At 40.9% G+C, this 517,042-nt stretch overlaps 5 protein-coding genes across 17 annotated transcripts; 4 read left to right on the top strand and 1 right to left on the bottom strand.

Moving 5' to 3' along the window:
- Positions 1–44,515: 44,515 nt before the first annotated feature.
- CFAP20DC (CFAP20 domain containing) lies at positions 44,516–331,574 on the top strand. Of its 12 annotated transcripts, none has more exons than XM_082639696.1 (17): positions 44,516–44,529; positions 47,264–47,353; positions 49,830–49,923; positions 57,008–57,080; positions 138,759–138,873; positions 166,193–166,349; positions 192,589–192,726; positions 216,975–217,111; positions 217,786–217,948; positions 219,561–219,677; positions 220,826–220,948; positions 223,313–223,647; positions 235,434–235,811; positions 269,321–269,524; positions 279,443–279,504; positions 315,925–316,019; positions 331,104–331,574. In XM_082639696.1, exons 5-17 carry the CDS (start codon positions 138,856–138,858, stop codon positions 331,214–331,216), a joined length of 2,040 nt encoding a protein of 679 aa, XP_082495822.1. In that variant the 5' UTR covers positions 44,516–44,529; positions 47,264–47,353; positions 49,830–49,923; positions 57,008–57,080; positions 138,759–138,855; the 3' UTR covers positions 331,217–331,574. The 12 variants fall into 12 exon arrangements, with proteins under 12 accessions (XP_082495822.1, XP_082495815.1, XP_082495820.1 ...); XM_082639689.1 differs by lacking the exon at positions 44,516–44,529 and adding an exon at positions 44,541–44,892; XM_082639694.1 differs by lacking the exons at positions 44,516–44,529; positions 219,561–219,677 and adding an exon at positions 44,541–44,892.
- On the top strand, positions 206,261–207,662 carry LOC309814138 (heterogeneous nuclear ribonucleoproteins C1/C2-like). Its single transcript, XM_082639572.1, has 2 exons — positions 206,261–206,772; positions 206,812–207,662. The coding sequence occupies exons 1-2, from the start codon at positions 206,456–206,458 to the stop codon at positions 207,374–207,376; spliced, it is 882 nt and encodes a 293-aa protein (XP_082495698.1). The 5' UTR covers positions 206,261–206,455; the 3' UTR covers positions 207,377–207,662.
- LOC309814196 (phosphatidylinositol N-acetylglucosaminyltransferase subunit Y-like) lies at positions 252,810–253,222 on the bottom strand (the record flags this gene model as incomplete). Its single annotated transcript, XM_082639715.1, has 1 exon — positions 252,810–253,222. One exon carries the CDS (start codon positions 253,220–253,222, stop codon positions 253,007–253,009), a length of 216 nt encoding a protein of 71 aa, XP_082495841.1. The 3' UTR covers positions 252,810–253,006.
- A 25,066-nt stretch (positions 331,575–356,640) lies between the features above and the next one.
- On the top strand, positions 356,641–416,530 carry FAM3D (FAM3 metabolism regulating signaling molecule D; the record flags this gene model as incomplete). Of its 2 annotated transcripts, XM_082639132.1 has the most annotated exons (10): positions 356,641–356,999; positions 393,755–393,803; positions 395,983–396,078; positions 399,791–399,811; positions 403,600–403,723; positions 405,104–405,162; positions 408,210–408,260; positions 411,916–412,000; positions 412,742–412,868; positions 416,085–416,189. In XM_082639132.1, exons 2-10 carry the CDS (start codon positions 393,791–393,793, stop codon positions 416,172–416,174), a joined length of 666 nt encoding a protein of 221 aa, XP_082495258.1. In that variant the 5' UTR covers positions 356,641–356,999; positions 393,755–393,790. The 2 variants fall into 2 exon arrangements, with proteins under 2 accessions (XP_082495258.1, XP_082495257.1); XM_082639131.1 differs by lacking the exons at positions 356,641–356,999; positions 393,755–393,803; positions 399,791–399,811 and adding an exon at positions 416,468–416,530 and having other exon boundaries at positions 395,710–396,078; positions 416,085–416,165.
- A 70,068-nt stretch (positions 416,531–486,598) lies between these two features.
- On the top strand, positions 486,599–504,834 carry FAM107A (family with sequence similarity 107 member A). The gene is made up of 4 exons (XM_082639446.1): positions 486,599–486,670; positions 499,780–499,954; positions 501,791–501,947; positions 502,432–504,834. Exons 1-4 carry the CDS (start codon positions 486,649–486,651, stop codon positions 502,537–502,539), a joined length of 462 nt encoding a protein of 153 aa, XP_082495572.1. The 5' UTR covers positions 486,599–486,648; the 3' UTR covers positions 502,540–504,834.
- The last annotated feature ends 12,208 nt before the right edge of the window (positions 504,835–517,042 follow it).

Below are 517,042 nucleotides of genomic sequence, written 5' to 3' on the forward strand. Positions count from 1 at the left end.
GCTAGACTTTGTGACTCACCGCTACCCAAGAGGATATGAAAAGGGGGAAAAAAATAGTAACTTTGTCGTGGACAAACATGGCAGACACCACCTCAACCAAATGATCAAGGTCTACATCACCAGCATTAAGTCATGATGACACAGTGCATGCCTAATTTGATGTGATAGGAAGGGTACTTCACTTTTGTGGTAGACTTCCTCAAAATCCATAATCCCAACCTAATCATGAAAAACATCAACCAAACCCAAATTGAGGGACATTCTACAAAACATCTGATCAGTGATCTTCAGAAAAGTCAAAGCCATGGAAAGGAAAGACTGTGAAACACAGAAAGAAGATTGGAGAAGACTGAGGGGACATGACAACATGCATTTAGCAAGGTGGTAGTGGATGGGATCTTGGAAAAAAAAGGACATTCATGGAAAAACTGGTGAAACCCCAATAAAGTCTGTTGTTTAATTAGTAGTGTTGTGCCAATGCTGATTTCCTAGTTTTGATAAATGTGCCACGGTTACATAAGAGGTTAGCATCAGGGAAAGCTGGCTGAAGGGTCTACAGGAACTCTGTATACTTCTTTACAACTCTTGTAAATAAGAATTCTTCCAAAATAAAGAATTTAAGAGAAAAGCTTTAAAGAATAAGAATGAGTAGCTAGGAGACCAGTATAATATCAGCAAAAGATAGAGAATATAATGAGTGTTGAAGTTGGATGTCATGAGACTCAATGGAGTAAGAGGTTTTACAGAAAAGTGAAGAAGGGATGGCTTGAAACAGCATTATAGAGTGAGGAGTAGAGGCCAGATTATCAGCTCTGCACTGGAGCCTAACATTTATTTGACTTGATGGTGCTGCTGTGTCTGGAGGTCAAATAACAACTGAAAAGTGTTCACTGCATTTGGTAATTATCTGATCCAAGTATTGTGTGGACCACTGGTCCTGACTGGTAGGGCCGTCATCCCCGAAATCTTTCAAAATCAATCATATCCCTTCCATTATCCATGGCAGATCTATGCTATTATCTGCTTCAAAGTTTTCAGCCCCCGTGGACAAAGTTCTATAAGTGATCAGAACAATGCCACAAGTTCTAAGCTGTTTTGCATAATAGAGATGACTGACATATTTGGAACCTAGTGAATGAACAAGTTCTCTGCTCATATTTCCAGCTTTTCTCACTTTTGAGTGCCTTCTACCAAGGGATAAGTTTTTCTACAAAGTTCTCTAAACATTAGGTCAAACCAGCAAAAAATTTAACAAGGAAAGGGATTTAAAAAAATAAGTTTGTTGAGTGTTCAAACTAGTAATAGTTTCTTTTACATCAATTATCTCAATCAGGGGTAATTTAAAAAATATGAATAAAATCAGGTAAAATACAGATACTGGTAAATAATATTCACTGTACTAACTGGAAAAATTAATAATATATACTACTGTAAATTTAAGATTTAGGAAAAATGGAGGTCAAAAAATGGGAAGGAAAAAGTTTTAAGGTACTGATAGGTGGACTCTTACATAATAGCTTTAGATATCTTTTAATCCAACCCATGGTTTATTTATCATGGTTATGTGCCAGCTCACACCATGGCAGAGTCATAACTGCAAATGGAGAGCCACCAACAAAGGAAACTGGCAAAGGCACACAGAGTAAACACCATTCATCACAACCAGCAAACAACTCAACTCTGCATTTAATATTCATCATAAAATTCCAAAAAGAAAAAAATAAACCCCCAACTTTTCAGAAGGGTCCCAGTTGATAGATCAGTCTGACAAATAGAACTAGAATTAAAACATAATGATGATAGATAAGTGAAAGATAGATGATTGATTAGATAGACAGACAGATTTAAAATGGTAATAAATGTGTTCTAGGAACCAAATCTGAAACTTCAGTTAATAATATCCATTAGGTTAAGAAAATGAAAAAGACTTTTCTAAGACTAGCAATATTTGAGTGCTTAAATGAACAAGAGAAAAACAACTGCAGTAAAGCAACATTATAGTTTTTTCAGAGCTTGACTTCTTAAAGTGCTTTATATGTAATGTCAGTCCTACTCCCAGATAATTAAGTTGGAATCAGCATCATGAATAAATAAACTAATCTGCTCAAAAGCACATAGCAAAAATGACTGGGCCAAATCAAATCCTAGTAGAGTGTTTGGTGCAGCACAGAAGAGTTACAGTAAAAACCTGGAAAGGCATGCTAAGATTTTCCTAAAAGACAGCTAAACAAAATTTTTAGTAATAAAAAATCACAAGCTAGAAATAAAAGAAATGAATTTTTTGAACAGATAGGGAAATAGTAGGCTTTACCTTAGATGATTCCTGACTGATAACAAATACTTTGAAAACTATCACATTGGGATTTCCCTAGTAATTGTCCCTAAATTAAATAAATGCAGTATTTTTACACAATCCAAAATTTAAGACAAATTTAATAAATACCCTGGGCCATATAATTTATTGGGAGAGGGAACATGTATCTACATTTTAAATTATTCTAGTTAAATCAGTAAACATGTTCAGATAATTTTATTCAGTTTTGACATTGTAATAACCGGGATTTTAAAAACCATTAGTGAAATACACATATAGAGAAGTGCACATATCTTTTTTTTGTTTTGTTTATAATAGATTTTATTTTTTAGAACAGTTTTATGTTCACAGCAATACTGGGCAGAAAGTACAGAGATTTCCTATATTCTCCCTGTCCCACATATCCATAGCCACTGCCACTCCCCTGCCCCAATTAACATCCTCCAGAGTGGTATGTTTGTTACAATTGATGGACCTACATCATTATCACACAAAGTCCATAGCTTACCTTAGGGTTCACTCTTGGCGTTGTACATTCCATGGATTTGAAGCAATGTATAATAACATGTATCCATCATTATAGGAACATACAAAGTATTTTCACTGCCCTAAAGATTCTCTCTACTCCACTTATTCATCCTTCTCTCCCCTATAACCCCTGGCAACTACTGATATACTTACTGTCCCCAAAGTTTTTGCCTTTTCCAGAATGTCACAGACTTAGACTCATACAGTATGTAGCCTTTTCAGATTGGCTTTTTTCACTTAGTAATATGCATTTAAGTTTCCTCCAAGTCTTTTCATGGCTCCATAACTCTTTTCTTTTTAGCATTGCATAATATTCCATTTTCTGGATGTACCAGTTTAATTTATTAATTTGCCTAGTGAAGAACATCTTGTTTGCTTCCAAGTTTTGACAATTATAAATAAAGCTGCTATAAATAACCATGTACAGGTTTTTGTGCAGACATAAGTTTTCAGCTCCTTTGGGTAAATACGAAGGGCTAGTCCTGAAGTGTATTTAGTTTTGTCAGAGATTGGCAAACTGTCTTCCAAAGAGGCTGTACCATTTGCATTACCACCAGCAATGAATAAGAGTTTCCACTGCTGCACTTCCACACCAGCATTTGGTGTTGTCAGTGTTCTGGATTTTGGCCATTCTGATAGGTGTGAAGTGGCATCTCATTGCTGTTTCAATTTGCACTTTCCTGATGACATATGATGTACAGTTGTTTGCTCCAACCCTAACTGGATGAAGCAAAATGAATTACTCAAACAACTGAAAAATCCAAGGGTAAATCTGACTTTAGGCACAGCTGGACCCAAGGGCTCAAACAAAGCCATCCAAATCAAGCTCCTCTCTTTGCATCTCTGCATAGACATCAATCTCATAAAGGCTCTCCCACAGTGGTCTCAAGATAGCTCCATGAAGGTCTCAGGACTGCAACTTTCCTCATTCACATCCAGTAGCAAAGACTGAGAATTCTTGTCCCAGCATTCTCCCCTAACCAAGAATTCATTGTCTCATCTTCTCCAATCTGATCTCATGACTTTCTCTGAACAAATCACTGTAACCAGGAAATGCGATATACTAATTGGCTCAGACCCAAGTACATGCTCAATCCAAGACGGACATTGAAACAATACTACCTCGTGGGCTGAAAGAAAAATGGGGCTACACTTATCAGGGGAAGGGAAAATAAGTACTGAGAAGCAAAAATACTTCAACAACCTCCATCAGTAACCCTGTCAAGCACTATGAGTTAGGGAATCTGGTTAATCTGCAAAGACTTCCACACCAAGTGACCCATGTCAGTATCCCCCTAGTCTCACTGGGACGGGGAGTCTTTCTCAGCACTGTCCAAAAAAAACACCTTTAAGTAAAAGGAAGAAAAAGGAAGTTTGATTTGCCTGGAATGTTTTCACTGGATAGATTAATTAATCTATGAAGTAAGAGCTGGACTGACATGATTAAAACGTAAAGCACTAACCCCTATGATTTCAAAAAGGGCACCCGTGGAAGTCAGAGCTGTGATCTTGAAAGGATTTGGTTGCTCATTGAAAAGCTCCGAAATGCTTTCTTTGTGAGCATAAAAAGAAATTAAAAGAGAGCTCACAGGGAGGTAAAGACTCAAGAAAAGTAATACAACAGAGCACATTCAATAACATTGTTTCTATTAAAATAAACCTGTTGGCCAATGATGCCTGAGCTGGGTGTGGAGGCCTAAGGAGCTCAGGCAGCCACCCAAAAGGTCCCATCCAAAGAACCTAACAATTGCTGGAAAGGCAAACACTCAGCAGGGATTTTCTTCAATGGGTAAACAGTAGGGCCAGGGGCTAATCATATGGTTGTGGAAAATGCCAGCTTTTTCTTAGAGCCTACTTAGAAAACACTAGGCAAGTTTTCAACAATCCATACTAAGTGTGTAGTATTATAAATTAATGGGTAATCACAACAATATGCATGTAATCACATAGTGATAGCATATAATAATAATGGGTTAAATTTCCTTCACTGTTTTTGGAACTCTCTTTGAAATTCCTTATCTATTAGGTCAGCAGTGGCATTATTCTTTTATTATATGTATTGAATGAATAGATGCATAAATGAAGTGCATTAATTGTAAGGTAAGTTCAGGTTGTGTTAAAATGCCATTTTTTGTTATGGCTATAATGCCTATATCAGAGCCATCCTAGCTTATACAGAGTCTTTGGACAAGTTAGAGAAGGTGTCCCTTAAGGATGGATGCAGCTACTTGGGCATGTAACTTGGTGAAAAGATGGAGCCCTGGTGTAAAGCTAAAAAGTGCCCCACTCTCTGGAAGGCTTGGGGAGATGGCAAGGGACTGAGATGGATTTCTACCTCAATTCATCTTCGTTGAAAGCCTAAGTGGTACAACCTTGGCTAAGCTTATAAAAACCCAAAATAATTATAAAAATAGGATCAAAATTCAAAATTTTCTTGATATTTTCTTTTGTGGAGTCATTTCCCTCAGGCTAGATTCTATTAATAAATGATATACTTAATAATTGTAAAAAAAACACCTAATAGAACATATTTAAACACTAAAAATTCAAATTTCTGTCAAATTGCTTTTCAACCTATTATTTATCAATATGATTTTTTCCTGAAGGCCAGGTGAAATAAAATCATTGAAAGGGTCATACATGTACAATATATATATGGTCACAAAGACTTTCTATTCTAATCTTATGGAAAATTTTCAAATTAAAACATTATTGGTACTCTAAAGGTTATTTTTTACTTCTCTTTTTGCATCAATGGATATGCAAAATATATTTGTATTTCTTTCCCCTATGACTTCTCAATGGCTACTGTGATCAACTAAAGTCCCCCATTCTAATTCTAAGAGGTCAGATACACACAGAGCAAGGAAAATGGGGAAATTGTGATGGAGAATGGCAATGGAATATATTTTAGCCTGAAGCAGTAACAAAATGAATTCAATTTGCACAAAAGGATTCTGATTTGCAGCCAAAGGACTAAAAAAGGTCCTTCTGTTTACTTTTCATTAGGAAAGTATACATGCCACATTCTTTTCTGGCTATCTTATAGTCATGAAATGAGATTGCTCCTCCCAGCTGTAAGGCTCTGCAAGCTGAGGCTTGTTCTGCATGTTGAAATGGGAAGAAGTAGACTGTGAGCCAGAAGATCCAGTTTTGAGTTTCAGCTTTTTAACAGTTATCTGTATTCTTGGTAAATTTCAAGTCTCTGTTTCCTTAACTATATGATGGGGGGGGGGTTGCAACTAAATGGTGATTACACTAATAATGTGGCTGTCATTTATTGACAGCATGTGTACCTGGCACTGGGGTGAGCACTTGCAATTATATTATCTCATCTAACTCTTACAAGTCCAGTAAAGTGAGTGATTTTACAGGAGACAAGCAGAAGCTTGGATGGGTCAAATAACCTACCAAGGTCCCAGAGCTGTAGGTATCAGAGCCAGGATAGCACCAGAGGTCTCACTTAAAAGTCTATCTGGTATGACTGATTCACTTTGTTATAAAGCAGAAACTAATAAAAAAATAAAAGTCTATCTGGGATTCCTTCTTGCACATTTACATGCTAACTGAAAAGCAATCTATGATGTGAATCAAACAAGACCAATCTATAAGTTTTCTCTTTTTCACATACCCAAGTGCATTAACTCCAGAAGCATACACTGAGTTTTCCAAACATGTTATGAAAAAGAAACACAATTGCTCTCTTCATGAGCATGCTAAGAGTGGCTCTCTGTAAACTTGGAGAATGAAAATTGTCACTGCCAAATCTACTGCTGTGTCATATCATCAGGTATTTACATGTCTCACAGTGCAGATTCAGATTTCATTTTATGCAACTCATATTTTTCTTAAGAATTTATATAATGCAAAGAAAGTGTCTCAGGCTATAAAGCCAATTCCAAAAGAATTCTAGAAACATTCTGAAAAATAGTATCATGATGAAACAACTGGTAGTTTCTGAATGGCTGCTCTAGCTGAGAGAAGTTCTTTTAACTGGATAAAGTTAGGCATTTTTGTTTTTCAAATCTATTACCTGACTTCAAAGACAAATGGATATATGGCAAGTGCTTATTTATTCATTCATTCACTCAACATAATGTATGAAGTACTTATTGTTCTGGTCACTAGAGCTACAAGAGCAACCAAGATGGAAATGGTCTCTGTCTTCATGGAACATAGAGAGACAGAAAAAGAACAAGAAAATAAATACACAAAATAATTACAGATTGGGAGCAGTGCTACAAAGAAACTAGGATGTTCTTCTAGAGAAAAATGAATGGAGAAGGCAGTCCATTTTAGCTGTAGTAGTCATGAAAGGCTTTTTTGAAATTTGAAGGATGAGAAGAAGCCAAACACGAGAAGAACCAGGCTTTTAAAGGCTCTGATGTGGGAAAGTTTAGCAAGTTTCTGGAAACTGTGTGTGGCTGGTGTAAGAAACTAAGTGTAAAAATCCACAGCTGGGCTTCCCTGGTGGCGCAGTGGTTGAGAGTCCGCCTGCCGATGCAGGGGACACGGGTTCATTCCCCGGTCCGGGAAGATCCCACATGCCGTGGAGCCGCTAGGCCCGTGAGCCATGGACGCTGAGCCTGTGCGTCCGGAGCCTGTGCTCCACAATGGGAGAGGCCACAACAGTGAGAGGCCCGCGTACAGCAAAAAAAAACAAAAAACAAAAAAAAACTCCACAGCTAACATCATACTTGGTAGTGAAAGACTCTCTTTCTCTTTTTTTGTACCTATATGAGATGATAGATGTTAACTAAACTATTGTAGTAATCATCTCACAATACATGTTAGTCAAAACAGTATGTTGTATACCTTAGACTTATACTGTGCTGTATGTTAACTATATCTCAATAAAACTGGGGGATGGGGAGAAAAAGATAAATACTGTAGGAAACCACAAAAAAAATGGTAAAAGACTGAAAGCTTTTCCCCTAAGATCAGGAGCAAGACAAGGATGGCAGCTCTCATCATTTTTATCCAAAACAGGTTCTTAGTCAAGAAAAATAATGAAAGGCAAACAGATTGAAAAGGAATAAGTGAAACTATCTCTGTTTGGAGATGACATGATCTTGTACATAGAAAATCCTAAGGTGTATAAAAAACTATTAGAGCTAATAAATGGGTACAGGAAAGCTGCAGGATATAAGATCACTATACAAAACTCAACTGTGTTTCTATACAGTTGCAACAAACAATCTGAAAATGAAATTAAGAAAATATTCATTTACAAAAGCATCAAAAGAAATACAATGTTTAGGAATAAATTTAACAAAGAAGTGCAAAACTTGTACACTAGAACTACAAAACATCACTGAAAGAAAGTAAAGATCTAAATAAATGGAAAGCCACCCCATGTTGTAAGAATTAAAATTATTGGAGAACAACACTGTTAAGATGGCAGTACTCCAAAAACTGGTGGACAGATTAGAGGAAATTCCTATTAAAACCTTAGTTGTCCTTTTTTTTCAGAAATTGACAAGTCAATCTTACAATTCATATGGAAATGCAAAGGAGCCAGAATAGGCAAAACAATCTTTAAAAAGAACTAAATAGGAGGACTCACACTTTTCAAATTTAAGACCTACTACAAAGCCACAATAACCAAGAGAGTGTGGTAATGACATAAGGATAGACTTATAGATTAATGGAATAGATTTGAGAGTCCAGAAATAAACCCATGTGTCTATGATCAACTGACTTCTGACAAGGTTGTCAAACCACTGAATGGGGAAAGAGTAGTCTTCCCAACAAATGGTACTGTGATAACTGGATATACAATGCAAAAGAATGAAGTTGGACTCCTTCCTCATGCCATATGCTAATATTAACTCAAAATGGGTCAAAGACCTAATGTAAGAGCTCAATAATAAAACTCTATGAAGAAAACATAGGTTTAATCTTCATGATCTTGGATTGGGCGATGGTTTCTCAGATATAACACTCCAAAAGCACAAGCCACAAAAGAAAAAATAAATTGATCTTCATCAAAATTATAAACATTTGTTCCACAAAGAATAGTATCAAGAAAGAAAAAGACAATCCACAGAATGAGAGAAAATACTTGTTAATTTTATCTGATAAGGAACTTGGATCTAGAATATATAAAGAACTCTTACAAGTCATTAATAAATAGACAACACAATTTTTTAAAGGGGCAAATGTTCTGAACTGACATTTCACCTAAGAAGATATACAAATGGCCAATAAGCACATGAAAATATGTTCAATATCATTAGCCATCAGAGAAATGCAAATTAAACCCAAAATAAGACACCATATCCCATTAAGATGGCTGTAATAAAAAAGACAGGTAGTGACAAGTGTTGGCAAGGATGCGGAGAAATTGGAACACTCACATGCATCTAGTGAGAATATAAAATAGTATAGCTGTTTTGGAAAACAATTCAACAGTTTTTCAAAAGATTAACTGTAGAATTAACATATGACCAAGTAATTGTGTTCACAGGTACCCACAGAAGAGAAGTGAAAATATATGTCCACACAAAAACTTGTACATGAGTGCTCATGGTAGCATCATTCATTATAGCCAAAAAGTAGAGACAACTCAAATATCCATGAACTGTGAATGGGTACCTAATATAACACATCAACACAATGGAGTTTTATTCAGAAATAAAGAGGAATGATACTAGCTACAGCATAGATGAACCTAAGTGAAAGTCAGTCATAAAAATTACATATTGTGTAATTTGGTTCCTAGGGCTGAGAGTGTTGGGGGAAATTGAGGATGACTGCTAAAGGGTACAAGGTTTCCTTTTGGGTAATGAAAACCTTCTAAAATTGATTGTGGTTAAGGTTGCACAATTTTCTGAATATACTTCAATCTATTGAAATGTACACTTTAGATGGCTGAATTTTATGGTATGTGAATTATAATTCAATATTTCTGTATCAGAAAAAAAAGCAGAGAAAAAAAACAGACTAGGAGTAGAGATGAGGTTTGAGATGCAGGCACATGTGGGAGCTTGGAGGGATCTGTTGGCCATATTATGGAACTAGGATTTTATACTAAGGGCAGAAAGAAGCCACAGAGGATTTTAAGGAAAGGAGTGATATATGATTGACAGTTTAAAAAGTTCATTCTGGCTGCTGTCTAGAGAATGGTTTGAAGCAGGGGTGGGGGGGCAGTAAAAGTGGAAGCAGGGAGAGCAGTAGAAGGCTGTAGAAAAAGCCTAGATAAGACACGACAGTTACTTGAATTAGGAGATGTTACAAGAGAGATGGAGTGAAACAGACGGATTTGAGTGATATTCTGGAGAGTTATATATGTATTATATGTACACATATATGTGTATATATATATATATATAATTTAAATGAAAACAAAAAAAATTAAAAGCAAGTATTTGCTGAAAACGTTGTTTTTGTTCAAAATGTTTGATATTTAAGTAGGAATCTGTAATGGACTAGTTAATTTCCTGGGACTCACAATTCATTTAACTCTATTCTTTTAATAAAGGTAATCTCTATAAAGAATAACTATATTACTAAAATTTTATTCAGTTTTAAAATTTTGAGATATAATTAAAATCACACAAATGTGAAGTGTATTTATTAAACTATGAGTCCTAATTTGGTAACACTAACTGTACATTATAGATGCTCATAAAATTTCAAGATTTGAAGGATCCTAAAAGTCCCCTATTTAGTCCAATGACTGCCATCTAATGATTAAATTTTTTCTACAACATTCTTGATAAGCAGCCAGCCCGATCTGATATCCTATCAATGTTAAATATTTATTAATAAGGGTATATTGGAGTTTTGACATCTCTTAAAACTTGCTTTGGACTTTAACATTTTCAGTGGATGCTTTAAAACAAACATTTTGAAGCTATACCTATAGAAAAATACTATAAAGAAATCAGTGTTTAAATAAGTTATAGTTACTTTTACAAATAATCTTGTCAAATGTGTTTCTTAATTCATTTTTCTCTTTACATGTAATAAAGAGAGTAAATTGTCTCAACGAAGTTAGGAATCAGTTTCTTCTATATTAAATAAACTGACCATCCATGAAAAGCTTATACACGGCTACTAGCAAAAATTTACTACTGAATTTAGACCAAAATGAATGAATCAAATATCTTGAAGCTACAGCAACAGCAGATTTATCCAGCAATGCTGAGGAATGAATTATACCGTGCAAATGAATTTTCAAATAATCTGCTGTTATAATCAATTCATGGAGACTTTTATATTCTTAAACCATGTCTCACTGAAATCTTTCTAAATGTGTCCAAGGTTGCTTCACTATCATAGCAAACATGAACATAATTTAAAAGTCGTTGATGAATCAGGATCATTATTTTAAAAGTCCATATAATGATGCTAGTGAAGTGAATAAAAGTTAGCTTGCTCATCAACTGAATGTTTCCCCTGAAAACAGCGTTGATGAACTTTATTGTCACATTAGGTGCCCTAGAGAGGTGCTCTCATTTCCTTTTAGAAAACCTCACGGAAAAACTTTTTGTGCCCCAATTATTTCAAAACTCTTCACCCTGATTTACTCCTTAGGTATACTCCTCTCAGTTTCATTGCAAAAATATCCTATCTATAAAAACAGGCATATCTCCCTTGCACTGGAGGTTCTCCTTTGCATCAGTCAGATCTTTTAGTTGCAATCAACAGAAACTAACTTTAGCCAGTTAATCAGAAGAAGCAGTTCATTAAAGAGACACTGTAAAACAGATAGCTAGTGGGAAGCAGCTGCATCGCACAGGGAGATCACCTCCATGCTTCGTGACCACCTAGAGGGGTGGGATAGGGAGGGTGGGAGGGAAACACAAAAGGGAGGGGATATGGGGATATATGTATACACAGAGCTGATTCACTTTGTTATAAAGCAGAAATTAACACAACATTGTAAAGCAATTATACTCCAATAAAGATGTTAAAAATAATAAATAAATAAAATAAAATAAAATAAAATTAAAAAATAGACACTGGGAAGCTCACAAAGACTAGTGACTAAGACCATAAGGAGGCTTAAGACTAAGATTCCAAGATAAAGGACGAAAACCACTCTGCAAAACTGACAAAATGAAAAACTACCACCACCACTGCTGTCCTACCAATGTCATTCACATACTCTGATATTCCCATAATTTCCTGTTGGAGCAGGGTTTTTTACATTTTGATATTACAGCATCAAGCATACAGTAAGTATTCAATACATTTTTATTTATTCAACAAATATGTACTGAACACATATTGTGTTTCTTGAATTGAATTAAAAGCTCTCTAATATCCTTATGTATATGAGGAGACTCTACATATTTTATCAATGTATACTACCTTTTTAAGCACAAAGTACTGCATTGATACAAATGGTTTAAGACGCTCATGTTCCTTATGAACTAAAGAATTGAATTTGTCAATAAGGAACCCAACTTGAAATCAATGTGTATCTGGATTGCATACATCAGCTGTAGCTTAAAATTAATTGCCTAAGGGAATAGGAAAAAAAACTACAACATGGAGCACTGTAAGGCCCACTTTAAAATAATGAGATAATCATTGCAAGTAACCTACACCTGGTATGCATGAGTAGTTGCACTCAGATTGGAAGAGGTTGGTGCATAGCTACATTTTATGTTTGGTTAATGCTAAACTCAGTTAACTGTTCTGGATAAAAACGAATGCACAAGTGTTGATAGAGACTCATTTATTTCTTTTCACCTTGAACTTGAACTGTTTATTTCAAAGTTGTATTATATTGCAAACCAGGAAGGTTCAATATCTTTATACATGTAAATCACTCGGATCCAAGTTAGAAACCCTTAAATGGACTCAGATATGAGCCACTTGGAGGCCTGTAGAGAGAATGAGTGACTAGGTTAGAACCCCTGGGAACAGGAGCTCAGATCAAATTAGCTGCTGCTATAGCAGGAAAAAAAAAGCTAGTCATTATGCTGTCCCCAACACGCCCTTGTCCTCCGATTAGAGGTTTCTGGCCAAATACCTGGCCTTACTGCACAGTATAGGGGAACACACTTCTCCTTTTTCCTCAGGCTCTAATGTGGCTTGGCACAGCACTGCCTTATTCACCCATCATACCCTCAGACTCAACAGCCAAACAAAACCGTAGGTGGAACCACTTGAAATTAATGCTTTTGTAGATCCAAAATGGCCAATTATTAGTAATTTCATATGGTTCAATCTAACACTGGATTTAGTAAGTGCTAGTATTTCATAAAATTCTAATTATCATGCCTGACACTGGGTCATAGAAGTTTACTTTTAATAAAGAAAAATGGGGCTCAGAAAAGTTAAAGTGCCGTGTGGTTAGGTTAAAACTAAGACTAGAAATCAAGTCTCCTGATGGCTAGTTCCCTGGACTTTTCACCTTAGTATGCTTTATGGTAGAACTCCTACTGCTTTGTTTGCCGACAGTATGTTTTTAAAATTTTTTGAATAATTAGCCAACACATTTAAAATGTAAGATTTCACATCAAGATCTGGATTTTCAGCTTCTCTTTAAAAAGGGGGAAAAATTTGTCTTGGGTCCAGGGCCATGATTAGAGTCAGGCAAACGAGGCACTCTACAGATACAAAATTTCAAAAGGTGCTAAAAAACGCAGTAATCAAGGTAAATAATATTTTAATGCAACCTTTAAAGAATCATAATTAATGCAAAAATCCATGAACAAAATATTAAAATGCTAAATGAAGATAGGTTATTGTTCATTTGTTTTACAGTCCCCCACTGCTGTGCAATGGAATAGTCATTTCTAAACAGCCCTCTGTTCTGGAGTCACTTGCCCATCAAATCTTTCTTTTGGACAGATTTATGAGGGTTGACAATTATATGCAAACAGATTGAGCAACACAGGGCTTTATATATACTCATGTGTTTTGGCTGTAGAGATTTTAATACCTTTTCCCACTTAGTTCAAAATACGGGAATATATTTTGATAAGTGTATATATAGAAATACACATTTTTCCTTTTGCCTCAGGTTCCAATATGGCTTCACATGGTGATGCCTGGCAACAGGTGAAGCTGAGTAGCAGCAGAGCCTTTGACCAGAGATGTACTTTCCAGGCAGCACAGTCTCCATTCAACCCTCTTCACTCACTTGGCCTCCTTTGCTTTTCCTCTGCCATCTTTTAAATGTTGGCAAGCCCCAGAATTCAGACCTGAGCCCTTTTCTCTTCCCTAGGTAATCTCATCCAGAGATTGAAATTATGGATTCAAATGTCACCTATATACCAATGACCCCCTTAGATCTATGTGTCCAATCGTGACCTTTCTTCTGAGCTCCAGATTTAAATATACCACTGCCTGCTTGATAGTCTACTATCGAAGAATGACAAATAGGATTGTAAATTTGGCCTATTAAAAACAGAAAAACTTTTTTTAATAGATTTATTTATTTATTCATTATTTATTTTTGGCTGTGTTGGGTCTTCCTTGCTGCACGTGGGCATTCTCTAGTTGTGGCGAGCGGGGGCTGCTCTTCATTGCAGTGCACGGGCTTCTCACTGCAGTGGCTTCTCTTGTTGCGGCGCGCAGGCTTCAGTAGTTGCGGCACACGGGCTTAGGTGCTCCACGGCATGTGGGATCTTCCCAGACTAAGGCTCGAACCCGTGTCCCCTGCATTGGCAGGCAGATTCTTAACCACTGCGCCACCAGGGAAGCCCTGATTTTTTTTCTTCCCAAACTTGTTTCTCCCCCAATCTTCCCCAACTCAGTAAATGATACCACCTTCTCCCAGTTCTTCAGATCAAACACCTAAAAGACCTCTTCTATTTATCTAATCTCTTCATCCCCCACCTTTAACCCATTAAGAAGTACTGTTAACTCAAACTTTAAAAATAATCTAAAATCTAGTCATCTTTTTCCATCTCTATTGCTAGTATCACTGTCCAAGATACCACCATCTCTCTTTCTGACAGTTGCAAAATCCTTTCAATTGGGCTTTCTGTTTTAACTTTGCACTCCATCTCCCTCCCTATTCCATTTTTCCATTTAACATCCAAATTGATTTATCTAAAATATAAATCAGATTATGTGACCACCTTGCTTAAAAACCTCACAGTGTGTTTCTGTGGTAATTAGACTAAAATCCATACTCCTTACTTTGAACATATAATATGACTCCTGCATCATCACGTTCCAAACACAAGGTTTCTGTGTTCTCAGAAACACTCCAGGCACAATCTCTCCTAGAGATCTTTTCTTTTATATTCTCTTAGCCTGAACTGATCTTTCCACAGATCCTCACATGGATGGTTTCTTCTCATCATTCAGATCTTAGCTCACCTATGACTTCCTCAGAGAGGCTTCTCTGACCAGCCTGTCTAAGTAGGTCCTTTGGCCACTCTTTCTCATATCACCTCCTATGTTGTAAAATTACCCTACTTGTTTCTGTTTATTTTTTTCTCTCCTCATACGGAGTTCAATGATATATCCCCAGCATCTAGCTTAGAACTAGGTAAGAACAGATGCTCAATAAATATTTGCTGAATGAATGCCTACATCCATAAATGAGTGAATGAGACCAACCATATCTCAAGCAGATGACCTTAATAAGAGTATTAGCTATTATAAACTATTTAATGAACTACCCATATTAGTTTTCTCTCCAGAAACACAATGCTTTCTTTTTAAAATGGTTATCTCAGTAAGTTCATTTCAGAGCAAAATATTCCAATTCAGAGAATATAAAAATGCTTACTGTGAAATAGTATCTGGGTCCTGGAAAATGACCTTAAAGAAAATTTAGAGTCAATAACAACCACATGAAACTGTGTGAATTATAAAGTAACTGACACAATGAAGACCTAAAGGGACTTAGAACATGGTTGCAGCTCGTGAAACTTTTAGAGGATAAAAAGATGACCTTGTACTATTTTTTTTCTGTGACTTTCATTTTTTAATATATTTAGACAGCATCAGTCTCTGTGCACATGTATTGTTCCTAAATGACAGAGGCTCTCTGGTCACTATGGGATCTGACCACCAAAGAGAGAAATAAAAGCATCAAAAGAGAAATTATTTTTAATCAATTTGGTCCCATCTCATTGTTGGGAACCCACTAAATTGGCAGCAAAACCCACGATGCAATTTTGAATTGTTCTGTCTTCATCTCGTTGCTGTGTTTTAGTGCATCACCATGTCTTTTTTTAAAAAAAAAAAAAGGCTTTATTGCTATATGTAAACTACACCCATTTCAAGTGTACAATTTAAATGATTTTTAGCAAGTTTACTGAGTAGTGCATTCTTCATCATAAATTAGTTTGAGAACATTCTGATCCCCGCAGTAAGATCCTTCATACTTATTTACAGTTAATCCAGATTCCCTCTTCCAGACACAGGCAATCACTAATCTCCTTTCTATCTCTATAAAAATATCTTTTCTGGACATATCATATGAATGGAAACATACAATATGTGCTTCTTTCACTTTGCGTTATGTTTTTGAACTTCACCCATGATACAGAATGTGTAAGAAGTTTGTTATTTTTATTGCTGAATAATATTCAGTTATATGGATTGGCTCAAGATGGCAGAGTAGAAGGACATGCTCTCACTCCCTCTTGTGAGAGCACCAGAATCACAACTAACCGCTGAACAATCATCGACAGGAAGCCACTGGAACTCACCAAAAAAGATACCCCACACCCAAAGACAAAGGAGAAGGCACAATGAGATGGTAGGAGGGGCTCAATCACAATAAAATCAAGTTCCATAACTGCTGGATGCGTGACTCACAAACTGGAGAACAATTATACCACAGAAGTCCACCCACTGGAGTGAACCTTCTGAGCCCCATGTCAGGCTTCCCAACCAGGGGTCAGGCAATGGGACAAAGAATTCCCAGAAAATCAGACTTTGAAGGCTAGCGGGATTTGATTACAGGACCTCGACAAGACTGAGGGAAACAGAGACTCCACTCTTGGAGGGCACACAAAAAACAGTGTGTACATTGGGACCCAGGGGAAGGAGCAGTGACCCCACAGGAGACTGAATGAGACCTACCTGCTAGTGTTGGAGGGTCTCCTGCAGAGGCAGGGGTGGCTATCTCTCACCATGAGGGTAAGGACACTGGCAACAGAAGTTCTGGGAAGTACTCCTTGGTGTGAGCCCTCCCAGAGTCCTCCATTAGCCCCACCAAAGAACCCGGGTAGGCTCCAGTGTTGGGTCGCCATAGGCCAAACAACCAACAGGGAGGGAAACCAGCCCCACCCATCAGCAGACAAGTGGATTAAAGTTTAACTGAGCTCTGCCCACCAGAGCAACAGCCAGCTCTACCCACCACCACTACCTCCCATCAGGAAACTTGTACAAGCCTCTTAGATAGCCTCATCCACCAGAGGGCAGACAGCAGAAGCAAGAAGAACTACAGTCCTGCAGCCTGTGGAACAAAAACCACATTCACAGAAAGATAGACAAGATGAAAAGGCAGAGGGCTATGTACCAGATGAAGGAACAAGATAAAACCCCAGAAAAACAACTAAATGAAGTGGAGATAGGCAACCTCCCAGAATAAGAATTCAGAATAATAATAGTGAAGATGATCTAGGACCTTGGAAAAAGAATGGAGGCAAAGACTGAGAAGATGCAAGAAATGTTTCACAAAGACTTAGAAGAATTAAAGAACAAACAAACAGAGATGAACAATACAATAACTGAAATGAAAACTACACTAGAAGGAACCAATAGCAGAATAACTGAGGCAGAGGAACGGATAAGTGACCTGGAAGACATAATGGTGGAAGTCACTGCTGCGAAACAGAATAAAGAAAAAAGAATGAAAAGAAATGAAGACAGCCTAAGAGACTTCTGGGACCACATTAAACACAACAACATTCGCATTATAGGGGTCGCAGAAGGAGAAGAGAAAGAGAAAGGACCTGAGAAAATATTTAAAGGGATTATAGTCGAAAACTTCCCTAACATGGGAAAGGAAATAGCCACCCCAGTCCAGGAAGCGCAGAGAGTCCCATACAGGATAAACCCAAGGAGAAACACACCGAGACACATAGTAATCAAATTGGTAAAAATTAAAGACAAAGAAAAATTATTGAAAGCAGCAAGGGAAAAACGACAAATAACGTACAAGGGACACCGAGACACATAGTAATCAAATTGGTAAAAATTAAAGACAAAGAAAAATTATTGAAAGCAGCAAGGGAAAAATGACAAATAACGTACAAGGGAACTCCCATAAGGTTAAGAGCTGATTTCTCAGCAGAAACTCTACAAGCCAGAAGGGAGAGGCATGACATATTTAAAGTGATGAAAGGGAAGAACCTACAACCAAGATTACTCTACCCAGCAAGGATCTCATTCATATTTGACGGAGAAATCAAAAGCTTTATAGACAAGCAAAAGCTAAGAGAATTCAGCACCACCAAACCAGCTCTACAACAAATGCTAAAGGAACTTCTCTAAGTGGGAAACACAGGAGAAGAAAAGGACTTATAAAAACAAACACACAAAAAATAAGAAAATAGTAATAGGAACATACATATCGATAATTACCTTAAACGTGAATGGATTAAATGCTCCAACCAAAAGACACAGGCTCGCTGAATGGATACAAAAACAAGACCCATATACATGCTGTCTACAAGAGACCCACTTCAGACTTAGGGACACATACAGACTGAAAGTGAGGGGATGGAAAAAGATATTCCATGCAAATGGAAATCAAAAGAAAGCTGGAGTAGCAATATTCATATCAGATGAAATAGACTTTAAAATAAAGACTGTTACAAGAGACAAGGAAGAACACTACATAATGATCAAGGGATCAATCCAAGAAGAAGATATACAATTATAAATATATATGGATCCAACATAGGAGCACCTCAATACATAAGACAACTGCTAACAGCTATAAAAGAGGAAATCGACAGTAACACAATAATAGTGGGGGACTTTAACACCTCACTTACACCAATGGACAGATCATCCAAACAGAAAATTAATAAGGAAACAGAAGCTTTAAATGACACAGTAGACCAGATAGATTTAATTGATATTTAGAGGACATTCCATCCAAAAACAGCAGATTACACGTTCTTCTCAACTGCGCACGGAACATTCTCCAGGATTGATCACATCCCGGGTCACAAATCAAGCCTCAGTAAACTTAAGAAAACTGAAATCATATCAAGCATCACTTCTAACCACAACGCTATGAGATTAGAAATCAATTACATGGAAAAAAACGTAAAAAACACAAACACATGGAGGCTAAACAGTTCGTTACCAAATAGCCAAGAGATCACTGAAGAAATCAAAGAGGAAATAAAAAAATACCTAGAGACAATGACGATGAAATCATGATGATCTAAAACCTATGGGATGCAGTAAAAGCAGTTCTAAGAGGGAAGTTTATAGCTATACAAGTCTACCTCAAGAAACAAGAAAAATCTCAAATAAACAATCTACACTTGCACCTAAAGGAACTAGAGAAAGAAGAACAAACAAAACCCAAAGTTAGCAGAAGGAAAGAAATCATAAAGATCAAAGCAGAAATAAATGAAATAGAAACAAAGAAAACAATAGCAAAGATCAATAAAACTAAAAGCTGTTTCTTTGAGAAGATAAACAAAATTGATAAACCATTAGCAAGACTCACCATGAAAAAGAGGGAGATTAGAAATGAAAAAGGAGAAGTTACAACAGACACCCCAGAAATACAAAGCATCCTAAGAGACTATTACAAGCAACTCTATGCCAATAAAATGGACAACCTGGAAGAAATAGAAAAATTCTTATAAAGGTATAACCATCCAAGACTGAACCAGGAAGAAATAGAAAATATGAACAGACCAATCACAAGTAATGAAATTGAAATTATGATGAAAAATCTTCCAACAAACTAAAGTCAAGGACCAGATGGCTTCACAGGTGAATTCTATCAAACATTTAGAGAAGAGCTAACACTCATCCTTGTCAAACTCTTCCAAAAAACTGCAGAGGAAGGAACACTCTCAAACTCATTCTATGAGGCCACCATCACCCTGATACCAAAACCAGACAAAGATACTACAAAAAAAGAAAATTACAGACCGATATCACTGATGAATATAGATGCAAAAATCCTCAACAAAATACTAGCAAACAGAATCCAACAACACATTAAAAGGATCATACACCATGATCAAGTGGGATTTATCCCAGGGATGCAAGGATTCTTCAATATACAGAAATCAATCAATGTGATACACCACATTAACAAATTGAAGAATAAAAACCATATGATCATCTCAATAGAGGCAGAAAAAGCTTTTGACAAAATTCAACACCCATTTATGATAAAAACTCTCCAGAAAGTGGGCATAGAGGGAACCTACCTCAACATAATAAAGGCCACATATGACAAACCCACAGCCAACCTCATTCTCAATGATGAAAAACTGAAAGCATTTCCTCTAAGATCAGGAACAAGACAAGGATGTCCACTCTTACCACTATTATTCAACATAGTTTTGGAAGTCTTAGCCATGACAATCAGAGAAGAAAAAGAAATAAAAGGAATACAAATTGGAAAAGAAGAAGTAAAACTGTCACTGCTTGCAGATGACATGATACTATACATAGAGAATCCTAAAGATGCCACCAGAAAAGTTCTAGAGCTAATCAATGAATTTGGTAAAGTTGCAGTATACAAAGTTAATGCACAGAAATCTCTTGCATTCCTACACACTAATGATGAAAAATCTGCAAGAGAAATTAAGGAAACACTCCCATTTACCATTGCAACAAAATGAATAAAATACCTAGGAATAAACCTACCTAGGGAGACAAAAGACCTGTATGCAGAAAACTATAAGACCCTGATTAAAAGAAATTAAAGATGATACAAACAGATGGAGAGATATACCATGTTCTTGGATTGGAAGAATCAACATTGTGAAAATGACTATACTACCCAAAACAATCTACAGATTCAATGCAATCCCTATCAAATTACCAATGGCATTTTTTACAGAACTAGAACAAAAAATCTTAAAATTTCTACGGAGACTCAAAAGACTCTGAATAGCCAAAGCAGTCTTGAGGGAAAAAAACGGAGCTGGAGGAATCAGACTCCCGGACTTCAGACTCTACTACAAAGCCACTGTAATCAAGACAATATGGAACTGGCACAAAAACAGAAATATAGATGAATGGAACAGGATAGAAAGCCCAGAGATAAACCCATGTACCTATGTTCAACTAATCTATGACAAAGGAGGCAAGGATATACAATGGAGAAAAGACAGTCTCTTCAATAAGTGGTGCTGGGAAAACTGGACAGCTACATGTAAAAGAATGAAATTAGAACACTCCCTAACACCATACACAAAAAGAGACTCAAAATGGATTATAGACCTAAATGTAACACCAGACACTATAAAACTCTCAGAGGAAAACATAGGAAGAACATTGTTTGACATAAATCACAGCAAGATCTTTTTTGACCCACCTCCTAGAGTAATGGAAATAAAAACAAAAATAAACAAATGGGACCTAATGAAACTTAAAAGTTTTTGCACAGCAAAGGAAACTACAAACAAGACGAAAAGAAAACCCTCAGGATGGGAGAAAATATTTGCCCACGAATCAACGGACGAAGGATTAATCTCCAAAATATATAAACAGCTCATGCAGCTCAATATTAAAAAACAAACAACCCAATCCAAAAATGGGCAGAAGACCTAAATAGACATTTCCCCAGAGAAGACATACAAATGGCCAAGAAGCACATGAAAAGCTGCTCAACATCACTAATGATTAGAGAAATGCAAATCAATACTACAATGAGGTATCACCTCACACCAGTTAGAATGGGCATCATCAGAAAATCTACAAACAACAAATGCTGGAGAGGGTGTGGAGGAAAGGGAACCCTCTTGAACTCTTGGTGGGAATGTAAATTGATACAGCCACTATGGAGAACAGTATGGAGCTTCCTTAAAAAACTAAAAATAGAATTACCAAATGATCCAGCAATCCCACTACTGGGCATATACCCAGAGAAATGCGTAATTCCAAAAGACACATGCACTCCAATGTTCATTGCAGCATTATTTACAATAGCCAGGACATGGAAGCAACCTAAATGCCCATCGACAGATGAATGGATAAAGAAGATGTGGTACATATATATACAACGGAATACTACTCAGCCATAAAAAGGAATGAAATTGGGTCATTTGTATAGATGTGGATGGATCTAGAGACTGTCATACAGAGTGAAGTAAGTCAGAAAGAGAAAAACAAATATCATATATTAACGCATATATGTGGAACCTAGAAAAATGGTACAGATGAACCAGTTTGCAGGGCAGAAATTGAGACACAGATGCAGAGAACAAACATATGGACAGCAAGGGGGGAATGTGGCAGGTGGGTGGTGGTGGTGTGATGAATTGGGAGATTGGGATTGCCATATATACACTAATATGTATAAAATGGATAACTAATAAGAACCTACTATATAAAAAAATAAAATAAAATTCAAAAAATTATATTCAATTATATGGATATATATTTTCCCTATTTATTGGATTGGCCAAAAAGTTTGTTCAATTAGTGCACACGTTCAAGAAAGCTCTTTGTGGAAATGAAAAACGTGTCTTTTATTTTTACTTACAGTGAATGAACTTTTTGGCTAGCCCAATATTAACTAGTTGATGGACATTTGGGTTGTTTCCAGTTCTTGACCATTATAAATAATGCTACTTTGATTATTCACATACAAATTTTAATGTGGTCTTATGCTTTCATTTCTCTTGGATAGATACCCTAGGAGTAGGTCTGCTGGTCTGCATGGTAGTTTTATGTTTAACTATTCAAAAAACTTTCAAACTGTTTAAGAAAGTGGATACAGCATTTTATATTCCCACTAGCAACATATGAGTGTTCCTATTTCTCTACATTCTTACATTTGTTATTGTTTTATTTATTATGGCCATTCTAGTGGGTGTGAAATGATATATCATTGTGGTTTTTTCATCTGTTTCAGAAGTACAGCATTATAATTTGACATTTGTGTACACTACGAAGCGATCACCACCACAAGTCTAGTTAACAGCTGCTACCACACAGTTGATCCCTTTCACCCACTTCCCCCAGCCCCCAACTCCTTCCCCTCTGGCAACCACCAATATGATCTCTGTAAGTTTGTTTTTGTTTTATTTTGTTTGTTCATTGTTTTGATATTTTAGATTCCACATATTTGTCTTTCTCCATCTGACTTGGTCACTTAGCATAATACCCAGTACAAGGTCTATCCATAGTATTGCAAATGGCAGGATTTCATTCTTTTTTATGGCTGAGTAATATTCCATAGTGTATATATACCACATCTTTATCCATTCATCCATTGATAGACACTTAGGTTGTTTCTATGTCTTGGTTATTGTAAATAATGCTACAAAGAACATGGGAATGCAAGTACCTTTCTGAATGAGTGTTTTTCTGTTCTTCAGACAAATAACTAAAAGTGGAACAGGTGGGTCATATGGTAGTTCTTAATTTTTTCTGAATCTCCATACTGTTTCCCATAGTGGCTGCACCAATTTACAGTCCCACCAATAGTATATAAGGTTTCCCTTTCCTCCACATCCTTTCCAACATTTGTTACTTCTTGTCTTTTCAATAATTGCCATTTTAACTTGTGAGAAGTGATAATGCATTGTGATTTTGATTTTCCTAATAATTAGTGCCGTTTAACATCATTTTTATGTGCCTATAGGCCATCTGTATGTCTTCTTTGGAAAAATGTCTATTCAGACCCTCTGCCCATTTTTTAATTTTTTGGGTTTTGTTATTGTTGTTGTAGAGTTGTATGAGTTCTTTATATATTTTGGATACTAACCCCTTCTCAGAAATATGATTTTTAAATATCTTCTCCCATTCAGTAGGTTGCCTTTTTTGTTTTGATGATGGCTTTCTTCACTGTGCAGAAGCTTTTTACTTTGATGTAGTACCATTTGTTTATTTTTGCTTTGTTTTCCTTACTTTTGGAGACAGATCCACAAAAACACATTGATATCAGGGAGCTTACCACCTATGTTTTCTTCTAGAAATTTAATAGTTTCAGCTCTTACATTCAAATCTTTAATTTACTTTGAGCTAATTTTTGTGTATGGTTTAGGACATTGGTCTTGTTTCATTCTTTTGCATGTGGCTGTCCAGTTTTCCCAACACCATTGAAAAGACTGTTCTTTTTCTACTGCATGTTCCTTGCACCATTGTCATAAAATAATTGTCTTATGTGCATGAGTTTATTTCCAGGCTCTCAGTTCTGTTCCACTGATCTGTGTGTCTATTTTTGTGCAAGTACCATACTGTTTTGATTACTATCGGTTTTTAGTATACTTTGAAATCAGGGTGTGTGCTGTCTCCAGCTTTGTTCTTCTTTCTCAAGATTATTTTGGCTATCTGAGGTCTTCTGTTGTTCCATACATATTTTAGAATTATTAGTTTTAGTTCTGTGAAATATGCCATTGGAATTTTGATAAGAGTTGTGTTGAAACTGTAAATGGTGTCTCACCATGGTTTTAATTTGCATTTATCTAATGACAAACACTGTTGAGCATCTTTTCATGTGTTCAATAGACATTATTATATATTCTTCGGTGAAATGTTTACTTATATCTTTTGCTCATTTTTTATTGGGTTGTTTTCATTACTATTGAGTTTTAAGGGTTCTTTGTAAATTCTGGATGCAAGGCCTTTATTAGATATGTGTTTTCTCCCAGTCCACTGCTTTTTCATTTTCTTAATCGTGACTTTTGAAGTACAAAAGTTTTTAATCTTCATTAAGTTCAATTTATCATTTTTTTTCTTTTATGGGCTGTGCTTTTGAGGTAGCCAAGAAATAGGTAAGAAATCTTTGCCTAACCCAATGTCTTGAAGATTTTCTCCTATGTTTTATTCTGAAGGTTTATTGTTTTATTTAAAGACTATGATTTTTATGTAAGGCATGAAGAGTGGGTATGAGTCCATCTTTTTGCATGTGGGAATCCAATTGTTCCCAAAGCATATTTTGAAAAGATTATACTTTCCCCAATGAATTTTCTTGATATATTTGTCAAAAATCAATTGACTATAAATATAAGGATTTATTTCTAGACTCTCAATTGTGTTCCATTCATCTATATGTCACATGTCTATCAGAACAACACTATCTTTTTTTTTTAACATCTTTGCTGGAGTATAATTGCTTTACATTGTTGTGTTAGTTGCTGCTGTATAAAAAAAGTGAATCAGCTATATGTATACATATATCCCGATACACCCTCCCTCTTGCGTCTCCCTCCCACCCTCCCTATCCCACCCCTCTAGGTGGTCACAAAGCACTGAGCTGATCTCCCTGTGCTATGCAGCTGCTTCCCACTAGCTAGCTATTTTATATTTGGTAGTGTGTATATGTCAGTGCTACTCTCTCACTTTGTCTCATCTTACCCTTCTCCCTCCCCATGTCCTCAAGTCCATTCTCTACATCTGTGTCCTTATTGCTGTCCTGCCCCTAGGCTCTTCAGAACCTTTTTTATTTTTCAGATTCCATATATATGTGTTAGCATACGGTATCTGTTTTTCTCTTTCTGACTTACTTCACTCTGTATGACAGACTCTAGGTCTATCCACCTCACTACAAATAACTCAATTTCATTTCCTTTTATGGCTGAGTAATATTCCATTGTATATATGTGCCACATCTTCTTCATCCATTTATCTGTCAATGGACACTTAGGTTGCTTCTGTGTCCTGGCTATTGTAAATAGTGCTGCAGTGAACATTGTGGTACATGACACTTTTTGAATTATGGTTTTCTCAGGGTATATGCCCAGTAGTGGGATTGCTGGGTCATATGGTAGTTCTATTTTTAGTTTTTTAAGGAACCTCCATAACATTCTCCATAGTGGCTGTATCAATTTACATTCCCACCAACTGGAACCACACTATCTTAATAACTATATTTATAGTAAGTTCTGAAAATTGGAAGTAGAAGTCCTCCAACTTTGTCTTTCTTTTTCAAGACTATTTTGGCTATTGTAGGTGTTTTATATTTTCATATAAATTTTAGGATCTGCTTGTCAATTTATGCAAAAAAAGCCACCCAGAATTTTGATAGGGATTACAATGAATCTATAAGTCAATTAGTGGAGAATTTCCATCTAAATCATATTGAATCTCCTAAGTCAATGGAACAGGGAATGTCTCTCCATTTACTTCAACCTTGTTTAATTGCTCTCAACAAAAGTTTATAATTTTTACTGTACAAGTCTTACACTACTTTTGTTAAACTTAATCCAAATATATTTTATTCTTTTTGATTTTAAATAGAAAAATATATTCTATTTTCTGATTTGTCATTGCATAGAAATACAATTGAATTTCTTTCAGCTTGTACACATAGCTCTGCATTTTTCTGTTTTATAATTACATAATTCATATACCATAAATCTGTTCTTTGAAAATGTATAATCCAGTAGTTTCCAGTATATTCTTAGTTGTGCAACCATCACCACTAATTCTAGAATATTTTCATCACCCCAGAAAGAAATGCTGTAACCATTAGCAGTTATTCCTCATTCCCCCTTATCCCCAGCCCCTGGCAATGACTAATCTAATTTTTGTCATTACAGATTTGCCTATCCTAGGCATTTCATACAAATGGAATCAGACGATATGTGGCTTTTTGTGTCTGGCTTCTTTCACTTAGCCTAATGTTTTCAAGATTCATCCATGTTGTAACATGTATCAATACCTCCCTTTCCTTTTTATGACTGAATAATATTCCATTATATGGATATAACATACTTATCCATTAAACAACTGTTGGACATTTGGTTTGTTTCCACTTTTGGTTACTGTGAATAATGTTGCTATGAACATTCATGTGCAAGTTTTTGTGCAGACATATGTTTTCACTTTTCTTGGGTATATACCTAGGAGGAGAAAAGCTGGGTCATTTGGTAACTCTACATTTAATCTCTAGGGGAACTGCCAAACTGTTTTTGAAAGTAGCTGCACTATGTTACATTCCCACCAGCTGTATGTGAGGGCTCCAATTTCTCTATATCTTTATCAACAGTTTTTATTACAGCCATCTTAGTGAGTGTGAAGTGGTATTGGGTTGGCCAAAAAGTGCCTTCAGTTTTTAAGTAAAAATAAAAGACACATTTTTCATTTTCGCCAAGAACTTTATTGAACAATGTATTCACCCTTTTGTTCCACTACCTTCTGACATTTTTCAGTAAATAATTCATAATTTATTTACATAATTATTTACATAATTCCATTTTCCGAAAACTTTTTATCTTTTTGAGCAAAGAACTGTTCCAGGTGCCTTTTACAGTTTCCCAGGGAATTGAAATTTTTTTCCATTAAGAGAATTTTGTAAAGACCGAAATAAATGGAAATCTGAAGGTGCAATGGCTGGCTAATACGGCGGATGAATCAGAACTTCCCAGCCAAGCTGTAACAGTTTTTGCCTGGTCATCAAAGAAACATGTGGTTTTGCACTATCCTGATGGAAGATTATGCATTTTCTGTTGACTAATTTTGGACGCTTTTCCTTGAGTGCTGCTTTCAGCTGGTCTAATTGGGAGCAGTACTTGTTGGAGTTAATTGTTTGGTTTTCCAGAACAAGCTCATAATAGAGGACTCCTTTCCAATCCCACCATATATACAACATCACCTTCTTTGGATGAAGATCGGCCTTTGGTGTGGTTGGTGGTGGTTCATTTCGCTTGCCCCACGATCTCTTCCATTCTACATTATTGTACAGTATCCACTTTTCATCACCTGTCACAATTTGTTTTAAAAACAGAACATTTTCATTACATTTAAGTAGAGAATCGCATGCAGAAATACGGTCAAGAAGGGTTTTTTCGCTTCACTTATATGGAACTCAAACATCAAAGTGTTTAACATAACCAAGCTGGTGCAAATGATTTTCAACACTTGATTTGGATATTTTGAGTGTGTCCACTATCTCCCGCGTGGTATAATGCTGATTGTTCTCAGTTAATGTCTTGATTTGATCGCTATCAACTTCAACTGGTCTACCCAACCATGGAGCATCGTCCAGAGAGAAATGTCCAGCACGACACTTCACAAACCACTTTTGACACATTCAATCAGTCACAGCACCTTCTACAAACACTGCACAAATCTTTTTTTGCATTTCAGTTACATTTTTACCTTTCTTGAAATAACAAAGCATAATATGCCATAAATGTTGCTTTTTTTCTTCCATCTTCAATATTAAAATGGCTACACAAAAATTCACCAATTTTGATAAGTCTTTTCTTAAATGCATGCTAATATGACAGCTGTCACATACAACCTAAGAAAATTGTTTTGAATAAAGTTAAAGACAACTAAGTGCTACTAGAGCCATCTTACAGAAAAAAACTGAATGAACCTTTTGGCCAACCCAACATATCACTATAGGTTTGATTTTTCTCTGGGGGTGAATGAAAAGATATTGAACATCTTTTCATGTGTGTATTGGCCATTTGTATATCTTATTTGGAGAAATGTTTACTCAGATCCTTTGCTCACTTTCAAATTGGGTTATTTGTCTTTTTATTATTGATTTGTTACAGTATTTTATATAACAAGACAAGGCCTGGCACAAATCTTACCTGCCAATTTTAATCTACATAAATTAGTATCATCTTTCCTACTTAAATATCTGTAATGTTCTAACATCTGAATAAATTATGCTATTATCCCAATATTCTACTAGATAATTTGCAGTTTTCAATACACTCAAACATATAAAATTTACATTATAATACAAAAGCACTGTATACTATACTTATTTATATTTGCATAAGTGTTTCCAAATTAAAATAATTTGTTATAGATAAAAAGCCAAAATGCATCCATGGGGTTTCTTATATAGAACTGGTTTTTAATAACTTACATTGAATATTTTTTAAACACCAAGAAACTTCTAAATTAAAGCCATTCGATTCTCAGCATGTTGCAACTAAGTCCAACTAGCTGAAGCAAAAAGAGAAGATGAGTTACCTATAATAATCTACATATTGTCAACGAAATGTCAACAAAAGGAAGTGGTTTGTGAGAGTAGTGACAGCATATTTATTGGTATCTTCTAAACTGAAATGAAAATTAAAATGTGTAAATTTCATATTTTATTAGATTAACATTATTTATGACAGTAACTATATATTCTTATAGATTGAAAAGTTTACCTTAGATTGTATTTTATAGTTTTAAAGAAAACCATAATTCTGACACTGGTTCTACTGTTTATAAACAGGATTGCTTTCTGGTAAACTAAGGAACAATTTCCTAATTTCCTAAACAAGTAAATAAACAAAAGCAAAGCTCCTATAGTTCCTTTGTAGATTTTTATTTTTCTCTTTAGTGTTTACATTTTAGCCTACAGTAATTAGAAGTAATATTACTGTGAAAAATACAAAAATTGAAAAAGGCTCAAGAAAGCCAACCAAAGAGATAAACAAATGAGGCAAAGAAGTGGAGAGAGAAAACTAAAAAGCTAAGACAATTTAATAAACATTAAGTAACTTAATTCTAATCCCGTATCAGGAGAGTAGCAAGCAGATTCCCTAAACAACATGACATAGAGGTTAAATCTTTGTTCTATAGAAATGAGCCCTATTTTCAATAGAACCATTTTATTATCTAAACATAGCTATAATTAATTTTAATTTAGCTGAGTGCATTATCCATGATTATCCATTTGAAAGACTATCTTTAGGAACCTGTCAGGCCAACAGACAAATAGGACTGGGAAGAGACCAAAGATAGCAGTGGAGGACAGTACCACCCAGTGCTTGTGCATATCCAACCACGCACTCCAGCAAATACAGCAAAGCATCACTCCCTTGAACTTCTTGGGGTATGTATTATAAAATATTTTTAAAAGAACCCTGCTTCGTAATTTTAGATATATAAAGTAGAGCTAATGGATGACAGCATTAGCCAAAAAGAGATATGATTTTGTTTTGAGTAAATATATTTCAATACTCAGCACATTGTATGTAAATGGAACATCTTTTACTCTGGACTCTCATCCCCATGCTCATATCCACTTTTACAAATTTCAACCATTATACAGGAGATGTCACCTCCTCTAAGAAAACCTAATTTATACCTCTCTTATGGCATTTTTCAGAAGAGCAGTATAGGCAGTTGAGCATGGATTTACCTTTCACTGTATGACTTTGAGCATGTTGTTTATCCTCTCTCTGCCCTAATCTGTTTATTTGTAAAATAAGGATTAAATTGAAACCTACCTCTTAGGGTGGTTATGAGGATTACAAGAAAGAATACACATAAGGCACTTAGAATAGGGCCTGACATATTAAGTTCTCAGTTAATTTTAGCTCTTTTAATTACAGAGAAAGCAGAGGATAAACTGCATTATTGACTATTATATTCCATACCTAACACAGTGCCTGGCACCTAGTGTCTCTCAAACATCTACTTTTGAATGAATAAAAGAACTCTTCCTTGAGAAGTAGGAGAGCAAGAGGAGGAGGAACCAGGAAAGTAGTTCAAGGTGGAGGCAACCAGTAAGATTTTTCAAAACTGAAGGACATTCATCGTGGGGACTGGTGGGAAAAGGAACTAGGTTCTATGGTCAGTGCATTAAAGTAACTTGCTTCCCCTGGGGATTACATTAGGGATCTTATTAGGAAAACAGGTCATAGTAATAAATATAAAAGGATCTCAAATCTCTGGTTAAATCTGGTTGATTAATACAAATTTTATATCAAGGAAGAATAGAAAATTTACACAGCCATAAATTGTTGTATGATAAACATGGCTTGTATACACTTTAGATATACCTGGAGACCATTCTAAAAATGCTTTTACAAAAAGTTTAGAAAACTTTTAGTATTTTCTTAATTTTTTTCCACTTTTATTGAGATATAACTGATATATAATATCTAAGGTATACAGGGTAATGATTTGATATACATATATATTGTGAAATGATGACCACAATAAGATTAGTTATCACATCCACCACCTCACACGGTTACCATCTTTTTGGTACCATCTTTATGTGTATGGTGAGAACTTTTAAGAGATATACTCTCTTAGCAACTTCTTTTTTTTTTTTGATAACCAAATTACCAGTGAAGAAACCTTATCTTATATGTTTGCTTTGACCTTTTCTTTGTTTATCAAGGGCTTTTCAACTGACTAAGGTGTATTTAAAGACTATGATTATGTATATATGTGAGTATGTATGCATTATGCATGCAGTATAAGTGCATGCATGTAAGTCTATAAACAAAAAATACCCTTTCTTTTAACTTATCACAAACACACAAAAATATGAGACGTCAGAAGACCATGCAAAGTGAGTATCCTGAAATCCCTTCTACTGCCTTTCACCCTCTTCTCTTGTCTTCTCTCCTTTTTGTGGCCTTTTCTACCACTCTGAATTCCCTCCATTGTCCCAGCTCCATTCCAGAAGACTAGCTCAAGTAGAATGAGTAGCTCATTCTAGTTGGTCATGGCAGATCCTTACCCTGTGTCAACAGAGGGGAGGCAGAAGTCCTTTGGATTGGACCTTCTATGAGACAAACATTTCTCTTCAAATTACCAACTATATACCTATTGCTAAATTTCAATGATCATGCTAAACAACATATCTGACTCCTATTGGATGAAAGAGGGTAAAAGAGAGAAAGAAATTCTATTCTGTTGCACATATTTTTATTAGTGAAATAAAAGCTAGTAAGAGAGCACCTGAGCAGAGTTGGAACCCAGATGCTTTTGGTCAGTGGAGTTAGACAACTTCCCTCTCCACATGTGTCAATATGGGTAAGGATTAAATGTTTTGGGGTATTGGAGTGGAGTAAATTCTTTCATATATGTATCCATATGCACCCTGTAGTATGCACTGAGGCCAAAAGCCCTCCAGGAGAAGAGAATTTAAACTCTATCCACTACTGAAGTTGAGATAAACCTAGCAGAGAATTGGGGGCCTTAATGGAAGTCAGATTTTAGAAGGAGATTTGCCAGAAGAGAATTTGCCATAAGAGAAGAATATACTTTAAGTGAGTTAGACCAGTAATAGCACCTGACAAGATAGGGGAATACTGATTATAGGTATGGGAAATAGCCAAAATTGTCCTAACCCAACCACCCTAGTGAAATAAGGCTGTGAATGTGTGTGTGTGTGTGTGTGCGCACGCGTGCGCACGCGTGTGTGTGAATTTCTAAAATTACAGCACTTTGGGACTCAATCAACTTCACTGTGGGGTGCTTCCAATACCCAACATCTTTTATTACCTTAAAAAGGCATCTTTGCCTGGATGAATAAATGAAGACCTATACCAAAAAATCAGCATCAACAGTGACAGTGGCAGGCAGTGTAAGCACTACTCAGGACAAGACAGTGTAGGTGACTCTACTGAACTAGTTCCACTTGGGGTCTTAGCTTCAAACTCAGGGCTTGACTGGCTTAAGCATTTGAGTGAAAAAGCTTCATTGCTAACCACTGAACACTAGGGCCCAAGTAAGACTCCCCTATGTCCAATCCTGGCAATTGACTGGAATTCACAATAAGCATTCGGTTTGCTTCCTAAGAATGAAAACATACAGTTCTGGATTTACTGGTGGTAATGCCCACCAGCCAAAGATCAGGAACGTACCAGTCAATGAAGAAGTTAGGTTCATAGCTTGTTACAACAAGGAAGAAAACACACCAACGGGGAACTATGGGCATTTCAGTAAGAGGGGGTTCGAGCTTACAGGATTTGGGCTTACGTTAGCTGATTTGGGGGAGAGTGTAGGGAAGCAAGGCTTTGCTCTGGATTGGATCCTCTGAGGAAGCAGGGGTAATTCAGTAATTGTGAACATTAACAGATCTTGTCTATATGACAGGAGAAATGAAATAAAGCATAGCTATAATTGGTAAAGTAAGACCAGTCATTCATATTAGCCAGGGTAGGGAAATGTTTGGTCATTTTTGTGGGTTAGATAATGTTCATGTTCTTGTTTCTATTTAGACATGATTATGGAGTGGTCTTGTTTTGGTCTTGACCCATCATGGTCCCATAGTAGCCTTTTCTGATGTTGGTATTCTGTGAAATGGTTCATTCACAACAACAACAACAATCACAAGGCCTAGCTGTGAGTGGTAGGCCAGCTCCCAGAGTCTCTCTTTTATTGATGATGACATTAGCTAAAGTAGTTACATTCTAATGTCAACAACTTCAAACACGACAGATATTCATTGGCAATAGTGGCAACCAAGTAGAATCCTTTATAAAAATGTTGGGTCTGAGGAAAACTGCAGCGAAGTAATCACTTCCAAAGTGATTCCTGGATACTAGTCTCTTCCCAAAGATCCTGGAAAATACATAGGCATCCAATAACATTGGATTTCCTGTGCCTATGCAGGTGGCGTCACAGAGAGTCTAAGGGTTAATGTGAAACCTGGGACAATCAAATGTGTGATGATGACTCTGATATTTGAACTAAACATATATACACTGAATCATTTAAAGAAGGTTAGAGAAACTTTCTATTGTATTAAATTCTTCATTATAGTTAGAATTTTAAAATGTTGATTTGTCTGTTATTTCTAAAAAATTACCATATATATGATGACATTAAAGTGGACATCTGCTTTTGGCTGTCCACCCTCTTCCTTCCTTGTAAGAGAACCCAGAGTTTCCTCTGGGAAACAATCCCTCCCCATTCCCAGTCTGGGTTTGGGTGGGCCCCATTCCCACTCAATTAACATATCTCATCTCCTTGGTTGCAGTGACTGATTTAAAAACAGACACAATCCAGCCTTAAGCCAATTAGGGTGCACGTTTATCTGACCATACTGATTGGTTCAGAGGTAGGCATACGGTCGCAGATGACGCAAATGAAGGTGAGCTTCAGGACTTTGGCTCAAAATGTTCTACTTTAAGAGTATGAGATTTAAGAATATATTGAGAATGCTACAGCCATTTTGTGAGCCCAAGGAGAGCTAGCATAGGGATTGAGCCAACCTAGAGGAAGGAGTGTAGAGAAAGGAATCTTGGCAATGCTGTTTGATCTGGATGCAGTTGGATTTGCTCTGAGTTGCTAAGTTATATGAATCGATAAATAATCAACCATTTATTGTTTGAGCCAGTTTCAGTTTAGTATTCAATCACTTTAAACACAAAGAGTGCTGATAGAATGAACATGCAAGTTAGTATCTTCTGATTTGGAAAACTTACTCAAATAAAGCAAAATTTCTATTATATATATAAAATAGCAATACAATAGCAAAATAATAACATGATCACCAAATAAGTTAAAGTACCTTCAAGGTCCAAAACTCTGATTGCTCTGATGTATTTTCGCTTGTTTGTTAACATTATGAGTTAGTTCATAAGTAATATCATTGTCATAAAAGGGTACTGATGCAACTTCTTCTCCAATGCTAACAATGACTGAATGACTTTTAAAAGTATATAATAATCTAAATTGTAAAAGAAGAAGTAAAACTGTCACTGTTTGCAGATGGCATGATATTATATATAGAAACTCCTAAAAATGCTACCAGAAAACTACTAGAGCTCATCAATGAATTTGGTAAAGTTGCAGTATACAAAATTTATATGCAAAAATCTCTTGCATTCTTATACACTAACAATGAAAGATCAGAAAGAGAAATTAAGGAAACAATCCCATTTACCATTGCATCAAAAAGAATAAAATACCTAGGAATAAACCTATTGAAGGAGGCAAAAGATCTGTACTCTGAAAACCAGAAGATGTTCATGAAAGAAATCAATGATGACACAAACAGATGGAAAGATATACCATGTTTTTGGATTGGAAGAATCAATAGTGTCCAAATGACTATACTACCCAAGGTAATCTACAGATTCAATGCAATCCCTATCAAATTACCAATGGCATTTTTCACAGAATGAGAACAAAACATTTTAATATTTGTATGGAAACAGGAAAGACTCCAGAGAGCTAAAGCAATCCCGAGAAAGGAAAATGGAGCTGGAGGAATCAGAGTCCCTGACTTTAGACTATACAGCAAAGCTACAGTAATCAAAAGAGTATGGTACCGGCACAAAAACAGGCATATAGATCAATGGAACAGGATAGAAAGCCCAGAAATAAATCCACTCCCTATGGTCAACTAATCTATGACAAAGGAGGCAAGAATATGTGATGGAGAAAAGACAGTCTCTTCAATAAGTTGTGCTGGGAAAACTGGACAGCTACATGTAGAAGAATGAAATTATAACATTCTCTAACACCACACACAAAAATAAACCCAAAATGGATTAAAGACCTAAATGTAAGGCCAGATACTATAAAACTCTTAGAGGAAAACATAGGCAGAACACTCTTTCACATAAATTGCATCAATATCTTTTTGGACCTCCTGGAGTACTGAAAATAAACAAATGGGACCTAATTAAACTTAAAAGCTTCTGAACAGCAAAGGAAACCATAAACAAAACAAAAAGACAATGCACAGAATGAGACAAAATATTTGCAAACGAAGTGACCAACAAGGGATTAATCTCCAAAATGTACAAACAGCTTATGCAGCTCTATATCAAAAAAATAAACAAGGCAATCAAAAAATGGGCAGAAGGTCTAAATAGACATTTCTTCAAATAAGACATACAGATGGCCAGAAAGCACATGAAAAGATGCTCAACATCGCTAATTATCGGAGAAATGCAAATCAAAACTACAATGAGATATCATCTCACACCAGTCAGAATGGCCATCATCAAGAAATCTAGAAACAATAAATGCTGGAGAGGGTGTGGAGAAAAGGGAACACTCTTGCACTGCTGGTGGGAATGTGAATTGGTACAGCCACTATGGAGAACAGTATGGAGGTTCCTTAAAAAACTAAAAATAGAACTACCATATGACCCAGCAATCCCACTACTGGGCATATACCCTGAGAAAACCATAATTCAAAAAGAGACATGTACCAAAATGTTCATTGCAGCTCTATTCACAATAGCCCGGAGATGGAAACAACCTAAGTGTCCATCATCGGATGAATGGATAAAGAAGATGTGGCACATATATACAATGGAATATTACTCAGCCATAAAAAGAAACGAAACTGAGCTATTTGTAATGAGGTGGATAGACCTAGAGTCTGTCATACAGAGTGAAGTAACTCAGAAAGAGAAAGACAAATACTGTATGCTAACACATATATATGGAATTTAAGGGAAAAAAATGTCATGAAGAACCTAGGGGTAAAACAGGAATAAAGACACAGACCTACTTGAGAATGGACTTGAGGATATGGGGAGGGGGAAGGGTAAGCTGTGACAAAGCAAAAGAGAGGCATGGACATATATACAGTACCAAACGTAAGGTAGATAGATAGTGGGAAGCAGCCGCATAGCACAGGGAGATCAGCTGGTGCTTTGTGACCACCTGGAGGGGTGGGATAGGGAGGGTGGGAGGGAGGGAGACGCAAGAGGGAAGGGATGGGGGAACAGATGTATATGTATGACTGATTCACTTTGTTATAAAGCAGAAACTAAAAAAAAAAAAAAACTACAATGAGATATCACCTCAGACTGGTCAGAATGGCCATCACCAAAAAGTCTACAAACAATAAATGCTGGAGACGGTGTGGAGAAAAAGGAACCCTCCTACACTGTTGGTGGGGATGTAAATTGGTACAACCCCTATGGAGAACAGTATGGAGGTTCCTTAAAACACTAAAAATAGAGCTATCATATGATCCAGCAATCTCACTCCCAGGCATATATCCAGAGAAAACCATAATTCAAAAAGATATATGCACCCCAATGTTCATTGCAGCCCTATTTACAATAACCAAGTCATGGAAGCAGCCTAAATGTCCATCGACAGAGGAATGGATAAAGAAGATGTGGAACACATATACAATGAAATGGTACTCTGCCATCAAAAAGAATGAAATAACGCCATTTGCAGCAACATGGATGGACCTAGAGGTTATCATTCTAAGTGAAGTAAGTCAGACAAAGATGAATATCATATGATATCACTCATGTGGAATCTTAAAAAATGATACAAATGAACTTATTTGTAAAACAGAAACATACTCACAGACTTTGAAAGCAGACTTGTGGTTGTCAGGGGTGGGAAACCTGGGGGAGAGGGATAAATTAGGAGTTTGGGATTAATATATACACACTACTGTATATAAAATAGATAATCAACAGGGACCTACTGAATAGCACAGGGAACTCTACTCAATATTCTGTAATAACCTATATGGGAAAATAGTCTATAAAAGCATGGATACATATATGTATAATTGAATCCCTTAGGTATACATCTGAAACTAACACAACAGTGTAAATCAACTATACTCCAATGTAAAATAAAAATTAAATTTAAGAAAAGTATATAATAATCTGTTTTATAAAACAATAAAATAGACTATTGTAAACTGTGTTTAAGGTTTTTGATAAAGTATGAAAAAGGTAAGTTTCTGAGAGAATTTATGATTGCAAATAAGTTTTATCCTGTGTCCTTTGATTTTTTTAGATTAATTTATTGCATAATTTTGACCCTTTAAAAGTTCTTGCACTAAGCTTTTTATTTTTACCTTCAACTGTAAATTCCCCTATTGTTCTACAAAACTATGACAGAAGGACATTTCTTTAAAGATCAGCACATATACATTTCTATTCATAATACCTGAACAAAAACATCAATTAGCAGTGTGGATAACGAGTCTTTAATACTCAATCAAACCACACTAATTTAAGGCTCTAATAGAAAAGATTTTATTTTGCTTTTGTTCCTTTTTGTGGAAAAAAGTATAATTGTAGCCTTCAAAAGAGCCTGCATACTAAAATATTATTCAAGAATATCAAATTAAATTTCAAATAATCTCACAGGTAATGTAGTTAAGAGTCCACATGCTAACTTATCTATAAATTATACACTGTCTTTCATTAAAATGGATCATATACTTCTCCTCCTATCTAACCATAATCCTTCCACCTGTGCTCTAAGTCTCATCACTTTCTCCTTTTCAGGCATCTCACGGTGATTTTTCTGTCTCTTGTCTGTATCTTCAAAATCCAAGTAACTTCCACTGGGAACAAATTGTAAAAACTCTCTGCAAAATGCCTAACACTGTAGCTGTTGTAGGTCCTTTACTCTTTTTCACTGTCAAACTTACTAATTGTTGTCTTCATTTGCTATCACCACTTCCTCTCTTGACAATCACTCCTCAGTCTACTGGAATCTGGCTTCTACGTGAATGGCTCTACAAAAGAAATCTTGCAGAGGTCACTGTTGATCTTCGTGTTACTTTTCAAGACTTATCTTATTTGACATCTTAGAAGCAGAGACATTTGCTGGCCTATCCCTGTTTAACTGAAAGACTTTTATTTTATATATATATCTATCTTTATAGGAGTATAGGAGTATAATTGCTTTCCAGTGTTGTGTTAGTTTCTGTTGTACAACAAAGTAAATCAGCTATAAGTATACATATATCCCCATATCCCCTCCCTCTTGAGCCTCCCTCCCATCCTCCCTATCCCACCCCTCTAGGTCATCACAAAGCATCGAGCTGATCTCCTTGTGCTATGCAGCAGCTTCCCACTAGCCATCCATTTTGTATTTGGATTTCCCTAATGATTAGTGATACTGAGCAACTTTTCATGCCCTTTATCGGCCATTTGTACATCTTTTTTAGATAAATGTCTATTCAAATCTTTTGCCCATTTTGAATCAAGTTGTTTTTTGTTGTTATTGTTGTTGTATAAATTCTTTGTATATTCTGAATGTATACATTATCAGATACATGATTTCCAAACATTTTCTCCCATTCCGTAAGTTGCCTTTCAATGCTGTTGATCATGTCCTTTAAAGCAGAGAAGTTTTAAATTTTGATGTAGTCTAACTTGTATTTTGTTGTTGTTATTGCCTGTCCTTTTAGTGTCATATCCAAGAAATCATTGTCAAATCAAATTTCATGAATCTTTTCCCTTTCCCCTATGTTTTCTTCCAAAAGCTTTATAGTTTTAAGTTTTATGTTTAGGTCCATTTTGAATTATTTTTTTATATATTATAAAGTAAGGGTCCAACTTCATTCTTTTGCATGTGGATATCCAGTTTTCCATAGCCCTCTTATCACAAATCAACACTAACTGGTTTTAAGTTAGGGATAGTCATGTAAGAAAAACTTGCTACTTAGATCTAACAACTTTCATGACAAAATAAGGGCATTTATGTTATTTAAAAACAAACTGGCATTAAGTATCAACTCACTTCATTTAAACTTTTCAAAGATGCATTTTACAAATATGTTCATTTTTTGAAACTTAAGTGCTTGCTATATAAAACTGATTTATTTAGGGAAGTATTCACAGGGAATACATAGGGAAATATTCAACTACTGGAATAGGTATTTTTTTTCCTGTGAAAATCTTCAGGTAGTAATTTGTTTTGGAAATTTCAAGTTTATGCATGAATTTTGGTTATCCAAAGGTACAGGCAGGAAACAGTCACTGTAGAGTCTCATAGACCAGAAAGAAAAAAAAACAAAAAGAAAAAACATTTAAAGAGAAAACCTAGAAACAGTAAAGCCCTCAGAAACTTTGCCCACACCACACCTTCCTAAAAAAAGATATCACTACTCTCAAATCAAAGGTCAAACAGATGACTCAGGTATCACTAATTTTTCTCACTTGCTTGAAACTACAAAATAGGCACTGTTTTTAAATTATTCTATCAACTTGGCATTAATGTCATTCATAAAGTTAGTTCATAATGTGGAATAAAATAACTCCCAAGTATTAAACATTTCTAGATTATTGTGTAGCAAAAAAATTCTGATCATCAAACCAATATCTTTTTTCTTCCCATTATGCCAAATAATTCGATTATGAACTGCAACCAAAATATAAACTTCAAATATATTATGGTAAATACTGTACATTCTTAGTTCAAAAGAACACTATTTCTTGTCAAATTAATAACCATATTATCTAACTTGAATGACTACTTTGTCATACAAAGACTCTGTCACCCTTTAAAACTGTTTCTAGTCTATTCCATTGTAAATACTATCCAATATCTTTTAATAATATTAATACACCGCCAAATTACTTTCTTTGTAGAACAAAGACAAGCACTTTAAAGCTTATAAAGTGACTAAGTCTTAATGTTGCCAAATTAAGTTAAGCAATTTAATGCAATTACTAATTGTACCAGCTTCTTTAAAAACTGTAGCAATTAGAGAAACTGTTTCACTGCCATTTATAATGTACATATAAAACTTGGCTTAAGCAAAGTTGTTTGAGCAGGCTGGCTTTTTTCGGGGTTTGAGAGTGGGGGTGAGTGGGTGGTGCTGAATTCTAGTAGCCATTCTTGAAGTCATAGCCAAATCCAAGTTTTTGGTCACAGCTTGCATTCATCCACATCAAACAAGAGTATTTGGTATTATAAAATCAAATCTCTTCCTACCTCTGCTTTTGAGTTCATATTGTTAAAGTAGGGCACATGCTTATTTCTGCTTTATAGCCACCACTGTCAGTGTTAAGGGTAGTTTTCGTCATAGACAAAACAACTTTGATCTAAGCTGGGCTGCCTTCAGAGTTGTCCTATGCCTGTTCAGGCCTGATACCACACTTGCTAATGAAAATCCAACTGTAAGTCTCCTGAACTTGTTATGAGTTAGGAGGATTAGGAGATGATCCAACCCTTGGACAATTGGGCCTTGGACAATCCTTTCTCTCAAGGAATTAAGGAGACTGAAGTAAATTTTACTAGTTCTTTCCAGCATTAAATTGAATAAATAGGTCATTTAAAAAACAAAACACCTGAGTAATAAGACTTGCTGATACACTGTGGTTAATCACTTCAACTCTGTAACTAGTTTTTCTATCAATAAATTGTGGTTATTAATGTTTTCAATTGCTTTTTCCTTGTTTTCTCAACACCAAAACCTATGGCTGTCTTTGAAGAATATATTCATCTTTCACCTCCTCCCACTTTCATTCACTCATTCATTCAATTACTATTTTGTTATGCCAGGTACACAGTTGAAGTAGTATACCAAGCACTAGGGATTCAAGGGTAAACAAAACAGACATGGTCCCTGCTCTCTTGAAATCTACAGTCCATTAGAGACGGCCAATATTATAGACATAAAATTTCAACAATGATTTCAATAATACTAAGAGCTAAGATGCTATGAGAACATATAAACTGGGGATTTGATCTAGTCAGGGATATCAGAGGAGTCCCTTAGAAAGGGACCCTTGAGGTAAACTCTATAGGATAAGTAGGCCTTAACCAAAGAAAGAAGGGAGCAGAAGTAATCCATGCAAGAGATCAGTACAAAGGTCTTACGGTGGAAGCAAACATGCTATACATGAAGAACTATAAGAAAACTCAATGTTACTAAAACGAAGGGGGTCACATAATGTACAAAGAAACTGGAGAGGAAGACAGGCTCTATAGTCACAAAAGGGTTAGAATCAGGGGACCGATATGATTGAATTTGTGTTTTATAAAGACGACTGACTGCAACGTGGAGATAGATTTGAAAGGTGGCTGACGTGGTGTGTGAATTAGGAGGATATTATAGTAGTTCAGAGAAGAGAAGATTACAGGTAAATCAGAGTAGAGATAACAGTGGAGGGAAGGTAGATAGACTTTTAAAGTAGATAAAATGAATAGGTTTGGGTAATGGATTGAGTATGAGGAGTATATTAGCAATAGATATATTGCTGTGTAAAAAATTACCCTAAATCTTAGCAATTTACAATAATTGTCTCATAATTTCTGTGGGTCAGGAATCAGGGTATGACTTAGCGAGTACCTCTGACCCAGGCTCACTGAGCTGCAATCAAGGTGTCGACTAGGGATGCAGTCACTTCGAGGTGCAACCAGAGAAGGAGTCACTTCCAAGCCCACTCATGTGGCTGTTGACAAATCTCAAGTCCTCACTGACTGTTGGCCAGAGACATCAGTTCCTTACTACCTGCACCTCTCCAAGGGGCTACTCACAACACAGCAACTTGCTTCCTTCAGAGTGAAGATTGGGGAAGCTGGGGGATGGACAGGGGCGAAACCAGAGCAAGCAAGGATATCAGAGTGAAGGAAGGCAAGCAAGAAGGAAATCAGTCTTTTTGTAACCTTATCATGGAAATAACATCTCGGAACTTTTGCCACATTGTATTCATAAGAAGTGAGTCACTAAGTTCAGTCCATACCCAAGGGGAGAAGATTACACAAAGGGCATGCCTACCAGAAGGTGGAGATCATTGGGGGCCATTTTAGAGGCTGCTCATTGCAGCTAGTGAGGAAGCAGGAGGCACTGTGATATTAGTGAGATTAGGAAAGATAGGAAAGGCGCATGTTTGGAGAAGTTTTGTTTTGGACATGGTGAGTTCAAAAGGACAGGTGCCTTTAATTTGATCAACAAATATGTGTTTATAAAATACCTACTATGTGCCAAGCATTACTCTAGGACATGGGAAATAATGATGAACACAGAAGTCCTCGCCTTCATAGAATTTACCTTCTAACAGGTGAAGATAGATGATAAACAAATAAATAAATAAATTCATATAATGATGAGGGGTAGAAAGAAAATAGCATAGGACAAAGGTTCAGGGTTTCTCTTCTGTGACATCTGTGGTGTCAAAATATGTTCTGAGACTCAAGTATATTCTTAAAAGCCTTAGGATGTTCCCTAGGTTCCTCCTGTACTCTCACTGTACTTTTTTCCTCTCTTATAGTATTTACCAAAGACTACTTTATATTATAGTGCAAGTCATCCTTTGTGTTGACTTGCATCATCCAAAAATGCTATGCCTCCCCCCAAAAAGATATCTACATCTACCCCCTGGAACATGTGAATGCTTCCTTATTTGGCAAAAAAGGTCTTTGCAATGTAATTAAGGATGTTGAAATACGGAGATTACCCTGAATTATCCAAGTGGGCCCTAAATGCCAAAACAACTGTCCTTTTAAGAGACACATAGAGGAAAAGACACACACAGAAGAGGAAGAGGCACTGTGACTATGGAGGCAGAGATTGAAGAGATGCAGCCACAAGTCAAGGGATGCCAATAGCCACCAGAGATGGAAGAGGCAAAGGTCAGATTCTCCTATAAAGCCTCCAAAGGGAGTGCTACCCTGCTGACACCTTGTTTGGATTTCCAGCCTCCAGAACTGTGAGAGAATAAATCTGTGTTGTTTTAAGCCACCCAGTTTGTGACAATTTGTTACAGCAGCCACGGGAAACTAATATACCCTCCAATGTTAATTCCTACCACTGGATCCATGGCATTTATCACAAGTTGTAATTATTTGTTTGTTCACTTCTTTATTCTGCCTTGCCCCAGGAATATGCAAGCTACACGAAGATGGGGGGCCTTCCTTATACACCTAGCTCTTAGTATAGTGTCTGGAATATACTGCATTCCTAAGAGTTATCTCTTAAATGAATGGATGGATAAATGTCCCCCATTAGAAAACAAGATAGACACCATGTCTACTGACCATAATTCCCAAAGCCCCCAGCACAGAGTCCTGCCAAAAACTGTTGTTGAACTAGGTTTGAGCTCTAGAAACCAAGTCTGAATTCTAGATATTGTACTGCAATTTACAGCTATGTGACAGCCCCACCTCTATCTTGTACACAACCAGTATTAGTGTATTCAAGTAAATTTGTTCCTTATCTTTCCTTCTTAGCCCTGACAAGGAGCAGGTCCAGAAGGCATTCATTTTCTCATCCCATACATGATCCATGGTGCCACAACCAAAAATCAACACTGCATCCTTGAGTAAATTCCTAATCAACTCAGAACCTCAGTGATCTCAACTGAAAGGAGACTAACCCTTACTTCACAGGGTTGTGAACCACTTGGCCTATAGCAGGGGCTCCAGGAGTGGTACCTGACTACTGATTAACCCTGAGCCACTGACCTAACTCAGCTTTGAGTTAGGTACGAGCTCCAAACCAGTTCCATCGCTTACTGGCCATGTGAGCTTAGGCAAGATATTTTACCTTTCAGAGCCAGTTTCTTAGCCAAAAACGGACAATAATACCTACATTGTAAGAGTGGTTCAGACACAGAACCAGTTAAACTTAAGAGAGCGCCTGGCTCAATAACGTATGTAGTTATTACTTTGGGCAAAAAAACCTTGGCTTTTTGAAGTGTGCAGTGACCTTCCTTGGGCCTTCTGAAGCAATGAAAGGGGATGGCGGACCCTATCAGTGCCTCAACGAAGCCAAGTTTGGGAACCTTGAGCGAAAGGCTCCATGAGGGTTCCATGATTCCATGACTCTTTCCTCCAGCAACCTACCAGTTATCAGTGTTCACAACGAAGAGAGGCCAAGCCGACGTGACAGGTTTTCTAGAAGAATCCAGCACCTGTGGTAGCTCTTAAGCCAGGTTAAATTTAGGCTATTTTGCAGACACGGGTCACGACCTAGTGCGGGCGCTGGTCACAGGTTGGGCGTCCCACCCTTTGAGCGAAAGTCCGTCAGTTGCCTGGGCAACGCCTACGTCACTGCGTAGTCTCACGTGTCCGTCAGCGTGAAGCTCGGCCAGCGCCACGCGCAGGCGCCTCGTGGGAGCCAATGGGCGCGGTCGGAACGTCCGCCCCGCTCGGCCCTCTTCCGAGCGGATTCGGGGGCGGGGCGGCGGCGGGAACGCGCCAGCCTTTCTCCGGTGAGTAGGCTGGCGGTTGTCGGAGGTTCAGCGTCTGGGCACTCTGTCACGTAGGTTACGCACACGCTCAGTCCCCTGGGGCCGCCCGGAGCCCGCCCAGGCAGCTGTCCCCTCCCAGACTCCGGCGCCCCGGAGGCGGGGCCGCGATGGTTCGGGGCGGGGGCCCGAGGTGGAGCTGACAAAGGGCGGAGAAGAGCCTGGCCGAGTTGGGGCCGACCACTAAGCCCTTCCCCGGCCGTCGGGCCCTGGCTTCCCGCCCGCCGATTTCCAGCCGTCAGGGTCACGCTACTCTCTGGAAGCCCTGAATTCCGGTGCCCCTCAAGCCCCGGGCTCCCGGCGGGAATGTTCAAAAATGAGTACCAGGTAACCGGAAACGGCTCTCCAACGGGTCTAGCTTTGTCCTGTTGGGTGAGGTAGCTCACGTCCGGGTGAAGAGGGACATCCCCCCTCCCCCCAAGTAATACTGTCTTTCTCGGGGTAAGAAGGAACTAATGGATACGTGGTCTTAACTCAAAAAGGGAAAGAAAAGAAAGCAACTGCCGTGTGGGCATATGATTTGACGTTCCCTCTCCAGCTCCGTGCTTCTCAAGGTGTAGGGATTCCCTGTGTTTCTGACTGAAATGCAGCCTTAAACCCCAACCAGATCTCCGGAATCAGAACCTTAAGGGCAGGACCCATAAACCTTGAGTTTTAACAATACTGAGGCACACTGGTAACTCAGAAGCTATTTAGCAGAGAGTGAATGAGTGAATGCATGAATGGGTTAAGCTAAGAAAGAAAATAAGCAGTTTGGCCGTCTGCTGTTTTCTCTTCCCCCCAAATTGAGGGCGCGTCAGTGATTCTCAAAGGCTGTGGTACATTAAGATCATTTGGAGTACTTGTAAAAAAAAATGGATTTCCTGAGCCTCACATCAAATAGAGTGAATCAGAATCTCTGTTGATGGGGCTAGTTAATTTACCTTTATAGCACCTTTCTCCATTTGATTCTGATGCAGGTGGTCTAAATACCACACTGAGGGAAACTGCTTCTGGGTCTTCCTCAGTCACTTTGAGTATCCTAGAGGGTCTCCAAAGCGCTCCTGCTTTCCTCACTTCACTGGGCACCTCCCTGATCTTCCTTGACCCTAGTCTCCTCCCCTCCCCTCCTACCTCTACCTGAGGTTACACTCTCCATTTACAGTCTGTGCTATCCTAGTACTGCTGTTACGAACAATTTCGTCCCCGTGCCGGAACAGTCCTCCACTGGTCACCTCTTCGTTGCTTCTACCTTTTCATCAAATACTACCTGCCTTCTTATGAGTGCCCTCAGAGTATTCTGCAGTTCTCTTTCTTCTGTTCCGTTTGATGTCATTAAATCTGTTGGAACAATTTTAGAGTTTCTCTCGCTTAAGATAGGTAAAATATATTATAAAAAAATCAGTGTCTACTGTGGGAAACAGGTGACAGCAGAAATGTGGGTGGGGGAAGTATTTTTCTATCTCACCAGGTATAAGGCTTTTTCTCTTTAAAAAAAAAAAGGAAAAAGCTTCCTCACATTTAAAATTCATAGTGAAATATGACCTGACCCCAGAAGCTATAGTAATTCAATTCCACACACAGTTTGCACATAGTACTGCCTACAGAAGACGTTAAATGTCTTAACTTCAAGTGATTACATGTTAAAACTCAGAAGCAAAAATATCTTTATATTATTGAGAAAAATTAAAAGCAGGAAATTCTTTATGAAAGTCAGACAGATTTGCTCATGTGCTGCTTATAATTTAACAGGCCATAGAAGAAAACCATATTTACTCTCATTTCAGGTTTTCAGTTTTTTGCAATAAACTCTTCCTTAGAGACAATCATCTTTGATTTCTCTCTTATAATTAAAGCTTATGGACACTCAGTAATGTGTTTAGTGTTTTTACATGAGCATGTCCCTCCATGTTCCCAGGTTTACAATAGGGAACACTTAGCATGTCTATGGAAATGATTCTGTTTTTTTGGTACATATTTTATAGATCACCAAATTAATTTGTATTAAATATATAAAAAGATCTTCTAGGAATCCTCAAAATAAGAATCACTCCGTCTCCAAGTCCAAGCTTCTTTTATTGACCCAGTACTAAACTATTCAGTTTGCCCTTTTTTTGAATAATCATTGCTGGTATTAATGAGTCCTTGCTTTGTGCATCACACTTTATTGAGTGTGATGGTTTATGTTTACTATCCTATGTAATCTAACAACCCATTTTACAGATAGAGAATCAAGAGGTTAAGTAACTCCAAAGTCAGATAGCTAATAAATGGCAAACCTGTATTGGAGCTCAGGTTAGTGTAACTAAAAGGCTTGTAGCCAGAGATAACTATCAGATTTTATTAGCCTGGCTTGAGAGTTGAGTTTAAACCCATTAGTGTGTGTTGAATAGAATATTTTGTAAGCATGAACTATACATGTGAAATAACTGAACCTTACACTGAGAGACTGTAAGGTTTGTATGGCATGGAGTTTATTTAATGTTTATCATGCTTTTAAAAAAATTTCTTAAACCATTAATCCAAGGTGACCTGAATCAGAACAGTTGTTGCTTAGATACAATCAAGATATAAAGTAGGAGTGATAAGAGGGATAATGTTTCCTCTCAGATCTACTTAACTTACAGATGCCTGGAACAGTGGGTATAGACTGTGTGGTGGATAGTATTTCCTCCTTAGCATTGTCTTTCACTTTAATTTTTAATATTTTTTTCCCTAGGGAGGTGCATTTGTTGAAATCTTTAGTGCTCAGGGAAAAAATCCTGGAGCAAAATGGAAGATCCTTGGCAGTCCATCTGTGATTTGGAAAGTAAGTGTTAGAAATTAGAGCCACCTAAATCCTGGAAAGAAATGAGAGTAAAGATTATGACAAGAAGGGCTTGGTAAGATTTCAGAACAGGTTTTTCTGTTCATTCACTTCAAAACCCTTTCATGACATCATTGGCTGCAGCCCTCACAGACACCCCTCCTTGGCCATTGAAGACTTTGGCACACAGCTCATAACCCATCTCTATATGCCAAGTCCTGCTGCTGCTTTAGGTGACTTCAGTTTCTGTGAGGAAAATCTCCAAATCCTGGGCTTCTCAGCTTCTTGATTTCTTCATCTCTAATGACGTCTTCCACTCTACTTCAGCAGCCTTTCCCACTGTCACACCTTGTACCTTATCACCAAAAATTGCAGGGCCTCTGAAGGTACTAAGTGATAACTTGAGACATCCCTCTGAGTCCAATCTTCGATTCTTAATGTTGCTTGCCTAGTTACTCCCACTGTATTTGTTCTTCAACCTAATTGAGACTCTTAGGCCATTGACCATTCTACTTTTCTCCCTGTGTTTAGATTTATTTACTTACTTAGTTAACCTACTTACTCACTCACTCTGTCTTCACTTTCTTTTCTCTCCAGCCCAGAATCCATGGTCCATTATTTCAGTCACTTCCCAGTCAAGACCTCGAATGCCCCTGTTCCTTGTCCTTTCATCATGCCTGCCTAGCAAACGCCAACCATTTCTGAATCCCCGATTCTCTCTCTTTTCTGTGCCTGCATCTGGGCTTCTCAGTACCTTTGGAAAGATATCTATAGTCTCTCAGATCAATAATGCTATAATTCAGTGTCAACAGCCCCGGAAGTTCTCCTGTTCTCTTGGTCTCTAAAATGGTTCTTTCTCCATTATCTTCAGGTTTCCAGCCACTAACTTCTTACCCCCATCCCCATCCCACACCCAGGACAGACCCTCCTCACTCATTCACCAGAAGACCTCACCCCCCATTTCACAGGGGAAACTGATGTCAGCAGGTAGAAACTACCTCATCTTGCTGCTACCAGATCTAAAAATCTGTATCCTTCCCTGTTCTTTCCTCTTTCTCTTCTCTCTTGTACAGTTGAGAAAAAAACACCTTTCTAGGGTCTTTGTTCTATGGATAGTTTTTTTAAACTATTAATTGAGTGCTTACTATTTGCCAAGCCATAGGATTCAGCACATTACCTGTTCTATAATCCATACAATAACCTTGTATCTCACAAGGTACCCTTATGCCTATATTATAGGCATAGTAAGGTTAAGTGACTTGATCAAAATTATATAGCTCTTACTATGAATAAAAGTTAAATGTGGCTGTGAAGATACAGAGCAGAGAGATTAGGTAAGGCTTCCCTGAGGAAATGATACTTGTTCTCTGAGAACTAACTAGGCACGAGGTGGAGCTGGTAGAACATTTCAGGCAATGAGAAAAGCAGGTACAAAGCCCTTGCTTTGGAGGAGCTTAGAATTTTTAAGAAACTGCTAGAAGGCTACAGAGGCTAGGATTCAGAGTGAGGGAGAGTGCGAGGCAGGAGATGAGGTTTGAAAAACTGGGCAGGGGCTAGACTACACAAGGATTTGTGGCCATGCTCAAGATTTTGGTAAGCTGTTGAAAGGTTTTAGTATATGCCCAGCTTGTGTGTAGATGAAATAATACACTCGATGTGTATGTTCATCTGGAATACATAAGAGATGCTATTGTGATGGATATGATACAATTTTATTTAAATGTTAATTCTTAGCAGCCATTAGTTACAATGTATTTCTTAACCTATACAAAAAGGAAGAGTGGGAGGATCTATGAAATATTTTATTGTGAAAAAGGAGTCTTTATACTTAAAGATTGGAAATTTGCTCCAAGATAAAAAAAATAACCATTTACATTAGCACTTTGACTGATGGAAATTAGACTCTCATGTGTAAGTTTTTCATTCCAAACTTGTTTTGTTTCTGTTCATTTTTCAGGTAACCTTAGTTGTAACACTTTAATTTGTACTGATTTTAAGTAAATGATGTATAGAACTTCAAGTTAGAGGACTAGTAAAATAAGGCACTGATTAATTCTATATGAGCCATGGCTTGAAACCAAGGAACTTCCAAACTGGATACAACATAGATTAGATGGTTTATTGTACTGTTAACAGAAAGTGATGTTCAGCCTATGCTATTAGATACATAGATTAAAGGAGGGAAAGGGTAACTAAACTCTGGAAACTTTAAATTAGTAACTTGGGAATCCCTGAAGTTGGAGAACTTTTTATCATTTAGAGGAAGAGTGTCTTGATATAGTAGAGAATTTGCCAAGTGGCTAAGGGTGGCTTCTATATTCCAGTTCCCAGCAAGTCTCAGTGTAAGAGTATCATCAAGGCCTGAGCTTATTTTAAGTCATTTCAGTGTGGAGCTTTTTCTGTGGGCTTGCTTCTCCAATTTTATAATAAAAGTCAAATAAGATATGCAGTTACCACTGTTTTCATTTTTGTTCTGTAGGAATTTGATAAAGAAGTTAAAAGTTTTGTGTTTGTCCTGGAAGGCAGCAGCCAAACAAATAAAATTCAGTTACCAAAGGAGAATAAGCAAATCCGTAAGTAAGACTTTTAATATTGAAGCTTAACATCTGATGCTTAAAGTTACACTTTTAAGTCTCATAAACAGGCCTATTAGTTTGACTTTTACTGGCATCTGTCAATGTAAAGTAATAAGGTTTTTTTAAATTTAGAGAGTAACTTTATTCCAGGCTTTTGAAAAGAGATTCTGCTTCATTGTTTATTAGAAATTTACTTGTATGTTAAAGAAGATTTAGAAGATTATTCAATTAATTAGACTAGTAATGATATTTATTAAGCACTTACTGTGTGCCAATGACTTTCTAAGCATTTCATATTTTTTAATTCTTTCAATCCTCACAATAGCTCTTTTACAGATGAACACACTGAGGTTGGTTCCTCATCAAGAGACCATGAGTTCCTAAATTATCGTAAATCAATTTGTGAGAAAAAAATTATGTAAAATACTATATAAGGCATTATTTAGTAAGATATCAACTTATATACCTTTAGAAATATTAGTATCTAATGAGTAAAGATATGAATATGTGATTTAACAAAAACCCCAAAAATAGACTTCAATTCTTATCTGCTTTGGAAATGAGGATCAGAGGTTTAAAGCAGAAGGAACCCTGAGAGATCACCTAAATTTATGATCAGAAGCCCAGTTATTGGCCACACTGGGGTTAAAATTCAAGGCGCTGCCACCAAATTAGGCTTTGTGTACACTGATGTGATTTAAGAAATATAATTTATCAAAATGCTTAATCATATTTTCATTAACTTTATCCTATATTTAACTATGGTGATTTAGCAAATGTAGGTAACCAGCTGTTTTTTTACATTCATTCTTTACTTCTTCATTCATTAAGAACATTTATTGAATACCTATTGTGTACCAGGGACTATGAAAAGACCTATTCTTGGTATCTCATTTTCTCATTTTAATTCGGTTTTCTAAACTTTTATAGGCTGTGTGTTTTATCTACTATTTCAAGCTACTGCATGCATATTTTAGATTTCTAAGACATAAACCAAACCACAGAAATTATAGATGGAAGATGATTTATTTTAAAGTGATCTCTTTCTAAATAAAATAAGAAACAGAACCTCAAAGAGAGGGGATAATCATTGTTAAAATAATTTTTTTAATTTACCACCATTTTAAAATCATGATTTCCTCATAGTTTGCATTTTTTAATAGCAAAGATTTTTGTTATTTCTGCATAAATTTGTACTGATAAATAAAGTGAACTAAGATGAGCCATGGAAACATGTCTGAAACTGGAGGTTATTCTTTAACAGGAAACACGGTCCGTCTTTTTTAAGAGTATTGACTTTGTAAAATAGACACATTCGGTTTAGAGGAACATAACTTTATTCTAAACCAGTGTTCTTTTGTATTTCTTACTGTTGGCCTCTCCTTCCATGTGATGCCTTCAGCATCTATGCATATGATGATGTTACTGACAAAATCAAATCACTTCTAGTAACATTTCTCAGTTGGCTCTGAGAAAGATTTCTCCTCTACCAAAGGCTCAGTGATTAAAGACACGCTCCCCTTTCCCACTTTTATCAAAGTTTCTTTTTAGAAATAAAACAAATTTAATGTGTCATAATTGCTTTTTAAAAATGGAAAGATGATAGTTTTAATTGGAAGAAAGGGAAGAATCTTTTAATGTATTTCTTTTACAATGCCCTGTAATTAAAAATTAATCTGGCTTTTCAGTAGAATGTGCAGCCCTGTAACAAATGAAACAGTTTATATAGTCTGCCCTGTTTTTAATGTTTTTAAGATTATTTGGAATTTTTGATAATGGGAATTTATAGTTATTTTCACTTGTATAAAATGATCTTCTAAGTGACATTGTTATGGTTAAATTTAAATTTAATGGCATGCCTTGAATAGAGAATTGGCTTTCTGTTAACATTTCTAAATTAAGTTCAATTACCATATGTATTCCTATTTTAAGAGTAAACATCCACTTTATTTATGCCAACTTGACATTAGGTACCTCGTATGTGTTCCCTACTGTATTAAGTACCTGTGAAGAAAGTCTAATAGTGAAATTCAATATTTTTAGCTTTTCATTTTAAATAGTAATATTTCTGAATTATATTTGAGCATCTCTAAATATGTCAAAGTTTTTTTTAAACTCAGCATCTGATCAAATAAAGGAAGGTGTGATATTGATTATCAGATTGTGTACTTCTCCAGGGCAGGACTCTTGCATCATCTACTTTGTACCCCTAACTTAGTGTGTCATATACAGTTGGTTAGTAATTTTGTTAAACTTGCCATACTAAGAAACTATAACAATTTAGGTTATAATTTCTACTGGTAACCATTTGGCCTTGATAATGAGACTTGTAAATCATTAGCCAGTTAAATAAATAAATCCATGTTGCTATTAATGCTGGAACATGTTATATAGAGTTGCCCATATGAGAAGAAGCTCTGTTACATGTAAACATCTATCATTTGGATGGTCTGTCCGGGGACTTTCTGTTTGAGGCTCATGTTTGAAACCATTGTTTTCTCTGCCTGTGGCATCTGAATCAAATGGTGTGTCTCTCGGGATCAGCATCCCTGAAGCCCTGTGTTGATCTAAGTTTCAGCTGCTCTGGTGGATGAGGTCATCTTTATGAGGTACCTCTCAGCCTCCCCCTGCCCCAACTTTTGGTTTTTTTTTTTTTTAATAAACTCATTATAACTTCCTCTTTCTAAACCCCTTCAGTGGCTTTGACTTCACTATTGTACTGATACTGCTCTTGTCACGGTCACTAGTACTCTCTCTATTCCTGAATCAAATGGCCAGTTTTCAGCCCTCATCTTGCTTAACTTAACAGCAGCATTGACAAAGGTGACACACTCCTCCTTGATATAGTACTTTCTTCATTCATCTTCCAGGATGCCCATACTCGTAGTTTTTTTTCTCCTACTTCGCTGGTCTTTCTTCTTAGTCTCCTTTCATGGTTCTTCCTCTTCTCCCCAACACAACTTAATGCTGTAATGCCTCTGGACTTAGTCCTTGACCTTCTTGACCTTGAACTACATTGACTCCTTTGGTTTTGGGCTCTAGTCTCATGGCTTTAAATATCATCTCTGTTGTATACCAGCTTACATTTCCATCTCTGACTTGTGTCCCAAACTCCAGATTTGTATATTCAGTTGCTTAGTTGACATTTATACTTGGACAGCTTTACCCTAGAAATTTTTCTTCCTCCTCCTGCAGACTGCCCCATCTCAGTTGTTAGCAATTTGTCTTTCAGTTGCTCAGACCAAAAACTCTTAAATCAGCTTGATTTTTCCTTTTTTTCATCTAGAAAATCTTATTGACTCTATCTTTAAATTAGATTTAGAGTCTGACTACTTCTTGCCACCTCCCTGCTACCACCCTGGTCCAAGCCACCATTATCTCATGCTTGGATTATTGCAGTAGTCTTCTAATTAGTCTCCCTGTTTCTGACTTGCCTCCCTACAGTCTGTTGTCAACTTAGCAGCCAGAGTGATTCTGCTGAAAATACTGCATCTCTCTCAGGGTAAAACCCCAAAATCTTTAGGACCCTGTGGTATCTGCTGCCCTCTTAACTCTCTTTACTTAACTTTAACTTTACCTCCTATTACTATTTCCTTTTTCACTCTGCTCAAACCATACAGGTCTCCTTGCTCTTTTCAACCATAGCCTGGTACCTTAGCACCTTAGCCCTTGTGCACAAGCCGTACCCTCTACCTAGGGCTTTTGTTCCCCAAATAGCTACATGGCTCACTCTCTCCCCTTCTTCAGGCCTTTACCAAATAAAATGTCACCTTCTCAGTGAGGACCCATCCTGACCTATACTTAAATTACAACCTGTGCTTTGTTTCCTTTCCCCATTCTTAATCCCCTTTACCCTGTTCTCCCTTTTCCTATAGTAATTATCACCATTTAACATGCTGTTTATGTTCTTTTATTGTTTTTTCATCATCACCAGAAACTAAGGCCTACCAGCACAGAAATTTAGTCTATTTTGTTCACCTAGAACAGTGCCTGGCACATAGTAGACATTCAGTAAATCTTTGTTGAGTAAATGAGTGAATGGATGAGTGGCTTCCCATTGATTTTAGGATGACCTGTATCCTTCACATGGCTTTCAAGTCCCCGTGTAATTGAGTTCCTGGCTATTTGCCAGACTTATCCCCTGCTACTTTTCCCCTTCCGTCTCTCCTACCAGTCCTTTAGGCCTTTAAGTTCATGCAATCTACTATAGCCTCTTCCATCACATGATGGAGTATTCCCTCTCCCTGCAGTATTTATTCCTCTCCTCTACCCCTATCTTCCTTGCCCAGTCAATCCCTGCTATTCTTCCCAGCTGAATTCCAATGTTACTTCTTCAAGAAAACCTTCACTCATCATCCTCTTCCTCTCAGGGACCCAGGATTATTTGCTTTCATAGCACCCTGACCTTCTCCTTCATGGAACTAGTATATAAGTTCTTGGAGGGAAGAGACCATGCCTGTCTTATTCACTACAAAAGCTTCAACGCTGAGTCTTGCATATAGTATATGTTCAGTGAATCTTTATTAAATGATAGATCTAATTGAATCTACACAAATGATTCTGTGAAGGGTAAACCTAAATTATCAACTCAGTCTTACACATGAAGAATAAAAAGGCCCAAACAGGTTCTCTGATTTGCCCAGGGTATATGGAATAACCCATAATGAAGGGATAGTTGTTCTCTGTGTTGCAGTGGGAAAGGCGCACTTTAGTGTGCTGTTTGCGCTAGGGCTGCGATAGAACCAGGAAATATCTTCAGTCATGATGTATCAGGTCACTTATAAAGGGTTACTGTACTGTGGTCTAGTCCCAACTCTTTGAACAGGGTAACACTTGCAAAATGTATATTGAGGTATATATACAGCTGTCATTTGCTGTAATGAAACAACTAAAAACCACTGTTTAAAAATCTAATGGTGTTTTACCAGATAAATGTGTCTTAAAATATTCAAAAGAAGAAAGGATCTGACCCCTTAAAACATAGAGGTAGTTTTTGTCTCAGGCAGAGAACAGATTATAAAACTGCAGAAACCTGGATATTTCAGTAAAAAGAGTGAATTTTTATGAATTTTATGTACTTGATGGGCGTTTTTGACTAACAATAGTTCCACATTCAGCATTTTAAATGTAGATTTTAAATTCAGATTTTAAATATAATGTAGACATGAGGAGTCAGTTTATATTTACTAGGCCACTGGCAAAAAAATGTTACTGTAGAGTTTATTTACCATTTCTGACACACAGGATCAGTGTACGTCAGATGTTATTAATGTACTTTTTTTTGGTCAGATAATCACCATATGGTATTGTACTTGTTTTAATCTTAGAAGTGAAGCCTTTTGGAAACCAGGGCTTCTGTACGTGAGAGAGTTGAGTTACCAAGCTTTCTTTTTGAGGGCAAACATCTTTCATATCTAAAAGTGTTCATACAAAAATGCCCTATATGTGTAGCTCTTTGTGTTTGAAGAGAACAGTGCTGATTCAGTGAGATTTGTGACATAAATTCGGGACCTTTTGTAAAGAGTGATTTCATTTATCCCAGTGCTCTCTCAGCTCTATTTATGGGGGCCTTTGTGCAAAGGAAAAATACTGTAGGTCCAATCAGTGGAAGATGCAAGAGAGAGAGAGATTAACAGTGGTTTATTTAAGTTGGCCTCATTTTGGTATCTCATTTTGGTTTTGTAATCCAGAACTCTGGTTGTCTTGTTGGCTTTTCCCATAAATGTGGTAGAATCTGATTCCTAGAGAATTTTCTAAGTTCGGAGGCTGTTACCCCATTTCCATTATGTTGCTTACTCTGCTGATGGCTCTTTGCAGCCGTTTATAAGCTTAGTATTTTAAGTAGAAGTTACCTTTGTATGTTTTATTTTTAAAATGTTAAGCACATTCAGTCAAATATGGTTTTGTTTAGAAACTAGATTTGGGGTAAAATATAGGAACTGTTTAAGTTGTTCAGGAATGTTGTAAAACATTTTACCATAGGAATTCTAAACCAGAAGATCTTTATATATAGACTACCCAAACATGTATTGTTACTTTAAAATACTTAAATTTGCTATGTCTACTAAGTTGGAATAAACAGAAAATAATGTGCATGTTAGACCAGTTTCCTTCCTTGAGGCCTTTCTCCACATATTGGCCTGTACTGTTAGATTTGTAGGAGAGGTTCACAGATACATCAACATTTCCATTTCCTACCCAGTGTCTCACATTGGGAAAAAAGTTCCTAGAAGTCATGTTTTAGGAGGAAGTGATACTAAAACGTTCATTAAGAGCATCATAATTGAGAGATCAAGCAAAAGTTCAAAAGCTAAGAAGAAGGGAATTAAGTGAATGGGTCTGAAGAGGTAATATGAAATCAGTTGATTTTTGAAGCAGTTGTAGACCTCAGTTATCAAAAGTACCATAGGTCTTTCTCCAAATATTTTTTTAATCCAGGTGAAGCTGGTGATGGGGAATAAAAACTATCAGTTCTTAATTTGTGAGCATTAAATTAATCAAAAATGTGTTAAATTAACAAAAGTTATTATAACTGAAAATATGTTCCTCTATCCATCTCATTTTAGACACATTTAAAACCGTATGAACTAGATATGGCTCATCAAACCTTCAGCTGTAGTTGTCATAATTAGAAGTGTTTTCTTGATCTATTGTTTTTCGTTAAGTTGTTAAGTACAGTTAAAATTGTCAGTGAATAAAAATAATTGCCACATGCTTTTATGACCGCCTTAATGAGAGTCCATAGTTCAATTTTATATGTGTCTATTGAATGTGTGCACTTTCTTGCAACCTATTAAAAATAGTAAATAAAAAATTATTATTTTGTAAATTTTGATAAAAATTTCACCAAGCCCACAGATGGGACTTTAAAGGACAACATTTATTGTTAGAGTTTGATTTGAATTCATCATTTTTTTTGCTTTTATAATGAGGTTGTAACTCAGGGGTAGTGCTGTTGCAGTTCTGTGTATTACTGAAACGATAAAAGCTTCAGCTTGTTGATGACATGTGATTGTTTTGTTTATATGTACATATAAATGGTTTGGACATATAAATGTATATTTTCCCCCTCTCGTTTTAGTTGGACTGATCCAGAGGTTTCTTGTACTTCAGATTTACATACCCCTGGGACAAGACTTCTCCACCGAATTGCTGTAAGATATACAGAATTTCTTTCAATGTTTTATGTGTATTAGACATTTGATCAATTGAAACAGTACAAAGAGTCATTAATTACAAGTGGCAGTTTTTGCATTAAAGAGCAGTGACTTATCAAGTCGACATGAAGTAATTAAACTAATTTAATGGTATTTCTCAGATATACTGAAGTCTGGCATTTCCCTAAGGGAAGAAAGCAAATTTCATCTGTTTTAAGAAAATATCAAAGGATTCTGAATTTGACAATAAAGAGCCTATAATTTGAAGAAATAAATAATCCAAAAGTTTGAGATTTTATAGTTCAAATGAGGGGTGATGCTATGTTTTGTACTGTCTGCTATTGGAAACTGTGTTTGGTTTTAAATTAATTGAAATACCTCATTTTAATGTTATTTATTTTTTAGTTTTTAAATTTTATTGGAGTATAGTTGGTTTACAGTGTTTTGTTAGTTTCAGGTGTACAGCAAAGTGATTCAGTTATACATATACATATATTCATTCTTTTTCAGAATCTTTATCCATGTACGTTATTACAGAATATTGAATAGAGTTCCCTGTGCTATACAGTAGGTCCTTGTTGGTTATGTATTTTAGATATAGTAGTGTGTGTGTATGTTAATCCCAAGATCCTAATTTATCTCTCCCTCCCACGTTTCCCCTTTGGTAACCATAAATTTGTTTTTGAAATCAGTGAGTCTGTTTCTGTTTTGCAAATAAGTTCATTTGTATCTTTTTTTAATTAGGCTCCAAATATGAGTGATACCATATGATATTTGCCTTTCTCTGTCTGACTTACTTCACTTAGTATGATAGTCTCTAGGTCCATCCATGTTGCTAAAAATGGCATTATTTCATTCTTTTTTATGGCTATATTCCATTGTGTATATGTACCACATCTTCTTTATCCATTCATCTGTCGATGGACATTTAGGTTGTTTCCATATCTTGTCTATTATAAATAGTGCTGCAATGAACACTGGGGTATATGTATCCTTTTGAATCATGGTTTTCTGTGGATATATGCCCAGGAGTGGGATTGCTAGATCATAGGGTAGTTTTCTTTTTTTTAGTTTGTTAAGGAACCTCCATACTGTTCTCCATAGTGGTTGTACCAGTTTACATTCTGACCAACAGTGTAGGAGGGTTCCCTTTTCTCCACACCCTCTCCAGCATTTATTGTTTTTAGATTTTTGATGATGGCCATTCTGACAGGTGTGAGATGATACGTCGTTATAGTTTTGATTTGCATTTCTCTGATAATTAGTGATGTTGAGCATCTTTTTATGTGCTTTATTGGCCATGTATGTCTTCTTTGGAGAAATGTCTATTTAGATCTTCTGCCCATTTTTTGATAGGGTTGTTTGTTTTTTTGATATTGAGCTTCATGAGCTGCTTATATATTTTAGAGATTAATTTCTTGTTGGTCACTTTGTTTGCAAATATTTTCTCCCATTTTGTGGGTTGTCTTTTTGTTTTGTTTATGGTTTTCTTTGCTGTTCAGAAGCTTTTAAGTTTAATTAGGTCCCATTTGTTTTTTGTTTTTAGTTTCATTACTCTAGGAGGTGGATCCAAAAAGATATTGATGTGATTTATGTCAAAGAGTGTTTTCCCTATGTTTTCCTCTAAGAGTTTTATAATATCTGGCCTTACATTTAGGACTTTAATCCATTTTGAGTTTATTTTTGTGTATGGTGTTAGGGAGTGTTCTAATTTCATTCTTTTACATGTAGCTGTCCAGTTTTCCCAGCACCACTTATTGAAGAGACTGTCTTTTCTCCAATGTGTATTCTTGCCTCCTTTGTCATAGATTAATTGACCATAAGTGAGTGGATTTATTTCTGGGCTTTCTATCCTGTTCCATTGATCTATGTTTCTGTTTTTGTGCCAGTACCATACTGTTTTTATGATTGTAGCTTTGTAGTATAGTCTGAAGTCAGGGAGCCTGATTCCTCCAGCTCCATTTTTTTCCCTCAGGATTGCTTTAGCTATTTGGGGTCTTTTGTGTTTCCATACAAACTTAAAAATTTTTGTTCTTTGTTCTGTGAAAAATGCCATTGGTAATTTGATAGGGATTGCATTGAATCTGTAGGTTGCCTTGGGTAGTGTAATCATTTTGACAGTATTGATTCTTCCAATCCAGGAACATGGTGTATCATTCCATCTGTTTGTGTCATCTTTGATTTCTTTCATCAGTGTTTTATAGTTTTCATAGTACAGGTCTTTTGTCTCCTTAGGTAGGTTTATTCCTAGGTACAGTAAGTCCCCTACATACGAACAAGTTCCATTCCAAGAGCGCTTTCGTAAGTCCAATTTGTTCGTTAAGTCCAACAAAATTAGCCTAGGTGCCCAACTAACACAATCAGCTATATAGTACTGTACTGTAATAGGTTTATAATGCTTTTCACACAAATAACACATATAAAACAAACACAAACAGTAAAGAAAACATTGTTAATCTTACAGTACAGTACCTTGAAAAATACAGTAGTACAGTACAACAGCTGGCATTAGAGGGGCTGGCATCAGGTGAACAGGCAAGAATTACTGACTGGAGGAGGGAGAAGAGGTGGGAGATGGTAGAGCTGAAGGATCATCCGCAATAGGAGATGAAGGGCAAGCTGCAATTTCACTTACACCTGATGTTGGTGGCACAGTTTCTGGTTCCTTGCTGGAACCAGATACACATTTGCATCTTTGAAAGTTTGCAGCTTGAAGGTGCATACGTAGGGGACTTACTGTATTTTATTATTTTTGATGCAGTGGTAAATGGGATTGTTTCCTTAATTTCTGTTTCTGATCTTTCGTTGTTAGTGTATAGGAATGCAAGAGATTTCTGTGTATTAATTGTGAATCCTGCAACTTTACCAAATTCATTGATGAACTCTAGTAGTTTTCTGGCAGCATTTTTAGGATTTTCTATGTATAGTATCTTAATGTTATTCACCTTAGTTGAGAAATATTGGTCTTTTCTGTTGACATATAGATGTCTTGGGATATATTTGTTTTAAGTGGCCTTGCTATGAACTAATTGTTTAGCAAAAATGAGCATATACAAATTTTACTCAGTTGAGCTACCTGTTGTCTGATACAATTCTGAGAATGAAAATAACATTAATTTGTATATTCATATAGAATGGAATATTGTTTAGGGTCTCAGTAATAAATTTGTGTGCTTTCAGTAAAACATTATATTTGGGGTATGCTATTTTCTAATTTTTCTTTGTAACTAATAGCTGTCCAAGGTGAAAGCTTAGGCTTTTATTTTCCCTGCTGGAAGAAGTGACTTTTCCTATTAATGAAGTTAATTTTGGACTAGTTACACCGGTGCAAACCAAGGGGAAGGAAGAGCTTTCTTAATAAAATGAGATTAACATAAACTCGAGGTTATTAGTTTCTCTTTGTTTATGAATTAAATATTAAAATATTAATTAAATATGAATTAAAATAATAATGTGTGCATATGTTGGTAAAATACGAATTTTAGCTAATTATTTAATTTTGTTTTCTGGAATGATAAAGGATAGATGGAACAATTTATATTTTTATTTTATTCAACTTTAAATCTTATAAACTTCTAAGATTTTCTGTTATCATCTGCCATGGTCACCAAGATTCTTTAAAGTAGTTCTTATAGTAACAAGACCAAAGCAGCATTTGATGCTCTTATGTATTAGGTTGGCCAAAAAGTTCGTTTGGGTTTTTCTGTAGATGGTTTGGAAAAAAACAAACGAACTTTTTGGCCAACACTGTCTTTTTCTAGTTCTGCAGAAAAAGTATTTTCAAGACTCTAAAAACATTCTAAAGTTACAGTGTACCATATAAAGTTTTATTTTCAGTGTAGGGGAAAGTGGTTTCCTACCAAATGGAAGAAGACACATTATATTTTATTTTTAAGCTTGTTAGGTTCCTTACATAGAAATCCAGTCCAACCCTTTTGTTCTCCTGATCTCTACCACCTATACCTTGAAGCCATGGTAGAGGTGCTGGAAATTGGCCTTTTGATCAAAGTTGTGCAAGACACTTTGCTGAACCTTGGGACATAATCTTTTGCTGAAGAGCACTCTTTTCCTATGCAAAACTAAGCTTTATTTATGCCCCCAAACACTTGAGCTTATCACTCTAGGCTAGGCAATATACTGTTTTAACTAAGTTAATAATAATTAAAGCTTTAATTATTGAGAAATCAATAGGTATCTTAGGTTTAACTTAGTCTAGCAAGAAAGCAGTTGATATAAGTAAGCCTGACCACCCCTTTGTCACCGTGTGATTAATGCGCTTGAAGGCTGGGAAAACATTTTCATGGGTGATGGAACTAACGGTCAGATTTTGAATTCAGTTGACTATAATCCTAGTCTCTTGTTCTCATAGCCACATGGACAAACATTTGTATTTTTCAGATTGTTTTAGTTTTATAGTTTTTGCAAAACAAATGTCTTATGGACAAAAGGTCAAAATTATTAAATAACATGGGTAAAATATTCTCTGTCCTGACGTAGTGAAATCACTAGATTATGAGAAAATGTATTAACTATGCATTTGAATTTGTTGCTAATGGATAACCAAAATATTTTGCTATTTTAGGAAGTAATGACAGACCATGTTTTACAAGAAAGAAGGTAGAGTAATAAGTATTGATTGCCTTTCTAACTACAGCTTTTTCTTTTCCTTAAATGAAAGGGCTTTCTTTCAGCACCCTTAGTGTTTTACTGTGTTTCTAGCAGCATAGCTCCAGGCCATTTTAAATAATATATTTCTCTAACAAGCTTGGAAAGTCACAGAGCAGAAAGATATATGGCTTCTAAAATTTTTCATTGTCAAAATGGGAGAGGCATTTTGTTTCACAAAGATACACTTGCACATCAAGAGATTTTCATAAGTGGAGTCTTGCCAGCTGTTTTATGAGTTTAATACTCATTTCTTCAACATCTTCCTGTGTATCTTATGTTCACTGGATGATTATACTGCTCAGGAGAAGGTCATACATCTGTGAGTTAGTGGATGCCTTAGAACCAGCCACAGCTCTGCTTGAGGAATCACTCATGATTAGTCAGTCAACAAATTATTGAATTCCTGTTACTGTCATACAGTGTGATATGCATACGGGAGTCAATCTACGTTGAATCTGTTTACTTCTTCCCACCCTCACTACCCTCCTAGTCCCAAACCACCATCACATTTCCCCAATTTACTGTTAGAGCATCTGAGTAGATTTCCCAGCTTCTTCTCTTATCCTTTTACAATCCTATCTCCACACTGCAGCTAGAGTGATCATTCTAAAAGCCAACTGGAATTTTCACTGTTCCAAGGACAAACTCCCAAATCCTCAATGCTCCCATGTGCTCTGGTCTCTCACCTCTCCCTGAGCTCACCAGCTGTCAGCCACACTTGCTCCTTTCCAGCCATATTGGCTTTCCCTTCCTCACACACCAGTTGAGGTCTCCACTTAGGGTCCTATGCACAAGTGGTTTATATCCCCATTTCTTTACCTTGTTAACTCTTACTCAGTCTTCTCATCTCAGCTTAAGTCTCCCCTCTCCAGAAAGCCCTTCTTTGACTTCCCCCAAATAAATGAGAAATAAGTCTTATGCTGTTTTCTAGCACTCTGCTGTTTTCCTTCATTACAACTATGCCAGTTTGTAATGGTATATTTTATTTGATTATCTGTCATTTTGAGCAGTCTTTGAGTTCCATGATATTCTAGCACCTAACACAATGCCTGGCACAAAAGCTCTGAAATATATATGAGTGGGCAGGAGTGGAATGAGTAAACAGGACCCAATCTCTGTCCACATATAGTTTGCTTTGAGGGTGAAAGATCAGTTAAAAGGCAATTTAAATACATCTTTTTAAATGTTATGATGGCATAAGAGCAAGACATAGGGAACATGTGACGTATTAGGTAGAAGTAAGAGCATAGGCCTCAAACGAGACAGATCCAGAGTCAAATTCTGCTTTACCTCTGTGGGACTTTGGACAAGTTACTTAACTTGCCTCACCTATAGGATGAGAGTAATAATACCTACCTCACAGATTGGTCATAAGAATTAAATGAGAAAATTAACATAAAGTAATAATGGCTAACATTTATTAAGCACTTATTATATACTGAACATTGTTCTAAGCATTTTGTTTTCACTCAATCCCCAAAACAAGCCTGTATACTAGTCATAAATATTGCCTCTATTTTACCATTGAGGAAACTGAAGTCCAGAAAGGTTAAGGAATTCGGCAGAGGTTACAGACTTACTAATAATCTTAGAGCCAGAAATCAAACTTGTAGTCTAAATCTAGAACCTGTGCTCTGTACCACCATACCATGCCGCCATATTTGTAAATTTTCTATCTAATTATACATACATACATGTATGGTAGGGATATTTAATTTGAATTTTAGAACAAGATGATTGTGCTCAGCCTTCTACATCTTTAGGGGCTTCCCATAGCACAGTGCTATCATCAGAGTTCCACAGAGGAAAGGTCTTTCATTCTGAGCTGTTCTGTTTCTGTAATTACCCATTTAAGAAATAAATGCTTGAAAATTAAAGGAAGAATTTTACTCAAATATTTTTTGTTTAATATTTTGCATCATAAATGTGACAATATTTGTATTACACTTTTTTTTTCCAAAAAAAAATGAGAGCTAAGAAACAACTTCATTTCATCTTTGTTGTTTCTTTACTTTGGTCCATGCCTAGGCCTTTTTTTTCTTTAACATATACATATTATATTATTCAAAATCCTGCATCTGTGGGTAAGGCGGCTTCAGAGCTTCATAACCTGACCAGAGATTATCCAAACACATTGCGTTTTGCATATAGAGCAAATGGAGTGTTTACTGTGCTAACACACAGTATGTTTAGCATTAAAGTAACAGAATTCTCTCATGCTTCTCTCTTTCAGTGTAAACCCACAAAAGAAAATATCCTCTCTTGCTTTTTACAAATAAACTCCTCATTTTGACTTGCTTATTTCTTAGTATTAGTTGCAGTTTTCATTTTTAAAGTATTTTAGTGTACCTGTGTCTCACTGTTTGACCTGAAGTTAAATGATTTAATAAACAACAGATTTTTAAAAGAATTTTTAAGAATTCTTTCATTTTGTGATCTCTTCTGTACTGCTTCATCGTAGCAGTGGGAAGCCAGCTCTCCCCTGTGTGGGAGAGCTGTTAGGTGTTTCAGAGCCTGGGGACAGAATCTTGTGTACAGGAGGAGCACCAAGAACCTGAGCTCTTGGAAGAGAACCAACCGCATCTTGAACTAGAAATCCGTTTCACTATATTTGATGCTGCCAGTCACACTAAGTGATTTTGGAATATTACATTTTTGACAGGAGTTTCATTCATTTTACTGAATATTGTTGAGCATTAATTCCTTTCTCTATCCTGATTTTGACAATTATCTCGATGAATTTGAGAGACATTTTGTGCTGTTAATGCCTCTAGTGAATTGACATTATTTTTCTCATTTTCACTCAGCTCAACCAGTGCTTTTTCAATATATGGGATGAAAACACTATGAAAGCTGGTGGTGGGCATCGTGTGCTGTTTTGGAGAGGTTGAGATTCTTAGCCTGCAGATCCTAGGGAATATTATTGCCAGAAGGTTTCACGTGTTGAGCCATTAGCTATTTGGAGTACTACTTTCATTTGGAATCTAATAAAGTAAATTCCTAAAAAAAGAGAGAGATCCTTAAAAGGGTCCCTAGTCCTTAGAAATTTTAGTTGATCCTTTGTGATCTCTTCATTGCAGTATTCTGAATTTGAAAATTATATCTGAGTAGAGTTTAATGATTTTAACCTAGAATCCAATCTAGTATTTATGATGCTCATTCCAGAGTTTTTGTCTTGTCCTTTTGCTTTATCCCCTGGTTTTATGCCTTTGGGCTGTACACTGTCTCAGTTTCCTCTTGAGTAAATGGTAATGTGAACATTTTTCTTTTAATTGCCAGAGCTAATCGGTGATATTGTTTTTTCTGTAATTTTAGGAGGTTTAGGTTCATATGGATCTTAAAGCTTCCTTTTCCATTTCTATAAAATGGAAAATTGAAACATACCCTTCCTACAAAACAAAGCTTTAGTCTCAGGATAATTTAGTGAAAGTTACTCTTATATCAGTTTTTCTGTATTGTTACTAGTGAGCTAGACAAATAGGTCAAAAGAGAAATTTAATAGAAGTTTCAGGTCCTTCTACCCTATTGAATTTTGCTCCTTACTGTCCCTTCTTCGGTGACATCGGAGGCACTAGACTCTTGAAACTTTAAACCAAGGAAAGTGAATATGGCCTCACAGCTGCAGACCTATTCTTTTCACATGTCAGTTGTCTTCTTCAGCCACTTTAAAGCCACCAGAGTTGAGAGAACACCTAAATTTAATAACTTTAGGTCAGAATGACATTGGTGAGAGCTTTTGAGATTGTGTCCATTTACCAAGCACAACTCTTCCTTTGGAAAATTTACTTTCTTATCTTTTTGGTCATTTTGATGCCTACCTTTGAAGAAAATAGTGGTTGCTCTATAGCTCTTAGGTTATTTGTAAAGAAGGTTTTATCCAAGCACAAAGTCTTAATCCAATGAAATCTTTTATGTCACTGAGTAAATACATCTCTAAACTGTGTTTAGAACTGGTCGAAAATGGCCAGTGGTTGCTCTTTTTTAACCTAGTAGTATTATATACTAAAGTGGTAATGACATTACAAGTTTCATTAACATTTTGAATGCATCTCATGTCTAATTCCAACTTCTATTTTTTTCTTTTTAAAATCATCAGTACTTAAATCTCATTATTTTAATGATATCCAATTAAATGTGCTTGCATAATCAGTATATTTTGTTACATGCATTAGTAAAGGAGCACTTTAAGATACTTTGCATACTGACTTTCATAATATATTAAATTTGCATGCCTTAAAATAGGTTTTATATGGAAGTTTTAGATAACACATGTGATAGGTGTATAAATCAGGGCCCATAGTCTTTATCTATTAAATAAATGTTCTTTGAGAAATCTTTTCTTCCTGGTTCTTAGTTTGGTTCACTTTACTTTTCTAAATTATTTTTACAGTACTCTTTAGATAACCTAGATCTGAGAGCTAAATAAGATACTAGCAAAAGAAAAACTGCACATATACAAATATTTGGAAGTGTTCTTCATAACAAAAGGCCATACATTTGTTAAAGCACTGTACAGTTAAATGATTGCCATATACATTATCAGGGATAAAAAGTCAAGGCCCTGTGACGGCTCAGATTATAAGCCTGAGAGTCAGTGGCTCTGCCATGTATTAGTTTGATGACCTGGGCAAGTTGCTGGGCTCTATGTGTGTTACAGCCTCATCTGTACAGTGAGGATGATATTTATACCTATTTATTGAGTAATTATGAGGATTAAATTGGATAATGCCAAATGGTAATTGTACAGTAAATATTAATTCATAATTTTTATATCTCTGAATATAGATAAAAGTGCAGGAATATTTAATTTTTAAATTGCTCTTGTGAAACATTTTGAGACGAGTTGGGCATGTTTCCATTTCATGTGAAATTTTCTTAGTACTCGTCCCTGAAAAGATGTAGGAAAGCAGCTTTTCCTTTGGAGCCTTTTATTTGCCAAGTATAAAGTGCATTTCTCTTAGAAACACCTCTACTGGCAGGATGGTAACTATTTCAAGAATGAGAAAAGGCAAGAGCACTTAGGGAAGGAGAAGTAAATTCTTTTGAATTTTCCAAAACGTTTATGTGAGTAGGAGTTATATGCAAATAAATGTTTTCAAAATTGGGCTAAAGCTAAGGAATGCCACACTTGGGTCTTAGATGAAAACTGTTTATAAGCCCATAATAGAACTCCCAAAGAACTTTTCTTAAAACCAATAGTCCGCCCTTCTTTATTGGAACAGATTAATGATCTTGCATTTTATATCTATTTCATACTTAAAAAGCTATTACAATAAGCTGTTTGAAACAACAACAGTGGTATGAAATTCTCAGTATAGCTGGGGGTTGGTTGCCTTTGTTAGCAGTAAATAGGAACAGCTGTTCTGTTTGATACACATAGGTATTACCATGCCCTTTTTTCTGAGGTTAAATACCATTGATTTATAAGGTAGGAAATAAAATATCTCTTAGCATTATTTAAAGCCAGATATGATTATTGATATACCATAAACAGTGATTTGTAATAAATGTATGAATTCACTGTATTTTAGCAATGGATGTGTTAGCATAAATATTTAAAACATTTTAGTGGCTCAAGTTTCTGTTATTATAGGGAATCTACAACTTTTATCCAACTCCCTGTTTTTTCTAAATTCATTTTATTGAAGTAGAGTTGATTTACAATGTTGTGTTCGTTTCTGGTGTACAGCAGAGTGATTCAGTTATACATATATAATAGTTTGCATTTGCTAATCCCAAACTCCCAATCCATCTCTCCCCCACCCTCACCCGACCCCCTTGGCAACCACAGGTCTGTTCTCTATGTCTGTGAGTCTATTTCTTTTTCACAGATAAGTTCATTTGTGTCATATTTTAGATTCCACATATACGTGATATCATAAGTATTTGTCTTTCTCTTTCTGACTTACTTCACTTAGTATGATAATCTCTAGGTCCATCCATGTTGCTGCAAATGGCATTATTTCATTCTTTTTTATGGCTGAGTAGTGTTCCATTGTATATGTATACCACATCTTCTTTATTCATTCATCTGCCGTTGCATTTTTACGTTGTTTCCATGTCTTGGCTATTGTAAATAGTGCTGCAGTGAACACAGGGGTGCATGTATCTTTTCGAGTTATAGTTTTGTCTGGATACATGCCCAGGAGTGGGATTGCCGGGTCATACAGCAATTCTATTTTTAGTTTTTTGAGGAACCTCCGTAGTGTTTTCCATAGTGGCTGCACCAATTTACATTCCCACCAACAGTGCAGGAGGGTTCCCTTTTCTCTACACTCTCTCCAGCATTTATTGTTTGTAGACTTTTTGATGATGAACATTCTGACCAGTGTGAGGTGGTACCTCACTGTAGTTTTGATTTGCATTTCTCTAATAATTAGCCATTCCAACTCCCTATTTTTAATAGGAAAAACCCTGAGACCCAGAAAAGGGATGTTCCTCAGGATACAAGGTTTTTAGAGGCAAAGCCAACACTAAAATTCAGAACTTCTGACTCTAGCATCTTTTCTTGATATCATTGCTGCCTTTTAGTGCTTGAGTTGGAAAAAGGTGATGATATAGTATGATTTTATAATCATGGTTTCTGATAGTTTTAAATAGTGAAGTTATTTCTGCCAGTACTTTGGACTCTAAGTTGCAGAAAGTTAATTCTGTTACTGTAATCCAGATTTCTACTCCTCCCCCACCCCTGTCCTCTAAAATTAATCACCAGAAATAAGTTAAATTCTTTGTTTGGGTCAGGATTAGCAAGGTCATAACAAATCAAAACAAAACAACTACTTCTTTGAAAGATTATTTCATTGTTAGGGACAGAAATCTATTTAAGTTATGTCAAGGAAAAAGATAAGTATTGGAAAAACATGGAGAGATCATATGGAACCCAACAGCAAAAGTTGTTACAGGACTTTTGAGAGGTGATAGTTGTCAGCAGCTTCTCTCTCTCTCTCTCTCTCTCTCTCTCTCTCTCTCTCTCTGTCTCTGGAAACTACTCTGTCATCTCTCATTCTGTTCGTAAGTTTGCTTCATTCTTCTGTTTCATCCTATAAACCAGCTTTTTTAATTGCTTGTCATTGTGCATGTGGGCAAACATAGCTTCCAGTACATCCCTGTGTGACCCTACGACTCCAATACACATCACTGACAGATCAGGTTCAATCTGTGTATCTTCCAGTTCAAAGATTTGAGAGAACCATCAGGATTGGTCCTTGGCCAATCATTGGGTTTCAGCTAACTGCTCCATCATTGTTTTTGTCTTCGGAGGCTGTAAGCTGGAGCCAATTCCCTAAGAAATGGGTGTGGGCAGGGCAGGCAGATAGACTAATAGACCTACTGAACTACCTTTGAGTATAGACACTTGGTAGTCACTTTAGAACCTCTTTTTTTCCTCAGTCACCTGCCAATGACCTCTACACATATTACTAAGCCTTTCTAGTGGTATTTAGAAGTGAATGGTAGCTAGAATTTTTTATTAGAGTCAAATTTACTTTGATGCAATGATTGTCCTAGTTCATATATTTATTTCATTTACCTGGAATCCTAAGGTTACCTGAATAGTACTGTATAAACTATCTTAGTTAATCAGGGTAGACTTTGCTTTAGTGCAGTCTCACTCAAGGACTAAGCCACATTTCTTTAGTGCTTCTCTAGCTAAACAGTAACACTGATTAGAATGGTTTGGTTTATTAAACATCTACAATATGTTAGGCTCGTTTCATACTGTACTTGCCAGGTTTGCTAAGGTGGCTTACAACAATTCCATATATTTCTGTCTCACATTGCCTGAGAGCTACAGGTGAGCTGCAGCTCTGATTTCGCTAGAGGTCGACTATGTGTCTTCTCATTCCAGAACCTGGATTGAACAAACAAGTCCTGTCTGGAACATGCTGTTCGTGAGGCATAGGCAGAAGTGCAAGAGCCTGAACAGAACCACTCAATCTAATTTAAAGCTTCTCCTCAGATATGTGTGGCACAAGTCACTTCTACTTACATTCATTGGCCAGTGCAAGTCATATGACCACACCTGGAGTCAGTGGGGCAGGGATGTATATACCTCCTACATAAAAGGGAGATAGTGAATAATTATGAACACTGATAATATATAATCAAACACACACATGTAATACATTATCTCATTCTTAGCACGATACTCTTAATGTGAATATCATCACCATTGTATAATTTATTAATTTAACAATTATATTATTGAGCACCTACCATGTCCTGGACACTGAGCTCTTGAGTTAATAAGGGTCAACTGGGGACCCTCACTATCCTATTCTTATATTTCTACAGTAATGGCTTATTTTGTGTAAAATGTTGTGACTCCTAGAGATACTCACACTTTGTTGCAAAACAGTGGTTCTCAAACTTTTATTTGTCTCAGGACCCCTTTACATTCTTAAAAATTATTGAAAACCTCAAAGAATTTTTGTTTATATGGGTTATATCTGTTAGTATTTACCATATTAGAAATTAAAACTGAGTAACTTAAAACATAGGTACTATTTAGAAATAACCCCATTACATGTTAGCGTAACTCTAAATAGCTATAGCATAAAATATCTATATTTTGCAAAGCAAATAAACTTAGTCAACAGTGGCATTGTTTTACATTTTTGCAAACCTCTTTAATGTCTGGCTAAATAGAAGACAGGAGTATTCTCATATCTGCTTCTGCATTCACTCTCATGATATAATATATCATGTCACCTCTGGAAAACTCCACTGTATACTTGAGAGAGAGTGAGAGTGAAAGGGACAGATAACATCTTGGTATTGTTCTTAAAATAGTTTTGGCCTCACAGAGCCTCTGAAAGAGTCTTGGAGACCCTCAAGGGTCCCTTAAGCACACTTTGAGAACTCCTATGCTAAAGTGTATTCTGAAAGCAAATACATGACATCCTTACTTAGTGTATTTTCCTGGAGCATCGCTCTTCTGTTAATCTATTTTATAAGTTAGGTAACTTTGTTAGGTAGGCTCACTGCTATAAGTGATAATCCCAAATCTCAGTGGCTTAACACATTCATTTCTTGTTCATATCTCAATCCAGTGCAGGTCAGTGGTAGGGACTCTACCCCCCAATAGTCATTCAGGGACCTAGGCCCCTTGGGCCTTGGAGTCTTCTAGCAGATCCTCCATATCTGGTCAGAAGACAACAGAAGAGAGAACCTAGAGAATCACATGGGAGGATATATGAAGTCAGGTTGCTCTTGCCAGAACTCATACCACCCATAACAGTATTGGAGGCTGAACTGTGTATCTGGTTCTTTGTCTAGAAGAAAAGGAGGTAACAGAGTTTGGCCAAGACATATTGTCCTCTACCAAAATAAGCAATTATGCTTCCACTAAACAAGTTAAAAGAAAACTTTATGATTTCTTGTCACCTTTTTTCCCCTATGACACTTAAGTGGTACATAGTGCAAAACAGTACTTCCTCATGCTTTGAGAAAAGTTGTAGGGACATGCAATCTAAAATTAATGTTTAAATATTTAAAACTTTTTATTTTGAAATAATTTCAAATGTAAAGCAAAGTTGCAAAAAAAAAGTGTACAAAGAATTGCCATATACCTTTTACCCAAATTCACCAGTTATTAACATTTTGCCACATTTGCTTTTACTTTTTTCTCTGTGTATATACATATATTTAGGAATGTATGTGTGTACATACACAAATTTCCTGCAAATTATTTGAGAGTAAAATGCAGATCTCATACCCCTTTGCTAAATACTTCAATGTCTACTAAACAAAGAAATTTACTTACATAACCACAGTACAATTTTCAAAATCAGGGCATTGAACATTGATGCAATACTATTATCCGTGGTACAGACCTGCTGTCCTTTATAACAATTATGTTTTTGGTCTAGCATTACACATTACATTTAGTTTTCATGTGTCTTTAGTCTCCATCATTTTAGAATGGTTCCTCTGTCTTTCTGTGTCTTTCACATCAATGACATTTCTGAAAAGTGCAGACTGCTTATTTTGTAGAATGCCCCTTAATTGAATTTCTCTGATGGTTTCCTTATGATTAGATTTAGGCTATACATTTTTTGCAGAAATACTGTGAGAGAGATGGCATGTCCTTAGTGCAGTTTATCAGAAGGCATGTGACTCCAGTATGTTCCATTATAGGTGATGTTAAGTTACTATTTTTCTCTTAAAAATTAGTAAGTCATTTGTGGGGACATACTTTGATACTATGTAAATATCTTGGTCCTCATCAAGCTTTCCTTCACTAGTTTAGCAGTTCGCTTCTTCTTCTTTTTTTTTTTTTTTTTTTTTGTGCGGTACGTGGGCCTCTCACTGTTGTGGCCTCTCGCGTTGCAGAGCACAGGCTCCGGACACGCAGGCTCAGCGGCCATGGCTCATGGGCCCAGCCACTCCATGGCATGTGGGATCTTCCCAGACCGGGGCACGAACCCGTGTCCCCTGCATCGGCAGGTGGACTCTCAACCACTGCGCCACCAGGGAAGCCCAGCAGTTCGCTTTTTGCCTGAACTAATTATTACTAAAATGGTTGCAAAATAAAGTGAAATTTTAAGTTGTTTTCCAATTACACGTGTAAAAAACGAGTGTGGTAGACATTTGTTCTCTACCTAGCATACTTTGCCACATTTTTCTCTTCCTAAATTAACCTGTTTTGCTTGGGTATCTCCCCCTGCCTAATGGCAGCCTATGTACTCTAGTAAAACTGATTACAACACAGCCCCTGGTGTGGGCTTTGATTTATATATCAATTAGCACATTCCATCCATTTAGCTACATTTATTCTTTTAGGACTGAGAATCTGACTTACTCTGGCCCAATCAGAGTGAATTTCAGGAGTCTTGTTTAGGATGTGGGACTAGGAGCACCATTTCCATCTAGCACCCATCTTGTGACCATGAGGATAAAATTGATCCACGTGGCAGAAAGGGAGAAATAGAAGTTGGATCATTGATGACGTTTTGAGCCGTTAAATCAGTCAAACTTGAAGCCTGCCCTACATCTGTGGTTTCCAATTATGTGAGCTAATAAATTCCGTTTATTAAGTGAGCAAGCTTGGGTTGGGTATTCTGTTAACTTTTGACATAAAGAGTACTAACTGATATTCCTAGTAACAAATAAATAGTAATGGCTGTTTTACCTTATATTTAAAAAATGGTAAGAAGGATGTATGTATAAAACTTTTTCAACACCCAACAAAAAGAAATGAGTATAAGGGTTTTTTGTTGTTGTTGTTTGTTTCCTCACCATCTTAGTGGTAGAACCATGGCACAGGCTACTAAGGAAGGTTAATATATCAGACTCTGCAATATATATCCCATGTTCCAAAGAGCGCGTGAGTTCATTTTAGTAATAAAGTTGTTGATGATTACGGAGAGGGGCTAGATTCATTTAGACTCATTTCAGTTAACCAAACCAACTTGAGTGAATTAAAACACAGTAGTGGGGGCATCAAATGCCAGGTATGTGGGGTGTCATATGAAGTCCAAGGACAGTAATGAGCTGGGCATGGAAACCAGCACTAGAAAGCCTTCAGCACTCACTCTCTTTTTTCATCTCGGCTTCTTCTGTGTTTCTGCTGCATTTCTAGTCTTACCAGGCAATTTCAGATACCTAGAGAGAGAATATGATTGTGTTAGTCTGAGTCAGGAATTTACTCCTGTTCAGTTTAGTTGTGCTCATTGGTGTAAAAATGGTTTCAGACCTATCCCAGAGGTCTATGGAGAAGGGTATGGAGGGTATGGAGAAGATTTCAGAGGGCAATTTAGAAAGAGACTCTAAGAGTTGACTAGTAAAGAAACATTTATGGATGTTACAGCCAGCTGAGGGCATAAGTGAAAGCAGGAAAAATTGCTCCATAATGCCTTTCTTCTTCCCTCTCAGGACTCCTGTACCTCATTATTAGCCTGTTATTTCTCTCATTTGAATTCTCGCTAAGATGCTCGCTAATAAGGTCTTAAGGTCTGGGTTGTAATTATTTCCAGGATTTTTTTTTTTACTGAGTTGGCCAAAAGGTTCATTTGTTTTTTTCCATTAAGATGGCTTTAGTAGCCCCTAGTTGTCTTTAACTTCATTCGAAACAATTTTGTTAGATTGTGTGACAGCTGCCATATCAGCATGCATTTAAAAAAAGACTTATCAAAGTTGGTGAATTTTTGTGTAGCCATTTTAATATTGAAGATGGAAGAAAAACAACATTTTTGTCCTATTATGCTTTATTATTTCAAGAAAGGTAAATACGCAACTGAAATGCAAAAAAAAGATTTGTGCAGTGTATGGAGAAGGTGCTGTGACTAATCGAATATGTCAAAAGTGGTTTGCGAAGTTTCGTGCTGGAGATTTGCTGGACAATGATCCACGGTCAGGTAGACCAGTTGAAGTTGATAGTGATCAAATCGAGACATTAATTGAGAACAATCAACATTATACCACTCAGAAGATAGCTGACATAGTCAGAATATCCAAATCAAGTGTTGAAAATCATTTGCACCAGCTTGCTTATGTTAATCACTTTCATGTTTGGATTCCACATAAGTTAAGCGAAAAAAACCTTCTTGACCATATTTCTGCATGCGATTCTCTACTTAAATGTAACAAAAACGTTGTTTTTAAAACAAATTGTGACAGGCGATGAAAAGTGGATACTGTACAATAATGTGGAACGGAAGAGATCATGGGGCAAGCGAAATGAACCACCACCAACCACACCAAAGGCCGATCTTCATCCAAAGAAGGTGATGTTGTACATATGGTGGGATTGGAAGGGAGTTCTCTATTATTCACTTGTTCCGGAAAACCAAACAATTAACTCCAGCAAGTACTGCTCCCAGTTAGACCAACTGAAAGCAGCACTCAACGAAAAGCGTCCAGAATTAGTCAACAGAAAATGCATAATCTTCCATCAGGATAGAGCAAGACTGCATGTTTCTTTGATGACCAGGCAAAAACTGTTACAGCTTGGCTGGGAAGTTCTGATTCATCTGCCGTATTAGCCAGACATTGCACCTTCGGATTTCCATTTATTTCGGTCTTTACAAAATTCTCTTAATGGAAAAAAATTTCAATTCCCTGGAAAACTGTAAAAGGCACCTGGAACAGTTCTTTGCTCAAAAAGATGAAAAGTTTTGGGAAGATGGAATTATGAAGTTGCTTGAAAAATGGCAGTAGGGTGAATACATTGTTCAATAAAGTTCTTGGTGAAAATAAAAAATGTGTCTTGTATTTTTACTAAAAACCTGAAGGCACTTTTTGGCCAACCCAATACTAAGGCAGTGTTTTACACCAGCAGCATCAACAGCCTGGGAAGTTGTTAGAACTACACATTCTCGGGCCCCACCCCTGAAGTACTGGAAGAGGAACTGGGAGCAGGGCCCAGCAACCCTTGTTTTAACAAATCCTCCAGGTGATGCCGAGGCACTTGAAGTTTGAAAACCACTGCTACCCAAAAGGTGGCCACAACCTGGGATGTGTCTTCTGCCCAGCGTCTCTTCCTAGCTAGGTGCAGTGGTACTGCTTGAATATAGAATCATGGCCAACATTCACTTGTTGCTTCAAAAGAGAAACCTAGTCTCTGGCCTCTAAAGAGTAAAACAGACTCCAGTAGCAGAAAGGTTGCTGTCCCCAGTTCTGGAGCCTCCATCTCTTCAGGTTATCCCCAAGAGACCTCCATGTGGCCAGCATTTTTTGGACATTTTTCTGCCTGTACACAGAAATATGAATATCTCCTCTCCCTTCTCCACCTCCCTACCCCTCCTCTTGTCTTCTCTTCCTCTCCTTTCTCCCCTTTCCCTCCATCTTCTGTTTCTTCTTCCTCTTCCTCATCCTTCCTCTTTCCTGTCGTTTACTTCTCCTTGCCTTTTTCTCTCCATCTTTCTTTACTCTTGTTCTTTGCCTTCTACTTTTTTCTTTTTATTTTTCTTTCTCATTTTTCTCCTTCTTCCTTCTCCTTCTCATTCTCCTCCTGTTCCTCCTCTCACTTCTACTCCTAATAGGGGCAGACTTACTCAAGAAGAGAAGATGAATGCCCAAAGGCCATAGGAAGTAATAAATGCCATTTCTCTAGTCCTGGTTGCTCATCCTCAGACACCCAAGGCACCTTGAGGATTATCTGGGGTCTGAGCCTGGCCACTCCTGCACATGTTCCTCCGGACCTCAACTTTATGCCCTTGAGCTCTCAGTCCCCCCAGCCTCCTATCCCACCCCTACCCTGGCCCCAGGAATGAGCTCACACTGTCCTGTGCTGGTAAATGTTTACCATTTACCTCTGGGGTGGAGTTAGGGTATTGAGAAGCCCTGATGTTTAGAGTTTGTTAATCTCTGTCGTGTAAATGCTCCCACCATGACCACGTTCAAGCTACCAACCTGACATCACTGAATGAGGAGCTGTGGAAAGATGCTTACAAGGGCCTCTCACAAACCAGTCAAACCTGCTGTAGCCTACACTAAAGAGGACTTTGCTAGCCATGGTCCAGATGCAGTACTACTCCTTCCGTCATCACTGCAGATGTTTTGGGGTTAGCCATTAATGAAGTTGAACCATCAGATGTTTGTTTACTCTTTAACAGATTCATTTTTTAGGACAGCCACTGGAATAATTAAAAACAGTGCAGTGTATAATAATTGCCACAACAGTGCCTTTTAGTTTAATTAAGTAAAATCAACTGTAAATACTGCCCCAAAAAATTGCAGCCTTTTCAATGATTTGTCATTGGATTATATATAACGTATATATAACATATATATATAACAAAGTTCGAATTAATTTTCAGTTAAAATGTAGAATATCATCCAGTTGCCCTGTCTTTTTTATTTACATTCTACAGCATCTTTGGTGGTTTTTTATTATTTTTAAGTAGGTTCACATTGTGTTTTATGATACATTTCTTCCCGCAACAGTTTTGCATACAGATGGAAATGTTGGGAATCTAGTTTAAGGCTGATCTTATTTATTGTTTTTATTCTGTTATGTGATTGATCTGGTCAGTGAACAAGAAATTCTTCAAGGCCATCCATCACTCCAGGCAGGAGCTGAGCTAAAACCTTCTAACTCACTGCTTCCAGTCAGTCATGCAAGATTCAGGTTATAAATATTGAATGTGCAAACAACTGTTTAAATTAGCTGTCCTATCTATTTTATGCAGTTTTAGTAGAAAAGCAAGCTGATATATTGTTTAGTGGTAAGAACTGGAAGACAGTGAATACAGTATTATTATCTTTCCATACGTTGTTGAATTAATCCTGTTGGCAAATATTTAAAATAGATCAAATTAACTCTTGTTCCCTTAAATTAAATTAGAAGTAAAGTAACTGAGCATGTAATTTATGTAGCTTTTTGGTTTTTATATTCAAACAGTAGCAAGACTGTTAGTAATTGTAGATGTAGCCATCTGTCATAAATATAGTAGCCAATTGTTAAATGCTTTAGTTCTGTGAATTTTGTTACCTCTTTGCAATAACAAAAATAGCTTAATATTTGGGAAATATTTGGGCAGGAAGGAAAGTAGCATCTGGTTTGCTCTGCCATTCCTGGTAAGCATCTAGAATATTGAATATGTGCAGGTGTTTGTTCTTATGCTACTTGGAGTTATAACAAGTATGCATACTTTCACTGGTGTTGATAAATGCAGTAGGTAAAATGCCAGCCATTTGTACTGACTTCTAGGAGCCTTTTTCTATGTAATGAATTTAGGTAAACTTCCAAAATTGCTCTCTGCATCTTAAGTTTATTCTTCAATTATATTATGCTGGGAACATTCTTTCAAATAGACGACATGTATCTAAGCCCACATTAATAGCACACATGAGCTGCTTACCCAAGAGAAGCATTTGTCTCCCTTTAGAGGCACACAAGGGTGTTCAGCAGCTTGTGTCTCTTAGTTGTTGGATTGCAACCTAACAGAAAAGCTGGGCAAGGTTTTATGTTACTTTCTCTGCCAAACACTGCTCATTGCTTACCCATATCCATTTTTCTCTTGTCAGGATAGCCATGGGCCCGGCTAAATAGACTCACCTTCCTAGACTCCCTTTTAGGTAAAGCTGGCCACATAACCTCGTTATCACAAATGAAATGCAAGTGGAATTCACTTGGTAGTACTCCTAGGCAAGCTTTTAAAGGCGGACAGGTTCAGCTAACTTGTTCCTTTGCCCTATGGCACTTTGCTTTTTCCTTGTTTTCTGCCTAAAATATGAATACAATACATGAAAGTACAGCAGCCTTCTTGGGAGCATGAATGCAAAAGCTATATACTAAAGATGGCACAGTGGGAAAATGGAGAAGATATCTGGGTCTCTGATGGCTTTATTGAGCCACTAACCTTCCTGAACTGCCTATCCTTAGACTTGAATGAGTAAATAATTCTCCTTCTTGTATAAGCCACTATTTTTCAGGGTTACTTATAGCCTAGCACATTCCTGACTGATACACTTCTTTTCCTGAGTTATCTAAGTTGGAATGAAATTATGCATTGTGTTTTTAAAAACATAATCAACTTTGGAATTATAAAAATAATTTTTACATATGTCTTTATGAGGAAATAAATCAAACTAACTAGAATTGCCATATTAATAAACCTCATTATTGATAAATGTAAGAATGGTATTGATGAATGATTTTAGTAATAAAGATCACAATTGCCAGAAAAACATCAGAATTTTCTTAATCTCATCCATCAAATCTTATTTCCCTTTGTCTTTGGTCAATTCCCTACCATATTTTCTTACCCTTTAAGTGCTCATAGTCAGGTGGAGCCTAATTTATAAATATTTATAATGTAGTGTTATAAGTCTTAGAAATATTTGTCACAAATATAAATCTGATTTTATTATTTCCCTGCTCAAAAGCTTTCCTTAATCTTTGATGTGGTATTTAAGGCTGCTTCATTCTGTCTCTCCAATTATCTTGTTTAATCACATCTCCTTCCTTCCTCCCTTCCTTTCTCCCAACATATTCCTCAGCCCTGTGCTGTCTAAAACCACTGGACTATTGGTAGGGTTCTAAAACTATCACATACTTTCATTCTTTCATATCCTTCCTTATCCTTTCACTCCTGTGCCCTTTCTTTCATCTCCATCTGTTAGATCCCACTCATTCTAAAAAACTGAGTTCAGACGTCTTTCTCTCTGAAGCTATCCCTGACTCTTCTAACTTCACGTTCTGTGCTTTCAATAACATTCTTTTTATCCTTCTGTGATAGCACTTATTAGGTCGGATTATAGTTATTTACAGATCTATCTTTCCCAGTAGCCTGTTGAGTTCCATGAAGAGATAGATGAGCTATGCTTTATCTTGCACCTCCCGTATCTTAAGTCAGTATCTGGAATGGAGTAAATACTCAGAATTTTTGATATGTCTTTATAAAAAGAATATTAAAAATTTAAACTTTTAATACCTTTCATTGAGTACTAGTACTATTTACCTGTTTGTTTGTTTTTTAATTTTGGCTGTGTTGGGTCTTTGTTGCTGCGCACGGGCTTTCTCTGTGGCGAGCGGGAGCTACTTTTCATTGCGGTGCGTGCACTTCTCATTGAGGTGGCTTCTCGTTGCAGAGCATGGGCTCCAGGCTTGTGGGCTTCAGTAGTTGAGGCACGCGGGCTCAGTAGTTGTGGCGCATGGGCTTAGTTGCTCCACAGCATGTGGGATCTTCCCAGACCAGGGGTCAAACCCGTGTCCCCTGCATTGGCAGGCGGATTCTTAAATGCTGCGCCACCAGGGAAATCCCTACCTGTTTATTAAGTGTATCCCTGTGAAGGGTGTGCTGCTAGTGATTAAAGAATATTCATCAATTACATAACAAATAGTTCTACATCTGGGTCATCTCTGCATTTGCTTTTATTGACTTTTGACTGACTTTCTTGCTTCTTTGCCTGTAATTTTTGGCTTGCATACCACACACTGCATGTTAAGAACTGTAAAGCCTGAAGTAAGTAGCCGTTACCTCCAGAAAAGAGCATGTCCCTTCTTTTAGGCTGGTGGGGGTGGGGGCTGAGTCAGTCTGTGGTTGGGCTGGGGCCAGGCTTTGTTGCAGCTTCAGTGTGGTTCAGTTTGTTACTAATCTTTTGAGGGCAAGGTCAGATCTTTCCCTTCACCAGGGCTTGAACTCTGACCAGCAGCAAATTTAACAGGTTAACAGAGGCATGGCTTTCCAAACTGTGAGAGATCACACTCTGCTTTATAACCTAGGTCTTTGGGCCACTAAGGAGTTTCCGTTCTCAGTCCTGCCCCTGGCTTTCTTTGTCTCTGGAGAACTTTTTCCCGATGCCTGACCCAAGCCTACTGAGGAATGCTGCCCTACACTCTGTGAAGGCGTAGAATTCCTTTAAAGGGTCTCTCTGTTGTCCTGGACACCAGTAGCCTCTGGTACCTGAAATCCCAGAGTGCGTTAGTTGAATTTCTCTCCACTTTTCTGTTCTACCCTCTACGTTCAGTATACTACCCCCAGCACTTGGTAAAGACCCACGAGAAAAAGTTGGCAGGTAGAAAGAGGCTTGCTTTATAGTGGGGCTTCTTGGAATTCTGATCCATCATTTCAGCCTGCATGCAGCTGTTAAAAATTAGGCTGATTTCTCCTTCCCCACAACCATGGCCAATTCTTTGTCTTCCTTCTAACCTGCTAGAAATAAGAACAGCCATGGGTCTCTCCTTTCCTGTGAAGGGCTCATTTACTTCTGGAATTTAGTTCATATAGATCTTTTTGCATCCTCAGCTCTCCAATGGATTTTTTAAAAAATGATTTTGTAGTTTATCAGGCATGTTTCGGTTATTGGAATGAGAGTAACAATCTTTTGCCACGTTCTACCTCCTAACCTCCACCTCCCTCTCTCCCCTTCCACCCATCCATCCATCCATGCTTATGTGTGTGTGTATACACAAATATATGTTATTTAATATAGGAATATTTTAAATACTTTTTCATTGATGAATAACAGTGTAACTTGTGTATCATTTTCTTTTCTCTATTTCCCCAAATTATCAAAAGTATTTTCTTATTATTGTATCTACAGCATGTAGAAGGAAATAGTTTCAGTTTTCCTAAGGAAATAAATTCTTTTCACTGAAAATCACATTTGTTTTACCATTTTTGGCGTCTAGGATATTTTACAAATGAGGATTTACTGGTTCATATTGTCTTTTAGGCTTCATCAAATCTAGAAATGAGAATAATTAATGCTTAAATTTGATTAGTTCACAAATAATGTGGTCTTTATTGACCACAAGGAAGATTAAGAATCAGATGATGAAAACATTCAATTACATTAACATATTGAAACTTTTATGACAAGAGCTAATGAGAGTTTTATAACAGTTATTGCCTGTCTAGGAATAGAGTGGTGGGATATTAAACATGATGTTGTCAGTATTATTTCATATCAGTTGAGTTTATCTGAAGTGGCTGAAGTGATATAAAATGACTGAATATAAACATGAAGTTTAATTTGTATAAAATTTACATGAGAGCAAAATGCAAAAATTATATGAGAGCAAAATTTGTACATGATACATTTTACATATACTATAGTCTCTCAATAGAGTGGTATTTACTACAGAACACACCGTTGTGTAGATGAGTTTGTATCAGTTAGCTCTTTTTGCCTAACCAACCATTCCAAGATTCAGTGGCTTACAAGTATTATGTATTATTTCTCATGCATCTGTGGTGTGGGGTGGAGTCAGCTGATCTTGGCTGGGCTTGCCTGGGCCGCTGTGCTTGAAGCCATACTGGTCAAGTGACCTGCACGCACCCCTCTTATGCTGCAGCAGAAGGGCCCTATCATCTCCCCACAGGGAACAGATAGTAGTGAGGTTGGCCAGATGCCATGATGCCACAGGCTTAAGCAGACAAAGAGAAGCATACGTTGAGTCTGAAACAGGGAAAGACATTCCCGAGGTGACAAGTTCAGTACAGGCTGTGGTGTTCTCTATTTCTTGGTAAGGAAGTATTCCAGGCCCAAGGCCCATTCTTATGCAGCCAAGAGGAGGTCAAAAGACTACACACATGAGTTTGCCTTTCCCGGCAGGTATGTTTTGCCAAGAGATGACTGTCAGTTAATTCAGTGGGTCTGTTAAGAGACCTTCTTCTATATTTAGTTTAAACAAAAAGCAGTTTTGAAAAGAGCCTTTAGTAATGGGGGCAATGAAAGTGAAATTAGGAAATATTCATCCTGTTGTATGTTCTGTGCTTTGTTTTAATTATAGGCTCCTCTGCTTTCTTCTTGCACGTTCATTTCACAGCTCTCCTGGAATGTGCTGTACAATGGGGAAATTAGGATTGACTAATTTTTACCATCATCAGGCATAGTCTATCACTTAGATATATTGATTGCTCCATTTTCATATCTTGTCTAGAAAATAGAAATAGATGTTTTCAGATTTTTGCCCATGGAAAATGAGATTTCATCTGTCTGTGTCTAGACTCTACCATTGCCAGCACCATCTGTCTGGTATTCTTTTTTTATCAATATACATTTATTTATTTTATTTTTTATTTATTTTTGGCTGTGTTGGATCTTTGTTGCTGCACGCGGGCTTTCTCTAGTTGCAGCGAGCGGGGCCTACTCTTCGTTGAGATGCGCGGGTTTCTCATTGTGGTGGCTTCTGTCATCGAGGAGCATGGGCTCTAGGTGCACGGGCTTCAGTAGTTGTGGCTCATGGGCTCTAGAGCGCAGGCTCAGTAGTTGCAGTGCCTGGGCTCAGTTGCTCTGTGGTATGTGGGATCTTCCCGCACCAGGGATCGAACCCGTGTCCCCTGCATTGGCAGGCGGATTCTTAACCACTGCGCCACCAGGGAAGTCCCTCTCTGGTAATTTTAACTTGGATCTTCTATGGGGATACAAATGGATTGCTTTGGCATATGTCTGACTGTTGGTTTAGAAATGTAAGGAATGGTACTATAAATATAATCCAACTATACAAGCAGCCTATAGCTTGCTATTCTGAAACACATCTAACATTCCAAGTATTAACTCTGTGTCTGAATCTGTTAAATAGATGAGGTTACATAACACCTATAAAAACCAACGAGTTTCTGGCTAATAGATCTGTGTAGCAAATATCATTTCCTTCTTTCCTATTTAGAACTTTTGTAGAACTGTGCTGCCCTGATCCACTCATTATATCTGTTGTCTTGAGGAAAAAGAGGGAAAAATAAGAAAGTAGATTGTTATGATGCATAAAATGAATATCTACCTTCAGATGACTGAGAGTCTTATCTACAGTGTTTCATAATTCTTAAAGCCTTTCAATTTTTTTCCCTTCCTACTGAGCTGCATTTTTAGTGTGAGTAATCAGTGCATTTCCCGCCCCCCTGAACTCTGGTAACTCTTGAAATGCTTGTAAAATAGGTCTTTTGATTAATCATATAACCACAGGAAAGAACATAAGATTTTCAGTCAGACATTCTGGGTGTCTCACAGCTTTGTCATTAACCAAGACCTTGGGCAAACGATTTAATTTTCTAGGAGCCCCAGTTTCTTTATACGTAAAAGGAGAAAATGCCTACTTAATGTGAGGATTACGTTTAATGATAAAAAGAAAATGCTTTTCAAGCTATACAAATGTTAGTTCTTGTTAAAAGGAGGTCACAGGTACTCTCCTTTTCATACAAGCCTTAAATGACAACCTCTTTGGTAAGGGAGAAAGGTGAAGAAAAACAGAACCAATCCCAACTGATAAGCCCAAGAACATGGATTTGGCCTCCCTCATTACACCTAGAGTTCACACCAAGCGCATCAGATTTGTGATTGACAGTACGAATAATAGAATGTAAAATTCAGTAGTTCTCTCTATGGTATTAATTTGTGAGTAACTTGTATTGGTTTTTCCTTATGGTGTTCAGCATGCACATCAGTATTTCTTTTTTTTTTTTTGCGGTACGCGGGCCTCTCACTGCTGTGGCCTCTCCCGTTGCGGAGCACAGGCTCCGGACGCACAGGCTCAGCGGCCACGGCTCACAGGCTCAGCCGCTCCGCAGCACGTGGGATCCTCCCGGACCGGGGCACGAACCCGTGTCCCTTGCATCGGCAGGCGGACTTTCAACCACTGCGCCACCAGGGAAGCCCATCAGTATTTCTTGTAACCAAAATTATATAGTAGTATTATCAGTGATAGTTCTTAATACATAAAATTACTCAAAATTTTTTTAGAATTTTGAATTTTTTGTGAGATTTTAATTAACACTTGCTATGTACAATTTATTGAATGAATGAGTGCATGATTTCACAGTTAAAAATACTTCCACCACCTTTTTTTGCTTAAAGCCATTTTAGTTATGCTGGATGTAAAGTACATTGTTAAAAAACATTAATTTTTCCCAATAACCTCTGTTTAGAAATTGGAAAGGTGACCCCTGGGGTAAGATCACATATCCCATAGGAAGGACGCTAATGTTTATTCAGCACATGTGTGTGAGAGGCACTCATGTTAGCACACTCTCAACCACTCGGGAGTAAGAAGTATTTATTAGTTCCCTTTTGTAGATGAGGAAACGGAGGTTCTTAGAGTATCTCTCCCAAGGATTCTGAGCAGATTAACAGAACTGGGATCTCAGCTCAGTTCTGTCAGGCTCTGACAAGCCATGTACTCTTAACTTCATTATTCTGCCTTCTAGGCAAATAGTTAAGATGGTGTCCAGTCACTTGGCTTTAGTAACACTGTGGGTATTTTTAAATGCCAAAAGTTAGTCTTATTTAATACCAAAAGTTATGGTTTTGTTTAATACTTCATTTTTTCTGCTTAGAATATTCTCAGTTTTGGAATCCTTTCTTTAACCATAAGTCACCTTTTTGTCCTTCCCCTCAAGCCTCACTAATTGGCTGAGGGCCTGGGGAGCCCCTGACTCCTCTGAGACCAGATAGTAACATCAGGTGCTTCCCCTTCCTCCCTCAGGCCCCTCATCAGAAGTGTGGCCTGGCTAGTTCACTGCTTTCGAGAGATTAGAAGACTTTTTCCTTCAAAGGCCAAACCCCTAAGCATCAGGGTAACTACCCCCTTTTCCCTTGTGTGCTTTCTTGTCAATCCCTGTTGTCCTGTAGAGATGGTGTACTGAGCCCATGGTTTTTGCAAAGAATCTTTGAGTATCAAATGTCAATATTAAGTACATAAGTTCTAATTTACAGTGCCGTGTTAATTATTTTACCATTGATTTAAATCTTCTGGGTCTCCTCTCTTTCCTTTTTTTCTGTTTCTTTCAGCAGGCCTCAGCTCTTTGAATTTACTCTTTTTTCTAACTCTCTTATTGCTTTGATTCCAATATGCACCCTAGTTTTAGTAACATTTAATTTTTTTAAGCTTCTTGGAATTAAGAAAATAGGTGAATTCTTACTTTTCATTCTCTAATTTAAATCCAGTTTTCTCTATTTCTCTCCCATCAGGTTCATTTCACCCCATTTAACTGTCTCAATGGGTTATGTCCTTTTATGGCTGAGTTTCTAATCAGTGCCTTCAGTTTAGTTCAAAATGATGTTATTTTCCTACTTTATTCACCTAAGCCCCGACTCAGTTGGTGCCTCTTTTGTGTGTGTGTGTGTGTGTGTGTGTGTGTGTGTGTGAGTGAGAGAGAGAGAGAGTGTGTTTCTCTATAGTTGTTCCTTGTCCACAATCTTTTTTTTTTTTTTTTTTGAAGTTGGTGCCTCTTGAACTCTGCCCCAGTAACTCCCCAAATGGGCCTTCCTTTTTGGAGGGACTCAGCACTCTGCTCTGTACCCTGGAATAAAACTTCTAATACTGTTCTTCACCTCCTCAAAGCCCTCCAATTTGCCTGTCCCCCTGCCCCACTCTTCTTCCTCCATGTCTATCAGTCTAAATTTTCCAACCCTTCCAGTCTTCTTGGATTCTCCTTGAGTCCCCACTGTCTCATGAACTGACAGGTCCTGAAATGTTTCCAGTGTCCACCGAAACCTACTTGGAAGACCTCCATCAGTGTTCCCACATCTCCTAGCAAGCATCACAATCCCTCCCTGTCCACTTGGATAAGGATTTCATTTCCAGATCTGATCATCAGGTCATTGCCTCCTCTACTGAAAAAATTAATATAGGGTTAGTGTCCTTACTGTTATCATAGCTCAGTTTCTCTGACTCCAGCCAAATTGGATTGCTAAAAATTTTGACTGGCATTTGAAGCTGAAACATTTCTTCAACCCCATACCTCCACCTCAGGTTTTATCCACACCCCATTCCTGGCCATTGCAGGGAGCTCATGCAAATGGAGAATAGTGCAGCAATAAGTACATATGGTGCAAAAGGGTGAAGAAGTAAAAAATTCAAATGTGGTATTTAAATATTAAATTATAAATTTGGTAACTGATGTTTCAGATACCAAATATCAATAAGTATAAACTCTAGATACCTGATAAGACCTGTTAAAACATTATCTGAGTTAGCTTTAGTGACTAACCACAGTGTGGTGCTTTTCTGGGAACAGCCCAAAGAGAAAAATATGAGAGGGCCAAGGGTCTATTTAAATGTGTAAGATGTGTATCTCCCAGGCTTGCTTACCATCATTATTGCAGTTCTCCGAGGCTTGATACTTTAGAGTGCCTCTGTCTATTCCTCTCTCGTTCCATTTAACAAGCACCGGAGGATTTGTGACTCTCATACATCTGAATAGTAACTAACCATCTTCTGTCTTGTCCCCTCTGTTGACACTGCCATTGCTTGATGTTCTAGGTCCCTGTTTCAAGCCTAGAGCAGCCTCCTTACCCAAACCCTGGTTCCTGGTTCATGTTTTTCATGACTATTTGGATGCCTCTTAGTCTTATTGCTTCTTCTCTGGACCACCAAACTTCAGTGGCTTCTAGTTTTCCACCACATAAAGCAGCAGTTCCACTGACCTTGTTCAAATAACCCATAATCTGTGTTCACACTAATCCTTGCTCCTAACCTTTTACTATTCTAGTAAACTGGGAAGACTCCTAAACTTTATGAGCCTATTTCACTGCTGCCACTGCAGTCTCTACCACCCTTGCAGACTCTGCCATGACCTTGAAGGACTTGCCCTTTGGCAGCTGCCCACCCAAAGAAACACAGCAGCCAAAGTCCCAAGACTTTGGTTATAATGACCTTCAAATTTGTCATTGGTAGATTCTATGGAAGCCCAACTGAGTGATTGGTATCTGGACTCTGAACCTCTCAGTCCCATATTTGGAGAGCTACATTTATATACCACCCCTGATTTTGCTTTCTGTGGAATCCAACTTGTCTACTTTTTTTGCTGGGCCCCACGTGTCCTCTCCTCAGCACAGAAGTGAGACCCCACAGGGAGTCCATCTAAACATTGTTATTGAGAAAGTTACCTGTATGTCCCTCTTTCTGTATCTCATTAGTGGCCGAATGGCAGAATAAGGAATGTGGGCGTTTGCAAACCTGTGAGGTTAGGTTAGACCTGTTCACCTCCAAGGTTTAAGGTTTGGAGTATGTCCTTAAAAGAACATGTTGGGGGACTTCCCTGGTGGCGCAGTGGTTAAGAATCTGCCTGCCAATGCAAGGGATCCCTGGTTCAATCCCTGGTCTGGGAAGATCCCACATGCCGCAGAGCAACTAAGCTCGTGCGCCACAACTACCGAGCCTGCGCTCTAGAGCCCGTGAGCCACAACTGCTGAGCCCACGTGCCACAACTACTGAAGCCCACACACCTAGAGCCCGTGCTCCGCAACAAGAGAAGCCACGACAATGAGAAGCCCACGCACTGCAATGAAGAATATAGCCCCCGCTCTCCACAACTACAGAAAGCCTGCGTGCAGCAACGAAGACCCAGTGCAACCAAAAATAAGTAAATAAATTTAAAAATTTATTTTTTAAAAAAAGATTGCTTAGAGTATAACCTTTAAAAAAAAGAACATGTTGCCCCTCACTCTTCCAAGCCCAGGGCTGGGTAGCCCTTTCATCTCATACTTGATTCACTTATTGGTAGTGCTTCGTTCGTGAGAATATGAGCTTCACAAGGGGAGAGACTATGTTCCACGATCCTTCTGCATTTCCCCACAAAGCCTGCAAGCTTGGAGACATCATTAGAGGCTGTCAAAGAGAACATGCAGAGATGACTTAGGTACAGCCCCTGTCTTTGGGCATCACATTGTCTCTCAGCTCTAAAATAGAGATAGCTATGTCTGCATCACTGAATTAAGGATTCAAATTTCAGGAGAAGGCAGCATAGTGAAGTAGTAAGAGCGTTCTCTAGAGCCAGACTGACTGGTTTATATCCCGTCTCACTACTTACTGTCTGTGAAAATTTTGAGCTTCAGTTTTCTCATCTATAAGGTGGGAATAATAGTACTTCTTTTACAGAGTTATTGTGAAGATTAAATGTTAGTACAAGTGTTGGGCACATAGTAAGAATTCAGGAAATGTTAGCTGTTATAAATAACAACACAGATGAAAGCACCTAGAATTATCCAGGACAGTGCTCCTCAAAGTGCCCATCTGCACTGAGCTAAGGAACTTGGTCCATGAAGTAAGTCAACACTCTCCTTCCTTCTTTGTTAAAACTGAAAAACTCTTGTTAGGAAAAAAATGTGTGCTTGGGGATAAAGTTGATTTACATTCTGGCTCTAGCTGCTTTTCTTCTTTATAAACAGTAACAAACAGTTCACAACCACACCTTTTGTTTCCCTGACCTAGGACATAGCTGGTAGTCAGTAAATTTAATTATGTACTCTAGCCTAAAAAAACCCTCTATTTAAGATGTCTTATTACTAAGGTAAATGAATAAATTTCCTACTTAATGAATTTTGTAGATTTGAGGTTCCCAGTGTGTCACACATTATAAGTCTATTATACTTATTTATAGTTTTTCTGTATCTTCAAGTTTACAAATAAGGTAAAACCAAAACTTTTTTTTTTCTCGTAAAAGCTGTGAATATTTTTCCAGCAGTGAGTAGATCATGGGAAGTCTAGAATGGGCTTCTCCAGATAGCATTTTCTTTTGTCATCATGTTAGCATTTATATACAGAGTCAAATATAAAAAACTAAGCACAATTTTTACAGGTAAGATTTATTTATATAAATTAGTTTAATACTATGGCTATTGTTTACCAAAAAATGTATGTGTTGTTACCTAGAAAGAAATTAATATTATAAGTTAACTTTTTTTGCCTCATTTATAGCAAAGCAATTTAATATGAAACTACTAATTGTATTAGTCTGGGTTCTCCAGAGAAAAACCAGTTATATATATATATTTTTTTCTTCCAATTTTATTGAGACATTCCTTACACTATGTAAGTGTAAGGTAGACAGCATAATGATTTGACTTACATACATCATGAAATGAATACAGTGAGTTTTGTGAATATACATCATCTCATATAGATAACAACAGTTGAGAAAGAAAAAAATTTTTTTCCTTGTGACAGGAGCTCTTAGGATTTACTCTCTTAACAACTTTCATATATAATGTACAGCAGTGTTAATTAAGTCTATCATGTTGTACATTATATCCCCAGTACTTATTTATCTTATAACTGGAGGTTTGTACCTTTTGACTATCTTTGTATAATAAAAAATATTTTAATATATAATATTTGTGTTAAATAATATATATAGTAAATGTTATATTTTTAATATGTTACATATTATTAAATATAATATTATACATATAAGATTTATTCTAAGGAATCAGCTCATAAGATTATGGAGACTAGGAAGTCCCACAATCTGCAGTTGGCAAGCTAGAGACCCAAGAGAGCCCCATGGTACAGTTCCAAGCCTGAGTCCAAAGGCCTAAGAACCAGGAGGTAGTATAAGCTTTAGTCTGAGTCTGAGTCCAAGTGTGGGTGAGTCTTAGTTCTAGTCCAAAGGCAGAAGACCAGGGTCCCAGATTGAAGACAGTCAGGGAAAAAGAATGAATTCTCCTTTCCTCTGCCTTTCAGGCTTCCAGCAGATTAGATGAGGCCCACTAATTGCCCTCACATCAGGGAGGGCAATCTGCTTTACTCTACAGATTTCAATGTTAATGGCATCCAGAGGCACCCTCACAGACATACTCAGAAAAATGTTCAACTGGCTATCTGGGCATCCCAGGGCCCAGTCAAGCTGAAGCATAGCATTAACCATCATAGTAATATTAGACACAGTGCCCCCTGGAACATATTTGATCCCAATGTACACTTTTTTTTTTAAGATTTTTTTTTTTGATGTGGACCATTTTTAAAGTCTTTATTGAATTTGTTACAATATTGCTTCTGTTTTATGTTCTGGTTTTTTGGCCCCAAGGCATGTGGGATCTTAGCTCCCCAACCAGGCATCGAACCCGCACCCCCTGCATTGGAAGGTGAAGTCTTATCCACTGGACCACCAGGGAAGTCCCATGACTCCTATATACTCTTAAGGATGAATGTTTTTCCTATTCGTTGTCAATTTACTTAGCCTAGTTTTGGATTGTAATTCCTTATTTTTGAATAAAATTTGTTCTCTTTTTAATTTCTACAAGTAGTGGATTTTTATGAGAGGTTATTAACAATCATTTCTGCTGCATTATAATTGAAAACCTAAAGACATATGCCATTGGTTGTTCTGGAATATCTTCAATTGCAGGAGAATCTTGTCTCCCAGCTAAAAAATAGATTTGATAGATTATAAAGGAAACCCTCTGAGTGATGGGGCAGAGGAAGGCAGGCTGCTTTGTGCAACTGTACCTCTGAATATTCTCAGAATGGCATTGTAAGGGTGTGCAGTGAAGGACGTGGTGGTAACCCTCTGCCATTCCAGAAAAAAAGGAATGTAGGCAGTGCAGGCTGAAGGTTCTCGGGGCATGGAGGAAAAATGTTTCAAAAAACAGAAAAGGACCGTTTGAAAGTACAGAAGAAAATGGATATCCTAGGAATGAATTGGATTGTTTTCCAGTTACAGCCTCCTGTAACCCTGATGAATAGTACCATAGCGCCACCTACTGCATAGAGACGCAAAGAGGCAAAATACTGTCAGTCAGAAAGAACCTTCTTCCCTCCCAACCCCAGGATTTTTTTTTTTTTTTTGGCTTGTTTTTTTAATCTTTTGGTTCTTTACCCAAACAAAGTCATTGAAACTGTGCTTGTTTTTTGCTTCCAATCATTCTTTCTCTCCTCTTCCTACAAATTTCATGTTTGAAAGTTTTATGGGTATCATTTCAAAAGCTAACATTTCAAAGAAAATCTAATAGGAAATTATAGTTTGACAGTTTGGTTGAGGTGTCTGGAAATGCATCACATAAGGTACAATTTACATATATATCATTCTTGAATAAAATATGTGTGAGAAAGACCAAGAAGAGGGAAGGCAGTATTGTTACCTGATGAGAAGAGTACGATTTTAAAGACTTGAATTCTCCAACATTAATTTGCTTGGTGCCTTGGGCAAGTTACTGAACTTTCTTTGTGTGCTGCAGTTTCCCCATTTAAAAAATAATGAGGATAATGGTATGTGCCTTTTCTCTGCCTCAGAATGATAGAAGATCAAGTAATGTCCCACTTATCCAACCATCATACTTCCAACCTCATCCATCTGTAAAGAATCTCAGAAGCAGGCAGTAAAAGGCCTGTGAGCCAGGAAAGCACTGCACGCTTTAAGAAAAGCAAAATCCCTTGACTTAGAACTGTGTGTAAAAGTAAGCTCAGTGATTTAAAGCTGGTGTATGTGTGTTTGTGTGTGTTTCTTCTCTGGAGTTCTTTCTATAGTTCTTCCTTCTCTGTAGTTACCTAGGAAAACACAAGTTTGTACAGTGGAAAGGTAGGAGAGGGGGATGAGGCGAATATAAGTTTCTCCTTAGAAGTTCATCATGAAAGTAACTGGAGAAGAGATTGGAGAAGCCCAGCGGCATTCTAAGGCTAAAATTGAGAGTAAACAACTTTCTGAATTTCAGTTAATCACACTGTATTGGGTTTCTGTTTTACAGGCCTTTAGGAAGAGTTCCATTTAAAAAAAAAGTCTTTAAAGATTTATATATCATTTATGATGAAAATCAACATGTATGGGCTATCTAATATTTTCCTACCTGATGGTGGATACATTCAATATCACTGTATTATCTTAGATATATTTTGATTTCCTCAATTAAATGGAAAATTACTTCCCCAGGTTTCTTTCCTTATGGTTTCTGATCTGATTTAAATCACTTTCCAAATCACTGTTATCAGTGAAAAAATGTTGCCTGCCATATCAGTAAACAAAGGATGTTGTAGCCATCTAGCCACCACACCACCCCAGACAGTGGGCCCTGAGGGAGCCCAGGATGGAAACAAACGGACTGTCCACTGCCAAGCCCTCAGTCACTGCAGCCACCCCCAAGCAGTGCCACCTGAGGAGACTCAGGCTGAGAGGGCACAAGATACTGGCCCCAGAGAGCTGAGGTGCACATCAAAGGAATGATTCCAGTGAGCCCAGACTCTTGCATCTTCCCATGCATAGAAAAGCCCTAAATTCCTTAACTTGAGATGTCTGGTTTTTTTACTTAACAGTAATCTTCTGATGTTCTGACTACCTGGTCTTAGTTGCAAAAACTCCTATATATCCTGGCTCCTCCCTTACCTCTTCAGAGCAGTCCCTCAGAGCTGAGAGGCTGTGTCCTGGGCTTAAGTCCTCGGTTTTGTCTGCTAAATAAAACATAATTCTCAACTTTTAGGTTGTGCTTTTATTTTTCAGTGAGACATTGTAAAGCCAAAACAAGGAGTTAGATTCTGGAAAACTGATTTTGAGGGGTAGGGGGTGTGTGTCTTACAAAATAAAAATGTAAATTAAATATTTTTCATTGTATTTAGCCTTTTGGAAAAAAGTCTTTCTTTTTTGGGGTAGAACTGAAAACTTAGAGTTCTGGATGGATATTTATATAGTTCTTTTTATGTACTTTAAATGAATAGCTATTTTCATGCAGTAAGGGTAACAAATTATATGTTTCATATTAAATGCTTTTCTGTAACATCTTCATTAATATATGTACTAAATTTGTAAATGTAAACTTGAACAAATCTTGAAATTCTTTCTGTTTACTGTATGATGGAGGCAGGCCAAAAGTGACACCCTTGGTGTTCTTTCCCATCTGAGATGAGAAAACCTGAGAATTCAAATGAGCTTAGTATAGATCAGGGATTCTCAAACTAATTGAAGTATGAGGTTGGTTTTTTTTCCTTTTTTCTTTTCTTTTAATTTCCTGTTTATGTAAGACCAATATGTTGTTCAACTGACTATACATAGTACCAGTGCGTAGTTAGGGCCACATGTTAATTATGTCCCTTTGACCCCTAAACTGGTCTAGATCCTGTCCAACTAGATGAGTCCAATGATTGCATAATTGGATGTCACAGCAATGTCAAGTTGCTATATGTTTCTGAATATTTTCTCTCAATTTTGATACTTCCTGGTCATGAACTGATAACAACCTGCTTGCAAGCAAGCACCTTGAAATAGCACTGGATAGATTTGTGATTAACCACACACACCCTGGAACCAGACTGCCTGGATTTGAATAACCGGCTTTGCCATTTGCTAGCAGTGAGACCGCAGGCACATCATTCAACTTCTTTGTGACTCAGGTTCCTTATTGGTGAAATGGGGATAACAGTGCTAACTCATCTCAGAGTGTTGCCGCAAGCATTATATGAACAAAGTACTTAGTCTCTTAACAGTTTGCTTACTACATGTTCAGCACATAGTAATATTAGTCCCAGTGATATTGTTACTAAATCACCCAAGCTGAATTTTGAACCTACTTAAAATTTTCATATTTTGCTAATTTATCTAGAATAATTGTTTTGAAACCTAATTTACTTTTAAAGCTTATATTTTAGGCACATATAGACCATGAAAGTAAGTAATCTAAGACAGAGATATTATTTTAGGAGGATATGGTTCATTCATTTAATATGAATGAATGATTCAAACATTAAATACTATTAGATAGTCAGTGAATATGTATTGAACACACTTTTTCATTGGGACATCATTAGGTCCCCAGGAGGTGACCAGTTTGTCACTGAGCTTCTGTTGAGGTCACAGCTGAAGAAATCTGGCTGGAGATGGGTATATCTGTTTTCTTAGTCACAAAGATGTTATTTACAAGTTCCTTCACTTGAACTATTTTACTTGGCCTTGAAAACATTTCTTGGCATGTTTGGTACTGTACAGACTAAAGCAAATGCTAGCTCTTTGAGTTATTTATAATGAAATATCATTAATAGTTCTGCGTTAGTGATGTGCCACTGCCAATGATGAGTTCTCTTCTTTAGTAGGTGACGATGTTTCTTCTGGGAGAAATAATGAGTATTCCTTTCTTAAGGAAATGACTAAATTGTTGAGGATGTGGACACAGTTGGACTTGACATGGTATAGACCAAAAGGTATAGAAAATATTACAGATGCCTTCCTTTGAAAAAAGACTTTTTCATTCGTTCATTTGTGATTGCGTACCTACATAATTGTTTAGTTTTTTTTCTTACATTTGCTTGATAAATACTTATTAGTGCTTACTATGTACCATGTACGGTTCTAGGTGCTGAGAGTATTTTCAATGATCAAGGCAGATAAACCCATGTCCTCCTGAAGTTTACATTCTAGTAGGGAGGCAGGAAAGAAAAGCACATTTTAATTTTATTTATTATTATTATTATTATTATTTTTGCGGTACGCAGGCCTCTCACTGCTGTGGCCTCCCCCGTTGCGGAGCACAGGCTCTGGACACGCAGGCCCAGTGGCCATGGCTCATGGGCCCAGCCACTCTGCAGCATGTGGGATCCTCCCGGATCGGGGCACGAACCCGTGTCCCCTGCATTGGCAGGCGGACTCTCAACCACTGTGCCACCAGGGAAGCCCCGAAAAGCACATTTTTAAATAGCAAAGCAAAATAAAATAAGGTGTTATGGAGTAAATACACTGAGTAACAAGAAGGTACACTGAAAGCTCTACTTTAGGAAAAGTGGTCAGGATAAGCACTTCTGAGGGAGTAAGAGTTGAACTGCACCCAAAGGGTGAGAGGAGGCAAACCCTGTGAAGAGCTAGGAAGAACATTCTAGCAGGTGGGAAAGCTGTTGTTTACTCTGTGCAGTACCTTGTACCAGGCATTTCAAAGAACTCATCAATAGTGGTAGATGCTGTCTTTTCTCCTGTTTATAACCTGTGGTGGAAGAATATAGAAATGACTGCCCCCCAGAAAAGTCATTTCTACTTTAATTTACTATGCCAATATTTCTGCCTCTTTAGAATTGTTAATTTCTTCTTCAACTACCATGTCCTCCCAAGACCTCTCTGAGGGCTGATCAGGACTACAGTTCAGAGTTCCCCAAGGCATTGTCAGAGCACAGAATACATTCCATGTGCTCCTGACTTTGTTATCCATCAGTATACTACAGGCATCTCTCAGGCATTTAATTCCATTGAGAGTTTTTCTTGATACAAATTACTTTCAGTTACTGTAAATTTTATACATTATCCATAGGATTAACCAGTTTTGAAACTCTTGACTAACACCGTTCTCCGAGGTCATAATTCTTTCCATTTCTACTGTATCTCATACCTTGTCTTGTCCTTTGCTAATGATGAATCATTATTTCTTATTCATTTCCTATGAATGAATCTCATTTCTTATTTTCACCCAAATTAAGCCATATATGGTAAGCATTAATTAAAAAAATTTTTTTCTTGGTCCAAAAATCCTATTGCTGTTTGAAATTTTCATATAAACTATGGAAATCAATTTACTTCCATTATTGAAAAATAATCATCTTCTTGTGAAATGTAAACTAAGTTTTGGCTTATTTTCTTGAAAGTAGTATGCAAGTCAAACTTTTCTTTTTTATTTGTACATTAATTTCTGTAGATTTGTGACAGAACAGAGACTTAGATTACAGAATTCCTTGAGTAGAGTGAGAGTGCCTAGAAAAGTTCATTAATGAATCTTGAAAACTTTGGTCATGAACTACTTACAGTGTCCTCTTAGCATACTTCAGTGATACTGAATACCTGTTAAAGACAGGATATGAGTAATGCTGTATCTAGTGAAACTCTAGGAAGAATTTTAAATGCAATCATCATTAGCAACAATTTTAAAAACGGCATGTTCTTACTCAGTACTTTGGCTTCCTTGCTATTTTAATTCTATATATTTGCTGTCTTTACATAAGATGTGCCGCTATTAACTTGAAGATCTAATGCCAATTACGATAGAATGACCTGGATTCTGTGTGTCCTATATGTCATCAACTAGATTTTTTAACTAGTCTCAATTTTAGTAACAGTGAACTTATAAAAGGAAAAAATAAACATGGTGTACATTTCAATTTTTGATAGATTTTTGAGTGTTGAAAGTCTTTCAAATGTTCACTGACCTTTTATCATGACTTTCCTTGACTTATGCAGTTTATCATTAATTTTTTATTGTCTTGTTAAAATGTAATGTGCTAATTTCATCTCCTATTATCTAAGTTGGGGAAAAATGGTTTTAAAAACAGAGAATATAAATACTTTAATAATGATTACTGTCTGAAAAGTTTACTAAAACTCCTGGCAAAAGACATCATAATAACATTTAGAACTGTAGGTATTGATATTCTCTTGGATAATTATTTTTTTCTTCAGGCTTTCATTTCCAAACTAATAATAAAAAAATCTTACTAAAATAGGAAGTAACTTTTAAATGACAAATAAGGATTTAGAAACAGAATAAAGGTGGGAAAAAATTTAGAAGTAAAGATGTCTAAATATTGTACATTTAAATTTCCCTTTTAAGACCAACTGAAAATACAGAAATATAATAGTATATAATTGAATGTGATGGATCTCAACTCTAGTGTATATAATAATCATCTGTCAGGCTTTTAGTTGGGGGCGGGGGGTGGATAATGTGATAATCCTGGAATCTCAACTGGGTGTTCAACAATTGAATTCAGTTCTGACACTGACTCCAGGAGTGAGTGATAGATCCCACAGGTTAAGGGCTCAGTCCCACAGGACTGCCACCACTTCAGATGTCCACTGCAGTCAGGTGCCCAGGTCACTCATAATTCTGACCAACCGTCTGTAAACTGGAAGTTTTCATGACGCCTCCTGAGATTGAGTAATTGCTAAAATAACTCATAGAACTCAGGAAAGAAAGTGCTGTATTTACTATTACCAGTTTATTGAAAAGGGTAAAACTCAGGAACAAATGGAAGAGATGTATAGGACAAGGTATGAGGGAGTGGGGTGCAGAGCCTCCAAGCTCTCATGGGACATACCACTGTCCAAGCATCTTGATGTGTTTACTAACCCAGAAACTCTCTGAACCCCATTGTTTAGGGGTTATTATGCAGGTTCTAGTAAGTAGTTACTCGGCTTTCTAGTAACTGGGTACTAGTTGATTAAATCATTGTCCATTTGTGGTAGGAAGTTCCAATCCTTTACCCACATGGTTGGTTCCTCTGGCAACCATCCCCCATCCTGAAGTATCTAGGGACACACCAAGAGTCACTTCATTGACATAAACTCAGGTAAGGTTGAAAGGGGCTTGTTATGAATAACAAACAAACAGAAATGTGCCTATCACTCAGGAAATTCCAAGAGTTTTAGGAGCTCTGTGCCAGGAATCAAGGACAAAAACCAAATATATATTTCTTACCATACCACAGATAGGCATTGGGATTATTTCCAAATATTAGTTTTCCTTCCAGACATATAGTAGAATTTCACTCCCCTCTCCCCTTTTTATTATGTTGGCCATATGACTTGCTCTGGCTACTAAAGATGAGAAGTGGCATTGTCACTTTAGGAGGAAGCTTTAGAAATCAGTGTACCAGTCACCATGTTCCCATCTCAGTGTCCTAGTGATTATGGAAGAATATACCATCCTGGGCCCCTGAGTTACTGGAATAATCAGAACCTCTTGCTGCCCCCATGGAACTTTAGTGTGAACAATAAATAATCTTTTGATATTACGTTAGGCTTCTAAGCTTTGGGGGTTACTTATTACTGTAGCCTAGCCCATCCTGACTGATATAGGGTTTAAAAAATAAAACTCAGCCACAGATTAAAGTGCTTATTTTCCTAGTTTGCTAAGGTTTGTTATCATTAATGAGCGTTGAGTTTTATTGAATACTTTTTTCCCGCATTTGTTGAATTGTTCATATTTTTTCATTTTAATCTGTTGATGTCATGGATTACTTTACAGATATTCTCATATTTAAACATCTTTCCATTACTGAGATAACCCCTATTGATCATCATATATGGTATTTTTATACATTGCTAGATTCAGGTTTCTATTTTTTGTTTAGGACTTTTAGATACATGTTCATTAATTAGATTAACTTATAACTCTTTGTTTTCATCCTTATATGGTTTTAGTAACAAGGTTATATTTTATTAAATTGGGGAGCTTTTACTCTTTTTTTCATCTCAAACAATCTGTATTGAGTTCCTTAAAGTTTTGATAGAGCTTGTCATTAAAACATCTGGACCTTGTGCTTTTTGGTGGATGTATTTTTGACCATTGATAACAATTGTTTAGAGGTTATACGTATTTTTAGTTTTCCTATTTCTTTCTTGAGTCAGTTTTAGTAACTATTTTAGAAAAGTATAGCTTTGTTTCAAATTCAGTAGCATAAAGTTGTAAAAGTTATATGAGTTTTATATAGAAATATAGTGTATATTATATGAAGAATAGATATAGTTTTTTATCCTTTACTGTACCTATACAATATTAATATTGTATTTTTATTTATAATATTGTATACTTTTCTAAACCAGTCTTTCCAGAAGTTTTCTATTTCATTGGTCTCTTCAAAGAATCAGACTTTTGCTTTAGTTGATGCTCTACTTTCTATTTTGATTATTCTCTTAATTTTTACCTTCTTTCTACTTTTATGAATATATTATTTTCCTAGGCTTTTGAGTTGAATATTTAATTTAAATATTAATATTTAAGCTAAGAAGCTTCATATTACTTTTTTTTTTTTTAAAGAAGATGTTGGGGGTAGGAGTTTATTAACTTATTTATTTATTTTTGCTGTGTTGGGTCTTTGTTTCTGTACGAGGGCTTTCTCTAGTTGTGGCAAGTGGGGGCCACTCTTCATCGCAGTGCGTGGGCCTCTCACTGTCGCAGCCTCTCGTTGCGGAGCACAGGCTCCAGACGCGCAGGCTCAGTAGTTGTGGCTCACAGGCCTAGTTGCTCTGCAGCATGTGGGATCCTCCCAGACCAGAGCTCGAACCCGTGTCCCCTGCATTAGCAGGCAGATTCTCAACCACCGCGCCACCAGGGAAGCCCAATCTTACTTTTTATAGGCAATTTAAGGTTATACATTTAGATGCATATCAAGTTTTTATATGTAGTACTTGAAATCTAATCTTGGCTAGTTGGGAAGTTATATGTTTCATTTCTACTCTATTAGTGGTCACCTTTAAATTTATAACATTCATATTTGACTTAACATCACTGAAAACAAATGGCTCATCCCCTTACAAAACAAGAGAAAGCTTTGACTCCAGTTGCACCCACCCATCTCGTCTTTTCTTCCTTTATTTCTTGGTACTCCATTTTGGGTAATTTCCACAGATCATTAATTCCTTAGCTATATCTAATATGTTGTTTTGCCTGTCCTTTTTTAATGAAGGAAAATTTAATTTCTAGAATCCTATTTGCTTTTTTTCCAAATCTATTGTATATGGTATCCTGTTTGTTATGGTTATAAACATATGTATTTCATAGTGGTTTTCAGATTGCACTATTATCTCAAGTTCTAAAGAAAATAATCTTTCTATTTGTTGTATTTGCTTACTCTCTCTCATGGTGTATCATTTCCTCATTTAACCAACTAACTTTAGAATGTGCGTTTATCTTCATAGCAGGGCTGTTTTATCTGTGGGAGCACCTGTAGCATAGGATTGCTGAAGTGTCCCTCTAGAGAAACTTTGCATTTTCTTCTGCTGGGTACTTCAAGGTTTTTACTGATATAGAACCAGTTTTTAAATGTTTTTCTTAGCTTGGGATTTCCCCACTGTAAGGGTGAAATCAGACTAAATTCACATACATGGCTTGAGTTTGGGGTTTTTATTTCTCACAGTAGACTTTTCCTCAACCCAAAACCTGGCCAGAGACAAGCTTTTTTTCCTGCATGGATCAGTGAGCAGAGGTTTCTAGAACCCTTCTCACAGAGGGAGGCAGTTGTTTCAGGGTCTGGCTTTATGCAGGAGTGTCAGTTCCAGCTCCTCATTTTATCTAAACACGAGGGCACATCTACTGTCCCCATATAGGTGTTACAGTCCTGGGTCCCTGTCCTTAATTTTAGGCCAGATACCCGCCCCCACCACACACGTACACACTTTGGCATCAAGTCATAGTTGATCAGCCCTGCTTTTATTTCCTCTTCATTCTGACACCTGATCAACATACTCTCTTATCATTTATATTTCAATTTTCTTTTATTTTTCCAGACTGTCTACATGTTTGTAGCCAGCAGAGAATACGTTACCTCAATCTATCACATTGATAGAATCCCTTACTTTCTAATAAAGGAAAAATAATGGTTAACCAAACTATAAAAATGTAATGATAGCTTATGGCTGACAGACTGAATCAGGAATGAGAGTGAACTAATTGGAGAAAGCTGCCTAGACATTCTCTCATTTAATGTCTATTCAGAATGTACTAAAAAAATGGCAGAAACTGTTCTAGACTGTGGAGATACAAAAAGGAATATGATATAATTTCTTTCCTTAGGGAGTTCATAGTGTATCAAAGAGAATAATGTAGAACAAATAGAATGCAGTGATAGAAATGCTAATAGAAGTGTATGTAATTGCCATGGAGCCTTTAAGTAAAATGCAGTTCTTATTTTTGCCTTTTAGAGTTAGAGATGTGTTGATGGAGTAGATGATGTTTCTAAAAGATTTTATAGAACAAGTAAAAACTCACAAAACGTAAGGAAGGCATTTTAGGACAAGAGCAAGACGTGTAGCAAAACTAGTGGGGTGTATTAGTTTGGTTAGAAAATTAGAAGTGGGTGAAGACATGGTGGCAGACAAATCTGGAGAAGTAGGCACAGATTTTTGGACTTTATTCTGTAGGCAAGGGGTTCATGGTTTTTGTAAATTGGGAAGATAACACATTAGTGGTTATCTTTCTAAAGACATGTTAAGTTGCTTAGAGAAAAACTAGAAGCAGTCAGTCAAGTTTGGAGGCTGTTGCTGTCAGTCAGGCCAGTGATGATGGATTTTGAAAAGCAAGAGTAGAAGTGCATAGATCAATGGAACAGGCTAGAAAGCCCAGAGATAAACCCACGCTCATATGGTCACCTTATCTTTGATGAAGGAGGCAAGAGTACACAATGGAGAAGACAGCCTCTTCAATAAGTGGTGCTGGGAAAACTGGACAGCTACATGTAAAAGAATGAAATTAGAACACTCCCTAACACCATACACAAAAATAAACTCAAAATGACTAAAGACCTAAATGTAAGGCCAGACACTATAAAACTCTTAGAGGAAAACATAGGCAGAACACTCTATGACATAAATCACAGCAAGATCCTTTTTGACCCACCTCCTAGAGAAATGGAAATAAAAACAAAAATAAACAAATGGGACCTAATAAAACTTAAAAGCTTTTGTACAGCAAAGGAAACCATAAACAAGACGAAAAGACAACCCTCAGAATGGGAGAAAATATTTGCCAACGAAGCAACTGACAAAGGGTTAATCTCCAAAATATACAAGCAGCTCATGCAGCTCAATGTCAAAAAACCAAACGACCCAATCCAAAAATGGGCAGAAGATCTAAATAGACATTTCTCCAAAGAAGACATACAGATTGTCAACAAACACATGAAAGGATGCTCAATATCACTAATCATTAGAGAAATGAATTTTGTGCAAATCAAAAGCACAATGAGGTATCACCTCACAGCTGGCAGAATGGCCATTATCAAAAAAATCTACAAACAATAAATGCCGGAGAGGGTGTGGAGAAAAGGGAACCCTCTTGCACTGTTGGTGGGAATGTAAATTGATACAGCCACTATGGAGAACAGTATGGAGGTTCCTTAAAAAACTACAAATAGAACTACCCTATGACCCAGCAATCCCACTACTGGGCATATACCCTAAGAAAACCGTAATTCAAAGAGTCATGTACCACAATGTTCATTGCAGCTCTATTTACAATAGCCAGGACATGGAAGCAACCTAAGTGTCCATCGACAGAGGAATGGATAAAGAAGATGTGGCACATATATACAATGGAATATTACTGAGCCATAAAAAGAAACGAAATTGAGTTATTTGTAGTGAGGTGGATGGACCTAGAGTGTCATACAGAGTGAAGTAAGTCAGAAAGAGAAAAACAAATACCGTATGCTAACATATATATATGGAATCTAAAAAAAAAAAAAGGTTCTGATGAACCTAGGGGCAGGACAGGAGTAAAGATGCGGACGTAGAGAATGGACTTGAGGACACGGGGAGGGAGAAGGGTAAGCTGGGACGAAGTGAGAGAGTGGCATGGACATATATACACTACTAAATGTAAAATAGATAGTGGGAAGCTGCCGCGTAGCACAGGGAGATGAGCTCGGCGCTCTGTGACCACCTAGAGGGGTGGGATAGGGAGGGTGGGAAGGAGACGCAAGAGAGAGGGGATATGGGGATATATGTATACATATAGCTGATTCACCTTGTTATACAGCAGAAACTAACACAGCATTGTTAAGTAATTATACTCCAATAAAGATGTTAAATTTAAAAAAAGAGTAGAATTTAAGGTGAATAGGCAGGAGCAGTGGATTTCAGAAATGAGGACTCTTGAGAGAAAATTTCAGAGTAGCATAAACAGAGAATGGGAAACCAAAATTTATTAAGCAATAACACCATGCCAGGCATTTTACCAAAAGTTCCCTTAACTTTCACAACTCTGGAAGATAGTGGTAATTTATAGATGAGAAAACAGGCTCAGAGAGGTTCATGAATAGCCCAGCATCACACCTGCAGAGCCATAACCCAGGGCTGTCCAGCTCTGAAGCTGGTTTTCTTTCTACTCCTTTTGTTGCTTCTCTCTGGGAATTTTTTTCTTTTAATTCTAAGTGTTTTTGTCCATGGAAGTCTGCTTCATATTGTAGTGTTATAAGGTGAAATGAACAATTCAAGAGTTTCTAAATAACTGTAACTTGAAGCTTCAAATTACTTCTCAACTGTAAGCTAATTAAGTCTTGCAAGGCCAGCCTCTCTAAAGCTGAAAATAATTTGGCATCACTTCCCATGTCATTAGGCGAAATCTGTCTTTGCAGTGTGACAGTTCTGCCCCCCTGCATTTTCTGTTAGTGTCAACACATGGTTTGTGGGGCTGTGGGGCTAAGGGTAATAATTATTCCCAGAAATTTAATATTTCACCAGAAATATTAAATTTCTGGTGAAATTTATCAGAAACTAATTCAGGAGCTGTACTCTCATCAGTAAGCCAGTTTGCAGTTCAGAAAACAGTGATCACTCAGGGATGTCTGACAAATACAGTGTCACCATAAATTGAAGAAATAGGAAGCCAGTAACAATTATAGTTTATTGCAGGAGAAGTTCTTCTGGACTTTTCAAAAGAAAGGCTTTATATAAGTAAGTAGAGAAGATCTGATTATACTAAGCAGGCTGGAATACTATCGCCAACTTTTCCTGCCAAGTGGATTCTTCCTTTCCTCCCCAACAAAACTCACAAGCATTTTCCCCCACTTTTCCCTTAAAGACTAATGATGGGAACTAAAGGAACACTAAGAGGCACTTATGAAGTTCAGAAATCGCCTGAGCTCACCGCTGAAATAATGTCTTACACAGGTTAAATTAGAATTTTGGGGTCAAAGGTGAAGAGAGTATATGTTATAGTGGTTTAGAAGACAGATGCTAGAGCCAGACTGTCTGCATTTGAACCCTGGTTCAACACTCACTAGCCATGTAATCCTAAGCGATTTACTTACTGCCCCTGTGCCTCAGTTTCTTCATCTATAAAGTGGGAATAATAAGAAGACACATCTCATTGGCTTGTTTGAGGATTAAACAATATACATAAAGAACTTAGAACAGTGCCTGGTACAGAGTAAGTTCTATATAAGTGTTTATTGTTGTTACTATCAGTCTTGATATTTATAAGCAATCTTTTCTATTTCAAGGTGTTATGGTGATTATTATTAAACATAGATAATAAAATAGTTGATATCTTATTTCCAGTAAGCAAATTTTTGAGTAGAATAAGAATAGGTAGTCTCTTTTATGCTTACCCATTATGGTGTTTTGCTCTGCTTTTGTTGTATAAATCTTTCAAGTAGAAAAGATTTAAAACTGAACCATAAGCTCTAAAACTGCTGTCTAAATTGAGTATGACTTTTGTGCTTTTAAAAAATGTATTTTCTTTGTTAAATTGGAAACAGTTTAGTGCACCCACATTCCTTCTGCTTTAAGTAATCTATAGAAAATTAAAATGACAAGAAAGGTAGGATAAACCAGATTTATGATTGGCAAAGGAAAGTTGTCAACGGCTTCCATGTAGCAGGTGTAGCTATTTTAATGGATGTACCAGACTGGTCCATAAACCCACCTAGTTGCTGTGCCCTTCCCACAGATGGTGACTTAAACAATTTAATGTCCCTAAAATGGTTCTGGTAAAGAATTCTTTAAAGCAAACTGCAATGATTTATCATTTGGGGCTGTCTGAAATGCCATCATTATCCTAATGGCCCATGGTCACAACATTTTTCTTCAAATTTTTTTTCCTCCTTCTGGCTCTCCTGTTTCTGTTCAAAATTCCTTTCATCTACATATTCTTAATACCACTAATCAGGCTTAAGTTTAATTCATATTATCTCTCCTCCACTGGATTTCCTTGCCCTACTCATTTGGCCTTGATTTGAAAAACATCCTGTCTTCTAATCTCATCCTTTGTGAGTTGATTATAGTAACTTTTAGGATAACCTTATCTTCAAGTTCTGAGGGTTACTTGTTTGTGGGAAGAGGGCAACTTAACAGAGGGATTAACATGTTCAAAGGCGCAGTGTTGAGAGGTTTATGGCATTGAATTTAAGAAGGGACATATACATTTAGCAGGTCCGGAATGTTGTACATGTGCCATGCTTTCACCTATGGTAATGGTAGTGTGGGTAAACATGTCACAAAGGCACCACACTTCCTTGTCGATGTCCATGGCAGACAATGCTAATCAATCGTGACAGCCTTGCAGTTCTTCTTAACAGACACTCCAGATAGTTACTACCAGTCTTTTGACATTGGAACTTAAGATGAAACCTATTTGCTATCCAGGAGATGATTTTTGCAGGGCATAAAGTTTTCTTCAGATGGAAAACTTTTTTTTTTAATTGATTCTCCATAAAAAAAGAAAAAAAAACTGAGGAAAAAACATTAAATCTCAACTTCGTGAAGACATTTCTTTAGGGGGGAAATATAATATGGTTCAGAATATCAGACATCTCAAGCAAGCCTTTGGCAAGTGCCAGATTTAGTCAGTTCATAGTTGAATTTTCTGACATGTGTCGAAAGTGCTCAGACTCGGTGCTGTTGCTTAAGGTGGGTGGGATCAGTATAGGTTAGGTACCAGACTGGAATCAGAGTTGACCTGAATTTTATTCTTGTCAGACTGAGAATCCTTGTCTTTTGTGCAAAGATGGATTAACAGGAGTGGCTCATTTCTTAGGAGCTTTGATTATATGCAAGGACTTGGATAAATACTTTGTTATAACCTCAGAGTTCTGGAATATGTACAAAATTTAGTCAATAACAGCTGATACATAAAGCGCATAGATGCCTTATTTAGCCTATGCTGTGCATTTTACATACATTATCCTCATAACATTTAATCCTCATATCAATTCTGTAAGGTAGACCCTACTTTTATTCCTAGGTTAGAGGTGAGGAAATTAAAAAGAGGGAACCCTAACTTGCCTAAAGTTTCTAAGTGGAAGAAACATGATTTTGGTCCAGACAGTCTGACTGCTAAGTCTGTTCTCTTTTTTTATTATTATTAACCATTTTTTAAATTGAAGTACAGGAAGTGTATAATGTGTTAGTTTCAGGTGTATAGCAAAGTGATTCAGTTTTATATATATATATATATATATATATATATATATATATATATATTATTTTTCAGAGTCTTTTCCATTATAAATTACAAGATATTAATATGGTTCCCTGTGCTTAAAGCTTGTTCTCTTAACTTCCACACTGCCCCTCCTTCATTTGCATTACAGGTTTTGTAATTCTCTTTGTTTGAAGGATCATTTCATCCAGTCCTGCCTCTGGTTTCAAAGAAGCAAGCCCTTTGGTCATGCAGGACCTTCTTGCATAGTAACTTCTAGAACTTTAGCCCTGGGATAAGGTACTGATGAATCACAGCCTCACCACCACCACCAGGATAATAAAGAACCCTAGTTAAGTTTAGGCTTGAAGAATATAGCAAGAATGCTTCAGGGCCTGGGGTTAGGGTGGGTATTTATTATGTAGCCAAGAAGAGGCAGGAACTGATGAGAACTAAAAACCAGAAAAGCACTTTTCCAGTGAAGTCAGCCATGTTTTTCAAACTGTGGTCTTTGGACCACCTGCATCAGAAGTACTATGAAGTCCCAAGTCCAGAAATATCTCCTCCATATTGCTTTGTTCTAATTAACAAAGTAAGACTTTTCTTAATACTCATACATTTGAGGAGCTATCAACTATGAGACAATTAGATTGCTTTTTGTTGAGATTTGTAGTCTGAGAAAATAGGAAAAGGGAAAAGCTTCTGGCTTCTGACGCTTAGAAAGAAGGTGGGAGGTATGAAGGTCAGAGACAGGAGGTATTAGAATGCAGGGGAGTGGGGAAGCCAGAGGGCTGGCGTACTAACATTGAGAACCTGAAAAGAAGGGCAGGCAGGAAGGTGAATGTAAGGAGAAGCTGCCTCGTGTCACTTTTTTTTTTTTCGGTCCCTCCCTACTCCAGCTCAGAACAAAGAGCTATGCAGGCATCCCTAGACCCTGTCCTCTTGGATTCCATTAATTCTAGGAAGGAACCACCTGTGCCTTTCCCCACTCATTTCCTGAGAGGCGGGGCTGGGGTTTCCCCAGGTAGAATTGCTCTTTGGAAACTCGAGTGGTGAAAGATCACTCTCCTCTCCTTGCATTCACCTTCTCACGTTCTTCTGCAGATTTCTAGCTGGCCTTGGCACCAGTGTGGAGTGGGGAGACAAAGGGGAAGCATGAGATAGCTCCTCTTTGCCAACGGCAGCGATTTTCGTATGTCTCCAGTTTCATATTGTCTCCGCCGGTTTTTAAATCTGCCGCCTCCTTTCATCCCACTTCACTTTTTTGTCTTCACCATTCCAAATATCAGACAAGAAGCTGTAAAACTTTTACCAAGGAATAAACTTTGTCCAGAATTTTTATCTCCCTGATGTCTTGCCACATGCTTATTTAGTAAGCCCTCAAATAAGTACTTGTTTTCGGAGATCACTGTTTGTGACACACAGGCTACCCACAAGGCCAACATACACAGTTTCCTGGCTAAGTCAGGACTTACCCCAGTATTTGCTAGGATGACTGGTGTCTTCTTTCAGAAATTGTTCTGTATTTAATGATTACTGTTGCTTATGAAAAATATTTGCTTCAACTGTTTTACCTCCTTTAATTCTGATTGTAGGCCTTCATATATCCACATAGGAATTTTTAGCCAAGAAAGGCTAATGGTTTAGGTATTTTGGTTTAATTTAAGTATCAAACAAAGGAAGGGCAGCAAGGGTTTGGTTGAGCGTAGGAACAGATTATATTAAAGAGGCAAGCCTCCTGTTTTCACAATAGCCTGGCAAGTTAGGTATTAGCCCCATTTTGCAGATGGAGAAACTAATGTTCTTACAACTACTTACTTGCTCAAGTCTCACAGACAGTAAGTAGTAGAACGAGGATTTAAAGCCAAGTTGGCCTGTGTCTGTGGCCTATGGTCACTCCAGTTGCTTTTCAGGATGCCGGGTGATGACAATAATGGTCCTAATAACATGGACAGCTCTCCTAAGCCAGTGCTGCTGCCCTTGCTCCTTTAGCAAGGATGATGATGTCATCAGGCCTGGGAGCAGCAACACAGTGTCTTGGCAACGTTCTGTCTCATCCCCTTTTTAGCCCTCCATTTTCCCTTGATCCTCTATTTCCTCACCTACTTTTACTTCCACTTTTACCTCCTTCTGGAATTAGAATATTTCCTGACTTTCCCTCTCCCACCAGCACTCAAAATTACTTTTAATCTCGATTAACTGCTTAGATGTTGAGGTGCACTTGGTTGAATGAACCATAAGTGGAGGTTGCCCATTATATATGCAGTTGCCTTTAAAAAATAACATGCTAGGGACTTCCCTGGCGGTCCAGTGGTTGGGACTTTGCCTTCCAGTGCAGGGGGTGAGGGTTCGATCCCTGGTCAGGGAGCTGGGATCCCACATGCCTCGCAGCCAAGAGGGCCAAGGCATGGAACATAAGCAATACTGTAACAAAATTTAGTGGAAAGTTTCGAAATGGTCTACATCAAAAAAAAAAAATCTTTAAAAATAAAAATAACATGTTGTATAAGTGAAGCCCAAGGTTGCTTTTTACAGGTTGTTTCTGCAAAAGCAAATAGGCCCTTGTCATTCACAATGAAGGTTAACATGCTCTGAAATTTAGGATCAGCTGATGCTCTTCTTTCAGAGGAGGTAAGAGAAGCACTTGAATGTTTAAATATACAATAATGTGGAAGTGTTGTCACCACTGTAAATTGTGCTTTGCAGTTGCCGTCTTAGCACGTCTAAATCTGTTATCTACAGTCCAGTGTTCCTACATTCAAAACTACTCCCTGTTCCTTTGTTCCCTTTCTTCAATTAAAAGAAAAAAGAAAAAAAAAGATGTTGAAATGACTAATACTCCAGTACCAAGAGCATCACAGACCAAAACAGGTGCTTTTACGTTATTGCTATATAAACAGCAGTAAAAGAAATGAGTATAAACCTTGCTTTTAAATGATTCAGTTATTCTCTTTTAGACCATTAGTGCCATAATAGACATTCCCCTTTTAAGTGAACAAGGAATGGAACATCTGTTAATGTAGATTTTTACTTTACACAAAAACTTCTTTTTTTAGCTAAAACCATGCCACGTAGAAAAATAAAGATTAAGTGGGTTTTTCTAAATGCTGCCTCAGTTTAGAATTCATGCAGATGTTTCTATGAACCTATTGTCTCTATACACAGTCTTACAATTTTGCTATATGATTTGGCCAACATTCATTCAGTTAGTATTTACTGAGTATCTATGTGGCAAGTATCTGTTAGACACATCACCACCACCCTTATATTCCACAGAAGACAGGGAAATAAAACAGATTTTGGTATGTACTCTGAAGGAAACAGGCAAATGATTAAGCAAGGAAGTACCTGCTCCTTGATAGGGTGATACCAATATTTAAGTTAAGACTTGAAGGAGGGTGAAGAGCTAAGCATCCCAAGAGTAGAAGGAAGAGGGAGGGTACCCACAGAAAGAAAAGGCCTGTGCAAATTCCTGTTATAAGCACACACCAAGTATGAAGTTAGAGAGCAGTAAGGAAAGGGGATAGTTATGAATGAGATTGGCATGTATGCTGATTAATCCCCCTCCACCCCTCCAGATCCATGCATTGCCTTCTCTCATGTGCTGTGTGTTCTGGAAGGTAGATCCCTCCTGTTCTCCCTCATCACACTGTGTTTATCACCCAGGCTCCTTTGACCTCAAGGTTTCCCAAGCAACAGGAAGTAGCAGTGGGAGATCAGAGGGCCGGAAGAGAGAAGGCCGCGAATTTCTTCCCTTTCCTCCTGCTGATGTCCCCTCCTATTAAGATGCAGTTGCTCTGGCTTCAGTCCTCCCCTCTCCCCTGAAGACCTAGGAATAGTAATGGCTGCCCACTGTTATTATTTTTCCATTTCTGACCATCCTTTGTTTCTTCAACCCTGCCCATACCTCTGTAAGGAGTCATTTCATAATCACCTCTCCATTTGAACTATATGGTGTGAACTCTGTTTCCTTTGAGGTCCTAACTATAGAGAATGAGGCCTCATGAGTGAGGAAGGGTAGGTGATTTATAGACATTGTAAGCTAGGAATTTAGATTTGTTTTTTCTCAGAGCAGCATAAAGCCACTGAAATATGATGGGATAATTGATCCCCATTTAAGATGGTCACTCTGGCTGCTCTAGAGGGTATTGGAAGGGAGGATGAGAATGGAAGCAGGGAAGCTAGTTGGAAGGTTGTGTAGGCAAGGAACAGTGGTACCTGAGCCAGAGTGTGATAGCATAGGAAATAGAGAAAGGAGTGGATTCAGTCTAGAACTGATAGACTTGCAGAGAGGAACTCTGAATCAAGAGTGACTCTTAACTTTCTGGTTTGAGCCACTAGGGAATGGTGAGGATGGGGAATTTGGGCTCTTTTCTTAATGTGTTCCGTTTGAAATGTCTGTGAAATATCCAGGAAAAGATTCAAGTAGGCAGTTTGGAGTTCAAGAAATGAGTCAGGGCTAGAAATGTAGATTGAATTGTCAACATAAGGATAACATTTAAAATCAGATGTGGGAGTGGAAATAGTCCCTAAGGGAAACAGTGTTTAAAAAAAATAGAGAAGACAACCCAGGAGCTCCCTGATTTAAAGTCTTTAGGAGCTATTTGAATGCACATTTTAGTTCCTCCCAAAATATTGCTTAAATAATATATAAATCCAGCTTTAGAGAAAAATATGAAAATAATGAATGCTTCAGAAATCAAGTATGAAAATGCTAGGTATTATACTTCTCCCTTTAAAATAAACTTGATATCTAATTGGACGTATCTTTTAAAAGAGCAATATAGTCCTATGCCTTCTAGAAACATACTTCTGCTGTGAATGTTGGCACAAATATAGCTCATGTGACCACTTTAGCCTTGTGCTGGAAACTTGTCAATTGACAGTAGAACTGAATGAGTTAATTTGCCTCCTCATCTCAAGTTCTTATTTCTAACCAACAGGCTTACGCTCAGGTGGTGAATTCTGCATATTGTCTAGCTTAATTGGGAAATGTGTTTACATTGATAAGCTTCCAGCCTAATTTAAATTAAGGAAAGCTTTCTAATTTCACCTCTCATTTACTAGAATTTTTTAAGATAAAAGAATATATAAAAATGGCACCAACGTGTTACCACTAATGCAACCCATAATAACCAAATCTGTTTGCTTTTTTACTTCAAAACAATCATCAGGCCCTGCATCAAAACATGTCTTGGTGTTTTTCTTCAGGTCTTCTACAAATTTTCATCCCCCTGACTCCAGGGGCCTATAGATTTTATTATATGGCCTTCTAGCTTGTACATTATAGCATCGAACTGTCATCTATAGCATCCATTAGAATGTTATTGACAACATGTCCACTCGTATTGAACTAAGCACTCGATAAACCACTATAAGTAAATTGTTGTGCTCTGACCTCAAAGGATAGTCTGTTGATTCCCCACATTGAGTATGGGCCTAGTAGAACGACCTTAGCTACAATTCCCATGTGGTACCTGTAAATGTTGCATAATGTCTTTTTTGAGGTCCCCAGAATTAGAGAATTTTTTTTTTTTTTTTTTTTTTTTTTGCGGTACGTGGGCCTCTCACTGTTGTGGCCTCTCCCGTTGCGGAGCACAGGCTCCGGACGCGCAGGCTCAGCGGCCATGGCTCACGGGCCCAGCCGCTCCGCGGCATGTGGGATCTTCCCAGACCGGGGCACGAACCCGTGTCCCCTGCATCGGCAGGCGGACTCTCAACCACTGCGCCACCAGGGAAGCCCGAGAATTTTTTAACATTCTTTTTTTTGTATTGTTGTTTGCATAGAATATTTATTTTATTTCAGATAGTTAACTGCTAATCAGTGTTTTGTCCTTCTGGCCTAAAACTCTTTCATTTATAAATTATATGTAATTTATAAATAATTATGTAACTTATGGGCATAAATTATGTGCCCATAATAAGAAAATTTGGAGAATCGTTCTTCAAAGGTAACTGCTTTTAATAGTTTTTTTGTAAATACCTTCAGATATTGTGTGTGTGTGTGTGTGTGTGTGATATCATGGTTATTTTTTCCACAAATAGCATTATACCATTCATACTCTCTGGAAATTGGTGTGGTGTGTTGACGGTGAGGCTTTCTACTTTATCTGTCTTGGGAATCTTTCTATAATACTATATATTAATCTTATTCTTTTTAGCTGCAATAGGTATCATTGCATGGGTATAGCATAGTATATTTATCTATTACCTGTGGTGGACCTCTAAATTTCCCGTTTCTTCATTTTTCTATTAGTGTTATAATTAACATCCATGTAAGTGTATCTTTATGTACTTTTGAAATCTCCATTTAAAGATGTGTGAGATTTTCATGTAAAAAATAGAACAGGAGAATGTATATATTACCTAAAGTGCCAAAATCTTCTATACCTGTAATGATACATTTAGGAGAGCAGGGGTGAGAAGGGAGAGAAAAATCTAAAAAGTGAATGTTGGAGGTGTTCAGAGATACTTGACAGAGATCCCTCTACCCCCTTGTTGGACACTGTCAAATTTTCACTGACTGGCAACTTACAGCAACTTCTTTTTAAGTTTTCAAGACTCTAAATCATTGGAAATCTCTCATAATCATAGTTTGTGCAGTGTTTTTGTTTTTGTTTTGTTTTCTTTTGTTTTTTTGCGGTACGCAGGCCTCTCACTGTTGTGGCCTCTCCCGTTGCGGAACACAGGCTCTGGATGCGCAGGCTCAGCGGCCATGGCTCACGGGCCCAGCCGCTCCACGGCATGTGGGATCTTCCCGGACCGGGGCACAAACGTGTGTCCCCGGCATCGGCAGGCGGACTCTCAACCACTGCGCCACCAGGGAAGCCCTGTGCAGTATTTTATATTGATAATTGATCATCCTAACTGATCTGTGATTTGTGAAAAATGTAATAATTTTAGTGCCAAGTATCTTCTTTATTGTAGTCTTCAGAGGTGGTCATTTATGATTCAGTTCAACAGAATAATCCATTACTTGGAACAAATAACACCCTAACCCTATGTATAAACAAAAGGTTACAGTGCTTGGTTTTGTATTTCCTAAACTACAGGTGAATTCATTGGCAATTTATGGCAATGTGCATTGGGGGCGGGGGCGGGGGCAGGGGTGGGTAGGAGAGTGGGTGATGTGAGAGTACCATAATATTAATTCTCACTTTTTTGTTAGAGATGGTTTTTTTTTTTTTTTTTTTTTGGCGGTACGCAGGCCTCTCACTGCTGTGGCCTCTCCCGTTGCGGACCACAGGCTCCGGACGCGCAGGCTCAGCAGCCATGGCCCACGGGCCCAGCCGCTCCGCGGCATGTGGGATCTTCCCGGACCGGGGCACGAACCCATGTCCCCTGCATCAGCAGGCAGACTCTCAACCACTGCGCCACCAGGGAAGCCCGGTTATTTTTTTAAGTAGACAGTGTATACCCAAACTGTAGCTTCTCTAAGGAAAGTGAATGTTGGTTGAAAACAGATGATCTTGAAGAAAGGGAAGGAGATGACCCAATACATTAGAGCTGACAAATCAATTAGAAGCATACATCTGGAGGAGTAATATTCTGTATTTATAAAGCACTTCACAATCGTTTTCTTTCAGCAGATGAACAGACAGATGTTATTATCCCCTAGAATTGAGACTCCAAGAGTTTGACTCTTAATTCCTGTAACCCTTTGTCTTTAATGCGTAAATATTACTGTAGTAGTTTCCTAAGTCTGCTGTAACAAATTTCCACAAACTGGATGGCTTAGAACAATAGAAACTTACCATCTCACAGCTGAAAATCCCAAATCAAGATGTCAGCAGGATTGGTTCCTTCTGAAAGCACCGACCAAGAATCCATGCCATGTCTCTCTCTCTTAGCTTCTGGCACTTGCCAGCAGTCTTTGACATTTTTTGGCTTGTAGATGCATCACTCCAATTTCTGCCTCCATCTTCTTCCTGTCTGTGTCTGTGTCCAAGTTTCCCTCCTGTTTAAGGATACCAATCATTGGATTACAGCCCACTCTAATCCATCATGACTTTATCTTAATTTGATTATATGAACAAAGACCCTATTTTCAAATAAGGTCACAATCACAGGTATCAGGAATTAGGACTTGAACATATCTTTCTGGGGGACACAATTCAACACCCCAAAATGACTGCAAGTCATTGAATGAATGCAGGAGCACAAGAGTGTCACAAAAAAAATTATCTGTTTCATACTAATGGAATTGAAATAATAGTTCTTATTATTTTCTCCTAAATTTCCATTTATACAAAGTCCCATCACCAGTAAGTGATTGAACTAGTAACAGCTTTCTTTTTCATTGAGATATAATTCATATACCATAAAAGTCTCCTTTTCAAAGTGTATGATTCAGTGGTTTTTAGTATACTTAATAGAGTTGTGCAGCCATCACCACTATGTAATTTTAGAATGCTTCATCACCCCCCAAAGAACCTGTACCCATTAGTAGTTACTCCCCACTCCTGCTACCCCCAGCCCTTTCTTTTTATAATATCTCTATGCCTATTATGAACAATTCATGTAAATGAAACCATACAATATGTAGTCTTTCATACCTAGCTTCTTTCACTTACCATAATGTTTTCAGTGTTTATCCATCCTGTAACATGTATCAGTGATTTATTCCGTTTTATGCCTGAATAATAATCCATTTTATGGATCTACTATATTTTGTTTATTCACTGTTGAGTCGATGGACAATTGGGTTGTTTCCACTTTGGGGCTATTATTAATAATGCTTCTATGAACATTCATGTACTAGTTTTTGTGTGGAGGTATATTTTCAGTCCTCTTGGGTATGTACCTAGGAGTGAAATTGCTGGGTCATATAAACTTTGTGTTTAACTTTTGAGGAATTGCCAACCATTTCCAAAGCGTCTGTACCACTTTATATTCCTACCACCAGTGTATGAAGGTTCCAATTCCTCCACATCCTCAGCAGCACTTATTATTAGTCTTTTTCTATTATCACAGTAGTTGTGAAATGGTATCTCATGGTTTTGATTTTTATTTCCCTTCTGGTTAATAATGTTGAGCATGTTTTCATTTGCTTATTAGCCATTTTTATATCTTCTCCGGAGAAACATCTATTCAGATTCTTTGTCCATTTTTTAATTGGATTATTTGTCTTTTTATTGTTGAGTTGTATGAGTTCTTTATACATTTTGGACACTAGGCCCTCATCAGATATATGGTTTGTAAAAATTTTCTTTTATCCTTAACTTTCTTGATAGTGCCCTTTGAAGGACAAAAAGTTTTTATGTTTTAGTTTTTATGAAACCCAGTGTACTGTTTTTCCCTTTGTTGCTTGTGTTTTAGGTGTCATATCGTTTTTGCTCTTAAATTTACACCCTTGATCCATATTTATAAACTAGAATAAGAAGGGAATTTCCTTCACCTATTAAGGCTGTCTACGAAAAACATGTAGCTTATTATACTTAATGGGGAAAGACTGAATGCTTTCCCCCTACAATTAGAAACAAGGCATGGCTGTTTTCTCTCACCATTTCTATTAATTATTGTATTGGAGAGTCTAGTGAATGCAATAATGCAAGAAAAATAAATAAATAATATAAGACATCCATATTGGAAAGGAAAAGGCAAAACTGTTTTTAATCAAAAACAACATGAATGTCTGTGGAAAAGTAAAACATGAGTTCAGCAAGGTTGAGGAATATGAAAATCAATATACAAAAATCAATTGTACCTCTGTATACTAGCAGAGCAATCTAAAAATGAAATTAAGAAAACAGTTCTACAATAACATCAAAAAGAATAAAATGCTTAGGGATACTTTAACAAAGTTAGTGCAAGATTTGTATACCGAAATTAAAATACACTGCTGAGAGAAATTAAAGATCTAAATAAATGGAGAGCCATTTTATTGGAAGATTCAATATTAAGTTGACAGTTCTCCCCAAACTGATCTAAAGATTCACCAGCAGGTGGGTGGTTGTTTGTTTGTAGAAATTGATGAACCTATCCTAAAGTTTATATGGAAATTCAAAAGAATACTAAAACACTTTTGTAAAAGAAGAAGAAAGATGGAGAATTCCATCTTAATTAACTGATTTCAAAATTTACAATAAAGCTGCAGTAATCAAGGCAGTAAGGTATTATAGCATGAAGAAAATAAATGAATGAAGCAGCATACAGAATCGAGAAATAAAACCTTACATTTATGGTCACTTGGTTTTTCACAAAAGTACTCAGGTAATTCAGTGGATAAAAGAATAGACTTTTCAACAAATGGTGCTGAGATATTTGGATATCCACATGCAAAAAAATTTAATTTAGAGCCTTACCTCACACACTATACAAAAATTTGCTCAAAATGGAATGTAGACCTAAATGTAAGAGTTAAAAGTGTAAAACTTCTTCACAACCTTGGGTTGCTACAAAGGCAAAGCCCTTTTTAGTATGACAAAAACATAATAAAAGAAAAAATGATAAATTGGACTTCATAAAAATTTTAAAATTTGCATTTCAGAAAACACCATTAAGTAAATAAAGACAAGCCACAGACTGGTGAAAATATTTACAAATCATGTATGTGATTAAGTTCTTATATCCAGAATATAAAAATAACTTATTGTTCATTAATATGAAAACATATCACCCAGTTTAAAACTTGGTAAAAGATTTGAATAGGCACTTCATAAAAGAAGATGGACACATGGGTAAAAAGCACATAATAATATTCTTAACATCATTTGTCATTAGGAAAATGCAAAGTAAAGCCACAATGAAATACCACCTTATATCCATCATAATGACTATCTTCCTGGAGATGTACCTAAGAAATATGAAAGCATTATGCCTACACACAGAGTTGAACATTAATGTTTTTAGTACCAATATTTAAATTGGCTAAAGCTAAAGACAGTGTATAGCTTCATCAATTCAGCTGGTGAATGGATAAACAAAATGTAACATATCCACATATTGGAATACTATTCTGCAGTAAAAAGTAATGATACATGCTACAATATGGATGAATCCTAAAAACATTATGCTAAATAAAAGAAGTCAGATGCAAAAGATTTTGTATATTTTCATCTCATCTATATGAAATATCCAGAAAAGGCAAATGTTTAGAGACCAAAACCAGATTAGTGATAGCCTGGTGCTGTAGGTGAGAGCAGGGATTGACTGTGAACGGCATGAGGGATTTTTCTTTCTTTTTCTTCTTTTTTTGAATTTTCCATAACTTACTTTATTATTTTTTATATCTTTATTGGAGTATAATTTCTTTACAATGTATCAGTTTCTGCTGTACAACATAGTGAATCAGCTGTAAGTATACATATATCCCCATATCCCCTCCCACCCTCCCTATCCTACCCCCTCTAGGTCGTCACAAAGCATCGAGCTTATCTCCCTGTGCTATGCAGCAGCTTCCCACTAGCCATCCATTTTACATTTGGTAGTGTATATATGTCAGTGCTACTCTCTCACTTCTTCCCAGCCTAACCTTCCCCCCGTGTCCTCAAGTCCATTCTCTACACCTGTGTCTTTATTCCTGCCCTGGCACTAGGTTCATCAGTACCATTTTTTTAGATTCCATATATGTGCGTTAGCATACGATATTTGTTTTTCTCTTTCTGACTTACTTCACTCTGTATGACAGACTCTAGGTCCATCCACCTCACTATAAATAACTCAATTTCGTTCCTTTTTACGGGTGAGTAATATTCCATTTTATATATGTGCCAAATCTTCGTTACCCGTTCATCTATTGATGAACACTTAGGTTGCTTCCATGTGCTGGCTACTGGAAACAGTGCTGCTGTGAACGTTGTGGTACATGTCTCACTCTTTTTTTTTTTCAAAAAATACTTTTAATTATAAAAACAATGCACAGCACTCACTGCCCTAGAGGCAGTGATGCCATAAATTCAGTACAATTCCATAATATTTTCACTAATTGTTTCTACTAAATCATGTTCCATTTGCTTTATTCACACAATAATATATTATGGACATTATTTCAGGGTAGTATGTACAACCTACCTATTTTGTTAGCTGTTGTATTTATTGCATTTGTGCCATAACTTACTTAACTCTATTAATGGGCCTTCAGATTGTTTTCAGTTTTTCCTTTTCACAATGGATAAGAGCAAACTCTGATAAGTGCTTTTGAGAATATATGTATAAATCCATACAGATGTTTGTAAAATTTATAAGGATTTATTCCAGGATTTCTTTTTTTTTTTTATTAGTTTCTGCTTTATAACAAAGTGAATCAGTCATACATATACATCTGTTCCCACATCCCTTCCCTCATGCATCTCCCTCCCTCCCACCCTCCCCATCCCACCCCTCCAGGTGGTCACAAAGCACCAAGCTGATCTCCCTGTGCTCTGCGGCTGCTTCCCACTATCTATCTACCTTACGTTTGGTAGTGTATATATGTCCATGCCTCTCTTTCGCTTTGTCGCAGCTTACCCTTCCCCCTCCCCATATCCTCAAGTCCATTCTCAAGTAGGTCTGTGTCTTTATTCCCGTTTTACCCCTAGGTTCTTCATGACATTTTTTTCTTTTTCTTTTTTTTTGTGGTATGCGGGCCTCTCACTGTTGTGGCCTCTCCCATTGGCGGAGCACAGGCTCCGGATGTGCAGGCTCAGCGGCCATAGCTCACGGGCCCAGCCGCTCCGCGGCATGTGGGATCTTCCCGGACTGGGGCACGAACCCGCGTCCCCTGCATCGGCAGGCGGACTCTTAACCACTGCGCCACCAGGGAAGCCCCATGACATTTTTTTTTAAATTCCATATATATGTGTTAGCATACGGTATTTGTCTTTCTCTTTCTGACTTACTTCACTCTGTATGACAGACTCTAGGTCCATCCACCTCACTACAAGTAACTCAATTTTGTTTCTTTTTATGGCTGATTAATATTCCATTGTATATATGTGCCACATCTTCTTTATCCATTCATCTGTCGATGGACACTTAGGTTGCTTCCATATGTTGGCTATTGTAAATAGAGCTGCAATGAACATTGTGGTACATGACTCTTTTTTTTTTTTTTTTTTTTTGCTGTACGCGGGCCTCTCACTGCTGTGGCCTCTCCCGTTGCGGAGCACAGGCTCCGGACACACAGGCTCCGCGGCCATGGCTCGCGGGCCCAGCCGCTCCGCGGCATGTGGGATCTTCCGGGATCGGGGCACGAACCCGTGTCCCCTGCATCGGCAGGCGGACTCTCAACCACTGCGCCACCAGGGAAGCCCCATGACTCTTTTTGAATTATGGTTTTCTCAGGGTATATGCCCAGTAGTGGGATTGCAGGGTCATATGGTAGTTCTATTTTTAGTTTTTTAAGGAACCTCCATACTGTTCTCCATAGTGCATGAGAGATCTTATATGCTGATGAGAATATTTGACAACTGAATTCTGCTGTCTGGTGATGGTTGCATAACTCCCTAAATATACTAAAAATGGAGAACTTTATCGCATGTAAATTATACCTCAATAAAGTTGTTTTTAAAAAGGGAATCAAGTGATATTCAAAGAAAGAGTCCAAGAGCACTAGTTATTAATTTAAATTCACATATGTGAAATATGCGTCATAATAAATGTTAACACTAAAAAGCTATATTGTGTTTTAATAAGAATGTGAAAGCATTTTAGGTGCAGAATTACTTCTCTATTAAGGACAAAAGAGTCCTCAATGAATTTAAACTTTAGCAGAAGTGATCCAGGAAAAACTAATGGAATAAAATTCCCTTTGATGATTGTGAAGCCTGGGAATGAATGTGTAAGGGAGGCCTTGTACATGGAACCACCTTCTGTAAAACTTTAAATTTCAGTACACAGCCATATTAACTATATACCTAAACATCACTGCACATATTTAAATATGCTATTTTGCAAACTCACTTTTTCCTTGTAATTATACCTAGAGCTATTTGACAGCATCACTGAAGATGTACATTGAAAGTTTGTCCTTCCTAGATCATAACAAGAAAAATAAATACCATTTTGCCTTCTAATACATTAATCAAATCATGAACAAATGATTCTAAACATTAATCAAATCATCAGAAGTCTGACATCAGTTTTGCAAGTTCATTCTGACCTGAAGTGAACATTCACAAATGGTTGTAAATGATTGTACATACAGAGGACCTTTAAGATGATAGAGGACCTTTAAGATGGCAGAGGAGTGAGATGTGGATATCACCTTCCTCCCAACAAATACATCAGAAATACATCTACATGTGGAACAACTACAGAACACCTACTGATCGCTGGCAGAAGAACACAGACTTCCCAAAAGTCAAGAAAATACCCACGTACCTGGCCGTGCGGCTGACAGGGTCTTGGTGCTCTGGCCAGTATCAGGCCTGAGCCTTTGAGGTGGGAGAGCCGAGTTCAGGACATTGGACCACCAGAGACCTCCTGGACCCATGTAATATCAATCAGCGAGAGCTCTCCCAGAGATCTCCGTATCAACAATAAGACCCAGTTCCACTCAACGACCAGCAAGCTCCAGTGCTGAACACCTCATGCTAAACAACTAGTGAGACAGAAACCCCACCCATTAGCAGAGAGGCTGCCTAAAATCATAATAAGTTCACAGACACCCCAAAACACACCACCAGACATGGTACTGCCCACCAGAAAGACAAGATCCAGCCTCATCCACCAGAACACAGGCACCAGTAACCTCCACCAGGAAGCCTACACAATCTCCTGAACCAACCTTACCCACTGGGGGCAGACACCAAAAACAACGGGAACTACGAACCTGCAGCCTGCAAAAAGGAGACCCCAGACACAGTAAGTTAAGCAAAATGAGAAGACAGAGAAATACACAGCAGATGAAGGAGCAAAGTAAAAACCCACCAGACCAAACAAATGAAGGGGAAATAGGCAGTCTACTTGAAAAAGAATTCAGAGTAATGATAGTAAAGATGATCCAAAATCTTGAAATAAAATGGAGAAAATACAAAAAACGTTTAACAAGGACCTAGAAGAACTAAGGAGCAAACAAACAATGATGAACAACACAATAAATGAAATTAAAAATTCTCTAGAAGGAATCAACAGCAGAATAACTGAGGTAGAAGAACGGATAACTGACCTGGAAGATAAAATAGTGGAAATAACTACTGCAGAGCAGGATAAAGACAAAAGAATGAAAAGAATTGAGGACAGTCTCAGAGACCTCTGGGACAACATTAAATGCACCAACATTCGAATTATAGGGTTCCCAGAAGTAGAAGAGAAAAAGAAAGGGACTGAGAAAATATTTGAAGAGATTATAGTTGAAAACTTTCCTAATATGGGAAAGGAAATAGTCAACTCCAGGAAGCTCAGAGAGTCCCATACAAGATAAATCATAGGGGATACACGCAAGGACACTTTTTTAAAAAATTTATTTATTTTTTGCTGCGTTCGGTCTTTGTTGCTGTGCACAGACTTTCCCTAGTTCTGGTGGGTGGGGCTACTCGTTGTTGTGGTGCGTGGGCTTCTCATTTTGGTGGCTTCTCTTGTTGTGTAGCACAGGCTCTAGGTGAGCAGGCTTCAGTAGTTGTGGCACGTGGGCTCAGTAGTTGTCGCTCACGGGCTATAGAGCACAGGCTCAGTAGTTGTGGCACATAGGCTTAGTTGCTCCGCGGCATGTTTGATCTTGCCAAACCAGAGCTCAAACCCACGTCCCCTGCATTGGCAGGGAGGTTCTTGACCACTGCACAACCAGGGAAGCCCCACCAAGACACATATTAAAAACTAAATACAAAGAAAAATATTAAAAGCAGCAAGGGAAAAGCAGCAAATAACATACAAAGGAATCCCCATAATGGTAACAGCTGATCATTCAGCAGAAACTCTGCAAGCCAGAAAGGAGTGGTAGGACATATTTAAAGTGATGAAAAGGAAAAACCTACAACCAGGATTACTCTACCCAGCAAGGGTCTCATTCAGATGTGACAAAGAAATTGAAACCTTTACAGAGAAGCAAATGCTAAGAGAATTCAGCACCAGTAAACCAGCTTTACAGCAAATGCTAAAGGAACTTCTCTAGGCAGCTTTTCTCTAGGGAAATCTGGTTCCTTGAGAAGATAAAATTGATAAACAGGAGAAAGAAAAGACCTACAGTAACAAACCAAAACAATTAAGAAAATGGTAATAGGAATATACATATCGATAATTACATTAAATGTAAATCGACTAAATGCTGCAGCCAAAAGACACAGACTGGCTGAATGGATACAAACACAAGACCTGTACATATGCTATCTACAAGAGACCCACTTCAGACCTAGGGACACATACAGACTGAAAGTGAGGGGATGGAAAAAGATATTCCATGCAAATGGAAATCAAAAGAAAGCTGCAGGGCTTCCCTGGTGGCGCAGTGGTTGAGAGTCCGCCTGCCGATGCAGGGGACGCGGGTTCGTGCCCCGGTCCGGGAGGATCCCACATGCCGCTGAGTGGCTGGGCCCGTGAGCCATGGCCGCGGAGCCTGTGCGTCCAGAGCCTGTGAGTCTGGAGCCCGTGCTCCGCAACGGGAGAGGCCACAACATTGAGAGGCCCGCGTACTGCAAGGGAAAAAGAAAGCTGCAGTAGCAATTCTCATATCAGACAAAAGAGACTTTAAAATAAAGACTATTACAAGAGAAAAAGAAGGACACTACATAATGATCAAGGGATCAATCCAAGAAGAAGATATAACAATTGTAAATATTTATGCAACCAACGTAGGAGCACCTCAATACATAAGGCAAATGTTAACAGCCTTAAAAGAGGAAATCGACAGTAACACAATAATAGTAGAGGACTTTAACAACCCACTTTTACCAATGGACAGATCAACCAAAATGAAAATAAACCAGGAAACACAAGCTTTAAATGGCACATTAAACAAGATGGACTTAATTGATATTTATAGGACATTCCGTCCAAAGCAACAGAATACACTTATTTTCTCAAGTGCTCATGAAACATTCTCCAGGTTAGATCATATCTTGGGTCACAAATAAAGCCTTGGTAAATTTGAGAAAATTGAAGTCGTATCAAGTACCTTTTCTGACCACAATGCTATGAGACTAGATATCAATTACAGGAAAAAAAACTGTAAAGAAATACAAACACATGGAAGCTAAACAATATGCTACTAAATAACCAAGAGATCACTGAAGAAATCAAAGAGGAAATTAAAAAATACCTAGAAACAAATGACAATGAAAACACGATGGCCCAAAACCTATGGGATGCAACAAAAGCAGTTCTAACAGGGAAGTTGATAACAATACAAGCCTACCTCCAGAAACAAGAAAAGTGTCAAATAAACAACCTTACACCTAAAGCAATTAGAGAAAGAAGAACAAAGGAGCCCCCAAAGTTAGCAGAAGGAAAGAAATCATAAAGATCAGAGCACAAATAAATGAAAAAGAAATGAAGGAAATGATGACAAACATCAGTAAAACTAAAAGCTGGTTCCTTGAGCAGATAAAATTGATAAACCATTAGCCAGGCTCATCAAGGAAAAACGGGAGAAGTCTCAAATCAATAGAATTAGAAATGAAAAAGGAGAAGTAACAACTAACACTGAAAAGATACAACGGATCATGAGAGATTACTACAAGCAAGTATATGCCAATAAAATGGACAACCTGGAAGAAATGGACAAATTCTTAGAACACTACAACCTTCTGAGTCTGAACAAGGAAGAAACAGAAAATAAAACAAACCAGTCACAAGCACTGAAATTGAAACTGTGATTAAAAATCTTCCAACAAACAAAAGCCCGGGGCCAGATGGCTTCACAGGTGAATTCTATCAAACATTTAGAAAAGACCTAATACCTATACTTCTCAAACTCTTCCAAAATATTGCAGAGGGAGGAACACTCCCAAACTCATTCTACGAGGCCACAATCACCCTGATATCAAAAGTAGACAAAGATGTCACAAAGAAGGAAAACTACAGGTCAATATCACTGATGAACATAGATGCAAAAATACTCAACAAAATACTAGCAAACAGAATCCAGCAGCACATTAAAAGGATCATACACCGTGGTCAAGTGGGGTTTATCCCAGTAATGCAAGGTTTCTTCAGTATACACAAATCAATTAATGTGATACACCATATTAAGAAACTGAAGGATAAAAACCATATGATCATCTCAATAGATGCAGAAAAGGCTTTTGACAAAATTCAACACCCATTTATGGTAAAAACCCTCCAGAAAGTAGGCATAAGAGAGAACATACCTCAACATAATAAAGGCCATATATGAGAAACCCACAACCAACATCATTCGCAATGGTGAAAAACTGAAAGCATTTCCACTAAGATCAGGAGCAAGACAAGGTTGCCCACATACACCACTGGTATTCTACATAGTTTTGTAAGTTTTAGCCATGGCAATCAGAGAAGAAAGAGAAATAAAAGGAATCCAAATTGGAAAAGAAGTAAAGCTGTCACTGTCTGCAGATGACATGATACTATACATAGAGAATCCTAAAGATGCTACCGAAAAACTGCTAGAGCTAATCAATGAATTTGGTAAAGTAGCAGGATACAAAATTAATGCACAGAAACCTCTTGCATTCCTATACACTAATGATGAAAAATCTGAAAGAGAAATTAAGGAAACACTCCCCTTTACCACTGCAACAAAAAGAATAAAATACGTAGGAATAAACCTACCTAAGGAGACAAAAGACCTGTATGCAGAAAACTGTAAGACCCTGGTGAAAGTAATTAAACATGATACAAACAGATGGAGAGATATACCAGGTTCTTGGATTGGAGGAATCAACATTGTGAAAATGACTCTACTACCCAAAGCAATCTACAGATTCAGTGCAATCCCTATCAAACTACCAACGGCATTTTTCACAGAACTAGAACAAAAAATTTCACAATTGTTTGGAAACACAAAAGACCCCAAATAGCCAAAGCAGTCTTGAGAAAGAAAAACGGAGCTGGAGGAATCAGGCTCCCTGACTTCAGACTATACGACAAAGCTACAGTAATCAAGACAGTATGGTACTGGCACAAAAACAGAAATATAGGTCAGTGGAACAGGATAGAAAGCCCAGAGATAAACCCACGCTCATATGGTCACCTTATCTTTGATAAAGGAGGCAAGAATATACAATGGAGAAAAGACAGCCTCTTCAATAAGTGGTGCTGGGGAAACTGGAGAGCTACATGTTAAAGAATGAGATTAGAACACTCCCTAACACCATACACAAAAATCAACTCAAAATGGATTAAAGACCTAAATGTAAGACCAGAGACTATAAAACTCTTAAGAGGAAAACATAGGCAGAACACTCTATGACATAAATCACAGCAAGATCCTTTTTGACCCACCTCCTAGAGAAATGGAAATAAAAACAAAAATAAGTGGGCCTCCCTGGTGGCGCAGTGGTTGAAAGTCCGCCTGCTGATGCAGGGGATACGGGTTCGTGCCCCGGTCTGGGAGGATCCCATATGCCGCGGAGCGGCTGGGCCCGTGAGCCATGGCCGCTGAGCCTGCGCATCCGGAGCCTGTGCTCCGCAACGGGAGAGGCCACAACAGTGAGAGGCCCGCGTACGGAAGAAAAAAAAAAAAAAAAAGCAAATGGGACCTAATGAAACTTAAAAGCTTTTGCACAGCAAAGGAAACCATAAAGAAGACGAAAAGACAACCCTCAGAATGGGAGAAAATATTTGCCACGAAGCAACTGACAAAGGATTAATGTCCAAAATATACAAGCAGCTCAGGCAGCTCAATATCAAAAAAGCAAACAATCCAATCCAAAAATGGGCAGAAGACCTAAATAGGCATTTCTCCAAAGAAGATATACAGATGGCCAACAAACACATGAAAGGATGCTCAACATCACTAATCATTAGAGAAATGCAAATCAAAACTACAATGAGATATCATCTCACACTGGTCAGAATGGCCATCATCAAAAAATCTAGAAACAATAAATGCTGGAGAGGGTGTGGAGAAAAGGGAACCCTCTTGCACTGCTGGTGGGAATGTGAATTGGTACAGCCACTATGGAGAACAATATGGAGGTTCCTTAAAAAACTAAAAATAGAACTGCCATATGACCCAGCAATCCCACTACTGGGCATATACCCTGAGAAAACCATAATTTGAAAAGAGTCATGTACCAGTGTTCATTGCAGCACTATTTACAATAGCCAGGACATGGAAGCAACCTGAGTGTAAATCGACAGATGAATGGATAAAGAAGATGTGGCACATATATTCAATGGAATATTACTCAGCCATAAAAAGAAATGAAATTGAGTTATTTGTAGTGAGGTGGATGGACCTAGAGTCTGTCATACAGAGTGAAGTAAGTCAGAAAGAGAAAAGCAAATACCATATGCTAACCCATATATATGAAATCTAAAAAAAAATTAGTTCTGAGGAACCTAGGGGCAGGACAGGAATAAAGACGCAGACATAGAGAATGGACTTCAGGACACAGGGAGGGGGAAGGGTAAGCTGGGAAGAAGTGAGAGAGTGGCATTGACATATATACACTACCAAATGTAAAACAGATAGCCAGTGGAAGCTGCTGCATAGCATAGAGAGATCACCTCGGTGCTTTGTGACCACCCAGAGGGGTGGGAAATGGAGAGTGGGAGGGAGGCACAAGAGGGAGGGGATATGGGGACATGTGCATACGTATAGCTGATTCACTTTGTTATACAGCAGAAACTAACACAATAATGTGAAGCAATTATACTCCAATAAAGATGTTTTTTAAAAATCATTGTATATACAGAAGCAAAGTGAATAGGTAATCTGAATAGATGAGTTTATCTGTGCTCTTGGAAGGTTGGTACCATTTACTCAAATACTCACTGAGGTTGCCATTGTGAAAAAAAAATTGTCAAACAAAGATGAAGATAAAAAAGTGAATTGAAAATTGAATTGAAAAGTAATTTTACTTTCAATTGGTTTGCACTTGTAGATGTTAAGTTTGGAATGAATGTTGTTAATGACCATAGCTGGGAAAGTTATACACCTGCTGATCACTAGAATATTATAATAAATGAGATTGATTTTCCTGTTGACTACCCCATTTTTTCTCATTGTGGTCTCATTACTTTTTCTATCACATTGCTGACCCTTAGCTGTGAATGCTCAGTTACTGATATAAAAAAAATATTAACTCCTATATGTTTTTTTAAAAAAGAATGTGTCTTTAAGCGTAAGAGGAGTGTTGCAGTGTTGCTTGACTTTTTCTGCTTTGTTAGGTCACAGGAGGTTTTAGATGGTGAAAATCAACCCTGTATTACAAGAGAAGAGATGTTTTACAAGCAGCCTTCCTTACAGCAACTAAATTGTCCCCAAAAAAGCATATAAGCATAATGAAGCTTTTAAGTAGTCACATATATGCATTTATATTCTCTCTCTCATGAATGACTAATTTTAAGTTTTTAAAGTAGCAATTCAGCTTACTTTCAGAACCATTTAAGCTTAGCACATGATTTTGTTTTCCCTCCAAAACCAACTACTCTTGATTATGAGATAATGTTTGCATATTTATTTTTACAAAGACAATAGAATAAAACCTCATCATCATGTGAGTGGCTTAGTCCTAATACCTTGGTCCTAAGCTGGGCACATGATCATTTAGAAATTCTTCCAGAAGTCAGAGCCATAATAGTTAGATTTAACTGAGAACTGTTTTGTGCAAACCAACACCTGACCTCCACAAGGGCAGAGTCATGCCATGCACCCATTGTGTGGTTCTTATCAGGCTTTTACAGCCCAGGGGACTCACCTTTCTTAATATATATTTGTTGGAATACATTGGAAGACCTGCTATAGAGAGGAACAGATTTCCACATAGTCCTCAGGAGTATTTTGTCTGGAACCTCCCAGCTATCTGCAAGGTTCCAACCATTTCATTCAACTCTTGCCCAAATGGCACCTTCTTTGGGATTCCAATGATTCCAATAGGGTTTCAACAAAGACAGTTGAGCAGCTATTTCCCAATTAACTACAAAACTCTGAACCAAGCTCTGTGAGATGCTGTGATAACCAGGATGTGGTCTCAGTCATCAGAGACCTTTCAGGCCAGTAGAAGAGACAGACTGTAGGTAGCAGCCTACAGTGACACCCATAATTTTTCACCAAGACTCACCACGGCAGGATGAAAGATGTCTTGGCTCACAGCCCCACCCATTCCCACTTTCCAGTTTGGAGGTTGGGACATCAGTAGAGGATTATGTTGTCACATATGGGCCAGTCAAATTTTAGTTATTAGAAAATTAAAGGCCAAAAATACAAAGCATTCAGTAAACAATCCACAGCCACCCAAGTTGATAATGGTTAGTACTTACTTAGAGCTTTCTGTATGCCAGGCACTGTTCTAAACATTTTATGTATATTCAGTTATGCAGTCCTCACAACAATCTTGTGAGTACTATTATTTTTCCACATTTTACTGATGAAGAAACTAAGGCACAAAAGGTTAAGTAACTTGCCCATTGTCACAAAGCTAAGAAATGGTGAAGCCAGAATTTTTACCCAAAAACTCTGGCTTCAAAGTTATTGCTCAGTATTATGGCCTATTTCCCCACTTGTTGATAATGAGTAGTCTAAAATAATAACAATTTATTATTTTTTAAAAATGTATATATATATATATATATATATATATATATATATATACATATCAGTTCTTGAAAACTACAATCAACTCAAGATGACAACACTTGATGATGAATTTGTAACAAATTGTCCTTCCCCTAAATTGCAGAAATTCTATTTCTCTTGTGCTTGTACATTTGCATATTAGGAACTTTACAAATTCTTTGTGGAATTTAGAATGAGAGACTGCTTTAAACTCTAAAATGGGCTTTGCGATACCAAATTCTAGTAACCCTTTTAAACTCAAAATGTTACTAGCAAGTGGTAAAACTGAGATATATGAGACCACATGTTATTCACCTGTAAAAACAAAGGAAAAGATTTGCATCCGATCATGGCCTATAAAGTGGACTATAGTTACTGACCTAAGAGCACCAAGGAGGAATGAAAAGAATTCAGTGTTAGGGGTTGAAAACATGCTGTTGTAAGTTTAAAAAAAAAAAAAAAAGTGATTATTTTTAATTTACAGATCCAAGACGTTTTCAAGGAGGAGGTAGCATATCTAATCCAGACTGTGATGGATGAATATAATTCAAGTGGCATAATGAGGGAAGGGACTTTCCAAGGGAAATGCATAAGCAAAGGCATGAAAATACAAGAGGATGGAGTATGTTTAAGTAGGAGCAAGAATGCTGGTATTGTCATTGTGGCAGCCCACTCCAGTGTCCCACCTTACATCCTCTGGGTCCACCTCTGGTATCAGCTGCAGCTGCAGTGAGCAGTTTGGTGCAAGCTTGTTTGGACAGCATCCCTTATCTAGTGCCACCCAGGGCCTTCTTTGATGCAGTAGAAGCCTGACAGCTTGGAAATACTGGGGAGTTAAGCCCCCCAAAGGCAACTCTTAGCCACTGGGGATTGGGAGTCTGTGGATATAGGTTCCCACCTCCCATTCTTCAAATGGATTATCTGGGAAGTGTTCTGTACCTGTCTCCAGATACCCTGGTAGAATGGAGCCCCTGTGGCCTATAGCAGTGTCGTAGCCAGTGCATCCTGATCTTGGCCTTTCCTCTTTTGCTCTCTTCCTCTTCCTGCTCCTTCATTCCTGCTTCATGGAATCACCTAAACTACTGGCACCTAAGTCCTTTTCTCAGAATCTGCTTTTGAGGGTGTAGGTATTCAAGAGGCTGCACAACATAACCAGCCATATGAGATAGCTCAAAGGATTGAATTGTCAAACAGACTCACAAGAATCAGAGATTTTAGCCAGTATTGAAGTACCTGTGAAGCAGAAAGAGATCCAGGACTTCCACTGAAGTCTTCCAGTCCTTTCTCAATGCACTTTGGCCCAGATTTAACAGATGACTTCTCTAAGCAGTACCTGAGAGAGTGATTCTGAGAGAATATCCCTCACCCAAAGCTGTTACATTTATGGCTTATGTGACATTTTCCAGGGAGCCATGCCCCATGAGTGCATGAATTCCAGGTTTATTAGCCATAAGAAATCCTAGACAGATCGAGTACATCCAGCAAAAAGTATTTCATTAAGGACTTTGGCCCTGATAAATACCATTAGTGTATTTGCCAGAAGATCAGTCATGTTTTCAAGAAGCTTTGGCTGGTCCCCTTTCTCTTCTGGAATGCCCTTTAGAAAAGGGGTAGAATGTGGTGCAGGCCTGTTACACACACCCTTTTCTTCCTAGTAAGCATGTTACCTTTCAAAAACACTAAGCCAGACAACTACCATCCTTTATTCCTCTTGCTTTGTCTCTTTAGATTGATTTCTAGCTCTGCCACATACTAGCTCTGAGACCTTGAACAAGTGGCATAGTATCTCTGAGCCTTTAACTACATTAGTAAGATGTGAATATTAATTCCTATTTCAAAGAGCGGTTGAGGGAAATAAATGAAATAACAGTGGTGAAATGATGTACAGGCTCTGGCACATGGTAGGGATTTAGATGTTGCTCTTCCGTTTCCCATCCTTTTCTGTTTGTAATTACAGCCTTGGTATCTCCCCTATGGAGATCTTCTTGGTATCTCATGTTAAGACTCCCAACAACCGAACCCTGGCTTTATTCTGCAACTCCACTCTTTCTCCCACCCCAATTCTGATATTTTCTCCTGATATCTCTGAAATCCCCCTGGTTTGCATCTTGTACTCTTATTATATGATGTCTAACATGGAGAGGAACATGGTGAAAGGTGATATTGAAGTAATGGCTGAGGGTCAGATTTTGGAGGTCCTTGAATAACAAGATAAGGAGCTCTATTTTGGACTTTATTCCTTAGACTATAGGATGACAAAGAAGGAAATGGAGCCAAAGCTTGATGTTCAGTCCCCATGGCTGGTCCACATGAAGAATGGACTGAGAGATAAAAGATTAGAGGTAGAGAGACTAGTAAGGGAGAATATTTAAAGCATCAAGTGACCCGAACTAGCATTGTAGCTGTAGAAGCCAAAGGAAGAAACAGATGTGAAACTATTAGGGAAGTGACTTTGACAGGATGTGACAGCTAATTGGACTGATGAAGCCTAGATGTTAAGGATAGGGAGCAATCAGTCGTTCTCAGTGGTGCCCACTAATAGCTGAGAGGATTGTAAGTATATGAGGCCTATGGTGAGACAGTGAAGTGACCTGCAAGAACGTGGAAGTGAGTAAAGTAAGATTAGCCTCTGAGCTTTTAATTTTAAGATAATAGTTATTGGATCTGAGGGTTATTTTTAACAAATCTAAAGGAAGAATTTGTCAATGGAAAAAAGATGTGCACACGCATACCCACACATAGAGGCAAATTTGGGCTCTTTTCTTCCAAACACAGTGAAGGGTAAGAGTCTTAGGCATCAGATATTAAATATTTTTCCCCAGGAGCAAAGAGTATGCTACTATGGATATGTTTATAGGCAGTGCCTGCCCCAGAAGAAAGTAAGCCTGTGATTAACAATGTAGATGTTGGGATCAATTAGATTTGAGTTTAAATCTGTACTCTGATAGATACGTGACTTTAGGAAAGTCACTTAACCATACTAAGCCTTAGTTTCCTCATTGTTAAGTAGAAATAATAGTAGTAGATACCTTGTAGTGTATATGGGAAGATTAAGTGAGATAATGCATAGAGCATGCATAATACAGTGTTGGCATATAAAAAATGCCCAATAAATAATAGATATTTAATAATGATAATAATACCTTTGGGGACTGTATGTATCAGATACTGTAGTCTGAGTCACTTGTTCTGATTATCTGCTGAGCAAACAACCTTCTGATACTTTGTAGATTTTTTTCTTTAGTTGAATTACCACATTCCAACAGATTACACTCCAGTCTTGCAAACTTTTTTTTTTTTTTTTTTTTTTTTTGTGGTACGTGGGCCTCTCACTGTTGTGGCCTCTCCTGTTGTGGAGCACAGGCTCCGGATGCACAGGCTCAGCGGCCATGGCTCACGGGCCTAGCCGCTCCGCGGCATGTGGGATCTTCCCGGACTGGGGCACGAACCCATGTCCCCTGCATCGGCAGGTGGACTCTCAACCACTGCGCCACCAGGGAAGCCCCAGTCTTGCCAACTTTGAGATCACCCTTTCAGGAGGCTTTACATGGTATAGTGGTTGGAAGGCATATGTTTGTTACCTATTGGAAGATTAGATTCAGAACTGGAATCCAGAATGGAACAGAAAATGGTTCTAAAAGAGTGAAAAAGGGGGAGAAGTGAAAGGATTCATGATTTTTATCTGATAAACAGTATTCTATTGAAAATATTTGGCTGTGGTTCTGCAAGGACAGAAACCAGGCACTCTTGTCGCTGTCAGCACATGCCTGACAAATAGTAGTCACTCAGCATAAATGAATGAAAGAGCTTCAGCCTGGTATAGTAGTGGACATACAGTTTTATCACAGAAATGACAATGGATTCTATAGAGACAAGTTTTAATACCTGTCTCTGCTACTTACTAGCTGTATATCTATGGACTAGAAGCTGTCCTGGTTTCTAGAGTCTAGTTTCATCATCTACAAAATGGAGGATGAATATACTACCTGCAGTGAAGGACTGATGTGAGATTTAATAAGAGAATGTCTATGGAATGTACTAAAAACAGCTACTTAAGAATATTTTCCCCTACACCCACACTAGAATATGATTTCCATGTCTTAGCTACTTCCATGTCTCTAGTACCTTATACTGTGCCGCTAAGGCATTGACTGAATGTTAGTTGAATGAACTAATGAATCAGGGGAAAAATTTGAATAGAAGACCTCAAAGTTGAATAGTTTCTAGTGATGATTGGCAACAGAGTAGGACTGTTCATCTAAGTTGCTAAAATGGAATAGAAATATTGGTTGTCATTGTGGAAGAGGTTTAGGTTTAGATTAAAACTTGTTCTCTTTAAAGTCACCCAGAATGATGACAGAAGAGGAAAATTGTGATTCAGGTGCCATAATTGCCCGGAAATATGAAGAAATGTCCTAAAGAGCAGTAGATGATAGATCAGTATTGACTAGACTTAAGGGAAAGTAGTTTTTAATGGTTTGAAGTTTTAAAATGTTAGCATCAAAGAAATTTAAGTGCATATAAACCATTCACCAATCATATGCTGGGTCATACAATATCTTATTACTTTTTTCTTAATAAAAAGCAAACTTTACCAAGTATGTTTTCTGACCAAAATGGAATTAAATTAAAAATCAATAGCAGTGCAATATATAGAAAAAAACTGTACTGTTTGGAAATTGAACAGCACACTTCTAAGTAATCCAAGATTCAAAGAAAAATCGTATGAGAAATTAGAAAATACTTCAAACTGAATAAAAGTTAAAATGCAACATAATCAGAATTTGTGGGATGCAGCTAACATAATGCTTAGAGGAAAGCTTGTAGTTGTAAATGCTTGTGTGAGAAAAGAGGAAGGTTTAAAATTAATGATCAAACTTCCCATCCTAGGAAGCTAGTGGGAAAAAAGAACAAATTAAACCCAAAGTAAGTAGAAGGAAAGAAATAATACAAATAAAATCAGGAATCAGTAAAATTGAAAACAAAGAACAGACAAGTTTTTCAAAGACAAAACTTGTTTCTTTAAAAGGATGAACTTGGTAAACCACGGCAGGGCTGATAAATTTAAAAAGAAGTCACAAATTACCAGTGTCAGGAATGAGAGAAGGGATACCACTACAGATCCTACTGATCCTACATAAAGGGAATTTATGGCAATAAGCTCAGCAGCCTTAAATGAAAATCACAGCTTATCAAGACTGAAACAAGAAAAATTAGAAATGTGAATAGCCCTGTATGTAAATTAAATTGAATGTGTAAACCATAATCTTACCAAGGAGAATACTTCAGACAAATTAATTCTATTAATATGTAAAGAATATTTAGCAGCATTTTAAACAAATTTTTAGATAATAGAGGAGTAAACACTTCCCAAATCACTTTATGGAATTAAATTCTGTTATCAAAACCTGACACAGATATTATAAGAAAATTACACACCAGTGTCCCTCATGAACATAGGTATAAAAATCCTCAATAAAAATGCTAGCACAATTGAAATATACACCAAGAATACAAGGTTGGTTTCACATTTGAAAATCAATTGATATAATTCAACATATGGAAAGAATAAAGGAGAAAAACAATAGGATCATCTCAATCGATGCAGAAAAAGCATTTGACAGAATTCTACACCTTTTCATGATTAAAAAAAAATTCTCAAAAAGCTAGAAATAGAAGAGAACTTCCTCTGAAAAAAGAAACCTACATCTAACATCATATTTAATAGAAACATAGTGAACACTTTCCCCCTATGATCAGGAACAAGGCAAGATTTTCTACTCTCATCACTTCCGTTTAGTATATGCTGGAGGTCCTAACCAGGGAAGTAATGTAAGAAAAAATAAAGAAAAAGTATAAAAATTGAAAAAAGCAAAAGTAGAAGTCTTAATTTACTGAAGACCTGATTGTATATGTAGAAAATTCTCAGGAATCTACCAAACAGTTAGTAGAACTCATGAATGAATTAAGTAAGGTCACAGGAAACAAGGTCTACGTACCAAAAATCAATAGCATTTCTATATACTAGTAGCATTCAACTGGTAAATGAAATTTTAAATTTTATTTTCAGTCATATCAAAAAATAAAATACTTAGAAATAAATTTAACAAAACATATGCAAGACTTCTAAAATAAAACCTATGAAACATTGTGAAACAAATTAAACAAGGCCTAAATAAATGGAGAGATATATCACGTAAGTAGATTGAAAGACTCAATATAGTTCTCCTTAAATTGATCTATGGATTCAACACAATCCAAGTTAAACTCTCAACAGCTTTTTTTTTAACAGAAAATGATAAGTGGATCCTAAAATTTATATGGAAAAGCAAGGGCCAAAAAAACCTTGAACAAAACCAAGTTGAAGAGTTTCTTTACCTAGTTTTAAGACTTACTTTGAATCTACAGTAATCAAAGCAGTATAACATTGGTGTAAGAACGGGTAAATGAAACAAATGGATCAATAGAGAGTCCAGAAGTAGACACACACACACACACACACACACACACACACATTTATAGTCAATTGAGTTTCAACAGAGTACCAAGGCATTTCAGTGACTAAAGGAGAGTCTTTAATAAATGGTGCTGGGACAACTGGATAAACATACAGAAAGAAAAGAACCACACCCAGTACCTCACACAGTATAAAGTACTTGATGTGGGATGGATCGTAGATGTAAATGTAAAAACTAAAGCTATAAAGATCTGGAAGGAAACAAAGGAAAGTACTTTTGCAACTTTGGACTAAGTGAGGATTTTTTAAGACAGAAAGCACTACTATAAATAATGATCAACTGGACATCATGAAAATTAAAAACTGCTAATTAAAAGTCATCATTAAGCAATAAGCTAATCTAGATAAAGCATATAAGAGTCTTCTGTTTGCTATTCTTGATACTTTCCTCTAGCTTAGAGATTATTTCCAAATAAAAAGTTTTTAAAAGATACCATTAAGATAACAGGCAAGTAAATACTCACTATAGATATATAGATATAGATATAGATATAGATATAGATATATCTGACAAAGGACGTGTATCTAAAATATGTAAAGAACTCTTAGAATTATAGTAAGGAAACAACCAATAAAAACTGAGTAAAGACTTAACAGATATTTCACAAGACACACCAGTAAACACATATAAAAGCATTCAATGTCATTATTCATAAGCAAAATGCAAATAAAATCACAATGGTATCCATTTCATACCAACTAAAATTGGCTAACATTAAAGTCTGATAGCACCAAAACTTGGTGAGGATGTGGATCCACTGCAATCACTTTGGAGAACTCTTTCTATAAAGTTATACATATATCTTCCCCAATGACCCAGAAATCCCATTCCTGCTTTTCAAGAGAATGAAAAGACATATCCACAAGAAGACTCGTCAAGCATAGATAGTCACACAGGCTTTATTCATAAAAAACCAATACTGGAAACAAATGTTCATCAACAGGAGAGTGAATCAATAAATTGTTGTATTGCCACACAAGACTCAGCAATTTAAAAAAAGAACTATTGACTCATACTACAACGTGGATGACTCTCATACACTTCATATTAAGTGAAAGAAGCCAGTCACAAAAGAGTATATTCTACATCAGTCCATTTATAAGTTCATGAACAGACAAAATTCATCTATGGTGATAAAAATCAGGAGTGAGAACTGACTAAAAGGGACCAGGAGGGAACTTTTCTAGGGTAATGGAAATGTTTTATGTTTTATTTGGAGTGGGGATTACATGGGTATACACATTTACCAAAATACATGAGATTGAACACTAAAATCTGTACATATCAGTTACTCAAATCTTACCCCAATAAATAAAAGAGACCATATCTGTTTATTTTTATGATATCCATTCATCATGCATGGTAGAATGTTGACCCTCTTATAGCTTCCTATTGTGCACAATAAATTTATAAACCCCTTACCTTAGCATAAAGGCCCTGCGTGATTTGGCTCTTACCTCTCCTTTCTACCTCATGTCCCTCCCTTACCTATTAATTCCTAGCCCTGCTGGCTTTACTGTCTGAAGTAGTTCATTTCTTGTTATTTTCTAGTTCAGTCTCTTTTTTGTTTCCTTCATTGCATTTAGGATAATGTGCATTTATTTTGTCTCTTTATACTTCATTCACCTGCCTTTTCCACTAGAATAAAAGCTCCTGGGGGGTAGAGACCTTGACCTTTTCACTGTTGTATTCCCCAGTATATTCCCAGGATGTTGCTTGGCTCAGGGAGTATTTGTTGAATATGTGAGTGAATGAGGGAATGAATGAATGAATGTTCCTATTGTTCCATGTGTTGATAAAATGGGACTATACTCAGATGTTCCTCTGTTTGGAATTCGGTCCTTACCAATTCAAATGAAAATGACATAGTCTTATCCCTCCAAGCAAAGCAAACCTTAACAAAACTGTGTCTCATGTAAGTTTTTGGTTGTTGCAATCAAACATTTTGTTTGATGTAAGGGAATTTTTTGTTCTCTTTTACTTTCCAGAATCACTATATAGTCTTTCCTTTTATTTCCTAATCAGAACTTCTTATAGAAGCGACTTAATAGCATCCCTCATGACAATGCCTTCCAGACATATTTGATCCTGAATCCTATTGGTAAAATGTTTGAGCACACTAACCACATGGGTACATTTATTTATTTAAAACATATATAAATATGTTGCTGTACTGTATATGTAATGAAACATACCCAAATACAACATTTTAAAAGGATGGTATGAAAGATGGTTCTAATATTTTCCTCCTCTCCCATGTGCACATCCCACTTTGAAGACACTACCTTAGGGCAAATATTGTACATTTACTTATATGTGTAAGTGTAAAATTTCAGTAGTATTAACACTTTTGCACTTTAAACCTTACATCTGACCATGGATTGAAAGGCTTTATTGCTTTTTTTTTTCCCAACATCTTTATTGGAGTATAACTGCTTTACAATGTTGTGTTAGTTGCTGCTGTATAGCAAAGTGAATCAGCTATATGTATAGATATATCCCCATATCCCCTCCCTCTTGTGTCTCCCTCTCACCCTCTCTATCCCACCCCTCTAGGTGGTCACAAAGCACCAAGCTGATCTCCCTGTGCTATGCAGCTGCTTCCCACTAGCTATCTATTTTACATTTGGTAGTGTATATATATGTCAATGCTACTCTCCCACTTAGTCCTAGCTTCCCCTTCCCCCTCCCCGTGTCTTCAAGTCCATTCTCTACGTCTGCGACTTTATTCCTGTCCTGCTTCTAGGTTCATCAGAACCTTTTTTTTTTTTTATGATATTGTTTAGTGCAGGTAGGGTAGAATGTTTAGGTCTGGGGCATATTTGAAATCATGTCACCTAATTTTTGTTGTACTTACTCTTAACATTGTTCAATGATAGTTTTTCTACAGAAAAAAATATGTATTAGTATTTTAGAGGAAAGAAATAATGAGATTAGAAAAGTGCAAATAGGAGGCAAGGAAGAGCTCTGGAGAAGGCTGTGTTGATTTACACTATAGTTAATTACACTGTAAATATTGGTAGCAGTATATTTGAATGAAATGTCTTCTTGAGGAATTACTAATTATATAATATTAGCAATTAGTACACCTAGACAAAGTTGCTAAAAAATGGGGGAAATATCACTCCTCTCCAATAAAAAGACAGTTTTTAAGGAAGCATCAATTCTTCAATATAGCAGCATGAGACAGGTTTGGAGATTTTGAGCCTTTTGTGTTACCTCTAAAACCTAAAGGAAGCAGAACATAAAAATGAGCCTCTATCAATTTGAAGCAAACCTAATCTTTGTGATCATGGCGGTGGTCTAAATCTATTAAAGATGTTCAAATTCAGTGTCCTTGTTATCACTGTAGGTTGACCTGAGTAGTGAGCAATAAACTTGTGTATTATAATTCTGGTTCAAAGACATGTGTTTGGAAAGTGAAACTGACAGTCAGCGTTTTGTGTCTTGTCTATAAGCAGACGAAGAGCGTATATAAAATGACAGGTGCATTTTTAGAGAAAGAAACCCATAATGTTTTCCTATTTAGTAGGTGACAGTATGTCCCAAGATAACACAAACTTAAGGAGCTGGAACAAGCGTGGCTATTAAAGGCTAGCAGTTTCTCGGTTCATACAAATTGAATTTTTTCATAGGCTGGAAGAGTGGAAATATAGAGTACTGAAATACATTAGCATATTAAGTGAATTTATACACTCAGGCTTGTGAACACTTTGAACTTAAGGAAGAAATTTTATTACTTCCTCAAAGAAAAAGGCAATTTTTAAATTCGGAGTTTGATCTCCCTGTTGGAAAGGGCCTATATAATAAATTATATTATTTTGATGATTATCCAAAGAAGTGTGGTTATTATATTGATGGGAATCTTCTCTTCTCTCCTCTCTCTTTTTTCAGAATTACTGATTTAAGGAACATAAAAAGAAGATTGTATTTATCAACAGTCCATAAGGAACTGTCCTCAACCCCTCTTCATGCAAAAATCCCACTCTTCATGATCAAACGCAAAATTGTAAGTGTCATGAATATTGCTTAAAATATTAAATTTATTTCAGCAAATATTAATTCTGGTCCTACTCTGTGTATGAGGCATTCTGTTAAGTTCCATGGTGTTATTAAAAATGAATAGAAATTTATACTCTTCTTTTCCTTCCATGAAAGAGCTTAAGATCTACTAGGTGAGAGAATATAATTGAATATCTAGAATATCACCAAAACTGTGATTGGAAGCACAGTAGAGAGAGTAAGTGCTATTGGTACAGTGAGAGGGAAAGAAGTCCATCTGACTGCAGGACAAGGAAAGGCTTCATGAAGGAGATTGCACTTGGCATGGACTTTGAAGGACTAGAGTTTCAATAGGTAGAAATGAAAAACCGAGCATTCCAAGCAGAAGGAACAGCATGAGTAGAAGCATAGAGGCTGGAAAGTGGCACATATTTGGAGGACAGAGAATGATTCATCATTGTTGCCAGATTTTTTAAAATAGCCTTAAGGAAACCTCAGTTCTATAATCCAAGAGCCTGATATAGGTTGGGAGATTTGTGTAACCTCTGAGACCTAAAGCAGCATAATATATAAGTAAGTAAGCCGTAGGTTACAGGCTAATAAGTTTGGGCCTGATACGACTGACTAGTCTTTCTCAAATGTTAGTCATTTCAATACTACTCTCATGACTTTACCATGTTTGTGTACTACCTGTTCCAGTATGTACATAATACTCTCCTTTAAACCAACTCAGCCTTTTTTGACTTAAATAAATTTATTTTTTTAAAAGCTTTATATCACACTTATAAATGGAAAACCAGTATAACTTTCCAGAAATAAAAATTAACCATTACAATAAAGATAACTGAAAACAAAACAGTATTTTAAAGTCTAGCTAAGTACTGTTTCCTGTTTAGGGTTCTGTCCTGAGGCCTGCTCTTTATTAACAAGAGTTTATCAAAAGTTAGATACATGTTCAAGCTTTTTCTTGGGCATAATTAGGATTGAAAGAAAACTGATGGATGGAAATTTTTATTCTGTGATCTGTAGTCATTTAATGCCATGCCCATGTACCATCTAAAACCATTTCACAAACGGTGCATATTCCACTCTTTGGGAGCCACTGTAGCAGAGAAAAGGAAGCCATTAAAACTTTTGGTTTGGAGAGGAACATACAGTCAGTTCTATGCTTTGGGAAGATTAATCTGGTAGTGACGTTTGGAATGGCTTAGAGGGGCTGGAAAATGGAGATGGAGAGAACATTTGCAGTACTCCAGATTAGGGTTAATGAGGACTAGGGCAGTAGCAGTAGAGGAATGGATATAAGGTAACATCAGAAGCTTATGGTCCAATGAGCTAAGACATATTTAAACAGACCTTTTCCATATCATGTGGTACATGCTGTGAGAGCAGGACCCACAGTGAACTATGGAGCACCAGGGGAGTGATCAGAGAAGGGCTTCTGAAGAAGGGGATGCCTGAGCTGGGCCTTGAAAGATTAGAAGAAGAAGAGAGAAGGGAGTAACCAGTTCAAGTGGGGGTGGTATTCCTAGAACAGAAAGAGTAGCATTAAGAATAGCTGCATGAGATGTGTAGGCACGTCCAATAATCCAGTGTTGCTGAGGAGAGACCAGAATGGTAGGGAAGTAGTAAGGCTGGAGAAGAAAACAGGGCAACCTCCTGGTAGGCCTTATATTTATAGGCAGGGAGCCTGGACTTTTATCTCATAGGTGATAGGGAGCTTTTGAAGGGCTTGCAGCAGGGGGGCATGGTCAGATTTGCATTTTAGATAGAACATCACTTTGGAGGATGGGTGGGAAAGATGAGACTGGAGGCCAGCAGGACCAGTTAGAAAGTCAGTGCAATTGTCACAAGAAGGTAAGAGGGGTTTTGTGTCATTTTGTCACTCTCGTATCCCCAGTGCCTAGAGCAGCAGTACCTGTCTCCTCCTAGACACTCAATAATTATGTAAGTGGATGGATGAGTAGATGAATGATATAGGTGTAAGAGAGATGAGTCCTAAAGTTGGAAAATAGAAATCAGAGTGGAGATGAGGAAACAGAGTTGAAAAATAACTAAAAAATTTAATTGAAGATTAATTAGGTGTCAGAAATGAAGAAGAAGGAAAAGTCAAGGATGGCTCTCAGTTCACTTTCTACTTTGGATGATTGGTGACAGAACCAATATCTAGAAATTCAGGAAAAAGAGCAAGGTTAGAAAGGGAAGATGGAAATGTTGATAAAGGAGTCTGAGACATTCAGATTGAGAATTTGGGGGGTACATGTATGTTAGAGTCCTAGAGAGAGGTATGAGCTGGATATTTGGGCTTCTTCAGCATACAGGTGGCACTTAAAGTCATGAGAATGATGAAATTGCCTGCCTGCACAGAGAGTAAGAATGGCAACAACAACAACAAAAGAGGCTAGAGGAGGAAATGCAAGGGCCTACCCAAGAAAAAGGATGGGCAAAAGAAGAAGAATCCATGAAGGAGACAGGGCAACAATGAGAAAGTGATGTGAATCATGAAGCAAAGTACAGTGTGGTGGAAACCAAGGAAGTTTTGGTAAGAGAAAAATGTCAAGATTTGGAAGTATTTAGGATGTGGCAATCAGGAGGCCATTAGTAACTTCACTGACAAGTTTTGTTGTAGGAGGAAGGAGTCAGGACAGTGGGCCGTGTGAACGGAAGATGGAGACATGAGAGCATCCTGACCATTGCTTTCAGTAGGCTGATCCACTGGGCTTCATGTTCAAGTAGATATAAATAGAGGGGAGGAATCAAAGATAACTTTGAGGTTTTGAGTCTGGAAAACCTGGAGATTGAGCCCAGTAACAGATAGGTACTGGATTTTGGAATAAATTGATGGTTTCTGTTTGCAGTAGAATTATTTTAATTCATTGTGTACTAAACACTTATAAATGTACAAAGATTAAATGCAAATACTTCAATTATTAAAGTTTAGTCATTTAAGACGTTAAGGAAGTGCATTAGTGCCTTACAAATGAAATTATATTCATCCTCTTATATTTAAGTATGATTTCCTTATTCATCTAAGATTGTTTAGAGTTCAGTGTTAGGTGGTTTCCAAGAGCTAAACCATATATGAGACTAATACACTATTCTGTGTGTGGTTAATCAATCAGGTTTGTCATTACCTTGCTTCTGTGAGTTCAGTCACCCTTGTCAGTTAACTAACTCTGAAGTTTCTGGATATCATATTAAAATCTGAACTGATCATTCTGTACATGGCTATAATCTTCACACACACAAACACACACACACACACAGTGTACCCTTCCAGTGGCATTTGTGGGAATACAATATCTGAAAACAAAATATTGTCTGTTAAAAGTAAACCACACAAATATCTTGCTGACATAGGAAGTAAACTTCATTGAACGATCTTTCATATTTAATAAATGAGTCTTTAAGAGGAATATGTGCTAGCAGTGCCAGGTGTCTAATGACATAAGGAATGTACTGTTTAAACTAAAAAGAAAATAGCTGTAATAGGCCCTGTGGGGCAGTGTGTCTTAGCTCATCTATCTACCTCATCCTCTCATCCCCAGTGAGACAGCTCAATAGAAAATATAAAAGAAAGTAGATGCAGGCATGAAAATTACATGTAGTTGTTTTTAAAAAAAAATCCTAATGTGAAAAAATCAAACTGGTGTCTATATCTTAGGTGACTTCAGCTCATGCTAAATTTTGAAAAGCAAAATACCTAGAACTTGTCTTGAATCTAGAAAAATTGCTCACGTAATTCAAGGCAGTCCTAAGCAAGACAAGGTATTTGTTTCTATAGTGTTCCCCATCCCAATGAAATCATCAAATCATAACTACTTATAGTATGTCCTAATTATTCTATATTTTGTGAAATATAAACATAGGAGTTAAGAGCATGGCATCTGAGTTCTGACACTTACTAGTTATGTGGCCCTGTGCAAGTTCCTGTGTTCATTTTCCTCATTTATAAAATGCAGATAATATGAGGCATGCATACTACTAAGGTTGTTGTGGGAATTTACATGAGTTAATAAACATAGGCTTTTAGAACAGTGCCTGGCATGGACCAAGCTTTAAATAAGGATTATATCTCCTATTTGCTCTTTAGGTGCTACTTCTTCCAGGACACCCTCCATGATTTCCCCTCTGCTGATTGATTAGACATTTTGGGTACAGCACATCATTACCATTCACAAATTCATAATTCTTATAACACTTCTTCACCCTGCACTTCAATCGTCTGTTTACTTAACCTATCTCCCCTTTTAGGCTGTAAGCATGACTCATTTGGTTTTTATCCCTAGTGCCTATGTACATGGCAAGTAGTAAGTGCTCAATAAATGTTTGTTGAACAAATTGGCAAGTCTTAATGTGCCTCCTGACTTGGGAGATTAAAGAATGAGTTTATCATGGACAAATTGTATAAGCTTTCTAAATGTGCCTGCCTATTCCATAAATGTCCAGGAGTACTCAAGCAAATATTAAGAAACTCGGTTCTAATACTTGCTCTCATTTCCCCTCATTTTCCTCCCAATCCAGGAGATGCTACAGCAGCAGAGGGAGGGTCTTTCCTTTCCATTGCTAACATAGTCTATTCCAAATGAGCCCTTATTGAATTAAAGCTGAGTCTTGTTTAAGGGAAATTTCTAGAGAGAGCAGCAAAGTGACAGAGAGCCCTCCACCCATTTAAAATGCCATGCCTGGGGTCCTCCCTGGTGTTGGTGTGATGTTGGCCTCAGTTCTCTGCCTTTTGCCAAAGCACTCTTCACTTCGTTCTACTTTTTAAGAGCCATAGATATTTTGGTGATAAACCTCAAAATACAGTATTTTAAAAGCACTTCAGCTAACATTTGTAAATCAGGAGATTTCACATAAAATTTCTGACCTCTTTTTTAAAAAAATCAGAAGTTAACATTGAGTCCGCTTTCTTGCGCAGCAAGCAGTCAGCTAGAGCAGAGTGGCAACTGCACACTTTTAATGGAGCTTTAAGCTCTCCTGTGAAGTTCAGTCCTCTCCACTCATAAGGATGTGGGTGCAGTCAGACCCTTCCTGCTTCACTCATTTAAGTGACCTGCCACGGACCTCTAGGCATATAGTTTGCAACCCCTGATTTAGAGGATAATTGCCGAATGGTCCACTTTGCCTTGGTTCTTTAACTAAAGCCTTCACATAACCAGAGGCAGCAAATAAAGTTAATATTTTTATAGCCACACCAACATGAATATTTATTTAGAGACCACTTACTGTTCCAGTTACCATAGAATGTTCAACCTTTCAAATAAAAAATTTTATTTTTCATGTTATTCTTAATTATGATGGATTGATTTTAACATTTAAATTATAAAAATTTATACTTTTAATTTAGGTTTTCAATGACAAGAACAGTTTTAAAAATTAATAACCATCATATTAAACAGTGGGGGTAGCCACTTAGTCAAGACTCACTGAAATCAATCTTACTTCTTCTTTAATATAATTTCAGTCAGTTGGTGATGGTATCAGATGAACATCAATGTCTTGCCACCAAAGTATGTATTAATGTACAGTGAATTTAATTCCATTTGAATAGGAAGTTCAGTTATAAGATATTGCTGAGAATAAATCTTTCATTGGAGATATAACAAAGTAGTATGATAAATTACAATGCCAAATTATTTTAGTAACCTAGTAAAGGTTACCTTTAGTAACCTTTACCACTTAAATACCCAGTGTTTGTCATTTAGATAGATAGAATTACTCTTTAGGAGTTGTACTTTCTTGAACCACAACTCTGACAGAATATGTTATAGATTTTATTACAAACTGAAAGAGTGGCATAGTGTTTTTAAAGTTTCCCCTCAAAGATAATTTTTCCCATAGAGCTAGTGATTTGGAAATTTTTTGGTTCTTAACAGTATTTAATTTCTTAAGTGCCATTAAATGAACAGAGAATGGAGGAGGCAGATTTTTTTAGATGTGTATTTAAGACATAGTTAGAGAATGTCTCTCAATGAAGTCATTCTAACCTAGAATCCACTGTAGTGTCTGTGGTACTTATTTGAGGGTTTGTAAATGTTTTCATGTGCATATCATTTAATAATACTTGTTTTTCACTCTCTCTACTCACCTGTCTAATGTGGGTGTTGAAGAGATTTGGGAAAATGAGCAGTTTCATGCTTTTCTCTGCTGACCCTGAATGGTTATGTGAAATAGGGACAACTACATAAAAATATTTGTTCTGGAAAATGAATGATTACCCAGCTTTAGGTCACCCTATTTTCAAATCACTTGAACAGGCAGAGTAGTGTTAGAGGTAAAATCTGGCCTTGAGAGCTAGATTGTAGGGGTTTGAAACCTAGCTGTTGTCACTTCCTGTCTGTGGGCCCATATTATCTCTGTGTGCTTCAGTTTTCTCATTGGTTAGGTCGTGACAATTATAGAACCTACTTCACAGGGGAGTTGTTACTATTAAATGAGTTATTACTTAGAATAGTGCCAAGCTCATAGTAAGTGCTTAGTTAATGTTAGTTGATATTGTTATTTACTATTTTCTCTTGACCTGAATCCATGTTTATTAATTTGTGAATATGTTATCATAATAAACATCTGAACTTGCAGTTTATTTCAATTAACAAATACCTTTTGAGCCCCTGCTGTAGGCCAAGGTCTGTGCCAAAAGATGTGAATCCAAAGGTGAATGGTGCAGTCTTCTCATCCATGAGATTATAATAGGCAGAGGAGGCAAACATATAAACAAGTTAATGATGATGGGCAGTGGTTAACACCAAACTAGTCTTAGGAAACAAATGCTGCTAAAGGAAAATATCAGACTTTTCTAGCCAAGTTGGAGCTTGTTATAAGTGGAGATACTTGTGCTAAATTGTGAATACACACAAATAAAAGCATGGAAGTTCATGTCACGTTTGATCCCTTAACTGGGTTGTATAATGGGAATGTACAGAATCACAATGCTGGAAAAGAAGACTAGATGAAACCATGAAGGGCCTTGAAAGCCATGATAAGAAATTTAAATTTTCAGTCCATTAGAGATTTCTTTTTAAATTTTAATGTGGAGAAGTTTCACAATATTATCTGTATTCTAGAAAATGAGTACAATGTCAGAATAAAAAGAGCTAGAGGCAGAGAGACCAATTAAAAGGCTGTGCGAAGTCCAGGTGAGTCATATTAGCCTGAATTAGTGTAGTAGCAAAGAAGTAGAAGAGGAGAATAGATATAAAAGATAATTCAGGATTTAAATTAGTGAAAAAAAGGGAGAAAATGGCACTGAATTAATCTAGGGCTGGAAATTGGCAAAGTACATGTGCTACCAACAAGGGAAATATCCTGTAGGAGCTTAAATGACTGCTTAGATTGCTGTTTCTGACCATGACAGAATATCTGGTATCAAACTGTCCTTCCTACTATAAACAAATATAAAATTGGAAAAAAATATTTGAAATAAGACTTTTCAACCATTTGGATAGCAGGCAACATACTTTTAAAAGAGAGAAACAAATGAGATGAGTCCTATATTCCCAAGCTTTCTGAAGACCCATTCTGGACTGCAATGCAGAGATGGGAGCCCAGACAGGGCATGGCATCTTGCTGAATAGAGACAGAGATCAGAGTTAAGGATGACTGAGACTGAGGTAGCCAGAATTTGTAGGTTAGTGTATCTGAGAGGAGCTTCAGAAATATACATCAGGGTCTTCTTGAACCTTCGTGCATGCTTACAGTAGGACCCCCTGAAGTAATCACAGACCAGCCCCTAGGGAAAGAACACCTACTAAGCAGCTGTGACACACAGGGCTAGGAGATATTCAAGTTCTGGCCAGAGTGAAGAGGTATCACTGAACACATACAGGAGAAATTCCAGAAAGACAATATTACTTAGAAATGGCACTTATCTAGTCCTGGAGAAAAGGTCACCTCTGACCTGACCTAACAAATATAAAAACTCACATCAAAAGGTCAAGATGATCTGCAAATAAACTTCCACCTGGAACATCTTTAGGACTCTTCTAAGAAAAACAATGAAACCCAAAAGCCCCAAAACTTAGTAGCCATAATGTCCAGCATACAATTTTTAAAAAATGGATACTAGATAGGCGAACTAGGTAAACATGATCCATAACCAGGAGAAAAATCACAGAATAAAAATTCAAGGGCCTTAAAATAACTATTATAAATATATTAGAGGATTTAAAGGAAACTTTGAACATAATGAGGGAGCAAATTAAGAAACCCCAATGGAAAAAGGAAACTATGAAAAGAAATTTGGAAAAATACAATGTTGAAATGAAAGTTTCACTGGATAGACTTAACACTAAGTTAAACACTGGGGAATATCAGTAAAATTGAAGTCAAGAATATAGAAACTCGGGCCTCCCTGGTGGCGCAGTGGTTGAGAGTCCGCCTGCCGGTGCAGGGGATACGGGTTCGTGCCCCGGTCTGGGAGGATCCCATATGCCGTGGAGCGGCTGGGCCCGTGAGCCATGGCCGCTGGGCCTGCGCATCCGGAGCCTGTGCTCCGCAACGGGGGAGGCCACAACAGTGAGAGGCCCGCATACCGCAAAAAAAAAAAAAAAAAAAAAAAAAAAAAAAGAATATAGAAACTCTTCAAACTGAAGCACAGAGAGAGGGGAAAAGCTTGGAAAAAAAAAAAAGAATATAGTCTGAATGGCCTGTGAAACAATATCTGTCAGTCTAATATATGTGTAATTGGAGTACTATAAGGAGAGCAAAAAGAGATTGAGCAGGAGAAACTTTATAGAAATCATGGTTGAAATTTTTCAAATTTTGAAAACTATACCCATAGATCCAGTAAGCTCAACAAACTATGAGCTGAGAAACACACAAAAACCACACCAAGATCACACCATGGTATATCATAACTAAAAAAAAAAAAAAAAAAAAAAAACCACAAAAAACCCCACAAAGATCACACCATGGTATGTCATAATTAAATTGCTAAAACTCAATGATAAAATCTTAACAAGCAGCAAGAAGAGAAAAAATCAATTATACACAAGAGAACAATGATAAAATATATCACCAGCTTTCTATCAGAAGCAATGAAAGTAGGAAGACAATGAAATAGTGCTAGGGAAAAAAATGTTTAAACCTGTCAACTTAGAATTCTTTATCTAGTGAAAATATTCTTCAAAAATTGGAGCAAAGGGCTTCCCTGATGGCGCAGTGGTTGAGGGTCCGCCTGCCGATACAGGGGACGCGGGTTCGTGCCCCGGTCCTGGAGGATCCCACATGCTGCGGAGTGGCTGGGCCCATGAGCCATGGCCGCTGGGCCTGCGCGGCCGGAGCCTGTGCTCCGCAACGGGAGGGGCCACAGCGGTGAGAGGCCCGCGTATCGCAAAGGAAACAAAAACAAAAGAAAAAAAATTGGAGGAAAATAAGAACATTTTCAGACTAAAAAGTTGAGAGAATTGGCTATCAGCAAACCTGCACTACAGAAATATTAAAGGAAGTTATTCAGGCTGAAAAAAATGTGCCAGATAGAAATTTGGATCTAAATGAGAGAATGAAGAGGACAAGTAATGGTAAATTAATAGGTAAATCTAAAAGGTTCTTTATTCATATCATAAATTCTTTCAAAGTATTTGATTGTTGAAAGCAAAAATAACAATGTAGAAGTAAAATATGTGACAATAATAACACAGAGATGGTAGTATACTTTTATGAGGTTCTTATCCAGAAGATATTCTAATATTTATTCAGGGTTAAATTGTTAGAAGTTAAAGATTCATATTGCAAACTTTGGCAACCATAGCAAAAAGTAAAAGAACAACTAATCAACAAATATAGCTAATCAACAAATTGCTAATCAACAAATTGAGGAAATTAATGGGGCACTAAAAATATATTCAATCCAAATTACAGGAGAACTAAACAAAGAGCAGATGGGACAGATTGAAAACAAATAAATTGGTAGCCTTAAAATCAAACACATCAGAATAATTACATTAAATGGAAATGGACTAAACACTCCAACAGAAAGACAGAAATTGTTAGATTGAATAAAAAGTGAGACAATTATATTCTGTTTATAAGCAGTGCACATTAAATTTAAGGACACAGGTAGGTTAAAAAATTTTAATAGAAAAAGTTTTACCTTGCAAACACAAATTATAAGAAAGCTAGAATGGCTCTCTATTAATATCAGTCAAAGTAGACTGCAGGACAAGGAATATTATGTAAAGAGGAATATTTCATAATGATAAGGGGGTCAAACATGTAGAAGATATAACATCCTACATGTGTACATAGCTAGTAACAGTGCTTGCAAATGCATGAAGCAAAAACTAACAGAACTGGAGAAAGATAAATACACAATTATAGATGACGATTTCAACACTCCCCTCTCAGAAATTAACAGAAAATCAGTAAACTTGAAAAATGCTATCAGTCAACCTGACTTATTTGACATTTCTAGGATGTTTAATCTAACAATTGCAGAATAACACTATATTCAAGTATGCATTGAATGTTCACCAAGATATATGGTATATTAGGCTGTATTAATCTCAGCAAAGTTAAAAAGACTGAAATCATACAAATTATATTCTGTGGCTAAATGGAATTAGATGGAAATTAGTAACAAAAATATAATTGAAAAATCCTCAAGTACTTGAAAATAAAGCAACATACTTCTAAATAACCTATAAGTAAAAGAAAACTAACAGGGAATATTAGCAAATATTTTAACTGATATTTTTACTAATTTTAAATGGTACGGAAAATAAAGCATACTAAAATTTGTGAGATGCATTAGAGGCATCTAAAGTATGCAGAAAGAAATAATCAAGAGAATAAGTCAATGAAATGGAAAATGGGCAATGGAGAAAAATCACTGAAACCAAATTTGGATTTTTGAAAATATTTACTAAGTGATAAACCTAGACTAATCAAGAAAAAAAGAACACACACACATTGTCAATATCAAGAATGAATGTAAGGAAAAAGGAAAATAAGGGAATATTATGAACAATTGTATACTAATAAATTTGACAACTTAGATTAAGTGGGAAAATTCTTTTAAAGACACATTACTAAAACTGATACTAAAAGAAATAGAAAATCTGAGTAGGCTTATATCTATTTTTAGAAAATGAATTTGTAATTTAAAACATTTAAAACATAAAACATTTAAAAATGTACAGGTTCGGATGGCTTTATGGGTAAATCTAACCAAACATTTAAGGAAAGAATAATTCTCTCTCTCAGATAATAAAGGAGAAGGAACATTTTTCAATTCACTTAATAAAATGTGGCCAGCATAATTCTGATACCAAAACCAGGAAATATATTAATTCCCAAAAGAGAACTATAAATCAATATCACTCAAGAACATAGACACATGGATCCTTAACATCATGACCAAGTGGTGTTTATTCCAAGAATTCAAGGTTAGTCTTACACTTGAAAATTAGTCAGTGTAATTTTTCACATTAACAGAATAAAGGGAAAAAGTCATAAAGTCATCTCAATGTATGTAGAAAAATCATTTGATGAAAATTCATTAGCCATTAAAATGAAAACTCACATCAAACTAGTAATAGAAGGAAACTTGCTGAGCCTGATAAAAGGCCTCTATAAAAAACCTACAACTAAATGATACTTAATGGTGAAATATTATCAATACTTACCTCCTAAGATGGGGAACAAAGCAAAGATATCCACACCGACTGCTGCGATTCAGCATTGCATTAGAGGTCCCAGCAAGTGCAATAAGATAATAAAGAGAAATTTTAAAACATACAGATTGAAAAAGAAGAAATAAAAGTTTCTCTCTTTTCAGACAACATAATCATCTTGTAGAAAATTCTAGAGAGGACTGCCATGTCCTGCCCGCTGTCTGCTGCACACAGTGAGGTGTTGCTCCGGGACCTTACTTCAGACATGCAGAGACTCTCCCTGGTGTGTCTCAAATGCATGCAGTGTGCATGAACACTGGATTGGGATCAGTGAGCTGAAAGATACAGAGCAACACGCTTGGCTGGATGAATCCCTCTGGATTGTGGATGGAAAAGACCGTGAGCACTATTCGTTTTAGAAGGGTCTTCATGCTCTGGCCGGGTGTCAGGCTTGAGCCTCCAAGGTGGGAGAGCCGAGTCCAGGACACTGGACCACCAGAGACCTCCCGGAACCACATAACGAAAATCGGCAAGAGCTCTCCCAGAGATCTCCGTCTCAACACTAAGACCCTGCTCCACCCAATGGCCAGCAAGCTCCAGTGCTGGATGCCCCTTACCAAACAACTAGCAAGAGAGGGACAAAACCCCACCCATTAGCAGAGAGGCTGCCTAAAATCATAATATGTTCACAGACACTGCAAAACACACCACCAGACGCAGCCCTGCCCACCAGAGAGACAAGATCCAGCCCCACCCACAGGAGCACAGGCACCAGTCCCCTCTACCAGGAAGCCTAAACAAGCCACTGAACCAACCTCACCCACCAGGGACAGACACCAAGAACAATGGGAACTACAAACCTGCAGCCTGTGAAAAGGAGACCGCAAATGCAGTAAGTTAAACAAAATCAGAAGAAAGAGAAATATGCAGCAGATGAAGGAGCAAGGTAAAGACCCACCGGACCAAACAAATGAAGAGGAAATTGGCAGTCTGCCTGAAAAAGAATTCAGAATAATGATAGTAGAGATGATCCAAAATCTTGGAAATAGAATGGAGAAAATGCAAGAAACGTTTAACAAGGACCTAGAAGAACTAAAGAGCAAACAAACAATGATGAACAACACAATAAATGAAATTTAAAATTCTCTAGAAGGAATCAATAGCAGAATAACTGAGACAGAACAATGGATAAGTGACCTGGAAGATAAAATAGTGGAAATAACTGCCTCAGAACACAATAAAGAAAAAAGAATGAAAAGAGACCCGTGGGACAACATTAAACACACCAACATTCGAATCATAGGGGTCCCAGAAAAATAAGTGAAAAAGGAAGGGTCTGAGAAAATACTTCAAGGGATTATAGTTGAAAACTTCCCTAACATGGGAAAGGAAATAGTAAATTAAGTCCAGGAAGTGCAGAGAATCCCATACAGGATAAATCCAAGGAGAAACATGCCAAGACACATATTTATCAAACTATCAAAAATTAACTACAAAGGAAAAATATTAAAAGCAGCAAATAACATACAAGGGAATCTCTATAAGGTTAACAGCTGATCGTTCAGCAGAAACTCTGGAAGCCAGAAGTGAGTGGCCGGACATATTTAAAGTGATGAAAGGGAAAAACCTACCACCAACATTACTCTGCCCAGCAAGAATTTCAATCAGATTTGACAGAGAAATTAAAACCTTTACAGATGAGCAAAAGTTAAGAGAATTCAGCACCAGCAAACCAGCTTTACAACAAATGCTAAAGGAACTTCTCTAGGCAGGAGACACAAGAGAAGGAAAAGACCTACAATAACAAACCCAAAACAATTAAGAAAATGTTAATAGGAACATACATATTGATAATTACCTTAAATGTAAATGGACTTAATGCTCAACCAAAAGACACAGACTGGCTGAATGGATACAAAAACAAGACCCATATATATGCTGTCTACAAGGGGCCCACTTCAGACCTAGGGTCACATATAGATTGAAAGTGAGGGAATGGAAGAAGATATTGCATTCAAATGGAAATCAAAAGAAAGCTGGAATAGCAATTCTCATATCAGGCAAAATAGACTTTAAAATAAAGACTATTATAAGAGACAAATAAGGACACTACATAATGATCAAGGGATCAATCCAAGAAGAAGATATAACAATTGTAAATATTTATGCACCCAACATAGGAGCACCTCAGTACATAATGCAAATGCTAACAGCCATAAAAGGGGAAATCGACAGTAATACATTCATAGTAGGGGACTTTAACACCCCACTTTCACCAATGGACAGATCATCCAAAGTGAAAATAAATAAGGAAACATAAACTTTCAATGATACATTAAGCAAGATGGAGTTAATTGATATTTATAGGACATTCCATCCAAAAACAACAGAATACACTTTCTTCTCAAGTGCCCATGGAACATTCTCCAGGATAGATCTTATCTTGGCTCACAAATCAAGCCTTGGTAAATTTAAGAAAATTGAAGTCGTATCAAGTATCTTTTCTGACCACAATGCTCTGAGACTAGATATCAATTACAGGGAAAAAATTGAAAAATACAAACACATGGAGGCTAAACAATATGCCACTAAATAACCAAGAGATCACTGAAGAAATCAAAGAGGAAGTCAAAAAATACCTAGGAACAAATGATAATGAAAACACAACGACCCAAAACCTATGGGATGCAACAAAAGCAGTTCTAACAGGGAAGTTTATAGCAATACAATCCTACCTCAAGAAATAACAAAAACGTCAGATAAACAACCTAACCTTACACCTAAAGCAATGAGAGAAAGAAGAACAAAAAAAAAACCCAAAGTTAGCAGAAGGAAAGAAATCATAAAGATCAGATCAGAAATAAATGAAAAAGAAATGAAGGAAACGTAATAAAGATCAATAAAAGTAAAAGCTGGTTCTTTGAGAAGATAAACAAAATTGATAAACCATTAACCAAACTCATCAAGAAAAAATTGGAGAAGACTCAGATCAACAGAATCAGAAATGAAAAAGAAGAAATAACAACTAACACTGAAGAAATACAAAGGATCATGAGAGATTACTACAAGCAACGATATGCCAATAAAATGGACAACCTGGAAGAAATGGACAAGTTCTTAGAAAACCACAACCTTCCGAGACTGAACCAGGAAGAAGTAGAAAATATAAACAGACCAGTCACACACACTGAAATTGAAACTGTGATTAAAAATCTTCCAACAGGGCCTCCCTGGTGGCGCAGTGGTTGAGAGTCCGCCTGCCGATGCAGGGGATACGGGTTCGTGCCCCGGTCTGGGAGGATCCCATATGCCGCGGAGCGGCTGGGCCCGTGAGCCATGGCCGCTGAGCCTGTGCGTCCGGAGCCTGTGCTCCGCAACGGGAGAGGCCACAACAGTGAGAGGCCCGCGTACAGCAAAAAAAAAAAAAAAAAAAAAAAAAAAAAAAATCTTCCAACAAACAAAAGCCCAGGACCAGATGTATTCACAGGTGAATTCTATCAAAATTTAGAAAAGAGCTAACATCTTTCCTTCTCAAGCTCTTCCAAAATATAGCAGAGGGAGGAACACTCCCAAACGCATTCTACCAGGCCACCATCACCCTAATACCAAAACCACACAAAGATGTCCCTTCCAAAAAAAGAAAACTACAGGCCAATATCACTGATGAACACAGATGTGAAAATCCTCAACAAAATACTAACAAACATAATCCAGCAGCACATTAAAAGGACCATACACCATGATCAAGAGGGGTTTATCCCAGGAATGCAAGGATTCTTCAGTATATGCAAATCAATCAATGTGATACACCATATTAACAAGTTGAAGGAGAAAAACCATATGATCATCTCAATAGATGCAGAAAAAACCTTCGAAAAAGTTCAACACCCATTTATGATAAAAACTGTCCAGAAAGTAGGCATAGGGGGCACTTACCTCAACATAATAAAGGCCATATATGACCAACCCACAGTCAACATCATTCTCAATGGTGAAAAACTAAACCATTTCCTCTACGATCAGGAACAAGACAAGGTTGCCCACTCTCACCACTATTATTCAACATAGTTTAGGAAGTGTTAGCCACTGCAATCAGAGAATAAAAAGAAATAAAAGGAATCCAAATCAGAAAAGAAGCAAAACTGTCGCTGTTTGCAGATGACATGATACTATACACAGGGAATCCTAAAGATGCTACCAGAAAACTACTAGAGCTAATCAGTGAATTGGGTAATGTAGCAGGATACAAAATTAATGCACAGAAATCTCTTGAATTCTTATACACTACTGATGAAAAATCTGAAAGAGAAATTAAGGAAACACTCCCATTTACCATTGCAACAAAAAGAATAAAGTACCTAGGAATAAACCTACCTAAGGAGACAAAAGACCTGTATGCAGAAAACTATAAGACCCTGATGAAGGAAATTAAAGATGATACAAATAGATGGAGATATATACCAGGTTCTTGGATTAGAAGAATCAACATTGTGAAAATGACTATACTACCCAAAGCAATCTACAGATTCAATGCAATCCCTATCAAACTACCAATGGCATTTTTCACAGAAATAGAACAAAAAATTTCACAATTTGTATGGAAACACAAAAGACCCCGAAAAGCCAAAGCAAACTTGAGAAAGAAAAACAGCTGGAGGAATCGGGCTTCCAGACTTCAGACTGTACTACAAAGCTACAGTAATGAAGACAGTATGGTACTGGCACAAAGACAGAAATATAGATCAATGGAACAGGATAGAAAGCCCAGAGATAAACCCATGCTCTTATGGTCACCTTATCTTTGATAAGGGAGGCAAGAATATACAATGGAACAAAGACAGCCTCTTCAATAAGTGGTGCTGGGAAAACTGGACAGCTACATGTAAAAGAATGAAATTAGAGCACTTCCTAACACCATACACAAAAATAAACTCAATATAGATTAAACACTTAAATGTACGTACGGCCAGACACTATAAAACTCTTAGAGGAAAACATAGCCAGAACACTCCATGATATAAGTCACAGCAAGATCCTTTTGACCCCCCCCCAGAGCAATGGAAATAAAAATAAACAAATGTGGCCTAATGAAACTTAAAAGCTTTTGTACAGAAAAGGAAACCATAAACACAATGAAAAGACAACCCTCAGAATGGGAGAAAATATTTGCCAATGATGCAACTGACAAAGGATTAATCTCCAAATTATACAAGCAGCTCATGCAGCTCAATATCCAAAAAACACACAACCCAATCCAAAAGTGGGCTGAACACCTAAATAGACAATTCTCCAAAGAAGACATACCAGTTGCCAACAAACACTTGAAAAGATGCTTAACATCACTAATCATTAGAGGAATGCAAATCAAAAGCACAATGAGATATCATCTCACACCGGTCAGAATGGCCATCATCAAAAAATCTAGAAACAATGAATGCTGGAGAGTGTGTGGAGAAAAGGGAACACTCTTGCACTGTTGGTGGGAATGTAAATTGATACAGCCACTATGGAGAAGAGTATGGAGGTTCCTTAAAAAACTAAAAATAGAACTACCATCTGACCCAGCAATCCCACTACTGGGCATATACCCTGAGAAAACCATAATTCAAAAAGAGTCGTCTACCACAATGTCATTCCAGCACTATTTACAATAGCCAGGATATGGAAGCAACCTAGGTATCCATCAACAGATGATTGGATAAAGAAGATGTGGCACATATATACAATGGAATATTACTCAGCCATAAAAAGAAACGAAATTGAGTTATTTGTAGTGAGGTGGATGGGCCTAGAGTCTCATACAGAGTGAAATAAGTCAGAAAGAGAAAAACAAATACCATATCCTAACACCTATATATGGAATCTAAAAAAAAAAAATGGTTCTGATGAACCTAGGGGTAGGGCAGGAATAAAAATGCAGACATAGAAAATGCATGGGGAGGGGAAGGGTAAGCTGAGGACATGGGGAGGGGAAGGGTAACCTGGGACGAAGTGAGAGAGTAGCATTGACATATATATACTACCAAATGTAAAATAGATAGCTAGTGGGAAGCAGCTGCATAGAACAGGGATGTCAGCTCGGTGCTTTGTGGCCACATAGAGAGGTGGGAAAGGGAGGGTGTGAGGGAGGCACAAGAGGGAGGAGATATGGAGATATATGTATACATATAGCTGATTTACTTTGTTATACAGCAGAAATTAACATTGTAAAGCAATTATACTCCAATAAAGATGTTTTAATAAAAAAGAAAATTCTAGGGAACCGACAAAAACTAAAGAAAACCTAGTAACGTAATTGAGTTTATCAAGGTCCCAGAATACAATGGCAGTATACCAAAATCAATTGTTTCTATATATTTCTATACAAAGTTGTAGCAGTAAACAATTGAAAATTCTAAATCTTAAAAATATTTACAATACCATGAAAAATATTAAATATTCAGGAATAAATTTAACAAAATATATGTTAGACCTTTACAGTGAAAGCTATAAAACATTGCTGAGAGAAATTGAAGACCTAAATAAATGGGGGCATGTTGTTTATGGATCAGAAGACTGTATTTGTTAAGCTGCCAATACTCTCTCAGTAAATCTGTTGGTTCAATCTAATCCCAATTAGAATCCCAAGAGGCTTCTTTTTTTTTTCCAGAAATTAAGAAGATACTTCTGAAATTTACATAGAAATTCAAAGGTCTTAGAATAGCCAGAACGATTTTCAAAAAGGAAAATTTATTCCTCATGGTTTCAAAACTTGGTTTAAGCTTACAGTAATGAAGACATTATGTTCTTGGCATAGATACCAATAAAAAGTTCAGAAATACACCCACACATGTATAGTCAGTTGATTTTCAACCAAGGCATCAGAGCAATTTTTTGAGAACTGGAACGTCTGAGTATTCATATAGAAGAAAGAAAAATGAACCTCAACCCATACTTCATACCATTCACAAAAATTAATTTAAGATAAATCATATACCTAAATGTAAATACTAAAACTAAAGAGCTACTTTAAGAGATTTCTTAGGACCCAGAAAGCATTAACCATAATAAAAAATTAATTGACAAAATAGACTTCAATAAAATTTAAAACTGCTCATCAAAAAGATATTATTAAGAAAATGAATAAGCAAGGCACAAACTGGGAGAAAATATTCTTAATACATATAACTGACAAAAGACTTGTATTCAGACTACATCCTACACCTCTATAATAAAAAGACATAACTTTTTAAGGCAAAAATAATTAAACAAAGATTATACATTTGGTTAAATAAACATACGAAGAAGAGCTCTATACCATCAGTCAGGGAAATTCAGATTTAAAACACAGTTACCACCACCACTTCATCCAATAGAATGGCTAAATTAAGAGAGACAGGAAATACTAAATGTTGTTGAGATGTAAAGCAATTTCATAAATTTCTAGTGCAACGGAAAATGGTATAACCACTTTGGAAATACCTTTGGAAGTTTCTCATAAAGTTAAACATTTACCCTTTGACCCAACAGTTCCACTTCTTCATGTCTATTCAAGGAAATGAAAATATATGTACACAAATTTGAATTTCACAACAGTTTTATTTATGATAGCCAAAATCTTGAAATAATGCAAGTGTCCAACAACAGAAGACTGAACAAACAAATTGTGGTCTATTCATAGTGAGCTCCTACTCAGCAAAACAAGAATGAACTACCAGTACATGCAAGAACACTGATGAACCTCAAATCTTAGCCTAACTCTAAGAAGCCATTTACTGTGATTTCATTTAGATAAAGTAATTGAATAGACAAAATTGATCTAAAGTGAAAGAAGTTAGTACTTGTCCTTAAACGGTATGACTGCTGAGATTGATAGCAGAGCTGCACAAAAGATCGGTCTGCAGTGATCGAAATGTTCTATATCTTGATAGGGTATGGTATACAGATGTATGAAATGGTCAAAACTCATTGAACTGCACCCTCAAAGTCTATGAATTTCACAGTAAGAACGTCAAAAAGATCATATGGTTAACATACATTGAGCATTTACCATATGCTACACACTATTAGAAGTGCTTACATGTATTTAAACATTGAATCCTAACAACTGTAAGAGAGATGTGTAATTATTATCACGATTTTACAAATAAGGAGAGAGAGTCACAGAGAGGACAAGTAACTGCAAAGATTATATAACTAGTAAGTGGTGGAACTGGAATCCAAATCCAGACAGTTTGGCTCCAGGGCCCAAACTCTTGCATCCCTCGGAGGAATATATTTAAAAGGTGTTGTCAGTAGAGGTTAACTGGAGGGAGTTGACAGACAGATAAAGGAATAGAATATAATTCAGAATTTTTAAAGTATTTCAGGGTAATTAAATTAAATCTCAAGATATGACCATGTGAGTGGATTAAGGAGTGAAGAGGAGAGGAAGACTTTAAGAAAAGGTTAAGGGACTTTTAGGGTGTTGAATCAGAAGGTAAGATGAACCTGGTCCCAGTATTTTCCAGGAATGTGTGTATAGGATGGTGCTTGTGTACCTGAGGAGGTAGGAGTGACTGGGGCGTGATGTGAAGCTGAAAGGGTGGAAGAGCCTGTCTCTGCAATGCCTCAGGCTTCAAAGAAGATAGGGTTCCCAGTCAGAAGAGCAAACTCTCTTCTAGTGCCACCCCGCCCCATGGCCTCAAAATAGGGGGCTGTAGAAGCACAGGTGAACTGCGTAAGTGAACTTCAACTCCAGACTTGAAGGGGAAGTAATATCTCAGAGAAAAGCCAGGTTTCAGTTAAGGTAAGGTGTGTAGGACCCTTAGAAGAATATAAAGAATATAGGTACTTTTCAGTAGTAAGGATTTCAAAGGGCACAGTGAAAGGGTGACTTGAGGATTAGCAAGAGAAAGATGGGACAGCTGTTTCAGGAAGAGATAGCTTGCTGGAGGAGGTTAGGAACTGGGAGGTAGAGATTGATTGCTGAACAGGTATAATGATGACACTTCTACAAGGAATTTGCCTTTCCTTGGTTCAGCCATGAGCTACTACCCTGGCAGCCCCGACCTCCAGTCATCAACTCCCCTCTCTCCATATAAGGGCTTGTGATTTGCTTTTCCTGGAGAAATTGCTTTTAATACACTAGTAATAGGTAATTACTTCCCCTGACCATGTGGAAATTACTATTGCAATCTCTGCTTACACCACTTAATAAACACAATATGATGGTGAAAAAGATAGATAAAGTCATTGTAATCAGATTTTCTCTTGAGAAATTAAAGCTAAAGTGAAAAATTATTTTAAAAGGAGCAAGAATAAAAGTCTTAAAACCTTGTTTTTTGTTATTTCAGGAGCATGAAAACAGAATGAGGTTCTAAAATTCTGGGAAAAGATGCACTTTAGGAATTCTAGGTTATGAAATTGTAATTTTTTGTTTGTCATTCCTTTTTAGCAAGGCAATGCTGGCTAGAGCTGTGTACTGTTAGCGACTCAGGCTCTTTACACACAGGCAAAATGATTCCAGTTGTCTTCAGATCTTTCCTACGGTATTGGCAGAGAATAGGGGCACAGGAAATCAAAAGAGTTCTGGGACAACCAAGCGCTTGTTATTGCAAGCTCTTGAATGTGTGTGTGCACGCGGGGGCGGGGGTGTGTGCACGTGCATGCATGTGTTTCACCAGTACAGTGAAGCCATATGGCCAAAACATTTCAGTAAAAACTAGAAACTGATGCTTTGAATAATGCTTTCACCCTTTGGCAGTCAGTTGTTTCACGTAAAATTCCATGCTGGAACTAAATACCATAAACTCTCTTATCAATCCAAGAAACAAACTAAACAGAACTGTCTCTTCTTTATCAAGATTGCTGTCTTTCCTGTGCTTATTTCTTAAGGACCCATAATTATATATATTTTAGATCAAGAGCTCTTCCCTGATGGCCTAGAGTTGCACACAGGAATAAAGTGATTAGAGATCAAGAAAAATGTCAAAAAAGGGATTTTAAGAGTGAATGATATCCCCAAGGATAATGAAAATATTTTATAAAGATCAGCTGTAATTCAGATAACCCACCTGTTGATAGTAGAGAGTTCATAGTCTTTTCTAAAACTTCAGAAAATTATCACAGAATTTATATGAATAATGAGTTATTTGTGGAAGCTTATGAAAATTGTAACCTTTAGAAATATCAGCTAAACCAAAAAAAAATTTCTATCCACTAAACTAAAAAAAAAATTTCTATTTCCTCTAACCAAGGAAGATTTGTGAAAGATATTCCCATCTTTTTCAGGAATTACTCCCATCTGTACTTCTAAGAGATGGATTCACTAAATAACTTACCAGTTCTCACACATTTATGGTGTTTGTCGAATGATGATATAATGAAAGATTGAAAGTATTTGTGTAGGCATGTATGTATATGCGTTCTTCGTATATTCATACACACACATGCATACCATTATTTGTTGAGTACTTTCCATGAAGCATGAAGTCCAAGCAGAGGGAATAAAAGCAGTTTGACTAGGATATATAAGAAGTATATAAATCACACCTACAACACAAGCCACAAAATCAAAAGTAAACAACAACTGGGATTACATCAAACTAAAAAGCTTCTGCACAGCAAAAGAAACCATTAACAAAGTGAAAAGACAACCTATAAAATGGAAAAAATATTTGCAAGCCATATATCTGATAAGGAGTTAATATCAAAAAGTATACAAAGAACTCATACAACTCAATAGCAAAAAAACAATCCAATTAAAATGGACAAAGGACCTGAATAGACATTCTTCCAAAGAAGATATACAAAAAGCCAACAGGTATATGAAAAAATGCTCAACATCACTAGTCATTAAGTAATTGCAAACTAAAACCACAGTGAGATATAACTCATACCTGTTAGAATGGGTATCATCAAAAAGACAAGAGATAAATGTGTATGATTGCAGAGGAAAGGGAACCTTTGTGCTTTGTTGGTGGGATTGTAAATTGGTATAACCACTATGGAAAACAGTATGGAGGTTCCTCAAAAACTTAAAAATAGAACTACCAAATGATCCAGCAATTCCACTTCTGGGAACATAGTCAAAGGAAACAAAAGCACTAACTCAAAAAGATATCTGCACCCCCGTATTCATTGTAGCATTATCTACAAGAGCCAAGACATGGAAACAACCTGTGTCTGTCTATAGATGAATAGATAAAGAAGTTGTGGCATATATGTACAATGGAATATTTTTCAGCCATAAAAAAGTGAGAAAATCGTACCATTTGCAACAACATAGATAGACCTTGATGGCATTTTATGCTAAGTGAAGTAAGTCAGATAGAGAAGGATAAGTACTGTATGATCTCACTTATATGTGGACTCTAATGAAAACAAAGCAAAACAAAAACTGCCAGACTCATAGAAAAAGAGACAGATTTGTGGCTACTAGATGTAGTGGGGGGTGGGTGTGAGGGCAGAGCAGGAATTGAAGGAAGGTAATCAGAAGGTACAAACTTCTAGTTATAAGATAAATAAACACTAGGGATGTAACGTACAGCATGGTGACTATAGTTAACACTGCTGATGAGCTATATAGGAAAGTTGTTAAGAGAGTAGATCCTGAGAGTTCTCATCACAAGGAGAAATGGTTTTTTTTCTTTCTGTTGTATCTGTATGAGATGATGGATGTTAACTAAATCTATTGTGGTAATCATTTCACAATACACGTAAATCAAATCATCATGCTGTACACCTTAAACTTATACAGTGATGTCAATTGTTTCTCAATAAAACTGTGGAAAAAAAGAGAAAAACTGGGTGTAGAAGGTAAGGGCCTGGTTTCCTGGACTTGCGCTGTTTAAAGGAGGTCGACACCAATTCCCAAGCAGATCTGGCAGATTCTGATTGGGTCTTCAGGTGCAGCCAGCTGGAGGGTTTATCTAAGCAGAGAATAAAGGGGGAGGGTCCTGAGAAAAAATGCCCAGCACATTCCCATACCTCCCTGGGCCTGGAAGCCCTTATTAGTTGTTCAAAACAAAACTCAGTTGTCACCTCCAAGCATTTCCTAGATGTAGGAAGACTCAAAATATTTATTTCAAACAAAAAAAGATAATTTAAAAAGCAGTTATTAACTCTAGAAATCTAAAGAAGTTGCATAAGGAAAGGAAAGGTAATCATAGAGCATCACTTGGCTCAGATGTGTACAATATTTACATAGTCACAATAAGGAAAACACAGAATATGAATTTTAAAGAAAAGAGAGAAAGAGAAGAATGAGAGATAATTATCTAGGGAGGATGGAGTCAGGAAAGTTAGGTGTATAAGTGAGCTAAAAATCTTATCTACCGTAATAGGAAGTCAGCAGATAATGTCTAAAATTGATGAATCAAGAGGTATTATTTTAAAATACAGAGAGAAAAAAGGGTTAGAAGTTGGCAGTATGATTGCATGAGTGGAAAAGTGACAAAGGGATACATTTTGTATAAAACTTTCGTTAAGCCCGTGTCTAACACCTGATAAGCACTTAACGCCTGTGGGGAAGAATGGATGAATGGGATTCCTGATGGGACAAACCAGCTGAAAGATTGGAATTGGGGCATAATGTTAAGTTTTTAAGGAATGGAACCCAAATTTGTAACAACAATAATAACGCTAGTATAATAATGTTAATAATTAGTGTTGGATAGCTGGAAACCCCAGTACCTCCACATAACCTGAATTTTACCAAGCCCTGATGTTTCACCTTGTGGCATGCATACTGGATTTGTCCCTTACATTTCACTTCCTATGCTAGCCTTCAAACCAGACCCTCCTCACTTCATGCTTAAATGACTGGTGGAGACTAATTGGTGCTTCTGTGCCTCAGTCTGTCTCTACTCTGCCTCAGCCTTCTGCCTACCACCCCAAACATTCCTGCATCAGAGTTAGCCCAGACTTCCAATACTCTACTTTTCTCACATTCTCCTTCAAGAACCACAGTGACACTTGACCCTCTGGGATCCAAGTTTCTCTTCTTGATCTTCCAGCTCCTCCAGAACCTGGCCTCACTGCCCTATCCAACATCACTTCCCACACCTCCCCAGAGCGCACCATTCCGCTGGTCGAGCCAGTCTCATTGTTACATCACACTCAATCCTACCTCCTACCTTTTATTACAACTGACTCCTTTTTCCCCAAAAGACCAGAGCATTCTCATCACCTAGGAATAAAATGTTACTGTTGATACATCTACAAAGAAAATAATTTTACATATTTAATCAATAATTAACTGCAGTCTCTTTTACTTTTCTACTATGGAAACAAGCTCAGGTTCTCCTGCATATTAAAATCAATACTTCTAAATGGAATTTGACTTTTAAAATGACATCATTATTTCCTTTATCAATTAATATATCTTTTCATTTTGATAAGTTAATAAAATAGACCTTATGTAAACTGTGCTTCTAAGCAAATAATGGAGGAGCCTAATATTTTAATCAGAGACAATTTTCTTTTTTTTATTTTTTCTTTTTCATCTTTGTTGGAGTATAATTGCTTTACAATGGTGTGTTGGTTTCTGCTTTATAACAAAGTGAATCAGTTATACATATACATATGTTCCCATATCTCCTCCCTCTTGCGTCTCCCTCCCTCCCACCCTCCCTATCCCACCCATCCAGGTGGTCACAAAGCACCAAGCTGATCTCCCTGTGCTATGCAGCTGCTTCCTACTAGCTATCTATTTTACGTTTAGTAGTGTATATATGTCCATGCCACTCTCTCACTTTGTCACAGCTTACCCTCCCCCCTTCCCATATCCTCAAGTCCATTCTCTAGTAGGTCGTGTCTTTATTCCCATCTTACCCCTAGGTTCTTCATGACATTTAATTCTTCTTAGATTCCATATATATGTGTTAGCATACGGTATTTATCTTTCTCTTTCTGACTTACTTCACTCTATATGACAGACTCCAGGTCCATCCACCTCACTACAAATAACTCAATTTCGTTTCTTTTTATGTTTGAGTAATATTCCATTGCATATATGTGCCACATCTTCTTTATCCATTCATCCGATGATGGACACTTAGGTTGTTTCCATCTCCTGGCTATTGTAAATAAAGCTGCAGTGAACATTTTGGTACATGTCTCTTTTTGAATTATGGTCTTCTCAGGGTATATGCCCAATAGTGGGATTGCTGGGTCATATGGTAGTTCTATTTTTAGTTTTTTAAGGAACCTCATAGTGGCTGTACCAATTCACATTCCCACCAGCAGTGCAAGAGTGTTCCCTTTTCTCCACACCCTCTCCAGCATTTATTGTTTCTAGATTTTTTGATGATGGCCATTCTGACTGGTGTGAGATGATATTTCATTGTCGTTTTGATTTGCATTTCTCTAATGATTAATGATGTTGAGCATTCTTCCATGTGTTTGTTGGCAATCTGTATATCTTCTTTGGAGAAATGTCTATTTAGGTCTTCTGCCCATTTTTGGATTGGGTTGTTTGTTATTTTGATATTGAGCTGCATGAGCTGCTTGTAAATTTTGGAGATTAATCCTTTGTCAGTTGCTTCATTTGCAAATATTTTCTCCCATTCTGAGGGTTTTCTTTTGCTCTTGTTTATGGTTTCCTTTGCTGTGCAAAAGCTTTGAAGTTTCATTAGGTCCCATTTATTTATTTTTGTTTTTATTTCCATTTCTCTAGGAGGTGGGTCAAAAAGGATCTTGCTGTGATTTATGTCATAGAGTGTTCTGCCTGTGTTTTCCTCTAAGAGTTTGATAGTTTCTGGCCTTACATTTAGGTCTTTAATCCATTTTGAGCTTATTTTTGTGTATGGTGTTAGGGAGTGTTCTAATCTCATACTTTTACATGTCCCTGTCCAGTTTTCCCAGCACCACTTATTGAAGAGGCTGTCCTTTCTCCACTGTACATTCCTGCCTCCTTTATCAAAGATAAGGTGACCATATGTGCGTGGGTTTATCTCTGGGCTTTCTATCCTGTTCCATTGATCTATATTTAGCACAGACAATTTTAAATACTGCTTTTCTTTTAACTGCAAAAATTCTTTTTTCTGCTTTTGCCCTGCCATCTTATATATGTCATAATTTTTTACTAAACGATTATTTGCTCCTTTTCTTTAACTTAGTAAGACCATTTAGAGAATTTATGTGATGAAGTATTGAGGGGTCTGATTGTTTAATGGGCAGAAATTAGTCCCTGCAAGAGTACTTTAAAAACTGGCAAATACCTGGCATAATTACAAATTCTTTAGAAGAATCTATTTCTGTACAGTAGGTTAATTGGTTATGAATAAACAGCAATGGCTGCAGTTTAGACCCAGCTTCTAATTTCAGTTTCATCCGTGCTTTTTTTTAAACAAATATAAGTGGCTAATTGTGATCAAATTAGTCCTCTTGAAGGAACAATTGGCTACTTATCCTTGATTTTCAAGATTTAAGTTGTCTAATGCACCTACAGTTAGCTTCCCACTAGCATACTGCCTACTGATCTAGAGTTACCTCCTTAAGTTGTCAAAGCCTTGTCTCACAATGGGAACTCTTTAGCCAGATGACCAGTGTACAGTTTAGATCATGATGATTTCTTTGGAAGAATCAAGACAATTTTTAAGAAAATTGAAGCCAAAACAGATAGATTTGCCTAAAGGGGAAAATTGGTTTGGGGCTGGTCGACCCAGACGATTGCCTCAATTCTGGACTTTGCATTTCATTTATGTGATTTTACATGGTACTTACTCCTCTTTCCTTTTTTAATTTTAGTGGTGCAATCTATGCATTGACTTGGTGGCATTTACCAGTGAAATATTCAAAGGAGCAGTTTTCCAGTCACTGGATGGAATTATTGTCTCAGCTAACTGTAAGCTACGGAAGATCTTCACTTTAAAATGCAGGCCTCAAGACACTGCTGATAAAGACGGTATGTTCAAGCTGCTATCAAGATTTTTTAGTTCTTCAATTTTTAAAAAATTTAGACATGCCTTTGGACAGTAAGAGTACATGGTAGTGGTTTTTGAAAATTTATCTTGCTCTATTTAATTGTGGAAAGAACACTTAACATGAGACCTATTTCAACAAATTTTAAAGTATACAATATGTTATTGTTGACTGTAGGTACAGTGTTGTACAGCACATCTCTAGAGCTTATTCATGTTGACTGAAATTATATTACTATATTAATTTTCTAATGATCATGTTAAAATAGAAAGATGGTTGAGTTATTCCTCATATTATTTCTAAAGAGACTGAAAATAATACATTAATTACTCATTAAACAATTAATGAATATACTCTGCAGGAAACTGAGCCATCTAGAATTCATAAAGCAGCACAAACTCTCCTGCTAAGATAGTTTTAAACAACTGAAAGTATTGAGAGACTACTGATGCTTCTTTTTGATTTTCGTCTGGGATTATTTTTAACAAAATCAATTCTTCTAGAAACCCAGGAAACAGGACTGCACATAAGATGGCAAAGGTGATTTCTTAGAAGTTTGCATGTAGACTTTAGATTTGTGCTCCATCTGGATGAATGCCTATGAAATCCTTCTGTGTTTCATTCTGTGGAACAGGACACTGTAAATTTCATTTGATAATAAAACACAGCAACGCATTTACAGTTCCCCAAAAAGATCATAAGCCAGGAAGTATGGCCACTCATACACCACTTAAAGGCTATACAAGTGAAAGATTTCATTTAAAAAAAAATGGCACCCAGCTAATAAGAAACCTCAAAATTTATAGAAATATAGATGAATTCTACATCAAATCATAAGAGGTAAATCATAACCTAATTAATACTTTTAATAAATGTAAGGAAAAAAATGAATCAAAAATTGGCAGATTAGGGCTTCCCTGGTGGCGCAGTGGTTGAGAGTCCGCCTGCCGATGCAGGGGACGCAGGTTCGTGCCCTGGTCTGGGAGGATCCCACATGCCACAGAGCGGCTGGGCCCGTGGGCCATGGCCACTGAGCCTGTGCGTCCGGAGCCTGTGCTCCACAACGGGAGAGGCCACAGCAGTGAGAGGCCCGCGTACTGCAAAAGAAAAAAAAAAAAAAAAACCCTGAAGACTTCTCCAGAAAAAATGGTGGAATGAATTTAGTAAAGTCACAAGAAACAAAATCAATATACAGAAATTTGTGGCATTTCTATACACTAATAATGATCTATCAGAAAGAGAAATTAAGGAAACAATCCCTTTTTACAGTTGCATCAAAAGGAATAAAACACCTACTAATAAATTTAACCAAGGAGGTAAAATATCTGAATACTAAAAACTATAAGACGCTGATGAAAGAAATTAGGGAAGACACAAATAAATGGAAAGATATTCTGTGTTCATGGATTGGAAGAATTAATATTGTTAAAAAGTTCATACTACCCAAAGCAATCTGAAGATTCAGTACAATCCTTATCAAAATTTCAATAGCATATTTCACAGAACTAGACCAAATAATTCTAAAATTTGTATGGAACCGCAGAAGATTTCAAATAGCCAGAACAATCTTGAGAAAGAAGAACAAAGCTGAAGGTATCATGCTTCTTGATTTCAAGCTCGACTGCAAAGCTCTAGTAATCAAAACAGTATGGTACTACCATAAGAACAGATACACAGATCAATGAAGCAGAATTGAGAGCCCAGAAATAAACCCACACATATGTGGACAATTAATTTACAACAAAGGAGCAAAGAACATACAGTGGAGAAAGGATAGTCTCTTCAGTGAATGATGCTGGGAAAACTGGATAGCCACATGCAAAATGTAACTAGACCACTATTTTACACCATACATTAAAGTTAACTCAAAATGATTAAAGACTTGAATGTAAGACCTGAATCCATAAAATTCCCAGAAGAAAACACAGTAACCTCATTGACAGTGTTCTTAGTGATGTTTTTGTGGAACTGACTCCAAAGGCAAGGGAAACAAAAGCAAAAATAAACAAATGGAACTACATCAAGCTAACAAGCTTCTGCACAGCAAAGGAACTCATCATCGAAATAAAAGGCACCCTACTGAACAGGAAGAGATATTTGCAAATCATATATCCAGTAAGTGGTTAATGTCCAAAATATGTAAAGAATACAGACAAGGGACTTCCCTGGTGTTGCAGTGGTTAAGAATCCGCCTGCCGGGCCTCCCTGGTGGCGCAGTGGTTGAGAGTCCGCCTGCCGATGCAGGGGATACGGGTTCGTGCCCCGGGCTGGGAGGATCCCATATGCCGCAGAGCGGCTGGGCCCGTGAGCCACGGCCGCTGGGCCTGCGCATCCGGAGCCTGTGCTCCGCAACGGGAGAGGCCACAACAGTGAGAGGCCCGCATACCGCAAAAAGAAAAAAAAAAAAAAAAAAAAAAAAAGAATCCGCCTGCCAATGCAGGGGACACAGGTTCGATCCCTGATCCAGGAAGATCCCACATGCCGTGGAGCATCTAACCTGTGTGCCACAGTACTGAGCCTGTGCTCTGGAGCCCACAAGCCACAACTACTGAGCCTACACATCCTAGAGCCCATGTGCTGCAACTACTGAGCCTGCATGCTGTAACTACTGAAGCCTGCACGCCTAGAGCCTATGCTCTGCAACAAGAGAAGCCACCTCAAGGAAAAGCCCGCACACCACAATGAAGACACAACACAGCCAAAAAAAAAAAAAGAATACAGACAACAACAACAAACCTGATTAAAAAATGGGCAGAGGGTCTGAATAAACATTTTTCCAAAGAAGACATACAGATGGCCAACAGGCACATGAAAAGATGTTCAGCATCACTAATTATTAGGGAAATGCAAATCAAAACAACAATGAGATATCACCTCAGATCTCTAAGATTGACTGTTATCAAAAAGACAAGAAATAACAAATGCTGGAAAGGATGTGGAGAAAAAGGAACCCTCATACACTGTTGGTGGGACTGTAAATCAGTGAAGCCACTATGGAGAACAGCATGGAGATTCCTCAAATAATTAAGAAGAGAACTACCATATGATCCAGATATTTCACTTCTGGGTATTTATCTGAAGGAAACAAAAACATTAAGATGTATGCACCCCTATGTTCATTGCAGCATTATTTACAATAACCAAGATATGGAAACAGCCTAAGTGTCTATTGATGGATGAATAAATAAAGATGTTGTGGTATATACACACAGTGGAATTCTACTCAGCCACAAAAAAGAACAAAATCCTGCCACTTGCAACACCTGGATGAACCTTGAAGGTATTATGCTAAGTGAAATAAGTCAGATGGAGAAAGACAAATACTGTATGATTTCACTTATATGGGGAATCTAAAAACACAAAACAAATGAGCAAACAAAATAAAACAAAAATAAACTCCTAGATACAGAGATCAGATTGGTAATTACCAGAGGGGAAGAGGTTGGGGGAGTGGGCAAAATGGGTGAAGGGGGTCAACTCTATGGTGAAGGGGGTAACTAGACTTGTGGTAGTGATCACTTTATAGTGTATACAGGTGTCAAATTATAATGCTGTACCCTTGGAACATATCTTTTTTTTAAAATAAACTATAACAATATTAACACAGCTACCATGTTAAAAAAAAAAGAAGAAGAAAAAAGAACTGTCAGCCCTAGGTACTGCTATAGGCAGGGATAAACAGTATGGCTAAAAACAGGTAGATTGGTTAGAATTCTGTATTGGTTGCTATAGGACCCCAGATCCCCTCTCCAACTCCATATAACCATGCAACAGGACCTTTATCCTCTAGAGACACTAAAGTAGAGTACCTGAACTCAGGTACATCAAATATATGGTAGATAGACACCAAAACTAATAGGAAGAAGTAAATAGGTAAGTTAGGAATAGATACATGTTTTTCTCAGAGTTAAGAACAGATATTGCATCTATAAAATAATAATTTTTCCTGCTTTACTCCAGTAAACATTTTATTGAAGTATATTATATTATAAACTTTTATATACATATAGAAACATTCATAAATTGTAGGCATACAGCATGAGGAATTACCATAAAGTGAGCACATTTGTTAACCACCACCCAGATCAAGAAATAGAACATTACAAGCAGCCTAGAAGCCCTCTTAATGTCCCATCCCAATCATAGCCATCTTCCTTCCTTCCTTCTTCTGAGAGGTAACTCTATCCTTACCTCTAACACCACATATTAATTTTACCTATTTTTGAACTTTACATAAATGGAATCATATGGTACGTACTCCTTCATAAATACATTCTTCCCAGTACACATAGAGATTCATCTATATTGGTGCTGATCTTCAGTACTGTATAGTATGCCATTGTATGTATATTCCACAATTAATTTTTCCATTTTAGGCTATTTCCAATAGTGCTACTTGAATCATTCTACATTTCTCTTGGAGCATCTATGTAGGCGTTTCTTTGGCTATTTAGTAAGGAGCTGAATGAATACATACTTTAACATTCTTAATTTCAGTTATTTTTTTTTTGATTCTAGAATTTTATTACATTCTTTTTTATAGTTTCCTTTCCTCAACTGAAATTCTTTATTTTGTTATCTAATTCCTGAAATATATTAATCAGAGTTATTTTTAAAGGCCATGGCTCATAATTCCAATACGTGACTCTCCTGTAGGTCTGTTTCTATTGGCTGTTTTAGTCTTGGTGTTGTCTCCTGGTATGCCTGGTAAGTTTCAAGTGAAAGCTGGACACTTGAAATCAAAAACTATAGAGTTATTTTGAGACTTTGTATTGTACTGTCTTCCTCTAGAGATATAAAACCAAAAATATAAAATAAAAAGGGAGACGTTCAAAAAACTGAAAATAGGATGGAAATGTTAAGAATATTAGAAGTTAGTACAAGAGGTTAACCATCAGAGTAATAGTATTCCAAGATGAGAGACTAGAGAAAACAGAAACGATGAAATATAAGATTTCCCAAAATTGAAGGCCAGATATTTTCAGTAGACATAACTCATCAAAAAAAGACTCACTATTGTGTAATTTCAGAACAGGAGGGGGAAAAAAAGATCCTTTAAGCTTCCAGGATTTTTTAAAATACATACAGTGGTTACATACAAAGGGTTACAAATAAGAATGATGTCTGACTTTATACAGCAACCTTAAATGGTAGAAGACCTTGAAACTATCTATATCTTCAGAAGCCAAAGGGAAAGTATTTAGAAAAATTATTATTTAGAATTCTACACCCATCCAATCTATCAATTAAATGAGTATAGAATGAAGATATTAGCAGACATGCAAGGTCTCAAAAATTTATTTACATCCTTTCTCAGAAAAGATCCAGAAGACATTCTCCACAAAAATTAAGGAATAAATCCAGAAGAAGGCATATAGGGGACCCAAGAAACAGAAGATTTCATCCAATAGAAAAGCAAAACAAATTTTCAGAATTATGGTTAAAGGAATTCAAGGCATGACACTTATAAAACACATCTAGAGAACAGTCAGTCCATATTTTCGCAGAAAAAAATGGGGCTTCCAAGAGGAGAGTCTTCAGGAAAAGAATGTATCTGATAGAATATGGTGTGTTTGAAAATGAAAAACAAAATCAGTTGTGATTTTACAGTGCTAATGGGGAGTTTAGGAAGCATTAATGTTAGGAATGTAGAAAAACCCATGACAAAACAAAACAGTGATCAACTACAAGGGGAAAAAATGCACAAGAAAAGACATGTAATCATAGTATATATCATGTGGCTAAGATATGGACAACATTTTTTTAACATCTTTATTGGAGTATAATTGCTTTACAATGGTGTGTTAGTTTCTGCTGTATAACAAAGTGAATCAGCTATACGTATACATATATCTCCATATCTCCTCCCTCTTGCATATTCCTCCCACCCTCCCTATCCCACCCCTTTAGGTGGTCACAAGCACCAAGCTGATCTCCCTGTGCTATGCAACTGCTTCCCAAGAGCTATCTCTTTTACACTTGGTAGTGTATATATGTCTGTGCCACTCTCTCTTTGTCCCAGCTTACCCTTCCCCCTCCCCGTGTCCTCAAGTCCACACTCTATGCCTGCATCTTTATTCCCGTCCTGCCCCTAGGTTCTTCAGAACCTTTTTTTTTTTTAGATTCCATATATATGTATTAGCATATGGTATTTGTTTTCCTCTTTCTGACTTACTTCACTCTGTATGACAGGCTCTAGGTCCACCCACCTCACTACAAATAACTCAATTTCGTTCCTTTTTATGGCTGAGTAATATTCCATTGTATATATGTGCCACATTTTCTTTATCCATTCATCTGTCAGTGGACACTTAGGTTGCTTCCGTGTCAAAAAGACAACCCTCAGAATGGGAGAAAATATTTGCAAAAGAAGCAATTTATAAAGGATTAATCTCCAAAATATATAAGCAGCTCATGCAGCTCAATATCAAAAAAACAAACAACCCAATCCAAAAATGGGCAGAAGAGCTAAATAGACATTTCTCCAAAGAAGATATACAGATTGCCAACAAACACATGAAAGGATGCTCAACATCACTAATCATTAGAGAAATGCAAATCAAAACTACAATGAGGTATCACCTCACACCAGTCAGAATGGCCATCATCAAAAAATCCACAACATTTTTTTAAACAGATTTATTTTTTAGAGAATTTTTAGATTCACAGCAAAATTGAGTGGAAAGGACAGAGGGTTTCCACGTGCTCCATGTTCCCACACGTGCAGTCTCCCCAACTATGACCACCTATACCAGAGTGGTACATTCCTTACACTTGAACCTACACTGACACATCATTGTCACCCAATATCCATAGTTTACATTAGGGTTCACTCAGTGTTGTACAGTCTGTGGGTTTTGACAAATGAATAATGACATGTATCCACAATTATAGCATCATACAGAATAGTTTCATTGCCCTAAAATTCTTCTGTGCTCTACCTGTTCATCCTTCCCTCCCCATTAGTGCCTGGCAACCATTGATCTTTGTACTATCTCCATAGTTTTGGCTTTTCCAGAATGTCACATAGTTGGAATCATGTAGCATGTAGCTTTCAGATTGACTTTTTCACTTAGTAATATGCATTTAAGGTTCCTGCACGTCTTTTCATAGTTTTATAGCTCATTTCATTTTAGTGCTGAATAATATTCCATTGTCTGGATGTACCACCGTTTACTTATCCACTCATCTCCTGAAGGATATATTGGTTGCTTCCACATTTTGGCAATTATAAATAAAACTGCTATAAACATTCTTGTGTAGGTTTTCGGTATGGACATAAATTTTCAACTCATTTGGGTCAATACCAAGGAGCACGTTGCTGGTTCATATGTTAAGAGTATGTTTAGTTTTGTAAGAAACTGGCAAACCGTCTTCCAAAGCAGCTGTGACATTTTGTATTCCACCAGCAATGAATGAGAGTCCCTGTTGTTCCACATCCTTGCCTGCATTTGGTGTTGTCAGTGTTTTGGATTTCTGCCACTCTAAGATGTACAATGGCACAATTTTTTTACACAGTCTTAATAATTAAAACACTGAATAATAACTTATCCCAAAATTATGTAAAATCATGTTTGGGGGATGTGGAGAAGAAAGAGAGCAGAGGAGGTATTATAGTGGTTTAATAATGCTGAATTTTCTTTTTCCAAAATAGGAAATCAGAGATATCATCTAAAACTATTAAGTGCAGAAATGGCAATATAAAGCTACCATTTATAAATATGGAAGTAAATACCAGAAGATTCAGCACATATAAATGAAAGGCTTGGAAATAGTTGCCTCTGCATTGCAGGACTGGTGGTTGTGTGAGGTGGGAGGGTAGCAGTTAGGGCATGATGGTATGATGGGTTTTTTCTCATAACTTTATAGCACTACTTGAATTTTTTTTAATATAAATTTATTTATTTATTTTTGGCTGCATTGGGTCTTCATTGCTGCGCACGGGCTTTTCTCTAGTTGTGGAGAGTGGGGGCTACTCTTCATTGCAGTGCCTGGGCTTCTCATTGCAGTGGCTTCTCTTGTTGTGGAGCATGGGCTCTAGGTGCGCCGGCTTCAGTAATTGTGGCACACGGGCTCAGTAGTTGTGGCTCGCTGGCTCTAGAGCACAGGCTCAGTAGTTGTGGTGCACGGGCTTAGTTGCTCCATGGCATGTGGAATCTTCCTGGACCAGGGCTCAAACCCATGTCCCCTTCATTGGCAGGCAGATTCTTAACCACTGCACCACCAGGGAAGTCCCGTACTAACCTGAATTTTTGAACAATATATGTGTATTTTGTTTGATAAGTAGATTTTAAGTGAATGGATAATCTATAAATATTTCCAAAGAACAAGAATTGGCATAATTTCTTTCATGTTTTCAGAAGGCCTGAAAAGAAGCCTTATGAATGGGGCATCTCAGATCACCTGAAAGGCTCTGAACAGACTTGGGGAAGTATGCTGTGCTTCAGGGTACTGTGGAGTATAACCCCATTTAGCTGCCAGTATTTAATCTTGTACAAATACTGACCCTATCTCTGTGCTTCAGTTTCCTCATTAGTAAAATGAGGATAATAATTGTTCCCTTGTTAGATAAATACTATTATTATAGTCTCAGTGGAAGTATAATGTATGTAAGTCAAGTACATCTTAGAGAAATTAAATTGATATTGTAGAGCCTAAAGATTTCGATTAATATTTCCACAGTCCATTGCTTTGATCACGTACTAAGTTTGTGGTTTTGTTTGAGTTTTGAATATCTCTGTGCTTTGTTTGCTCAATAATTACTATAAGGTTTTGGTAAAGATACAATCAAATACAAAATATATATGAAAAGACATAAACTATAATATAGTGCGTAGATGCTAAACATTTGTCTGCCTTCTACACATCAGGCACTGGGATGAGCACAGCTCCTGCTTCAAGGAGCTCAGGGTCTCAACAGGGAAACTTACATGTATGTGTAATTTATAGTACCTGATGGAAGTTTGTCTAATGGGCTTGACAGACAGTGAGGGAAGAGGCTGGAGCACTGACCATTTACTGGAGAGAGCCACTTGGTGGGGTGCTTGGATTTCACAGATCTGTCAGGTTAAGAAAAACTTGAGGACTAGCATAGTGATGACAACTTTTGAATTTGCCAAATCAGTGTGTTAAAACAGGCAAACAAATAAGAAAAGCAACAGTTATTCTGATTGTTTCACTAAATGCAAGGACATTTACACATACACACGTGAGAAGTTCTAAATTTCAGAATAAAGTCACACATTTTCACCACAGACCAGTGAATATGACTTCGTGGATCAGTATCTATCTATATACCAGTGTCTGGTCTATAGTTACCTAGAGAAATAAACTTTCCAAGCTGCCTACTAAAATAAAAACAAAAATTTTCCAAGTTATGAAAATGGACAATGAGAAGATAAAGCATTTCAGGCAGAAGAAAGAGCATATATGTATAAAGGCCTGGCATTATGAAAGGATCCGATGTGTTCAAGGAACGGGGAGTTCAGTATGGTGCATGGCAGAGGTGGGAGGTATGGTGTAATATAATATTGCATTATTAGGCTTCATACTTTGGGTGACATAAAAATGTAGAACAGGCTCCTGTCCTCAGAGTTCATTGTATAATTATAGACAATAGAAAAGTTAACAATATAAGAGTTCATTCTGAAGACAGTTAGATAAAAAAGGACAAAGGATTACACAGTATGGGGCAAACTGAGTGTCCGTGGTCAAGGAGGTTGGCAGCAGAAGTAATAATCGTGATGATGATGATGATGAAGATAGAAGCAGCGGCTGTTATAAGCACTTTACATATATGAAGTTAGATTAGATTAATATTTATAACAACTCTACAAGACGGATAGTACTACTATCCCCATTTTATTTTTTATTTTATTTTATTTTATTTTATTTTTTGCATTTGTTTTATTAGTTTCTGCTTTATAACAAAGTGAATCAGTCATACATATACATCTGTTCCCACATCCCTTCCCTCATGCATCTCCCTCCCTCCCACCCTCCCCATCCCACCCCTCCAGGCGGTCACAAAGCACCAAGCTGATCTCCCTGTGCTCTGCGGCTGCTTCCCACTATCTATCTACCTTACGTTTGGTAGTGTATATATGTCCATGCCTCTCTTTCGCTTTGTCACAGCTTACCCTTCCCCCTCCCCATATCCTCAAGTCCATTCTCAAGTAGGTCTGTGTCTTTATTCCCGTTTTACCCCTAGGTTCTTCATGACATTTTTTTTTAGATTCCATATATATGTGTTAGCATACGGTATTTGTCTTTCTCTTTCTGACTTACTTCGCTCTGTATGACAGACTCTAGGTCTATCCACCTCATTACAAATAGCTCAGTTTCGTTTCTTTTTATGGCTGAGTAATATTCCATTGTATATATGTGCCACATCTTCTTTATCCATTCATCCGATGATGGACACTTAGGTTGTTTCCAGCTCCGGGCTATTGTGAATAGAGCTGCAATGAACATTTTGGTACATGTCTCTTTTTGAATTATGGATTTCTCAGGGTATATGCCTAGTAGTGGGATTGCTGGGTCATATGGTAGTTCTATTTTTAGTTTTTTAAGGAACCTCCATACTGTTCTCCATAGTGGCTGTACCAATTCACATTCCCACCAACAGTGCAAGAGTGTTCCCTTTTCTCCACACCCTCTCCAGCATTTATTGTTTCTAGATTTCTTGATGATGGCCATTCTGACTGGTGTGAGATGATATCTCATTGTAGTTTTGATTTGCATTTCTCTAATGATTAATGATGTTGAGCATTCTTTCATGTGTTTGTTGGCAGTCTGTATATCTTCTTTGGAGAAATGCCTATTTAAGTCTTCTGCCCATTTTTGGATTGGGTTGGTTGTTTTTTTGTTATTGACCTGCATGAGCTGCTTATAAATTTTGGAGATTAATCCTTTGTCAGTTGTTTCATTTGCAAATATTTTCTCCCATTCTGAGGGTTGTCTTTTGGTCTTCTTTATGGTTTCCTTTGCTGTGCAAAAGCTTTGAAGTTTCATTAAGTCCCATTTGTTTATCTTTGTTTTTATTTCCATTTCTCTAGGAGGTGGGTCAAAAAGGATCTTGCTGTAATTTATGTCATAGAGTGTTCTGCCTATGTTTTCCTCTAAGAGTTTGATAGTTTCTGGCCTTACATTTAGGTCTTTAATCCATTTTGAGCTTATTTTTGTGTATGGTGTTAGGGAATGATCTAATCTCATACTTTTACATGTCCCTGTCCAGTTTTCCCAGCACCACTTATTGAAGAGGCTGTCCTTTCTCCACTGTACGTTCCTGCCTCCTTTATCAAAGATAAGTTGACCATATGTGCGTGGGTTTATCTCTGGGCTTTCTATCCTGTTCCATTGATCTATCTTTCTGTTTTTGTGCCAGTACCACACTGTCTTGATTACTGTAGCTTTGTAGTATAGTCTGAAGTCAGGGAGCCTGATTCCTCCAGCTCCGTTTTTTGTTCTCAAGATTGCTTTGGCTATTCGGGGTCTTTTGTTTTTCCAAACAAATTTTGAAATTTTTTGTTCTAGTTCTGTGAAAAATGCCAGTGGTAGTTTGATAGGGATTGCATTGAATCTGTAGATTGCTTTGGGTAGTAGAGTCATTTTCACAATATTGATTCTTCCAATCCAAGAGCATGGTATATCTCTCCATCTATTTGTATCATCTTTAATTTCTTTCATCAGTGTCTTATAATTTTCTGCATACAGGTCTTTTGTCTCCTTAGGTAGGTTTATTCCTAGATATTTTATTCTTTTTGTTGCAATGGTAAATGGGAGTGTTTTCTTGATTTCATTTTCAGATTTTTCATCATTCGTGTACAGGAATGCCAGAGATTTCTGTGCATTAATTTTGTATCCTGCTACTTTACCAAATTCGTTGATTAGCTCTAGTAGTTTTCTGGTAGCGTCTTTAGGATTCTCTATGTATAGTATCATGTCATCTGCAAACAGTGACAGCTTTACTTTTTCTTTTCCAATTTGGATTCCTTTTATTTCCTTTTCTTCTCTGATTGCTGTGGCTAAAACTTCCAAGACTAAGTTGAGTAAGAGTGGTGAGAGTGGGCAGCCTTTTCTTGTTCCTGTTCTTAGTGGAAATGGTTTCAGTTTTTCACCATTGAGGACAATGTTGGCTGTGGGTTTGTCATATATGGCCTTTATTATGTTGAGGAAAGTTCCCTCTATGCCTACTTTCTGCAGGGTTTTTATCATAAATGGGTGTTGAATTTTGTCGAAAGCTTTCTCTGCATCTATTGAGATGATCATATGGTTTTTCTCCTTCAACTTGTTAATATGGTGTATCACATTGATTGATTTGCGTATATTGAAGAATCCTTGCGTTCCTGGAATAAACCCCACTTGATCATGGTGTATGATCCTTTTAATGTGCTGTTGGATTCTGTTTGCTAGTATTTTGTTGAGGATTTTTGCATCTATGTTCATCAGTGATATTGGCCTGTAGTTTTCTTTCTTTGTGACATCCTTGCCTGGTTTTGGTATCAAGGTGATGGTGGCCTCATAGAATGAGTTTGGGAGTGTTCCTTCCTCTGATATTGTTTGGAAGAGTTTGAGAAGGATGGGTGTTAGCTCTTCTCTAAATGTTTGATAGAATTCGCCTGTGAAGCCATCTGGTCCTGGGCTTTTGTTTGTTGGAAGATTTTTTTTTTTTTTTTTTTTTTCTTTTTGCAGTATGCGGGCCTCTCACTGTTGTGGCCTCTCCCGTTGCGGAGCACAGGCTCCGGATGCGCAGGCCCAGCGGCCATGGCTCACGGGCCCAGCCGCTCCGCGGCATATGGGATCCTCCCAGACCGGGGCACGAACCCGTATCCCCTGCATCGGCAGGCGGACTCTCAACCACTGCGCCACCAGGGAGGCCCTGTTGGAAGATTTTTAATCACAGTTTCAATTTCAGTGGTTGTGATTGGTCTGTTCATATTTTCTATTTCTTCCTGATTCAGTCTTGGCAGGTTGTGCATTTCTAAGAATTTGTCCATTTCTTCCAGGTTGTCCATTTTATTGGCATAGAGTTGCTTGTAGTAATCTCTCATGATCTTTTGTATTTCTGCAGTGTCAGTTGTTACTTCTCCTTTTTCACTTCTAATTCTATTGATTTGAGTCTTCTCCCTTTTTTTCTTGATGAGTCTGGCTAATGGTTTGTCTATTTTGTTTATCTTCTCAAAGAACCAGCTTTTAGTTTTATTGATCTTTGCTATTGTTTCCTTCATTTCTTTTTCATTTATTTCTGATCTGATCTTTATGATTTCTTTCCTTCTACTAGCTTTGGGGGTTTTTGGTTCTTCTTTCTCTATTTGCTTTAGGTGCAGGGTCAGGTTGTTTGCTCGAGATGTTTCCTGTTTCTTAAGGTGGGATTGTATTGCTATAAACTTCCCCCTTAGAACTGCTTTTGCTGCGTCCCATAGGTTTTGGGTCGTCGTGTCTCCATTGTCATTTGTTTCTAGGTATTTTTTAATTTCCTCTTTGATTTCTTCAGTGATCACTTCGTTATTGAGTAGTGTATTGTTTAGCCTCCATGTGTTTGTATTTTTTACAGATCTTTTCCTGTAATTGATGTCTAGTCTCATAGCATTGTGGTCGGAAAAGATACTTGATACAATTTCAATTTTCTTAAATTTACCAAGGCTTGATTTGTGACCCAAGATATGATCTATCCTGGAGAATGTTCCATGAGCACTTGAGAAAAATGTGTATTCTGTTGTTTTTGGATGGAATGTCCTATAAATATCAATTAAGTCCATCTTGTTTAATGTATCATTTAAAGCTTGTGTTTCCTTATTTATTTTCATTTTGGATGATCTGTCCATTGGTGAAAGTGGGGTGTTAAAGTCCCCTACCATGATTGTGTTACTGTCGATTTCCCCTTTTATGGCTGTTAGTATTTGCCTTATGTATTGAGGTGCTTCTATGTTGGGTGCATAAATATTTACAATTGTTATATCTTCTTCTTGGATCGATCCCTTTATCGTTATGTAGTGTCCTTCTTTGTCTCTTCTAATAGTCTTTATTTTAAAGTCTATTTTGTCTGATATAAGAATTGCTACTCCAGCTTTCTTTTGATTTCCATTTGCATGGAATATCTTTTTCCATCCCCTTACTTTCAATCTGTATGTGTCTCTAGGTCTGAAATGGGTCTCTTGCAGACAGCATATATATGGGTCTTGTTTTTGTATCCATTCAGCCACTCTGTGTCTTTTGGTGGGAGCATTTAGTCCATTTACATTTAAGGTAATTATTGATATGTATGTTCCTATTCCCATTTCCTTAATTGCTTTGGGTTCATTATTGTAGGTATATTCCTTCTGTTGTGTTTCTTGCCTAGAGAAGTTCCTTTAGCATTTGTTGTAAAGCTGGTTTTGTGGTGCTGAACTCTCTCAGCTTTTGCTTGTCTGTAAAGGTTTTAATTTCTCCATCAAATCTGAATGAGATCCTTGCTGGGTAGAGTAATCTTGGTTGCAGGTTTCTCTCCTTCATCACTTTAATTATGTCCTGCCACTCCCTTCTGGCTTGTAGAGTTTCTGCTGAGAGATCAGCTGTTAACCTGATGGGGATTCCCTTGTGTGTTATTTGTTGTTTTTGCCTTGCTGCTTTTAATATGATTTCTTTGTGTTTAATTTTTGACAGTTTGGTTAATATGTGTCTTGGTGTATTTCTCCTTGGATTTATTCTGTATGGGACTCTCTGTGCCTCCTGGACTTGATTAACTATTTCCTTTCCCATATTAGGGAAGTTTTCAACTATAATCTCTTCAAATATTTTCTCAGTCCCTTTCTTTTTCTCTTCTTCTTCTGGAACCCCTATAATTCGAATGTTGGTGCGTTTAATGTTGTCCCAGAGGTCTCTGAGACTGTCCTCTGTTCTTTTCATTCTTTTTTCTTTATTTTGCTCTGCATCAGTTATTTCCACTGTTTTATCTTCCACCTCACTTATCCGTTCTTTTGCCTCAGTTATTCTGCTATTTATCCCATCTAGAGTATTTTTCATTTCATTTATTGTGTTTTTAATCGATGCTTGATTCATCTTTAGTTCTTTTAGGCCCTTGTTAACTGTTTCTTGCATTTTGTCTATTCTATTTCCAAGATTTTGGATCTTGGAAATAGAATCTTGGATCATCTTTACTATCATTATTCTGAATTCTTTTTCAGGTAGACTGCCTATTACCTCTTCATTTGTTAGGTCTGGTAGGTTTTTATCTTGCTCCTTCACCTGCTGTGTGTTTTTCTGTCTTCTCATTTTGCTTATGTTACTGTGTTTGGGGTCTCCTTTTTGCAGGCTGCAGATTCGTAGTTCCTGTTGTTTTTGGTGTCTGTCCCCAGTGGCTAAGGTTGTTTCAGTAGGTTGTGTAGGCTTCCTGGTGGGGGGGACTAATGCCTGTGTTCTGGTGGTTGAGGCTCGATCTTGTCTTTCTGGTGGACAGGTCCACGTCTGGTGGTGTGTTTTGGGGTGCCTGTGGCCTTATTATGTTTTTAGGCAGCCTCTCTGTTAATGGGTGGGGTTGTGTTCCTGCCTTGCTAGTTGCTTGGCATAGGGTGACCAGCACTGTAGTTTGCTGGTCGTTGACTGAAGCTGGTTGCTGGTGTTGAGATGGAGATCTCTGGGAGATTTTCGCTGCTTGATATTATGTGGAGCTGGGAGGTCTCTTGTGGACCTGTGTCCTGAAGTTGGCTCTCCCACTTCAGAGGCACAGCACTGACTCCTGGCTGCAGCACCAAGAGCCTTTCATCTACCCAGCTCAGAATAAAAGGGAGAAAAAGTAGAAAGAAAGAGAGAGAGAAAGAAAGGAAGAAGGAAAGAAAGGAAGGAAGGAAGGAAGAAAGAAAGAAAGGAGGGAGGAAGGATGGAAAGAAAGAAAGAAAGAAAGGAGGGAGAGAGGGAGGAATGAAAGAAAACGGAAGAGTGAATGGAAGAAGGGAGGGAGGGAGGAAGGAAAGAAAGAAAGAAAGAAAGAAAGGAGGGAGGGAGGGAGGGAGGAAGGAAAGAAAGAAAGAGGAGGGAGGGAGGGAGGAAGGAAAGAAAGAGAAAGTGAAAGGAAGAGGGGAGGGAGGGAGGAAGGAGAGAAAGAGAGAAAGAAGGAAAGGAGGGGCGGAGGGAGGGAGGGAGGAAGGGAAGGTAGGAAAAAAAGAAAGAGCAGGTAAAGTAAGATAGAATAAAGTATGAAATATAGTAGCGTTATTAAAATTAGAAAGTAATTATTGAAAAAAAACGGACAGATAGAACCCTGGGACATATGGTGGAAGCAAAGCTATACAGAGAGAATCTTACACAGAAGAATACACAGACACATTCACAAAAAGAGAGCAGGGGGAAAAATCAAAAATCTTGCTCTCCAAGTCCACCTCCTCAATTTGGGATACTTCGTTGTAAAAAGAGGAAAAGGGCGAGAAGTCTGAAATCTTGCTAAGTCCACCTCCTTAATTTGGGATAATTCGTTGTAAAAAGAGGAAACGGGGGGAAGGTCTTAAATCTTGTCCTCAAAGTCCACTTCCTCAATTTGGGATGATTCGCTGTCCATTCATGCACTCCACAGACGCAGGGCACATTAAGTGGACCGTGGAGCTTTAATCCGCTGCCTCCGAGGCTGCACAGAGAGAGATTTCCCTGTCTCTTCTCTGCTCTCACAGCTCCCGGGTCTCAGCCTTGGACCTGGCCCCGCCTCTGCGCGTAGGTCGCTGGAGGGCGTCCGTTCTTCGCTCAGACAGGACGGGTTTAAAGGAGCCGCTGATGTGGGGGCTCTGGCTCACTCAGGCAGAGGGGAGGGAGGGGCGCGCAGTGTGGGGCGGGCCTGCGGCGGCAGAGGCCGCTGTGACGTTCTGTGACGTTGCACCAGACCGAGGCGCTCCGTGCGCTTTCCCGGGAAAGCCGTCCCCGGGTTCCGGGACCCCGGCAGTGGCGGGGTGCACAGGCCCCCCGGAAGGTGGGGCGGACAGTGACCCGCGCTCGCACACAGGCTCCGCGGCGGCGGCAGCAGCAGCAGCCCCAGCATCCCACGCCCGTCTCCGGGGTCCGCGCCTTTAGCCGCGGCTGGCGCCCGTCTCCGGCGCTTCCCAAAGCAGCCCTCTTAATGCCCTCTCCTCGCGCACCAGGAAACAAAAGGGAAGAAAAAGCCTCTTGCCTCTTCGGCAGCTCCAGACCCTTTCCCCGGACTCCCTCCGGGCTAGCCGTGGTGCACTAACCCCTTCAGGCTCTCTTCCTGTCGCCAGCCCCAGTCCTCTCCCTGCGCTCCGACTGAAAGCCGATACCCGAGCCTCAGCTCCCAGCCCCGCCCGCCCCGGCTGCCGAGCAGACAAGCCTCTCGGGCTGGTGTGTGCCTGAAGGCACCGATCCTCTGTGCCGGAATCTCTCCGCTTTGCCCTCCACACCCCTGTTGCTGTGCTTTCCTCCGCTACTCCGAAGCTTTCCCCCTCCGCCACCTGCAGTCTCCGCCCGCGAAGGGGCTTGTAGTGTGGAAACCTTTCCTCCTTCACGGCTCCCTCCCACTGGTGCAGGTCCCGTCCCTATCCTTTTGTCTCTGTTTATTCTTTTTTCTTTTGCCCTATCCAGGTATGTGGGGAGTTTCTTGCCTTTTGGGAGGTCTGAGGTCTTCTGTCAGCGTTCAGTAGGTGTTCTGTAGGAGTTGTTCCACGTGTAGATGAATTTCTGATGTATTGTTATAGCGCTGCCCACGGCCACTTAGCGAAAATGATAAAACTCAACAGTTCTTTGTAAATAAATATATGTACATATATTTAATTCGGATAAACGGTTAAGCCGTCTCCGTGTATGGTTCTCTCACGCTCTTTTTTTCTGTGGAGCTCTAGACTGCTTAAATTCCTTTTGGGTCGCGCCTTGCAAGCCCAGCAGTCGCTGCAGCACGCTCCGGTAAGTCTCTGGTCTATCCCCATTTTATAGATAGGGAAGTCAGGATATGTGCCCAGGGTCACATAACTGCTAAGTAGTAGAGGCAGGATTTAAACCCTGGCAGTCAGACTCCAGAATTTATACTCCTAATTACTACAGCACACTGCCTCTCATGGAAGGATAGAAAAGAGGGAAAATTTTTAAAGGAAATATACAAGAGATGTCATGTAATAAGAATTCGAGGATTTGGTAACTGGCTGTGTTGAGGGTATCTGTATTACAATAAGTGATGAATGTCCCTTTGTCTTTCTTACTGAAAGAGAGGGGTCATTCTATTATGTAGAAACAGATTAGTCAGTCATAGTGTTGAGACTTTTATCCAAGGAAACTTTTTTTATGTGTTTCTTACATTCCATTCTTAGGTTCAGTTTTAAAATATTATATTAAATGCGTACTTAAACTCAGTACTGTGTGGTCCTTGGCTTATTTAAACTGCTACCATTTCACTCTAGGACCTCTCAAACTCACCTAAGCTAGGAAATGTTGCCTAATTCCCTTGCTGTTCTCTGTTACACAGTGGGATATAATAGAAAGTGAGTTATTGGAACCTAAAACGGCAATTAACCAGTGTTTTAGTTGCCCAGAGGAATGACTTATGTTGAACAAGTAGTAAAGCATGCTGATTCAATTTAGTTTATTACTTTTATGGTGCCCAAGGGGACATGGACTGGCATTTGCGTGACTGAATTATTGATTAACTTGTATCATTCTGCATTTTCTTAAAAACAATATATGTGTAGATAGATAAGAGAAAGACAAAGGAGAGAAAAGAGAACAGATGAGAGAAAAGAACAAGTAATGATCCATTAAGCATGAACTTATGCTATGCCAATGACAGTTTTACACATCTCCTGACTCCCCAGTCTCCCCAGTTCATTGCTCTCTCTAAAAGATCAGGACTGGGGAGTATGTGTTCTGTGTTTAGAAATGCAAGAAGAGAAGAATTAAAACTATGATTTAAGACTGAGAGCACTTTGAGGGCATAGACTAGATCTCCACTTTTTTTTTTTTTTTTTTTTTTTGGATCTCCACATTTTTATCTCTAGCACATGAGCTGGCACCAGTAACCTGTCATAAATGTTTGATGAATTAATGAAGGAAGGGCTAGCTAATTGTTTATTCAATTATCCATTCATTTACTATCTCTATACAGTAAACCTTTATTGGGTGTCTAACAATGTGAAGAAAACCATCCGTTTAGAGGCCACAGAAAAAATTAGAAATACTGATATCTTGCCTTAGTAGAGTCATTGATCAGGAAAGGGCCTTAGAGATCATCTGATGTCTTGCCTTGATAGACTCATTGATCAGGAAAGGGCCCTAGAGATTATCTAATCCAATGTCTTAATTATACAGATAAGGAAAACAAGGCCCATGGAAATGAGGCATCTTGTGCCAAGGGTACAGAAGGTGGAACTCGACGCCAACCCTCTGACTGTCCTTTCCTTAGTGCTACACAAGTTTACCTTCCACAATAAGTGCAATGATTTAGTGCTTTTAATAATTAACATTCTTGAGTTTTTTTCCCACCTCTTTCCTCACCTCCAGGTCCGGTTAGTGCACACCGTATCCGAATCTTGTCAGCTTAAGGCTACATTCCCACTCCTTACCAAAGAGGAGCTGAACTCAAAATACCCTTGCCTAGCAAACCACTCCATGGGGAGTAAAGGGGATAATATCTCAGCATAGCAGAGATGCCCAGCAGCCAACAGTAGGTCCCACAGAAATGGGTCATGAATATCTGTATATCAAGACTCAATTATTCTGATTAAAATACATATTTTATAATTAAGTATTATAAATATTATTTATAATAAAACATTATTTCTCAAAACTTCTAAGGACAACAATTTCATTTACAGTACCATCCAAATACTTAAATACCTAGGAATAAATTTAATCAAGGACGTAAGGTCTTGTACACTGAAAACTATGAAACATTGCTAAAAGAAATTAAAGAAGACCTACATAAATGGAAAGACATCACACATTCATGCATTGGAAGACATGATATTGTTAAGATTTTCAATATTACCTAAAAAGATCTAGAGATTAAATTCAATCTCTGTCAGCATTTCAATGGCCTTTTTTGCAGAATTGGAAAAACTAATCCTCAAATTCATATGGCATTGCAAGAGGACCTGAATACCCAAAAATTCTTGAAAAAGAAGAACAAAGTTGGAGGAGTCACACTTCTCAATTTCAAAACTTACCTCAGTGTTACAGAAATCAAAGGAGTTTGCTGTTAGGACTGACATATAGACCAATGGAACAGAGTTAAATCCAGAAATAAACTTATACATCTGATTTTGACAAGGATGCCAAGAGCGTTCAATGGGGAGAGAATAGTCTCTTCAACAAACGGTTCAGGGACAGTTACATATCCACGTCCAAAAGAATAAAGTTGGAACCCTACTTCACACAATATATAAAAATTGACTCAAAATGGATCAGTGACCTAAATGTAAGAGGTTAAACCATTAAAGTCTTGGAAAAAAATATAGATAAATCTTCATGACCTTGGTTTTGGCAATAGATTCTTAGATATGACACCAAAAGCATAGCAACAAAATTTTCAAAATAGATAACTTATACTTTATCAAAATTAAAAACTTTTTATATCAAATGACATTATCAAGAAAGTGAAAAGACAGCCTACAGAATGGGAGAAAATATTTGTAAATCATATATCTGATAGAATATATATTCTGGTTCTTAAATAGCGTGTACATATATACTCTGATGTATTCTAGTACCTGGAATATATAACACAACAACAAAATGACAACCCAGTTTTTTTAACATGGTCAAAAGACTTAAATATATCTCCAAAAGAGATATACAAAAGAAGATAACACAAATGTCAGGCAACAAACATAAATGCTAAACATCATTGGTCATTAGGGAAATACAAATTAAAACCACAGTGAGTTACCACTTTACACCCACTAAGACGGCTATAATTTTTTTAATGGAAAGTAAGTGTTAGCAAGTGTGGAGAGAAATTGGAACCTTCATACATTGCTGATGGGAATGTAGAATTGTTGTCCCAGTGTGGAAAACATTTTGGCAGTTCCTTAAAAAGTTAAGCACAGAATTGCCATATAACCCTGCAATTCCACTCCTAAGTATATACCCCACAAAATGGAAAGCAGATACATGTACATGCATGTTTATAACAGCATTATCTATGATAGCCAAAATGTGGAAACAGCCCACATATCCATCAGTGGATTAATGGTTTAACAAAATTTGGTAAGTACTATTCACACAGACACAAAAGGACACATATTGCTTGATTCCATTTATATGAAATATCCAGAATAGATAAATCCATAGAGACAAGATTGTAGATTTATGGCTGCCACGGACTGGGGGCCAGAGAGAATGAGGAGGTATGAATTAATGGGTAAGTACATTTTGAGTATACTATATGCCACTGAATCTTTTATCTTAAAATGCTTAATTTTAGGTTAAAATGAATTTCTCCTCATTTTTTTAAAAAAAGCTTCAATGGAATGATTCACTCAAGATAGCCAAGTTTTTGTGTAGTTCCTTTAAACATCAAAACCTTTTATTATTAAAAACAAAACAAAAACACACATACTAAGATGTGGTTTTGTCACCATTGTAATGAAATAATTTACATAAGTATGTCTATTATTAATAGTAAACATTTATATAGCACTTGCTATGTACCAGGCACTATTCTTATCCTCTTGTATACATTAAGCTCATTTAATCGTCACAGTAACCCTATGAGGAAAGTGTTATTTTTATATCCATGTTTCACAGATAAGGAGAGCAGGGCACAGCAAGGTAAATTACAATGCTAGGATCACACAACCACTTGGTAGAGCCAGAATGTGAACCCAGGATGCCTTGCTGCAGAACCTGTGCTTTTAACCACAATGATATACTGCTTCTTAAAAATCTTTCCACATTTATACAGTAAACTCCATAAAGCAGGGATTTGAATCCATGCCAGGCCCAGAGAAAATCTGATAGTTATATGGTAAGTGAATGAATGAACAAGCAAAAAATGAACCAACTTTGTACCAAAATTGCTATAGATTAAATGTGTCCCCCTAGAATTTATATGTGCCCTAATAAAAGAGATCCCAGAAAACTCTCTCTCCCTTTCTACCATGTGAGGTTTTAGCAGGAAGCCATCTAGGAACCAGGAATAGGACCCTCATCAGACATCAGATCTGCTGGTGCCTTGATCTTGGGCTTCTCAGCCCCTAGAACTATGAGAAATAAATTTGTTATTTATAAGCCACTCAGTCTGCAGTATTCTGTTACAGCAGCCCAAACAAAAACAAATATCCTGGCAGTTAGAAACTTTTATGTTTTGTGCTTGGCTCGCACTGGTGTTTCAGAGAGGGGAGATTTGATATAAGTAAGGCACTGTGCTAGGCACTGCAGATAGGTAAGATGAATATAGTTGAGTCCAGGTTCAGTGAACTATTACAAAATTGGTACTTACTTAAACTGCAATGAATTATGAGTAGCCTTAAGTGGAAACAGGTCTATAAATCTCACTATTTTATAAGGCATTTCCCCCCAGTAAAATGGGGATGATGGTTTTTAATGCATAACGTGCTGTATATATGTATTTAAATTGATGACTTAATTTTTAAAGCTAGTTAAGATCATCAGGGGTATTAAACACCTATAGAATGGTTCATTTTATTATGACTTTATGGCCAAAGAAAGGAGAACAGGGTTAAAAAGTCACTCAAACATTGCAATAATACACTATCTCATACTGGGAGCAAAGACATCAACAAAAACTACCATCTGGTTGTGTTTGGATGCTACATGAGCAAATCTGTCAGCTTTCTCATAGCTTTCTCCTTCATGTACCATTGCCATTCTGAGCTAACCATTCCAGCCAACATTATGTTCTTTCAGATGTGTTAGCAAAAGCAGTTTAAATTCGATTGTATCATTTTTCAGATGTTAATCAAGCAGTCTGCACGTTTCCATACACAGTTCCTTCCAGAAGATAGAAGTTGTCTGAAAGAAAAAGGCAGACAGGCCTTGGTCCCTTAATATCTGATTGCCAGCTTGATTTGTTATTTGCCCTCTGGGGAGAAAGATGTGCTATCCAAATAAAATGTGCATGCAGTACTTTTCAGGATATAGCTGAACAAAGAACAACCAGAGAAGAAAAATGGAAGACTGGACAGCTGCATTTAATCTAGGTTGGCTGTTCAAAATGGGCTTTTGTTCATGACCATTTATTAAGCATCCCCTTTGAACCAGGTGTTGTAGTAAAGCTATCATTGGGATTCTCTCACTATTCTGTTTGGCAGAACTATCTTTCTTTCACTTCCTAGAATGCTCCAAAGTCTTTCTGCCTTCAGAGTCTTCAAAAGCTGTTTCCTCTACCTGAATAACTACTTATCCTTTATGACTCAGCTTAAATGTCTCTTTCCCTAACACCCTGTGATGTTGGATTCCCCCATTGCTTCTTTTATAACATCTTGAACTTCTCTTTCAGAGCACTTAACACAATTATAATTTAAATATTTGTGGTATAACTTGTTCCATATTCTTTGCTAGGTATAAGCTTCAGTAAGGCCGGCACAGAGTCACTCTGGCTCACCACTGCATTCCCAGCCACTAGATGAAGATGAGTGCCTGACACATAGTAGAGGCTCAATAAGTATTTACTGAATGATGAAATGAGTAAATGAATGATACAGGCAGACCATGCCCTCTAATACTCACAGTTCAGCACGATTTAATTTTTATGTAGGATCTATGCTGTTTTCAGAATTAATCCTTATTTTTAAATTAAGCTGTAAATGCTTAAAAAATAAAATAATGTAACCTAGTAATTGGGCCTGGAGAAGGGGGTTGTTTAGTGGGGAGATGAGTTAAGTTCTATTTAGGTCTATCAGAACATCCAACTACCAGGTTTAAAGCTCCTTCATAGTTTGGGATCGCAAAAATGAAACTAAGGCCCCTTTCCTCTTTCTCACAAATGAGACTTTCTCTACAAAGTCTCAAAGTTTGGCAGTCAGTAGTTGCTGAATGATTAGGCTCTATTTTAAAATAATAAATCAGTAGTTTTTTTCTTGGATTTCTTCTTTTATTGAAGGTTTTATACTATCCACAGTTTCCCTCAATGAATAATCCAATAAATAGTGAGACATTCTGAGAGCAAAGAGAGAGTAGATACAGAGAAAGGAAAAGTGATTCAGAGGGGATTTGAGCCTTTTAATGTGAAATCTGATTTGCATGTCAACCACGTTCCTGTAGAATTCAGATTAGAGTTTTGTAATAGTCTCTGCCTTATTCTATCTTTCATAAAAGCTTATGGAGTTTTGGTTACCAGAATTTGCTGTGTCTTTCCCTTGTTAGTTGGAAACTCAGCTTTTCTTTTGGATACAGTTCAAACTTTGTATGGCATTATACATTCACAAGCCCTATGAGCTAAAGTTTCCATGATTTCTCTTCATAGGATTCAGAATCTTATTAGCCTACAGAATTCTCTTCCTCTATTAATATAAAATCTTAGTTTATCAATATTGGCATTGATGTGGAAATTATCTTTTTCTACCTCAGAGAAGTCTGAAATGACATGTCAGATATACATCTGGAGTTAGTCTACTTATTTTCCAAAAGTTTTCTATTTTGAGAATTCATTTACTCAATTACTTTACTAAATGTCAATGACAAATAAGAAATGAATGGACAAAGAATACCTGAAAACTACGATTTGTAAACCCAGTGGCATTTGTAATTACTGGAGCATTAAGATACTTAGAAATCATGACACTGCTGATGAGCATTTAAGTTTTTAGCTAAATGATTCATTTTCCTTTTCAAGATTAGGACATTAAGATCTAATTAGGGAATTGCCATGGCTTGGATGTACAAAAACCTAACATCATTTGCCTTTATATACATGGTTAGAGTTTATATATACCTAAGGATGTTTTTGAGGGATGAATTTGGTTGAATTTTTCTTACTACTCACATTCACATATACACACACCAAATTTTTCCACTAGATTCTAAAAATAGAAACTCTTTCCTAATAAAAATTAAACACAAATTATTCTGAAGAAGAAAATAAAAACTATGCTTAAGCTAATCATGAAAAGTTATTTTACATTTTGGTATATTTCCTTCTAGTCCTTTGGCCATTCATACATTTTATTTAACGATTTTCTAAAATCATTAAGTTGAGATAGAGTTTTGGATATGTTACTTTCATTTAACTTCCTGTCTTGAGCCTTTCCCATATCATCAAGCTATCTTCATAAATACAATTCTCTGTGACTCTTTACTGAAAATTCCAGTTGCTTCCTTTTTCAGAAATTATACTTATTTACATAGATCTTCATCTGAGTTTCTGATTTGTTTACTTTAGAATACATTCATAAAGTGAAATTACTGAGTAAAATGCCATGCACATTTTTAAGGCTTTTGATGCACACAGTAAAATTGCTTTTTGGAATGCTAATAGCAACTTAATTCCTACTTGCTACATATGACAAAGCTTAATATCTTTGTGACAAAATAGATCATATAAATAACTTTTTTAAATGCTATAAAAGTAAAATGGGTTAACATGAACAGAAAACTTACTATAATGAAAACTTAAATATCCATATAAACATATATGAATAATATTAAATCTCTTTGGAAATACAAACTATAATAATGAAAATACTATTTTAATTAAACTATTTTTTTCTTTGAAAGTATTTGAAGGTAGGATGTTAACATTAGGGGAAGCTGGGTAAAGGGTATATTGGAACTCTGTACTATTTTTGTAACTTTTCTGTAAGTCTAAAATTATTTCAAAATAAAAAGTTTAAAAATTGACTCATATAATGGCTCTAGGTGCTTATTCGGTAATGTCATTGTACTTATTGACCTTGTATAAATGAGCCAGTGTACTCCCAGAAACCTTTCTTGGAGCATACCTAGCTAGTTCTTCTTTCGAGTACCACTCTAGTATTAAAAAACAAATATAAAATGTTTCCAGTCAATGCTCTCATTTATTGCAGAAGTCTCTGAACCTGTTCCATATGTTAAGTACTGTATCTCATTTAATCCTTTCTACAGTCCTAGAAAGTGAACATTAAAATTATCATGCTCGTTTTACAGATGAGAAAACCAAGCCTGTAAGGTTGAGTAACTCATCCAAAGTTATACTCTAAAATGTTTTAATTTAATTGGTTTCATTTATAAGATATGTCCATTTGGCAGAAATGGCTTACATTTGGGGAATGAATGGTAGTCTTTATTTCCAACTGGATATGGTGTTCCCTTTCCAACAGATGAACCTACAGACATCATTCCACGAAGCTGCCAACTAACGACAGATGTTCCACAAGTCACACAGCTGCTAAACATGACTAAACTCCGCCAAACTGAAATAAAATTTGGAGGTCATACTCTAAGTTCAGCAGAATCAGGTATGTACTCAAGTATCTAAATTATAAGCATGTTTATTTGTAAGACCAAAAAGGGTTTGGGGGGTGGGGGGTGGAACAGCCTTGTGACAATGCTTTATAGCTTGAGGTTAAATATTAAGTCACTTTAACATCAACTCAAGTCAGTGATAAGTCATTATTTTAAATTTCTCTTCTAGCAACTAAAATATCTTCTCAATTTTTACACAATAAGTCAAACATCCTGGGTTGTTCCTCTCTTTTTCCTATATGCTTCCACGCCCTGCCAGTTATACCTCCCAAACGTCTCCCAAATCTGATCCTATTGCTACTTCCATTGTTCAGGTCCCCACTGTCACTCACCTCACCCTCCCAGTTAATCCTCACATTGCTGTCAGATTTCTCTTTCTGATAATAGAAATAGAAATGTGATCATGTCACTCTTTGATTAAAGACTTTTAATGCCTTTCCTACTATCTTAAAGACAAAATGAAAAAACCCTTGGAAACTCACACAAAGCCAACCTCCTCTATTCCAAACTTACTCCACAGTTTCATCTCCAGACCCTTTCTCTCATTTCCCATGTGTTAATTTCTGACCACTCTCTGGGCTTTCATATGTTTGTATTTTGGGATTGCTGTTTTGTTGGCCTAAAATGGCTTTTTTGCCTTTCTGCCTGGAAAAAACTCCCAATTCATCTTTCTAGATCCAATTCAAATGCCACGTCTTCTGTTCTAACAAGCATTGTTCTCCTCTTTTGATGCCTTTTGTTTTTTCTTTCTTTTTTTTTTTTTGCAGTACTTTTTAATTAATATGTCTGCATTCCCCAATTAAGCGTGACTTCCTCCCAAATGGCACTGAACCTCGTTCTTCTATATCCCTGGCATCTAACACAGTGCTTGCCATATATTAGGCCAGGGGCTGCAAACTCATATTACCACAAAAGCCAGTCAGAAAACATAAATGAGTAGAGTGGGCTGGATGCCTGGATATTTGACCCAGAGAAATATTTTCTTATTCTATAGTGAGCCCTATTGGGAGTGGAGGGGATTGGTTAGGGGAGAGGCATGAGATAGTGCTTCAAAGAAGTTGTTCTCTAGTATTAAAACAGTAATATTAACAGCTATGCAAATGATACAATACACGGCAATTGACACTCAGCCTCTGTGAGAGAGCTGTAGGGAGTGGTAAGAACTACAGCAAAGTGGATTCTCCTTTTCCATCTAAAAGGGGCACCTGCAGTTCAGTTCTAGCCAAGTTTTGTCTTGCAAGAACGTAGGCCCAGGCTTGCCAGATCTTTCATTCTTTTCAAGAGGCCTCAGTATCCCAATGTTTACAATAGCTCTCCCAATTTTAAAGTATTGTCTAAACTCTGAAATTTTTTGAAAACACTCTGTGGGCCAAAGACAAAATATGTCAGGGCTGCCAGTTTTCTACCTTTATAAGAGACACCCATAGCTATTGACCAAATGAATGAATAGTACTTACAAATCAAGAAACCTGTTATTCAAGTGAGTGGTTCTCAACTTCCTATATGTTAGAATCACTTGGGACATTTAAAAAATAACTGATATAGAAAAGAAGGAGAGAAGATGGTGGAAGAATAAGACGTGGAGATCACCTTCCTCCCCACAAATACATCAGAAATACATCTACATGTGGAACAACTCCTACAGAACACCTACTGAACGCTGGTAGAAGACCTCAGACCTCCCAAAAGGCAAGAAACTCCTGACGTACCTGGGTAGGGCAAAAGAAAACAGAAAAAACAGAGACAAAACAATAGGGACGGGACCTGCACCAGTGGGAGGGAGCTGTGAAGGAGGAAAGGTTTCCACACACTAGGAAGCCCCTTCGGGGGCGGAGACTGCAGGTGGCGGAGGGGGGAAGCTTCGGAGCCGCAGAGGAGAGCGCAGCAATGGGGTGCGGAGGGCAAAGCAGAGAGATTCCAGCACAGAGGATCGGAGCTGACCAGCACTCACTAGCCCGAGAGGCTTGTCTGCTCATGCGCCGGGGCAGGTGGGGGCTGGGAGCTGAGGCTCCGGCTTCGGAGGTCGGATCCCAGGGAGAGGACGGGGGTTGGCTGCATGAACACAGCCTGAAGGGGGCTACTGTGCCACAGCTAGCCGGGAGGGAGAACGGGAAAAGGCCTGGAACTGCCGAAGAGGCAAGAGACTTTTTCTTGCCTCTTTATTTCCTGGTGCGTGGGGAAAGGGGATTAAGAGCGCCGCCTAAACAAGCTCCAGAGACGGGCGTGAGCCATGGCTATCAGCGTGGACCCCAGAGACGGGCATGAGACGCTAAAGCTGCTGCTGCAGCCACCAAGAAGCCTGTGTGCAAGCACAGGTCGCTATCCACACCTCCCCTCCCGGGAGCCTGTGCAGCCCGCCACTGCCAGGGTCCCGTGATCCAGCGACAACTTCCCCAGGAGAATGCACGGTGCGCATCAGGCTGGTGCAACGTCACGCCGGCCTCTGCCACAGAAGGCTTGCCCCAAACTCCATACCCCTCCCTCCCCCCAGCCTGGGTGAGCCAGAATCCCAGAAGCAGCTGCTCCTTTAACCCCATCCTATCTGAGCGAAGAACAGATGCCCTCAGGTGACCTACATGCAAAAGCGGGTCCAAATCCAAAGCAGAACCCCGGGAGCTGTGCAAATAAAGAAGAGAAAGGAAATCCCTCCCAGCAGCCTCAGGAGCAGCAGATTAAATCTCCATAATCAACTTGATGTACCCTGCATCTGTGGAATACCTGAATACACACGAATCATCCCAAATTGAGGAGGTGGACTTTGAGAGCAATGATATATATATATTTTTTTCCCTTTTTCTCTTTTTGTGATTGTGTATGTGTATGCTTCTGTGTGTGACTTTGTCTGTATAGCTTTGCTTTTACCATTTGTCCTAGGGTTATGTCTGTCTGGACTTATTTTTCTTTTTCTTTTCTTTTACTATCGTTTTTAGCACTTATTATCATTGGTGGATTTGTTTTTTGGTTTGGTTGCTCTCTTCTTTCTTTTTTTTACTGCTTTTTAAAAAATTTTATAATAATTACTTTTTATTTTTTAATTTAATAACGTTATTTTTTTATTTTATTTTATCTTCCTCTTTCTTTCTTTCTTTTTTTTTCTCCCTTTTATTCTAAGCCGTGTGGATGACAGGCTCTTGGTTCTCCAGCTGTGCCTCTGACGTGGGAGACCCAAGTTCAGGGCATTGTTCCACAAGAGACCTCCCAGCTCCACGTAATATCAAACGACGAAAATCTCCCAGAGATCTCCGTCTCAACGCCAAGACCCAGCTCCACTCAATGACCAGCAAGCTCCAGTGCTGCACACCCTATGCCAAGCAACTAGCAAGACAGTAACACAACCCCACCCATTGGCAGAGAGGCTGCCTAAAATCATAATAAGGCCACAGACACCCCAAAACACACCACCAGACGTGGACCTGCCCACTAGAAAGACAAAATCCAGCCTCATTCACCAGAACACAGGCACTGGTCCCCTCCACCAGGAAGCCTACACAACCCACTGAACCAACCTTACCACGGGGGCAGACACCAAAAATAACGGGAACTACGAACCTGCAGGCTGCGAAAAGGAGACCCCAAACACCGTAAGTTAAGCAAAATGAGAAGACAGAGAAACACACAGCAGGTGAAGGAGCGAGGTAAAAGCCCACCAGACCTAACAAATAAAGAGGAAATAGGCAGTCTACATGAAAAAGAATTCAGAGTAATGATACTAAAGATGATCCAAAATCTTGGAAATAGAATGGAGAAAATAAAAGAAATGTTTAACAAGGACCTAGAAGAACTAAAGAGCAAACAAACAGTGATGAACAACACAATAAATGAAATTTAAAATTATCTAGAAGGGATCAATAGCAGAATAACTGGGGCAGAAGAACGGATAAGTGACCTAGAAGATAAAATAGTGGAAATAAGTACTGCAGAGAAGAATAAAGAAAAAAAAAATGAAAAGAATTGAGGACAGTCTCAGAGACCTCTGGGACAACATTAAACACACCAACATTCGAATTATAGGGGTGACAGAAGAAGAGAAAAAGAAAGGGACTGAGAAAATATTTCAAGAGATTATAGTTGAAAACTTCCATAATATGGGAAAACAAATAGTTAATCAAGTCCAGGAAGCACAGAGAGTCCCATACAGGATAAATCCAAGGGGAAACATGCCAAGACACATAATAAACTATCAAAAATTAAATACAAAGAAAAAATATTAAAAGCAGCAAGGGAAAAACAACAAATAACATAAAAGGGAATCCCTATAAGGTTAAGAGCTGATCTTACAGCAGGAACTCTCCAAGCCAGAAGGGAGTGGCAGGACATATTTAAAGTGATAAAGGGGAAAAACCTACAACCAAGATTACTCTACCCAGCAAGGATCTCATTCAGATTTGGTGGAGAAATTAAAACCTTTACAGACAAGCAAAAGCTAAGAGAATTCAGCACCAGCAAACCAGCTTTACAACAAATGCTAAAGGAAGGAAACACGAAAGAAGGAAAAGACCTACAATAAAAAACCCAAAACAATTAAGAAAATGGTAATAGGAACATACATATCGATAACTACCTTAAATGGTCCAACCAAAAGACATAGACTGGTTGAATGGAAACAAAACAAGACCCGTATATATGCTGTCTACAAAGGAACCACTTCAGACCTTGGGACACATACAGACTGAAGGTGAGAGGATGGAAAAAGATATTCCATGCAAATGGAAATCAAAGAAAGCTGGAGTAGCAATTCTCATACCAGACAAAATCGACTTTAAAACAAAGATTATTACAAGATACAAAGAAGGGCACTAGATAATGATCAAGGGATCAATCCAAGAAGAAGATATAACAATTGTAAATATTTATGCACCCAACATAGGAGCACCTCAATACATAAGGCAAATGCTAAACAGCCGTAAAAGGGGAAATCAACAGTAACACAATCATAGTAGGGGACTTTAACACCGCACTTTCACCAATGGACAGATCATGCAAAATGAAAATAAATAAGGAAACACAAGCTTTAAATGATACATTAAACAAGATGGACTTAATTGATATTTATAGGACATTCCATCCAAAAACAACAGAATACACATTCTTCTCAAGTGCTCATGGAACATTCCCCAGGATAGATCTTATCTTGGGTCACAAATCAAGCCTTGGTAAATTTAAGAAAATTGAAATCGTATCAGGTATCTCCTCTGACCACTATGCTATGAGACTAGATATCAGTTACAGGAAAAAGACTGTAAAAAAATACAAACACACAGGGGCTTCCCTGGTGGCGCAGTGGTTGAGAGTCCGCCTGCCGATGCAGGGGACACGGGTTCGTGCCCCGGTCCAGGAAGATCCCACATGCTGCGGAGCGGCTGGGCCCGTGAGCCATGGCCGCTGAGCCTGCGCGTCCAGAGCCTGTGCTCCGCAACGGGAGAGGCCTCAACAGTGAGAGGCCCGCGTACCGCAAAAAAAAAAAAAAATACAAACACATGGAGGCTAAACAATACACTACTTAATAACCATGAGATCACTGAGGAAATCAGAAAATACCTAGAAACAAATGACAATGAAAACACAACAACCCAAAACCTATGGGATACAGAAAAACAGTTCTAAGAGGGAAGTTTATAGCAATACAATCCTACCTTAAGAAACATCTCAAATAAACAACATAACCTTACATCTAAAACAATTAGAGAAAGAAGAACAAAAAACCCCCAAAGTTAGCAGAAGGAAAGAAATCATAAAGATCAGATCCAATTAAATGAAAAAGAAATGAAGGAAATGATAGCAAAGATCAATAAAACTAAAAGCTGGTTCTTTGAGAAGATAAACAAAATTCATAAACCATTAGCCAGACTCATCAAGAAGAAAAGGGAGAAGACTCAAATCAATAGAATTAGAAATGAAAAAGGAGAAGTAACAACTGACACTAGAGATATACAAAGGATCATGAGAGATTACTAGAAGCAACTATATGCCAATAAAATGGACAACCTGGAAGAAATGGACAAATTCTTAGAAATGCATAACCTTCCAAGACTGAACCAGGAAGAATCAGAAAATATGAACAGATCAATCACAAGCACTGAAATTGAAACTATGATTAAAAATTTTACAACAAACAAAAGCCCAGGACCAGATGGCTTCACAGGCGAATTCTATCATTTACAAAAGAGCTAACACCTATCCTTCTCAAACTCTTCTGAAATATAGCAGAGGGAGGAGCACTCCCAAACTCATTCTACGAGGCCACCATCACCCTTATACCGAAACCAGTCAAAGATGTGAGAAAGAAAGAAAACTACAGGGCAGTATCACTGATGAACATAGATGCAAAAATCTTCAACAAAATACTCACAAACAGAATCCAACAGCACATTAAAAGGATCATACACCATGATCAAGTGGGGTTTATCCCAGGAATGCAAGGATTCTTCAATATACGTAAATGAATCAATGTGATACACCATATTGAAAAATTGAAGGAGAAAAACCATATGATCATCTCAATAGATGCAGAAAAAGCTTTTGACAAAATTCAACACCAATTTATGATGAAAACCCTCTAGAAAGTAGGCATAGAGGGAACTTACCTCAACCTAATAAAGGCCATATATGACAAACCCACAGCCAACATCTCATCCTCAATGGAGAAAAACTGAAACCATTTCCACTAAGATCAGGAATAAGACAAGGTTGCCCACTCTCACCACTATTATTCAAAATAGTTTTGGAATTTTTAGCCAGGGTAATCAGAGAAGAAAAAGAAATAAAAGGAATCCAAATCAGAAAAGAAGAAGTAAAGCTGTCACTGTTTGCAGATGACTTGATGCTATACATAGAGAATCCTAAAGATGCTACCAGAAAACTTCTAGAACTAATCAATGAATTTGGTAAAGTAGCAGGATACAAAATTAATGCACAGAAATCTCTTGCATTCCTATACACTAATGATGAAAAATCTGAAAGTGAAATTAAGAAAACACTCCCTTTTACCTTTGCAACCAAAAGAATAAAATATCTAGGAATAAACCTACCTAAGGAGACAAAAGACCTGTATGCAGGAAGTTATAAGACACTGATGAAAGAAATTAAAGATGATACAAATAGATGGAGAGATATACCATGTTCTTGGATTGGAAGAATCAACATTGTGAAAATGACTGTATTACCCAAAGCAATCTACAGATTCAATGCAATCCCTATCAAACTACCACTGGCATTTTTCACAGAAATAGAACAAAAAATCTCACAATTTATATGGAAACACAAAAGACCCCAAATAGCCAAAGCAATCTTGAGAAAGGAAAACAGAGCTAAAGGAATCAGGCTCTATGATGTCAGACTATACTACAAAGCTACAGTAATCAAGACGGTATGATACTCGCACAAAAACAGAAATATAGATCAATGGAACAGGATAGAAAGCCCAGAGATAAACCCACGCGCATATGGTCACCTTTTCTTTGATAAAGGAGACAAGAATACACAGTGGAGAAAAGAGAGCCTCTTCAATAAATGGTGCTAAGAAAACTGGACAGCTACATGTGAAAGAATGAAATTAGAACACTCCCTAACACCGTATACAAAAATAAACTCAAAATGGATTAAAGAGCTAAATATAAGGCCAGACACTATTAAACTCTTAGAGGAAAACAGAGGCAGAACACTCTATGACATAAATCACAGCAAGATCCTTTCTGACCCACCTCCCAGAGAAATGGAAGTAAAAACAAAAATCAATAAATGGGACCTAATGAAACTTCAAAGCTTTTCACAGGAAAGGAAACCATAAACAAGACCAAAAGACAAACTTCAGAATGGGAGAAAATATTTGCAAATTAAGCAACTGACAAAGGATTAATCTCCAGAATTTACAAGCAGCTTATACAGCTCAATATCAAAAAAACAAACAACCCAATCCAAAAATGGGCAGAAGGCCTAAATAGATGTTTCTCCAAAGAAGATATACAGATTTCTAACATACACATGAAAAAATGCTCAACATCATTAATCATTAGAGAAATACAAATCAAAACTACAATGAGATATCATCTCAGACCGGTCAGAATGGCCATCATCAAAAAATATACAAACAGGGCTTCCCTGGTGGTGCAGTGGTTGAGAGTCCGCCTGCCAGTGCAGGGGATGCGGGTTCATGCCCCGGTCTGGGAAGATCCCACATGCTGCGGAGCGGCTGGGCCCGTGAGCCATGGCCGCTGAGCCTGCGCATCCAGAGCCTGTGCTCCGCAACGGGAGAGGCCACAACAGTGAGAGGCCCGCGTACCGCAAAAACACACACACACACACACACACACACACACACATATATACACACAAACAATAAATGCTGGAGAAAAGGGAAACCTCTCGCACAGTTGGTGGGTATGTAAATTGATACAGCCACTATGGAGAACAGTATGGAGGTTCCTTAAAAAACTAAAAATAGAAGTACCTTACAACCCAGCAATCCCACTACTGAGCATATACCCTGAGAAAACCATAATTCAAAAAGTCATGTACCAGATGTTCATTGCAGCTCTATTTACAATAGCCAGGACATGGAAGCAACCTAAGTGTCTATCAACAGATGAATGGATAAAGAAGATGTGGCACATATATACAATGGAATATTACTGAGCCATAAAAGAAACGAAATTGAGTTATTTGTAGTGAGGTGGATGGAACTAGAGTCTGTCATACGGAGTGAAGTAAGTCAGAAAGAGAAAAACAAATACCATATGCTAACACATATATATGGAATCTAAGAGAAAAAAAATGGTCATGAAGAACCTAGGGGCAGGACGGGAATAAAGACGCAGACCTACTAGAGAACGGACTTGAGGATATGGGGAGGCGGAAGGGTAAGCTGGGACAAAGTGAGAAAGTGGCATGGACATACATACTCTACCTAATGTAAAATAGATAGCTGGTGGGAAGCAGCCTCATAGCACAGGGAGATCAGCTCGGTGTTTTGTGACCACCTAGAGGGGTGGGATAGGGAGGATGGGAGGGAGGGAGATACAAGAGGGAAGAGATATGGGGATATATGTATATGTATAGCTGATTCACTTTGTTATAAAGCAGAAACTAACACACCATTGTAAAGCAATTATACTCCAATAAAGATGTTAAAAAAAATAAAAAATAAAATAAAAATAACTGTATGAAAAACATCTTTTTTCCTAATGTCTATGCTTCACCCCCCAGAGATTCTGATTTAATTGTCCTAGGCTGGATTTTTTGTTAACTTCTCCAGCAATTCTGACATGCAGCCAGGGTTGAGAACCCTGAATGAGAGACTATATCACTTATCCCCACAAAGGTTTTGTGGGTCAGATGACACTCATACACACTCAAGTAATTCAGAGGACGGTCAAATAGGACAGTTATGGAGGAAGAAGTAGATCTTGAAGCTATTTAATGAATACTCATGTAAGTATTTATAATAAATAAAGATTTATGGAAGTGTAAGATGGTGCAGAAGACTGAGCAAAGACAAGGAGACAGCAAAATGCACGGATGAGTTTCCTGAGGGATCAATAACAGGAATGGCCTCTGAGCAGGAGGGCTGTGTTGAAAGACTATGAGAAGAGTGTGCCTTATATTCCTAAAATAGACAAATGATAACTTCTTTATTAGGAAGTTGAACTTGACATCAGGCTTCAAGATGAATTTTTAAGTCAAGTGAGACTAGAGATTAAGGATTACAACTAAGATGTCTTTGCAGCCATCTAGGCATAAATTGACTAGTGGCTGTGGAAATGGAAAGTGATGACCCTGAGAAAAACCACAGTGGGGAAACTGGCAGGGCTTATTGGTTCTCAGATAACAGATGGGGAAGAGAGAGTGGTCAAAGTTTGGGAAAGGTCAAAGTAGAAAGAGGAGGAAGGAGATAACCATGATGAGATGAATGAGTGACAAAAACAGACTCACTTTTACTCTCGATGTTTATCCAGTATTCATTTATTCTTGGTGTATTTTCTATATGTAAATCCTCATCAGCATCATTTGTCCTAAATTGTATATTCCTAGAGAATTGGGACCATTTTATAACTTTTACAGTATAAACCCTGGAAGAGGATTTTGTGTAAATAGGCACTACATTTTTAAACCCTGTATTATGAAATTTCCAGACTTAAAGAAAAGTAGAGAGAATACATAATGAACCCCCCCATATTCCCATCACCTTCCACAATTGCCAATTTTAGGCAAGAATTTGTGATAACCATGAGGACACAGGTAGTGAGAATTTGTATATTTAGAATATATACAATCTATGTTCTTTACAGAACCTTTGGAAAATACCTGTATATAAAAGGATGAAAAAGTTCGCACTACCCAGACAGCCACTGTAAATACCTCAGGTCACAGTTCAATCTTAATGGAAGATTCTCCACAAAGTACAATGAGTAAGAGTGTTTTCAATAACCAAACACTCTGTATCTAATAGGCTGTGATAGTTTTCCATAACAGAAATGACTGAAGAGCCTATCAGGTAACTCTTTACAGTTGTAAATGCTCTTTTTTTCCTCTGTCTCTCTAGCTTAATGTTTTAAGAATTGTGTCTTTAAATGAAACTACAAGTCCATATCCAAATATTTTAAATGTCTTTCTTTTTAAAGTTCAAGGACACTTATAATGCTAGAGAGTAAAGAGAAATTTGAATAAATATTAAATGCATCATTAACTCAGTATTATAATTAAACAAACTTTTTCATAGGCTGTGTTTTATCCCACCTTGTAGAAGAGGATATTAGTGTATATTTTGCAAATTCCATAAATGGGCTTTCAGCATAAGGATAGTCAACTTGAGTCATATATACAGAAAATTAATAATTGCCATCAAAAAACATATTTCTTCTGTCCTGTGAATCTCAATTATACTTATATTCATTTATAACCCTAGGGTTTATGACTGTTCCTCTGAAGTAAATCTCATTGCACATGTACGGCAGCTAAGATTACATAAACATACATCAAACTCTGTAGTTCTCTTTCTACAAATACTGTTTTTTGTTGTTGTTGTTTTTGGGGTTTTTTTGGCTGCTTTTGGTCTTCGTTGCTGCGTGTGGGCTTTCTCCAGTTGCGGCAAGCAGGGGCTACTCTTAATTGCAGTGTGCGGGCTTCTCATTGCGGTGGCGTCTCTTGTTGTGGAGCACAGGCTCTAGGCACACGGGCTTCAGTAGTTGTGGCACACGAGCTCAGTAGTTGTGGCTCGTAGGCTCTAGAGCACAGGCTCAGTAGTTGTGGCGCACAGGCTTAGTTGCTCTGCGGCATGTGGGATCTTCCCATACCAGGGCTCGAACCCATGTCCCCTGCATTGGCAGGCAGATTCTTAACCACTGCACCACCAGGGAAGTCCCTCTACAAATACTTTTCAATTGCTAATTTTGACATTTGTAGGCTTTGAACCTTACTATAAGTGATTATAAAAAAAATTACTGGGGGCCTCCCTGGTGGCGCAGTGGTTGAGAGTCCGCCTGCCGATGCAGGGGATACGGGTTCGTGCCCCGGTCTGGGAGGATCCCATATGCCGCGGAGCGGCTGGGCCCGTGAGCCATGGCCGCTGGGCCTGCGCATCCGGAGCCTGTGCTCCGCAACGGGAGAGGCCACGACAGTGAGAGGCCCGCATACCGCAAAAAGAAAAAAAAAAAAAAAAATTACTGTTGTCTGTGAGAGATTTTATGTGAAAGGTGTAGCTAATAATGCCCAAGGACAGACTTTTTAATCATGGAAAAGCCAGGAGGTATTTCTTCATTTGAACTATTTGTTTTTGTGTCTTTCTAAAATATGGACTCCCCGTGGTGAGATTTGAATTGCATGAAAAGTGACTGTGTGTGCTTGTAACTGACTTACAGTACTCATGTAAATTGTGATATTTTATTATAAATGCACGAATTAAGAGATCCCAATGATGCTGCTACAGAGGGAAGTAGCTGCTTCCTGTGGATGCTTTCTGGCGTGTTCACCCAAGCTAAAAAGGAAACCTTGAAACTTCTGTTTTAGAGTGCATTTTTTTGAATACTGTATAACTTGATCAAGAGCATTTAATGAAATTAATAAAATAATTGTGTTTCCAAAAAGTCAATGTTACCACACATTTGCACTGCTCACTTTGTCAATTCCCAGTGCATGTCAGTTAATGACTGTTAGTCTGCAGAGGGCTGTAGGCTCTGATGATCTTATTTTCATTAATGGGACCCCACTTTAACTGAACTAGTGAATCAGATCTGGTTATTGAAGTTGAGCATGCAGCTACTAATGACAAGTTGCAGTGGTCTCCTAAGCACAAATCAAAACTAGTAGTTTGCTTCATTGTTGCTTTTGTTATGATCATCCATTTATAATGCTTGGAGTCAGTCTATTTATCTCTTGTAAAAATTAAAAAAAAAAAAGATACACACACACACACACAGCACACACAGACGTGAAACCACCACAATCAGGAGAGTGAGCATATTCATCATTCCCAAAGGTTTCCTCATAATCTTCATAATCCCTTCCTTCCAACCCCATCCTCACTGATCTGCTATCTCTCATTATAGATTAGTTTGCATTTTCTAGAATTTTATAAATGAGATATAATATATATACTCTTTTGTCTGGCTTCTTTCACTCAGCATAATTTTTTTTTTTTTTTTTTTTTGTATTACGTGGGCTTCTCACTGCTGTGGCCTCTCCCGTTGCGGAGCACAGGCTCCGGATGTGCAGGCCCAGCAGCCATGGCTCATGGGCCCAGCCGCTCCGCGGCATGTGGGATCCTCCCGGACCGGGGCACGAACCCGCGTCCCCTGCATCGGCAGGCAGACTCTCAACCACTGCGCCACCAGGGAAGCCCCAGCATAATTATTTTAAAATTCATTTTGAGATAGGCACATGTGGTTTGTAGAAATAATTCATTCCTTTTTATTGCAGAATAGTGCTCCATGGGTGGAAGTGCCATGTTTTGTTTACCCATTTACTTGTTGATGGATAAATAATACTGCTGTGAACAGTTGTGTAGAAGTCTTTGAATGGGCATAAGCTTTCATTTGCCTTGGGTAAATGCCTAGGAGAGGGATGGTTGGATCATATGGTAGCTTTTTAAGAAATGACAAATTATTTTGCAAAATAGTAGTAACGTTTTATATTCAAAGCAGCGGGTATTATTTCCAATACCAATGAGTGGTATCTCATTGTGGTTTTTGATTTGTATTTCCTTGATAATTACTAATGATGAGCATCTTTATGTTCTTATTTGCCATCCCTGAATCTTCTTTGATGAAGCATCTGTTCAACTCTATTGTCCATTTTTAAACTGGATTCCTTATTTTCATATTATTGAGTTTTGAGAGTTCATTCTATATTCTGGATATAGATCCTTTTTCAGATATATGAATTGCGAATATTTTTTCCAGTCTGTTGCTTACATTTTATTCTCATAACAATATCCTTTGAAGAAAAGTTTTTAACTTGATCAAGTCCAGTTTATCAAATTTGCTTCTGTGGATTGTGCTTTTGGTGACATATTTAAGAAATTTTTGGAGACGCGGGGGCCATTTTGTGAAGAGGCGAAGGCTGAGCGGTTGCGGCTGTGTTGCGGACCTCGAGCAGCAGTCGGCTTCTTCGCGTAGAACTCGGGAGTAGGAGATTCAGAATCGAATCTCTTCTCCCTTCCCCCTCCTGTGAGATTTTTTTGATCTTCAGCTACATTTTTCAGCTTTGTGAGGCACCTTACCATCAAAGACAATGGCCAGCAATGTTACCAACAAGACGGATCCTCGCTCCATGAACTCCCGTGTATTCATTGGGAATCTCAATACTCTTGTGGTCAAGAAATCTGATGTGGAGGCAATCTTCTCGAAATATGGCAAAATCGTGGGTTGCTCTGTTCATAAGGGTTTTGCCTTCGTTCAGTATGTTAATGAGAGAAATGCCCGGGCTGCTGTGGCAGGAGAGGATGGCAGAATGATTGCTGGCCAGGTTTTAGATATTAATCTGGCCGCAGAGCCAAAAGTGAACCGAGGAAAAGCAGGTGTGAAACGATCTGCAGCGGAGATGTACGGGTCAGTACCAGAACACCCTTCTCCGTCCCCTCTACTCAGCTCCTCTTTTGACTTGGACTATGACTTTCAACGGGATTATTATGACAGGATGTACAGTTACCCAGCACGTGTTCCTCCTCCTCCTCCTATTGCTCGGGCTGTAGTGCCCTCAAAACGCCAGCGTGTATCAGGAAACACCTCACGAAGGGGCAAAAGTGGCTTCAATTCTAAGAGTGGACAGCGGGGATCTTCTAAGTCTGGAAAGTTGAAAGGAGATGACCTTCAGGCCATTAAGAAGGAGTTGACTCAGATAAAACAAAAAGTGGATTCTCTACTGGAAAACCTGGAAAAAATCGAAAAGGAACAGAGCAAACAAGGAGTAGAGATGAAGAATGATAAGTCAGAAGAGGAGCAGAGCAGCAGCTCCCTGAAGAAAGAGGAGACTAATGTGAAGATGGAGTCTGAGGGGGGTGCAGATGACTCTGCTGAGGAGGGGGACCTACTGGATGATGATGATAATGAAGATCGGGGGGATGACCAGCTGGAGTTGATCAAGGATGATGAAAAAGAGGCTGAGGAAGGAGAGGATGACAGAGACAGCGCCAATGGCGAGGATGACTCTTAAGCACATAGTGGGGTTTAGAAATCTTGTCCCATTATTTCTTTACCTAGGCGCTTGTCTAAGATCAAAATTTTCACCAGATCCTCTCCCCTAGTATCTTCAGCACATGCTCACTGTTGTCCCCATCCTTGTCCTTCCCATGTTCATTAATTCACATTGCCCTGCGCCTAGTCCCGTTTTCACTTCCTTTGATGCTCCTAGTAGTTCTGTTAAGTCTTACCCTGTAATTTTTGCTTTTAATTTTGATACCTCTTTATGACTTAACAATAAAAAGGATGTATGGTTTTTATCAACTGTCTCCAAAATAATCTCTTGTTATGCAGGGAGTACAGTTCTTTCCATTCATACATGAGTTCAGTGGTTGCTTCCCTAACTACAAAGGCAGTCTCATTAGTTGAGTAGCACCTAAGAGCAGCTTTGAATTAGAGGTATGCGTGTTATACCCCACATAAGAGTGCTGTGTGGGGCTGTTCAACACAAATGTAACAATGTATTTTTGTGAATGAGAGTTGGCATGTCAAATGGATTCTCTAGAAAAATAATTAGTGTAATAGTCTTTAAGATTTGTTTTCTAAAGTTGATACTGTGGGTTATTTTTGTGAATAGCCTGATGTTTGGGACCTTTTTTTCTCAAAATAAACAAGTCCTTATTAAACCAGGAATTTGGAGAAAAAATAAAAAAAAAAAAAAAAAAAGAAATTTTTGCCTAATCCAAGGTTATGAAGATTTTGTCTTACGCCTCCATGTAAAAAAAATTTACAGTTTTAGGTTTTACATTTAGGTATATGATCCACTGAATTAATTTTTGTATATAGTATAAGATATAAATCCACATTTTTGGTTTGGGGGCCTTTTTTTTTTTTTTAATTTGGATATCTAGTTGTTGTAGCCTTTGCTAAACAGTGTCCTTTTCTCCACAGCATTTCCTTTGCACCTTTGTCAAAAATCAGTTGTCAATATACTTGTGGTTATATTTCTGGTCTCTTTATTCAGACTCTTTATTCTGTCTCATTTATCTATTTGCTTTTATGCCAATATCATGATTTTTATTACTATATGTTTATAAGTCTGGCATTCAGCTAGCGTGAGCCTTCCAGTTTTGTCCTTCTTTTTCAAAAATTATTTTAGGTATTATGGACTCTGTGCATTTTAGTATGAATATTAGAATCAATATATGAATTTCTGCCAACAAGCCCTGTTGGGAATTTGATTGGGATTGTGCTGCATTTATAGATCACAATTTGAGGAGAATTGACATCTGAACAATATTGATTCTTCCAACTTCAGTTTTCTTTTATTTCTCTCAGCAATATTTTACAGTTTCAGGGTACAGTTCTTTTATAACTTTCTTCAGATTTATCCCTAAGTATTTTATATCTTTTGTTACTACTGATAAGTGGTAAGTTTTAAAATTTCTATTTCCAGTTGTTTGTTGCTAGTGTGTAAAATACATTGAAATTTTGTAAATTGATCTAGTATCCTGCAACTTTGCAAAACTTATTTACTACTAGTAACTTTTTGTAGATTCCAGTAGACTTCCTACATAGATGATTATGTTGTGTGTGAACAAAGACAGTTTTACATTACCAATCTGAATGTCTCATTTCTTTTCCTTGCCTGATTGCACTGACTAAGACCTCCAGTACAAAGTTTAATAGAAGTGGCAAGAAAGGATAGCCCTGTCTTATTCCTGATCTTAGTGGAAAGGTATTCAGTCTTTCATGATTAAGTATGATGTTAGCTATTGAAATTTTATAGATGTCCTTAATCATGGTGAGCAAGTCCCTTTCATCACTAGTTTGCTGACAGTTTTTATTAGGAATGGATGTTGGATTTTGTCAAATGCATCTTCTGTATTTATGAGAGCATCTTGTTTTTTTTTTTTTAGTCTGTTAATTCGGTGAATCACATTGATTGATTTTTTAATGTTAAACCAACCTTGCATTTCTGGGGAAAACCCTGCTTGGTCCTGACGCAAATATCCTTTTAGTCTATTGTTTGATTCAGTTTGTGTTCATAAGGGATTATTGGACTATAGTTCTCTTTTTTTATAATGGCTTTGTCTGCTTTTGGTATCAGGGTGAAGCTGGCCTCATAGAATGAATTGAGAAATATTTCCTTCCCCTTTCCCTCACTCCTTAAAACTTTTTGAAAGAATTTGTGTTAAATTGGTATTATGTCTTTCTTAAATGTTTTGTGGAATTTATCAGCGTGAGAAAGTTTTTATAACCTGTAAATTCAATTTCTTTAATAGATAAAGAGTTTTTCAGGTTAACTATTTCTCTTTGCGTAAGCTTTGGTAATTTGTGTCCTACAGGGAGTTTGTCCAGTTCATCTAAGTAGTTGGATGTATTGGCATAACATTGTTCATAATGTTGCCTTATTATCTGGAGAATCTATAGTGATACCACTACTATTCCTGATGTTAGAAATATGTATCTTTGCTCTATTTTCCCTGGTCAGTCTAACTAGAGGTTTATCATTCTTACTGATCTTCCCAAAGAACAGCTTTTGGTTTCATTGATTCTTTCTACTGTTTTTCTATATTGTTTTATTTATTTTCACATTGATCTTTATTATTCCTTTCTTCAGTTGTTTTGGGTTTCATTTGCTCTCCTCTTTCTATCCTTAAGGTGGGAATCAAGGTCAATGATTTCAAACTTTTCTTTTTCTAATATAGCCATTTAGTGCTAGAAATCTCCCCATAAGTGCTGCTTTAGCAACATCCCACAAATTTTGGTATTGTATTTTTATTTCATTCTGTTCTAAATATCTTCTAATTCCATTTTTCATTTTTTCTTTGATCCATGGGTTACTTAGGAGTTAAGTGTGTTACTTAGTTCCCAAACATTTGAGATCTTTCTGTTATTGATTTATAATTTAATTCCAGTGTGACTTGAGAAAATAATTTATATGAAGTGATTTGTTTTAAATTTGTTGAGATTTGTCCTGAATAGAGTCTATCTCAGTAAATGTGCCATATGCTCTTGGTAAGAATGTAAATTTTGCTGTTGTTAGGAGTATTCAATAAATGTCATTTGGATTAAGTTACTTAAAAAAAAAAACTAGAAATTTCCTTAAAAATTAGGAGGTAGTTTTCCCAAGTGCCCTCCTTTCCACAGCACAGCAGTCTTACTGGATTTTTACTTCTTTTTAAATAAGGAGAAACTGACATCAATATCTCCTAACTCAATCGCAAACCGATAAAGGATCTAGCAAAACCATGAGATAGTAATCTAACCATAGTTGGCATTGGTGAGATCTTTATTAGAATTTCTTCTTTAGGTTGTACGTTATGAAAGCAAATTTCAAATCAAGAAACAAAATCTACTGTGAAGTAGAACCTTAAAAAAAGAGAGAGAGAGAGAGATTCTGACTTCAGGAAAAAACAAGACACTCTAATTTCTTCTTTCTAAACTCAGATTTTTGGTAATCCTTGTCTTAGGATTGTTGGTTAAAGAAATGCCACAATTAAAAAATGGGCCGAAGACCTGAATAGATATTTTTCTTAAAAAAAAAAAAAAGTTTGTAATTAAAGTACTTTGCATAGGATGTGCACTCTCAAATTAGCCGCAGTTTCCCCCACGTTCTACATGTGCCTGCTTGTCACTTATATGTTACCTGCCTGGCATTCAAGCCACTTCATTTTGTCCCTCCTCTGCTTCCACCACCACTTTCTTCCCTCTGGAAAAGATTATTACAGAATTATATCCCATTCTTGATTCCTCAGGAACCCCATTAGTCTTCATCAAATACATTAATTATCATATTCATAAAGTTCTCATACTTATCCATATAATCACTATTAGACCCACTTTTCACATAGCAAAACAAAAGTTTTTAATTAGATAGCTTTACAAAACTGCACAGAGAATAAATAGTGGACAAGGAAAGAATCCCCTGCAATGCCCTCCTGGCCCACCAAAGGCAGTATCATGTGTGGTGAAAAGAGGGCAGGCACAAAGAGGCCTTGGGCATTTGGGTTCTGAGACCCTGCTCTGAGTGGACAGATCTCTAAACATCATGAGCCTCAGTTTCTTCATCTGTAGAGGTGGAATAATATCACACAAAGTGACTGGAAATTTCATAGAGATCATGTACACATCATCATACCCGTCATCCTTTAGATCTCAGATTGAATGTCATTTCCCTCACCCTAAGGACTAGATACCAGCCCCCTGTTAAACACACTTTGAACCTTCCCTTCATAGCTCTTACCACAGTTGTAATCATGTAGTTATTTATGACTTCCTTGCTGTAATATCTGTCTTCCCCGTGAGACCCGGAGTGCCTTGGTGGAGGTGATGTGTCCACCTTATTCCCTATCTTATTCAGTACTTAGAGCAGTGGCTGCCCAGACTAGGTGCCCAATCACTAATGAAAGAATGTGTGAATGAAGGGATAAATGATTGTGAATGGACTTCATAAACTGTTAAATGCTATTCAAGATGGAAGGTATTAATACCATATTTACTAAGCATTTACTCCCTACTAAGCACAGTATTTAGCATGTTACATGCATTGTTTCATATAATCTAACAAAAATGCCTTGACTTAAGTACTATTATTATCTCAATCTTATGGATGAAGAAAGTGAAGCTTAGAAAGTTTAAATACCTTGTCTAAAATAATATTGCTCTACTAGATCAGTCTTTTTTGTGTTTTTGACATTCCTTATAACAATGCATATATGATAAAATAAAAATTAATCCAATTCAAAATATGGATTCTGGTAGCAGGTTTAATTTTGATTCGATTATTAGATAATAGATGTAAGTCTTGAGCATGACCCCTGAATGATTAGAGTTGAAAATTCAGCAGGTTTTTCTGGTTAAACTTTGAAAACCTTGCAAACTTAAATGACTATAATAGTTAGAACATTGTACCTTGAGACAAAAATGAATGTTTATTATTCTAAAAGACAATTAGAGAGTAGACCCTCAGGTTTTATAATCTAACTACAAAGGCTGTACCCCTCAGTAAAATAGCAAAATAATTAATGGTAACATCTCTGACCTATACCCAGTTCATTTTCCACAAACTCAAGAAAATGAAATGCCTAGAGCATGACTTTAATCAAATCTTGATTTTTAACCTTATATTATATATATTGATATCAGGTCTTAAAAGAACTCCTTTTAGAATTCAAAAGGCATGCATTTCTGCTTGTAGTTTTCTTTCATTAAGATTTTTCTCATTATAGAAACTTTGTCCCTTTTACTTTTTATTTTAGAAACCAAAGGTCTAAGTTACTTTTCCTTGTAGGTTTTAATTAGGACCATATTATCGTGGATACATAGCATGATACATGTTTATAGACATAATTATGACAATATGATTATAAACAGAATTATTAAAGTGAAACAGACTTTAAGAATGTGTATGTGTTAATTGTGCTAATAGTTTAAAAAGCCCTGCTAATTAAAGAGATACTAAATAGTGGATTATCGTATACTTTGCTTTGTGAAAAAAGGTATACTAAAATTTGGAAAATTTAAAAAATAGATTTCAATTTAAACACACAGTGGTAGATTGCTCTAAAGAAATCCTATAGTAGATCCTCGTATAAAATACAGAATAACATCTTATTTTCTGTGATTCAAGGAATTACATGGTATCAGGTTTAGTTGTAGCTTTAATAGCCATTGACTATCCAAGAGATAAGTCAATGACTCTTGACTGCTAAGCAAGAAATTCCTCTAAGAAGTTCAAGGTATTTAGGAATTTTCATTTTTTAAATAGCTGTGAACTATTTAATATGTTCATTTTGTTGAAATTATAGCTGGAACTGTGTCAGTATGATTTTTTTAAATACTCCCCCAAAAGTTTTCCTTTTAATCTTTGGTACTGTCCACAATTTTGGTGAGATTTATCCATTGTCTACCATATGCTATGCTGGGCTCAGCAGATGAGTATAAATGCAGTACCAAAAAAATGGTCTTTCTACTCAAAGAAACTTAAATTGTTTGGGGGCAACCTGTATATAGATGAAGAATATGAAAAATCATCAAGGAAACTGACCTAGTACAATGTTTGAACAGAAAGATATGCCCATAAGCCAAATGATTCCTGTGACTGGAAGTTTAAACAAAAAAAAAGAAAAAGGCTTCTATTCTGGTACTGAAAATTCCCATGTAGGCCTATGCCATGTCCCATACATGGTATCCATACGTTTGTTCTCTACATCTGTGTCTCTCTTTCTGCTTTGCAAATAAGTTCATCTGTACCATTTTTCTAGATTCTACATATAAGCGATATTATATAATATTTTTTCTCTTTCTGACTTACTTCACTCTGTATGACAATCTCTAGGTCTATCCACGTCTTTGCAAATGGCACAATTTCATTCCTCTTTATGGCTGAGTAATGTTCCACTGTATATATGTACCACATCTTCTTTATCCATGCCTCTGTTGATGGACATTTAGGTTGCTTCCATGTCCTGGCTATTGTAAATAGTGCTGCAGTGAACATTGGGGTTCATGTAACTTTTTGAATTATGGTTTTCTTTGGGTATATGCCCAGGAGTGGAATTGCTAGGTCATAGGGTAGTTCTATTTTTAGTTTTTTAAGGAACCTCCATACTGTTCTCCATAGTGGCTGTAACAATTTACATTCCCACCAACAGTGCAGGAGGGTACCCTTTTCTCCACACCCTCTCCAGCATTTATTGTTTGTAGATTTTTTGATGATGGTCATTCTGACTGGTATGAGGTGATACCTCATTGTAGTCTTGATTTGCATTTCTCTAATAATTAGTGATGTTGAACAGCTTTTCATGTGCTTCTTGGCAATCTGTATGTCTTCTTTGGAGAAATGTCATTTACGTCTTCTGCCCATTTTTGGATTGAGTTGTTTGTTTTTTTGATATTGAGCTGCAGGAGCTGTTTGTATATTTTGGAGATTCATCCTTTGTCCGTTGCTTTGCTTGCAAATATTTTCTTTCATTCTGAGGGTTATCTTTTCATCTTGTTTATGGTTTCCTTTGCTGTGCCAAAGCTTTTAAGCTTCATTAGGTCCCATTTGTTTATTTTTGTTTTTATTTTCATTACTCTAGAAGGTGGGTCAAAAAGATCTTGCTACAGTTTATATCAAAGTATGTTCTGCCTATGTTTTCCTCTAAGAGTTTTATAGCATCCTGCCTTACATTTAGGTCTTTAATCCATTTTGAGTTTATTTTTGTGTATGGTGTTAGGGAGTGTTCTAATTTCATTCTTTTACATGTAGCTGTCCAGTTTTCCCAGCACCACTTATTGAAGAGACTGTCTTTTCTCCATTGTATAATCTTGCCTCCTTTGTCATAGGTTAGGTGACCATAGGTGGGTTTATCTCTGGGTTTTCTATCCTGTTCCATTGATCTATATTTCTGTTTTTGTGCCAGTACATACTGTTTTTGTGCCAGTACATACTGTCTTTGTGCCAGTACCATACATACTTGTAGCTTTGTAGTATAGCCTGAAGTCAGGGAGCCTGATTCCTCCAGCTCAGTTTTTCTTTCTCAAGATTGATTTGGCTGTTCAGGGTCTTTTGTGATTTTTCACAGAATTAGGTTAAAAGCTTTCTGAGGTAAATTCTACTCATTAGTTCTGATTCTGCCATTTGGACAAATGGAATCACTACCTAATAGGGCTTCAGGAATTTGAAGAAAACTAGAATGGTATTTCTCCCCACCACTTTGCCAGCCACCTTAGATCCTCTGTCCAGCAAAAATTCTTTTTATTTATTTTTTTATTTATTTATTTTTGCGGTACGCGGGCCTCTCACCGCTGCGGCCTCTCCCGTTGTGGAGCACAGGCCCCAGACACGCAGGCTCAGCGGCCATGGCTCACGGGCCTAGCCGCTCCGTGGCCCGTGGGATCCTCCCATACCGGGGCACGAACCCGTGTCCCCTGCATCAGCAGGCAGACTCTCAACCCCTGCACCACCAGGGAAGCCCCAGCAAAAATTCTTTTAGATCAACTCAGCAGTGTAGCCCTTGCCCATGTCTTCAGCTTCATCTATTACAAACACAGAAACAGACCCCCCACAACACCTATATACCCACTCAGATTACTTCCACTCAGATCTAAATGTTGGGGCCTTCCTAAGCATGATATGTTTTCACAAACTTTTCTGCCTTTTCTCATGACTGTTACATAGGAATGGTTTTTAATTCCACCACTTATAAAATTACAGCTCTCTAGCGGAAGCGAATGAGACCAACTAGCTAACCATAGGAATTTTTTTCAGGAGAACAGATCAGACAAGAAGTTGCCAGTAGCTCATATATGTCCAGAACTGTAGGACAAATTTAGACTTACTCAGGGCCAACATTGTAATATTCAAGTTGGTCCTGTCTTGCAAGCAGGACATGGCAGAAGGTTTTCTAGGCTGTGGGCCATGTTCTGAGTTAAAAGCCGTCACTCTCACCTGCTGTTTTAGTCAGAGAAGGCTGCCTGCACTCACACAGAACTCCACAGTCCTAGTCCACTCAGGAGTTCCTTGGGCATCCCTCCGTATGGTCTTTCAGAGACTCGGGCTTCTTTCGTCTAGTGGCTCCTCTGGGAGCCTTGAAGTCCTCCGCTGGATCTTTTGCATCTTGTCAAGAGATGAGGGAGGAGAGAGCATGGGGATTATGCAGGAAGTTTTAGGAGCAGGAGATGGTTTACATTTCACATATTCCACTTCTCTTGTTCCATTAACCAGAACTCAGTTACATGACCCATACAACTGCAAGGAAGGCTCGGAAATGTAATTTAGCTGTGTGCCCAGAAGGAAAAGGCAGCAGGGTTTGGTGAGCACACCTTCCTTATCCTTGAGGTGATACCAGTTTGCTCTCTTTCTCCCCAAAACCTTCAGTGATTCCCTGTTGCCTACCGAATTTAGAACAGGCTCTTAGCGACCCGAGCCTACCCTTCCAGCTAAACTGGTGATTTCATTATTCCCCAAGCATACCTTACCCTTTCACTCTTCCATGCCTTTATTCAGGCACTTTCTTCTGCCTTGGGCACCCTACATCTCTTATTCTTGAAATCTTATCAGTCATTCAAGGTCCATTCAAGAAGTCACTCTTCATTCCCACTGGTCTGCCTTATGTTTTAGTTACCTGTTTACTTGTACCATCACCTCCCTCCAGACTCCCTGAGGGCAAGCAATGTGTCTTATCCATTTTGCATCACTGACAACCTCTAGGAAGTGCCTGGGAGTGCTCAATGAAATATTTGTTCAGTGGAGTTAGTTTTATTTAAATTATTTCCTTAAAGAGAAAATGCAGTGTATTTTTCAGTAGCTTTCCTTTCTTTTCTCTTTTTCTATGAGGAAAAACGTTTGTGGTAGTGGTTCTCAGATGATATTGAGCACAAGAACCACTTGGGAGTTAATCTTAACCACTTGTTAAGATTGTAGATTTCTGTTGCCCCCCCCCACAAGATTCTAATTCTATAGATCTGATGTGGGACCCCAGTATCTGCATTTTTATAAGTGCCCTGGGAGCGTGGGAGAGTTAAAGCAGGGGAGGATTCACGTCATATGACCCCTAGATTGTACTTTCAGAAATATTGCAACATGGTGTGTGTCATTACGCCCATTAATGGACTACTATTCCCTTCCTTTACCAAAACAGATCAGTTCATTAACAGAGGAACAGGTAGCATGCGGAGCGGTAAAAATCAAGATGTTTGTCATATTGCCTTTGGATCCAAAGTTCTTGGACCACCTCCACTCTCTGGCAGAAGAAATAACATGAGGATATTCAGTGAGGTAGGAGCAAGGTTTGAACAGCTTATCTAAGCATGGATGGCATGGGAAGGGACGGGATTTTTCCCAATGCAGAGGGGAAAAAAAGAGGGAGAGCGACTACATGCCAAAAACAGAGGGCTTGAATAAATTTGGAACAGAAATTCTGGATTTTAAAAGACCTCAAAACTGTTTTCTTTTCGTCATGTCAACGCAATTAACATTTCTGAGCATTCTTTTCATTAAATATGTGCACAAAACTTAAAGGCAAATATATGTGAGCACATTTTGTGGTCTCCTTCAAAAAGGAGTTGGATCATCACCAGACACCTTATAATGAACAGATTCTCAAATGTTTTTTTTTTTATTTTTAATTTCCTCTGAATTTCTGACATACACAGTGTTTTTCATTTCAACTCCTCCCTACTAAAGATGGACTGTAGCAAATGAGCACATTTTAATTTATGTGTCTATGAGATTTGGTTGTCTTCTGTTTTACCTTACATTATATTTATCTCCTATTTCTTTCTAATTTTCTACCATAATTTCCCTCTCCACCAACTTTTTAATCTTCTCATTTCCTCTAGTTCTTTTTTACCTCACTATTTGTCCAGCTATTATTTCTTCTATGTAGATTCTACAAGAAATAAATGTAATTCCTATATTTTAAAATATAGATTAATTCCTTTTCCTTATAGACAGTAAGATCTGTTGGGTCCAAAAATAACCAATCGTGCCAGCAGTCTACAGTAGAGAAGTGTGTTAACAGGGCAGAAATGTCCACCTTGCTGTTATCTGAGTCTGAGGCACAAGGAGATAAAGAAAATATTGGCCACATAAAGCAGACTATACCTATTCATGGTAAGAATGATGCATAAAGATTGATAGCTAGTGAAAACAGTGAGAAATGTTAAGATAAATCCATAGTTATATTCTTGACTAGATCTTAAGTCCAGAGAATTATCATTTAAAAATGAAAATGGTGGTGGATATTGAAATATGTTTAGAATTCTTATACCATATATTATCTTCTGGAACCTGTCATTCTGTTTATTCTGTTATTTTACATTGCTGTAGTACCCTGTATTTTTACTTTCTGATAACAGTGAGAAAATAGTATAGTATCCTATTATTGCTATGTCTTGGAAACCCCATGTACATTTTAAGTGTTCTTAGTTTTACCTTTTAATTAATCTCTTCCATTTGTAAAGTGCTCTTTATTTTCTCTCATTGGTACAAAAACAACCCTGTTGGTGAAGAAAACTTTTATCCCGTTCTATAGATTGAGAGTTCAGGGCTAAGAGAGTAAGTGATTTGCAATTCGTAATCACTGGAAAGAATTGAGACCAGAACCCAAGGCCTACCACTCCCTGTCAGTTTGTCCACTTTAACTGGTCTGACTTTTGTGAACATTGAAAAGGGGAGGCATTTGTGTTCATTTGATTTGATTTAGAAATTAACGATCACTGTTAGAGACTCTGTCTCCCATGGAGTGTAAAACTGAGATAAGGAAATCAATAACATAGATACTCAGTCCCAGTTTTACCACTGTCTGTGAGACCTTAATCAAGTCTCTTAAACCCTATGAGCCTCAGTTTCCCCATCTGTAAACGGGGATACAATTACTACTAGCACTAGTGGTGGAAAGAAACAACAGCTGCCTCAGAGGTCAGTATGAGGGCTCAGTGAGAACAGCCAGTCAAGCACATCATACTGTGCCAAGAATTTAAATGTTCAGGAAATATCAAATGCTGCTCTGAATATTATTGTTATTATTGTTACAGAATTAAATTACACTTAAGAATTCTTCAAGATTGATCTCAGTTCTGCAGGGTTCTTTTGGAAACTACCCTCTAAGCTCTTGTTGAATCAAACTTAAATCTTTTAAAGGAAAAAATAATTTTTCTGTATTGGCTGTCAATTTCATTTTAAAATATTTTTTAATATAGCATGTTGCAAGATTGACATTAACCTAATTACTTGTAGCTCTCTATATGGTTATATTACATGAATAAAATGTATTAATAGTTGGTTTTTTCTTTAACACCTTTATTAGAGTATAATTGCTTTACAATGGTGTGTTAGTTTCTGCTGTATAACAAAGAGAATCAGCTATACGTATACATATATCCCCATATCTCCTCCCTCTTGCGTCTCCCTCCCACCCTCCCTATCCCACCCCTCTAGGTGGTCACAAAGCACCAAGCTGATCTCCCTGTGCTATGCGGCTCCTTCCCACCAGCTCTCTATTTTACATTTGGTAATGAAAGCCTGATACAATTCTAATATTGGAATAGAAATAAACACCTATTTCCTATAAAGGAATAAGTTGTGTTTTTTATACAGCTTTACATTTTGTCAAAATGATTCGTGAACATTCTCATTATAGCTATAATTATATTTACTGAGTTATTTCAAACTATATAGTACTTTCTGTTCTGGCTTTTTGTTCTTTGATATGAAAATGTACCAGCCAATCTGCATATTATGCATCCACATCCCCCTCAAGAACCATCAGCCGATAAGAATAATAACAGGAGAAGATTACAGTTAAAAAGAACCAGCAGAGAAAGGACAGAGACACCCAGCGGTATGGTACTAATTCAATACTATCTTATATCTGTATATTATTCAGAGCAATGGAATCTCTCTCTGCAGGTTGTAAATTTCCAGGGATTATGAACCAATTCATTTAAAATATAAATATCTGTTCTACAAGGATTATGGAAATCAAATTTTTTACAAAAGAATTGCTCTAGAGCCCTAACAGATATTTGTTGGATTAAATAGACAGTACCACAAAAATAAAGGACTTCCTACTTCTACTCTCAAAGGCTGAATAAGCTTAAATTATTGATTTTTTTTAATGGCCCAAGTTTGATAGAAGTTCCTGCCTGCAGACTTCACTAAAATTGAACTTAACTCATAATTTTTCATTTTTCATTTATCTCTCCTCTTTTTAAATTGGGCCCTTTCTAGATTGTTTTTTACATTTGCTGTCTCTCCTTTTGGACTCCTTGCCATCTACTGTAATGTAGGTTAAAGTTTCAACTCTTTGTAACCAGTAAAGCATTAGAGAAATATAGTTGGCTATTATAGTTATTGCTTAAAATATTAGATTTGAGGCATGTATGTATAGATTTGTATACACATGCATTAGTCTATCCTGAATCAAGCCCAGAATGTATCATGTACACATCTGTTAGCATAATTTCTCAAAAACGTAGATTTCTTGGTAGGCCAAAATTCTGCTTGCTAGGTTTCATGTTATTATTATAAAATAGTAGATAGAAAAATTACTTCTGCAATAATGCCTGTATCCATTTTTCTTAAGGTGCTGAAAGAAAGAATTTCATTTAAAAGAGTTGAGTTTAGTAAAAATTGTAATTTAAAGAAAACACACTCCATTTTATATGGAACCAAAGTAAAAACTATAGGACCTTTTAAAAATTACATGGGTTTTGGAATTCCTTTTATTGCATATTGTAAAACTTAAATTTAAAATGTCCCCATGCAAATATCAAGGAATTTTAAGATGAACCTCTACAAAAATGCAGCTGATTTCATCTTAAAATACTCTCCTGAAAAAGAAAAAAACTGCATATAATCTGTATTGTCACCTCTTACTTGCTTTTCAATAATCAAATAGAAAAGTATACCACAGTACCATTCCTCAAAAATTAATGTATATATATATCAAAAGAAGTAATATAGAGGAAAATATTTATTCCATTAAAGGCACTTCTTCAGGAAATAACAGAAATGAACATAAAGCAACAACTGTCCTCACCACTGTGTCCCAACAGAGAACAGAGACATTGAACCCCAGCTCTCCAGCACCCCAGCCTCCTGATCAAGCAGGTTAGCATCTTTATTATACCGTAATTGCTAATGATTAATAAAATATAAATATGTTAAATATTTCAAACCCGGTCATTTTGAAAAGTCATGATGCAGTCACTTGCTAGAATATATCATTTTTTTCAATCTCTTTTTAACCCCAATTTTATGTCAGACTTTAATGGATGAAGGAGTATTTTTATTTTCATGTTTTAATGCACAAGTGGTCCTGTTCAGAATGAAAGTTTAAAACTTTGAGGTTTTCATATAACATTGTCACCCTCCCCAAAGATTATCTATTGTTGCACTTCTCCAATCCTCTTTATAATGGAGACGATTGGAGTGTAGAGCATTGAACCCATCAACATATCTTGCCTAGCAGGTGTGTGGTACTTTTACAAAGGCAAATTGTTTTTGAGCTAGGGAAAAAGGAAAATAAATGAAAATCGTTTGTAGGTTGTCAGTCTTATTTATGCAGTGTTGAAGCCTTCATTAAAATGTTAGGCGCAATTAGTGTCTCTAGCATAAATCTGACTGTGTAGAAAAACTAATTAGATGTTTAGGTGATCATTCTTGCATTTATCTTGTTTGCTGCAATATTGTGATTACACAGTAATTTACATATTTTCCTAAGAAAACACACCAAATTATTCATTACAATTGATATGGAAATACTTGAGGTAAAACTACAAATTCCAAAGAAGCATGTGGTAGTGAGATAATTAGAGTTCTTTTGGTGTGAGAACACTTCTTTTACTTTGACTTTTTGACAGTTAATAATATGTTTGGTGCTAGGTCATACAAGTTGTTTAATTGCATAATGAAGATTCCCAGGATCTTTTCCTCCTATTTTCTTTACGTATCCTTGTATGTAATGCAACACATTGGTTTTTATAATCGTGTTCAAGGTTTACTAAAGCACCTACTGTGTTCACAAAGCACCTACTAGGTGCTTAGCACCGGGCAAAAGTTTGCTGTCCAAAAGAGGACAACCCAGTGAATCTATTCATTTCACCTGCCCACAGCTAACACCGACTCAGGACCCTCCACATTTTCTGTGTATGTGGTCAGATTGGGTATTGATATATTCAACCTGTTATTGACCATTTGCCTACAGAAAATATGAAAGCCTTGTCCCTAATAGATTTTCTCTAAGAAATGTATATTTATTGCCCTTTTTATAGGCAAGTTATGTTATATAATCATAGCCTTAGGTTAAGAAATAGGTGAATACAGTTGAGAAGAATACAATTTTATTTGTGCCATCAATATAATTTTTATTAAAGGTCTTTTTGTTTGCTTTCTGCTTTTGCTTTTGTAGTGTTAGCTTTCAAGTTTCAAGTGAGCATATCTTAGCTCTTGGTTACTCTTCTTGTGATGATAAATATAATATAATTCAAGAGTCAGGAGTAAAATTACCACGTCTACATTGTGGTTCTGCAGAACATGAATTCTTATAAGATTTTCACCATTGACACAATGCAGCAAAAAATAAATTAAAAAAAAAAAAGGACTAAGTTGAGAAAATGCTCAGCTTTTCCTGCTGCCATTCTAAAGAAGAAAGTAAGCCTGCTTTTAATAATGTTTATTATAGAGTTTTGTTTTTTCCAGGTCATAGAATTATAAAGTCTGTTTCAATGTTGAATAAAGATTAAAACTTTTTAAAGTTTTGATAAAAATGTATCTCAGTTGTAGTATATAGTATTTTTAAAGAAAACAATGTGCAAAAAGATTTTCATATCAAAACATTCTCTCCTAAAATTAAATTAAAATTAAACGTAAAGGTCCTTTTCACCAGCAGAATTCACCAGTCACATTAACAAATATTTCTGTGAATTTGCTATTGACAAGTCTAGTCAGTCTAATCTATGAATTGTCCTATACCGATGAGTAGCATGGAGAGGGAAAGACTGTCAGCCTTTTCGTGGTTTTCCTCTCCTCCATGTTTTATAATCTGAACAAGGCCCAGATACTTTGTTTAAAGAGCTTGTAAAGTACTCTGTCCCCCTGAAATTAAAAGAAATTAGTAACTCAAACCCTTTTAAATTTGGAAGATTTTCCCCCTCTGAAATACCAAATTAATGAGGCTGTGCTATAAAGAACTTGCTGCAAGACAGGTGATAATTATTTCAGACTTACAAATTTCCTGGCCAGTGTTTCGACTCAGATGGAGAGGAAGTACAAATGAGTTGCCCGTATCTATAAGCACTATCTGTGGGTTAAATGTTTAGCAGGTTACAAGATGGTGGATAAATTGCCTTCCTTGGCTTTTGCATTATTTGATAAATCTCTGTTTCAACAACAAGGGATGTTAACCTAACTACCTGCCTAAAATAACACTTATGGAACACTGCTCTAATTTTTGTCATCTTTTGCAAATGTCAGATGAGTGGATATTTCCTGAAAATGATGACCACAACCCCCATTTGGCCTCCAGCATGCAGTCTCTACTTCTGGACGAAAACTCCTGCAACACCTCACACCTGTGGCTAGAAGCCAGCAAGAAAAATGAACATGACCAGCAGACAGAGGAAACCCAGATTGTTCCAAAGGATATTTTCACTTTTTCATCAAGACCACGATCAGCACCTCATGGAAAGACTCAGAATATGTCCCCAGAGGGGTGCCCATTTATTTTGGATCTAAAAGAGGATACCAGTGTAACAAGGAGAGACACCCAATTGGAGGATGATTTTTATGGTGGTGATAGCACCGAAGAGGTACATTGCTTGATGAGTGAAATAGTTCTAAGGCACAGTTTATTGTCTCCAACTGAGCACTAAAACTAGTTGAAATGAAAGAGGGGAAGTCAACTGCTATTTATAAAAATGCAGCAGATTGCAGTGTTAGTCAACAGTTGCCTCAGATTGTTATGGTAACTCTAAATTGCTGCCTTTTTTATTAACAGTCAGCCATTTTCATTTTTAATTATGGAAACCAGTTTTTGGTTTGATTTTCTTTTTTCATTTTAATCTTTGCCTCACAGAGTGAGAAATAATATGCAGTTTAGTTATATGATAGCATGTCCAGTAAAATATTGAGAACACATTGTTCTAGATCTCTGGGGAAATTGTGTTGCAGTTGCTAAGCATTCTGAATTGACACTTTTCTGGCTTCCTAACTCCCCTGCCATCTTTTAACCTTAGACCTATTAGGACTCATTATTTTCCATATGGTTCCAGAATTTCAAGAGTTGTGCCAATTAAAGTTTAAGTAATGAATCATGAATTAGTTCTGGGACTTGCCTTACAGGAGGTTTTCTGTTTGCAGTTATTTAGAATACAACTATATCTCATAAATCAGTAAATTCATAAAAAGTTTTTTAATAACTAATTAAATATCAAACTGAATGTAGTTCTGAAACATTTATTTAAAACTTAATATAAAAAAAACTTAATATAACTCTTTTTCCCCATATGAAATGAATTTGTGAAATTCCTTTAGCATTGTTCTTTAATAATAGGCATTTATATCTTCTAGAAAAAATAATTATCTTAAAAGCAGATTATAGTTAAGTTATGGTTTAGTGAAATTATACAAATCATTTATATGTAGAAATTATAGAAATAATCAGAAAAACTTTTTTTGTATGCTTACAAAACTTTTTTTTAACAACTGTATCTGATTAAGAATACCCCTTTCAACAGTGGGATATAGATTAAGTCCACAGCTCCTACCTTCAGAGCCAGTTGAGAATATGGTGAGATTGTTCAGGCAGTAATTATGGTTTTTTGCAACTTTTAATGAGTTTCTGTAGCAAAGTGCATGGGGAAATCCTTTTTTATAACCTCCTTACTTCTGAGTGTGATGAAACTATCAGTCATACCAAACATAAACCTACTACAAACCCCTTTATGCATAAATGCATAAACAGTACATTTTAAATGTGCTGTGAACAACTTTATCCCTTTCACCCTACATAAAATTAAGCTATAAAACTGTAAAATGAATATGTCTTCAGCATCTAGTATTGCCCCCAACCCAGCTGTCAATTCTTATACAGTATTAATTGGCTAATCTGATAAATCATACCATTTTGTTAATGGGGTAGGCCCATCCCCTTCCCATGTGCACAGCTTACCTAACTCAAAAGAATTACTGTGATAGGGGCGATGTCATGGAAGGTAGGAAATAATAGTTCTCTGGAAAACTTTGAGGGAAGTATTATGTAGAAACAGCCCTTTAAATAACACCCCATGAGGAACTTACCTCTCCACCTATATGAAGGGAGAGCCTTGAGAAGAAGCAATAGAGCTTTATGGGAAAATGAAGAATACTAGTTCTGAATATTTTAATTTGCTATCACTTTATGAGCTTTCTTTTGCTACTAGCTACTCTACTTCTGACATCCTTCAATATTTATTGTGCAGACATGTACTTGTTACCAACTACATGAAATTGAAAATTAATTTATCATGCATTTTTCAAAGCTCTGATTGGCATAGCTCTCTGGTCACCCCTGTGCCAAGACCATCAGAATATGGCTTGCGTCTGTAGTGGGACGATATCATTGCTAACACCTGCCCTGGCCCACCTTTAGTCAGAGCCTACTAAGAGTGGCAGCCAGAGAGGGGGCAGAAGCCTTGCCATGTTATGCAAGCTTTGAGGTTTGCTGTTAGAGGCAATAACAAGATACAAACTAAAATACAGATGACTAACAGAAGTGCTAGGCTATATTTAAACAAGTTCTAGAATTTGTAATGATCCCTTTTTTATCAAATTGGTTTTTTGGGAGCTTTTTGTAAATTCTTTTTCTGTAGGATTATTTCTCCCATTTATTATATGTCAAAGGGAAATTAGATTACATATTTTATTTTATTTATTTTTTAAGAATAAGTTTTAATTTAATTTGTCAAAATTACAAAACACTTCCTTTGTTTTGCTCTCAAAATACAGTGAATCTGTCTTCATGTTCTGGATGCTTAGTTTTTTGTTTTTTGGGGGGTTTTTTGTTAATTTTTTTTTTAGTATAATTGCTTTACAATGTTGTGTTAGTTTCTGCTATACAATGAAGTGTGTCAGCTTTATGTATACATATATCCCCTCACTCTTGGACCTCCCTCCCACCCCCCCATCCCACCCATCTACAGATTACATATCTTAAATATTTACATATAGTCTTTGAAGAAAAATCAGTTGATTTAGGCATTCTTACTATTGTTGCATTATTTTATTTATTTATTTATTTTTAAACTTGCCTTTCTTTTCTTTTCTTTTAATTAATTTATTTATTTTGGCTGCACCAGGTCTTAGTTGCGGCACTCAGGATCTTCATTGCGGTGTGCGGGATCTTTTTTTTAGTTGCGCCATACGAACTCTTAGTTGCAGCATGCATGTGGGATCTAGTTCCCTGACCAGGGGTTGAACCGGGCCCCCTGCACTGGGAGCTTGGAGTCTTACCCACTGGACCACATGGGAAGTCCCTAGTTGCATTATTGTAGAATGTTATATCGTTAGAGTAACACTATTATATCTAAGGAAAACAATGTCATGCTATAAATAATGGTGGACAAATGAGTAATAATTGCATTACTTATTATGCTTGAAGTTTATAACTTGTAGTTAAAAGACTTTACTTGGTATTAGACCATTTGAATATTTTTAAAGGGAAATTAGATGTATTCAGAAGCAAAAAACTAGGCACAATCATGGTATTATGATAGAGAAAAAATATACATATGACAGTAAAGACTAATTAAAATAAGGTTTCAGTGATTGTAGTTTAAGTCCCTAATAATCAGTTCACATTTGAGATCTTCATCAGTGTGAGAGCCTTAAAAGTATGGGTTTTTTTTGCATATTCTCATCTTAGTCTTGGCTTTGCTATATATTTTATTCCCTAGGCAGACATATATACTAATTTTCCTGGTACTCAATTAATTTTGAATTTGTACTTCTTATCTGAAAAGCACACTATGGAAATATATCTTCTGGTGAGTTATAAAATCAAGACTACCACGTAAAATGAATTATCTAGGAAAGCTGTTAAAACAGAGTACCTTTCATACAATTGCAGCTTCTGAAAGAAAAAAAAAAAAGCATGTTACTATTATCATCTCTGTTTTGTATTTTATGCCATTATTCCCAATGTGGCTTTGGGTATATATACCTGGTTGGTGATTTGAAATACTTAGCTTTATATTAGTATTTTATTACTTCTCTAATTCAATTTTTTATCTAGAAATATAGTCATTTGCTTCCTTTTTTTTTTTGTTTATTTGTTTTGTTTTGTAGGTTTTGGCCCTACAGCCAAATAAGGATTTTTCTGTGGAAGCATAATGCCATCTAGTTACCATGTCAGTGTGGTTGGTTGTAATTTGGACGTAGAAATGTAGAAATATTGATAGAAATTATTGTGAGCTCTATGAATCAATATACTGAATTTGGACCTAACAATAGTAGGACACTTAATAATAGCTAGTGCCATTAGGACTTAATAATAATTGGACACTTAATAATAGTTGGTGCCATTAGGCAAAGCATTATATATGCCTACAGGGGAATTAGTTACTACTTGTGACACCATTTTATAGATGAACAGAGTAAGGGTCAGAACAGTGACATAGCTTGTTCAAGGTCATATGGCCGAGCAAGATGAACTGGAACTGAACTTGGGCACATTTCCTTAACTCTTTTTTTTTTTAATTTTTCTTTTATTTATTTTTGTATACAATAGGTTCTTATTAGTTATCCATTTTATACATATTAGTGTATACATGTCAATACCAATCTCCCAATTCATCCCACCACCACCACCACCACCACCACTTTCCCCCCTTGGTGTCCATACATTTGTTCTCTGCATCTGTGTCTCAATTTCTGCCCTGCAAACCAGTTCATATGTACCATCTTTCTAGGTTCCACATAAATGCATTAATATATGATATTTGTTTTTCTCTTTCTGACTTACTTCACTCTGTATGACAGTCTCTAGATCCATCCACATCTCAACAAATGACCCAATTTCATTCCTTTTTATGGCTGAGTAATATTCCATTGTATATATGTACCACATCTTCTTTATCTGTTCATCTGTCAATGGGCATTTAGGTTGCTTCCATGTCCTGGCTATTGTAAATAGTGCTGCAGTGAACATTGGGGTGCATGTGTCTTTTTGAATTATGGATTTCTCAGGGTATATGCCCAGTAGTGGGATTGCTGGGTCATATGGTAATTCTATTTTTAGTCTTTTAAGGAACCTCCATACTGTTCTCCATAGTGGCTGTATCAATTTACATTCCCACCAGCAGTTCAAGAGGGTTCCCTTTTCTCCACACCCTCTCCAGCATTTGTTGTTTGTAGATTTTCTAATGATGCCTATTCTAACTGGTGTGAGGTGATACCTCATTGTAGTTCTGAGTTGCATTTCTCTAATAATTAGTGATGTTGAGCAGCTTTTCATGTGCCTCTTGGCCATCTGTATATCTTCTTTGGAGAAATGTCTATTTAGGTCTTCTGCCCATTTTTGCATTGGATTGTTTGTTTTTTTGATATTGAGCTGCCTGAGCTGTTTATATATTTTGGAGATCAATCCTTTGTCTGTTGATTCATGTGCAAATATTTTCTCCCATTCTGAGGGTTGTCTTTTCATCTTGTTTGTAGTTTCCTTTGCTGTGCAAAAACTTTTAAGTTTCATTAGGTCCCATTTGTTTATATTTGTTTTTATTTCCATTACTCTAGGAGGTGGATCAAAAAACATCTTGCTGTGATTTATCTCAAAGAGTGTTCTTCCTATGTTTTCCTCTATGAGTTTGATAGTGTCTGGTCTTACATTTAGGTCTCTAATCCATTTTGAGTTTACTTTTGTGTATGGTGTTAGAGAGTGTTCTAATTTCATTCTGTCCAGTTTTCCCAGCACCACTTATTGAAGAGACTGTCTTTTCTCCATTGTATATCCTCGCCTCCTTTGTCATACATTAGTTGACCATATGTGCGTGGGTTTATCTCTGGGCTTTCTATCCTGTTCCATTGATCTATATTTCTGTTTTTGTGCCAGTACCATATTGTCTTGATTATTGTGGCTTTGAGTATAGTCTGAAGCCCGGGAGCTTGATTCCTCTAGCTCTGTTTTTTTCCCTCAAGACAGCTTTGGCTATTCGAAGTCTTTTGTGTCTCCATACAGATTTTAAGTTTTTTTGTTCTAGTTCTGTAAAAAATGCCATTGGTAATTTGATAGGGATTGCATTTCATTTCAGTTATTGTATTATTCATCTCTGTTTGCTCTTTAATTCTTCTAGGTGTTTGTTCTTTAATTCTTCTAGGTCTTTGTTAAACATTTCTTGCATCTTCTCAATCTTTGCCTCCATTCTTTTTCCGAGGTCCTGGATCATCTTCACTATCATTATTCTGAATTCTTTTTCTGGAAGGTTGCCCATCTCCACTTCATTTAGTTGTTTTTCTGGGGTTTTATCTTGTTCCTTCATCTGGTACATAGCCCTCTGCCTTTTCATCTTGTCTATCTTTCTGTGAATGTGGTTTTTGTTCCACAGGCTGCAGGATTGTAGTTCTTGCTTCTGCTGTCTGCCCTCTGGTGGATTCTAGAAATACAGTCATTTTCTCCAAACTCTATGTATCAGATACTAAAGTAGATAGTTGCAAAGCTAGGCAATTTTTCTTACGTAACAGTCCAAACTAGAACATATGAGCCAAAAAATTTTCCATATTTGAACATGAATTATGTGGACTGACTACTTATAGTGTTCAAATTAGCTAGTAGCTTCTAGATCTTCTCTTCATCTAACTCTGTTAAGACCTGTAAAACAAATTTACAAACAGCAGATTAAAAGGACCATTTTAGTCCTTCCTCTCAGCTTTCCTGGTATTGTTGCTTTCAAGGTTTTTTTTTAGCACTCAGTAAACTATTTCATTTCATTGTTTTTTTCCACTCACCCCTACATGCTTGACTAGCAATTCTAAATAACATTCTCACACACATTTACATACACACAATAGAAATGATATTTACTCCACATGAGGCCAGTTATATTTCTGTGTAGCCTTTAAAAAACTTTAAATGTCAATTTGTTTGAAAAAAATGGAAGAATTCTATTTTGAATGTATTGCTTGCATTTTTAATTCTGTATATCATGAATTACAACATAACATACTCTCTAAACCTACCAGGCAAATTTAATATTTATTTTTATGTGAGTAATTATTTTAGGCTGTTCACGCCTACATATCTTTATTGTTATCTTTTGAAGCTTTCTTCTTCCCTGAAAAAGTTCGTTCCTGTAACTTGGCCCTTCATTGTTATAGGCAGGGAGAGAAGGTTATAAAACTCTTGTCTCCTTAGAATAATGTCATACAACTTTGGCTTAAAGATCAATATTTGCAGATAAGTATATACTTGGTTATAGATAGGAATTTTCACAAAAAACCTTTGTTTTATCAGTTAAAGAGCATGAAGTCTAACTTATAAGGAAAATATGTTTTTGTCTTGAACAATTAAAGGAGTCTCATCGTTTTCCCCAAATACTCACATGATGATGTTTACCTATCCAATACAGTCCCTGTAGCTTCTGCTATGATTTGTCTGTGAGGCATCATTGGCTACAGGTAAAGATGTTTACAAAAGTAATTTGCCCAAGTCCTTGTAATATCAAGCATGCTGCGAATTAGTTACTTGTTAGAAACAGTCACATCTTCCTTTCATTTTATTTGGTATTATTTTAATAGTTTCCTATTAAATTCAAGAGGCAGAAGTTAGAAATACTCCTTGGGGATAGTTGTTAGTGAAAACATTTAAGATACATTTGAATGGTCAATCTTGCTATCATCAAAGAAGAAATGATTTTTTTATTCTGTTATGACTAATATCTTTAGCTATACTTGTGCAAATAATTGTGCTCTTTAGTTGACAACCAAAGTATATACCTGTATCGGCTCTATTGTCTGCTAGTGCTGTTGTTCAGCTAAAAGGTTCTGTCAGTTCACACATTTAATCACTAAAACGTTGGACAAATGTAAAACTCCTGCTACTCTATCTCAATTACAAATTCAAAACTGCCATCAAAAGTGTGTGTGGAATATTGCAGATGTGTTTTGTTCAGAACTTTTAAGAATGCTATGTAGATTTTTTTCTGGGTGGACTGAATTAAAAATCAGTTGAAATATAAATAAACATGATCATCCACTTTTTACAAAGGCTAAAACAGAGTTCTATCCTGACTCACTCAACATTAAAGTTGTAATACAAAGAGCCTGGGTCCCACCTGCTCCAAGTAGGTGGCCCTCCTGAGTCATTAAAATTATCTTTTTAAAATTACAACTCAGCAAGAGCTATTCGTTTTGCACATCCAAAAATTATTGTCCAAGTGCCCATCTGCATGTCCTTTTAAGAAACGTAGTTCAACAGAGGAAGTGCTGGCTCCTTGGGGAAATCATTCTCATCTTCAGCGTACATATGCTGTGCTACAGTTAATCAGACAAAATCTATTGATCTTCCTGGCACTGGGCGTGATTGAATATTTAACAAACAAATGTTTCTGAGCCCAGAAGACAAACAGTTCAAGAGATTCGGACTTTTAAAAAATATATATTAAGTTAAATCAAAAACATTTTGTATTTGTTCTTCTGAGAAACAGATGAACAGATGATTGGAATATGAAAACAGCATAACAAATTCTTCACTACTCTGACAAATTATATTCACTTGCTCTGCAGGTTTTCAGTAGCTAAATGATAAACCAAAGGGGGAAAAGTGGTTATTTTTCAATTAGATTATAGTAAACTTCTTATGCATGTAACAAATGTATACGTTATTTAGTATAAAATTAATACAAAGACATGTCGAGCCCACGTGTTATGTATGTGAAAGCAACAAACGTCATCTATACCTATATAATCTATTTTAGTAAGTCAGAAGCATTACTAAAGAAAGGGAGGCTTTGCTAGTGCACCACTACTAGTAAATACTATACTATTTTTTATTCTCCACTTATTTCCTCTCGAAAGTAGAAGCTGACACAACTCAAATCAACCTATTAGTCTTGTATATTGTCTTGCCTTTCCCATTTATCCTAATTCCCCTTTCAAAATCTGGGATAGACCAGAATTAGTGGTTCTGGGGCAGCCAAAATAGGCAAGCTTTTTGTGCTCTGTACAGATTCTCCAGTTATTTGTCTTTTCCATATATTTAAAATAGCATAGAAACATATTACTGTGGAGATGCAATACTACAAAGAGAATGAATACCTATTAGGGAACACAGCTCAGTCTGACCATTTCTTGACCCATCTCCAAACCAGGGTATATCTTAGGAAAATGTGAGGTGAATATCCCTGTACATACTCATGAATAGTTCTGTGTATATAGTCACTGCTCATGACAAGCAAAAAGAAATACACCTGAGTAAACTTACAGAAGGAAGAAAAGTGCTCTGATCCACTTACAGGTGGAAAAAATACACTTCTTATCAAATGTATTGATTTTTAAAGTCTTTTTTAAATGATCTAGCAAACATCAGGCTGTCCATGCATTCTTCTAAATCCTCATAATAGTACATCTGAAACTTTTAAATGAAATTTACTGCCTTCTACCTTATGAAATTATTACTTTTGTAGGTATCTGTCTCTCTGCTATTAGACTTTATGCCTCTCGAGGGCAGTGTCCTTTTTCTTCTTACCTGTGTATCTTATATAGTCCCTAGAAAAGGCCTTACACATAGTAGTAGCTTAATAACTATTTATTGAACTAATGTTTATTGTAAAAGCTCCTAATTTCTACTTATGTCATATACAAAATGGAATCCCAGAGTGATCCAGAGATTCTAGTCCAAAGAGTTATAATTATACCTTTTCCCCTTAGCCAGCCTGTTTTTAGGGGCAATCTGTTTTAAATCCACCGTACATGTGCTTATTTTTTACTGTGAAAATATGATGTAAACGAATAAGTAGAGGGTATTCTGGTCACAGAAATCCCATTGTCAATTGTATATAACAATTATAGGAAATTAAACCGGATTTTTTTTTTTAAGTTGGAGAAGATATAGCACTGTCTAGCAACCAGACTGAATTTTTAAAAATCTATCCTAGTTCCACCAGTACCTTCTTAAAACCAAGGCCTGGAAGATGTTTGTTCTGTTTTCTGTTTACCTTTCTTTAGAAAATTGGCTAAACTTTTATTCTCTTTTCGTCTGTGTGAAACAAAAATTGCAAGAGTCACCACTCCATTACCTAGTAATTCAGAACACTAGGCATTTTTCAGGTCTCTTGCACTCTTTCCAGTTTTCTGCCTGAAGGCAGAGTTCTTCAATCATGTGAACATCCTCGGGGTTCCCAGGATGTGGTGAAGGACAAGCTCACTTAGTAAATGTACAGCAAAGAGAGTTGCGCAGTGCCTGCAGCTCGGGCCTCTGTCACGAGGGCGGAAATATTCTTCTCTCTCTTATTTTTCCACTTGGGACATAAACTAAGGTCCCATGGATTGACACCCAATCACCATCTTTTCTTTCCCCTATCTGGGACTCTGAATAATAAATCTCTCCATCATTTATAAAGAAATATACGTATCAGAAGATCAAGCCAGCATAGACACAGAAAATAAGGTCCAGAATGAATACCAAGAAGAAATGTTTGTAAAAGATCCTTAGACACTCTGCAATTTTTTCTTTACTACAGATAGGCAAGCTGTTTCTTAGGAGAGGTTCTTACACCCAAGTGTACCTTTCTTGAGACCGCAGTTGTCTGATAATCCCAACTGCTTTCCATAAGAAAAGAAAATCATAACATGACTAGGGTTAAGAATTGCAGACTCCATGTAAAAGCTTTCCAGAGTCACTAAGTACAACATACTCTGCCTTCTACAGAACTCTCAAATCAGTCCAGCCTCCATCATCACCACCACTGAATTAACGCAAGTCACCTCAGCATTTCTAATCATTCCAATTTAATAGTCTCCTAATTGGCCTCCCTTACTACTTTACTACTATCTCCACAGACACTTCAGACACACCACAAACAATATCCACACGAACTCATTCCCATACCTTCTATTTTGTGCCGTCATGACATTCTCCTCCATCAAATCACTCAGTGACCCCTTGTCTTTGGGACAAAGTCCCTGGATGGCAGGGATTAACTTTTGGCCTACCATTATATTCCTAGCATCTGCAGCACATAGAGCAATATGTAGCCCGCGATGAGGAAGAAAGGAAGAGAGGCAGAACAATGACAGACACACAGACAGATAGATCCCTTCTAATTAAAAGGTTTGATAAATTCCTCTCTTGTCTTGTGCCCAACCTAAAGCAGGCTCTCTCACCGTTACACATACTTCACTTCTACTGAAATGGAAATTTCACCTTAGATAGTGATCTGTATCTTGAGGTGTATGATGACCGAACATTCAGGAAGAAGCTGAACAGTTCAATCAGTCATTCAAATATTTTATTTAAAAATGCCAAATTTGGGGAATAACCAGATGTTTGGTTCTGTATGGCTATAAATGAAAGGATAGTGGAATAGCTTACTGAAACAGAAAGTAAGACAGTACAGTCTCAGACATCAAATAATGTCTTTAAATGTACTCTGCTTTTGTTGATTTTTTTCTGTTCTAAGTTTGTTTATTATATATTTAAACAGATAAGACAAGTTAGAAAAATCTCATGACAAGTATAAGCAATTATCACATTCGTTTTTTCTTTAAATTTATTGTTTTATCGCAGAAAAATATCTACCAACTGAAATAACACTGTGTTTCTCTTTTTCCTTATTTACCATCATGGCCATTGATTTTTTTGTTTGTAATTGCTCCTTTCTCAGATTTTAAAAATTAGAATTTTTAGGGATAATTCCAGAACTGTACATTAGTAAAATGTTTCTAGCTTTTATTTTCAGCTTTCCAAATAATTATATTTGGTGAGGTTCATGTCTTATGGAAAAATACTTTCTATAATTGAAATTTTCATGTAAGAAAAATATTTCACAAAACATGCTGTATTATCTATTGCTCTTGAACAGTAAAACTTTCGTACAAAAATATAAGGCAAAAATACTTTGATAGACCAGCTTGTTTTAAAAGTAGCATTTCCCTACATAAATAAGGTAAATGCTATAAGTTCCAGTTCTTTCTTCTCTCATGGAGTTAGCTTATCAGGAAGCCAAAGTATACAATTCCTAAGTTTTAGGTAACTTCTTATGGATCCTCTTCTTTTTCATACTTTCTTTGGAATGAATATATTTGAGCAACTATTTCCTAAATGTACTCTTGTTACTCAGTGGTAAAAAACATGCTTTACCAAGACCAGAGGCAAACATAGCAGGGCATCTTAGCAAATGATTTATGCCTGTTTGCATCGCTGTTTTTAGTTTATTTTTTTTATTGCAGAATAAAATAGTATATATATATATATATATATATATATATATATATATATATATATAAGTATATGTATGTGTACTTTGCTTTATTCAGAGAATACATGAACTTGTTAAGAACTTGTACTCAGTAACTTATTCACCACAAGTTTCAGCTCAAAATGATTTCACTTTGTTCCTCTTTGTAGGGTAACCACAGGGTCCAGGGTTCAACCAGCCCAACAACTAGTCCTCCAAGGTTAACTCAGTTAACATTAGAGAGCGTGCTGGGGAAGACTGTGAGGTGGACAAGTAAAGGATATCTAAAAAATTCCTACACAGAAGCAGGAGCATCAGAAAACCAGAGTTCCTTGGCGAAGCAGATAGATAAAAAAGACCTTGAAACGAGTTTGGTGCCTACACCATGCCTTTCTCCCCCTGGAAGAAGGAGTGAATCCTCTCCAAAAATTCCAGGTCCTGTTATCAAAGCAAAGGACCTACCAACCCATCAAGTGTCATCTTCAATATACAACATCTCTCTACAGGAAATTTCAGGGGAGAAGTTGAAACCGATTCCTGAAGTATCTGTAAGTGGTTTCATTCTGGTTTATATATGTGGGCAATACATCCTGCTGCATTCTGTTCTGTACCACTTTGCACACATTTGCACCAGTATCTATTTTTCATCATTTGGGTGATCAGTAATGTATTTTCTTTTTTTTTTAACATCTTTATTGGAGTATAATTGCTTTACAATGGTGTGTTAGTTTCTGCTTTATAACAAAGTGAATCAGCTATACATATACATATATCCCCATAGCTCCTCCCTCTTGTGTCTCCCTCCCACCCTCCCTATCCCACCCCTCTAGGTGGTCACAAAGTATCGAGCTGATCTCCCTGTGCTATGTGGCTGCTTCCCACTAGCTATCTATTTTGGTAGTACGTATAAGTCCATGCCACTCTCTCAGTTCGTCCCAGCTTACCCTTCCCCCTCCCTGTGTCCTCAAGTCCATTCTCTACATGTGCATCTTTATTCCTGTCCTGCCCACAGGTTCTTCATAACCTTTTTTTTTTCTTTAGATTCCACACATATGTGTTACCATACGGTATTTGTTTTTCTCTTTCTGACTTAACTTCACTCGTATGACAGACTCCAGGTCCATCTACCTCCCTACAAATAACTCAATTTTTTATCTTTTTATGGCAGAGTAATAGTCCACTGTATATATGTGCCACATCTTCTTTATCCATTCATCTGTCGATGGACACTTAGGTTGCTTCCATGTCCTGGCTATTGTAAATAGAGCTGCAGTGAACATTGTGGTACATGTCTCTTTTTGAATTATGGTTTCCTCAGGGTATATGCCCAGTAGTGGGATTGCTGGGTCGTATGGTAGTTCTATTTTTAGCTTTTTAAGGAACCTCCATACTGTTCTGCATAGTGGCTGTATCAATTTACATTCCCACCAACAGTACAAGAGTAACACTCAGTAATGTATTTTCTTTCCTGTTTAAATGTGTTTTAGCTCAGTAGCAGCAGATGTTAAAGAGTATCTTGCACATCCCAACGATTACAGAATGCCTCATGTTTTTAATGAGAAAGATAATTATCATGATAGTTATTTTTTATTTCCCAGTTACTTCTCATAATTTGAGTCATCACTGCCTGCAAGTTATAAATGAAGATCTTATTTTTGAGCCAAAGGTTTGCCAGTAAAATTGATAGATTTTCAATAACAATCTACATTAGGAGCCATAAAAACATCATTATTCTATTCACTTTCTGGTCTCTTTGCAGCTGTTCCCCAAATAATAAATGATATGAGTGAAGGTTAACAGTAAAACAGTGTCGTTGAATAAATCCCTAGGCTAGTTAGGTGGCTATATTCATGTCCATCAGATTGATTTTTTTCCTTCCTGTGTAAGTACTTTTCTTCCTTCAGTTCCCCCATAGCTGCCCTTAGAAACTAGAGAACAAATGAGGCTATGCAGAACAAATCACACTTACATTCCTTTTTTTTAAGCATTGAAGCTTTTTTAAAATTTGTCATGTCCTAAGTATTCTGTGTGTGTTACAGTGTAAAATTTTGGTTCAGTTATGTTCTAAGCATGTTAGAGTGGATTACCTAGTGCAGATAATAGACATATACATCATTACCATCAACTAATATTTCTTTATTTTATTTATTTTTTATTCCTTGGGATTTTGATAGGGATTGCATTGAATCTGTAGATTGCTTTAGGTAATATGGACATTTTAATGTCCGTATGTTAATTCTGCCAATTCATGAGCACGGAATATCTTTCCATTTATTTGTGTCTTCAACTTCTTTCAACAATGTCTTATAGTTTGCAGGTCTTTCACCTCCTTGTTTAAATTTATTCCTAGGTATTTTATTCTTTTTGTTGTGATTGTCAGTGGGATTGTTTTCTTAATTTTTCTTTTTTATAGCTCATTGTTAGCATACAGAAATGCAACAGATTTTTTTGTATGCTGATTTTGTACCCTGCAACTATACCGTATTTGTTTATTATTTCTAATGTTTTTTTGGTGGAGTCTTAAGGATTCTCTCTATATAAAATCATGTCATCTGCAAATAGTGACAGTTTGACTTCTTCCTTTCTAACTGGAATGCCTTTTCTCTCTTTTTATTGCCTAATTGCTCTGGCTAGGACTTCCAATACTGTGTTGAATAAGAGTGGTGAGAGTGGGCATCCTTGTCTTTTTCCTGATTTTAGAGGGATAGCTTTCAGTTTTTCACCATTGAGTGTGATGTTAGCTGTGAGTTTGTCATATATGACTTGTATTATGTTGAAGTACGTTCTTTCTATACCTATTTTATTGAGAGTTTTTATCAGAAGTGGGTGTTGAATCTGGTCAAATGCTTTTTCTGCATCTACTGAGATGATCATATGCTTTTTATCCTTTGTTTTATTGTGCTATATCCCATTTATTTACTTGTGAATGTTGAGCCATGTTTGCATCCCTGGAATAAGCCCCACTTTATCATGGAATATGGTCCTTTTAACGTATTGCTGTATTTGGTTGGCTAATATTTTGTTGACAATTTTTGCATCTATGTTCATCAAAGATATTGGTCTGTAATTTTCTTTTTTTGTGTTGAGTTTGTCTGGTTTTGGCATAAGTGTAATGTTGGCTTCGTAAAATGAGTTAGGAATCATTCCTTCCTCTTTAATTTTTTGAAGAGTTTGAAAAGGATAGGTATTAAATCTTCTTTGAATATTTGACAGAGTTCACGTGTGAAGCCATCTCGTCCTGAACTTTTCTTTTGGGGAGGTTTTTGATTAATGTTTCAGTCTTTTTATTAGTGATCAGTCTATTCAGATTTTCTGTTTCTCCATGATTCAGTCTTGGAAGGTTGTATGAATCTAAGAGTTTGTCCATTTCTTAGGTTGTCTAATTTGTCGGCATAATATGTCTAATTTGTTGTTCATAATATTCTCTTATAATCCTTTGTCTTTCTGTGGTATATCTTATTTATCCTCTTTCATTTCTGATTTTATTTATCACAGCCTTCTGTCTTTTTTTCTTAGTGAGTTTAGCTAAAGGTTTGTCAATTTTGTTTATCTTTTCAAAGAACCAGCTCTTAGTTTGACTGACATTTTCTATTGTCTATTTTTAAAATTTTTTAATTGTATTTTATTTCTTTTTTTATACAGCAGGTTCTTATTATTCAACAATTTTATACACATCAGTGTATACATGTCAATCCCAATCCCCCAATTCATCACACCACCATCCCCACCCCCCCCACGGCTTTCCCCCCCTTGATGTCCATACGTTTGTTCTCTACATCTCTGTCTCAACTCCTGCCCTGCAAACCGGTTCATCTGTACCATTTTTCTACATTCCACATGCATGTGTTAATATACGATATTTGTTTTTCTCTTTCTGACTTACTTCACTCTGTATGACAGTCTCTAGATCCATCCACATCTCAACAAATGACCCAGTTTCGTTCCTTTTTATGGCTGAGTAATATTCCATTGTATATATGTACCACATCTTCTTTATCCATTCGTCTGTCGATGGGCATTTAGGTTGCTTCCATGTCCTGGCTATTGTAAATAGTGCTGCAATGAACATTGCGTTGCATGTGGCTTTTTGAATTATGGTTTTCTCTGGGTAATGCCCAGTAGTGGGATTGCTGGGTCATATGGTAATTCTATTTTTACTTTTTTAAGGAAGCTCCATACTGTTCTCCATAGTGGCTGTATCAATTTACATTCCCACCAACAGTGCAAGAGGGTTCCCTTTTCTCCACACTCTCTCCAGCATTTGTTGTTTGTAGATTTTCTGATGATTCCCATTCTAACTGGTGTGAGGGGATACCTCATTGTAGTTTTGGTTTGCATTTCTCTAATAATTAGTGATGTTGAGCAGCTTTTCGTGTGCTTCTTGGCCATCTGTATGTCTTCTTTGGAGAAATGGCTATATAGGTATTCTGCCCATTTTTGCATTAGGTCGTTTGTTTCTTTAATATTGAGCTGCCTGAGCTGTTTATATATTTTGGAGATTAATCCTTTGTCCGTTGATTCATTTGCAAATATTTTCTCCCATTCTGAGGGTTGTCTTTTCGTCTTGTTTATGGTTGCCTTTGCTGTGCAAAAGCTTTGAAGTTTCATTAGGTCCCACTTGTTTATTTTTGTTTTTATTTCCATTACTCTAGGATGTAGATCAAAAAACATCTTGCTGTGATTTATCTCAAAGAGTGTTCTTCCTATGCTTTCCTCTAAGAGTTTGATAGTGTCCAGTCTTATGTTTAGGTCTTGAATCCATTTTGAGTTTATTTTTATGTATGGTGTTAGGGAGTGTTCTAATTTCATTCTTTTACATGTAGCTGTCCAGTTTTCCCAGCACTACTTATTGAGGAGACTGTCTTTTCTCCATTGTATATCCTTGCCTCCTTTGTCATAAATTAGTTGACCATAGGTGTGTGGTTTATCTCTGGGCTTTCTCTTTTGTTCCATCGATCTAAGTTTCTGCTTTTGTGCCAGTACCATATTGTCTTGAATACTGTAGCTATGTAGTATAGTCTGAAGTCAGGGAGTCTGATTCCTCCCACTCCATTTTTTTCCCTCAAGATTGCTTTGTCTCTTCGGGGTCTTTTGTGTCTCCATACAAATTTTAAGATTATTTGTTCTAGTTCCGTAAAAAATGCCATTGGTAATTTGATAGGGATTGCATTGAATCTGTAGTTTGCTTTGGGTAGTATAGTCATTTTCACAATATTGATTCTTCCAATCCAAGAACATGGTATATCTCTCCATCTGTTGGTATCATCGTTAATATCTTTCATCAGTGTCTTACAGTTTCCTGCATACAGGTCTTTTGTCTCCCTAGGTAGGTTTATTCCTAGGTATTTTATTCTTTTTGTTGCAATGGTAAATGGGAGTGTTTCCTTAATTTCTGTTTCAGATTTTTCATCATTAGTATATGGGAATGCAAGAGATTTCTGTGCATTAATTTTGTATCCTGCAACTTTACCAAATTCATTGATTAGCTCTGGTAGTTTTCTGGTGGCATTTTTAGGATTCTCTATGAATAGTATCATGTCATCTGCAAACAGTGATAGTTTTACTTCTTCTTTTCCAACTTATATTCCTTTCCTTTCTTTTTCTTTTCTAATTGCCATGGCTAGGACTTCCAAAACTATGTTGAATAATAGTGGTGAGAGTGGACATCCTTGTCTTGTTCCTGATTTTAGAGGAAATGTTTTCCATTTTTCACCATTGAGAATGATGTTTGCTGTGGGTCCGTCATATATGGCCTTTATTATGTAGAGGTAGGTTCCCTCTATGCCCACTTTCTGGAGAGTTTTTTATCATAAATGGGTGTTGAATTTCCTCAAATGCTTTTTCTGCATCTATTGAGATGATCATATAGTTTTTATTCTTTAATTTGTTAATATGGTGTATCACATTGATTGATTTGTGTATATTGAAGAATCCCCCACTTGATCTTGGTGTATGATCCTTTTAATGTGTTGTTGCTAGATTCTGTTTGCTAGTATTTTGTTGAGGATTTTTGCATCTATATTCATCAGTGATATCGGTCTGTAATTTTCTTATTTTGTAGTATCTTTGTCTGGCTTTGGTATCAGGGTGATGGTGGCCTCATAGAATGAGTTTGGGAGTGTTCCTTCCTCTGAAATTTTTTGGAAGAGTTTGAGAAGGATGGGTGTTAGCTCTTCTCTAAATGTTTGATAGAATTCACCTGTGAGGCCATCTGGTCCTGGACTTCTGTTTGTTGGAAGATTTTTAATCCCAGTTTCAATTTCATTACTTGTGATTGGTCTGTTCGTGTTTTCTATTTCTTCCTGGTTCAGTCTTGGAAGGTTATACCTTTCTAAGAATTTGTCCATTTCTTCCAGGTTATCCATTTTATTGGCATAGAGTTGCTTGTAGTAGTCTCTTAGGATGCTTTGTATTTCTGTGGTGTCTGTTGTAACTTCTCATTTTTCATTTCTAATTTTATTGATTTGAGTCCTCTCCATCATTTTCTTGGTGAGTCTGGCTAATGGTTTATCAATTTTGTTCATCTTTTCAAAGAACCAGCTTTTAGTTTTATTGATCTTTACTATTGTTTTGTTTGTTTCTATTTCATTTATTTTTGATCTGATCTTTATGATTTCTTTCCTTCTGCTAACTTTGGGTTTTGTTTGTTCTTCTTTCTCTAGTGCCTTTAGGTGCAAGTTTAGCTTGTTTATTTGAGATTTTCCTTGTTTCTTGAGGTAGGCTTGTATAGCTATAAACTTCCCTTTTAGAAATGCTTTTGCTGCATCCCATAGGTTTTGGGTCTTCGTGTTTTCATTGTCATTTGTCTCTAGGTAGTTTTTGATTTCCTCTTTGATTTCTTCAGTGATCTCATGGTTATTTAGTAACATATTGTTTAGCCTCCATGTGTTTGTGTTTTTTACGTTTTTTTCCGTGTAATTGATTTCTAATCTCATAGCGTTGTGGTCAGAAAAGATGCTAGATATCATTTCAATTTTCTTAAATTTACAGAGACTTGATTTGTGACCCAAGATGTGATCTATCCTGGAGAATGTTCCATGTGTACTTGAGAAGAAAGTGTAATCTGCTGTGTTTGGATGGAATGTCCTATAAATATCAATTAAATCTATCTGGTCCATTGTGTCATCTAAAACTTCTGTTTCCTTATTTATTTTCATTTTGAATGATCTGTCCATTGGTGTAAGTGAGGTGTTAAAGTCCCCCACTATTATTGTATTACTGTTGATTTCCTCTTTGGTAGCTATTAACAGTTGCCTTATGTATTGTGGTGCTCCTATGTTGGGTTCATATATACTTATAATTGTTATAACTTCTTCTTGGATTGGTCCCTTGATCATTATGTAGTGTCCTTCCTTGTCTCTTGTAACATTCTTTATTTTAATGTCTATTTTATCTGATATGAACATTGCTACTCCAGCTTTCTTTTGATTTCCATTTGCATGGAATATCTTTTTCCATCCCCTCACTTTCAGTCTGTATGTGTCTCTAGGTCTGAAGTGGGTCTCTTGTGGACAGCATATATATGGGTATTGTTTTTGTATCCATTCAGCAAGCCTGTGTCTTTTGGTTGGAGCATTTAATCCATTCACAGTTAAGGTAATTATCAATACTTCTCTTCTCTTGTGTTTCCCACTTAGAGAAGTTCCTTTAGCATTTGTTGTAGAGCTGGTTTGGTGGTGCTGAATTCTCTTAGCTTTTGGTTGTCTGTTAAGCTTTTGATATCTCCATCGAATCTGAATGAGATCCTTGCTGGGTAGAGTAATCTTGGTTGTAGATTCTTCCCTTTCATCACTTTAAGTATATCATGCCACTCCCTTCTGGCTTGTAGAGTTTCCGCTGAGAAATCAGCTGTTAACCTTATGGGAGTTCCCTTGTATGTTATTTGTCGTTTTTCCCTTGCTGCTTTCAATAATTTTTCTTTGTCTTTAATTTTTACCAATTTGATTACTATGTGTCTCGGCATGTTTCTCCTTGGGTTTATCCTGTATGGGACTTTCTGCGCTTCCTGGACTTGGGTGGCTGTTTCCTTTCCCATGTTAGGGAAGTTTTCGACTATAATCTCTTCAGATATTTTCTCGGGTCCTTTTTCTCTCTCTTCTCCTTCTGGGACCCCTATAATGCAAATGTTGTTGCGTTTAATGTGGTCCCAGAGGTCTCTTAGGCTGTCTTCATTTCTTTTCATTCTTTTTTCTTTATTCTGTTTTGCAGCAGTGACTTCCACCATTCTGTCTTCCAGGTCACTTATCCGTTCTTCTGCCTCATTTATTCTGCTATTGGTTCCTTCTAGTATAGTTTTCATTTCAGTTATTGTATTGTTCATCTCTGTTTGTTTGTTCTTTAATTCTTCCAGGTCTTTGTTAAACATTTCTTGCATCTTCTCGATCTTTGCCTCCATTCTTTTTCCGAGGTCCTGGATCATCTTCACTTTCATGATTCTGAATTCTTTTTCTGGAAGGTTGCCTATCTCCACTTCATTTAGTTGTTTTTCTGGGGTTTTATCTTGTTCCTTCATCTGATACATAGCCCTCTGCCTTTTCATCTTGTCTTTCCGTGAATGTGGTTTTTGTTCCACAGGCTGCAGGATTGTTGTTCTTCTTGCTTCTGCTGTCTGCCCTCTGGTGGATGAGGCTATCTAAGAGGCTTGTGTAAGTTTCCTGATGGGAGGGACTGGTGGTGGGTAGAGCTGGCTGTTGCTCTGGTGGGCAGAGCTCAGTAAAACTTTAATCCGCTTGACTGCTGATGGGTGGGGCTGGTTTCCCTCCCTGTTGGTTGTTTGGCCTGAGGCAATCCAACACTGGACCCTACCCGGGCTCTTTGGTGGGGCTAATGGCGGACTCTCGGAGGGCTCACGCCAAGGAGTACTTCCCAGAACTTCTGTTGCCAGTGTCCTTGTCCTCCCAGTGAGACAGAGCCACCTGCCACCTCTGCAGGAGACCCTCCAACACTAGCAGGTAGGTCTGGTTCAGTCTTCCCTAGGGTCACTGCTCCTTCCCCTGGGTCCCAATGTGCACACTACTTTGTGTGTGCCCTCCAAGAGTGGAGTCTCTGTTTCCCCCAGTCCTGTCGAAGTCCTGCAATCAAATCCCACTAGCCTTCAAAGTCTGATTCTCTAGGAATTCCTCCTCCCGTTGCCAGACCCCCAGGTTGGGAAGCCTGACATGGGGCTCAGAACCTTCACTCCAGTGGGTGGACTTCTGTGATATAGTGTTCTCCAGTCTGTGAGTCACCCACCCAGCAGTTACGGGATTTGATTTTACTGTGATTGCACCCCTCCTACCGACTCATTGTGGCTTCCCCTTTGTCTTTGGATGTGGGGTATCTTTTTTGGTGAGTTCCAGTGTCTTCCTGTCGATGATTGTCCCGCAGCTATTTGTGATTCTGGTGTTCTCACAAGAGGGAGTGAGAGCTCATCCTTCTACTCCGCCATCTTGGTTCCATCCCCTTTCTATTGTCTTTTTAGACTCTATTTCATTTATTTCCACTCTCATCTTTATTATTTCCTTCTTCCTGCTAAGGTTGTACTTCATTTGTTCTTTTTTTTCCTAGTTCCTTTAGGTGTAAATTTAGATAGTTTATTTGAGATTTTTCTTATATGTTGAGGTAGGCCTGTATTGCTGTAAAATTCCCTCATAATACCGCTTTTGCTGCATCTCATAGATTTTGGTATATCATATTTTCATTTTCATTTGTCTTCAGGTAGTTTTAATTTCTTTTTTTATTTCTTTATTGACTCAGTGTTTATTCAGTATCATCTTTTTCAATCTCCACATATTTGTGATTTTTCCAGCTTTCTTCGAATAGCTGATTTCTAGTTTCATACCATTGTGATCAGAGCTGATATTTCTTAAACATTTACTATGTGACAGTCATTGTGCCAAGCCTTTTTCCATGAAGTGTTTCATTTAATTCTCACAGTGACCCTGAGAGGTAGAAACTAACACCATCCCCATTTTTCAGATAAGGAAAGTGAGGTTCAGAAGAGTTATATACACTTTGTTTAAGGACAACAGTTAGTTGGAGAGTCACAACTTGAACCCAGATTGTCTGAATCTAGAACAATAGTGCCTGTGTCCACCATGCCATGCTGCACAAACATGTGCTAAGTCATAAAAGTGATGGCCTTTCTTCAGGAAACATCCAAAGATAAAACTGAAATGTATTTTCCTCTTTTTATTTCTCATGCTTGCGTACATTAGTGTATGTGTGTTTGTAAGAGAATAATAAATCACTTAACCTAACGAAAATGGATCTGTCTTATGGTCATTTAGGATAGAACTGGTCAGTAATATTTTTGCATGTTTTTCATTTTTGAAAATATTTCTAAAGTGAATGTTCTTGTCCTACCCAAATGTAATTTTTTCTTTGGATATGCTAATAATTAGAATACAGCTAAGAAACTAACCTTACAGGTTTATTCTACAACAGTGTTTCACTTGACTGTAGTCAATACTGGGCTGCCAAAAACAAGTCTTTGAGAAGCATTCTAGTCCATTTTCCCCCTAATTTCTTTGCCACCACCTTCTATTAGATAGAATCTGTCATCCTATATCCAAAAGATTGTTCATTTTCAATTGTTTTATCTTTCTGTAGAAATAAAACCAGAGCATGAAAATCAGCTTGGGAGTCTCAGGCACAAATGAACTTTAAGTACCTGGGCACTCAGCAAAGTACACTGGCTGTGAAAGATAGTGCTCTCTGCTAATACCAGGGAATAATGAAAGGAGGAAAGGGACCAAAGTTAGGAGAGGAGCCTTTCCCTCACCCATTCTCTTAATTTAAGAAGCTTTTAGGATAAGACAACTCCCAAAAACTACTTGGGTTATTTCAGGAGACGCTTCTAGAGCTGCTCACTGCAGATTACAAAGCACAAGGCTGACATGTGTGAGTGTTCTACACAGGAGCCCTGTGAGATATTACTATTCCATTTTACAGCTAAGGAGACTGACAGAGCAGTCACTTCAATGGGATGAAAGGGAGAAGGAGCTTTATCTTTGATGAGGGGATAAAGGCACAAAGGCATTGCTTCCCTTTTGTGCAGAGAGGTTTGACTTCAGTGTCAAAGTTCAGGCTAAAAAAATTTACTCTCCAACAACCCATGTGGTCACTACAATCTGTGGCTCACATTTGTGAATGTGATAATCTCAGTTTAATAGGATATAAAATTATTGAAGCCATCGGCATTCTTCCCCATTTCAAAGTGAATTTACAATGGGAATGAAGGGTTCTTTTTTTTTTTTTTTTTTCTGTACGAGGGCCTCTCACTGTTGTGGCCTCTCCCGTTGCGGAGCACAGGCTCCAGACGCACAGGCTCAGCGGCCATGGCTCACGGGCCCAGCCGCTCTGCGGCATATGGGATCCTCCCAGACCGGGGCACGAACCCGTATCCCCTGCATCGGCAGGCGGACTCTCAACCACTGCGCCACCAGGGAGGCCCCTGGAAATGAAGGGTTCTTAAAGAGACGCCATTCAAAAAAAAATTCATGGTCATAGTGAAAGCATTCTAATAATTGACATTCTCTCCACTTGATGTTTGCTGCCAAAAACCTGTGAAAACAAAGTTTCCTCAAAAGAGTGTTGTGTGCTTACTAATTCCACAAAGGGATTTTTCTTCAGATCCCAAAAAACCACAGGGTGACTTTTTAAAAAAAATAACTACTGAGATTTAATTCACACAGTATAGAAGTCAACTTTTTTCTTACAATATTTACAGAGTTGTGCAACCATCACTACTAATTTTAGATCATTTTCATCACCCCAAAATAACCTCCATACCCATTAACAGTCATTCCTCATTCCCCCTTCCCCCCAAACTCCTGGCAACCACTAATCTACTTTTTGTCACTAAGGATTTGCCTGTTCTGGACATTTCACGTAAATAGAATCATACAATATGTGGCCTTTTGTGTCTCACTTCTTTCACTTAACATTTTGTTTTCAGGGTCCATCCATGTTGTAGCATTTCATCCCTTTTTATGCAGGAATAATAATTTGTTATATGGATATGCCATACTTGTTTATTCATTTATCTGTTGATAGGCAGTTGTTTCCACGTTTTGGCTGTTATGAATTGATGCTGATATGAACCTTCATATCAAAGTTTTTGTGTGGAGATATGTTTTCAGTCCTCTTTGGTATATACCTAGGAGTGGAATTGCTAGGTCATATGGAACTTTACATTTAACTTGTAACGAACTACCAAACTGTTTTCCAAAGTGTCTGTACCATTCTACAGTCCCACTAGCAATGGTGGGGGAGGGGAGGCAACTTCTCCACATCGTAATCAACACTTCTTATTGTCTGTCTTTTATTTAAGCCATCCTAGTGTGTGTGAAGTGGTATCTCATCGTAGTTTGGGTTTGTATTTCTCTGATCATTAAAGATATTGAGCGTCTTTTCATGTGCTTATTAGCCATTTGTGTTTCTCCTTTGGAGAAATACCTATTCAAATCTTTTGCCTATTCTTTAATTGGATTTTTTTGTCTTTTTATTGTTCAGTTGTAAGAGTTTGGATACAAGTTCTTTGTCAGATATATGATATGCAAATATTTTCACTCATTCTCTAAGTTGTCTTTTCATTTCCTGATGGTGTCTTTTGAAGCTTAAAAGATTTTAATTTTGATTAAATCCTGTTTATATATTTTTTTCTATTACTTGTGCTTTTGGAATTATATCTAAGAAACTATTGCCTAATCCAAAGTCACAAAATATACTCCTGTTTTCTTCTAAGAATTTTGTAGTTTTAGCTCTTAAATTTAATTCTATGAGCATTTTGAGTTAATTTTTGTATATGGTGAGAGGTAGAGATTCAACTGCATTTTTGTGCATGTGGTTATGCAGTTGTGCTAGCACCACTGGTTGAAGGACTATTCCTTCCCTACTGAAATGTCTCACCACACTTTTTAAAAATCAGTTTACCCACACAAGTAAGGGTTTATCTCTGACCTCTCAATTCTATTTTATTTATCATATGTCTATCCTTATGCAGTACCACACTGTCTTAATTACTATAGTTTTATAGACTAGTTTTGAAATCAGGAAGAACTTTGTTCTTTCCTTTTTTTTTTTTTTTTTTTTTTTGTGGTACGCGGGCCTCTCACTGTTGTGGTCTCTCCCATTGTGGAGCACAGGCTCCGGACGCGCAGACTCAGCAGCCATGGCTCACGGGCCCAGCCGCTCCGCAGCACATGGGATCTTCCCGGACCGGGTCACGAACCCGTGTAACCTGCATTGGCAGGCGGACTCTCAACCACTGCGCCACCAGGGAAGCCCTGTTCTTTCTTATCTTGACTGTTTTTGCTATGCTGGGTCCCTTGCATTTCCATATGAATTTGCAGACCAGCTTATCAGTTTCAGCCAAAAAGACAGCTGGAGTAATTATAGTAATTCCCTTAAATCTATAGATCACTTTGAGGAATATTTTCATCTTAATAATATTGAGCCTTCCAATCCATAGGATGTCTTTCATTTATATGTGTTTAATTGCTTTCAGCAATATTTTATAGTTTTCAGTGTACAAGTCTAGCACTTCTTTTCTTAAATTTATTCCTATTATATTCTTTTTGATGATACGGTGAATGTAATTTTTTCTTAATTTCATTTTTTGATTTGTTCATTGCTAGTGTGTAGAAATACAATTGATTTTTTTCCCTTTTTTTTAACATCTTTATTGGAGTATAATTGTTTTACAATGGTGTGTTAGTTTCTGCTATATAACAAAATGAATCAGCTATACATATACATTTATCCACATATCTTGTCCCTCTTGCATCTCCCTCCCACCCTCCCTATCCCACCCCTCTAGGTGGACACAAAGCACCTCGCTCATCTCCTTGTGCCATGCGTCTGCTTCCCACTAGCTATTGGTTTTTCATTTGGTAGTGTATATATGTCCATACCACTCTCTCACTTCGTCCCAGCTTACCCTTCCCCCTCCGCCTGTCCTCAGGTCCATTCTCTACGTCTGCATCTTTATTCCTGGCCTGCCTCTAGGTTCTTCAGAACCTTTTTTTTTTTTTTTTTAGATTCCATATATATATGTTAGTATACGGTATTTGTTTTTCTCTTTCTTACTTACTTCACTCTGTATGACATACTCTAGGTCCATCCGTCTCACTACAAATAACTCAATTTCGTTTCTCTTTATGGCTGAGTAATATGCCATTGTATACATGTGCCACATCTTCTTTATCCATTCATCTGTCGATGGACACTTAGGTTGCTTCCATGTCCTGGCTATTGTAAATAGAGCTGCAGTGAACATTGTGGTACATGACTCTTTTTGAATTATGGTTTTCTCAGGGTATATGCCCAGTAGTGGGACTGCTGGGTCAGATGGTAGTTCTATTTGTAGTTTTTTTAAGGAACCTCCATACCGTTCTCCATATTTGCTGTACCAATTTACATTCCCACCAACAGTGCACCAACAGTGCAGGAGGGTTCCCTTTTCTCCACACCCTCTCCAGCATGTTTTGTTTGTAGACTTTTTGTTGATGGCCATTCTGACTGGTGTGAGGTGATACCTCACTGTAGTTTTGATTTGCATTTCTCTAATGATTAGTGAGGTTGAGCATACTTTCACGTATTTGTTGGCAATCTATATATCTTCTTTAGAGAAATGTCTGTTTATGTCTTCTGCCCATTTTGGGATTGGGTTGTTTATTTTTTTTTTTATATTGAGCTGCATGAGCTGCTTGTAGATTTTGGAGATTAATCCTTTGTCAGTTGCTTCATTTGCAAATATTTTCTCCCATTCTGAGAGAGAACGTTTATGGTTTCCTTTGCTATGCAAACGCTTTGAAGTTTCATTACGTCCCATTTGTTTATTTTTGTTTTTATTTCCATTTCTCTAGGAGGTGGGTCAGAAAGGATCTTGCTGTGATTTATGTCATAGAGTGTTCTGCCTATGTTTTCCTCTAAGAGTTTTGTAGCATCCTGCCTTACATTGAAGTCTTTAATCCATTTTGAGTTTATTTTTGTGTATGGTGTTAGGGAGTGTTCTAATGTCATTCTCTTACATGTAGCTGTCCGGTTTTCCCAGCACCACTTATTGAAGAGGCTGTCTTTTCTCCATTGTATATTCTTGCCTCCTTTATCAAAGATAAGGTGACCATAAGTGAGTGGATTTATTTCTGGGCTTTCTATCCTGTTCCATTGATCTATATTTCTCTTTTTGTGCCAGTACCATACTATCTTGATTACTGTAGCCTTGTACTATAGTCTGACATCATAGAGCCTGATTCCTCCAGCTCCGTCAGAGGAGAAACTTGATACGATTTCAATTTTCTTAAATTTACCAAGGCTTGATATTTGACCCAAGATATGATCTATCCTGGAGAATGTTCCATGAGCACTTGAGAAGAATGTGTATTCTGTTGTTTTTGGATGGAATGTCTATAAATATCAATTAAGTCCATCTTGTTTAATGTATCATTTAAAGCTTGTGTTTCCTTATTTATTTTCATTTTGGATGATCTGTCCATTGGTGAAAGTGGGCTTTTAAGTCCCCTACTATGATTATGTTACTGTCAGTTTCCCCTTTTATGGCCTTATGTATTGAGGTGCTCCTATGTTGGGTGCATAAATATTTACAATTGTTATATCTTCTTCTTGGATTGATCCCTTGATCATTATGTAGTGTCCTTCTTTGTCTCTTGTAATAGTCTTTGTTTTAAAGTCTATTTTATCTGATATGAGAATTGCTACTCTAGCTTTCTTTTGATTTCCATTTGCATGGAATATCTTTTGCCATCCCCTCACTTTCAGTCTGTATGTGTCCCTAGGTCTGAAGTGGGTCTCTTGTAGACAGCATATATACGGGTCTTGTTTTTGTATCCATGCAGCCAGTCTATGTCTTTTGGTTGGAGCATTTAATCCATTTACATTTAAGGTAATTATCGATATGTATGTTCCTATTACCATTTTCTTAATTGTTTTGGGTTTATTTATTTATTTTGGTAACAGCTTTATTGATATACAAGTCACATAGCATACAATTCAACCATGTACATTGTACGACTCAATGGATTTAGTATAGTCACAGAATCGTGCAATCATTGCCACAGTCGATTTCAGAATACAGTGCTTATTTTATCAGCAAAATTCTTTCATTTACACTGACCATAGTGAGATTTATAGCAAATTAAAAAGAAAAATATTGCCATTTCAGGAAATGATGGGTACCTCTATTATCTTTCATGTTATTTTATATTGCCATAGAGGAGGGTTTTTTGTTTGTTTTTTTTGTTTTTTTTTTGCTGCATTGGGTCTTTATTGCTGCGCACTGGCCTTCTCTAGTTGCAGCAAGTGGGAGCTACTGTTCATTGTGGTGTGCAGGCTTCTCATTGCGGTGGCTTCTCTTGTTGTGGAGCACGGGCTCTAGGCATGCGGGCTTCAGTATTTGCAGCACGTGCGCTCAGTAGTTGTGGCATGCAGGCCCTAGAGTGGGTGGGCTTCAGTAGTTGTGGCGCACGGGCTTAGTTGCTCTGCGGCATGTGGGATCTTCCCGGACCAGGGCTCGAACCCGTGTCCCCTGCATTGGCAGGCAGATTCTTAACCACTGTGCCACCAGGGAAGTCCTTGCCATAGAGTAGTTTTTAAAACATGACTTGTACTACAGTATATATATTGAATTAATGCAACAGAAAACACATCCAACCTCTTGTTTTGTCTTTTGAAGAGGAAGAATCGCTATATAAAGGTTCTGTTAAACTACTTTAAGGTTCTATTAAGAATCAGTTAAGGTTATATTCAGTTCTTAGGTTTCTTTAGGGTAACTACTGAAATATTTATGTTATACTTCTGAGTTATTGTACTGATCAATCTTGTTGAAAGTTCTGGAGAATCAGGAACTATTAACGTGTAAAATGCTCATGCCCTTAGTAGTGCTATTTAAATAGGTCTCCTATGGCAGGAAAATAAACTGAAATGTGCCCCAAAACATAGCCCTCAACTCAGTAGGACACAATCAGCTATTTGCAAATCTTTCAACCCCACCTCTACCTCCAGAGGCACGTACTTTCCTGGGAAATTATTCTATTTTGGCTATTATGTGTCTCTCTAAATATTCTAAGTTTAAAATTTAGAATATTTTACATTTTCTCTTCCTTAGAATCACACTCTAGTGACCAAAGGGGATAAAAACCTCACAAAACTACAAATTGTTTTCTGGAAAGTGTCAATATCTTATTTTCTTATTATTAATGTAAGCATGTGATGCCGAAGAAATGAAGGTAATTTTACAAACTCAGAATTTTGGCAAATACATGAAGTTTCCATTTTATTACAGTTTTATACCACATTAGTTCAAATGCATTTCTCTACAACTACCCCAACAGAGCTCCTCTGGAATTATTTCTGTCATCCTTAACATGTGACTTTACCAGACTCTGAATGTAAAATAAACATATAAGATTTCAGATTAGTAACTCTTAATTATGAATGGAATAAGAAATAATGTCATCAGATGATGGCTCGGGCTATTAATTTCCAACAAGACACTTTGTTGAAATGTTTCTCCTGATACCCCAGGTATAAATAAGAACCTTCAGAAAACAAGGGCAGAACCAAAGTACAATAAAGAAGCCTCTGCAGCTTAAGCCTCCCCTAGTCCTAAACCTCTGACAGAAGCTAGGCAAAACATCTTTCTTGCAAATTAAGTGGGTGTCCAGTATTTCCATGTAGTTGAGCTTTCAGAGGCAGACACTCAAGCCTATCATTAGGATATGCCATCTTGGCTCTGGTTGTATTAATTATACCTGAAAAGTTTAATACCCATCCAGGTCCAAAGGTGGAAGAACACATAAACGGGTATGGTAATCGGCAAGAGCAGACTGTAAAAGCACAGGCTGGTTGTGCTAGTGCAGCCCTGTGGGAAGTTTTCTTCCACAGAGGCCGAGTGTAACAGCCCTGCTAACGAGACCAACGGAATAAGGACAGTCAACATAGGAAGAGACAGAAACATTCTTCTCCTCCACTTATTACCCTCCACTCTGACTTTTTAAAAGGTGGATGGTATTTAGAAAATTTAGTTGTGTGTGTTGTCGTTTTTAAGTATGATCTAATGCTGCTCCATTTCTTCTTGCTTCTTATTTTGATGTGTCATCCTAGCTGCGTGTGGTATCATATTAGGAATCCCATCAATAATTGGATAGGCTCTTCCTAACTCTTCGTTAATCAGTTCATTTGTCGATGCTTCATATCGGAGCGGCTTATTGGAGAGCGGGCACACCAGGAACTCCAGCAGCGCTGGGTCGAAGGTGCAGGGCGGTTCCCGCGTCCGCTCACTCTGGTCTGGGGACGGCCGCGACACCGACGTGTGCACACACCTCTGGGCGACCACGGGTGGCTGTGCGCGTGTCCCCCACAGCACTGAGGCGAACCGGCCACAAACTCTGCGCGACATGGCCTGGCAGCCCGCAACTGGGCCCCTGAGCGCCTGTGTGGGTTTATTATTGTAGGTCTTTTCCTTCTCTTCTGTTTTCTGCCTAGAGAAGTTCCTTTAGCATTTGTTGTAAAGCTAGTTTGGTGGTGCTGAATTCTCTTAGCTTTTGCTTGTCTGTAAAGCTTTTAATTCTCTGTGAAATCTGAATGAGATCCTTGCTGGGTAGAGTAATCTTGGTTGTAGGTTTTTCCCTTTCATCACTTTAAATATGTCCTGCCACTCCCTTCTGGCTTGCAGAGCTTCTGCTGAAAGATCAGCTGTTAACCTTATGGGGATTCCCTTGTATGTTATTTGTTGCTTTTTAATTTTTTTTCTTTGTACTTAATTTTTGATGGTTTGATTAATATGTGTCTTGGCATGTTTCTCCTTGCATTTATCCTGTATGGGACTCTCTGTGCTTCCTGGACTTGATTGATTATTTCCTTTCCCATATTAGGGAATTTTCAACTATAATCTCTTCAAATATTTTCTCAGTCCCTTTTCTTTTCTCTTCTTCTTCTGGAACCTCCATAATTTAAATATAGGTATGTTTAATGTTGTCCCAGAGGTCTCTGAGACTGTCGTCAATTCTTTTCATTCTTTTTTCTTTTTTCTGCTCTGAGGTAGTTATTTCCACTATTTTATCTTCTAGGTCACTTATCCGTTCTTCTGCCTCAGTTATTCTGCTATTGATTCCTTCTAGAGAATTTTAAATTTCATTTATTGTGTTGTTCATCGTTGTTTGTTTGCTGTTTAGTTCTTCTAGGTCCTTGTTAAATGTTTCCTGTATTTTCTCCATTCTATTTCCAAGAGTTTGGATCATCTTTACTATCATTACTCTGAATTCTTCTTCAAGTAGACTGCCTATATCATCTTCATTTGTTTGGTCTGGTGGGTTTTTACCTTGCTCTTTCATCTGCTGTGTATTTCTCTGTCTTCTCATTTTGCTTAACTTACGGTGTTTGGGGTCTCCTTTTCGCAGGGTGCAGGTTCGTAGTTCCTGTTATTTTTGGTGTCTGCCCCCAGTGGGTAAGGTTTGTTTAGTGGGTTGTGTAGGCTTCCTGGTGGAGGGGACTGGTGCCTGTGTTCTGGTGGATGAGGCTGGATCTTGTCTTTCTGGTGGGCAGGACCATGTCTGGTAGTGTGTTTTGGGGTGTCTGTGAACTTATGATTTTAGGCAGCCTCTCTGCTAATGGGTGGGGTTGTGTTCCTGTCTTGCTAGTTGATTGGCATGAGGTGTCCAGCACTGGAGCTTGCTGGTCGTTGAGTAGATCTGGGTTTTAGCATTGAGGTGGAGATCTCTGGGACAGCTTTCGCCGTTTGATATTATGTGGGACCCAGAGGTCTCTGGTGGACCAATGTCCTGAACTCAGGTCTCCCATATCAGAGGCTCAGGCCTGACACCCAGCCTGAGCACCAAGACCCTGTCAGCCACACGGCTCAGAAGGAAAGGGAGAAAAAAGAAAGAAAGAAAGAAAAAATAATAAATTAAAATAAAGTTATTAAAATAAAATATTGAAAGAAAGAAAGAAGAGAGCAACGAAACCAAAAACCAAATCCACCAGTGCTAACAAGCGCTAAAAACTATACTAAAAAAAAAATATATGGACAGACAGAACCCTAGGACAAATGGTAATAGCAAAGCTATACAGACAAAATCACATGAAGAAGCATACACACACACACTCACAAAAAGAGAAAAAGGATAAACATATATATATATATATATATATATGAATGGAAGAGAGCAACCAAATCAATAAACAAATCTACCACTTATAATAAGCTCTAAATACTAAACTAAGATAAACATAAAACCAGAAACAAATTAGATGCAGAAAGTCTACAGTTGCTCCCAAACTCCACCGCCTAAATTTTGGGATGATTCGTTGTCTATTCAGGTATTCCACAGATGCAGGGTACATCAAAATGATTGTGGAGATTTAATCTGCTGCTCCTGAGGCTGCTGGGAGAAATTTCCATTTCTCTTTGTTTGCCCAGCTCCTGGGCTTCAGCTGTGGATTTGGCCCTGCCTCTGCGTGCAGGTCACCTGAAGGCATCTGTTCCCCGCCCAGACAGGACGGGGTTAAAGGAGCAGCTGATTTGGGGGCTCTGGCTCACTCAGGCCTGGGAGAGGGAGGGGTACAGAATGCGGGGCGAGCCTGCGGCGGCAGAGGCCAGCATGATGTTGCAACAGCCTGAGGTGCACCGTGTGTTCTCCTGGGGAAGTTGTCACTGGATCACGGGACCCTGGCAGTGGCGGGCTGCACAGGCTCCCAGGAGGTGAGGTGTGGATAGTGACCTGTGCTTGCACACAGGCTTCTTGGTGGCTGCAGCAGCAGCCTTAGCGTCCCATGCCTGTCTCTGGTGTCTGCACTAATAGCTGCGGCTCGCGCCCATCTCTGGAGCTCGTTTAGGTTGTGCTCTGAATCCCCTCTCCTCGTGCACCCCGAAACAGTGGTCTCTTGCCTCTTCGGCAGCTCCAGATGTTTTCCCAGACTCCCTCCTGGCTAGCCATGGCGCACTAGCCCCCTTCAGGTTGTGTTCACGCCACCAACCCCAGTCCTCTCCCTGGGATCTGACCTCTGAAGCCGGAGCCTCAGCTCCCAGCCCTCACCCCCACCCACTGGTGGGTGAGCAGACAAGCCTCTCGGGCTGGTGAGTGCCGGTCAGCACCGATCCTCTGTGCAGGAATCTCTCCGCTTTGTCCTCTGCACCCCTGTTGCTGTGCTCTCCTCCGTGGCTCCGAAGCTTCCCCCCTCCGCCACCCCCTGTCTCCGCCAGTGAAGGCGCTTCCTAGTGTGTGGAAACCTTTCCTCCTTCACAGCTCCCTCCCAGAGGTGCAGGTCCCGTCCCTATTCTTTTGTCTCTGTTTTTTCTTTTTTCTTTTGCCCTATCCAGGTATGTGGGGAGTTTCTTGCCTTTTGGGAAGTCTGAGGTCTTCTGCCAGCGTTCAGTAGGTGTTCTGTAGGAATTGTTCCACATGTAGATGTATTTTTTATGTATTTGTGGGGAGGAAGGTGATTTCACATCTTACTCCTCTGCCATCTTGAAGGTCCCTCCATACAATTGATTTTTAAATTGATTTTGTATCTTGGATTCTTGCTGAACATTTATTAGTTCTAATAGTGTTTTGTGAATTCCTTTGGATTTTCTATATACAAGATCATGTCATTGCAGATTGAGATAGTTCTACTTCCTTTCCAATCTGGATGTTTTTTATTTCTTCTTCTAACTTAATTGCATCCACAAACTGCAGGGTTTTTAAAATAAATTTATTTATTTTATTTATTTATTTTTGGCTTAGTTGGGTCTTCATTGCTGCGCGCAGGCTTTCTCTAGTTGCGGCGAGCGGGGGCTGCTCTTCGTTGTGGTGCTCAGGCTTCTCATTGTGGCGGCTTCTCTTGCTGCAGAGCACAGGTTCTAGGCACTCAGGCTTCAGTAGTTGTGGCACGAGGGCTCTAGACACAGGCTCAGTAGTTGTGGCACACGGGCTTAGTTGCTCCGAGGCATGTGGGATCTTCCCAGACCAGGGCCCAAACCTGTGTCCCCTGCATTGGCAGGCAGATTCTTAACCACTGCACCACCAGGGAAGTCCCCACAAATCAGATTTAATTTCAATAAAAACCTTTTTTTCTTTCAATATATATAAGATTTAATACTTAATAGTGTGGCCCCAGTATTGAATTGTAACACAGGCCTGATGAGCTCAGACAGGCCTAGAAAGATTCTACTGGTATGACTCAAAAGAATTGTGCTTGATGCAAGAAGAAAATTTTGAGAATTCTCCTGGAACTAGAAGTCCATTTAATATTAATATGAATGCAGGTGTGAAATTAGCTTTGCTGGCTAGCATCATAGTCCCTATATGTAGAGTTCTGATATGTATGGAGGTTCTACCACCTAAGCTAGGTTTCTAAAATAAAGGACCTCCAGGTGATGGAGTATACTTATTCTCGTTCTACTTCTGAATAAGTAAAAGCATCTCCTCTTCTGTTGACAGCTTATCAGGTCAGGTATTCTCCCAGCTGCTAGAGATACACTGACCAATGTCAGTGATGAAGCCTCTCTCCTCAGGGAGCTTATATCTGTTGGAAGACACAGGAAACAAATAAACAAGTGCATACAGTGATTATAAACTTTATATGATAAAGACTTGGGAAGGAAAAAACTGGGTGATATAATAGAGTGGTAGGATGGATAGAATTGTGGGCACTTTACCTAGTATCTGACTGAGTAGGTGACATTTGAGGTGAGAGCTAAAGTTTAAGATGAAGGCAGCCATGCAGAGAACTAGAGGATAATGTTTTAGGCATCAGGAACAGCAGGTACAAAGCTCCTAAAATGGGCATCTTGAGGAATAAAGAAGGCCCGTGTAGGTGGGACATATGGGCAAGGGAAAAGTAGAAGAGGGTGACATCAGAGAGGTAAACAGGCCCAGATCATGTAAGGTCAGGAAGGACATGGTGAAGAGGGTGGCCTTTATTCCAAATGCAATGGTAAGTCTTTGAAGGTTATTAAGCAAGGCAATGACATTTATATTCAAAAAGTCTCCTCTGGCTGCATCCAGAATGGATTCAATAGGGCAGGCATAGAAGCAGGGAAGGCAATTGAGGCATTACTCTGATAGTTCAGAGTGGAGATGAAGAGACATAGCAGATTACTGGAATAATGACAGGATGTAAGAAAGAAGAAACAGGCAGAATCAAGGATGATGCTTAGGTTTAGGACTTGAGTAACCAGACAGATGGTCATGTCATTTACTGGGCTGTGGCAGACTGGATGTGTCTGAGCCATCAACCTAGGCATCAAGGTACCACAATCAGGAATTGTAAGTGAACATCCCATTGAAAATCTGTGCTCTCGCAAAATGCCAACGTGAAGCAACTTTATGACAGAAGAAAAATGAAGGCTGTTACAAAAGGAGGTGCAAGAAAATTGTCTTCCTAATCCCCTAATCCCCTAATATGGAAGAGTACTAGTAATTTTTAAGAAACGCTTACTGAAATTGATTTGCTAACTGCTTGGTAAACTTCTTTCTTGCAATGTTTTATTCATATCTTAATAGAGTTCTCTATTATTAAGTTCAAATATTTTTAATTAAGAAAGAAGTGCAGCCCTCTGGGTAGTATTGCAATCATATAGATAGCTGGTAATTAAACTTTTCCACATGTATAACTGCAATCAAATAATTTTGAATGAATCATTTTAAACCTGCAGATGTTGTTATGTGCACCTTTAAACAAATAAACAAGACATATATAACAGTCTTTGTGGTTCCAGAAAAAAGTTGGAGTTTTTGAAGAATTGTTATTTTCATAAGAATGACAAAATACGCTACCAATTACAAATTCAGGTATTCTCTTTAGAAAAAAAGACGTGACTTTTTATAGGAAAAACATTGTAAAATATGTGTAACTTTTTAGTTTAATTTTCACATTTCCATGTTTGAAAATCAGAACTGAATTATGGAAAGACACTTTTAAAGATATTTTAGGCCATGGTATGATGTGAGCAAATTTTTTTCTTAATCATCAAGCCTTTTTTTTTTGGGGATAATAAAAAAGGATTAGTTTCATCGCCTCCCTGAACTTGAGCCCAGTATTGGCGCAGTGAATGTCTATCATCATATATTTTTTAAGTTATAAAAGTTTACTATTCAATGCAATTTATGCTCAACAAACTTAGAGAAAAATGAATTTGTAAGTTATTTTAGGGTTCTAAAGGCATTATTCCATTACATAAATTTCTGCATTTTCTAGGGTATATAATACTCTTTGTTCAAAGTGATGCCATCTTTCTCTCTTTGAATTTGCCACTCAAGTATGCTATTTACAGCTGTCTTTCTAACAATACTGCATTGTTTGAAGAATTCATAAATGTCTTTCTCACCCCTGACTTGCTTCAGCTACAACAATATTCCATTGTTGCAAAACACCTGTGTCAGGGTCAGGTTGCCTTGTATATTATACATCACCCTGGCCCAATTGGGGAGGTTCACTTAGGGGTGACGCTCCCTCCTTCAGCAGCTTCCACCACAGATGCCCATCGACCTCATGCTGCCCTGATCCTTCCCTTTGCTGCCCTCAAGGCCTTCCCCAAAAAGGGCCCTGTGTCATGTCTATCCACATTTTCATTCTTCGGAACTGAGAAGTCAGTAGCAGTGGGCACCGTGGTTCAGAGCACCAGCTCAAATCAGACAGACCTGATTTGAGTCCTAGCTTCGCTTCTTTTTACTTATGTGACCATGGACACATTTCTTAACCTCTTTGAGCCTTGGTTATGTCATATGTAAACTTGGAGAAAATAACAATACTTATTCCATAGGTTTGTTGTGAGTATTCAATGAGATAGTACACGTAGAACTAGTATCCCATAGTCCAACAGGATATTTTCTTGTACTTATTTATGAGTAGTTAGAATTGTAAACCAGTATGCCTGGCATTCTAAAACAGACCTTTCAATTTCAATCAAATTCTAGAAACTAATTATTGAGATTGTTCAATAAGTGATAACTATATATGCTTCTTGTCCTCTGCTTATCGTTGAATCCAGTGTTAACGTAAGAGTAAATTAGGGCTTCCCTGGTGGTACAGTGGTTGGGAGTCCGCCTGCCGATGCAGGGGACATGGGCTCGTGCCCCGGTCTGGGAGGATCCCATATGCTGCCGCGGAGCAGCTGGGCCCGTGAGCCATGGCCGCTGAGCCTGCGTGTCCGGAGCCTGTGCTCCGCAACGGGAGAGGCCACAACAGTGAGAGGCCTGCGTACCGCAAAAAAAAAAAAAAAAAAAAAGAGTGAATTAATGGGTCACTTCTTCCAGGTAACATGTTGATATTTTTTCAAGGATACACTGAAGAGAGAAAAATATTTAGAAGCAGGATGTGATGTCTCTCCAGTCATTCCTCAGAGACCACCCTCGATGTACTTGCCATGTTCCCAGAACTAAACTGTAGGTGTGTAGCTTCATGATTGATGGAGTGAATTGAACTTGGGCAGGACTGACAGCATTTCATAAACCACACTGTTAACCATGGGAAGAATATTTCATTTATTAAATTGGACATTGCTGCCAATTAATAGTCTTTGGAAAAAGAGTCTGATATTTGATATTTTGTTGAAACTGCACTCTTTCCTTGTCTCTGAAAAAACAAGGTCATTATCTCAGTCTTATCTGTCAGTGCACTGCTGGGTATATTGCTGAAGCTATAGAACTTGGTGATTAAATAACATTTGTGTCACCAGTAAAAGTATTTGAATTAGGCATAGAAATTTCCCAGGTGGAACTCACTCCTAGCCCTCTGCCTTCTTTCTGAATATTTTTCTGTCTGAACTGCTGCTGATACTACAGGGTGGTTTGTTTCTTTCACTTTCTTTGTATCTAGTGTCTAATTTAGTTATCCACCAAGGCAAACTGGTCTAGAATAGACGTATGTTAAAATAATTTAAATGGAATTGTGGTTTAAAATCCAGGTGATGGGGCTTCCCTGGTGGCGCAGTGGTTAAGAGTCTGCCTGCCGATGCAGGGGACGCGGGTTCGTGCCCCGGTCCAGGAAGATCCCACATGCTGCAGAGCAGCTGGGCCCGTGAGCCATGGCCGCTGAGCCTGCGCGTCCAGAGCCTGTGCTCCACAACAGGAGAGGCCACAGCAGTGAGAGGCCCGTGTACCGCAAAAAAATAAATAAATAAATAAATAAAATAAAATAAAATAAAATCCAGGTGATGATATGGAATTGCAAGAGTTATTAGGACATTTTGATATCTCCATTTCTGAGAAGTTAGTTATGCAAACAATATGCCAGTTACTCTGATGAAGAGGAGCAGTTTCAAATTCTCAGAAGTTTCAGAAATTGTAGCTAGAAAGTCTTGACAAAAATTAAGAGACTATCAGAAGTATGAATCAATGAAAATACGTTAGTGGTTTAACCAACACACTGTGGCGTTTCATTGTCAGTTCTCCAGTATTCCAGTGCTAAGGTTAGCATCCTACTAATCAAATGTTTATGGAAGAAATCCATCTTCTTTGATGTCTTGTTCTTCCTAATTTTAAAGAGGAGCAAGTCAAATTTGTCATTTTCCTTCTTTATTTAAGAGGTACTAGGCTATTTTCTAAACACATTGAGATTGAGGTCTTTGATTAAGAACCTTGTTTGTGGCTTTTAAGTATTTGGAGTACTTGCCATGTGCCAGGCCCTCTACAAGGTGTCCCATACTATCTCCAGTCTCCATTTTCACCCCTCATGAGAGGCCTTACTTTTTTGAAAGATAAGGAAGGAGAGAGGTTTAGCTTGTTCACATATAAGTGACAAGGCAGAGTATCAAACCCAGGAGATCTGGCCAGAAAAGCCTGTGTACCTTCCACCACACTGGCCCATCACCCTTAGTTAAAGACCACTGAAAAAATTCTGTGATTATGTGGCAATATAACTTCTATTGCCACTTGAAGCTTTGCAGTATTTTAATGTGCAGAAGCATGCACAGATGTTGGTATATCTGTTGTTAATGTTTTACAACCAGTTTTATATTCTAAACAGTTCAAACTTACTTAAAAGTTATCATCTTCCCACTCCAGAAGCATCAGTTGGCTTGCCTCTGCTATTTTCATCTCTGTAAGCAGTATCAGTAATTGTTTTCCTCCTGGTTCTTTAAATAATATTTTAAACTACCACTTATTGAATGGCTACTGTGCTTGTCCCATGTATAAGGCTACACTTCACCTTGTAGATGGCATATCCTTGAGTATAATATAAAACCTGTTCAATTTGGTTTTACTAGATTCCTTCTAATCTATTATTCTTAAACTCAGAAGATAGATGCTGGAAAATTACAAATTGTTTATCAGCTCACTTTAAGGTTAATAAGAGATCAGCTACGTTTGTCAGAGAATTCTTTCTGAAAATTAGCAAGCTGACTACCAAGGCAAAATGTATGGAAGTATATTTCTTTTTAGGTCATGGATTAAGAGAGTACTCTATACAAATATAGCACATAAATATAAAGATCTTTTTCTTTAAATCTTTTCGTGCCAAGAAAGAGAGAGCCACATAAGTTAGATAGCTATCGCTTTGCAAGGAATTTTGCCACTATTGGATTTAATTAGCCAACAATTCTTTACCTGAGACATTTTGAGAGATTATTATTCATGAATAATGAAGTATGGATTGAGTCAAGGGTTGTGAAGTGTCTCCAGGTCACATGCTGAAATGTTTGTGACAGACATTTCAGAGGCAACATTGGGTCTGGTTAAGCCTATGTCCACGTGAAAGCTTTTAACATAAAACATGATCTAGATTCTGACCCGTTGGTTCTTTTGAATAGCCTGACTCTTAATTTATGCTGTGCAAGTTGACGTAGCATCTCTTAAATTTAGCAAAGGTTTTCAAGTGGTACTGTGGCTTGGTCTTTAAGTTTTGATTTATCTCTTTGTGTGGTGAAGACATGCTGAAAGCTACCGTGTAATTGTGAATGAGTTATGAGCTCAAGTATGTGTCACTTAGAGCTCATGTTTGTGGCTTCTGTCTTCTCTTCATTCCTATTGTTAGTGGACCTGTGTCCCCAATGAATCAGAGCAAATTCTTGTGTGGGTAAGTAGCTCAAGAACTTGAAAAAAGTCTTCAAGGAGTGCTAGTTGGAAAAGAGATGCTCTAGAACACTAATTTACCATGAGCTATTAGTATTAAAAATGTCAATTTAGGAATTAAACACTGTCTGCAAATAGCAATAGGGAGGAGATTAATCTTCAAATTAAAATGCCGATTAAAGTTTAAAATTAGTTTTGGAAAATGGACTTCCACTTTTCTTGCTGTCGTGTTGGAGTTCAAAAAAACTCACAAAACTTCCTGATTACATCTTTAAAACTCTTAATAATAAATACAAGTTTGAAACTACCATGATACTGACTCCCAGCCACATTTACAAACTGCTTTTTTTCCCCCATTAAGACAGTCCACAGTAAGGTGCCAATGATTAATGACTAATCACTTCCTAGGAAATCTCTCTTTGACTCTTAGACTTCTTTGCTCTTGTTGGCCACAGAGAAGTGTGCATATCATAAACATATACTTAGATGGATTTTCACAAACTGAACAAACACATGTGACCATCATCTGAATCAAGAAAGAAAACGATGCCAGCACCCCAGAAGCCCCATTGTGCTCCCTCCCTGTCACTATCCTTTTCTGTCACTATGCCCTCACAACCACCCCCTACCTGCCAAGACTAGTTTTACCAGTGTATGGTCTCTTGTGTCTGGGTTCTCTCACTCAGCATTTCATTTGTAAGATTCAATATATCAGTCATTTCAATATAGTGTCCTACTGTGTGACTCTCACACCATTTATTTATCCTACTGTTGATGGGCATTTGGGTAGTTTCCATTTAGAAGCTATTAAAATTATGTCTTTTGGTAGAATGCTATATTCTTTAACAAGACTTGGGCAAGGAAGTGGAAGCCATCTGGTCTTATAAGATTTAGGTTAAATTCTAGGTATTTTCATTCTTGTTACTTTGGAACAGTATTACAAATTTCATTTCTAAAACAGTATGTATAAGTAAATAATGCTTTCTATGAATATATGTTCCATACTTCTAACTTGCCCCATGTTTTCCTGCCTGATGCTTAGAATATGCTTCCATATCACCCTTCCTATCCTTCAAGACCCGGCTTAAAGAACATCTCCTCCATGAAGCCTTGCCTGATCCTACAAGAAGTGACCTCTCTCTTTTCTGAAATGCCAGACTATTTGGTATATCTCCCTTTTCTCACGTTGCCTTCTGTTATAAGAGCCACTATCCCTTTTTTAGTAGTAGCACCTTTTGAGTCTTGGTGTAACTTAAAGGAATACAAAGAGCTGGAAATTGTTTGTTAGACTTTTATTAAGAGTTTTTACAACATGATGTCTCCTATGCCCTAGGTATCAGGCACTGTCACAATGCAAACCTGATTCAGAAAGAGTCTCGAAGATTTTTATAGGCTCCAGAATGAGAATAACGACCCAGTTTTCTCTCAATTCTGTTACTCTCCCAACCATATTAAAATAGAAGGAGGTTCGTTATCTCATCTATTAACTGGTGGCAGTGTCTCACTTTGCCTCTACACCACCATTGTAAACTCAGTCTTGTGTCACCTGCAGTTCAGTAGAATTGGGTCTTATCTGAGGCTCACAAAATTCTATAGGCAGATATTTGATCAATTAAGCTGTTCCGTTTTAAAATCTTTGAGAACACAGATTAGGTGAAGGGCATCAAGTTGAAAGATTATTTTTGTTTGTTGTGTTTTATCATTTTGCTGGAGTTATCAGTTTTCCTTTTAATCATTATCAAAGCTCTGTGTGATTATTAATACTATACCTCAGTATATGTTACCTTATTGTATATTCATTTCTTTAGAACTCTTAATTGCCCTCCTAGATTGTAAGGCCTGTGAAAGCAGGGGCCACATCATACTTGTCTTTGTAACTTCACTGTCTTAGGCTCCCAAAACTGTCTGAAAAAACATCAATGAAACAAATGGCTTGAATGCTTTATAAGGGAAGGACTTGCCTGGGAGTCTGAGCACAGCTGAATTATATAGCCTTGAGCCCATTATCTTGCTCCTAAAACAAATCTGATTGATAATGTCTCCCCTCTTTCCTACAAGGATATTTTGAGACAAAATTGGGTTATACATAACAGTTTGAGCCTTTAAGAGATAGAATTACATAAAACACTTTGCCTCTCAGGAGTTGCATAATTTAGTTAGATGACTTCTTGTGCTGGGTCTACTTTAATGTGAAGACTTTATTGCAAGCCTTCTTTTTTAAAAAAATTAATAAATGATTTAGCCTTTCTGGTGATTTTGAAATGGTTTAAGAGATTGCAAATCAAGAATGTATCTAGGGACTAAGTTAATTACCTCTCTCTGCCACCAGTTGCCCTATTCATGACCCTGGAGAAAGTTGCTTCTTTCTTTCCGCTCACTTTTGGCTGCCCCTTCCAGGGTGTTGTCAGAATACATTTAACTGTTGTATCAAATAAAATCATGGAAATATAGAGTTTTAAGCAAAGTTAGCACCACCAGTTTCTAGCACATAAAAAGGTCTCAGTAAGTATTTGTGGGATAAATTAAGGAATGATCAATCCATTTCCACCACTGCAGATTACTGCAATATTCCAGACAAGTATTTACTTCCCCACCCTCTGCTTCAATACCTCTGGTGGCGGAGAGAGTTCACTCCCTATGAAGGCCACTCATTCCATTTGTTAACAAATTTAATTACTATCACATGCCACCTTAGACTTCTGTGAGGCTTTTTCTAATTCTACTGGGCAATTGCATCTTAGTCATATCCCTTGTAGTATTGATCATGATACATTATAATACCCCAACTTATAATACCTGTTAGGTCTCCCTTTCTAGACTGAGCTCCATGAGGACAGAGATGTGTCTCATTTTCTTTATACTCCCAGCTCCTAGCATAGTACAGAATGGATGAAAGGGGCCAAAGAAAATGAGAGGAAAGAATAATAATAACAGGGAGCATATGTATTGATTGCCAACCCAGAGGTGTCCTAAGAGGGATGTACTCACCCCAGAAGAGGTGTATCAAAAAGAATCAGCTGAGCTTCACACTATTTCCATTTATTTTTTTAAGCTCAACCATTTTCATTTCTATTTTTTGTGTGTGTATGTTTTATACCATACATACTATTTTAATATAGTTGTACATTTGTTTAATTTTATAAATAAACATATATTGGAAGGTACACACTCAAACACGTTCTGATAAAGGCACAAATCGTTAAGTTTGGAGACACTTAGTATAGCTGTTTGTCAGGTACTATGCTAAGCATTTGATATACATTATTTTAGTCCACCAAAAATCCCATGAGGTATACACTATGGTTCCATTTTATAGATTAAGGAACTAAGGCACAGAGAGATTAGGTGATTTGCCCAATCACGTACAGCAGGTAAATGATGAAACCAGGGCCTGGACTCAGATATGTGTGGCTTAGCCACTGCAGCATTCTCTCTTGTTTTTCTGTCTTAGCACCTAGGGTTGTACCCCAGGCACAGTATAGGCTTGTGGATTAAATAAACAAATCAAATGGCTGAATTAATCATACTAAGTACATATAAAAGCTTTATTCTTAAGAAAAATTTTGAAAATAAAATTTCCTTTTTCCTTGTAAAAGCATGTATTGTCAATGAAAGCCAAATAACATACCTATGTGACATGTTGGAACGTTTAGTTCCATTTCTTGACAGAAAAACTGAAGTGAAGGACAGCAAGTCACATGTTTACTATTGATCCCAAAGTCAAATGGCTAGTCTTGTTTTCACATCTGATTACTGAACTACTTTTTTTTAATTGAGGTATAATTCATGTACCATAAAGTTCAGGAGTTTTTAGTATATTCACAACATTCTATAACCACCACCACAGCCTAATTTCAGAACATTTACATCACCCCAGAGAGAAACCCCATACCCATTCACTCCCCATTCCCTCTTTCCCCAGTCCCTGGGCAATCACCTGTCTCTCCTCTATCTCTATATATTTGCCTTTTTTGTATATTTCACATAAATGAAATCATACAATCTGTGACCTTTTGCTTCAGGCTGCTTTCACTTAGCATAATGTTTTCAAGGTTGATCCATGTTGTAGCATGTATCTTTATGGCCACTAATACTCCATTGTATGGATAAACTAAAATCCATTCATCAGTTGATGGACATTTGGTTGTTTCCACTTTGGGGCTGTTATGAACAATGCTGCTATGAACATTTGTGTGTAAGTTTTTGTATGCACATATATTGTCAGTTCTTTTGGATATATCCCTACAAGTGAATCGTTGGGCCACATGGCCCACATTTAACATTTTGAGGAACCACCAAACTGTTTTCCAAAGTGGCTGCACCATTTCATATTCACAGTCAGTGGTGTATGAGGATTACAGTTTCTCCACATCCTCTCCAGCACTTATTACTGTCTATCTTTTGTATTATAACAATCCTAGTGGATGTGAATGTTACCTCATTGTCATGTTGATTTATTTTTTCTAATGACAGTGATGTTGAGCATCTTTTGTTTATTGCTCCCCTATGTCTTTGGAATTTAAATTATTTTTCTTTTCTTCTTTTTTAAAGTGTTTTTCATTGGAATATAAACTTTGTTTTTCTTCTTGTGATATCAGTTTTGTCCCAAGAACTCTCAAAGCATATTAAATACTCATGAAATCTCTTATTAGAGATTGCATGATTTCTCAGGGTGCCAAGCTGATGGAGCCATGAACTGTAAGAATTTAAGTGAGTTTCCACTGGCAACTTTCCAGGAAATCTCCACATCACATTATTAGATCGCAAGCTTTCATAACCCCCAAGTTATGATGATGATTATGCTTTATTAAAAAGCTTTTAATGTCATAGAAACACCAAGAATTTTTTTTCCAAATTATATTTTCTTAACTTTTTACATCCCTATGAGGCAGAAAAGAAGGCAGTAGCCATCTCAAAGGATCTTCCAAGAAAATAAGTATAGAGATTTGAAAATCTTAAAAATTCTAGTATGTCATGGAAAAAAACTTTTTGAGCATAATCACTGATTCTACATGTACCAAAATATTTCGAGATTGTTTTCACGTTATATGCCAGTCCTGGATGTAAATCACACTGCTCATTCATATGTGATGCTAACATTTCAGCAATGTTGAAGTTAATGTTAGCTACCAAACTTGGTTTAAGCCAGAGAGAAAGGAAAGGGCTTGAAAATTCCATATGCCAGTTTCTTCCCTGTACATTGAAATAATATTTATACTAGCCTCTAAAGATTTGTAGTAGTAGTCTTGACAGATTACACATTTAGTGAAGTCCGTGTGAGTATAAGTGTTTATGGTAGCTCCAAGGTCTTTCTGGCTTTCAGACCTTACATGTTTTTATCTTCAGTTCATATTTTATTTGATGGCTTTTAACAGCATTAGTCATTCTCAATCTTACTGTAAGTTGAAGTTATTTGCTCATAATGTTCACACTGATGAAAATGATCAATTCTCTTGTAAACTGGGCTTTTTTATGGAAAGTTATTTTTCTTTTTTAGAAACTGCTTTGAATTTTTGTTTATTTAGTCAATCCTCGAATACTGGTTGGGCACCAGATGTGAGAAATACAGTAAGACAGTCATGGTGCTTGCCTTTGTAGCACTCATGGACTGCCTGTAGACTCCAAAAGCAGTTACGTAACTGCAGTTGTGATAGCGCTAAAAATGAACACTCTTAGATTCGGTGAGAGCACATAATGTGGAGGAACTGATCCAGTTTGGGGTTGTCAGAAAAAGCTTTTCTGAGGAAGTGACACATAATTTGGGCCCTAAAGGATACCTAGGAATTAGCACCCGGGGAACTAGCATGTGCACGGGCACCAAGACAAACATGAGTTCGATGCTTTTGAGGACCTAAATGAAGTGTGGCTGACACGTCAGGAGGAAAAGACAAGGCAAGGCAGCTGGCATAGGCATCATATAAAGGCATATTAAGGATCTGGGCCTCTGTCCATTGGAAGCCATTGAAGGGGTTAAGGCTGTAGAGTAGCATTTACTGGTAGCCCATAAAATTAAGAAAGGCCAAGTGACCCTTTGCTGTGTCACTTTCTTCTCTCTTGGTCAGGAATATGACTGGAGAAACTATCAACCCAGCCAGATGAGTGAATCCGAGTTGCAAATGCTAGCAAGCCTACGGCGGCAACAGAACGAAGAACTGGAGGACACTGGGGCTTCCCATGGCCTGAGCACATCCCAGGTTGACAACTGTAATGTCAGCATAAGTACCAGCAGCGATGACACAACCACCTGGAACTCCTGCCTGCCACCCGTGAGTCCAGGGTTTTGCGTCTTTGTTTACTGCCTTTGTCACAAAGCCCAGCCTTGCCTGGGAAAACTAGGGCCAAATGAGGACACTCCTATGAAATCTATTCTGAAATAGTGTTTTAAGTCTGGGGGCATTGTCTTGTCTTAAATCGTCTTATTTACCTTCAGATAAGGTATGTTCATTGTGTGGTGATATATAAAACCATACACTGAAAGAAAAAGAATAATTTTACTGTAGACTCGGGGTATCTCATTGTATCCCCACCTCCTAGCACAAGCTCTGGCACGTAAAGCAGGCTCAACACTTGTTAAAGAAGTGTCTGTTAAATGAACGAACAGAAAGGAGGAGACTACAGATATATGAAGTATTGGTTCGTATATGGCAGCAGCAAAGAACCTTCTGTTCAAGTCACCGGATTTATGCTGACTCCTCCCTGTGCCTAAGGGCCATGATAGGCACTGCACATGCTTCAGCAGCTTGTATTTTCCTATATGTTCATACAGTTAAAGCCCTTTCAAATATGGCCCATCATTCTCTCTATAGACCAGCAGACGGCCTGAAGCAGGCCAAAGTCTTCCTGTTTTTCAGGTGAAGAAACTAAATTCTGGGCTCAAGCTTCCATACCTGGTCAGTGGTAGAGCCCAGAGCAAAGCCCAGTGTCTTGACTCAGTCCATTCTCCTCTATGATCCTCAAGGATCGTATGGTTTAATTGGAAAGGCAAAGCAGAAACATCCACGGGACAGTCCTGTGCAACGTAAGAAATGTCATGAGACAGAATAATAAAATCATTATTATAATAATGGTAATTAGAGCTACCATTTCTTTAAGCACTTAAAAACATTTTAAGATCTCCATAGGCCAAAGGAACATTTACTTATAATGCTACATTCAACATCAGATCAAACATATTAAAATGCACTTTTCATCCAACAGTAAATATAACTTTTTTACCGGACAATTTTTGAAAGGAAATATAAAATGGTGCAACTTTGATTCATGCTTATATAAAATTACATAAAGGTTGAGTTAAGTGTAGTTGATGGTGGATATGTTATGTTTTAAGTATTTAGTTAAATATCAATTTTTCAGTTTTCTTTTTCTATTTTAAATTTTTTTTCCAGATCTCCAACTTCTTTGTAGATGTTAGAAATCTCAGAGGCCCTGACACTGAGCCTTGTGTTTCTAACTTTCTCCTTACTGCTATCCTATGTGGTAAGCACTATTGAGTTCCCATTTCCAGATGAGAAAATTGAGGCTCTTGAGTAAAGTGACACAGAACTAGTTTGGTATGACTCTCAGTTCTAAGCTTCTAAACACCATGATATGGTGACTTCTTGATCTGTGACTTAATTGTCAAATGAGTGCTACCAATATCTAGCAGAAGTTGAGATTTCTGCTTTGGAGAAAACTTACAAGTCTTCATGGAGGAGGAATTCAAATTGGTTCTAAGTAGATGTGGGGGGAAAAATGATATTAATTTTTCCTCAGGGTTCTTTTTTCCCACCTTGCCCACTCTCCAGGTTTCTCTTGCCTTATTTAGTTGTGCTTTCATTAAACTGAATGATCAAGCATACATAACACCTCAAGCAGCCTTGGTCCCAAAGCGTATCTACCCACCCAGCAAAAATACCCCTGTGTGCTAGTTACTCAGAGTATTCTTATAGCCAGGGCTAAGAACATAAGAGTAAGTTGCAGATTTTTGCCAATGCAGTTTACAATGGAACTGAAATATTCCTTTCTTATAAAATATTTCTTAGCACTCATTTAAACCAAAAGTAAGAAAGAGAACAGTGGCCTACTGAACAAGGTCATTCTGTCATGAAGTAGCTCAGAGACCCAACATTACAAAGGGCAAGCTGAGAAATGATTATTTAAGACTGAAAAGGCTGAACTCTTGGTTGCCCTGGGTACCATGTCCTCATCACTGTCCTGTTCTGGGAAGGACTGAAGTCCTCATGCATGACGACTACTTTGCTCTAAAAGTACACAGCCAAAAATAACCATTGGTAATGAACTTAATAACGCCTCTATTTGACCAAATGAGAAATTGAAAACAGTTTATTTTTTTAGACAGAGAAAATAATTGAAAAACCTACCTTTGGTATTCATAAGATATGTTTATTATTACATCAAATTCAGTCTATTTTCAATGTTGGAACTATCACCAAATGGAAAAGTGCATTCCTTAATGAACCCTGCATCTTGTTGCTCATATAGAGTTTAAATAGAGCAGTTTACAAGAACCACTATGGTGTTTCTGGGAGCTCATGACTTTCTCTTTAGAAGTTGTACCAGGGCAGTGAAAAAGAAGAAATGAAAGAAGACATAACTTTATCACAGTGATATCCTGCTTTTCTTGTATCACAGTGATAGCACCATCCTCCATGCTGATCCTCCACACTGACACTTCAACAAGAAATTTAGAAGACATCTCCACTTCTCCCACTCCTTCATTTCCCATACCCAGTTGGTCTCCAAATCCTGAGAATCCTCTCTCCTTTTTACATCTTAACCCTCCCTATCTAATACCATAGCCCTGGCGTTTCATTTCTTATCCAACTCCCTTCAGCAGTTTCCTAATACTAAGGTACCTCCAGTCTAAGCACTGTAGCCTGATGGTTAGAAGCATTGACTCTGAAGTCAAATAGCCAAGGTTCAAATCCAAGCTGTGTGACCTTGTAAAGCACTTGGCACTGTATCTGAGATATAATAAGCAATTAATAAATTAAGATTAGTTGTCATTATTATTCACACTAGTTATCTTTCTAAAGCCCAGATCTGATCTGATCTCTTCCCTGCATGAAGTCCTTTCATAACTCCCCATTGGCTCTTTAGCCTGGCCTACAGGGCCCCCCGTGATCTGAGACCTGCCCCCCTTCCAGGCACATCTCTCACTGCTCCCCACCTTTCACTCCATCCTTTAATCCCAGTTCCCTAAGGGCACTCTGCACATATCCTTGTACCTGATTATCCCTTAAGACTTAGCTCCAAAGCCTTCTTTAACCCTTCTCCAGGCCTCATTGAGAGACACAGCTTCCTTTCTGCCACAAGAGCCGGGATTATCTCCATGCTACCTCTCACCACAACCTAGCTTATCTGTCCCACGTAAATTCACTCCACGTATTTTTTTTGAGTGGTACAATATGCTGTGGACTCCAAGTTCTGAAAGGAGCAGAACTAATTCTCTCCTTTAACAAGATAACCTCCTCTTTGTGCTTTTGTTTCTCCATCACCTTGAATAGGACTTGAAATGAATTTTTACTTCCCTCATAATCACTACCCATCCCCCACCCAACAACACTACTGCATACTCTAGCTACACTTCAGCTTGCCCATCGCTGTCATGCCTTTTGTCCACGTCATGTCAGTGATGCCATTGCCCATACCCTTTCCTCTGCCTGGAGACCTTCCATCCCTCTTCTCTACACTGAACACTCCTGTTTTCCAAGGCCCGACTCAGATGTCCCAGCTTCATGAAACCCTCCCTCCTGCACAGAATTGTTTTCTTCCTTCTCTGGTTCCCGTTATCTTCAGGTTCAGTGATAGCACTTACCAAATCAGGTAACCATTATCAGCGATATCCCTCAGGCCTGGTTGTGATCCCCTTGAAGGCAGGACTGGCACAGAGCAGACACAGGACTGGCACAGGACTGGCAGGCAGCACAGAGCCTGGCATGAGGTCACGCTCAGTAGCTGCTGGTTGTTAGTTGTTGGTTGAATAAATCAATCAATAATATTAAAAGATTCCTTTTTGGGGCTTCCCTGGTGGCGCAGTGGTTGAGAGTCCGCCTGCCGATGCAGGGGACACGGGTTCGTGCCCCAGTCCGGGAATATCCCACATACCGTGGAGCGGCTGGGCCCGTGAGCCATGGCCGCTGAGCCTGCGTGTCTGGAGCCTGTGCTCCGCAACGGGAGAGGCCACAACAGTGAGAGGCCCGCGTACCGCAAAAAACAAACAAACAAACAAACAAAAAGATTCCTTTTTTACTCTAAAGTAAGGTCGTTACATCAAAATTCCAAAATAAACATCAGCTGTGCTTTGCTTAAATAAGTCCTGAATGATGCTAGTAATATTTTACATTTAAGATTTGATAAATGGATATTAAATATACACACAAAGAAAAAATCTCCCTCTGGGCAGGACTTGGTGACCAGTAGTTTAGAAAGAAGATTTAAGCAGGCCACATTCAGTTTGGCATCTTTACCTAATGACTTTAGGAACACCGCAGTCAAACCAGGAAGCCAACACAGAGCAAAATGCAGTCTTTAGCAAAATCTATTGTGTTTACTGCAAGCTTTGGTTTCTCAGCTTTCCTCAGCATCTGTACAGTTCAGAGTAATATGTACTGTTTAAAAGGTGTTTAGATATAATAAATTAGTCATTTTAAAATGTAATTAAATGTAACCATATTTCTCATAGCAAATTTGCTTTTGTAGGCATCTCTTGCTAAATAAATCAAGCCTACTGAGAAAACCATTGGCCTTTGACAGACAAATTTTTCAGTTTCCAACTTAGAACCAAATTCAATTAAAACAATACTTTACAACTTCTGTGGAAACCAGGCTACAAGTAATCAATTTTGGAGGGTTCTGTTAGGAGTAGCCCTCAAGAGATTTATTCAAAAACTGGGCTCTAGGCAGCCTTAGGAAGAAAACTAGGAATTAGTTATAATGGATTCTTAAGTGAATTTTATTTTGGTGAAGGATTTTGATTGACAGTAGCATAAAACTATGTCTTGAGGGCTGTGTGTGTGTGTGTGTGTGTGTGTGTGTGTGTGTGTGGTGTGGTTTCTTTTTAGGAAGAGGAATAGTTGTTAATAGAAACAGCTTCAAGTGATGACCAAAAGAATTTAGACTCTACATCAGCCAACCTGGGCTCAAATCCCAGCTCTGCCATTTGCTAGCACAATCACCTATAAAATGGGAATAATAAAGGCCCTTCCTTGTGTTGGCATGGTGGGAATTGAATGTGTACATGGAATGCATGTGCCCAGTGCCTAAAAGAGTAGGCTCACACTAACTGTAATATGCTGCTCCCCCAAAGATGTTCTCCTCAAAGGGCCACTTGAGTGGTCAGAAAAGATTTCTAGGATATTTTCCCTTTTAATGACCACTGAGAGCTGTAAGAATGGGCAGAGGTTCTGTTGTGCTTGTTTTGATGTGAGCTTAACCACTAGAATTCAGACTGACCCCTCAGAGCTTGACAAATAAACTCATTATTTCAATATTTCATTATTTCTCGGTCCCACCTCTAACCTAGATTCAACAAAAGTATGCCTCATATGCATGCTACCCTGTCAGCAGATGCCTCAAAGCCATCATTCCTTCAAGTTAACAATTCCCATAACCTAATATCAAGCACATAAGACTCCTCAGCTTGTTAAAAAAAAAAAAATCCTCACATGTATCCATCAACATGGCACACTGCAGAGCATGATATCTGGAGAAAAACGAGGCAAAATACACTTAATAGGATTACAGGCATATGGTGAGGTTCTCCACAAGTTATTTATGGTCTTGATTAACCTTGCAACATTTTTGCCATTTTCATACGTTTTACGTAACAACAGAAAAATATTGCCTTTACCTTTTAACATGGCAGGATTATCTTATCTCCTGTCCTTTAATTTAACCTTCAATTCTCTCCCTCACCCCAAAATTTCTAGTAGCTTGATCATGGAAAAGCAAAGCTTTTTGTGCTCGGTGGCAGTTAATTTCATGTGAGTGTAGTTTTTCCAACACTAGTGCATAGCAACAGCGCCACCAAAAGGACAAGGTCCCAAGTTTCTAGGATCTGTTCCATTTTTTGGCTCATCAACATATCAGTGTTTTACATGATGATTGCTGGTTGCTATGTGTCCAATATGTAATACATTGGCATTTCAGGCTCTTTATAGGTAATAGGTCTTAATTTGTTCTGGTCTATAGATTCATTAACTTCTTAGCTCTCTTTGGGTTTGAGTTTTCTTTTAACGCTCCTGAACTAAAAACGTAAGTAGCTGATTGTGCTAAGCTGCAGATAAATCAGATGAGCAGCTGTTCTTTATACCACCATAGAAATAATATACAAAAATTAATATCAGTCAGTGTAATATCTGTGCTGTCAGGAGAAAATATTGAAATGTGCGAGTTGTTCTGTGTTTAGTGACTATGAAAGTCACTCCATGAAATAAACTTTTCTCATTCTTAGAGTATTGTCTATTATATCTTATGTTGTCCCAAATTTAACAATGTGGCAAACTTATTTTCTTTAATTTTAAATATATAGTGACATGTCATAAGAATGAAATCAAATTAATTTAATTTATGGCAAGGAGATAGTCTTATATATATCAAATAAATGTATTTCAGGACTACTTTTTCTTCCTGTCATTAACTGAACTGAGTTTGTCATACTTGTTATTCAGAAACTTAGGTATTCACCACTTTAGGTGAACCCCTGAGCTGGGTTAAGCACTACAGCTTACTGGTTTAGAGGGTAAACTACGGAATCAGACTGCCTGGGTTCAAATTCTGGCCCCACTATTTCCTGACTGACATGACCTTAGGTTAACACCCAGTGTCTGAATTTCCTCCTCTGTTAGATGGAGTTGTTAATCCTATCTATTTCATAGAATTTCTGTGAGGATCAAATGAGATAATACCCATCAAGGTTTTAACACAGAATAAGTACTCAATGAATATCAGTTACTGCTATTATTATTGTTGTCATAGTTATTTTTTTTTTTTTTTTTTTGCGGTATGTGGGCCTCTCACTGTTGTGGCCTCTCCCGTTGCGGAGCACAGGCTCCGGACGCGCAGACTCAGCGGCCATGGCTCACGGGCCCAGCCGCTCCGCGGCATGTGGGATCTTCCCAGACCGGGGCACGAACCCGTTTCCCCTGCATCGGCAGGCGGACTCTCAACCACTGCGCCACCAGGGAAGCCCTGTTGTCATAGTTATTTGTAGGAGTTAGTTATTATTCCTTTGCTGCTTCTTATGGAACTCTCTAAATACAGCTGAATTCCAAAATCAAAAAATCAATTTTATTTTTTTAACTTGTGCTTTCATGCAATGTTACCTACCTAGAATAGTAGAAATAGGTTTACTACTGCACAGGTACAGAAATGTATCTATTCCATTCATGGATGGGGACATCTGGCTTCAGAAGCCCATCTGTTCCCCCTACCTCCACCCCACCATGTTCAGAGAGCTTTTAGAAGCCATTAGGCACATTCCCATTTATTCTGATTTGGGCCTGGGAAAGCAAAATGACATCATTGAAGTGAAAGCTCTGCCCTTTGAAAGCATCACAGCAAAGTTATGGGAACTGAAATATCTTGAAGGAGCCTTTTAGCTGCATCGTTGCCATATCCCTTCCTGTCCCTGAGTCTGATTATGAAATTGGGAGACATGTACAGAGAAAGGGAACTGGGACCACCCAGTTTTGTATTGTACCCACTTCAAAGGAAGACTTGCATCCTTCCCCAACAGAGTCATTAGCAATTAGGGTTTATAAGCCAGTTTATAGCAGTTACATGTATGAGTCAGAATGCTCTGCCATGATTTGCTATTATTCAATTTAAATTGGCTATTGAATAAAATATTTGGGGGTAAAAACTTGGTAATTCATTTTCAATAGTAAAAATTAAGTTAAGGAACTGGATATTCAGAGCGAGTTCTACTACCCTACAATTATTTTTAACTGAATTTTTTCATTTACCTTTCTGTCTATTCATGTCAGCAGTCCTTACTACTTCAAAAAGTTTCCACTGATTATTTTTCTGTTTTCTAACACTTAAAAATCACTGTGAATGTGAATCTTTTATTTTAGTGTTCTTTTGTACTGCTTGTATCATTGGATCTGTTTTATATAAATATGAGCAAACATGAAAGGGCCAGTCTATGTAGTCTAAGTAAGAACTCGGTCACAAACCAAATAGGATTCTGTAACCATTTCTGTTCTCCAGAGACTGGAGTAAGTCATTTGGAATAAGGGGGTTAGGGACAGGTATAAAATACAATTATCAGTATAAAATTAAGAAAATGGAAATTTGCCTGAATATCAGGACTGTGATGCTTAGAGAGTTATTTAAATGCCTCTAAAAGTAAATAGGCAGAGATCCATTCACTAGAGGCCTGAGTACAGGTGAAATTGTGGACGAATACTAATGAATGTATTATCGGGAGTATTTCTGCACCACTGTGAGTTTGTCTGGAGAACCTGTTAGTCCCTTTGCTTACTAATTCCTTTTTTGCTGTGAAATAATAAAGCCTAAATCATAGAACTAAATTTCACTTGCAAATTGCTGGAAGTGTTATTTCTCCAGTGAGATCAAATATGTCTTATGACATGTTTTTCCTTCCACTGTTCTCCCAGCTGTTTTTTCTTATTACTGAAATGGTGATGCATTGATATTGGTTCAATTACCAAAGTATCTGAGTACATTCAAGTTCATGGGGCATCACAGATAGGCTAAGTGACTGTGATTATTAGACAGGGTGTTTGATTTAAATTAAAGGAACACTTGCAAGAGATTATTTATAGAGGAAGACAGTTTAAAGAATTCCCATCACCCATGTCATTAATATTTTAGGACCCATTAAAATAAGGAATATGTGGAAAATAAGGAATATGTGCCTTTTATGTACAGGCATCATTGCTACACTCTTTTCTTCAGTTGGGGTCAGCACTCTGGGTCCACATTATGGCTGAGAAAACCTTAACGCCAAACCCATTAGGTAAGGAAGTAACAGAAGCCCTCTAAATGCAATTCAAAAATGTGTACCAAATTCCAAATTGTAATAAAATGAAAATGTTAAAAATGATTTTCATATTAGAATTACATGGCTGTTAACCACATAAGAAAAATACTTTGAGGTGATATTCAAAAAGAGAATTTCTATCAGATATAATGAAATTTTCTCCCTTTATAGAACAAAGGAAAAACATCAAGTTCCATTGGAGGCAAGTGTTTAAAGCTTGCATGGAATGAAGCTGTTTACCTATGTTTTGAAAAAGGTAGTAACTTAAAGGTTTCTTGCGGAGGGGGAAATTCAGATTTCTTATTTTTGTTAGGTATTGGCATCACTGTTTTCAGTTCTCTGATTAATGCTTGAGGCTTTATTATACACTCAGGGAAAATGACCACCTTGACCTAAGATATACATGTGTAATTCCAATAATGAAAATAGAGGGCTTCCCTGGTGGCACAGTGGTTAAGAATCCGCCTGCCAGTCAGTGGACACCGGTTCGATCCCTGGCCCAGGAAGATCCCACATGCCACGGAGCAACTAAGCCTGTGTACCACAACTACCGAGCCTGTGCTCTAGAGCCCACAAGCCACAGCTATGGAGCCTGCACACCACAACTACTGAAGCCCACGCACCTAGAGCCTGTGCTTCACAACAAGAGAAGCCACTGCAATGAGAAGCCTGCGCACCTCAACGAAGAGTAGCCCCCGCTCGCCACAACTAGAGAAAGCCTGCACACAGCAATGAAGACCCAAAAAGAAAATAGAAGTTATCCTTGCAAACTTAGTAACATTGAGATATAAATATATATATTCTATATCTCCAGGTCTCCGGGTTATTGCTGATACTTGCTATACAGCATTAGTTCCAGGAGATGTCTTGTTTTGTTTTGTTGTATCTGGAAATAACAACCTTTGTTAACAGTATAAAAATTCCACAAGGAGGAGGATTCCACACATGCGTCTAATCCAGTGACTAGCCATTAAAATAACCTGTGTTTTCTTACATATACCACTTTGTTACTTGCTGGGTCTCCCAAACAGCCTTCGACTTTTTGTAAAAATAAACCAGCCCCTTCTTACAGGTTGTTTTTCAGGAAAAAATTACAGTAATGAGAGTGCATGTGAAAGTACCTGTAAAGAGCATTATGCTGATTAGTACCTCACAAATGTTTTGTCTTTTACAGCCTGTCAACCAGGGTCATCACTATCAGAAAGAAATGAATCCACCTTCTCCTTCTAACCCCCGGTAAGAATCATTAATAAGCTAAAATTTTTTTAAGATTATTTAGGAATTGACTGCATTTTTCTTGGTTTCATGAAATTGTTTTCCAGACTTCCAAAGGGCTTCCAAAGTTCTTTTCTATAGACGTCTTAATTTAGCCTACTTTTCTTAATCAGACTATGGTGTCATGGTTAATAGTGTAACTAGGTTTAAATAGCACTTCTGCCTTTTACTAGCTGTGGAACTTTGAGAAAATCATTTAATTCAAAGTAATTCAGGCATAATAATTACCTCATAGTATTTTGGGGAGGATCATATGGACTAATAATACATGAAAAATCCTTAGGACAGTTCCTGTCACATAACAAGCTCTCTTTAAGTGTTCATTTATTCAGTATTATTCTATTTGCATAGGTGTTTCATCTTAATAGGTCTTTGAAGTTTAGTACATTTTAGGCATGAATTTTTTTTGTATCACCTGGTGCCTTTACATTCATTAAGATAGCTAATATGAGTTCGAGTGGCCATTCTCTTTTTTCATAATTTCAGAGTTCATAATCTCAAAATTATTTTATTATTTCAAAAATGTCATTGACACATGAGTCATTTGACAATATAGAAGAACCTTATTATATTAGGCTCATTAGAGATAAGTGAATCTGAATTCAAGTTTTGAAATATATGTAGTATTATATGGCTTTCTAAAAATAGCTAAATAAGCTAGTTTATCAGTATAAGTCAATATCACTTTATTACTGTTTATTAAATACTAAGAATTTACTGAAAATCAGTCTATCTTGGGCTCCACCCACAGGATCTTAGTTATTATAAGATTATAATAACTAATTATCTAATTAGTTATTATAATAACTAATGCACCCCATTATCTAAATGCATCTCATTATCAAGCTCTCTCACCTGAGAGAGACAGGCAGAAGGAGTTTGTTAAATAAGAATACAGGGCTGTATCCTGGAAGCCAAGGGCAGCCAGGCCTCAGGAGGGATCTGAAACTAGGAACTAGAAAGCAGAGGGGCAGGCAGGCAGTATCCTCACTCCACCTCTGTTTGCTTTTTCCTATCTGCTCAATTCTTCTAAGCACCAGCTTTCTTTACTTCTCAGTCACATATAGCTGTCTTGAGTTTACATATTACATTTCAAAATACATGCTGAGGCTGACAGTCTATGTCTGAATCCCAGTTCCTACTTTCCAGGAGAAAGAATGTGATTGGCCTAGCTTGGGCCAAGTATCCACTTCTGGTCCAATCAGCAATGAAGAGCCAACCAACCAAGCCATGTAAAACTAACATGGCTACCAGGAAACCACATACATGGTTCACAGGACTTTTAATGGGGTCCAGAATATTCATGACATAGGTAGAGTAAGTGTTCTTTATTAGTAATCTCTTCTACATGTTCCTGGTCTATATACTTGATCTGGTCATTCTTGCATGTTAGCTAGTAGGGGGAATTGTCACTGTCATAAATAAATATGATAAGGAGTTGAAAACTGAGTTTGTAATTTCAGTGTATATAAAAAGGTATTTAAACATTCTTCAAAATAGTTATCTCTTGATATGCGTATATGTCTCTTGCAATCTTGCAGCTCATCTAGATTTGACCAATAAACTCTTTATCTATATATGAATAAACTTTCAAGGTAATTGGAAATCCAACTTTGGTCCAAATTATAACAGTCACGACTTGTAAGCTGAGTAAATGAAAGTGATAGAAAGTGATGTTAGAAAGTGGAGCATTTTGTTTCAATAAAAGGAAAATGGGGACCTAATTTTCATCCTACTTCTGCCACTAACCCAGTGTATGATCTCAGACAAGCCTCTCAACCTGTTCAGACCTAATAATAAGAACACCCTCATGTGTAAAGGAAACGATTTCAGTTACAAGCTCTCTGAGGTCATTTACAGATTTATGATTTTGTGACTTTGATGAGACTCATTATAGATTTTCCATATGAAAACCAGTTCCACTATTAAAGGGAACACTGCCCTATATAGGAAACATACCTCATATTATTGGATTAATTAATTAATGTTTAGATGTGGTAGTATTTGATTTTAAATATCTCTTTTAAAATTTGATTCCCAAAGATAGAATATAAGAAAATTCACCAGCTAAACAGCATATTTTATTTAACCAATTAGATGTTCATTCATTTATGAAAAATTAATCTACATTTTCACATAATAAAATTAAAAGCCAAATTTCAAAGCAAAGAATAAAATGCTGCCAACACCATTTTCCAGCAGGTTATCCACCAGTTTCCTAGAAAATTATTATATGGCTGTTCAAAAAATCTACAGATTACATGGCTTAGCTCTTGGCTCATAAATCCAGTAGCTTGGAGAATTGGCAGAAAGGCATTATTGGACCATAAATAAAGAAGATGATAAAATTATGAGGTCAGTATAGATCATCATATAAAAATGGGATAAACTGAATCATGTAATACATGTGATTTAATTTAAAATTGAGAGCTATGATTCTTCTTAAGATTTGTATTATATTTCTTATAAATAGTATCCCATGCTTTAGACCCTACAATACAGAACTTTAAACTTAAACTTTGAAGTTAAAAGATACTAATAATGACTATTGAAAAAATAAGAAATAAAAAGGTAAGTCTCTAAGTCTACCCGCTTGGATAAACAAGCATCTCGCCTGAACCTTGTTGAAAGTTTGGTGTGCAGAAGCTCTGAACAACACATGAGAAGCAGGAAGGCTCGAGATTTCCTGAATTAAGTGTTGTTGTGATCAAAATAATGCAAACATGATGGGGATCGGGGACATATGTGTGCAGGTCCACCAAGAGGAGAGTATGATGGTGCCCTTTGGGAGGTGAAATGGCCACGTTAGCTTCAGTGAAATATCTGCAACTACTCCAGAGACCTAAGAACCTAAGATTTGTAAATTATATGTACTCATACCCACATATGTACATATTTAGAGAGTCAACTTTCAGTTAGCCTTATTAATGTAACAGAATAACCAATATCCCCAAGCTTTATTAATGTAACAGAATAACCAATATCCCCAGTCTTTTATTTATATTTTATTCTGGAAAGATTTTTATTTCTGTACCGTAATTACCTTCTTAGTTTTATATGTTGATGAGTAAAGTTAAAGATAGTATGCAGTCCACGAAGCAGACAAATTTGTGTTTTGAAAAGTTATCTCTAGGGTAAAAATGGCTAAAACTCTGCATATATTCATATAGTGGTTTCCTTAGAGTAAAAGAGTTCACTTGCACTCATAGGGCAATGCTTGATATTGGATGGAGGGTGGGTTACAATGTTAGTCATTTCCTGAGAAGTTTGCAATCTGGGGATTGAAATACACATGGTTCACCAAATCATATTCCCTTGTGTGTCTAGATTTGCAACAAAGCCATTTCCCCTTGCTTTGGTAGGCATGGGGGTCGGGGGTGATATTTCCCACTATTTTTGCCTAACATACTGATGGACACTTAGCATCTCAGTTGCTGGGGCCCTTGCTTCCATTGTTCACCCACACTGCCTCGTGGGGCACTGACAGCTTGTATGACAATGTGCAGAAATGGCTAACATAATCTAATACAATTTAAAGGAGTATTGGGAGGAGGAAACAATTTCACAGTTCATTCATGTTGAGAAATGTTTCCTAGCATGTAAACTTACATGCTGCCAAACTGAGCAAAATGGATGCTGTTCACAGTCTTCAGTCATTTATTTTAAAATGCCGTCTATTGGTTTGCAGGGTTTAGAGCTGTCCCTTAGGCACATCTATGTATGGGCTCATGTAGATTCTTCAGAACAGCTCAAGATATTTTTGCTCAGGAACGGGTTTTATAAAGTAAGCTGTGATTACATTCTGGTTGTCTGTTCATATGGATGGAGTCTATAACTAGTCTTGCATTTCAAATGATGATTACGCTTGCTGTTTTTACAACTCATTGGAAGATTAAGGGGGGAGGAGGGAAGGTAGTCAAAGGGTCTGTAAGGTTCCAAATGTTTATGGAAATAAACAATATAGAAAATAATTCTAGACTGACCAAACAGGCATGAATGGCATGGTTTTCTTTCTAACGTGTTTGCTTTATGATTTAACATTTATCCATAATTTTTTAAAATGTCCTTGCAGATTGTGTTAGGGCTTGAATCCTTTGCAGCCTTGCCACATGTTTGTGTAATATGAACATACTTATAACTATAATTATCCGATAAACCCCTGTAGACTTTGACAGATGATTAATAATCACTGACCTAGCTTCACACTGGCTCAGCCGGCCTGACTGAGGCTAGCTGGCCTGTCACTGTAACCTACAGGCACTGCTCTGGACTGATCACGGTGGCTTCATTTATCTTTTCTCTCCAGCTGTCAGGAGATGAGCTTCTCCTCTATTGCTTAAGGTTTTTTCCCCCACCAACACAGGAGAGAAAAAAATGTATAAACAAAGTTAAATACAGAACTTGTATGTCATTTTCCTCTTCAAATGATTAAGTTTGGATGATTTTAAAACAAGTCAGATTTTTAACAAATATTCCTCCTTAGACCAAAGCACAACAGAGGTTTTCCTGATTAACTGTGCACACAGTTTCTCTAAATGTAGTGTTGTTGTTTTCTACTACCTATATTTTGGCATTAAATCTTAATGATTTGTTTGTAAAACCAAAGACAGCAGTTTTTACTTTCATCATTTCTATTGTTAGGTGTACCGAGGAAAAGCTATCCATATTGGTGCCTCTCCTTTCATCATCCCCCTCCCACAAATTCACACCTGCTCATTGTAGGGAAGTGACTTTCCATACTCAGATTCCTCAGGTCTGATTTAAGACCCTTGACTGAGGACCTGTCATGCTGTTCTCCAGGTTCCCTGGGGACAGAATGGTGTCCCTCCTCCCTGTGACGCTCAGCACAGCCTGGCTTGGGTGGGGGCTCCATCAGAATGTGAGCTGAGGGACGGAGCAGGGAAGTATGCCCACATACCATGGAGAAATGAAAATCTTCATCCTAAATGTTAACCAGTTAAGTTTCAAATATTTTCCTACATCCTTGCAAGAGTTTCCCACTTCCTTTTCTGAAAATGGAAGGACAATGGTATTGCTTTATTCACTACCAGGATAAAATTGTGTTTTGTGAAAGGCCCTTGTTTGGACAGTTTAAACCTGATTTTCATGTATGTTCCACTCCCTGCCAACCCAGAGATCCATAGACACTGGTAACCATTAGAATGGCCCTAATCTTTAATACATAATATAATATGTATTATTTATACAATCTCTTTAATAATAGCTTCCAATACCTTCTATATTCTAATGTCTCTCAAAATTATATGTCCAATCCTGACCCTCCTCTGAATTCCAGACTCATCTGTCCAAGCTGCCAATTTGACAGATATCCAATCCACTTGGATCTCTAATGTATACCTCAAATCCATTGCCAAACATAACTTGGTTTTCTCTCCCTCTACACACATCTGTTCCTTTTTTTTTTTTTTTTGATTTGGTTTTTTTTTTTAATTTTTTGCTTTATAACAAATTTAATCAGTTATACATATACATATGTTTCCATATACCCTCCCTTTTGCGTCTCCCTCCCACCCTCCCTATCCCACCCCTCCAGGCGGTCACAAAGCACACATCTGTTCTTTCTTCAGTTTTCTCCATCTCAAAAATGCCACCATCATTGCCCTTTTACTAAAGTCAGAAACCAAGAGCATTCCCTGGTTTCTCTCTCTAACCCACCCATGTCCAGCCTCAGAAAGTTGTACTGGTACACCCTCCGACCATGGTGTATGCCAGGTCCAGCCAGTGCTCTCTCTTTACTGCTACAATCCTAGCCATGTTGCCATCATCCCTCACCTGAACAAATACCATAGCTTCCCACCTGCTTTCTCTGCTCCTTTGGCCCCTACAGTCTGTTCTCCACTCAGCAACCAGAGTGGTATCGATACACCTAAACGGGCCTGAAGTGTCCCCCCGTGTAAAACTTCCCAAAGGTTTCCCTCTGCTCTTAGGGTCAAGTCGAGCTCCTTATCCTAAATGCCCACCACTCAGACCGTGGTCTGTACCTTTGTGCACCTTGCTCACTATGGATCAAATACCACCGTCCTGCCTCTTTTTCTCAAATACTCCAGGCTTGGTTTCACCATAAGAGCTTTGCATGAGATGGCCCCTCCGCCTGGCATTCCCTACCCTAGAAAGGACATAGCAGCCTCTTCCTGTCTTTCAGATCTCCATCTAAATGTCATCTCCTCAGAGAGCCCCTTTCTTAGCATCCAACCTGAAGTAGCCCCAGGCAGCCTCATTACATTATCTTTTTCGTTTTTACCATAGTACATTTCACTACCTGATATTTACTTGCTTGTTGCTTGTTGTCTACACACACACACACACACACACACCTCCAGAATATGCTAGAATGTAAACTGCATGAACATAGGGCCTTTATCTCTCTTGCTCACTATATCCCTAGCTCCTCAAACAGTGCCAGGCACAAAGGAGACACTCAAGAAATGTGTGCTGAATTCATTAAATCTCACCTCACAAAAATGACTTTCCCTCATCTCTCTACACTAGCTACATCGTTGCGTACTTAACTGCTAGCTGGAACCCAGGAGCACCTGTATACTTTTCTCCCTTGAGGGTGTCTAGAACCTGGCCCTGTTCCCACTTGTAATAAATGAAATCTCTCTCATGAATTTGTTTTAAATGATCCCTCAGAAGATATGCACAATCTAAAGTGTCTGACGAATGTATCATTTTAAAACTTTAAATAGAGACTTTTGTATTGAATTTGAGAATTTTCTCTGTATTCTTACTGGAAGTTGCTTATCCGTATTTACCTATTCATGCCCATTTCATGGAGTGAGGGTGCCAACGGCTAGAAATCTGCTTGGGTTGGCACTGCTGTCGAATATGTACTTAACCCTCACCAATTAACAGAATCTGGATAGGCAAATGGAAATGAAGAAAAAAAAGGTATATATGTATACAGAGAGAAAGAGAGAGGACGAATCTGAGCCTATGGTGCAGGTACCCTCTTGACCCAAGTGGCTCCCTGCCCTTCATGCTTCTGGAGGGGTCCTCAGTTCACTGGTCTAAACTTCACAACAGACTTTAAAAACACCTGTACAAAGAGACTCAGCTGGGCCCCTTTCCTCCCCAGTCTACAGCAAAGGCCAGGCTTTAGCCTCTGTAGCCCTGCCCCAGTGAAAACCCAAGCTAAACTCACCCTTGGTCACAAATGGAATCCCTGGGGAATCATCCTGCTTCTCACCTCTGACCACTCTGAACCTAGGACCCCACCCTACACAACTTTAGGACGACCACTCTCCTTGGGTTTCAGAGGACCCAGCAGTTACCAACAGGGCCAGACAGCTGGCAGTCCCTGCCCCATCCCTTCTCCTTCCTCCTCTGCTCTTGGCACTTGGCCTGCCCAGCCCGTTTTCAGTCCTGGTTTGATCATTTATTCTACCAGAGCCCATTAGCTCAAGAGTGCATACCTGTTCAAATCACCCTGCCCCAGGCCCTAAGTACTTGTCGCCCCAAGCCCTAAGTACTTGTCACCCCAGAGAACTGGGTACCACCCCTACCCACTGGACCACTATTTCTTTGTATTCACTCTCTCCACTTGTTCATTCTGGCCCTGGGCACCCGCCAGTCCCCTCTGCAGCTTCTCGGTTGAGTTGCCTGCGTGCTCTCTGACCAGGTCTGTCAGGCCACTGGGGCTTAGCTCTTCAACCTGAGTCTCCTAATTTTCCAGCTGTACTCCATGAGAGAGTCTTCTGCCATTAGGGCTGAGGATATACTCATCAATATTTTAGGTATTGTTATGTTTCCAAAATTACAAATTCACAAAACCCATTTGCACAAGAGTTTCAGAACAACAGATTGCATCTTCTCCTCCCACCTCCCCAAAGCTTCTACATCCGAAATGATGGCTCCCTGAAGAATCTTAGCACTTTTAACTAGCAAAATGTGGGGCTCCTGCGATTACCCAGGCCTCCCCTTTCACTGTTATCCATCCATATGATGAACTCAGATTATCTTTGGCCCAGGGTCCAGTGTAAAGAAGGTAACTACTAAAGCAGTTATTTACCATTCCAACTTTTTACAGTTTCAGCTTTTAATTAAAAGATTCAGCTTCCTCTTCTAGAGTAATGAGCACCTTTTAAAAAAAAATCGAAGTACTAATTCTAGTTTCTAACATTCACCTCTATTCTGTCTGAGGGGGAAGAGAGAGGAATGCAGGCTGAGGTCCAGGATAATGACTTGAACCTAAAATATGGAAGACCATGATTATGGTTAGATGACCACAGCCAGTCACATCCGTAGACTCAATGCTCACTATTCACTTTGTAACCTAACGCAGAATAGCTTCCCTGGTTGTTTAAACACGAAATGACTGAAAGTGTGTTGCAGTTCAAACCTTCAGTAACATTCAGTGAGTATTTTGAAGCACCTACTATGTGCAGAGCACCGTGGAGAGATGACTTTAACATTCCCCCTGCGAGCTTGCAGCCTCCCAGCACAGGCAGTCCACACCCTGCATATCAACAAGGCTGTACGTGAATGCTTTAAGAAAGGTGCCTGAGGGTGTGGGAGCATGGACCAAGCCTGGCACACAGAAATCACAGCCTTTTCCAAACCCGGTACCCACTCACAAACTCTGCTTTTGTTGGCAGTTGGTTCTACTTCTTCCCTGTAATACTTTTGTTTCTCTTGTTAATGAAAAACATTACATTTTGAAATTAATTAAAGTTAGAACATAATTTTTCACTCTAGCAATATATTATGTTTACCAGAGTTTACAGCTTCATATTTTGCTGTTCATTACCTCATAAAAACCCACTCGGTATAATAAATATCATACAAGTCAAACGTCCAGCCTAATTTTAAGATTTCTTGAAGGAGAAAAGGCAAACAACTTTTAGCTCATTTGATTGGATTAACACTAACATTATTGTTCTATTGACTCTTTCTTGTCCATTGATTTTTAAAAGCCTTTAGCTCCCTTGCCATTCAGTAAAGATAAATCAGATGCACTTTGGTGCTTAGGACAGGAAAATGCTGTTGGGTATTGGGTGTATGCATGGAAGGAAATTATATATGTGCTGAAACAAGACTGGTTAGAAGGCAGTTTCTCATATTTCACGGTAAATGACTTGTTTGCTTTTGATTTTTGAGGCAATAGTGTCCTTTGTTTTATTATGTGAAAGCTTGGATTAGTAACAAGTGAAGCTAAATGGTGACTTGTAGATAATGAACTTTATGGCTTAAGATGAAAGGAAACTAGCTAGAATTTTACATATTCTCATATTTTTCAGTTCTTAATTCTCTTTATTTGCAGAATTTATAGACTAATAAGCAACTGAATTAAAGCAAGAAATGAGGGGAGGGTAAAATATCTTCTGTTGAATTAATAGTAAACAGTTTTTAAACAGCAGAACTATTTGTATTATCAAAATAACAAAGAACAAGAAACCTGAGATCTGGCCTGTCCTGAGGTTAATCAAAATCATGATAAAAATGAAGCTCTCAGCTTCAATAAAATCACAGTGTGGCTTTCAATCAAGTAGTGATGTTTATGCTAATGAAGTCCTGTCTTTGAGGGGGGCAATTCATCCTAAACTACTGGATGAATGGCTTTTTCTTTTTTTTTTTTTTTTTCCATATCTTTTTCTGTACATCAAGGGTTTGGAGATAGAAAGAGAGAATCTATTCACTGGCCACTAGTATTGCAAGAAAATTCCATTTTGGTCAGTGTTTTGACTTGGTGAAGGGTGCAATTACTTTGTATTTTACCATTTGCCCTCTTCCGACCTCTTTCACAGTACTTTTATTGAAACCTGAAATTGCCTTCATTTTGGAAATACTATCAAGTCACATTAAGAATCCAGAAAGTTTTGGTTTCTTCTGCTGAAATAATGGAAGAAATGGGAAACAAACAAGAACACCACCCTTGTGGCATTCTCTAAATTTGCTTGTGATATTTTAAATTTCAGTGCTAGCCAAAAAGAAAGATACAGCAAGGCATACCGTAAATGAAGATATTATGTATTAGAGAAGGAATGAATCTGTCACTTTGACGGATTGTGAGGCAAAGAGCAGATTAACAGATTACTCAAAGTCAGAAGGCAGCTCAGCTTGAAAAATGTGCAGGAAATGATAAGTGCGGGTTTGTGCTGATTTAATGATATTTTAAAACTACAATAACACTCTGGTGGTATAATATAATAAAGCACTTTGCTTGCATTTTTAAATCATCAACATATTTCCAGTTTGACCTTAAGAAACATTTTGGACCATTCTCTATTAAAATATGTAGCTTTCGAATTAGAAAAAAAGTACCATCTAAAATATCACAGCAACGACCTTATAGGAAATCAGGAAATATTGTTGGCTTTTAAAATCAGTTATTTCCTAAACTAGCATTTATGATACAAATTTTAATTATGTTTCAAGCACCCTAACAACACATGTACTTTCTCTTTGGGCATTTAAATCACTTACAACAAGAAATTGTTATCTTCTAACAACCATTTCCAGTGAAACGCCTCGTAGATGGCACTGATATGCCTTCATATTTTCATTGCAGGTTTTTAGTTTTGTGGTTAAGATCATGGAGTACTTATGAATAAAACTATTATATTTACCCACAGATAGTAGGTAAAAGTAGTTCAAATTTGAATTGAGTACTCTGAGTCATAGCAATAAGTAAGATAAATAACTTGCTTTATTTTATATTATTACAAATATGTATCAGAAAGCAAAACTTTTTAAGAGGTTTATATTTTTATATAAAATAAAATTAGAATTTGAATATCATACTCTTAGTTAATTTGACAGTGATGGACTGCCATTGTCAAGAATTTGCAGAGTAAAATTTCTATAATGCACTTAAATGGTTTTTACTCTAGCATCTTCATATTCAAAATCTAATGTAAGGCTTCACTTGTTTCATATTATCTTCTCTCAGCTCACCAATGATAGCTTTTTTTACATAATTAGGTACAGTGTAACTTGTAAGGGAGTAAAATATATTTTCTGTCTAAACGCTTGTATCTAACCCAAGTGCAAATATACTAATATTGCATGCCCAGGGCTTGAATCCCAGACATGATTATGGCTCACATTATGTTTTACATATATATAGTGAAGACTTTCATTCAACATGTTTTGTACATTTCCCCTCCTCTAATATATTAATACTCTCAACTTGGGGTAAATAAAAAAGCTAATGTAAAAAGGTAGTCAGTATTCTTCTTGAAAGAAATTCTGAAATGTATTGAGCAAAAGTTGTTTGCGTGATTTCTGGTCTCCTTGCATATTTATGGTCTGCAGTAGTTACTAACACAATTTGCCAGATAGTCCCAGCTCTTTCAATCCCAAACCCATTGTTGGATTGCATTTCTAAGTCCACTTGGTTTTGTGTGGACCCAATTAGCCCAACTAGTTCTAGCTAGTGAACTGTGAGAAAGTTGGCTTATGTTGTTACTTGGGTGGAACATTTAATTGCAGGTATGAAACCCTCCAGAGTTCTCTTTTCCTCTGACACCTACAGAAACATTCAAGATGGTGGTTGTTTTGTCAGCCTGGGTGCTGAATGACCATGATAAACAGAGTTCTCCTGTTCATCTGTTATGGACATTTAACATGAGCAAAATATAAGCCTTTGTTGTTTTTAAGCCACTGAGATTTGGGGATTGCTTCTTATCATATACTTTCATATTTGAAGATTTAGAAACTGGTTAAAATTGTTGAGCTCAGTATGTGACTCATTGGCATATAGTAGAATAAGTGGTTTTAGGAAGTGATACAGTATTCTGGTTAAAAGCACAGTCAATGGAATTAAAATGCCAGATCTGTATCCTTTATTTCTCTAAACCTCAATTCATTTATCTAAAATAGAGGTTATATTTTACTACCTACTTTATAGTGTCATTGTAAGGATTAAATGAGATAATATGTGTAAAGAGTTTGGGGCAGGGACTGGCACATGTATTTTCATTAAATGGTAGAAAGTGGTGGTAAGGATATCATTAGGAATGTTAGGAATAAAGTTTCCCAAAAAATATCATACTTTGAGAGAATCAGACACTCCTAGAGAGTTTGGAGATTATCAAGATGATTTAACCCAGCATCTCTTCAAAAGTCATCTCTGCACATCTTTGCCAAGGAAGCAGGCTCAGTGCAACATAAGGCAGTGTTTTTCATTACAGAGCATTCCTTATACAGGCTGACACAGGCTTCCCTATAACTTCTCCCCACATGATACCCCTTGAAATTTTTGAATTTTGCTTTCTTGTTGTTTAATTTTCTCCTCCAGCCTCTCACTTTTCCAGCCTCAAGCCCACTTTGCCATTCCTGGTCCTGGCATAGTCTTAATTGCCTTCCTTTGGACGTCTTTGAGTTTATCAAGTTGAGATCCTCTAAATTGAATAAAATCACCTAGTAGTCCGGACTACAGTTTGGCCATTGACTAGAACACTGTGTGTATTAGTGTAGCTTGAATCATTTTTTTAGTCCCCATATCCCTCTAGTGGCTTATCTTTGGCTTTTGGTCACCTAAAACTATCACCGTCTTTCTCCTGGACCATTGATATAGCCTCCTAAGTGGAATCCCAGAATCCACATGTGCTTTTTCACCACAACCCATACCCATTCCCTACAGAGTGGTCAGAGTAACCTTTTCTAAACACACATCTGACTGTGACACCCCATATTAAATCCCTTCAATGACTTTCCATTGTTCATAGGGTAAAAATTAAACTCGTTCAATGGCCTACGAGGCTTGAGTGGCTTGGCCCATGCCTACTGGGCCAGTCTTATTTTGTACCATTTTCCTTCTGGAGATTTGTGCTTTAGATACACTGGCCTCCTTTCCTTTTCTCAAATGTGCCTGCCTCAGGGCCTTTGCCTACTGTTCCCTCTTCCTAGAATGCTTTCTCCTACCTTGCCTTCCACCTTGCCTGGTTAATACCTGTTCATACATTAGATTTTCTTTCAAGTGACACTTCCCCTAGGGAACCTTCAAGTCCCTATCCCTGTGTTCTCATAGCACCTTTTAACTTCACAAAACTTATACATTTTGTGTGATTATCTGACTGATTTTGGTCTCAGGCTCCACACTGTAAGCTCTAAGAAGGCAGTAACTCTATTTTTGCTCACCATTGCATTTCATGCTAGGATCTGACACAAAACTGGATCTTGGTAAATACTTGTGAAGGAGATATTGCTGTCTGAACCACTTTTCTTGACTATCAAGATCATGCTGAATCTCAAATCTGTCATCTAACCTATTCTCTCTCTCAGCTCAATGTCTTCCATAAATTTGAAAAGTATGTTCACTGTCCCTGCAGAACATTTATTACAGATATATGTAATATATGTACAAAATATGTACAAAAATAGATCATAGGGCTCCCCTGGTGGCGCAGTGGTTGGGGGTCCACCTGCTGATGCAGGGGACACGGGTTCGTGCCCCAGTCCGGGATGATCCCGTGTGCCGCAGAGCGGCTGGGCCCGTGAGCCATGGCCGCTGGGCCTGCACATCCGGAGCCTGTGCTCCGCGGCAGGAGAGACCACAACGGTGAGAAGCCTGCATACTGCAAAAAAAAAAAAAAAATAGAGCATAGCTGAATATAAAGTCCTTTGGTCCACCATTAACAATCTTCTACCAGGTTAATATTGATCAACAGCTGATATAAAGTGATACGATTATAGGGAAGGAAAAAATCCTTTTTTCTTCTACCCTCATAGATTCTGCCCTGAAAATTAAACTGACAAAAGACAGATTTACAAAAGGAAAGCATACAAATTTTATTTATGTGTGCAGTGCACATACACAGGGGAGAAACTCAGTGATGAGTAACTCAAACGGGTGGTTAGAACTTGGAGCTTTTATGTATATATATCATCTTAACAAAGAACAATAAATTTGAAGACAAGTGACAAGACAAAGGAAAAGGGGTTTAGGCTTTTAGGAATGGCAAACTATGGGAGGGTACATATATGGGGGAAACTAATGGAAGATAAGGCTTGTTTTAGTAACGTTTGTTATGTAGATTCTTCTCAGTGCTCTCTCCGGCCTGATAAGAGTCTCTGGTGATTAAGTCATACCCTGTACCAGCAAGGGCACCTTCCTCACAGTAAATTTCATGTCCTACTTTTAAGTAGAAAGGGGGAGATCAGAGAACCCTTCCTGAGTCTGTTGTTTCTCAAATGTCTTGAGCTCAAAATAATCAAAATGCCAAAACAACATCTTCTGGGCGGTATGTTTGGAACCCCTACATGATGAATCTAAATTATTTACATTTACAAACAGGCCAATATTGTCATGCTGTTAATCCATGCTAATTCAATCACTAGCATATGATTTCTGGGGTGTTATGATTCACACTCACGTGCAGCTATCCCACATCCTTTGTCCGTGGCAGACACTGCTAGTGGATCACAATCCTCTGGCCCCTGGGCCCCATCATAAACTTAAAATCCTTCTTAGTAAGGTACTCCAGACAATACTATCACTCAGAATTAGCATGTGATTTATGATCCATTTGTCTTCTTTGAACTAGAATTTCCATTATTCCTTTAGTCAGCTAGATTATCGAATGGAATTTATTCCTAGCCTTACCTAACTCTGAAATTATCACCTTACCAATATCTCCTACTGTAAAAGTCATCCTCCGTCTTCTGTAAAACCTTCCTTGACTGAAGTGAGATTAGGACTGCTTCTTCTCCACAACCCTGACTCCGTTCTCCACATCAACCATGATTAAAATCCTACAACATTAAATGACAAGCATGATATATTTTTTAAAATTATTTATTTATTTATTGGCTACGTTGGGTCTTCGTTGCTGTATGCGGGCCTTCTCTAGTTGCGGCGAGCGGGGGCGACTCTTCCTTTCAGTGCATGGGCTTCTCCCTGCGGTGGCTTCTCTTGTGGTGGAGCATGGGCTCTAGGCAAGCAGGCTTCAGTAGTTGTGGCTCGCAGGCTGTAGAGCACAGGTTCAGTAGTTGTGGCACAGGCTTAGTTGCTCCACGGCATGTGGGATCTTCCCAGATCAGGGCTTGAACCCATGTCCCCTGCATTGGCAGGCAGATTCTTAACCACCGCGCCACTAGGGAAGTCCCTATATTTTTAAATTAATTAACATGAGTTCTGTCTGTAACAGTGGCACACTTTGGTTGTTTCACACTGAACTTCCTTCTGAGAACAACCAGAAAAGCCAGACAAAATATGAGAATCATCTGATTGAAGCCGTTGGAGAACTTCCAAGGCAGTGAGAATTTACGGAGCCTTGCTCCAAAAGAGAAGGGAAGCCAGGAAAGGCAGCCGCATGTTATGACACTTTTCTCAGGAAAAATTCCACTTCCGAAAGTAGTAGCTGAGAGGCTGAGGAGCTGAACATAGCCTTCAACAGCCTCATGGGCTTGGGGGACAAAAATTGGAATTCAGGACCTATGAAGAGAAGAGGCCATAGTAAGCTCCAAAGTGCTACACCCTAGATAGCAAAATTAACCAGAAATAGACCAGCTCTCTGGAAGACTCAAAACACATTTATTTTGAACCATTCTACTTGCTGATACCCCTCTGACCCTACCCTAGTTGCCTGCCAGAAGCAAAGCAATCACATCTAGAGGAAGAAAACAATTGAAATAGAATGTGAGCCACATGTATAATTTAAAATTTCTAGTAACCCATTTAAAAATTTTAAAACAGGTAAAATTAATTTTAATAATGTATTTTATTTAACCCAGTATATTCAAAATATTATCTTTCAGCATGTAATTGTAGAGGAAATTGTTTTCATTACCGGCTTAGGTTTGAGTGATGGGATCAGGCAGCTGTGAATTAATTGACAGTAGATTAACAGGAGAAAAGGTTTATTACACATGCATGTAGAAGCATTCAATAAGGAACGGCTCTCTGAACAGCCAGGGAGGGATAAGGGTTTATATAGCAGCTTAATAAGGGGGGATTCGGAAGTGAGTAGGGCTTCATTGGGAAAGGGTTGAAGGATTTGATAAGGCTTTGTTTACACAGTTGTAGTCGCTTGAGGTCAGTTGCCTCCTTGACTGGAGACTTTCCCAGAGTTGGGGGTTTGTAGCAGCTGACTCTTGAAAAGCTCTGCTTTAGTCACATAAGGGAAATTCAGATAAGATTTATTTCTGCATCTTTCCATATGTTTTCAATTTAAAGCAGTCTTTATGCCATTCTGGTTGTTTGTTGTTCCCTTCACAATCAGTATAAAATATTGTATTAATGAAATACCTTACATTCTTTTTTTCATATTAAGTCCTTGAAATCCAGTGTGTCTCTATGACATAAATCACAGCAAGATCCTTTTTGACCCACCTCCTAGAGAAATGGAAATAAAAGCAAAAATAAACAAATGGGACCTAATGAAACTTCAAAGCTTTTGCACAGCAAAGGAAACCATAAACAAGATGAAAAGACAACCCTCATAATGGCAGAAAATATTTGCAAATGAAGCAACTGACAGAGGCTTAACCTCCAAAATTTACAAGCAGCTCATGCAGCTCAATATCAAAAAAAACAAACAACCCAATCCAAAAATGGGCAGAAGAACTAAATAGACATTTCTCCAAAGAAGATATACAGATTGTCAACAAACACATGAAAGGATGCTCAACATCATTAATCATTAGAGAAATGCAAATCAAAACCACAATGAGGTTTTCTCACACCAGTCAGAATGGCCATCATCAAAAAATCTAGAAACAATAAGTGCTGGAGAGGATGTGGAGAAAAGGGAACCCTCTTGCACTGTTGGTGGGAATGTAAATTGATACAGCCACTATGGAGAACAGTATGGAGGTTCCTTAAAAAACTAAAAATAGAACTACCATCTGACCCAGCAATCCCACTACTGGGCATATACCCTGAGAAAACCGTAATTCAAAAAGAGTCATGTACCACAATGTTCCTTGCAGCACTCTTCACAATAGCCAGGACATGGAAGCAACCTAAGTGTCCATCAACAGATGAATGGATAAAGAAGATGTGGCACATACATACAATGGAATATTACTCAGCCATAATAAGAAATGAAATTGAGTTATTTGTAGTGAGGTGGATGGACCTAGAGACTGTCATACAGAGTGAAATAAGTCAGAAAGAGAAAAAGAAATACTGTATGCTAACACATATATATGGAATCTGAAAAAAAATGGTTATGAAGAACCTAGGGGCAGGACAAGAATAAAGATGCAGATGTAGAGAATGGACTTGAGGACACGGGGAAGGGGAAGCTGGGACGAAGTGAGAGAGTGGCATGGACATATATACAGTACCAAATGTAAAATAGATAGCTAGTGGGAAGCAGCCACATAGCACAGGGAGATCAGCTCAGTGCTTTGTGACCACCTAGAGGGGTGAGATAGGGAGGGTGGGAGGGAGATGCAAGAGGGAGGAGATATGGGGATATATATATATGTATAGCTGATTCACTTTGTTATAAAGCAGAAACTAACACGGCATTGTTAAGTAATTATACTCCAATAAAGATGTAAAAAAATAATAATGTAGGATCCACAATAAAAAATAAATAAAAAATAAAAATAAAATGGCTTACAAATGTTAAAAAAAAAAAAAGAAAAAAAGAAATCCAGTGTGTGTTTTATATTCATAGCACATTTCAATTCAGACTAGCCCCATTTCAAATGCTCAGTAGCCACCTGTGGCTAGTGACTACCATATTGAACAATGAAATTCTAGAAAACAACTTTGAAGAATAGCATCATGACCTTGGAGTAGGAAAAGATTTTATAAACAGGTCTCAAGTTTCAGTAACCATAAAGGAAAAATTGATAAATTGGACTATATTAAAAGTAGGAACGTATTAAAGGACACTACTTAAGAAAATAAAAAGGCATGCCACAGAGTGGAAGAAGACACTGCCAACACAGGAGGGGCTCCAGAATATATATGTCTAGAGTATATGAAGAGCAACAAATCAGTAAGAAAAAGGAGGCAATTCAAAAGAAAGCAAAAATGGCCAGGAGACCTGAACAGGAATTTCACAAAAGAAGATATCCAAATAGCCAGTAAACATAGGAAAATGTGCACAAACTCATTAAAAATCAGAGAAACGCAAATTAAAAATATACTGTGATCCCACTACACCCCATCACAATGGCTAGAGTATACAATACCAAGTATTTTGGTAAGGATACCAAGGAACTGGAACTCACACTGCTGATGGGAGTTTAAATTGATACAACTACCTTGAAAAGCTATTTTGGCAACATCTCTGTAAGCTGAACATACCATATCCTACTACCCACAGTTACCTCTAGATATATAGCCAGTAGAATACATACATATGTGTACCCCAAGACATGCATAAACTGTGAGGACGCACTCAGACCCCCCAGAGTTGATAGAAGGGTTATTTTAAAGTGAAAACATTAGAGCTACAGAGACACAGAAAGAAATCTTATCTGAACTTCCCTTATCTGACTAAAGCAGAGCCTCATGAAAATACAGCTGACATTCAGCTGCCATGAAGACAGACTGCCCATTTCCAATAGCATCAAAAAACTTAATAGAACCTTCCATACTTTCCCACTGAAGCCCTAACATCTCCCACAAACTTTAAGTCGGTCTATAAACTTACATCTCTGGCCATTCAGTGAGTTACTTATTACTGAGCAACTCCCATGTACACGTGTAAATGAACTGTGTCTTTTCTCCTGCTAATCTGGCTATTGTCAGTTAATTTGCAGGGCTCCCACCACTGGACCCAAGTTGGAAGAGGAAAAAATTTTCAACATAAACACATTCATGGTAGCCTCAGATTGGAAACAACACAATCTCCTTCAGTAGTAAAAGGCATAAGTAAACCGTGATGTATTCACACAACAGAATAGTATTTACACTCAAAACCATGGATGAGTTTTATAAATGTAATTTTCAGGGAAAGAAGCTAGACAGCTGAGGAATACATATTGTATGATTTCATTCATACAAAGTTCAAAAAGAAGCCTATTAAATGATAGTGTTAGAAGTCACCATCGAACCTACTTTGGGGGAGCAGGGAGTGTAATGAATAGGAGAAGGAGGGAAAGAACCTTCTATTCTTGGCCCAGGTGGTGCTTATAGTAACTTTCAGATCATACATTGAGCTGTACATTTATTATTTGTGCACGTTTCTATGTGTATGTTGCACTTTAATAAGATAATTTATTGATAAGAACCATTAGTATAATTCTTAGTCTAATATAGTCAGTTTGCTCTTTCTGGTATTTCAGTGTTTCCGTATCTTCCCGCCTTTTTTCCAATTTAGCGTGTAAGTTTTCTATAGAACAAGGACCATCTTTAGGTTGAATAGAAGCTGTAACACCATGAATAATTATAATGATGATGATGGTAGCTTGGTGACAGGAAAGAATTATTACCCTCCCTGGCAAGCCCAATTTACACACTAGAATGGTCCCAGCAACAAAAGAATTCTGATTATTTCCTCCATATGTTTTAAAAATAACATTTTACCATCATACCTGATTAAAAGTCCATTTATCACCCACATCAGCCTTCTATCACAATTTTTTTCATTAATTGAAATGTTACAATTAATACACCCTGCAACTGCTGGGAAATAAATCTAGTCAACTTAAGATCCTGCCAGCTTTCTCCAGTTCTTTATTTTCTTGTGCAACCAGCCAACACTAGGGGAAAATTAAACTGTCATTCACCTCACAGAGCCTTGTTTTTTAGCATATCATTATTTTATTTGACTAGTGAACATAAAGGAATAACCAAGCTTTGAAAAGAAAATGGAAATCAGTACATAAATATGGCATCTGATAATATGACACAGTAATGATGAAAATGATACCCTGTAGTTATTCTTTACAAAAGCCCAAAGAGCTAAATTAGAATAATAAATTAAACCCCACCTGCTCTTTCTGCACCATTAAGTCCCAATTATTCCGTAGAAAGGTTTAAATGGTTTTATTTTGTATTCTAATTTCAAGGCAATTTTTCTCTAGTTAATGTTCTAAAAGGCTGCAAAGTTTTATGCTGTTGATTTGCTGAGGGCTTACTTACAAAGCACTTAACACATAGTTCTCTTATAACTCTCTAAAAGGTGTTATATAAGATTAAGAGTGAATCTTTTTCTGTAATTTCAAATAATAATAACTACTAACACTATTACTATTACTACACCTATCACTATTCACTCCATCTCTGTAGCAGGCACTGAGTGGTGAGAGTTTCCATATGTTATATTATACTTTAATCTCTACCACAACCTGGTGGTGTCAGTCCTATAATTCCAATATTCTGGGTGAGGAGACAGAGGCACAGAGTTTATAACCCAAAGTTTGCAAGGCTAAAAGGAAATTTAAGTTCAAATCAACTTTAATTATGTGCTGTGTTGGTACCCCAAATATATATCTAATGTCCAACTCCACCCTGGATTGTCAACATGTTTTCTATTGTGATGATGATAGTCATTGCTGTTGCTACAGTCCCACCCTAGCCATTTGTTCACACAGATATGCAGCATAGGAATATGTTAGTGTTCCATTTGGTGACCAACCAAGCCTTGCTGGGTTTTAGGAAATCAATCCTAGAAGTCGAGGTGGTCAATCTGAAGTCATGGAATTTTTCTCTTTGATTCCCCATTGCCTCCCCATTATTCCTTGTACAGTGCTCTTGCACATGAAAATGTCTGTGGATTCTCAGCAATAGGATTTCCTTTGTAAATAGGGTTTAAATGTGAATTTAATTTCTTCATCTGAGAGGCCCAATATGGGAGAAACATCCATCTCTGAGGGATGGCCCCAAATCAGACATTCTGTGGTTCCCATTCTCCCTGTGCATTTGGAATCGTCCATATGCAATAGGTTGGAGTTTTTATGAGAACCTAGCACCTTATCTCTGTGCTAGAGCTGTTGTATGAAATACTCACGAAATCTTCTTTTATTTTTAAATTTTTATAGCACTTTTTGCTATCTGAAATCATTCATTTCTATAGGGGAGGAAAAACTTTTTCCCTCTACCCTCCTAGGTCCTCCTGCAAGTTAGACTGACAAAAGACAAATTAGCAAAACAAAGAGAAAAACAGAAGTTTACTAACATGTGCAGCATACATACACATGGAAGAACTCATTGATGAGTAACTCAAAGAAGTGGTTAGAACTTGGGCTTATACAGCATCTTAACCAAAGAACAATAAATTTTGTAGAAAAGTGATAAGACGAAGTAAAGAGACTTTGAGCCTCCAAAGGTGGCAAATTTTGGGAGGATAAATATATGGGGGAAACTAATGGAAGATGAGAGGTAGTTAGTAAGGTTTGTTGTATAGAGTCCTCTGGTGCCATCCCTAGCAAGAGTCTAGAGTTGTCGCCAATGATTAAGAATCATCCTACCCTTCCTGGAATAGATGAGTAGAGCAGAGAGTTTTTCTTTTGTCTGCTTCTTCTCATTGCCTTCAACTCAAAATAATCATTAGGTCAAATTGGCATATTTTAGGATGGCATATATTCTGAACCCCTTCACTTCTTTATATATTTATTTATTGTCTGTCTCCACCCCTGACCTGTAAGCTCCATGTGAGCAGGGACTGTGGCTTGGTCACCACTCTGTTGTCAACACCTAGAACTGAGGTATAAAGTGGCATAGAGCAGGCATTCAGATATTTTTTGAATGTCCCCCAAAGATAAGAAGATAAAACCTGTTATTTGGAGGGACGGTTGTTTCCCCTGCATCTTCAGTGATGTTTATTTGGAATGAAAAATCCTCATTCTATGTGCCTCCTTCTGCTGTAAAATAATATTTAAGTCTCCCATAGAAATATAGAGGTTTAAAAAAAAAAGAAAAAGAAAGAAATATAGAGGTTCTGAAGGACCTCTTGAGAAATAAACCATAGCTTTATATAGTTTTGCTCAGCCTTTATTTTTCTGGTGGGAAAATACACTCAATAGATGTCATTCACCTGTGCATGCTTTAGTAGACATGAGTCAGGACCCTCCTCATAAACCCAACAAAAGCCCAAAAGTGGACTCTGGCCTACCCTGGATCTCAAGCCTGTCCCCATACTGGAAGTGAAGGAAGGCTTATACCCCAAACCACATGAAGTGAGTTGCCCATAGGAAAGAAGAGCTAGGTTCTCAGAAGAGGTAGAAGAAAAGTGGGTTCAGCCAACCAAAATCAAAGCTACCACAATATGTACTAATGGATAGGCTTTAACTCTTCCAACAGGTCACTTCATACATATTTATTATGTGCCATGTATACTCTTTCTTTTCCACTTCTCTTTAAGAAAAAGTGAATGGGAATAACATTGAGATTACTTTGAATTACTTTCAGTGTAATTTTTAGGGAAATTATTACATATCTCCATAATGAACCTATTTTGGTAACATTACAACAAATATCTGGTTGTCACACACTAGTTAGCAGCATTTAGCAGTATTATTAAATTTCAAGCACAAAAAAAGAGAATTTTACCCCCCAAAAGGTTGAGAATTACTGTTTTAACAGATAAAACTCCAGACTGCATTGCAAAGATCTGCTACACAAAATATAATCATTATTTTATAGTTATAACTATGGTTTTTTAAGAGCAAGAAACAAACCATTAATAAGCCAATCTAATTAATAAGCATTAGAGGTCTTGACATTTAAACTGACTTCATGCAAATAAAATAAGCAAATTGAATTTTCTGATTTACTCATCAGGCACTCTATAGATACATTTTGCATTCACCTCTTAAAAACGTAATAAGAGAAATTTCATCTGTGTCTGGTGTGTCTGTTCCTGCCAAATTCCGTAACCAACTTGGATGACACTAAGCTGACACTAAACTCACATCACTTTTTTTGTCTTCATTTTATTATTATGTGATCTTCCCAGGTAGTTGATTTTTTTGTGTCTTAGTTGAAGCATTCTGAAGTTATTACATATTTCTGCTACTTAGATGAAACTTCTGGCATGAAAATATCAAGGGAAAAAATTAAAATGTTCATTCCCATGGCCCTCATCATAAAAGAAAGTTTTCACTTTATCCTGACTTGACTTTGAATATTTAGGGAAAATGCTCAATGTGTAGCCTTAGTTAATGGCACTACAATGTCATACTCACTGTTTAACATTCAGCTTTGTTAATCAAGAAAACCAGATTGGCTCTCTGCATGTTGATTAAATTGATTACAGCTGTAGGCCTTGATAGCATTTTTTTCGTGTCTCTAATTAATCAGACAATGCTTGATTAGTTTTTTCTGTTTTGAGGAGATAAGTTGACTTCCTTGAGAATTTTCACCCCAAAAGTATTCCCCTCCAATGAAAGGTAAAGGATAAGTGAGTCACTGCTTAGTTTTCTATGACACTGAGACCTTTTATCTTCCAGCAACTAAAAAAAAAAAGGAAAGAGACCCTTTGAAAAGCTGATTAAAACATAATATTAAACTTCTTTTCACACATTCCCATGAATACAGCTAGAATGAGAAAAGGCTGTGTGTTCCCGCTGAGCTTTTAACCGGGCCTCCCCGCTATGGTAGAGCATCTTTCGTCTTTCCCATTGTAACCATTCTTTGTCAAGTTATATCACTGAATTGTCAGACCTGACGTTGCAAATTTCAGTTCAGGAACCATTTTGTTTTAATAATCCGGCTTGTGTATGATGTGTTAAAAATAATAAGCCACCACCTATTTTTTTAGTCATATCTATAGCATTAGATAAGGCAGCTGTTGTTTATGCAAATGAAATCTTGACAATTTCCTGGAACTTTACCAACATTTATAAAGACCCAAAATGTTCTGCTTTCATCGCTGAAGTTGATATTTCCAATGGAGAAGGCTGCTAGGATCAGCTCAGATGGTGTGTGTTGGCATTGAGGAAGGCACCCCATTTTCCTCCCTCCTCCTCCATTGGTTGAGGGACCAGTCAATACTCCTGTTTCCAATAAGCACTTGTCATGTAAAGCACTTTTTTATAGATATTTTTAAGCCATGTTTAAGAAAAGTTTTCTTATAGATGCCATCAAATTGGAAGCTCTTGAAGAGCAAGAATCTGCCTTTTAAAAAGAAAGTAGTTTTTTAAAAAATTCAACCAGAGTGAGAAAAATTCAACGAGAAAAATAGATTTGAAAAACAGGTCTTACTCTTCCACCCTCAACTTCACATCCTGACTCCCAGGTTAACAGTTTCTTGTGCATCTTTCAGAAACTTTCTATGCACATACAAGAAAACGTGTTTTGTTTATGAATTTTTTCAACATAAATGGGGTGAGACTCTATACTGTTCTACAACTTGATTTTTTTTTTTTTTTTTTTCCGTACGCGGGCCTCTCACTGTTGTGGCCTCTCCCGTTGCGGAGCACAGGCTCCGGATGCGCAGGCTCAGCGGCCATGGCTCACGGGCCCAGCCGCTCCGCGGCATATGGGATCCTCCCAGACCGGGGCACGAACCCGTATCCCCTGCATCGGCAGGCGGACTCTCAACCACTGCGCCACCAGGGAGGCCCTACAACTTGATTTTTGATTTTTACTGGATAGATTTTTGGACCTCTTGCTGAATTTGCACATGACGATCAACACATTCTTCATTAACTGCTGGATATTATTTCATTGTTTGGATGTACCATAATTTATTCAGTCAGTTCTCTGCTGAGGGGCATTTCGGTGGTTTCCAGCTTTTTGTTACTGTAGACAATGCTGTAGTAAATATCCTTATGCACATATCTTTATGAGCTTGGGCAAGTATGTGTTTACAGTAAGTTTCTAACAATGAGATTACTTGGTCAAAGGTAATTTTGATAGATATTGCCAAATTGTTCACTAATTTACATTCCTGCAGCCCACACTGAGTATCATCAAACTTTAAAGCTTTTGCCAATTTGCTGTGTGTCAACAATATCTCATTATTTTAATTTGCATTTCTATAATTATATACACGGTCAAATATCTTCCCATCCTCTCTGTTTTATGGGTTTACTTGCAAAGACATGGGCAGGAGAGGTGATTTCGTAGAGGCCAGAAGAAAGAAAGAATATGATTTTCCTTTTGTATGACTGTTTGCTACATGTCTCTAAATAAACGTGGATTTATGTGAGATAAAAACACAGTACTTGTTTACATAATGTGTTTCCCAACCTTTGCTACGGAAGAGACACGATCCTATTCCAGATGTCAGCATAATGTAGACATCCTCTGAGAGTACTTTTATGAAGGGAAAAGAAGAAATGTCTGAGAAGAATAATTCTCATAACATTCTCAACTAGCTGCCTTTTCTGACTCCTCTTATTCCTCCCACTACTCTCAGAGTATGTTCTCCTGACCTCCTCTCTAGCAGGTCTTCCTCAGAGAACTGATCCACGTTCCAGTCTTTTCACTCTCACCTGTATATCTTTCTCTTATAGCTCTGGCCTTCCTACAAGTATCCATTCATTCATTCATTCATTCAACAAACATTTACTGAGTATCTGTGTCAAGCCCAAGGTGAAGAAGACAGACATGATTGCCTGCCTTATGGAACTTACAGTCTGGGCACAGCTCCTCTTAAGGAGGCCCTCTCTCTTTCTAGATTCTGGTCACTGTTCCTCCCTTGTCCCTTAAGGCTGGGGGTGGGGGGATGGCAAAATACCTAGGATTCTATACTGTCCCGTGTGGTTCCCCCTATACCCGTCCTTACCTTTGTAAGAAGCCCTGTCTTAAACCCTCCTCAAATCATCCTGATTTGAGTGTGCCAAGTACTTTCTGCTGGAACATTGACTGATATTAAACTTGCAGTAGACTTAGAACTCAGGCAAGGCTTCTCTGAAGTAAAATCTGAGCTGAAAATGGAGAAAGTAAACTAGGTGTCTTAGTCCATTTAGGATGCTGTAACTGTATACCACAGACTAGGTGGGTTATGAATAACAGAAATTTATTTCTCACAGTTCTGGAGGCTGAGGTGTCCAAGATCAAAGTCCTGGCGGATTTGGTGTCTTGTGAGAGCCCTCTTCCTGGTTCATAGACAGCTATCGTCTCACTGTGATCTCATATGGGAGAAGAGGCAAGGGAGCTCTCTGGGGTCTCTTTTATAAGGGCACTAATCCCATTCATTAGATCTCCACCCTCATGACCTAAGCACCTCCCAAAGGCTCTGCCTCCAGACACCATCATATCAGGAGTTAGATTTCATCATACGGATTTGCAGGGGAGGTGATATAAACATTCAGTCTATAGTATTAGGCCATTATGGGAAAAGAGACTAAGGATGTGGCTCTCCATCTGAAGCCTGGGGGTAGAGTGGCAGTAACAGTGAGGGAAAGGCACAAAACTGTGCTGTAGAGATAGGAAGGATCAGACTATGCAAAGCTTTAAGCCGATGCAGAATTTGGGATTTTGCCCTAAGAGCAAATTTCGAAAAGCTCACTCTGGATTCAAGGGAGTCCAGGTTGGCTGGGAGAAAAACAAGGGAGAGATTCTAAAAGCATAGATTAGAATGGTGGCAGATGGGTATGGAGCAATGTCAGCATATTCAAGAGCTAAGACTGGGACTTGGTAATGGATCCTAAATATTTCTAACACATCTTCACATAGAGAAACAACCAAGACCTCAGGTTCTTCATGTGCTAAACCAAACTCCTATAACATCTCCCTAATTTCCCAGTTCATTCATTGGTACCAATACTGTTTTATTCGCAGAACCCAGACTTTAAGCTTCCTCATTCTATCTTCAGACTGACTTCTACCATGTGACAGGAAATGTGGTCACCAGTGGCATCTGAGTTTCACTTCTTTTGGCTTCCATCTTCATTGTGGGACTATCTCTCTTTTTCAGATCCAGTTTCAGAAGTTGTAGGGAGGCACAATGATTGGCCCAGATTATGTCAGTTGTCTACCCATGGGCCAGTCAGCTGAGGCTCTGGGCTCATGTAGGAACATGATCATTCCCAGAGTCGTGTGGTCAGAGGGAGCTGTTCCAAGGAGAAGGGAGAGGAAGGAGTTCTGGACAGACAGTTCCTTACCTCTCTCCTACTGCATCTTGGAGAGAGATTAGAATTGTTCTTTCAAAGCCCCAAGGGGTAACAGTAGGAGAAACAGGTGAAAATGCAAAGGAAATTTTTTTCCTCAACAGGAGGAAAAACTTTCTAATAGTCAAAGCTATTGGAAGGTGAAATATGGTCTTTGAAAGTAGTAAGTACACAGTCACTGATGGTAATCAAGTATACACTAGGTAAACACTTGTTGGGAGTGTTGGAGAAGGCCTTCAGAACCAGAACACTGAGAATCTGGTTAGAGAGCTCCTGCAGGAAACAAACCAAAAGTAAACAGTAACATCTTAATACTTGCTCCAGTCCATACTAAGACACATGCAAAAGAGTTCCCAACATACTGTTTGTGTTTCCAACTTATTGCTTGAGTTTCCTCCTTCAAATGAGACACGAATCCTATGAAGAAAAACTATTGAGAGCTCTTATGTTTAAATTTCAAAAAAATAGAAACATATATTTTCTTAGTTTTTCATCCTAGTAAACATATTTCTGAACCAGCATGCTGTTTTCTGAGGCAGAAAATTAAAAATTTTCTGTATTGGCTATAAAGAGGCAAGTGTGTGTCCCCAGGTTGACCCCAAATTGTGTGTGTACCAAGCACATGATGAGAAGACAATAGCATGTTCCTAGCAGGTAGAGAAAGAGTAAGATAGAGGCAAAATGCAAAAGTGGGTTGCAACAGCAGCATTATTTATTGTCATGGAAACTTTCAACTCTGAGTGGCGCTCAGTATTCTGGACTAACAAAGAGACTCAACAGTCATGCATTCAGTAAATATTGAGGAAGTGCGTATTCTGTGCCAGGCACTCTGCTAGGTGCTGGGTAGAGTCAAGTGGGGGAGACTTCATTCACTGAACGATCAAACAAATGAGGATGTAATTATGAACTCAAATAAGAACTCTTAAAGAGAAGATCACAGTTGCTCTATTAGAAGAAGTAACAAAGGAACTCAGCTAGATTAGAGAGCGAGCGTCCAGGAGGACTTCTCAAGAGTGTGATGCTTGAGCCAAAATGTGAAAGTTGGATATGATTTTACCAGGATAAGGGGCGGGGGAGGTAGGAGCAGGGGAGGAGAATATGGTCTAGACAAGGGGACACAGCCTGGGCAAAAGTCCTACGATGGCAGTGAGCATGACATATTTCCAGGAATCAAGAGAAGCCCAGTATGGCTGGAGCACAGTGAGTGAGAGGGAGAACTGTGCAAGACGAAGTTGGAAAAACACATAGAGACGAGGCTATGCAGAGCCTCAAAGGCCAAGGTAAAAATTCTGGTCTTTCTCCCAAATACAATAGCTTCCCAATGATATTGAAGGGTTTGAAAAAGAGGTTGACATAATCAGACTAGCATTTTGGCCATAGTGTGAAGAACAGAGAAGTGAAGCCAGAATGAATGACTCTAAGGGGATCAATTCAGAGCTTTTACTGCAGATAACAGGAGGCAAGGTAGTTGCTTGGACTTTGGTGGTGGATGTAGAGATGGTAAGAAAGGTAAATTCATAAGGCATTTTGGAGGAAAATTGACAGGAATTTTCATAAGAGCCTTGAGAATGTTCCACTTCACAGTTCCTTCCTCTAAGACAGGGGCCATTCACCTACAGCCTATGGGCCAAATCCTGCCCATTGCAGATTTTTTTTCTTTTGTAAATAGACTTTATTGGAACACAGCCACGCCACTTGTTTACTTATCATTTATGTCTGCTTTCACACTACATCAGCAGAGCTCAATAGTTGCAGCAGAGACCTATGGCTTGTAAAGCCTAACATATTTACTGTCTGGTCCTTTACAAAGAACTGTGGGTTTTACACTACAAAAACACCTCCATGATATTCCAAGATGCAGAAGTTCTTAATTCAGGGTCCAGAAGTCCATGAATGGGCTTCAGATGATCTCTGACCTCCTAAAATTGAAAGAAAATTTGGTATTTTTGGTCATTTTTCTGGGAAAACAGTTTTCACCAGGTTTTAAAAAGAATCTATGAATTCCCCCCGAAGTGAGCTATTTCCTAGTCCTCTCCCCAGTCTGTTCCCTGGCCGAAGAAGATGTTTAAAACCCAGACTGCTTTCAGTGAATAAGAAATTTACACTGGTACCAAATGATAAATATCAATAAGTATTGTATAGAAATGGCTGCAAGTTGCTAAATTCCTAATAGAAGATCTCCTGTGTAAGTATTTCACACTGGGCTAGCTCCTCTAACCCAGCCCTTATGATAGCAGGTAGCTCAGTGCTGTAAATGAGAGCTATGTAATAATTGTTGTCATGTTTTAGATTTCTCAAATAATTACTCACCCAAATAAATATTTAAATGTATACAAGATTGTAGGCAGTTTCCTTACAAGGGAATTCCTTTAGGGAACACACAAATAAGCTGATCAGCCCACAGCAGCCCATGTTGTTTTCTGTTAGCTAGAATGCTTCTTCCATCTGACTATGAGCTCTCTGATTCCCCAGGGTCTGACACACAGCAGTTCAGTAAATGATTACTGTATATGTAGACAGATGATCAAGCTAACTGTTGCTCTCATATCATGCATGTATTTGTATATATGTGTGTATGTGTGTGTACATATATGATGTATTTATAGGAAGCACGTTAATGAAATAAATGTGTGTAAAATTCTCTTGTAAACAAAAAATTCTCTTGTTTTTAAATGAAGGAACTGAAACCATAATCTATCTTAAGTGGGGACATTATCCTCAGTTGTAAAAATATCTGAGTCAGCTCTGATTCAGTTAAAGCTCACTGCCTCCCTTCAAAACTAACATGCAAGTTGAATGGAAGGAGCATGGTATTTGCGGGGGGCAGGATTTTAATGTTAGATGAATTTGTCCACTGTGAGGATTCACAAGATGGTATTTATCTTTCATCTACATTATATTTTTTATGTGGTATTTGAAGTGAACCCATTGTCTTGACTCTTAAGTAAAACACACCTTCTGGTGACAGAGCTCAGCATGTATAAGTGTGCCTGCAAGTCCTTTCTCTTCAGTTTCAAGAGGAGAGGCAGGGGTGGGAGGCCTGCCTGGGTCCACGAGAGAAAGGAGGAGGAAGCAGCCCCTGAGCATGCTCGGAGAGCAAGCCTGACTGAAAAGGATGCTTCTCCACCAGAGGAGCTGGAGGTTTTCATTACAGGTAGAGAGAAAAGGATTATAGTCAGAGCTGAGGAAACCAAACAAAATAGAGTATCAAGAGCAAACAACAGGGCAAATATGGAAATGGGAGAACGAAGAGCAAGAGCAGGTTCCAGAGCACAGGCAGCCGGGGTGAGAAGCAGGCCAAGGAAGTGGCTCACAACTGAGCTAGGGCTCGACATGTGTGAATGAGCCTCATCTGGCACTCCCCCATCCCTAGATGTCTGCGGCCTGGGAAGGCATGGGGGTCAAAACATGGCTTAGCATTAAATATCACATATAAAAATGTAAACATGTAAGATACAGATGCTAGACTACACATTTCTGGCTTATTAACAAGTCACAAAAAGAAAACAGATTGCTCTTGAAAAAATGAAATTATTAAATATATATGGAGTAAAATAAAAACAAAACAAACAAGAGAAAGAGGAATGTTATATGATATCACTTATATGTGGAATCTAAAAAATAGTACAAATGAATCTATATACAAAACAGAAATAGACTCACAGACACAGAAAACAAACTTACCAAAAGGGAGAGGTAAGGGGAGAGGGATAAATTAGGAGTGTATGTATACAACCTACTATACATAAAATAGATAAACAATAAGGTCTTCCTATATACCACAGGGAACTGTATATTCAGTATCTTGTAATAACCTATAAAGGAAAACAATCTGAAAAAAATATATATATATATTATATATATAACTGAATCACTGCTGTACACCTGAAACTAACACAATATTATAAATCAAATATATTTCAATAAAAATAAAATAAATTTTAAAAATACTTAAAACAAAAACAATGTCACCAGAGTGGGAAAATGGTATAACCTGAAGTGTCTCAAGGTGTGGTATGGTCTATGGACTCATGATCCCAAAAGATGGAACAGTTTCAGATGCAAAAAGGTGGGCAGTCTACATATTCTACCCTCCTCTCAGGAGATTCACAGTCTGTTAAAGGCTCTCAAAGGTCCTGCAAGAAAACCTACTGGTTGACTTTGTTTAGCCAAATATTTTCCATATTTTATAGTTAACATGGAAACTCTTTATTTCAAAATATACTTTGTTAATGCTTATTAATAAAAAGCCAAACAAATGAGTTGTTTTGATTAAAGTTTCTTAATTGAATAAAATATTCTAAATCTTAACATCACTTGTCAAGAGAATTCTGCAGTCATTTTTTTTTATCTTTATTGGAGTATAATTGCTTTACAATGTTTATTAGTTTCTGCTGTACAACAAAGTGAATCAGCTATATGTATACATATATCCCCATATCCCCTCCCTCTTGAGCCTCTCTCCCACTCTCCCTATCCCACCCCTCTAGGTCATCACAAAGCACCGAGCTGATCTCCCTGTGCTATGCAGCAGCTTCCCACTAGCCATCCATTTTACATTTGGTAGTGTATATATGTCAGTGCTACTCTCTCACTTCATCCCAGCTTCCCCTTCCCTGCCCCGTGTCCTCAAGTCCGTTCTCTACATCTGCATCTTTATTCCTGCCCTGCCATTAGGTTCATCAGTACTGGTTTTTTTAGACAATAGAATATTACTCAGCCATAAAAAAGAACGAAATTGAGTTATTTGTAATGAAGTGGATGGACCTAGAGTCTGTCATACAGAGTGAAGTAAGTCAGAAAGAGAAAAACAAATACCGTATGCTAACACACATATATGGAATCTGTAGTCATTTTTACAAGATAAAATTAGATGCACCTTACACCACAATAAACTCACAACATATACCAGAATAAACTCCAAATGGATCAGAAATCTAAATGTGAAAAATGAAACCATGCAAGTAACTGGAAGAAAAAAAGGGTGAATTTCTATAGAACCTGGTTGTAGGGAGGAACTTCCTAACTCTGATTTGAAATACAAAGGCAAGGACTTCCCTGGTGGCGCAGTGGTTAAGAATCCACCTGCCAATGCAGGGGACACAGGTTCAATCCCTGGTCCGGGACGATCCCACGTGTCACAGAGCAGCTAAGCCCATGTGCCACAACTACTGAGCCTGTGCTCTAGAGCCCGTGAGCCACAACTGCTGAGCCTGCGTGCCACAACTGCTGAAGCCCGCACACCTAGAGCCTGTGCTCAGCAACAGGAAAAGCCACCACAATGAGAAGCCTGCACAACACACTGAAGAGTAGCCCCTGCTCGCCGCAACTGGAGAAAAGCCTGCACACAGCAACGAAGACCCGAAAGTAAATAGGTAAATAAATTTATTTAAAAATATAAATAAATACAGAGGCAATAAAAGAAGATTCATGCTTATGACTACAGAAAAATTAAAAACCTGTTGCATGGCAAAAAATATCATAAGCAAACACAGATGACAAAATGAGAGAAAGAGACAAAAAAAAAAAAGACCTGATGGAAGAAGAGCAAAAGACATGAACAGGGCTTCCCTGGTGGCGCAGTGGTTGAGAGTCCGCCTGCCTATGCAGGGGACACGGATTCGTGCCCTGGTCCGGGAGGATCCCACATGCCACGGAGCGGCTGGTCCCGTGAGCCATGGCCGCTGAGCCTGCGCGCCTGGAGCCTGTGCTCTGCAGCAGGGGAGGCCACAACAGTCAGAGGCCCGCATACCGCAAAAAAAAAAAAAAAAAGACATGAACAGACAGAAAAAATATATATAGATATAAAATACACACATGCATACACATATATACACATATAGATTAAATAGCCTTAAACATATGAAGAGTCAACTCTACTCATAATGTTCATAATGAGAACAAATGCAAAAAAATGGAAATCAAAACTACTTTAAGTTATTAGTTACTATCTCTCGGATTGGAAAGCATTAAAAACTTGACAGCATAATATTGTGACATGTCTGTAGACAAACCAGCACTCTCAGACATTGCTGGTGGGAATGCTGATGGGTACAACCCTTGTGAAAACAATTTGTCAATATCTAACAAAACCAAGTGTGCATTTACCTTTTATTCCAGGAATCCCACTTCCAAGAATTTATCTTGAAGGTATATCTCCACATATACAAAAAGATATGCCCGAAGTTATTCATTGTAGCATTAATTGCAATAATCACAAAATATTTAAAACTTGCCCAAACATAGGACAGTGGTGAAATAAATGTATGCTACACTGTGGAGTACTATGCAGCTGTAAAAAAAAAAAAAGAATAAGGAAGCTCTCTATGAACTGGTATGAGTGATTTCCTGGATATATTTTAAGTTGAAAAAACAAAAGTGCAAAAGAGTAATTATAGTATACTACCTTTTACACTAGAAAGAAGAGGAATGAAAAAATAGATGTGTATCTGCTGAATTTTTGCAAAAAGAAACAAGAGACACAAGAACTAATGAAATTGATTACCTCTGGAGGAGTGGGTGGGGATGGTGTTGAAATGATGAGGGGGTGGAAACAGACTGGAAGGGATGAAGGAAATCTGACTTTTACTGAATATGCTTTTCTGTAAAAGTTTGACTTTTGAACTGTTAATATTTTACCTTCTCAAAACAACAAAAGTAATAAAAATCAAGAATAGGGAGAAAAACTTAATGCAAACAGAAGCAAATTACGCTAACTATATTTCAACTTAAGAATATAAGCTCACTGAAGAGGTAGGAAAATGAACTAGCCTAAGTAAATTTTGAACATGGTATTTTAACTAATGAAAAAAGAACCATAAACAGAGAATCCTAGAGAGTAGGTTTGGGGTGTTTTATTGGTTGTTTTGTTTTGTTTGGTTAGTTTTGTTGGAAACTACTTTTGGCGTGTTCTGTACTTCAGAAAGTAAGTAAATATACTGAGGCTAATGGGAGCCAGGTTCCTCAGGGTCAGAAAGGAAAAAGGAAAGATGAAAATGACTCTGTGGTATTATATTAGTATTAGAGGAAGCAATATGACCTCATGGTTATAGACCAGGGGCCGACAAACATTTCTGTAAAAGTCCAGATCACAAATATTTAACTCTGTCATCATAGCACAAAAGCTGTCATACACAATACGTAAAAAGGTGAATGTGGCTGTATTCCAATAAAACTTTATTTGTGGACACTGAAATGTGAATTATATATAACTTTCATGTGTCATGAAACATTGCTATTTTAATTGTTTTCAACCATTAAAATATATAAAAACTATTTTTGGTTTGCAGGCCTTACAAAAACAGGCAGTGGGCCAGACTTGGCCCATGGCCATAGTTTACCAACCCTTGATAGAGAGATGATGATAGATAGATGATAGAAAGATAGATAGATAGATAGCAGATGTGATAAAATGTTTAAATTGGAGAATCTAGGTGAAGGATATATAGGAGTTCTTTGTACTCTTGAAACTTTTCTATAAATCTGAAATTACTTTAAAACAAACAAAAATCACAAAAAGAAAAACTCTGTACTTCCCATAGCTACTGCTGACAAGAAAAACATTAACCAAATCATTGGCCTAAGAAGTAATGTCCTGCCTTTTATAACATCTGCTTTTTCCTGCATGTCCAGGGACCACGGTAGAAGCTACTACTGCCATCGTGTGGAGTTTCTAATTTGTCGCTGGGGTGTCATCATATGATAACATTATTTTTCTCCTGTTCATCTTTGCTCTCCATGTCCCTTGCCGAGTAATGAAGCCACTGGGCTAGTAATTTGTATGTGACCTTGTAATTTTCTATAATGTAGGAATTTTTTGGTCTGCTATAATTAAATGGACTAAGTAAAAGGTGCTTATCAGAAAATGCCCCATTAGCTTGGAAGTCTGTGACAAATCATTTCTGATGTCCTTAGTGTGTTATTATGAAATTCAATTACACAGCAAGCTCACCTTGCTTATTTCACAAGCCATAATCTGGTGATAGCTAAGGTGAGCAGTGAGTGAAAGTATCTTAAAATAATACAAATAGGAATTGGATAATTTTTACATTAAGATCCTTTTTATACAAGAAGAGTAAATGGCTTGCAAAGAAAACTTCTATTGTATAGACTTGAAATCATTCTACAATCCTTGGCTGGTTTAATTCCAGCAGAATCCAATTCCTACCTTGGTTTATCATTGTGGGTACAGCCATACTATGATCTTCACTGATAATGAAGATGATAGTGGTCATAGCTGAAATTTTTTGACAGCAGCTCTGTACCCAGATCTATACCAAACATTTTTCATCCATTTTTTTCATTTCATCTTAATGACAAAACTCTGGAGTAATGATTATTATCTCCTTTTTATACATAAGGCTTAGTGATGTTATAAGTGACTTGGCTAAGTTCTCACATTTTGGAAACATGGTGCCAGGATTGGCCTGGAGAGCCAGTGCTCTTAGTTACTGGTCGGGACTGTCTCCCATTGTAGATAAAGACAGCAGGAAATGCAGAAATTTAGAAAGAAATTTTTTGGTCATGAGGACATGTTCTGTTGAGAAGAATAAGGTCAATGACACAGGCTGCTGATATCAATGCAAGGAATATAATTCACTTTGGAAAATCCTTCACATTCCCCTTCCTGCTCTGTTCCCGTGAAGAAGCTCAGTAGCAAGTTTACAGATGAGAAAGGGTTGAAGTAGAACACACAGTGACTCATGCCTTCAGGATGTCACTGACTTATATCACACCCACCCAAGTATCTGCTAGAGGGAGCAGAGAGACAGGAAAAGACTGGAAAGAAGGAAAGTAAAGAGACTGGGAATGAGGTTGGAAGTTGGAGGCAGAGGGACGGAGAATGTAGGAGGTGCTTTCTGAAGTGGCTTTGCCCCCATTCATACAGGGAGAACTGAAGTATTGAGCCACTCAAGGGCCCAAAGGCCCTCACTCTCCCTTCTTTTGTCCTCCCCTGCCCTAAAGCCCCAAGTGAATGCATACCAGCTCCCACCATCATGGCTGGTCCCTGACAGCTCCAAGACTAACTTCTCTTTTGAATCACCAAATGGACTCTTGTCATCCATGACATGTAACTTTGTCAGGCTTTCTTATCCAAAGGTCCTAAGGAGCTTTGTCTCTGCTGCATTTCTTCTTAGTTGTTGAAATAATTTTCTTAGGTGATAGGAGCTATGCTATAGTTGACGATCAACAGTAATAAACTTTTGAGAGGAACAGTCATCATCATTTAGTTGGTGTATTTATTGAACAGCTAGTTAGTTAAGTAATTGACTATGTATTTACAGATTTATAAAACTGAATATTAATTTCTGGACATCTTATTTTCTGAAATAAGAAGGGAAAAATCATTTTTTGTGGAAGCCCCAGGGAGTTAAAAATCCAGGAGAAAGGTAAAATCTATATATGGAATTACAAACATGTGGTTCATTTATTTTCTTCTTTTCTTTTTAGGGACTGGTTAAATATGCTGAGCCCACTGATTGTTCCTCCCAGTCAGCAGCCAGCAGAGCAGCATCAGGATTCTTCCGGAAGCTTGAGTGCTCAAGGTGGGAATATAAAAAACACCAAGCATAAAAAATAAAAATAATTAACTATATATAGAGAAAATCAGTCACTTTGAGATGCCACTGTTTTTTTTAAATGCTGATCACTTAGGCTCACACACCCCAAATGAGGTAATCTGTGCCTCATTTTATAGGATTATAGGTTCTTTGCAACTAAAAGGAATTTAAAAGAGAAATTGTCCTTGTTCTCCTGAAGGTTAATCCATGGGCAAAATATAGTTTAAGGCGTAAGAGCATGGCTTTGGTGTCAAATTGACCTTCATCTGAATTCCAACTCTAGCAATTCCTGCTGTGTGACTTTTATGAATTTCAGTTTTGTAAAAGAAGACTAATAATAGATGGTGCCCACCTGCAAGTTTTTCATGAAGATTCAGTGAGGTATACTGTATATGAAATACTTGGGATAGCGCCTACCAAATACCAGTTGTTAGTATTATTATAAAGCAGACCCAATACTCCAGCATCACGGAGATCCATGTTTTCGTTAATACAGAGGTACAGCCATTTCATTAAAGCAAAGGCTGGCACAGAGCTATGATGGGTAGTATTAGTAATAGAAAAATTAGAAGGAAGCAGGGATGAAAATTTGCCTGGTGTTCTCTTTGTTGACGAGAGCCACAAAGATGACCATTTAGTTTCTGGCTGTGAGCAGGGAACGTAACTGTCAGGAGTGTGTAGAGGAGGGACATAAAAGAATCTTCATCAGACACAGAGGGGTTGAGATGGGAAGGGTGGGGGGAACTCTAAAATGCATAGCTGGAGTGACAGACAACCTCAGAGTGGGACTCCCTGAGATAGCTTTCCGAGTTGGATTATAAAGATGGAAGCTCTATATCTATGGTTTAAAAAAAAAAAAGGAACTGAAACCAGTATAAATTACTCCAACAAAGGTGCCCGGGTTTTTTTTTTCCCTAATTGCCCCAGGGAGAAAGTGGAGCATCCCATTTTTCTTCAGGTATGGAGAGTTCAGAGTGAGAGCTCATATATCTGAGTTGTGCATTTTGATTGCCCAAGGGATGGAGATGTCGCTGTGATTTACTGTCTGAAATAGATGATGCCCCTCAAATTGAGACTCTTTTTAAGGGTGTACTTTTATAATTACTCATAACAGAAAAACAGAATCTTGCCTGTCAGGAGAAGTCCTTGCTGTGAGGGAGCAAGTAATATTTTAAGTATCCTAAATAAGCCACAGGAGAGTGTGGTCTTTAAGCAAAGGCACCCAAGATCTATAGTGGTGATGAGTGGCTGAAAGTATGTCTTCAAGTTGCCATTGCAAAGTGATGTTTTGACAGCAGGGGCTCAATTATGTTGAAGGTAAACAGAACTTGTATGGAGGACAAATTAACAAATTAAATTCCAAGAATTGTAGAAATGTTCTGGCCAGTGTTAACCAGATCTGGCACGCCTTCTCCCTGTCACCCTAGATTTCCATCTGGTATCCCTTTCCCTCTTCTGATAAACTTGGATAGTTTGTAGTTAATGAAAACCATCAAAAGGTAGTGTTTCCTATTTGCTTAATCTTTACATGTCATTGGCTTAGTTTTAGACAACGTAGCATACACTTACCAATATACTGAGCTAGTGTTTCCATCTGTTCTTACAAAGTGTTTGTCAAAGAAAAATAATAGCCTCAAGCATCCAGTGTATACCATCAGAAGGAGAAGGAAGGCACAGTTGTGGGTAGTCTGGGGCTCTTCCTGGGTTTCTGTTGCACAATGCCATTAACTCAGCACCCAATATATGCCAGACACTGTGCTCAGTGGTTACATTTAGTCCTCACAAGTAAGTCAGACAGAGAAAGACAAGTATCATGATATCACTTATATGTGGAATTTAAAATATGATAGAAATGAACTTTTATACAAAACACAAACAGACTCACAGACATAGAAAACAAATTTATGGCTACTTAAGGGGAAGGTTGGGGGGAGGGATAAATTAGGAGTTTGGGATTAGCAGATACACACTACTATATATAAAATAGATAAACAACAAGGTCGTACTGTATAGCACAGGGAATTGTATTCACTATCTTATAATAAACTATAACGGAAAGGAATACGAAAAAGAATATATATGTACACATACACATAACTGAATCACTTTGCGGTACACCAGAAACTAACACATTGTAAATCATTATACTTCAATTTTTTAAAAAAAGAGAATGTAAAAAAGAAATTTAGCCCTCCCAGCAGCACCATGAGGAAGATACTAATTTTGTATATGCAGTTGTTATTTTTTACAGCTGAAGAAACTGAGGCAGCAAGCTCTTGAATAATTTGCATAAAGTTAGTCATTGGCAGAGCTGGGATTTAAACCCAAGCAGCCTGGCCCCAGAGCCCAACCACTGTTTTTATTTTTTAATTTTTTTGGCTTTGAACCAAGTAAATAAATTACCTAATAAAAAAAATACTATATATAAACCAGGAATTGAAAAATTACTTTTCTGTTGAGAGTTCCAGTCGACAGGAAAACAAATTAAAACATCTCAAGGGCTAAGTAGCTAAGTCCTTTCAGAAAAAAGAAAAGCAGACCTCTGGTCACCTGTTTCAGGCCTGGACCTGCATCCCCCCACCCCCAGGCTTGTCAGAAATGACTGGTGGCCACACTCCCTCCAGGGGGGTGAGTGGCTGAGGGGTGTAGTTGCCGTGTTGACCAGATCTAGGGCAAGGCCAAGGGAGTGAGGGGCTGAATGAAGGGCAAGATGACTAGAGTGTGGGACTGCCCAGCCTGGGTGGTCGCTGTGCCCACCTTCTCCAAGGCCTCTCGAGACGACCTTATCTGAGTAGGTCAGGCTCTCTCACCTCACCTAGTGCCTTTTCGTCACAGCCTTTTCACAGTTCGTAACTCATGATTCGTTTACTTGTTTATTGCCTTTTTTCCTAGGTAGCCTAAGAGTTTTTAAAAGCAGAGACTGTCAGTTTGCTCACTCCTAGATCCCTAGTACCCTGAAATTTCTGGCATATATTAGATATGCTGGATTCTCATTAGAAGGAAGACAGGAAGGGAGAAAGGGAGGAAAAAGAGGGAGAGAAATATTCAGCTGGTCATTTCTTATAACAACCTTGGAAGAAAGACAACAGGGTAATTCATTGAAATCTGACTTTCAGTTTTTCCCCCAATTCCAAATTTTTGGTATATTAGGCATATTTGTAAAATTCAACAATGAAAGTATTGAACTTAGACCCATACATTTTAGCAATTAAAACAGTTATAGGTCACCTTATGCGGTGGCTCTTAAACTTTACTTATAAGCAATGAAAACTTTTCTGTCAAGTAAAATGTCATATGGAATCCCAATAAGTAAAGGAATTAAAAGCAGAACTGCTCTGGGTGGAGTGGGAGTTATGGTCTCAGAACCCTGCCGTGGGGCCCTAATGAACCAGTTAAAAACACTAATGTAGTTCATCACCCTCAATTTGACCTTGCCCAAGATCAAATGCTCAATCAGAGTTACGATTTGGATCCAGTCTTCCTCCACATCAGTGCCTTTCTGAAGAACCATTGCACTGGGATGTGAAGGTGGTTTTGAAGGCTCATTCAGAGGGAAAGAGGCTCTTCCATCTTCAGACTTCTAGGATAAACATAATAATAGCTAATGTTTATTTCATCTTCCAGTGACCCAGGCCTACATGTGCACTTTAATTCTCAGAATAGCCTACTGAGACGTAGGTACTTTTATTACCCCCATTTTACACATGGACACTGGTACTTAGATCAGGGAAGTGATACGATGAACCGCCACATCTCCATCAGAGATGGAGAGGCCGAGATGTATCCATGCAGCTAGAGGCATAACTGCATTCTCACAGCAGGGAAAGATGGCCTAACCAATACTAACTCTAGAAAACTTGCCCCAGCCCATACAGAAGTAAATGCATGCAGTATACCTGGCCCTAGAGTCCCTTCTTTTTTTTTTTTTTTTTTTATTAGTTTCTGCTTTATAACAAGAGTCCCTTCTTTATTCAGTACAAATTTGTGTCACAGCCCCAGTTTCTACTAGGCCAGAATGTCTCAAGTGTGTGAATTCCATCTTGAAATGAACAGCCCGGCTCCCAGCAGAGCCAAGCAGCCAGCAGGAACAGCACTGTACTCCGCGCCATTCGACTGAATGGAGGAACGGGCAGCTCTCAGCTGGGCCATGATACATTTGCCAAATATCAATTACCATGAGCACGGGTGCCCTTAACACTTACGAAAAATGTGTTTTTCTGGAGACCGTGTGAAATGTAAAAATGGGAAGTTAAGATTTCAGAACTTACTCAAGAAAACTACCAAACTGACCTTTTGAAAATGAACCAGACTTTGCTCGAAGAATAGTTGTCAATTTGTTTTTGACATTTGTTCCTTTACAGCGATGACCCTTAAATTATTCATGCTTACCAGCTCCAAAATGGAATAATAATGCCTCTCTCTTCAGGCCTGTAAACCCTTTTTTGCAGGTTGCATGGATTTTGAGTGAGAAGACACTCAGCAGGGCTTTTGGAGTTGCCAGAGTCTCATAAAAATAACATTCTCATATCTTTTGTACAGCAAAGCCACAGAAGATATTCCTTTATGAACATTAATCTCCCACGAGACATAAATAGGCAGCGGATGCTTATTTTATAGGTGTAATATCCAAATTACTATTAAAGAATTTATAGAAATCTCATGACGCCTTACAGCTAACCAGAGAGAGGGGAACCTGGCCGCCTGTCCTGGGTCCAACAGAGGAATCCTTTCACAGTCCTGTTTCCCACCGTGCAATTATTTGACATTTACCTAATACCCTGAGTCTAAAAGCAGTCTTCCAAAGTCTGTTTTATTAGTTATCGCACCAGACATTGTGCTTCATCGAACAACCGTGGTACCCACAGTGCTTAACATTGAGCCTAGGACATTGTAAACGCTGCGTAAATATTTGATGGGTAGAACGAGTGAATCTTCTGCCCATGGGAAACAGGAGGATGATTTGGTCTACTTTTTGGATCTTCCCTGTATCTTGAAGATTTATTCAAAATGCAAAGGAGAACTTCCCCTAAAAAAGCAATATTGACGATCAAAGTAATAATAGAAGCCAGCATTAATAAAGCACATGCTGTGTGCCCAGCTCTGTGTCGAGTTTTCCTGTGCATTACCTCTCAGTGACTTCTCCTAACACTTACTGGCATAGGACTGTGCTGTGTCACCACTGTACGGGTGAGGTTAGGGTCACAGCCTGGGTCACAGCCCCACTGATTGTGGAGCAGAACACTGACCGAGGCCTGTCGCACTGGACTGTCTGCACCCTTAAGCCCCACACTGATAGAACCACAGAATTCCCATTTAGGTCAATAAGAACTACACAGCTGAAATGTCCAGTGCAGTGTTTTTAATTTAGGTAGTTTTCTTTCTTGAGCCTTTCTGGATAAAATAGTACTCTCTTTAGAATTCTCCTTAGACCCATAGAGCCCCCGCCTCAACTCTCAGCTTGTGAACTGATTTGTTAGCATATTCAGGCATACCTTTGTGATATTGCACGTTCTGTTCCAGACCACCGCAGTAAAATAAATATCGCAATAAAATTAGTCTGGTTTCCCAGGGCATATAAAAGTTGTATTTACACTACACTGTTGTCTATGAAGTGTCCAATAGCGTTACATCTTTTAAAAAATGCATACCTTAATTTAAAAATACTTTATTGCTAAAAAATGCATCATCTGAGGGCTTCCCTGGTGGCGCAGTGGTTGAGAGTCCACCTGCCAATGCACGGGACACGGGTTCGTGCCCCAGTCCGGGAGGATCCCACATTGCCGCGAAGCGGCTGGGCCCGTGAGCCATGGCCGCTGAGCCTGCGCATCCGGAGCCTGTGCTCCGCAACGGGAGAGGCCACAGCAGTGAGAGGCCCGCGTACCGCAAAGAAAAAAAAAAAAAAAAAGGCATCATCTGAGCCTTCAGCAGGTTGTCGTAGTAACATCAAAGATCACTGATCAAAGATCATCATAACAAATACAATAATAATGCAAAAGTTTGAAATATTTTGAGAATTACCAAAATGTGACAGAGACACAAAGTGAGCAAAAGCTGTTGGAAAAATGGTGCCGTTGGACTTGCTCAATGCAGGGTTGCCACAAACCTTCGATTTGTAAAAAGCACAATAAATCGAAGTGCAAAAAAACAAGTTATACCCGTATGACATTCTCGAATCCAGATTCCTTCCCCTTCCCCTGTGAGGCAAGTAGTTACCTTTTGGTCTCTGATTAACCTTGGGGCAAGGAAGTATTTTCTTATGCAGCTTTCAGGGTCCAGGGGGTGTCTTCTCTGCATAGAAGAAGTGATTAAGAGGGGGGCAGTCAGCCCTCTCACTATATAAAGAAATGCCTTCTTTTCAGGCATACTGGAAGTGAACCCTCTAGTAGAGAAGTAAACACACTGATGGGTGTCTGAGGCTCTCTCCTATTCCAGAACCACCCCCCACCTACTTATTCCCCAAATGTACAACAGAGAGGCCTTGGCCCAGGGTGTGGTCCTAGATTCCATTGCTGGAATTGGGATACATTTCCCCCTGGCTGCAGCATTGCCACCTTGCCTGAAATCAGGCCCTGGAGATCTTATAGGCTTTGTGGGCTTCAGAGCTCAATAGTCTGACTAGGGACCTTCCTTCATGTGTAACAAGAAGCATTCAGGGGCTTCCCTGGTGGTGCAGTGGTTGAGAATCTGCCTGCTAATGCAGGGGACACGGGTTCAAGCCCTGGTCTGGGAGGATCCCACATGCCATGGAGCAACTACGCCCGTGAGCCACAACTACTGAGCCTGCACATCTGGATCCTGTGCTCTGCAACAAGAGAGGCCACGATAGTGAGAGGCCCGTGCACCGTGATGAAGAGTGACCCCCACTTGCCACAACTAGAGACAGCCCTCACATGGAAACGAAGACCCAACACAGCAAAAATTAATTAATTAATTAATAAACTCCTACCCCCAACATCTTCTTAAAAAAAAATGTGACTTTAATATCTATTCAGTAAGTATTAAAAAAAAAAGAATACAAAACTGAGAATATCAGATTAGGGTATAAAAGTGCTATTTAAAAAAAAAAAAAAAAAGCATTCAGAGTGGTAATTCACATATTTACAAGTGCACATATATGTCTTGTAAGGTATTCCCCAGCTTTGCTGCAATATAATTGACATATAACATTATGTTAATTTAAGGTGTACAACGTAATGATTTGATATACAAGCTCACATTTGAATCACATTTGTAAGTAGAGACTAGCCTGAAAGAATGAAATTGCAAGAATTCCTAACTAATCATCCAAATTCTTCAATGTGTCGTTTTAAGTGGCATTTTCCAAGTAAAATATAGCCACGAGATTTTACAAAAGGAGTGATGTACTTATTTCCCAAATGAAACCTGAACTATAATCTTGGCATATCATTTGCCTTCCAAAAAACAATATAGCTTTCTAATAGAAGAAAGTACCTTTTCATCCTTTTTATTCCATTATTGGTCATTTATCTTTCTCCCATTTGAGGGCACATATTTGCTGAGAAACAAATCTCAACAGTTCACTTTCTCCAGTTTTAGTGCAAGTTAATTTTGCCCTACTGTGATATAAGTTGGTAGAAGAGTTTGCAAGCACCTGGTGCTCAGCAGAATCTTATCTAAAATGTCATCTTTATTGATCTGAAGGCTGACTGTTCCCAGTGGTGATCCGTCACCATTGAATTGTTTAAACAATAGTGTATTAGTATGCACATAAAGATACAGTCAATCAGTTTTCAAGATCTATAAGAGAGAAAATGCATTAACTTGTAAAAAAAAAAAAAAAAAAAAAAAACTCCAGATGGCAGCGTCAGAAAATCGAAAATCAAGTACAGTGTCTTGATTCAGAGATTTTAAATCTGATAAACTGGTGCCACATCATTTATTTTCAAGCTTGAAGACTGAGCTTGTGCATATAGGTTTTCTATTATCTACAGTTAAAATGCGTTAAATATAGATAATTAAGCATTTATATTAATTGACTCAAAAGGTGAACTGGAGGAATTATCTGCTCACACTGATCTAACCAAGGGGAGGGCAGGTAATATTGCTGTGTTTGGTCTGACTCCGTTGGTTTTTCTTCTGTTATTGCCGTTAACCAGTTTCAAAGTGGATGAAGCTGAAAGTTTGTAAATAGATTATTATCTGAAAGGCAATTTTATTTCACTAGAAATGGCTTTATTATGTGAAGAAGAGTAAAAATGTAATTTGGACCCCTGTCCTGATGCTCTTAGTCTGGTAGCAGAGAATGGTTTTATTTGTTAATTTGTCCTTTTAGAGTTTCTGTAGCCAGTCTTTAAATAGAGCAATTTAGCATTTGGGAGAAAAACGAACTCTGCACTATCCAAGAATATAATTGAAAATTACCCCATACCCATGCACAATAATTACCTTTCAAAACATTTCCCATTGCTTGACATCACAGTGGTAATTGCTTAACAATATTATAGTTTCATTACGTAGAGATTACAGTGGCAAAATGATGTAAGTTGGAGGCTTTGAAAATTAAGTTATAATGAAAACAAAACCATCTGTGCAAGTTTAAAGCACTTATTTCAATATAAAGTTATACATAATATCACCCAATTTTTGTATGAATGTCATCGTTAGTAGAGTTCTAAAATTCACCCATTTAAAGCTTTAGTACTAAAAACCACAAAACCTGCCTTAGTCCCATGGTTATAATGCATGAAGTTCCAGTTCTCCAGCGATATGTATTGGAACGAATGCATTTCTATAGCAGTTATTGCTTCAGTTTGCATGCATTATGTAGCCAAACCTCTACTAATGAATTGGATCCACCTTGATCCCTTTGCAGTTGGATGATAAAGACCCATGGCCCATTACAACGGTTATTTTCATTTTGAAAGGCTCCTGACTAGTTGTAAAAATGTATTGAGTTTTCTAATTTAATAACACCAGCTTAAAATTTTATCTTATTGGAAAGTACAAGCACAGAATGCACTAAACAATTATATAGCATATAACTCTTATGTGCCAGAGGTCAGAATTTCCCCCAATGTGTTGATGCAGTAAAAACAAGACATTGGATGGCAGGTCTTTGAGAAAATTTGACTTATAATTATTTACCTCAGTAATACGTGGTTTTAATATCACACCTGATGGAAAAAATTAGTGTTACTTTTTTGAAAAATACATGATTTTTGATATAAGAACTTTTTATTTAAAGATGAATTAATTATAATGTCCTGTATAAAATTAGTAGGGGGCTTTGTGTTTCATTCAAACCTTTTTTTTAGTAGTAAAAAATCAAACAGATATAGTTTTGGGGTAGGGAGTGAGGTATAAATGAACATATCCCTGTTGTGTCTAACTCAGATATCTTACGTTTTCCATAATGATTATAACATTTGCTGAGTACTCACTGTGTGTGTGCTGAGTGTTATCTTATTTAGTTCTCATAGGTACTGTAGCAGGTACTGTTACTATCCTTACTTTACATATGAGGAAACTGAGGCTGAGTAGTGAATTTTCTCAATGTCCCACAGCTGTGAAATGGCAGAAATGGGATTTGGACACAGATCTGTCTGACTTCATTGTCTAAATGTCATTCTGCCTGTCTCTGTGAAGCCTTTTCTTTATATTTAAGCTTTATCAGTGCTGTTCTGAGTTACTGAAAAAGCTGTAGCCTATAGTTAATGATTTATTATATTGTTATTATTCTTAATAGTAATAGTAGTGATTATTTATTGAACAACTACCATGTGCTCTGTGCTATGCATATTACCCAGTGTCCAACTTAGTCCACAAAGCCCTATGAAATAAGGTTATTCCCATTTTAAAAATGAGCAAACGAAGGTTCAGTGAGGTAAAATAATCTGTAACCAGCCTAAGGGCATGCAGGTGGTGAGCAGCGGCGCTCCCATCCATCCCCAGGTTTGTTGGATTCTAGAGCCCAGGGGTGCTCTTAGCCACTCCCAGTTTAACTCCTCATTAATCTTTAGTAGCTGTTTTTGTTTCGTGTGCGTATGTCACATGTACAACTAGGCTGTCTCATCCATAACCAGACTGCTCAGTCCCGTAGCAAGCACACAGTGGTTACTTATTGATCACCTGATTTTGTTCCGTTCTCTGAAGTAGCCCCAATATAGAAGTGTTGATGGATTGAATATCTGAAAGTAAAGGACATGCACACTCTCCTTTGATGTGCAGAAGTGACCCAGGGGATCATCTTCAATATGAAACAGCCACTTGAAAAGCATTCCCACCCTCTCCTACTTAGAGGAGGAGGGTGGAGGCAAGGCCCTAGGGACCACTCTTAAGGTAACAATAGAAAATACAGGAAAGGCAGCCTGCCTTCTCTGAGTTCCTGTTCTTAATCAGAAACTGTGCGAGGTGCTCAGGTCAGCTACCACTGTCATTGTGGCCGTTAGCTGTAAGTCCTATCATATTTCAAGGATGCAAGAAGCCACTGCAGCCAAGAGTCACAAAAACTCATCAAAGGCACCATAGGGGTCATTGGATATGGCCCCCTGTCCTACACAGGGTTCATCTACAAAATCTCACACAAATGATTGCCCCAGTCCCTGCTTCACCCTCCCTAGAGTTCACGTTCCATTTCCTGGTCAGCTCCAGTGTCTAGAAAATTTTTCCTTGTGCTGAGCCAAAATCTGGCTCTTTGTAACTTTCACCCATTGATCCTGTTGCTTTCTCTTGGAACCCCACAGCATCTTAATTTCCCATTCACTTGCCACCCTTTATATACGTGAAGCCAGAAGGGCTGTTGTCACTTCCATCAAGCTTTCCCTTTTCTGGAGTTAATAAGCTCAGCTCCTTTGGGCCTGTTGAGCTAGTTGCCTCTGCCCCTCCCACAAGGACTGTCTCATCTTTGTCAGTGGTTTTGGAAATATGAAAAATCAAAGTTCTTTTGTTTCCAAAACTGATGTCTTTAAATGTAGGACACCTTTACAATTTTTTACTTTCCACATTTAAATCCCCATAATGTTATAGCTTCCAACTGAATGTTTTACACCAGTATTGTGTTAACAATAAGATCGAGCAGGTATGGTCAAAAGAACACTGAACTGGGAATCTGGAAACCCAAGTTCATCCCTGACTCTGCCTCTAACTCACCAAGTGACCTCAGATGAGCTGTTTAACTTTGCAGACCCTGTTTCCCTCATCCATAAAACAGGCACGATAATTCCTGCCTCTTTCACAGGATCATAACAGTCAAATGAGCTACTGCATGAGAAAGTGCTTTCTAAACCATCGGGGGTTCTACTATTTGAGATGTTACTAAGCAAGGCAGATTAAATCATTCTTCTGTTAAACCCCACTTTTTTCTTTTTTTTGCTTTATAACAAATTAAATCAGTTATACATATACATATGTTCCCATATCCCCTCCCTTTTGCGTCTCCCTCCCACCCTCCCTATCCCACCCCTCCAGGCGGTCACAAAGCACCGAGCTGATCTCCCTGTGCTATGCGGCTGCTTCCCACTAGCTATCTACCTTACGTTTGGTAGTGTATATATGTCCATGCCACTCTTTCACTTTGTCACAGCTTACCCTTCCCCCTCCCCATATCCTCAAGTCCATTCTCTAGTAGGTCTGTGTCTTTATTCCTGTCTTTACCCCTGTTCTTCATGACATTTTTTTTTCTTAAATTCCATATATATGTGTCAGCATACAGTATTTGTCTTTCTCTTTCTGACTTACTTCACTCTGTATGACAGACTCTAGGTCCATCCACCTCATTACAAATAGCTCAATTTCATTTCTTTTTATGGCTGAGTAATATTCCATTGTATATATGTGCCACATCTTCTTTACCCATTCATCCGATGATGGACACTTAGGTTGTTTCCATCTCCGGGCTATTGTAAATAGGGCTGCTATGAACATTTTGGTACATGTCTCTTTTTGAATTATGGTTTTCTCAGGGTATATGCCCAGTAGTGGGATTGCTGGGTCATATGGTAGTTCTATTTGTAGTTTTTTAAGGAACCTCCATACCGTTCTCCATAGTGGCTGTACCAATTCACATTCCCACCAGCAGTGCAAGAGTGTTCCCTTTTTTCCACACCCTCTCCAGCATTTATTGTTTCTAGATTTTTTGATGATGGCCATTCTGACTGGTGTGAGATGATATCTCATTGTAGTTTTGATTTGCATTTCTCTAATGAGTAAAGATGTTGAGCATCCTTTCATGTGTTTGTTGGCAGTCTGTATATCTTCTGTGGAGAAATGTCTATTTAGGTCTTCTGCCCATTTTTGGATTGGGTTCTTTGTTTTTTTGTTATTGAGCTGCCTGAGCTGCTTATAAATTTTGGAGATTAATCCTTTGTCAGTTGCTTCATTTGCAAATATTTTCTCCCATTCTGAGGGTTGTCTTTTGGTCTTCTTTATGGTTTCCTTTGCTGTGCAAAAGCTTTTAAGTTTCATTAGGTCCCATGTGTTTATTTTTGTCTTTATTTCCATTTCTCTAGGAGGTGGGTCAAAAAGGATCTTGCTGTGATTTATGTCATAGAGTGTTCTGCCTATGTTTTCCTCTAAGAGTTTGATAGTTTCTGGCCTTACATTTAGGTCTTTAATCCATTTTGAGCTTATTTTTGTGTATGGTATTAGGGAGTGATCTAATCTCATACTTTTACATGTCCCTATCCAGTTTTCCCAGCACCACTTATTGAAGAGACTGTCCTTTCTCCACTGTACATTCCTGCCTCCTTTATCAAAGATAAGGTGACCATATGTCCGTGGGTTTATCTCTGGGCTTTCTATCCTGTTCCATTGATCTATCTTTCTGTTTTTGTGCCAGTACCATACTGTCTTGATTACTGTAGCTTTGTAGTATTGTCTGAAGTCAGGGAGCCTGATTCCTCCAGCTCCATTTTTCGTTCTCAAGATTGCTTTGGCTATTCGGGGTCTTTTGTGTTTCCATACAAATTGTGAAATTTTTTGCTCTAGTTCTGTGAAAAATGCCAGTGGTAGTTTGATAGGGATTGCATTGAATCTGTAGATTGCTTTGGGTAGTAGAGTCATTTTCACAATGTTGATTCTTCCAATCCAAGAACATGGTACATCTCTCCATCTATTTGTATCATCTTTAATTTCTTTCATCAGTGTCTTATAATTTTCTGCATACAGGTCTTTTGTCTCCTTAGGTAGGTTTATTCCTAGATATTTTATTCTTTTTGTTGCAATGGTAAATGGGAGTGTTTCCTTGATTTCACTTTCAGATTTTTCATCATTAGTATATAGGAATGCCAGAGATTTCTGTGCATTAATTTTGTATCCTGCTACTTTACCAAATTCATTGATTAGCTCTAGTAGTTTTCTGGTAGCATCTTTAGGATTCTCTATGTATAGTATCATGTCATCTGCAAACAGTGACAGCTTTACTTCTTCTTTTCCGATTTGGATTCCTTTTATTTCCTTTTCTTCTCTGATTGCTGTGGCTAAAACTTCCAAAACTATGTTGAATAAGAGTGGTGAGAGTGGGCAACCTTGTCTTGTTCCTGATCTTAGTGGAAATGGTTTCAGTTTTTCACCATTGAGGACGATGCTGGCTGTGGTTAAACCCCACTTTTTAAGAACTGCTGGCACTGCATGCAACTCACCAGAGAGTCCGCTGATTTCTTGTTTCCCCCAGATCACTGCAAACTCCTTGAAAACAGGGCCTCTCTCTTATATCTTCATATCCCCAACACCTGGCTTGGTGCCTGGGGCAGGGAAGGATCACGTTAAATGTTTTGGGGTGGTTAGAAGAAGGATGGGCAGAGGAATGGCTGTGGTACAGTTTCAAAATCCCACTCCACCATTTTGTCACCACTCCCTTGGCCTTAACTCCAGTTTGTCACTGTCCTGATGGTGTCCATGCACCAGCTTAATCTGGTTTTGGCTGGGTAAGGTGAGGTCCCACCACCACCACCACTACCACCGCCTTCCCTTCCTCAGGGCAGTGACGCTTAAGATCCCAGCTTTGTTTCACAATCATTGATTCACCCTTTCAAAAAGTACTCAGTATTTACTGAGCCTCTGTTCTGTGTCAGCCCTGCCCATGCCCACCATCCAAGCCCCTCCAGAACTGACCCTGGTGAGCTTGTAGCCCAAAGGTTTGGTTTTCTTTGGTCCTTAGTAGCCTGTGCTAAGGAAGAGAGACAAGTGTCTTAATCATCCCCTCCTCCCTGAGCCTGCTCTGGTCCTCTCCAGCTGAAGGAGGTCTTGCCCTCCCAGCCTCCAAGCCTATTACATGGATTTTGAGAAGTACTCAGAAGGCACTCGCTTGCTAGTGCTAGTGATGGCATCAAGTACATAAGTACTGAGCACAACACTGGGTACACACAAGGTGGTCAGGAAATATCTTAGTAAAGCTTTTTTTTTTTTTTTCATTCCATGCCATTTGTTGAGAACCAACCAAATGTTGCTAACTTTGCTGATTACTTAGGCGGTAGGTGTTCTCTTCATCCAAACCATCTAAATAGCTGTCACAAGAAAAAAAAATCAAGCCATGTTCATTTTCCCAGCAAATTTGACAGATCTTGATACCACTAATAAAATTACAGATCATCTGACATTGTTTTCCATTTGTGTTCTATGCTTTGAGTATCTTATTTCTAAACATTATTTTAATTCATGTTTATTTGGTAGTCTTTTTAGGTTGTATGAATGGGGATTGAGCTCTTTATTAATTTGCACTGTATGGCATTTGTGCAGCTCTGGCCCATGAAGAAGTCTAGAGCTGTGATAATCAAATTTTGAATCCTGTTCAAATATCCCTAATCCTCATAACTCTTTAGTCCTTTGGCCCTCTTCCTTAATCCTTTCTCCTCCCTGCCAGTTCTCCACGCTCATTTTTCTTGTGCTTTATAGCGAATCTGGCCCCTGTGATCACCGTTTCTTCTCTGTCTTACACTGCAAGTATAGAGTTATCACATCTGCAGCACTCCTCCATTCCAGCACTGACATCCTGCCCGCATAAGGACAGTCTCCCAGGAAAGATGATTCCTGCTTCCTTGCCCTTCTCTGTTGCAGTTTAAGAATTACAGGCCAGGCCAACAGCTAACATGACAGTGGTTCCCCTTCCCACAGGTGGAGAAGACCTGAGTGTAGAAGAGGACGAGGAAGTGCTGACTCTGCTGTATGACCCATGTCTGAACTGTTACTTTGATCCCCAGACTGGGAAATACTACGAGTTGGTGTAATGCCTCCTTCCAGGGCAAAGAAGGGCCACCCCTGGCGGAGCAGGATAGCAGTTCTGACTGGCATCACAATGCATGTGTTGGCCAGGCCCATGGAATCAACAGTAACTAAGAGAAATGAAGTTAGTTTGTACATAGTGTTCAGTGTTAAGACTACCTACATTCTTTTTGTAGATGGGTGCGATTTTTTGGAACTGTGAAGGAATTAATACAGAAATAAGATCTTAGAACTTTGAATTGGTTCTTATTTGTTGGTTCTCATCCTACATATAATTTTGTTTATTTCATATAATTTTATGTAAATGAATTAAGAGTTATTAATGCAAATTTTTTGCAGTGTTAATCTGTAAGTGATGGCTTGATATACAGAAAATGTATTCTTGTTTGAAAGATATCTGGGTACCTTTTATTTTATTACCTATCTGTATTAAAAATAAAGTATGATGGTCAGAAGAATACCTTTTAAACTGCTTCTTTTTATTTACCCCACTTTCTTTACCAGAATATTCCTAGATGGTGTTTACCTTTCCTTAGATTATTAGAAAAAGGATTAACTGTGAAGTAGTCAGACTTTATGACCATATTTTATTGGTACCGACCTCGCTATTTCCATTTCATTATAGTTCATCCAGAGTTTGCCAAAGACCACAACATTGTTAATAAATTAAGCTGCTTAGTTAGCTCTGTGCTTTTTTTTTTTTACCAATTATCTCTGAATTCTAATAATATGATCCAAATCTAGCTCCATGGATCCAAATTTAATAAGAAGTCACCCATTTGAATACCCCACATACCTCACCACTTCTGTGACTTGGACCTGGAGAAATGGAGGAAGCTTCCTTTGGTCTTTAAGAATATGTCACTGTAACTCTGCTTGCTGCATCACAAGGAAAAAAATCATGTGCTTCCTGATTCGAGTAGACCAGCCTTGAATTGTGTGCCAAGTATATAAATACTGAGCTTAAGGAAGTACTTTTTATATTAGCTGGCATGTTTTGTTACTTAATAAAGATTTTTTAATGAAGAAGAGTACCATTGGAAATGAAAAATTATTGGTGTACAGTTGGATTTAATGGCACTACTATAATTTCATTTAATGTTGCTTGATGGAGGAAATAAGAGCTCTTTTTTCAGGAGTAGATTTGGGCTCCTGTTCAAAGGATCATACATTATTTAGAACTGTGCTGGTATTTGATAAGCTTTTAATCCTATTGTTCACAAAGAATACCTTTGTTATGAATATTTCTCCAAGACCTTCATACTTACAAAATGCAGAAAAAAACTGCAGCTTCAGAAAGCATGCAGAATGATAAAAAGAGTTGGTTATGGCCTTGAAGATTGGAGTAGGACTTGGAAAGCCTTGTTCCTTCTTTAGTGAGTCTCAGGATCATCCACATAAATACGGGAGTCAACTAAATGTCTATACTACTTAAGATGTGAAGTTACAAATATCAAAAACATCATGAGGTAAAAGTAATTAAGGATACAAGAGTGCCTCGTGAACCCCCAAACAGAATGCTGCAAGGCCTCTGAGTGGACTCAAGCTAGAACCTAGAAAACTCTGTTGGGATTCTTGAACTGCAAGCAACAGACACCCCTTGATCCCAGAATTCAAAGAGTTGTTGAACAATCAGACCCCAGGAGGCACAGGAATCAGGCAGCTCCAGGGATCCTATAGTAGGAACTATCAGCTTCTCTCTACAATGGTCTCCAAAATGACAGTGCCACCTTTTTCTGCCTTAAGTCTCTGCTCAAGGAGCAAGAGGCTGGTAGGCTTGACTTCTCGGTTATCCCCAGGACTACATGGAATGGAAACAAGATAGTCCCTGAAGAAGAGGGTGCTGTTAACAAAATGGAGAGGGACACAAAGCAGGCAAAAGTGACAGATGTCTACCCTGGGCATCTAAAAATGTTGTCTCTGTGACTCACCTCTGATCCATTTTGCCCATCTCTTCTCTCTTCTCTCTCCCCAAAATTTTCTCAGCTATTCAGTCCACCCACTGGAACAGTTAGCCAACCACAGCCCATACATCCAACCACAGAGAAATATTAACTCTCAATTTCAATTCAAATATCCCAGACTTGGGATTCCAACTGGCCCACTTTGGTCCAGTGGCCATGAGAACCCTCTTCTGTGGATGGTGGAGAAAGGCAGTTAAGGAATTTCTCATGAACCAAGCAGACACTCCAAAAATTATCTACCACAAGGTCATATTTTACACTTTGTTTGTTTAAAAGGAGTAGCTTCAATTTCTGTTGAGATTTCTATAGAGAATTGAAAAATAGAAATAGATGTGCTTCACACTGCCAATTTTAAACCAAAATGGTACAGCCAGATTACTTGGAAATTCATTGACTGGGCTATATGGCTTCACTTATCAAATTTTGCTGCATATGAGAATCTCCTGGGAAGTTTATAAAAATACTTTCTATACCCAGGTTTCACCCCCAGAACATTTGATTTGATTGGTCTTGGGTGCACCCTGGGCATTAGAAAATTTTAAAACCTCCCCTGGCAATTCAAATGTGTAGTCATGCTTGAGAACCACAGTTATGGATTAGATCCAATGTGATGAGAGGGCACATTTGCCTCATGGCACATGTAGCAGTGAGGAAAAGTTTATATTATTATTAGTTTCCACTTTCAAGACCTGGATTTCTACTATTCTCATCAAATATGTACTAAACATTATATCTGAAATTGACTATTGCAAATGGATCCTGAAAAAAATAGTTCAATTCAATATGGAAATGCATCTTAAGATAATTTGGTATCAATTTGGGGACTGATTCAGTTTCTTGTTTCATACAATTCAGGATGCAACTTGTAAGTGACATTAAGTCTTAAATCTCTAAATTATTATTTAATTACAGAGCCCAGGAATTATAGAAAAAAAACTGTCAGCTGATTTGTGGCATCAAATCAATAATTTAGCTTCCCTGGCAATTATAATTTCTCTCTCTAATTAATTTAATTTTATTTTCTGTTAAAGGAAACATACAGATGAAAAATACACAGACACTTGCATAATAATTTGCTGTATTGTATTTCTCCATATTTTTAGATTAGCTTCATTTGAATCTGTCATTTCAGCCACATCTTGATTTTTTTTCTGAAGTACAAACTATTTAATAACCAAGAATGTGTAGTCACAGACTGTACAACCTGAAGGACGATTAATTAAAAGAACTAATTTTAAAGTTGCCCTTTGGCTTTATTTAAAAATCTAGCTGCTGAAAGTTTCTGGATTGTTCTTTTTCAAAAACTATCTAATGACAGCAAGTACAGTACTAAAGCTAGGTTTATTCCAGGTGGCCTCCTGAGACCCTCAATCATCAGTCAAAATGGCCAGAATAATGATTAAGAATCTCCTATCTGCATATGGTTGTACTGTAGGATTTCTACTTCATACATCATTCATTTTGCATTCCAGAAAAGTTAATCATAAAGAGCATTCTTCTCAAGCAAATCCTATTTTCTCTTTTTCTTCCATTATAATAGTTGTGATAGAATCATCTAATTGGGCCTAGGAAGTACAATCAAGATCATTTCTTTAAACTCTGATTTTATAATTGAGAAAAATGAGATTCAGATTGGGAAGTTAATTATCCAAAGGCAATTTGCAGAAGGGAGGATGGAATCCATGACTCCTCACTTCCAACCCAGTTCTTTTCCAACCATGAGGGAATTAAGATGAGGATTCAAGTGACAGTGTTAGGTGGACATCACAGTCACTGTACAGTGGCCGCTAGAGGACACTAGAGCCTGCCAGGAGTTTGGGTTCTCTGTTTTCATTTAGTGTTTTCTTCTCTTTTGTTTGTGTAGATTCTTCCTTCCATATTAGGCCTTTTTGTACTTCAAGGATCAGCATTTCCCAAAGTGTTTCAAGAAGCAAATTGCACTCAATGTTAATAAATTTAATGGGAGTGGGGAAGAAGCGCATGTTCAATGTTGGAAAATACTGGAGAAGCAGAAATGGTCATTTGTCTTTACTGGAGAAATTCTCAATGGCTTTAGTAGCCTAGCAAGCATAGGGAATGTCCAAGGAAGAGTAAATATGCTCAAATTTCTCTGTCCTGAGAACCCTTGTTCAGTAGAGCTGATCCACCCACAGAACCACATGGAGCTGATCCACCCACAGAACCTCCTTTGAGAAATGCTGCAGTAGATCACTTCTCCAATGCTGACGAGCCCTGACTCCACCAGAGCTCCCAGAAATGTGTCTCCCTGGGTTGGTTGGCTGGTTGTGTGAGAGTGTGTGCGTGTGTGTGTGTGTGTGTGTGTGAGAGAGAGAGAGAGAGAGAGAGAGAGATTTGGCAGTGAGGGTGGGGCTTTTGCTTTTTGTTTTTCTTTTGCCCAGATATTTCACAGACCCCTGACCATACTGTAAGATCACTCCTCAGACTCACTTTTCATCTAAAATAAGGTATGCTGAAGCCTGAACTTTCCTTCAGTCAGAGACTTTGGTCACCTAAGATGGAGAAATTTTCTTTCTCCACTCCCATTTACCATTGCAACAAAAAGAATAAAATACCTAGGAATAAACCTACCTAGGGAAATAAAAGACCTGTATGTAGAAAACTATAAGACACTGATGAAAGAAATTAAAGATGATACCAACAGATGGAGAGATATACCATGTTCTTGGATTGGAAGAATCAATATTGTGAAAATGACTATACTACCGAAAGCAATCTACAGATTCAATGCAATCCCTATCAACTTACCAATGGCATTTTTTACGGAACTAGAACAAATCATCTTAAAATTTGTATGGAGGGGCCTCCCTGGTGGCGCGGTGGTTGGGAGTCCGCCTGCCGATGCAGGGGGTGCGGGTTCGTGCCCCGGTCTGGGGGGATCCCATGTGCCGCGGAGCGGCTGGGCCCGTGGGCCATGGCCGCTGGGCCTGCGCGTCCGGAGCCTGTGCTCCGCGACGGGAGAGGCCGCAACAGTGAGAGGCCCGCGTACCGCAAAAAAAAAAAAAAAAAAAAAAAAAAAAAAAAAAAAATTTGTATGGAAACACAAAAGACCCCAAATAGCCAAAGCAGTCTTGAGGGAAAAAAACAGAGCTGGAGGAATCAGACTCCCTGACTTCAGACTATACTACAAAGCTACAGTAATCAAGACAATAGGGTACTGGCACAAAAACAGAAACATAGATCAATGGAACAACGGAGAAAGCCCAGAGATAAACCCATGCGCACCTATGGTCAACTAATCTATGACAAAGGAGGCAAGGATATACAATGGAGAAAAGACAGTCTCTTCAATAAGTGGTGCTGGGAAAACTGGACAGCTACATGTAAAAGAATGAAATTAGAACACTCCCTAATACCTTACACAAAAAGAAACTCAAAATGGATTAGAGACCTAAATGTAAGACCGGACACTATCAAACTCCTAGAGGAAAACATAGGAAGAACACTCTTTGAGATAAATCACAGCAAGATGTTTTTTGATCCACCTCCTGGAGTAATGGAAATAAAAACAAAAATAAACAAGTGGGACCTAATGAAACTTCAAAGCTTTTGCACAGCAAAGGCAACCATAAACAAGATGAAAAGACAACCCTCAGAATGGGAGAAAATATTTGCAAACAAATCAACAGACAAAGGATTAATCTCCAAAATATATAAACAGCTCATGCAGCTCAATATTAAAGAAACAAACAACCCAATGCAAAAATGGGCAGAAGACCTAAATTGACATTTCTCCAAAGAGGACATACAGTTGGCCAAGAAGCACATGAAAAGCTGCTCAACATCACTAATTATTAGAGAAATGCAAATCAAAACTACAATGAGGTATCCCCTCACACCAGTTAGAATGGGCATCATCAGAAAATCTACAAACAACAAATGCTGGAGAGGGTGTGGAGAAAATGGAACCCTCTTGCACTGTTAGTGGGAATGTAAATTGATATGGCCACTATGGAGAACAGTATGGGAGTTCCTTAAAAAACTAAAAATAGAATTACCATATGATCCAGCAATCCCACTACTGGGCATATACACAGAGAAAAACATAATTCAAAAAGACACATGCACCCCAGTGTTCATCACAGCACTATTTACAATAGCCAGGTCACGGAAGCAACCTAAATGCCCATCGACAGACGAATGGATAAAGAAGATGTGGTACATATATACAATGGGATATTAGCCATAAAAAGGAACGAAATTGAGTCATTTGTTGAGACATGGATGTATCTAGAGACTGTCATACAGAGTGAAGTAAGTCAGAAAGAGAAAAACAAATATCGTGTATTAACGCATGTATGTGGAACCTAGAAAAATGGTACAGATGAACCCGTTTACAGGGCAGAAGTTGAGACACAGATGTAGAGAACAAACGTATGGACACCAAGGGGGGAAAGCCATGGGGGGTGGGGGTGGCGGTGGTGTGCTGAATTGCACGATTGGGATTGACATGTATACACTGATGTGTATAAAATTGATGACTAATAAGAACCTGCAGTATATAAAAACAAAAAAACACAAAAAACACCTAATACTAAACTTTCTTTAGGTTATTTGTATGGAAATATGTTAATATAAATGTTTCAGACATTACATAAAAAAAAAGAAATTTTCTTTCTCATATTTTAAATTATTCAAATTTATAACTATCGGTAATACAGTTAACTTAAAACAAAGGATAAATCTAAGTTAAAGTTCATCATGAATATTGGAGCTTTACATCTTAATGAATATTTTGGTTCTGGTTTGGGTGGTTTTAATATAATTTAGAATCACATTAAGTCAAAATAATTTGACTTATAAGAATTAAATAACCAATAAACATGGGCCACAGATAACACTAATTTTTACTGCTGACATATTCTTCTGTAGTTAATCACCTGTAATCCTGTGAAGCATTACAGAAGTGAAGTGTGAGAAATGGTATTGATTGGTTTTCATCAGCCTAACTTATCATTGTCAATGTTTATGCTGAACCTGGCAAGATTTAAGCATATAAACTTGCTCCTAATAGTAATAAGTATTGCTGATATTTTAACCTGTGGGTCAGGGGAAATTATCTCTAATTTGTAGTAAAGAATACTTCCAGAGGCATTGGGCAGGGTGGGAGGAGGACCCTCGGGACCTTAATAAGTGAGATAAGCACAATAAGGAATATTTTACTTAAGAATTCCAGGAGAGGAAATTACTGTTTATTTATTTATTTATTTATTTATTTATTTTTTTTTTTTTTTTTTTTTTGCGGTATGCGGGCCTCTCACTGTTGTGGCCTCCCCCGTTGCGGAGCACAGGCTCCGGACGCGCAGGCCCAGCGGCCATGGCTCACGGGCCCAGCCGCTCCGCGGCACGTGGGATCCTCCCAGACCGGGGCACGAACCCGTATCCCCTGCATCGGCAGGCGGACTCTCAACCACTGCGCCACCAGGGAGGCCCTGTTTATTTATTTTTGATAATATGTCACTCTGAAATATAATTTCTATTAGTAATGGAGATTTAATAATCCATAAATAAATCATGAGATGGGATTAAAACCATACCCAGTTTTGCTTTACAGCTTCCTAAACTCAAGATTATCTTAATTAAAGAAAATCAATCAAAATTTCACCCTTTGTTCTTCCAACTGCATGCAAAAGTGATTCAGACATTTCAAACCCTGAAGACATAGAAACCTTTTAGCCAACTCAATCGAAGAGAGCTTTCCTTTTTCTTTAAAACCTTTAGGTGGTCAAAGAAATTGATAGTGTCCTATTGTGGGCTAATTCTAGTAAGCAAAATGCCTTTTTACCCCTGATTCTTGTCTTGTCTTTGAATTCTGATATCTAAATATTTCTAAAATTCATCTAGGTATCTAGGTCTGCACAACATTCTTGTAATATCTTTCAATTCACTTATTTCAAAAGGTTTTAATTCTTTTAGGGCAGGTACTTCTCAAGAACATCTGCCATTATCAAAAGAATTTGACAAGAAAAAATGGTGGCATTATTTTTTAGCTAAACATAAGAATCTATGGTTGTTTCAAAGTCCAGATAAACAGAAAAATAATTCCAGAGATTCCTGTTATAATTTGCTCTGATTAGCAAATACATTTCCCTGGCAATGTCTATAGCCTTAATTGAAAAGGGATATCACTGTTTTCATTTCTCCTATAATTTTTGAGCTCTCTTTTCATGTTTTGCCAGTTGCTGCTTTCAGTCTTATCTGAAAACTCAGCCCTGCCTGCACATTTCATTATCTGGAGACTCTAAAAAATGCTGCTGCCTGAGTCCCACCCCAGGGGATTCCTACCTCCTCTAACCTGGGCTGTGACCCGTTTAAAAGCAACCAAGGCTGAGACCTAACCAATTCTCATTTCTCCTTTTTACCTCTCCTCTTTACTTCTGGTGCTGCCAGAATGAGCAGTGTAAAGATTCCCAAGGGCATATGGTGTCAATGGCTTTCAACAGTTTCAATCAACAAACTAACCATCACTTGATGGAGTTCATCTGTGGGCTATTCAGTAATGTTCTAAAAACTTGCTTTAGCCCATGTGGTTGATGACCACTAGAATGGAAGATAAGACTTTTTTGTTTTGCTTTCTTCACTCTGCCTTGTATACATTTCAAGCTAAACTACTCATTCTGCTTCCTGGGTGTCAGATTATATTTTATGTTAATGACCATATCTAGGTTCCAAATCAACAAAGGGTGGAAGGCTTATTGAGTGACTGTGGGAAAGTGACTGGAGCCTGTGTCTTAAGACCTTGAAATTAGTACATGTACACATGTCTGAGTGTATATTTCATAACTAGAGTCCATCAGTGCACAAAACCATTCATGACTTGGTATCACTAAGTTAAATACTGTTAAGAAGTCTTGGAGTCTTCCTATTTATAGTAGCTTTTAGTGAGTCGGATGTATTTTTCTTCCACATAAAAATACCATGTTTTTGCAATCTGAGCAAAGGTGTAGAGCAGTAGCTTTCAATGTTCCTGTATGTAAGGCATGTTTCTCAATATGAGACTACAGAAGAGGCACTAGAAATTAAAAACCTTGCTTAAATCACTCCCTTAAGAGACATAAACCTTTTGTAAAGTCTGTTTTCTACACAGCTTTGAATGTGAGGTGCTTTGGGCTGTGAAGAAATTAAGATAGTTGCTGTACAGTGAGGTGACATAGTGCAAAAAAGAAATGGAAAGGCTGGGAAGGGAAAGTAAGAATGGAGGTTGAGAAGCCAGTAAGGCTTCTTACCAAGCCAACGGGGACTTGGAGGACCATAGGCCCTGGCCCAAGAATCTTTGCAGAGCAAAAGGGGCATGACACCCATTTGTGGGGTGAGATTGTAGGTTGGTTTTTTCTAAAATTTTAAAGCATAATTTTACCCCAGCAATCTGGAGAATTTGGAGACATCCAAGATGCATATAAATAAACTACCTATGAAAAAGCACTTAGCACATAATCAGCACTTAGTGTATGTTCACTGTTGTGGTTATTATTTATGTCTGAGCCTAGTGGGCCAAGGGCTTTCAGATTTGGATGTCTGGCAATATACAATGGTTATGGCATTATTCCTAGAAGTATGAATGGTACATATATGTAAGTATGTAAGTTAGAATTTCATATTTTGCTATAAGACTCAGCTTTTAAAAGTGTTTTGTCAGTACTCTGAAAGAATAGAAGCATCAGCTCCTTGCAATAGGCCACTTAAAAAAAACAAAACAAAACAGGGCTTCCCTGGTGGCGCAGTGGTTGAGAGTCCGCCTGCCGATGCAGGGGACATGGGATCGTGCCCCGGTCCGGGAAGATCCCACATGCCGCGGAGCGGCTGGGCCCATGAGCCATGGCCGCTGAGCCTGCGCGTCCGGAGCCTGTGCTCCGCAATGGGAGAGGCCACTACAGTGAGAGGCCTGCGTACCGCATATAAATAAATAAATAAATAAATAAAAGATTAAAAAGAAAAACAACTAACAATTTTCTGAGAATTGAGAAAAATAAAGCCAATGCTGATTACAGATTTAACACCCAGGACCATGTAGTTGGAAAATGGACGCTCCAGAAATTCTTCAAAGCTGTATTTATTTAATATTTGTAACAATTTGGGTCTGATCCAAATAATTGGATGTATGTTAAAGGTTTTTACTTTTATTCTTCATGGTGTGGTGTAGGATTATTCAAAGCAGTCTTTCTAGCTCAACTCATTTTATCTGTTAATATACATTTTATCTGAGGACATATGAAGAGTATTGAAATAATTAAACTGTATTTGTTTAAACAGAGTCTGGAATCCAGATTTTGAAATTGTCTGGCTTTCTTCCCCATAGGCTGTATTAATAAGGTTTTCTAATAATTGGATAAGATAACGTGAAAAAGTTATAGAAATAACCATTTTCAGCTTTGCCTTTATTTGCTACTTGGAAGGTCAGCCATCCTCTACAAATGTTTCTCCCCAAATTTCTAAGTAGAACTTCATCAGAAGTTATAGATACTACAGAACAGTTCACCAAAGAAATACCAGTGTCTTCAAAACCCATGCTTTTCCACCCCTTTTGGTGACGTTTGCTGCCTTTGACAACTGAGAAAAGGAGGGAAATTCACAATCCCCTCAGTAGCTGTTTTCACTACGGCTTTCATGCCACGTTGGGTGTTATAAACCCGTAAGGGTGAGAAGCGGTTTTCCTCCTGACTCTCTTTACTCTCCAACTAATTCCAGCACCATCAGGTTTTATTTCCATTTCCAATACCAAGCTGTAAAAAAAAAATTGTGCACGTCAGCCTCTAAAACTATGTGCAATAAACTTCTTGTAATGCTTTCTGACATTATAATTTCATCCACCTGAAGTGATAAAGGGCATTTAAAGCATCTCTTGATTAATCCTAGATCACCCGAGGTTCTGGTGTTGCCCTGCCCCATGTTCACATCCCATCTACAGCTTTATCATAACAATTACTGTTTCAGGTTTATATGCAAAACTCAGAGGGTTTTGGGGGATTTGTTTTGTTTTGTTTTGTTTGCGGTATGCGGGCCTCTCACTGTTGTGGCCTCTCCCATTGCGGAGCACAGGCTCCGGACCCGCAGGCTCAGCGGCCATGGCTCACAGGCCTAGCCCCTCCGCGGCATGTGGGATCCTCCCGGACCAGGGCACGAACCCATGTCCCCTGCATCGGCAGGCGGACTCTCAACCACTGCGCCACCAGGGAAGCCCTCAGTGGTTTTTTAAAATGCATTCTTACCATTTCTACTGATCTGAATTTGACAAATACCATCAGATTATACGTCGAAGGAAAAACTGTCTTTTTTTTTCATTTAACCTAGTGATTCATTGGAGCAGACTTCGGACTATGACTGCTCAGTAGTTTATTCTGCCCCAGGAGTTCTCTTCTAACATTACCCTGGATGAAAATGACTCTCTTGGCAATTGTCGTCGTCTTTATTGTCATCACTACAACCATTTATTGAGCTCTCACTGTGTTCCCAAACATCACAGTGAGCTGCATGTATACATTTTCTCATTTAACCCTGATAACAACTCTTTGAAATAGGCATTAGCCCACTTAATAAATTAGGAAACTGAGGCACTGAGGCACAGACAGGTTGGTTCAGGAACTCTCCTGAGTGATAATGCAGGGACCTATTAGGACTGGCTGACATCAAATCTCATGCCTTACCTGTGAGCAGCACCACTGACCAGCAATGGGTCTTGTGCTGGCCAGAATCCATATTGCTTATTAATGGAGCAAAGTGTTCATCATGACACCTTGCTTCCTGATTAGATGTTATCCATGGTTGCAGGTTGAAAAATATTTTTTCTGTTTATCTGTTGCACTTTATACTTTAAACAAAAAAAAAGTCTAATTAAAAAAATTTTTTTAAGTTCATGAGAAATTTACTACATATTTCTAAATACATTTTAAGGTTATTGATATTTTTCATATTAGGAGCATTCCTTCCTATTATCTACATACTTTGTAAAAGGGAAACGTTAGACATGGGGTGCAGGTATCATTTCAAAAATCTATTTCTTCTCCACAAGGCATCCTTTTTACTCCTCCCTTTCCCCTGGTGTTTCTATAGTAACCTGGCATCCCTCAGCTACCACCTTTTTGTTGGCACTAAAAGATGACTTATAATCAGTCCTACACTTGTTCTGAAATGCGCCTTTCAATTCGTAACACAACAGATAGTGTGTAAGTTTATCTTGAGTTAGACTCACATGTTCAGAGGAGTGAAAATATCAAGAAATGAGGTGCTGTAAGATTTAGCTTTCAGTTTCGTAGCTAATAAAAAAGAACCAAGCTGGTTTCTGGGGTCTTGGGAGTCAACCCCGGCCCTTCACACGCATTACCTTCTCCTACTGCTTTCACCATGAAGACTATAACTGACCAGGGATATAGTCACATCCAAGAAAGGAAAGTTTCAGAAACTTATCTTTTCTAAAGTCAGTGTTTGGGGGTTTTTTCCTCCTAAAAAGCCTCTAGCTCTCCCCTCTGCAGAACAGGACATGACAAGGCTTTTTTGACACATCAATAATCAAATAATTCTATACTCAGAGCCTGTCATGGAAGAAGCAGAAGAGCCATTCGCGCTGAGCCTCATGATCACAAAGTCATTCACGTTATCTCCAAGTAGGATCGGACACACCCTCTCAGGGACACTCCACAGCCTCCAGCAGAGAAAATGGTCCTCCTTCATCTTCAAAATGAACTCCTGGGCTTCCCTGGTGGCACAGTGGTTATGAATCTGCCTGCCAATGCAGGGGACATGGGTTCAAGCCCTGGTCCAGGAAGATCCCACATGTTGTGGAGCAGCTAAGCCCGTGCACCACAACTACTGAGCCTGTGCTCTGGAGTCCGTGAGCCACAACTACTAAGCCCGTGTGCCACAACTACTGAGCCTGCATGCCTAGAGCCCATGCTCCGCAACAAGAGAAGCCACTACAATGAGAAGCCTGCGCACCGCCATGAAGAGTAACCCCTGCTCACTGCAACTAGAGAAAGCCCGCACACAGCAGCAGACCCAACGCAACCAAAACTAAATAAATTTAAATAAATAAATTTTTTTTTAAAATGAACTCACATTACTGAACCACCTCACTTGTGATGTATGATGAATTACTTTTTTAAAAATAAACTCTTTTATGAATACCTCAATTACATTGCATTTGTCATTTGGGAAGTTTAAAAGAGTTGATTGTTCAAATGTAAACATTCAAATTCATCAGACCAGCTCCATTCATAATTTTTCTCCAGCCATAGCCACCCCTGTCTCAAGTGATGGCAAATCCGTCCTTCTGGTTACTGAGACCCGAAAACTTGGAAGGAACCTTGATTCTTCCCCTTTCTCTCACATTCCACTTTGAGACCGTCAGGAAATCCTACAGACTTTACCCTCAATATATTCAGAATCTGACTGCTTCTCACCATGCTCACCATTGTCACCCTGGGCCAGTACCACTGTCCTGTCTCATGGTCTCATTGCAGTAGCCTACTCACTACTCTGCCCACTTCCCCCATTGCCCCAGCCACCACCACCAATCTATTTCCAGCACAGCAGCCAGAGTGAACCCTTAAAAACATAACATATCAGGTCACTCATCTGCTCAAAACCTTCTAACGAATTTCAACTTCTAATAATAGTTGGAACTAATTTGTTATAGACCAAGACTCTCACTGGGAACAACTGAAAAGCCCCCAGAAAAAAAAAAAAACTTAGTCAATTTGGGCTGCTATAACTGAATACCATAGACCAGGTGGCTTAAACAAACATTTATTTCTCACAGTTCTAGAAGCTGGAATTCCAGGATCAAGATATTGGTAGATTCAGTGTCTGGTGAGGGCCCTCTTCCAAGCCCATTTGGCTTCACTGGTGACTTCTTCCAAATATTTAAAAGGAAGAGAGAATATTAATCTTGTATATACTCTTCCAAGAAATAAAAAGGAACACTTTCTAACTTTATTATGAGGGCAGCATAACCTTGACCTAACCTTGACCTAACCCATGCAAAACCCTCAAGACAGATACCTGGTATTCTTTATATGTTTCATAAACATGCTACTTTGAACTTAGCCTACTTACCAGAATAATCAGTGGCTTTTACCATTTAATCTCACTTCTTACTTTCTGATTATGCAGCTACATGCTCATCAAGTTGTAATAACTTGATGTGGTCACTAGTGCTATTCACAAATATTCCAGCTCTGTCTGTACACTGCATTCTGCTGCCTGCCCTCTGCTGCCCACTGGAAGTGAAGTATGGCTGCAAGATTTGCTTTAGCCAATAAAATGTGAGCAGAAGTGATGTGTGTCACTTCTAGGTGGGAGATTAGAGCTGGCATACTTTGCCACTTGCTTCTTCCCTCTTTCTGGCAACTGCAACATTCAAGGTGCTGGTTTCTCCATCATCCTGGCTCCTGGAATGAAGAGAATAAAATGGCCATGGGAAACACAAGCCCAGTGGGTTCCAGTCAATAGCAGCATGTCTTCAAAAGAACTGTGAATGTACCTATGGGCACATGAAGCTGATCAGAATCAAATAAGTAAGAAGCCAATTAAGTTTTTAAGAGGGTTGTACAGCCAGAGAAAGCATGAGTGTGGAATCAAAACGTTTATGACTGTTGAAGATTTAAAACCACTCTCTGACCTCCAGTCTTCCTCAGGCAGGAAGGAGGCTGAGAAAGCTGTTTGGCCCCCAAGGAGACATGGCCTCCAATGCTTACTTCAGAGGTGGCCAAGGAAATTAAAGGCAAAGGAAAACCTCCCAGAGGATGGAGCCAAATGGACTGGGGAGCAGCAGAATCCAGACCTAATCAAGGAATATCGCCCACTCCCAGGACAGGGGCTGGCCCTCTAACGTCTGCCAGCAAAATTCAGGATTGCCATGGACTAGCAGCTGCTCCACCATCGTTGCAGTTATTCTGTGCCTCTTCCACCACTGTATTCTGGGTGTTGTATAAAACTTTTAAATTCATAGACCTCTGGATTAACAGAAGCCAGTTCAGACCTGAGGTAGAGACCATGCCCGTTATCCCAAGATCCTGCTGTTTAAGCTGGACACCGTGATAGGATGAGACTTGGGGAATGTCTTCCATGTGGAGAGGGTGAGTGTATTTTGCCTGCAGGTTGGAGTATGAACCAAACATTTGTTGAGCAGAAGGGTGGACTGTGGTAGTCACTAATGCAGCTCACCAATATTTCCAGCTCTTTGCCGCCCAGAATGGAAGGGCTGTACTTCCTGTCCCCCTGGGGTTAGGGGGCACCAAATCATCTCTTCTGATTGGTGAGTTGCGAGTGGAAGTGATGGGTCACTTTCCCACTAGGCATTTTTCTTGCTTTCCTAGCATGGAGATCTGCATCGCTCTGTCAGCCTGGGTCCTTGAGAGACTATGAACATGAAGTGAGGGCAAGAAATAAGCCTTCATTGTTTTGAGCTTAGAGTTGAGGGTTGTTTCTGCAACGTAACATGGTTCTCACTGAGACACTGTTGGAACCAAGAATCTCATCTCTGGAGAAATTCCAGTTATTCACCTTATACAGTTATTCTTCTGAAGTTGTCATGTGCCTTCCTCAGTGAATCCTGAGGCTAAAATGGTATTGAAACCCTCAGATCCCAACCCAAACCCCTAATCAGTGACTCCCTCCCTAACTCTCAAAATCAGCTAAGGAACTTTCATTGATCTGCCCTCCTGATGAATAAAAGAAGTTGAGGACATTGCAGAAAGAAAAGTCTCTCTTTGTGTCTATGATAAAAATATAGATAACTATGTTTTAGTCTGAAAGTGGTGAATTTAAAGCAATTATTTGGACTTCTAAGAGTGCTAGAACCTTCCAAACTACAACTGGCATAATTGTCATTGATAATAAGATAATATACATGTTTAATAGTTCTGTAGTCCCCTCCAGGATAACAATAGCAGAACCTCTGGTCCTCTCACCCCATCAAAATGTGGCCTAGCTCTTCCTGGGACTCCCTGAACACGGCTTGCAGGCGCCACAAACCAGCTCAGTTGGCTGCTTGCTAGGGTTGATCCCCAGATCCCATCCATTGCTGCTCCCAGGCTTTTAGTTACCACCTGCAGGCCAAGAAATGAGGTTTGGGGGAGCTCCCAGACCTGAGTAGACCCCCTTGGGGAAGAGGAAGAGCTTCCTGACCCCCACAGCCCACCCTGACAACCCCCCAGTCCTCTCCACATCAGGGAGCACCTCCTCTCAAAGGGATTAAACCACAGCCTCCTGCACCAAAGAGTTTGTAGCTGTGCTACTTCCCCAAGCCCAGTGAGTGACTGTCTGCCCTATATCCACATTAGATACCCCAGAACAACAACAAAAAAATGGTGCTTCGGAGCCTGTCTCTCCCGTTAGATGTCACCAGCATTTCTTTTGGCTGTAGCCATCCCTTCTCATAAAAAGGGGTTCTCATTAAAGTCTACCCCACTCCGCCACCTTAACCATAATGAAAACGAAGAGTCATTGAGAATACCATGGACCAGGCATTACTTGCATTATTTAACCCTCATGCTAACCCTAAGGGGACAATACCACTTACACCCCACTTGGAAAATGCAAAAACTGAGGACCAGAGACAGAATGGGATCTGCCCAATTTCACCCAGCTAATGGGGGGCAGAGACCTGCCTGTCACCACAGTCCAATCCTTACCATGGCTCACATCCTATCAAGCAAACAGGACCATAGAATAAATTGCTACTTATCAATACCCACTTTAATCACCAATTTAGGTGCAAGAATGCTCCCCCAGTTTAAAGTCAGAAAAGTTTACAAAAAAAGAAGGAAAAGTTTCTTGTGAAGAGAGAACCTAAGTACCAGCTTATGTGTTCTTTCACATGATAACTGTTGCTAAACTAGTAAAACTGTTGAAAGCAGAAAGCTATTTCCATTCCATGAGTTGAGTTTTTCCATTAAAAAGTATAATATTGGATGATTGTGCATTTTGTGTGTGTGAAAGAGAGGGGGAAAGCCTTTACCTCTCTAAAATTGCAAATGTTGGTACAAAGTGTTGCATATTTATTAACCCATCTGCCACTACAGCATTAAATGGAGAGAAGTCTTACTATAAGCAATTTATTCACAGTTACAGCTTTACCACCTGATGTGCAAAATAACAACACTCAGTAAACATTTATTATTGTTCTAAGTAATTTCGATTTTCAATTTAATTCATAACTTTTTTTTTTTTTGCTGTACACCAGCCTCTCACTGCTGTGGCCTCTCCTGTTGCAGAGCACAGGCTCCGGACACGCAGGCTCAGTGGCCATGGCTCACAGGCCCAGCCGCTCCGCGGCATGTGGGATCTTCCCGAACCGGGGCACGAACCCACGTCCCCTGCATCGGCAGGCAGACTCTCAACCACTGCGCCACCAGGGAAGCCCCGAATTCATAACATTTTTAAAGAACACAAAAGCAAACAGTTGCTTAGCATTGGGTTTTGTTTCCATATTTCAGTTGAGAAGAACAATCACTAGTGTTTGAGGTGATCAAGAAGAGTCTCTCACCAGCATGTGTTTCAGGGAGCACAGCGGTTTGAGGGTTTAGACGCCTGATTACATGGTGACGAACGTGACAACAAACGTGGCAGCTACACCTCACCAAACTTGACCCAGTAGAGATTCGAAAGGTGAGTTGAAATCAGACCCCCTGGTATTTCCAGGGCACTCCTGGGAGGCAGCTGCCGTATTTTGCTAACACTGAATCCAACTGCAGTACCAACTGAGACTGTTTATCTCTCTTGGCAAAATAGCAGCAGTGTGCATCAGCTGGAGGATCTTTCAGAAACAACTGATCCCAAACAAACAATTAAATCAGGACTCGGGCAGACAGTCACAGCCAGTGTGTGACTTTCACACCTGGAGAAAGGTAAGAAAGAGCTCTGAGAGAGTGGCCTGTTTACTCAATGTCCCCTGCTGCCTTGGCCCTGCCCGAAATGGGAGGGGTGGACTTTTGAGTTGGAGATGATATCTCTCAGGTCGTCTGCCCCATCACAAAGCAGAATTAGAGTCCTCTGAGCAGAACCTCTGAGTTCCAGTCTGACCTTAGGTGTCCAGGGAGCTGTAGCTGCCACCCCACTGCCCTTGGCAAAGTTGCCTATCATGTCTCCCTGGACATGTGTTCTGTTTCCCTACTGCTGCATACCAAGCTACCCCAACCCTACATGGTATAAAACCACAGCCAGGATACTATGCCCACGGGGTCCGTGGGTCAGAAATTCAGATGGGTCAGCTGGATAGCTTCACTCAGCTTCACAATGTCTAGGGCCTCAGGTAGAAAGGCTCAAAAGGGTGGAGGTGACCAGAAATCTGTGACTTGAATCATCTGGAGGCTTCTTCGTGCACATGTCTGGTGCCCCACATAGGGTGACTTGAGGGCTGGGCTTTAAGTGGGACTTTTTTTTTTTTTTTTTAAAGAAGATGTTGGGGGTAGGAGTTTATTAATTAATTTATTTATTTTTGCTGTGTTGGGTCTTCGTTTCTGTGCGAGGGCTTTCTCTAGTTGTGGCAAGCGGGGGCCACTCTTCATCGCAGTGCACGGGCCTCTCACTATCGCAGCCTCTCTTGTTGCAGAGCACAGGCTCCAGACACGCAGGCTCAGTAGTTGTGGCTCACGGGCCTAGTTGCTCTGCGGCATGTGGGATCCTCCCAGACCAGGGCTCGAACCCATGTCCCCTGCATTAGCAGGCAGATTCCCAACCACTGCGCCACCAGGGAAGCCCTAAGTGGGACTGTTAACCAGAGCATCTACGTGTGACCTCTCCACATGGCTTGGGCCTTCCCAAGAGGCAACATCCAGAAAGCAAATGCTCCACAAGACCTGGGTGAAAGCCGCACGATCTTTGCTGAGCTAGTCTCACAAGTCACATGGCTCCTCTCCCACTGTATTCTGTTGGTTACAGGTCAGGCCAGCCCAGGTTCAAGGGAGCTGTGGCAAGGTCACACTGCAGAAGAGCAGGAGGGATGGGAGCTATTGTTGCAGCAATCTTAGAAAAATGCCATCAGCCACCACATGACCGGAGCATGGCAGTCTCCACCTGGGACTCCTGCCCTGGTTCTCTGAAAGAAAAGAATTTAGAAATTAATCACAGTCCCAAGGAAAAAATCCCTTCATTCAATCAACAAACTACTGTGTGTGTCATGGCTATTAAAGTTTATGTGATATAGTCCCACCCCCACCCCAAGGCTCGTCTGAGTCACATGACACCTCTCTCTCCAGCCACGCTGACCTGCCTGATGTTTCTCGTACTTGTGTCTGGGTTCCTCTGCCCCAGGGCCTTTGCCCCTGCTTGCTCCCTCCCCTCTTCAGCATGTTAATGCTCACACATCCTTCAGATCTCAGCTTAAACATCACTTTTTTGTGAAAAACCTCCCTGAGCTCCCTGACTAGGTCAGACTCCCAGAATAGACACTCATTGCCCTAAGTACCTTATCACGGCTGTAATTTTGTTTTAATATTTAGTATCTATCTCCTCATCTTGACTGTAAATGAGGTCAGTAACTCTGTTTTTGATGACCATTGTAACCATCCCCTCCCCCAACACACACACAATCACAGAATTCCTGGCCCAAAGAAGGTGCTTAATAAACATTTGTTGGAATAGATTTATATGGTTATTGAGCATCTCAGATCCACCTGACACTATGTGAGGGGTAGGAATACAGTAGTTACTGAGACAGTCCCACATCTGCCATCTTGGAACTCACATCTAGACAGGGAGACAGACAATAAACAAGCCTCCGGGATGCATGTGTTGAAAGAAGAGGGCTCTTGGAGAGAAAAGTAGGGTACTCAACCTAACCTAGACTCTGGGAAACGTTTCTTGAGAAAATGAGATTTCCACGAAGCCCTTCTCCCCACCACACACCCCCGCCCCAGTCCTCCCTCCCAGCCAAGCAGGTCTCAAGTTCCTCCTTTCTTTAGGAGCAAATAATTAGTCCTTTGCAATTTACATTTATGATGTGTTGTGGGATGAATCAGTATAAGCCAAGGAAAAAGAAGTATAAATATATTTCTCGGTGCAAGTGGGCTGTTTAATATGACTGTGTGCACTAATTAAGCTGTATGTAACACGGAAAGCACTTTGACATTGTTAAACATAATGACCCTCTGCTTAAAGAGAAAAGACACATTTACAGTGAAATTATAGTCTGTGCTGTAATGCCTAGCTGGAGCAATGCCTTGCAGTAGATTGTTTCCAAACCCCTCAAAGCACCAGCTTGAAATAACAATGTGCAAGTGGCAGCACTGTCTTTAAGCCATTTCATTGTTTTCAGGAATGTTTCTTCAGCCTCTGCACACCACAGAGCTAAAAGTCAGAGCTGTTGATAAGGTGTGGAGATATCTTACTGACTCTTGGAGCCCAGAAAGTTTTAGGTGGCCAATGAAGTCTTCAAATTCACCATCTCGTATCAAGAACTCATATCAAGGCCATCACCTTCACACGTGAGCTCAATTAATCTTCATGACAACCCTCTAAGTTACTTTTATAGTCATTTGATAGATGAGGAAACTGAGGCTGGAAGAGCTTAAACTACTTTATTCATTCCTCCATTCATTTCAACAAATAGGTTTTGAATGCCTGCTGTGTACCAGGCCCTGTTCTGAGCACTGGGGTGTCAACAGAGAACAAGAAAGTCAGAGCCCCTGTCCTCAGGATGCTTGCATCCTAGGGGAGCATCCACATAAACACATGGACCACAGCACAGGGGGAAATGTACTGGAAGAGAACCAGTTAGAGAGGAAGTAGAGTACCCACCCCTTCCGTGCAGACAGTTGAGGGGGACAAAGGGAACAGATAGAGCGGTCAAGGTGGGGCTTCTCCTCCGGGCCAAGGCCTCAAAATGAGGATGTGTCGTGGCAGGTGGCAGTGCCCCTGGGGCAGGGGCCTTGCCCACTTCACATTCACCGCTCTGGGTGGGATCAGCTCTCGGGCTGATCTGTCCCAATGTCGAGGCGCTAGATGTACAAGAGTGGACACAGGGTACGGACCGGCAGGTCAGGAGGCATCAGGAGTACCATTTCAGTCATATGATGGGGTCCTGCTGTTTCCACCTTCCAACTGATGGGAGCCAATTGGGAATCTTGTCAGGGGCAGATGAAATTTGAACAAACTGCATACTTAAACTGAAAAGAGACCATTGAAACCATGAGAGCCTGAGATATTATTAAGTGGCTCCTTTAAGGTTCATTCCTCCCCAGCAGAAGGAGGTTATGGGGAAGATCAGGTGGGTTACAGGAAATAAAGAAGTGGTATTTCCTTCCCCGTCTGGGGGTAGCATTAGTGAATTTTGTAATCTCGCTACATTTCTTATCATCTCTCCCCCATGGCTAATGAGGTGTCAACTGAAGCAAAGAGAGTGGGGCTTCCAGGAAAACTGTTGTTTTCCTGATAACAAGGGACTGACTCAGCTGGCATACACATTTTTTTCTCTTATTATTCCCTCTTCTTCCTAACTGAAATACAGAAGCAATGCCTGGAGATGCCACAGCCATTTTGCAGCCATGAGGGTGAAAGTCACATGCTGAGGATATCAGAGTACTTGATTCTTCCTTGAGCAGCTGCACCAGCCCTGGACCACAACCTCCAGAACATATAACGGTGTGAGAAGAATAATCCTCTTTTTCTGGGTTTACAGATCCCAAACCATCCTTGGAAAGAATTCAGGGTTTTATGAACTTGAGAGGGAGAAATGCTATACCATTTTTACAAACCTCAAACTGAAATTAAGCATTCGCTTCCATTATGAATGTGGGCAACAGACTGGTGTAGTATCAGCAATGCCTGTAGACTTTGTCACTAGAAATCACAGTTGTTTTCATTCAGCATTACAGTTATTGCCTTTATCTTGATTCATCACTTACAGTTATCACTATTTTGAAATTCTGCTGGTTTGTTATTAGACTCACTGCTTGATCTAGTTACTTAATGAATTAGTTTGAAAAGCACGTATATTACTATATCCCAACTTTGGAGTTTTAAAAATATTTGATAACTATTTCAATTAATTGGTTTCCTTCACAGTCTTTTATTTTATTTTCTTTATTTTATGCATGTAAAAACATTCTTCCACAGAATTCTCCTGACTGCCAAAGGAGGTTATGGTTCAAAAAAGGTTCAACCCTCAATTTTATTGAGTTAAGCACCATGGTCAGGTTTCTTTATGAGCGCACAGTTCCTAACTGATCCCCCAATTTTCTCCAGCTGATTCATGGGCAACTCTGAGCAGTGGTGATTTCTGGAACAAAGCGGAGAGATGCTGATGAATCAAGAACAACTTTTGCAGCTCATTTCCCTTCAATCTTAATTTTTTCCTGGCCCTAAGCGTCCCCTGTTGAAATGCAGTTGCCCTCGAAGACACTACAGGAAGATACACAGTGCCTCTCCCTCCTTCACAAGTCTTCCTACTACTCACAGGACAACAGCCAGCCGATGATGTGGAAAATGGCTTCCTTCTTGTCAGTATGTGATGCCCCAGGGCCAGAAAAGTTTAAAAATTAATGGAGGCTTCAGCCCACCTGTGCTATCATTCTCAGGCATCACCCCTTTGCCCCACAGCAACAGTGCAAGACTTACTGGCTGTTTCCGTGCTTTATGGTGACTGACGTCATATCTTCCTGCTGTCGTGCTTTGTACTCTGATGGTTATCCAGCTTGGCATGACCAACCTCTAGATGACCTGTCCTTCATCACAGCTGCCAATTTGCCCAGAGCCATTTGTCCAGACTGCAGCCTCTTGGCTTCTTTTGACATGACTCCCGCAGGCCTACTGGGGAGCCAAAAGAAATCACATGTCACATCCACAAGGTGAGCAAAGGTCACCTCTTCTCTGTGGCAACAGAACATCTGCCCCAGGGAGATGAATTGATGATCACTTCATCCTTTGTAATGCTGAAATTTCTTTTTCTTTTGTGTTTGGCCATAGAACAGAGCCAGAGCCTGAAAAGGAAAAGTCAGAAGATCTCAGACACCAATGGGAGGCCTGGCTTTGGCAGTGGCTGGTTGGCATGGGACCCTGGTAGAGTTAAGGTCATCTGCTGCCCCCAGCCTGGGATCTCAAGACATATGCTGCTTTCATGCTTCTTCAGGGCACAGAGTCCACTGAGTGTTCCTCTCAGAGGCTTCCTGGGCTTTGTATGGTATTTTGCACCTGGTATTAGACTGTGAACCTATTAGCTGTCTGTTGCTGTATAACAAATTACCCCAAAACTTGGTAGCTTAAAACAGTAAACATTCTTATGGTCAGGCACTCAGGCACAGCTTAGCTAAGGGCCTTTGCCTCACAAGGCTGCAATCAAGGTGTCAGCTGGAACTATGGTCTCATCTTAAGTCTTAAAGCTGGACTGAGGGAAGATCTGCTTCCACACTCACTCACGTGACTGTTGGCAGGAGTTAGTTACTCGTGAGCCGTTGGACTGAGGGCCTCAGTTCTTCACTGGCTATCAGCTGGTTCCTGGCCACATGGGTCTCTCCACAGGACAGCTCACAATGTGGCAGCCAGCTTCTATCAGAGAGAGAGCAAGTGACAGAGCAATAGAGGGTGACAAGGTAGAAGCCAGAGTCTTTACAACTTGATCTCCAAAGTGACATTCCTCCACTCTTGTTGCATTCTGTGCATCAGAAGCAAGCCACTGGGTCCAGATCACCCTCAAGAGGAGGGGATTACACAGAGCATGAGCACCAGGGAGCAAGGGTCACTGGGAGCCATCCAAGAAACTGCCCACCACAACAGGGAGTTTGGGGAAACTCTGTTCATATTTTATGCATGCATTGCATTTCTTTCTTTCTTTTTTTTTTTTTTTTGGCTGTGTTGGGTCTTCGTTGCAGTGTGTGGGCTTCTCATTGCGGTGGCTTCTCTTGTTGAGGAGCACGGGCTCTAGACACGTGGGCTTCAGTAGTTGTGGCTCGAGGGCTCAGTACTTGTGGCTCCCAGGCCCTAGAGTGCAGGCTCAGTAGTTGTGGTGGGTGAACGAGCTCAGTTGCTCCGCGGCATGTGGGATCTTCCCAGACCGGGGCTTGAGCCCATGCCCCCTGCATTGGCAAGTGGATTCTTAACCACTGCGTCACCAGGGAAGTCCCCTGCATTGCATTTCTGAACCCAATTTTTTATGCTTCTATATTCAAATTGCATGCATACAGTTGCCTAACACTAGTGTTTCTTAACCTGAAATCCATGAGCACTGGGGGAAAGTTCTAGGAATCTCCTGAAATTGTGAGTCAAATGTCGTCTATAAGTAGATTTTGCCAGGAAGAGGATCTGTGGTTTTCTTTAGATTCCCAAGTGGGATCAAGAATCCAAAAAAATAGCTCCCTGTAACCTTTGTGAGACACCTGTGTTCCCAAAATGCTATCAGATGCTACTGAAGGGCCAACAGAGGAAATGGCCACATAGCAGGCAAGAGCTGGCAGGACTTGGCCAGCCTGCTCAGGGCCATCTCATCCAACAGGTAGAGAAGCAGAGGCCTGCGGAGGGGAGGGGGGCAGGTAAAGGCACTGGGCTAGGGTCCCAGGGGTCCTGACAGGTTTGGAGCCCGTTCCATTTTCACCAGGCTGCTCTTAGTGCTACCCGATCCCACTAAGGAGTGGCGCCATGTGTTAGGCGGCTGTAGGACAAACATGGATTTTTGCCAGCAAACTGGTATTAATGTTGCTTCAACACGGTGGCCTTACATGAAAAATCCACTCTCAACTCTTTGCTTACACTTTACATTGTTTTTCCTTCAATGTACTTGACAAACCTTGCTTTTTATTTAACAGCCATTCACATTCCATCGGACAGGAAATGAAGAGCAGCCACGCGAAAACTCATCCTGTTCACTTTGGAGAGAAAGAGGGGCTGGAGGTGGCTACTGGGGTCCTTGATGAAGCCACTTTGGCAAAGGCAGTCCCTCTCATCAAACCAGGTGCGTGGCTGAATCGCCCCTGTCAAGAGCGTGTCTGGCTTTGACTACGCCCTCCGCATACTTAAGATACGTGGCCGTGGGTGAGTCACTTAACCTCCCTGGGCCTCAGTTTCCCTGTCTGCAAAATGAGGATAACAGTTGGACCCCACCTTGCCCCAGGGCAGAGGGGAGTATTAGATCAGGTAGTAGGTATGAAGCACTCAGCCCAGCATGTGGTCCAGAGTAAGCCCTGGAAACACAGGGACTGGCAATGTCCTTCCCCTTTCTGGATTTCTAAAGGCTCGGGAGCCTGGGCGAGATCAAGATCAAGAGCCTCATGAGGAGTAGAGAACACCTGTTTTTTTCACTCCAGAGTCTCAACTTGTATCTAGTGACATATACCAGAGTATGAGTGGAAAGCCCTGGAGCCGGGAGACGCTGGTTTGAGTCTCTTCTCGCCCACACCCGGGTCGTGACTCTGACCACGCCCTGCTCCCTCAAGGCCTCACGGGAGCAGGACCGGCTTGTTCAGAGATGCTGGGAGCCACGCACCTGCTGCCCGCCCCCCACCCCCGCCCCCTCCACTCCCACCTGCATCAAATGCTGCTCATCAGTGGGGGCACCTGGGACGGACCTGTGAGCAGGACCCGCTCTCCTGCCTCTCCCAGTTCAAGAGACACCTCGGGACAGAAAGGAAAGCATAGTCAAACCCCCTGGCAAACGTGCGTCTGACTGACCTCCTGGAAAACACAGGTGATATTTACAAGGAGAGAGTCCTCACCCATGAAGGGCTTTCAGCAGGATATACCTGAGGTGTCTGGGTTACTTACGGCAAACAAATGTGGAATCTGTGGATTTATAGGGCTTGGCCTCCTGGAAGATGTCACTACCCTTTGAACTTACCGGAGTATAACACGGAATTGCTTCATGACCGGAACGGCTCCCTAACCGGTAAGCGTTGCCCCAGCTGGCATTGCTTAGAGAGTTCGTTCGTTTAATCTGGAAGAGGAGAATCACTGTAGCAAGAGGGGGTCTGGGGATGACACCGGTGGTCCCCGGCCTCTCCTGGCTCCACTCGTACCTGGTGAGAACTTATGTTCTTAAAATTGTCGGTGAATTTGTATACTGGGTAAACTGGGTAAGACCTCTGGTGCTCTGAGTCACATTCGGCATTCCCGTCCTTAGTGTTACCTCAGCACGCTAGGGCTAAAGAGAGTTTGTCAAGGCTGTCAAGACGGTGATCTTGGGGTCGGGGACCTTGTGTCTCTGGGGCCTCGGACCTGACCATAGTAGGTGCTCAGCAATCATTCCCTGAATGAGTGTTAGTTATTTCATCCTAGGAGTTGACTTTTAAGCCCCTGACTGTTCCACAGAAGCATTCAGAGATTCGCCTCACATAGGGAAGCAAGGGAGGCACTGGGTAAGGGGGAGAAATCATGCAGAACGCTGAGTATTTCCTCAAACCCATTTTGCAAACTGTAAGCCACCTCCCAGAACCCGTAGCCAATGTGACGGGGAGATCTGGCTGGTGCTGAAAGCCCTTCTAAAGCAGTCCCAGGGCTCAATAGATTTCTTCCCTGCCCCTGCAATAAGTAATCCATGAATTAGAAAGGATTGACATTGGTGAACAAAGCCATTACAATCCATCAGGTTGAACTTGAGAATTCTGTGGAAATGGCCAATTTTTTTTATCATTCAGATTTTTATTAAAATAATAGACATGTAGACATTTTTTGTAAAACAAACCAAAACCTTCACGAATCTTCACCAGATCTTCCCCTGGAGCAGGGTCTAAGCAGTAATCACACTAGTGGATCCATCGGACCACAGGCCTGACCTCTTCACAAATAAATCAACATCGGGGGAATAATATGATCATCTTGAAGGGTGAAGTATGGCCCAGCTTGTCTACGTAGCTAAAGTGCTCTCAAGGTTACCACTTATATTCCAAGATAGTAACAATAATAATAGCTGACAATTACTGAATGCTAATATAAACTTTACATGTGCCTTGAATCTTAGTAACAACCCTGTGAGGTTGGTTCTATCGTTAGGCCCTTTTTAGAGATGAGAAAACTGAGGCTTTGCAGAGGTTAAGTGTTTTGCTCCAAGTCCGAGAGCTAGGAAGTGGTAGATCTAGCATTTATAAAATGACATCTAGAATTAAGGTAAAATAAATGAAAAGTTAAAACACAACTAACTTAATTGCAGGTAACATCTTTAGCATAGAAATCTGACTCAAAGCATGTGAAGAAGGTGGAATTCCCCTGAAAAAAAAATAGGCATATAAACTACAGGTTTTTGTTGTTGTTGTTGAAGTATAGTTGATTTACAATGTTGTCTTTGTTTCAGGTGTACAGCAGAGTTATTCTATAACTGAATATAAATGTATAATATAATATAATAATATTATATAAAATATAATATAAATGTATAAATGAATATACATATATTCATTCTTTTTCAGATTCTTTTCCCGTTTAGGTTATTACAGAATATTGAGTAGAATTATTCCCTGTCCTATGCAGTAGGTCCTTGTTGGTTATCTATTTTATATATACTAGCGTATGTATGTTAATCCCAACCTGCTAATTTATCCCTCCCCACCCCCACCATGCTTCCCCTTTGATAACCATAAGTTTGTTTTCGAAATCTGTGAGTCTATTTCTTTTTTGTAAATTAGTTCATTTATATTATTTTTTTAAATTAGATTCCACTTATGAGTGATATCATATGATATTTGCCTTTCTCTGTCTGACTTACTTCACTTAGTATGATAGTCTCTAGGTCCATCCATGTTGCTGCAAATGGCATTATTTCATTCTGTTTTGTGGCTGAGTAATATTCCATTATATATATGTACCACATCTTCTTTGTCCATTACTCTTGTCGATGGACCTTTAGGATGTTTCCATGTCTTGGCTATTGTAAATAGTGCTGCTGTGAACATTGGGATGCATGTATCTTGTCAAATTATGGTTTTCTCCGGATATGTGCCCAGGAGTGGGATTGATGGATCATACAGTAGTTCTATTTTTAGTTTTTTAAGGAACCTCCGTACTGTTCTCCATAGTGACTGTATCAATTTACATTCCTGCCAACAGCGCAACAGGGTTCCCTTTTCTCCCCACCCTCTCCAGCATTTATTGTTTGTAGACTTTTTGATGATGGACATTCTGACCAGTGTGAGGTGATACCTCATTGTAGTTTTGATTTGCATTTCTCTGATAATTAGCAAAGTCGAGCATCTTTTCATGTGCATTTTGGAAATGGCCAATTTTTGATGCATGTGAGCCTCACAGAAATGGAACTTCTATTAAGAAAAGGTCACCAAACTTCTCCTATTAAGGAAAGATACTGAATACCATTCCTTTTCCCTAATGCAAGCTAAAAATTAACATGGGATTTTTTTTCAAGAATCAGAAATGGTAAAGAAAACACAGGAGGCTTTGTCAGCCCATTTATCTGGGGTCTACATATTTTTAAAGCAGAAGAAGAAAACACTGAACATGTGGCAAAGAGAGAGGAGGTGCAGAAAAAATGAAATTTAACATTTATTGGAAAATAATTTTCCTCAGCATTATAATAATCCATTAACCCCAGAATAAACCCAAAGTTATGGTTATTATCATTATGCAGCAACATCTCACATTTTCCAAGGCAAACAAAACCATCATTAAAAACAATGGTGTCTCCTTAAAATCGCTTTAATGCTCATTTTTGGCTAAATAAAATCCGTTACCCAGAGAAGGAAATGCCCAGTGTTAACTACAAGACCACACTTCAGTACAGGGCCTGGGTGGCGTCACACACCTCTTTTAAGAGGAGAAAAGCCCTGAAACTGAATTACTGCCTGGAGATTTTGTGTGGACTAGGGCATTGGGAAAGGACCTTGTCAGATCATATATCTGTATGTTTTACAAGGCATCTCCTAGTATACGTTTAAATCTCACAGATTTTATGCTGGGGCACCAGAGGCTCAGAGCTGTGAGTGCTGAGGTGTTAGAGGACAGAGATACAGTGAAATAAATGCTGTCTTTTCTGTCTCTGTCATAATTCTCTCAGCTTATAAACTAACACTACAAAAAGAGACTGTGTGTATGTGATAGAGAGACAGACAGACACAGAGACACACAGAGACAGAGACAGAGAGGAGAGAGAGAGCAAGGAAGACAGGAAGGGGAGAGACAGAGAAAGAGAGAACAGCCATCGCTTGGAAGATAAGAGTTGAAAGGAAGGCCTGCTTTATTTGTTAATTATCTAGATCAGAGTTTCTCAATCTTGACACAATTGACATTTGGGCCAGACAGTTCTTTGTCAGGGGGTGGCTATGGGGCTGTCCTGTGCCTTGTAGGATACTTAGCCACATCCCTGACCTTTACCTCCTAGAGAGATGGCAGTCACATCACCTGCTTCCCAGTTGTGCTAACCAAAAATGTCTGCAGACTTTGCCAAATGTCCCCAGGGGACAAAATCACCTGTATTGAGAACCACTGATCTAGAGCCAAGATTGGGCCCTCAGGGGTTATCACTGGGTTAGGGACACATGGAGTAGGAAGGACCCAATGTCTCCGGTGTTCTATGTAGCTGGCTGCATGTTCAGTGTCTACCCAGGAAGGAATCTGCTCAGGGAAGTAAATCTGACCTGCAGCTACAGGAAACAAAATGCGGTTTCCAGAATCTTTCTACCTGTGCCATCATCAAAATTAACTGTTAATGTGCTCTAAGACTATCCTCACCCCCTGCCCACAAAAGAAGATTCAGACTTGGCCCAAAGTATCAGTCAGAGTTCTCTAGAAAAAGAGAACCAACAAGAAGCATGTATAGAGAGAGGGAGAGATTTATTACAAGGAATTGAATGTTGCATCTGCAGAGGCTTGGTAAGTTCAAAACTTGCAGCGTATATTGGCAGGCTAGAGACTCAGGGAAGAGTTGCAGTTCAAGTCCAAAGGCAGTCTGCTGGCAGAATTCCTTCCTGCTCAGAGGAGGTTCAGCTTTATTCTATTTAGGCCTTCAATTGATTAGATGAGGCCCACCCACATTAAAGAGGATAATCTGTTTCTACGGAAACACACCTTTCTGTGTGTGGTTGTTGATGCTCCTGCAGCTTCACCTTGTGAACCACCTGAGAACCTGGTAATGCAGTGATGACGGCAGAGGAGAAAAGAACCAGGGTCTTTAACGATGTCTTTGAGCCCCCAAGAATCACTCTTCTTGGACTTCTTGCTAATTGAGACACTAATTATTTTTAAACCAGGTGAGCCTGTATTTTGCTGTTGTTACTAATAGCTCATGTCATTTGGTCTGCAACAACAGAGAAAATATCCTTCTGCAGCCTAAGAAAGTAGATAATCTAAGAGAAACGGGATGATGACAGTGATGAGGAGGAGGAGGAGATAGTGATGTGGTGATGCTGCTACTTTTGCTGGTGATAGCGATGGGGGTGCTGGTGGTGATGATGTGGCAGTAACTATGGCGATGATGATGGTGGTGGTGATGGTGACGATGGTAAAGCTGGTGATAATGACGGGAATGGGGATGCTGAGGTTAACAGCTATCACTTGTTGAATGCTTCCGTTGTACCAGATCTACCTCTTCTGACCAGGCCTCTCAATTGCTTGGGTTGATATAAAGAGAAAATGGGATAACAGATGCAAAAGCTTCTTAAAAGGATTAAACCATCATTGCATTAATAATCCATTTATGAAACACTATACCCTACACTATGCTAAGTGCTTTAAGCAGATATTTTCTCATCACAGTCCTATAATAAAGAGTCAGACTCCATTTTTTTATGTTGGACCACTGACAGCTTTCAAGCCCCCACCATTCCCGTTTCACTTTGTCCCCCTCCAGGCAAGCTGATAAGAAAGCCCAGACACTCCCATCTGAAACAGTTTTGGGTTGGGGGAGGCTGGTCCTGCCCTCCCCACAGGGCACCCACAAAGTAAACCCTGTGAGATAGGGAGTCTGATTATTCCCATTTTATTGACGAAGAAACAGAGGATGGCATAGCTAGTATATAGCAAAGATAAGATGCTGTCTGACTCCAGAACCTGAGCTTCTGATCAACAAGGCTATATTTTCTCCACTTCTGGGAGTGTTTCAAAAGATGGAACAGGATAATCACTGTGGAAGATGCTTGGAAAATAGCATTTGTTCACTTATTCTTTCAAACATTCAACAAGTAACTAATTGTACCTCTGCTACATACCAAGCTGGGGCTAGGTTTGGGGGGACAGACACTTGGACAGTCAGAGGCCCTTTGATCCAACAAGAACCAAATACTTTTCTGAATGAGGTTATAAGATCCTGGGGAAGGTAGAGGTCAACCTGTGGAAGATGCTCATTTGGCCAAAATGGGCAAGTAGATTGAGAATGAAAGATGAGGGATGGGCCATAGAAAGATAACTACAAACCCAGCAAGCATGAGGCTCTTGGCTACAGCAGGACACACAACCTGGACCAGGGACGAAACTCATGTTAATGAATCATTATTACCTAATATTGCTGATGAGAAAGTCACAGTGATCCTCAGCATAGCTTGAATTGAGAGACTGCCTTGCTACTGTAATTAATGAAATGGTTTAATTTATAAATCAAACACTCATATTAAAAATTCAGAGGGTGGCAATCAATATTTTTCTGCTCCTGCTACATTCATCTAATTTTCTGTAATAGATGGCATTAGAAGATGATTATTAGTAAATTAACAGAATATCCCATTGAAACACTTCTTGAGAGTGTTTGCCATTTCGGAGGGCTTGTTAATGGAAAATACAAGCCTTGGTTGGATCCTAAGGACGGTGCAGTAATCGACTCCTCATTGAGCAATGGAGAGCTTCCATTTGAATAGCATGGTGACAAATCAACCAGAGCTATTTAGAGAATTAGTAAATGTGTTGAAATACTTTTTTTTGTTTGTTTGAAAGACAAAATGGGTCAGGTCTTGCTTCTTCCCACCTCTGAAGCCTGGGGCCAGTGTTGACTTTGGTCAAGCCAAATGGATGCTGTTTCCCAAGATTTTGAATCTTAAGACTGTGAAGTCAGGACAGGAGGAGCCCTGGAAGGTGTGTTATCACAGTGACCATAGTGCACACTGACCACATTGCCCCTGCTGCCTGGCCCTTCAGAAGGCCCTTAGTTCTCACCCATCTCCTAAGCTTGGTTCTGAAACCACTTCTCCATTCTGAGAACGCTGATGTCCTTCTAATCCATTCCTTTATGCTGAAGGTGGTGAGTCCGTTTCTTGCTGGCAACCGGGAATTTTGACTGAGACATAAATAACCTGAGGGAAGAAGTAAGTTGTGCATTAATCAAGTTTCCTGCTCAGGTTAGGCTCTCTGTGTAAGGTAAGAAGAGCTTGCTTTTAGAAATATGGGCGAAGGCAGCAGGAAGCTTTTTAGCTTTGATAAATGTGGGGAGTGTGGTTTGGAGGGCACCTGTCTCCAACTGAAATGGGAACAGAAAGAATTATGACCAGAGAGAGGGGCGGGAGAGGGGAGTCAATCCATTTAAGCAGAGCAGGTGAAATGAAGTCATTATCCAACAAACAGACGAAGGACAGAAGTGTGCTGTTCAGGCTAGTATGATTACTTGGAACCCCTACTTAAAAGAATGATTAGGATGAATGGTAAATATGCACATCTGGTCGTGAATCAAGGTGATACTTCTTCCTGGGCTTGTGTGTCTGGTTTCTGAAACTGTGCTCCTGGGATATGCTTCTCTTGCAGGGCTCCCTCTACAGAGGTCCTAAGCAAACTGATGGCACACAGCAGGTGCTCAATAAATGCCTGTTGAAAGAATGAGCAAATTGTGACCCCAGTATTATGCCACTTCTTGTGGAAAGGAAGAGTGGTACAGCCTCTAGAAAATGATCACTCAGCCATTTGAGAACACTTATCATCCATTTAAGGCTGTTCTTTCAGTAATTTCTTTCTGTTATAGGTTTTTTTTTTTAACATCTTCTCTTATAGGTTTTTGTAGCCAGCCTTCATGATGGCCCCCAATGATTCTTTCATGCTGGAATTGATGCCATGTGTAGTCAAGTCCCCTCCCACACTGAATAGGGCTGAAAAGGGCTGACATGTGTAACAAATAAGATATTACAGAAATGATGGGGCATAACATCCAAGACTACATCATAAATGACGTTGCAGTTTCTGCCTTGCTCTCTCTTGGATCACTTGTTCTGGAAGAAACAAGCTGCCATGTTGTGAGAACACTCAAACAGCCTTATGAGAAGTCTACATGGTGAAGAACTGAAATGTTATACCAACCACCAACATGTATGGGGCAGCCAAGCGAGTGAGCCATCTTGGAATCAGATCATCCCACGACAAACAAACCTTTAGGAGACTGCAGCATCATGAGGGACCATGACCTAGAACCACTTAAGTCACTCCTGAATTCCTTATCAAAGGCATGTGTGAAGTAATACATTTTATTGCATTCCTACCAGCTGTGTAGGAGGGCTCCCTTTTCTCCACATGAGTAGGTGTCTTTAGAAACTTAGGATCACCACATGGCCAACCCTATAGTCATCAGGAAATAGCCCTCCTGGATCTGCTTCCTCATGACCCTCCACCTCACCTTCCCAAAGACCCAGCCCCTCACATTCAGCTTCCAGAGTGCATTGTTGGTCCTTCTCTATTTCATCCAGTTCCACCATCAGATGGGGAATGGAGCCTCCGACCCTAAGAATGGAGGAATGGAGAAGGGGAGAAAGAATTCTCTCCAAGTTCTCTGCTCAAAATGGAAAATCAAAGATAAAACTCAGACCCTTCACACGATGAATATTGACCCCCTTTCTTTCCTACACATCTCCTATGAGTTATACTCACTACATGACAAAGGGCTGACAGGATCCAATGCCTGAAGCCAGATGCCTGGCTCCAAGATGAAAATGATTCCACACTCCTTGCTCTTCTCTTCTCTGATGAATGCTTTAGCTCAATGTTTCTCAACTACACAAAGCCATAGTCCCTTGAGATACTCAGAGGAGGAAAAAAAATTCTGTGAACAAAAAATTTAGAGAATTGCTATATGCTATAGTCCCCTCTTGGAGATCTGCAGCATATATCCGTGTCCTACAAAGGAGTCTCTCAGTAAGGAAACCTAGCTAACCCAGGATTTCCCAAATATTCCTGGACACAGAATATTTATTCTTGCCTAACATGAAATCCTGCTGAATTAGTGCCCTTTGGGAAACACCATTTTACCCAAAATGTTGGTTCACTCTCTTTTCCGTTCAGATTTCATGGCAAAGGCAAGTAAGAAAACATGAGATAGGGGGTATCAGTGCTACCTCGACATAGCTCAGATGTGGAGTGAGAAAAGCCAGGGTGTTTTGTTTTGGAGTTTTGTTTGTTGGCTTACTTTTTATTTGAAAAAATATTAATATAAGAAATTATAAAAATAGCACAGAGAGTTCCTATGTACACTTCACACGGCTTAATGATAACATGTAACATAACCACATTATCAACAAGTTGATTCAACACTATTAACTAAACTATTATTTGGATTCCACCAGTTTTTTGCTTGTTTGTTTGTTTGTTTTTGCGGTACGCGGGCCTCTCACTGTTGTGGCCTCTCCCATTGCGGAGCACAGGCTCCGGACACGCAGGCTCAGCGGCCATGACTCACAGGCCCAGCCGCTCCGTGGCATGTGGGACCCTCCCAGACCGGGGCACGAACCCACGTCCCCTGCATCAGCAGGTGGACTCTCAACCACTGCGCCACCAGAGAAGCCCTGGATTCCATCAGTTTTTACTTGCATTTTTTATTTTTGGTGTATAGATTTATAAATTTTATCACATGTATAGATTCATGCCACCACCACTACAATCAGGATACAGAACTGTTCCACTGCCACAAAGAAACTCCCTCAGCTTCTCCCTTTATAGTCACACCCTCCACCACTCCTACCCTCTGGAAACCATCACTATCATTTTGTCATTTTCAGAGTGTTATAGACATGTGAATATATGTAACAGTTGAGGTTGACTTTTTTCCACTCAGCATCATATCTTTGAGATCCATCCAAGCTGTTGCATGTGTCAACAGTTCATTTCTTTTACTGTTGAATAATATTCTATTGTGAGGATTTAAGACCATTTGTTTAATCATTCACGTGATGAAGGTTATTTGGGCAACTTCCAATTTGAGGCTATTATAAATAAAGCTGCTATAAACATTTATATATGGATTTTGTGGGAACATAATGTTTTCATTTCCCTGGGATAAATATCCAGGAGTGCAATTGCTAGGTTGCAAGGTAGATGTGTACTTTATAAGAAACTGCTACAGTTTTGCAGACTGACTATACCATTTTCATTGGCACCAGGTGTGTATTAGTGATCCACTTTCTCTGCATCCTTGTCAGCACTTAATATGTCAGGATTTTTTATTGTAGCCATTCCAATAGATAGGTCATGGTATCTCATCATGGTTTTAATTTGCCTTTTACTAATGGCCAGTAATATTGAACATATATTCGTGTCTCTATTTGCTATCTGTATCCCCATTTGTTGAAATGTCTGTTTAAGTCCTTGGTCCATTTTCTAATGGGATTATTTGTTTCTTTTGAGTATAACAAGTTCTCTGTAGGGCTTCCCTGGTGGTGCAGTGGTTAAGAATCCGCCTGCTAATGCAGGGGACATGGATTTGAGCCCTGGTCCAGGAAGATCCCACATGCCGCGGAGCAACTAAGCCCGTGCGCCGCAACTACTGAGCCTGCGCTCTAGAGCCCGTGAGCCACAACTACTGAAGCCCGCATGCCTAGAGCCCGTGCTCCACAACAAGAGAAGCCACCACAGTGAGAAACCCGCGTACTGCAACAAAGAGTAACCCCCGCTCGCTGCAACTAGAGAAAGCCCGCGAGCAGCAACAAAGACCCAATGCAGCCAAAAATTAATAATTTTTTTAAGTTCTCTATATATTCTGGATACAAGTCCTTTGTCAGATATGTGGCTTGCAAATGTTTTCCCCTTTTTTTTTTTTTTTTTTTTTTTTGCGGTACGCGGGCCTCTCACTGTTGTGGCCTCTCTCATTGCAGAGAACAGGCTCCGAATGCGCAGGCTCAGTGGCCATGGCTCACGGGCCCAGCCGCTCCGCGGCATGTGGGATCTTCCTGGACCGGGGCACGAACCCATGTCCCCTGCATCGGCAGGCAGACTCTCAACCACTGCACCACCAGGGAAGCCCCTGTTTTCCCCATTTTTTAGCTTGTCTTTTCATCCCTTACCTGGGACTTTTATAGAACAAAGCTTTTAATTTTGATGAAGTCCAATTTTTCAAATTTTTTCTTTTTATGAATTGTGCTTTTGGTGGCACATCTAAGATCTCTTTGCCCTAGCCTAGGTCACAAAGAGTTTCTTCTCTATTTTCTTCTAAAAGTTTTATAGTTTTACATTTTACATTCAGATCTATAATCCATTTTGAGTTAATTGTTGTACAAGATGAGAGGTTTAGGTCAGGATTCATTTTTTTTGCCTAAAGATGTCCAATTATTTCAACACCTTTTATTTAAAAAGACTATCCTTCTTCTATTTTGCTCCTTTGTCAAAAATCAGTTGTCCATACTTGTGTGTGTCCATTTCTGGACTCTTATGCTCAGCTCATCTATATGTCTACCCTTCCTCCAATACCACAATGCCTCGCTGACCATATCTGTACTGTTAGCCCTGTTTGAGTCCCAGTTCCTTCACTTACAGTAATAGTAGGCAGAATAATGCCCCCCAGATGTCCACATCCTAATCCCCCTAAACTGTGAATATGTTAATCTTGTATGGCAAATGGGATTTTGAAGATGTAATTAAGGTTAAGGACCTTGAGATGGAAGATGATCCATTATCTGAGTGGGCACAGTCTAATCACATGAGTCCTTAAAAAGCAGCTTTCCCATCTGTAGTCAGAGAAAGAGAGATGAGAAGACCAGAATAAGGGTCAGAGACATGTCACATTTCTGACTTTGAAGATGGAGGAAAGGGACCATGAACCAAGGAATGCAGGCAGCCTCTAGAAGGTAAAAAGGCCAAGAAACAGATTCTCCCCAGAGCCTCCAGAAGGAATGCAGCCCCGCCAACACCTTGATTTTAGACCTGTGTTGGATCTCTGACCTATGCAACTGTAAGATAATAAATTTGTGTTGTTTTAAGCCACCAACTTTGTGACAATTGGTTAGAGCTCTTGTGGTTTAAAGGAAATATTTTCCAAAAGTCTTTTGTAAAGTGTAAAACATACTGGGCCTGTAAAAAGCCCCCTAATTTGAGCTGTATTTTTGGTAAGATGGAAGCCTGACTTGCAGTAATCACTACAGATAGGCTGAACAAGTGAGCTCTCACTGTGATGGAAAATGGGTTGGGGGATAGCAGACCGTGAGCCTCAGATAGACAGCCTGTGATCAAATCCCCACCCCACTGCTTTCTAGCTGTGGCACTTTGGGCTGTGACACTTCATGTCTCTGTGCCTCCATTTCCTTTTTTGTAAAAAAAAAGAGTTTAATTACATCAGTGCCTCACATATACACATTTACATGAACATGTGAGCTGTTTCACACAATGCCTAGCACGTAATTTGGTTATTTTTCCTGTCTGCATGCAAGCCCCTGTAAATGCTTGATGCTCATCCCCATTAATTCCAACATTGTATCCTGAGAAACACAGATAAACAGAAGCTAACAGACCTGTTATTACCTCTTCTATATATTCTATGGTGCCAAGAGAGTCCCTTGTCCCCCACAGGTCCTAACTGCATGGAGGAGCATGTAGATAGGTTTCCAGGCAGGTATAATCAAGCATGAGTCTCAAAACTAACCCTTCTCAGGAAAATAGTGAAAAGGTAGATAAGAAAACTGGGGTTACAATGTGTAAACCAAATGTAGCCAGCCTCCAACACGACTCCTAGTGATTTTCACCTCTTGCTATTCACACCCGTGGGTAGTCCCCTCACTTATGGAATAGGACTGACCTGTGTCACCAATAGGACATTGCAGAAATGATGGCATGTGACCTCTGAAGCTGGGTCAGAAAAGACATGTGGCATCATGTTACCCTCTCTTGGATCACTGTCTTGGAGGAGCCGGCTGACATGTTGTGGGAAATCTCAAGCAACCCTTCAGAGAGACCCAGAAGGTGAAGAACTAAGGCCTCCAGCCAACAATCAGGCCAAATTGGCCAGACATGTGAGTGAGCTATCTTAGAACAGAATCGTCCAACCCTAATGAAATCTTCAGATGGCTGTAGCCTCAGCCATCATTTTGACTATGACCTTGTCTTAGCCCATTTGGGCTGCTATAACAATAATGCCATAGACTGGGTGGTTTATAAATAATAGAAATTTATTCCTCACAATTCTGGAGGTTGAAAGTCCAAAATCAAGGTAGATTTGGTGCCTGGTGAGAGCCCACTTCCTGGTTCACAGATGTCTGTCCTAATGTCCTCAGATGGCAGAAGGGGTGAGGGAGCTCTCTGGGGCCTCCAGAACACTACCTCCTGCTCCACAAGGGTAAAGTTGAGTAATGCAAGTGAAACCACTGTGTCAATCATACAGTGATAAGGGCACTAATCCTATTCACGAGGGCTCCACTTTCATGACCTAAAAGCCCACCTCCAAATATCACATTGGGCATTAGGATTTAATATATGAATTTTATTGGGATTGACAGATACACACTACTATATGTAAAATAGATAACTAATTAGGACCTACTGTATAGCACAGGGAACTCTACTCAGTACTCTGTAATGGCCTATATGGGAAAAGGATCTAAAAGAGTGGATATGTGTATATGTATAACCGATTCACTTTGCTATACAGCAGAAACTAACACAATATTGTAAATCAACTATACTCCAGGGCTTCCCTGGTGGCGCAGTGGTTGAGAGTCCGCCTGCCGATGCAGGGGACACGGGTTCGTGACCCGGTCCGGGAAGATCCCATATGCCGTGGAGCGGCTGGGCCTGTGAGCCATGGCCGTTGAGCCTGCGTGTCCGGAGCCTGTGCTCCGCAACGGGAGAGGCCACAACAGTGAGAGGCCCGCGTACAGAAAAAAAAAAAAAAAAAAAAAACTATACTCCAATAAAATATTTTTTAAAAAACATGAATTTTAGGGGGACACAAACATGCAGTCTGTAGCCAGCCTCTTTTGATCCCCTATAATTCTAAGCCAGAATCACATAGTTAAGCTGCTCCTGAATTCCTGACCCACAGAAACTGTGAGAGAGAATCAACATTTATTGTTTTTTTAAGCTACTAAATTTTGGAGTATTTTGTTACACAGCAATAGATAACTAATGCACCAAGGCTGAGCTACCTGTTAACAAAGCTGTCCGAGCTGGGAGACCAGTGAGCACAAGAACACACACAAAATACCCCCTAGCCCTCACCATGTACCAACCTCCTTATTACAGGAAGCAGCTGAGATGATTGCATAGAATGTCAATATTGAATCTGAAGTTTGAGTATTACAGAGCTGGTTGGGTTTCTGCTCTTTGTGCTCCCCTAGTGGTCAGATCCCAAGATGTACAGTGAGTTTGCATCAAGCACCTTGGACTCAGAGTGGGGTGCCTCAAATGGTGAGGGGCAGAGGGAGGGAGGTGATGGGAACAGTTGAGTGCATTGGCTTTCCTTACCAGTGGCAAAGATGCCTGGAATTTCCTCTACTGCTTTCAGCCAGAACACCTGGCTTTTAAGGCCTCCCATCCCTCAGGAAGAGTCTAGCCTGTTTAAAAAAAAAAAAAAAAAGCCACATGAAACCCTCCCCTTGTACAAATGTCCCTTGCTCTTTCCTGCCTAGTTCTACTTCAGTTCTAGGAACAAAGATGCAAGATGGCAGCCAGGGTGGAAAGCTAAGCCTTTGTGAAAGCCTGGATAACCCTCACGTTCTGATAGAGGTGGGTCGGGTGTGAAGAAAATCTACCCAGCAATAAAACATGTGTTTGGTATAAGGAAGTTAGGACAGAAGTGTATTTGGCAATGATTACCCTCTATAACCTGAAACCGTCCAGCTCTGTGAACAAGCATCCTCTCAAACATTTGCTTTTTCTGTTTACACTTTGTGGGTGTGGGCAGAGATAGAAGGAGCAGAACAGGAAGCAAGATAACTCTCCCCCAGTCGTGGCATAATGGGTGGGGTCCCCACCAAGCTCTGGCCGGCCTTGGTCAGCTAGGTAGGAGATGGGGATACACTAAACCACTGACCTGGGGCTGAGAGAGGCAAAGTCTGTTCATCACCAGACACTGTATTTCATCCCGTGGGGAAACATGAAAAGACAACGCCCCAGTGCTTTGGTGAGCGTTGACTTCATCTTTTCAGAGGGATTTCAAGTCACGGGATACACTGGTGCCCGTCCTCATGGAGAAAGGCCAGGCAGCCTCATGGGAAGGAAAGAACCTAGGACTGGGAGTGTATGACTTTGGGCAAGTCCTTTAGCTTCTCTATACTTTAATCTATAAAAATGGGAAAAATAATCCTATATATTGATCATCAACTATGCACCAGGCAGTAGGCTGAATGTAATTTATCTAATCCCCCAAATCCTAAGAGCTAATGAGAAAGTTAGACAACTTGCCCTGGGTCCCACTGCTAGCCAATAGTCGAGCTGGGATTTGGTCCCAGGTCTCTCTGACCCGAAACGGATGCTACTAAGCAGTGGGCTACACTACCTCCTGCTCCACAAGGGTAAAGTTGAGAAATGCAAGTGAAACCACTGTGTCAATCATACAGTGATAATCAGATATCAGGGCTGGCTGTTTTTATTATTAACTGTAAGAGAACTACAGAAGCCAAAGTCCTATTAGCTTCTAGCAAGTGACAGTCCAAAGCAGACTACTGTTGGATACAAATGTTTGTAATATACACACAAGAGGGGGAAAAGTAAACTGAATTATTGACAGATGAGTGAAAACTGAAGACATGTAAAAGGGACTAATGTTAAGCAGAAAGGGACAGTTGAAACATCCATTCAATTAGGTCCTGTTTACCCATCTGCTGGGATCTCAGCCACTTTTGCTGGTCCCTAAGACATCAAGACTCACAAATGAGTGTTGGCAAATTGTCACACTTAAGCCTTCTGATAGGGACAAAACTTCAATCAATATTTTCTCTAAACATTTCTCATCAAGGTACAGAGGCTTAGTTAAACTAACAAGCTATTATCCTGCAACAGAGACTAAAAGGGACCCAAGTCAATGAATTTACTTAGCTCTCTTTATGAATTTAGATCAAGGTTGGCCTCTGCAGTGGATTTCAAGCATTGTTCTAGTGGCCGAGTGTGAACAGAGAGACAGCCAAGAGTGAAGACAGAGCTGGGACAAAAACCAGACATGGAACTAGAGTCATGGTTCTACCACAATGAGTTTTCTGTTCTGGGAACAGAAACAGTCCTCTGAATTGGTGGTAGGGGTCCTCCCAGAGGCAGCTGGAATTTGCTCCCAGAAGCTCTGCAGAGCCCAGATTCTTCCTAAGAGAGAGGAGACGTGAACTGTCTTCTCCCAGAAATTCTGCCCCCTGACTCAAATGCTGGAAATGTACTGTCCAGCCATTGCAGTGGGGTTGGGAATTTCAGCAAAATGGAATTCTGAAATATTAGGATCTTGGAGTCATCACCTCTTAGAATCACTGAATTCCATGAATTCCTCCAGGGCATGGATCATTTCTTACTCAGATTTGCTCCCTCAGTGCCTAGTGCAGAGTCTGGCAGAGTAGAGGTAATGAAATTTTTTTGTAACCCAAATATATTAGAAGCCTCCCTGGCCCAGTCTCTGCAGAGTCATTTCCATATAAGAGAGGTCCAGCCTCTAAGGGAAAAATTTTTAAGAATTTCTCTTTTTATCTGTGTTTCTCAGGGAACTGAAAGGAGAGCTAGTTAATAACCCCCAAGTATTGTTGCCTCTTTGCCCCAGTTTTCTCACACCCAGCAACAGCCTCTCCAGACGGCATGTACCAGGTCCCTGCACTCCTAGTCTCACAGATATTTTTCTCCTCTCCCTTCCTTACCCTCATCCCCAGCCCTTTATACCATTTCAACTTGGCATCTCCAGCTAAGTCCTTCTCCCTTTCTTCTTCTTTTTTTTTTGTGAATACAAGAAGGAAAGAACTAGTTATTACTTTGTTTATTCAACCAACAGGTGTTTCTTAACTGTCTACCATGTTTTAGGCACAATTCTGTGCAGTGGGGATATGGCAGTGAGCAAGATAGACATATCACCTGCCCTCAGGGAACTTACATAGTAAATTCCTTTTTTTTCTTTTTAATTAATTTTTTGAGTATAGCTGATTTACAATGTTAGTTTTTGCTGTACAGCAAAGTGAATCGGTTATACGTATACATATGTCCACTCTTTTTTAGAGTCTTCTCCCATATAGACCATTGCAGAGTGTTTAGTAGAGTTCCCTGTGCTGTACAGTAGGTTCTTACTAGTTATCTATTTTATATATAGTAGTGTGTATATATGTCAATCCCAATCTCCCAATTTATCCCTCCGCCAACTTTCCCCCTTGGTAACCATAAGTTTGTTTTCTACATCTGTGACTCTATTTCTGTCTTGTAAATAAGTTCATTTGTACCATTTTTTTTTAGATTCCACATGTAAGCAATATCATATGATATTTATTTTTCTCTGTTGCTGCAAATGGCATTATTTCATTCTTTTTTATGGCTAAGTAATATTCCATTGTATATATGTACCACATCTTTATCCATTCATTCATTGATGGACATTTAGGTTGCTTCCCTGTCTTGGCTATTGTAAATAGTGCTGCAATGAACATTGAGGTGCATGTATCTTTTCGAATTATGGTCTTCACAGGATATATGCCCAGGAGTGAGATTGCTGGATCTTATGGTAGTTCTAATTTTAGTTTTTTAAGGAACCTCCATACTGTTCTCCATAGTGGCTGTACCAATTTACATTCCCACCCACAGTGTAGGAGGGTTCCCTTTTCTCCACACCCTTTCCAGCATTTATTGTTTGTAGACTTTTTGATGATGGCCATTCTGACCAGTGTGAGGTAATACTTCATTGTAGTTTTGATTTGCATTTCTCTAATAATTAGTGATGTTAAGCATTTTTTCATGTGCCTATTGGCCATCTGTATGTCTTCTTTGGAGAAATGTCTATTTAGGTCTTCTGCCCATTTTTTGATTGGGCTATTTGGTTTTTTGCTATAGAGCTGCATGAGCTTTTTGCATATTTTGGAGACTAATCCCTTGTCAATCGCTTTGTTTGCAAATATTTTCTCTTATTATGTGGGTTCTTTTCATTTTGTTTATGGTTTCCTTTGCTGTGCAAAAGCTTCTGAGTTTAATCGGGTCCCATTTGTTTATTCGTCTTTTTATTTTCATTACTCTAGGAGGTGGATCAAAAAAGGTCTTGCTGAAATTTATGTCAGAGAATGTTCTGCCTATGTTTTCCTCTGAGAGTTTTATAGTATCCAGTCTTACATTTAGGTCTTTAATCCATTTTGAGTTTATTTTTGTGTATGGTGTTAGAGAATGTTCTAATTTCATTCTTTTACATGTGGCTACCCAGTTTTCCCATCACCACTTATTAAAGAAACTGTCTTTTCTTCATTGTATAGTCTTGCCTCCTTTGTCATAGAGTAGGTGACCATAGGTGAGTGGGTTTATCTTTGGACTTTCTATCCTGTTCCTTTGACCTATATTTCTGTTTTTGTGCCAGTAACATAGTGTTTTGATGACTGTAGCTTTGGAGTATAGTCTGAAGTCAGGCAGCCTGATTCCTCCAGCTGTGTTTTTCTTTTGCTTTGACTATTTGGGGTCTTTTGTGTTTCCGTACAAATTATAAACTTTTTTGTTCTAATTCTGTAAAAAATGCTATTGGTAATTTGATAAGGATTACATTGAATCTGTAGATTGCTTTGGGTAGTATAGTCATTTTGACAATACTGATTCTTCCACTCCAAGAACATGGTATACCTCTCCATCTGTTTATGTCATCTTTGATTTCTTTCATCAGTATCTTATAGTTGTCTGACTACAGGTTTTTTGCCTCCTTAGGTAGGTTTTCTCATAGGTATTTTATTCTTTTTGATGTGATGGTAAGTGGAATTGTTCCCTTAATTTCTCTTTCTGATCTTTCATTGTTAGTGTATAGGAATGCAAGAGATTTCTGTGTATTAATTTTGTATCCTGCAACTTTACCAAATTCATTGGTGAGTAGTTTTCTGGTAGCATCTTTAGGATTTTCTATATATAATATTGTGTCATCTGCCAAGCGTCACAGTTTTACTTCTTCTTTTCCAATTTGGATTCCTTTTATTTCTTTTTCTTCTCTGATCGCCATGGCTAGGGCTTCCAAAACTCTGTTGAATAAAAGTGACAGGGCTTCCCTGGTGGCGCAGTGGTTGGGAGTCCGCCTGCCGATGCAGACGGACACAGGTTTGTGCCCCAGTCCGGGAAGATCCCACATGCTGCGGAGCGGCTGGGCCCGTGAGCCATGGCTGCTGGGCCTGCGCATCCGGAGCCTGTGCTCTGCAACGGGAGAGGCCGCGGCAGTGAGAGGCCCGCGTACCACAAAAAAAAAAAAAAAAAAAGTGGCGACAATGGACATCCTTGCCTTTTCCTTGATCTTAGAGGAAATGCTTTCAGCTTTTCACCATTGAGAATGTTGTTAACTATGGGTTTATCATATATGGCCTTTATTATTTTGAGGTAAGTTCCCTCTACTCCCACTTTCTGGAGAGTTTTTATTGTAAATAGGTGTTGAATTTTGTCAAAAGCTTTTTCTGCATCTATTGAGATGATCATATGGTTTTTCTTCAATTTGTTAATGTGGTGTATCACACTGATTGATTTACGTATACTGAAGAATCCTTGCATCCCTGGGATAAATTCCACTTGATCATGGTGTATGCTCCTTTTAGTGTATTGATGGATTCAGTTTGCTAGTATTTTGTTTAGTATTTTTGCGATTATGTTCATCAGTGATATTGGCCTGTAATTTTCTTTTTTTGTGACCTCTTTGTCTGGTTTTGGTATCAGGGTGATGGTGGCCTCATAGGATGAGCTTGGGAGTGTTCCTTCCTCTGTAATTTTTCAGAAGAGTTTCAGAAGGATAGGTGTTAACTCTTCTCTAAACGTTTGATAGAATTTGTCTGTGAAGTCATCTGGCCCTGGACTTTTGTTTGTTGGAAGTTGTTCTGTTGTGTTTTGTTTTACTTTTTCAGGCAGTGATTGCAGTATTTCATTCCTAAGTCACTCAAATCCCCACCCAAATCTCCTCCACCAAGGCCAGGAGAGCTCCGTGGAAAAGATACTCACAGCCCAGCCGAGCCAGTGCTCCAGGTGGCTCCTCAGCCAGACAAGACTTTAGACTCATTTCTTCCCACTGAGCCCCTAGATTAACTTCCTCCTTCCTGGTGAGATTGTTTAACAGGGCAGGGAACGTTTATGGCAGGCCTCTTCAAAAGAGGGCAGAGCCAGGGCACAGCTAGGAGAAGCTGGCCCATCCGAGGTACCTATGAGCTACTTTGTTCCTCCCTCTGGACCTGCTGCATCAAGAGGACCCACCGGGGAGGCCCCAACTCCTTCAAGAACCAAGAGACTGGACTCTCTCAGTAGCTGATCCAGAGTGGTGTTTGGCTGGGTCAGGGACCCAAGGCACCAGCCAGGCATCTCACCTTCTCCACTGAAGCAGGAAAGTGGGAGCCTTGAGCCCTCAGGTAAAAATGGAGGTGGCTGGGTAAAAAATGAGGAATGAAAGAGCCTGAGAGAGAGGCATGAAAAGAGAGGAAAAAGGAAACTACATAATCAAAGAGACTTCTGAGATCAGACACAGGAAGGTAATAGATTTCATCTGAGGGGCCAAGTCTGATGACTTAGTAGTGCACCATGATGAGGATTCTGAGGTTGGTTCAGGCTCAGTGCAAAGGTATACCATGATTGATTTGTTACATCTGCCATGAGCATAAAAATGAGATGTGAGGCATGCAAGCCAGGGACTTGATAATCCACATGGAGGGCATTTTTTTTCCTTACCCACAGGGACCCCTTGACATTTATTCATTCATTCACTCATCTATTCATTCAAAAGATACATTTGAGCATCACTATGAGCCACACAAATACTTGAAGAATGAATGAAGAAGGAAGGAATGTTGTTCTTTGCCCCACGTCTCATTTTTCTCTGAAAATAATCACCTGAAAAGGTACAACAAAGGTGCATGGTCTTGAGAGATTTTTCTAGCTGGGTAAAGTCAGCCTAGTCCCTTCATTAAGCCTCAATTTTCTCATCTGTAAAATGGGAGTAATAGTCTGGATCTCCCCTATTTTTCCCTGTACTTCTCATTGTCTAGGCGCCTAGGATAATAACCACTAAAGCATAAAATAGCACCTACTATGTACTTAGCCAGGCTCTGTGCTAAGTAGTGTCTATGTAATAACACATTTACTCTTCATATCACCTCTCTGAGGAAGGCGCCATTAGTACTCCCATTTTGCAGATGGGGAACCAAGGCACTGAGAGATTAAACAGCTTGCCTGGGCAGTGTGGCTGCAAAATTTGTGCTCCCCACCACTATGCAGCCTCAATTATGCATTCTGAGTCCATGGCTAGAAGAGAGCTGGTGCAGGAGTATCCTTCCAGATGATTCCCTCGGTGAGCGTTAATTGAGCACTTTCTGCATGTCAGGCACAAGGATATAGTGAATCACAAGACGAGAGCAAAACAGATATGGTTCCAGCTAGAAAGTAAAAGAGAACTTGCACGGATAGTCATTGCAAAACAGTTTTGACATGTGCCATAAAGGAGATAGCCCAGGAATCAGAACAGACTTCTCTGAGATTAAATTTGTGGAGAAATGCTCTCAGTGTTGGAGTGGAGGGGAGGGGAACGTTTGGCACACCGCAGGATCTAAGAGAAGGGGGGGAGTGGTGGGGGAGGAGAGGGCAGGAGCTGGTGGTGGGAGGTGAGCTCTGCGAGGTGGTCATGCCCGGGCCAAGCACAGCTGTGAGGAGGAGTTTGCCTTTGCCCAGTATTTGCTCCCGTCCGTCCATCTGTCTGCCTGCTTTAGTGCATCTGCCAGCCCCCCATACAGGCTGGCAGCTGCCCGCCTGAAGCCACACCACACCAGCCGGTATTAGATGTGCTGGTCTCATCCAGGAGAAGCAGCTGCCACTGGGGTTTCTGTCTTTGGTCACTGTTTACACATCTCTTTCTGAGCTCCACTCCATGTTTACACACAGGCCCAGCTCATCCGTTCCAGTAGCAATTTGGGAGGCTGCAGAGCCGAGGGGCACTTTCTGGGCTGGGGGATACTTGAAGCTGTGGTTTGCCAGCACGTCCTTGGGCTGGGCTGCTGCTTCTCCTCAGATGACACCAGCCCATCTAACGTGGGCAGCGGCCAGCCTGTCTGTGTGTGGGTGGTAACCTCCATCCAGCCTGGAGTCCCACAGGGCAGGCACCCTGGCAAGGGGCAGACACATCCTGTGGTTGGCACCGATCTCTTACTTTGGGAGGCTGTGGGAAGTAGGGGTGGAAGCGCTGAGGTTTGTGACCCAGGGAGGTGGCCTGGGGAGACAAAGATGCAAAAGTCATGGGGAGAGCACTGCCTTTGGAGTTTGAATCCCGGCTCGCCTGTTTTTCAGCTGTTTCCTTGGGCACGGTGCCTCACCTGTCTAAGCCTCCCTTATCTCAGAAAAATGAGGACATTTATAACTTCCTTGGAGGTTTGACTGCTGTGAATTTTGAAAAAGACGGTGTAAAGCGCCTATCATGATGCCTGGCACCTAGCAGTTGCAGAATACAGAGTGGAGTCGTTGTCAGAGCTGAGCAGTGCCACGTGCCGGGCACTCTGCGTGGCGTTGGGCATTTAAAAATGATTAGGCACTATCTCAGGAGCTCACAGTCTATCAGATGAGATAATAGCTGGATGACTGAGTGTAAAATGTCGGGGTAGGGTGCTGGGAGAGAGATGTGTACAGGTTCTATGTGATCGACACCAACAACAGTCATCATCCTAGGTGAGTCGTATTGAGGGTTCACCGTGTGCCTGGAATGGTGTCAAGGGCTTTATGTGGATTATCTCATCTCAGTATAACAACGTGGCGCGGTAGGTCTTATTATCCTCATCTTACAGGTGTGGAGCCGAGGCCTAAGGAGGTGGGGTAACCTGGCCAAGGTGGCAGGGCTTGAACGGTAAAGAGAGGCTTTGCACCTGCGCCGTCCAGCCCCAGGGTCCGTGCACTCGGCTGCCTCTGTCCCCACATCCCTCTCTGCACACACACATTGAGGGGAGAGCCACACAGGCCACAGCAGAGAGATCTCACAGAGGAGGCAGCATTCCACAAAGTACAGGATCCCCAGGAGAGAGGTGAGGGCTGCCTTGGTGGAGTAGGAAGACTTCAGGATCAGAGGCCTGGAGGTGGGAGCTGGGAGTCAACAGGAGGGCAAGAGAGAGGCTGGGAGTGGGCATAGTGCCAAGGACCCAGATCATTCTGCAGACACAGTGGGTTGTGTGTTAGAGGAATATTCTGGTGAAAATGTCAGGAACAACATGGCTTCTGGTAGAAAGCCTTCAGGAGACCACAGAGAAAAAGCCAAGTGTTGGCCTGAATTTTTAGGCCTCTGCAGGGGCTGAGGTGTCCAAACCTCAGGAGGGATGGGGTAGGATGGGAATTTAATCTGAGTCTTTTTCATAGATGTAACTGGTTTGAAACAGGAAAATCCTTGTGTGTCAGATAGTACTCTTCCAGGTGCAAGTGAAAAAAAGCAAACTCAAAGCAGCCTAACAAAGGACCTGTATTGGGGGCTCACATAATGGAAAAGTCCATACATAACTCTGACTTCAAGCAAGTCTTGATCTAGGGCTCAGATGACACCCCCAGGACTTTATCTCTGGGATCCTTTCCTCCACGTGGCTTTATTCTCAGCAGCATCTCCTCACATGGTGACAAACATAACCATCAGTATCTCCAGTTCTAAGTAGCCCCAACTCAGAAACCCCAACAGGAAGGCAGCTCCTTTTTCCTGGAAAGTCCATAAAAATCCCTGGGAGAGCTCTGATCTTCCCCACTTGGGTCACCTGCCCATTTCTGATCCTATCTCTGGGACCAAGAGATGGAACACACTCATCAGCTACACCTGGACAACATGGCCAGGCCTGGAGCCAGAGGATGGGGTCAGCCCTACCCAGCTGAAGGGTAGGAGTAGGAGAACAGGGGTCCCAAAGGAAAATCAGAGCAGTCACCAGAAGAAGAGAGAATGGATGTTGGACAGATGACCAAAGCAACAGATGTCTACTAAATCCTAGGTCCAACAACCCCTCCTTCACTTAATTAGTTACTAAGGTAACAGATGGCAATATTGCCTGTCATTCTACTTGTGTCAGCTTGAGCAAACCATTTAATCTCTCTAAGCCCCAGTTTCCTCATGGGTAAAATGCGGTTAAGGAAAGCATCTGATTTGCATTTCTCTAATAACTAGCGATGTTGAGCATTTTTTCATGTGCCTATTGCCCATCTGTTTGTCTTCTTTGGAGAAATGTCTATTTAGATCTTCTGCCCATTTTTTGATTGGGTTGTTTGTTTTTTTGATATTGAGCTGCATGAGCTGTTTGTATATTTTAGAGATTAATCCCTTGTCGTTTGCTTTGGTTTCAAATATTTTCTCCCATTCTGTAGGTTGTCCTTTCATTTTGCTTATGGTTTCCTTTGCTGTGCAGAAGCTTTTAAGTTTAATTAGGTCCCATTTATTTACTTTTGTTTTTATTTTCATTACTCTAGGAGGATCAAAAGAAATATTGCTACGGTTTATGTTAAAGAGTGTTCTGCCTATGTTTTCCTCTAAGACTTTTATAGTGTCCAGCCTTACATTTAGGTCTTTAATCCATTTTGAGTTTATTTCTGTGTATGATGTTAGAGAAGGTTCTATTTTCATTATTTTACGTGTAGCTGTCCAGTTTTCCCAGCACCACTTATTGAAGAGACTGTCTTTTCTCAAATGTGTATTCTTGCCTCCTTTGTCATAGATTAATTGACCATAGTAGCGTGGGTTTACTTCTGCGCTTTCCATCCTGTTCCATTGAACTATACTTCTATTTTTGTGCCAGTACCATAGTGTTTTGATGACTGTAACTTTGTAGTATAGTCTGAAGTCAGGGAACCTGATTCCTACAACTCCATTTTTCTTTTTTTTTTTTTTTTTTTTTTTTTTTTTTTTTTTTTTTTTGCTGTACGCGGGCCTCTCACTGCTGTGGCCTCTCCCGTTGTGGAGCACAGGCTCCGGACACACAGGCTCCGCGGCCATGGCTCGCGGGCCCAGCCGCTCCGCGGCATGTGGGATCTTCCGGGATCGGGGCACGAACCCGTGTCCCCTGCATCGGCAGGCGGACTCTCAACCACTGCGCCACCAGGGAAGCCCTACAACTCCATTTTTCTTTCTCAGGATTGCTTTGGCTCTTGGGGGTCTTTTGTGTTTGCATACAAATTATCATACTAAGTGAAATAAGTCAGACAGAGAAAGACAAATATCATATGATATCACTTATATGTGGAATCTTTAAAAATGACACAAAGAAGTTATTTCCAAAACAGAAATAGACTCACTGAGAGAAAAAACAAACTTATGGTTACCAAAGGGGAAGAGGGAGAGGGATAAATTAGGCATTTGGGATCAAATTATACACACTAAATATAAAGTAAATAACCAACAAGGACCTACTGTATAGCACAGAGAACTACACTCAATATCTTGTAATAATCTATAAGAAAAAAGAATCTGAAAAAGATATAACTGAATCACTTTTCTGTACACCTGAAACTAACACAACATGGTAAGCCAACTATACATCAATCAGAAAAAAGAATCTGATTCACAAGATAGTTGGGAAGATTAAATAAAAGGACTCAAAACTGGCAGACGAATAATAATACTTATTAGAATCATTAATTTGATTATTATTAAGATTCTTTCTCCTTCAGACATCTCTGGATCCCACACCTCCCTATGTAAGGCTTATCTCCCAGTGCCTTTCCAACATCCCATTGATGTCATTGTGGAGGCCACCATCTTGGCTAATCAAAAAGGCCAAGACCCAGCTGCCTCTGACAAAAAGGAATAGAATTACCCACTGAGTCTGAGGTGAACTTTCTCATGCTTGACCTGCTGAAGTGGTTCAGACAGGCCAACAGCAGGCCTGCCATGGCTCAGAAGACGAACCCAGAAACTCCAGGCAGCCCCACCCTGATTCAGATAGTCCTCTCTGGTGATGCACAGTCAGGCTCTCAGCAAAGAAAAACTCTGGTCACAGAAACTAGCCCTGCAGGCTACTGTACCCAAAGATGCCCAGCAGCCTGAGGTCACCCTGTCCCCTTGGATGCTGGAGGGGAGGGGAAGAGTCTGCGTGTTTAGCCAGACGACCTCCTCCTTTCTCCCACTGTTCTGTCAGGTCATGGAAGAACCCATTCCCCATTCAGAGCACACTTTTCTCTCATCCTGGAGGGATTTCTGCCTCCTTGGGAGGGAGAGTGGAGGGCACAGGGGGCATCCCCAAGGAAGAGGGCAAGGGGCCTGCTTGATTAACAAATTCCTCTGTACCATATGCTTTGGATGCATTCTTGCATTTAATCTTCACTATATTAGGGAGTGTGATGGCCATGGACAGACAAGGAAACTGAGGCTGAAAGAGGATTGTGTCCACAGTCCCATGGCAGAACCCAGACGGGGCTCCAAAGCCCCTACTCTTAACCGCCATGTTATACAGACGGCAATGCCCAGGTCAGATGAGGCCTCTGCAAACCTGAAGGTGCAAATACGGCTAGAGCAGCTGTTTACTGGAGGCCTCTTGGGTGCCAGGCACTGAGCAAGGCACCTTCAGGTGATAATCCAGTCAGGTGAACGGGAAGGAAAGTCCCTCTAAAAACCCACATGAGGACCGAGGACAGGCAGCTGAGGCCTCCCTCCAAAACGAGCAGGGCCCCTGAGGAGGGCAGTGGTTGGCAAAGAAGGAGAGACGGAATCTTAGAAACTCCCTCTTATCCCACGGAAGCGTTGTTTCTCCACCACCATGGCTAAGCCAAACCCAGGCCGGCTGAGGCTCAGCAGAGGGAGAGCCAGGGCTAAGAGGGGCTACACCCAGGGCTGGGGTCGGCAAGTCATTACCCATGGCCTAATCCAGTCCCGCACCTGTTTTTATAGATAAAGTTTTATTAGAACATAGCCACATTCATTCACTCATTCAGTTACATACTGTCTACATCCTTTCCCACTATGACGGCAGAGTTGTACAGTCATGACTGAGAACATAGGGCACCACAAAGCCCAAAATATTTCCTTTCTGATCCTTCACAGAAAACTGCCAAGCCCTGGTCGAGAGGAGGGCAATCGGCTAAGAGTGTGGATTCCTAGGTTCATCTCTGTCTGCTTTGCCTCTGAGATCTTTTCTTCCTCTGACTCTTACCGTCTGTGAGACCTGACCTCTCTGGGCCTCAGTTTCCTCAAATTCCTCATGAGCTGCTGTGGGATTAAATTAGTTAAAACAAGGAAGAAAAAAAAAACAAAAAAAACAAGGAAGAGTCTCAGAGCAGCACCTGGCATGTGTATTTATTACCTTATTCTGGGACACACCCCAGGAAGTTGGGAGTAAAAGTCCTCAGAGCCCTGCACCTCCTCACATATCCTTGCACCTCTGGCTGCACGGCCCTGCATGGCCCAGTAATTCTACCATTGGCCAGAGCTGGAGAAGACCATTAAAACCAATAAATAAAATTAAAACAGGACATAATGGAAGTAATGGGTTTATTTCCCTCTGAAATAAACGTCACTAGAACAAATTGGTCCAGCCACCAGCCTTATTGTTTATGGATTTATTCGCTGTTTGTCTTCCTCTGTATTGGTGACATGATGAATAATTGCCTATAAATACTGAGAGTTTACAGGAAGGACCATTTAGAGAATGAAATGCAGCCTCTGGTTACTGTGATGACCTCACACAGGCCTGGGCCACAACAGTAAGCATTCAGGACAGCCTTGGGGAGTGACTGGAAACTCAGGGTAGGGACACTCGGGTCTGGGTGGGGTTACACGCATCCGCTGGTTCCAGGCCGAGACTCAGCAATGCCCTGACTCACAGGTGTGTGTTGTGTGTGCTTGTGCGAGTGAACCCACGTGGGTGCTCGTATGTCTGTCCAAATATCTGTCACTTTCAGTCTCTTAGTGTCTCCACTTCTTTTTCATTCTCTTCATGTCTCTCTACCTCAATCTTTTTTTTTTTAGCAAAAACTTTTTAAATTTTTAATTTTATTGGAGTGTAGTTGATTTACAATGTTGTGTTAGTTTCAGATGTACCGCAAAGAGATTCAGTTATATATATGCATATATTCATTCTTTTTTAGATTCTTTTCATATAGGTCATCCCGGAATATTGAGTAGATTTCCCTGTGCTATACAGTAGGTACTTGTTGGTTATCTAGCTTATATATAGTAGTGTGTGTATGTTTATCGCAAGCTACTGATTTATCCCTCCCCACCACATTTCCCATTTGGTTACCATAAGTTTGTTTTTGGTATCTGTAACTCTGTTTCTGTTTTGTAAATAAGTTCATTTGTATCATTTTTAAAATTAGGTTCACATAGGAGTGATATCATATGATATTTGTCTCTCTCTGACTCACTTACTTCACTTAGTATGATAATCTCTAGGTCCATCCATGTTGCTGCACATGGCGTTATTTCATTCTTTTTATGGCTGAGTAGTGTTCCATTGTGTATGTGTACCACATCTTCTTTACCCATTCCTCTCTCTATGGACCGTTAGGTTGCTGCCGTGGCTTGGCTGTTGTAAATAGTGCTGCAGTGAACACTGGGGTGCATGGGTCCTTTGGGATTATGGCTTTCTCCGTATACGTGCCCAAGAGTGGGATTGCTGGGTCATAGGGTAGCTCTATTTTTAGTTTTTTGAGGAACCTCCATACTGTTCTCCATAGTGGCTGTACCAATTTACATTCCCACCACCAGGTCTATACCTCAGTCTTCTCTCTTTCTTCCTGAGTCTGTCTCCTCGGGACCCTGTCACTCCCTCTGTAGCATTTCCATCTCCCATACCCACACATGCAGAATTCTTCCCTCTCTTTGAACCCCTGCCCATGCATGGGTGGAACAGAAAGAAGCCCACGGAAGAACAGATAGTTTCCCCACCCCCCGACCCCCGCCTTTGGTGACGACATTTAGTCCACAGAATTTCCAGGGTTGACGAGCAAAACAGCGAGGTGGAATTCCCAGAAAATGCTTGTGAGATTCTGAAGTCTAACTCCTCCAGACAGAGTTCAACTTTAGAGTAAACTGTTGAGTGCGGGGTCATAAAGAAGACGCCATTTAGCTGGAGGGAGCAACCCCTGTGTGTTTGTTCCCTCCTTTATCTTCTTTCCCAAAAGGAAAGCGCTCACTTCCTTCTAACAACACTGACTGCACACCTACTACGTGCCTTGACACCAGCACCAGGGACATGGATGAAGGTGGTACTCGACAGCCACTGGAGGGGTAGCCAGCCCCCAAATCAGGGCTGCCCCCGAAGCATGGCAAGGTGCCACTATGGAAGGCTTCTCAGGGTGCCAGGGAAAGGCCAGGAGCCTGGGCTCAGGGACGGCTTCTAGGAGGAAGTGCGACCTCCTCCAAGCTGAGCTGAGGTTTCATCCCTGGCCCTGTTTAACTCTTCCTGCGCCCCCATCATTGCCCTCAGAACAAAGGCCAAGGTCACCAGCCCAGTCCTTAAGGCCCTAATGACTCAGTTCCCCTTCCCCCCTTCACTTTGGTCTCTACCGTCAGAGTGTCATGTTCTGCTGCTCTTCTGAGCCTCTGCACGTGCTGTTCCCTCTGCCTGGGACACCTTCCAGGAGAACTTCATCTGCCTAGATGTCACTTCCTCCAGGAAGTCTTCTCTGACAGCCCCCCAGGCCAGGAGGCCTCCTGAAGGAACCCCACCAGAGCACCTGTCCCACTCTCCCGTAGCCATCCATGGACTTGTCCCTTCCCCGTTACACTTGTGTTTCTAGAAGGGGAGAACTTTGTCGGCTCTCTTCTCTCTCCCTGCCACCTGCCCAGCATAGTGATGGCACAGAGGAGATTCTCAGGAAATATTGTAGGATGAATCACTGAGTTGAATTTTTTTAAAAAAGTCACAGAGATCCCCCAGATAACTCGGGAAGGGCTCAGACCTGCTCAGCTCATGACAGTGTGGCATCTCAGGCTTGTCTGTGAGAAGAGGGAGGCTTCGGCCATACCCAGTGTGTTTCCTCTGGTTCCTGCAGGCTGATGCTGTGGGGAGTTCCCAGCTCCATCTCTACCAGGCTGTGCCCTCCACACTGAGAGGGCTCCACTGCAGGGAACAGGAATCTGGTGCGCCACCCCGAGAGACGGCGGGGAGAAGTCTGAGCCCTCTTCTCACCCAGAACAAGTGCTTCCCCCGCTTCACTAGTGCTGCCCCGGGTAAGGCGAAGCAGAAGAGCTGCACAGATGCTCACATTTACCATCCCTGCCCCAAAAATTCATGTGCTCAAATGAACGAAAACTTGAGCCTTCAGTGGCATGTAATCATTGTCCCTGAAGCCAGGACATTTTCTTGGGGTAGAATCATCCTTTGTGGTCAGAAAAGATGCTTGATATGATTTCAGTTTTCTTAAATTTACCGAGTCTTGATTTGTGACCCAAGATGCGATCTACCCTGGAGAATGATCATCCTTTGAATTCAAATCAAAATGCCTTTTATTTAAATTAATTTTTATTGGAGCATAGCTGCTTTACAATGTCGTGTTAGTTTCCACTATATAGCAAAATGAATCAGCCATACATATACATATATCCCCTCCCTTTTGCACTTCCTTCCCGTTCGGGTCACCACAGTGCATTAAGTAGAGTTCCCTGTGCCGTGCAGTAGGTTCTCAGTACGTACTTTTCCACAGTGAAGTCTTATTCCTACACACACGAAAATCCTCCACACCCATTGCCCTTCCTCATTGGGGCGCCGGAGTGCGGGTCAGCCTCGGGCCCACCCACCGCGGTGCCCAGTGTTTTCACCCTCTGCTGTTTGCTGTCAATGGTGTGAATCCCAGCCCTGCTGCCACAGCTGGGAGACCGTGGGCATGTTACTCACCCTCCTCAAGCCTCAGCTTGCTCCTCTGAGACATGGACATAGCAGTGTATCCCGCTCATCGGGTCGCTGTGCGCATTTGGCGAGATAGGTGTGTAAATTCTCACCCTGCGCGGTAAGCACTCAGTAAATGGTAGCTCTTTTTATTATTTTATTTATAATTTATTATTTTTATTACAAGCTCAAACAAGTCTTGCTCATGAGATCACCCAGAAAACAGTCTGATCCATCTCTCCTGATAGAGGTTCAGGAAGGGGATCACGGGGCCTGGGGTTGCAAAGAAGAAAACTCAGGAAAACATCTCCCAGGAAGAGGTGGAGGTGGCTAGATGAGGGCTCCGCCTCCTGGGCTTGGGATCACGCAGGTCGTTGCCCCCAGGCAGCAGTAACATGATGGTCAGGGGGTCTCGCATGCAGGTGAGAAGGCCTGGTGGGCAAGGAGAGGCAGAGACCACGCCCACACCCAGGGGCCAGGCTACTTCTTCGGGAGAGCCCTTGGTCAGAAGTGGGGAGAAGGGTGATGCTGTGGGAAGGCAGGGGGCCCAGGACTGGAAAACCCAAGGGGAGGGAAGGACAGATCAATTTTGTGCTGTGTTGAGTCAGTTTCCTCAGAGGTAGACCCTAAGAAAAAGACACTAGAGAAAGTAGCTTATCTGGGACATGACTCCAGATGGCCCTGGCAGGGAGCTGGGGAAGTGAGACAGGAAGGGAAGGACACTGTAGAGGGTGTTATATCCAACAGGTTGCTGTGGGTGAATGAAGCCCGATGCCCCTGCAGGACTCTGGACAGCAGAGTGGGGCACACCTCAGGGCTGACCCGCTGTACCAGTCGGCTTGGGCTGCATAACCAAGTACACAGGCAGGGTGGCTGAAACCACCCGAATGCATTGTCTCCCATCCTGGGCTGGAAGCCTGAGATCGAGGCGTCAGCAGGGCCAGGCTTTCTTGGAAGGTACTGAGCAGGGAGCAAGGAGCCTCTCTCTAGCTTCTGGTAGTTCCATAGCTTGCGGCAGGGTAGTTCCTGTCTTTCCATGACATTCTCTGTGTGTGTCTCTGTGTTCAAATGTCCCCTTTTTAGAAGGACACCAGTCATATTGGATCGGGGCCTACCCTACTGACCTTGCTTTAACTAATTACACCTGCAACCCATTTCCAAGTCCGTTCATATTCTGAGGTACTGCGGGTGGTTAGTACTTCATATGAATTTGCGGGGACATAATTCCATCACCCGTGTAGGAATGAGAAAGCTAAAGTATTATCCTCACACTCTCAACCATACTAGCTGAGGGCTGTTCCTAAGGGCAGGAACTCCCTGGCTCTCCCAGCCTGCCCCCGGATGGGCCAAGAGAAAGCCCTCAGGCGGGGTGTCGCAGGATCTTGTGATAGAACACGAAGAGTATGTCCTAGAATGGTGAGTGTCTGCTACTTTCTACTCCAGGAAACCTGTAAGAGAGGAGTGGGAATAGATTGCTTCTGCGTAAAGTGCTACATTGAAAAGGTACTGAGGCCAAGACCATGATTGGTTATTGATGTCTGCCATGGGCAGTAGAGTACCAAGAGGCAGCATGCATGCCATGTGTTTGCCATTTCTTCTGCCAGGTATAACTAAAGGATTTTTTTTCCTGCTTTGTAGAAACTAAGGATCTGGAATTTGAGCAGGACAGGCATGCCTCATTTTATTATGCTTTGCCTCATTTTGCTTTTCAGATACGGCATTTTTTACAAATTGAAGGTTTGTGGCAACCCTGTGTCAAGCAAGTCTATTGGTGCCAGTTTTCCAAAAGCATTTACTCACTTAATGTGTCACATTTTGGTAATTCTTGCAATACTTCAAACTTTTGCATTATTACTATATGTTTTTGTGATCTGTGGTCTGTGATATTACTGTTACAATAAGATTTCGACTTGTTGAAGGCTCAGATGATGGTTAGCATTTTTTAGCAATAGGGCATTTTTTAATTAGGATACGTACATTGTTTATTTAGACACAATGCCATCGCACACTTAATAGACTACAATATGGTGTAAATACAACTTTAATATGTACTCGCAAACCAAAAATTTTGTGTGACTCACTTTATTCCAGTATTCGCTTTATTGCGATGGTCTGGAACTGAACCCACCATATCCCCCAGGTGTGCCTGTAATTTGAGGTGTGGCTCTGGGCAGACAGGAAGAAGCCTGATTGCTAGGAAGTGCTAGAATAGCTGAAGGACTAAAGCTACTGAAAGCTCAGACATAAAGCTACAGCCGGTGCTCATTGCAGCCTGATTTCTCCAAGCTCTTTATCTGGCCTCAAGTTCACACCCCCTTAGGAATGCCCTGGTAAACATACCTCGAAGTTAACCTGTGGCCAATGCCCACAACAGGCAAGGTTCAGAGCATGTTCACAGAGCTCAGTGTCCCCCTTCCCTGCGACTTAGGGCTGATTCTGAAATGACTATTGGCCAAGCCTGGATCCCTATGATGGGCTAGGAAACAGCTTCTGAATTCTGTCTTTCCAACAAAGGGCTGCTGGGTAAGGACTTGAGTACTGGGACGAGGCAGGGAAGGCAGTCCAGGTAAACAGAACAACGTGTGCAAAGCTGGAAGGGGAGAGAACCTCACTCAGTGCAGTTCTGGGGGTTAGAGCAGGGTGTGAAGTGGGGACAGTACCTGATGAAGTTGGCAAGGTCACCCTCATGTCAGGCCTCAGATCATTCAAGGCCATATAAGCCACATGAAATACTTCGGCCTTTATCCTGAGCTCAACAGGGACCATAGACCATTTAATCAGGGGAAATACCCACTTATTTCTCCATCAGGGTGCATTCCTCAACCTTCCCAGCCTGGAGAGAAAGTAACCCTTTCTTCATCTATTTGTACTGTGGGACAGGTCAAGGTTGAGCTGAAAGGCTCAGGAAACAGGAAACAGGCTCCAGGAAACAGGAAGATGCTGACCTCCCAGCTCCTGTAGGGTCATTAAGAAATATCACAAACAAGCTGGCAGAAAGATTTAAGAAATATCACAAACAAGCTGGCAGAAAGATGCTGTGATGGGATTTTGGTTCCACAGAAACAGCAAACACCCGTAAAGGAATCCTGCCATGGGGGTAGGCTAGCAGGAAGCAGCAGGGCGAATGGGGCCTGCCCACAGGGAGGAGACGGGGCAGATGCTGTCAGAGCAGCAAACCCCTTCTAGACAGGTGGCCTCCCTGCCTGGCATCCTTTTCAGAACAGGTAGATAGCATCGCCCGCATTTTATAAAGGAGGAATCCAAGGCCCAGAGGAATGTGCCCCAAAACACACAACTGGTAAGTGACAAACCCAGGCCTGTCTAATCCCCAAATCTATCCTCTTTCCTGACATCACATGCTTTTTGCTGCCTGACTCTTTTAAGACCAAGACCACATGCACTGCCCCTGCCGCTCAGCCCTTGCGTTTGCATCTTCCTGTGGGACTTGTCTATAACAGGAGGTGATGTGTTGCAGTGGCTGACAAAGGGACTCCAGCAGCCCCAGAATTACAGACATTGAGCTTAGCATCATCAAGGAGAAAAGCGCCTCCCTCTCCCCAGTTCCCATAGATCCATCCCAGGAAAAGCTCTGATTGGCCTTGCTTGGGTCACCTGCTCCCTCCTGAACCAATCACAAGGAATCACAGTGCTCTGATTGGTCAGCCCCTTTTGACAGGTTGGGGTACCATGAAGGGTGTTCTCCCATTCAAGACCACAGGTACATGTTTAATCTTGATTTGGAGGGTCAGGGAAAACTTCCCAGAGGAAGTGACTTCTACACTGAGACCTGAAGGGTGAGTAGGAGTGTTCCAGGCAAAGAGGCAGAGGAACAGTGTTCACACAGAGGGACTAGCAATACCAAAGTCCCAGGGATACTCCAGGGCACATCTTGCTCACAGCCATAACTCCATTCCTAGAGCATGCACAGCCTGCCTTCCAACCAGTGCTCAGAGAATGCTTCAGGAATACAATCCACAATTGTTGTGTGACCTTAGACAAGTCACTTGCCCTCTCTGAACTTCAGCCTCCTTCTCTACCTGGTGGTTTCATCTTCCTAAGCTTCCAGGACTACACAGGAATCCAATTCATTCAGTCCTCAAATATCTACCAAGCACCTCCTCAGTGCTCAGCGCTGTACCAAGCCTGCAGAAGACAGGGCCTGCTGTGGAAAAGCAAAGCGTGCCTGGGGCTAATGCACAGGGCCAGACCTGAAGCCAGAAATCAGAAGTGGTCCAGGGGGAAGGACAGGAAAAATGGAGAGGCTCATGGACAGTGAGGGTGGACCATGGGCTCTCTGGTCAGGTCGGAGTGGGGCAGTTTTCAGCCGTTCGTGCCTTCCACTTCCTACCTCCCCACCTCCATCTCCTACTTCCCACCCTCCCCCCTCCCCCCTCCCCCCTCCCCCCTCCGCCTACCTTGTCACCCAGTTCTGCCCTGGGGCCACCGAATCTGTGCCTGGGTCAGTCAAGCCAGCAGGCGGGGCAGCAGCATGTTTCTTCCTGTGCCTTTTGCCTCACAATTTTGTAACCTGAATAACAGGTTGAAGTAACCCCAGAAACAAGGAGGAAGGAAACTGTTTGGGGTTTGGGTAGCTGCAGAGAGAATTGTTGCCCCACCTGCATACCTGTCCCAGGTGCCTTTCTCCCTCCTGCACCACCTTCAGATCCAGCTCCAGAGCCCCCGCTGGCTGCCAGGGTGAGAGGGCTGGGGACTCAGGAGCCCAGTGAGCTCTGCAAGGGCTGAGGGGGTCACCAGGACTTGGCCAGAAGGGACGTCAGGCCAGAAGAGCCCTCACTGCCCCCGCCCCTAAAGCCAGGAGCCCTGCTTGGCATGGTCACCACACGAGAGGCTAGCCCCCTGCCTGGGTATGTGCCCCCATCCTGTCTCTCTACTCCCTCTCTCTGAAGCCAGGTGTAAGCCTGTCATGAGTACTTGTTCTCTGTCCCTCTCGTCCTCTGTTCCTGTCTCTCTGCTCTGTCTTCTTTCTCTCTTTCTGTCTCTGTACCTCTGCCATGTGCCTCTCCCCCTTGTCCTTGTTTTCGTCTCTCTAGTCTCTGTCTCCATGACACTCTCTCCATGAATATCCATGTCTGTCCGTTCATCTGTCACACCCTGTGCCTGTCTTTCCATTCTGTTCAGCCCCCGGGTCTCCTGGCTTCTCCTCACATGGGGGACCCCACAGGATGTCCTTTAAGCCTCATCCAGAGGCCTGGGCTCCTGGATTACTGTAGGTCACATCCTGAGAACATTCAAGAGCACAGTATATTTTTGTATCTAAAAAAAGGTTGGTAAAACGAATTTCAGAAATTTAAAGTTCTACAAAATCCCTGTGGGTGGGGCCAGGTGATAGCTCAGCTTCCTCGCCTAAAAGGTCCTAGACGGGTAGGGCCAGGGTGGATGGGGGGATTTTCATCCTTTTCAGAAGGAAACGTGGGTTTGCCTTTGCGGTTGCTGTTGTTGAAATACCAAGGACTGACCCAGCCCGACTGCCTCGGTGCCAGGTGTTGTCCAGGTCTTTTGTCTCCTGTCTGGATCCTTGGCAGTTGGGCTTCGGACACAATGTCTGTTGAGATGGATTCTTAGGATAAAGAGGATTCTGGGGTGGAGGTGCAGGAAGAGTGGTGGAAGCAAGTCACTGCAGTCAGAGACCCTCCAGGTGGCTATGGGGGGGTCTGAGACCCGGGACAGCGACCACTAGCCCCGCCCTCCCCTCTACGTAGACTCCAGAGACCTCCTGAGGGTTTTCAGCGCTGCCAAGTCACTGGTACCTGGGGGTTGCACAGCGGACCGGTGGGACTGAGGCTGACCCTACCCTGGCCCAGGACTCAGGAAGGGAGGAAACTTCGGTTTCAACTCTCCTCCGAGACAAAAGACACTGGCTGTGCTTCCCTGTGGGGATTGGGCAGCCAAGACTTGCATCCAAATTCTGCCCCTGACCCTTGCAACCTGAATGACTGTGGGCCTAACAATGGTGAGTCTTAGCTTACTTACCCCTAAAGTGGGGAGCTATGAGGATTAAAGGTGATAGTGCATATATGGCACCTGGCGCAAGCTCACCTGTGCTATGTGGGTCCCTATTACTCTTAATTTTGGTCCATCAGCAAAGATCACTTGATCTTCTGCTCCTTAACGGTTTCACTGGGGCTGGCCAGCTCAATGTCTCTCAGCTGGCTGGAGGACAGAACGATGGATAGATGCATGGGTAGATGGATGGATGGAAGGATGGATGGATGGATGGATGGACGGACAGACAAGTGGATGGATGGATGGACAAATGGATGGGTGGATGATGAACAGATGGATGGATAGATGAATGGATGAGTGAATAAATCAATCCTCCAGGGACAGTGGCTGGTAGACACTATCCTCCTCTGCTTCCTAATCTCTGCATTCAAAAAAGGCATGTTGAATTGAATACACAATTATAGGGGCAAAAGTGAAGAAGATGTGGAGGCAGAGAAAGAACAGATGATGGCAGATGATGAGGAACAAAACTGAAAGGACTGTGATCCCCTCAGTTTTAGGTACCCTTTCCTCATCTTCAGTCTTGTTCACTTTCAGACCCTAGATACCAGTTTCCCATTTTATTTTCTTCTCTCCACAGGAACACTGACCCCAAGCCACTCTTCACCTGGACACAATGAGAGTGTCAGGTAGGGCCAGGCTCTGAGGCTTCTAAGCCTCAAGGTTGACTTCTGAAACTGGTTTTGGAAATCATTTTCTGCCAGCAGTGTCTGCCCATCCTGGACTCAGAGGTTACTTGACTTTATTTGTTCTCAACTGGTCAGGCCAGAATTCCAGGAGGAAACCAATACAGGGAGAGCTTGGAAGAGTATAAGAGGTGACTTCCTGCCTCAAGGCTGAAGGACTACAGAAACTTCGGCACCATGGCCCCACCTGGCTGGGATCATGGAGATTCACCCTATCTTGGAAACACTTCACTGTGGTTGACAATTACAGACAAAATATTTGCCTCAAGGAGGGCTATTCTAGAATCCTCAAACCACAGGGCTGGGCACAAGGAGAGGCCTTTGCCTTCTGGTCTACACCCTCATACTGTACCCTCTTTGTACAGGTAGGGAAACTGAGGCACCAAATAGGAAACTGACACAATTCATTTATATTTTCAAACACTAGTAGAAAGGTGAGAGCGAGTTTTATTTATTTATTTTTATTGAAGTATAGTTGATTTACAATGTTGTGTCAATTTCTGCTGTACAGCAACATGATTCAGTTATACATATATACATTCATTTTTATATTCTTTTCCATTATGGTTTATCACAGGATATTAGATATAGTTCCCTGAAGAGCATGAGTTGTTTTTTTTTTAAGATTTATTTATTTGGTTGCACTGGGTCTTAGTTGCGGCTTGCGGTCTCCTTAGTTGAGGCTCACTGGCTCCTTAGTTGCGGCATGCATGTGGGATCTAGTTCCCCGACCAGGGATCGAAGCGGGGCCCCCTGCATTGAGAGTGTGGAGTCATATCCACTGCACCACCAGGGAAGTCCCAAGCATGAGTTTTAGAGTCAGCTTACTTCCCCGGGTTCAGGTTCCCCCTGTCACTTACTAGCCTAGTGACCAGCTCTCCCAGCTGCAGTTTCCTCATCTGTACAATGGGGGTAATCAATAGCATACAACACAGAGGGTTACTTCCAGGATGAACTGAAATAATGTGTGTAAATGCCGTTCTCCCAGCACCCGACACAAAATGAGTGCCGTATAATGTGAGCCGATGCCCTAGAAGACAAGGACTCCACAGACCTGACCCCACCCCATGGGATCCAGGGGGCCTTCTCCCCCACCGCAGTAGCTTGAGGCCAGCAGGAGGCCACAGCTGAATTCAGGGCTGAGGAGCAAGGGTGGTGCAGAGAGGGAGGTCACACGAGATCGGGCGTGTTTAGGGTGGGATGGCCATAGGTGGAGAGGGAGGTCAGGCAAGGAGCAAGGGAACTTGGCCTGATGGTTACATTTGACTCCCAAGGCTGTGGGACCACCAGAGTCCTTGAGGTGGGAGGTGTGGTGCAGCCTTCCTGGAAGAGTGAGGAAAGGGAGAGCGGCCGGGGGGCTCTGGTGGTCCATCATGTGTGTGGAGTTGCTCCTCAGTGATGCATGGGGGGATGGGGAGCAATATGGCTGTGAGGCAGGGGAGGCCGCATTGGCTAGGCTGCTGCATGTTCCTACAGAGAGCACTGTGTGCTATTTGTGGTGGCTTTCAGGGAGAGTGGATGGCAAATACAGGAGACCAACCCCACCCCCCAAGCCACGCTGGAGGCTGCCTAGTGGTGACAACTGTAACATCCTTCCCAACAAGCCATGGGCTCAGCAGCAAGGGCATCACCCTGTCTACTCTGTGACTGAGGAACTCCAGCTCAGAGGTGCTGAGCCCCTGCCCGAGGTCACACAGTGGCAGGTGGCCGCCCTGAGCCTTCCTGCCTCCCATGCCGGGGCTCACCTGCCTCCTGCTCTCCTGCCGCAGTTCTCAGGCCTCCCCTCAGCATGCTGATTCCCAGGCCTCACCCCAGAGATACTCTCTGGAGCACTAAGTGGAACCCAGGAAGGTGCATTTCTAACCCTCCCTCCCAGCGGCCGTACTTTGGGGAACACTGCCATGTAACCTTGCAGCATGATCTCACTGTTTAGTCATCACATAGACTCACACTGGCCCTGCCATGCAGGCCGTGGACTGGTCCACAGTGTGGGCAGGGTCTGGACCTACAGGATGTGGTCTCACTGAGGGCATTTGGGAAGGACCCACATGTAGTCTTGCTGCCTGGCCTTGCAATGTGGTCTGGTGCTGTGGTCTCATGGCAGCATCTCCTTGCTCTGCAGGTCTGCTTTACCTCCTGGCCCTCATTTTTGTCCTGGTCACCACATGGGTCTTCATCCGCAGCTATATCAACTTCAACATGAAAACCATCCTCCTGGGTGAGTGGAGCTCGCTACTGGGGCAAGGCCTATGGACCAGGGCTAGGGGGCAAGGATCTATTCCATACCTGGGTGACCCAGGAGGTGGCCAGCCATGGCAAGGTGAGGACTGCCCTTGGGACCCAAGGCGTTCGGGGTGGGAGAAGAGGAACCCCCCAGGCTGTCAGGAAGGCTGGGAGCCTATGGGGGCCAGAGAAGTGTCCCAAGGCCCTGGCCAGAACATGTGCCTGCATCAAGGGCCATTTTGGAAATGTGACCCAAGAAGGAAGGACAGAGGGAAGAAGAAAAGAAGGGAGGGAGAAAATTGCCCGGGCCTTGAGTGCCTTCCACCTGTACTTGCTGTTCCCTCAGCCTGGAACCCTCTTCACTCAGACCTCCCTGTGGCCAGCCCCTTCTCAGCCTTCAAGCCTCTGCTCAAATGTTACCGCCTCAGAGAGGCCTTCCGTTACCACCCCAGCTATACTTGTACCTGCTTTCCTTAGTTTAGAGTCTTTCATGTCAGCCTATTCTCTTCAGAACATCATTATCATCCATCATTCGGTTGTTTATTTATTTGTTTACTTGGTTGTTGCCTATCCCCGTCCCATAGAATGTGAGCTTCCTGAAGGCCAGAATTTTGCCTTGTGTACGTCCATCTCTCTAGCACCTCAGAGCAGATGCTCAGGAAACATTTGATAAGTGAAAGAAAGAGGGATGGATTGGTGGATGGCTAGATGGATGATGGATGGATGGATGGATGGATGATGGGTGGATAGGTGGATGATAGGTGGATGGATGGATGATGGGTGGATAGGTGGATGATGGGTGGATGGATGATGGATGGGTGATGGATGCTAGCTGCTCTACATGCATGGTCTCATTTAATCTGCACAAATGCCCTAGGGGGTGATTCATGGTATGTTTGTGGAGTGGACTCATGCATGACCTCATGTTGTGGTTTTATATGTGGTCCGAGAAAAAGAGAAGCTCAGGGAAATTAAGAAACTTGCCCAGATGTCCCTTGTAGATGTCAGAACAGGAATGAGAACACAGGTCTCCCAGATCCAAATCCTTTCAAAGGAAGGAGAGAAAGGGAAGGAATTTCTACCTCTGGATTCATCCTCCTTAAAGAGCAAGAACCACCTCCATTGACATAATCAAACATAATAACCTCTAGTGGCCCAGACCAGCTCATGGCTTCACAGCAGTGAGAAGCCCATCACCCTGCCTTTAACACAAACTCCCCACAGTGGAATCTCAGAGGGCCCTCACCTCATGTGCTTCCTGTCGAGCATGGCCCGCACCCAGGTCAGGATGATTTATATGGATACATATCTTAGGCCCTACTTTTACAGACTAGAGATTGACTTGGCTGTGCTGCTGGACTTGGAGGAGATGTGCCAGGTAAGCACAGGAGGCTCAGAGCAGGAGGGGAGCTCAGGAGTAAGCTCTAGAGAAGAGAGCCTCAGCTTGGGGCGGGAGAGGGGAGTAATTGAAAGGAGCCCCCAGATGTTGTTTCCCTCTCAGAACTCAACCACCTGGGGTTTGACAAATCAACACTCCCCACAATGATCATCAAGCAACTGTTCTGCGTTAGGTCCCAAAGACCCCAGAATGAGGAACACGTGGCCCCAGCTCCAGTCACGTGAGTTAGTTCACATGTCTGGCGTACATTGTCACATGCAGCTTGCCCTCCGTCTCCTATCGCTGACGACCCTTCAGCTCTACCGTCTCCCACCTCCTCTCCCTCCTCCAGTCAGTAACTCTTCTTGCCTGTTCACTCGATGCCAGCCCCTGTATGCCAGCTGTTGTACTGTACTACTGTACTTTTGAAGGTACTGTACTGTAAGACTAAAAATGTTTTCTTCATTTTTTGTGGGTTTTTTTAATGTATTATTTGAGTGAAAGTATTATAAACCTATTACAGTACAGTACTATATAGCCGATTGTGTTGAGTACCTGGGCTAACTTTGTTGGACGTATGAACAAATTGGACTTAGGAATGTGCTCTCAGAATGGAACTCATTCATATGTAGGGGACTTACTGTATAGAATATACAAAAATGGAAGTGCATTAACATGACCTGAGTTTTGCAAAATGCTTACAGTGGCAGGAAATGTAACCAGTGGGAAAAGCAGCCATCCAAAACCACTAGTGTGCTCAGGCACGGAAAGGGGAACCTTCATTTACTTCAGACATTCCTGACCTGGTTGCATGCACCCCACCTGATGATTTAATTTATTAATATGGAAGCACATATATTACTATAGCACAAAATTTTCTAATGTTTTTATTATTATCTTGATACAGAGTTGGTTTCCTTTTTAATCCAATCTATTTTATTTTATGCATTTAATAACATGCCGTCTGGTAGAGTAGGAAGTGCTGAGTGTCTCAAGAGAAGTGGGAATAAATTTACTCTAAGGGGAGTTCATAGGCTTTTCCAAATCACTAAAGGGGTCCATGGCACAGAAATCAGGTGATTAAGGAATTTCTGATTTACCTAATAAATTGGGCAGGGTTCTTTCAGATGGGAGTGACAAACCCAACTGTAAGCGGTTTAAACAAAATGGGACGTCTTTTGAGTCAGGTCATTGGGAAGCCCATGGCATCAGACTTTAGGTATGGCTGGATCTAGGGGCCTTGACAAAGGCCCCAGAGTCTGTCTCTGTGTCCCTGGGCTCTGTTCCTTGCTATTTAACCTTATTCCACGGGCAGCTTTCTCTCCCAGGCAGGTATGGTGGCTACCAGCTCTCTGGATGTTCACCCTGCAGCTCAGCTGAAAGATGCTTCTCTCTCCCCCAGGGCCACATATCAACCCCTAGTAGGGCTCCGTCTCCAGACGAATGTAACGCTATAACTGGCCCAGCCTGGGACACGTGATACCCCTCGGGCCTTGAAGGCAAGGGCAGGGGGACAGCTTCTCAAGGACCAAACGGAAAGTGTGTCAGTGTGGGTGTCCCCCAAAAAGGAGCGCCCCCCTGCTCCCCGCCGGCATTTCTGTGTCCCCTGGGGGCCCTGTCCTCTAGGACTTAGCATTCAGCTGGTGGGAGACAGGACGTAGAACCGCAGAAATAAGCGGGACACGGCACAACTAAGACGTGAAGCCTGTTCAGATGTTCGGAGCTGCGGGAGTCAGGAAGGGATGCTCCGGGCCCGAAAAGTGACAGCCACACCATCCTGTCCTTCCCAGGGGCCAGGGCTCTCGGCGCCTCTCATTGGCTCTTCTCCACAGCCAGCGAGAGTGGGTGTGATGGCCCCCACTGCGCAGGCGAGGAGGCCGAGCCCCAGAGGAGAAAACTCACACGTGGTCACACACGGTCAGGCTCCAAGTCCAGTGGGCCTCACAATAGAGGTCTGCTTCTTTTTAACCATGAGAGAGTCCTCTGTGTGCGTGTGTGTGTGTGTGTGCATGCATGCACATGTGTGTCTATGCATGTGTGTCAGTGTATGTGCATACGTCTGTGTGCGTGTGTGCACGCTTTGTGTGTATGTGCGTGTGTGTGTGTGTGTGTGTTTGTGTGTGAGAGAGAGTAGTGGTGACAGTGGCAAATTAGGGAGGACTTCCAGACCAGATGGGACTTTCACCTCATTTCAACCCCTGCCACGGGACAGGGACTGCACCTGGCCAGGCCAACACCTCTCTCAATTCCCTTCTTCCCACTCCCCAGCCTCCACCCTGTGCAGGGGCCCAACGCACTTTCTAACCAGATTCTGTCTTCTCTCCAACAGGTTCAGTCTACAAGGAGAACCGTGAGTGTTGATTCAGCCCTGTTTCCCTTAGGGTGAGGAGTCTCTAGTCCCAGCCCTGAAGGTTCTAGAAAAACCTTGGTTCCCAGAGTCTGCCCGGCTCACTCTTTCCATGGCCTGATGGTGCCTTCCAAAGCCCCCAGCCCTGTGGCCCCTTCTCAGCCATTCGGACTCATAGGGGTGGGCTCAACTGTCTCCCTTCCCCAGCACCCCAGCCTGCAGTCTGGACTGCATCCACCCTGCCCCCCTCTCTCATCCCCTGACCCAGCTGGGAGCCCCAAGGATGCGGGCTGTGCTTATTATCATCATTTCAATGACCCCAGAATTGGCTTATGTTTCCTGCTCCAAAGTACCAGGGCCATGTTGAGCACCGCAGGGGCCCCCAGAGGCAAACAGAAGGGGGTGCTGATAGTCTAAGGGGGCAGAGGGCCATATGTGCCAAGAGAGGTGGGGCAACATGCCGTGGGCTCCAGGAGGGCCGCCTGCTTCCAATGGGAAGGGGTCAGGGAAGGCTTCAGGGAGGAGGCGGCTATTTAGCTGTGCCTTGTGGAGGAGAGACTGGCCTGTGCAAAGGCCTAGGGGCAGGAATGCTGGGGCTCCAGTGGAGAACTTGGCTGCTGAGTCAGGGACGCAAGTGTGGGGAGTAGAGAGAGCACTGGGAGGGCAGGAGTGCTGAGACGTCTGAACAGTGCAGAGAAGTGCAGAGAAGGTGGAAGGGAGGGACAATTATGGTGATGATAACAGTAACAGTGATTGGGGGCCTACTGTGTGCCAGACACTGTATTCAGAACTTTACAGGCATCTCATGCAATCCTCACCACCGCCCTATGTGGATGCTATAAGTATCCCCATTTTGTAGATGAGGAAACTGAGGCTCAGAGAGGTGAAATCTCTTGGCCAAGGCAATGCAGCTGTAAGTGGCGGGGAGGGAGTCAACCTCCCCATCTAATCCAGAGCCCACCCTCTCAACACCTCCTTACAAGAGACAGCACCTCCGAGTCCCCCTTTCCACACCAACATGGTGGTGACTGAAGGGGGATGCAGGGAGTGGGACTTTCCCTGACTGAAAAGGGCATGGAGGGGACTTCCCTGGTGGTCCAGTGGTTAAGACTCCATGTTCTCAATGCAGGGGACGCGGGTTCAATCCCTGGTCAGGGAACTAGATCCCTCATGCCACAACTAAAAAAGATCCCACGTGCCGCCACTAAGACCCAGTGCACCCAAATAAATATTAAAAAAAGAAAAGGGCATGGGAGCCCCTGTGCACTGTGGAATTACAGAGAGCAAAGACTATGCACCAACACAAACCCTTCACGCCACACCCTGAACCCTGTCTCACTGAAGCCTCCTGAGTCACACTGTGAAGTAGACACTGTCACACAGCATCTTGGTGCTGAACAATCACTCAGACGTCACCTGCTGGGGGGAAGGTAAATCCAAGCAAACGTGCTGCCTCTCACCTTCACCGGTTCCCACAGTAGACATCACCAATCAATCCCAGCACTCTTTGCCTCCAAGCCCACAGGGTAGCCTCAAGGCTTTATCATTAAGCCTTTAATAGTAGATCCGTTAACATTGAAGAGGAAACCTGTTTGACAGCCCTGATCTAAACCAACTCCCTCATTTTACAGTTGGCACTTTTAAGCGAAAGGGAGAGATTTCTGGCAAGTCACACAGCAGATTACTGAAGTCGGCCCGAGTTCCCTGACTGCAACTCCCCTCCAGTGCTCAGTTCCATGCCCTGAGCAATAGCCTCTTGGGTTCCCAGAGGGGTTGGGCAGCTTAGGAAACCCCTGAAACCCAAACCCACAGAGCAAATCCCCTGCCTCCCAGTGACTGAGACCCCTGGGCCTCCTCCCCCTCATCCAGTAGCTTGACCGTGAAGGCCGGATGGTCAGAAAATCAATTTGGGAAAAGCTTGCTAAGCCGGCCTGTTGACATGGGGTTTATCCGACTCTGCTGCTGTTGATTAGGCTCTGGGCAAACTCCAGGGTGGTCCCCGAAGCCTGGCCCAGCCCCTCTGGCAAGGAGAAAACCTCTGGATTCGAAAGTAAACTGGGCTCTCTGGGGGGGCGGAGGTGGAACCCCAAGGCTCATAGGAGAAGAGGACCCCTCCCAGCCTCACCCTCAACTAGCCACTCTGTGGGGGGTTCTGTCCAGAGGGAGGGGTAGTGGCGTCGGGTCCACATCTCCAGCCATCCCTCTCCTGAGCCACTCAGGGGTGTCTCCACTTCCGGCCCTCACTCTCTGGTGATAGTGTCCCAGTTGGAGCTCTGGTTACATCCACCAGGCCTGTATGCTGGCACTCGGGGTGGGGAACGAGAGCCTAGGATGGGCTTTCTGCTCAGATCATCAGGGCCGCCCACTCCACCAGGGGAGCCCTGGTGCAGGCTGCATTCGCTCCTAAGAAGGGGCACCATCACCCACTCCGAGGCACCACAGGCTTGCCGAGCTTGGCGCTAGTGGGCTGTGTCCCCCCAGAGGGACGCTTTTTCCTGATTCCCATTAAGGCTCCCTCTAGGCCCTGGAGACCCTAATCACCCTCCCAACTTGGGCTCAGACCCACCCAAATGCTCTAGGTGTTCATTCAGTGAAGATTTATCGAGTGCCTCCTTTATGGTAGGCACAGGAGTTATGGGGATGATTTAACAAGACAGTAAAGATAAAGGGCTTGCCACAGTGCCTAGCAGGCAGCAAGGCCCTGGCGTGTGCCAGCGTCTGTTGGGAAGCCTGTGGGTTTGCTCCAAGCACTCTGGCGCGGCTCAGCCAGATGCCTGGTGCAGAGCTGAAGGAGAGAAAGGCTGCCTGATCACTGCTCTCCCTTTGCAGGTGAACTTTCTCTAATTCCCTGTTTACCCAGTGCTCCCTCCTGGCACCTTCTGAACTGTCAGGTGGTGTTAAAACAACATGCATGAATATAAGTTAGAAACTGCCAGGCTGAAAGTGTGGGTGACATCTCAGCTGCTGTGTTTGGGGGTGCATCTGCCTCTCCCGCCTTTCACAGGCCTCCAGAGTTTGCCCTGGGAGGGCCGTGTGGAGAGGACGCAGGTCTTAATAGCAGCCACAATAATCAGAGGTCCCACATACTGAGTCCTCAGTGGGTTCCAGGGACCATGCTAAGCCCCAGGAGGGAAGTTCCAGAACCACCTGCCTGGTCCCTTTGAACCTCGGGGTCTGGCCCAAAGTAAGTGCTCCGGAAATAAGTGATAAGAAGAATAGCCAATAAGCCCTGAGCATTAACCCGAGTTCATTAATCCCGCACAAGAACCCAGTGGAGAAGTACCATCATTAGCCCATTTCACAGATGAAGGAGCAGATTTGCAAGGATGTTGAAGACTTGCTCAAGGGAACCTGGCTGGTGAGAAGCGCTCCCACCCACCATGCTGGGCCCCCAGGAGCTTGTCAACAGGGGCCTCTGTGAGCTCAAAAGGCTGCCATGTCTCAAGAGAAAGTTCTCAAGACAATCCCTTAATCATGGTGACTCGGGTCATTAACCACCACTCACCGTTCTGCACACAGTTACTGAAGGCCTGCGGGCAACAAGGAGCTGTGCCAGGGCTGGGGCTGTGATGGGAAACCCGGAAACGAACGCTGGGTGGTCAGACACACAGCGTCCCGTGTCTTTGATGGGGTTATTGGAAGCACTGTGGGAGCACAGAAAGGGGCAAATCCACAGACCTAGGTGGTCAGGGAAGGCACCTCTGGGAGGAGGCCCCCTGTCCCTGCCCCTCTCCTCCTCCTGGGCCCCTTCCTTAGCTGCCGCCACCAAAGCTATTCTGTTCCCTCCCCAGCTTCACACTTGGTGAAGACCAAGTGTGGCCTCAGCAAATCCTGCCCAGACAACTTCTTTGCGTTTAAAATCAGCAGCGGGGCCGCCAACGTCGTGGGCCCCTCCATGTGCTTTGAAGGCCAAACGTAAGTTTCTGGCATTTCTTTTCTTTTCTTTCATTAATTCACTCATTAGCAAGTTCAGAGGCCTCAAGGGCAGGCCCTAGAGACCAGACCACACCTTCGACATGCTTCCTTTTACTCTGGGTGGGTGGGTCACACATGATAATAATCCTAACATCTTGCAAATCTGCCAGCACCTTGCTAGACGTCTCCCTCAATCCTCCAGCATTCCTGGAGGTGGGGTGATAATCCCCCCTTTGTAAAAATGAGGAAACTGAGGCTCAGACAGTGTTACCCAGCTAACCCTTGGTAGAGCCAGGATTTGAACTCAGGTCTGTCTGATAGCCAAGCTGCTGGGCTTCCTATGACGGAGGATGCCTAAGGGGAGTGTTCAAGATCAAGGTCCAGGCATCAAAGCCCAGATGCAGCAGGTGCCAGGGCTCCTACCCAGGTGCAGGAGAAAGCCTATATACCAGGCTTTCTATGTAGTAAAGTCCCTGGGACAGCAAGTTCATCCTACAAAAGAAGCCAGAGACAGGTGTTTTAATATGGATTCTGAACCTAGATCCAAATCATTTAGGCAAAACAAGGAAACCTACTGGTTCACGTACCCAAAAGGCCAGAGGCAGTGGGCTCCAGCACCAGCTGAATCCAGGGGTTCAAACCAAGTCATCAGGGCTCCCTCTCACACTACCTTCAGCTCTGCTTTCCTCTGTCATTAGACTTGGTTTTCTCTACTGAAAATGGACTTCTTCATGTGGTGAAGGAGGGAGGCCACCAGCTGGGTTGACATAATAGCCCTGTCTAGCACCCCACTGGGAAGAGCTTTCCCATCTGAATTAACCCTGCAAAAGTCCCGGGGCTGGGGCTCATTGGCTGGCCTGGGTCACATGACCACACTGGCCCAATCACTGTGACCAGGGGCACAGGCTACTGGCTTGTCCAGGCCTGGGAGAGAGATCAGTGCTGAGAACCTCCTGGCCTGAGAGGGAGAAGTACACTTTTCCCAGGGATACCAGAGGACAGGGTATGGATGCTGGGCTGCAGGAACACAGCTGGGCTCCACCTGGGGATCCCAGACATGGCAGGACGGGAGCAACTTTCCGGGCTCTGCCTTCCGCCTAGCCTGGGGACATGGGCTGACCCTGTCTCCAGCACCTCTGAGCCCCAGGCAGGGACCCTCCTTCTTCCCTGGGCAGACTGTTCTGGTCCAAACGTGCCAATAGAGACTCCTCCGAGAATCCAGCCCACCGCTCATTTCCAGGAGAAAACAGATGACCCAAATAATTCCATGTGTTTCCTGATGTTTTGGCATCACACCATGTAGGCCCTCGCAGAGTTCCAGAGCGTCCACTCCACATTCGGGACCAACTGTTGTATTTTGTTTTTCTTCTTTCTCTTCAGGATCATGAGTCCTGTGAAAAACAACGTGGGCAGAGGCCTGAACATCGCCCTGGTGAACGGTGAGTTGCCGATCCACCCCCCCACGCCGGCCCCCACCACGCTCTGAAGCCTGGCTGGCCTGTGGAAACAGGTCCAAAAGAGCTGGTCTGCCCTGCAGTCATGGCCAGGTCCCTGACAGGTGCACCTATCTCAGGAGGACACGCTGCTCCTATGAAATGTGACCCCGTCTGGGCTTAAACCAACACACATGAAACCATAGGGGACAATGTGAGATTACAAGCTGAGTGCACACCTTCATTCACTCACTCGGCAAAGAGCAACAGTAGCTACTGTGGGCCAGGCCCCGTATGGAGTTCTGGGGGTCACCTGTGAACTAGAAAGACAGACCCTGGCTTGATAAGCCCCTGTGGGCGCCCATGAAGTTCACAAAAAAATCAGAAGGTGGTGAGCACATGTGAAGGAAAAGGAAACACAGCTCTGGGATCAGGACACAGAGCTGGCAGCGGAGGTAGTCGGGGGAGGAGGCTTCCAGAGGGAGGTGATGGTCAGCTGAGGCCCGAGGGATGGTACGGGTTGACCAGGAGAAAAGAGGGAGGCTCCTTCCAGGCAGGGGCAACACTGTGCAGGGCGCAGGGAAGAGAAGAAGGAGGAGAGGGGCTTGGGGGTCCACACAGGCTCGCTCTGGCTATAACACAGAAGCAGGGTGGTGAGAGGTGAGGCTGGGGGACCAGCAGGGCCAGAGGATGAGGGGCTAAGTGTCCTGCTAAGAAGTGTGGACCTGAAGCAGAGCAAAATAGGGAGCCTTGGAAAGGCTTTGAGCAGGGCCTGAGGGCCCAGCCCTGCCTTCCTGAAACCTCCTTCTAGCTTGGAATAGGGAGACTAGAGGCAGGGAGACCCAGGGAGGCCACAGTCTCAGTAACCCTGCATCTCCAGCAGGTGATGAACAGGAAGCCAACTGCAGGCCAAGCCAGGAACAGGGACATGTTTCAGGAGTGGGTAGGTTACAGGGGCCGAGAAGGGCCAGGTGGTGTGGCCCCAGCCGAGCCCCTCCTGTCTGCCTTCAGCTCTTACATGATCTGGGGAACAGGGGCTACTTGCCTGGATCTAAGAGCTATTCCTGGGACAAATGTCAGGGCAGATGGAAAAAGGGCACAATGGACACTCAGGAGAAAAAGCGTTCAAGCTTGTGTGCAGTGTGACCACACGACCACACTTAGGAAGTGACAGGGTAGGATTGGAACCCTGGCCCTTTGCTCCTAGAGGACCCATTTCCCGTCCGCCAAGAAAGCCTGCTGCGTCAGGGGAGAGGTCAAAGCCTGGAACAAAGGAGGAGCGTTGCCAGACAGGGGTCAGAGGACAGCCCTGGCCAACTTCCTGGGAGTCCAGGAAGGGTGTGGGCCAGGAGGGGCAGGAAGCTGAGGGGGGCCGCTCCTCCTCCAGAATCTAGAGAAGGAGAGGGAGGCCTGATTCCCCCTGCTGCTGGCCCCTTCCAGACGGTCTCAGAGCACCCCCGGCACGCCAGGCCCCAGGAGACTGTAGCAGCCTCACTTACATCAACTGTCCCACCCAGTCTCCACTCACCCCACAGTGGGGAGGGCAGGGAAGGGCTCCAGCTGCAGCCGACCTGGCTGAAACCTGCTGGGCTTCTCTTCCCCCAAATGGACCACCGTGAGAGAAAACGCCTGAATATTCTCCCAGGAGATGGGCTCAGACAGAGGCCTCCTTCCCCATCCCTCGCAAAGCCCAAAGATAAAAACAACCACTGATAACACTGAGAGCTAACATTTATCGAGCACTTACTGTGTGCTAGCTATTTCACTGATCCTCATCAGGATGCTAGAAGGCAGCTATGCTCAGTTTCCCTGTTCTCCAGGTAAAAAATGGGGCCTCAGAGAGGCTGGGCAACTTGTCCAGGATACACAGCCAATAGACTCATCTAGATTTGAACCTGGCTCTGGCTGACTCCAGGTCTTAATCACTCAGCGAAACTACCCTCTAGACTAGAAATGTGTCCAAGCACATGCGCAGTGCCTACTGCATGCCAGCTGTGGAAAGTCTAACAAATCACTCTCAGGGCCTCAGGGTCTTCATCTACATAACGAGCCAGAACACAAAAGGATTGCTACTTCTCAGCCTTTTAGATGGCAGGGATTCCTTTGAGAAACTGTTCAAACTGCACCTCCTCCACCACCCCCCACCACCCCCACCCCTCGGTTCCAGAAAAATCCGCAAATGCACAGGATCACAAAAGTAGTTTCACCGGCTTCACAGATTCCTTCCCAAGAGCCCCAGGTGAAGTGTCTGGAGGGGCTTGGACACGAGTGGCTCCAAGAATTCAGGGGGGACTGCAATGAGAGCCTGCTCCCACCTGGCAGGAGAGCTGCCGCTACCCAGGCCCCGGTCGCCACCCTCTTATCAAATCTACCAACTGAATTAGGGGGAGGGGGCAGTGAAGGTGAAACTAGAGCTGCCATCCCCTCTGCAACACCCCCATCCAGTGGCCAAAGGTAAGAATTGCAATTTTCCTCCAGAACACCTGATTCCCTGTAGGATTTGTACGCTTTGCACAGCCCACCAAGGCAATCCAGATTACTGGACTCAGGACACTGAGTACACTCCAGCCCACTGAAAATCCCTTTGCCTTCAAGAGTTGGAGCACTCAAATTGCAGAGTTCCTGTGTAGGTGAGAATAGTAATGATGACTGTAGTTTTTTTAGTTACTATTTTACAGGTAAGATTTATCTCACACGCATATATTTTAAAGACATCTCATTTAGTTCCCACAGCCCATGGTACAGATGCACACACTGAGGTCAAATGCTAAGTCGAGCATTAGGAAGTGGCAGGGCAGAACACAAACCCAGACTGGTTGGACTCCATCCAGTCCCAGAGACCCTGCACCGTTATGTTCTAGTACCTCTCAGGTCAGCCCAGTGGTTACTGGGCACCCAAGTTAGTCCTGCACGCTTTCTACAGGGCCTCGTTTTGTCCCACTATTCTTCTATTCTATGTTTAGACCTTAGACTACAGAGTAGCCACTCTCCACAAAATGAAAGACAGAATGACGTGCTACGGCAAATAATAGTTCTGCTCTCTTATCCCTTAGGGACCACGGGAAACGTGATGACGCAGAAATATTTCGACATGTACTCTGGAGGTAGGCACCACTGTTGGCACTGAAGCCGAGGGCGGGCTGAGCTCCTTCCTCTGGCAAGAGGCTACCTGGGTGCCAGGGAGTTTGGCTCTTGTTTCCAGGGACCCAATCAGAAAGCGGCACAGTGGGGAGGGCCGTCCTGCTGCTTTTGAAACTCCTTTCTACTGTCTTACTGGGTGCTCCCTGATGCAGATCCTGAGGCAAGGATTCAAATGCGGTGTTTATTTGGGAGGAGGTGGTCTCAGGGAATGTCAGTAGGGAGTGGGGGAGTGAGCTGGGGAAAGGAAGGCAGCCAGCGCAGAGAGTTACGGAGCCATGGATCGCTGCGGGGAGCCAGTGTAGAACATGTGCCCCTGAGACACCCCGAGGGGCAAGGGAGCCAGGGTGCTCCTACCCCTATTTCTTGGCACTTCCCACGCTTCTGGCCTGCCCCAGGGTACAAAGGAGGATGTGGAGGCCAGAGAAGACCTTCAGGCAAAGAAATGCTGTTGCTGGCAGTGGGAGGCCAGGCACGTGTGCACTGAAATGCTGAGGACGAGGGAATGTGGCCCAGTTTGCTCTGCTAGGTAGAAGGTATTTTTTTAAAGCCGCAGGGTTGCTATCGAGCCCAAGGACAGGACAAGGCCTCCCGAGGCCCAGAAAGGACAGCTCTGAGGCTCCAAGCTCTCTGCATCTTTCTGCAGATGTCTTTTCTTCTCTCTACCTAGACATGCTTTCTGAGCTGCTCTGTACCCATGGACACCCCTTACTCAGGAAGTCACTTTCTCCTTGTCCTTAGCACGGCCCAGCAACAGGGCACCGACTCACCTGGGCTGGAGGCCCAGATACCTAAGTCCCCACCAGCAGCTTGCTCCCCGACAGGCCGCCCGGCAAAGCTGTGGGTGGAGGCGGGACTCTCATGCAGGCTTGAGACATCTTCCAAAATGTGGTGGAATCAGTCCCGGGCCCAATATGCCACTTGCTGCCCAGCCAGCAACCCAGCCCCCCCACCAACACAGGAGCCTCAGCAGGAGTGAAAAAGCAGCAGGGTGGCCCCTTGCAGGCAGCAGAGGTCTGGGCCCTGCAAGGACTGGCTTCCGCCAGGATAGATGAACTGAGCTCAGCCTCCTTCTTGGCGCCCGGCTCAACTCAGTGTCCCTCTGTGTCCCCGCAATCACAGGGCCAGCTCGGGCCTCGGACATCAAGGGCGCTGAGCGTGAGACCCCTCACCCCAGAAGCTCCTCGCAGAATGGAAGGGCCCTGCTGCTGCCCATCAGCTGTTTTCTTCTATCCTCAATCTCCCACCTTTGCCTCCGTCTCCAGGGAAAACCTACCTCACTGCACCCACCTAAATATGTGAGCCCAGAAGGGGAGAAATCACCAAGCAGCAGAGAGCAGGAAGCCCTCTTGGTTTTACAAAAAAAGGAGGGGCTGAAATGTGGGAAATGGAAGTCTGCTGCCCAGAAGTCACAGCGGGGGAAGGTGTTCAGAAGGTGACCTGTGACAGCATGCTTAGAGACTGTGTCTTGGGCTCAGGGCTTCCCACGATGACCGTCTTCCAGCCGAGTCCCACCTCACAGGTAGGGTCTGCAGGGCCAGAGGACGTGCCCACCTGGAGTCTCCATCAGGGCCCATGCAGACCTCTTCCAGGTGTGCCCCCCATGCTACAGACACACCCATAGGACTGAGGGGTGGCCGGGGGACGGCTGCTGCTGGAGGAGAGGGTGGCAATGACAGAGCTTGGACGGGCAGGGTGGGTGTCCACATGCAGACATGCAAAGCCCCTCCTGGTACAGGACAGAGCTGGAGACGGGAGAGGAGAGAGCGGGACAGGCCATGGGCCGAGGTCAGGGACCTTCATTTGTTCTCTGTCCAGGGTGGTCTGGGACCAGGTTATGGAAAAGGTCATCTCTGGAGTCAGAGATTTCAGGTTGGGTGACCTGAGGCAGGTGATATCTCTTGAACCTCGCTTTTGTCATCTATAAAATAGAGGTAGCCATAGACCTCCACTTCATAAGCTGGACGTGAGAATTAAATGATAACCTGCAATACTCAGGGGGAGGGACCCAGCCTGGCTGGAGGAGGAGCCCAGGGAAGCTTCATCTCCCTTCCCTCTTCCCTCTCTCCATCCATATGATTCGGAAGCAAGGAGGTCATCTGTCAAAATGAAAAGGGAAAAAAATAAAAAGATAAACCAAGTTTTATAATGCCTTGTCATAAACTTGGATGTAACCATGGCTGATGGGGAACAAGAAACAGAAGCCTTTTGAGAACAAGTCGCCCCTTCCCACAGAAGACAAAAAAAAAGAAGATGACTTTTCAAAGTGTGAAGATAGTTATCAGAAAGCACACTTCATTTTTTCCAAACATCCACTATCCATTCCAGACAAGAGCCAGCTCTTGATATCTGCTGACGGCTCAAACAAATTAATGGTACTTTCAGAGCTCCCACTTTTTGTCTCAAGAGTTCAAAGGCTGCTGTGGTCGTTGACTGGAGGCCTCCGTGTTACAGAGCAAATTGGTGGCTAGCCTTGCCTGGGGGACTCGCTTTTTCCTCTGAATTCAAGGGATACCCAGAGAATAGTAAGAATCAGGGCAGCTTCATGGGCACGCAGGCTGTGAGCAGGAAAGTCACACAGGACCCCTTGCTTAGAAGGAACTTGATTTGATGCTCTGCCTTCACCATCTTGAAATGATTAACAATTTTTCAACAAAAGGCCCACATTTTCATTTTGCACTGGGCCCTGAAAATTATGTAGCCAATCCTGCTAATAATTGTAATTCTGTTATAACGCACTTACTGCAAGCCCAGAGGCATCGTCACATTTGAGCTTTACAGAAATGCTCCGAGCAGGGCTATTAATTATTCTCCTTTGACAGATGTAGCCCCTGCTTTGCCCACCAGGCCAATCTTGCCCATACTTCCTCCACTGTTCAAGAGCCTTCTGTATAAGTTATGCCTTATCCAGAGTACTATTTGCACTGTTCGTGTGTTCCTTTAAATCAGCTCATTCACTTTTTTTTAACCTAAATAAATATATCTTAAAAGGAAATTATATCACTGCCCTAAGTAGAAAGCCATTATCTTTTTTTATACATGGAAGGTGACCATAAAAATGAGCACAACAGAAAAAAAATCAGTGTCGTTGAGGCAAGCTGCACGCTGATGCCTCCCCAGGTGCTGTCCCCAGACCTGCTCTGTGTTCAATCCAGAGATCTCTCAAGTGCAGGCAGGCATTAGAGATGCGAATGGAGCCTTGCTCCTTGACATAAGCTGGAGAGTTGTGGAAGCCCCATGTTCTCTCTCAGTGGCCCGAGTTGCCCAGCGGGTGTACCCTCTAAAGTCAGCACAGACAGGCTGGGTGCATCTTAAACAGTGTAGAAGGGGCAGCGGAGCTCCTGAGAGGTGACTGTGCTCCGTCCACTGGGGGGGTAGACCTCCAGGGGCCCTTACACCATGGTTCTTACCCCAGCTGCAGAGCAAAATCACCTGGGAAACTTTCAAATTCCAGAACCCACCCCAGACCAGCTGAATGAGGATGCCCTCACCCTGTGCAGATGGAGCTCAGTGTCAGGCTGCCCGGGCATTCCTGGATCGTTAGGGCCATAGGAGAGGATGAGAATGACCAGCCGTCTTTCTCCTAAATGACCAGCACGTCATTTTTCCTTCCTCCCACAGATGCTAACCTCCTGGTGAAATTCCTTAAAGAAATTCCAGAGGGCACGCTGGTGCTGGTGGCCTCCTACGATGACCCGGGGACCAAGTAAGTGGGAACCTCCGCCTGCCAGGCCACGGGGAGAAGCGAATCAAACACCTCCAAACTGCAAGTCCTTTGCTTACTGTCCTGCTGGCTCCAGCTTCTTACACCTTCTCCTAAGGAACCAAGCAGACAAGCACACCAAGAGATGTTCTGGGGGGTTCATCACAGCCGTGGTCACAAGAGTGAAAAACCGGACACACTCTCCCTGTGCAGTGATAGCGAACTGGTGACAGAAATCATGACATATGGTGATATAGGACATATTATTATATATACATAAAAGAGGATATACTGCATCAAAAATGATGATGTAGAAAATATTTAAGGACACGGAAGAATGTTCACCCTTTAGTATTAATTTAAAAAAAAAAAGAAGCAGTTTACAAAAGAATTGGTATAATCCCACAGTGCACAAGGGAAAAAAGACATGAAGGAAATATACTAAAATTTTACAATGATTATGTCAAGGGGGGTGAAACTAAGTAATTTTTAGTTACTTTGTAAAGTTCCATATTTTCCAAGTGAACATGTATTATATTTGCAAAAAGAAGCAAAACCGTTGTAACTCTTCGCCAGCCCCTCGGATTGGCTTTCGGAGAAGCATCCTGGCCACTCCGCCCTGTTTCTCCTGAGCTCGGGAGAGGCTGCTGCCCTCTCTGGAGGAGGGGTGGAGGGTGAGCCAAGGGCCTGAGACGCTCCCCCTTCTCCTATCCCGAGCTCACCGTCCTCTCTGGTCCCCTGCAGGATGAATGATGAAATCAGGAAGCTCTTCTCCAACTTGGGCAGCACCTACGCAAAGCAGCTGGGCTTCCGGGACAGCTGGGTCTTCTTAGGGGCCAGAGACCTCAGCAGTAAAAGCCCCTTTGAGGAGGTGAGTCCTGGCAGCCTCCCTGTCCCAGTGAAGGAGGGGATGGGATTTGCGGGGGACAATGCCAGGAATGGACAGACAAGGGCTGGGGTGGCTTGGAAAGGACACATGGGGCAATGTGAGGAGGGCTACCTGGTGGTCGTCCACCTCGGAGATCAGGGCGGCCTGATTGGCTAATCCCCCAGCAGGAAGCAGCCTTGACCAAGTGGGTCATATATAGATACATAGATACATAGGTAAGTACCAAAAAGGAGAAGGAAAAGGAGAAAAAAAAAAAAAAAAAAAAAAGGATGAAAGGAAATTAAGGCATGGAGGAAAGGGAAAGGAATGTAGAGGTGAAGCTCGCATGATGAGGCAGGGGGAGAGTCCAGAGCAGGGAGTGGGACGCCCAGCTTCTGGTCCCCGCTGCGATCCCCTCCTCCCCCCCGCCTCAGTCTCCCCACCTGTAAAGGGGCAGGTTTGTGCCAGGGGAGCCCCAAGTTCCCTTCTAAGTTCCCTTGGAGAGGGTGAACTTGCACCAAGAAGGGGACACAGCAGGGCCCCCCTGAGTATGCAGAGGGAGGGGTCTGCATGATCTGGGCTAGGAGGGGTCCATGATCTGGGCTACAGTCACTACCCAGGGGTGGCCCGAGCAGAGTGCACCTGGGAGGCATCCAGAGGTGGGGTTTGAGGAGCACTCACAGGAGGAAGGGGGAGTCAATGACGGTTGGGGACCCCAAGGAAATGCTGCACCTTCTCCCCCACACCCCTCGCAGGACAATCGCCATCTGTGCATCCCCAGCTCAGAGCAATTCCAAAACCTGGGAGAACTGGCCAGGCTTCCCCAGCATGAAGTTGGCCAGTCTCTGGTGGTGAGAACGTTCAACTCTGCCCAGATCCAAGACGAGAAGCTAAGGGTCAATGACTCAGACATATATAGGACCAGTGAGGAAAGGGAACTCTGTCCTGGAGGCAATGGGGAGCCATGGTAGGCTTAAGAGGGAGAGTGACCAGATCAGATTGATAACAAGAAAGACTAGTATTCACCAAGTGCTTGCTCTGTGCAGGCACAGCTGAGCAAGTGACCTGCAGGATCTTATTTAACCCACAACGGGGTAGGTACAATGAGCATCCATCCCATCTCACAGACAAGGATCCAGAGCCTTGGAGAAGTTTTAACCAGCTTGCTCAGTGATAGGGATGCATTTCTCATCCAGGTCTGCAGCTTCCCCAAGGATTTCCTGTCCTCATACTTTTAGAATGGCCCCCCTGCCTGTGCATGGAGAGCACTGTGAAAGGAGCTCAAGTCAGGAGGCAGGGAGGAAGCCAATGCCATAATCAGACCAGAGACCCAGCAGCCTGGAGGGGGAGGGGCTGTGGGAGGCAGAAAAGGGACAGTCAAGAAGCCTCGTGCTGAGCTCCAGGGAGGTGGGGGTGAGGCTAGAGTGGGCCGCAAGGGGTTTTGCCTTGTCTGGAAAATGCTGAGCTGGTTTGTATGTGTGTGTCTCCAAGAGAATATATTCAGGTAATTAGAAATTACTTTTAAAAAGTAAGGAACAGGGCTTCCCTGGTAGCACACTGGTCGAGAATCTGCCTGCCAGTGCAGGGGACACGGGTTCTAACCCTGGTCCGGGAAGATCCCACATGCCTCAGAGCAACTAAGCCCGTGCACCACAACTACTGAGCCTGTGCTCTAGAGCCCGCAAGCCACAACTACTGAGCCTGTGCTCTAGAGCCCACGAGCCACAGTTACTGAGCCCACATGCCGCAATTACTGAAGCCTGCGTGCCTAGAGCCCGTGCTCTGCAACAAGAGAAGCCACTGCAATGAGAAGCCCGCGCACCGCAACGAAGAGTAGCCCCCGCTCACCACAACTAGAGAAAGCCCACATGCAACAATGAAGACCCAACGCAGCCAAAAATAAATAAATTTTTTTTAAAAAAGTAAGGAATAGTGCAAAGTAGCTTGTGCTAAAGGAGAAAAGGAGAGGACCCTCTGTTTATACCCTCTGGGTGAAGGACACAGGGGTCAGGGGCCTGGGGCTCCAGAATGTCCCGTTGGAAAGTGTCAGGGGCAGGAATCTCTAGGAAGAGGCAGGGCGGGCGCTGTTCTTCCTTAAAGCGCAGCTTCCAGACCCAACAAAACTGGGCCAATTACAGCAGAGAGGAAGCATGTAAGTAGAGAAGAGTCAGCACCACCTTCTGCCTGACGTCTATGATCAGCTGACTGCAGCCCATCACCCAAAAATGAACCAAAGACCCCGACGTGATTAAAACCATTCTGTCTTTTGTTCTCCCACATGGGAAACAGGGTTTCAGACAAGCAGCATCTAGAAGTTATTTTTCCTTCCTAAGGGTTAGCCACAATTATCCCACCTGTAGATTTTATCATTTACATTCTTTTTTCCATAAATTAAGCCTGAGCATTTTAAACACAACCTTAACTGATTTTATTCTCTTTATACATTTATTATTAATATTAATTAATATTACACAGTGGTTCCACGACTTACCCACTGGATAGCCTTAGGCAGTTACTTTGGTTCTCTGTGCCTCAGTTTCCCCATCTGTAAGGTGAGATGATAACAGCGAGCACTTCTTAGGGCTACTGTGAGGATTAATTACAGAAGGTGCTTTGTGCCTGGCATAGAGCAAGCATTCATGAATTGCTAGAATGCTTCCTTTTTTTATTGAAGTACAGTTGATTTACAATGTCGTGTTAACTTCTGCTGTACAGCAAAGTGATTCAGTTATACATATACATTCTATACATTCTTTTTTTAATATTCTTTACCATTATGGTTTATCACAGAATATTGAATATAGTTCCCTGTGCTACACAGTAGGACCTTGCTGTTTATCCATTCTACATATAATAGTTTGCAGGTAGGATGCTTCTTTTTCTTCTTCTTCTTCTTCTTGTTTTTATTATTATAATTTGGGATGTCCTAGAGGGGCTAAATCTCTTCAAACCCCACTCCCCACATGCTTGGTACCAGCACCCCCGGTCCAGGGCATGACAGGCAGTGACTAGGCTCTGATCTCATCTCTGAAACCTTGGGCAAGTTGCCCTCCCCAGCCTCAGTTTACCCATTTGTGAAATGGGCTGGAAATATCCAACCCTCCCATGCCCCTCTTGGGGCAGTGGCGCGGATGAAGTGAAGCTATTTAGGTTTTAAAGCACAACACAAATGCAGGCGTGAGTCCTAACATTGTCAGTGTCTCTCTTCTGTCTCTCTAGTTCTTAAAGAACAACCCAGACACGAATAAATACGATGGCTGGCCGGAGCTGCTGGAGCTGGAGGGCTGTGTGCCCCAGAAGGTACATTAGGGCGGCTGTGGCTCTTCCTGGGCCAGGGCCTGAGGATGCTCCTGCCTGACTTAGGAGTCAGACCCCAGGCTCACTGCGAGCCGGACTGACAGGAGGAGACGGCCAGCGAAGGAGGAGAGGGAAGAGGGAACGGAAGTGTGGAAAGTGCTGAGGGTCCTCCAGTACCCTGCATGCTTCCCCCGTTGGAAACAAAGCCCCCCCTGGGTGGAGGCGTCCTACCCAGAGGTGGCCAGCCTCAGAGGGTCCCTCCGGAGCCGGCTGTCTGTGGAGAGAACAGGTGTGCTTTCCTTCAGGGACTGCTGACTGTCGCTCCCAAGGAAGGACAGGATGGACTGCCTGCCCCTGAGCACAATTAAATTTTATTTTTGATGATTTTGAACAAACTTTCCCACCCCTTGATGTGCAGCATTTCCCCTGGGGTGGAAGTGGTCTAGACTGAGTCTGCTCGGCCGCAAGTTCCAACAGGTTGGTGACGGCTTCAAGCACCTTGTTAAGCAGCTGGAAAGGAGGTCGCTTCATAGGGATTACTTTTAGGTGTGAAAGAATCCTTGGTTCCCAGTGTGAGGTGTAAGATCCACAGGAACAGAGACAGCCAGAGAACCAGACGCAGAGAACACTGTCTCCACCTGCTGTTTGAATGAGAGCTGGAGAAAATCCAGATCTGGAGCCGGGGAGGAAGCAAGATCTGAGAAAGGCTGGAAGGAAGAGCCAGACTGAAAGGCTTCGGGGAAAACATCCTGGCTGTCTCTGTGTGGGTTCCCTTGGGAGCAGCCCTAAGATAAGGATTCGAGTGCAGGTCGTTTATTTGGGAAGTGATTCTAGAAAACACCCATAGCAGATGGGAAAGTAAGACAGGAAAGAGAAGGCAGCCAAGAAGGGGTGCGTTGTCGACTCAGCTACTGCTGTGGGTGAGTGGAACTTAATCCCACGGGGAACCCCTAGGAATCGGTGTAGGACACACACCTCAGAGATCTCAGTCAGAGGTGAGGGAGCTGGGGTACTTATACACCAACTCCCATCGGCCGTCGCTGGAGGGCTGCTGGTGTTGGGGCTGATGTGAATTCCTGGGCCCTTCTGGTCTGACCTGTGTGGGAAAGAGCAGCCTTCCTGCCTTTGCAGGGAGTCCTTGGCGGAGAGATGTCAATACCAGCTGCTGGAGGCCACTGAAGTGGTGAGGCCCAAGGGTTATGGTGGTAAGACCCAGCCTGGGGTCTCTGAGAAGGGCGGGGGGCAGGGGGCAGACCAAATCCTGGGAGGGGGCATGGGAGCAGAAAACACTGGTACTCGGGCTCCTGGAGTGTGTACCAGGGAGACTGCAAGGCTCCTGGAGAAGATGCCCAGGCTCCAAGTGCAAACGCCCCGAGCAGGGGGACAGCAGAAGCTGAAGTCCTGTGCACTCCGCTGGCATGGGGCTCACAGTTACCAAGCTCTGGGGACAGGCAGGGCTTCAAATGGGCCAAGAGGGCCTGGGGTAGAGAAGGACAGAGTGTGGGAACCTGTGACAGGGACCATGGCAGGCTGGGACAGGGGCTGCAGTCACCTGGGGTCAAGATCCATGATCACGGCCAGCTAAGAGGGCCTTGAGCAGGCTTGACTGCGGAAGTCAGCAGAAGGCGTCCAGCCAGCCACCCTGCCGGTTCCATAACCCCTCCTCCCCCAAGCACAGTAGCTCACTCTCAGGGGAGAGTTTGCTGGCAGCCCCCGCCACCGACCACTTACACAGACACCCACATCCATGTAACGCTTGACAGCACTGGGAGCAAATGGATTTGCTCCGTTCCTCCCTTTTTGTTCCAAGTGGCAGGACCCTCCTCCCACACCTGACGTGCTGACAAAAGGCTGCCCCTGAACCCCAGTGCCCTTCCTTCCTGACCCCCAGGACCAACTGGTCAATCCTGGGGTGGAGGGAGGGTGCTTCTGAAGGCCCTGGACCCTGACCAAGCCCCTCAGTTTCTCTTAGCTGACTCACTTCCATTCTAATGGGTAGTTACACATCGCAGGCAGCATGGCTGGACAGAAAGGCTGGCCCGGCTCTGAGCGCTGGCCCTGCTACCCGCTAGCTGGACACGAGCAAGTCACGTCACCTCTCTGAGCCACAGTTCTCCTTTGAGAAATGCGGGGAGGGTATCAGTCTCTCAGGGGCTTGTGGACATTAAATAAGATAAAATAGCCACATCACCAGAAGTCAAAGAAGAAAATATGTATATAAGATGTTTGGGAAAACATCTGGCCAGATACCCTCTCTGGGGATGAAGGTGCAGGCAGTTCCCATGATTACCATACACTACTTCTGTATTTTGGATTTGTTTTCTTTAAAACAAGCAAAAATACCTTATAAAATTAAAAGAGAACCAAAAAGACTGCTAAAGTGAGTTCATAGCCAGGAACAGGGCTAGGCAGAGCTCTCAGCGGGGGCCACTCTTTAAAAAGGACCACCTGGTTGTGGTACTTTTTTAGAAGCTGCATTGCACAACACTTCAAAGAAGGAAGAAAATGTCAATGTGGGGGAGCTTCCCTGGTGGTGCAGTGGTTAAGACTCTGCACTCCCAATGCAGGGGGTGCAGGTTTGATCCCTGGTCAGGGAACTAGATCCCACCTGCATGCCACAACTAAGAGTTCGTATGCCACAACTAAGAAGCCAGCGAGTCCGCATGCAGCAACTAAAAAAGATCCAGCGTGCCACAACTAACGAGCCCACGTGCTGCAGCTAAGGAGCCCGTGTGCCACAACTAAGACCCAGGCAACCAATAAATAAATAAAATAAATATTAAAAGAAAAGAAAACATCAACAGGATGAATCAGGGAATCGGGGAAGGGTCTCCTGGAGACGGGGAGCTTGGAAGGTCAGCACAGCGAGAAGGTTGGTGCCCCACCCATGTCCTCTCTCCCAACTTGTGCTGAGACTGGTCAGTCTGCACTCTTCTTGGGAGAACTGCCCTTGGGCTCCTTGAAACTTCTTTGCTCCCAGGTGCAAAGAAGAGAGGCCAGGGGGCTTCCCTGGTGGCACAGTGGTTGAGAATCCACCTGCCAATGCAGGGCACATGGGTTCGATCCCTGGTCTGGGAAGATCCCACATGCCGCAGAGTAACTAAGCCCGTGCACCACAACTACTGAGCCTGCGCTCTAGAACCTGTGAGCCACAACTACTGAGCCTGTGTGCCACAACTACTGAAGCCCACTAGCCTAGAGCCTATGTTCGCAACAAGAGAAGCCACCACAATGAGAAGCCTGCACACTGCAACGAAGAGTAGCCCCTGCTCGCCACAACTAGAGAAAAGCCCGCGTGCAGCAAGGAAGACCAACGCAGCCAAAAATTAATTAATTAATTAAAAAAAAAAAAAAGAGAGAGACCAGGAAGTGCCAGAGTTCACATCAGCCCGGGATGGTCCATAGCTAATGACTGCCTGGCTGGGAATGTGAAAGCCCACCTTCTGGTCTTGGGGCAGGACAACCATGAGGCATAATTTATACTCCAGAATTCCCTGTGGACTCAAATTGAAGCTGGGACTTTGCCTGGAAGCGTCCCTTTGCTCAGTTGCTTCCACTTCCCCATCCTCTGCTCCCCCACTCCCCTACCTGTGTCCCCCCAGGGGCCAGTCCTTAATACATCACCTGCATGAGATCCTCATCCCAAAGTCAGCTTCTGGGGGACCCATCCTAGGAGAGGCAGTGGGCATGGCCAGCTGGATGGGACTGAGCACAGGCCTGGACTGAGAGACAAGACCACCCTGCCTGCAGGAAATGTCCTTAAACGTCACTTCTCGAGGCCACCCTGGGCCTCACTGGGGCGGGCATCACAAAGTGGCAAACACCCATCAGACTCTCAACATCATCTTCAGGGCACCACGTGGCCACTGTAGGGACCCCCAGGTCAGTTTGAGATTGGGGCAGGACAGAGAGTCCAAAAAAAACAGCTATGGAGAGTTGAGTCTGTAACGCGGAGTCTATTACTCACTAAGCGTCAGTTTCCTCACTCAGCAAAAAGTTATTTCTCACCTGCTATGTGTCAGGAACTGGGTACTTACTGGGGATACCTTAGTGAAGAAAACCAGGCACGGCTCCTGTTCGCAGCCTAGGAGGCACACAGATCAAGAGGCAATATGGCTTGATAAGGACCATGTTGGGGGAAAGGTTGCAGGAGCAGGGAAGGCACCCTGGAGGAGGCAACAACCATGGTGAGGCTTGGGGTGTGTCAGAGTTCACCAGGCAGAGGGGAGGGAGGGGTGTGCCAGGTGAAGCAAGAGCTTGAACCAGGCCTGCAAGGGGCAGAGAGTGGGACCCAAGGGCTGAGCGGCAGAGCTGAGAGCCCAAAGGGCCTGTGGGCTTGGCCAAAGGGCCTCCGACTTTGCCCAGGAGCCCTGGGGACAAAGTGAGAGATTTAAGCTGGGGTCGACATGATCGGATATGCAGTTTTTAAGAAATTCCTCCTGGCTGATGTATGGAGAAGGGAGTGGAGGCAGGAAGGCCAGTGAGGAAGCTGTTGTATCATCCAGGGAGAGAGGGTGGTGGCTTGGCCAGGAGACAGGATGGAAAAAGGGGACCAGTCTCAGGGATATTCAGGAAATAAAATGGACAAGACTTGGGGACTGACTTTCTCATCATCAGGGTGGACAAGCCTTCAGGAATCTCTGCAAGGTACTCATGACCTCGGAATTTGGGTCTTATATTTCCCTACCCCCTGCCCACCAACATGCCACTGTTCTCCCGCCAGAGTGAGGATGGCGCCGTGAGGGGAGGGGGTGTGTCTGTTCCCTAAACCACAGAGAGGTCTTTCCAGTAGCTGTAATTCTGATCCCCGCCAGTAGGTGGCAGCCTAAGATAGAAAGGGAAGGGTGGTAAGGTTTCCCTGCGGTCACCCAGTTCTTGGGAAAGGTGTTGTGCTTAGTGGACTGGTTACCCGGGACTTACCAATTTGCAGTGGACTTAACACCACTATCATTAGCAGCGTCATAATAGTAGTACCTGACTTCTATGGAGAATTGCTGTTGTCCAAATATGCTCTGCACAGAGCTTTACATGAATTACCTCATTTCATCCTCACAGCCCCTTGGGGTGGGGATCCTTGTTATTCCTTCTACACATGAGGAAAATGAGGCTCAGAGAGGTCAAGTGACTTGTCCAAAGTCACACAGCCAAGGAGCCTCAGAATAAAGATTGGAATTCCAGTCTATCTCTATCACTATAGTAAACAGACTCCTCTTCAGAAACACTTGCCCTAAAACTACTCTGAGGTAAACAGTGTTTCCTGTCCCCCTGTACCCTTCCCCCTTTTACTCCCCCTCCCCTTCCTCCTCCTCCTGCATGCCTCTGAAGACACCTGAAAACTGCTCAGAACTTCTGAGTTAGAGTCTCACCATCTCCCATCATTCTCTGGGAATGATGGAGAGGGGTGGGTTTGAGAGATTTGGAGCTCCTCTTTTCAAAACGCTCCCACATTTTGCAGTTCTTGCTTGTCTCCACAAGGTTGTGGGTCAGGAAGGAGCAGAAGTTTATCCCCGTTTTGCAGATGAAGAAAGAGAAGCTAAGAGCTGTGCCCAGGCCACACAGTGGGACCAGGCAAAGCTGGATCTGGAACAGCCAGTCTTGACCCTTCACCACCAACCGTCATTCCATAAATCATGCATGTGTGTCTGTATTCCAAGCATCTCCCCGGTGTCAGGCCCTGAGCTGGGCTCCGGGGCCACAACCCTCATTCCTCCTACCCATGGCACGGGGTCCAAAGGTTGCATTTCAGACCCACATCCTGCCAGGAGCCAGGCTTCAGACCTTCAGCCAATCAAGGCCTCCAGTCAGGCAGGCTTTCAGTGTGGCTCATAAGCCATATTTCAGCAGGACTCCAAGCAGATGGGGAAAAATTAATGAATGTATAAAATTCCTTTTCTCTCTTTCCATCCCACCAAGAGCCAAGCCAGTGGATCATTATGGGATGGCTGACAAAGGAGTTTGGTCTTCAGGGTTGACTTATGGCATTTTTACTGCTCTGGCTGACTGCTAATTTAGTCACTGCTCTTTCCAATTTTGTGGATGCTCTGCTTACTGCAGGAAATCAGAAACTGTACCCAGCCATGATTGGAACAGGGAGAAAAGGAACGGGGAGCAACTGAGGCAGGGGCTGGACCAGGAGAAGCAGCAGAAGGAAGAAACCACACTTTTGCTTGGCTGGAGGCGGCAAAGGTGTTGGGGGAAATACAGCAATAACAGTATTGATAATTGCCATACAGGGAGCACTTGTGGTGAGTCAGGGCTGTGTTAAGCATTCTACATACTTAGACTATTTCATCTAATCCTCCATCATTTATTTATTGGCTCCACCAGTATTTACTGAGTGACTGCAACATGCCAAGCGCTATTCTAGACCCAGGGGGTAAACTGATGAACAAGACAGACCAGGTCCCAGCCTTTGTGGAGCTGCCATTCAGGCGGGGAAAACAAACAATAAACACAGAAATAGGATCATTTCAGTTTCTGACAAGTGCTATAATAAATAATAAACAGAGAGCCCAGGAGGCTACTTTGTAATAGGGAATCACGGAAGGCTTCTCTGAGGAGGTGATAATTGAGCCTGAAGGATAAAGAGGAAAGAATCATGCAAAGATCCAAAAATGGAGTCAGAGAGAGAGATGGGAAACATTCAGGCAGAGAGAGCAGCAAGTGCAAAGGTCCTGAGGTGAAGGGGAAAGTGGTAAGACCAGGAACTGTCAGGGAGATAGGGGTGTGGGAAACGAAGTCCAAGAGGCAAGCAACACTTGATAAATCAGACCTCATGGACCGGGGGGATTCCATTCTATGGGCAAAGTTGGATCTAGAATACGTAATCCTTGACTCTTCACCACCAACTGCCATTTCATAAATCATCTGTGTCATAAATCATCACTGCACCAGGCACTGTGCTGGAAGAAAGGGAATGGTGCCAGGGTTTCCTCACCCACCCAGCTCCCGGGAAAGGGTATTGTGCTTAATCAAACTGGTTACCCGGGACTTGGCGGTGGGCAGTGGGTTAATCACTGGGATTATTAACAGCATAATAACAGCAGCATCTAAAGTCTACGGAGAATTGTTGTCGTCCGAATCCTCTGCTCAGAACTTTACGTGAATTACCTCATTTCACCCTCACAGCCCCACTGGGTGGTACCACTGTCAGTCCGCTTTGGTCAAGAGGAAGATTTATAAAGCAGGGAATGATGGGACCTGATTTAAGCTGTAACAAGACGATGGCTTCAGCTGCACCCACCTTCCCTTCTAGCCCCCAGAGCAGCCCCGTGCGCTGTGGTTACCTGACCCCACGCACGCAGGTGAACCTGTGGCTCAGAGGTCAAATCACGTGAGGAACAGAGCTGCGACTCCAGGCCAAGGTGACTCCAGCCTGAATCTTGCTCCAGGCTGGCGACAAGCAGAGGGAAAGGGGTGGAAGTGAGGAGGAGGGTGACTGCGGGGGGACGCTGAGAACTTGGCTCCCAGCCTGGAAGCTGGCCTCCAGGTATTTTCCTGGCCCGAGCCCAGACCAGCTGCCCTGCCTGCACGGCCGCCCCGGTGAATGAAGTGTTCTGCTCGCAGCGTCTCTGCTCGGGGAGAACCCCGGCCCCGAGTGTCTTCTGAGATCTATTATTAATGGCTCTGAGCAGCCTGAAGGTCACATCCCCACACAAGCCCGTCCGATCCCCCGCCCCGGCCGCCCCAGGCAGCCTCCACCGTCTGGGCCTGTCTGCTGGCGAGAAGGTCAAGGCCTGCCCGCCGGGCCGCCAGAGGTCACCCGCCTGCTGAGCTGCCGGCTACAGAGGACCGCTCTGCTTCTCCCCGACCCCGCCTGCCTCAGTGTCCCCTCCTGAGAGGGGCAGGGGTGCAGGAGGTGAGAAGCCACAGGGATCCCAGGAGGGCATGTGGCCGCCCGGGGACACTGGGCCCCTCGGTCAGGATCAATCACCCTAAGCCTGTCTGAGGAGCTGCCGGCTTAGGAGCAGCTGTGAAAGCCGCCTTTGTGCCTGAGGAGAATGAGCCGCCGGAGGACGGGGGGCGCTGGCCCAGGGAACCCCTCGGGCCCCGGCTCCTGAGACAGCACCGCAGGGAGGACCCCCAGGCCTGGCGCCCGCTTCGTGCCATGGGAGCTGCCCAGGGGAAGAAGGTAGGAGCCCCTGAGGGTCCTGCTGGGGCCCTGGACACGGGAAGGGAGGCTGCATCAGCCAGGTGGGAGCCCTCACCCACCGCCCGCCGGCTCCCTGGAGCCTCAGCCGGGCACTGCCCGCCGGCCTCCCTCCCTGAGCTCACAGCTAAGATTTGCATCTAGAAACCTGGCTGAGGCTCAGGGCAAGGCTGGAGTCTGATCTCTCCATCTCTGTCTGAAACAGACCTGGGCTGCCCAGCCTCTCAGGCTCCCTGGTCTTCTACACACACACCTCTTTACTGCGAGGCATACAGGCTCCCTGACCCCCCTCCCTGAGCACCAGGGGAGCCTGGCCCAGGTGGCTGCAGGAGCAAGGGAAGAAGTAACAGTCATTGTAATTAAGTTGGCCAACGAATTGCTACCGATTTCTGTAGCTCAGCTCCTCATCTGTGAAGTGAGGACCATAGTAGCCACGACCTCAGAGGCTTGTCGTGAGAATTAAAAGAACCATGTAAAGTGTTTGAAAGAGTGCCTAGCACATAGTGGGCTATATACCAACTCTACTCTGTTGTTAATAGAATTCTCTTCATACTATTATCCATCACCTTCTAAGTCTGGGATCTCCACTGGGAAGGGGGTGGTTATAGATAGTACAGCCAGTACGGCATTTCTGAAAATGAGGTCTGTAGACCCCCTACCTCGGCGTCAAAGATGGGGCGTGGGGGCGGGAGCGGGGGGCTTGTTTAACAGTCGCCTTCCCAAGGCACACCCAGACCTCCCAGGTCCGAGCCTCTGGGGAGGGAGGGGGAATCTGAGTTTACTCACTGGCTCCTGGGGGACTCTGGTACATGCTCACAGCCTACACTGGCCAGGACTGCGATCCCAGATCCCAGCTCTTCCTCCTAATAACTGCGGTGAGGAACTAAGCCCCTCTGGATCCCAGCTTCTCACCTGTAAAGTGGGGCTGGTACCCGTCTCATGGGAAGTTCCGTGAGATAATGCCGGTAAAGTACTTATCACGCTGCCTGACACCCAGAGGGCCGGATACACAGAGGCTCTAATCCTCAGCCAACCCGTGATGACCTATTACATTAAAGGCAGGGAACTAAGGCTCAGAGGCAAGACGTGATTTCTTAGCCAGGGTCATGCAGCTTGTGGGGAAAAGGGCAGGATTTTAGTTCCCTTCTGCTTGACTCCAAACTTTCTGCCAACCCAGCCCATCCCACATGTTTTAAATTTGGAAAAAAACACATCATGGACATCATGGAGGAAGCACTCTGGACCTCAGTTTCTCCGTTTGCAAAATGGGAGTGTTGGGCTAGATAACCCCTAGGGACCTCCTAGTGCTGGCCTCTGCTTCCCACCTCCCTTTGTTTCACATGCGGAGTCGGGCCTGGAATCTCCTGCCTTCCCTCAGCATTCCCAACAGTCTTACCCTAAAAGCTTGATATTCTGGGGCCATCGCTCCCCACCTCGCTCCCCCCTGCAATGCTCACTCCTGCCTGCAGGGGTCAGTGTGGGTCACCTGCTGTCAGGGCAGGTCTGGGAGTCGCAGAGCTGCCTTCCCAGCCAAGCCTTGAGCCCTGGCCCCAGCCAATCCCCTCTTTCAGGAACACTCTTCCTCTCCCAGAGGAGAATGAGCTCAGCCTCTAGATCCTATCTGTGCTGAATATGAAGGCAGGGGGTCATCCTGGAAGCCAGCTTCCCAAGCCTAGAAAAGACCCTAACAAGGTCTAGCCCAGGAATGGGAAAGTATAGCTCATGGACTACCTCTCCCTATTTCTTCATCCGTGGCAGACATCACAATCAACCCCTGCTCACTTTCCCACTAAGTGTAGACAGCTTCAGAGTCATCAACACAGCATCCCACTCCCATACCAGTCAGTCAGAACTCGTCCCAGGTTGAAAGCCAAACCTAATCCTGGGCCAAGCCCTTCTCCTGCCCAGGGAAAGCCCTCCCAGGGAGAAGGCAGCAGGGTACAGTGACTGGGAACATGATCTATAGAGTCAGACAGGCCTGAGTCAGTCCCTCCACATCCTCTGTAACCTTGAACAAGTCACCGCACCTCTCTGAGTCTCAGATTCTACCTTAGTAAACAAAAGGTAATAATCCTCCTCAGATTATCATAAAACCTAAATGATTTCATGCCTGGGACAAAACAGGCACTCAGTCCATGTTGTCTCTCCCTGAATTGGATCCTCTCATACCTGCATCCTCTTCTGAGCCTCACAACCCTTCCTTTGAGCCAATGAGGGCATCAATATCACACCCAATGGCAGATGTAAAAGCTGAAACCCAGCAAACGTGCTTCCCCCAGCTGGTCAGTGGTGAGCCAGCCTGGAGCAAAGGCTGTGAGCAAGCCCAGGCCAGGCCCCCTCTGGAGAGTCCTCCATCTGTGGACCAACCCCACCCAACCCCCAACATGCCCACCTCTCTCTCTCTTTCTGGAGGCAACAGCCCCACTGGTCTTTGTGTGATGTGTAACAGGCCTGCTATGTGGAAATATAATCCTCATCACCCATGCATTTATTCCCCACTGGCTTATCCCATAAAGTTCGCCCTAGTGTCCTCAGGAGATCCCCAGACCCCCTCCCATAGTTATGGCTTAATCATAGTCATAACATAACAGCTCTGGAAAACCCTTGGTGATGTGGCCCAATCCCCTCCCCACTGAACAGCTGGGAAGACTGAGGCCAGAGAGAGGAAGGACTTGCACAGGGCCATGCAGCCAGGACCAGGGCATTTCTGCAATGCCTGGCAGCTCCAGGCATACAGAGAGGCCATGGAGCTCCTTCCCCAGCACCATGAAGAGGGGACGGAGCTGCACCTTGAAGATGATTCCTGCCCACTGAATGCACTCTCTCCTGGTACCTAACTCTATCCACTGCATCTTCATTCTCTCTGGCCCCAGCCTTCTGCAGTAGACTATTAAGTGGGTACCTGTTGCTCTGTGCTGGGAACTGAGCCAGGGATGGAAAGGGATGGTCCCTGCCCTCACAGCCTTCTCTGTTAGTTGGGGAGACTGACAGGCAGGCAAATAATGATAGGTGGGATCAGCCCATGTGAGAGGAGAGATGGGGCTGACTGGTCAGATGAGCGTCAGGACCATCTCCAGCTGCAGCATGGGGACTGGGTGTGAGGACTCCAGGTTGGAGATGGCTGCTGAAATCCCCATAACTTGGATTTCACTTACAATGCTGTCTGCTGCAGGGAGTGGAAAACCCAACCCCACCTGGTCGAAACAATAAGGAAATGTATTGGATTCCCTAAGTGGAAATCCAATGGCTCAGGTATGTCTCTAGGACTTTTTCTAGAAACCCACAGCCAAGGTTTTCTTGAATTTCATTGGCTCAAATTGCCACATGCCCATTCCTAAAGCAGCCCTTCTCCCCTGGGGAATGCCAAGGGCATTGGCTTCGCCTGGAATCCTGAACCTGCTGCTGGCAAAGGATGGACGTGGGACCATATGATTGGTTGAGGCCAACCAGAGATCCCTTGGGGCTGGAGATCAATCCCCCACTGTCATCCCCCCAAAACTCAATGTGAGAGGGGAAGATGGATGCTAGGCATTTGATCATAATGCCCCACCCAGAGGGAGAGGTGATGGTGGTGTCTCTGACCATGGTGTAAACAGAGAGAATGGGAAGAAATTGAAAAGTTTGAGGGTGAGGCAGAAAGAGTGCTGGACCAAGAGTCAAAACACAGACATTGCTGCTTCTATTCATCCTGGGCAAGTTATGAACTTCCCTTGAACTCAGCATTTTTTAATCTACAAAGTAGGTACCCAAGCCACACTCAGGATTTTTGCAAGGATCAAATGAAGGCATTTTCAATACATGGAAGCAAGGTATCTAACTGTTTGGAACATTCCAGAAGCTGCAAACATTGGCCAGTTGGGCATGCGCTGATTCTAGAGAGATGAGTGCAGGCAACGTGTCCTGGATGGAGCCTTGTTTTAAGTCCTTGCGATAGTGAGCTAGCAGGTCCTTGGGCAGCACGGGGTCCAGGAAAAGCAACTCCCATAGGCCTCGGACACCCCTGGGGGGCTTGGACACTTAGCACTCTCTGAAATACTTCTCCAAACTCAGCACCACCCAGGGCTTTCAGTTCCCTGAAGGACTCTGTTGATGTTTGCCAAGATGCTCAGTGCTTTGCATTCATCTTCATTAGAAGAAAGTTTCCTTGGCTGAAACAAAAGGGAAAAAGTATGGGAGAGATGGCTAAATTTGATAAATGGCCTGGAAGGGAGTGTTCGTTCTTATAGAGCCCAAAAGGCACACGTCTGGCAGGGCTCCACTGGCTCCCCAAACAATTATCCCCACCAGTGATGGAGGGGTTGCCCCGGCCCCAGGGAGGGTTCCTGCTTACCAGCCCCCAGCTGAGCAGGGCAGGGAGACCATGTTAGGAGGCCCTTGCCATCCGTACTAACCCATCGCCCCCTCTCTGCCCACCGCCTCAGACTGCTTCTCTGAGTGGGAAGGAGGCCAAGTGCCCCACTCCTCAGCACCATGGGGAGTCCACCACTGGCTTCCCAAAGGACTCAGAATGGGAGGCTTGAGGACAAGAGGAGAAGGTTGTCGGGAGGCCCTCTCCTCACCCCCAACAAAACAGAGTTCTGCTCCTCACTGAGCCCTGACCTCCCAGCATCCCTCCAGCCTCTCAGGCTTCACTCACACCAGTGGCTGCCTGGAAGGCGCTTCCAACTGCTATCCACACATCCAGCCCTTCCCTGAGTTCCAGGTCCAGCACCTGCCCACCTGCTCTTGTAAGTGTTCTTAGGGCTGGTGTGTGTTGAGTTCCAACTGCACACCTGACAGACATTCCATCACAAGGTGTGAAGGAAGATGAGGAGGCGGAGGGATAGCAGTTTCTGAGCACCGACCCTGCCAGCCCCCATGCTAGGTGCTTTTACATGCTTCCCTCCAGCCCGCCCAGCCCAGCAAGGCAGAGGCTGCCATGCCCACGTTATGGATGAGCGACACCCAAGGATACATCGCCCTGGGCAGCAGAAAGGGGCATTTGAAGGCAGGCAGAGTGACCTTTGGGAGCAGGAAAAGGGCACAGTTTTCCTGTCCCCCAGGGCCACCTAATGGAGCTTTAATTCTCCTCTGCCCCTGGCTTCCCCAAGCTGGGTTCAAGAATTGCCTGAACAGATGTTCAGGTTGGGCACTGCACAAAAGCAATGAGTGTGTGGGTTCGTAGGGATGGAAATCCATCTCCCCCTCTGCCAGTGGAGGCTTGTGCACAGGCCCTGGTTAGGTCTGCCTAGAGGCAGGAGTGTTGTAATTACACAATGCCATCACTTAAAGCCCTTCAATCACCTTTTCCAAGACTGAAACTTTCCCTGTGTGTCTTTATGGCTGGAAGTCCAGCTTGGGAGGGGAAGACATTGAAGGAGAAAGAAAGAAAGATGCCAGCTCAGGTGACACTTCTTCTAGGAAGCCTTCCCTGCATGGACCTCAAATGTCCACACAGGACAAGGGGCTTAGATAAGCAGGGAAAGGGGCAAGCTTGTCTCAGAGCTGCGTTTGCGTAACTAGGTCCACATGTTTTACTAAACCTGGAGGATTAGCAGGGGTAGCTGGGAAGGGGCCAGGGAGATCAGAAGAGAATAAAGCTCCTGTGGGGACCCCATTGCACCACCGCTCTCCTGTAGACTAGGACAAACCCAGTAGGCTCTCAAAGCTCTCTCTACTGCGCTGACCACGGTTGCAAATTCATACTTAGTTCTATGATTTATCCCTGAGGGAAGGGAGATTGAGTGTAATGTTTGACTCCCCACTGTGTCCCCAGTACCTAGCACATAGTAGATGCTCAACAAACTGAGGAAGGAAGGGAAGGAGAGAGGGAGTCTGGGTCCTCATGGAAGTGACTTGAGGGTGGGGTTGAGGGCCAAGCTCACGGAGGATCCACACAGAACCTCGGGCTAGTGGGAAGGACACGGCCTGGGTCCCTCCACTCTTCCCACACGTCCCCTCCTTTCCTTCCAATGGTTTTAAGGCTCTGACCCAAATTCCTGGATTCCCCACCCCACTTCCACCTGCCCACCACACACACACAAACACACACACACACACGCACACACGCACGCACGCACACAGAGACTTTCCACCTGCACAGTTTCCTGGCCAAATGCAAAATCCCTCATTGATTGTTCATCATTCACTCAACAAATGTTCACTGGGCACCTACTGGGTCCCAGGGTCCCAGGCACCAGAGACAGACCAGTGAACAGGACTCAGGCCCTGCCCTAGGGGTGCACAACCCAGCAGGAGAGAAATGAGTCACCAGCAATGACAGGGCCGGTGCTGGGTGCTCTGATGAGGGGAACACAGAGGACCCAGGGCACAGGAGTGGGGGCACAAAGAGAGGGGAGCAGTCAGGGAAGCTCCTGGCTGGCCTTTAGATTCCTCCCACATGCACAAGCTAAGGGCTTGAGAAAACTTCACACAGCACAGCTGGACCTTGGTCTACGCCTGCAAGAGGGACTGAACCCACCCCGAATGGTTCAGAAGCCTAAGGAGTCCCAATTCCTCTCAGGCCTCCAAACTTCTCATCTGTAAAATAGGCACTTCCTGAAGAGAAATAAGAAAGCTTTCCAATAACTGAACTCCCACAGAGTCCTCACAACAGAGGTATGGATGCCCTTATTTCACCAAGGCAAAAATCCAGATACAGGGAGGGTGAATTCACTGCTCAAGTTCACACTGGCCAGCAAGTGCCAGAACTGGGACTTGAACCCAGATCCTCTGGCTCTTCAGCCCACGTTCTCATCGACTTGTTTTTTGCGCGTCAGGATAAAACTGCACCTCCAAGCAGAATAAATCTTCACCTTGCGGGTAGAGTTACTAGCCGGTGGTGGCTCCAGTCCCGCTGGGAGCAGCAGCAGAAGGGCCTTAAAGTTCAGAAGAGTTTAATTTCCATCGTGAAAGGGCTTGGAGGTGGGGCAGGAGGGACCAAATCAAAAGGCAGCTTTTGAGAAGGCAGAAGCCCAAAAGCAGCTCCCTCGCTGGGGCCCAGGGATCTGCTTTCAGAACATTGTGTCTCCTAAGCTGACTTGAATGAGGGGCTTTGTTTAAGCGAGAGATCAGATCTCAGGCCTGGGGCAGAGGGAAAGGGCGAAGAGCTGGAGCTTTTCTTCTTCATCTAAAATCCAACGGGAGCCAAAAACAATCAGCGAGGCTGCCCCAGGGAAGCCAAGAGAGGCTGCCTTGGTCTTGGTGACATCCTGCTCCCAAGGAAACTCAGGACAGGCCCTGGGGCATCCCACAAGGGATGTCATACCCAGAACCTGTGGAACTCAGCCAGAAACCAGGAGGTGACTGCTGTTTTGAGGGATCACCCCCCAGGTTTTCCTTATGCACTTGAGCTCTTGGGAACACTTTAGGGGCGTTTTGGGGTGTACGATGGGGCCAGCGTTCATGGGGAGTCCTGCCATCAGGTCAGCATTTGTAAGGGTCCCATGGAGACTCTAATCACAACCAGGCACTGGGAATTGACGTATTGGTTTCCTAGGGCTGGGTGGCTGAAAACAACAGAAATGTATTCTCTCACAGTCCTGGAGGCTGGAAGCCTGAAATCAAGGTGTCGGCAGAGCCATGCTTCCTCTGAAGGCTCTGGAGGAGACTCTGTTCTCTGCCTTTTGGCCTTGGGTGTGGCCAGCAATCCCTGTCATTCCTTGGCTTGAGGATGCATCACTCCAGAGTCTGCTGCCGTTGTCACATGGCGTTCTCCTTGTGTGTCTGTGTCTCTTCTCCTCTTCCTAAAAGGACACTAGTTGTATCAGCTCAGGGCCCACCCTCATTTTAACTTGACTACATCTTCAAAGACCCCGTTTCCAAATAAGATGACATTCACAGGTACAGGAGCTAGGGTTTCAACATATCTTTTGGGGGAACACAATTCAACCCATAACTGTGACCCTCACCTCACTGGACCCCGGGACCTCTTCTTAGCCACCTGAAGTTACATGTCACCCTAGTTGGAGCCTGTTCATTCTCTCCTGGCTGCTCTTCCAGGGACTGCAGTTCATTTTAGAACCCATTCATTCCAGTGGCTTCTCACGTGGGAGATCCAGAGCAATCTATTTTGATTCAGAATCTGATCCCCTGTTCTCCTGAGCGAAACTCTTCAAGAGCAGTTACAAGGAAATCCACAACCCCTGGGCCCTCTGTGGCCTCACTCCGTTTCGGCCACACTGCACTGCACACGTTTCTCCAACAAGCCAAGCTCTTCCCCACCTCAGAGCCTCTGTCTCTGCTGTTCCCTCCACCTCCTTCAGGTTTCATCTCACAGAGGCTGTCCCTGACCCCTCCAGCTAAACTACCCCTATCGTGGTCCCCAGTCCTACAGTCACTTCACAGAACTTACTTGGCTATTTCTTTAACTGTTTCATATCAGGCTTTCCCAAGCAGCATGTCAGCTCCATGAGGGAAGGAACCTTCCGTCACACCCTCTGGATGCTAGGTGACATACACTAGGCATGAGTGAATGAATGAATGAATGAATGAATCCATAGCTACCATCCAGGGAACTCACGAGTCTTTCCTGAGTATCCACTCTGAAGCAGAGGCTGCCTCAGGCCCGGGGTATGAAGGAGAGCCCAGCCCAGTCCCAGGGCCACGGTCGGCCCAGGGAGACAGAGAGTACAGGCCACACTGAATGGTTGACCAACAAGAATTAGAAAAAGGAGCCCTTCACACAGGCCTTCACCATCCACTGCCAGAAAATCGAAAATTCAAATTGTACCGTCTCCCATACTACGGTCGGATGTCAACATGGAGGTGGCCCCAGGGACCACTGCCTCCTCCTGATGGCTTAGCACCCCTCTCCCACCGCCATAAGCCCTCGACCTCTAACAGCCCTGGAGCAGAGGAAGAAAGAGCAGGACCTCAAAACGATGGAGATGTAGTTTCTGCCACCCAGCGGGCTTGGGACTTGCATTGGTGCTCAAACTCCATGAGGGGATCAAGAAGAAACTCTCAGGCTTACAGGAAGGAGTGTCCTGGGAGCTCCCACTCCCAGAAACATTGCTGACAAGAGCAAGTCTGGCACATGGCCTTGCTCATCTCAGCACATCACATCAGTTGGCCCAGCCAGGACTGATCTGGGAGCCACAGCCTTTCTATGTTTAGAAGCCCCTGTCTGGGGAACCATACCCATATACTGTAAATCCTTAGGCCTGGGAGTTCTTTCAAGCAGGACCTTCCCGAGAACACCCGGCCTCAGCCCTTGCCCTCAGGAGTCCCCAGGTGAGGTCACACCTGAGGTTAGTTCTTTTCTTTCTTCCAGAATCCCTCTTGGGTCCTTTTATGTAACTGGATTCAGTCTTTCCTGGGAAGATAGTATGGAATGAACTGGTCCTTGCATAATATCTGTCACATTCTTCCTCAAAGATGATTTTTGGATAGGTAAACAAAATTTTTTATTATAATTGTTAAGTTTTAAAAATTATTTTGATTAAATATTAAGTAACAGCAAAAGATTATTTGGAAAACACGCATATATGAGGTATAACAAAGCATGACCCACAAACACTCGTGTATCTAACCACTAGCTAAAGAAAAAAGCAGCCAGCCATTACCTGGGAAGACCCCGGGCCTCTGCCCATGTTTCCCCTGCTTTCCCCTCTCAGAGGACACCTCTTTCCCTCCCAGACATCATCACAGAATCCCTAAGTTCTAGACTGTTGAGATTCCAGCTTTGCGTAAATAGGATGGGCGTATTTGTCTGTAATCTGTTTTTTTTAATTTACTGTATGTGCCTGAGATTGATGCACTTTGCTGTGTGCATCTGTAAGGTATTTGCCAGGTTGCATAGTGTGCCATTGTTTAACTATGCCACAGTCATCTATCCACACTGCTGTTGGTGGACACTAGACTTGTTCCCAGAACATCTGCCATTACAAAAAATGTTCCTGTGAACTTTCTTGCATATCTCAGTGTGTCCATATGTCTCTCAGGTGTGGATCTAGAAGTAGGGTCACTGAATCTGAGGGCACATGCATTCTCACCGGCCAAAACTTCACCTCTACCCTTAGGGTCTCCGCTGGGCCTGAGAATTAAATCAACCCAAAAAAGAATAACAGGAAAAAAGTGTAAGGATTTTACACGTACATGGGAGTCCCCATAGGAAAATGAAGACTCCAGAAGTGGATAGGTCCAAGTGCTTATATACCTGGTTGAACAAAGAATAGCAATTGTGGAAAACTAACTGAAATAAATGGGGGAGGGGTGGCACTAAAGGAAAATTACAGTTATTTTAACAAGATCTGTTTGTACAGATTTCTCTTGCCCTCAATTCCCTGTCTCTGGTGATAAGAATGTTTCTTTCCTCCTGGTATAAGAAAGGCATCTTTCACAAGGGAGTTTTATCTCCTGCTTTCAGGAAGAAAAGGAGAGGTCAGAGGGCCCTTCTCACATCTGCTGTTTTTCAAGTGTCTTTAGCTCAAAATAATCCTTATGCCAAAGTAGCATATTTTGGGGGCATATTCTGCCACGCTTTCCATGTTTACAAAATAAAGCCAAGCTGGTTATAGCAAATTACACTCCTACCAGCGGTATATAAGTGTTCAGTTACCCCCCATCTTTACCAATATTTTCTATTTTTCAAGCTTTTTAAGTTTTGTGACCTGGTGTGTCTATACTGGTATCTCATTATTGCTTTCTTTTTTAAAAAAAACAGCAAGTTTGATTTAAAAGATATATTTAGAAAGCTATAAATTTTCTTCAAGCACTCATGAGCATTTACAAACATTGACCACATTCTAGATTACAAAAAAAGTCCAGATACCAAAGAATCATACATATCAGAGTATACATCTACAACATCTCTAGACCTAAACAATAATGAAAATACTATATATCAAAACGTGTGGGATGCAGGTAAGATAGAATTGAAGGAGAAGTTTATAGTTTTAAGTGCAGACAGAAAAGAAGGCTGATATTTAATGAGCTAAATGTCAAAGTTAAGAAGTTGGTAAAATAACAACAGAACCAATCCAGAGAACATAGAAGTAATGAGAAAATAAAAATAAGAGCAGAAACTAAAGAAGTGGAAAACAAATATATGATAATGAAGATCAATACTGCCAAAAGCTGGTTCTTTAAAAAAGACAGTAGAGAATGATATGGCTGACTTTATGCCCGTATATTTTTAAACTTTCTAGAAACATCTAAAAAATATTGTTGAACAAAGTTGGCTTAAGGAGAAATAAAAAACCTGAATAGTTAATAACACTTAAAGAAATTAAGTCATGAGTTAATCTTCCACAAAGTCACCATCAGCCCATCAGTTTTATAGGGGAGTTCTATTAAATTTTAAAGCTATTCATCGGTTTGGTTTTATACAAAGTCATCTAGACAATAGCAAATGAGGGAGGGAGATGGTGGCCATGGCCTGCCCACCTGCTGAACACGGTGGGGCATCGCTCCAGGGCCTTTTGCTTCAGACGTGTAAGATCCCCTACCCAAGAAGCCTTTGATGTCTCTGTCACTGTCTCTGGGCTCTTTCTTCGGTCTCAAGGCTGGGCAACTACAAGCCTTGAAGGCCTGCGAGGTGCAGCCGAACAATTGGTGAGCCAGCCAGGGAGCCGAGGCAATTCCCGTGAGCACCCGAGATGTGGGGAAATAAAGACAGGGTACGGGAAGTTGCAGGGGGTGATCCCGAGGAGGCCGTCCACAAGCCTGTAAGGCCCTGTGGCAGCTGACCACCATGGGAGATGTCTTTCTCTTCCATCACAGTGATGATCTCCTATTAACTTCAGAGTCTCTTTCCAGTTTAAAAGTAGCAGCCCCATACTCGTAGCTCCTCTGACTGCACAAGGGATGGTTGGTGCCTACAGACAAAACCCAAGGACCTGGATTATCTATCAGATATTTGGGTGTTATTTGGTTGGGTAAGACAAGCATACTCCCAACCCACCACCCCTAAACAACTACAGTCACAAGCTTTAGGGATATTAACTCAGGGACAGGCTTGTGAATTGGACGTGGCCAGTTACCCCGAAGGGGTTGGTTGGGGCCTGTGACAATGGAAAAATAATAAGAGTACCGTTGGGCTCCTGGTCCCAGCTGTGGAAGGGGGCACAGCAATGATACGGTATAATGGAACAACAGCTATACGCCGCCTGTGATGTGTTACGACAGGTGGAAGACGTTACAAAAGGTCTACCCAAGTCATCGAGCAATGCCAGAAACCACCATTGGGGGTCTAGAACAGCTGTGCCCAATATAAAGGACCCCCATGGACATTGATAGTGACCAAGGAACCCACTTTACCATCCATGAAGTTCAGGCACGGGCCAATAAAAGTGACATACGCTGGCATTTCCACCTACCCTACAGCCCCACTGCTGCTGGGCTAATTGAAAGGATGAATGGACTGCTTGAACAACAGCTGAGATGGGAAACCCGCTCTCTCCACACGTGGACACATCCCAGGAGCAATCGTCCCAGTGCCTGCCCTTGCTGCAGGATCTACCCCCAGGCGAATACATAAAATGGCCCTGGGATGGGCAGGTAAACCCCTGGTGGTTTGGGTTTGCTACCCCGTGGGGAGTAAGATTAGAAAGGGACTTACAGATTTCACCTGTCTTCTACCCCAGCACACCTAAGACTACTAAGGTAATTAATCTGGGCCCCCTACGGGAGAAAGACACCATTATATCAACCCCGTGGTCAGTCGTTTTACCACTGCTTCGGTATCTGGCACCGGCTATGGGACCTGAGAGTGGACAGGCGGTATGGAACTGTAGGCCAGGACAAAACCACTGGCAGGGTTGGTATTATCTCAGAATGCTGCTACTGCCTGTATTTTGCTTAATGGTCTTGATCTTCCCTGTACTGCGCCTCTTAAACATCTCACATTTTGTCCCGTCTGAGCAACTGGGCTACAATGGTGGCCTCACTGCTATGATTGCTGGGTCTACAGTAAGATGCCGCCGTCATCCTCCTTTGGACTTGCATGAAAAATTGACTCAGTAAGCGCTTGGCTCCAAAGTCTGCCCACCCCTTGGACTCTGTATTGCATTTGTTTTGTATTTGTGTTGTATTTGGCTGCATTGCACCTCTACATACCCGACCCCAGGGATTGTAGGAGGAAGGCCAAGGTGGTAAGGGTCGTGCAGGGTATGTCGGGGTGGAGTGTACGGTCAGACCACTCGAGATGGCTGTTCTCTTGCTCTCTGTGCATCCCCTGCTCGACCGGTCCCGGCTTCACCTACACCTGCGCACGTGAACGTGCTTGCCCCCGCCTTAGCTCGTGACTGATCCGATCCTTAGGCCAGAACGGCTCCTCCTGCTAGATTATTAAAGGCAAACACCTGCCCTCGTGATGCTCGTTAACCCGAGGGGCTATGCGGAATATGTCCCAGCTGCTGGTTTCCCTGGTAACTGATGAACTAACCTGACCATCAATTCCCCCTATAAATGTGAGCCGCCTTCTTCCCTGAATAGCAAAGATGGCTGCCGCGGCCTGCCTGCGTGCGTTACCGGCTGGAGTGTCGCTCCAGGACCTTTTGCTTCAGACATGTAAGACCCCCTACACAATAAGCCTTTGATGTCTCTGTCACTGTCTCCAGGCTCTTTCTTCGCTCTCGAGCCTGGCCAACTACAAGGCTTGCAGGCCTGCGGGCTGTATGTAGCCCAGCGCCCTCCCTCCTTCCCTCTCCCCACTGGTAATCACTAGTTGGTTTTCTGCATCTGTGAGTCTGTTTCTGTTTTGCTATATACATTTATTTTTTAGATTCCACATATAAGTGACATTATCGTGTTTGTTTGTTTGTTTTAATCTTATTTTTGGCTGTGTTGGGTCTTCATTGCTGAACGCGGGCTTTTCTCTGGTTGTGGCGCGCCGGGGCTACTCTTCGTTGTGGTGCGCAGGCTTCTCATTGCGGTGGCTTCTCTTGTTGCGGAGCACGGGCTCTAGGCACCCAGACTTCAGTAGTGGCTCGCGGGCTCTAGAGCGCAGGCTCAGTAGTTGTGGTGCACGGGCTTAGTTGCTCTGTGGCATGTGGGATCTTCCCACATGGGCTTGAACCCATGTCTCCTGCACTGGCAGGTGGATTCTTAACGTCTGCGCCACCAGGGAAGCCCAAAGTGTTTATCTTTTTCCACCTGACTTATTTCACTAAGCATGGTGCTCTCTAGGTCCATCCACGTTGCTGCAAATAGCTGAACTTCATTCTGTTTTACAGCTGAGAAATATTCCCTTGTGTATATATACCCCACACCGTAATCCATGTGTCGGTTAATGAGCACTTGGGTTGCTCCCATGTACTGGCTACTGTAAATGGTGCTGCTATGAACATTGGGGTGCATTTACCTTTTTGAATTAGTGTCTTCCTTTTTTCCAGCTCTACACCCAGGAGCGGGGTTGCTCAATCATACAGTAGTTATATTTTTAGTTTTGAGGAACCTCCATACCGTCTTCCATAATGGCTGAACCAATTTACATTTCTACCAACAGTGTATGAGGGGAGGGTTCGCTTTTCTCCACGTCCTTGCCAACATTTGTTATTTGTTGACTTTTTGATGATGGCCATTCTGGCAGGTGTGGGGTGTTATCTCATTGTGGGTTTGATTTGCATTTCTCTGATGATTAGTGATGTTGAGAGTCTCTTCATGTGCCCATTGGCTAGCTGTATATTGTCTCTGGAAAAAAATGTTTAGGTCTTCTGTTCATTATTTGACTGGGTTGTTTGCTTTTTTTGGTGTTGAGTTGTATGAACTACTGTACGTTTTAGATGCTGACCCCTTGTTGGTCATGTCGTTTGTGGGTATTTTCTCCCATTCAGTGGGTTGTGTTCATTTTGTTGATGATTTCCTTTGCTGTGCAGGGGCTTTTGAGTTTGGTTCGGTGTAACTGGTTTGTTTTTGCTTTTGTCTCTTTTGCCCTGGGAGACCAGGGGAATATTGCTGTGGTCGTGTCAGGTGGTGTTCTACCTGTGTTCTCTTCTGGGAGTTTTGTGGTTTGGGTCTTGCTTTTGGGTCTCTAGTTCATTTTGAGTTTATTTGTGTTTGTGGTATGAGGGAATATTCTGGTTTCATTGTTCTGCATGTGGCTGTCCAGTTTTCCCAGCACTACTTAGTAAGGCGGCTGTCTTGCTCGTGTCCATTGTATATTCTTGCCTCCTTCAGTTTTTCCTCTTTAAAAATGCGCCTTTGATAAATAGTGATCATTTCAAAATCTACAACTTTTTAGTTGTCTGAAAACTTTTTAAGTATGTTTGAGCTTTTGAAATGTCTTTTAGTGTAAAAAAAAAAAAAACAAAAAACAGAAACAAAAAACCATGAGGGAACACCCCACTTCATTTTATGGTAAAATAATTTTGATATCAAAGGTCAATAAGGACAGTAAAAGAAAATTGCAGGCCAATCCACTCATACACTGATGCAAAAAATATCCTAAGCAGGGCTCCAAAATCCCACAGCCAGGGCCTGGTGGCACTGGAATTATTTTGAGCCCATGTGCTACAGACATCTCCTCTCTGTGGGTCTCGTCTGGGCCCGAGCAGGTAAGGGACTCAGGCCTGAAATGACCACGGGCTCCCTCTCTGAATCCTGCCGTTCCAGAGCCAGGCCGGCGTCAGTGGAAATTTCCAGTGGCAGTTTTTCCAGAGATGCCTCACCCAGGTGAACATTGGAGAGAGAGAGAGAGAGAAATGTCTCAGGGTGACCTTGCTGGCCCAGTCCTGCCCACTGGCACTGTGGCCTACGGGCACTCCTCTGCCCCTGGCCCGCTCTGCCCACAGCCAGGAGCCTCCCGGCTGCAGAGCCCAGGTCTGCATCCCAGGGGCAGCAGACACCTGCAGGAGCTGAGCCGGAAGGCTGTCTGGGTCAGATGTGACATGCAGACCTTGGACTGGACCTAAGGGCTGAAGCTTCCTGCCTTCTGCCCTGCAAAGGCTCCACTGTCCCAGGGCAAGGACGTGGCAGCCATGGGAGGCCAGGCTCCTTGGGAGGGCAGTGTAAGGACAGTCTCCCGCAGAGAGCAGAACTCCTCCAAGTTTACCCCCTCACAGGGAGGGAATGGCCTGAGGGTGCCCAACCCTGGGAGGTGGGGCAAGGGCATCGGGGAAGGCTTCCCAGAGAAGGTGCTGTCTAAACAGAGCCCTGGAGGAGTGAGCCGGGCCAAGGGGAGGGTGACAAGGTTCCAGGTGAAGAGACAGAGGCAGAAGCTGGGTAGGGCCAGGGCAGGGGTGAGTGCTGTAGGAGCGAGGACAGTGGAGGCCACAGGGTGACAGGCCCGGGGAAGCAGGCCAAGGAGCTGGGCGTGGAAGTCTGAGGTTAGCCTGGTGGAGACAGTATTAGCACCGCATTAGGGGCCTGGGCCATGGAGTCAGGAGAACCTCGGCCGATTCCTGGCTGCCCTGCTCACTAGCTTTGTGACCCTGGCTACCTCCTTGACCTCAGCTTTCCCACATGTGAAATGGGTTCATAACAGAACCTGTGGAACACAGAACTTGGCATACTGTAAGGGCTCAACAAAGGGCTACTATTTCTGTTTTGTTATTTTATCTGATCAGAGTCGGTCGGCTCCCCCAGGCTGGCGATGTGGAGCTGCCACCATCAGCAGTATGTGTCCTCCGAAGAGATGATAACTGAAGCCCAGGGGTGGAGGCGGTGATGGGGGGAGGGGGGAGAGTGACAGAAGCGGACCACTGTGCTCCACGGATGGCCGAGGGGTCAGAGGAGGGTCAAGCAGACGTGCTTCCTATGGGGGGACAGACCGCACGCGGCTGCTAGTGCGGTCAGATAAACCTGACTCCCAGCAGTGCATAAAGATGGATAGTAAGCATGAGGGGAAGGAAATACTTGAATTGGGGTTTTTATTTCTCTTTATGTTCCAAACTTTCCACAACACTCCATCTTGATCACTTTAAAAAGTGGACTTTGCTCCTCTAATTTAAATTTTTTCTTATTACTCAAATACTGTATTATAGAAAAATCATAAAGTACAGAAAAGACAAAATCACCCATTATTCTTCTGTCCAGTGTAACTACTGCTGACACGTGGTGTGAATCCTTTCAGACTCTGCAGCCCACGTTGTCACCTGTGTTATAAGCAGGATCTCTTAGGACTTGCTGTCCAGACTGCACAATAGATCACGCCCGTCCTTTCCCGTCAGTTCCTTTCTCATGGGTTCATCGTGTTCTGCTAATAGGGACCTGCCACAATGTACCTGACCAGTCCTTGATTTGGGGGTATTTAGTTTATTTTTTGTACTACCACATCCTATTAGATGTATTTTGGTGCATACCGTTTGCCCTTTCCTTGGGATAAATTCCACTTTTAGGCTCATGGGTGGGTTTCTGTGAAGTAGGGTACAAAATGCTATGTGTACCTGAGGATGTGCAGACTCTCTAAGAAGAGGGAGCATGGCCATGTCAGGTCCTTAAGGGAGCGCATTTCCCAGAGACAAGAATCTCAGCTGCAGAAAATATAATCTGCAGAATGTGACTTGTCTCATTCTTCATTCTCATACAGAGCAGTTTGGCAACTGGGACCCATAGGGCTTTAAACAACTTCATTTCATGGAAATAATATCCCATTTAATTAGTCATTATTATGTGCCAGGTACCATCTCACAACAACCCCATGAAGTTGGCATTACTGTTATCCCCATTTTACAGATGGGAAACTGAGCTCAGAGAGGTTAGGTGCCCAGCTCAGGGTCACACAGCAGGCCAGCAGTGAACCCAGGAATCAGACCCAGGCAGGCGGCCGTCTCAAAGCCCACTCTCTGAGCCATGGACTTGCCCCAGCATCACTGCCCAGTGTGGCGGTGCTTCCCAGAGCCAGGAAGCAAGCCCTGAAGCATCAGTTCCCTCGCTTCTCTAGAGTAACCTGTCGCGGCTCTCTGGGCTGAGTTTCTACCAGGTACCCGCCCATGAAAAGAGGCTGCAGAAAGTTAAGAGCTGCCTGGCTGAAGAGTATCTGCCTGACCCAGGTGGGCAAATGTTGTCATGGCCTGGCTGGTCCTGTTGAAACCACACTAGCTAGCCCTCTACCTGCTCAGAACAGCACCCTCTCTGGGAGTACCAGGTTGGCTGTCAAAATTCTGCTGATCTCAGACCAGGAGGGGGAAGTAGAGTGGATGGAGCAGATGTGGGGGGTCTTTGGGCAGAACCACATGCTGTTCAGCCACCTCTTTTCACGTTGGGGCTCATGTATGCAGCAGCCCAGTCTGAGGACAGCATTATCTGGCACAAAGCAACCAACCCCAAATGCTGGGCAAAGGCCCAAGTTTCCTGGAGCTAAACGAGCCACAGTTCTGCCTGCCACTCAGGGGCCCTTGGAATTTCAGTAAGTCCTCTGGGAACAATATCAGTGATAACTTATTAGCAGTTGGATTTACTGAGCACTTACTATGCCCCACACCTAAACGGGTGACAGAGGTAGGTGATGTCGGAGTAGGGATCTACACAAAGGCAGCCTAAATCCAGAGCCCACAGCTTTCTCCCCCTAACCCTGAGCAAACTCAAGGAACTTGGAAGTTCCAAACTGGGGCTTCTGCCACCAGGCGGTGAGCTCCCGGGGGCAGGGACCAGGCCCTCCTCACCCCAACAGACTGAGCCTCCTGGATGAGGGATTCTGCATTGGACAAACCTGGGATAAAGTCCTTGTTTGCCACCTGCCAGCTGTGTGGCCTTGGGAGAGTTACTTAACACCTCTGAGCCTTAGTCTCCTCATCCGTGAACGGGGACTAGAGATAACCATTTAGTGGGGTGTCTGTAGGCAGCAAGTGAGATGATTCCGCAGAGCATCTGGCCCCCAGTGCTGTGCCCGATAAAAGGAAGTGGCTGTCATTAGTACTGTCGTGACTTCCATCCATCCTGCAAGTGATTCAGCTGCTGTTTCCTCAAGTTCAGTACAAATCAGTCTCCACAAGGGAACGGGCTCAGGCTGTCTAGCTTCCAACCAGGAATAATCACGATGTAATAGCCATAGAGGCAGCTAAGATATATTGACCGCCCACTGCGTGTCAGGTGCCATTTCTCAGCGCTTCACATATTAACTAGTCAAGACACAGCCCCGGGAGAGGGCAGCAGCTTCCCACACTGACCCTCCAGGGAGGAGAGTCAGGGGTCAACAAGCCAGGCCCAGGCCAGCCTGTCTGTGCATCAAGCTTGGGGGATGTCCTGCCAGGAGACTCCAGGCCTCACATCTGCGTCTGAGTCCTGCAAAATGGCTTTCCCTCCCACCAACCCCTCAGGTGGTTCGGGGTTGGGGGTTGTCTGCAGAGGGCTGGAGAACAGAACGTCGGGAGGTGTTGAGGTAACCTGCTTCTAAGCCACCCCATGGCCTGGGGCAGTGCTCGATAAATACTGGTTGACTAATATTTGTTGACTGCAAGTGAAGGTTCCATTTCTAGAGCACAGGGCCTCAGGTATTGGGCTCTACCCGTCGTTTTTTTTACATATGCATAGAAAGAAAGACTGGAAGGATATATACCAAATGTTAACCCTGATTATCTTAATTAGGGGTGATGGGGGGGATATAATGGTCATTGTGTGTGGTGGGTTTTTTTTTTTTTTTGCACTTTCTACATTGTTGACAATGAGCAAGTGTTAATTTTATGCTCAGAAGAAAGTAAAACATTTCTGTAAGCTTAGGACTCACCCCATTTTACGGAAGAAATGAAGTCCCAGAGGAGCTAAGCCATTTGCCCAAGGTCACACAGCAAGAAGCAAGAAGGACATGGTGGTCTCTCCTTCTCCCATGACCGTTCCCTGAAAACAGCCCAATCCTGCCAGTTCCCCCAGCTTGTGAGAGAGTCCCTTGAGAGAGCTAGGGAACCCTGCAGATCTCAGGAACGTGGCCAGTGGAAAAAACGCATGTAAGCCCCCATTCCAGCTACACGGACTCGCTGCTTATTCATAAATAAAAGAATGCCCAGGCTATTCTGGGCACCTGTAATTTTCTACTTGAATAACCAGGGAAGTGGCTGCCTGCCCGCTTCTCTGCCCTGCTCATGGCGCCAGATCGGGGGAAACGTGATCTCCCCTGGCGTAATGGGATCTGGGGCCAGGCCTTGCTGCTGATTTCCTTGCCCTTGCCCCGTTCCAGAAAGCCCCATTGTCCCCCCCCCACCCCACGGGGGTCTGGGGAGAATCCAAGCCAGGTTTGGATGCTGTGGACTGGGTGGTTCCTTGTAGGTGTGGGAATCAAATCCCAGCTCTGCCACTTGGCAGCTGTGGGACGTTGGGAAGTGACTCAACCTCTCTGAGCCTTAGTTTCTTCATCTGTAAAATGGGGATAATGACAACACCTTGCATGTTTGGTACAGGTGAGGTGCCTGGCTCTTTGGGTAGTTGTTGTTGGGCTGCTGCTGTTGTTACTCCAGGTATGAGGAAGGGGATGTTTGGGAAAGAGACCCGCATGGGATTCTCGGGCGGTCATCTTGCTCTACTGTTGACCAGCTCTGTGTTCTTAGATAAGTAAATCCCCTTAATTATTTGAAGCAAAATTATCTTTTCTATATATCAAAGTAATCATGATAAGTACTAAAAATTTAGAAAAATGAAGAAAATTAAGCATAACTCTTAACTGCTATTTATTGAGCATCTACTCTGTTCCAGGCCAGCCCCGTGCTGGGTGCTTTGCATGCATTAGCTCTAATTCTCCCAAGTCTGCACCTGTTCATAAAGGAAAAAGCTAGGGGCTTGGAGCAGTGATGTGACTCACGTTAAGGTCACACTGCTGGCAAGTGAGGCAGAAATAAAACTCAGATCTCTCTCCAAATTCCATTGTACTGATTTTCTATTGTAGTGTAACAAATTACCACAAAATTGGCAGCTTCAGACAGCACACATTTATCACAGTTTCCACGGGCTGGAGTCGTGGCCTGCCTTAGCTGCATCCTCTGCTCAGAGACTCACAAGGGGTTGGTCAGGCTGGACTCTCATCTAGAGGCTTGATTGGGGAAGGATCTGCTTCTGAGCTCATTCAGGTTGTTAGCAGAATTCATTTCCTGTGGTTGTAGGACAGAGGGCCCCAGATGTTTGCTGGTTGTTGATTGGAGGCTCTCCTCAGGTCCTTGAGGCCACCCACAGTTCTAGAGGCTGCCAGCAGTTCTGGCCATGTGGGCATCTCAACATGTCTGCTCACTTCATCGAGTCAGCAAGGAGAATCTCTTTATCAGTGCCTGCTAGCAAGACACACACACACACACACACAGTACCATAATTATGAGAGTGACATGCCATCACCTTTGCCACAGTCTATTGTTAGAATCAAGTCACAGGTCCCACCCACACTCGGAGGGAGGGGATTACAGCAAGGTGTGAACACAGGAGGTGGGAGATCTCATGTTTGAATTTTCCCCACCCATTTCCTCAACCCCACCCTCCAGGAGAAAACTCAGAGCCGGCAACTGTGAAGTTACTTTCACATTGCCAACATCTAGTCATATGCTGGACCAAGAAAAGTGGCCTTTGTGGGACAATGGCTCATGACGTTTAAGAAGCATCTGAACCCCAACCCTTAGTACCACGGTCCCGAGGCAGAGCAGAAACGGACAGGACGTAGGGCTCAATCTCAGAAAACTTATCAGACGGTTGGAAAAATATACCAGCCAGGTGCTCTTTTGGTTGCAGGAGCCCTGAGTTAAAAGGGAAGAAGAGAGAATTTATCAGCTCTTATAGCAGAAAGTCCAGAAGTAATGGCTTCAGGCAAGGCTGGATCCGGGGTTTTAAATTAAGTCTTCAAAACCTAGCTCCTCTCTTCCTCATGGCTTCATTCTCCTTTGGTTGATCCCACTTCGGGGCCAGTCCCCCCTCATAGAAAGTCGGAGCTGCAGGCTTATATCATTCTTATAGCTAGAAGGGATACACAGGTCTGGGGGAGAGCGTGGCTTGTGACAAGAAGTTGTGGGAAATGAAACTGAGACAGGAGGTTGAAATGTAGAAGGACGGAAAGGCAGACAGAAAGACTAGCCTTGACTCTGTGGTCCAACACTTTCCAGTGTGTTCCATAAGATTTTAGTATGGATTCGATGAGCTAAGGGTTTTAGGGCCAGCAATCTGGGTTAAGTCTGGTTAAACAAGTTTCGTTCCTACAGTGCCCTGACATGTTCCCACTTCCAGCTGTGGATCTTCAAGAGCAGAGCTGTGGGCTACAGCATTCCCTAAGGTGCAGTTCTTAATTCTGCATTTTGAGAAGCGCCACTGTGGGTCATAGGGAGCCACTGAAGGCAGTAGAGCAAGAAAGTAAGTCAGCAAACATGTTCTGGGAAGAAAACAGTGGAAGCCCCCTTGGAGATGATGATAATCATCCATGTGAAGGGTGATGATCACCCAGACCAGGGGGTCAGTGGCAGAAACAGGAATAAGGTACCCGGTGAGAAATGGGACATAGGAAAATATATAAATGGGCTCAGAAAACGCTGTTTTGGTGATGGTGACAGTGAAATTTAGTTTTGATTTTAGCTTTCCCACTGAAAGCAGGGGTAGTACTGGGACAAAACATGGGCTCTGAAGTCCAGAAAACTAGTTTTTGGCTCTACTGCTCTGCCATTTGGGAGAGTTACTGCACCCATCCGAACCGTGGTTTCCTCACTTGTTAAATGAGGGTGTCAAGTCCTTTTTCTCAGGGTCCTTATGAGCATTCCAAGATAAATATAGGGAGACAGGGTTCAGCTGTGAGTTGGACTTCTACTTCTGGTCATGATGGAGAACCTGGTACCAGACCAACACAAAATATTGTTAACACTTGACAAACTAAAAGGCAACTGTTCTCAGGCAGTGGACCATAGGCACTGTGATTCTGAGGGAAGGGGAACTCACAAGGTGAGTCCCTCATCCCGTGGACTTTCATTCTGGGACAGCTTCCCAAGCATGGCCCAGTGCAAGGGAGCCCACACAAAGCACAGCAGTCCCTCTGAGTGCAGGAGGCATTGATCACAGTTTGGGACCACTGGGGCAACAAAAGAAGGAATGTGCAGGACAAGACACTGGAGAGGAGGGAGCTGCATAGCCAGGGGACCCCAGAAGTCTTTAAGGGTCTCCCAGGACCCATAAGTCCTTGCCCAAAGGCTGGGCTATGCATGCACAGAGTGGGACTATCCAAGGTTTACCAGAGGGCAGCTGGTAGGGGGTTGAGACCACACTGAGGTACTACAGGTCAAGCAGTGCTGGGGGACATAGGACAGACCTTAATCCCAGGCATCAAGCTGAGACATGAGAAAGGCCAAGCCCTAGAAGTGAGGATCATACTCTAGTATAAAAGCTGCTCTAAACCAGCCCGAACAGAGCCTAAAGCCGAATCTTTCAAGATCCTCAGAGGAGGGAGTTTGGAGGCAAGTCCTTTCAAGTTAGGGAGGCTTGGGAAATAGCTCGGGCTTTGCCCCTCCCTAACAAAGTGTAAAACCACACCCACGGGACTTCAAAGGGTTCAACCAGTGATTGAGCTGCCTGCTAAAACAAAATTTAACACTCTTCAGAAGAAGAAAACAGAACCCAGAGTCCCTACAACACATCACACATGCACGTACACAACGTCCAGTAAGCAATCAAAGTTTTCTAGACATGCAAAAGAAAAAACAACCAGTAGACACTGATCCTAAGACAGCCCAGAAGTCAGATTTAGCAGATGAAGACCCTGAAGCGCCTATTCCAGGGTTTGGCACATGGTAGATGCCCAGTAAATGCAGCTGCTCCTCTCCACTTGAGCAAAGTAATCATTTGGCCCCCAGAAGGCTTTGAACCCCAAGGGTTAATAAAGGGAAATGTACCAAGTCCTCATATACTGAGTTCCTTCTGTGTCACCATACAGGGCTTGGGGTGGGAGGGCTGCCTTGTGCAGTAATGAGAGAGATGAGTTGTGACCCTGCCACTAACTCATTGTGTGAGTCCCTCAATGCCCCGTGCCTCAGTTTCCCCATTCATATAATGGGCGGGGCAGGCAGGTCATCTCAAAGGGCCCTTTCTCTCCAGGATTCTGAGTTTGTCTGGCACAGGAACTGTTTTCAGCCAGGATACACTCTGAGCTAGGGCCTGGAAGGACCAGGTGGAGAAGGAATTGGATCTATTCCTAATACCTTGGGGGACACACGTGCTGAGATATCTCTCCCAGGTGCAATAACTTGGGGCTGTGGGCAGAGCCTGGGCTCATTTTCCAAAGACATTTCTTGAGAAACGTCTCCTAGCAACCAGCTCCACCGATACACAAGCTCCAGGGACCTCAGCAGGAACACAAAGGCTTTTTGTGGCTCCCTTCTTCAAAAGCCCAGGTTAGAACTGCTTATCGGCCAAGATGCTAATGTGAAGCACAGGGAATAGATGGTGGGGGCACTTGGTGGGGCAGGGGATATGGGGAGGGTACCCACCCACAGCCTCAATCCCCTTTCCCTCTATGAAATTACCAGCAGTCTAGTTCTAAGGCTCAGAGCTAGGACTTCAGATCTGAGTTCAAAACCTGCTTCCGTCTCTTATTAGCTGGGTAACCTTGGGCAAGTTACTTAACCTCTCTGAGCCACAGTTTCCCCATCTGTAAAATGGGGATGATAATAATAATATGTAGGAGGTTAGTGATCACCCACAACCCCTTTACTGGCCCAGCATAACCATCCCCCAGCTGCTGTGAGCATTGGCTGCTGACAGCTGCACTCTTCTCAAAACAATTGCCCTTGGCTGATGGGAGGTGCCTCACCCGGAGATACTTGGGAGGTTGACCCCATCTCCCTGGTTATCCTTGCCCATTGGCCCCAGCCCATGACAAACTGATATGGGGGGATAAAAGCCCAGTGTCCTTGTCTCAAAGTGGGACAATGCTGTGGTATCATGTACAGTCCAGAACTTTCCATGGGATCAGGCTGAGACTAGACTTGAGCTGAACCAACATCTTTGCTTAACTTCTCCTGCCCCTTCCTGCTTCCCTCCCTTACTCTTTTACAGACTTCCCATGAGAGCTCTCCCTCAACAAATCACTTACACAAAGTCCCCATTTCAGGCTCTCCTGGGAAATCCAAAGACATGAGAGTACCTATGTGTTAGGCCACTGTGAGGATCCAGGGAGAGAATGTGTGTGAAGTACCAGCCAGTGTCTGGCACACAGTATGTGCTCAATAATTGGACATCATCATTCTCCTCCTCTTATGTTTATTATTGTAATTAAAGACAGTCCTGGGATCAGAGGGGGTTTCTAATGTGGACAAGAGCTGGGGACCATCTTGGTATGAGGGGATAATTGCATTTAGATTGGCTAATACACTTAGAGCAGAGTTATTAGCTTTCTTTGTTTCCTAAGCTAATATTAACAATTTATTTGTTCTGTTATAAAAAACAACACAAGTTGATTGCAAAAGCAAACAAACAAAACCCTCCAGGAAGCACAGAGAATTACAAAAACAAATTAATGGGTAAATAAAATTCCCTACCAGCTGAGTTTAATCACTGAGGACATATTCATTCATATCCTTCCAAACATTTTCCACATAAATTCACATAATATACATATATAGATACACACATATACAAATATCTAAACATGCAAACATATCATACTGATATGTGCGTACATATATAATGCTAAACCTATAACATAACAGAGCATATGTAATAATATACACTTAACCAATTTTGTTATCAAAAAATGGTAATCACAAATACTATTCTACAACCTGTTTTTTTTTCCACTTGATTTTCACATATAGGTAGTGGGTGTCTTCCATGTTAGTAAACACAGATCTACAGCATCAATTTTAGCCACAGATTGTTACATTTTATGGGGATAACACAGCTTATTTAACCAGTCCCCTATCTAGACATTTACTTTATTGCCAGTTTTTTTTTTACTGGTACGAACAGTGCTGGTAAATGCAAATCCTTGACCGTGTTTCTTTGCACATGTGTCATTAAAAAAAATTTCTAGGAATGGAATGGTATAGCTGTTGGGAAGCACGTGTTTCCCTGCAGGAGGACTGTACTATAACTCCCTGCAGGAGTGTACCAGCGCGGCCATTTCCCCACGTTAGGTATCCAGCACTCTCCAACACTAGGTATCATTTTGTTTTAATTTTTGCCAATCTGATAGGTGAAAAACAATACTCCATTGTTGCTTCAGTGTGCATTTCTTGGGTTTCTGGAGAGGCCAAGTATCTTTTCTTACGTCTGTGGGCCATTTGGATTTCACTGGCTGACATGTGCCATTGTCCAGTCCTTGGCGAGGCCCTTGTGGGTGTCTCCTCTCTCTCCCCTGGAGTGTGATTTCATAAGCAGCAAAGCCCTGCTTGCTACAGGATTGGCCTCCCAGGGAAGTTGAGTCCTCATCCTCAGATCCCCCAGCCAGCCAGAGCTGGGATTAGTGGGGTCCAGTTCCTTGACCTCCAGGTGCCCCCTCACAAAGTCCCCTCTCTTGGCCCTGTCCACATCCCTGTGCCAAGGAGATTTTAGAAACCAGATCTGCTTAAAGAAAAAATCTTTTCTCAAATTCCAAACCCACCCAGCAAATACATTCCAGGGGTGATTATTAGCATGACTTGAGGAGTCTTTTCAGAACATTCCTTTAGAGTCCAGTGCTCTTGGGAGGTTTAAAATGAGATTGCACATGTGCCAAGATCTATCACCCTTGAAAATACCCCAACCGTTGACCTAGGGATTCTACTGGTAAAAATGCTCACATGTGTAAAATGCTCACAACAGCAAAATAAGTGGTAACATCCTAAATGTGCACCAGTAAGGACCTGCAAAAAGAGTTACGAATGACATTTACCAGGAAACATCGTGCAGACAGTAAAATAATGCAGTGAAACTGAATGTGCTTGTGTGGAAAGATGCCCTCAAGACATGGTAAAGTGAGAAAAGCAAGTTACAGAAGAGTGTTTCATGTTTGCATTTTTCAAAAGGAGAGATCAGAATTGTTGTAAGATGTTTATGGAAGTGGAGACGATTCCTGGGTGGGCGGGTAGGAAACTACTTACAACAGTTTCCATTTGGGAGGGAGATTTGGTATTAAAATATTTGGAGATTTTTAGGTCACACTTTATACACATCTGCATTGTTTAAATTATTAGCATGCATATGCTCTACCTTTATATAATGAAAAAACTTAAAAGTTTAAAAGTGAGCCTATGATCAATAATAATAGTTGTGATAATTGTACAACTGTTAAATAGCTTATCGAATGCCAGTTATGTGCCAGGTACTGTGTATTCTCTCATTCACTCTTAAAACCAGCCCTATTTTGATACCCATTTTATACACGAGGAAACTGAGTCCTAGGTTAAGAGGCTCATTAAGGCTACATCTGATTACAAAGCCCTGGCTCTTTCCTCAGGGTGTGGTTCTTGTGCCCTCATCGAGACCTCGCTGTGTGTGGGCTTTGTCAGGACCTCTGCAAGTGGGTCCCTCCTGGTGGGCTGGATGGTGTCCCATAGGGGCAGCTGCTGTGTCATCTATGCCTGTGCTCTGCAGCTCTTCTCCTTCCCCCACCTCACTCCTTAGAGTTGGACTGTCTAATGTTGGTTACCTAAATTAATGAAAATAAGACTAAAACTTCATTTCCACGATGGCACTAGTCACATTTCACGTGGTAAACAGCCACGTGCGGCTAGTGGCTACCATACTATCAGCACAGATATGGAACATTTCCATCACTGTATAAGATTGTACTGGATAGCACTGTCTTATCACAGGTTTAGAGCCAGGTAGACTTGGGCTCAGCCCTGCTCCTGCACTTACTAACGGGGTGAGCTGAGCAAGTTATTTAACCTTTCTGAGCCTCAATGTTCTCATCTGTAAAATAGGATGGCAATATAGCTACCTCACTGGGCTGTTGCAGGGATTGAGCTCATGCCTGTTGCATGGTTAGCCCAAGCCCTGTCACATGAGCAGCTTAAAGGGTATTGAGGAAGGTAGAACTCTGCAATCAGACAATTTCATGACCTTGGGCAGATCACCCTGCTGCTCTGAGCCCCTGCCTCCTTGCCTATAAAACAGGGTGGATGGCACCTACCCTGAAAGGCCATTGTGAGCATTAGCACATATAGTCAGTGCCCAGGGAAAGTCAAGGCCCTTCTCCCCTTTCTGAAAAGGGGTTTCTTCTGTCAGGTAAAGCCTTCTCATGAGACCTGGAAATAAAATATTCCAGAAGAAGGAATCCAGAAGGCCAATGTACCAACAAAGGAAAGTTCAACCCTCAAAATAAAATGATCATGGGATGCTGTTTTGTCACCTATCAGATTAGGGAAGGGAGGAAATAGTTTGAACTTTTTATTGAAAAATACATAGAGAAACGGCACTATCATAAGTATACCACTCAATGAACTTGGAGAAACTGAAAATACCTGTGTAACCACTACTCAGATCAAGAAACAGAATGTCAACAGCACCCCAAAAGCCCCCTCGTTCCCCTCCCAACCACTGTCACCTCCCATAAAGGTAACCACGATCCTAACTTCTAATGCCATAGGTTAGTTTTTAGTACACAAACTTAGATTCATAACACCTAGAGTTAGTGTGGGTGAGACCATCCAGTAATCTCAGACACTGATGATGGGCATTTGAAATGGTACATTCTGGAGGTGGTACCAAACCAAAATTTGGGTCCACTTGCCAGCTCGCGCAGTAAAGCCAATCTACTGACGCTGGGTTGTGGTGAAGGAAAGTGGTGTTTATTGTAAGATGCCATACAAGGAATCTGGAACAGCTAACACTCAGAAAGCCCAAACCCTCTGATGGGTTTCACTGAAGGATCTTTAAAGGCAAAGTGGGGCAGGGAGGGGGGCGGTCCCAGGGTATGTGATCAGCTTGTGCCCATTTCACTGACTGCTTGATGATGAGGTAAGAGGGAGGTGTCACAGGAGTCAACATTATCAATCCTTCGGCTCCATAGGTCTGGGGGCTATGTGTTCACTGTCATTAGGTAATTAATTTCTTCGATTTGGTGGGGGGGTTTTAGCATCTGTAAACAACTCAGGAAATGTGCATCAGAGACTATCATCTAGGAACTTCAGAGAGGAGCTAAAGCTGAGGATATGGGGGGTGGGGAGTCTGTCTCGGGAAGGCCCCACAGGGTCCTGCTTGGTTACAATTCCCCCCTTTTCTTTGATACTCTTCAATCCTGAGGAGGGGAATGGGGCAATGACTGCTATGTCTACTTCCTGCTGAACAGGGGCGAAGTCAGTTTTTCAGGATTAGAGAAGAGAAAGTCATTGACTTTCATTTCAACGAATTCTAGAGTCCCAAGCTTAGCATCAATATTTTATTTTGAAAACATTATCTCTGTTTTTGATGGCTTTGTCACAGCACCTAGACATTTGAAAATTAGTAAACATATCACAATTAGGGTAATGATCAAAATCCACCCTTGTAATATTTCCCAAAGGAGTCTTCGTGTTCCATATAACAACCAGGACAATAAGTTATGGAGTGCATCCTCTCTACAAATATCTTGTAACCAAGAAGCCTTTTGAATTATTCTGTTTATTTGGGTTTCAGTTTTTCCAGGGGTATTAATATATACCTAAAGAATCTAGTGCCTTCTGCTGGGAATCTATAGCTTGAGCTCTCTTGTCACTACTATGCTCAAAGTTAAGGGAAAAGTTTCATGGTTATAAGAGGAGACCTTCAGACAATAAGGTTGCAGTTGGCAGCAGCTAGCAGATATTGTTTTGAGAATGACTGGTGGTGTCCTTAAATCCCATACAGTTCAGAAAACTCAAGTTCTCAGCAATACACAAACATGTCTGAAATCACGTCTACAATGGCCACCTAGCTTTATCTTGGATGTCGGAACAAAAGTTATTCTATTTTGACTTTTAAATGCAGTCTCCTCCTCAATGGCCAAACCAGATGTACAATGTATGTTTAATAAGCCACAAAATAGGCTACTCTGGTCAGTAAAGTTTAAGTTAAACCATGTATAAGCCAGAATGACATCCCCATACCTCAATATGTGAAGATTTTTCCATCATTTCCCCTTTTGATTGCAAATCTTTTTTTTTCTTCTTTTAATTTGAAGCAAGTTTTATTTATTTTTTAAAATTAATTTTTATTGGAGTATAGTTGCTTTACAACGTTGTGTTTGTTTCTACTGTACAGCAAAGTGAATCAGCTATATGTATACATATATCCCCTCTTTTTTGGATTTCCTTCCCATTTAGGTCACCACAGAGCATTGAGTAGAGTTCCCTGAGCTATACAGTAGGTTCTCATTAGTTATCTATTTTATACATAGCATCAATAGTGTATATATGTTAATCCCAATCTCCCAATTCATCCCACCACCACCCCTTCCCCCTTGGTATCCATACATTTGTTCTCTACATCTGTGTCTCTATTTCTGCTTTGCAAATAAGATCATCTATACCATTTTTCTAGATTCCACATATATGTGTTAATATATATTTGTTTTTCTCTTTCTGACTTCATTCTGTATGACGTTCTTCTCTTTCTGACTTACTTTGCTCTGTATGACAGTCTCTAGGTCCACCCGTGTATCTACAAATGACCCAATTTCATTCCTTTTTATGGCTGAGTAATATTCCATTGTATATACATACCACATCTTCTTTATCCATTCATCTGTCGATGGGCATTGAGGTTGCTTCCATGTCCTGGCTATTGTGAATAGTGCTGTGATGAACATTGGGGTGCATGTGTCTTTTTGAATTATGTTTTTCTCTGGGTATATGTTCAGGAGTGGGATTTCTGGGTCTTATGGTAATTCTATTTTTAGTTTTTTAAGGAACCTCCATACTGTTCTCCATAGGGGCTGTATCAATTTACATTCCCACCAACAGTGCAGGAGGGTTCCCTTTTCTCCACCCTTTTCAGCATTTATTGTTTGTAAACTTTTTGATGAATGCCATTCTGATTGGTGTGAGGTGGTACCTCATTGTAGTTTTGATTTGCATTTCTCTAATAATTAGTGATGTACAGCGTCTTTTCGTGTGTTTGTTGGCCATTGGACTGCAAATCTCTTGATAGACCAAAGTATTTGGCCCCTGATGCCATGGTGGCCCACGCCTGCCCTGGGTTATCATGTCCCTCAGTGCTAGGCCTTGCTAGGCCTACTTTTTGTTTACATATATTTGCCCAGTTATCCACGTTGGGGGGGAAACTAATCAGACATAGTAAATAGCTCAGAGGTATGTTAACAGGGAAATATTTATTTATTTATTTTTGCAGTACACGGGCCTCTCATTGTTGTGGCCTCTCCCGTTGCGGGGCACAGGCTCCAGACACACAGGCTTAGCGGCCATGGCTCACGGGCCCAGCCGCTCCACAGCATGTGGGATCCTTCTGGACTGGGGCACGAACCCGCGTCCCCTGCATCAGCAGGCGGACTCTCAACCACTGCGCCACCAGGGAAGCCCCCAGCAGGGAAATATTATACAGGCTATACATTTTATCAGTCATACCCAATTGTCACACAAGCATTGTACATGTGCTTTCAGCAATAGACTTAAAGCAAGCAGTGTTACACATCATGAGTAGTTATACTCTGTGACAACTCTACTTCCCATGATAAACACTGAGGACAACAGTGTGGTTAAAAGTAAAACAATAACTTTCCGTGTTGATAGGGAGACAAACATTTGGTAAACAGTTCAATTAGATTAGTATGATAGGTCTTACAGGCCTGGTCCAGACTCCTGGGTCAGCTGCTCACCACTGCTGTCTTCTTCTCATCCTGGTGTGGATGTCTTTTGGGGTCAACAATCCCCTTGGCAGACCAGTGCAATGCAGAGGCCCTTCTCAAGTGGGAAAATATGAGTCCAAGAGTCAAATCCATTTAGCTTCACTGCACATGAGCTAGTTAAAAATACCTGACAAGGGTCCTTTTATCTAGGTTGGAGAGAGTCCTTTATGATTCCCCTTCCAGCATGCACAGTCCCCTAGTCCAAAGATAGACTGCTGTGATGAGCTTCAGGAACAAACTTAAGAGTATCCTCTTAGTAACTCAACCAAACTTTACAATAATAAAGCAACAAAGAGCCATCTGGGAAGTGAGTCTTAGGCAGTAAACACTGACCTCAATTAATAAAACTAGAATATAATGTCCATTGAAACATAATCTTTTTCTAAAATTACCCTCATTTTTATCAATATGGCCAAGTTAAGAATACTTTGTTTACAAAATAAGTCTGGTTAATTGATCACATAGGCTCTTTTAAATTGGCTGTGCTGGAACTTTTCATAAGGAATTTCAGATTGAACTTTTAAAAGGCCAGGAAAGCCACACCAAGGGTTTGTCACATATTTCACCTTACAGATTTGGGTGAATTCCTCCCTTTCCCAGGTCCCAAAAACACTTTGAGATTCTTGCACCTGTTAGGAGGCGGCCTTCCTTATTTACCTGATAAAGCTTCTGGGAACCTAAAGAGTTTTCCAATTTCTGGAGGAATAAGGTAGAGAGAAAAGATAAATGTTTCAATTCTTACAAAGGTATAATTGACCAAGTTGCTACAAATCATAATTAGCTTAAGGGGAAAGGTCTCCTACATTTGGAAAACACATTAAAAGCCAGTAATATTTCAGACAAAACCAAAAAATTATAACCACATTCTTGAGTTTACCCAATCCCATGTAACTAATCCTTTTTGCTAGGTTTTATGAAATCAGAGTTTCCATTAGACTTTAAGTTTCTTACCCAAGTTCAGCAGTATGATCTATAAGTTATCAGAAACGTGTACTCATCAGAAAGTCTTTTCTATGAATCTTCTTGAAGATGAAGCATTTTTGCAAAGCATCAGCTTAACTGTCTGTGAATAATAATACTTAAAGACAGGGTTAAAGATCTGATTACAATGTTATTCACAAAAGCATCAACAAGTTGCTGTGACATATAATATTTTAAGGTAACTAGGTTTATGACTGATAACATTATACCAGGACATATCCAAATTTCATAAACTTTATATGATTTCTAGAATGTCTATATTAATAACATTTACCTATAAAGTATAATATGAGGAGGTTTATCAGTCACTTGACAATGCTTTCTGTGTAATTTAACATACCAAAGAATCCTAGTTAGTTTAATATTTCTCTCTGAGATGACTTAGGGGCCCTCTGAAGCATCCCAAAGTTAGCTGATGTCAAAAGAACTTTAATTAGAATTTGATAGGAAGTTTGTCAAAAACATCAAAAAGTTTCAAGACACTTGGTCAAATAGGATCAAAGGTCACTGTGAATATTTATTCACTTAACTGAAGTGACAAAAGATTTCAAAAGCAAATACAGATCACTTAAAGGCAAGGAAATTCATACAATCTGTTACCAAAAGTGGCATTCTAAGAAAACTTTGTTCTCTTAACTGGGAGAAACCAAATCTAGTCCCGCACCAGCCTACTTTTAATAACAAAATCCATTTACCTAATTAAATTTAATCTAATCCCAGTCCGACCATGCACAAAACTCCTTTTTCAGGGCTCCCTTTCTACAAACCTTCCATAACTTTCTGTACCCATATTAGCTTGCCCCTTATTTTTACATCCAGAAACAACCAGCTCTAAAATAAAATTACCTTTTTTTCCCCTTTGACAAAAAAGTATTTTCATTTTTCACACCTTCTTTAACTCCTACCTTCCTGGAATACTGAAATATTTCCTTTATTATTTTAGTAGCTTTAATTACATTTATTATAATTTAAAATCTTAATCTCTAGCAAACACCAAGAAGCAAGCAATTTTTTAAAATGTTATTTCCAGTGTACTTTTCTTTTAAATTAATTAATTAATTTTTGGCTGTATTGGGTCTTCATTGCTGCGATGGGCTTTCTCTAGTTGCGGTCAGTGGGGGCTACTCTTCATTGCAGTGCGTGGGCTTCTTATTGCGGTGGCTTCTCTTGTTGCGGAGCACGGGCTCTAGGCGCGTGGGCTTCAGTAGTTGTGGCGTGTGGGCTCAGTAATTGTGGCTCGCGGGCTCTAGAGTGCAGGCTCAGTAGTTGTGGTGCACGGGCTTAGTTGCTCCGTGGTATATGGGATCTTCCCGGACCAGGGCTCTAACCCATCCCCTGCATTGGCAGGGGGATTCTTAACCACTGTGCCACCAAGAAGCAAGCAGTTTTGAACTGTCATACCAGCACTTCTTGATTGGAACTTATGAACATATTCCATAACCTCTATTTGAAATGACCTAGATGTTCAATGAATTAATGAACAATGAATGTTCGTTATTTAACTTAACTTAGCAAAACTTAGGTTACCGAAAGTCTGGAGAAAGTATTTTAGATAGACATACCTACAACATAATTATTCCTAAAAAAAAAAAGTTCACCTGAAAACTCTTAACTCATTTACCTTTATTTTATAACTTATGAAACTCATAGCAAGTTAATATTCTGACAAACTCTGTAACAAAAATAACATGAACTTATTGGCCATTAGTAAACCTAGGAACAATAAAAGTAAGACATGTCTGTATTGATTAAATGAACAAGTTTAAGCTAGCTTTAATACCAGATACTAATTTCATATTGAATATTTCCTAGATCATGTGAAACTGAAACTTTTTCTGTCCAGTTTCTGTTATACTTAGAACTATTTAATTTGTAAGAGCTTACTAAGTCAATTAAATGAGCTCATTTACAAGTTAATTTTTACATAAAGACAGAACCAGAGATCTCAGTTTTTCCACTTCAGATTAAAAATACCTCTCTTTTTTCCCTTCAGTCTCAGGGACTACAGAAGATCAGATAAATTCCTGAGATTCCAGGCAGAACATTTACATTTTAAAGGCTTGGGGAGAGAAATGCAAGTTCCTCCTAGAAAACAAGCTTCCCCTAACTGCATATGCAAAAACCAGTCATCATGGCCATTTTCAGGGATTTTTCCCCCTCAGTTTCCAAATACCCAATTCAGTTTAAACAAAGAACAGTAATCGACAATAATACATCTTATTCGCTCACATGCACATGCCTCACTTTCAGAGGAATATGAATCAGCATTCAAGTTACTAGACCCTTTAATGAAGGTCAAAACCAGGAAGAGAGAACAGGATTTGGACTCAGGTACCAAAATACTCATGCACACACACCCAAGATAAAAGCCAAAGCAATTCCAAAAGGCTCACTTGCATATAATAGCAGAGCCACTGGGGCCATTGTTCTCTAGATCTCAGGGAGTACTGAGGCCAAACAGTTACAATTTTAAAAAGTCATTTTCTTTCATTTATGGGAGCATAGCTGAAGGTCTTCCAGTTTTGCAAAATACACCCTAGGGGCACTATGAGATAGAATAGTTATGATAATCTATACTTAATTATTCATGGCAGGTGTTACCAACTCTCAAGCAAACCAACCAAAGCAATGCAGAATAGTCTCTCAGGATCACAGTTCTTTAGCCCCAGAAAGGGAGATTCCCAACCGATGCCCCATCAATAGAGACAAAGCCAAATGACTGTGCTTGAGTCCGAAGGGGAGAACCCCAGCCAATGCCCCATCAGAGATGAAGCCAAAATGACCAAGCCTTAGTCCAGAAGGGAAAATCCCAACAAATGCTCTGCCCTACGCAAAACCAATGCAATAGGGAAGAACACCCTGGTGTTGTCATACGCGAGCCCCATCACTTACCAAAGATGTCTCAACCCGCCAATGTGAGTGCCTTGTTTCCTTCACCACGCAAATCCAAAGTGCTGTGGGCCAACACCAGTTGGCGGCAAGTGCTCAGGTCTGTCCCTGAGACACAGGTGCTCAAGCCGCTGCTGGACAGGACCCGGGAGCCACCTGTCAGGGCACAATGTGCCGCAGGGGAGACATCCACTCAGGACTACGGCCCCACGTTGGGTGCCACAATTGTTACTGAACCAAAACTTGGCTCTGCTCACCAGCTCACAGTAAAGCCAATCTACTGATACCAGGCTGTGGTGAGGGAAAGTGCAATGTTTCTTGTAAGGCGCCGTATGAGGAGTCCAGGACAGCTAACGCTCAAAAAGCCCGAACTCTCTGATGGGTTTCACCAAAACATTTTTAAAAGCAAGGTGAGGGGGCTTCCCTGGTGGCGCAGTGGTTGAGAGTCTGCCTGCCGATGCAGGGGACACGGGTTCGTGCCCCGGTCCGGGAAGATCCCACGTGCCGCGGAGCGGCTGGGGCCCGTGAGCCATGGCCGCTGAGCCTGCGCGTCTGGAGCCAAGGTGAGGGAGGGGAGTCCCAGGGTATGTGATTAGCTCATGCACAGTTCTCTGACTGGTTGATGGTGAGGTATCGTGGTGTCACAGGAGTTAACATTATCAATCCTTAGGCTCCAGTAGGTCTGGGGGTTACAAGCTCATGGTCATCAAGTAGTTAATTCCTTCCATTTGGTGGGGGGTTTTAGCATCTGTAAAACACCTCAGGAAATGTGCATCAGATACTATTATCTAGGTACTTAAGAGAGGAACTAAAGCAGAGGATGAGTGGGGGAGGGAATCTGTTCCAGGAAGTCCCCATAGGGTCCTGCTCGGTACAGGGGTAATTTGGTAGCATCTGCTAAAATTTAAAGTATATATACCCTTTGGCCCAGCATTTCTACGTCACAGTGTCTGCCCTAGGGAAACACATCCATGCACATAGAGGCAAGCACAAGGATGTTTGGAGCAGAATTATTTGAAATAGGGACAAACTGGAAACAACCTAAATGTTCAACTAAAGAGGATTTGTTTAAAAAAAAAATTACGGCATCATGCTGTATTGTACGCTGCAGTAGATAAAAGAGGAAAGTGGATCTACATATATTAAAATAGAAATATCTACAAGACATATTGTAGAGCTTAAAAAGCAAGCTGCAGAAAAATGACCAAAACACACATACGGCATCAAAAACAGTGATAACTCTGGGGAAGGGGTGACATTGAGGCTGAGAGGGAATAGAAAGGAGAAATGTTTTAAATTTATATGCATTGGGTTGTTCCAAATGTTTAAAGCAGCAATGGATTTATATATTGTGGGAACTATTTTACAAGCTTTTAAGGCAAATTAAACAGCCCACCTGCCAAGTGCAAGTGAGGAGAGGAAGGTACTGGCCCAGTACCTCAGCCTGGTTCCAGGAGGGCAGTGCTCTGGGTCTCTGAGGCCTGAGGGGCCGGGATGAATGGACAGTGAAGAGACCCTGGAGGCTGCCTTTGATGGAACCCAACACCAGTGTGATGTAAATGGACCCCTGGAAAGGAACAGGTCCCAGGGTTTCACACCTTCTCCAAACAGTGCCCAGCACTTTAAAGGAAGGATGGCTGGCTTTGATTCTCCCTGTCCCTGGGGATGGAAGCGAGAAGCAGCAGGTGTCGCCTCACACAGCTCGGTGGCTTTTTGAGAGTGAGGCACTGAGGCAGAGGCTCGCGGGGTGTGGGGCGCGCTGTGAGCCCTGTGAGCCCCGTGTTTATGGGCTCAGGAATGGGGAATGGGAGGAGGGTGGGTAGGAGCCAAGGGTCACGTTAAAAATACTCCACCTAGGGCTTCCCTGGTGGTGCAGTGGTTGAGAGTCCGCTTGCCGATGCAGGGGACACGGGTTCGTGCCCCGGTCCGGGAAGATCCCACATGCCGCGGAGCGGCTGGGCCCGTGAGCCATGGCTGCTGAGCCTGTGCCTCCGGAGCCTGTGCTCCGCAATGGGAGAGGCTACAACAGTGAGAGGCCCGCGTACCGCAAAAAAAAAAAAAAAAAAAAAATACTCCACCTTTAAGAATCAGATTGGTGGGGAGGCTGGTCCAGCTGAATCCACGCAGAAGCGTTCCTTAACCTCTCTGAGCCTCAGTTTCCTTTTCTGTAAAGTGGGGTGCAGGCTCTTGCCCACACCCCGCCCCCCGATTTGTGAATGTGGCTAAGGCAGCAGGCTCCCGAGTCAGACTGCCTCCAGTCTAATTGCAATGCTGCCCCTGCCAGCTGTGTATCTTAACCTGTCCAAGGCCGCAGCTTCCTTCCTCATCCACAAAACAGGGCCCCAACTCTTCCCTAATCTCAAAGAACTATGCATTATGAGATTTAAAGTAAATCGGTAAAGTCTTAATACAGTGCTCAGCTCTAGGACGTGCTCAAACATTTGCCACAATCATTAAGGTGGTTTTTCTTTACTAAGCACCTATGTGCCAGGAAATGTCGTGGGCATTGAAGATACATGCCTGAATAAGTCACAGTCCCTGTTCTCATGGTGTTTACAGTTTAATGGGGGCTAACTAAAGACATGCAGAGACACACCTCACTGTGATTCACTCCAGGCTACAAGGACAAATACTCTGAGGTCCTACCCTCATCTCTCCTAAAGTCAGAATTCAGGCCCTTCTACGTTTATCTAAGATGCCCTTTTGGCAGTTTCCCCTCTCCTCTCCCCCACCAGTCCAAAGGCAATAAGTCAGCAAAGATCCAGGCGGCTTTGCCTTGGCAAGTGGAGCATTTTCTTGATCACCAAACTCCAGTCACTTCAGGAAGAGGACTCTTCTGGGGTCACTGAGTTTTACTGAACACAAGTTGGCCTGACTTCCAACAAATCTTTCATGCAAGCGGGGTTGGCGGGCATGCAAGGGACAATTCTTTGAACTCCAAGTCCAGGGAGCTGCTCCTTAGAAAAGTCTGGCTTTGTAATGCTAACATTGCCCTTGGGACCCAGCCTCACTTCCCTGGTGTGTGTCGGGGGAGATGTGAGAAGAAGCTCAGATCCCCCTCCAGGCCTCTGGAGCATGTCCTTTTTCTTTGTCCCAGCATTTTCTTCTACAGATGAGGTTACTTGTCCTCTTACTCTTTTTGTTTAAACCATGAAAGAGGCTTGGCCAAATCCCAGACACCCTCCCTTTTCTAGGCCCTCCTTGGTGGCAGAGCTCAAGACTGGAGCACGCTGGCCGGGGGAAACCTCAGGACCCCAGGCCACTCTGTCCACCCCGAGTAATCCTTGGGCAGGCAGCAGGGGGCCTCCCTCATTCCAGCCCTGATTAACTCACTGTGGAATCACCCACTTTCCTCAAAGAGCCCGGGGTTCCCAGTGTGGGCGCATTCATTCATTCACTCATTCACTTCATTCGTTCTTTTAATAAATCATTATTGGGCATCCAATCCAAGCCCAGCTTTGGATCAGGCCTTGGGGAGACAGCTGTGAACAGGTTCCAGCTCCCCCTCAAGGCGAGTACAGTCTGGTGGAGGAGACAGGGCTCAAACAGTCATCACTGAGTGGTGACTATTAATATAAGGGCAATCCGGGGTGCCGTGGGATCATGTGATCAAGGGGGACCTCCTTGAGGAAGTGGCATTTCAGCAGAGACTTAAAGGATAAAAAGGAATAGCCAGGCAGAGTTGGGGAGTGCCCCCTGGGGAGAGGGGCAGCTTCTGAAAAAGTGGGGAAGTTAGAGACAGCATGGCTTTCAGGGAGCCCAAGTGGTTCCCGGTGGCTGGAGTGCGCGGTGTGAGGAAGGCGGCCCCGTTTCCTCGCTGTCCTTCCCTCATATCACGGCCCCTGCATTCCCTCCACTCCAGCCACTCTGGCCACCTTGCTGTTCCCTGAACTTCTGGCACATTCCAGCCTCAGGACTCTTGCTCTAGCTGTTTCCTCTGTCTGCGACCTACTTCCCCAAGATACCTGTGTGGCTAACTCCCCGGCTTCCTACAAGTCTGTGCTCGCATCTCACCTTCTCAGTGAGGCCCCCCCAGCAGTCATTTATTACCGCGCACTGCCCCCATTTACCACTTCCCACTCCTCTCCAACTCTAACTTTCCTTCTTCCCGTGTACCTATCACCTTTTAACACACTATCTACTTATTCATTATGCTCATTGTCTATCTCCCTCGCTAGAATGTCAGCTCCACAAGGTCAAGGACCTTTGTCTATTTTCACCCAAGGCATCCCAAGTCCTTGAACATGTGGAGGAGCAAATAAATGGGATTTGAGAGGCTGGCAGGGAGGGGACAGGTTGCAGAGGCCTTGAAGGTCAGGGGGAAGGCAGGTGAAGTTTGATTCCAAGTGCAAAGGGAAGGACCAAAGTGTGGTTTGAGTAGGGCCGGATCAGAGTCTGTGTTACATTTTAAAAGCTTGCTCTGGAATCTGTGAGGAGAATGGTTTGAAGGAGGGCAAGCTACTGCAGACATTCAGGCATGGGGTGGGGAGGCACGTGGGCTAGGGTGGGGGCATTGGAAGAAGTGGATGGATTGAAGAGATCCCAGGAGGTAGACTTGGTGAGCTGAGGACTACGGGGTTGCAGGAAGACAGGGCAAGGCAAACCCCAGGCTCCTGCCTGAGCCGCAGGGCTGGAATGGAGCCACTTGCTAAGATGGGAGGACAGAGGGGGAACAGGTTGGGGGCTGGAGTGGTCAAGAATCCCATTTGGGCTGTGATGAGTTGGGCCTATTAGACTTTCAAGTGGAGATGTCAAGTAGCCTGTTGGACAAAGTTTAAATAAACTCAGAGTGAGAGTCTGAATTAGAAATAAACATTTGGGAATCATCGGCTTAGAGTTGTTTTTAAAGTCATGACAGAGTAGAGGGAGAAGAAAAGGTGCCTAAGAAATGACACTGAGGACCAAACCCTGAAGCCTTCTGAGATTGCCCTTGAAGCATGAGGAGTCTGCCAGGAAGGCAGGGAAAAGGCAATCCAGGTAGAAGAAACAGTGTGGATGAGACCTCACATACCAGAACGTGGCTCTCGGTACCCTTCAAAACTGTCAAGTTCATCAAAAACAAAGAAAGTCTGAGAAACTGTCACAGCCAAGAGGAGCCTAAGGAAATAAGACAACTAAATGTAATGTGGTATCTTGGATGAGATCCTAGAACAGAAAAAGAATATTAGGTAAAAACCAAGGACATCTGAATAAGGTCTGGACTTTAGTTAATAATAATGTTATAAGCGATATCATATGATATCGCTTGTATGTGGAATCTATAAAAAGGGGGTACAAATGAACTTATCTACAAAACAGAAATAGTTACAGATGTAGAAAACATCTGTATGGTTACTAGGTTACTAGGAGGTAAGCAGGGGTGGGATAAATTGGGAGATTGGGATTGACATATATACACTACTATATATAAAAATAGATAACTAATAAGCACCTTCTGTATAGCACAGGGAACTCTACTCAATATTCTGTAATTGGGAAAAGAATCTAAAAAAGAGTGGATATATGTATATGTATAACTGACTCACTTTGCCGTACACCTGAAACTAACACAAGATTGTAGATCAACTATACTCCAATAAAAATTACAAAAAAAAAAAAGAATAGGCATCCTCACACCCAGTCAGACTCAATAAAGTGACTTCCATCATGAATTGGGGGGAATTAAAAAAAAATAATAATGATGTTATTAGTTAACAGTTTAATAATTAATTAGAACAGATGTGCCATACTATGTACATGTACATCTACATATATGTAGGATTTTAGTAAGAGAGAAATAATAGAGAAGTTGGATGCAGAGTATAAGGAACTCTCTCTACTATCTTCTCGATTTTTCTCTAAATCTAAAACTGTTCTAAAAAATAGTCATTTAAAAAAAAGAGCATGAGCCTCATAAATGATGCCCAAACACACACACACTCACACTCACACTCTCTCTCTCTCTCTCTCTCTCACACACACACTCCAAGGACTATAGTACTTTGTTTCTCTGGAGAGGACTTTGACCCTGGCCAGTCCCTTCTGTGGTCAAAAGATCCAGGGACACTCTGAATATCTCTTCACTCCTCCCCCTGGCAAGGAACAGAGGGTCCTCACCTCCACCTACTTTCTTTCTGTCCACAGAAAGAATACTCTCCTGGGGCCATATTTCATAATGAAAATGAGAAGCAGAGACTAAATGGATCAGGTAAGTCAGACCTGCCTAGAATTCCTTGGGGATGCAACCAGAGTTAATCTTTTGGTAATGCTCTGTAAAAGCACATTCCTTAGTCATAATTTTCCTGAACCCGCACCTTGTTCAATAGCTGGCTTGGTTTTCCTCCTGCAGTAAAAGCTTTGGCACCATCTGGGTTCAAATTCCTTCTCCACTACTAACTAGTTATGTGATCTTGGGCAAGTCACTTGAGCCTTATTTTCCTCATCTCTAGAAGGGGCATAACCATGCTTGATCAAAGAGTGGGTTAAATGAGATGAATGGTACATTAGATATAATTTCATCCTTTGAAGAATGGATATGAGATAGTGAATGCCAAATGTCTGGCATGGTGCCTGGCACTCGTGGTGGCTGGTTGTTGATAAGAAACATGATCAGTCTGGCCAATGACTGAGGTATCCAAAGATCAAAGTGTGTCACTTTGGTCCTTGGGATTCTGTGTGATGACAGGGACCACTGAGTCAAAGCAGAAGCTGGGCCTGGGCAGTGGTCAAGGGAGAGCCAGAGACAACTTGGTTGGCAGCTGGCCTAGGTGGCACCAAGGCTGGAGAGGACACAGAGGCAGAGGGAGGTGGTACTGTGTGGCCAAGGCCCCGGCAGCCAGCTCAAGACTCTGATCCACAGACACAGCCTTAAACAGAGGCCATCCAGTACCCTGGACAGCTCCGGGGTGGGGGGGGGGTGGCGGTGTGTGTGGAGAGCGGTCTATAGATTTCAGGGGCATTGGTTTTGTGGGTGGAGAACTGAACTGGGTGTTGATTCCTCCAACTAGCTCTTTGAGCATGAGCAAGCCACCTCACCTCCCTGAGTCTCAACTACATCATCTCTAAGGTGGTATCTTGGATGGGATTCCTACATTCATGTTAACATACTTACCTTTCAGTGTTTTCGTGAAGAGTAAATAAGATAATGGAGAGGCAACAGGGTGGCCCATTTCTGAGGTCAGACCATCTGAGTTTGTATGACAGCTCCACACTGTGTGACCTCAGAAAAACTGCTTAACCTCTCTGAGCCTATTTCCTCTTCTGTAAATTGGAAGGCTAATAGACACTATTCATAGGATTGTGAAGATGAAACAAAACAGGACATAAAGCACATGAACATTCGTTTTTGTTTTAGAAGAAACTTAGCACAGCACCAGACACAGGCTAGATAATCAAAGTTGTTGTTTTCTTATATTTTCCAAACTATCTGCTTGACTTTTTGCTCCTCCACCTTTAGACTCTTGGTTGGTCCTGCCATTTCTGGATGTTAAAGGAATTTCACAAAGCCAGAGAAATCAGTCTTGTGGAATCCCACGGGCTTCCCATCACAACTTTCTTCCCCCAGCAAAGCCCCCTCTTCTCAGTGTCACCCACCACAGGATGCCTTGGAACACTTTTCAAAAAAATACCAATATATAGTGTTCTGTGCTAGCCACTGTGCTTAGAGATAATGTGTTGGTTACCCTCATAACCCTGAGAGATGAGTACCATGGTTATCCCCATTTTACAGATGAGAAAACTGAGGCTTTGTGAGAATAGATAACTAAATCGTAGGGTCACACAGCTATTAATTAGTGGTGCTGGACCTGATCCCAGGGGTGGCACTTCAGAACCCCACACCCGCTTGTAGCATTCAACAAGGCCAGCGGCCAGGGAAATAGAGAAGAGTAGGTAGGAGACCGAGGCTGGAAATCAGGACACCGGGTTCTCACCTTGGCCCTGGAACCCTGAAGCCAGGAGTCCTCACGCCAGACGCTTACCCGCGCCCAGTCTGCTGCCTGGGCAGGGATACCTACCTGGCCCCTGCCCCCTTTCCCTCCCCCGCGGGCGCCTCTGGGCCTGGCCCTCTGGCAGCCACTGTAACCTGATCCGCGGCGGGGTTTGGTTCTCGGGCAGCGTCACCGTCGCGGAGGCGCTCCGACCCGGGACTGCGCTCCGACCCGGGACGGCAGTCCGCGGTGCGCTCCCAGCTTGCAGTGCCGGCTCCGCAGACCGGTGCACCGGCGCATGGCGCAGAGGCTGGGCGAGCGGGTCCGGGGGCCCAGCGAGGCCACCGGGCTCTACCGGGCCGTGCTGCTCAGGTCCGGTAAGTGGGGGCAAGTCTACCTGGCCCCCCGCCTCCGGGAGAGCGCGAGGACGGCATGGCGGGAGCACTACTGCCCTCAGCCCCTGGCTAGCAGGGCGCCTCGGTCCTTCTTTACTGGTCCGCTTTCCTCCTTTCCTTTCCTTCTATCCTCCGTCCTTTCATTCTTTTTAATTACTTTTTTCTTCTTTCCTTACTTTCCTTCCTTCTTTCCTTTCTACATTCGTCCTTTTGGGGATCTACCCTTATTAAATATATTGCTTGATTCCTTTATATGCACTTGCGGTGCGCGCGCACATACGCACACTCAGTGTCCCCTGACTACAAAAGTCCCGCAAGCTTCCACCTCCTGGCCAGCCCCTTAAGCAGAGACTCACACAAGTGGGGGAAGGAGGCATTGGTAGGCGTGGGAGAATGGACATGGTAAGACTGGTAGCGCGCGGTGGGGCGTAAAGAAGCACAAGCCCGCTGGTGAAGGACTTCCAGTGTCCAGTGAGGGGAAAGGGCGAGGCGGGGAACAAGTTACAGGAAGGTGAGGAACGGGTTTTCTACAGGTATGCATTTAAGGAGAAAACGATTTGGAAAGAAACACCTGGTGGTGGTTTTTGAGGATGCGAGTTGGATAAGTGTTTTTTTAATTTGTCTTTTTACTCATTTGCAGTAAGCACATATTACTTTTCTACTCTGGACAATAGTTTATTTAGGAAAATGAAACAGATATAATACAGGGCCAGTGTGAAATAATTTGGAACGTACAGGGATGTAGAAAGAAGGAAAATCATGCCCGCAGTAAGCATTTGGGGTGTTTCCTTCCGGACTCTGTGCTTGGAGAGAGACGTCCAGAGGGGGTGAAAATCGGTCTCCTGCCGGCTCCCAGCCAGCTGGGGGTATGTGATTAGAAAACGTCAAGGGACTGGGCTCACGAGGCAAGCTACCCTCTGCCTTGGGCAAGGAACCTACCCCACCCGGTAGTCCTGCCCACTGACCCCTGCAGCCGAAAGCGCTAGGCGAGCCGGAGCCGCTGGCCGGGGGCCTGCAGGAGCAGCGCTCGCCCGCCGCCCGCACGTAGTCTGCTCTGGGACCGATTGGCGTTTCTTCCTTAGATTGGCCCCGCCCCGGGGAGATCCCGCTGCGGAGTTACTGCTTGGGAGCTTTGAAACAACGGTTCTCTAAGTCCAAAAGCACGGTCTAGGCAAGACTTCAGGACTGGCGGCGCCTTCCTGGGGCGGGGTATCTTCAATCTGGCTGAGCCAGGGCAGGCAGAAAGCGAGGAGCTCTATAATTCGAAGAGGCTGATTTCAAACCTCAGCTCCAGAAATTTCCCTACAAAACACTCTTCTGAGGTGTCCCTCTCCAGTTCCTTTCTTCTCACTAAGATGAGAATAGGGTATCTCTAACCTGAAGATCCTGTGTTCCCTCTAACCTGGAACTACAGCTGTGAGGCTCACTCAAACAGTCACACTTTCCACTCGCAACACATCCAGGATAGCAGACATACCAGAGTCGTTCCAGGGGCCACATGCTTGCTCTGCAACTGTACCACACACAGCCGTAAGTCAGGAAGGCAGCAGAGGCTGGTCACTGGGGCCTCATGGAGGGAGCACTTGCACTGTGCTACTGACTTAGTCTTCACAATCCTTCAAAGTCACTGCTAATTGTCATCCCCATTTAATAGATGAGGACACTGAGGCTCAGAGAGCTTAAGCAGCATGCCCATGGTCCTGCTACAGGAACTCTCCTATCCCACTAACATGTAGAAAGCACATTCAAACTTTGGTCCATCTATGCGAAGTCTGCCCATCTTCTGAGAATAGTAATAATGGCAAATGATAGTAGATCTGTCTTCTCATCAACTTCATTCATTTATTCATTTAACCAATATTTATTGACCACTATTATGCACTAAGCCCTATGCGAGGCACAGAGATGTGCTGATACATTAAATGGATAAGTCCCTCCTCTCAGGGAGGTAAGTACTATTAACCTCTATTTTAAAACATGAGGAAACTGAGCCTCAGAAGGTAACTTGACTTGTCTAAGGTCACACAGCCAGTCAAGGGTGGAGCTGAGATGCAAACCCAGGGCCATGTGCCTCTGGAGCCACTACTCTGGCTGTCTCACACAAGGAAGAGCAAGAAGTAAGAGTGGGGGTGAGGAACGAGCTGGGCCGTTTATTGAAAGAGGCAAGAGCCTCCTTCTTTTAGAAGCCCCCCAAGGATGGGATTATAGAATCAAACCCAAGGTGGCAGCCATGTTCGTTTACAGTAGCCTGGAATCATGCACCAAGTAATATAATGCTTCGAGAAAATTTTTCATTCCAAGTTATTTTAAAATAATTTCTTAGTATTAAAGTAATACATGTTCATCTTGAATGTTTTGGAAAATGGAGAATGAAGAGGGGGAAGCCTTACCCATAGTCCCACTAACCATAAGCAGCCACTGGTAATATTAGGGGATGTCTCCTTCCAGTTTTGCTATGCGAGATTTGTGTGGGGTTGTGTGGTTCACATTGCTGAGATTGTACTGACTCTAATTTTTAATCCCATTTTTTTCACTTGGATAAAAATCTTACTGTTTTTAAATGGGTTACTGAGATAACAGCTACCACTTTGGAACACTGACGCTGTGGCAGGCACTGTGTGAAGGGCTTCCCGTGTCATACCTCCTTTATTCCTCAAAAGAATGCCTCATTTTAGAGATGAGGAAACAGGAAGTTGAAGGTCACCTAGCTACCCAACAGTGGAGCCAGGATCGGTATCTGGGTTGACACCAGAGCCTATGTTCTTAACCACTAAGATGGAAGGGTCACCTCTGGGGAATAACTCGTGCTTGGCCATGCCTGGTAAGCTACGCAGTGCTGTAGGAAAGGTCCACCTGAGGCTCGTTTCCTACCTGGAGCTCAGCCCAGGTTCCTGCTAGGGAGGGAAGCATCTCTCTGCTGCATGGACCGAGGGACACCTCCCCAGGTGCCTGTGGGCATCAGCAACTGTGCTTCTCTGCACCCAGAAGGGTGGTCATAGCTTCCATTGCTGCCTGCCAAGTAGGGTTGCCAGATAAAATAGTTAAATTTGAATCTCAGATACACAATGAATATTATTTTAGTGTAAGGTGTCTCAAATATTATATGGGTATGCTTATGCTAAAAAACTGTTCATTGCTTATCTGAAATTCAAATTTAACTGGACATGCTGATTTTTTTTTCTTTTTTTACCCATATATACACTCTTTTTTATATTCTTTTCCATTATGGTTTATCCCAGGAGATTGGATATAATTCCCTGTACTATACAGTAGGACCTTGTTGTTTATCCATTCTATATGTAATAGTTTGCATCTACTAACCCCAAACTACCAGTCCATCCCTCTCTCTCCACCCCTCCCACTTGGCAACCACAAGTCTGTTCTCTATGTCTGTGAGTCTGTTTCTGTTTTGTAGATAGGTTCATTTGTGTCATATTTTAGATTCCACATGTAAATGATATCATATGGTATTTGTCTTTCTGACTTACTCCACTTAGTATGATCATCTCTAGTTGCATCCGTGTTGCTGCAAATGGCACTATTTCGTTCCTTTTTATGGCTGAGTAGTATTCCATTGTATATATGTACCACATCTTCTTTATCCATTCGTCTGTTGATGGACATTTAGGGTGTTTCCAGGTCCTGGCTACTGCGAATAGTGCTGCTATGAACATAGGGGGTATGTGTGTCTTTTTGAATTATAGTTTTGTTTGGATATATGCCCAGTAGTGGGATTGCTGAATCATATGGTAGTTCTATTTTTAGTTTTCTGAGGAACCTCCATACTGTTTTCCATAGTACCTGCACCAACTTACATTCCCACCAACAGTGTAGGAGGGTTCCCTTTTCTCCACACCCTCTCCAGCATTTGTTATTTGTAGGCTTTTTGATGATGGCCATTCTGACCAGTGTGAGGTGATACCTCATTGTAGATTTGATTTGCATTTCTCTAATAATTAGTGATGTTGCACATCTTTTCATGTGCCTACTGGCCATCTGTATGTCTTCTTTGGAGAAATGTCTTAGATCTTCTGCCCATTTTTCACTTGGGTTATTTTGTTCTTGTTGAGTTGTATGAGCTGTTTGTACATTTTGGAGATTAAGCCTTTGACAGCTGCGTCACTGGCAAATATTTTCTCCCATTCTGTAGGTTGTCTTTCCCTGTTTTTATGGTTTCCTTTGCTGTGCAAAAGCTTTTAAGTTTAATTAGGTCCCTCATTTGTTTAGTTTTGTCTTTATTTCTGTTGCTTTGCGAGACTGACCTAAGAAAACATTGGTACGATTTGTGTCAGAGAATGTTTTGCGTATGCTCTCTTCTAGGAGTTTTACAGTGTCATGTCTTATGTTTAAGTCTTTCAGCCATTTTGAGTTTATTTTTGTGCATGGTGTGAGGGTGTGTTCTAACTTCATTGATTTACATGCGTGGACATGCTGCATTTTTGTGAGCTACATTTGGCAACCCCACTGCCAGGCATTATGGAAGTTTGCTTGGCTTGACAAGCCATGGTCTGCCCAGGGTCCCCTCTACACACACCCACTCACATACTCACATCCCTTTCCCTGTGCCTCGATCTACCATCCATATTTTGTCTAGCTACAAGTGAATTAAAATATGCTGGAGCTCGAGGGCACCCCAGGGTCCTTCTGCAGCTAAGAGACCAGATTAACCATGCCTAACTGCAGCTGGCTTGAGAGCCAGCTTTCTGAAATAAGACTCTTGGTTCTTCCCCACTCCCTTGCACTTTCCTGTTTTCATGCTTGAAATCCCTCCACCGGGTAAATTCTTGCTGGTTCAAACTCGTTGTAAAGGCAACGCTCATTCCTTTTATAATCTCTCCACGGACCCCATGACAAGTTTTCTTGCCAGTACAGCTTCTCCTGCCATGTCCTTTGAACAGAGCCTGTTGGGGGTGGGGGAAGGTTGGATCCTAAGGCTATTTTGTGGGTGGCTTCTCAGAAACCTCATTGAGCCCTTGAAAAGGGGCCTTGGAGAGTTAGACTGAATACAGGGCTGAGGAGGAAGTTTGGAGTTGCCATGGAAACTTCTTGTCTGATGTTTGTAGGCCCAGATAAGCTGCTGCAGGTGCCTGTCAGCTTGGAGAAAGGGGGGAAAATTAAAGGAAAAGAGGTTTTTGGAGTTTTCTAATGCAAGCTGCAGCCCTAGCCCACTATAGCTGCAGGAAAATTCCTCAGCTTCCACGCATGAATGCCTCTCCTGGTCTTCACTACCTCCTTCTTTTTAGCTTCTCTAGCTCCCAAGAAAACAAACTTCAGAGGGACAGGAGGGGAGTGTGGGACAGGTGTGCTCAGCCTCCAGGATCCCCTTTCATTCCTCCAGGGGCTGAGCAAAAATTCTGATCCTCAGGCCCCTGTAGTCAAGAGTCCTACCTTATGGGAGAATGGGAGGGCCTCCGTCAAAAGCCACACAGACCAAGGCAGGTGGCAGGAACTGGGGTTGAATTTGGCCATTACCTGGAGTAAACTCTTAAAAGCCTCATTTGACCAAAAGGCCTCTATTTTCCAATATGCAAAATGTACATGACTGAACCAGATGTGACTTTTAACTATGGTTGGTTGGAAAAGGTTGCTCTTTCCCATATTTTTCACCTTTATTGTGTTTTTCTGATAACAAAAGAAATATATGCTTTTTTTTTTTTTTCTTAAAGCTACAAATGTTACAGAAATATTGGGACAAAGGATAAGGGCCTGTAATTTTCTGCTGTAGAATAGTGGTGCTCAGACTCCTAAATATAAGCAGATCCCCTGGGGACATGTTAAAATTCCAGACTCCTAGGCCCCTCCCTCATAGCTTCTAATACAGTGATCCAGAAACATGACCCAGTAATGCCATTTTAACACTCATTCCGACTGAAGGCTAGTAATGACATTTGAGATACGTTGGTCTAGAACTGACTTCCATTAACAGTTCAGTGTATACGCCTCCAGATTGGTTCTCTATGCATATACTAACTTTTTTTATCTTGGAAAAAAAGGGTAGAGGAATCAGACTATATATGATTTTGCGCTTTGATTTTTCACCAAACATGTAGAACACATCTTTTTAGGGTAATAAATAGATGTGCTATTGATGGTATCCCATTATGGGCCATAGCATAATTTCTTACTGATGGGGTATGGCTTGAGAAATGGTGGCTATTGACCTCATATACAGTTACATGCACACACACGTGCTCACACACGTGCACAGACACAGCAAGATGGTTCTGTCACAAGCTCAGGGACATCAACATCTTTGGTGTCTGCAAGTCAATACTAGTTATTGAGCACCTTGCTACTGGGACAGGAATACTAAGAGGAATAAGGTGAGGCCCTGGCCCTCAGGCTGGCGGTCTGGTGGGTGAGGCTAGTGGGTTTGTGCACAGGTTGGGCCATGAGACGAGCTTTAGTGGAAGAAGTACAGTGAGTCCCAGCTGCCTGGGGAAAATGGCACCCAACCTTGGGGGATTCCTGCCAAACTCTCCTTGGCTCTCAATTGCTCTGGGGCTGCCATCAGAATCTTCCAAGAAAGGGAACACAAAGTGGGGATGGAGGACATGGCTGGTATGGAGACTGAGAGTCTGCTTCTCTGGAGTGAGAGGGACTGTGGGGTCTGTCTGCCTCAGGCGGTGAGCAGAGTCCTCCCGCCCAAGGATCCGTCTTGTTCCTCCACCTGTCAGAGGACACTGGGATAGGTTCAGACAAGCCACTGTGGGCCTTAGGACATGCCCCAAGTACTAGTCATTTGCACAGCAGGACAACACGTGGGTGGGGACCAGTGGCAGTGAAGAGTGCTTGACAAGAATTTGGTTGCGGTCTTCCACCGTCAGAATTTAGTGAAGTTAAGCCACAGCAGGATGGGGAGCTGCGGGAGGCACCATTCAAAGTACGTTAAGAGAAACAATTAGGAAGGAGAAACAACTCGAGAATTTGGGACCCTGCAAATTGAAGTGGCTCCAGAATGGGGGGCTTGGCCACAGCTCGCTCCCAGGTCATGCAGACCTGCCTGCCCCTTCTGCCTTCCGTCTCCCTCATACCCCGCACTCCACCCCACCGGCCTCCTCCCAAGCTCCTTCCCACGCTGGGACCTTTCCACTAGCTCTTCCCACTCTCTGGAATGCTCTCCTCCTCACCATTCCAGCCTCCCTAAAATGTCGCCTCCCCACTGTCCACCCTACCTAAGTTCCCAGTCCCTCCCTTGCACCTTGCCCAGTCTTGCTTTCATCACAGTGTTCATTGCAGCTCTACATTTTCTTGTCTGTCTCCTTATTGTTTTGTCTGAACCCCACCTTGAAAGTAGGTTACCTGAGCACAGGGATCCTGCCTCATTTACACTGGGAACAGTGCCAGGAACACAGTAGGTACTCACTAAATGTTGGTTAAATGAATAACATAGGCCAAAGAGAATCAAAACTGCATTTTTAGAGTTTATTTACAATACTGTGTTAGTTTTAGGTGTACAGCAAAGTGATTCAGTTATATATATAATATGGCTGAATATATGTACACATATGTATAAATCTATTCTTTTTCAGATTCTTTTCCATTATAAGTTATTATAAGATATTGAATGTAGTTCCCTGTGCTATACAGTAAATCCTTATTGTTTATCCATTTAAAATATAGTAGTGTGTATCTTTTAATCCCATACTCCTAATTTGTCCCCCCCGACCTCATTCTTTGGTAACCATAATTTTCTTTTCAGTGTCTGTGAGTCTGTTTCTGTTATGTAAATAAATCCATTTGTATTACTTTTTAGATTCCACATTTAACCCAACAATATTGGGTTGCCCAAAAAGCTCATCTGGGTTTTCTGTAACATCATAGGAAAAACCCAAACAAACTTTTTGGCCAACCCAAATATAATATTGCTCTTTCCCTATCTGACTTACTTCACTTAGTATGATAATCTCTAAGACCATCCATGTGGCTGCAAATGGCAATATTTCATTCTTTTTTTTTAAATTTAATTTTTATTGGAGTACAGATGATTTGCAATGTTGTGTTACTTTCGGGTGTACAGCAAAGTGAATCAGTTATACATATATCCACTCTTTTTTTTTAGATTCTTTTCCCATATAGGCCATCACAGACTATTGAGAAGAGTTCCCTGTGCTATACAGCAGGTTCTTATTAATTACCTATTTTATGTACAGTAATGTGTATATGTCAATCCCAATCTCCCAGTTTATCCCTCCCACCCCCATCCCCTGGTAACCATAAGTTTGTTTTCTACATTTGTGACTCTACTTCTGTTTTGTAAATAAGTTTATTTGTACCCTTTTTCTTAGATTCCACATATAAGTGGTATCATATATTTGTCTTTCTGTGTCTGACTTACTTCACTCAGTATGACAATCCCTAGGTCCATCCATGTTCCTGCAAATGGTATTATTTCATTTTTATGGCTGAGTAGTATTCCATTGTCTATATGTACCACATCTTCTTTATCCATTTCTCTGTCAATGGACATTTAGGTTGTTTCCATGTCTTGGCTGCTGTAAATAGGGCTGCAGTGAACACTGGGGTGCATGTATCTTTTTGAATTATGGTTTTCTATGGATGTATGCCCAGGAGTGGGATTGCTAGATCATATGGTATTTCTATTTTTAGTTTTTTAAGGAACTGCCATACTGTTCTCCACAGTGGTTGTACCAATTAACATTCCCCCCAGCAGTGTAAAAGGGTTTCCTTTTCTCCACACCCTCTCCAGCATTTATTGTTTGTAGGCTTTTTTTTTTTCAAGTAGGTCTGTGTCTTGTAGACTTTTTGATGGTGGCCACCCTGCCACTTCACACTTTGGTGTGAAGTGATACCTCATTGTAGTTTTGATTTGCATTTCTCTAAAAATTAGTGATGTTGAGCATCTTTTCATGTGCTTTTTGGCCATCTGTATATCTTTTTTTGAGAAATGTCTACTGAGGTCTTCTGCCCATTTTATGATCAGGTTGTTTGTTTTTTTGACATAGAGCCTGCATGAACTGTTTGTATATTTTGGAGATTAATACCTTGTTGGTTGCTTTGTTTGCAAATATTTTCTCCCATTCTGTGGGTTGTCTTTTCATTTTGTTTATGGTTTCCTTTGCTGTGCAGAAGCTTTTAAGTTTAATTAGGTCCCATTTGTTTATTTTTGTTTTTATTTTCATTACTCTAGGAGGTGGATCAAAAATGATATTGCTGTGATTTCTGGCAAAGAGTGTTCTGCCTATGTTTTCCTCTAAGAGTTTGATAGTATCCAGCCTTACATTTAGGTCTTTGATCCATTTTGAGTTTATTTTTGTGTATGGTGTTATGTTCTAATTTCATTCTTTTCATGTAGCTGTCCAGTTTTCCCAGCACCACTTGTTGAAGAGACTGTCTTTTCTCCACTGTATATTCTTGCCTCCTTTGAAGTAGATTAATTGACCATAGGTGCATGGGGCTTATTTCTGGGCTTTCTGTCCTGTTCCACTGATCTACATTTCTGGGGTTTTTTGCCAGTACCATACTATTTTGATAATTGTAGCTTTGTGGTATAGTCTGAAGTCAGGGAGTCTGATTCCTCCAGCTTCATTTTTCTCTCTCAGGATTGTTTAGGCTATTCAGGATCTTTTGTGTTTCCATATAAATTAAAAAATTTTTTGTTCTAGTTCTGTGAAAAATGCCATTGGTAATTTGATAGGGATTGCACCAAATCTGTAGATTGCCTTGGGTAGTATAGTTATTTTGACAATATTGAGTCTTCCAATCCAAAAACACAGGATATCCTTCCATCTGTTTCTGTCATCTTTGATTTCTTTCATCAGTGTCATATAGTTTTCAGAGTACAGGTCTTTTGTCTCCTTAGGTAGCTTTATTCCTAGGTATTTTATTCTTTTTGATGTGATTGTAAATGGGATTGTTTCCTTAATTTCTCTTTCTGATCTTTTGTTGTTACTGTATAGGAATGCAAGAGATTTCTATGTATTAATTTTGTACCCTGCAACTTTACCAAATTCATTGATGAGCTCTAGTACTTTTCTGGTAGCATCTTTAGGATTTTCTAAATAGTAAATAGTATCATGTCATCTGCAAACAGTGGCAGTTTTATTTCTTCTTTTCCAATTTTGATTCCTTTTGTTTCTTTTTCTTCTCTGATTTCCGTGGCTATGACTTCCAAAACTATGTTGAATAAAAGTGGTGACAGTGGACATCCTTGCCTTGTTCCTGACCTTAGAGGAAATGCTTTCAGCTTTCCACCAATGAGAATGATGTTAGCTGTGGGTTTGTCATATATGGCCTTTATTATGTTGAGGTAACTTCCCTCTATTCCAACTTTTTTTTTTTTTTTTTTTTGTGGTACACGGGCCTCTCACTGTTGTGGCCTCTCCCGTTGCGGAGCACAGGCTCCGGATGCGCAGGCTCAGCGGCCATGGCTCACGGGCCCAGCTGCTCCGTGGCATGTGAGATCCTCCCGGACTGGGGCACAAACCCGTGTCCCCGGCATCGGCAGGCGGACTTTCAACCACTGCACCACCAGGGAAGCCCCCAACTTTTTTTTATCATTAATGGGTGTTGAATTTTGTCAAAAGCTTTTTCTGCATCTATTGAGATGATCATATAGTTTTTATTCTTCAGTTTGTTAATGTGGTGTACCGCACTGATTGATTTGCAGATATTGAAGAATCCTTGCAACCCTGGGATAAATCCCACTTGATCATGGTGTATGATCCTTTTAATGTGTTGTTCGATTTGGTTTGCTAGTATTTTGTTGAGGATTCTTGAGTCTATGTTCATCAGTGATATCTTTGTGTGGTTTTGCTATTAGGGTGATGGTGGCCTCATAGAATGAGTTTGGGAGTGTTCCTCTGCAATTTTTTTGAAAGAGTTTTAGAAGGATAGGTGTTAACTATTCTCTAAATGTTTGGTAGAATTCGCTTGCGATGAAGCCATCTGGTCCAGATTTTGTTTGTTGGAAGCTTTTAAGTCACTGTTTCAAGTTGTGATTGGTCTGTTCATATTTTCTATTTCTTCCTGGTTCAGTCTTGGAAGGTTGTATCTTTCTAAGAATTTGTCCATTTCTTCTAGGTTGTCCATTTTATTGGCATATAGTTGCTTGTAGTAGTGCCTTATGATCCTTTGTATTTCTGTGGTGTCAGTTGTAACTTCTCCTTATTGATTTCTAATTTTATTGATTTGAGTCTTCTCCCTTTTTTTCTTGATGAGTCTGGCTGAAAGTTTATCAATTTTCTTTATCTTCTCAAAGAACCAGCTTTTGGTTTCATTGATCTTTTCTATTGTTTTCTTCATCTCTATTTCATTTATTTCTGCTCTGATGTTTATGATTTCTTTCCTTCTACTAACTTTGGGTTTTGTTTGTTCTTCTTTCTTTAGTTGCTTTAGGTGTAAGGTTAGGTTGTTTGTTTGAGATTTTTTCTTATTTCCTGAGGTAAGATTGCATTGATATAAACTTCCCTCTTAGAACTGATTTTGTTGCATCACATAGGTTTTGGATCATCATGCTTTCATTTTTATTTGTCTCTAGGTATTTTTTGATTTCCTCTTTATTTATTCAGTGATCCATTGGTTGTTTAGTAGTATGTTGTTTTGCCTACATGTGTTTGTGTTTTTTACAGTTTTTCTTCCTGTAATTGATTTCTAATCTCAAAGCATTGTGGTTGGAAAAAATGCTTGATATGAGTTCAATTTGCTTAAATTTACTGAGGCTTGCTTTGTGGCCCAGCATGTGATCAGTCTTGGAGAATGTTCCGTGTGCACTTGAGAAGAATGTGTATTCTTCTCCTTTGGAATGGAATGTTCTATAAATAGCAATTATGTCCATCTGGTCTAATGTGTCATTTAAGGCCTATGTGTCCTTATTGATTGTCTGGATGATCTGTTCATTGATGTAAGTGGGTTATTAAAGTCCCCCACTATTATTGTGTTACTGTCAATTTCTTCTTTTATGGCTCTTAGCATTTGCCTTATATATTGAGGTGCTCCTATGTTGGGTGCATATATGTTTACAATTGTTATATATTCTTCTTGGATTGATCCCTTGATTGTTAGGTAGTGTCCTTCCTTGTCTCAGGTAACAGTCTTTATTTTAAAGTCTGTTTTGTCTGATATGAGTATTGCTACTCCAGCTCTCTTTTGATTTCCATTTGCATGGAATACCTTTTTCCATCCCCTCACTTTTAATCTGTATGTGTCCCTAGATATGAAGTGGGTCTGTTGTAGACAGCATATACACAGGTTTTGTTTTGTATCCATTCCACCAGTCTACGTCTTTTGGTTGGAGCATTTAATCCCTTTACATTTAAGGTAATTATCGACATGTATGTTACAGCCATTTTGTTAATTGTTCTGGATTTATTTTTGTAGGTCTTTTTTCTCCCCTTCCTCTTTTGTTCTCTTGTGATTTGATGACTATCTTTAGTGTTGTGTTTGGATTGCTTTTTCTTTTTTTGTGTGTGTATCTCTTGTAGATTTTTGGTTTGTGCTTACCATGAGCTTTTGATATAGCAGTCTCTCTCTCTCTCTCTCTCTCTCTCTATATATATATATATATATATATATATATGTATATATATACGTATACACACACACACACAAGATTGTTTTAAGTTGCTGGTCTCTTAATTTCAAACGCATTTTCAATATCCTGCATTTGTACTCTCCTCAGGATTGCTGGTTTTGGTATATTTGTTTGTGGATGATTTCCTACCTTTAATGGATGTTTGCTATTAGCAGTGAGCTTTACCATTCGTAATTTTCTTATTTTGTCTGTGGCCTTTTCTTTTCCACCTAGAGAAGTTCCTTTAGCATTTGTTGTAGAGTTGGTTTGGTGGTGCTGCATTCTCTTAGCTTTTGCTTGTCTGTAAAGCTTTTGATTTCTCCATCAAATCTGAATGAGAGCCTTGCTGGGTAGACTATTCTTGGTTGTAGGTTCTTCCCTTTCATTGCTTTAAATATATCATGTGATTCGCTTCTGGCCTGCAGAGTTTCTGCTGAAAACTCAGCTGATAACCTTATGGGGATTCCCTTGTATGTTATTTGTTGCTTTTCCCTTGTTGCTCTTAATATTTTTTCATTGTCTTTAATTTTTGTGAGTTTGATTAATCTGTGACTTGGTGTGTTCCTCCTTCTGTTTATTCTGTATGGGACTCTCTGTGCTTCCTGGACTTGAATGAGTGTTTCCTTTCCCATGTTAGGGGAGTATTCTGCTATAATCTCTTCAAATATTTTCTCAGGCCCTTTCTCTCTCTCTCTTCTCCTTCTTGGACCCTTATAGGAGAATGTTGGTGTGTTTAATATTGTCCCAGAGGTCTCTAAGACTGTCCTCATTTCTGTTCATTCTTTTTTGTCTATTCTTTTCTGCTGCAGTGATTTCTACCACCCTGTCTTCCAGGTCACTTATTCATTCTTCTGCCTCACTTATTCTGCTATTGATTCCTTCTAGTGTATTTTTCATTTCAGTTATTGTATTGTTCATCTATTTATTTGCTCTTTAAATCTTCTAGCTCTTTGTTAAACATTTCTTGTGTCTTCTTGGTCTGTGCCTCTGGTCTTTTCCCAAGACCTTGGATCATCTTTACTGTTATTATTCTGAATTCTTTTTCAGGTAGATTGCCTATCTCCACTTCACTTAGTTGTTTTTCTAGGTTTTTATCTTGTTCCTTCACCTGGAACACACTTCTCTGCTGTCTCATTTTGTCAAACTTTCTGTGTTTGTGGTCTCCTTTCCAGTTTGCAGGATTGTAGTTCCTCTTACTGCTGGTGTCTGGCCTCTGGTGTGTGAGGTTGGCACAGGGGCTTCCTGCAAGCTTCCTGGTGGGAGGGACTGGTGCCTGCCCACTGGTGGGTGGAGCTGGGTCTTGTCCCTCTTGTGGGCAGGACTGTGTCAAATGGTATGTTTAGCAGTGCCTGTGAGCTCAGTACAACTTTAAGCAGCCTGTCTACTGATGGTTGGGGCTGTGTTATCCCCCTGCTGGTGGTTTGGCCTGAGGCATCCCAACACTGGAGCCTGCAGGCTGTTGGGTGAGGCCAGGTCTCAGTGCCAAAATGGCAACCTCTGGGAGAGCTCATGCTGATTAATATTCCCTTGGCCTCTGCCACTAGTGTCCTTGCCCCCACAGTGAGCCACAGCCAACCCCCGCCTCCCCAAGAGACACTCCAAGACCCACAGGTAGGTCTAGCCCAGGGGCCAATGAAGTCACTGCTTTGTGCTAGGTCCCAGGGCACATAAAATCTTGTGTGCGCCCTCCGAGAGTGGAGTCTCTGTTTTCCCCAGTCCTGTGGAGCTCCTGCACTCAAGTCCTGTTGGCCTTCAAAGCCAAATGCTCTGGGGGCTCCTCCTCCCAATGCCAGACCCTCAGGCTGGGGAGCCTGACATGGGGCTCAGAATCTCACTCCTGTGGGTGAACCTCTGAAATATAATTATTTTTCAGTTTGTGGGTCGCCCACCTGATGGGCATGGGATTTCATTATATCATGAAAGTGCCTCTTCTACTGTCTTATTGTGGCTTCTTCTTTGTCCTTGGATGTAACATATCTGTTTTGGTAGGTTCCAGTCTTTTTTGTCAATGGTTGTTCAGCAGTTTTTTGTGATTTGGGTGTTTTCATGAGAGGGGGTGAGCTCAAGTTCTTCTACTCCACATCTTGTCTGGAATCAAGGGGCTGCTTTTAGTTTGGATGCTTGCTGCCTCTTTCCTCAGTGTGTGCTGGCTGTTATCCCCTTGATATGGGGTGTGTAGGCGCAGCGGCCCCATGCACACTCCCGGTACAGTGGAGGTGGTGACTGGCACCTGTGCGCAGGTCTCCCAGTGGTGTCAGTGGCCCACATGCCCCTGGGACAGTAAGGGCAGCAGCTGGCACCCACTCCCATGTCTCCCAGCAGTAGCGATGGCCCACACACTCCCCAGACAGCAAGGGCAGTGACTAGTGCCTGCTTCTGGGTCTCCTAGCAGTGGTGGTGGCCCACGCACTCCGGGACAGCAGGGACAGCAACTGGCACCTGTTCACTGCCCGTGAGCACTCCCTCGGAGTGGGGACAGTGACTAGCACCTGCTCCAGCTCTTCTATCGGCGGTGGCAGCAGCCCATGCCCTCCCAGGACAGCAGGAGCAGTGGCCAGAGCCCACTCGCAGGTCTCTTAGCAGCAGCCATGGCCATGCTCACCTCTGGAGCCCACCACACAGGTGGTGGCGGCTTGCACCTGCCGCCAGAGCTCAGGTAGGTGGTGTCCTGTTGCCTGAGAGAGTGTTCACAGGGAAAGAAGCTCCTATGGCAGTCCTGCCCCTGTTCTCACATGCCCTCCAACATGATGCCTTGCCTCTCTGGAGGGCCCAGGCTTCTTCCGAGTGCACCCTCAGTTTCCACACTCCAGCCTCTTCAGGCTGTCTTCATGCAGCCAATCCCAGTCCTCTCCCTGAGTCTGACCTCCAAAGCCCAAGCTTCAGCACCCAAATCCTGCCCACAGCGGCAGACAAGTGTCTCAGGCTGCGGGGTGCAGGGCGGTGATACTGACCATCTGTGCAGGTCACTCTCCATCTTGCCTTCCACAAACCGGTTGCTGTCCTCTCCTCTGAGGCTCCCCCTCCATCCAGGTTGATCTCCCCACTGTTGAGGGGACTTCCCAGGGTGCGGGAACCTTTCCTCCTTCACAGCTCCCTCCCTGGGGCACAGGTCCCATCCCGATTCCTTTCTCTCTTTCTTTTGTCTTTTGTCCTACCTGGTTATATAGAGGTTTTCTTGCCCTTTCGGAAGTCAGAGATCTTCTGCCAGCATTCAGTAGATGTTCTGTGCAAATCATTCCACTTGTAGATGTATTTTTGATGTATCTGTGGGAATACATGAGCTCCACATCCTACTCCTCCACCATCTTGATTCTGCTTTTCTTTCTTTTGCCTCAGGAGACTAATCTAAGAAAATATTGCTACAATTTATGTCAGAGAACATTTTGTCTATGTTTTTCTCTGTGAGTTTTTTGGTGTTTTATGGTGTCATGTCTTGTGTTTAAGTCTTTAAGCTTGAGTTTATTTTTGTGCATGGTGTTAGGGAGTGTTCTAACTTCATTGCTTTATGTGCGGCTGTCCAGCTATCCCAACACCACTTGCTGAAGAGACTGTCACCTCCCCATTGCATATTCTTGCCTCTTCTGTCGAAGATTAATTGTCCATAGGTGTGTGGGTTTATTTCTGGGCTCTCTATTCTGTTCCATTGATCCATATGTCTGTTTTTGTGCCAATACCATGCTGTTTTGATTACTGTAGCTGTGTAGTACTGGGAGAGTTATGCCTCCAGCTTTGTTCTTTTTCCTCAGGAGTGCTTTGGCAATTCTGGGTCTTTTGCTGTTTCATATAAATTTTAGGATTATTTGTTCTTGTTCTGTGAAAAATGTCATGGGTAATTTGATATGGATCACATCAAATCTGTAGACTCCTGGACTTCCCTGGTGGTCCAGTGGTTAAGACTCTGCACTTCCACTGCAGGGGGCATGGGGTCAATCCCTGGTCAGGGAACTAAGATCCCTCATGTCATGCAGTGCGGCTAAAAAATAGAAAAAAAAAATATCTGTAGATTGCTTTGGGTAGTATGGCCATTTTAACAATATTAATTCTAATCCAAGAGCATGGGATATATTTCCATTTCTTTGAATCATCTTGATTCCCTTTATCAATGTTTTATAGTTCTAAGCCTATAAGTCTTTCACCTCCTTGGTTAGGTTTGTTCCCGGGTCTCTTTTTTTTAATGCGATTTTAAATTAGATGTTTTTAATCTTTCCCTTTCTGATATTTCATTGTTAGTGTAAAGAAATTCAACAGGTTTCTGTATGTTAATCTTGTATCCTGTTACCTTGATGAATTCATTTATCAGTTCTAATAGTTTTTGTGTGGAGTATTTAGGGTTTTCTATATAGAGTATCATGTCATCTGCATATAATGACAATTTTATCTCTTCCCTTCTGATTTGAATACCTTTTATTTCTTTTTCTCATCAGAGTGTCATGGCTAGAACTTCCAATACTGTGTTGAATAGATGTGGTGAGAGTGGGCATCCTTCTCTTGTTCCAGAATTTAATGGGAAAGCTTTCAGCTTTTCACTGTTGAGGATTATATTGGCTGTGGGTTTGTCATAAATGGCTTTTATTATTGAGATATGTTCCTTCTATACCCACTTCGGCGAGAGTTTTTACCATGAATTGATTTTCAATTTTATCAAATGCTTTTTCTGCATCTATTGAAATGATATGGTTTTTGTCTTTTGTTGATATGGTGTACCACATTGATTGTGTATGTTGAACCATCCTTGTGACCCTGGAATGAATCCAGCTTGATAATGGTGTATGGTCTTTTTTATGTGTTGTTGAATTCAGTTTGCTAATATATTTATAGAAGCAAAATTGCATTTTTAATGCCTGCATTCATACTTGATGTATGTCCTGGGCCTAATCACTTCCCAGCCAACCAAGACTCATCACGAGACAGTAAAGGTGGGAAGAGGGCCAAGTTTAACTGGTAGATGACAGCTTCCTTGCTAGAGGATTAAGAATGACAGCAAAAGCCAGAAAACACTTCCACATTTTCAGGTGAACACTGATTCTGAAATTAGGAGAATGCCTCTGTTATCTGTAAGTACCCATGTTGGCCTTCAGCATCTACACACGTTCTTCATTTTCAGACTCACACATTGACTCATTGAGCCAAGATCTATGGAACGCAGATTCTGCCAGGCACAGTGCTGCATGCTGGGGCCCTGCCCTCTGATCACATTGAGTCCAGCTCTCTCTGTAGGAAGAGTCCTACTTGCTGAGCATTGACTACATGCTTTCACTAATGTCATATCATCTGTGTTTTCTCTCAATCATCCTGTTCTCCACATCTGACAAACACAGAAACCAAGGCTCAGGGGTGTTAACTGGTTGCCAAAGGAGCTGGTGCCCAAGCCAAGCAGGGAATTACACAAGGACCAGCCTGGCCCAGAGCTGGTCAGCTTCTACTGCCCCGTTCTCTCCTGTGTAACGTCCTGTTGGCTCCTGTCTGATGTTCAGATGAAGTTCAGGGTAACGTGTAAATAACATGGATGGAGTTTCTGGCCCATAAGTGGATGACCTGGAACTGACCCAACATAGTTTCCCCTCCTTTTGCACTGAGAGCCATCTTCTCCTGAAGAGTTGAACACTGCAGTAGGACGCTTGGCTCCCTCTCCATCAGGGAAATACCAGAATGCATTCTTGCTGACTCTCCCATTAGAAACAAGGGAAATGCCTCTACATGAGCTAGGTTGCTCAGAACAAAGCTTGGCGTGTTCTTATTCCTCAACAGTCTGACAAAATCGGTATTTATTTGTGCCTCCCCGGCATGTGGCCTGGACACGATGTTCCACATCGGGGAAGTGGCCAAGTACCAAGTGCAATACCCGTTACTATAGTAACAGTTCCTTTTTATTGATACCAGAATAAACAGGAATGTGGAGCTGCCTCACTTGGTGGCACGTTTCATCCCCAGGGCTTTAGGAACCGCCCTTGGAGGCGGCCCTCCTTGCTAGTCTGGAACTCTGGTGGAGTAAGGACCCAGCAACACCGCGCCCGAGCTCCCTTCCCAATGGCACAGGCACAGCTGAGAAGTAAGACGGTTTCTTTTCTTTTTTACCTGCTGCTGAGCTGGGTGCAGTGCAGGGAGGAGGTGTGGGGGACGGAGGGCGGCCTCAGAGCACGAGGTGGGCTGTCAGGGGAGCGGAGCCCTTTGAGCCCAGGTCATATGCTATGTCCTCTCTCTGTAAAAGGACTTGGTGGTGCCTCCTGGCACCCTGGGTTTGGGAAAAGGATAGGAGATGAAGTGCAGGGAGTGCCCAGATGCAGCCCACCATTCTGGTTGATCTCTTTCTTCTAAATGCTCAGATGACTCTGAATTCATGCATGATGTGACCTCACCTAAGTCCATTTTCACACAGTATAGCAGTTGTAATTCTCTTAAGAACTGATAGATAAAATGCCAGAGTGTTGCGGGTGGCACAGTGGAGAGAAAACTGGTCAGACAGCTTGGCTCAGACTCTAGAGCCTTCATTTGCTGGCTGTGGGATCTGGGAAAATTAGATGACCCCTGGGAGCCTCAGCTTCTTCATCTGTAAAAAGGGGTCTCAAGAGTACCCATCTCCTCAGTCTATTGTAAGGATTTCATGAGATATGGCTGCAATGCTGAGCACAGTACATGGCACATGGTGAGTGCACGGCAACGTGTTACCTGCTTGCCTTTCTGGTGGATTTGGCTTTAGCACTTTGCAGTATGAGGCAAGGCTGGTATTGGGCCAAAAATCAGAGGTTATAGGATTGGGTGTGTCACTTTTTTGAACTGCTACCAAACCCAGTGGTTTCCCAGTTGTGAGCCAGCCCCAGTACCTGTGTCTGGTCAGCTTGGATCCTGAGTGGCTCTTAGTTCTGTTGGTGCTAAGTCCTGCCGGGATCTCCCCCTGGAGGCCTTTGCCGAGTGGCTGGCATCATGCCACTGGTGGGCCAGCATGGATATCTGATCTGCTGACACTGCTCCCTGGCTAGCTGCACAATACTTCCCACCAGCCTCACTAGCGACCTTCCATGTCCAGCCCAGGACTCTGCTATGGAATTGACTTGAAACCCTGAATGCCCACCCAGACCTTCTCACAAACTAGGAGATCACAGCGGACCCAAGGCAACAGGTTCAGGAAGTTTGTCTCGAGTCAGTTTCTCATGGTGTGCGGAGGTTGCATCTCAGTGAACAAGCAGCTCTGACAGGGGCTTGTAGGCACTGGCCACAGGCAGCTGGAGATGTGGAGGAGGTTCCCAGATACCCTGTTCTTTGGTTGCTGGCCAGTGAAATACAAATGGGTACTTGCCCCACTGGGAGGAAAAAAGCAAGAAGGGTTAGGAAATCCTGTGGCCACGCTTGTCACTTTTACTGAATGCCTCTTTTCCTTGGTCAGTAGTTATTTTAAAAGGATCTCTTCTCTGCCCCTCCACCCCATGAAATGTTGAACCAAGAAGACCCCTGGTTGTGTTCTAAACGCAGCAGCTTGAACAGTAATAAGGAACAAGGGCAGGGGGAGGGAGGGCAGAGGAATGAAGACTTTGACCAACACCCTAGGGAGGAAACACCATCAGCTGGTCCCCCTCCTAACAAAAACCAGCCATGGGCAGACAGGCCTGTGGATTCTGGCTTAAACCCAAAGCAGCTGGGGCCCGGCTGGGGCTCCCCAGTGAGAGGGCAAGGACAACTCCAGTTACCGCCCTCCATTTTCTCATCTATATAAAGGGCTCACACTGCCTCTTTATTGGGGTTTCTCAAGTGTCCAGAGAGAGAAAAGGGATGTAAACCTGCTTTGTTGACTGAAAGACGCATTGCACCTAGAAGACTGTGGAGTGGTAGAAAGAGCACTGAATCTGGGGTCTAAAGGTTCTGGCTTTGCCATTTATTTTGTGTATCTTTGGACAAGTATCTTGGCCTCTCTGAGCCTCAGTTTTCTCATTTAGAAAGTGGGAATAATAAAATAGTACCACTGGCTGCCTCCTGGGGTGATTGTGAGATCCAGATGCAGGTGAGTGAGCCTTCATCAAATGTCAAGTGCTCAACACAGGTCCCCTCAGGACAGGAGGAGTATCACTGCCAGGCACTGGGCTAACTATATCATGCACATTATATCATTTCACTCTCCAAACAGCCCGTGAATAGATTCTACCATTATTCCCACTGTAGAGGGGCTCAGAGAGGTTAAGCTATTTGCCCAACGTCACATAGCTAGGCAGGGGGTACCATGATGTTTCAAACACAGTTTGGCACCTCCAAAACATCTGCCTAAACCACTTTGCTTTACTGCCTCATGTGTCATTTGTTATAACTGATGCCATCAAAGGCAAAACCAGAACCACCAGGGCAGGGGAAAGGCAGATGAAGGGGACACTAAGCCTTAGCTTAGGGTCCCATAGCCATCCTCAGGATGAACTGGGACCTGGGTCTCCATCAGCACCACTTCCCTTCTATCTCTCCTTATTGCTCTCCTGTGGCCAGCAGGGCGCCAGTGTTTGATTTCAAAGTTGCCACCCTAGCATTAGCCACATAGTTCATCAGCCCCAGTGGCCTGATGAACTCACCCTGGGAGAAATTAGTGATCCTAGCTGAGCCTTGTGTGGCACTGGACTGACATGTGTGGAGCCTCTGGGGAGGAGCTGTAGGACCTCCAGGGTCATCAGCAGAGCCATGTGCCTCTTGGCAATCTGTATGTTTTCTTTGGAGAAATGTCTATTTATGTCTTCTGCCCATTTTTTGATTGGCTTGTTTGTTTTTTTGATATTGAGCTGCATGGGCTGTTTGTAAATTCTAGAGATTAATCCCTTGTCAGTTGCATCATTTGCAAATGTTTTCTCCCATTCTGTGGGTTGTCTTTTTGTTTTGTTTATGATTTGCTTTGTTGTGCAAAAGCCTTTAACTTTAATTAGGTCCCATTTGTTTGTTTTTCTTTTTATTGTCATTACTCTAAAAGACGGATTGAAAAAGATATTGCTATGATTTATGTCAAAGAGTGTTCTGCCTATGTTTTCCTGTGAGAGTTATAGTAGCTGGTCTTACCTTTAGGTCTTTAATGCATTTTGAGTTTATTTTTGTGTATGGTATTAGGGAGTATTCTAATTTCATTCTTTTACATGTAGCTGTCCAGTTTTCCCAGCACTATTTATTAATGTCTTTTCGCCATTGTAAATTCTTGCCTCCTTTGTTGTAGATTAGTTGACCATATGTGTGTGGGTTTATTTCTGGGCTATCATGTTCCATTGATCTATATTTCTATTTTTGTGCCAGTACTATTCTGTTTTAATTATTGTAGGCTTGTAGTATAGTCTGATCATGGAGTCTGATTCCTCCAGCTCGACTTTTCTTTCTCAGGATTTCTTAGGCTGTTTAGGGTCTTCTGTGTTTCGATATAAATTGTAGAATTTTTTGTTCCAGTTTGGTGAAAAATGCTATTGGTAATTTGATAGGGATTGCACTGAATCTGTAGATTGCCATGGGTGGGAATGTTAATTTCTCTTTCTGATCTTTCATTGTTAGTGTACAGATGCAAGAGATTTCTGTGCATTAATAATTTTGTATCTGAAACTTTACTGAATTTATTGATGACCTCTAGTAGTTTTCTGGTAGCATCTTTAGGACTTTCTATGTAGAGTCTCATGTCATCTTGCAAACAGTAACAGTTTTACTTCTTCTTTTCCAATTTGGATTCCTTTTATTTCTTTTTCTTCTCTGACTGCCACAGCTAGGACTTCCAAAACTATATTAACTAAAAGTGGTGAGAGTGGACATCCTTGTCTTGTTCCTGATCTTAGAGGAAATGCTTTCAGTTTTTCATCATTGAGAATGATGCTGGCTGTGAGTTTGTCATGTATGGCCTTTATTATGTTGAGGGAGGTTGCCTCTATGCCCACTTTCTAGAGAGTTTTTTATCATAAATGGGTGTTGAATTTTATCAAAAGCTTTTTCTGCATCTATTGAGGTGATCATATGGTTTTTATTCTTCAGTTTGTTAATATTGGTGTATCACAGTGATTAATTTGCAGATACTGAAGAACCCTTGCATCCCTGGGATAAATCCCACTTGATCATGGTGTATGATCCTTTTAATGTGTTATTGGATTCAGTTTGCTAGTATTTTGTTGAGGATTTTTATGTCTCTGTTCATCAGTGATATTGGCCTGTAATTTTCTTTTTTTGAGATATCTTTGGTTTTGGCATCAGGGTGATGGTGGCCTTGTAGAATGAGCTTGACAGTGTTCCTTCCTCTGCAGCTTTTTGGAAGAGTTTCAGAAGGATAGGTGTTAGCTCTTCTCTAAATGTTTGATAGAATTCGCCTGTGAAGCCATCTGGTCCTAGACTTTTGTTTGTTGGAAGATTTTTAATCACAGTTTCAATTTCAGTACTTGTGATTGGCCTGTTCATATTTTCTATTTCTTCCTGGTTCAGGCTTGGAGGGTTGTACCTTTCTAAGAATTTGTCCATTTCTTCTAAGTTGTCCATTTTGTTGGCATATAGTTGCTTGTAGTAATCACTCATGATCCTTTGTTTTCTGCAGTGTCAGTTGTTACTTCTCCTTTTTCATTTCTAATTCTATTGATTTGAGTCTTCTCCCTTTTTTTCTTGATGAGTCTGGCTAAAGGTTTGTAAATTTTGTTTATCTTCTCAAAGAACCAGCTTTTAATTTCATTGATGTTTTCTATTGTTTTCTTCATCTCTATTTCAGTCATTTCTGCTCTGATCTTTATGATTTCTTTCCTTCTACTAACTTTGGGTTTTGTTTGTTCTTCTTTCTTTAGTTGCTTTAGGTGTAAGGTTAGGTTGTTTATTTGAGATTTTTCCTGTTTCTTGAGGTAGGACTGTATTGCTATAAACATCCCTCTTAGAACTGCTTTTGCTGTATCCCATAGGTTTTGGATCATCGTGTTTTCATTGTCATGTGTCTCTAGGTATTTTTTTTATTTCCTCTTTAATTTCTTCAGTGATCAATTGATTATTTAGTAACATATTGTTTAGCCTCCATGTGTTTATGTTTTTTACAGTTTTTTCCCTGTAATTGATTTCTAATACAATAATTAGATTTCTAATTTATTAGAATGATTTCTAATTTCATAGCATTGCAGTTGGAAAACCTGCTTGATATAATTTCATTTTCTTAAAATACCAAGGATTGATTTGTGATCCAAGATGTGATCTATCCTGGAGAATGTTCCGTGTGCACTTGAGAAGAAAATGTATTCTCCTGCTTTCAGATGGAAAGCCCTATATATGTCAATTAAGTCTATCTGATCTAATGTGTCATTTAAGCCCTGTGTGTCCTTATTAATTTTCTGTCTGGATGATACATCCACTCGTTTAAGTGGGGGTGTTAAAGTCCCCTGCTATTATTGTATTACTGTTGATTTCCCCATTTATGGCTGTTAGCATTTGCCTTATATATTGAGGTGCGCCTAAATTGGGTGCATATATATTTACAATTGTTATATGTTCTTCTTGGAGTGATCCCTTGATCATTATGTAGTGTCCTTCCTTGTCTCTTGTAACACTCTTTGTTTTAAATTCTATTTTGTCTGATATGAGTATGGCTACTCCAACTTTCTTTTGATTTCCATTTGCATGGAATGTCTTTTTCCATCCCCTCACTTTCAGTCTGTATGTGTCCCTAGATCTGAAGTGGGTCTCTTGTAGACAGCATATATACGGGTCTTGTTTTTGTATCCATTCAGCCAGTCTGTGTCTTTTGGTTAGAGCATTTAATCCATTTACATTTAAGGTAATTATCAATATGTATGTTCCTATTACCATTTTCTTAATTGTTTTGGGTTTGTTTTTGTAGGTCTTTTTTCTTCCCTTCTTCTTTTGTTCTCTTGTGGTTTGATGACCATCTTTAGTGTTGTGTTTGGGTTGCTTTTGTGTGTGTGTGTGTATCTATTATAGTTTTTTGGTTTGCATTTCCCATGAGGTTTTGATAAAGCAGTATATATATACACATACACACACACAAGGTTGTTTTAAGTTGCTCGTCTCTTAATTTCGAATGTAATTCCCATTTCCTGCATTTGTACTCTCTTCTCACAGTTACTGGTTTTGATATGCTTGTATATAGATGATTTCCTGCTATTGCTGTATTTTTGCCTTTACCATTGAGCTTTCCCATTTGTGATTTTCTTTTTTTAGTTGTGGCCTCTCTCCCCTACCCCCAGAGAAGTTCCTTTAGCATTTGTTGTAATGCTGGTTTGGTGGTGCTGAATTCTCTTAACTTGTCTGTAAAGCTTTTGATTTCTCCATCAAATCTGAATGAGAGCCTTGCTGGGTAGAGTTTTCTTGGTTGTGGGCTCTTCCCTTTCATCACTTTAAATACATCCTGCCACTCCCTTCTGGCCTGCAGAGTTTATCAGTATCAACTGATAACGTTATGGGAATTCCTTTGTGTGGCATTTGTTGCTTTCCCCTTGTTGCTTTTAATATTTTTTCTTTGTATTTAATTTTTGTTAGTTTGATTAATATGTGTCTCGGCATGTTCCTCCTTGGGTTTATCCTGTGTGGAACTCTATGTGCTTCTTGGACTTGGGTGAGTATTTCCCATCCCATGTTAGGGAAGTTTTTGACTATAATCTCTTCAGATATTTCCTCTGGCCCTTTCTCTTTTTCTTCTTCTTCTGGGACCCCTATAATTTGAATGTTGTTGCATTTAATGTTGTCCCAGAGGCCTCTGAGACTTTCCTCATTTCTTTTCATTCTTTATTTTATTCTGTGGCAGTGATTTCCTCCATTCTGTCTTCCAGCTCACTTATCTGGTCTTCTGCCTCAGTTATTCTGCTATTGATTCCTTCTAGTGTATTTTTCATTTCACTTATTGTGTTGTCATCACTGATTGTTTGTTCTTTGGTTCTTCTAGGTTTTTTTAAAACATTTCTTGTATCTTCTTGATCTGTGCCTCCATTCTTTTTCCAAGATCTTGGATCATCTTTACTGTCATTACTCTGAATTCTTTTTCAGGTAGATTGCCTATCTCCTATTCATTTAGTTCTTATAGGTTTTTATCTTGCACCTTCATCTGCAACATATTTCTTTATCGTCTCATTTTGTCTAACTTACTGAGTTTGTGGTGTCCTTTTTACAGGCTGCAGGATCATAGTTCCTCTTGCTTCTGGTGTCTGCCCCCTGGTGGCTGAGGTTGGTCCTGAGGCTTGTGCCATTATCCCCTTGATAGGGGGTTTGACTGGTGTTCTGGTGACCAGAGCCTGCCCTGGCTATTGCGTGAGGCCTCCCCTTTGCTCTGTGGTTGTCACTGCCCTGTCAGGGGCAGAGTCCGCTCCCTAGTTGTTGGAGTAGAGGTCCCTAAATCTGTTTCTTAGCTGTGTCTCTGATCTGCAGTGTGAGGTGAGTGCGATTGGAGAACTCCCACTGGGAGAGAAGCCACTGCGTAGTCCTCCCCTAGAGCTGTTCACCTGTGAACATGCTCTGTTGTGTCCCCTTTCGCCTGTTGTACGGACTCACAAAATACACTGTTGCTGGCACTGCTCTCGGTCCCACCTTAATTGTGGGTAGGCCAGCAATTGGCCTTGTTGACTCTCAGGCGTTGTTTTCACCAGGCCACCGGTGCAGGTCCACTGAGATCTGGTCCCAGGACTGCAGTAGTCATGCACCTGGACCCGTGGTGGGAGTTGTGGAGGCAGCTCAGACTCTGGCCTGGCCCAGCCCCCAAGTGTACGTGCCCACAGAGCCCACAGCTGCTAAAGCCAGACCCGTCCCAGCTGCAGGAGCCCTTGCTGTCCTTTCTGATGTTTCGCAGGTGCTGAATTTAGGAAGCCATCAGTGGATGTGTATCTGCATGGTTCACACAGCCACGAGGAGAGATTTCAGCTCTTCTTCCTTAGTCACAGGGCCCCTGGCCCCTTAGTCACACAGCACTTGGCTGTGGTTTCAGCCCCACCACTGCGTGTGTCCCCCCACCAGAGTCTGCTCCAGAGCGTGCCGGAGCACGTAAGCCCATCAGGCAGGAAGGAGCCGAGGCAGCGCTCAGGGAGAGCAGGCCGCCCAGGGCAGGAGCTCCTCAGTCCTATCACCTCAGGCTGTCTTCTCACAGCCAACAGCAGTCCCCTCCCCAGGTCTGCTCTCCAAATCCCACGTTCCAGCCCCCATGAGCCCTGGTGGACACCCATCTCAGGCTGGGGCATGCAGGGCTGTGGCACGGACCATCTGTGTAGGTCTCTCTCTGTCCTGACAGCCACAGACTGGTTGCTGGGCTCTCCTCCAGGCCCCCGAGGCTCCCCTTCTGTCCCAGCTGATCTCCCCGCCCGTGAGGGGCCTTCCCCAGATGCAGCAACCCCTCCTCACCTTCAGCTCCCCACCAGGGCCACAGGTCCCATCCCGCTTCCTCTCCTCTTCCTTTTCCCTTCTTCTTTTGTCCTACCCAGTTATGTGGGGATCTTTCTTATCCTTTTAGGAGTCTGGGGGTCCTCTGCTAGTGTTCAGCAGGTGCTCTGTGAGACTTGTTCCGTTTGTAGGTGTGTTCTTGATGTGTCTGTGGGGAGAGATGAACTCCATGTCCTCCTCCTCCTCTGCCATCTTGGAAAGTCCTCTCCCATGACGTGATGTGACATCCAGCAGCTCCAAATCTCTGGGTCTCGGTCACCACCCAGGATGCTGGTACAGTCACCCAGCATTCTTTTGTTGACGGTTGTTCAGCATTTAGTTGTGACTTTGGTGTTTCCATGAGAGGAGGTGAGCTCATGTCCTTCTACTCTGCCATCTTGTCTCCACCCCCTTGGGGAGTTTTTTAAAATCCCAAAGGCCAAGCTGTCTCCCAGGCTAATTAAATCAGAATCCCAGGGTAGGACTCAGACATTGGTATTTTTTAAACTCCTTCTGATGATGTCAGTATGCAGCCAGGGTTAAAATCCACTGATTTAACTAGTACAGTTTTTAAGGAGAATGCTCAATCCAAGACTAGAAGTTGGATATTTTAATAGTGCTTATTAATAATGGCTAACGAGGTGGCCCCTCATAGTTTCATATATAGGAGTGAGGCCCTGGAGTTGTTCAGTGCACAACCTGCCTCGCTGTATGTGGCAGCTCTAGTAGCCAGCACTTTTTGAGTCCTTGACTCAGTGCCAGGCACTTACTTGCCAAGCACCATGCAAGTATCACCTCCTTTGTTTTGTAACAACCTCATGAAGAAGGGTGCTGATCAAGAGCGGCTGTCACACCTACTCAACGCCGCTGTTCTAGAGGAAGCAGCCGCACACAATAAGTAATGAGTGGGTATGGCTTTGTTCCAAAGGGGTTGGATTTGACCCAAAGACTATAGTTTTTGGACTCCTGCTGCAGAGGATAGGTACACTTGCCCATGGCTAGGAACTGGCTGAGCCAGCATTCAACCCAGGTTCTAATGGCTCCAACATTATTCTGCCTTTCTTTGACAACCAGTGAAGGACATTCATTAGCTACTCAACTTTCTCCTCAACTGGTCTTCTTCCCTGCCAGCTCTTCCTTGGGGCGTTCACCTTTTTCTTTTCAGAGATGACCTTACACTCACCTTACGTCACGTCTTTGCCCCATCACGGCCACCTCCCCAAAAGTCTCGGATCTCTGAGGACACCCCAGCATCCTGAGAGACCTGGCCAGAGCAGCCCTGAGAATGGACCCCTCCTCTGCTCAGGTGGCCCAGCTGACCCCCAAGAGAGCCCGATTTTCCTGGCCCAGCTCCTGTACTTTGTTGAGCAGCCTCTTTTATTCCAACACCTATGTGAGGCTCTTCTACATGGAGGCCTCTTTTAATTAAATTAAAGGCAAGAAGGTTGGCTCAGCAGCTGTCTAAACCCTGGAGGACACACACACACGTCCACGGATCTTACACGTGTTTGCTGGAGTTTAGAACACTAACTGGCAATGGCAGCAGTTTTCCCAACTTGCAGCTCTGAGCTGAAGAACCAGCCACATCCTTCAGGATTCCTGCCTCAATGACCACACCACCGTGGTCTCAGCAAAACATCATCTGCCACACCTCACCACTGATTCTTTTTTTTTTTTAAATATGCCTAGAGCAGATCCTTGAACCAGAGCTGGTCATTGATTGGACCTGGGGTGCAGGACTGGCTACATAATTTGCAGGGCCCAGTGCAAAATGAAAACGCAGGACCCCCTTGTAAGCACAATCCTGTGTGGTCCCTGCTGGGCTGAGGACTGGCCCCGGGGCGGCCAACTCATTGGTTTGCTGATGACCTTTGAAGTGAAGGTCCTCAGTCTGGCCAATCAGATGTTTTTCCTCTGGAATTTAATGGGAAACACAGAGGCTGCCCATTGGAAGTAAAAGAAACCAAAGTCATATCAAAAATTCCCAAAACCTGCTCACAGTTTTTCCCCCACGCAGCAGTGAGAATGACCTTCTTAAAATCAAATCAGAGGCGATCTTTCCCCAACTTGAAACCACCCGTCCACCCTCACGCCATGCTCTCCCCGTCACTCCCTCACGCCACTGCAGACACACTATACCTTTTTGTTTCCTGAACAGACTAAGCTTGTTCAAGGTACATGAGTCACACATGCTGTTCCCTCTGCCCCACACAGGCTCCCTCTTCCTTCTCAACCGTCAGATCTTAAAGGTCACCTCCCAGAGAGGCCCTCTTGCTGCACCTGGCTGAAGGGGGGGTCCTCCTGTTAGTCTCTATCCTAGCGCCGCCCGCCACCGCCCCCCACCCAATTCCCTGAGCAGGCTCCTCGCGATTTGCAATCATTTATTTTTGTTGGTTTGTGTACATGTTTGCTGTCTGCCTCCCTAGCAGAATGTCAGCTCTGTGGGAGTGGGAGCCTTGCCTGTTTAGTTCATCTCTGTCTACCACCATACCTGGCAGATTATAGAAACTCTAACATATGGTAGGATGAATGAATAATTGTATGATTGTGTACCTTCTCAATGGCCATTCCTGTTATGCAGGAGCTCTTGGTTTTGTGGACCTCTTTTGTATCTGGCCACACTTGAATTTTCTCATTAGTTCCAAAAGCTTTTCTGTTAATCCATTTGGGAATTCTGGGTACATATAGTGATATCTTATGCAAATATTAATTCTGCCCTCTCCTTTCCTAAAGTTATATAATTTATTTCTGTTTCCTGCCTCATTGCTTTGGCAACATACAGTTAGTTGTTTTAAAGATGGTGTGACTGATGAAAATTATGAAGCGAAGGTTTGGGGCACATAGGAATTAAGGGCAGGATGACTAGCCACAGAGCTGAAGCAGTTAGTGTGGTGTGATAATGGCCTGGGTAAGATGAGAGCTGAGCACATAGGAAGAAAAGAGTGTAGCTAAGAATTACTCAGATAAAGGATTGGTGAGACTTGGTAATGGGAAAAGGCAGTGGAAGGAGGAAGAATTCCCCAAACTCCAATCTGAATCAAGATATTCTAACGCACTGGCTCCCAGACAACTTACTCTCAGGCTAAGAAAATATCCACATTTTTAAAGGAGGAGGGAGTTGATATAGCCAACTGTTTGTTTTGTCAAGCGCCCATTTTTAACTAACTACTAAACCCTACCACAATGATTTTTTAAGGACCAAAAAATTAAGAAGGATATAACCTGAAAAACAAATAGCCTTATGAAAAAAGAAGAGAAAATTAATTAGAATTCTCATTTTAGAAGTAGTTTTGAGAATGGGAATTCAAGAAAGAAAATTAGCAACCATGTCTCTAGGCTCTGACACTTAATTATTATAAGATATTTTGGATGTAGCAAGATTAACACTTTTCTCAGTTTACACAGCATCTTTACACATGGGGTCTCAATCCTCCTCACAGCACCCGGCAGTAGGTAATAATAGAAATGCCAAACGTGTCTGGAGTGGTACCATTTGCAAAGCATCATCTCCCCTTTGATGCCCACATTCCCTAACATGTCACCTTGCAATCTGCACCACATCAAACCCCCTCCTCCTGTGTTTTCCAACCCCACTGACCTATTACCCACTTCCAGGTTCTTGCACAGACCACCATCCCTGTCTAGTTTACTTGGAGGACTCCTGTTCATCAAGCAGAAATGGCTTTCATCCTCTTCCCAGTGGGAGGGAAGAAGTGAGGGTCTGTCCACAGGCAACAGGGTGGTTGGTAGTTTTTAAGAGGGAGACTAGAGCCTGACGTATGCAGTGGGGACACAGCCCCTCAGTTGCATCATGGAAACCACATGCCTTAAAGCACTGGTTCCCCAAGACCAACCTCCCTGAGCATCAGTTTTCTCATCTGTACAACCTCAATGCTTTTATTATCAATTGCCAACAAATATTTATTGAATGCCTACGATATAACAGACCAGACACGGCCAATGCCTCGCGTATAGTAGAGGCTCAACCTCAGAAAAGCAGGACTCATGAAGGGAGCAGAGCCAATGCCTAAATTTTCACTCTAAATACTCCATGCAGCTAATGGCCAGGCTGTGTCACCCTCCTGAGACTTTTTCTTAAAAATCCCCACCCCCACTCCCACTCTCACCCTCACCCTTGTACGTGCTTCAGGGCATTTCAAGGATACGGAGCCAACTTGGAGAGTAGTGGGCCCTTCTGCCTGAATTTCGAGTGCATTGACAAATTTCAAGCTACTCTGGAGGAAATGAGGCCATCAAGAAGTCAGACATCTGCATTAAAGATGACAACCATCCCTTTGTAATTAGACATGGTAGTCCTGGGATTTCATACCCTCCTCTTTGGTCTGGAGAAAGTGAAAAGCTGGACATGTCCATGAGGAAATTTGGAACTACGGATAGGGAAGTTGGACAATAAGGGGTGATATTTTCTTTTGATCACTGCATTTATCCAAATTATCCCTAACAAGTACATATTGCTCTTTTTAAATATCTTTTCTTTTTCTGATACAAGCTCAATGAGAAACAGAATTCCTTTTATAGGAGGGAAACATTTGCACGCATCAACTCATACACTTTGTGACCCCACTTTTAGGGGTCAAGTAGCACTTTTCTATACCCCACTTTACAGCCATCATCTCCAGTCCTTACAACCCTGTGCACAGGCTCAATTATTTCCATCTCACAAATGAGGAAACCAAGGCTCGGAAAGGCAAGTAGCTTGCCCAGGGCCGCACAGTAAGCTGAGATCCATCTAACACCAAAACGCTTGCCCTTCAGCTGTGCCCACGAGAATGGGTGAGACTGTGGGCCCAGCTCTGACCAACTCCCCTGTCACTTCTACAGCCTCCATGTACTCGGAGATCCAGAGGGAGCGGGCGGACATCGGAGGCCTGATGGCCCGGCCAGAATACAGGGAGTGGAACCCGGAGCTCATCAAGCCCAAGAAGCTGCTGAACCCCGTGAAGGCCTCCCGGAGCCACCAGGAGCTGCACCGAGAGCTGCTCATGAACCACAGAAGGTGGGAGTGAAGCTCGGCTGCCTCAGTCTGGCAGGCACCGCCTCAGGCCTGCTGAGGCGCGGGGAGGTGCCCCTCATGAAAGGCAGGCCTGGTAGTCATCCTGGGGCTCCTAGAGGCTGAGGAGGTCAAAGGGTGCCCCACATGGTCACCAGCAGACACTGTGAAGGTCCAAAAGCCCTGTTCTCCCACCCAGCTACCTACCTGTAGCTGCCCTCCAGGTGCATTTACCATGTGCGAGGCACTGTGCCCAGACTTGGGACTACAAGAAGGAGTGGGACCCAGTTCCTGCCCTCACAGAGGAGATGGATGCATAACCAGGTGGTAGGATGGGTGCTTGGATGGGGGCATAAATGGGCCTGTGACCCCAGAGGAGCCACCAGGCAGGGTTCCAAGATAGCATCACTTCCTCCATGAGGTCAAGGCCCAAAGGGTGGGCACAAGTCAGCCAGCTTAGGAGGGGGACATTGGCCGGTAGAAGCACGTATGTTCCCAGCAGATGGATAAGCATGTGCGAATGGACAGGAGACAGGAGTAGCTCAGAGTGGCTGCTGCAAAGATTGTAAGGTAGGCCAGAAGAGACATGTGGACCTGTGAAGTGTCTCAAGCAGGGGTGTCACAGTCGTGGAGGGGGTATGAATGGAGCAGGGAGGCCAGGAGCATGCAATGAGCAAGGCAGGCTTGGGGCATCAGGACTGGGACTGGATTATTGAGAGGGATTGTGGGGAAGGGGAGAGGGAGGCTGAGCCTTCCGCCTGTCCGAGGCCAGAGCACCAGGATGAAGGCCGCAGTGCCTGTGAAGCTCCCTCTAGTGGCCGTTTTTGGTATTGGCGCTGGCTGTGATTTTCATTCTTGTTTTCAGTTCTGTGCAACATCCCTTCCCCAGATCTCACTTTGCCTCCTCCGTGTTGTGCCCACCCCTCCTCTTAGTCACAGTAGTCTCTCTGTATCCACAGGGGGTTGGTTCCAGAACCCTCCACAGAACCCCAAATCCACAGATGCTCCAGTCCCTTATGTATTTAAAATGGCATAGTACAGCCAGCCCTCGGTATCCCCAGATTCAGCCAACCACCGATTTGATCCGCGGAAACAACAGGCTGACTGTGTATTATGAGTATTTTCTCAGGTTGCCTTTTAGAGTCATCCCGTTTAAAATCACCACAATTAAACAAAAGCCTAAAGACAAATCAGGGAAAATATTTGCAATATAAATGATAAAAATATATACGTATCTCTTATAGATTCATAAGGAAAAAAATGAACAAAAGATAGGTATGGTTAGGTCGCAAAAGAAGAAATGCAAGTAGCTGGCAAACATCTCCAAGGCTGGTCCATGTGACTAGCAATCAAAGAAACAAAGGAAAACCAGATTTTTTTTGCCTACCAGATTCTCAAATACAAAAAGATCGGGTAGTGACAAGAGAGAGAAACAGATACTCTTGTATACTGTTGACGGAAGAATAAAGTGGATAATCTTTTCTAAGGAACAAGACGGGAATATGTATCCAAAATCTTCTAAAAGCGCCTCACCCAGCAGCTCTACTTCTAGAAACTTATCCTGAGGAAATAACCAGTAATATCATAAAACCTGGCCTCTGGACTTAGGCGTAGGTGCAAATCCTCATTCAGTCCCTTCATAGCTGTGACTTGGACCGGTGTCTTAAATCCTAAGAGCCTCGCTTCCCTTCCCTGTATAATGGGACAGTAATGGTTTCACCTCCCCGGGCTAGCAGGAGGATTGCACGATGTAATGGTATAGGTTGATGTCTGTGCAGGGTGTAGCCCTGGGTGGGGAGAAGTTGGCAGTCTCCTAACAAACACCTCCTCCCGCCACCCCAGGGGCCTGGGCGTGGACAGCAAGCCGGAGCTGCAGCGTGTCCTGGAGCACCGCCGGCGGAACCAGCTCATCAAGAAGAAGAAGGAGGAACTGGAGGCCAAGCGCTTGCAGTGCCCCTTTGAGCAGGAGCTCCTGAAACGGCAGCAGAGGCTGAGCCAGGTGGGTGGGGGCCCCCAGACCCGGCCCACGCCTCCTCCAAGACTGTCTCCTGGCCCAGGGAGGAGCTCTGCATGCGGCCACAGCTGGCCACGAGGTTGAGCAAAATGGGGACAGCGCCAGGAGTCCACCCTTGGCCTGAGTCCTCACTCTGCTACTCCCTTTGCTGTGTGACTTTGGGCCAGTGGCTTCCTCTCTCTGAACCTCAGTTTCCTCATGGGCCCAATCTATTGCATGCTGATTCTGATTGCCTTCTCTCACCTGCCCCGTGAAGTTTCCATTTTAGAAACGAGGTTAGCAATTTGAACCAGGCTTCACGGGGAGAAAACAGTCTCATGCTCTGTTTCCCCCCAGCTACCAGGCTGCGGGCAAAACGGATCCCGGTTCTGTTTCCCCAGAGAGGGCCCTTGGTCCAAACCCAGTGGCTTTTGAGAATAGGAATTCCCCTAGCCCACCCACTTCACATCTCTGTTTCTCTCTCCTTCAGCTGGAAAAACCACCAGAAAAGGAAGAGGATCATGCCCCCGAATTTATTAAAGTCAGGGAAAACCTGCGGAGAATCACCACCCTGACCAGTGAAGAGAGAGCGCTTTAGAGCCGGCTGCTGGAGCTCCAGCGCCCCCTGCAGCCCTCCCCTGGTCCCCACACCCTCCTGCAGCCCCGCTGTAGCCGGCAGCCCTGGGCCCCTGGCCTTGACACATCTGTGATGTTCACACTCGCTTCTGTAAAATGCATTGTCCCAGAGGGCCGCCCTCCCCCCAACCCCCCGAAGATGGGGGCTCCTGAGCTCCCAGCCTTTTCGTTCTGAGTACTCATCCCTCCTGCTCCAAGAAGAAGCCACTGCTGGGAAAACTTTCACCAGGCACCTCTCCCTGAGGGGGCTTCTGAGCTCTGCCAAGATTTTTCTGGCAGAGTTGAGAAGGGACAGGGGCCTCTCTGGCTGGACAAGCCGTCCATTCTGCCCAGGCCCCATGGGGCCCTGCTTCTCTGGGCAGCCCAGCTCCCAGGTCTCCGAGAACTTCCCTGCCTGGGGTGGTCTCTGCAGCCCCGGTGTGGGGCAGCTCGGCGGAGCATCCCGGGATGCCTGCTCTGCAAGCCGCCTGAGGGGAGGACGGGTCTAACGACCACAGCTTCTTTCTCAGACTCTGCCAGCCTTTGCCCACCCCCATGCCTTTGTCTTCTCCTCTCCACAGCCCTACCCTCTCCAGGCCCTGTAACCACACCTAGCCAGGGCTGCAGCCCTTCCGCTCCTGGACGGCTAGAACAGTGCTTCTCAAACTTCACAGTGCCTATAAATTACTGGGGATCTTGCTAAAAGACTGGCTTTTGGGTCAATAGATTTGGGGTGAGGGCTGAGATTCTCATTGCTAAGAGCTCCTAGACTGCTGGGCTGAGGCCCACACTGTACCCGGCAAGGCTGGAGCGTCCGGGGTGGCCAATATTGGAAACGTCATCCCTGAGGCCATCTCTGCCCCACAGCGCCCACGGCCCTCTGCCCTGGAGATTCCCACCTGCCACCACAGCCCCCAAGGGCTCCTTATTTTCCACCCACCCCAGGGACCTCAGGCCTGGGAAGGCTCTTGCCTAGCAAATTGTGTTGGTTATGTGACCAGAAATGTACGTAATCGCCAATCTGCATTTCTTACCACACTGATGCAATTCTAGCCAAAGACTCCCACAAAACTTTTCTTTTAAACCTTTTCCCGAAGCCTATGAAGAGCAAATTATAAAGTGATTTCCAATAGGGCTCTGAAAATATAAAAAACGGTTTGAAGACCCTACAGCCACCCTTCCAAACTGGTCCCATTGAGTCCCCGTTTCCAGCCTCTGCAGCTGGGACCCACCCCCTATTTGGTTTCCATCACCTGGGCCAGCTCCAGCGAATTCACCCATTCTTCCTCAAAACGCCCTTCCCAACGAGAGACCAAATGTTTCAGCCTTTTGCTCCTATCCCATATTTAAAGATTTAGAGACTAAACAGGGCCTGTTTTTTTCCCCCTGAAATCCCTGCCTCTGGCTTTGTAAACCCATCATTCAAGGTAGCAGGGCAGTGCTAGAAAAGCATTTCCTTTCACGCCCCAAGACTGCCAGAAAGAGCTACCGCTGGGATGCCCTTTGGGTGGCTGGAGAGTGACTAAAGACATCATCCTTTTCCTGTGGGGGGCGGCGGCTCTAAGTCTCTCAAATGTGACAGTCTTAGTGAGAAGATGGTAATACTGTTTTAAATGTCTGCCAGGTGAGAGAAATGCTAAAAATGCACAGTCCCTAAATAAAGACCACCCCTTCCCCAAAGAAGTTGTCCCCTGTGTGGTGTTCAGACAGGAAAAGCAAGACTGAGTATCTAGGATGAAGTAGGCCCCTCCAAGGGAATGCTTGGGATTTCACTCTGTGGGCCCCACAGGTGCTCCACAGAGGTGGCAAATCATGGAGACAAAGCCCCAGAAGTAGAAGGAACCTCAAGTACCATGTCGTCCATGGAGCCATGGCAGACACCCTTGTTCACTCCCCAGTGGTCAGCCCCAACTCCTTCTCTCCAGCCATCTCCCATTGTAGAGGCTGTAAATACAGAGTCTCACTGTTACAGCCTCCTCTACAGCTTGGGGTGACCAGGTAGGGCCAGTGAAATTTAAGACAAAGTCTACAGGGGCTCCTAGGAAAGCTTATGTTTTTCTGATAAAAGAGACAGACTGGGTAACAACTCCGTGCTCCTCCCTTCTTCCTACCTTGATGATGGGATGCCTGGAGCCACAGCAGCCATCTTGCTACAATGAGAAAATGGCCAAGAGAATTTCAGAAACATTGACCTGTCATCACTTGACCAAGCCAATGCCAGCAGCCATCCTCCTCCAGAATTCTTGTAAATAAAAATAAAACCCTCTTGTTTAAGCCATTGCTGGTTGGTCTCTGTTCCCTGCAGCCAAAAGCATTCCTAACTGACACAGAAGGCCAACCCTGCTGCCCAGAATGACCCGCAGACTGTACTGAAAAGCCAAATTCCTCTTTGCCATCAGAAACCTACTGGATCAGGATCCCAAGCAACAGTGCCCGGGATCTGTTTGTCTACGCTTTTTCCATATAGCCTACATGGCACCAGTCTGAGAACTGGTATTTGGGCATCGCTAATTCACACGTCATTCAGTAAGTATTTGTTGAGTGTCTGCTCTGTGCCAGGAAACGTGCCACGTGCTGGGGGCACGGTGGGAGATAAAACATCTGGATTAGGGCAGTGGCTTCCGCCCCTGCCCCCTACAGCCTATTCTCAACAGTGCAGTCAAAATGTTAAGATGTTAAAAATCCTGTTAAAGTCTAAGGCAGATCTGTCACTTCTCTGGCTCCCAACAGAGTCGTTCCTGTGGCCTAGAAGGTCCTATGCGTCCAGCTCTCTTAACCTCGGCCCTGCTTCCCACTGCTCTCCTCTTCCTCACGCAGCTCCAGCCAGCCCAGCCTCACACCCACCAGGCATGTGCCCCCTGCCCCCCGGCCTTTTCACCTGCTATTTCCTGGCCGGGAGTGTTGTTCCCTCACAGAGCCGCACAGTTCACTCCCTCGCTTTCTTCAGGTCTTTTTCATGCTCTTTCTAAACCAGGTCCCCTTGGTCACCCCTCCTAAAATCTCAACATCACCTACACTCCTCCTATCCCTTCTTTCCCTCCCTTATTTTTCCTCCTTACCACTTATCACCGTCTAACATATATTTTACTTATTTATCTTGTGTGTCTCTCCAGACGATAATGTCAGCTGCATGAGGGCAGTGATTTTTGTCTGTCTTGTTTACGGCTGAATCCCAAATGGCCTTCCTCCTTCCTCCTTCCCTGCCAGCAAGTGGCCTAGCCTGTGCCATGCTGGCAGCTAGGCCCCAGGGAAAAGAATCCCAGCCCCATCCCACTCACGGTTTTGAGAAAAGGCATTGGCCACTTGGGGCATAGGGCACATAGCAGGTGCTCACTAAATGTTTGTTGAATGAATGCGTGAATGAGACACCCCTTCTCCCTCTTCTTCTTTCTGCAATACATCCAGCCTCTTCCCAGGTTCAGCCCCTCTCATCACCATCACTCACTTGAGTCCTTCCTCCACAATGTTGACCCTGGCCCAGAGGGGTCAATTTGGTCCAGAAGCTTTCCTTTGGCCTCTTGGGCTTTTGTCAGTATTCCTGGGCCCTAGTAGCACTTGTGCCTTCAGAACTCATATTGGAGCTGCATGGCTCCTACACACCACCTTCCAGGCGTCCAGAGAGTGAGCTCATCCCTGAAGGCAGAGGTCAGGCCATCACCCAGTCCTGGAGACCCTGGAGAAGGACAAGGCTGCAGCAGTAGCTCTTGATGGCAGACCCTGCCCTAAATGGGGAGCCAACGGCAGCAAGCCCTGTTCTCACTGCGGCCACACTCTCTCACACCCACCAGGCCACAAGTCCTGGTCTGGGTTTGGAGACACCTTCTTCAAAGGCAAACCAGCAGGAAATATAAAACCTGGGAGAGAGACAGAAGAACTCAGGAGAGGAAGGGACACTCCCTCCCTGGTCCTGCAGTGTGTGCTCCAAGGGAACTTTTGCAGGCCAACCTCACCACACTTGAGATTATCCAAATTCCAAGCCTCATGAAAAGAGGGACCCCTTCTGACTCTGCTGACCTTTACCACTCCCAGCCAGGACTCTGCGCACAGTAGGTGCTCAAAAAAGTTGTGAATGGGTATCAGTAATGATCACTGCATTTATGGAGAGCCAGCAATGTCACCACTCATAACAATTTGGTATCATCCTCCCCATTTTGCAGATGAAGAAACCAAGGCTCGGGTAAACTAAAGGACTTGCCAGAAGTCACAAAACAATTCCTGGGGAGAGATGAGATTCACACAGAGCTGTCTGTCTGCAAAGCCTACATTTTTTCCACCAGAGCCAGGCTGTGCTCTTAGAAAGGGCTCCTAGGAGGTCCCTATGCCATCCTAATCTTTTGACACAAGGTTCAGGAACCTATCTCACCTTCCTTTTGTCATCTGAACTTGCGGGATTTGGCTTCTACCCATAAACATAGATGCAGGCCATCAGAGACTGACATGAGTCCTGGGGTGAGAAATATCTACACACTACAGACGCAGGCCATCAGAGACTGACATGAGTCCTGGGGTGAGGAATATCTACACACTACAGACGCAGGCCATCAGAGACTGACATGAGTCCTGGGCTGAGGAATATCTACACACTACAGACGCAGGCCATCAGAGACTGACATGAGTCCTGGGGTGAGGAATATCTACACACTACAGACGCAGGCCATCAGAGACTGACATGAGTCCTGGGCTGAGGAATATCTACACACTACAGACGCAGGCCATCAGAGACTGACATGAGTCCTGGGGTGAGGAATATCTACACACTACAGACGCAGGCCATCAGAGACTGACATGAGTCCTGGGGTGAGGAATATCTACACACTATAGACATGGCCCCGTCCCCAGTATCACACCCCCACCCCCAAAGCCAACCAGTCTCTGGGGCCAACCAAGGGGTTAAAATCTACCATCACGGGGACTTCCCTGGTGGCAAGGTGGTTAAGAATCCGCCTTCCAATGCAGGGGACGCGGGTTCGAGCCCTGGTCCAGGAAGATCCCACATGCCGCGGAGCAACTAAGCCCATGCGCCACAACTACTGAGCCTGCGCTCTAGAGCCCACAAGCCACAACTACAGAGCCCACGTGCCACAACTACTGAAGCCCGCACGCCTAGAGCCCGTGCTCCACAACAAAGAGAAGCCCCTGCAATGGGAAGCCCGTGCACCACAGCGAAGAGTAGACCCTGCTCGCCGCAACTAAAGAAAGCCCGTGTGCAGCAACGAAGACCCAACGCAACCAAAAATAAATTAATTTTAAAAAATAAATTAATTAATTTTAAAAATCTACCATCACAGCGGGACTCCTGCCCCCTTGCAGAACTGTACCTGCGGCTGAGCAGTGGCCTAAACCATTTGATGTTCCATTGCTCCCAAAGACCCATCAAACCCAACCACCCTGCTCCCACCAGGTACCCCCTTCTGCTGGGCCTCATGAGAACAGAGCCCTTACGTCCCAGTGGTTGCTGCCCTCATCTCAGCCCATCACAGTTATTTGAGTTGATGATCGGCTGACACTCGCCCAGAGAGGACACGGGGCTGGGCTTGTTTTCCAAATCTGGCCCTCTCATTAAGTGTGCCCATCCACTTCCAGAAAGGACCTGCAAAGAGAGATGAGCAGGATTGCCCAGGGAGGGACCCTGGCAACTCTTCTGGGCTGCCTGGCAACAGCTAAGCTAGCCAGGGTTCCCCCCTCCAAGGAGGGGCTTCCCATGGGACCAAGGCAGCTAGCTCACCCTTTTGTGTGCCTGAACTAAACTGTTCATTTCCCGCTGCAAGGTCAGTACCAGGCTTGCCCTGTAAAGAGTTAATTCTGTGCCTGGATCTGGATTCAAGCCCCACCTCTGCCAATCACTCCTTGTCACAAGTCTGGGCAACTTGCTGAACCACATTTTCCACATCCGTGACATAGGTAATGATATCTGTTCTTACTGAACATTTAGTGTCTGTGCCAGGGACTGGCCTAAACACTTTGTATGAATTCTCTCGTTTCAGGCCCCAGGACTGCCATTACCTCCATTTTACAGATGGAGAATCCGAGGTTTAAAGAGGCAAAGCTACTGCCCAAAAGCACACAGTCAGCAGTTGGCAAAAGCGAGATGTGAACTCACATCCACCTGGCTGGAGCCTGAACGTTTATACTGGCATATCAGCATTTGCTGATGGAGGCTCTGGAGAATGTTTTGCAAAGCACCCACATTCAAGCCTTCCCATCTGTTGCCGGAAATATTCTGCAAGCCTGCTGAGGCCAAATGGCCATCCACCTTCCTCCTTCCTCCTTCCTCCTTCTCTGCCAGCAGGTGGCCCGGCCCAAGCCAATCTGGTAAGGCAGAGTGGACCCCAGGGATATTCACAGCTTTGAGAGAAGCCAGTGGCCAAATGGGACACAGGAGTCCACATGCCTGCTCTTGGCCCAGGAAGCTCAGGGAAGGAGCAGGAAGGAGAGAAACACGCATTAAGCACCTACTATATGCCTGGTAGGTCCTGGAACATGAGAGCACAGACACAGAGCACCTAGCCCAGGGCCTGGCACATTTCAAAGGATGAAAGTTCCTTCTCCCCACCTCTCTCTCCCCTTGTTAGGATATCGTGACAGGTAGCACAGCATTGCTGTTAAGAGCCCAGGCCACAAAGTCAGGCAGACTTTAGACTTGGGGGTGGGGTAGGGGATCTGGCTCTGCCGCTCACCAGATGGGTGACCTTGGAAAAGTTACTTAACGTCTCTGAGTTTCTCATCTGTTAAATGAAGCTTCCAATAGTACCAGCCTTACAGACAGTTAAGAGGGCTGAATTAACAAATATAAAATATTTGTTAAGCACAGGCACATGGCCAGCACTCAGTAAAAGTTAATTATCGTCTTCCCTTCCCTTGGTAGTTTCGTTCTGTCTGTCATATCTGTCACTGAGCGGACCCCTCCAAGTTCTATTTCCACTCATTTATTTCTCTTAGTCCCTAAGCTTGTCTGGCATCCACCCCTCCCTCATGGCTGGCCACCCCAAGACCCTCTGCCCTTCTCCCAGTCCCTTTTTTGGGGGAGGTGTCACCCATACCTTCTCACACCCCAATTTAAATTGACGGACATTCTGAAAAAAACACCTCACCAGTACTCCTCAAAGTATCAAGGTCATAAAGACAAAGAAAGACTGAGGAACTGTACCAATTGGAGAAGACAGGACAATTAAATGCAGTGTGGGATCCTGGGATGGATCCTGAACCAGGAAAAATATATTAGTGGGAAAACTGGCAAAGCTCAATGTGCAGTAAATGACTAACTCAGCAGGATTTCAAACCCTGCACGTTCCAAAGAAAGCACTGGCCCTTGATAGCTCCTGGGAGCTAACCTCTAAACTCTTAGACTATCCTGCCTGAAAAGAGTACCTCTGTCCACCTGGGCCCTTGGGCCACGCCAGGCAGTTTACACTAACAATGTGATGTACGTGGGGTCATGGGTCATGCTGTATCAGTGTGGCTTCTGGAGCGGCTGGAGACTGAGTAGCTAAGATCAGCCACACCAGCATCCCAGGGCTCTATGACTCATGCCCTATAACCCTGAACGCCAAGGCTGGGGTGAGCTTCCCTGGTTATAGGTACAGTGTGCGTGTTGCCACACAGGGAGAATTAAATGCTGTCCATACAACTCCACTGGGAGAGGACGGACAACTGGAAGGTCGTGCCTGGTCTCTCCTGGACTCCACCTTATATGTCTTTTCCTTTGCTGATTCTAATCTGTATCCTTAGATAAACCAGTGATAAACCATGATCATGAGTATATTAGCTTTTCTGAGTTCTGTGAGTACTTCAGGCAAGTCACTGAACCTGAAGTTCATCTTGGGGACCTTCCAACATACTCAAATAAGTTCTGAAGATTAGTTAATAGTAGTATGTCATGATAATTTCTTGCTTTCACTACAATTTCTTGCTTTCACTATAATTTCTTGCTTTCACTAACCGCACCACAGTATGTAAGATGTCAACACTGGAGGTGGCTGGGCGAAAGGCGTACAGAAACTACTATTTTTTGCAACCTTCTGAAAGTCTAAAGTTATTTTGAAATAGAAAGTAAAAAACAAAGAATAGGAAGACATGAGATGGTAAGTGTTAAAGCTGAGTGTTAGGTACCTGTGGAATCATTATACTGCTCTCTCAACATTTGGACCGGTTTTCAATTTTTCGTAATAAAAAAAAAATTAAACTAGAGGATTCAATAGTTTGGTACAACAAACTGAAATGATCACATCCAAAAACATGTAAAGCAGAGTCAGCACCAAAGTTGATAAAGAAATTATTTAAACACAGAATTTACCAAACATTGAAGGAACCTGCACCCTGCCCTCCCCATGCAGCAGCGGCTTGAGCACCCCAAGCCCAGCCTACACTGTGGAGCTGCCAAGCCACAACCTGGCCAGGCGAGTGTACACTGTCCTGCCCTGCCCACCCCACATAGCAGCTCCAGCCCTGCCACATGAGGGACACTCCCTTGAGTGGCTGGTACTGGTGGCCAGAGGGACTGTGCATCTGGGCCCCACGAATCATCTCCTACACGAGAACACTCCTTCAAGACAGGGAGAGGTAGCTGTTCTGCCTAATACATATAGACAAACACATATAGTCAGGCAAAATGAGAAGACAAAGGAACATGTTCCAAACCAAACAACAAGATAAAGCCCCCCAAAAAAGATCTTAATAAAATGGAGGTAAACAAACTATCTGATAAACAGTTTAAAGTAATAATCATAAAGATGCTCACCGGGACTTCCCTGGTGGCGCAATGGTTAAGAATCCGCCTGCCAGTTTAGGGGACACGGGTTTGATCCCTGGTCTGGGAAGATCCCACATGCCGCGGAGCAACTAAGCCCATGCGCCACAACTACTGAGCCCACGAGCCACAACTACTGAGCCCGTGTGCCACAACTACTGAAGCCCGCGTGCCCTAGAGCCCGCACGCCGCAATTACTGAGCCCACGTGCTGCAACTACTGAAGCCCATGAAAACTATAAGACACTGATGACAGACATTGAAGACACAAATAAATGAAAAAATATTCCATGCTCATAGGTTGGAATAATTATTGATAATATTATTAAAATGTCCATACTACCCAAAGCAATCTACAGATTCAATGCAATCTCTATCAAAATTCCAATGGCATATTTCACAGAACTAGAACAAATAATTCTAAAATGTGTATGAAACCAAAAAAGATCCCAAATAGTCAAAACATCTTGAGAAAGAAGAACAAAGCTGGAGGTACCACACTTTCGGATTTCAAACTATACTACAAAGCTATAGTAATCAAAACAGCATGGTACTGGCATGAACACATGCGCACAGGTCAATGCAACAGAACTGAGAGCCCAGAAATAAACTCACACATATATGGACAATTAATTTACAACAAAGGAGCAAAGAACACACAGTGGAGAAAGGACTGTCTCTTCATTATGGTGTTGGGAAAACTGGACAGCCATATTCAAGAGAATGAAACGAGACCACTATCTTACATACAAAAAAATTAACTCAAAGTGGATTAAAGAATTGAATGTGAGATCCGAAACCATAAAATTCCTATAAGGAAACATAGGTGGTAACCTTCTTAATATCAGTCTTAGTGATGTTTTTGTGGATCTGACTCCAAAGGCAAGGGAAACAAAAGCAAAAATAAACAAATGGGACTTCATCAAACTGAAAACCTTCTGCACAGTGAAGAAAACTATCAACAAAACAAAAAGGCCATCTAACTGAATGGGAGAAGATATTTGCAAATCATATATTCAACAAAGGGTTATATTCAAAATAGATAAAGGACTCATAAAACTCAACAACAACAAAACAAACAATCTTATTTAAAAATGGGCAAAGGACTTGAATAGACACTTTTCCAAAGAAGACATACAGATGGCCAACAGGCACATGAAAAGATGGTCAACATCACTAATTATTAGGGAAATGCAAATAAAAGCCACAATGAGATATCACCTCATACCTGTTAGAATGGCCATTATCAAAAAGTCAAGAAATAACAAGTACTGGAGAGGGTGTGGAAAAAAGGGAACCTTCACACACTGTTGGTCATATTGTAAATTGGTGCAGCCATTATGGAAAACAGTATGGAGAGTCCTCAAAAAATTAAGGATAGAACTACCATATGATCTAGCTATTGCACTTCTGGGTATTTATCTGAAGAACACAAAAACACTAATTTGAAAAGATATATGCACCACTATGTTCACTGCAGCATTATTTACAATAGCTAAGATATGGGAGACAACCTAGGTGTCCATCAATGGATGAATGGATAATGAAAATGTGGTATATCTATATATAATAAAATACTACTCAGCCATAAAAAAGAAGGAAATCCTGCCATTTGTGGAAACATGGATAGACCTTGAGGGTATATACTAAGTGAAATAAGTCAGAAGGACAAAGACAAATACCATATGATTTCACTCATAAGTGGAATCTAAAACAAAACACGAAACAAACAAACCTACAGATTCAGAGAACAGATCAGTGGTTACCAGAAGGGTAGGGGGCTGTGGGGGTGAGCAAAGGGGTAAAGGGGATTAACTGTATAGTGACTGATGGTAACTAGACTTTTGGGGGTGGTCACTTTGTAGTGTACACAGATATCAAATTATAATGTCGTACACTTGAAACATATAATAAAATACACATTTTAAAAAATCAAGAGCTTAATATCAAGACAATCAATATGTGGAAACTATGGCAGAGAGAAATTAAGTAATTTCCCATAGTCAGTAATAGCATAAATTCTTGGCAGAGCCAGGTTGGAACCCAGAACTTCCCCCTCCAAACAGTAGGGTCAAGGTCACCTTCCCTGAAGCCACCACCTTGTGTATGGCCATTGCCAACAGCAGCAGGAGACCCAAGGGTCCAGGCCCTCCAGTCCCAGCAGGACCTGCTAGGTGATGTCTCAGAGTTTGGATCCTGCCCCTTCCACAGGACACAAGCTGGGCGCTACCTTGGGGATATGGTGGACAGCTGTGAGGCCCCTCAGTGAGCAAACACTCCACATTACAGATAGGGAAGCAGAGACCCAAGAGGGGAGGGAGCCTGCCCAGAGTCAGCACATCTCAGAAGTCCTGCCAGGACAGGAGGCCTGCGTCTCCTGACCTCTTTTCCAACCTTGCACAAATGGGTTAAGAGACAGTCTTTACCATCAAAAGACCTGGTTCAAATTCCAGCTCTGTAATCTACTTATTGTGCAAACCTGGGCAAGCGACAACACCTCTCTGAACCTGTCTCCTCCCCTGCAAAAGGGGGAGCTGCATCCTACTTTCCAGTGTTGTTATGCAAGGGAAGTGAGGGAACCTATAAACACCCCACCCCACTCACCGAGGCCAGGTTCCCCTCTGGGTCCCACTCAAAGCAGTGCCCAATCCACTGCAGATACTCCAAAAATATCTGTCCCGGGAATGATGGACAGGGGTGTACAAATACTAATGCTAAGCATGAATAAGACAAGCCAAACTTTAGAGCAGAAACATGGGGAGAGAGGAAAATCGTTCACATTACAAAGCAATTCTTTCACTGAAGGAACATGTGAGGGGAGCCTTCTAAGCTGCTGGGATATTAACAACTTGAGTTCCTGAAGGGCACAGGATGGCAGGAGCCATCAGGAAGGACCAGGAGAGGCAGAAGAAAGGCCAGGATCACTTTGGAAACGTAGCTGGGTATACAGCTTTTTTAGTCCCAGAGGAATCCAGCTTTGAGATTAGAGGACTGGGTCTCAGGTCGGGGCATGCAAGCAAGTACAAATAGGGTGGACACGTGCATGTGCACACACACACATACACACCAACCCTCACCTTTTAAAAAAGTGCCATAAACAAATAGGACCTAATTAAACTTAAAGCTTTTGCACAGCAAAGGAAACCATAAACAAAACTGAAAGACAGCCTATGGAATGGGAGAAAATATTTGCAAACAATGCAACCAACAAGGGATTAATTTCCAAAATAAACAAACAGCTCATACAACTCAATACCGAAAAAACAAACAACCCAATCAAAATGTGGGCAGAAGACCTAAATACACATTTCTCCAAAGAAGACATACAGATGGCCAACAGGCACTGGAAAACATGCTTGACATTGCTAATTATTAAGGAAATGCAAACCAAAACTACAATGAGGTACCACCTCATGCTAGTCAGAATGGCCACCATCCAAAAGTCTACAAATAATAAACGCTGGAGAGGGTGTGGAGAAAAAGGAACCTTCCTACACTGTTGGTGAGAATGTAAATTGGTGCAGCCACATAGAGAACAGTCTGGGGGTTCCTTACAAAACTAAAAATAGAGTTACCATATGATCCAGCAATCCCACTCCTGGGCATATATCCGGAGAAAACTGTAATTTGAAAAGATACATGCACCCCAGTGTTCATAGCAGCACTATTTACAATAGCCAAGACATGGAAGCAACCTAAATGTCCATTGGCAGATGAGTGGATAAAGAGGCTGTGGTACATATATACAATGGAATATTACTCAGCCTTAAAAAGTAATGAAATAATGCCATTTGCAGCAACATGGATGGACCTAGAGATTATCATACTAAGTGAAGTAAGTCAGAAAGAGAAAGACAAATATCATATGATATCACTTATATGTGGAAACCAAAAAAAAAAATGATTTTTACATTATTTATTTATTTTCTTATTTACAAAACAGAAATAGACTCACAGACATAGAAGACAAACTTATGGTTACCAAAGGGGAAAGAGGGGGAGGGGTAAATTAGGAGTTTGGGATTAACATAAACACACTACTATATATGAAATAGATAACCAACCAGTGTTTACTGTATAGCACAGGGAACTATATTCAATATTTTAATAATCTATAATGGAAAAGAATCTGAAAAAGAATAGATTTATACACACACACACACACACACATATACACATATATATGTATAACTGAATCACTTGGCTGTAACCTGAAACTAACACAACATTGTAAATCAACTATACTTCAATTAAAACAGTAAATAAATAAAGGAAAAAAAATTCAAGCAGAAAAGAGTCAATACCAAATTAAAAAAAAAAAAGTGCCAAAATTCCAGAGTCCTTCCCCAAGCATGGCCATGCCCTTGGGATAGAGAATACTGATGGCTCCTGCCAACCTTTGTTTATTCATTCATCCACCAAATACTTGCTGAGCACCTACCCCGGGCCAGGCCCTAGGGTGGGGCTGGGGCTGGGACTGCATTGGTGACCAAGAACAACACAGTTCTTGCTTTCACCAGTGATTTAGACAAAAAACAATAATTAAAGAAACAAATAGCCACCACTGTTGTGGGCACACCAAGGGTGTGTTGTCTCTTGCTACCACCACTTGTGACACCGAACGTGCAGTCTTCCCGCTCCAACAACAAGCAATTCTCTGAGTCCCCAACACTGGGTGTCCAACAATTCAATTCTGACACTAGCTCCTGGAGTTAGCACACATCCCCACAGGTTTAGGGCTCAGTCCTACAAGACTCCCCCAACTTCAGACAACTGCAAATCTCAGTACTTCTGACCTACCAGCTATAAATTCAGGGGTTCCCATAACCCCCGCCCCGGCTTCAATAATTTGCCAGAATGACTCACAGAACTCAGGGAAGCACTTTACTTGCATTTGCCGGTTTATTAGAAAGGACACAACTCAGGAACAGCCGTTGGGAGGGATGCAAGGGACAAGATATGGCTGGGAGGCCATCTTCCCAGCACCTCTATGTGTTCACCAACTCTGAAGCTCCCCAAACCCCACTGTTTAGGGATTTTTATCTAGGCTTCATTATGTAGGTATAATTGATTAAATCATTGACCATTGGTGATTAACTCAATCTCCAGCGTCTCTCCTACCCCGGAGGCTGGGGGGGGCGGGGGCGGGGAGAACTGAAAGTTCCAACCCTCGAATTAAGGCTTGGTCTTCCTGGCAACAAGCCCCCATCCCGAAGCTATGTGTGGGCCCCCAGCCACAGACAAAAAAGACAGTCTTATCACGCAGCAGATTACAAGGATTTTTTTAGGAGCTCTGTGCCAGGAACCAGGGACAAAGACCAAATCTATACATTTTATTTTACCATAAAGTGCAAAAGCTTGGAGCTCAGAAAGCAAGGCCAGGAGCTTCTAATCCAGGCTGGGGTGACTTCCCAAAAGAGTGTGACATTGTAGTGAGACGAAAAGACACAGGAGCTGGACAGGTAAAGCGGGAAGGCCCTGGGGACTTCGGTAGCAGGAAGACAGGGCAAGAAGGTTTTAAGTTCAAAAAAGTTGTAAGTTCATTAGAAGTGGCTGTGAGTATCCTGCTAGGTTTTCCTGCCCATTCCTACTGTGATGATCTGTCTCTCCAGCAGCCCCCCTGACCCCAGCCTGGAAGGTTCCCCAAGGGCAGAGGACTAGTATAGTTTTGTTTTCTGTGGTTTGGGCTTCCTGCTGTGCCCCAGTGCTTAGATCACTGTGGACATTCAAAAATAAATATT

Source organism: Mesoplodon mirus (assembly GCF_964341445.2).
Source record: "Mesoplodon mirus genome assembly, chromosome: 12".
Classification (NCBI taxonomy): Eukaryota; Metazoa; Chordata; class Mammalia; order Artiodactyla; family Ziphiidae; genus Mesoplodon; species Mesoplodon mirus.

What these genes read in the sequence shown, in the direction of transcription:
- CFAP20DC (XM_082639689.1), top strand. Translation starts at nt 44,872, where the DNA reads ATGTTCAAAAATGAGTACCAG. An exon ending in TCATGATCAAACGCAAAATT is followed by an intron (nt 138,874 to 166,192) that starts GTAAGTGTCATG and finishes TTTTAATTTTAG; the next exon opens with TGGTGCAATCTATGCATTGA. An exon ending in AGACACTGCTGATAAAGACG is followed by an intron (nt 166,350 to 192,588) that starts GTATGTTCAAGC and finishes CCTTTCCAACAG; the next exon opens with ATGAACCTACAGACATCATT.
- LOC309814138 (XM_082639572.1), top strand. Translation starts at nt 206,456, where the DNA reads ATGGCCAGCAATGTTACCAACAAGACGGATCCTCGCTCCATGAACTCC. An exon ending in TCTGCAGCGGAGATGTACGG is followed by an intron (nt 206,773 to 206,811) that starts GTCAGTACCAGA and finishes CCCTCTACTCAG; the next exon opens with CTCCTCTTTTGACTTGGACT.
- FAM107A (XM_082639446.1), top strand. Translation starts at nt 486,649, where the DNA reads ATGGCACAGGCACAGCTGAGAA. An exon ending in CTGCTCATGAACCACAGAAG is followed by an intron (nt 499,955 to 501,790) that starts GTGGGAGTGAAG and finishes CCGCCACCCCAG; the next exon opens with GGGCCTGGGCGTGGACAGCA. An exon ending in GGCAGCAGAGGCTGAGCCAG is followed by an intron (nt 501,948 to 502,431) that starts GTGGGTGGGGGC and finishes TCTCTCCTTCAG; the next exon opens with CTGGAAAAACCACCAGAAAA.